At 43.5% G+C, this 473,051-nt stretch overlaps 6 protein-coding genes, 1 long non-coding RNA gene, 1 other non-coding gene and 2 pseudogenes across 17 annotated transcripts; 3 read left to right on the top strand and 7 right to left on the bottom strand.

Moving 5' to 3' along the window:
- Positions 1-4,899: 4,899 nt before the first annotated feature.
- Positions 4,900-8,886, bottom strand: SPACA3 (sperm acrosome associated 3). The gene is made up of 4 exons (XM_004267187.2): positions 8,630-8,886; positions 7,703-7,861; positions 7,207-7,285; positions 4,900-5,033 (listed from the first exon to the last, which is right to left on the bottom strand). Exons 1-4 carry the CDS (start codon positions 8,814-8,816, stop codon positions 4,967-4,969), a joined length of 492 nt encoding a protein of 163 aa, XP_004267235.1. The 5' UTR covers positions 8,817-8,886; the 3' UTR covers positions 4,900-4,966.
- A 29,210-nt stretch (positions 8,887-38,096) lies between these two features.
- Positions 38,097-53,364, bottom strand: TMEM98 (transmembrane protein 98). Of its 2 annotated transcripts, XM_004267186.3 has the most exons (7): positions 53,046-53,347; positions 50,806-50,986; positions 49,548-49,679; positions 48,453-48,486; positions 46,365-46,480; positions 43,636-43,695; positions 38,097-42,355 (listed from the first exon to the last, which is right to left on the bottom strand). In XM_004267186.3, the coding sequence occupies exons 2-7, from the start codon at positions 50,934-50,936 to the stop codon at positions 42,148-42,150; spliced, it is 681 nt and encodes a 226-aa protein (XP_004267234.1). In that variant the 5' UTR covers positions 50,937-50,986; positions 53,046-53,347; the 3' UTR covers positions 38,097-42,147. The 2 variants fall into 2 exon arrangements, with proteins under 2 accessions (XP_004267234.1, XP_049557775.1); XM_049701818.1 differs by lacking the exons at positions 38,097-42,355; positions 43,636-43,695 and adding an exon at positions 44,244-46,082 and having other exon boundaries at positions 53,046-53,364.
- Positions 53,365-62,341: 8,977 nt separating this feature from the next.
- On the bottom strand, positions 62,342-74,751 carry LOC125962060 (histone H2B). 3 transcript variants are annotated; one of them, XR_007473383.1, is made up of 5 exons: positions 74,621-74,751; positions 73,002-73,220; positions 72,786-72,893; positions 64,233-64,367; positions 62,342-62,736 (listed from the first exon to the last, which is right to left on the bottom strand). XR_007473383.1 is itself a non-coding variant. In XM_049701824.1 (2 exons), exons 1-2 carry the CDS (start codon positions 65,330-65,332, stop codon positions 62,389-62,391), a joined length of 510 nt encoding a protein of 169 aa, XP_049557781.1. In that variant the 5' UTR covers positions 65,333-68,083; the 3' UTR covers positions 62,342-62,388. The 3 variants fall into 3 exon arrangements, 1 of the variants encoding a protein (XP_049557781.1); XR_007473384.1 differs by lacking the exons at positions 64,233-64,367; positions 72,786-72,893; XM_049701824.1 differs by lacking the exons at positions 64,233-64,367; positions 72,786-72,893; positions 73,002-73,220; positions 74,621-74,751 and adding an exon at positions 65,171-68,083.
- MYO1D (myosin ID) lies at positions 74,603-423,178 on the top strand. Of its 6 annotated transcripts, none has more exons than XM_004267185.4 (22): positions 74,603-74,736; positions 173,134-173,342; positions 175,516-175,609; positions 177,991-178,156; positions 180,397-180,450; positions 181,630-181,725; positions 185,616-185,732; positions 187,395-187,598; positions 191,868-192,013; positions 192,099-192,213; positions 196,672-196,842; positions 200,382-200,452; positions 203,907-203,981; positions 209,586-209,718; positions 220,688-220,854; positions 230,329-230,536; positions 264,744-264,967; positions 268,660-268,804; positions 269,696-269,800; positions 282,660-282,773; positions 317,833-317,987; positions 421,047-423,178. In XM_004267185.4, exons 1-22 carry the CDS (start codon positions 74,642-74,644, stop codon positions 421,201-421,203), a joined length of 3,021 nt encoding a protein of 1,006 aa, XP_004267233.1. In that variant the 5' UTR covers positions 74,603-74,641; the 3' UTR covers positions 421,204-423,178. The 6 variants fall into 6 exon arrangements, with proteins under 6 accessions (XP_004267233.1, XP_033279349.1, XP_033279350.1 ...); XM_033423458.2 differs by lacking the exon at positions 421,047-423,178 and adding an exon at positions 330,256-330,812; XM_033423459.2 differs by lacking the exon at positions 421,047-423,178 and adding an exon at positions 330,259-330,812.
- On the bottom strand, positions 292,775-294,031 carry LOC117200273 (40S ribosomal protein S24-like; annotated as a pseudogene).
- LOC125962064 (uncharacterized) lies at positions 391,088-397,212 on the bottom strand. The gene is made up of 2 exons (XR_007473393.1): positions 395,253-397,212; positions 391,088-393,937 (listed from the first exon to the last, which is right to left on the bottom strand). It is a non-coding gene; the product is annotated as an uncharacterized LOC125962064 (long non-coding RNA).
- TRNAR-UCU (transfer RNA arginine (anticodon UCU)) lies at positions 405,838-405,910 on the top strand. The gene has a single exon. It is a non-coding gene; the product is annotated as a tRNA-Arg (tRNA).
- A 1,277-nt stretch (positions 423,179-424,455) lies between the features above and the next one.
- Positions 424,456-428,994, bottom strand: CDK5R1 (cyclin dependent kinase 5 regulatory subunit 1). The gene is made up of 2 exons (XM_033423464.2): positions 428,574-428,994; positions 424,456-428,253 (listed from the first exon to the last, which is right to left on the bottom strand). The coding sequence occupies exon 2, from the start codon at positions 428,112-428,114 to the stop codon at positions 427,191-427,193; it is 924 nt and encodes a 307-aa protein (XP_033279355.1). The 5' UTR covers positions 428,115-428,253; positions 428,574-428,994; the 3' UTR covers positions 424,456-427,190.
- Positions 428,995-432,662: 3,668 nt separating this feature from the next.
- Positions 432,663-463,117, bottom strand: PSMD11 (proteasome 26S subunit, non-ATPase 11). 2 transcript variants are annotated; one of them, XM_004267183.3, is made up of 14 exons: positions 462,957-463,117; positions 460,499-460,600; positions 454,877-455,001; positions 447,740-447,811; positions 447,282-447,339; positions 445,079-445,273; positions 440,400-440,544; positions 439,379-439,439; positions 437,536-437,598; positions 435,652-435,777; positions 435,115-435,150; positions 434,799-434,850; positions 434,357-434,499; positions 432,663-434,238 (listed from the first exon to the last, which is right to left on the bottom strand). In XM_004267183.3, exons 1-13 carry the CDS (start codon positions 463,045-463,047, stop codon positions 434,357-434,359), a joined length of 1,269 nt encoding a protein of 422 aa, XP_004267231.1. In that variant the 5' UTR covers positions 463,048-463,117; the 3' UTR covers positions 432,663-434,238. The 2 variants fall into 2 exon arrangements, with proteins under 2 accessions (XP_004267231.1, XP_049557771.1); XM_049701814.1 differs by having other exon boundaries at positions 432,663-434,499.
- Positions 441,091-443,547, top strand: LOC117200272 (very-long-chain (3R)-3-hydroxyacyl-CoA dehydratase 1-like; annotated as a pseudogene).
- Positions 463,118-473,051: the final 9,934 nt, after the last annotated feature.

The following is a 473,051-nucleotide window of genomic DNA, read 5'->3' on the forward strand; positions in this document are numbered from 1 at the left end:
AGTCCGCCTGCCGACGCAGGGGACGCGGGTTCGTGCCCCGGTCCGGGAGGATCCCACATGCCGCGGAGCGGCTGGGCCCGTGAGCCATGGCCGCTGAGCCTGCGCGTCCGGAGCCTGTGCTCCGCAACGGGAGGGGCCACAGCGGTGAGAGGCCCGCGTACCGCAAAAAAAAAACAAAAACAAAAACAGAAAGCTCCCCTGTTACAGAGAAGCAAAGAATTCACTTCTCCGGGGGTGTGGGCTGCCAGACCTGGTCCACCCACAGCCAGGGCAGATCCCATGCTGCATAGAACAAGCTTCTTGGCATAGCTGGGAGGGGAGCAGGGCAATACGGGAAGGGGAAACACGTGAAGAACACGGGTTCTCCATTTATTGATGGTCTATTGTGCGCCGGGCACTTGCCCTCAAGGAATTTATCATCTGAGCAGGGGACACTGACAAGTAAACAGATGACCCTGAGAGACGGATCTGAATTTTGCAGCGGAAGGAGAGCGATAGAGCAGCATATGCAAAGTCGGGGGGTGGGGTGGGACGGGGGAGTGCTGGAAGAGAGGCACAGTCCTGGGACTGCACGAAAGTCCAGGGGAGCCAAGCAAAGAAGGGAAAGGGGAAAGTGTCCAAATGACCACAGAGAGGCAGGCAGGTGCCAAAGGATGAAGGGCCAGGGCAGAGGTTGAAGGCTGTATCGTGGCTGAAGTCTTTCAGCTCCTTCCTCTGCTCTCCAAGGGTCTAGGACCGTATTTCCCAAGCCAAGGGTTGATGCATCTACCTAATTTCTTTGGGATTCCTAGCACGTAGAATCATTTTGCGCATGCGTCTGTGTATTCCCAAGGCTCATAGGCTGAGTGTGTTTGGGGCCACAAGGTCCCTGGGGACCATGAAACAGGTCAGTGGGAACCAGCCCGGCCTGAGGATGGGTGGAAAGGGCAGGGTGTCTTACCAATTCGATTTAACAGTCCATGAAACCTACGCTTACCGGGTTTGCAAGAATAAAGCAATAGTTGGCAAAAGCTTTGGACAGAGTCAAAAGATTGAATTTCTAACCTGTTTCTGCTGTAAACTAACCATGTAACTTTGGAAAATGTATTTCACTTCTCTGGGCCTCAGTTTCCCCCTCTATAAGAGGGGAGGGGTGGGAAATGGACGAATAATCCCTCTGGTGCGTCCCAACTCTAATGGTCTATGAGTCTAACTTGAGAATGGGTGTCAGGTATCCAAGCAAATATTCCGTTTACTCCTCAGAGCCTCTGTTTCCCATCTGTATAACGGAGATAATGATACCTAGGTGTCAGGGTAGTTATGAGGATTAAACGAGCCGAGGCGTATACTTTCTATCTTTTCTTCTTTCCTCTTTTCTTCCTGTAAAACATTGATTCTAAATCTTGCTTGGATTAAAACTAAGGTGAAAACTATGAACTCTCTCCCCAGAAAAAATAATGCACGTGTCCCCATAGATGTACATAAAATTTTGCCTACAATTTTAGGAGGGTTATGGACCCCCGAAGCCCATCTGTGATCCCCTAGGGATGCACCCCTGGTCTAGAAAGTGCTAAACATTCCCCCAGAAGAACTGCAGGAGGAGAGTACCACTAGAGCAACCAACATTTCTTCCCCTAAGTGATACTCTGACTGTCATTTTTCAATTTACAGGCAGGAAAAAGGATAGATTGGGTTTGATCAATGTCAAGGTTTTTCTCCTATAATTTTTTAAACCTTTGGCACCTGCTGCAGCTTGTGTGCTAGCAAGTTCTCACAGAGGGCAAAACGAATGAACGAGCAGAAAATCAGTATGAACAGAGAACCTCTGGGATTACTTTATGCACGTGGTGATTACGAGGGCCGAGGAGACCTGCATACATAGAAAGCAACTGTAGCGTCGCTCTACAAACATCGCTGTGGCCTGATTCTTCAGGAATGTGACCACTGCGTCCACTGTATGCAGGAAACGCACGCGCACGGTCTCCGTACGCCGTTGAGCCCCTAGACACGCACCCCTGTCGACGTCTCATTTGTTTTTGAGCAAGACTGTAATAGCGCTTTTTGTTTAAAAAAAAAAAAAAAAAAAAAGGGCTTCCCTGGTGGCGCAGTGGTTGAGAGTCCGCCTGCCGATGCAGGGGACACGGGTTCTTGCCCCGGTCCAGGAAGATCCCACATGCTGCTGAGCAGCTGGGCCCGTGAGCCATGGCCGCTGAGCCTGCGCATCCGGAGCCTGTGCTCCGCAACGGGAGAGGCCACAACAGTGAGAGGCCCGCGTACCGCAAAAAAAAAAAACACCCCGTGATAATGGCCGTGAGTGATGCCTTGGCATGGGGAATTTGGATGTCTTGACTCCTTAAAACTACCCTCCACACCACCTGCTTCCGAAGGCAGTGGCACATTTGGCTAACTTAGCACCATCGTGGGCAGTTTGTCTTTAGTGTAATTCAGACTTTGTGGCTTCTTTTCAAAAGGAATTCTATCTAAGTTATAAGAAGTCCAAGAGAAAGTGATTGGAGGGCACTAAAGCATCCTCGGTTCAACCTGCCTTACAAGGAGGAGGGACAAGAAACAGCTGGAAGACTTCCCGGCACCAGCTGGGCGTCTCCATCTGGGCTTCCTCACCCCATGAGCATTTTCTGCGTGGCTCATATATCAAGAGGACACAATCTCAGGGAGCTCAGAGTCTAGGCAGGCAGAGGTAGGCAACAGACACGCACACGAGAACCTGAGCAGAGAGACGTAAAGCAGAGATGCATCTGGCATGCACACTCATTGGAGAAGAGGCACCAGGGCTGTCTGCCGGGCTGAGGCATTAGTAGGTTCCGGCTGAAGCCTTGAGAGGTGGGTGGAAGTTGCCAGGGAGGCAGGTCTGCAGAGGAGATACCTGAGCAAAGGCTTGGAGGAGAACGTGAAGTGTCTGAGGAAGGACAGATGCTTGCTGGATAGAACTGGGCTGTCTCTCCACTGCCCTCCATTCACTGTGCCTTTCCACCCCAGGGGTCCAGCCGACTGAGAGTCCAAGGGCTGGTCCAGCTATGGAGGCTGGGACATGCTGAGGACAAAGCACAGCCTTTGGAGTTCAACAGCCCCATCCGAATCCCAGCTCCACCAACTGTGTTACCTTGGGCAAGTTCTAGAACTCGTCTGGGGCTCAGTTTTCTCCTGAAAAATGGGGATGGCCATCTCTACCCCCCTGGGGACGCTGCAAGGGTGATGAGATAAACCATGGAAAGTGCTGGTGAGATGCCTGACACGTGGCAGTTTGGAGATGATGAAGTCCTATCCTACATGCCAACTCCATCAAGAGTGGCTCCATTGAAGTGTTAGAAGGATTCCTGGCCACATAGAATAGAGGCTTGTGCTCAGTTTGCAACAGAGGTGTCCGGTGAGTGCTGGATCCCATCTGACTGGGCCAGTTTCCCGTAGTTTCCCACTCTAGCGAGCTTCAGGCCAGTGCTCAGAGTGAAAAAAGCCAACCACGTCCAGCTGAGGGTGTGGATCTCACAGGCAGAGCACAGGGACCTCAGCCCAGGAGAAGCACACTGCAGAGCCTCGCTCAGCTGCCAGGAGCCTCTGGCCCCCTCACCTGTACTTGCAGGTAGAGAAGGAGCAGCACCTTAGCAAGCTAATTATCCCCTGGGGCATTCGCCCCACCCATAGCACAAAAGATAAAGTCCATTTGCAATTAGTCTCCTGGAGCCAAACTAGTCCAAGAATGAGGTGACCAGGACTTTTTTTTTCCTTTTCTTTTTTTAACATTTTTAATTGGAATATAGTTGATTTACAATGTTGTGTTGGTTTCAGGTGTACAGCAAAGTGAATCAGTTATACATATATCCACTTTTTGGGGGGGATTCTTTACCCATATAAGTCATTACAGAGTATTGAGTAGAGTTCCCTGTGCTATACAGTGGGTCCTTATTAGTGACTTGAATTTTAAAAAGTCCCAGAACTTCACTTAATTCTCCCCACTTCCCATAGAAATTTCTGCCACTTTATCCAAACCATCCCCGTGCCTCTTCTGTTCTTTCTTCCCACACCTTCTTCTCTCCTCTTCCTCATTCTCAGCAAACAGTGACGAGGACATTGGTGCAGACCTCCCAAGGAAGCCCTGGTCACCAGGACAGGCAGGACGTGTGCCCACCAGGTGGGCTGGGACTTGGCGCCCCCGGAGCTCAGGGAAACCAGACAAGAGGCCAGTGTTTCTTAAGTCCCCCCCACTCTGTGCCACGCCCTGTACCAGGTGCCTCCCTGCTCTGTATTATGTAATTGATATCAATACGATATTGCAAGCTGGCCTGTATTAGCTCCTCTTGTCCATGAGGAATTTGCCCGTGAGAGGTGGAGTGACCTTTCCAAGGTCGGGCAGCCAGGACAAAGGAGAAACCCCATTAAGCCAGCTCTTCCCGAATTGTGCCAAACCCCCCACTGCTCCAAGATATGGCCAAGTGCGAGGTGAGTGGGACTTGGAGGAGAAGCAGCCAGAGCGGCCCCCCTGAGAGGGAGAGAGCTCGGGAGGGGCTGCGGCTCCATCCAGAGAGAAGCCTGGGGCCTGACAGCTGACACCCCGAAGGTATCGGGGCCCATTCACTCGCTAGTTCTGCAAACGTTAGCTGAGTGCCTACCGTTCATTCAGGAGGCATCGTTCATGCAACAATCATACATTCAGGAGGTTCATGTAGGAAACTCTACCAGGTGTGGGCAACACAGGCACTGACACCCCCCCTCCCCAGGCCTCCAGGAGTGGAGGCAAACCTCCCGCGGTAGGCTTTTTGAAGTCCAGCTGAACCCCAGCCCAGGCGGATAGTGAGGAAACCCTGAGATGCTTCTGGCTCCAACATGCCACCTGGACGCACAGTGACAGCTGAGAACCACACTTACATATTAAACTATACTTTATTAGTTGGCTTGTCTCCCCAGGCCTGGGTCAGGAACCAAACCACATCTCCCAAGCTGCTATGCATGGCCTGTCCATCCAGAGAGAATCCTACAATTCACAGCCATCCACCCAGTCACTGAGGTCCTTGCCCTGGCAGTGATGCCTCCAGACCTCCCTGAGGATGGAAGATGGTGAAGAGGAGAGACCAAATCAGCTGCAGTCTTCAGTCTTTGCTCAGAGGAGAAAAGGATGGAGGCGTGGGCTCTAAACCAGAAGTGAGGTGAGGAAAGGGGCTAGCAAGGGGAAGAGAGACAAGTCAGCTGTGTTAACTAGCAAAGAACCCCCTAAAAGAAGTTAAAAAAAAAAGAAGAGAGAGAATGGCCCTTAAAAAGTTACCTGTCTAGCCTCCGTATTTTACCAATGGAGTAACTTGCTCAGGTTCACCCAGAAGTCAGTGGCAAAGACTGGGGTCCACAGCCCCAATTCAATGCTCGCTTCCTACACCATGATGTTTCTGCAGACAGTGATGCCAGCGTACATGTGTACAGCCCTTTACAGTGTACATAGCACTGCCACACCCATCACCCATTTATCTGCCATGCCCCCCAGCAGCCCTATAAGGTAAATTGGGCAGATATTATGTTCCCTATGTTCCAAATGAAAAGCTGAGCCTAAGATGCAGAATTACTTGCCCAAGGTCCACAGCTTGTAAATGACAGAAATGCACCTACACCCAATTCTCTTTGGCTACCAATCTGGATCTTTCAGTTGCCAGTAACTGTAGTTTATAGGCTCTTTTAGGACCATTACCTTGTTCCAGTGTCATGCTAGCATCTTGAGGAAGTTAAGCAAGATCCTGGGCTCCTGGGGGTCCCAAGTTCCCAGGGGTTCCAAACTTGGATAACTAGGGTCCTCTATGATGTCAATGTCAGAGAGCCCAATGGCAAGGAGGGCCCCTAAAGGACCTTGATTGTTCATCTCTTCCATTAGACTGAGACGCTTGAGGGCAAAGAACTGGGTCTTGGCCACGCCTGAAGCCCAGCACCCAGCACAGAGCCTGGCACAGGTGAGTTCTCAGGTGTGCATGTGGAGGGAATAAACAGCACCCTTCCTACATTCTAGAACCACTTCCTATTAGCCTCATCCGCCTCTCAGAGGTTATACATGCCACAAATTTACTCCCAACGTACAAGAGAGTTGTTCTTCGATTTAACCCAAAAGAACCTGTTTCTTCCATCCCAGGGTAATGCCCCCAAGGCCTCAAGCCCTTGGGTTCCTACCTGAGCCTGCATTCACCCTTCCTGATTTTATAGATGTGCATTCTATCCTGTTGAGCCTGCCTCATTCCAGATTCAGCTCCTGGGGCTTCAACGGTTCTCAAATCAACACGTCTCCAAAGCTGTGGCCATTGTCAAGGCCCACCTTGGACCTTCTCTATGTTCATGGTCCTTTTCACCTCCTCCTCTCGCTCACTAGCCATATATCACGTGTCCCTGTTCCTTCTCCACAGCCCCTCACCCCTCACCCCTCTCCTGTCCATCACCTATATAACTGTCTGAGTCCACACCCTCTGTCTCTCATTTAGACTCCTGCAGAGGCTTCCCAACTAGCCCCCCTGCCTCTAGTCTGTCTCGCTTCCTTCTGCTCATGGACTGACATTTGATACTTTCCTAATTACCCCAGCAGCCTCGTCACTATCACATCTGCCCTGGGTTCTGGCCACCTGGAGGGATTTTACCCCTGCTGCTATCCAGATAGGGGAGTAAAGGGAGGTTGGAGACTCTCTGTAGAGAAGCTCCCATGGGAAGAGGCTGGGAAGCTGTAGGCCTGCTGCTTCAGGGGCTCCAAAGATACAGTCCAGCGCCCCATTGGGTGCTCATCCAACTCCCTTGCCTATGAGGATGGCTCCAAAGGCCATCTTGTGGGAAGGAGGTGAGTAAAGGGAAGGCTGATAGGGTGCGGCTCCAGAGGACCCACCCACGCTTCAAGCAGAGAACTTCTTTGATCTGTTGTAGTGGACAAAGATGCCACAGTTAAGAAACAAACAAAGTTCCTAGACCCTGGACTAGTGAACTTGTAGGCAGGCATCCCGACATAGGCAGGTCTTGGAGGAGCCAGGCTTGGCTCCGTGACCTCCAGTGACTTGCTTATCCTCCCTAAAATTCAGTGCGCTGTCTGTAAATACATCAGTGGTAGTGAGCTCCGCCACCACCGAAAGCGGCCGTGCAGATTGGATTGTGAGGCCATGGAATGGCGCCTGGGGTAAGGAGGACACTCAGAGAAGGTTAGTTCCCTACTGTGGTCCTGGCCACGTCTCCTTGCAGGGGCCTCCAACCTACATTACTTACCAGGTGCCCAGACCCTGGGGATCCTGAACTATCTTCATGGCACAGATAACAGTATCCTTGAGGTTAGGATTCAACAAGTCTGGGGAGGGAGGCAGAGAAACACGATGAGGGAGCAGGGGCTGGAGCTGGATAGCCAGAGTCTGTCTCCATCTCTCTGTCTTTCTCACACGTGTACACACCCTCCTCCATCCTAAATTCAACCCTGTCCCTCAACCGCCCTGGAAGCACAGGGCTTACCCGATCACTTCCCCCCATCAGAAGCCATCCCCCCTCCCTTGCCACAGCTCTCAGGACAGTGTCCCATCTGGGACCCCAAATTATATTCATGGAGGATCCATCCTCATCGCTCGCCCCATCCCGCCCTCCTTGGTAGACCCAGCAGGCAGCGGGGGTCCCCACTCAAACATAAGGCAGGAGGAACACACAAGGCTGGGGAAGAAGCAATGGCCGGTGCAGAGCCCGGCCCCAGCCAGCCCCGGGCCCAGGCCCAGCCTACCGGAGCAGTACATCTGGCACATGTTTGGGACCTTGGGGTTGAGATGTTTGCACCACTTCCGGCTGTTGATCTGGAAGATGCCATTGTTGGTACTTCCATCGGCTTCGTGGTCCACGGCAGCTGTGTTGAAGCCACTTGCGAAGTAAGCAAGACAGACCCCTGCACAGGGCGGAGACACAGGCCTGCGGGTTGGATGACGGAGGCCAACCCAGACCAGAGGGCTCATGGGGCAGACTCCACAGGTCACCTCCTCCGAGCCTCAACTCCTGCTTCCAGGCAGTCAGGGCAGACGCCCTCCCACCTCCTTGGCAAATGAATCCGTCGAAGCTCGGAGGGGCAAAGTGACTGAGTCAAGGTCACACAGAGCTACCGAAGAGCAAGGGTCGGGACCCGCCCTCAGGCGTCCCGACACCTAGGCTAGCAATCTTCCCACGGTCTCACTGTCCGCACATAGTAGGACCCAAGAAATGCTGTGGGGTGAACGAACAAGAGCTCGCTCTTTAGAGACATGATCAGGAAGGCACAGGGGGAACCTAGAGAGAGGGCTAGAACTAGAGAAGAAATGAGTCCGGGTGTGGCTGGACTTCATAGCTTCTCGAAAATGCCACCAGCTTGAAAAGTTTGGTATTTACTGCTTTGCTCAGCTCGCCCTAAACTTCACTGGGAATGTCTGACCCTCGTGACCACAATTCAGATTAGGGTAGGACACCATTCTCTTCCTGTGGCTCCTGGCTTTACCAGCAGGGGAGAAAAGGAAGAGGTCGTTCTGCTGTGGCTGCCTGTCGTCTGCCTGCTGTGTATTCACCCCGGTGCCAGGTGTTCTCTACCTCTCAGCTCATGGGATCCTTGTTTGACAAAGGAGAACAGAGGCTCCCAAGGCCACAGCCCTTGAGGGAGGAAGAGGGAGGAAGGGAGCGCAGTCCTCACAGTCCGCCAGGCTGTATCCCCGGAAGCCATCCAGGCCGAAATCCTGCAGCATTCTGGCCAGCTCACAGCGACTGTAGACCTCGGCCTGGCCGGAGGTGAGCAGGCAGCTGAGCAGAGACGCCAAGGCCAGCGACGTCATCCCAGGCAGGCACGGCCACCTCCTGGGAGCCCAGCTCCCACCTTCCATGCAGGCGGCAGGGCTGGAGACCCCGCTGCCCTGGCTCCAAGCTGGGCTTTGACAGGCAGCTCACAGGAGGGTACCCCTGGAAGAAGAAGGGAAACAGGGCCTGAGTGTACCTGGGAAGTGGGGAGAAGGCTCCAACACTGCCAACCTGCTCCCCTGCAGCCCTGATGGGGCATCAGCCGTACCACCAAGAGCCAGAAGAGGGTTCCCCGAGGCCAGCCTCTTTCCCCTCCAATCCTGCTTTGTAACCCCTGTCCCAGCAGCTGAGAGAGAGGAGGGGAAGCGGGGAGAGGACAAACATATTCTGAGCTCCATACTACTTGCCAGGCATCACGGAATCCTGAATCCCAGGACTTCACAACTCAGAAGGGACAAAGTTTGGACTGAGGCCAAAGTTTATGTGACTCCAAAGTCCCACCGGGGTTTGGCCACAAGCAGATGCTCCCGGAGGGGACAGCCGAGCAGTGGCATCTGTGTAAGTCAATCCCTCAGCCCAGATGCCACGAAGCTCTCTTCTAGCACTGAGCCTCCCCGTCCTGGCCTGCACTGAAGCCAGGTCTCCCCCTAGGACACTGCCGCCCTGCAGCCTCTCAGGCAGAGGATGCTCTCTCTCCCACACACAGGCCGCCCAGGGCGATGCTGAAACTCTCCTCCATGTCCGCCACCCCATCTAAACCATCACCTTGTTAAAGCCCGGCCTCCCTCGAGGCTCACCTCGCCCGGTTCGGTTTGCCCTCCACGCCTCTCATCACTGGCTCTGCAGGCCTGTCCCCAACATCATGAAGGACATTTGCACCTGGGTATGACCTTGGCCTCCACTCTGTCTCAGAATAGAGAAGTGTCACTATTCCACTTCTGTCTCTCCCCAGCCACCTGTGACCTACCTCTCCATGTCTCTCACGACCTCGGCCCCCCAACCTTCATAGATTCCAAAAACGAAACACAACCTCGGGAGTGGCTGTCCCTACAATTGGGTGGCCCCGAGCCCAAGGATGACAAGACAAGGGTGTGCTCTGCAGTAAGCCTCGTCTCAGCGGGAAGCCCGCCCCTACGCACAACGTCTCTGATGTGGACACTTTCCCAGCACCATCTTCTTCCTCTATAACGTGAGGCAATTAATAACACCTGCCTCATCGGATTGTTGAAAGAATGAATGAGAAGAGAAAGGCACAGAGAGAACGGGGCTCTTTGCACTAGAACTCAGCTGGTCACTATTTCTATTAGGAAGCGATGCTGGCAACGGCACTGATGCTCGTCTTGGTCAGGTTTCTCTCTCCCATTTCCCTCAGGGGGTATTCATGACCCTCATTACTGTCCTCGAGTCCCCTCCCTGCCCTGTCCCACCTCACCTCCTGCCTCACTGAGAAAAACAAGGTGCGCACAGGTGAGACTTCCTCTTTCTGCTTTTACCCCATCCCTACCCTCACAGAGGAGGCGCCTCTACACTGACGGGGGCCCATCTTTCCTCCAAGCTCTGTGTTTCATCCTTTCGCATCTCTCCACCGTGTTCTACCAGCCACTTCTCCTCTCTCAGCGTCACCAGCCCCTCCTCTCCACCAACCCCTCCTTCCTCTGCAGGTACAGACATTCTTAGGTCTCCAGCTTCTAAAATAACCTTCCCCGGACTCTTTATCTATACTGACCTGTCCCTCTCCCTCTCTTTCTCATTTCAACTTCTAGGGGAAAATCTATGATCTTCTCACCTCCCATTTGTTTCTCAACCCAGTGAAATTTAGCGTCACCACCACGACCACTCGCCTGACGCTGTTCTACGCAGTCCGATGGACCCTCGTCAGCTCCTGTCTCGCGGGAGCCCTCAGCAGCCTTGCACACCGCTGCCACTTCACCCGGTTGAAACTCTTGCCTCTCTCCGCTTCCATGACGCTCCCCTCTAGCAGGTTCCTCGGATTCCCTTTCATGGAATCCACTTCCGCCCAGGCCTTAAATGCCGATATGCTTCCCAGGCATTTCTCCCTTGAGCCCTCCTCTCTCCCACTTCAGGAAACCCTCCGGGCAGCCTGCAAGATGCCCAAGCATGTCTGTGCCTACTGCCCACTGCAGGGTGATGGCTTATATGACATCTTCCCCAGAGCAGCAGACCTCATAGGTAACTGCCTCCTGGGAACCTCCGCTTGGATAAGACAGAGTGAACTCAAACGGAGCACGTCCAAAACAGAACGAACCTTCCCACTATTTTAGTGCTCTTTTGTATGTCTTCCCTTTCTTGGTTTCAAACATTCTTGGTTTTAAACTCATCATGTTCTATTGTTTAAACCTATTTATCCAAATTGGATAAACATTTTTATCCAGATATAAATGTCATTCTTCACTCCTCTCCATCACAACATCTTTCACTCATCCCCAAGCCATCAATCCCAATGTGCTGTTGAGTCCACCTTCCCTCCAAGGGCAGCATCTTTTCCTCAGTTCGGACCACCCTCCTGCCATGCTAATGGTCTCCTGGCATCCAGTCCTGACCTTCTCCCCAGCTATTCTCCCCACATTCACCAGCACGAAGGTTTTAAACAAAAAGCCTGGCGTGTGACGTCCTTTGATGACTTCCTTCCTCACTCCTCCTAAGCGTGGTCCTCGTGACCCAGCCTTGCTGACCTCTCCCCCGCGACACATTAGGTTCCAGTAACGCCACGTCATTCGTTCACGATGATCTTGCCGTCTGAACAGGAACCCTCTCGTTTCCTTTACATGCTTCACTCTTACCTATACTTCAAGGGTCACATTAGAGGTGAGTTCCCCAGCGGGACTCCCCCAGTGGGCCCCCGCCCCGCCAATACTCCCAAAGCGCCCTGTGCTTCTGCCCTCCTGCACAGTAGACTGTAAAAGACGTTAGGTGAACTTCCAAAGAACAATGGTTCTTTGAGAGTCAAGAGAGTCAATCCTGAGAGTCAAGCAGAGCTGCCTGCATGGAGCGGCTGATCAATGGGTGCTTCTCAAGACTGAAGTATATTGAAGTCGTGTCCACAAGAGCATGAGCCCTTCTCGTCAAAATGTGGGGGGATGAGAGGGAGGAAGACACCCTTCTGAGTTCTTAAAATCTGGCGGACACTGTGCTGGGCTTTTTCTGGATGTTTTCTGACTTCATCTCATCTAATCCTCTCAACAATTCAAGGGGGGAAGGATTACTATCTCCAACTTCTAGATGAAGAAACCAAGCCGGCTGCTCTACAGAGACTTGTGTTTGCTTTTTCGGTAGCAGAGTTGTTTAAAGGTCATTTCATCCTGAGCATTTCCCAGCAGATCTAGAGGTAGCAGGAGTCAGGTCTGCTGATCCAGAGACCAGAGGCTGCCAGCGTGGTCTCCAATCTCTCGCTCTCAACTCCCCACCCGCCGCTTCACCAGCCCAGGATCCGCCGCCCCGCCCCGCAATCTCTGACCACTGCCTTTCTTTCTCCATGTCCCTTTCTAATCAGTAAACAGCTGCAGGAAGAGCGGGAAGGGGGCTCACTGATCAGGTGTCGTCCGCACGAGAGCTGACACAGCAGTGACAGTGGCAGTAACAGCAGCGGCCCAACACCCTGCTTCAGCCCAGGACACCCCCCATGATACAGCTGGGGCCCCAGGCACCCAGCTTGAAGAGAATGATGGGAAAGGGCAGGCTCTAAACTGACGTGGGGCCTTCTGGAACTCCCCAGTTCTGTGAGCTCATCTTCCAGAACCATCTTCACCCACCCAGCTTTGCTAGCCCCCCTGAGCCCCTCAATGTCAGGGCCTGGGGACATATTAGGAGGATCTAAGCTCAACCCCCCTTGCCCACCTTCGCTCACACGCACAATACTTTGAAGGATGGCTCACTCCTCTCCTCCCAACAGGCCCTTCCGGTGGGTACCCAGGGATGATGCTGCTGGCGGGTGGCCGCCGCCGCCCCAGGCATCTGACCTCACGGTCAAACTCCTTTGTTCTTCTCCCTTGATGCTGAGCTACGAACCGCCCCTTTTCTCCATCTGGATGATGACAGTTCAGTGTGGACAAGCCTGGGACAAATGGGATGCTGTTGACCCTAAAGCTTGTGGGACAGAGCAGTGAAATAGAAGGGCATGTGACACCCGTGTCTATACCCCACAAGGGCCCCTGCTTGGAGGCCGTGTGGCACAGCAGTTAGAGCATGGACTTTGCAGTCAGGCTGACCTGAGAACGAACAGGGGCGTTAGTGACTACCAGCTGGGAGTTCCAGTAAAAGTGACTTAACCTCTCAGTTTCCTTCATTCTCAAGGGGGAATAACAATACAGGAAACATCTCTAGAGACACGCAATGCACAGGATCAATTACCACTAAGAGCAGAGCATAACCACAAACATGTCAAGCTGTCCCTGTTCATCCTGTCTGCCCGGGCCCCATCCCAGACAGACCAGATTCGAATTGAGGGTTGACCCACGTTTGCATCAGGGTTTCTCTCTTTTTTTTTTTTTTAATTTTATTGTGGTAGAAAGACATGAGTCACTTAACATGAGATCTACCCTCAACAAAATTTTAACTGTATAGTACAGTGTAGTTGATCATAGGTACAGTGTGGTACAGCAGATCCCCAGAAACTTCTTCCCCGTTTAACTGAAACTTTATGCCCGTAGATTAGTAACTCCCCACTCCCTTCTCCCCCAGACCCTGGCAGCCACCATCCCACTCTCTGATTCTATGGACTTGGCTCTTTTCGATACCTCCTATAAGTGGAATCATGCAGCGTGTGTCTTTCTGTGACCGGCTTATTTCACTGAGCATAATGTCCTCCGGGTTCATCCGTGTGGTCACGTGTTACAGAATTTCTTTCCTTTTTAAGGCTGAATAGTACACCACTGGGTGTCTAGACCGCATTTTCTTTATCCATTCATCTGATGGACATTTAGGTTTTTTCCGCATCTTGGCTATCGTGAATAATGCTGCAATGAACATAAGAGTGCTAATATCCCTTCAAGTTCCTGATTTCAATTCTTTTGGATAAATACTCAGAAGTGGGGTTGCTGGATCACACGGTAGTTGTATTTTTAATGTTTTGAGGATACTGTTTTCCACAGCTGCTTCGCCATTTTGCGTTCCTGCCAACAGTGCACAAGGGTTCCAATTTCTCCATGTCCTTGCCAAAACTTATCTTTTGCTTTTTTTATAATAGCCGTCCTGACAGGTATGAGGTGTGAGGTCTCATTGTGGTTTTGATTTTCATTTCCCTAATGATTAGTGATGTTGAACATTTTTTTCATATGCCTGTCGGCCACCCGTGTGTCTTCTTTAGAGAAATGTCTCTTTGGCATCAGTATTTCTTAAAAGCTCCCCCAGATGACTCCAGTGCACAGCCAAGGCTTGAGCCTTTGTCCTGGGGGAAGGGCTCTGGACCTGAGTTAGGAAACCTGAGCTCCATGTCTTGCTGTGTCCTTGGCTGGCTATTTAGTCTTGGCCAGTTAACCTCCATTTCCTCATCTATAAAATGGAGTCGTTACCCTGCCCCACCCCCTAGAACCACGGTAATCTCCCCAAGCCTCAGTTTGCTCCTCTGTAAAATGGGAATAATCCTCCCTCACTGTCTCAATGCCTGAAGATATGTACCACTTGGATCAGTATGTCTTAACTACTGTTTTTATTGTCTGGCCCCGGGTGGTGATTTCGTGCGGTTGAGTTTTGGAGGTTGTTACTGGATCGCCCTGCTTTTACTAGTTTATCACTTCTTTTTATTGAGTCATCTTTCAGTTTATTTTTATTTTATTGTATGTTTTGTTATTTCCCACTTGACTTTCACTCTTAAATGGAGAAGAAGAAACAGAAAGCTCAAAAGAAAACGTTACAAGGGCAGACGAGACCCCAGCTGACAATTGGTGGCTCTTGATTTCTCTGCTGAGCTCAGCACGAGTCTTTCCTGTTTCCCCCCAAGCAAGCTCGGATTCTTGACCACATCCCAGCAGAGATCCCCCACCAGCTCCCTTCAGGTTTAAGTTCTCCTGAAGCATCTCTTCCATTTCTGCTTCTCAGTCCTGGCTGCACTTTAGAAAAAATACTGACACCTGGGCACCACCCCAGTCCCATTACATCCAAATCTCTGGGGGTAAAGCCCAGGCATTACTACTTTTTCAACACTTCCAGGAGATTCCAAAGTGCTACCAGAGGTGAGAACCACTGTTCTAATCAAACTTTAGTTCCCTAAATGTGTGCCAGTGCTTGCAGCCATGTCTTACATGCTATTATATATGTTTTTTCCCTGTCAAGTACACTCTTTCTGTTCCAACTAACTGGCTAGCTGCTGGTCCTCCTTAAAGCATTGCTGGAGCTTGTCTTCCTCCCCTGGACTCCTTGGGCTGAGTGAGGAGTCCCCTATACCTGGCACAGCAATCAATGTTAATGTGGCATCTCAGCATCTACCACACTACATCAGTATCTTCTTTCTCCATCGCTCCCACCAGACTAGGAGATGCCCGATGCGTCCCAATTGTCTATTTTCCCATTGTTGACAACAAGATCAAAAAATACTATGGAAAGAAATGAAGAAATGAATGAAAATCATCTAGTCAGTTGATTCAGAAGAACCTCAGCTCAGAGGACTCCATCGGGAGAGTGCCGAGGGTGGTCCCAAGGAGTATGCAGGGGTCTCTGTGGATAATGAAGAAATGAGTCCTACCCTGCCTGCAAGTAGGGAGAGCCTGGAGCTCCTAGAGAGGTCTACTCATCCGATCCACTCCCAAATCATAACAGTGAAAATAGAACTAACCTCTTCTTGATAAGTTGTGTCCCTGTTATTTTCATCTTTTTTTTTTTCTTTTTTTTTTTTTGTGGTATGCGGGCCTTTTACGGTTGTGGCCTCTCCCATTGCAGAGCACAGGCTCCGGACGCGCAGGCTCAGCGGCCATGGCTCACGGGCCCAGCCGCTCCGCGGCACGTGGGATCTTCCCGGACCGGGGCACAAACCCCTGTACCCTGCATCGGCAGACGGACTCTCAACCACTGTGCCACCAGGGAAGCCCCTATTTCATCACAGTATGTGGCTGTGATCACAAGACATTGTTATCAGGAGGCCTGAGGCATGTAAAGTCACTAACCCTGCACTGCAGAGTCTCACCCCATCATATTCTTTTAGTTTTGTGTCTCCTTTATTAATCTGTCTTCCTCCTCGTGATGGTTAATTTTCTGTGTCAACTTGACTGGGAGACAGGGTGCCCAGATATTTGGTCAAACATTATCCTGGGTGTTTCTATGAGGGTGTTTCTGGAGGAGATTAACATCTTTAAAAATTGAAATGTATTTGACACATAAGGTTGTGTAAATTTAAGGTGTAAGACATGTTAATTTGATACATTTCTATATTGTGATATGATTATCATCATAGTCGTAATTAACACCTTGGTCACACTGCATCATTATTTCTTTTTAGTGGCTGGAATAATTAAGTTCTAGTCTCTTAGCAAGCTTGATTACAATACAATATTCGTGTCTATATTCATTATACTGTGCATTAGATGAGATTAACATTTCAATCACTAGATTGACTAAAGCAGATTGCCCTCCCTAATATGGGTGGGCCTCATTCAACCCGCGGAAGGCCTGAAGAGAAGGGAAAGGCTGGTCCTCCCTGAATAAGAGGGAATTCCCCCTGCCTGACTGCAATTCAAACTAAGACATTGACTTTTTTCCTGCCTGTGAACTAGAACTGAAACATCAGCTCTTGCTGGGTCTGAGCCTGCCAACCTTTAGACTGGAATGACACCATTGATCCTCTTGGGTCTCCAGCTTACCAGCTCACCCTGCAGTGGAACTCACCCACTTCCACAACTGCATAAGCCTTATCCCAAATATATATATAACGACTCTTCTAACCACATCTTTATAGTTCCCTGTATGTGTGTTTATATACACAAATCCCATTTGTTCTGTTCCTCTGGAGAACCGTGACCGATACAGTCCTCCGTGAAGTTGGTAGAAAATCACTTAAGAGTCACCAGGTTCCTCAATCCACATTATTCCCTTCCTTGCTGTGGTGCCACTACTGGCTGACACTCTTCCCTCCCCTCCTATGATGTGTGGCTTCCACGGTACAGGGCAGCTGACTGAAAGCAGCCAGACCTGGGCTGGAGTCCTAGTGTCACAGAATTTACTAGCTCTGTGACCTTGGTGGGTTACTTAGCCTCAGTGTCCTCACCCATTAAGTTAATAGGACTGCCACCCAGGGGGCTGTGGAGAGGATTAACGAGATAACATGCAGATCATCTTACACAGAACCTGGCACAAAGCAGACACTCAAGAAAAGGTAGTTCTTTAATTATTGTTATTTTGGGGGAGAGGAAACTAACCATACTTTTGAGAACTTCACTTAAATTGACAAAAAAGGCTCTGAGTAAAAGGGCCTAAAGGATATTGCAAAGGGAAAGCAGGAGCTAGTTTTAACCAATCAGAGGCCTCTTTCCCATCCAAGTTTGTGCTGTGTTGGCCCTCACGGAAGTCACAACATCTCTGGATGAGCAGCGAATTAATCTACTAGCATTCGTCTTCCTGGACTTACAACCTAGGGATTTGCTTTCAGGGAAACCGACACAGCCTAAAGAGAAAGGAGAAATATCCATTTGGAAAAAAGTGCTTGTTCATCCATGTCATACTCCCCCACCACCCCCCCGACGTCCTTCAGAGGTCAAAAATGGTTCCTCCATATCTGTCCCCATCACTCTGGTCGGTGCTGTCAGCGTATCTTATCTGGGACTACAGTCATTCCCTAAGGGGTCTCTCTCTACATCTAAGTGATAGAACTGAATACACCACTCCCCATTTTTTTTTTTTTTTTTTTGCGGTACGCAGGCCTCTCACTGTTGTGGCCTCTCCTGCCGTGGAGCACAGGCTCCGGACACGCAGGCTCAGCGGCCATGGCTCACGGGCCCAGCCGCTCCGCGGCATGTGGGATCCTCCCAGACCGGGGCATGAACCAGTGTCCCCTGCATCGGCAGGCGGACTCTCAACGACTACGCCACCAGGGAAGCCCCCAGTCCCCATTTTTAAATCTTTCAGTGGATCTCTCTTTTGCAAACTAGTTCGGAAGTCCTCCACACTCTGTCTTCTCCCCACTTCTCCAGCCCTTCCTCCCAACACTTCTCTCCCTGCAATGCCACCCCCTGGGCTTCCACGGTTCTGAGCTACCCACTCTTCCCCAAACTTATCTGTCTAGAATCTCTCCTCATTGGGCACCTGATAACTCCATCTCACCCTTCAAAATCAGCCCAGCGTTGCACCTTCCACAGAAAGTGTTAATCCCACTCTCTATCTCCTGAACCCTCCAATCAATTTTCTTGCCCCCGGCCCTTGAATTTCTCCCTGTCACAGAACTCCCACATTGCACTATAATTTATGATGTACGCAACTGTAGCCCTGTCTGTGAGCTCTTCCAGAGCAAGGAGTACGTTATATTTCATCTCTGTATTTCCTTGACCTATTAATGGGTGAGGCACCCAAAAGGCACTGAGTAAAGGTTAGGAGAATACATTTAAAAACACACTGGCTGGGGAGGGAAGGAGATGCCCACGATTCTATAGGGAGAGAACAAGGGAGATTTTGTGGTGCTGGGACAGTTCTGTATCTTAATCTGGATGGTAGGTACACAAATGCACGTTATAAAATGACGCGGGGGCTTCCCTGGTGGCGCAGTGGTTGAGAGTCCGCCTGCCGATGCAGGGGACACGGGTTCGTGCCCCGGTCCGGGAAGATCCCACATACCGCGGAGCGGCTAGGCCCGTGAGCCATGGCCGCTGAGCCTGCGCGTCCGGAGCCTGTGCTCCGCAACGGGAGAGGCCACAACAGTGAGAGGCCCGCGTACCGCTAAGAAAAAAAAAAAAAAAAATGACGCGTAACTGTACACACACGTCATCGCAATGTCAATGTCCTGACCGATATTACAGTGGGTCCCTTGGTATCTGTAGGGTTTTGGTTCCAGGACCACCTCCCTGCCCACACCCAGGATACCAAAATCTGCAGATGCTCAAGTCCCTGTAGCAAATGTCCTTGTACAGTTGGCCTGTATCCATGGGTTTCGCATCCTCAGATTCAACCAACTGCAGGTGGAAACCCGTGGATACAGGAGGCCAACTGTATATTATGTTGTATAAGGATATTGCAAAGGGAAAGCAGGGGTTTGTTTCAACCAGTCAGAGGCCTTTTCCCCTTCCAAGTTTGCGCTGCGTTGGCCCTCGTGGAAGTCACCAGCTCTCTGGATGAGCAGGGAATTACTCTACTAAGCATTGATCCTTTTGGAAGATGTAACCATTGGGGGAAATTGGACGAAGAGGCCACAGGATTTCTTTCTACCCTCTTTGCAACTTTCTGGGAATAACTATTTGATAATAAAAAGTTTTTTAAAAAAAGGAAAAATGCACTGGCAAGTCTTACTGTTCTGACTCATCTAATAAAATTATTGGGGGCTTCCCTAGTGGCGCAGTGTTTGGGAGTCCGCCTGCCGATGCAGGGGACGCATGTTCGTGACCCAGTCCGGGAGGATCCCACATGCCGCGGAGCGGTTGGGCCCGTGAGCCATGGCCGCTGAGACTGCGCGTCCGGAGCCTGTGCTCCACAACAGGAGAGGCCACAGCAGTGAGAGGCCCACGTACAGAAAAAAAAAATTGGGGGAAATGAGGGGCAGTCAACCCTGGAATTTTTCACAAAGTCTAATTTAAGATTATTTAAAACTGACCAGCTAGAAGGTGAATTATGAGAACACAAACATAACCCAAATGCGCTTCCACATCTGCTTTATTTAGAATCGTAACAAGTTTCTGCTCTAAAGGCCTTGGAATCAGTACCTACATGGGAAGAACCAGGAGTAGAATGAATCAGGTCAGCACAGCTGTGGGAGCAGAACGAGGCCGCCTGTGATGAAGCACCTGAGAAAAACAGAAAGCTTCTGTGACTCTGTCTGACCAGAGAAAGAGGCTGAATGGGTGCGAGAAAACTGCATTCTTGACCCATGACTTGGGAGGCCCTGGACCTAAAAACCTGAGTCCACATTCTTAGTAACTTGGAAACCCTCACGTGCTGGAGGTGCTAAAAACTGAGGTTTTGGGAAGTCCCTGGCGGTCCAGTGGTTAGGACTTCACGCTTCCACTGCAGAGGGCATGGGTTCAATCCCTGGTTGAACTAAGGGAGCTAAGCTCCCTCATGCATGCTGCATGGGACAGCCAAAATAAAATAAAATAATTAATTAAGTAATTAAAAACCGAGGTTTCCAGTAAACTAGCACCTTCAACAGCGGAAGGCCTCCACACACCCAGGGCCTCTGACACCCTGAGATTCCTAGCAACCAGGGTGGGCTCACAACCTGATGATGTCAATAGCCCAGGAGCCTGAGACCCCTAATAACTGATGTCTCTGAGAACCGTGAAGCCTTTAATAAATGGAAAAACTGAATAACCCAGGGCTTCTACCAACCCAAGACCTATAATAAACTGAGACTCTTAGCAACACAGATCTCCTAGCAACCTGGGGACTCTGATTATGAGAGACTCCTAGCAACCAGGGAGATTGCACAACCTGGGACCCCAGCACACATCCAACCCTGGGCCTAAACTGCGTCTCCCTCTGTGGTGACTCCACACTGAACCTTGAGAGGAAGTGTGGTCAGAGAGACAGAATCAGGGGCCAAAGTCCTGGGTAAAACGTTCTGATTTGGCCACTTACTAACTGTATATCCTTTGGCTTAATCTCCCTGACTATCAGACTCCTTACATATAAAATGAGAATGATCATTGCAATCTCTAGCTCATAAAGTTACTGTGAGCATCAGGTAAGAAGGCTTAAGGGAAAGCATTTTAACAGCTATACATAGGCATGTTGCCATTTCCAATTGCACCCTGTCCCCTCCCATCTCAAGACCCACTATACTGCATCAATTTGAAGTCAATGCTACTTCCAAAACATCTTTCCCATGTATTCCAGCTCCATCACCACCACCAGAATCTCAAGCCCCCATTGTCTACATTGCCACCAGTTATCTTTCAAACATGCAAGTGCTATCCTTTCTCTTTTGCCCACAGGCTTCTATTGGCTCCCTTGTTCTTTGAGTCAAGTTCAACTTCTTAGCATGGTATATAAACTCTTCATGATCAAGCCCTATCTTTCCAGCTTCATCTTCAATCACTCTCCCAACTCCCACTTCCTTTATTTACTCTGTAAACAAACTGAGGTGTGGGTATTCATCATCTCAGTTTCACAGATAAAGAAAACAGGGCTGAAGTAGTTCACGCAAGTGCATACAGCCTGGAAGCAGTGATTTGAAGCCAAGCTGGATTGTAAAACCCAAGTCCTTTGACTGCAAAGCCATTAACGCCGTTTGGAAGCTTCCCAAAAAGCATACTTCTCTGGTAAACTCTCTTAATAAACCAACTTTGGTCTTGTCCCAAAGCCCCTCCACCTTTTTCTGCAAGAGCCGCTGAACAACATTCAGCTTTGGTGGAGCTTAAATTTACAATAGGGGCCGCTCTCCTTGCACACAAAACTATATACATCATCCCTAAGAGACTATTGAGACCACGCCCAGTGATGTTTTACCTGTGGCCTGGCTCATTTTGCCATATGGTTCGAGGTGTAATTCTAGGATAAATGTAATTTTAGGATAAACTGCTTCCATGTTGCTGCTCCACCTGCCGATGCAGGGGACGCGGGTTCATGCCCCGGTCCGGGAAGATCCCACATGCCGTGGAGCGGCTGGGCCCGTGAGCCATGGCCGCTGAGCCTGTGCGTCCGGAGCCTGTGCTCCGCAACAGGAGAGGCCACAGCGGTGAGAGGCCCGCAAAAAGCCCAGATATTAACATTTCAGGGGCTAAATAAAGTCATTTTTATTAACATCCTTCCTGTCAATGGAACAGGTTAACCTAAGTTTTAAGAATACACCTGGTCTTCCATAGGACTCAATAAAGCTACTCTCATTTTTCACTAAAATAAATATGACCTGAAAACAGCTGTATTTGCTGTTTGATTCTCAAGGTTCAGGGTGTGGGGAGGCTGATGGGGACAGCAGGACAATTTCTCATCATGGGTACAATCTGACATCTTCGTTTTATGAACATGAGGACAAAAGTCCCCAAAGGCGAAGCACATTGCTTCAGGGCCCATGTCAAGAGTCAGGGCAGGGACCAGATCTAATTCTCCAGAACACATCTTCATGTTAATACACTCATCTTGTAATTAACAAAGGGGAGCCTCTGATGTTATCGCTCATGGGCTCAGAGCACACAGCAGAAATGCTGGAAGGGGCTCCTTATGGCGTATGGAAGAGAAACCATACTTGGTTCTATGGGTATGTCCAACCCTCTGAACACCTGTGAGATGGGGGAATAGGTACGGATGCCTCTCAGAAGGCCTGGCTTTCCTGATGTGCTCACTCTGGTACCTTCCCCCACGTCTCTGAGATCTGTCCTCTCCAGGCTGAGATCAGGGGCCCCAGAGAGCTCTCACAAGGTGCTGGGGGGTAGGGTTGGGAGGAAAGACTTTCTTCCCTTAGACCCAAAAACAATTTCCGTCCCAAACTGCCAGGGGAGAACTCGGCGCCAGGTTCATGCTGTTCAATGGGCCTGAAGGGATTCTCATTTGGGGATGACTTTACCCCCCAGAGAACACTTAGCAATGACTGAAGACCTTTTTGGTCACCACAAAGTGAGGAGAGGCATGTTACTGTCATTTAGTGAGTCAAAGGAGGTGAAGGTGGCTGCCCTTGACTGTTTAAAGCAGGGAAGGTGGCATCCAACCGCTGAGCCTCAGCAAGAAAAGCAATCCTGTAACAGAATCTGTCCCATGGTGAAGCCAAGACCATCTTTCATTGATTCAAGGTCAACAATGATGTAGATAAGTTAAGCTATGCAGAGAACTAACATTCTGAAATGCCAAATCCTAAGGCTAAGAGTCTAAAACGAATCATTCAAAACACAAGGAGATGCAACTCCGAGGACTGATCAGAATCTGAACGGCTCCACTGGATCTAAAACCCAGATCGCCAACATCCCGCTAAGGTTCCCACATGGAGGGCTGTCACCGAGCTCAGAACCGACGCTGCATGAAATGCACGGAGTTCAAGGGAATGTATGGCAGATGTGTGAGCTCCCAAGTGTGCATTCCTACTGCTTGGAGGCTGGAGAGAGTCAGGCTTGGCAGAAGAAATAGAAAGGAAGGCAGAGGAAGCAGAAGTGAACGCTGACATCCAATTCTGTTTCCTTCAACATTCCAAAAACAAAGTGGAAACTCACTCTTGTCCTGGTTAATCCTTCTTTTCTCCAAGGAAGCTGGCTTTTAGTTATCATTCAGTTTACTCATCCAAGGAAGTCACTTGGCTGTATAAAAAGGCAATGGAGTTATTCCAGAGGCTTTAATCTAATTGCATTATCAGCACTTGGCCTTAACTTCAATACTTGTCCTTAAAACGTACCCAGTTCCTCTGAGTCTAGGGCGAGGGGTTGAGAACAAGCCAGGGCAAAGCTCAGGACTGGGGTCTGGAGGAGGAGGATTTCAGCTCCAGGGCTGGCCTCTGGAGAAGGCACCCCTAAGCCTCAAGGGGTTAAGTTCAAAAGGTAAAGCAAATTCCAGGGTGAAAGAAACAAAGGTCAGGAAAGCTGCTCTGGCTGGGATAAGGGCACAGCAGTGGAAGGGCTGAGCGGGCAGCCAAAGCGACGTGTACAGAAGTCAGTCTTGGAAAATCTGTCCATCTGGGGCAAGACCTCACCAGCAAGTGGGTGGGGAAGAGAATGTATATGGACTTATCTTCTTATTTCTCACTCTCTTCTCAGGGCCTAACCCAGACCCTGGTACCTAATAGGTGCTTGAGAAGTATTTGCAGAGTGAATGAATGAAAAACAAAACCCCTAGAGATACCAAGTCCACACACCTCCTTCTTGCCTCTACCATCCTGCCCTGTGGGGATGAGAGAGGATGCCACTGCCTGCCTAGGGACTCCTTGGTGATTTATTGAATCACTGATTTTAATTAGGCACCAGAACAAAAGGACAAACACTGCCAAGTCGCAAAGGACGAGGATGTTGTGGGAGAAATCAAATGGGAAACACGGAGCATGGAGGTGGATCTGCTGATTGAGCTCTGGGAGGCGGGGGGAGGGGGGGGCGGGGGAGGGGTTTGGCCTTGGCCCAGTTCTACACACAGCAGCCAGGAGGCCTGCTCCAAAGGCGCTGCTGAGACCATGGTGAAAACCTGGTAATGATAAGAGCCACAGTCCCCCTGCCAGGAGCCTCAGGCCCTGGGAGCCAGATGTTCCACAGGACAAGAACGTCCTGTACCCGAGTCAGGAGGGGGCAAGGAGCTGAGGCTGCTGCCAGGCGGACAAGAGGCGTGTGGAGCAGACGGGGACCCACCCCACCGCCTGGAGCCAAGCAGAGCTCAGCGGCTTGCAGATCGGCCAAACCCCAGCCAGCTTGCCGTCCAAAGCCCAAAATGAATGCTTGTTGTAAGTCCCGGAAATTTCACAGTTGTTTGTTATGCGACAGCATCACTGACTGCACTATGCCTTCTGAGGGCCTTTTCAGTGCCTTCGGTTAAAGAAAGAGTCTGGCTATTAAAAAGAAAAGTGTACAGAAAATTCGAACACTCCTTGGTTCTCCCGTTTTGGAGAGTCATTTCACAGCTTCCAGCAAAGTTGAAGATGCATGTACGTTAGCGGTCAACTACTCCGCCTCTAGGTGACTACACACCACAGAGCAGGGTCAGAAAACTGCTTCTGTAAAGGGCCAGAGAGTAAGCATTTTAGGCATTTCAGACTAGATGGTCTCTACGAGACTAGAAAACAATTCGACTCTGCCATTTTAGCAGACACAGACAATACTGAAATGAATGCCCGTAGCTGTGTTCCAATAAACCTTTTTTATGGACACTAAAATGTGAATTTCCTATCATTTTCATGTATCACAAAATATTCTTATTTTTTTTATCCATTAAAAATGTAAAAACCAGGACTTCCCTGGTGGCGCAGTGGTTGAGAGTCCGCCTGCCGATGCCGGGGACGCGGGTTCGTGCCCCGGTCCGGGAAGATCCCACATGCCGCAGAGCGGCTGGGCCCGTGAGCCATGGCCGCTGAGCCTGCGCGTCCGGAGCCTGTGCTCCGCAACGGGAGAGACCACAGCAGTGAGAGGCCCGCGCACCGCAAAAAAACAAAAAACAAAAATGTAAAAACTATCCATCGACAGGTGAGTGGATAAACAAAATGTGGTAGATACATACAATGGAACGTCATTCAGCCTTAAAAGGAAGGAAATTCTGACGTGTGCAACATGGATGAACCTTGAGGTCATCATGCTAAGTGAAGTGAGCCAGTCACAAAAAGACGAATAGTGGTGTAATTTCATTCATACAAGGTACCTAGTGTAGCCCAATTCATAGAGGCAGAAAGTGGATGAGTGGACAGGGGCATAGGAAGCTATTGTTTAATGGGTAAAGAATTTCGATTTAGGAAGATGAAAAACTTCTGGAGATGAATGGTGGTGATGGTTAGACAACAGTGTGAATGCACTTAATGCCAGTAAACTATACACTTAAAAATGGTTAAAATGGGAACATTGTATGCTAGGTATACGTTACTGCAATTTTTTAAAATTAAGATTATAGAAAGAAAAAATTAAAAATTATTCTTAATTTACAACCCCATACTAAAACAGGTGGCAGTGGATTTGACCTATTGGCCGTAGTTACTAACACTTGCCCTAAAGAAACTCTCTCAGATGTGCCCGGGAGGTAAGTACAGGAATTCATCACAGCACTGTCTGGGTTATAGAAAAACAACAGGAAATAACCTAAATATTCATCAAGAGGAAAATGGAGCAATGCATTGTGGTAGAATTATTCAATGGAATACGCAGTGATAAGTGGAGTATGCTATAATTTATATCTAAAACTTAAAGCCCTACTGAATAATGCTATATTGTATCAATGCATACAGAAAAATGTAACGTAAGTGTAAGACCATACATAGGAATGATAAACACTGGATTCACAGTAATAATTACCTCTGAGGAGGAGGGAGAAGAATAGAAATGGGAGTGGGAAATCCAGGGAGCTTCAATTCTATCAGTAATGTTTTATTTCTTTAAATGAGATCTGATGCAAATGACAAATGTTAAGATTTGATAAACTTTTAATGGTGGGTAAATAGGTAGTCATTACGCTCTTTTCTATTCTTGTCTGATCTTTGAAATATTTCACGATAAAAAAATTAATTCATAAAAGGGGAAAAAAGCAAAGGGAGGAACACATTTTTAAGGAAAAAAAAAAAGCCAGCAATTTCAAAGCATGCCGGTAGCAGCCAGAGGAATAACAGAAGAGGTCATCAGTTCATCTCACTCGTCCTTCTGGGTTTTCTCCACCGGCTTAGAACTCAGGGGGCTGAACCTGATGCAGAGACCCACATTCGGAACCACTGGATGGCTCTGCCCGTGAGTTTGTTCTGTGTGTCTGGAGAAGGAAGGCTGACAGATCCCAGACCAGCCAACCCTGAGAGCCATGTGCCAGCCACAGCTGCTTCCCAGAGGCAAACCTGCCCTCACCCACAAGGCACAAGAAGGCATTGCAGGGCTTCAGGGTGTTTCGTAGTGAAAACCAGGTTCTCTCACCAATACCTGCAGAGATGGAAAAGACGGGGCACCTCTCAAGCCTTCTCTTGGGGACGTTGCTTGACCTTAGTTCTAGTCCGTATTTAATGCTGTCAATTAAGATTAGGTTAGATTGAAAGTAACAGGAAACCCAAACAACAGTGGCTTCAACAAGACAGAAGTTTATTTTTGTCTCATGTAAAATAAATCCGGAGGTAGATAACTCAGGGTAGTGTCAAAGCTAGGGTATGACCTGTCCTCCGGTTCCAAGATGGCAGCTGGAGCTCCAGTTATCAGATCTGCCTTCCAAGCAGCAAGACAGAAGAAAGGGAGAAGGACCTGCCTCCTCCTTTTAATTATTTATTTATTTGCGCACGGGCTTTCTCTAGTTGCTGCGAGCAGGGGCTGCTCTTCGTTGCGGTGCACGGGCTTCTCATTGCAGTGGCTCCCCTTGTTGCGGAGCACGGGCTCTAGGCGCAAGGGCTTCAGTAGCTGTGACTCCCGGACTCTAGAGCGCAGGCTCAGTAGTTGTGGCGCATAGGCTTTGTTGCTCTGCGGCATGTGGGATCTTCCCGGACCAGGGCTCAAACCCGTGTCCCCTGCATTGGCAGGCGGATTCCTAAACACTGTGCCACCAGGGAAGCCCCCTGCCTCCTCGCTTTTAAAGGAGTCTTCCAGAAAGCATCCCATGATTTTTCCACTGACATCTCATTGTCCACAACATAGTCAAATGGCCACACTTACTCCAAGAAAACTTAGGAAATGTCTTTTTCTGAGAAGCCATGAACCCAGCTGAAAACCAGGAGCTCCATTACTAAGGAAGCAAAGGAGAACAGATATTAGAGAAGGCAACTTGCAATCTCTGTCACAGTTGCCACCTTACTGTGTCACTCTGAGCAGGTGCTGCCTCTTCCTCACGCTTCAGTCAATGCATTGGACTAGGTAGGTCGGAGCTAAGATCCTTCCCAGATCTGACATCCTATTCTATGCTAAAGTGTTATATTTATGTAAATCATTGATTCCAAAGTTGGAAGAGGCAAGTGACAGAAGCTAACATTTATTATTTACTCATGAGTGATCGATTCTTTCTCTGTTTAACTCTTTTCAACCTCATCAGTGACTATATGATGTTGGGTGTATTGCTGCCTTTTAGAGAAGAGAAAATTGAGGTTCCAAAAAAGGCTACACCACCTCCCAAATTCACACAGCTTTAAGTGATGGGACCAGGATTTGAACGCCACCCATGCTTCTTCACTATACCATGCTGCCCATTTCCGTATTTGGAAATAAACCAGAACACAATTCCAGGTCTGCCACTTATTGACAGTGTAACCTTGGACAAGTTACTTAATCTCTCTGTGCCTCATGTTTCTCATCTGCAAAATGGGAATAATAATGGTACCTAGGCTATAGGGTTGTTGAGAAGATTACATGAGTGAAAAACCATAAAACACTTAGAACATGCCTGGTATGTAGAATTAGTCTGCAAGTGTTAGCTTTTATCATATTAGGCAACATTTGAGAGGTTCTGTGAGGGAGAACTGAGGAACAGAGAGGATGTTCCAGGCTGAGGGAACAGCCCAGTCCAAAGCTGGGAGACGGTGATGGTAGAGTCAGGTCTAAAGGCATGAGCAGGAGTCATGAGTCTCCAACTTCCAATACCTAATCGGGGCCTCACTGTGAGGTAGGTCCTCACTAGTTACATACTTGATTTGAACAGATCTCAGGAAAACCCCTAAAAATGAAAAACGTCTATAGATACAAATCTCAAATTTTACCTTGAAGGGAAGGGAAGAATAACATACACCGGCTCCCAACTGCAAGCTCCCCATATGCTAGGAGCATGAAAAGGGGGGCAGCCTAACACCCAGAGCAAAGGACATGAACTTGGGTCCTTGCTCTGCCTGGCCCTTATGGTGCCGTATTCCAGGTGTTATGTCTTAGTATTCACAGCTGGCAGCCAGTCAGCACCAAAGCACCCTGCCCCACCTTCTGAACTTTGTCCCCAAGCAGGAAAACTTTCTCCTCTGTGTACTTAAGAAAGGGACAGCTACACAGTGTCACACCCACGGGTACATCTGGCCACAGTTCTACAGCCAACCGGAGGCCTGAGGGACAGGGCTGTCTTCCCCACGCCAGCCCCTCCCAGGGAGGAGCGTCTCCCTCTGCCAGGGACCATGTGCTGACCCAGCCTTTATAAAACTGGGCGAACCAAGATAGGAGGCAAGCACCTGAAAATGGGACTTCGGAGACCTGGGTTCTTACCCCAGATCTGCTACTAAGCCATTCTGTGGCCTCGGGCCAACACCCTGCTTGCCTTAAACCAAGGGTCAGTGGAAATAATCACAGGCTTCTTGTAAGATCGCTCACTGGTTGTGAATATTAAATGAAATAATGCACGTAAGGTGTTTAAGTCAGCTCAGCACGCAGTAGGGACACAGCCCACGCAAGGCCCCTTGTTTCTTAAGGTTTCTGTCAGCGTCAGCACTCTCCGAACTGTGATGATAAATCCCGTAAGTGAGGGCTTCCCTGGTGGCGCAGTGGCTGAGAGTCCGCCTGCCGATGCAGGGGACATGGGTTCGTGCCCCGGTCCGGGAAGATCCCACGTGCCGCGGAGCAGCTGGGCCCGTGAGCCATGGCCGCTGAGCCTGTGCATCTGGAGTCAGTGCTCCGGAACCGGAGAGACCACAACAGTGAGAGGCCCGCGTACCGCAAAAACAAAAAAACGAACAAACAAAAAAATCCCATAAGTGATTAGATGGCTTCTTTTTTTCGTCCTAAGCATCCTCAGTGCTTCTGCACTTAATGAGTTACCTTTGGACTCCTCCACACTGTTTATGCTTTTATGACTTTTTATCACACCTTTCCCATGATGACCAGTGGTAGGGGCCCCAGGTAACACGTTCCTCTCCTCTTCTCCAAAAGCTCCAATAAGATAAACCCATGACACAGACACACAAGGATTGTAAGCCAAATGGAAGTAAGTATCATCTTCCCTGGTACGTGGCAGACCTCGAACCACAGGCTTTCCTTTAATTTGTGTTGGAGAATTCAGAACAGGCCAAGGGTAGCTGTGGGACTTCTTAACTCCCAAATCTAGATATTGGAACATATTTCCTCGCACACACCCTGAAGCTTGCCTGCAGAGACGGTGATGAGGTCTGAGAGGAAGCTCAGCTCAGCTATATAGACAAGGATGCAAGCCTTCTAGAAGGTAGCCCCGAGTCTGGACCAAATGTGCTCCAAGCTGAGACAGTAAGAGGAGGAGGGTTTGCTGAGGAGGGAGGGAAGTTGAGCAGGAAGCAGCCCACCCGGCTCCTGATTTGGAGTCACAGTAGCCCTGTCCACTAAAGGCTGACCCAGTGACCATCCGCTTCTGCCCAGCGGTCCAAACACTCCTCTTCCTGGACAGAAGCAAAGAACAGTAGGGAGGGAGACACTACACATCCTCCGACATGCTTCCATTTGAGAAAAGCACATTTGAGAGGAGTTTCTAAAGGAAGGGGAGAAGGAGAGACATTTTCTCTTGCCCGACAACATGGGTCTTCCGTTTTTAGCCTAGCTTAAGCAAGAGCAAATCCCTACCCTTGAAGATGCACACTTGTGCATGCACACACACACACACAGACACACACACACACACACACACACACACACACACCCCTGATCCCACCTATGCAGACAGCACCAGGTTTAAATTGAGTGCAATGATTGAGTTCCGCCTCCTCGCTGAACTTCTCATCCAGACAGAACACAGAAGTTGGACCAAAGGCACATCCAAACCAGAAAACCGTTGGGACTGCATGCCTTACATCCGGTGTACAAGGAAAGACGCTGCTGAATCTTGTTCCCAGAGTCCTTGTGGCTGACATCCTAAAAATTAATAGAAACGTGGTGATTTGCCTGCCATTCTGAAACATAAACCCAACAGACCAGCAGGCCAGGGTCATGGGCTCACACTAATAGGGGTTTATGGTACCTTCCTGAGAATGGGATCCAGAGCTCACCCTTGCATGAGCTGCCTGTCCAGTCATCACGTCCAGGTGGAGCCCTGGGCCCGGCAATGAACTGGGAATTCCTTGGTGTCCTTTCTCCTCTCAGGTCTTCCATTACTAGCCACACGAACTTGGAGAGTTAGTTCCTCTTCTTGGGCCTCAATTTCCTCCCTGCTAAGTCTTGTTTTCTTAATTTCATAACAGGAACAATAATTGCTACCCCTATGGACCTCCCAGGCCCATGGACTCCAGCAAGGTGGGTATGGGAAGTGATCTCTCGAGGAGAGGGCATGGGGGTTACACAAAGTCCCATCAGGTCAGGAGGAGATTACCAGCCCAACAACAACAGTGATCCTGGGAAAGGTAGTTTTGTTCATTTTCCAGGTGGGGCTGGGTCACCTGGAAAGACAACCCGAGAAAGCTTCTCACGGGGAAGAATAAAGTCAAAAGTTATAAGGAGCAAAACAGGTAATCCCATTCGCAGAAGTAAATACTGAAGAGCAGAGAGAAAAATGGTAAAGGTGATGGATTGAAACAGAAACCACTAAAAATTAAAAAAAAAGAACCAAAGTGAGAAGTCTGTATAAACAGAATGGTAATTAGGAGAGAAAGACAGGGTAGCAGGCAGGGGGGAAGGTCAGGTGCAGACATCCCTCGGAAATTCGGTGGGGTGAGGGTCAGAGGACAGCAGTGGAGCTGAAAGGGGAGAGACAGATAAAGCTGGTGCCAGGGAGAAGTATGGGCAACAAGCAGTGTTCAGAGCTCTGTTTCAGGAGCAAGGAAGGCTCGGAGAGAGTGGGGGGCAGGCTGTGGAGGGAGAATATGGTCTCCCAGCTAACATCATAATTCTAGAACTGACCAAGCCCTAAAACCAAGACAGTGCCCCCAAGGACTTGGGGTCTGGCTATCGAGCTCTCCAAACTGCCTCAAGACCAAGCAAACTTGGATTGTTGTCAAGGGAAAAGGAGAGGGTTAGCCAAGGACACAATGCGCGTGTACTCTATATAAAATAGAGAAACAACAGTGCTACTGTAGAGCACAGGGAACTATAGTCAATATCTTGAAACAACCTATTATGGAAAAGAATCTGAAAAGGACTAGATATAATTAACAGAATCACTTTGCTGTATACCTGAAATTAACACAACCATGTAAATCAACTATACTTCAATTTAAAATATTTTATTATATTTAAAAATTTTATTTTATAGATTTTAATATGTATTCTTAATATAGATATGTATAATGTATAAATATATTTTTTTAATATATATATTCTTTTTCAGATTCTTTTCTATTCTATTTTTCAGATTCTTTTAAATTCTATTCTATATATATTCTACATATATAGTCTATTCTATATATATATATGAATCACTTTGCTGTACACAAGAAACTAAGACAACACTGTAAATCAACTATACTTCAATTAAAAAAATTTTTTTAGTAATAAAAATAAAAACAGTACATGTGGAAAGGGCAGTGGGCAGCTCTGACAAGCCGGAGCCCAGTGCTGTGGTTTGATCCCACCACAAGGGGGAGCCAGGCCGCTGCACCAAGCGTGGCGTGAGGGGGTTGCCCCAGCAGATAAGGCAGTGGGTGCCGTGCGGGATGGCAGTGAACCACTCGGCCATCACCGGGGAAATTACAGGGGGACCCACAGAAGAAGTGATGGGGGAATCATCACGCTCAGATCCACAATAGGCTTTGTGCCAGGAGAAATGTCGGCGGGAACTCTGGAGGCGAAGAAAATGCCAAAGATTTGAAAGAAAGAACCTGGAGAAGAAGGTGCCGCGCAGGGTGAGGTTCACATATTAGCCTTGGAAAACTGCATGATGGTGGCCCAAGCAAAGTGTGTCACCCTCAGGCAGGGATGGACCAATAGGGCAAAGACAGAAAGTCATCTGAGTATTTGCTGCTGAAAGAAGAAACACTGAGCATCATTAGTGCCTATGTGGCACTTGGAAGCGTCTGTAGCCACAATTTTTTGAGCACCGACTGGGTGTAGGGCAGTGGGCTAGGCACTCTACAGACATTAGATCCCTCAATTCACACACACACACACACACACACACACACACACACACACACACACACTTTACTGGCAAGAACATTGAGACTTAAGAGCGGGTAAGCAATTTGCCTAAAGCCACACAGCTCGTAAGCGGCAAAACTGGGAGTTGGGTGCGGGTTGGCTTGACTCCCAAGGCCGCGCTCACAACTGCTCTTCTGTCCTTTAAGAAGACAGAAGGTAACTCTGCTTTGAGAGATGCTTTCATTTCTCCCATCCGACTAAAAATCGGTTCTCTAGAGCGGGAGGGTGCCCTGAGTCGTCTGCTCGGGGCTGAATGAGGGGATTCTCTTCATTCTTCTCCAGCCGCCTGCTTCCCCCTGCCTTCACACTGTATTCTAATCATTTATTTACACATCCGTCTCATCCATTAGGCCAGTGGTGCTCCTCCCTGGCTGCACATTAAAATCTCTTTTAAAAAATAATAATTCCTGGGTCCCACTCAAGACCGATTAAATCAGAATCTCTAGGGCCAGGACTTTGACTTTTTTTTTTTTAATTCAATGATTCAAATGTGCCATTGGGTCTGCAACCCACTATTGCAGACTGTGGGTACTTCAAGTTCACGGACCAGGTCATGGGTATCTGAATCCCCAGAGCCCCAGTCTGATCCATCGCAGGGCCTCCATACATGTTTAATGAGAGGATGAACACAGAGAGCACAAGATGAAGATCAAGAAGAGAGAAAGGAAAATCGGGGAAGTATTACGCAGAAGGGGGTGCGGAGAAGGGAGTGATATGAGGCTGAGAAGCAGAGACAGTCTTTTAAGATGCCAGGGGCAAAGGAAGAACCTGGATGAGGCTGTCTTGCATAACAAATCTCTAGTTAAAGCTAACATGAAGCTTCAGTGCAGAATAAACAGCACCTGCCTCAGAGAGAAATGAGGTGAAGAGGAGTCAAAACTGTGAGTTTCTCAATGTGCCGGAATGGTGGGCTTTGGGGGCCAGAAGACTTGGTATCGGTGAAAGGAGATGAAGAGGGCAAGTGCCAAAAAAAAAGAAAGAGGGGCTTCCCTGGTGGCAACCACTGGCGCAGTGGTTGAGAGTCCGCCTGCCGATGCAGGGGACACGGGTTCGTGCCCCGGTCCGGGAAGATCCCACATGCCACGGAGCGGCTGGGCCCGTGAGCCATGGCCGCTGAGCCTGCGCGTCCGGAGCCTGTGCTCCGCAACGGGAGAGGCCACAACAGTGAGAGGCCCGCGTACCGCAAAAAAAAAAAAAAAAGAAAAAGAAGAAAGAGAACAGAACTGTGATTTTGAGAACCACTGAAACATGGCAAAGAATATGACCGGGAAGATAAAACTCACAATTTGAAAATAAAATGGGAAAACAAGAGAAAGCAAGGTTAAGTATAAGAGAGGAATGAATTCCTAAGTCATCTATATGTGTATTTGCTCAAAATGCTATTGTTTCAGTGCTGGGGAAAGAATTAGAGGTAAAGAAAATATACAAATGCATTTCATGATGAAAAATCCTGTGATGAACAACGGAGATAATCGCTGTAAAAATTCTCTGAAAAAAAACACAAAATGTTCTAGAAATGAAAGGTGGCATGATTATCATTCTAAGGTAGGTGTTGCTCTGTGTGCTAAGAAAATTGGCTCTCCAAGTGTTGGTCATTGGTCAACTAAACAAACGCCCAGAGTTCTCTTAGTTCGGTTTCAGAGAGCCCTCAAAAAGGTAGGCGCTCCAGGGCTGTCTTGGAAGAGAACAGTGCTTGCCTAGTATATACACCAGGTACCCTGGGGCCATCTCAAGTTGGAAGAATTAGGTTTAAGTCTCTGGCTGTAACACATAGAGCCAGAAAATACACAGAAATAAAATAAAGGTAGCAGAGTAGTTAAAAGGAGAGAAGGGAAATGTATCTAGCATTTATTGAGTGCATACTGCAGGCTGGGCACTGGGCATATGGTATTTTAGACCACCATCAGAATAACTCCACAACAGGGGCTTCCCTGGTGGCGCAGTGATTAAGAATCCACCTGCCAATGCAGGGGACACGGGTTCAAGCCCTGGTCCGGGAAGATCCCACATGCTGCGGAGCAGCTATGCCCATGCGCCACAGCTACCGAGCCTGCGCTCTAGAGCCGGCGAGCCACAGCAACTGAGCCCACGTGCCACAACTACTGAAGACCACGTGCCTACAGCCCATGCTCCACAGCAGGAAAAGCCACTGCAACGAGAAGCCTGAGCATCGCAATGAAGGGTAGCCCCTGCCTAGCCCCCCACTCGCTGCAACTAGAGAAAGCCCGCGCGCAGCAACGAAGACCCAACACAGCCAAAAATAAATAAAAATAAAATTAATTAACTAAATTAAAATAACTCTACAACAGCCTTAGACTGGCTCAAGATCATATTAGATGTCAGAGTACCTTAAGGCCCTCTTCTATTTTCACTCCATACTGTTTCCCTAGCAACACCCCATTAGCCATACCTCTAACAATAAGGACCTCTGAAAAATCTCCAACCTAGTCTTCTCTAAGCTTCAAACCATTATATCAAACTCAGCTTAGATATCTCAAGTGCACCTAATACTCTTCAAATCCAAAGCAGATGGTTTTAACCTCTTCCCCAAACCTGATCCTCTCCTGGCATTTCCTATACCAGTGATTCCTATTCCCAAACTCTCATAGCCATGTAGGTGTGCACACCTGAAACCTAGGAGTCTTTCCGGACACCTCATCATCCTGCATCACTGCCCCATATCGAATCCATCCCAAGTCCTATTTCTTTTACTTCCTCTCTCAAATGTATCCGCTCCCCGAACTTTCCATCTCCCTCTCCCTGCTCAGACCAAGCTATCGTCTTCTTTTGCCTTGACAAATGCTATAGCACTGGGTCTCCCCTAACCACTCTGGCCCAATCTAACTGGTTCTCCACAAAGAAGCCAAAAAGACCTTTTCGAAATACAAATCTGATTATTTCTCTACCTCCAGCCCACTCCAACCCCACCAGCTTTGAATAAACCATTTGAATGGATTCACATGGCTCTTCAGATAAAGACCACTCTCCTTCACGTGGCTTAAAAGGTCGGGCATGGTTTGACCTCCTGCCTCATCTTCACCTTTGTCTTCCTTGTCCTTCCGCCAAAAGACCTTTGCATGGACTGCTCCTTGGGTTTCCATTCCTCCATCTCTGAATGCCCTCTTATCCTCCAGAGAGTAGATCCCTTTTAATGGAAGCCTTCCCTGACATCTACGTAGATCAGTTTCCCTAATAATGTCTCATAAGATTTTCTCTCTCTTCTTAAAATACTTTAAAAACTTTTCATTTTCCACTGATTCAGAGAATCATTTGCTTGATACCTGCCTTTCCTCACTAGTCTGTGATCCCACGCGGGCAGAAATTGTGCGGCTTATCTCTGCCTTGTATCCCCACCACTTAGACGATGCTCGGCACAGAACGTGTGTCGGTTGGAATTTGCAGGAGGAAGGGAGGCAAGCAGGTGGGAAAGGAGATGGCCCTGGAGTGGCAGAGTCAGGATCCAAACCCAGACTCCCTCCTGGCACCAGGGAAGAGAGGGAAAAAGGATGAGAGATGACAGGGACTTCCCTGGCGGTCCAGTAGTTAAGACTCTGCACTTCCAGCAGGGGGCACGAGGCACGGGTTCAATCCCTGGTTGCGGATCCCACATGCCACGCGGTGCGGCCAAAAAAAAAAGAATGAGAGATGACATTATCTCCCCACCAACTGGTCCAGATGAAGAGAGGCTAGTCTCTTAAGGGAGTGCAGTCTACACCCGGCCATACTATCCTGAACCCGCCCGATCTCATCCAAGGGGAAGCAGACCAGTGCCATGGTCAAGTGTGTCATCGGTCTTCCTTTCCAGTTACTTTTGACTCCCAGGCTCTGCCTCCTCAAATGAAACGGCTCCATGAGGCACCGAGAATTATTTGGATTATGTCTTCAATGTTCTCAGAATACAGTGAGAATAGTTTATGGGCCCTGCTTGGCTCTCCCTGATTCTCTTTCCAACCCCGTCTCCCATCCCTGCTTCTTCTCATGTTAGATTCTAACCAAACATGCTATGTTCCTCCAAATCTAACTTGGGACATGTAGCTTCCTCCCTGTGCTGCTCTCCCCACGCTGACCACCTCCTACTAGTCCTTTAAGACTCTCCCTGCCTCTCCCCAGCAGCTTCATCCATCTCTTGGATCCCTTCTGGTTCCTACCTTTAACCTTGAGCTGGGTTTGGGGTGAATAAATGAAGGTTTGGTTTCTTCCAGCCTGGTTTGTTTGTTTGTTTTACCACCACCTCTAACCTGTGAATATTATTATCAATCATTCCCCCACAGCACTTCACTTCTCCAAACATTTCAATGCTATTTATTTGATCATGGATGAGATAGGATTTTCTAAGCATAAAAGCAACGGAAGAAATCACTAAGGGAAAGAAAATCAATACATTTGACTACACCAAATTTAAAATGTCTGGATGTCAGAAACCATTCTAAACAAAACTAAAAGGCAAATGACAAGGCTGGGGAAAGGCTGTGCAATAAATATGACAAAGGGTTGTTATCCTTAATATATAAAGAGCTCATATAGATCGATAAGAAAAATATTAAAATCCCAGAAGAAAAATGGGAAAAGGACATGAATAAGTACAAAGAGCTAATAAACCCATAAAAAATCTTTCACTCCACCAGTAGTCAGGGAAACACAAATTAACACAATGCTAACGATGGTTCATCTATCAAATTCGGATAACATTAAAGGCAGATAAAAATGAAGAGATTAAAAAAATTAATAAAAAGTGTGGAGATCATTTGATTGTTTTCCAAGAAAAAGTAAGCACTTTTTCAACTTTCAATAGCTCCCTACCACCTAGAGAAAAAAGTCCCGGCTCCCATCCTCACCTTCCTCTCCTGTCTCATCTCCCACCGCGCCCCGCCTCCCCTCTGACACTTGCAGCAATAATTCCCCGAGCCCAGCATGGGATGCCGGCTGCAAAGACTGCCCTTCTTCGATTCTCTGTCCTCCTCCACCTCCATCATCTACTATCACACAATCTTCTTCTCCCAGGTAACACCTACTCCGCCTTCACAATTCTTCTGAGACAGCATCACCTTCGGGAAACTCTCGCAACCTGGGGTTGGTGCCCCTGCTCCGTGCTCTCATTACACACACGTTCCCTTACGCAGTGCTTACTGAATTAGATTGAAAATGACTCTTTATGGGTTTCTTTCTACCTTAGAGTATATGCATCTCAAGAGAGGCATTACATTTTTATTCATTTCTGTGCCCCAGGGTTTAGTCCATGTAGGTGCTCCACAGATGACTCCTGAACTAATATCAATCATGTAATAAATTCATTATTCCATTTTGCACCATGAATTTTTTTTCTTGCCACTATTCTGGTAAATGCATGTTTTACTTAAAAAGGATAAAATTAAGCCGTGTTGAATGGAGAGATAATACCTCACCCATGCCCCAGCCCTCATTTTAGTGCCCATGTTCTATCATCTTGTGGGTTGTAACCGATTAGTGGGCCATGAAATTAATCTATGGGTCATGACCACCAATTTTTTAATGAAAAATCCTAGAACTAGAGAAGAATGACTCTGGGATCTGCTGTTTCTTTTGTATTGTGGATTTCCCCATCCACTGAACCCAGGCAGGCAGGAGTGGTGGTGAAGAACATCTGGTGGGGAGTTGAAGTTCCTGCTCTCATTCTTTTTTTTTTTTTTCCTGGCCTTGCTGCGCAGCTTGTAGGATCTCAGTTCCCCAGCCAGGGACTGAACCCAGGTCCTGGCAGTGAAAGTTCTGAAACCTAACCACTAGACCATCAGGGAACTCCCCCTGCTCTCATTCTTAATAACACCACGAAAGTTACTGGTCTCTCTGGGCTTTGGTTCCCTTATCTGTAAAATGGGGATGATAAAATACAGATAGAATGAGACAGCAAGGACCCAGTGATGTTGCAAATCCTCAAAACTGCTCATCAGCATTTCTGATACAAAGACACTGTAACTACCTACCAGGTTCAGATGCAGCACGACTACAATATCATACCGGCCCATTCTGTTCTAACGCCTAGCCTCTCTTCCTCCACTCCTAAATAGTGGCCCACCCTGCCTTTCTACCATGATCGAGTCATGAGCCTCTCAGACTCAGCGGGAAACACGTACTCCGTGGCATCAGGCACATTTATGGGTCTTGACGTCTAACGTCATAGGGTATGAAGTAAATGACTCTATCTAAATTACAAATCTGACCAAATCATTCCCCAGTTAAACCTTTTCTAGGGTCCCCATTATGCTCAGGATAAAGCTTCAACTCCCTAATATAACATCTTAAGACCCTCCATGATCTGCCAACCTGTTCAACCCCACCCTCAAGCCCACCCTCCAGCCCTCCCCCATCACCTGCAATTCTCAAATGAGTCATGCTCTCTTGGCCCTGGACTTTTCCCACGTGGTCCAGTCTGCCCGGAACACCTCGATAACACTCTGTCCAAAGTCTCCACTCAGGAATCAGCTCTTCCCAGGTTTCTTCCCTATCTCGATCCCGCCCTTTCCCTGTCCCGTGCCCGCTCGGGGGCCCCCCGGCTAGGCATCCCTCCCTCATTGCACTGGCCACAGTCACGTTTCAATCAACTGCTCCTTTGTCTCTGCTTCTTAAGGCCAGGGATTGTGGCTTTGGTTCCATATCCCCAGCACCTAGCACTACGCTTCTGCCTAAGTAAACAGTACTTGTTTGTGGGAGAGAAGGGTGGAGGGAGAGAGAAGAGAAGGGAGGGAGAGGAGGACAGAGGGAGGAGGAAATAGATGGAAATTCTTCATTTGACACTTTCCCAAAGTGTCCAAGGTCATAACGCAACTCGGGGACTTTGAACTGTAAGTCATTTCCTAAAGGTCAGGCTCATGGGGCCACACAGAGTAGAAAGGGTCTCTGAAGAGAAGGAACTCCCGGAATGTGGCGGTCAGAGTAAGCACCAGGGTAAGTCGGATGCCAGGAACACGTGTTCTGTCTGGGAGATTTCACAAGCTGGAGGAGACTCTGGGCTGTGCTCTGGAGGAATGCAAACTTGGGCAGTCAACTCTGGGAACACCGATAAGGGGCCAAGAGCTTTGATTGCCTTCCTGTTGTGAACATATTTGGGGTGGGGCGGGCACAGGGTTGGGCCAGTGATTCCAGAATTGGGGCTATTTGGTTCCAGAGCTTAGACAGAGCCATGGTAACTGGGGTGACACCATCTCGATCAGCTGCATCAGGGCATGGGGCACTTTGGAGACAGAAGTATTAGCATTGGCTAATCAGTACCAGGTACACAATTGGACATTTCACGTACACTGCTTCATGCGATTGACATACCAACCCAATGAGGCAGTAGCCTTGATTTTACAGGTGAGAGAGCTAAGGACCAGAGAGGTTAAGAAACTTGTCCAAGCTCACACAGTCAATGACTGAGCCCAAATTTGAATCTAATTCTGTCTGACTTCAAAGATCTTGCTCTTTTCACCCTCAATTCCTATCCCTAATTCCTTCTTCATTCAGAATTTGAGTCTGATGCTCCTACGCCAGGGTAAGAGAGGGTGGGGGTCATGGAAGAAAATCATGGAAGATCTATGACAATATACACAGACACTAGTGAACTAGGGCCTCAGGATGTGTCCATCGTCTGGGAAACCATACCTGGCTGGACCCCCAGTGCTTGCCAACCAGTCCCTCCCAAATGAGGAGGCAAGTTCAGCCAACTCCCAAAGGGCTAGAAGAGTCCCACCCCAAAGACAGTGCTTCCACCTCAACCATCAGTCACCAACACCAACCTGATCCAGAGACTTCTTATTTGTCCTGCACCAGAAACAAAAGAAAGGATACACAGCCGTGGAATCAGAGATCCTGCAGCCTAGCAGATACTTCCAAGGTCTTCAGCCACCTCTTCTCACTACTAAAAGGGCAGCATCTCAGAGCTTGAGGAAGTAGGTGGGCCAGGACTTGTCAGGGTTCAGAGATGCGAGGTGGTGCTGGGAAACTTCTCCACCTCTAACCCCACACCTTGTAGATGGTATTTGAGAGATTAAGGGCTCTCTCTGGCTTAGGGCTCTGGTCCAGGTTAAAATGCAGGGACGCTGACAACCATGGCAGCCACTGAAACCTTAGCATGGTGGTTTCCAGTCTGCTTATGAAAGCAGGTATTGAAAGGGAGGGGAAAAGACAAAAACAGGAGGACTCTGGATAGCTATTGGTGGAGGCCACAGATAGAAAAGTCACAGTGACTCTGTGGACACTGCCCATTCACAGCTCACCAGCAGGACAGGAAAGTTACCTAGCATGTGTTCAGGGCTGATGGGAGTGGACAATCCAGTAAGGTGTCTCCCCTGTCCTCAGGAATCCCTCTATCCTTCCATGAGAGTTGAGCCCCAGCTTCCCTCTCCTGACTCCACCTCCCCAAGTGGGAATTGGTGTGCACTGTGCTGGAGAGAAGCATCTTGTTTTTCAGGAGAGAATGAAATTGGATGGATGACACATCTCAATGACAAACAAGGCCCCAATCTTGGACTTGGAAACATGGGTTCCTGGTTCTCTAGAATCAGACTGAGGGATTTGCTGACTTGAATTAGGACACAGAAAATGAAATGGGAACAGACATGGAGCTCCAAACATGCTTAACAGCATAGGATATGAACCAAGGCAGCCCCCAAGCCAGGGCCCTCTCCCAAGAATGAGGTTGGCTCTGAGATCCTGGGAGGAAAAAAAGTATTTCCGGTGTTGCTATATGCTTGTGATGGAAATTACAGAGTTTGGATGCAGTCTGGATTATACAATTGTGATTCTGGGTCCCCCAAAGGTCTCAAGTCATTAAAATGCCCCTCATCTTTCAGTACTTGCCAAACAAGCAGATACCAAAAGAAAGGGGACCCATCTTTCATGGATGTCACTGGTAGTGTGGAAAAAATACTTCATGGTGGTTATCTTCACCTCTGCCTGAACCCTGGAGGGTCTCTGAATATCTTATTTTGAGTCATACACACAAGGCATCCTTGGGATTCTTAGCCTCTCTCCTTCCACCCTCAGTCCTCAGACAAATACGTCCCACCACACACCGTGCATCGGAATTTGACTACACAATCACACAATTGAGGGAAAGCTAAGTATACGTTTACTCTCCACCTAGTGGTAGCTAGGTAAAATTGCAGGCATAATGATAAAAAGGGAATGATCAACTCTACGTTGCTCACCTTCAAACCCAAACCTGTAAAGAGAAGGAGGGATCCAGATACCTCAGGGACTGGGCAGATAATACAAATAAATGAAACAGGCCAGGTGAGAGAGTACAAGTATTGTCAAGAGAGGCAACTCCTACGTAGTTCCAATTGATTGTCCTCTGTGGAAAATGCAGATGAGAGTTGCCTCAACTTCTGATTGTTCGAGAGAAACCAGACATTCTGATTTAATGTGAAACCTCCTGATTCTTAGATGGTGGCTGGATTTTCTTGAAAACAGTAGGTGAGCTAAATAAAGCTTACAGTCCTCCAGTTTTCAAAGCTCTGCTGTACAGATGGTGACTGTCATCTCCCCTAACTGTGGGATTAGACTGCCACTCACCAGCCACCACTTGTAACTACAACAGAGGCATCGACTGCTTTACTACACACACACAGCTGGACTCCCCAGCCGTGGAGAACAACTAACTCTACAGGAAGAAGTAGAAGGCACAGCTGAGCCACCCAGCCACGGCAGCAGGCTGGCCCTGTGACCAGCTGCTGGCTGGTAGGCACTAAATGGCCGACTGCTCCTGCAGGAAGCCTTCAGGGCCTGGGAGACCTTTATCTGGCTCTGAAGCCAGGGCTGCTTCTCGAAGGACTTCCAAGTGCTCCTCAGCAGCTGACAGCGACTGGTCAATCCAATCCAGGCCCCCGGTCAGGTGGCAGGCATTCCTGGTCACCAGCACCAGGTGACTGACAGACAGGAGCAGGGCAGTTGTCCTAGAAAAAACAACAGGATCAGGTTCCGAAGGATCTAAGGGACTTTGCCCCAAAGCCCAAAGGGATAGAGTCTAGACTGGTGTTCCCCAAGCTGGAGTCCCTTCCTTAGGAGGTTGCTGAGTATGTAATTTAAAGAGGGTTCGATGCTCAAAGAAAGTTGGGAACATCTGGGTTAAACAAAGGTAACTGAAGCCCTTCTCAGATGATGCACATGGTAAATTTCTAAGGGGAGAATGTAATACTCTGAGTCTCACTAACTTATTTAAGACTGGGAGCCCACTTTCTGCAACACATCCATTAACATCTCCCAGAAGAGGGTTTTGTGGGACAATTTGGATCTAGTCAATTGGATAAGCACATCCCCAGCTGCTGTCCCCTTGAAGACAGGATATTCATACCCCACCTTGGGCATCACTTAATGATTCTGAATCAATGAGGCCCAGGGCTGGTTTACCGCAACCTAAATCATTTAATTGCAAACTAAATTGAGGAGGAGGCTTCTTTTTTTTTCCAGTATTGAAAGATTCAGTGCAGAATATCTTCTATATAGTGAGTGTGCACAGCGCATTTGGGAATGCATTACAGATGACTAGCCCATGAACACAGCTGGGCAGTAATAGGAGTGGGGCGGAGAGACCAACTGAATCGCCATGACCCACAGCCTGTCTGGAAATTATTACACAGTGGGCCTGTGAAACAGTCATATAAATCTTAGAGACAAAGGAACATTTTTTTTTTTAAGTGGGTTTATAACTGGTAGAGGAACATAACAATCTCAAAAGCCTAAGTACACTCTGCGTATTAGGGGAGGATCGTGAGACAGGGGTTCCTGGGTACGTCCTGTGGAAGGTGAGCACAGCTTTAGCTGACCTGTCACTTGCATTCTCATTTCCTGCCTACCACCCATACCAGCGACCCACTGGGCGGCACTCACGGCTGAGGCATGTCTGCTTCCGGCACCCAAAGAGCAGACAGAGCTATGGGGGAAGTGGGAGGGAGGGAAGGTGCAGATAGGACTTGGCCTGGGTGGACATTTAATCACAAAAATTCAACATCTAAGACTGGCTCTTCCTCCTCTGGGGTTTCAGGAAGAGCCCTGGCCTCCAGCATCCAGCCAGGCTTTGTTCGCTGGTTGGCTGACCATTACCCAAAGCCCAGGCAGCCTTGGGAACCCACCAACACAGCTCTGTCCTCCACAACCTGAAGAGCCGACCTCACAGATCTGATAACACCGGGAGCCCCCAGCATGAAAAGACACTCGCCCACTCCACCCCTCTCACCGGGCATCCAGGAGCTTCGGGTCCAATGGAGGGTACATTGACTTCACAACATCGTCCACTCTGGGGGGAGGCAAAAGGTTTTCAGTATTTCGCTTTTCTTATGGCCTTTTCTCCTTCCTTTCTTTCCTTATCCCTATGGTTCTCTTTTGATATTCCAGACCCAGTCTTTAGGGACTTTAACTGCATTCTCAGACAGGGACTTAAACAGAAAGACTTAAGATTCAGTTTAGAGAATATTTCTTCTGGTTTTGTTTAAGCTCCAATGGTCTAAAAAGTACAAGTTCGCACATCTGGAATGATGTTCAAGATATACGACTACATTTGGACTTCCCTGGTGGCACAGTGGTTAAGAATCCGCCTGCCAATGCAGGGGACACGGGTTCGAGCCCTGGTCTGGGAAGATCCCACGTGTTGCAGAGCAACTAAGCCCATGTGCCACAACTACTGAGCCCGCGTGCCACATCTACTGAAGCCCGCACACCTAGAGTCCATGCTCCGCAACAAGAGAAGCCACTGCAATGAGAAGCCCTTGCACCACAACGAAGAGTAACCCCGGCTCGCCGCAACTAGAGAAATCCCGCGCACAGCAACGAAGACCCAATGCAGTCAAAAATAAATAAATAAATTTACTTTTTTAAAAAAAGATATACTACTACATTAAAATAGCATATTGCCAAACAATATGTAAAGTCTAATTGACCTCATTTGCAGAAAAATGAATAAACAAAAGCTGTGAAATGCAGTGGGCAGGGGCAGTCTGGAGGAATACTCACCAGTCAACAGTGATTACCTCCAGGAATTAGGATGGGGTGGAATTAGGGGGTCCTTCACTTTTCAGATACTCTATTTCTGCGGTGTTTTAACTTTTACAAGTGTTTATCACTTTTACATTTAATTTTTAAAAAATGGTTAAAGGTAGTTATATAGAACACTAAAAAAACCCTCCAAGTTTAATTTGGGTTCAAACTACTCCATTGGATTTCTTTTAGCACACGGTACAGTTCATGGTTAATTTTCTTTTAATCAAATTCTAGAAGGAGCTACTACTCATTCTCATTTACATGGTTCAAGGTTTTCATCCAAATCCTTGCTCTTGGACCACCTGATAGTCAAGAAGCAAAAAATAACGATGTATTGTTTGATTCCCAAAGGCACTTGAAAACAGATGCCCTTGAAAGTCCCTGTCTTGGGACTGAGGGGCTGGTGCGGAAGTACAGAGGTGTGGTCACTCAGTGCCCACCTTAGCCGGCCCCTTTCTCTGCCCTGCGGCTGAAGCCACTCTTCTTGAAACTAACATGCTGTCAACACACTATATGGAATAAATGGAGCAAGAAAAACAGTGGAGACAAAAAACGGCCAGAAGGAGAAAGTGTGAGGGCAAAAGGAGAAAGCAAGGCCCCTGACTGATTTATGGCAGGGATCATTCTGGAAGCAATCCAAGGTGCTCTGTAGGACGGGCCAGTGAGCACCAGGTGAGGTCTGCCCTCTGAGCGATGCCACACCCTGGCTCTAGCACCACTGCTAATCCTGACCACCCAGGCCTTCACTGGGACGCAGAAATCTCAATCTCTTTGCTCCTCCGAGCCCTCCTGGCGATGCTGCCTTGTAACCTGGGGTCACGTGAATTCATCTGGCCCCTGGGATGGCTCTCAGAAGTAACAAGAAGCATGAGGAAGGTCCAGCAGATATGAGCAGTGCAGCCTCTACCAATCACGGGAGGCCAGAGGAAGGTCTGGTGCCTGCCTGCCCAGAGCCTGGGTCGGAGGGTCTTCAGGCCAAGGGCCGACCTAGGCTGACGCCACTCAAGTAGCCACACCCACCCGGGGCAGCTCCAGAGAAAGCCAGGAACTCCTCGGGATTATCTCCCTCCCACGTTCTCAACTCACTGAACTCCCTGGACAGAGTTCAAGTGTACCAACTCTTTCATGTTCCCTCCAAGGGCTGGTTCCTCGTGATCTACCCGAGGCCATGGCAACGTGGAAAGCGAGGACCCCTGGAACTTCCGAGGCTGATAAAGAAAACATCCTCAACTCGGAAAAACTCCCAACTCAGGCACATCCACGTGCCAGCCACCAGATGGCAGCACCAACTTAGTACCACCCTTCCCTCTAAGAGAAGGGCTTTATTTTCTTCACAAGATCGAGCCCAAATGAGGGGGTGGAGCTGTTGACTACAATCCTGCTGCTTGCCTCCCACACGGTATTCTGCAGACAGCCTGGAATTTGGGAGATCTGAATGATCTCTTCACCTCCCACCCGGTCCTGGAGGCTGCTGGCTGGGCCCTGGATGGGGCCGGGGGTGACAGCACAGAGACAAGGAGCTGGTCTACAGTACAGACGCCAGCCAGGAGGTCACTGCACACAGGGGTGTGGGCACCAGTGGGAAATGTGCTTGCTGGTCCAGAGCCCAGGAAGAAGGTGTGGCAAAAGGAAGGAAAGCAGCCCTGGCTGGCATGGGACCGAGGAAGAAGGAGCCAGTCAGCACTAGTCATATGCTGGCATTTCCCAAAAAGCCTACAGGAGGGGGCACTCTGGAGGGGAGGGGAGCCGTTTGACACCGCCTTAGCCTGAAAGCCTCCCAGCATCTAAACCCTCCTGGGTGCCCTGGGAATGTGTAGGACAGAAACCACTCAAGTTGCCCCTGGAGTGTCTCAGGAGAGCCTGGTCTTTCCCCCATCCCAGCTGCTGGCCCCTCCCCTCCCCCTCCCCCGAGGAGTATGGGGACCTCACCTGGGGCTGATCCGCTTGGCCACCACGATGATGTCACTGACACTGGCTGAGGTCTTCATCTTGGCCCCCGAGCCCATTGTCATGGCAACAAGTTTTTCCGTGAGAGTGTGACAAATCTACCACAGCAGGGAGGAGAGAGGTGATCAGGAGGGACCCAGCTCCCCCCGAGGGCTTCTGCCAACCCCACAAAGCCAAACACGCCCCCCATCTCACAGCTGAGCCCCCTAACCTAACGGACAGATTGAAGTGAAAAGTACACAGAGATGAGAGGAAATGGGATGGAAGAGGCAAACCCCAGGACACGGCCGGGTGAGGAGGGAGGGCTGGGAACCTCACATCAGGGTCAGGGTTTCGGCTCAGAGAAGTCTGAGCTGAAATAATCTGTCTAAGAAAAATCATGTGCTCTAATTTCACCTTCTCACTTAAGGGCAAAAACCTATTTTCTCTCTCGATTCCTTCGCCTCCTGGCTTCGTCTTCCAAAGCGATAAAGATCGCCATGGGCACCCTCAGAACTACGGACGGACAAAGGGCAACGGTTCCCTTTAAGCACATCCTCCAAAAGTGGAACTTATTTCAGCACTTTTCTAGGGTAACATTTTCCCATGTTTGTCAAGATGATGATAAAAGGGCCTTGGAAAAAAAGCAGGAAAACAGCAAGACTAGGACACGTGGCCTCTTTCATCGTCCACCAACCATGCTGGCCGCCCCCAAAGTTTTGCTCCCCACTTTCGCACCTCCCCGATGTCAGAACCTGGATGTGCTTCAGGCCCTGGCAAAGAAGTTCCATCACTTGCCTTATACTTGGGGCTGGAAAAGAGAGGCAGAAAGAAGCCCAACAACCACCAAGGCGAGAGCCCAGGCCCTTCCCTCGAGGCCCCATCACAGGGATTCAAGGGCATGTGGCCCAGCAAAAGGGCCTCGGGATCCCAAGAGGAAGACGAGAGGCTCTCCTTTGATCTAAGGAGCTCAGGATGGACCACTGAGTCCAATCCAGTAAGACACCTTCTGGCTGATTTAACCCACACCTCAGCTGTCATTCATTCCCCCTCCTCCAATAGGCAAGGGCAGGGGACAAAACCCAGAGCCAGGACACATCCTGGTTGGGAGAAGGGGGATGTAACATGGTGTCATTGTTCTAGACATTAGACCCATGTGTCTCCATCTGTAGCCACATCTATACCCCCAAGAGATCCTTGGGATTCAATAACAAGCCTGGACTCTGGGACAACAATGTCCCACCAGGCTCTTCTTTGTCCCCCAAGAGAACAGCTGAAGGAGAGGTGGGATGAAAGACTTTTTAATATTTTGTACTGAATGACACTTAAAGCTGTCTTTTTTGAAATCCTGAATAATTGCTAGACAGAAAGAGAAATGTGTGGTTCGCCAGGTTACTGAAATGAACGATATTTGCCATTGGCCAAACATTTCAATATTATTATTATCCATTAAGTAGGAGAGCGTCAGGCAAGAATTGAAAACCAAATGCCAAAACTATAAAAATCACCCCAAACTATAAAAATTTCCCCAAATGCAAATTGGACGCAACTCTCCACCCTGTCCTGGAGGCTGCAGGCATTAGAAGAAAAAAGTCTGCCTTCAAGTTGAAGTACTCACGGTTTGGCTTTTTTTTAACATTGATTGTCCCGTTTGGCTGACTACTGTCACAGTCAAAGAGGGCTAGTGAACTTTCTAGTAACTGCAGAAGCCCCAGTACAGAACTCAACTTGCTGTGGAGGGCTGAGCTCTCTGTTCATGAAAGAAAGTGCCCCGGAGAAGCTGAGAAGCCCCGCCTTCCCCTAAACACAGTCTCTATTCTGCACACAGCTTTCTCCACGGTCAGTGAAAATGTGGTCAGTGACTGCCTGTATGAGGACCAGGTGGAAAGGGCCTTGAGAATTCTAAAGCAGAACAGACCATCCAGGGGCAGCAGAAGTGAACAGTAGAAACTCCAACTGTCAGGCATGTTACAAAAGGGCCTCCTGCACAGGTCAGCGCTCTTCCCAAAGTTCCTTCCCCTCGGACAGTCTGTGGACACAGATGCTTTGGTGAGCACCCCTTATCCTCCTGGGGAAACCGCAGAGTATTACCTTCAAGATGGCAATGCAGTGAGACATGAGACCCCTGGGGAGACAAGAAGCATTTGTCAGTACAGGCCCACCTCCCTCCAGCCACCACCTCCGTGCTTCATCCAGTTCTGACCAGTGGGCACAGCTGGACACCACCTGAGAACAGGGGTGCCCCAGCGATTAAACGAACAAGCCCAGGAGCTAAACCGGGAGGCACCTTCTGTCCCATCTTTCCCTTTCCTCTCCCGCACCCAACCATGCTGTTTTAGAGCTCTGAGCTTCTGAGACTGTTTCCTCCACCCAGGGAAGCCTTCCCGGTATCCTCAGCCTGGGCGGTCCGGTGGTTAAGACTCCGCACTTCCACTGCAGGGGGCACGAGTTCAATCCCTGGTGGGGGAAGTTCTGCACGCCGCATGGTGCGGCCAGAAAAGGACCCAGGACAAAAGGCACCCACTCTGGGAAAGCCTTCACGAAATCCAGCCCCACCTCCGGCCAGGCAGCTCTAGATGCCGCCTCCTCCGCGTGTCCGCTGCACCGCGCACAGAGACCCCCCCCCCCATCATTTCTGAAATACTGTATTTTAGTAGAATTCTGCCTCCACCGCAGTTCCACAGCTGCAGTGCCTGGCCCAGAGCCCGCACATCACACTTGTAAACATTTGCCCAGTGAATGAACGGCTGAGAGACAGGAAAGGGAGCGGCACACTCTTCTCAAGCTACAGCACCTCCTGGTGGGTGGAGGGATCTCCGAGGGAGACACCGGAGACAAAGGCAGCATCCCTGGAGCCTGAGGGTCAAATTCACAGGCGCCCCAAGGATAACTCAAGCACATCAGGGTGACTTTAGAATAACTCTGCCTCACATCTGTGGGCCTCAGTGTTCAGGTCTACGAAATGGGGAGAGCAAGAACAAACACCATGGTGTCATATTCTAAGTTCCCTCCGCAGTGAAGGCAGGGGAAAGAGCGGCACATGACACAGTGCTCCTCGGTGCAGTGACAGCGCTCCTGGGCACTCAGTCGAGGGCTCTGGAAAAGGAGGCCACGCGAGGGCACCCAGGAGCCTGGGTCGTCATCCCCAGGCGGCTGCAGGAAAGCAAATGGTCCCCAAGGCCTTACGAGGCATCTTCAATCCAGTCTTCGTTCTCCAGAATGGCCTCGATGTGGGGGTTGGTGATGACGACATCGTCCAGTTCTAGCTCTGAGGGCTCAGACTGGGTCTCCATGGCGCCGATGAGGTCCACAATGGGCCTGGAAGGAAAGCCCAGCTAAGTGGTTTCAAGATGGACGACCGCTGCTGACTCTCTCCTCATCGAGGCCCACATATCCGCCCGAAAGGATAAAGGGAGGGAGTAAGTTAAAGCAGGGGCTTGCCCTGGAGCCAAACCTGAGGCTACTGGGACTGCACTGTGGGCAGGGCACATGGCTAGACAGTGAGTCAAGGAAGTAGGGGCACGAAAACACAAGAAAAGTGAGACAGAACAAGAGGCTCCGCTAAGAGAAAGGCAGGGCTACGACCACAAGAATGACAGAGATGTACTAGACAGGGCTGCTCCTGGGGGACAAAGTCATATCCGTTTGTAACTTATTCGCCCTTCACACCTACCTTTAATGGAGAAGCTAAAGTTCCTATTACTCAAACTGACCTGTTCTGCAGAATCAACTCCTGGGAGCGACCTTGGCCCACCGGCACGGCCCCATCCCCTCCTAGTTATACTAGAGAAGCGGGCGAAGTAAAAATACCTCCTACTTTACAACAGGGTTCTTGAAAACGTGAGACGCCACAGCAGAGCTTTCCTGGGTCATACAAATGGGCATTGACTAATTATTAACCACTCAACAGAGATGCTGATAGGATTCAGATAGAGGGGTAAGAGAAACTAAGGGTTTAGTGGCCAGGGTCCCTCGGGATCTATCAGTTAAAATATCCCTAAACTGAAAACGGCATCTTGCTTAAAAGTATGTTTCACATGAAGAAATCCGAGCAGAGAGAGAGGCGATCCTATGCTGGCGTTTCGCAGCCCCAAGTGTCTGTTGCTTAGATGTGTGGCTGGAATGTGGGCATTGGATTTCTGTTCCTATGAGTTTGGCTGGAAAGGGATTTGGCCTGTCCAAATGCTAAGTGAGGTGGCCAGTTTGGGAGAGATCTGTGCTAGGTGAACATGTTCAGAGACAGAGTCCGAGGTGGCTCCGGATGTTGGGGGAGCTGGACAACCATTATTAAGCTCTGAGGTCTCTATAGGGAAGGACAGCCTTTGGGTACCATCTTAGAGGTAAAATGCTGAACGACAGTTGCCCAGCGCCAAACTTCTTTTTCTTTTGTCGGGGCCCCAGGGCACAGCCCCTCTCTCCTCCTTCCCCTCCCTGGGCCACTCACTTGGAATCATAGCGCTGCAGGAGATCTCGAGGCCTGCAGTAGCGCTGCCTGCAAACCACCACCAAGGCTGCAAATGAGGCCAGAAAGATGGTGGCCAGCACACCTATGGCAACAATCACCACGGTCTCCATGCTTCCAGGTGGCTCCCTCAGTCCCGGTCAATCCCCTGCATGGGCTGAAGCTGGAAAGACACAAGGGCAGAGCAGCCTGGTAAAGAAGCAACGCTACGTAGTGTGGTGGGGGGGTCCTCCCCGTCGGCGGGTTGACGGGGAGGGCAGCTAGGTTCCCCGAAGTCACCTGGAGAGACCTGAGGGCCTGAACAGAATCAAGACCCATGCCCCAAATTTGATCTTTTCCTTTACTAAAAGCGTTTGCTCCCCAATTAAACGGGGATGGCCTTTTCAACCTGGAACAAAAGGAAACATTGCCACTAGCACTGTTGTTTTCACATCTGCCCCAGGCGTGTGAAAGAACACCCACCTAAGAAGAAGGGTGGGACTGTAGTTCCTGAGGGTCTACTCTGTACCAGGCACTTGGTATGTGTTCACTCTTCTAACGATCCTATGAGGTGGGTATCAGTATCCCCATTTTACAGTTGAGAAAACTGAGGTCCAGGGAGGTTATGTAATTTGTCCAAGTTTACGTAGTCAGGAAGCAGAAAGCCATCCACTAAAACTGAGATGGACGGTCAGCTCCCTTGTCCTTTCTAAGGAGGAAAGAGGATTCTAAAAATTCTGGGGAAAGTTTCGATTGTGAGTTTCAGCGTTGGAAACTTACAACTGGTATTAAAGTGTTTGTTGCCTATTCACTGCCTGCTTTCATTTAGGTCTTTCTTTCACACCTATCTTAAACTCATAAGCTAGAGGAACAATGGCATCTCAGGGAAGCATGTATTCACAATGTTATTTCATTGCAGGTCTCCTACTTGTGTCCTTTTGAGCAAGTCTTCTCCCCTCTCTGGGCTTTTATTTTTCCACCTGCAAAAAAGGGTGCTTTGACCTAGAATTCTGACTCCAGGACAGTACATCTTCTCTGTTTGGATTTAATGCTATGTTCTATGTCTTTGGAGGGTCCAAATGCTCCTGATCATCATTCAATAAGTATTTATTGTTCATTTACTATGCACCAAGCACTGGACTGGATTCTGGAGATTGGAGATAAGTAAGACATGGGCCCCAAAACCTGTGGAGCTGGGGGGAGAGGCAGACAGGCAGACAAACCATTTCAACTCCGTGTGCCTGTGTCACATGCAGAAGTACACAGAAAACAGAGTGCCAGTGCTTACATGCCACTGTCTAGGAAAGCTTTCCTCCCAGGGCAGGTGATGCTTGAGCTGGGTTTTGAAGGATGAGTAGGAGTTTTCCAGGGGGACTTCACTGGCACAAAGTGCCAAGGAAGCCTTCTCAGAAGACTCACAGAGCTGCTCTCCCACGTGATGTTCACTTGCCCAGGGTGAGAAGGCTGGGATCTACCTTTTTCATCTCTGCATCTCTGTGTTTTGGGGGTGGGGGGCCGAGGGATCCTGCGTCATTTCTCTAGATGTGTTTCTCTATACTAGCCCTCCTAAAGTACTACCTCCTTTAGCCCTTTGTCTTTCCTCCTTCTCTCACTTCTCACTCTCTTCATTTTTCCCTGTCTCAGCTTTCCTCTCCACCCCTCCTTCTCTTTTCCCCCTCCCCTCCTCTCTTGCTTTCTCGGTGTTTCCCTTCCCCTCCCCCTTCCCCTGCCCCAGGTCTCCAAGACCACCCGCTTTGTTTCCTGTCTTCCTGCGCGTTTCGGGTGTGTTTCCCTGAGTGTGTAGGAGCTTTTCTGTGAGTTGTTGCTGTCTCCCTCCGTGATCGGTCTGTACGAGTGTGTCTTCGTGTGTTTTCTTTTTTCTTTGTGTATTCTCCTCTGTGAGTTTCAGGATGAGTTTTTCTGTTTCCCTCTAGCGGGTTCTAAATCCGCAAGGATAAAACAGACCCAAGACCCCCCTCCTTTCCCCTGCGCGGCCACCCAGAACACCCACGCCATACCCAGGACCTAGGGAGGGACCCCCACGCGCCCCGGCTCGCGCCACGCGGGGCTCGATGGCTCCGGGGCGCGCAGCTCCGCCTTTCCCCCTCGCGGGCGCCGGGCTCCCCTCCCCCTCCTCTCCCGCACCCCCGCCCGCCCCGCGCACCCGGCTCCAAAGGGGCTGGCGGGGGGCGGCCCGCGGGGAGCCCCGGTCCCCAGCTCCGCGGCGCGCCGGGCTCACCCACCTGAGGCTGCGGCTCCGGGACGCAGGCGGGGGCGCTCCCGCGGCCGGGCCCCCCGCGATGGCAAAGTCCGGGCGCGGGACTGGCGGCCGTCTGCGAGCGGGGCATGCCGGGAAGGCAACGAGATAAGTCCCGGCGGCCAAACCCCCAGAGGTGGTGCGGGCGGGGGGAGCCGCCGGCCGAGCATCCAAATCCCCCGCTACCAGGCGCCGCCGTCACCGCCAGGCCCCCGGGCCGGCCGGGGGTTGGGGCCGCGGAAGGCCCGGGCAGCTGTGAGGCTGTGCCTCAGCGACCCGACAGGCGGTTCCCGCGCCCCCGCGGAGGCCGGGCCGGGTGGGGGGGGAAGGGGAGGGGGACGCGGAGGGTCTGGCCGTCCAGTGGGGGTGGGGGGGAGCGCCAGGCGTCTCCACAGGGTGGCTGGACCGGGAGCCAGTCTGCTGTGCTACCTGCTGTCTGGTTCAAATCCTGGCTCTGCCACTCACTAGCTTGTGGGCAACTTATTTCACTCCTCGGCACCTTGGTTTCTTCGTCTGTGAAAGGGACTACGGCTTGTAAGCACCCTGAGTTAGTTAAATGCCACGATGCACGCAATGCTGGGCCCAGGGTCAATGGTAATCAGTGAGCCACGCTGGGCAGTGACAGGCAGGCCCACCCCTACCAACTGCCTGGCCAGGGACAAGAGTACGAATGCAGGACCCTGGTTGGCAGTCCTGCCCCTTCTGTTCAAACCCTACTCCATCCCATACCAAAGGGGGACTCACAGTGCATTCATAGGGACACAGCCTCCACCCTGCGATGAGCCATCCCTCAGGCCTGAAGATGCCCACGACCGGCGGTGCCAGCTGCCTTGGAAGGATGGGGGTCCACACAGCCCCTGGAAGCAGGCTGGGGGCCGTTTGAGCAGGGATTTCCAGTGTCCAGAGTACCAGGAGCATGGTTTAGAAGGATCATGGTCATTCTCCCGTGGCTCGAACTCCTAGCCCTGTGAGGAAGAGACAGGACCAGAGCAGGACCAACTAAAGCCTGGGGCCCGGGTAACCAGTCTCAGGTCAGTACTGGTCGTAAGTACCGAAGGATGCAGACCAGGTCCCAGGCACTTAATGTAGGCTCTGCAATCTTGTAGCCCCTAGGCCACATCCAGCCCACAGAGGTATTGTTTTGGCTTACAGTTTTTAAAACTCAAATTAGTTGCCAACATTTTAAAAAATCAGGAATTTTACTTATACCTCTAGATGTCTAGCTTCTTTGGAAAATGCATAAGCTCTCTCAAAATGCAGCCCATATTCCATTGGGTGCAACCGTCAGTAAGAGAGGGGTGGCTGAATTTCCAGGCCTGTTTTTCCGGCCTACCCCCTTTCCTGCTGGGTGCAACATACACTGTATGCACATACCCTCACACTTCGCGTTCGTTTAAGGGCCTGGCCCTGTGGGAGCTGAGGTTACCCACCATTGGCACTCAGGGACGAGAAGGTTGAGCAATGATTTTATTACCCCCCAAAGGGCTTTCATGGAGAAGTCACAATCCGTGTAAGGAAAATGGGCTGACGGCAAGGCAGCAAACATCAGAATGGGTGACTGGGGACAGTAAGTCTCCATGTCTTGGGGATACCATGAGAAGAATGGAGTGCTATTTTTGTCTTGGGTGGTTTAGACACCTGTGACTCTGTGGGAGAGATATTAAAAAAAGCCTTAACCTTGGCGGGGGGTTGTAAGTGGAAAAGACTTACCAACACAAACAAAAACAACCGAACGGAAGAAAAATCTCAGCTGCTGCCTGGAGCTGACAGTGCAAATGCCCCAATGAACCACCCACTACCCAGCTGTAGGGAGGACAGGGTGGCACTAAGGTTGAGCCAGTGCCTTTCCTAGTCAGCTGTGTCCCATCATTCTAGTAACTCCTGCCATCCCAATGCCCCTTGAAGTCCCCCCAGATTGACCTGAAAAGAACTTGTGAGTACTCAGTGTTCTTACTTGCAAGCAATAGAAATTGGTTGCTTGTCCCACGTGGAAAGGGATCTTGTTGAAAGCGCCTGGGGTGTTCACAGAATCAGCGGGAGACTGAAGACCTGGATTAGGACATGGGCAGGCACCACAGGGGCTCCAAGGGCTGGGTGCCACTGCCCTGAAACGATTGTGACCCGCCCTTCAGCTTTACCTTCATTCCGGATTCAAAGTCCTGGGTAGGACCTCGGCTTGCGCCGTAGGAGGCGAGGCACAGGCAGTATCCTGCCTTCCAATATCTCTGCATGCAAGGGAGGTCCCCCCAACAAAAGATAAGAGGGAGGGTTGCCAGGCTGCTCCCCACAATTCCGATACTCCTAAATACGGCCTCTCCCCACTTAATCTGAACATCAAATGGTGTAGCAAGAGTTCCCAAATCAAGGACTGAACTCAATGGGTAGCAAGGAGAAGCCAGCAGGTGGGCAGTGGTGCTGCGTGGTGAGGCTTGGTTCCTGGCCGGTGGGTGCAAGCTCGTGCTCCACCCAGGCAAGGAGTGAACGTTTAGCACCAACTATGTACCAGACACTGATTAGGCATCCTACATACTTTATCTCATTGATCTTCCCACCAACCCTGAATAGATGGTATGATTATGTTTGCAAGGAAGGAAATAGACTCGGAGGGGTAAGGCGACTTCCCCAAGCTCTTTCAGCTTGTAAGTGGTAGAGCAGGAATGGAACTCAGGACTCCCTGGCATCAAAGCCCAGACCACTCAAACCAGGAAACTACCAGCTCTTCCAGTGACCTGGGTATCAGAACACAGCAGGTTGCCGTGGCCCCAGCAACAGCTACCGTAGCTAGAGCCGCTCTATCCCAACTCTGTGTGCACCCCATCCTCAAAAATACACTTCTGGTCCTGGAAGCGAGCCTGTCCCATTGTGATATCCTTTCACTTTGTTTTGTCTTTTCCTTCTGATGCCAGCTGCAGAGTTGTATCTGTGTCATTTGATCTTCCGGGGTGATTCCTTTTGCAGCACCTAATGCTGTGTTATGTCCTAGTAATAACAGATGGGGACAGTGCTGCTTGGCAGGCTGGATGCCAAGCACCTAAGACACTCGTGCTCATCCACTCAGGGCAGCTGAGCATCCCCTGAAAGGCAGCTCCAAAGACCGAGGTGGGAAAGGAGTGAGGTAGACAGATGTCAATCACCTACCTTCCCCCCAGCCCCCAACCCGTAGCTCTTGGCAGCAGCCCCTTCCTTCCAGACAGGCAGGACCAAAACCCCCTCCTGCCCCAGCAAGAAAAGCATCTCACATGGCCTGTAATCCTCACTAAACCCTCCCGACCCATCTCCAGGCCATCAGAGGGACAGCAGAACGGCATCCTTCACCCTCGCCAGGTAGGCGGTTAAGAGCGGGAGCTGAGCCAGGGAAACTGCGGTCTGAGGTCTGCCTCCTCTGCTTGGAAGCTGTGTGATCTTGGACAGTTTCCTCCAAGTGTCCCCATCTGGAGAATGGGCGTGACAGCAAAACCTATGGCCTCCAGTTGTTTTGAGGATTAAATGAGATGATGCATTTAAAATGCTCATCACAGAGAAAGTCGAATGGTGGCTACCAGGGGCTGGAGGGAGAAAGGAATGGGAAGTTGTTGTTTAATGGGTACAGAGTTTCCATTTGGGAAGATGAAACGTGCTGGAGAGGAGTAGTGCTAACGGTTGCCCAACAGTGACAGTGTGCTTAATGCCGCTACCATATACTTAAACATGGTTAAAGTGGTCAAGTTTATGTCATGTATATTGTATCACAGTTTTTTAAAAAAGTGTTCATCACAGTATGACATACAAAAAAATGGGGCCTCTTTGACATTCCTCAAACGTGCCCAGCTCACCCTACATCCTGGCTGGGCTTTGCTCAAAAGTCAGGGCATAGGTTGCCATCAGGAGGGCAGGATCCACGCTTCGTTTCCGTCTCTCGACGTCTTTAAAATTCCCTCTATTCCTGGACTCCTTGCTGCTGTTGTTCCCATGGCTCACTCCCTCCCTTTGGTCAGGTGGCTGCTCTACCGAGAAGTCTTCCCTGATCCCCCCATCTGAAGGAGCATCTCCCATTGTCCACACTCCCCTGGCCTGATGTGGTTTTTTGAATGGCACTTTTGCTACCGGACAGTGCACTAAATATTTGTTTATTGTTTCTCCCCGTTCAGAATGTAAGTTCCACGAGAGCAGGGACTTGACTGTCTTATACTTTACTCTGCTGACCTCCAGTTCCTAGAACAATGCCTGGCATTTAGTAGGTGCTCAATAAACACTTGTGGAAGGAATGAACATAAAGCTTAACTATTGTCACTGTCATTCTACAGTGGGGATAGGAACTCTAGACCCATTCCCAGCACTCGGAAGCCCCCTGGGGTGTGCCGCCAGGGGGAGGTTTAAGGCAGGAGGGTTAAGCCCACGGGAAGCACTCAGAGAGGATAAGGCAGCAGGCACTGGAAAAAAAGGAACGTTGATCTGAATTTGAGTCGCAGTTTTAAATCCCCGATTTGATTCAGAGTTAATACTTGTTTGAAGTGTTCCGGCCCTTTTATGGGCTAGTGAACAGCTTTCCAAGGAGACAGAGGCCAGCAGGGAGGGGTTTGTGTACACGCACGTCAGGCCTCCTCTGAGCTATGGGCATGGACAGACCACAGTGAAGCCAGTCTGCCTTGCAGGAGCAAAAGCCAGCAAACTCTCAGAAGGGCTGGGGCTGGCAGCAGCGGGGGAGCAGAACCAGAAAGCAGTGAGAAAGGAGAAGGCTGGAGGAGGGCAGGGCTGGGCCAGGATCCCCACTGGGAACAAAGGCCAGATTTGCATTTCCTCTACTTCAAGGCAACTGGACCGGTGGACATAGAGACCATTAATACAGATTTCCCCCAGGGGACATTAGGGCATGTGCACGTGGGCAATGGAGCAGGACCGGGTGGGGGGTTTCGGGGGGTGGGGGAGGAGCAAGGGAAATTATACTGTGTCAGTATAAGAAACACTTTCACGTACGTTACTTGACTTTTACCACAACTGGGTGCAGGGGGCATTCCCACCACTATTTTACGGATGTGGAAACAGACATGGGCAAGCGACTACCTGACTGCAAGTTCAGTGCAGACTCTTGCACCTACGCCAGGCGGCCCCTAATTTCAAAGTCAAGATCAAGCTGGCGACTGTGAGATAAGAGATGGGGAAGAGGGCTAGAGGTGAGTCAGACAGTCTTCCTCCATTTCAATTTCTTGACCACCTTGGAAACCATCTTCCTCAACCTGCCCCACTCCAGGGTTCATGCCTCAGCGACACATCCTCATTTCACCCCCTTGTGCCTGGACTTAAAATCGGATTGGCTAACCTCTTAAAGTGAAAGATAAACAGCAGGTCTTAGTGAAAGGTAATTAGACAGAATAATAAAAGTATCGATAACTTAGGTCATTGCACAGGGAGTTAGGTGTGCTACCTTGGTCCTGTTTGTATTTCCTGTGAATACAAAAACTAATTTGAAAAGATACAAGCACTCCTATGTTCATTGCAGCATTATTTACAATAGCCAAGATATGAGAACCACCTAAGTGTCCATCAGTGGATGAATGGATAAGGAAGATGTGGAATATATATACAATGGAATACTACTCAGCCATAAAAAAGATGAAATATTGCCATTTGCAACAACATGGATGGACCTAGAGGGTATTATGTTAAGGGAAGTAAGTCAGACAGAGAGAAACAAATATCGTACGATTTCACTCATATGTGGAATACAAAAACCAACAACAAAAACATAAACAAAAGATAAACCAACCAGACAAAACAAACACATAAATACAGAGAACAGAGTAGTGGTTATCAGAGGGGAAGAGGCAGGGGTGGGGGGAGGATGAAATGGTTAAAGAGGACCAACTGTACGGTGATGGCTGGTGAGACACTGCAGTGTATACAGAAATAAACATATAATGTTGTACCTGTGAAACTGACACCATGTTATAAACCAATGTTAGCTCAATAGAAAATAAGTTTTAAAAATAATAAAGAGGGGTAATAAAATACTAGAGCAAGAGAGGAAGGCTGTGAAATCTGTCTTTAGACGTCTTTCCAAAAAAAAGCGTTTTGACAATTTTAAGTGTTTTTGCCAAGAGTACAGAACAGCTCCTAACTGAGGTGCAACAAATCCTTAGCCCAGAAGTCAAGCTGGTACCTGTGATGGGTGACGGGATTTGGGGAGAAACTGTGTTTCCCTCTAGACTAAGTCAGACCCCAGTGCTTGGGGAAGGAGAATCTCAGGGGAGTTTGAGTCATTAGGACCCTCTCAGCTCTTGAGTCAGCTGGGTTGACAATTCCCCAGGACAACCATGGGCTGGAAGAGGTTTGTGTCACTACCTGGCATTTGTCTAAACCCTAAGGGTTTAGGCATTCCCAAAGCCGTCCTAAGATGCTTGTTCTGGGTCCCCAGGACGGCAGAAACCTAGCAGGGAAGCCCATGTCTGGGCTTATAGCCCCCAGGCTGCCTTCAATGCCTCGATTGTCCACGTCTAGTTACCCACCTGGGCAGCAGCATCTCTACCTCCTTAGAGAGCGGAGGGCCAGTGGTCCAACTATGGAGAGAATCGGGGAGGGCTTGAGTGCCTCCCAAGTGGAGCAGAACGCCCCCTGATCACTTCATACAAGCTGGCTTTGGGGTCTGCTGACAATATAAAACCAAGAAGGTGCACTTCAAGGAGTGGTCACTGGGTGTCACCCCTGCTTCTTAGGCAAGAGCCCTCATGGGTTAGCTAACACGCAACCGTGCTGGAGAGAGACAATTCCTTCTCTGAGATTCAGTTTACAGGCCTGACATCTTCCGTGCCTTCTCTGAATCCCATGAGGTTCTTGCCCCTTTCTTCCCACTCCTCCCCGCCACATCCTGGCTGGCCTGGATTGGACGGTGCATGATGCCGTAGCTCCCTCGCTCCTCTCTCCTTAGTTCACTCTGCAGAACCCACACTGCATTCTGCAGCCAGGCACTGGAGCAGATACACGTGGTGCAGAAAGTTACACGGCAAGACTGGCTTTGCTTTCAATTCGTGACCACAGACCTTAAGCGGGTGCTCAGTCCTGGGGAGCCCTTTGTCCACAGATGTCCAAGCTTCACACTCTTAGTCCGTTAGACAACAGCTTCATACTTACCTGCAAGAGAAGATACGTCCCTCCTCCACTTTCACTTGTTTCACTCAGAAAAAAAGCACTAATTTCCTCATCTGTTCATACCAAATCTCTAAACTTCCCATATTTGTACACATTTTCTCCTCTTTCATTTCTACTCTGAATCCCATCCCCACCATCACCCTCTCAAGGTCCCTGGCCCTTTGCCTTTCTCTACGTTCTTCTGAATCTCCCTCTATGCTGGAGAATTCCATGAGCAAACAGTGGCGTTCTAGTACCTATCATCTTCAAAATCTCTGTACCCAGTGACTCTCCGATTACCAGTCCAAGTCTCTGTTCCCTTTCAGTGCTAAATTTCTCCCTTTGTCTCAACACCATCAGAAAAGCTGTCTCCACTGACTAGCTCCCACGCACTCTTCAACCTGCTCAAATCTGGCTGGTACCCACCCTGCTCCAGTGGGCAGATTTCTCAATGTCACCGTGATCCCCTTGTCACCAAGTGCAACAGACACAAGCATCTCCTTTTAACACTCTCCCCAGGACTGTGCACAGTGGACTGGACCCCTTTCTCCTCTCCTGGCTTCCACGACACTACCCTCTCCTGATTTCTCACATTTCCCGCCCTTTGTTTCCTTTGTCTTTTCTCCACTACCTGAATCTAAATATTAGAATTTCTTTGGTCTTGGTCCAAATTGTCTTCTCTTCTCCTTTTTATCCCATCTTCCTAGGTAATCACACCCGTTCCTGCTGATGTATATGTTGCTATTTTATGCTGATTCCCAAATTTGTATCTTTGGTCCTTCCTCCCTATTTGACATCTCCATTTGCATGTGTCACAGGTATTTAAGACTTAACCTGTCCGGAATGCAAATCTCAATTTACACCTCTCCCAAAACACCTGTCCTCCTTCCTAGAGCCTTGTTCATTTCTATAACCAGCCCCACTGTCCACCACACTGCTCAAGCCCTAAACTTAGGAACCATCACTTTTTCCTTCACTTCTCATATCCATTCCATTAGCAACTTCTATTGATTTGATCTCAAATTCTATTTCAAATCTCCTCACTTCTTTTCATTGCTACCTACCGTCAAGCAGCCCACCATCATCCCTCCACTAAACTCATGCAAAACATTTCGAACAAATCTTCCCATTTCCACATTCTCCTGAATCTATTCTTCACACGGCAGCAACAGTGAAGGAAAGGTGCTGTATCTTATTCTGAGTATATATAAACATACATATGTAAAACTTTGAGGTATGCTTAAGATTTATACACCTTACTGTGTGGTAAACCTCAACTAAAAACAACAGAAACCTAAACAAGATGTCAATTCCCTAGTTAAAATCCTTCAGCAGCTTCACACTGCCCTTGGAATAACAAACCAACCCTGCGTGACTCGGGCTTCTTCTCCAACCTCATCTCCTAATGTACTTCTTTCTTGCTTGCTAGAACCCAGCTGCCCTGACTTTCATTTAGTTTCTCTAACAAGCTGAAAGCTTTCCTGCTGGCCTCAGGACCTTTGCTTATGCTGTTCCCTCAGCCCCAAATCCTTCCCCCCTTCTTTTCCTTCATGTCACATACCCAGGCTTTCCCAGACCACAATGTCTAAAATATATCAGCCCAGACGCAAGAGGGAAGAGATATGGGAACATATGTATATGTATAACTGATTCACTTTGTTATAAAGCAGAAACTAACACACCATTGTAAAGCAATTATACTCCAATAAAGATGTAAAAAAATAAAATTAAAATAAAAATAAATAAAATATATCAGCCCATTTATTCTTTCTGCTCCTAAATTATTGTATTTTTATACTACTATTATAATTGGTTTTTCCATGGTTGGGACCAGCTTTTACATGACTGACACTTATTACATACATGCTATTATGCTAGGTGCTATATAGATAAACAACGTCATGGGTCTTATACTCAAAGAGCAAACAGACCCCTTTTCCCTTTATTTTTTAGTTTCCATAAGTCAAGGTAGGGGTCCTTAAATTAAGAAAAGAAATCCTCAGTTCATATCAGTGCAGCATCCCCTACCTTGGGGCTGGAGTGGGGGGAGCGATGGTAAGTCCACAGTGTGACATGTTGAATTGTGTCCAAAAATACAATAGGTAAGCTCAAAACAGGGCAGATGCGCGCTTAAGAAAAAACGTTAAAAAACCATAAGCAAGCATCACACACAAGAGAAAGTGCCTTTCCTTTATTTATTTATCTATTTTCACAAATTAAGTCGGAGGCTAAAAATGCAAGACCCAGAGACCAGGTGTGTCACACCGAGACCACCACTGCAGCAGGTTCTTCTCAGATACTTCATCTTCCAGCTCAGTCCTCCAACGGACCCAATTTTGTTTGACAAGTGTAATCATTTCAACAACAGGGCCATTCAGATTCACTTCATTTATTCCCAAGCTCTTCCGAGAGCATCTCTGCTTGACTGCCTCAAGGATCTCTCTGCTGGTGACGGTTCTTCTGTGGTTGTAGAGGGACAGTCTAACCGCTTCCAGGCTAACCTGTTCCAGCCACCAATCCTCCAGAGCTCCCAGTGCATCCAAGATCCAGGAGCACCCACTGAAGTCTGGGTGGGTCTGGGACAGAAACAGCATAAGGGTGAGACAGAGAAGTGAAGGCTCCCATAGTCAGGAACGTATGGTCCAACCCAGTACCCGAGTACCCATGGCTTCTGTGGATTCATGTGTCTGTGGAAACGTACGACCCACCCAAAGGGACAACAGTAGAGATGTGATGAAGGAAACTAGGCCACTGTACCTGTCAGCTCTCTCTGAGGAAGAGGGAGGGAAGGGAATTTGTAGGTATGTGAGAAAGATAACCTTTGGATAATACAAACTAACTCTGGTCACTTCAACTTTGGTTTTTCCTAATAGAAGCAGAGTTAACATCCGGCACCTTCTGAAGATGGAAAATATAGTTTTAACTTCCAGTATACTTTCACACTCTATATTCATATTAGTGAGCATTTAACACTTTCTAATTTCCTGCCTTACTTCCTTGTGCCAACAGGATCTCCAGCCAAGCTGGGAATACTTGCTCTTCCTCAGGTGTGTCCCTATGTTTTCTGGTCCCCATGCCACTGTGTATCTGTCACCTCTACCTCCCATGCCTGCACCCAGCTCCATCTTTCAAATCCCATCCATCCTTTAAGGCTCTTCCCCAAGTGCCACCTCTGGCTTATCTGCATTCCACACAATCCCCCCACTGAGGACCAGAGCACTTTTTGTTCTCAGAGCCTGTGTCACACACTGCCTATGTCATTAGTGTCCTCGTCTGAAGTTAGAGAGGCAGCAGAAACAGTCCAAAGAACGCTGCCCTGAGAATCACCCCTCCTGGGCTCTAATCCTAACTAGCACGAGACATCATGTTAGCAAGTCATAGACTCACACTGGGCCTCAGTTTCTTGAAAGGAAAGGTTTGAGGTGGGATTCTAAACATTCCTCGTGGTTTTCATAATTTACAGGTATTTGCTCAATGCGCCCCCCAGCGCGCGCGCACACACACACACACACACACACACACACACACACACACACACAGCAGGACCGTGAGCCCCTCTACAACAGAGCCCTCATCGTTTTCATCTGAGCTCCTGCAGCAGGTCTGGCTGGCACTTAGGCACTCAATACGTTTATCCAACCGACCTCTGGTTTTAGCCTCGCAGCGCCCTGAAAGGCTGACCCAAGGTCACGGACCTGACCCTTTGGAGGCTTGAAGAAGCAGGGCGGCCTGCTAGACCCACAAGGTTAAGGACAGGCCAAGGAAAAACTAATGCTCAGAAGAACTCTTAGTCCAAGTACTCCCACCGAAGGCCTTTCCAGCCAAATGTAGGATCTCCTGCAGGAGCTCACAACGGGGGGCTGATTTTGCCCTCCGGGGGACACTGGGCATTATTTGTGGACACTTTTGGTGGTCACACTGGGAGGGAGGGCGCTACTGGTATTTAGTGGGCAGAGGCCAGGGACTCTGCTCAACACCCCACAATGCACAGGACAGCGTCCCACGCAAAGAACTACCCAGAGCCCATTGTCAACAGTGCTTGTGGTTGAGAACCCTGTTCTGAATCACACACCTTCTCTCCTTCTTCTGTCATTCCTTAATCCCATTTTCCCTTCTTCTCCCAGAATAAACAACAGATTCCAAATGATACTACTGGAATACAGGGGGCTTCGGTACAATTACAGACATGAGCACTCAGCCTTGCTTCCTGGGCACGAAGAAATAAAATCCCATTAACATATGCACACTATTGTATATAAAATAGATAATCAACACGGACCTGCTGTAGAGCACAGGGAACTCTACTCAACACTCTGAAAAAGAATAGATACATGTATATGTATAACTGAATCACTTTGCTGTACACCTGATACTAACACAACACTGTAAATCAACTATACTCCAATATAAAATAAAAATTAAAAAAAAAAAGAAGTAATATCCCAAATCAAGCCTTAACACATCTTTCAGAGAATCCCCTTCCTGTCTTCCCCATAGCTTCTCTTGAAGGGGAAGACTTTCCTGATTTTGTTTTCTACAGTTTGTATGCCATGGGGGGTGAGGTGTTGGGTGGGCAGGAAAAAGGAATGAGTGCCTACCTACTGAAAGAAATTTCTAAGTATAATATAGAGGACTATTTGATGAAAACCTGCTATTTGCAACTCTTCAAAGCGACAGAACAGACGAAGTGGTGAATCCCCTCTCTGCAGGAAAAGGGGAGGGCAATTAAGAATCACTTAACAGATTAGCTGTCAACAGATACAAGAAAGGGAGACACCAAGGGCTCAGGTGTTCAGAGTTGCTGCCAACAGAGAGCAAGGCAAGTAGGAGAAGATAGCAGCCATTCACAGATCCAGTTTATAGCAGCTGTTTTGCAACCAACTTTTCAGGAACTCAACGTGTGAGGAAGGACTCCTGCACCAGAAGTTGAAGTCAAGGTCACACCCAGGGCCACTAACATGATACCTGTCTTGGCCATTCTCAGTTTGCATAAAGAGAGTCCCAACTCACTTGCTTTAGGATTTTCCCCATGTAACTAAAATATGCCTCCTTCTTCTTCCTCCTCTTCTTCCCAGAGGTGGAGCTGGCCCACCCATCCTTCTCTTTGGCTGGGATATAAATTGTGGGCTTCTTCTTAGGGAACCGTAGGCCATGTAAGCAAATGAAGTGCATGTGGAAGACTTGTCTTTACACTTCTAGCTCAGAGCACTGGCCGTAGGCAAGGGCAGAGCAGAAGAGGTTTTATAGGGAGTGCTGGAAGACACTCTTTCCTAATAAAATCAGTCATTAGTGACTGCACTTGCAAGAGATGAAGGCTCTCAGAGTCCTCAAGAGATATTAGACATAGGGTCTAAAGCCAGCTTGTGTTACCCTCCCGAAGGAGCATGAGGTGGGAAACGCATGTGTTCTTTGGCTCTTATCCCAGGTGAAAGGGAGCATCTGTTTGATGTTAACAGCCATCCGTTTACCAGGTAATGCTCATTTCAGAAGTTATTCTTTGTATGTGCCTAACTCCAGGTGTTCTTATGACAATGGTTCTTAGCCATGAAAATTTCAATTCAAAAGGACCAGAAGTGGGATCCTGGAAGCTGTATATTTCGAAAGCAGCCCAGGTGAATCTAATGACCAGCCAGATTTGGGATTCATGGGTCTATAAGACCTTCCTAAAGCAACGACACCAGATTCGTGGCTGGGGTTGGAGAAGCTCCTCACAGATGTGGTGCTTAGGCCCCATGTATTTCTATCTGCCTTGGGAGAGAAATGTCTCTCTTGAAAGGCAAGTGTGTGTCTGGTTATTCAAATGCAATTAGGAACTCAGGAGACAAAGCTTGGATGGGAAAGCCAGCAAGTCACTGTACCTTCAAGACTGAAGGTTGAGAAACTGTAGATAGAGAGGCCGTGAACTCCCTGCAATTAGTATATCAGCTCAGCTACAAGGACGTGACCAGCCTGACACGAACCAACAGATAAGAGGACACCAGAGAACCAGGGTTCAAAAGATAAAAAGGACCAGAATGGAACACTCTTTCCTCTCCCACCTGGTTATGAGCCGTATCGAAGTCCCAGTGGAGGGACTGGTGAATAAGGAAGTACTATCAGCTTACATTTATTGAGCCCTAACTATGTCCTGGACCCCATGCTAGGTGCTTAACATACTTTATCTCACTTAATTATCATAGCAATATTACGAGGTAAGTTGTATGTACTTGAACTTTACAGAAGAGGAAACAGTCTCAGAGGGCTGACGTGACTTGCCTGATGTCACATCAGTGCATAAGTGTCAGAATCAGCCCCTGAGCCTTTGCTTCTAACCCCACACTCTACCACCTTCCAGACCTGAACACCAGAGCCCCATGACCCTTATAATTACCCATGTGTGCTCTGTGCAGTCGCTATGTGTATCATTCATTGATGGAGAACTTGGAATGTAACTTATCCATAGTGTAGGCTCAATTCTTCTGAATTAATCATTTGATCACCACCACGGAAGCTAAACTGAACCCTTCTGTGAAAGGAAAAAGTGATTCCCTCTTACCTGATTGTCAAAACCACATCCCGCCCACCACTCCAACTCCTCCGCCCATTTCACCAGCTTCCTCTCATTATTTCTCTGTTTAAAACATAATCTATGCCTAGAGCATATATTGTATGATGAAGTGAATTGGACATTTTAATGCAAAGAAGTAAATGAAAACGGGCAGGTATCATCAAGGCATTGTGGGATGGCGCTGTTCACTGGAACCGGGCAGTGGGAAGGGTCGGGCCAGGAGGGAACTGAATCAGTGCCCTAATGTCAAGATGCTGGAGAGCATTTGGGGGAAGCGTGAGAAGAACAGATGTGGTGTTGCCATGGGAATGTAGCACAGAGGACCTAGCCAGATGGCATTCTCTCGATGCAAAATATTCGGCGACTTTTGATCCCCTGCTAAGTGTAAGGTCCACGGTTATGCATGGAAATGGTGATAAATTACCAATAGGAATCACAAGACTCAGAGGAAAACGTGATCAGAAGACGCACCAACATCTATTAGAAATCTCAGTCTGCTGAAAAGGACATGAAATCAATGATTACCTGCTAATAATTTCCCTATCCTGAAGACAAAAGAAGAAATTACGCTAATAGGCATGCTAGCTCATATTCATTGAGTGCTTGCTACCTGCCTTGACTGATACGAAGCACCTTATAGACGTCATCTCATTTCATGGTTTTAACACTCAGAGATGGGTTTTATCACCTCTTTAACAAAGATGAGGAAACCGAGGCTTATCAAGATGACGTAAGATGTTCAAGGTCACACAGGTAGTAAGTTGCAGAACTAGGAATTGAGCTGTAATATGTCTGACATCAAAATTCCCATCAATATTTCTCTAAATTAGGCCCCCTGCCCACTGGCAGCAGAATCCCTTGGGCTGCTCATTAAAATGAAGACCCCCCCCAACCCCTAACCTACATCACCGGTACAGGTATCTAAAGTTTGGGTACCACTGTACTACCTCCGCCTCTTGAGTATGGGAAAAATGCTACTCTGAACTGAAGGGCTATTCTGTACAGAAGGGCTAAATAGATAGCAGTCAGACACAGAACTTAACGTTGAGAAGGCAGAGCTCAAAGAGATCAGAGAAAATAGTGTTAGGGTTCTATGGATAGAAACTCTAAAAGGCAGGTCAGCTCAAGAAAAACAGGAGGGCCTTCCTTAACTGGCTATGACCCCGGCTCCTCTCCTTGGTTACAATTCCCTTCAATCTGGTCCTCTCTTGGTGGAACAGAAGATGCAAAGGGCAAACCAGGTTCATACATATTATGAGTAACAGGAGCAGAGGATGGGAGTGTTGGGAGCTGGCTGACGTACAGGGCACGGAGTGAGTTTGAGCAGTGATTCAGGAGTAAGATGGAGTGAAAGGGTGTTGAGCCCGCTTTTGTGTGGAGACATCGGCATGGCATGGAGGAGGCCTAATGAGTCAAATGCCTGGTAGATCCAGGCATTGTATTCAATAGCATATGGTGGAGGGGATTCAGGCATTGGGTGGGATATTTGATCACATGGCCTCTGAGGTCTCCTAGGTTTTGTGCATTCTACTTTTAAATCATTAAAAATTTTCCCTGTATCATTTCTTTAGAGTTCAGGTTGTCAGAATTTGGATAGAAGTACTGCTCATCGTATTCTACCTCTAGGTAGTCTGAAGAATGAATCCAGTTGACTGGATAAAGTCAGGGGGTCACACTGTGCACTTTAACATCATCTTATTTCATGATCTTAACTCTAGGAGATGAATACAGCTGCAGCTCACCAGTTGAGAAGTTTCTCATGAATGGCAGGAGGAGATGGGGTCTGGGAGGCAGATGAGAAGATGTCACCTTGAGTATGATGTCACACTCTTCCTGCAAAGTCAGTTCTCTGGATACTAATCAAATATTAATGGTGGATGTTATCTGTACTAACTACTTGCTATTCTGTCAGGTGGAGGGAAGAAAGGAGTTGGACTTTTCCTGACCCCAGCAATATTTTCTCTAGCCTCTACTCCAAGCTTTTAGAAGAGAACAAGGGGAATGGGGAAAAGGAGGACATCAGCCTCCCACTTAGAAATGGGGTAGGGAGGTCCTGGGGTTACCCAGGGGAGATCTAGGGTGCTGCTCTCCCTTTTCTTTACTACACACACACACACTGTCTTACAAGTGAGTATTCATGTTGGATAGTGGAAGCAATCCACTACCCAAATCGGAAGTTGTAAGGTCTGGTCTCAGCTCTACCAACCTAGTCAAGGTCAGAAGCTCTTCCTGGGGCTCACCTTCCCCATCTGTAAAGGGGGACGTATGTTTGATTACATGGCCATTAGGATTCCTTAGAATCCTGCTACTCAAGGTCTGGTCTACAGTCTGGCTGCAGCAGCATCACCAGGGGATCCTGTTAAAATGCAGATTGCAATTCAGTGAGTTAAGATCTACTCAGGTGGGACCCGAGACTGCACTTCTAACAAGATCCCAAGTGATTCTTATACACCTTAAAATTTGAGACATCCTGCCTTAAGATGCAAGCTTCAATCCATGAACTGATTGTGGATGTGTTTTCCCTTTCATGGGATCCTATCACACTCCCAAATTTTCTAGCTCTAGGACCCCTTCCAATGGCCAGAATAGCTTGAGTTATTGATTTTCTGGCATAGGGCACAGAGAAATGCCACATGCTCCCTGAAATATAACCCTACATCTACACATCCCCATTTACAAATAAATCAACTCACTAATTAATTCATCTACTCGATTCAAGAAATATCTAAGGGGCATCAGGCACAGACTGAGGGCTGGAGATAAAAGGATGAGTAGGGCATGGCCTCTGTCCTAGCGAGTCGAGGGACTTGCCTGGACAGCCAACTCCAACTCAGTGTGATAAGCACTCTTCCTCTACCATCTGACCCTGTCTTTCCTGAGGCCTTAAACAATGTGGCTCCAGTGCCAACTCCGGGGGACGTGCTCTTGGGACAGCCCTTTTCTGGTGACTCACGGGATACTGACAGTGATGGCTTGCTGAAGTTCTTCTCCATTCCCCAATGATTAGGACCTGTGGTGTGATCCCCCTCTTAGCTCAGGGGTTCTTTTATTTTAATGTATTTTTTCGCTGCACCTCGCAGCTTGCGGGATCTTAATTCCCAGACCAGGGATCAAATCTGGGCCACAGCAGTGAAAGCACCAAGTCCTAACCACTGGTCCACCAGGGAATTCCCAGGGGTTCTTTTGTTGTTTTTTTTAACATCTTTATTGGAGTATAGTTGCTTTACAATGGTGTGTTATTTTCCGCCCAGGGGTTCTTAACTTGGGATCCACAGACAGGTTATTCTGGGCCTGGATCAGGGGAGTCCACGTGCAAACTGTTTTGCATGTGTGCTTAAGACATTTGTCCTGGGAGAGAAAGTCCCCGTGTTTTCATCAAGGGAAAATGAAACCTAAGAATTGGAAACCAGTGTCTTGTTACTATCCACCTGCTGCCCTGAGACCCCGGCAGTTGCAGCCCCTTTCCTTCTCTTCTTCCTCCTCCACCTCCTCTCCCTCCTCAGCTGCTATCTCCCAACTTCCTCTGAGCTTAGGTTGATTATGTTAAAAGTATCTCTGTCGGGCTTCCCTGGTGGCGCAGTGGTCGGGAGTCCGCCTGCCTATACAGGGGACGCGGGTTCGTGCCCCGGTCCGGGAGGATCCCACATGCCGCGGAGCGGCTGGGCCCGTGAGCCATGGCCATTGAGCCTGCGCGTCCGGAGCCTGTGCTCCGCAACAGGAGAAGCCACAACACTGAGAGGCCCGCGTACCGCAAAAAAAAAAAAAGTAGCTCTGTCTGTAGTATCAGCCATTTCAAAGAGCTAAGGGAAGATCCTTGTCCCCAACTCAGCATCGTCACAGGTAAGCACAGCTGAACCACAGGCACAGCGGGCAAGAAATTCCTAGAACCCGGAACCAGGTCTTGAGCAGTTGGTCCCCCGTCCCTCTGTCTTTAATAGCTAGAGGTGAGAAGGTGAGCTTCTTAAGTCACTTTCTGTGCTTTCAGGCTACTTTATGACAGTGACCTCTGCTATGAAAATTCCCTTTCCTTTGTGCTGTGAGATGTCTAAAGAGTGAAAGACAGGGGTGAAGGAGCTGGGGGTGGGTGGGGGGAGGGGTCCACAGGTGGGTAAGTCATCAGTGACACCAGGGAGACAATTGTTGGGTCTGTTTTTACTCTAAAAAATGTAGGCTTCAGAAACCATAGAGAACATATACGCTGTCTTTGATGTATCATTCTTAGTTCAAATCCAACCTTAGGCATGAAAGAGGAGGATGTATGTTTTGGATAATATCTAAGGCAGAGGGTTCTATATCATTTCCATATGGTTGTGAGTGCATTATGAAGTTATTTTGCAACATAAATTCGCCTTTCTACTTCTGCTCTAGAATAATTGGGGCTTATACAATAAATTTATAAAATGCCCTTTGAATATGCTTTGTGACTATGTCCTTCCTGGCCTTCCTGCTTCTGTCTTGTGGGATTTAGGCTGAGCCATCTTCCCAGATACAACGCACCTGGTAAAGAGAGGGAGGATGGGGCAGCCCAGAAACATTCTGGGAAAGTAGAAGAATGGGAGCAAATATTTGCTGTGGAAAATTCAGAGTTGATTTTTTAGGGAGAACCCAGCACAGATCCTCTGCAGCTGGTGTCAACAGCAGACGGGTTTTTCGGACAACAGCTTTTGTTCAGTGTGAACATGTAGCATGCAGGCCTGGCCCCAAGAGAGAAGTGAACACAGCCCTGAGACCTGCCTGCAGGGGCAGGAGATGAGAATGAGATAAACGCTGCACAATGAACGGCTTTTAATGCAGAAAATCTACCAACAAGGGTGGATTTACAAACTCACATTACATAACCCATAGAGTCACAGATCATTCCCTATTCCTTCATCAAGCAAGCGTCTATTAAGAGTTTCACACGCTAAGCCCTGTGCTACTAGGGGCCAGAGCTACATCCAAGAACAGGACAGACACAGCTTCCAGTACTCACGGCCCTGACACTCTAATGTGATAGATGGACAATAGGTTTGTTAAAGTGCATTCAGCCTGTAACGAGGATGACACTTCCAGGGTGCTGTGGGGGCACAGAGCAGGGACTTAGCCAACCCTGACTTAGGAGATCATGGAAGCCTTCCTGGAGGAAGTGATGTTGAGGCTGAGAGCAGAGGGATGAGCAGAAATTAGCTAGGCCACAGGGATGAGAGGCAGGACAAGAGGGAAGAGAATTTCAGGCATGGAACAGGTTGTACTCTCTCTGGGGCATATTTGACAACTAAGGTAAACATGAAATTCTTTCATCTAAATTATAAAAACATATTTAAAATAGAAATCGTTGAAATTATGTTTGGTTTTAGAATTATTTTTGGTTTTAGTGTTTATAACCTCCTAGCATATGTATGACAACCAGAGTGAATAGATAGTCTGTACCAGAGCTTTCAAGGTGTGTGCTGGTTTTCCAGTTCTGGAATGTCTGCAAACTTCCGATGTGACTTTCATTTCTAAGTGTTACATGATTGCTTTCTCTCTCTCTCTCTTTTTTTTCCTTTTAAGTATAGTAGATTTATAATGTCGTATTAGTTTCAGGTGTACAGCAAAGTGATTCAGATGTGTGTGTGTGTGTGTATTCTTTTTCAGATTTTCTTCCAAAATAGGAAAAAATTATTACAATGTGATTCTTAAAAATAAACCTTTTAAAATTTTAGAACAGTTTTAGATTATTTGATTTTTAACTTTATATTTTGAAATAATTTCAAACTTACAGAAAAGTTGCAAGAAGACTGGAAAAAGAAGGCTTCCATATATTCTTTATACACCAATAGTTAATATTTTCCTACAGCCCCACTGGACAGATTTGGGTTCAGCAAAAGAGCCTCATTGGTCTCAATGCCTGATTTTATACTAATTTGCACTTTAAATTGATTAACTACCCTTTGCATATGGTGTGTATATGTTTTACACATTGGGCTCCTGTACAAGACACTGATTAACACAGGAGTCTCCTTGCTTTGCCCATGTGAAAACCACAACTGCATCCCACCATAGATCCTACCCACTGTACAACTGCTTCTGCCCTAACAACCCAGGGGATATACCTACCTCCATCTTCCAATAATCGTTTCCAATGAGTGTGGTCCCTGGTTGCTCTAAAGTGCACAGAATTTGAGATTTCTTCCTTTTCTTTTTGAAACTCAGTTTTACTGTATACTAAAACATACCAATGCAAACATTTTAGGAAGGTACCACACTCTACGCAATCACCCACTTAGCCACTGACCCACCCACACAAATGACCCAAGCAAAGGATGGTCCTACCTTGGAAAGTATCTAAACCAGAGTTCTTATTCCACAAACGAGGACACTGAGATTCAGAGAGGTGTCTTCTGAAGAACGAGAGCTGCTAATGGTAGTCAGACTGCAACTCATCTCTGGCTGTGACAGACACTGGGGTGGCTTTCTCATGGCAGACGTGCTCATGCAGGAGGTGATCAAGCTGTCTTACCCTCTCTCTTGGCCAGGGTGGGTTGTTGGAAGCTGAAGCAAACGTGAGCAAGGTCCTTAGGTCTGGCTTAACGCATCTCACAGTCAGCCATAGTTTAGGAGTCCAGCCATGTCTTTGGGGGCTTCTAGATTTCCTGGTAGGTTTTGAAATAGAAGATGGTCCTAATAGAAACACAGGACTGAAGAGGTGCAGCTGCCTTAGAAAGCCATTTATAATAGATTTTCACTGAGAAAATGCAGTCTCGGTTCCAAAAGAATTTTCTAAGATCAACCAATGTATCTGTAAATTGGAGACCACTTAAAACCCATTCTACTCCATTGAACCATTGTGCATTTCATATGTACATGTGCAAGGCACTACACCAGACTCCTTGGTGTGTGTCAAGGGGGATATGGAGAAGTTCAGGACATGGTCCCATGCTCAAGAAGCCTACAGTTATCCCAGGGAGATGATACATAGATGAAAAACTTAACAACAATATAAGGTAATGTTTGATGACATGCTCAGGTGAGTGGAAGAGAAAAGTGGATCACGGAACACCGGAGAAGGAAAGCAGTGTGCCATGTGGCTAAACGCTGGGGCTCATAAGTCAAATGACCTGGATGAAATTGCAGCTTCCCCACTACTTAGGTAGCCGTGCGCAAGTTACTTAAGTTCTCTAAGGCCCTTATAAAAGCTCTGGGCACTTTTGGTACCCCCAACGTGTTAATTATTATTACTCTCTCTCAGTCTGAGCGTGAACCATCATTTTAAGGATGGAGAGGATGTGAGCAGAAGAGCAGGAGAGGGCTTCGCAGCAGGGTGACAGAATCGTAATGAATTATCCACGCGAGAAGCTCCACAAGACACTTCCGTAACTTTGTTGGCATATACCAAGCCCGGGCGGAGGCGGCAATCCTGGAAACTTGATTCCACCCACCTCCTACGTTCGCACGCCTCGGTACCGCCCCCCTGAGCTCCCAGCGCCTGTCCCCAGAGGGCGCTGCCACCCCTCCGCCTCCGCCCGGCCCGGAGCGCGCCCCCGCCGGCCGCCCCGCGCGTGCGCGCCGCCCAGGTGAGGAGGTGGTGGCCTTCGCCGCGGGGGCGGCTCCTCGGCCGGGGGGGCGGGGCGGGGCGGGGCGGAGAGGCCGGGCCGGGGCGGGTGGGGCGGGCAGCCGCGGGGCCGGGGCCAGACAAGGCCAGAGGCGGGACCAACCGCCGCCGTCTCCGTCTCGTTGTCTCTTCCCCCACAGCGCCGGGCAGCCGCCGCGGGAAAAGCGGAAACTGCCGGGTGAGCCGCGCCGGACAAGAGCGCGCCGAGGAGCAGCGGGTCGGCCTCCGTCCCGCCGAGCCGCCGCGGCGCCCCCTTTCCCGCGCCCCGCCCCGGCCCCGCCCGAGCTCGCCGCGCGCCCCCGCCGCCCGAGCGCGCCCACCTGAACCCGTCCGCACCCACCTGAGCCCGTGCGCCGGCGCCATGGCGGAGCAGGAGAGCCTGGAGTTCGGGAAGGCGGACTTCGTGCTGATGGACACCGTCTCTATGCCCGAGTTCATGGCCAACCTTCGGCTCAGGTGAGGGCGGAGCGGCCGTGCGCAATGCTGCGAGCCTGCGCTTTCCCGAGAGGGGGCGCCCTTGCGGTGCGGCCGGATTGGGGGTGTAGGGGGTGCACCGAGCGCGAGGGATGGAGTGCGGCCGTATTGGGGTGTCCGGGGTCCTCTGAGCTCGATGGTTGAGCTTTCCCGAGAGGGGACGCCCTGGGGTGCGGCCGCATTGGAGTGGAAGGGGCGTGCCGAGCTCCAGGACTGCGCCTTCTAGAGAGGGGGTGTCCTTGGGTGCTGTCCGGACGGGGGAGGGGGGTGTCGGGGGGAGGCAGCGCTTGGGGCCAGGCAGCTAGTGCGCTGCCCCAGGTAAGTGCTGTGGGCGGGCCGGGTGACCTAATGGAAACAAGAGTAGAGGGAAATGAAAACTTTCGGGAGAGTCGTGGCGGCCGCAAGGCTCAGGGAAGACTGGAGGGTTGTTTTGGAGAGAGGCTAGGGTCTCATCGTGGTTTCACACTTGGTTCTTTTCTTTCTTCGCTTTCGTCTTTTTTTAATTTTTCCTGGCGTGGTTCCATCGCGTCATTCAGGACGCTATGGAGTGATCCCTGAGCTGTCTGTTCCGGGACACTGGCTATATTTTAGTTACTCTCTGAACGTAATTAGACGCGTTTCCAGACATCGAAGAGACTGCTCTGCTCGCCAGTGCCAAGATAAACTGTCTGAATTTGACAAGGCATTCATGGTTTCAGTTTTTTCAAGGAGTTGTGGATGGAACCCTTGTGTTACTGACATCCTTGAGAATGTAGTCACAACTCAACGCCCCGAGATGGGCTTCCAGGACGAGTTTGTTTAGAAAGGCTTCTACATGGCATTATTTCACTCCTGATAGAGTAATATGTAAGCAGAGCTTTAAAGTAGTTTGACTTTTTTTTAAAGAAAACATTACAGTAAATGGAGTTTCAAAATAACTGAGTTGGGGGGGGAGGTGTTTCCTGGAAGTTCTGACTCCATTTCTTGTAGGTTTTAAATATCGCTCCATAAATTTAAAAGTGAAAATCTTAACATCGGTTTGGGTGCCTAACTAATCCCACTTCTCAGTATGAATTCCCCTGTTAACTTTTCTTTTTTTTTTACGCGGGCCTCTCATTGTTGTGGCCTCTCCCGTTGCGGGGCACAGGCTCCGGACGCGCAGGCTCAGCGGCCATGGCTCACGGGCCCAGCCGCTCCGCGGCATGTGGGATCCTCCCGGACCGGGGCACGAACCCGTGTCCCCTGCATCGGCAGGCGGACTCTCAACCACTGCGCCACCAGGGAGGCCCTCCCCTGTTAAGTTTAAGAATTATAAAAACTTTTTTAATCTTCAAAATTGCAGTCCCCATAGTCTGCATCTGCTCTTAGCCAGGCTTCATTATGTCCCAGAGTAAGGAGCAGAGGCACAGACCGGAGTTCTACACCCACCTACCACAAACGACTTTGGGCCAGTCCTTGCGTCTGAGTTTCCTAATTTCTAAAATAATGATCTCCAAGATTTTTCTGCCCTTACATTCTTTTTTTGCTTTCACATATCATTGGTTGCAAAGTCTTGTGAGGCTTGACTCTTAAGAAAGATTATTAATGTGAGCCTAACTTAGCTCAGAAGAGAACTTTGCACAGGAGAGAATTTTGCAGTTTAATTCTGCATTATGCAGGGTACTTTAGGAGGTAAGGTGGGAGGGTCCAAAGAACCATCAGATGTGTCCTTACCTCTCAAAGACATGGCATGTTTATGAAGACAGGGAGCAAGGTGAAAATTTTTATCCACTTAAATAATAGGTCAGGAAAACAACAGAAAAGTTAAGCTTTGTAGAGCTTAGATGATTCTTTGCCAAGTAATTGTACAACCTAATTGTTCTGGAAGTTTAGCAGAGGGAGAGACGCCTTAGGGTGGCTCAGAAACACCATCTAGAGGAGAGGAGGAGTTGCAGAGGATGGGTAGGATCTGTGTAGGTGGAGAACGTTCCAGGTGGATAAAGTGGCCAAGCAGAGGAGTGGAGCTTAAAAGCTGACTCTGGGTGTTCGTAAATAAGTTGTCCGGAGGGGAAGGAGTGGGTGTTGGGGAGTTGTGGAAGGAATCGCCGGCTCTCATCAGTATGACGCTTGGCTAATGCCCAGGTTTCTAGGTCTACCTTTATTCCCAATCACCAGGTCCATCAAGATTCGGATGTTGTATGTGTCTCACCTGCGTGTGTACTCGACCACTCTGCGAACTGGCTGCAAGTCTCAGCGCACGGGTTCAGTGATTGTTCATGGTTTATTTATAAGTTGGGAGGGGTTGGTTCCCAGGAGCCGTAAAGGGTAGCAGTGCTCTTGCCTCCTCCCCAGCTGTAAATCCTGATGACCCAGGTGGAAAGCAGGCCGCTCTCTGATAGTTGGAATTTCCCATCAGCCCGTTGTTCCTCCAGACTGTTCCAGTGTTTTAGCTGTATGAGCCTTACTGTAAGGCTCGTGTGGACCCTTGGATATCTGTGTCCCTCTGCAGAAGGTGACCACAAACCCACTGTAGAGCCAGGTGCTACTATGTCATGTAATGTTTTCATCTCCCGGAATATGGGTGGTTGGTCCATACGGGGTGTATATTTATGGTTGTATAGAGGCGAAATTTGAGTGTATTTCATCTCACAGTGGGTATGTCCGCACGTGCTCCATCATTCCTGCCTTCCCCAAGCTGCGGCTTCTCCTCTCACTCCCGTCTGGAATGTCCTGTCCCCTGCTGTCTATCTGGCTCTTTCCTTCATTTATGGCCTGTGACATGCATTTAGGCATTTATAGCTACAGTTTCAGGGGTCTGTGTCATCCAAACCGAATTTTAATTTTCCCTACAGTAGCACCCACTGTGACATTTTTTATAGAGAGAGAAAAAAAGGAATGTTTCGGTTACTTTTTTTTTTTAAGCTTTTCTGTCATTTTCCATTTAGAATTATCTTCTTATTTTGCTACTAGTCTGGCTTTCTTTTCCTCTCTTGGGTAAAAGCTTTATTTTTAGACATCTGCTACAATCAATGTCACTTTCCCCTTACTGTTATTATTTTTAAAAATTGATGTAGGCACGTGTCTGTGTCTGAGGGTCTGGATGAGGCAAGACTCAATGATGCGGATTAGTGTGAGTTAGCATATCTGAGAAGGAGTTTCAGTTTGTATTTTACGCTTATACCAGAAACTGCTGGTATCTTGAGGGCCGCCTTCTCTCCCCTCTAGGAGTCTCTTGCTAAGGGAGATTTGTTCTACTTATTTGCTTTTCCTTTCGGTGGAGGCACAGGTGTCGGTGGTTTTGGTGATGGTGGTAAGCTCTGCACTCCACTTCCAAGCGTCCGATCCAGGAGTCAGATGCCTGCACAAGCACCTCCAGCCTTCGCGGTCAGGCCTGGTTCCCGCCAAACCCCCGCATGGCCACTTGAAGGCCCGACCTCGGCATCCCCACCACGGTCTGCTTTCTTCCTAGCCGCTTCCCTTGTAGAGCCTTTGGTTCCTTTTCTCGTGCCTTGGGCCATTCCTGGACTTGAGTTCTAACAAAATTCACATCAGCTCTGCTGCACCCTGTCTCGCAGTGAGAGACCTGCCTGGTGCAGCCACGCGGAACATCTGGTCCTCACTGTGCCCTTACTCGCCACTTAGCCATCCTCGAGGAAGGAGGAGTGCGGGCTGCTCTTCCTGAGGACAGTGGCCTGAGACATGTGCTTTTCATGTCACAGGTCGAGGAAACCCACTTTAGGCTTCCAGTTTCTAATTTTGTTGGTGGTGGTTCCTGTTTTGAGAATAAGGCATCTGCTCAGCCTAGTGTCTTGGTTCTTTGAAAATTTAATTTGTCCTCTTTTCTTACCGGTTTTTCTCTTCCATAAAAGCAGTGATTTGAAGCACTGTGTTTACCGAAGCTCCAGGCAACTTCTCACCTTTAACCTAACACAATGTTCCTTTTGTACCTTTGCTTAGACCAGGCTTTCCTCAATCTTGGTGCTGTTGACAGTGGGGCTGGGTCATGCTTTGCTGGGGGGCGGGGGGGGGCTGCCCTGTGTGTTGTCAGATGTTTAGCAGCATCCCTGGCCTCTACCCACCAGATGCCAGGAGCACCACTCCCCTCCCATATGACAACCAAAAATATTTCCAGATGTTGCCAAATGTCCCCTGGGGGAGGGGGCAAAATTGTCCCCAGTTGAGAACCACTGGCCTCGGCTGTTCTCACTCCCTGGAATGCCCTGGAATGTCCTCCCCCTACTCTCTACCCTCATCCCTGCCTGTCAGACTCTTCCTTGTCCTGCGAGACCAGTTCTGAAAAGTCTTTCCCAAACCTCCAAGGCAAGGGTTAACCATACCCTCACCTGTGCTCCCAAGATATATGGGCACTTGATCATAACCGTTAGGATTTATCATGCTATGTTGTTTTCTCTGCGTGTCTGCATTCCCACCAAATTGTGAGATTCCCCAAAGCCAGAGAGCCTGTCCAGAGGTGGATCCAGGTTGTGTGGTCCTTTGAAATTCATTACAGTTGGGGAGGGGGGAACCACCTCTGAGAAAAAGAGTATAAGTTATGAATGTCAGATTAGATACACGGCTTTGGAAGGGTAAGCACAAGTGAGTGGCTGTGAAGCAAACCCACCGCTAGCCCTTCTGCATTTTCTATCATGCTCCAGAATTGGGCAGCTATGCGTTCAATACATTTTAAAATGAATGAACTGGGACTCCCCTGGTGGTCCAGTGGTTAGGACTCCGCGATTTCCCTGCCGCGGGCCTGGGTTCGATCCCTGGTCAGGGAACTAAGATCCCACAAGGCACGCGGCGTGGCCAAAAACTAAAAAAATTAGAATAAAAAAATAAAATGAGTGAACTAAGCCATCAAATGTTGGCTGATTGTTCTTCAGCCCATGGAATTCTTAACTTAAAAAAAGCATACAGTCATCTCAAAATATTGTACTTAATTTAATACAACTTCAGTGTGTGTGGGGGGCGGGCAGGAGCAATGAGCTGTAGAATTCGTAGAAAAGCAGTGAACAGGCGCTCGCTCGCCCTCGCTCTCTCACTTACACAACCTCTGTACTCTTTCTGCAGCTCTTTGATCATTTGGAAAATTAGATAGGACAGAGGGTCCCTCTTGCTTCCTGGGGCAGAGCCTTAGGTACCCTGGTGGTCCTCAAGCACGTGTCAATCTGTGATTGGTTCAGAGCTCTCCTTCAAAGGAGCTGTAGTTCGATTCATAGGAGAGGTGAATGGCACACTAAATCTTTTTGGCTTGCATGTGAAATTCTTTGGCAACCACTTTTAGAGGCCTTCGGAAAAGGACAGTTTGCTCTGGGCCTGTTTTGCACATTGGCTTCATATTGGGACAAAAAAATGAGAGTTGGGGTTTCAGAGCTGCCATTTGGAGTGAATCGCCCAGCCGTCTTGTTTCCTTTCCTGCTCCGTGACAGATTTCCAAGACTATTTTTATTCGGGGTCATTTGTTGACCCTGGAGACTTCTGCTGAATTTAGCTCCCAAACAGAGCCAGATATGGGTGGAATCAAGCGCTCAGAAGCTGCTACTGGTGTGTTTCATCACAGGTTCTGAAGGGTTCTTCTTCTTCCTTAAAGAGAGCAGCTTTGACTTTTTGCTCAACTTGGAGACGAAAGTGGTGGATCTGGTATAGATAGAAGTGTGTGTGTTTAATGACTCGCGCAAGCTGTCAGTGTCGTGAATTACCCTAGTGTGGAGAGCCGTTTGCTGACATTTTCACCTAAGTCTGAGCCACCTCAGCAAAAAGGACTGGATCTCCAGGACCGGCCTCATTTTGTGATAACTCTCTGGCGTCCCTCGCTGTGTTGCTGTTGGGACTGGATTGGGTCATGTGGCGCTGCCAAGCCTATCTAGTGGGATCTGCCCCACTGGGGATGAGCCTCACTGACATGGCCTATCAGAACGTCAACTAGACGCAGGAATGGGTTCAGAGGGTAACAGCAGTTTTAAGTATACATTGCAAGCCTCTCTCTTTTTGTCTGTTCAGTTCCTTGGTTGAGATAACGGTTTTATTTCTTCTCGGTTGGAGGCTCCCTTCAGTTTACCTGCTAGGTAATAACTAGGCAGATCTCTTAGTAGGCGGTGTCTCCCCAACTTTAGTTTTTGTCATTTATGGGAAGAAGAAAGGGGAGCACATGCTTGCATCGGAAAGCAGGGAAAGAGCACAGGCTTCGAGTCCTGACTGGCCAAGGTCAAATCCCAGCTTCACTTTCACTCTTTTTAGCATTGTACCTTAGGGTACGTTAACTTACCTAAGCCTCAGTTTCCTTATATATGTAAAATGATAGCCTCTTAGGGTTATTGGGATGAAATCACATGAAGTGTACAAAGTGCCTGGTCGGTGATTGGTACATAATTCCCTCCCAACTAATGTTAACTCTGTTTCTGAATCCTTCCCAAATGGCCTCACCTCCCTGCCCTGACCCTGAAGGGCTTGCTAATCTCACCTCTTCCTTCCTCACAAAGACAGAATCATTCGTTTCGGCTTTATTTGGGCGGCAAGAATGAAAAGTGTTCTAGAAGCGGTTGGGGTTACCTAGTGGAGAAAGCAAAAACATTGGAGATAAATAGATCTGGACCTTAATCCTGTCTCTGTCCACCACTACCACCCACGTGGGCTTAGACAAGTTGCTTAGCCTCCCTGAGTCTTGGTTTCTTCATCTGTAAAGATGAAGTGTTACTGCAAAGATTAAATTCTACCACCTGTAAAACACCTAGCGTGGTACCCATAGCATAGTATAGTAGATGCTCAGCAGACGGTCCTCTGTCTCTCCTCTCCATCCCCTCTCAGTGCAGCCCTGTGGATCAAGTGCCCTTGTTGGTCCCAGCTGTCTCCGTGACTGTCACACTCATAACCCTGTTCCCTCCAGGGTGTTCTCTGATTTCATGAAGGTTGGTGGCATTGGTGCCTGAGATCTCCAGGCACTATAGATGGGTGATTAACTTTAAATATAGTCTTTAAAAAAAAACCCTCTAACTTATTTCCTTATTTAACTATAGACCTTATGTCTTTTTAATATAATCTCCTGCCTTTAAAGCTAGCAACTACTTGAATGCTTGCTGTGTGCTCATCACTCTGCTGGGCACCTTGGTGGGGGTTACTTTATATAAAGTCATTCTTTGCGGGATAGCTTAATTGGGAGTAAAAGATAACCTTAATAAATAGATCAAGCTCAGGTAGAATATGATTGAACCAAAATGAATATTGCAGACAATCAATTATTTTTAGGGCTTCCTAGAGAGAAGGAACCAGTGAAGCAGATTTTTTAAAAACAGAACTGACGGCAATGTAATTAAGAGTTGTATATATGTTATGTACTAGAGTTCTCAGGGAATTCAGAAAAAGAGAAAATGGGATTGGGAGTAGGTAGACAGTGCTCTGTGGAAGCGGCAGGATGTGAGCAGACCCTTGTTGGAAGGAGAGAGAGTTTCTCATCGGGAGACACCCCTTTCCCCTGGGCCCTGATGTCCTAGCCCTCTGCTTTCTCGCCATCCACTTTCAGCGCCAGTGGGCTGGCCATGCTGCCCGCCAGCTTCCACTGCTCGAAAATATCCACCACTACCCCCCCCCCCGCATTGTCGGCACTTTGTTCATTCCTGTCTTATGCTACCCCCAAATTCTCCCAACTAGAGACTGAGTCAGGCTGGTAAGAATCCTCTTCCAAAGTCAAATACTTCTAATGCAGCCCAGGCACATGAGGGTGAATTTGCTGGGTCCTTTCTGTCTCATGCTTTGATGAGGTCAGTTAGAAGGAGGGACTGAGAATTTCATTTCTGAGTAATAATTTTGCAGCCTGTCACTGCAGACCTGGGATGGAGAACTGAACTCTGGCGGGAAGGATGGGCCAGAGATAGTATGAGCCCAGTTTATTCTTGGGGAGGCAGGCTCTGAGGACAGAGAGGGAGGGCGCCAGAGAAAAACTTGGCTCCATTAAAAAATTAGTCTGTGGCTTATCTTTGGGCCTAGAAGAGGAAATGGAAAAAAAATTTTTTTTCTTCCTTTATTTTATGCCTAATTACAGAACTTTTAAGACGCAGCACCCAGACTGCGTGGTGAATACTATGGTCATTCCACTGTGGGTTAGAGACATATGTGAGCCAGCCTGTGACTCTAATCATGGCTTTCAACATTTCTTGGTGAAATAGAATGGTCCCCTGTTGGAAAGTAGGCCATTTTAGAGTAAGGGTTTCTGATAAGTGACTTTAATCGATGGAGAAGGGATTTGAGAGCCTCAGCTGGTTCCTTTTTGATACTTCGCCCACCTTCCCGTCTCCTCCTTGTCTCAGCCTCACCCCTGAGGATACCCCAGTTTGCATTCCAGACACAGCTGCTCATGGGGGAGTAGTTACTTTATGTCTCAGTGAGACAGTCTTCATTCTCGCCACGTTTCTGCCCCTTGGTGCACACAGTATGGAAATGGATTTCGCTTTAGTGAGATTAAAGCATTAATTCTAGTAAAGCTATTTTGCTTTAATAAAAAGATTGTTTAGTGCTGAACATAGCTTTTTTCCAAGAAGTACACAGGCCAATTCAAGGTTCTATTAAAACAAAACAAAAACTTCTGGAATAGATGGGGAAATGCATCAAGAGACAAACCCAACTTTGCTTTCATTCCTCCTCTCCATTTATGACCCACAGTCATATTACTAAGACTTGGGGGAAAAAATTACCGCTTACATACACCAGGGTCCCATAAGCGCTAAAAGCCAATGAATTAGTCAAAAAATGGCTTCATCTAAAACAATGAAGCAAACACCAAGAGCAATTCAAACAATTTTTTCCCCTCTGATCACAAAGTCTGCTTTGAGTAACTTGTACAATAGGGGATCATCCGTGGCCGGGTCAGGGCGATCCCGACGGGCTTTGTCTCAAACCGCTGCTTAGTGTCCAGTATAAAGTCGAGAAAAATTTCATAGTCAATTAAAATTAAAAAGTCCAACTCCATTTAAAAAAAAAAACCTTACACTTACTTTGGATCACCCTAAAATCGGTTATGTTTCAGTTTGGGCTTTCATGGACATCTCAGTCATTTAAAATTTATTGTAAGAATAGCCTTTGATCATGAGGCTGAGTTATTTAGCCCGATTCTGCCATCCTAGCCTATGTTACCTGTAATTAAGAAGAAAACCTTTTTAAAAGAATCCTCAAAAGAACGTCTCTAGAGTAGTTCAGATGTCAGGAAGTACCACTATGAGGAGTTTTTTTTTTTTTTTTTAATTGCATTCACCCCGTGCTGTCGACTCATATGTGTGTCCTACCTGTAGTCTCTAAGTCCCGAGGGCAACTTTATCTTCTTTATCGCTGAAGGCTTCTTTCCAGGCATTAAGAACAAAATGTTTTCCCTTCTATCAGTGAACGAGTAAATGAATGCATAATATTTCCACATCTTTGATTCCTGCCTGAACTATGTATTTTCCGGGTTTTATGTACTGTATTTTGTATATTTAAATAATCTGATTTTTCTGTTGTAACTCTAGTCTTTGGGGAGATAGGAAAATAAAACTACCATTACTCTTGGGGGAGGAAAAAAGCACTAAAATATATTTGGGATCCTTGTGAAATGATAGACATCTTTTTTCTTTTCAAAGACGTGTAGAACTCAGACAGGTGGAGCTTGTCATGCATACAACAAGGGGGGAACCTACTTGAGTGGTTCTGTAACCTCGTGTCGTTGCTTACCTTCGCGAGTAGGTTACATTGTTACCAGCATCGGGAGGCGTTTATATAACTTGGCATCATTTGTTGAATGTCTCTAAAGGGACACTCTTTCATACAGCAAATCCAGTGACTCAGATCACACGATTGGTGCTCTTTCAGTCTGCATTCTGTGGTGTCCTGGGCCATGAGAAGCCGTCTTGGAGGCCAGGTAGGAGTGGAGCAGGGCTTCGGCCGCTCTCCTTTCAACAGAGCAGCTCTGCCTCTACATATTGGGGTTCCAAGGAATTTTTTTCTTGATGAGCTAATTTATTTTTATTTTTAATTTATTTTTTCAATGAAGTATAGTTGATTTACAATATTATACTAGTTTCAGGTATACCACATAGTGATTCAATATTTTTATAGATTATACTCCACTTAAAGTTATTACAAAATAATGGCTATATTTCCCTGTGCTGTACAATATATCCTTGTTGCTGATTTACTTTATACAGAGTGGTTGGTATCTCTTAATCCCTACCACTATCATGCCCTTCCCCTTTTCCCTAACCACTAATTTGTTCTCTATATCTATGACCAAGGAATTTTTTGTTTGAGAAGAAATGCTATCACATTGAAAAACCAGTTTGAAAACCACTGTTCTAGGTGCTTGTTTTCCAGATGGCTTTTAGTCTTGCAACCACACACACACACACACACACACACAAAATTAGAAATATTTCTAACCAAAATGATTTTAAAAGTGGCAGTGCGGCATGCTATAATGAGCAAAGGAAGTATTTCAGTTATCCAAACTTAAGCATGGCTCTACTATATGTACTCTATGACGTAAACGATGTACTTCAGTTCTCTGAGCCTCTACTGCCTGGTTTTAAAATGGGACTGATCCCTACGTTACGAGGTTATTTCATAAAATGAGAGCATAGATGGGTTGTTTATAGTTGTAAACATATCAAGGACACTCAAATGCTAATGCTGCCTCACTCTTGCTTCCTTAAACAGAATGTAAGGAATGTAATTGAACTTTTTTCCTAAAGGACCTAGATCATGATAGTCATAGTTATGAACAATTGTTTTCACACCTCCGGGGTTTATTGAGACATGTGTGATGTTTTGTTCCACACCAAACTGATGTGAACGATGTAACATTTGAGAGTATATGGTTACATTTCTATGGTTTCTCTTAGTGTGCCTCCCTGTGGATTCTCTGCCCGCTCTTAATCTACAAATGTGATCTGCTCTGGGACTGTCTCATGGAAGGGAATAGAGAGGAGTTAATGAGTTCTGACGAAGACTGAGGGGTTGCCCTGGCTGTTTCAATTCTGGGGCTTGAATTTTGAGACGTCCCTGCTCAGAAGTATCTTTTGATTGCTTTGGTGTGTGAAGCCAAGGCTGAGTTCCGAGTCGTAGGCAAAGTGCTAGTCCACAACTTACTCCTGCCCTTGGTATTTGAATTATTTGTGTGGTTGAACAAACCAGCGCACGCTGCATGGGTTTTTCCACACTGCATGCACTTTATGGTTGCTTGTTGATTCGTGGGAGGCGGCAGCTGTTGGCAGAATCTGTTACCATTTGCATCTCTGCCTCCTAGGTTCCTGGTTTATCTGAAACCGTAACTGAAAAGAAACCTGTTCTTTAACTTCATTTATCCTCGGCTGGTGGTTCTCCAATTTGGCTTTGTATCAGAATCACCCAGCTCTTAAAATATCCAGATTCCCAGGGCTCTACTTCCCAGAGACTCTGATTTATTAAGCCTCACGAATGCCCAGTGATTCTCCTGTGCAGCCGCGTTAGGGACCACAATCCTAGGCTACTGGTTTGTCATCCACAGCTGTGTTCTGTTGAAGCTGTATGGGATGTGAACTGACCGGTACAGTAACAAATGTATCATGACTTACCCAGATAATCAGTGTTCTTAGTTCTGTTGTGGTTACTAAATCAATTTAATTATTTGATAATCACCCTTTTTTTTTTTTTTTTTGGCCGCGCTGCATCGCACGTGGGATCTTAGTTCCCCGACCAGGGATCGAACTTGTGCACCCTGCAGTGGAAACACAGAGTCTTAACCCCGGGACCGACAGGGAAGTCCCGAGAGTCACATTTTACTCTTCATCCTTACAACACCTTTTCCTTCACCCTGTGGTTATGGTTGTCTGCTTTTAGCATACCGTATATTACTTTTCCGTCACCAGATTTCCCATACCAAAAAAAACCCAAGTGTAATCATACCATCCTTATTAATACCTTGATACGTTTCCTTATAATATTTTGTACATATATAAATGTATATATTTAAAAATTTGGAATCTCCCTGCTTAAACAAGATACACTTTTGTAAACAGTTTTCTGATATAATGATGTAGTGTCCTCAGCATTCTTTTCGTGTCCTTACGTTGTCCTTGAAAGTATGATGGCAGCCACAACGTCCTCATTCTTTTCTGGGTCTGCAGGGGCAACCCAGACAGACATGGTTTCTTCTCCCATAGAGCTGAGGGAGACATGTATGGGGAGACATACAAAACTGGTAAACAACAAAAGAATAATTACAGGTAGTAATAAGTGCTAGGAAGGAATGAGCAGGGTTCCCTCCCAGGGGGAGTGGCAGTGGTGTGTGTTCACGGCCACAGAGAAGGTGTTTTATGAGGAAGCTGACTTTAAGCGAGATCAGAAGGTCGAGGAATCTGTGTGTGGGGGGGGGGGGGCGTGGAGGCAGGTGTGGGGAAGGGAAATCAAATAGGGAAGGGTGGTTGAGGCCAGGCAGAATGAGTCACTAGAGAGGGAGCTACTGATGGAGCATTAGTCAAGACCACACTTTGCAAAGGGCCTTGGGCACGAAGGGCTCAGACTTAAGTGCGCTGGGAAGCATTGAAGGGCTTTCCACATCTTGCAGTCGCTTCAGGTTGATAGCGTGCTTTTAAGTGTCTGGGTTCAGCTGCCCAAACTCCCCAGGTCTGGTGGCTGTTCTGAATGTTTGTTTTCGTCAACTTGGTGAGTGGAGTGAGGAGTTGGCAGTTGCTTTCTACCCTTGTCGTTCAGCGATAGTAAACACACATACAGTTCCGTCTTGATCTGTCGTATAACAGAGCTGTTTCTTAGAAGAGGCAGCCCCAAAACAGTGTTCTGTTGATTGAAGTCAATCTCAATTAATGACTGATAGGGTACAGCTGATTTTGGGGAGCTGCCTTTTTCTGATTTTATGCTTCAAGCAATAGAAGAAGGATTCTGAGCCATGAATTCCCTGATGAAATCTCTGAGTTGTAGAACTTTAATGCCGGAAGGGAACCTGGAGGTTATCTCCCTGATGTACAGATACATGAAGTTAGCAACACAGAAATTATGTGATTTTTTTCCCCCAGGATTCTTCAGTAGTCTAGTGGCACAGTTATAACTGGAGCAAAAATCTCTGGTGTCCTAGCTCTGTATTTGTTCTTTGGCTTCTGTCTTCCTTACCCTGGATTGCTTTGCAATCAAGTAGCAATTCTTTAACTTCCTTTTTCATCCCCCCCTCCGGCCCCCCCCTTAAAACAAACTTACTTGAAAAGATCTGAGCAGGTTGAAACAACGAAGAAGCTAACAATGTAAATATGAAGTAAATCTCTAGTTCTCTTACTGAAGGGCAACAGTACAAATACAAAATAACATTTTAGGAGCCAAAGATGAGGGTTTTAGGAGCCTGTGTTATGTGTCAACATCCACCTGGGCTCTATCAAGAAAAAAGGGGACTTGGAAGTTCTACCCTGGCTCATCCCACCTGCGCTGGAGGGGTGTGTAGTTCTCACTGCTTTATCAGTTAAAATGCCGTTGGCTGCAGTGAAAAGAAAACCTGACCAAACTGGCTTACACAAAAAGGAAGCACATTATCTCACACAACCAGAAGTCAGTGATAAGAGAGGCTCTGGCCAGAGTCCTTAAGGGCTCTGGCTCCACTAGTCTGTGATTATCTCAGTTTTGTCCTTCTAGGGCTGGTTTCACCGTCACACTGGCTGAGGATAGTGACAGCCGTTCTGTGCATCTCATCCAGACACAGTACCCTCCAAAGGAAGAAGAGGGAACCATCTGCTTTTCTTTGCTTCTTATTTAGGAAGTCCCTGGAAGACTTCCTTGTGTTTCATTGGTCCACATTTGCTCACATGCAAATTACTAAACCCATCACTGGTTCTGAGGAATGCGGTTATCATGATTGATTTAGAATGCACACAGTTACGTGGAAGGGAGTAGATACTGGAACAAAATCAGCTTCTTTTAGGGAGGAATGGATTTTAGGGGAGAATAGGATATTGAATAGGCAACCAAGAGTGCCTACTCTGTACACTTTTATAAGCTGTGTAGACAGAATGATGTTAATTCAGAAAAGAATGCTCAGTGTGTTGAGGGTACATGAAACTATGTCATTATGAAACTATGTCATTTTTAAATGACTGAAGGAGCCATGGAAGCCACCTAAATGTCCATTGATAAGATGAATGGAAAAGAAGATGTGGTACATATATACAATGGAATATTACTTAGCCATAAAAAAGAACGAAGTAATGCCATTTGCAGTGATATGGATGGACCTAGAGATTGTCATACTGAGTAAAGTAAGTCAGAGAGAGAAGGACAAATATCATATGATGTCGCTTATATGTGGAATCTAAAAAAATATGGTACAAATGAACTTATTTACAAAACAGAAATAGTGTCACAGATGTAGAAAACAAACTTATGGTCACCAAGGGGGAAGGGGGAGATAAATTAGGAGATTGGGATTGACATATATAAACTACTATATATAAAATAGATAACTGATAAGAACCTATTGTATAGCACAGGGACCTCTACTCAATATTCTGTAATGACCTATATGGGAAAAGAATCTTAAAAAGAGTGATATATGTATGTATAACTGATTAACTTTGCTGTACAGCAGAAACTAACACAGCATTGTAAGTCAACTATACTCCAATAAAAATTAATTGAAAAGTAAAATAAAATGACTGAAGGAATAAGACAGAGGATGTGATAACTTTGGTGTGTTTTCCAGCATCACCAAGCAGTTCTCCACTTCTCAGTGGACACCAACTGGGTGTCTAACAAATTTAATGTGCACAGTTCAGGTATTATCTACAGATCCTACAGGCTAAGGGCTCAGTCCCACAAGACTGCCGCCACTTCAGACAGTAAGTCCAGGCTGTCACTTGTGCTTCGGACCAACCAACTGTAAATTGGAGGTTCCCGCGACCCCTTCCTCAGATTTGATTTAATTTGCTAGAGTGGCTCACAGAACCCAGGGAAACATTTGCTTATGTTTACCAGCTGATTATAAAGGGTATAGGTGAACAGCCAGGTGAAGAGGTACATAGGCTGAGATCTGGAAGCATCCTGAGCACAGGAGCGTCTGCCCATCCACACTCTGCAATGTTATAGACCAAACTAAAAGAAAAAGGCAGTGTATGTATTGGCCTGAACATATGCCACGATATGTGATATTGGGTTGGCCAAAAAGTGCCTTCAGTTTTTAAGTAAAAATAAAAGACACCTTTTTCACTTTCACCAAGAACTTTATTGAACAATGCAGTCACCATTCTGTTCCACTACCTTCTGCCATTTTTCGGGCAACTTCATAATTCCATCTTCCCAAAACTTTTTATCTTTTTAAGCAAAGAACTGTTCCAAGTAGCTTTTACAGTCTTCCAGGGAATTGAAATCTTTTCCATTAAGAGAATTTTATAAAGGCCTAAATAAATGGAAATCCTAAGGTGCAGTGTCTGGTGAATATGACAGATGAATCAGAATTTCCCAGCCAAACTGTAGCCGTTTTTACCTGGTCATCAAAGAAACATGCAGTCTTGCATTATCCTGTTGGAAGATTATGCGTCTTCTGTTGACTAATTCCAGACACTTTTCGTCGAGTCCTGCTTTCAGTTGGTCTAATTGGGAGCACTGCTTATTGGAATTAATCGTTTGGTTTTCCAGGAGGAGCTCATAACAGAGGACTCTGTTCCAATCCCACCATATACACAACATCACCTTCTTTGGATGAAGACTGGCCTTTGGTGTGGTTAGGGGTGGTTCATTTCGCTTGCCCCCTGATCTCTTCTGTTCCACATTGTGGTACAGTATCCACTTTTCATTGCTCATCACAATTTGTTTTAAAAATGGAACGTTTTCGTTACGTTTCAGTAGAGAATTGCATGCGGAAATACAGTCAAGAAGGTTTTCTTCGCTTAACTTACGTGGAACCGAAACATCAAAGCGATTAACATAACTGGTGCAAATGATTTTCAGTGCTTGGTTTGGATATTCTGAGTATGTCGGCTGTCTCCCGCATGGTATAACGTTGATTGTTCGCAATTAATGTCTCGATTTGATCGCTGTCAACTTCAGCTGGCCTACCCGACTGGAGCATCGTCCAGCGAGAAATCTCCAGCACGAAACCTCACAAAACACTTTTGACACATTGGACCAGTCACAGCACCTTCTCCATGCACTGCACAAATCTTTTTTTGTGTTTCAGTTACATTTTTACCTCTCTTGAAATAGTAAAGCATAATATGCCAAAAATGTTGCTTTTTTCTTCCATCTTCAGTATTAAAATGGCTACACAAAAATTCACCAGTTTTGATAAGTTTTTTTTTAACTGCACGCTGATATGACAGCTGTCACAATACAGTCTAACAAAATTGTTTCAAATGAAGTTAGACAACTAAGCGCTACTGGAGCCATCTTATGGAAAAAAAAACAAACGAACTTTTGGGCCAACCCAATATGTTTAATGAAATAGGTGGTATATTTCCATTTTTATAAATAAAGAGGTGAATGGTATCCCTTCCTGTTTTAAAACAAACAAATAAAAAACAAAAAGCAAGAAGAGCCTGGGGCATCTTGCTGTGCTAGAAACAAAAGAAGTCCTCAAGGAATGATGGACAATGTAGAGAAGATAACCACGAGTCCATACTTACATAAACTAATCGGCTAATATCTTGAAATATGTTGAGGAATGAGATCTTAGTATCTCGTTCTTAGTATCTCACTTAGTAGCTCCCTGCAAAATACTTATTAATTAATATCAAAGAAAAACGAGAATATTGTTGCAGTAGAGAAGCCTGGTAGACACCCCCTAAGTAAGAGAGCATAAGGGACTGCATCAGTAATGGGACGAGTCAGATCACATACTACGGGCGCAGATGCAGTGAGAACACAGTATCGCATCTTCTGAGACATTCTTGCTAAAGATGCATAACCTGGCTCTAATCAGAGGAAATATCTGGCAAATTCAAATCAAAGGACCAAATAACTGTAATCTTTAAAAATGTCACATTCATAAAAATCAAGGAAAGACTGAGGAACTATTCTAGAATGATATAACAACTGAAGGTAAAGCAAGATTTTGAACTGGATTCTTTTGCTATAAAGGACATTATTGAGACACTTGGTGGAATTGGAATGGAGTTTGAGAATTCGTTGTTGGTAAATGTATCACATATTTCCTGATTTTGATGATTGTGTTGTGGTTACATAGGAGAATGTCACTGTGGGAAGCACATATGAATGGGTGGTAGGGCATCAGGTCAGCGCATTACTCTCAAGTAGCTCAGGAAGAAAGAGGTAGTTGCAACTTTTTTGGTTGCACGTTTGAGATTAAAAAAAAAAAAGTAACTGCTATCTAGCCATCAAATGGGTTCCCAAAGGCAGTAGTGAGCCTCTGGTTGTAGGGATTCATTGAAACAGAAGTTGGAAGTTCACCCGCTGAGGCCATTGCAAAGGGATGTTGTACATCTGGAAGGCTGGTCTACGTGGCCTCTGAGGTCCCAGATGCTAAGATTCTGGGTGTTTATATACATATTTTAAAATAATAGTTGAATTTATTAAATGATGTTTATGCCTTCAGTTATTGCAAATCAAAGGAGCTTGACCTCATACCAATCAGCAGGTGTTATTTAAAACTCTTTGCTAGAGGGCTTCCCTGGTGGCACAGTGGATAAGAATCTGCCTGCCAATGCAGGGGACATGGGTTCGATACCTGGTCCAGGAAGGTCGCACATGCCGCGAAGCAGCTAAGCCCATGCGCCACAACTACTGAGCCTGCGCTCTAGAGCCCGCGAGCCACAACTGCTGAAGCCCGTGCGCCTACAGCCTGTGCTCTGCAACAAGAGAAGCCACCGCAATGAGAAGCCCGCGCACCGCGACGAAGAGTAGCCCCCGCTCGCTGCAACTAGAGAAAGCCCGCATGCAGCAACGAAGACCCAACGCAGCCAAAAATAAATAGTAAAATTTTCAAACATTAAAAAAAAAAATCAAAAATACTCTTTGCTAGAGACTTTGTATGCTAAGGACTGTGTATGACTCCCTACAGGAAACGTTAATGATGTCATTGGGTAAAAAGGGCATTGACACAAGAAAGAATCTGACCCCCATACAGTAGTATATAATAAATACCAGATCAGTGGGACTGATATTCTACAGTTCAGACTGGGGGATGTTTCTGTGAGCTCAGGAAGGCCTTTAAAGAGCTGTGAGATGGGGCTGGGTGCTGGAGCATGAGTAAGACTTAGGTATGCATGGAGTAGGAGTGGAAGGGGGACATTCCATGCAGAGGTGCCTCTGTGAAGGGGCACAGTGTGTTCAGGGACAATGAGAGGACCAGTCTGACAGGTTTGGAGGGTGCCTATAGGAGAGCCCTGCTTTAAATACAGTGTAGTCAGGGAGACAGGACTAGCTTCCAGAAAAGGGAAGATGGGGAGGAAACTCATGATGGGGACATCAGGCACTGAGTTAGATGGTTTTTTAATTTGTGAAATTCATTCATTCATGTCTCTCTTAATGCATTCAGTCCTACAAGATAGGTGTTGCACTCATTATACGAATGTGAAACATTGTATTCAGAGAGAGGAAATGACTCTCTGAAAGTCACAGAGCTGATTTAAGAGGCAGTTTGAATCAGAAGCCAGATCAGCATGACTTCAAAGCCCATAACCCTTCCTCTACCCCATCTGCTTCTTACCCATGGGAAAGGAATAGAGGCCAGTGATGTAGACTGGGGTTGCTGACTGTGTGTGTAGAATATTGGAAAGAGTATTGGGAAAAGGAGAATGTCTCTCAATACCTCCTGTCAGTTTGAGATTGAGGTGCCCATGGGACATGCCATGAGATTATTGGAAAAGAGCATGAAGTGTGAGAAAAGGGCCAAGGACTGAATCCTGAGGAGCATCTATGCTTGAGGGACAGTCAGAAGAACCCCCTCACAGGATCCTACAGAGGAGCGTCCAGGGAGGTTGGAAGTAAACAGGAGAGTGTGATGTCACAGGAGTCCAGAGGAGAGGGTGTGGTTGGCAGAGCTGAGCACTGCCTAGAAGTCAGGGCAAACGCAGGTGGAGAAGCGTCCATTAGAGCCAGCACCAAGGAGGGCATTGGGGACCTTAATATGAGAGTGGCCTCAGTTGCGGGCACAGGTGGAAAACCGTCACAGTGGGTTGAACGGTGAAGGGGGAGGGGAAGGGAACTAGCAACCGTGAAAGGTGAGAAGGCTTTCAGGAAGTTTTCTCTGAAGGGAAGGAGAGCGGGCCGTAGCTACAGGAGGTGGTGGATGGAGTTTTGCTTTTCTCTTACTTTTAAGCCTGGAAAGTTGAATAGGAGTAAATGATGATGGGAAGGAGACAGGAGAGAGAGAGAGAGAGAGGTTTGAGAGAAGAGAAGGGTCTGATGCAAAAGGTGAGACCGCTGAGGAGATGGGCAGGATGGGGGGAGGGGAATGGCGGCACCATGCTCACTGTCTACGCTGCCTGCTTCCCCCCACCCCCATACACCAAAAGTCTCCGTGTGCCCATGCAAGGTGGCCTTACTGACCGTAGCTTCCTGGTCCCCGCCATTTCCGAAACACATCATCCACAAAGAGCATCTGCTGCACATTTGGAACAAGGGCAGCGAAGGAATAGTCTGTTTAAAGTGGCTCAATTCAGTGCTGTCTGTTTGTGCTCAATTCAGTGCTCAGTTCAATGCTGTTTGTTCCGAAATAGCTTCCTTAAAAAAAGAATAGGTGTCCAAGGAGAATGAGGGAATGAGAATGAATACACTCAGGCCAAGAAAGCCAGTCCTGCCGAGACCACGGCCTGGGCCAGCGTGGCCTTGGGTGGGCCTCAGCCTCATCCAGGGGAGTCTAGGCCACGCTTCTCAGGGCTGAATGTGTTTTGAAACACATGGTGTTTACTCTGTCATGGCCTCATTTACCACCATTTAATTGGGCATCTGAAGAACTATTTTGATCTGCAATAGCTGACAAAAACTGTTTTGAATAAATGAAGAGCAAAAAAAAAAAAAAAAAAGTGCTAGACCTGTATGTTAGATGTTAAAATGCAAGACGGAGTGAGAGCCCACACTTGGGAAGAACACAAGTTTCCATCAGGAGTGGGATGGAAAAATAAATTGTGGTGTTCATACAGTAGAGGAGCTAGATAACAACAGAAGGGAATGGACAACAGCTCCATGCGTCAGCACGAATGAATCTCACAGTCATAACACTGAGCAGAAGTTGGACACAAAACAGTCCCTACGCTGTACCTTCATCAATATAAAATTCAAACCCAAGCAACACTGATCTGTGGTGCTGGAAGTCAGGATAATGGGAGTTTGGGGAGAGGAGAGGGAGCAGTGATTGGGAGGAAGCTAGAGCGGGGCTTCCGGGCTGCTGGGCATAGTCGTCTTAACACAAGAGTGTCGCCCAGGTGTGTTCACTTCGGTAATTCATCACAGTGTGCTCTCATGATTTGTGCACTTTTTTTTTTTTTTTTTTTTGCAGTACGCAGGCCTCTCACTGCTGTGGCCTCTCCCGTTGCGGAGCACAGGCTCCGGACGCGCAGGCTCAGCGGCCATGGCTCACGGGCCCAGCTGCTCCGCGGCATGTGGGATCCTCCCGGACCGGGGCACGAACCCACGTCCCCTGCATCGGCAGGCGGACTCTCAACCACTGCGCCACCAGGGAAGCCCGATTTGTGCACTTTTATGTGCGTGTATTACGTTTCAATAAAGTGTGTTTTTTAGAAGAGACAATAAGGAAATGGTTGAGGAAACAATATAAAAATCATCAAGCAGTTCGGAGTTGGTGGAAGTCCTTTGACCTTATGCACGGCATCATAAATCTCATTGCAGCCAGTGAGGATTAACTACCAGTTTATCAGCGCCAGCTGAAGGGTGGCATGACTGCAGTGGATTTGCAGAGACTGGAAGAGCAGCTACCAGATACCGCATCTGTGCATATGTGTGAGGTGATATTCACACACGATATGTACACACTTGTATACCAGGCGTCGGTGTCTCAGAGAGACCAGAGCGCAGGTACTCAGTACAGGGTGTGGATTCAGCTAGTGTGCTCACACCCAGCAGTGTCCCAACTCCCTATCTGCAGTTTGTGTGTGCTATGGGCATAGTTACAGATTTTACTGGGCTTCTTCAACCTTTACTCTATGTTTATTGCTTCCCTTCAGATTACTTTCTGATTTCATTTTGAGTCTCGGATGTCTTCAAGAATTGCACACTTACGAGATGTTTTGAATCCCCAGCTCTGCTTCACTGGCTCAGTGGGTTTGTGTGCAGAAAGTACAAACTGATTCTAATATTAGTTTGTCAAATAAAATTAAATCTCTAACCACTGCATAAAGTGTATAGTGTGTCCCAAAGTGAGGCAGAATTATTTTTGGATTATTTGTTGTTGGCAGTTGGCTTCATCAATGATTTCCTGCCTTAGGCCAGAGAAAAAACTAAAGTTGTTTTGCTTGGATGTGCAAGCTCGTTCACTTGCAGGTTTATTTCAGGTGGAACTTTGCTTTTTTGGAGGAGGGTGACTCACTTGTGAGGAATTTTGAGTAGTTAAGCACGGAAGAGATCTGTTTTTCAGGGTTTCATAAATTGTCAATAGTCTCTACTTTGCCAGGATCCATCTTTATTTCTTCATAACCCCTTATGAGTTCGATCTTCATGAAAATTCAGGTTAGTAAATTTAAATTCCCAAGGGTTACCTATTGCACGTGTTTGGAATGAATGGAGAAGAAACTCTCCATGAAGTGAAATGGAGATTTTATTTTTTTTTAGTTCAGACTGATTCCAGTGTGATTCCAGTTGTTGACATTGCTGGTAAAAAGAGTATTTGACTTTTTCTGTTTTTAGGAAACTAAGACAGTTTTTGCCTATATTTGAAATCAGTAGCTCTGAAAGGTGACTTTCAAACATGTGCCTCAGAGAGAAAAAAAAAGTTAGGGAAAGATTCTTATGAATTAATTTAAAAACGTGTACACTTCCAAAGTGACTACAGGATAACTATGTAAACTTAGGCAGATACCACACTTCATAATGTTCAACTTATTACTTGTTTCAGTTATTTATTTAGCAAATTTTCCACCTGGCATATGTTGATTCTTAGAGCACTAGTTAAGTTGTGTGAAAAAAAAAAAATCCATAATTTGTTGATCCAATCTGTACTTACCTTATTACCCAAAGTAGGAATATGGGGATGGTGGGGCTGTTTACCGAGACTAGAGGGAAGAAGATTTGGAGTGTGGAAAGGAGGTTAAGACAACAGGTAGAGGCCATGGTTCTTGTGAGTCATCACAGGGAATTGTCCAGAAGCCACATGGAAGCACAGTTCTGAAGCTTAGAAGAGTGACCTGCGCTAGGGACATAGGTGTCAGTCATCTGTAGATGGTGACATTTGGTGCTTCTGGAGTACATGAGATTACCTGCTGGAGAATGGGCAGGGTGAGAAGTGAAGGCAGACATCACCTTTCAGGAAAAAAGTTTGGGGCCTCTTATTGAATTTGTTTTTCATACCTGGGTTTTTCCCTCTCAAAATACAAATGATCCCTGTCAAAAACTTGGAAAGTGCAAAAATATATAAAGACAATAAGATTCACCAATAATGCAGTTCTCATTTCCCAAGAAAATCACTGTTAACGTTTGGAATATTTCTTTCCAGACTTCTTCCTATGCACATGCTTTCCACACAGTTGAGATACCGCTGTGTAGACAATTTTGCATCATATTTTTTTCCACTTAACATTAGTTCAAGCATAGTGTCATCTTGTTAAAATCATAAGTAACATTGCATTTAATATTTCTGTGCAAGAATTATTTCTCCTTTCATTATTTAGGATTGTCTTTTTAGCACGGATTCCTAGAGGTAGGATAACTGGGTTAAAAGATATGAACAATGTAAAGTTTTACATTTTATTAAGTGTTTTTCAAAATTTTTTTATCAATTTCTACTCCCATTGACAGATGGCTCTAATTAACATTTAAGGGTTTCACTGGAGGAAGAGTTAATAAAAGAAATAGATGAACCAGAAAGTAATGGTATGAGAGAAACTAATAAAAGAGAGCATTCCTAGAAAGAAACAGCAGCAGTAGTAAATGCTGTAGAGAGGCCACGTAAGCAAAGGATAGACGGATCCATTGGGTTTGGTGCCTGGAGGCATCGGTGTAATGGTAGGGTGCTCGCCAGGTTTACAGTGAGCTGACAGATGGATGAAGTAGATATGGTTTATTCCAGAATCATAGCTGTGAAGGGCAGGAAAGAGAGCGTTATTAGGTAGAGGGGCTGCAGAGTTGATAGAAGGTGTTATGTTGTTTGTTTTTAAAGATGGGTGAGACGTAGGCCTGTGTGCAGGAATTGATGCTGGAGGACGGGAGAGAGGACGGGGTCCAGAGCCCTAGGGCCACCTCTTTTTCAGAGACAGGAGGAAGGGTGGTCAGGATGGGAGTGGATGCAGGTAAACTGGTAGGAAGTTGGAGGAGTTTCTGTCGAATAGATTCATTTTTCTCTGTGAAAGAGAAGGCAAAGACAGTGGCTGAGAGTGAAGGGAGTGGTAGAAACATCAGCTCGGTGATGAGGTGAGGGCGAACAAGTTTACTTTCTAATGTAGGTGACAGTCCAGGGAGCTGTCTGAGGACAACCGTGGGGATCACCAAGTTGAACCTTCACCAGCGTCGGAGGTTTTCCTGAGGTTGAAAACCACATATCTGTAGCGTTTCCCATCTGTCAATCTGGGGGATTTCTCTGGCAGTACTTAACAGCCCAGGTGCAGGGGAGAAGCAGAGTAATCAGTTGGTCCTCTGAAAAAAATTTTCCTTGCCAGTATATTTAAATAACTTTAAAGTAAGTACAGGGAGGTTTATTCTCTAATAAACAAGAAAAAAGAAATGGATTGACTCCCATGGTAAGCTGGTGATCAAGCTCCTTCCAGACCTTGATAACTACTCTGTTCCCTTTGAATTCACTAATGCTTGTAGTTAGGTTTTAGAAAAAAAAAAAAAAAATTTTTTTTAAGTGCTGGTAAAAGAACAGTTGGCATATCCTTGTATGCTAGACCGTAGAAAAGTAAACAACAGGGCACACAGTTTAAGTGAGGAGAAAGAAAAAGAAAAAGAAAAGAAGGCATCATTACTATGCTATTCCTGTTCAAAACTGCTGAATGTTATTGGAGGGGCAGTAATTATTTAGTCATTGGAAGTTTTAGAGAAGCAATGAAAGAGAAGGCAGTAGAGCGCTCACAGAAGCCACTTAGTTTTTGTACTGCCCGGACATTTTACGTGAAGGATACTTTTTAAAAAATTATCTTCAAATACAATTTCATTTCAGAGTAAAATGGCTGTGTCCTGTGGTAGTATTGCTGTACAGAAGGTGAAAGGGCAGTACGACAGTTCGGGGCCAATGGTGTGATGTGTTAGAGGATGGGCAACTGTCCATCTAAACATTAGTGGATAATTAGCATTACGTTTATGAGAAAAGTTCACACAGTTTGATTCACTCTTCAAGTATTATAAAGAAACAATTTTTTTATCCAACTACCTTTTTTCTCTCTTACATGGTTTTGAGTGAATCTGTTTTCAGTGGATGCAAACAACCGTTCTCTGGAACAGTAGCTATTAAAATTGGTTTGAAAGCTGCTTGACAATGATGAAAAAAAATATTATTTCCCAAAGGACTGCAGTAAGACTGATGATTTTTATGCTAGTGGAAGGCCAGTTTTTACCACAAAAATTTCCCTGTAACCTTTCATGATTGAAAACATATTACTTGCTGTTCAAAAACACAGGCAAATTAGTGAGGAGAGTTTCTAAAATAAGTTCAAGGGTTAGACATATACTTTGCAGATGACATGTCATGATAGTAAAGTGTATTTCCTTCTGTGTTTTGTTTTAAACTGTAGAGAGTATATGAAACACCACAATCAGGCTTCAGACATGTTTTTACAGCTGTAAGACGAGCACACCTAATTTTTTTTTTTTTTTTTTGCGTTATGTGGGCTTCTCATTGTTGTGGCCTTTCCCGTTGCGGAGCACAGACTCCGGACGCACAAGCTCAACGGCCATGGCTCACGGGCCCAGCCGCTCCGCAGCATGTGGGATCTTCCCGGACCGGGGCACGAACCCGTGTCCCCTGCATGGGCAGGCAGACTCTCAACCACTGCGCCACCAGGGAGGCCCACACCTAATTTTTAAGGGACTGTTTGTTTCCAGTGTCTGTGTCTTACTCCAGAATGTTTATTTCTCACAATGTATTTCTTCTCTTATTTTATAATATTTGTTTATCTGACTTTGCATGGGTCCATAGGAATGTCAGGGAACTTGGCATTGCCTTTGAAATGTTCCTCTAGGAGCCTCTTCATTACAGGGCTGTTCTCTTAAAACATATATTTTAAGGAGCAAATGTGAGATTGGTGCTGCTGGGGTGAGTGAGCCCAACTACAGACCGTGACAATAAGGGTGCAGCAGACAGTAGCTGGATACTAACTGCCACAAGGATTCACGCTTTAAGTAGTCATTGAATGACCCCACAGTAAACAGTCATGTGCTCTGCTATCAGGAGTGAGTCAGTTCTGGATCCAGCGTGACCATCGGAGCTAGCAACAGAATACAGTGGCCCTTCAAGCCAACTGAAGGCCTCTGGAGCATCCAGAACATTCCATTTCCTTGATCACTCTGAGACCGGACCACCACAGAACCACTTGTTTTCTGAAGGAGATGTCAAGAAAAAGATGAATTAATTAACTCTCTGGTAACTTTTTAGTTTGGCATCACTTTAAATTTCTGAAAAGTGACAGGAGCTCCCTTGTACTTTTCACCCAGCCTCACTGATTGTTTGGCATTCGCTTTGCTGCTGCCCCCACCAATAATGTGAGAGTAAGTTGCAGGCATCCTGCCCTGTATCCCTAACACTTGAGTGTGCATTTCCTAAGAACAAGGAGAGTCTCTTACCTAACCCCAGTGCAGATACTGGAAGCAGGAAATTTTACTTTGGATTAGATAATTGTCTCGTATCAAAGTCCATGTTGAGATTTTGCCAGTTGCCCCCAATAATGTCTTTTACAGCAATTTTTTTTCCTGGCCTAGGATTCATACCATATCTCTTTGAGCTGGATTAATCTTAAATGAATTAACTATTTTGAGTGAGACGGAGAGGGCGGCACGTTTTCATTGCATGCTTTTGTTGCATGCATGTCCATTTCAACATCTTTTCTGAAGCAGAGCGACAGGAGATTTTATAGAGCAGCTGTCATGTAGTAAATACTTGTACTTCATGGCTCATGAGCCTAGTACCTTTTTCAGCAGGTGAACTACTTTCTGTACAAGCAACCACTGGTTCTTATGAAGTCTTGCTGTATACATATTAATGTTTGCTGAGTACACTACTAAGCTTTCTTTTGTTCAAGGCTGTCTTTTTAACATGTGAGAGCTGCTATTTCGTCCCATTGAACATTTTGTATAACTTTTGAGCAAGTTGTATAAGTTCAGCTTATCTGCAGCTTGTCTTTCGCTGAGGAAAGATGACAGGTAGCCATCGTTTTTCTGCCTAAGGCCAGCAGTTGGGCTGTAATTATTCTCTGGGGCATGTGAACAAAGCAGCATATGCTTGTTACTCAAAATCACTCATAACCTCTACCGCGTTTGTTCCATTGAAAATTGCATGACGGTTTTCTGTTCCTCGTGTTTCATTCTATAAGGTGTGGCAGAGCTCTGCTTTCAGTTCATTCTCACAAGCTATGAAGAATTCCCAAAATGAGATTTTTCTTAAAAGACTCGTGGCCTAAATGGAATCACATAACTAAGAAATTCAGTACAGTTTTTAAAGGGTTATTTTGTCTAATGTTATGATCCTACAAAGATGAGAATTATGCTTTCATCTCACCTCTGTATCCTGTCTTGATTATTTAAATTGTTATAAATGTTTGGCTACAAAAGGATATAATGTTCTTCCCTAAGTTGACCTAGTAATGTGCTCTTAATGTTTATACTGTCAACCTATTCCCCTGTTTATTTAATGATTTGAAATTTTGGGATAGTTTTTCTACATAAAATTATCAGGTTTCTTAACTACCACCAATTACTGTAATTTACTTTTTTGCAAGACTGTGTTTCTATTTCAGATGATAGAATTTCAACACATAAAGTACAAAATTAGATTTTTTTCCCCAAGATACATCTAGATACTTACCTATAGATGGACCTGTATTAGTAAGTCTGATGACACACTTTGTCCATATTGCTGACTCTGTAATGCTGATCAGATATAACTTTAACAGTCGTGTGTGTGATCACATGATGTACGTGCACGTTTTGGGTAATACCTGAGATGATGTTTAAGTAGGCATTCTGCTGTTTGACCTTTCAGAGGTCAAGACCAAAGCCACAAGAGGGTGTTACCCTGTCAGCTTTCTTCTCATCTTGTTTCATTAAGCCCAAGTTGCATTGCAGACCAACTCTGAGGCACAAAGGCTGTGTGGGGCAGGGGTAGACACCTAAACAAAATCTTAGCTCCATTACAAAGGAAGAGGAGGGTGACTAGGTGCTAGGTAGGCAGCCCCCCGAGTTCACTGTACCACCTTTCAGGTTCTTCTGGTGCCCCTCTTCTGCTATTCACCGTTCCCAAGCTATTCCAGCCACCTTTCAGTTATCCTAATTAAGCACAGGGTTTTTTTCCTATAATTTTTCAGAGATTCATATCTTGTAGGGAAAGATCATCAAATAATATCTTCCTTTTTTTCGAGAGGGCAAAGCAAGGGTGTAGAAAGCCACCGCATGAGTGGAAAATGTTATTGGCATGGAAATCGCATCATTTCTGTGGTGATGGAAATATCTGTATCTGCCGCAGTCCAGCACAGTAGCCGCTAACCACGTGTGGCTACTGAGCCCTTGAAATGTGACTAGTGCAACTAAGGAACTGAATTTTAAATTCTATATCATTTTAATCGACTTAAATTTAAATAGCCACTTGTGGTTAGTGGCTACCATCTTGGATGGTGCAAGCTAACACCATTATTTACCAATCTGAGACCCTGGGCTCATCCTTCCACCTCTCCTAACTCAGGCTACTTATCTTAAAAGTGAGGATTATGCTTCCCCGGCCTTTTACATAGACTTGAGCACCAAATAACATTGTGGATAGAAAAGCGCTTTAAACATTGTGATTGAAAATGTAAAATGACATTATCAATATTAAGGCACCCCTGTCTTTTTTCCATAGCAAACCTGGAAACAACCACTTTTTATTGGTTATCTCAGTCCTATTATTTCTCCTGTTCTACTGCTGATTATTTCTTTTAGCAAGGATAAACTTAGAGTCTATTGTATAAATAGGGAAAGGAAACAAAATTAAAATAATTCATTATTTGATAATTTTTGAACCTCATTCGCTCTTAAAAAGGTTTGAAAGTGAATTGAAGATAGATTTGTTAAGATGAAAACTTTATGTATAAAAATAATATACAGTCCTTATCTTTTTTTAAAATTTTTTTAATGTTTTTTTTTTTAATATTTGTGAAGGTATTAAACACATCAACCTGAGACACTTTATTAATTAATTAATTTATTTTTGCTGTGTTGGGTCTTCGTTTCTGTGCGAGGGCTTTTTCTAGTTGTGGCAAGCGGGAGCCACTCTTCATCGCGGTGCGCGGGCCTCTCACTATCACGGCCTCTCTTGTTGCGGAGCACAGGCTCCAGATGCTCAGGCTCAGTACTTGTGGCTCACGGGCCTAGCCGCTCCGCGGCATGCGGGATCCTCCCAGACCAGGGCTAGAACCCGTGTCCCCTGCATTAGCAGGCAGGCTCTCAACCACTAGCGCCACCAGGGAAGCCCCCAGTCCTTATCTTTTTTTTAATGGAGTCAAGACAGAGTTACAAAGAGGAAAGTAAAAATCACTGCAAGTCTCACCTTCAGAAAAGCCATTGTCAAGGTTTTGGTGTATCCTTCCAGATTTCTTTTCTTGTATATGTATAACGTTTTATAAAACGCAAATATGGGAACATGCTGCTTTAGCCTGCATTTTCCACTTAAAACGTATTATTGATATATTTACATGTCAATACATATACATCTACTTTGAAATAGGTCTCCAATTACAAACATAATACAAAGTTCTACAAAATTAAAAATTCAAGCATTGTATAAATGTAAAATAAACAAAGAGAAATTCCCAGAATTCACATGCCCCATGACATTATTGTTCGGTGCATGTTTCTTCTATCTTTTATACACACATTGAATATGTATATACATGTCTACATACACATTAACATTTAAATTTTTGTTTTTATAAAAACTAGATGATGCTATATATACTCTTTTTAAACTTGCTTTTTTCACATAGCAACATACGTTTAATACATTTATTTTATATACAGTAAGTCCCCTACATACGAACGGGTTGCGTTCCAAGAGCGTGTTCGTTAAGTCCAATTTGTTCATACGTCCAACAAAGTTAGCCTAGGTACCCAACTAACACAATCGGCTATATAGTACTGTACTGTAATAGGTTTCTAATACTTTTCACACAGATAATACATAAAAAAAATAAAGAAAAAATTTTAATTGTACAGTACCTTGAAAAGTACAGTAGTACAGTACAACAGCTGGTATTCAGGGGCTGGCACAGAGTGAACAGGCAAGAAGAGTTACCAGTTGGAGGAGGGAGAGGAGGTGGGAGATGGTAGACAGAGGGCGAGCTGCAATATCACTCACGTCTGACGTTCATGGAACGCACGTTTGTATCTTTGAAAGTTCGCAACTTGATGGTTCGTATGTAGGGGGCTTACTGTATTATTTATTGTATTCTATACAGTAGAATATTTAATCAATTTAGTGGTGAGCCGATTTCAGTTTTTTGCTAATAAAGATATAATTGTGCTAACGAATATCTTTGTGTTGTGTGTGTGTGTGTATAAAAAACTGTGTCTTTTTTCCTTAGTATAGATTCCGAGAAGTAAAATAAGGGGTCAAAATGTATGTACCTTTAACATTTTTATATTTATTGCTAGATTGCTCTATAATTAAAGTGATGTTAATTCAATAGAACATGAGAGTGTCTTCAAAATGGGTATTGCCATATTCATTTGGGGCAAAAAAAAAGAGTTTTATTATTGTTAATGAGTTTTGTTTATGTTCCTCCTCAGTTGAAGTGGAGCTAGATGAGTTTGTGTGCATGTGTCCTTCGGGGGCTGTAGAGCACTGCCCCCCACCCCATTTTGCCTGCAGTACCTTGATGAAGCCCACTGCCTTTCCTTCAGTCCTGGTTCCTGGATCTGTAAACTACTTCCTCCTCCCTTATTTCTATCTTTGCGTACCACCCAGTCTTACTTACTTAGTCTTACTTGGTGACTAAGAAACGTAAGGCTAGTAGTCATTACGAAGCATTCCATTTGATTCATTCAACATTCCATTACTAATGTGGCAGGTTACTGTGCCGCTTTGAATACATTTTATATAAACACACTTCCCATTTTCTCCTTAGTCACAGGAGTTTGTTCTTTATAGATACTCAGTGTGGTGTATGAGCTTTAGAATAAGAAGACAGTTGTCTACTTCTTGGGCTGCCTCAGTCCTTTCAATCAAGAGTATTTCATAGTCTCCAACTACACACAGACATTTTGGCTTAAAACTTGCATTTAAGAAGAATTCCTGTCCTTAAGGAGAATGAGAAATAAAACAAATGACAGTATAATTATGTGGAATAAAAAAAAATCTCTGTATTGGAAGAAATAGTGATTTGTGTTAGGAAAAATCTTGGAGCGCTTCCTTGAAGAAATTGGGTGCTTACCCAGGCTTTGAAAGTTGGTGAGATTTTGCGGTCTGGGCACGTGGAATGGGAAGTGTATTCTGAATGAGAGTGGAGAGAAGGCGTGTAAAACGCCGTGGGTGGAAGGTTGAGTCCCACAGCATCTTGGAAATAACATGTTGCTTTCTTTGGATTGGAATAGATAACCCGACCTGAGAAAGAATGCAAGTAGCTTATCAAGGGGGGGTGGGGAGAGAGAGAGACAGAGAGAGATGGGAGCACCCCCCCTTTAAGTGTATACTGTATATAAAGGCTCTGAGGAATAATTCAATATTTCTGACTAAGCAGAATATCAGAGAAACCATCAATCCAGTGTGCATCTGACTCATAAGGGGCCTACGTGATCCCTGTTCATTGGGACGCTGCTGGGATTAACTGTCTCAGAAACCTTGCAGCTGACTAAACTGGTCATGTGTCACATCCCTGTGCTCTTGGTCATCTCCCAAGATGTCATCTATCTTCCCGTTCTCATACTTCTTTCTTCCTTCTTCCTTCTGACCCGGGATTGTCAACCCAAGCTCCATTGCATCTGTCTTCTCAACCTGAGACTGCACTGTCCCACTGTCCTTCAGGGGCCCTTACCTGCAAAAGTCCAGCCCCGGACCTATCAAGTTGCTCTTTTTTATTTGCCTCTGTAGATTCTGTATTAGGGCGGCTGAGACTTGCAGGAGAAAATTCTACTACTGTACAGATAGGTATCAATAAATTTAGAGTTGCTACCCTCACTCAGGTGGTAAAACTGCTGGGCATTCCTCCTGTGCTCTCCTAGGCTGCTCGCCGTCCTTTCACATAGCATCTATTTCATATTCTTTCCACTAACCTCATATTTCTATCCTGCCCCCTCCCTCCTGCATCACTTTCCTGCTTCTCAGAGAGATACTTCTTCGGACCTGAACTATACCAATTCTGCCGGCACATCTAAACCCTGTGCCTCCACCCACTCTTTCCTCCTTCCTTCCTGTCTACTCCTCCTCTGCAAGGCCAGTCCCACCTGCCCTACCATGGACCCTATCTCTTCTCACCCTCACAGGGACACTGACCTCTCTGTTATCATTTTGCTCTTTTGAATCTTCATCCTTGCCCTCTCTCCCAGATTCTTCCCTTCAACATTCAAATCTTGTAGTGAACACCTATTGTTTTTCTGACTAGCATCCCTCCCTGCAGTCTACTCAAATAGTAACTCTGGGACCTGCAATTTAAATACAAGATACTCTTCCCTGTTTTGGCCACTGTTGATTGGTCCAGGAGTGGACACCTGACTCAAGCTGGACCAATCATAGTTCTTCACCAGAATTCTATATTTGAAATGAAATCATTTTTCTCTCTCTTTTGGTGGCTGGGAATTCAGAATGTGTGTATTTTGGAACTGTTTGTGATTGAATTCTGCTTGAGTATTGAAGAGTAGAAAAAAATAATAGAGAAGAATGAGGTAATGGAGACAGAGAGAATATGAATGAATGAATTTGAAAGAATTACAGCAGAGGGGCCAAAACAGCATTTCATGAGTTCTTTATAAGCAGTGATTGCCAGCCTTTTCCATGTCATGACCCACATACAATAGGATAATATCGATACGGCCCATTGAGGGAAATGAATAAGGCTGCGCTTATGGCTGGTGGGTACACCTGTGATCTGAGCACAGATTAGGAAGCTGTATTCTACAGTGTTCTGGGAGAGCATACCTTTAATCCACACCCAGGTGGGGTTACCCTGTTCCAGTGTCTGGTTCCAGGTCTTAGCTTGGGTCACAGCCAGTGGGTCCTATGGGACACCCACATAACCTTCCCATAGATTCACTTCCTCCAGGCTGCCTTCCTGAACTCCCCACAGGCCTCCCCCATGTGCTCCAGTCCCCCATGGGACCTTGCACGCTGTACTCTAATTATCAGTGATTTTTCTCTGTACCCCCTTGTACTTTGAGCCCCAGGAGGACAGGAAGCACATCTCCCTTTTCATCCTGAGAGCCCCAGTGCCTTGAGTGTAGTAAACATCTCTGGAATGAAGAAATTATGCTCTGCCCAGATAAAAAGATTAGGGAGAAGACTGTAATTGGAGCAAAGTCTTAGGTGTAAGATTCTTTTTTTCTAACAGAGACAACTTTGGGAGCCCTGGAAAGGAAAGTGCATGAGAACTGTGTCTTTTTGTCATTATCAGTCTAGCAGTTTTGTCAGACTGAAATCTTTCAGCTTCCCATATTTTGACTTAAGTTACATATCTCAGCATTCAAAGTGGAAAATAAGACTCAAACCATTTTCAGAATAACAAATCTCTTGTGAAAAAAATGCCCTTAAAAACCCTAAGAAGTAGTGTCCATCGACAGGTGAATGGATAAAGAAGATGTGGCACATATATACAATGGAATATTACTCAGCCATAAAAAGAAAGGAAATTGAGTTATTTGTAGTGAGGTGGATGGACCTAGAGACTATCATACAGAGTGAAGCAAGTCAGAAAGAGAAAAACAAATACCGTATGCTAACGCATATATATGGAAACTAAAAAAAAAAAAAATGGTTCTGATGAACCTAGGGACAGGGCAGGAATAAAGACGCAGACATAGAGAATGGACTTGAGGACACGGGGAGTGGGAAGGGAAAGCTGGGACGAAGTGAGAGCAGCATTGACATATATATATATATATATATATATATATATATATATATATATATATATATATATATATACACACACACACACACTACCAAATGTAAAATAGATAGCTAGTGGGAAGCAGCTGCATAGCACAGGGAGATCAGCTCGGTGCTTTGTGACCCCCTGGAGGGGTGGGATAGGGAGGGTGAGAGGGAGATGCAAGAGGGAGGGGATACGGGGATGCATGTATACGTATAGCTGATTCACTTTGTTATACAGCAGAAACTAACACACCATTGTAAAGCAATTATACTCCAATAAGGATGCTTAAAAAATAAAAAACCGGAAGAATAAATATAGATGTAACAAATATGGGCAGTTTCTCTGTTTTGTCCATCGGCAGAGTGATGTGTCCATTCTTGTTTATCAGTACTGAAGAGTGCTCTGAGGCGTAGTTTCTTTCTTATAGGATGGACCTCCTTCCCTTGGTTTCCCTCGTTCTCTCTCTTTCTCTGGAGGAAGCCTTTTAGCCCCAGTTTGCCGTCTATCACAGAATTTCCACGTTCACCGCTCCACTTTGCTTTGGTGTGAGAGAATCCAGACTAGAACTGATTAGTTGAAGCCATGCACAGATAGTTTTGAAGCACCTGAGGTCTGCTTTTAGGATCGTTTTCACTCCTGTGGTTCTTCGCCCCCAGTAGTATGGCTTATAATTATTTCGGTAAAACTCCAGCATGCTTTGAATTCTGGTCAAAGTTTTTTTCTTTATTCACTTCTTGGCTTTTGGAAAAAGAAGGTTCTTTCTTCATTGGGACCTAGGCATACCTGTGTTTAATGCTGGAGTTTAAAACGTCCGTCTGGCTCTCTCCAAACAGCTTGGTCTGCCTTCTTGGCTTAGACCTTAGTCCTTTTTGTTTTTGCTTCCCTTTGGCTTTTGGCATTTCCTGTGTTTTTGGTCAAGATTAAGACTCTCCTGTCCCGCCTTTCCCCCTTCATTTTTGTTTTGCTGACAACCATGTATAACCACATAACCTTCCCATAGAGACAGTTCTTCCAAGCTGCCTTCCTGAACCCCCCCAGATGCCTCTCCCCTGTGCTCCAACAGCACCTTGCACCCTGTACTCTAATTGTCTAATTATTTTTCTCTACTCCCTGTTGTATCATGAGCCCCAGGAGGACAGGAAGCACATCTCCCTTTTCATCCTGAGAACCCCAGTGCCTTGAGTGAGGTAAACATCTTTGGAATGAAGTAATTACGTTCTGCCCAGATAAAAAGATTAAGGAAGTCTTATGTTCCAAAAATATATTATGAAAGGAGATACATGGTTTAGCAGCAGTTATTTAAAAACCATAGGGAAAATGATACATAGAGTTGTCATTCTTCATGAGTTCATTTAAACATTTAATATCATTTTAAATAAAGTCACAGTTGGATTGGAATGGAGTCAGGTGTACAGGAGGGAACTTGGCTAAATAATTTCAGTATTAATCTGGAAAAATAAATATGTCATAGTAGCATAGAAAGTTTGAAAAAGAAGTACTGAGTCAGGACTTAATTCTACTACTGGTACCCTAGGTAGGCTCCTTGGCTGTCCTCTTGACTTCTAGTAAATGATTTCTTCATCCTCTTATAGCCAAAGTGGCCTTTCTAAACTACATATCCAAAGCGGTCTTTCTAAAATGCATATCTGAACACTTTGCTCCATGATTAAACCGTTGAGTGGCTTCCCTTGCCCTCAGGATAAAGTACAAAATCATTTTTAAAGTCTTGCGTGATCTTGCCTTTGATACTTCTTCAGCCTCAGCTCTTACTACCCTCCTCTTCCCACCCCATGCTCCACTTCCAGTGACCTTTTCTCTTTCACTTCCCGATCTTTCCAACAGGCTTTCTGCTCGGCCATAAGACATCACCTCCTCCAGGAACCATGTCCTCATTCCCCACGTCCAGGTTAGGGGCCCCTCAGCTCCCTGTGCGTCTCCTATCATATGCATCGCACTCTGTTGTCACCACCTGTTGACTTGTCTCCGTCCTCCCACTAGTCTGTACATGCCATAAGGACAGGAACCAGGTGTGTGCCTTCACCATTTTAACCTTAGGATCTAACACAGTGCAGGGGCTGAAGGAATATTAGTCAGATGAAATAATTATAAGGCTACAAGAATGGAAACAGTATAATTGTATTGTAAGAATTGACAGACAAATTGGTGGAACTGAAAAGAGCACAGAAAGAGATGATCACCTGTATAAAAAATTTAATAAGTGATAAAGTGTGCATCATAAATCCAAAGAAGGAAGGAATATTTGTTTGATAAATGGTACTTCCACAGCTGGTTATCAGTTTAAGAAAAGATAAGATTTAGAGAGAAGTCCACTACAGTACTGCCCAAAAGGTTGCTATGGGACTAAAGAGTTAAATACTTTTAAAAATAGAAGAAAATGGATGGGAATATTTATAGAGAAATACTCATGTTTATAGGGAATACTTAATAGGGAATATTGTAGGGAGAAGACATTTCTAAGCTTGGATATGATCAGAGATTGGACTACATAAAACTTTTAGAAGCATAAAGCACATTACATCTTGGGGAATGATTGCAGTAAATAAAATAAAATAAAATTATATTAAAGTAGTATGGGAAAGGAAAAGCAAAGCAAAGCTTAATACCTTGAGTGAATGAGAAAAACTCTAAAGACCCCAGTAGATATATGCACACACACAAAATGAACAGACCATTTGCAAAAGTGAAAAATAAATGGCTAAACAAAAATATTTTCAATCTCACTGGTAGTCATAGAACCAAATGTTAAAACAATAAAATACGAAAATTTTTTCTATCAAACTGGAAAAGATTTTTTTTTTTTAAAGCCAGAGTCAGTGAGGACATGGTGAGCAGGTATTCTCACGCACTGTTGAGTATCAATATCACTTGATAAAATTCTTTCTGAAGCAGTTGGGCTCTGTCTGTATCAATACCAAATGGTCATATGCATTGATTCAGTAATTCTACTTCTGTGAATCTAGGTTAAGGAAAAATTTTTAGATACAGATAAAGCTTTCAAAGTTGGTAATCAACAAGTTTGATTACAGCAAAAATTAGAAATAATCTAAATATCCAGCAATAGGAAAATAGTTAAATGATGACATATCTAATTGATAGAAAAATACATGACTATTAAAAGTGAACATGAGCCACATTTGGAAAAAGATTTTTGCAATACATATATCTGACAAAAGACTCATAGCCAGAACTGGTAAAGAACTCCTACAAAAAAAATAAATAAAAATTAAAAATAACCAGATGATCAACAAACACTTGAAAAGTCCACAGTATCATTGTACATCAGGGAAGTGCAAGCTAAAAACCGCAAAATAGCATTACGTGTTCATCAGAGTGGTTCACATTTAAAAGACGTGACAAAAATCAAATGTTGGTGAGGGCATGAAGCAGCTGGAGCTGTTATCTATTGCTATGAAGACTATAAATTAATTCAGTCAGTTTGGAAAACTCTTTGGCAGTGTCTCCTCAGGTTAGATATATACCTGTCCCATGACCCAGCGGTTCGACTCCCAGGTAGATAAATGCACACACACAAAATGAACAGACCATTTGCAAAAGTGAGAAATAAATTCATTCAGGAGAATGGGTTCATATGTCTACCAAAAGACATATGCATGGTTGTTCAAAGCAGCTTTATTCAAACTAGCCCCAAACTGGAAACGACCCACGTGATCATAAGAACAGGAGCATGGATTAATAAACTGGTATGTTCCTAAATAGAATACTGTGTCGCTATAACAAAAGAACAAATTAGTCATGCACATGACAACATGAGTGAATCTTACCGACATTATCTTGAACAGAAGAAGACAGACTGAAGGAGTGCATACTAAATGATTACAGGTATATGATGCAAGAGCAGGCAAATTAACTGATAATGAAAAAAGTCAGAACAGTGGTTACACGTGGGTGGCAGAACTGACTGGGAACGGGCGCAAGAGAACCTTCTGGGGTGATGAAAGTTTTCTAAATGTTGATCTGTATGAGGGTTACATAAGTCTATACGTATGTCCAAATTCATCAGACTGTACATTTTATATGTATGCACTCCTTTACATTTCTCACTGATTTAAAAAAAAAAATCAGGAAATAAAGGACACGTGGCCTTGGACCAGTCACTTCATTTTCCGAAGCTTCAGTATTTTCATCTGTAAGTCATAAGGATGCTTAACTTGCATGTTCGTTGTTAGAATAGCACATGGTCAGTGTGTAATGTATGACAGTTTCTGAGCAACAAGAAATATTTTTAAATGTTTATGACATGTGAAATATATATAAATTGAATACATAGTATGGTTGGAGAAATAGAAAGCAAAACTCCCTTATATGTTAAAAAAATTAATTCATAAGATATACTCAATGAATTAGATGTCGTTGGTGGGATTTCTTTTCCTATTTTTAGTTTACAAAAATGTTTAATGACTGTTGGTTTCGTAATGGAAACCTATTAACCTTACTTTAAACATTAAACATTTTTCAGGCAATAGTAAGCTCAACAAGAACCAACAATTAGTGTGAACCCGCACGTATTAATTCTGTTCTAGGTGAGGTTAATTGAAGAGTGGTAACTACGACAAAGGGAGCGATAGTCATGTGGTTTTAGGGGCCACCATTCTAAAGGGATATAAATAACCTAGAACCTATTCAGGAGAAGCACAGCCAGGAAGGCAGAGAGAAGCCAGGTTGTGATATATGAAAGAAGGCTGAGAGAACTGGTCATGGTTCTCTGGGAGAAGAAATACCCAGGAGGATCTGACGGCTGTTTTCAAATTAGAAAGGCATTCGTGTGACAAAGAGTGTGTTGTCGGGGGTGAGAAGGGTAAGCTGGGACGAAGTGAGAGAGTGGCATGGACATCTATACACTACCAAATGTAAAATAGATAGCTAGTGGGAAGCAGCCGCATAGCCCAGGGAGATCAGCTCGGAGCTTTGTGACCACCTAGAGGGGTGGGATAGGGAGGGTGGGAGGGAGGGAGACGCAAGAGGGAGGGGATATGGGGATATATATATATACGTATAGCTGATTCACTTTGTTATACAGCAGAAACCAACAGGACATTGTAAAGCAATTATGCTCCAATAAAGATGTTTAAAAAAAAAAAGTGTGTTGTGTTCTCTGTGGTTTCAAGCAGAAGCAGTATCAGCAGGTAACGGCCATTGCAGGGAACCAATTTCAGGGCTGTGTAAGAAAACTCTGTGGTGATTGTATTCATTCATTTATTCAAGACATTGATTGAGTGCTTTTCTGTTGTAGGTGTTCTGCTTAGCCTAGAGTTTGGAAAATAAGTTAACATGTGGTCCCTTCAGTGAGCTTGTGTAGTGACAAAGGAAGCTCTGCAAACAATAACAGATAATGTCCTCAGTGCTGTGATAGAAGTAGGAACAGAATGTTAGGAGAGCATAGAGGAGAGAAGCATTCTCTTCTGCAGGGAACTGGAGGAGGTAACCTTTTCGTGGAGCATTGAATGATGGGTTAATCAGTGTTTGCTAAGGAGCCAGGCAGGGAATGGTATCTGGGGCAAAAAACCAGAGCTGTGTTGGATGAACCTACCAAGGTATGTTTGGGACTAGATTGTTCAGGACTTTGTAAGCAATGAGAAGTGATTAAAGAAATTTAGGAAAGGGAATGCAATGGTGTTTTTGTGGGGGGCAGTAACTCCAGCCACATTGTGTGAGACAGACCGGATGGGGGGAGACTGGTAGCAAGATGCTAGTTGGGGGAATAATACTGCACTTATCAGGGAGCAGACTGAAGGCTGGGGAATTGAGTGATGGAGGAGCTAGAGGCTTTGACTGTGTATGACACATTCCTGAAGTAGACTCGAGAGGTCTTGATGACAGATTGGTTCATTGGTTTAGAAGGTAAGGGAGAAAAAAAATTGTGGGTGATTCACAGGTTGCCAGCTTGGGAAAAGGGGCCTGCTGACCCCGACCTATCTACAGGCACCTTTTGATCATGGTTGCAGGGACAGGGGAGTAGGTACCTTCACTTGACTGTCACCTTCATGAGGGCAGGAACTGATCCGCTGTTTTCCCAGTGACAGTGACCCTGAGTGAGTGAACAGGTTGCCTCCCAAAGGGTCCTACTAAATTGGCGGCCATTCTTGGACTTCTGTCTTTGGTACCTAATTACTATTGATCAGGTTAAACATGATATCAAATATTATTAAAGTTTGGAAAGCGGACTCATTTGTTTATTCAACAAATGCTGATTGAGTGCCTACTGTATGCCAGACACCATTCTTGGCTCCGGAGGAAACAAAAAAGACAAAGTCCATGCTTTCGTGGAGTTTTTATTCCGTGAGGGGGAGTAGAAGGAGATGTAGTCAGAGCTGGGGGTGGCTTGGAGTCAGAAGGTGTGGCATTTTTCTGAGCTGAGAAGCCTTGGAGGGTTTGAGCAGAGGAAGGACATGACCTGACTTACATGGTAACAGAATCACTCGAGCTGCTGTAAACTGAGCAAACGGAAGAGGAAGAAAGGGCAGAGGCAGGGAAGCCGTGCAGGGGGCCGTGCGATAATCCAGGTGAGAGGGATGATGGTGGCGTGGACCAGGATGGCAGCAGCAGAGGTGGGGAGAAGTTGGATTCTGGATGTTGTTGGAAGGTAGGTATTGCCGATGGATCAGGTGTGGGGTGTAGAGAGAAAATGGGGCAGGCTCAGGATACCAGGAGCTCAGTTTGAACATGTTATATTTGAAATGCCCAACACACATCCAAGTAGAGATGCTAAGTAGGCCGTTAGATAGACTATTCTGAGGTTCAGGGGAGAAGCCAGGCTGGAGAGAGAAATACTGTGAGTGTAGTTTATGATTTGAACACCCACGACTCAGGGGAGTGCCATACACAACACTACTTTAGAATCATGTAAGGGTCCCTTGGGAAGATTTCAGATTATGTTTTGTAGGCACAAAAACATTTTATATTGATAGATCAGGTAAATTAAACTGCTACGTTGTACCCAAGTTAAAAGTTATTTGCATTTTAAAAACAGTGCCTTCTTAAATCACGTATAACTTCTTTACATTTGCTTTTTTTTTGTTTTGTTTTGTTTTGCGGTACGCGGGCCTCTCACTGCTGTGGCCTCTCCCGTCGTGGAGCACAGGCTCCAGACGTGCAGGCTCAGCGGCCATGGCTCATGGGCCCAGCCGCTCCGCGGCGTGTGGGATCTTCCCGGACCGGGACACGAACCCGTGTCCCCCGCATCGGCAGGCGGACTCTCAACCACTGTGCCACCATGGAAGCCCTACATTTGCTTTTTAGTTTTACTTTATTTTTTAAATAAACATGCCTTTTAAGTCAGTAAAATTGGTGACACTAACAATTTTTTGTGTTTGCAGCCACCTTTACTCTAAACATCCATTCCTTTCTTTTTTTTTTTTTTTTTCTTTTTGGCCACGGCATGCAGGATCTTAGTTCCCTGACCAGGAGTCGAACCCGTGCCCCCTGCAGTGGAAGTGTGGAGTTCTAACCACTGGACCGCCAAGGAATTCCCCCATTCCTTTCCTGTCTTGCTTTGCCCTTCTCATTAATGTGTGTTCACAGACCGCAAGTTAATTTTAACAAATGTATAATATAATTAGGAGATAATGCAGAGTATACCAGACTTAATTCCCTAATTTATGAATGATAGCTATAAGCAGATTGGGAGCTATAAGTCATATCTAAGCATTTTTTATAGCTAAACACTTTATAATATATAAACACTGATATTCTATTTACTGTAGCATTACTTTGAGGACCCTGAATAGTACACTTTAGTAAGGAATTATGAAAAACAGCCATCTTGATACAGTGGTATAAAATGAGGATTTGTTAGTGAAATCTTTCCCCTTTCTTTTAATATTTAGTGTCACACACAATTAGCATTTATTAAGTGTGGAAAGCATTTGGCCCCATCTGGGGTTGGGGTCGTTGCCTCAGACACACCCCAAAAGGTAAATAGATTGAGTTGGTGAAAGCGTGGAACTTCATCCATTCTTTCTTCTAAGCCTACTATGTTTCAGGCATTTCATTTAATCTAATAGGTGTTAGATGTAGAGAAACTAAAGATATTCTGGAAGCAGAACACAGTACAATAGAAGTACTCTGATAGGGGAAAACAGAATCAAAAAGTGATGAGAGGCAGCAGCAAAGGATCCTACTCAGCTTCACATCAGTGATGTAATGACAAGAGCTGACACTCACGTAACAGTATGTGTGACGCAAAGTGTAAACCCATTACATGTATCAGCTCTGAACAGCAGCCCTACTGAGGTTGGTGCTCTGTCTCCATTTGCACTTGTGGAAACTGAGACAGAGATGTAACTTGCTCAAGTTCACAGCAGAGTGGTAGAGCCAGGATTTGACTAGGCAGGTGTCACTCTCGAGTACTTCCTTCCTGCCAGGCACTGTGCTGAATGCCTTATATACATTCATCTAATGAATCTTATACCCCACGTAGAAGATTGTAAGCCCCATTTTTATACCTGAGGCTGCAGAAGCTTAGAGAGGCAACTACCCAAAAATCACACAGCTAGACTAGGGCTCAAGTCCGGCTCAGAATCTGTGCCACTGCATTGCCACAGCTAGAAAAAGTCAAGAGATGGTGAAAGATGCCTTGCATTTATGTGTAGTGACAGTAGCATGCCTAGTTACCTGATCAAGCAATTCAAATCCCAGGAAAAGAAAGCAGCAGGTCAACATGAAATTATGTCAGTATTTGTTTAAGAATAATACATAAACCTAAGTACAAATACCCCAACGTAAGTTATTTTAAGTGTGTAAAAAAAAAAGTAATCCAATTCTCTGGGGCACAAATTGAGTTAATAAATGCAATACAGTTTTCTTTTTTTAACGGCACACAATTCTGGTTATTATTTTGCATCGCGTCAGTAATTATTGTTTTTTCCTTATTTACTTAGAATTGAGCATATGTTACATTGTAATTGATCCTAAGCCTTCATTTTAAAAACAAATTAGTAGAAGCCTGATGATCACATTCCTCTTTAAACAGATATTTTAATGGAATTACTAAGTATTTCATTATCTGAAAGCACTTAATTCTCTATCAGCATGGGTTCTCCTAAGCAATGTTCACACATTAGTTCGAATGAGAGTGAAAGAAATTCCATCTGTGAAGATTTCCCTGGGTGTCATTAGTAGAGAGTACCCTTTATAGATTTCCTGCAGTAAAAATTCAGCATGCTCTAACACAGAAAAAAGAAGCAAAAAGCAATTTCTTTCTTCTCCCAGTGAATATTATGTACTTTGAAAAAATGTTACTCTCTTTCTCAGCAGAATTTGGAAGCATTTTCTGATTCGATTAACACTATCAAAATTGCTGCTTAGAACTGTGCCAAATTCTATTTTCTTTTTAATTTGTGACACTGTTTCTTCTCTCTGTATATTGATCACAAGTCAATAATATATTTAGTAAAACCTCGTCTTTCCCTGCCTTTTGCTCTCACATTAGTATCTTTTCAAACCTTTTTTTTGTTGTTGTAGAAAATAGAAATTGAGTATTAGGAAAAAGAAAAAACCTGTAATTCTTCCATTTAGTGATAACCAGTCTTAATATTTTGTGTTTATCTGCCCAGACTTTTTCCTGCATATAGATACAGATATACAAGTAAGAGAAATGCCTATGTGATTTTTAAAATAAAAATGGATTCCTACCATAAATAGGTATAAGACTGTATCTTTCATTTATTGCTTTTTAAAACTTTTTCCTTTGTCAATAGATAACGTCTCTTCAGCATTATCTCTACCAGCTTCATACTCTTTCAAAGCCTTGCCTCTGCCTACCCTGCTTTTAGTCATCCCCACTTGAATCCAATGGTAGCAGTTCCTGGGAGTACTCGGCTGTTATGCATTTTTAGTATTATATTAAATGATAATTAAGTTGTGATAATGCCATTTTCATTGGATGGAGAATTTTGCTTTAATGATGAATATCTTGATTTAAATGTTACCATTTTCTTTATTTACCCCAGTTATTTAGAACACAGTTGAGGTCAGAGTAAAATTTATTTCATGCAAGCTAAAATAGATACTGTAATCAGTTCACTTCATTCCTAGGAGACCGTCCCAAGCCTTTATTTGGAGCCTTTTTTCTCTCTAACTTTACGTATGACTCTAGAGCTAAATACCCTAGAAATTAGGGGCTTCAATTACCCGGAAAATTTGATGACATTGTAATTAAAGTAACTACACCTATTAAGTCAACTCCTTTATCCTTAGAAGAAATGTTTGTTTGATTGATGGTAAGGGGGATGCATTGACCTTTTGATGATGAGTCCTGTGCTCACCTTTTCATTACCCCTTTGCAAATTCCCCAAGGCAGGTATTCCATTGTCTGTGTCTCTGTCTCTCTCTTCCTTTCCTCATTTGTTTAAAAAAAAAAACATGAGATCATGTTCCTGCTCCTACCAAGTGATAGAATAGGGGTCCAACCTCAGGAGTGATGGCAAAGCCTATGGTTTTAGGATTCATGCAGAGTGTAACCTATATGTATAATTCAAAGTGGCAAAAAAACCTTTTGATTTGGGATAAATACAGTTTTACCATTCGTTTGAAAAATAGGTATGTCTGATGTTCTGATAAACACCGGCCCTCCCTCCCACAAAAAAGGGTATAAAAGTGCCCCAAGAAGACCTTTCTCAAAGATGCCCTTGAGAGATCGAGTTTCCCTGTTCAGTGTCTGCCCAGCTCCTCCCTGTGAGTCGACTCTCTTTTGCAACTATTTCAAGATCTCATCTTAAAAGTAAATGTTTTGTAGTTTATTTTGGCATCCACCAGAGCATATTTTCCTTCTATCATTTCCATTTTCACTCCTGCTTTACTGTGTCCTGCCTGTGTGGAACTGAGGCTGCGCAGCTCAGGAAGCCCTGAGCCTTGGAGTCAGACCTGGGCTTCCTCCCACCTCCGTTATTTACTATGAGAGTGTGGCTTCAAGCAAGCCTACCCAACTTGCATGTGCCTCAGTTTTCACGGCAGTCAAATTGGAATATAATAATGTGGAATCAACGGAACGCATAATACAGGATACAACCCCAGAGAGTCACTGTGACCTTCAGATGAGAAAAATGCATAGAAAGTAGCAACTTGCCTCTCAGCACAAAGCAAGGACTCAAAACTTAGCTCTTATACCCCTTGTGCTCCTTTAAGTAATATGAAGTCACTGATCTTGCTCCGGGGCTTACACTGCCCATTCCCCCGTCCCCCTGCCTCCACCCCCATCCTGCCCTTGAGTACAGAATTAAAGAGAACACTGGAATGTGGCATACCACTGCCAAGGGTCTACTCATGCTCTGATGGACTCATCCACATATGCACCTGTTTCCTGTCTTCTCATCCGAATAACACACAAGAATGAAAACAGTCTGATTTACTTACACAAAACAATTACCTCTTAGCCAGAGCCTTTCTGGTAAATGACACCTGCCATTTGTATTACTGGCTTCCACGTCCGCTGGATCACTGGAGGCCTGAACTTGAAGTGTTTTCCAGTGTGCATTTAGCCTCTCCCAAGTTCAGTGTTTTGTCCTTTGTCCAGTATTTAACGGTTAGTGATCGTGCGCTTTCGCCAGTGGTATGGTTCTGACTTGGTAAGAGTTATCTTTTTGATGCTTTCCAATGACATCCCTTTTTCCCCTTGTTGAAAATGTAGTTAATAAGTGAGGATAGGCATCATCTTTCGCCTGCAAACCAGACTTCTGAAAATATTTTGCAGCTATTTGCTTAAATGAGAGTTTCATTTTAAGCTCACTTTTTCCTCATTGCCTTGGCATGAAAGACAATTCCTTGTGTACATAGTCACTGACTGACTCTTTTGTGGGCTGTAGATTCTAGAGAGGATCTAGAATCTACTAAAGTTTAGTCTTTAAACTTAATGATGTTTTTTTTTCTACTTTGTGTGTGTGTGTGTGTGTGTGTGTGTGTGTGTACACATCAGTTGACTAGATTGGAGGTTGGAAATATAGAGAAGTAAGGAAAAGCTTTTGTTTTTCAAAAACAATGAAATGCTTCCTACTCATTTTTTTTTTTTTTTTTTTTTTTTGCTGTATGCGGGCCTCTCACTGTTGTGGCCTCTCCCTTTGCGGAGCACAGGCTCCGGATGCGCAGGCCCAGCGGCCATGGCTCACGGGCCCTGCCGCTCCGCGGCACGTGGAATCCTCCCGGACCGGGGCACGAACCCGCGTCCCCTGCATGGGCAGGCAGACTCCCAACCACTGTGCCACCAGGGGAGCCCCCTACTCAATTTTTATTGTGGTAAAATAAACATAAAGTATCATCTTTACCCTTTTGAATGTATATTTCAGTGACATTAAGTACATTCACATTATGTATAGCCCTCCCCACTATCCATCTCTGGACCTTTTTCATCACCTCAAACTGAAACTCTGTACCCATTCGACACTGACTCCCCTCAGCCCCAATGCATCCCACCCTACCCCCATCCCTTAACCACTCTACTTTCTGGCTCTAGGAATTTGACTATTCTAGGGAGCTCATGTAAGTGGAATTTGACAATATTTATCCTTTTGTGATTGGCTTATTTCGCTCAGCATAATATTTTCAGGGTTCATCCATGTTGTAGCGTGTGTCAGAATGTCATCCCTTTTTGTAATTAATTTATTATTATTATTTTTTTTATTTTTGGCTGCGTTGGGTCTTCGTTGCTGCACGCGGGCTTTCTCTAGGTGCGGGCAAGTGGGAGCTACTCTTGGTTGTGGTGCACGGGCTTCTCATTGCGGTGGCTTCTCTTGCTGTGGAGCACGGGCTCTAGGTGCGCCAGCTCAGTAGTTGTGGCTCGCAGGCTCTAGGGCGCAGGCTCAGTAGTTGTGGCTCACGGGCTTAGTTGCTCCATGGTATGTGAGATCTTCCCGGACCAGGGCTCGAACCCGTGTCCCCTGCATTGGCAGGTGGTTTCTTAACCACTGCACCACCAGGGAGGTCCCTCATTCCTAAGGTTGAATAATACTCCATTGTATATACACCACATTTTGTTTCTCCATTCGTTTGGGTTATTTCCACCTTTTGGCTGTTATGAATAATACTGCTATGAACACTGGTGTGCAAATATCTGAGTTGCTGCTTTCAGTTCTTTTGGGTGTGTACCTAGAGATGGAATTGCTGGATCATATGGTAATTCTGTGTTTAATTGTTTGAGAAACCACCGTACTGTCTTCCACAACTGGCTGGACCACTTTACATTCCCTTGGTTCCTAATAAAATTATATAGACTTAAAAAATTTTTTTTAATAAATAATATATAGCTTTCCAACAATGGTCCTATCAGAATTGAGCAGGAAATCATAGAACGGCATGAGAAATGCATAACTAAATATTGCACTTTTTCGGGGCTTCCCTGGTGGCACAGTGGTTGAGAATCCGCCTGCCGATGCAGGGGACCTGGGTTCGTACCCCGGTCTGGGAAGATCCCACATGCCACGGAGCGGCTAGGCCCGTGAGCCATGGCTGCTGAGCCTGTGCTCCACAACGGGAGAGGCCACAACAGTGAGAGGCCTGCGTACAGCAAAAAAAAAAAAAAAAAAAATTGCACTTTTTCATGATTCCTCAAGATAATTTTATGTCCATCAAATTAGTTTACTGTTTGGTATTTGTCTTCTGTTCAAATAGAAATTTTCTACTATCGCAATAGTGTGGAAGATCTAGTGCCCACTGTGTTCTAACTCAGCCCAGGATTTTTGGTATCCTAGGTGGTATCACCTAGGTAGATTACATTACATTACATTGTCCAGTTTTATTAAATATCAAGTTTCGATAGATTTCACATTTTAATGGTAGCAAAAAACAATTACTGAAGGGATGCACATTTTTCTATAGGTAACTTTTCAAGCCATAGATTTACTCATTTGCCACTAAATATTTAAGTTTCTATTCTTTCTCAGGTAATAAGATGGTGTTAAAGAAAAAAATATTCAAGGGCACTCGTTAAAGCACAGTAAGGAAGACTGTATTCAAGTGGGGTGCACACTATCTCATAGGGACCACCCCTGCAGTGGGATTTCACAGTGGGTGGAGAGATTGGGCTCAACCCTAAAAACAGCATGGGAATGTAGGAATTTTTAGCCAAGGAGCAGGGTGGGTGTCAGTGGATGGAAAATTACTAAGAGGAAACATTAGGAGTAAGGGGGGTTCTGGCTAAACCTCGTAACAGAATTCTTGCTGGAAACAGGCCAGGGTGATGAGACATCAGTGAGGGGGCTGGCGGGGCATGGAGGGTGAGGAACCTGATCAGATATGGAGAGCGATCAGATAGTGAGGGTGGGGCGTTCTGGTTAAACTGACTTAGAAGGGTTCTCACTAAAACTAGATTTTGCAAGGAAGTGCACAGATGCTGCGTAGGAAAGGCTTCAGGAGCTGATTAGTTTGGTCAAGCAGAGGATCTTTGTCATTGGCTATGGTAACTGAAGTATCCCTAAACATTTTTCCACATATGTCTAAAAGCATTTATGTCAACCAACTTTTATTGACTTGCTGTGTGCCAGGCTCTGTGCTCAGTGGGTTGGGATGGGGATGCTGATGACAGACAAGCAAACAGACAAGTCCTTCTGGTAAGTTCTGTGAAAGGGGAAGTACAGAGTATTGGGGGAGTGGATGGGAGTAAGCAAGCTACCTAAGATTTGGACATGAGAGGAGAACGTATCACCAAGATCCCTAAAAGACCTCAAAATTCTTCAGGAAATATATTCTCCCTTGAGTAGTCGACTCCCAGGATAAAGTAATAATAAACACTTTCATAGCATTTTAACATAATCTCTTGTTTGTAAAATGAGTATTCTGTTAAGAAAGCAGCAATTATGCTCAGGCTATTAAAATACCAATAGAGTTTCAAAACTCTGAATATGAGCATGTTACTGTACTTAAAGAAAATTCACCCTGAAATAAGGAATAACCTGCATTATAAAGTAGTTTATTATGGAAAAATTTCCCCTGGTTTTACTGAGATATAATTGACATATAACATTGTATTAGTTTATAGTATACAACATAATGATTTGATATATGTAATACTGTCAAATGATTACCATAGTAAGTTTAGTTAACAACTGTTACCTCATGCAGTTAGTTTTTTTCTCTTGATGACAGCTTTTAAGATCTACTCTTTCAGTAACTTTCAAATATGTAATACAGTATTGTTAACTATAGTCACTATGCTGTACATTACATCTTCAGAATGTATTTATCTTATAACTGGAAGTTTGTACCTTTTGACCATCTTCACCCATTTCTCCCACCACCTACCCCCTGCCTCTGGCAGCTACTAATCTGTTTCCTGTTTCTATGAGTTGAGGATTTTTTTAAGATTCCACATGTAAGTGGGGCCATACAATATTTGTCCTTTTCTGTGTGACTTATTTCACTTAGCACAGCGCCTTCAAGGTATGTGTGTGTGTGTGTGTGTGTGTGTGTGTGTGTGTGTGTATATATACACACACACACACACACACACACATATACACACATACCACATTTTCTTTATCCGTTCATCCACTGATGGATACTTGTTTATTTTCATATCTTGGCTCTTATAAGTAATGATTCAATGAACACAGGGGTGCAGATAGCTCTTCAAGAGGGTGATTTTGTTTCCTTTGGAATTGCTGGGTCATATGTTAGTTCTGTTTTTAATTTTTTGAGGCACCTCCATACTTTTTTCCATAGTGGCTGCACCAGTTTACATTCCCATCAACAGTGCACAAGGCCTCCCTTTTTCCATATCCTTGCCAGCACTTATTACCTCTTGTCTTTTTAATGATAGCCATTCTAACAGATGTGAGGTGATAGCCCATTGTGGTTTTGATGTGCATTTCTCTTATGATTAGTGGTGTTGAGCACCTTTCCATATACCTGTTAGCCATTTGTATGTCTTCTTGGGAAATAACTATTCAGTTTCCCAGCCCATTTTTAAGTTGGATTACTTGGTTCTTTGCTATGGGATTGAATGAGTTACTTATATATTTTGGATGTTAGCCCCTTATCAGACATATGACTTGCAAATATTTTCTCCTATTCCATACATTGCCTTTTCTTTCTGTTGATGGTTTTCTTTGCTGTGCAGAAGCTTTTTAGTTTGATGTAATCTCACTTATTTATTTTTGCTTTAGTTGTCTTTGCTTTTGGTGTCAAATCCAAAAAAAGTCATTGCCAAGACCAGCGTCAAGGAGCTTACCCCCTGTGTTTTCTTCTAGGAGTTTTATGGTTTCAGATCTTACATTCGAGTTGATTTTTGTGTATGTTGTAAGGTGTAGGGATCCACTTTCATTATTTTGCATGTGGCTGTCCAGTTTTCCCAATCACCATTTATTGAAGAGACTGTCCTTTGCTCATTCTATATTTTTGGCTCTTTTGTTTTAAATTAATTGACCGTATATGCATGGGTTTATTTCTGGGCTCTATATCCTGTTCCATTGATCTGTGTGTCTGTTTCTGTGCCAACATTATACGATTTTGATTACTATAGCTTTGTAATATAGTAATAGTCTGTTAAGGAAGCAGCAATTAACTTCCATCATGCTCAGGCAATTAAAAATATCAATAGAGTTTCAAAACTCTGTGAATATGAGTATGTTAGCTTAATTCAAATTCATCCTGAGATAAGAAATAAACTGTTACAGAGTAATGTAATATGGATATTTTTGTTTTAATAGTATTCAGTACTTCATTTGGGTGTGAAAGTGTTCCACACAAAGCTCAACAAGTATTTCTAATGTCACAGTTTTCAAGTAAGCCACAGCTGAGATGTAACAGAGTTACATCTGTTCTCTGGATAAACGTTCTCTTCGAATTAATTTGTTTTACATCTTAGTTACTTTTAATTTGGCTTACTTTTTTATCTTTGTTTTCTTTTTAATTATTAAAGGAAAACATCTTTCCAACAAGCCAAAGTAAATGAAGTAAAATGTGAAATTTCCCCCCTTCCCACTCCTCCCCCAATGCTACTCCCCCAGAGTAAACACTGCAAGTTTGGTGTATCTCTTTCCGGAGCATGCAAACATTTGGACAACTAACTAGTTACATATATAAGAGGTGGGAGAGAGTAAGGGAGGAAGAAGAGAGGGAGAGAGATTGTGTGAGTGTGTTTGTGTGTGTGTGCACAGGCGTGTATACACACATGTATAGTTTCAACTTGAAAAGTAATATAATGTTGTATGGAATTCAGTCTACATAAGAACAAACAAATAAAATTTTAACAGGGACCATGCCATAATAATGTTCTATAGTGTGGCTCTTTTTCCATTTAATACAATGTGTCCTTAACCTCTTTCTGTGTTAAGTGTATTGGATTCTGCCTCCCTCTTTCCACTAGCCACATCATATGTCATTGTTTGGATGTAATCATCTTCCTAGTCATGATTGTTTGTGAAGTGTTGGCATTACAAGCATACCGCAGTGAGTATCCTGTGTGAAAGGATACAGATCTCTTTATTGTTCTTTACTTTTCCAAAGTTGAACTTTAAAGCCAGCTTTTCAAGTTCCAAAATGAAAGTTCATTAAGATTTCAAGTGTGATTGCGTTAAGTTTGTAAATTCAATTTTGGGAGAATTGGTACCAGTTTTCAGAGTTGCTTTGTTCCAACGAGTCACTTGTGTTCAGCCTATAGTTTGCTTTCACTTTGTGATCATTCTGAGTCTTGCTTTAGATGATTTTATATGATCCTTTATTGATATGACAGATACGTTTGGTCTTAGTTCTATCTTAATTTGTGTAATTTGTTGTTGTTGTCGTTGCTTTTAATACTTCTTAAAAGTTTTTACCTCACATCCCATGTTTGCCTTGCTTTGTGTTGTGTGTTATTTTCCTTCTGATAGTTTGTACATTTATAATAAGTTTTTAGTGGTCTTTTTTCCTGTAGTTGTCTTTGTGACTACAACTTTACATTGCCCCTCTCCCGTTCATCACCCAGTTTTTGATTAGTTATATTACAATTAGTCATTTTTCTAGTGATAGTTCAGTTAGGATTGTGTTTGGTTTTTATGGAGTGGAACTCCCACATCAGTGGGCTCACCAAGTAGGGGTTTATTTTCCTCATAAAGTGAACAGTGCAGAGGTCAGCGGTCAGGCTGGTTTCATAGCTACCCGGTGTCATCAGCATCCCTGGCTCTTGGTGCCCCGCCCCCCCGCCCCCACTAGCCTCCGCTTTTGCACCCATGCTTGCCTTAGAGTGGAATGCTGGTTGCTCCACCTCCAACCTCTCATCTGCATTCTGGATGGGAAGGAAAAAGAGGAAAAGGGATAGGGGTGCCTGAACTGGAGAGGCAGAACTTTCCTAGAAACCCTCCACTGTGTCTCATTGACCAGAACTACGTTGCGCCGTCATCCCCTGGCTGTCATCCTGGCCGGGAGGGTGAGTGTGGTTATGGGGTCCGATGCCTCCCTGAACCAAATCGTGGTTCTGTTGGTCAGGAAGGAAGGTGATAGGACATCGAATAGGCAGTTAGCTCTGTAGGGCGCGGTATGTGTTCGCATGTTTAAATAGTAAGCCGTACCTTCTCATAACTTAGACTGTGAGCTGTGAACGGTACCTGCAGACGCCCGACGGGGAAGGTGAAGTCGGAATATTTAAACAAACTTCTACCTTCTTTCCTCTCCTGCATTTTGTTAATGATATGACTGTTTTTAATACACACTGTCACTTTTTTACCACATTTTCATGCCGTCCACTCATGAATCCAGCGCTTGCCTCCGCCCTTTTGCTTCCCCTCAGCCCTTGGTTGGTGTGGCTCCCTCGAAGTGTCTTCAGAATGGACTCTCGTGAGCACTTCCATTCCTGCACTTTTCCAAATCCCTGCGTGATGCCTTTATACTAAAGGGATGGTTTGGGTAAGAAAGTTCCCCTGTCGTACTTCCTTTTCTGTGTAATCATTGCTGTGCCGTTGTCTGAGGTTGAATATTACTGAAAGTCTGAGGCTCGCCTAATTTTTCTCTTGCGAGTGACCATGACCTGATTTTTTTTTCTTGTTTTAATATTGATGGAATTATTTTGTTGCTCTTTTATCTTTGAAGCACAGTCACTTCACTTCGATATGTCCTGGTGTTCGTTCTTCTCTATTAGTTTATCTTAGAACACATTTAGCCCTTCAGCGCTTTAAAACGGCCTCTTGAATTTCTTGAATTATCCTTTGGAGGCTTTTCATTTCTTTGTTCTTCAGAGACACCAATGAGGGGTATGTTGATTCTCCACGGCCTCCCCCTATATCTATTATTTTCTCTCAAATCCTTTTGTTTTCCATTGCATTTTCTCACTTTTCTCAAGCTCGTCTTCTTAGCCTCAGATGCCTTTTCAGCAGGGTCTTTGCTCCTTTCTGTTGCTTCCAATGTGACCTTTCTTATGTGATGACTTTTACTCTTCCTTTTCTTTCTGAGCGCCGCTAGCTCATTTTTTTCCACCTTTAGTTGTATCATTTCTTTTCTCTTTTGAGCTGTTGTAAGCTCTTGTTTCATAAAGCCTTTAAAGATTACCTGTAACAAACTACCACAAACTAGTGGTAAACAACAAAGATTTATTATAGTTCTGGGGGTCAGAAGTCTGATGTGGGTGTCACTGGGCTGCAGTCAGCAGGGCTGGTTCCTATCCGGAGGTTCTGGAGGAGAATCCCCGTTTTCTCACCTTTTTTGGCTTCTAGAGGCCGAACATACTCCTCCCCTGGGGCCCTCTCTCTCCACCTTCAAGGTCGGCAAAGCCCTTCCCACATCAAATAGCACTGACCTTCCGTTAGTCACATTTCCCTCTAATTCTGATTTTTGTGCCTCCCTCTCATTTTTAAGGACGCTGGTGATTCCATTAGCCCCACCCAGGTAATCTGTGATCATCTCCCTATTTTAAAGTTAGCTCATTAGCAACCTTCATTCCCCTTTGCCATGTAAGGTGACAGATTCACGGGGGTTAGGACCTGGACATTTCTGGGAGCAAGGGTGAGGCATAATTCTGCCTACCAGAAAGATCATGTTAAAAGTAATGTCTTTGCTCACAGACATAGAGATCAGACTTGGGTTGCCAAGGGGGAGGGAGGGAAGGGAGAGGGATGGAGTGGAAATTGGGGGTTGGTAGGTGCAAACTATTACATGTAGAATGGATAAACAACAAGGTCCTACTGTATAGCACAGGGAACTATATCCAGTCTTCTGGGATAAACCATAATGGAAAAGAATATTTAAAGAAAAGAATGTCTATATGTGTAAAACTGAGTCACTTTGCTGTACAGCAGAGATTGGTACAACGTTGCAAATCAACTATACTTCAGTTAAAAAGTAAAAAATAAGTACAAGTAATAGCTTTGGCCATGATTTCTTACCTGGTCTTGCAAAATTATGGTATGTATTCTTTTTTCATTTCCCACATACATGTTCCTCCCTCTTCCCTCCCTCCACCCCCTCCTTCTCCCTCTTCCCTCCCTCCACCCCCCCTTCTCCCTCCCTCCCTCCTTCTCCCTCTTCCCTCCCTCCACCCCCCTTCCCTCCCTCCCCCCAGTATTTTTTAGAAGTACTTCTATGTTTGTTCTTAAATAAGAGGAGTTTTTCCTTGACCCAGGCTGTTCGTCTGAGCCACGGGTTGGAGAATAAGCTACCATAGCTGGTACTTTGAATTTAGATCTGTCCATGGAAATTCATTCCTAAGGCAGGACCTGATTTTCCCGGATCCATAGGGAAGCCCCCTCTTAATCAGGGGTGTGTATTTGTTCGTGTATATGTACGTGTGGCGGGGGAGGTGACTTAGTTTTATTTCTCTTCAGCTGACAGGCTCCTGACCCCCCTTATTTCTCTACCACAGTATTACTCTTACCTGACTTGTAATTCTTAAAGATAAGTTTCAGTTAGTTAGTTGATTTTGAAATATTCCTAGAAGACAGACAATGAAAGGGATGGTTATACTAGACATAGGAATTAATTAAGTATGCCTGCCTCCCACTACACCCTTTTTAAGAGTAACCACTCTCTACAGCCTGGCCGAGCAGAGGCTGTGTTTTGAGCCGTTGGATCCCCCTGCTTCCCTCCACCTTCAGCCTGCTGCAGCTGGGATAGGACTTGATCCAAAGACGGCCAACCTGTGGTCTTACCAGCAACCCATGGCTTGATTCAGAGAGTGTAACTCAGCCCGTTTTAAGCACTACGTATGTTATCTAGGCTTAGATTCAAGCTCAGTAGTCGGGTCACCCTGAGCACCTCACTCAGGGTTCACGATGCCCCGGCTTCCTTTCTGTAAAATATTAGACCCTATATAATGTTTTGAGAATTAACAATAGTTAATTCACTTAAAGTGCATACAGCAGGGTCTGGCTCATGCTCAAAGCTGCATAAATGGTGGCCATTCTTATTATTCTGCTAGGCATTTGGAATTAGGAAGCTGACTATGAGAGTCACCAGTAGAAACGAAAGCTGGCACGTCAGGGGACAGAGCAGAGCGCCTCCCTCCTTTTACGGGCAGTTCCCTGCAGAAGGGGACACATGCATACGTGAATGTACACAAAGTCAAGGTGGAAAGCGCCTCATCTGGGGAAGGAAGGGAAGGGCTCTGGCAAGTCAAAGCCACGTGCAGGTCAGATTCATGAAGGACCAGAAACACATCAAAGCAAGGGAGCTGTTTCATAAAGGGCGGAGGTGGACTGAGCGAGCAGAGAGAAACAGGAGCCGAGAGACACCCCTCAGTGCCCGGTCCCTCGATTTCTCCCCCAGGCTTCCCCTGAGACCCCTGCCCTTCTCCTCACTGACCTGGACATAAACACGCTGGGCCGCTCTCACATCTTGCAACCAAATTAGCCAGACAAAAGCAATGATGACGCTGACCTATACATGATGAAGAATGACTGCCGTGTCATCTCAGATTGCTTGTAGCCAACATTATGAAGTTTTCCTGTGGTGTGACTCTATCAGCAGCCAGTGCTCTCTGAATAAAGTGAATAACCAGCTGCCGCAACTTTTCAACCACTGCCGACTTCCTTTTTTGTAGGTTGAACGCGTTCCAGGAGTATCCTATTTTGTAATATTCCAGTTGAAGGGAAAAGCAAGGAAGAGGGTGACATCAACCTCTTCAGTCGAATTCTTTTTTTAATTTTGGTTAATCTTCACAAGTTTTTGAACTGAAAATGGGGCAGAACTTCATAAGATTTTTAGAGCAGGAAAGGATTTTAAAGATTTTCTGGTCTCACTACTTTTCGAAGTAAAGGAAACTGGACCCAGTATCACATTGCACACCCCGCCTCAGCTAGTACTCACAACACCCGTGTGTGGGACAGTACCCTCTCTTTACAGATGAGGACACAGGCTTGGAGAGATGGACTCCTTACCCAAGATCACAGATACAAGTGGTGGAACTAGGATTTGAACCCAGGTCTTTCTGACTACAGAGCATGTTAGAAGTGCCTCTGTGGGCTCTAAAGCTCGGGCTAGAGAAGAGCGAGGCTTTTATTTTCCATTTCCTTCCCTCTGCGTGGTCTTTCTCTCCACGTCTCTTCCAGAAAAGAAGGCCAGAAATGTACAGTTTTTAACCCGCTTTTTAACCCATGAGCTAGAAGGGTCTTGAACGTAGCCATCGACCACTTGCCTCCAAAGCAGTGAAGTATCTTCCAATTAGAGCTCTTCCTACTGAGCTGGAGCTGCTGTTGGAGATCTGTCCAACCTTCCTTCCATACAGCGGCCCTCACGTGGAACCACGGCCAGGCGGCGCTAGGGGCGACGCTCAGAGACTGCTGGGGCCTCAGCGTGCAGTTTGAGCATGACCTGAGTCGTATTTGATGACAGATTATTTGCAGGAGGCAAGAGTGGTTAAGAGCTCTGGCTCTAAAAGTAGGCTGCTTCCGTGAATCCCAGCTCTTCTGTTTCATGCTTGTGTGACCTTGAACCAGAATCTGCTGCTTCTCAAAGCCGTGGTTTCTTTATCCGTAACAGAAGGGGTATGTGATACATTGGATGGTTGCGAGGATGAAATGCAATCATGTATATAAACCACTTCACACAGGGCCTGCCATAGTCACGGGCAGCAGATGTTGGCCATTATTATACTCCTTGGAAACAGTGTGCAGAAACAGCAAGCAAGAGGTGACATCAGTCTCCCACAGAATCCTCTTTTACTTTGGTTAATTCTTTAAAGTTTTCGAACTTAAAACAAGTAACTTTATAGGCTTTTATAGCTGGGAAGGATTACTTTCCTTGAAAGTGGTTACTTGAAAATGGCAGCTCCTGTGTTGAGCTGACAAGACCAATTTTTAAAACTGCAGTCATGTTATGAGTGTAAAATATTCAATTCAAAGTGCAGAAGATATACATACATTTTATGACCGTAATGAAGAGAGGTAGAAATACGTTCTTGTTCCGAGTTCTTTTGTTGCTAAACCATTAAATAATATGGCTGTGGTTTTCCCAATCCTCAGCAGAATAAAGAAGCTTTAGTGCCCATATCTTTTTGGACTGAAAAAATTTTATAGATTTTTTAATGCATTCTTATAACATTACTATGAAGTGGCTAGCAGGTGAATACTATTTTTATTTTATTTATAACAATATACCAATATTCGATTTTAAACAATAATTCAAAATTCTCTTGTGGTTCACTACCCAGATGAATAATTTTTAAATATTTTTTGTTCTCATAGACTACATGATTTGTGTTGGGCGACAGTGATTTTTCTAGTTTCCTAGACATTTCCATGTACAGTGGAAGTCTTGGTTTGCACAGTGTACTACCAATTAATGTATAAATTGTGCCAGTGTACAATTTATTATCGTGCAATGTACTTATCGTACAAACTTACAAAATACAATAATGTGGGAACTTCTCTGGTGGCGCAGTGGATAAGAATCCGTCTGCCAGTGCAGGGGACACGGGTTCGAGCCCTGGTCTGGGAAGATCCCACATGCCGTGGAGCAAATAAGCCCGTGTGCCACAGCTACTGAGCCTGCGCTCTGGAGCCCATGAGCCACAACTACTGAAGCCCATGCACGTAGAGCCCGTGCTCCACAACAAGAGAAGCCACCACAGTGAGAAGCCTGCGCACTGCAACGAAGAGTAGCCCCCGCTTGCCGCAACTAGAGAAAGCCCACGTGCAGCAATGAAGACCCAACGTAGCCAAAAATAAATAAAATTAAATCTTAAAAAAAAAATACAATAATGTACAATTTACCATTAGGTGGTTTTGGGGGGCAGAGTTACACATAAATTTGAGAGGCTGACATTTGACAGGTACAAAAAACCACATGCATTTAGAATCATAATAAGTTGACCTGGAAGGGAATTTAAAAATGATTCCAGACTAGTACCTCATTAAATAGAAAATTGAGGCGCAAATAGTCACTTGTCTGAGTTACAAAGATGAGTTGTGATCGTTTTTCCTTTCCAAAAATTTTTGTGCCGTGGCTTCTATTGCCATTTGTCTTCCCCCTTTTTGTTAAAAATATTAATTTAAAAAATTATGTAAAAAATCCCCTAACAAGATAGTATTGTATTTGAAGAAGAAAGGCTGAATCCTCTTTTTATGATCAAGATGGATTAGGGTTTTGATAGTGCATTTTCCAGGAGTTTTCTACAGTGTCTGCAGTTAAGAGCATCCATCTATTAGATTTAGACCACTTTTAAAATATAAAACAATATCTAAAGCAGAACAAACTCATGGTCCACTAATTGCAAATAAATAGTGTAAGTATTTTCAAAGAAAAAATGCATTCAAGAGTTTTCCTCTCCTCTAGTATTTGAAGATGCTGTTAAAGAATTGCAGTCTATTGCAAACTGGACTGGTTAGGATCACACCGCATTGTTTAAAATTTAGTTCTAATAGTGCTCCAGCAATCAAATGGGGAGAAACCAAAAGAAGTATTGAAATGATTTCAGAGCTCAAGACCAGAAGGAATAATATTGGGCTAGGTTTCCAGTCTTTCCTACCACAGCCTGTCCTGCTCCTTTGGTCTGGAACATTCTTTCTTTAATTTAGTTTTGTTTTTGTTTTTGTTTTGGCCTGCGCAGCTTGCAGGATCTTAGTTCCCCGATCAGGGATCGAACCCGAGCCCTTGGCACTGAAAGCGCGGAGTCCTAACCACTGAATCGCCAGGGAGTTCCCTGGTCTGGAACATTCTTAAACTTCTTCCACACCTGTCTAGCCCTTATTTATCCTTCAGGGTCCTGCTTTCATCTCAGTGGAAACTTCCCTAAACCAGTGAGGTCTCAGGTTAAATACTATGTTAGCATTCTGCTCTCCTTCATATCTCTCATTTATCTGGATTGTAATAATAAGGTTATTCGTAGTTTTTTAAAAAAACAGTGTTCCTCACTTGACTGTAAGTTCTATCAGCTCAGGGACCAAATGTCTTTTTTACTGCTACACCCTTCATGAAAAGCATCATGCTAGATGCATAGACATCCTCCATAAATATTTATTGACTGATGGACGAATGGATTCCTTGTTTAGGATGTTGTAGCAAAGAGACGTTGAGAGGACTCAGCTGACTGCTTCACATAGGCCTTCAGGTCACGTTCATTGCTACTAGGTCACTGTGAGGAAAGGATCTGGTTAGGTTTGCAAGCCCAGAAATTTGCTTTGATCCTTTTGATTATCAGTTTCACTTGTAAACAAACTTACAAGAAACTAATTTGTGCGCCAGAATACAACTTTTCAATTCACAGTAGGAAATGTACCCAAGAACTGGGCCTTACAATCTGTGCAGGTGTGGCCGAGACAGTAATCACTGAATAACCTTGTACTTTTTTTTTTTTTAATATTTATTTATTGGTTTGGCTATGCCGGTCTTAGTTGCGGCACGCAGGACCTTCGTTGCCGTGTACGAGATCTTGTAGTTGCGGCATGTGGGCTCTTAGTTGCGGCATGCATGCAAGATCTAGTTCCCTGACCAGGGATTGGACCCTTGCCCCCTGCACTGGGAGTGTGGAGTCTTAACCGCTGGACCATCAGTGAATAACTTTGTACTTCTCTGCATCTCCCAGCCTGGCCGGCTGTTAGGTTGGGACTGCATAACTGGAACTGACCAGTGGATTCTGAGCCAAAGTGATAGATGTTACTCTGGGGCCCAGGTAGTTAGAGCTGATGTGCTTCCTTCATTTCTTTCTCCTCTGCCATGGCAGCTAAGCCATGTGTTCTAGTTGGCAAGTCTGCAAGATGGAAGAGGACTGGGTAACCAGGATGGGACTTAAATGAGCAAGAAATAAACCTCAGTGTTAGTCACTGAGATTTCAGCGGTTTATGTGTTACCCGTAACATAGCCTAGTATTACCATGATTAATACATTAGAAACTTTCTCTTGGTTTATAAATTTCCATTCAGAGAAACAAATTATAAACATGAAGATTGTTTCTTGGGAAAAACCTCCGTATTTGGATCTTACCTGTTCCCTTGAGCTTGAACTACCTCAAACGATAACTATGCTTTATATAAAAATGATGAGAATAAGAGCTAACAAATAAATGAAAATGTAAAACATCTAAGTAGTTCGTAGCCCGTAACTGGGATTTTGTCGTACTTTAGAAGTCATGTTCATGATTCCTGTTGAACCACAAGTTTGGCATGTTTCTTCCACTGTGATATTTTTGGTCTCTTCTTGGTAAATAAGAAAAAAATCCAGGTTGAAATGAGCAACTGCTGTATATCAAGATCTTAGAATCATCTCTTTTTTCCTACATCCCTTCAGTTTTTGTGTTCCACAACTCTTTCAGCAGCAGCTTATGCCATAATGTGGGTCTCTTACAGGGTAATGTTTTTCATAAAGTATTTTTTTCAGTAGGATTATATTTGAGTGCTGGAATTCCAGTTCTCTTTGAGATACTCTTAGGCTTTGCTGCTTTGCAAAGATGAATGAGTCAGATGTCTTGTCCTCAGAATTTTCCCATCTGTGACAGAGACTGCTAACTATTCACCGAAACGTGTTTCCTCTTCTTTATGGGCACACCCTCCCTTGCAATTCCATGTCTCGTGGGACTGAGTCCTCGCCAGTGGAACTTCCGAGGTCCAGCCACTTACAAGCCTAGCTCCTAAAAGCCTCCCGCGTGTGATTCCTCATTCTCTGCCCACTTCCGCATCGATGCCCACGGTGACCTGGAAGTCTTGAGCTGAAGATGGAAGAGTTTCTGTGAAACGATTCACTATGTGACTGCCAGCAGCAAAGGCCTGCTCCCTCTCCCCAGAAACGTTTGTGTTGGACTGATGTTTGAATAACAAACTTCTCTTGTGAAGCCACTGGAAGTTTGGAATTTATTATTGCAACTAACATCACCCTAAGGCAGCGTTTCATAGCTAACACAGCACTTTCAGAGTAAATATTGAACATTTCAAGAGTGATGAACTTATGTGTTAATTTGTAATGTAACTTAGAAGAAACAAAGGCTTCATTTTAAAATAATCTGCTAGTTCTCAGTCTTTCATAATTCCAGATGACTTGGCTCTTCCTGAAACAGCCAACCAATGGCTACTCTGATTAAGTAGGCCCTTTGTTTATCCTCCTTCCTCTCACACCACTTTATAAGGTCACATTCTGTGTTTACAAATCCAGGGAGCATTTACTCTTACTTGCAAGTGCAGTAGAAAAAAGGAAAGGGATACATGTAAAATGTCAACACACAAGTCTAATTTATGTGGCTGACGCAGACTGTGGCAGGTCACTTTTCGAAAACGTGTCGCTGCCTTGAGAAATTTACCACCATGGAAAAGCTGCTCTGTGTTCAGCCTTCCACCTAATGCCCAAGCCAGAAATCTGCTTATTCTTGATTCGTCTCTCTTTTTAACCATCTCCACCCCCATCTAGTCAGTCACCAGATGAGGTCAGTTCAGTTTCCTAAGTGTCCTTTGAATCTGTCTCCCACTGTGTTCTAGTTTAGTCTCTATTAAGGGTCCCACGGATGCACTTTCTCCTAACTGGCCTCCTAGTTGTCTCCTGTCTTAATACTTCCATGCCATAGCCAGAATTCGCTTTCTGAAATGCAGAACTCAACACCTGTGCCTCTGTGTTGAGATCCTTCAGTGGCTCTCCCTTTGGGGATAAAGCCTAAACTTAACGGGACTTGCAAGGCCCTGTGCCATCAGTGATTAGTTCTCCTATCTTCTTTGTCACTGTCTTTCCTTCCCTTTACCTGCACTATCTTTCGTGGACCCTGTGCCCCAACCTTACGGAACTTCTTTTCTTTAAACATACCTTCCTCTGTCTTAAGCTTCTCAGCCTTTGTTCCTGCTGTGACCTCTCTGTGGAGCACTGCTTTCCCACCACCCCATCTGTATCCCCTGATCATGCCTCCCCATCCTTTAGTTCTCAACTTAGATGTTAATTCTTGGATCACCTTCTCAGATCCTCAAGGTCTGGGTTAACTGCCCTTCATTTGTGCTCCAGTATCACCCTGCATTTTCTCTATCATGATAGCTCCTGTGCTGTATTTTCTACTTACTTGTTTGTATACCCTGCAAGGCTGTCCAGAGGATCTCAGGCCATGACTATATTGATGATCATTGTACATAAGCCCATAGCACACTGTGTAACACAATAAACACTTGGATAAATGAGCAGTAGGAATCCAGTCTTTTTCAGATTTGTCCACAAAGTGATATTTGAGGATATAATAAAGGTGACTAAACTTAGTGCCAGAATGCCTTTCCAAATACTGGGAAATCATCGGTGCTGAAGACCAGTCATAGGAGAAATGATTGATTCTGGATACATTTTGAAGGTTGAACTAATAGGATTTGCAGATGGATTTGCTGATGGATGTGAAGGACTCTATGCTTATAAATTATATTTGCTTGGTGAAATTGTTCATGAAAAGGTGGTGTCACGATTATGGTTAAGGTGATTGTGAGGATTAAATGATGTAAAGTTTCTGCTAGCCTTGTGCTTGGCATTTGGGTAGGTATTCAGTGAATACTGTTTTCCTATTTGTAAGTGACTTAGTATCTTGTTAAGACCAGAAAGTGAAATGCATTGTAGCTGCTTATCAGCCCAAGTGTGCATCGGGTGTTGTTGGCGTCCAGCCTCTGCCTGCACCTCTGCGTCCTCTCTCTCGTCCTGTACAGACTGTCCACAGGCTGTCTCGGGGCCAGAACCTCGCCCCTGACCTGGGACTCTGGTTGTCTCCCCAGCTTCCTCACTTTCAGAGTTTGTGACTGTTACACCTCACTCTTTCCCTCCAGATGAAACTGCTCCTTTTAAAGTTTTATGCTGTGTCTTTACTTCTCTGATTACTGCTCATTACGACTCCACTGTTTTCCCTTCCTGCGATTTAAGCGTTGGTAACGTGGCATAGAGCTGAGCCTTTTACTCTGTCGTCAGCCAGCTGGGTTTGAACTGCGGCACTAATACCCACCACCTTTGTAACCTCTGGCAACTGACTAAACCTCTCTGGTCCTCATTTCTGCCATATGTAAAATAGGGATGGAAATTTCCATTGTTGTGAGTTGTGAGGATAAGAGAGAGATTCTTTTACTACATTTGGAATAGGGCCTAACCCATAAGAAGCACTGAATAATTGTTAGCCATCGTCAGTCATAATCATACCTGGTGACTGCAGCTGCTCTGATATAACTGGAAATGTCACTTCTGTACTTGAATCTCCTCTCCTCTCCTCTCCCCCATTCTCATCCTTTGATCTTGTTTCCACTTGGATGTCCTACAGTAAACTCAAACTCAGTCTTCATAGCTAAGCTTATCAAACTGCTAATCTGTAGCAGGATGCTTTGGCTACAAGTAACAGAAAACCCAAATAAAAGTGGCTTATAAACAAGGGAAGTTATTTCTCTCCTATAACCAGAGTCTGGAGGTAGGATAGATCCAAGTTGGATAACCCAGTTGCTCAGCCCTGTCCTCAGAGACCCAGGTCCTTTCCATTCCCTCAGCAATTTCACTGATGCTTTTCAGCTGACTCTCCTCACCTCAAGATGAAAACCCAGGAACCGTGTACAACATTCTAAAAGGATTTCTCCCTCATCTTCGCTCAGATCGAGGAGACTTTCCTAATCTGATCACTGACAAGGGGATTGGAATTCCCAGTTTCAGCTTGCTAACCAAGATGCGTTTTCCTGGAGCTGGGGAGAGGATTCCATTCCCTGAGCAGACTGAGGGGGTGTGTGGCGGGAATGGGGGTACGGGGGTGGTGGGACGCTGAACACCTGTACAGAATCAGGGCGCTGCTGGCAAAGAAAGAGGGTTGGGGGATGGATTTGGGTAGAGAGCATACAGAGTCTGCTACCGTGTTTGAAATATGTCATACTTAGAGGGGAAAAAAATCTAAAACTGAAGAATTAGGAGAATTGAAGTCAGGAAAACTAGGTAGTGGGTATTGTAGAAAATCAAGTCAGACCAAGGAGTGAGGCTGGAGCAGAGGGGATGGATTTGAGAGATGCGTCTGGCATCCTCAGTGACTGGCATAGGGATAAGGAACAAGGGCCTCGTTTGCTTTCCAGTTTCTTCGTGGCTGAGTGGATAACCATTCACTGAGATGTGGAAAAGAACAGGATTTGCAGGCTTAATTGATAGGAGTTTAAGTTTCAAACAGGTTGAGTCTGAAGTACCTGTGAGACATCCTAGTTGGAAATATTTCATAGGCAGTTGGAAGAAATGTCTGAATTGGAAACACAGATTTCAAAATGCTGCTCTTTTGCTCCCCGAAGTCCTGCCTTTGCCCTTTCCTTCCCTCTCGGTGCTGTTGCGCAGTGTCAAGCCCTCCTCTTCTTCCTTGATTGCCTGTCTCCAGTCGGTAGCCTTCTCCTAGGTCACAGCCTTCTCCCTCTCTTCTTAGGGAACCCATCCTCTTTTGGCGAAGCCATTGCTTCAACCACCATGTGCCCAGGTTTCAGTGTAAGGGTGGAAGTCAAGTAACCATCTGCTGTTAAGATTAATTCAGAATTTACAAAGCCAAGTGATTTAGTTGACCTACTTTTTAAAAGGCCCATAAACATTATTAAATTACAAAAAAAAAAAGAAAAAAAAAGCAGCTCGCACACCAGAATACCTCTACACTCATGCCCAGGAAATTGTGATAAGTGGACAGAGTTGTTTAAAGGCATATTAAAAGTTACAGTCTTGCCTTATGGATCCCCCAAATTACAAAAAATTGCAACCATGAAAATAGTGTTCAAAGTATCCACTTTCAGTTTGCTCTTTAGACCTAAATTAGCTGGGAAAATCAGCACATTCTGACAGAGGACGCCCAACCATCTGTACCTTTACTGGGTGTGTGAACCCTGACCTTCAGGGTTGCCCATATCAACTCCTTGCCTGCTCCCTTCTGTTTCTCTTGCCAACAGCTCCCCAGCCTGCCCTTTCTCAGCCTCACATCTGGTGTCCCGGCACTGTCCTCTCCAGCTTCCTCGCCCTTCATATGCAATCCATTGTCACGTTGGTCCCTGGCACTGGTCACTACTTTCAGTGTCCTACCACGTCTCTGGAGTGTTTGCAGACACCTTTTAGCCACATCAGTCTCCTTGCTGTTTTCCGGTCAGACCTCTCTGCTCACCTGCACTGCTCTTGCTTCTTCCTGCCTGCCCTGTATTACCCTCATCCTTTACTTAGCCCATTTTCCTGGCCTTTAGGAGAGGAGAAGCGTTAAAGTAGTTCGGACCTGACATTGGGGCAGCTTGATCGCTGTGAATTTGTTTTGCAAATACTGCATAGATTATGAGTTCACCTGACAATTATAGCTGGACCTCTTCCGTTAAGATAATGCAAAAGGCCTGCCCAGATATTAGCAGTTGTTATTATTGCTGTCACAGAAACACAGCATGAACGCCTCTTATTTTAAAGACAGCCGTAGAAGAGTGTGGGGAAACAGGTACTCTCATGGAGAGGCAATTTAGAAATCTCTCTCAGAATCTACCCTAAATACACATATGTGCATGCGTATCTTTATATATGCATATACATATATCCATACAGAGCTATATAATTTTGCATATATATTCATATATTTGAAATCTCTCAGGATACATATGAAATTGATAACATTGGTTATAGTCAGAGGAAGGCACTGGGATAGGGTGTGAGAGAGACTTTTCGTTGCATTCCTTTGTGTGTCTTTTGAATTTTGGTCATTGAAGTATTCCTTATTTAAAACATATTTTTAGTGTACTATTCTATGCCCAGCAATTCCACTTCAAGGAATTTACCCCACAGAAATATTTGTATACGTGTTAGCAAAACTGCCTGTAAAATAGTGTTAATGGTGACATGTCTATAGTAACAGCAATGACAAAACTAGGAGCAACCTCAAAGTCCATCAGTAGGGGCTGGTGCATCTGTTACTACTTACCTGTACTGTTGTTTAGAAAAATGAGGTAGCCTAATATGGAAAGGTTGCTGAATTAGGATGTGGTAGGGTACGCTGCAGTCACAAACAACCCTCCAGTCTCAGCAGCTTAGTGTAACAAAGGATTGTGTCTCGCTCAAAGAAAACCTGTGGATCCAGGGGACTCTGGTGGCAGCCACTGAGCACTCAGGCTGCTTTGATCTTGTGGCTCTGCCGTCTCAAACACAAAGCTTCCTCAATCACCAGGGTGGCGTGGTCGCCAGCTTCTCTGCTGGCCAGAGCTAATCACATGGCCCGCCTCACTGCAAGAGGGGCTGGCAGTGCGGGAGAACAGATGGAATGTTTGGGGTGCAGCCATCTTGGCCGTATCATTTAGAGTAGACTAATTTTAAAAAGCAACGTATAGATCAGGTTATATAGTGTGTGTGTATGTTTTATATATTATACACACACATATATATACACATATATATATAATTTTATTTTAAAAATAAATGTATCTGGAGCATAGGCACATAAAGTTTTCTGCACGGATGTATAAGAAGTTATTAACAATAGGAACCTCTGAAGAGTGGGACTAAGGTTTCCTTGTTTGAATTTTTTTACCATTATTTTTAATATTTTCGATCTAACAAGAAAATGTTTAAACTGCCTTAAACACTAGAGTGTAGTCTTTACCTTCCATTAATATATATTGAGAGTAGAACTAACAAATATTAATTTTTGTGGTTTTTTTCAATCTGGTCTAAATTGACTCCATGAAATGATTCCTGAAAAAAAAAATTTCAGTTTTGAGAAATCTGAATTGTACAACTGTTAATTTACCTTAAATGAAATTAATTTAGAGCTCCAACATGTATGTGTGTATATAATATGAACAGAGTAGAGAGAATAGCAAAATCCACCCATGTTTGTACTTCCTTGTGTTCTTTAGTTACGCCTCACGTTTGCCAGTTTTATAAAATGAGAAATGCCCTTCACCATTTACTCTGCACCACTCCTTTCCTGGATATGCTGGAATTAAAGGGCAGGCAAAGAAATAAGCAGTTCATTCATTGTGCACAAGCAAGGAACTGCCTTGAGTCTCCTTGGAAAGCCACGTACCCAGTAAGCTATAAAAATACAGCAACGGATGACATGATCCTTACTCCTATGGGAAATATCTTAAATATATTAATCTCTTGAGGCATTCAAAACACGAAGGTTCACTTTTACAGGTTAATGCCCTCTTTCTACAAAACCAGACATTTTCATTTACAGATGGAGTATATATTCAATGTACATTTAAAAAATACATTTAAACTCTGATTGAAAAACCAAACAGCATACCACCTCGGATGCAGTGGCCTTAGGTTCCTTTTACAGTCGGCATCTTCTCTCTCTCTCATCAAACCCTCAGAGGACAAAGTAATCCCTGAGGGTACCTATGGCCTGAAAAGAACAATGTGGTTTGAGCTTGTCTGTCTACCAGCGAGAGTCTCTGAAACGCCAGGAAAGAGCCTGCAGCCTCTGATATAGCTCTTCCAGATCAGGTCCCGCGCCTATGCCTCTTTGCCCGACTCCTATCTTGACGTCATTATGGACTGCCTTGACCAGGCTGAGACTGTCCTGTAAATGTTAGCTTTTTCTTTCAAATACGTCTCTTGATTTTGAAGTTATTTCTTTATGTGTAAATGCTGCCTTATTCTGATGTTTTTATGACTTGATTAGTTAGTCATCTCTGCCAGTAACACACCTCCCCATCAGTTGTGGCTCCAAAACCAGACTCAGTGTATGAGGGCCTCATACCTCTCAGTGAACTTAGTACAAACTCTTTTGGTCTCCCTTTCTCTGGACCCACTTTCATCATTATCATTTGGTTCACTATGACTGCTACATTCAGAAAAGATGTGTCTTTTCTTTTTAATTAATTAATTAATTTACTTATTTTTGGATGCGTTGGGTCTTCGTTTCTGTGCGAGGGCTCTCTCTAGTTGCGGCAAGCGGGGGCCACTCTTCATCGCGGTGCGCGGGCCTCTCACTATCGCGGCCTCTCCTGTTGCGGAGCACAGGCTCCAGACGCGCAGGCTCAGTAGTTGTGGCTCACGGGCCCGGTTGCTCCGCGGCATGTGGGATCTTCCCAGACCAGGGCTCGAACCCGTGTCCCCTGCATCGGCAGGCAGATTCTCAACCACTGCGCCACCAGGGAAGCCCAAGATGTGTCTTTTCTGGACAAAACAAAGGCTGTGAAGCTTATTTTGCTGAGGATTAGGCTTAAGTTAAATTAGATTAAAAATAAATAATACAAGGGTGGCGCCATCAAGATGGCGGAGTAGCAAGACGCGGCGATCACCTTCCTCCCCACAGATACATCCAAACTACATCTGCACGCGGAACACCTCCCACAGAGCACCTACTGAACGCCGGCAGAAGACCTCAGACCTCCCCAAAGGCAAGAAACTCCCCACATACCCAGATGCCCACAGGCGACCTACACGCAGAGGCGGGGCCGAATCCAAAGCTGAGCCCCAGGAGCTGTGCGAACAAAGAAGGGAAAGGGAAATCTCTCCCAGCAGCCTCAGGAGCAGCGGATTAAAGCTCCACAATCAACTTGATGTACCCTGCATCTGTGGAATACATGAATAGACAACGAATCATCCCAAAATTGAGGTGGTGGACTTTGGGAGCAACTGTAGACTTGGGGTTTGCTTTCTGCATCTAATTTGTTTCTGGTTTTATGTTTAGCTTAGTTTAATATTTAGAGCTTATTATCATTGGTAGATTTGTTTATTGATTTGGTTGCTCTCTTACTTTAAAAAAATTTTTTTATATCTATATGTATATTTTTTTCCTTTATTTCTTTTTGTGAGTGTGTATGTGTATGCTTCTTTGTGTGATTTTGTCTGTATAGCTTTGTTTTTGCCATTTGTGCTAGGGTTCTGACTGTCCTTTTTTTTTTTTAATATAGTTTTTAGCGCTTGTTATCATTGGTGGATTTGTTTTTTGGTTTGGTTGCTCTCTTCTTCTTTTTTATATTACTTTTTTTTTTTTTTTTTGGTGGTACGCAGGCCTCTCACTGTTGTGGCCTCTCCCATTGCAGAGCACAGGCTCTGGACACGCAGGCTCAGCGGCCATGGCTCACGGGCCCAGCCGCTCCACGGCATCTGGGATCTTCCCAGACCGGGGCACGAACCCGTGTCCCCTGCATTGGCAGGCGGACTCTCAACCACTGCACCACCAGGGAAGCCCTAATTTTTTTATTTTTAATATTTTTTTCTATTTTAATAACTTTATTATTTTTATTTATTTATTTTTCTCTGTTTTCTTCTGAGCCATATGGCTGACAGGGTCTTGGTGCTCTGGCCAGGTGTCAGGCCTGAGCCTCTGAGGTGGCAGAGCCGAGTTCAGGACACTGGTCCACCAGAGACCTCCCAGCCCCACGTAATATCAAATGGCGAAAGCTCTCCTAGCGATCTCCATCTCAATACTAAGACCCAGCTCCACTCAACGACCAGCAAGCTACAGTGCTGGACACCCTATGCCAAACAACTAGCAAGACAGGAACACAACCCCACGCATTAGCAGAGAGGCTGCCTAAAATCATAATAAGGTCACAGACACCCCAAAACACACCACCGGACGTGGTCCTGCCCACCAGAAAGACAAGATCCAGCCTCATCCACAAGAACACAGGCACCAGTCCCCTCCACCAGGAAGCCTACACAACCCACTGAACCACCCTTACCCACTGCGAGCAGACAACAAAAACAATGGGAACTATGAAACTGCAGCCTGTGAAAAGGAGACCCCAAACACAGTAAGTCAAGCAAAATGAGAAGACAGAGAAATACACAGCAGGTGAAGGAGCAAGGTAAAAACGCACCAGACCAAACAAATGAAGAGGAAATAGGCAGTCTACCTGAAAAAGAATTCAGAGTAATGATAGTAAAGATGATCCAAAATCTTGGAAACAGAATGGAGAAAATACAAGAAACGTTTAACAAGGACCTAGAAGAAGTAAAGAGCAAACAATGATGAACAACACAATAAATGAAATTAAAAATTCTCTAGAAGGAAACAATAGCAGAATAACTGAGGCAGAAGAACGGATAAGTGACCTGGAAGATAAAATAGTGGAAATAACTACTGCAGAGCAGAATAAAGAAGAAAGAATGAAAAGAATTGAGTACAGTCTCAGAGACCTCTGGGACATTAAACGCACCAATATTAGAATTAGAGGGGTCCCAGAAGAAGAAGAGAAAATAAAACGGAATGAGAAAATATTTGAAGAGATTATAGTTGAAAACTTCCCTAATATGGGTAAGGAAAGAGTCAGTCAAGTCCAGGAAGCACAGAGAGTCCCATACAGGATAAATCCAAGGAGAAACACGCCAAGACACATATTAATCAAAGTATCAAAAATTAAATACAGGGGTTTCCCTGGTGGCGCAGTGGTTAAGAATCTGCCTGCCAATGTAGGAGACATGGGTTCGAGCCCTGGTCCTGGAAGACCCCACATGCCATGGAGCAACTAAGCCCATGTGCCACAACTAGTGAACCTGCGTGCCACAACTACTGAAGCCTGCACGCCTAGAGCCTATGTTCCGCAACAAGAGAAACCACGGCAATGAGAAGCCCGCGCAAGGGAGAGTAGCCCCTGCTCGCCACAACTAGAGAAAGCCTGCGCACAGCAACAAAGACCCAACGCAGCCAAAAATAAATAAATAAAATGAATAAATTCATTTAAAAAAAATAAATGCAAAGAAAAAATATTAAAAACAGCAAGGGAAAAGCAAGTTAACATGCAATGGAATCCCCATAAGGTTAACAGCTGATCTTTCAGCAGAAACTCTGCAAGCCAGAAGGGAGTGGCAGGACATATTTAAAGTGATGAAACGGAAAAACCTACAACCAACATTACTCTACCCAGCAAGGATCTCATTCAGATTTGACAGAGAAATTAAAACCTTTGCAGATAAGCAAAAGCTAAGAGAATTCAGCACCACCAAACCAGCTCTACAACAAATGCTAAAGGAACTTCTCTAGGCAGGAAACACAAGAGAAGGAAAAGACTTGCAAAAACAAACCCAAAACAATTAAGAAAATGGTAATAGGGACATACGTATTGATAATTACCTTAAATGTAAATGGACTAAATGCTCCAACCAAAAGACATAGGCTGGCTGAATGGATACAAAAACAAGACCCGTACATATGCTGTCTACAAGAGACCCACGTCAGACCTAGGGACACATACAGACTGAAAGCGAGGGGATGGAAAAAGATGTTCCATGCAAATGGAAATCAGAAGAAAGCTGGAGTAGCAATTCTCATATCAGACAAAATAGACTTAAAAATAAAGACTATTACAAGAGACAAAGAAGGACACTAAATAATGATAAAGGGATCAATCTAAGAAGAAGATACAACAATTGTAAATATTTATGCACCCAACCTAAGAGGACCTCAATACATAATGCAAATGGTAACAGCCATAAAAGGGGAGATCGACAGTAACATAGTCATAGTAGGGGACTTTAACACCCCACTTTCACCAATGGACAGATCATCCAAAATGAAAATAAATAAGGAAACAACAAGCTTTAAATGATACATTAAACAAGATGGACTTAATGGATATTTATAGGACATTCCATCCAAAAACAGCAGATTACACTTTCTTCTCAAGTGCTCGTGGAACGTTCTCCAGGATAGATCATATCTTGTGTCTCAAATCAAGCCCTGGTAAATTTAAGAAAATTGAAATCGTATCAAGTATCTTTTCAGACCACAATGTTATGAGACTAGATATCAATTACAGGAAAAAGTCTGTAAAAAATACAAACACATGGAGGGTAAACAGTACACTGCTAAATAACCAAGAGGTCACTGAAGAAATCAAAGAGGAAATCAAAAAATACCTAGAAACAGACAATGAAAACACAACGACCCAAAACCTATGGGATGCAGCAAAAGCAGTTCTAAGAGGGAAGTTTATAGCAATACAATCCTACCTCAAGAAACAAGAAACACCTCAAATAAACAACCTAACCTTACACCTAAAGCAGAGAAGAACAAACCTAACCTTACACCTAAAGAGAAAGAAGAACAAAAAAACGTGTAAGTTAGCAGAAGGAAAGAAATCATAAAGACCAGATCAGAAATAAATGAAAAAGAAATGCAGGAAACGATAGCAAAGATCAATAAAACTAAAAGCTGGTTCTCTGAGAAGGTAAAAAAATTGATAAACCATTAGCCAGACTCATCAAGAAAAACAGGGAGAAGACTCAAATCAATAGAATTAGAAATGAAAAAGGAGAAGTAACAACTGACACTGCAGAAATACAAAGGATCATGAGAGATTACTACAAGCAATAGTATGCCAATAAAATGGATAATCTGGAAGAAATGGATTAATTCTTAGAAAAGCACAACCTTCCAAGACCGAACCAGGAAGAAATAGAAAATATAAACAGACCAATCACAAGCACTGAAATTGAGACTGTGATTAAAAATCTTCCAACAAACAAAAGCCCAGGACCAGATGGCTTCACAGGTGAATTCTATCAAGCATTTAGAGAATAGCTAACACCTATCCATGTCGAACTCTTCCAAAATATAGCAGAGGGAGGAACACTCCCAAACTCATTCTGCAAGGCCACCATCACCCTGATACCGAAACCAAAGATGCCACAGAAAAAGAAAACTACAGACGAACAGTTTGATGAACTAGATGAAAAACTGATGAACGTAGATGCAAAAATCCTCAACAAAATACTAGCACACAGAATCCAACAGCACATTAAAAGGATCATACACCATGGTTAAGTGGGGTTTATCCCAGGAATGCAAGGATTCTTCAGTATACACAGATCAACCAATGTGATGCACCATATTAACAAATTGAAGGAGAAAAACCACATGATCATCTCAGTAGATTCAGGAAAAGCTTTTGATAAAATTCAACACCCATTTATAAAAAAAACCCTCCAGAAAGCAGGCATAGAGGGAACTTACCTCAACATAATAAAGGCCATATATGACAAACCCACAGCCAACATCATTCTCAATGGTGAAAAACTGAAACCATTTCCACTAAGATCAGGAACAAGACAAAGGTTGCCCACTCTCACCACTATTATTCAACATATTTTTGGAAGTTTTAGCCACAGCAATCAGAGAAGAAAATTAAAAGGAATCCAAATAGGAAAAAAAAGAAGTAAAACTGTCACTGTTTGCAGATGACATGATACTATACATAGAGAATCCTAAAGATGCTAACAGAAACCTACTAGAGCTAATCAATGAATCTGGTAAAGTAGCAGGATACAAAATTAATGCACAGAAATCTCTTGCATTCCTACACACTAATGGTGAAAAATCTGAAAGAGAAATTAAGGAAACACTCCCGTTTACCACTGTAACAAAAAGAATAAAATACCTAGGAATAAGACCTACCTAAGGAGACAAAAGACCTGTATGCAGAAAATTATAAGACACTGATGAAAGATATTAAAGATGATACAAACAAATGGAGAGATATACCATGTTCTTGGATTAGAGGAATCAACATTGTGAAAATGACTATACTACCCAAAGCAATCTTCAATTCAATGCAATCCCTATCAAACTACCAATGGCATTTTTCACAGAACTAGAACAAAAAATTTCACAATTTGTATGGGAACACAAAAGACCCCGAATAGCCAAAGCAATCTTGAGAAAGAAAAATGGAGGTGGAGGAATCAGGCTCTCTGACTTCAGACTCCAATACAAAGCTACAGTAATTAAGACAGTATGGTACTGGCACAAAAACAGAAGTATAGATCAGTGGAACAGGATAGAAAGCCCAGAGATAAACCCACACACATATGGTCACCCTATCTTTGATAAAAGAGGGAAGAATATACAGTGGAGAAAAGACAGCCTCTTCAATAAGTGGTGCTGGGAAAACTGGACAGCTACATGTAAAAGTATGAGATTAGAACACTCCCTAACACCACACACAAAAATAAACTCAAAATGGATGAAAGACCTAAATGTAAGGCCAGACACTATAAAACTCTTAGAGGAAAACACAGGCAGAACACTCCATGACATAAATCAAAGCAAGATCCTTTTTGACCGACCTCCTAGAGAAATGGAAATAAAAACAAAAGTAAACAAATGGGACCTAATGAAACTTAAAAGCTTTTGCACAGCAAAGGAAACCATGAACAAGACGAAAAGACAACCCTCAGAATGGGAGAAAATATATGCAAACCAAGTAACTGACAAGGGATTAATCTCCAAAATATACAAGCAGCTCATGCAGCTCAATATCTAAAAAACAAACAACCCAATCCAAAAATGGGCAGAAGACCTAAATAGACATTTCTCCAAAGAAGATATACAGATTGCCAGCAAACACATGAAAGGATGCTCAACATCCCTAATCATTAGCGAAATGCAAATCAAAACTACAATGAGATATCACCTCACACCAGTCAGAATGGCCATCATCAAAAAATCTAGAAACAATAAATGCTGGAGAGGGTGTGGAGAAAAGGGAACCTTCTTGCACTGTTGGTGGGAATGTAAATTGATACAGCCACTATGGAGAACAGTATGGAGAGTCCTCAAAAAAATAAAAATAGAACTACCATACGACCCAGCAATCCCACTACTGGGCATATACCCTGAAAAAAACATAGTTTAAAAAAGAGTCATGTACCACAATGTTCATTGCAGCTCTATTTACAATAGCAAGGACATGGAAGCAACCTAAGTGTCCATCGACAGATGAATGGATGAAAAAGATGTGGCACATATATACAATGGAATATTACTCAGCCATAAAAAGAAAGGAAATTGAGTTATTTGTAGCGAGGTGGATGGACCTAGAGTCTGTCATACAGAGAGAAGTAAGTCAGAGAAAAACAAATACCATATGCTAACACATATGTATGGAATCCAGAAAAAAAAAAAGTTCTGAAGAACCTAGGGGCAGGACAGGAATAAAGACGCAGATGTAGAGAATGGACTTGAGGACACAGGGAGGGGGAAGGGTAAGCTGGGATGAAGTGAGAGAGTGGCATGGACATATATACACTACCAAACATAAAATAGATAGCTAGTGGGAAGCAGCCGCATAGCACAGGAAGATCAGCTCGGTGTTTTGTGACCACCTAGAGGGGTGGGATAGGGAGGGTAGGACGGAGACGCAAGAGGGAGGTGATATGGGGATGTATGTATACATATAGCTGATTCACTTTGTTTTACAGCAGAAACTAACACACCATTGTAAAGCAATTATACTCCAAGAAAGATTTTAAATAAATAATACAAATGTTACTTTCCTAACGTAGCTGATAGCACTAAACTATTTATTGAAAACCAGGCCTTATTCAAAATTTAAAGAATTATAAACATAGAAAGTAATAAAAATAAATACATGCTTACATTGCTGACATTTTTATGTACTTTTGAGTTAGATTTCATAAACTATTCCTAAGTATTACACATTGTAACTTGGTCCTGCCATGGATGACGAATATCCAGCCGGGTCTTGCTCGACTACACCATAAGAGTTTAACAGCATCCCAAATGGTCTATACTTTGTTGAACAAAATGAGTTCACTGGTCTCACTCTTGGCTGTCACCGTAATGTGAAATTGCCATAAGGAGTTTCTGAATGCCGTCTGTTTCCGTACTTATCACAGACCAAGCAACAAACAGTTTGCAGACTGGAACACTTGGAATAACACTTCTTGGAACTATTGGAGAATATAAGGAAATGTAGAAACACTTGAAATATTAAACAGCAATAAAAATTCTATAGCTTAAAGGGTAATGAAAGAGTGGTCCCAGTGTAGCATCCAGTTCATTGACAAATAAGTTGTAGAGACAGTAAATCCTTAGTATCCAGTAAAGAGAGAGATTACTCAGGCTAGAGGTGCCAAGGAGAGAGAGCAGAGCTGGTGGGACTTGAAACACTTCTTAAAGGATAATCAAATGTTTAAAAATATAATTCAGATCAATTTTATTTTAGTCATTGTAGTATCTTGATTAACTAATTGGATTGTTCTATAAGCCCAAAATAAACTTAAACAGTCATACTAATTAGTAATATGTAAATACTGATTTTACTACATAAATCTTAATGTCAGCCTTTGAATGCAAAGGACACTTCCTTGCTCGTGTTCTTTTTTGAAAAAAAATAAATTAAACGTCTTTGTTCTTTTGAATCATTACAAATTTCTTGGTAATTACTGTGTTTGAACCAGATTCTTTGTAAGTGAGAATACTCCGTTAAGTTTCCTTTAAAAAGCTCTGCTTTGCAGATGTTGTTTTGTAATATGGGATCAATTCTTGCCAGCTCAATCTTCTTTTTTTATTTATCCTGCATGTAGTTTCTATTGCATCACTTCCTTTGCAAGGGAATTGACTCCAGGATCCAGGGGTAGGGTCATTTTTTCATTGTTTTTGCACAGTGTCTATTACCTATTTATGGAATTATAACTTTCTGTTAGTCATCACCAGAAATTAAATGGGAGTTATTATTGCAGCTGTCAACTGGTAGTGTGGTGAGCTGTACACAAGTGAGAGATGAATTTTTTTTCCTCAGACCAGGTTTATTATTTTTAAGCCTTAGTCCCATTTTAAAATAGGATACTGTCCCTAAAAGAATCCATATTTCTGCCTTCTCTTGAAAAATCAGAACTTGTGGCACAGCTCAGTCTACATCTCAGAATAGGAACCATCTATGAAAGTAATAGCTGCACCCTTTATACAGAGCACACACTTGTCTAGTCCCAACCATGGCATTTGACTGACTTTCTGCTTCACTTGTGTTTCTTAATGCCTGGCCTTCATGGACAGGTTGGTTTGATCGTAGGACTAGCGTGTAAGAGCATGATTTACCCACCAAATTCAAAACCACAGCAAAACAAAACCTTCAGCTTTACCAGCACCATCAGTTACCTTTCCTAACTTGCCTTATGTGCCATTTGAATAATTATGTATAAATCTGTGTTTGAAATAAATTGGTTGATCTCAGAAACAGATTATTCTAATCTGTATAAACAAATATCATGTGTATATGGATATTTACACACACATTTATGTGAGAATAAGACAAACTGAAAACATGCTAACAATTGGAGAATCATCTGAGTGAAGGATATTTGAGAGTTTCTTAATGCTCTTGCTACAACTTGTAAGTTTGAAATTATTTCAATATGAAAATTATTTTTAAATGTCAAAGCTAACTCTCAACCACAGATTGTCAGTGAGAAAGATTTTTTTCTTCCCTAAGTGATTAATCTTTTAGTCTGAATTTAGGGAAGGGAAACATTTAAGGCCAACCTAATTGATACCATGTCTTACAAGTTATCTTCCAGAAAAGAAAAAGTTTTTTCTTCTAGTTGATATGCAGAATAAAACTTAGAAAAAAGATTTTTTGTATGTATGAGCGACGGAAACAACTTGTCTCTGCATCGAATTGTTGGTACCCTGACATAAGAAAGCATTCAAAGCACAAATCTTAATAAATGCAGGCTTCCGTGTATCCAAAGAAGGACCTTATTAGCAGAGTGTATCCGTATTTCTGATGGGTAGACATCCACATCTTACATATTTTAAACAAGCAACCATGTTGTCAGGAGGGCACAGATTTGAGCTATGTGTTCATTTGTGGTGATGAATTTGTGCCAGTTTAGTCCCACACTTTGGCCTCATCAGCAGCATGTGTCTCCTAGAAGGCTGGTAAGGATACCAGCTGTAGTGCATACAGCCGCAACAGAGAACAAAGACAAATCGTCAACAACCAAATGCATTCTCCTTACTTTCCCAAATAAACCAGACGATTTGTCCCAGATTTGGGTAGTGGAAACCTCTTTCTGCTGGCAGCAGTATCCTTTCGACATGTCCCTGTCATTCTTGGAGAACTTCCTTACTCCCTGGCTCAGTAATACTGATTCCAGGTCCATCTAGTGCTTTCCCTGGCCAGGTGATGGTATTCAGCCATTTCTCCCCAAATCCTTGGTTCCTGTTGGTGGTGTGTGGCTTTTAAAAACCAAGATCTGGGTAGTGGGTCCAGTTGTTGCTGCCAGTGTATCATTGCTTCCAGGCTTGCTCAGCAGAATTGGAGGGGGAACATGCATACACGCATATACATACGCGGGTTTCTATTTCTTTTGTCTATTTATGTTAAATATCAGGACTTCATCCCAGTACCTCCCATTTCAGTCTAACCCCCTGGGTTTATTTTCGCCGTCTCGCTTCCGTATTTGTAATTTCCTCCTGCAGAAGTGAGAAGCCTGGCTCCCATCGTCCTCAACATATTTACTTATTTCCTTAATCCTCCCGTATGTAACTGATTTCCCCAGCGTGCGGCCCCTACCCTGTTGGACACCCCAGCTGCACTGGTGGAATCCTTCTCCTGGCCTCACCACTCACACCGAGCCAGCCGCGTCCCCGGTCCCGGCTCTGCCAAGTACACTAGCCATGCTGGCCAAACTCTTGACTTTTTAAACTTAGATGACTTATAAGCAAAAACTCAAGACAGCGTATTTTCTGAAATTAGAAAATGAGAGGATTAATATTTTTTGGTATTCAATTACATAGTTTCAGTTCTTATTCACAGAGGACGATGGAAGTTATTTCAGTTAAAGACTTGGAAATAATGCTGTTTATAAGTAGGCTTAGCTTTTCTTTTCCTTTTTGAAGTGTAACGTTAACAGACATTTAGAGAAACTGTGCGCAGCTTCCGTGAGCAAAGCTGAACTTCGGGGACAGCTGCTTTCTGAGGGCAGCTAGAGCTTTTCCTATTGGCCCGGTTGCAGGGGGACCCTTAAAAGGAAAAATAAATATTATAGTATTTGTCTTACATTGGCCACCAGTCTACTCACATAAATTCCTTTCTCAGTTTGATCTGAGCAATAATAAAAAAGATATTTTCTGCTTTAGGAACTAAGAAAAAATAGGGAAAATTATTTGTTTTTTCCATTTCCTGATGTATTTGATCTGTTTTTAGTTTTTGACTCTCTTCTTTGCCACCACATTCTTCCTCTCTTAGTTCACTTCCTGATGTCTGCTGCTCCTGAGTGTACACAGCACTTGGTTATTTTCACAAGTGGAAAAGGACCGGTTGGATCAAGCAGAGTCGTTGATTATCCATGTCTGTGTGGCTTCAGAATGTGTTGATTTTTATCGTTTGAATATGGGCCCATTTAATACTTTCCAATTCTAATAATGAATCTCTAATGCTGCCAGGTCCCTCCTCCCTTAATAAAAATTCCCTTGGGTCCCACGGCAGCATGCTAGGAATGAGTAAAAATAAATTTAAAAGAAATCTGGCTCATGGTTTCTTAGGGAACTTGATGACAATTTAGGAATAAAGCTGTAAACTGCAACATCTCAAATATCATGTAAAGATGAAAACACTTGGCAGAGCAGTAAGAGTTGATGTCTTCTGACTTTTATATCCTCTCAACCCCTTCCAAAGTCAGCTCCCTTCTCCTTACCATAATAACTTTATCCCCAAATGAACAGCTATTATTGAGGGACCCTGGTGAGCAGCTCTCAGTATTTCACTTGGAGATGCCATGTGACATTCTTAATTTCCTTTTAAAGCTTGTTGGCATCGGAGGAGTCGCAGTATTAGCAGATTAGCACTGTGAAAGTTCTGTATGCCCCAGCCACTTCCAACAGGGATAGTAAGTGTGCCAACTTAACCTCCCTCCTTCCCCTGAGGCTACTGTCCCCAGCCCCAGAGTCAGGCTACCAAAATGACATGTATCCTACACCACTGCTAGGGGAAAGGAAGTTAACCCTTCACTCTACCTTAGACACAAAAAAGGTTGTTGTTTAAAAAAAAACAAAACAAAAACCCTCAAGCCAAGAGAGAAGGCCAGCTCTAGCAAGTAGAAAGATAATGCAACATATTAAAAGCTTTACATGAGGAGACGTGACCTTAATAGATGTTGCAGACTTCTGACAAGGAAAGCCAAGGAGAGAGCCAGGTGACAAAGTTTCTGGCCGTTCATTCAGTAAATATTTTTGCTGGTTTTAAAATCCTCTGCTCAGTGGCGGCTGTTAATTCACCCCAACAGAAACAATAGCTGAACACATAACTTAGGAGCATCTGGACAAATTTCCAGTTTCCTTACTCTTATGAAACCCCTCTGTAGTAGAAACAGATCTCCCTCCCAGGCCAATGAAAGCTTTGCTTTGTGGTTCACATTTCTCCAAGGAGAGATAATGGTTAGGAGATTGTTTTAAATATATTGGTAATTTTCTTCTTACCTGTAACTGGGCATGTGACGTCAACAGAAGGTTTGGGAAGATTTTCTGTTAATATTTAAAAACATGTGATTAGCAACATACATGAAAAATATCTAACGCAGTTCTTGATACAACAGGCGCACAATAAATATAAGTTTAGTGTGACTTTGTTTATTGACTTAATGCAGGTGTTTAAGTTCAATAAACAGGTGTATTTAAAACAAAAAACAGCTGCGTTTACAAAGGAAATAATTCATTCACCTGGCTACAGAGCCATTTGTTTCTCTTCAGTGTCACCTGCCACACAGCTACCACCCAGCTTATACCCAAAAGCTGCCTACCTGGTTGACGCAAGGCTGAATAGCAAAGCCTTCACATGTTATGAAAACCGGGATAAGGAACTATAGTTTTTGAAAAGTGATACAGTATATTGATTAGGTGTTCTGTCATTTACTAAATTAGGCATAGTTGTGAAAAAGTGACAGGGTATGCCTGTTAGCTTTCCTGTCTCCCAGGGAGCCCAGGGAGCAGGATACCTGGGTACAGGTAAGGTAGAGGGGCTTCCTACCAGTATAAATTTGAGGGTAGGGTGGGATAAGAATCCTAAGTTTACTATATATAAAATAGATAATCAACAGGGACCTACTGTATAACACGGGGAACTCTACTCAGTGTTCTGTAATAACCTATATGAGAAAAGAATCTGAAAAAGAATGGATATATGTATATGTATAACTGAATCAGTGTGCTGTACACCTGAAAGTAACACAACATTGTAAATCAACTATACCCTAATATAAAATAAAAATTAAATAAAAAAAATTTTTTAAATGCTTAATAACTAAACATTCAAAAAAAAAGAATCCCAAGTTTACCCTATTTAGTTTCAGTCCTCAGACATCTTTGGGATTTATCTATGTGTTTTTTAGGAGTGTTCAGTACTGTAGTTTAAGTGGTTTATAGTATTATTCAAAATGCATAATTGTTATTCTTTTATGTAATTGTGCATTCCTACCAAAGAGTTTTCTGACTCATTTTCCTGAGCAGTGTTGGGTTGATAAATAGGCTAACTCCTTGGTTAAGGCAAAATGGAGTTAAGTACTTCCCTAGGCATGCCAGGTGGACAAATGGTTACTGGAATCAAAAATCATTTTTAAATGAAATGGATATAAAGGAATAAATATGTAACAGTTGAGCCCTGTGTTGGATAAATTATATTTGTTACTTGTCGATCGGAAGAGAAAATATTGTCATCTCATTAATAGGACAGTTTCCTTTTTTTAAAATATTTATTTTATTTATTTGGTTGTGCTGGGTCTTAGTTGCAGCCGGCGGGCTCCTTAGTTGTGGCATGCGCACTCAGTTACAGCATGCATGTGGGATCCAGTTCCCTGACCAGGGATCGAACCCGGGCCCCCTGCATTGGGAGCATGATGTCTTAACCACTGTGCCACCAGGGAAGTCCTAGACAGTTTCCCTTTTATCTTTGGTCTAGATCTTCATGCCTGTCATTATCAGGCAGTCAGCATCTCATAGCTAAATAGTACTATTGTGATGTAGTCATACGCTGACATTGTAAGATACATAACATCTTTTTTTTTAAATTTATTTATTTATTTATTTATGGCTGTGTTGGGTCTTCGTTTCTGTGCGAGGGCTTTCTCTAGTTGTGGCAAGCAGGGGCCACTCTTCATTGCGGTGCGCAGGCCTCTCACTATCGCGGCCTCTCTTGTTGCGGAGCACAGGCTCAGTAATTGTGGCTGACGGGCCCAGTTGCTCCGCGGCATGTGGGATCTTCCCAGACCAGGGCTCGAACCCGTGTCCCCTGCGTTGGCAGGCAGATTCTCAACCACTGCGCCACCAGGGGATCCCCATAACATCTTTATTATGGGAGTTTTTTGTTTTGTTTTTCATTTTTACTGATTTTACGTTTTTTGTTTTTACTAATATTCTTTGAATATCTGAGCATCCTTTCTCTTGGTCTGAGGGTCTCTAGTTTCTGTGGACTCTTATAGTCTCTTATAGTGACCTTACTGTGGTTCAGTTCACCCATCTTTGTATTTCCTCCACTAGGATTTGAGGAACATCAGTCAATTAAATATTTAAATACTATCTAAAAGCTACAGGGTGGCAGATGACCAAAACAGATGATGTGAGTTCCATGGTGCAGGTTTGGTAAGCTTACAGACCTTTTATGATCTCATGGGAAGAGCAGCTTTCCTTGCAAGTTCAAAATGTGGCCATTTCAGATTCATTTTCAACAGTGTGTCGAAGGTGCAGGTGCTCCAGACCTAACAGTGACTCTCTACCCTGTGTGGACATGTCCTGACACCAGTAGTAGTAGAGACTCACCTATTGTAAAGTGGCCGGTTGGCTGAGTGCCCTGTGAGTGGGCAGTATCCTTCTCATGGTGCTGACCGACTTGAAATTTGAATCTTTCCAGACACCCCAGCAGACAAAGCAACACAAACTGAAAAGCAGTCCATTTACTGATGTCAACCCAACTGCGGTATTTGACAGATTACGTTTTATATTCTCAAGACTTATCTTGTTTTCATTGAGCTATACCTTAAAACGCTCTGTTTCCTTTTGCCAGGTGAATGAGTTGTGATCTTTGGTAAAAGTGTCTTTCACAGTCAAGAGATTTAGACAGTGTACTGAGAACTAGTCATTGTATTTTAATTTTTAACCAAATTGCCTGGGACCTTAGGAGATAGCCTTTATGGAAGTGGGTTTTGGATTGTTTCTAGTGTTTTCTTATACCAAGAAAGGAGAATCACTGAGTAACTTGACATGACCAAATTCAGTTAGTGAAAAATTTAAAATAGAATCCAGATATCTACTCTCTCTTTAAAATCTTTTTCTTGATTTTAAATTGGGCAGTAGAGCATGTGGTCCCCTGGCAATGTTTGCCCACCGTGACAGGTAAGGATTTCTGGCTGCCCTCTCTGTTTTCTTTTTTTTTTTTTAATTTAATTTTTATTTTTTAAATTTTATTGAAGTATAGTCAGTTTACAGTGTTGTGTTAGTTTCAGGTGTACAGCTGCATCAGATCTTAATTGCAGCACGCGGGATCTTTCGTTGCAGCGCTCGGGGTTCTCTCTAGTTGTGGCACGCAGGCTCCAGAGCGCGTGGACTCTGTAGTTGCGGCGCACGGGCTTAGTTGCCCTGCGGCATGTGGGATCTTAGTTCCCTGACCAGGGATCAAACCCGCCTCCCCTGCATTGCAAGGCAGATTCTTTACCACTGGACCACTGGGGAAGTCCCCCCTCTCTGTTTTCTTAATACTCTCTCCCACCCTCTGTGTTGTTCCCTTTGTGTCCAAGGGATCAGATTTAATTAGATTGTGAGAGAAAGAAGAGGAACGTCTTCAGTTGGCTGTCCCCAGGAATTAGCCCGTCCAAATCCCGGTCACCTCCTAAAATTCTGCTCCTCCTCCGCTGTCCCCGTTGTCGTTCACAAGCAGCATCGTGGTCTGCTCAGCTGTGGATGTGAGAAGGCTCGACCCCTCCCTCTTTCTCACCCCTCACATCCAGTTTAAGTCATCCTGTCTCATCAGTTCTGCATCTGCTCTTCAAGCCTGTGTGCCGCTCCGTCTCTCCACTGCTCTGTCCCAACCAAAGCCCTGGTCATCCCTTCCTGGGGCTGATGCAGAAGCATCCTCACTGCTCCACCACCAGGCACTCGATCTTTTCCACCCCGTGGTCAGAGGGGGCTTGCAAAAAAGCAAATGTGATCAATACTTACAACCCTGCCCTTGAGATACAGCCCCAAACCCCTGCGATGTGCCTGCGGGGCTTGCATACTCTAGCCTCTCCCCTCACGCCCCTGGCATCACAGTCCCCTTGCTGTCTCTGCTGTGGTCACATTGTCCCGCTCTGGATTCCTCAGGCACGTGTTCTGCCCTCCACCCATGCAGTGTACATTCTGTTGCCTCTTCCCCACACCCCTGTTGAGGTGCTGTCCTTCTCGTTACCCTGCACTGGGGCGGGGACAGGTCTGCCTGTTTGTTCCTCCACCCATGGCTCGCAGCACAGTGCTTAGAACCTGGGCACTAATAATGATTTACTGAGTGAATGAATGAATGCAAATAAAATTAAAGACAGCAGTAAGAACATTTAAAGTTACTATTTCTCTACAAGGAATGCCTTACTATATAATAGAACTGTGTTTTGAAAAAGCAATCATAATCTTAAAAGGTATATATCAGAAATAAATTATTTCCATAGGGAGGGAAGGGTAGGGAAGGGAAGGGAGGAAGGAAGGGGAGAAAAGGAAGGAAGGGAGGAAGGAAATGAATGAATGAATGAATAATTCAGCCAGGCGTCTCCAGACCACACTTTCTGGATGACTACCTTTGGTGTTGCTCACATGAAGAGATGTTGCTCTGGAGAAGAAAACCAAGAGATGAACTCGGGAAGCCTGTAACACCACCGCCAGCGGCCCTAGCTAGTTTCCTATATCCTGGGAAAAGCCTAAACGTTTTTATGGAGGGGTTTTGGCTTAAGAGGGTCCGTCCTAGAAGAACGCCTTTCTGTCCATGATGCCTAGCTGGATCACGATTCATTCCACTAACAAAAGTGACCCTTGCCTGAGGATAAACGCAGCACAGCACAGATGCAGCAAGCGGGGCAATGGGACCCGAGCGGGGGAGACACCTCCTGCCATTCAGAGGGCGGGCAGTGCCGCTCACGGTAAAAATAGGACCTGGTCTTCTGCACGACGTGCCAGTAGTGTGCCTCGGGGTCCACGGTGGAGTGTCTCATTTCTTATCACGGTCCTGGGAGGTGAGGTAGATACTAGCATTGTCCCACCTTTCAGATGAAGAAAGACCCTCTCTAGCAGAGAGGTATGATCACTTGCCCGTAATCATAGAGCCGGTTGGTGCTAAACCGCCGTCGGGTTCCAGAGCATGCTTTCTTCATGCGCCCTTCTGTGTGCTGTGAAGGTCCAGGCAGGCCTGTGTGCTGCACTGGTGGGCCGAGGTGGTATATGCTCAGGCCTTCTCTTCCAGGGCTGCAGTGTGTTAATAAAAAGTCAGCATAGAGCATCCATCCTACCTCAGATGCTCGTAAGGCAGAGTAAACCAAGAGGGGCCTAGAGTTACCCATGTGGAGGTTGTATACTTACATAAATAGCTTAAATGTCAAGTAATTTAATTTTTAGGATGCCTTCTTTGAACCTTCCCACTGCTAGAGATGGATTAAGTATCTTTTCTCTAAGCTTCCATACCATCCTTTCTATCTTGTTGTTGCCTTAAATCTTTTCTGAAACAGCAGAGTGTGTGTATCTGTGTATGTGTGAGAGAGAGAGAGAGAGAGAGAGGGGGGGGGAGGGAGGGAGGGAGGGAGGGAGAGGGAGAGAGAGAGAGAGAGAGAGAGAGAGAGAAGGAGGGAGGGAGGGAAGAAGGGAATGATTTTTTAAATTATGTAATTTTTAAACTCTCTTTCATTATGCTTACCACATGGCCTTGTCTGTTTATGTAAACCTTTTAGTACAATGCCATGCCTTATTCTTTGTAACTCAGGCTCCTGGCATAGTGCCTGGCACACGGCACTTATTAGTTACTCACATGTTTATGAACACACACAATCAGCAACTAGCGGAGTAGGATTCAAACCCAGGGCTCCAGGGCCGTATAACTCTAAAGCTCGTAATCTTTCCAACACAGTCCCTGCCCATCTCAGGATGGGGATAAAACAAATTGACTCCATCACATAGAGACCATGATTTTTTCCAGAAGCAGAAACAAGATGCCTTCACCCTTGGGAGAGATTCTCCCCTAAGAACTGGGGAAGTTGAACTGAGCCGTATTGAAGTTGACAGTAAGCTAATGAGTGTTGCATAAGTTTGGTACACCAGTAAAGAAAGGGATCAAAGTTTTGTGTACTTTGAAAATAAAACTGCAATATAGGCTGTCCTTTTGAAATGGGCCAGCATCATTGGTTGAAAAAACGCACACCCAGGAAACAGAAATCTCATAGATTGTAAGTGGAAGTATAAATTGCTGCAGCTTCTTTGGAAAATAATCTGGCAATAATTCATAAACTTAAATTGCAGATAATCCTCTGAAATACCAATTTCAATTCTAGAAATGTTTTCTACAAGTGTATATACACATATGCACAAAGGAATATATGCCATTATATATATAGTTGCATTGTTCATAGCAACAAATGATTGGTAATAACCAATTAAATATTTTACTGTATATTCACCCATGAAATGAAGTACTCTACAGGCATTAAAAATAAGGCTTTTCTCTATTTACTTACATGAAACCATTGCCAAGATATATATTGTTTTAATTAGAGAGACAAAAGTCATCCATGGAAAAGACTACATGAATGCATATGTGTGTGTATGTCTAAACTATTTCTAGAAGAATTCACAGGAAACCAGTGGCAGTGGTTCTCTCTGATGAGGGAAGCTGTGGCAGAGATGAGAGAAACACTTTTCACTACCTATTCATTGATATCTTTTGAATCTTTTACTAAGAGTCTGTATTGCCTATTCAAAAGTAATAAATTAATAAAATTTAAACCTACTATATAAGGAAGAGTGGAAGTTGGATTTGTATTAGCAACTTTTAATTTTGATATAATTTCAAATTTACAGAAAATTTCAAGAATACTACAAGAAACTTCCTAAGAGTATACCTTGCATTTAGTTGTTATATCTCTCTTTTTTTTTTCTTTCAGCCACGCTGTGTGGCTTGCGGGTTCCTAGTTCCTCAACCAGGGATCAAACCCATGCCCTCAGCAGTGAAGGAAATGGAGTCCTAACCACTGGACCGCCAGGGAGTTCCTGTTGTGTCTCTTCTAATCTGGATTGTTATTCAGCATTTGTCTGTTTTCTTGACTGTGAAGTTTTCCACTTATTTTGTAGACTATCCTTTAACTTAGGGTTGTTTTGTGTTTCCTCCTGATTAGATTCGGGTTGTGTGTTTTGGGCAGACACCACAGAAGTGATGGCCGTGTCCTCACTGCCTTCTACCAGGAGGAACTGTCTTTCTCTGGGTTCTCAGTCCCCAGGCTACAGGAGACACAGCTCTCCTTCAGGACACACATAGAAGCTTTCAGGTCATTTCATGGCTCTTGAGCTGGGAATTTGAATCCCTGAGGGCATCCTTTTCATTCACCACTTTTTCCAGGGACATTAGGACCTCCCAGCCAACTTCCTATGCTTGTTACTTTTCCAAGAATGTTTGAAAATATATATAGTCACCCAGCTCTTTGTTTCTTACAAAGGTTGATTAGGAGTATCCAATGGAGATTTTTTTTTTTAGGTGAGTTTATTTTTATTTATTTATTTACATTTTGGCCACGCCTCACGGCATGTGGGATCTTAGTTTCCTGACCAGGGATCGAACCCGTGCCCCCTGCAGTGAAAGTCTGGAGTCCTAACCACTGGACTGCCAGGGAAGTCCCCGTGATGGAGATATTGATGTATCTCTATGGCCAGATCACACCATTGACTACCAGTGCTCTCTTTACTACTAGAAATAGAGTCATTAGTGGCTGTAAATCTAATCATATTAGAGAGCCAATTCCAGAACCCCCAGAACCAGTTCAGAAAACTAATCCTGCAACAGGAACTGTCCTGCACTGTTGGTGGGAATGTAAATTGATACAGCCACTATGGAGAACAGGATGGAGGTTCCTTAAAAAACTAAAAAGAGAACTACCATACGACCCAGCCATCCCACTACTGGGCACATACCCTGAGAAAACCATAATTCAAAAAGAGACATGTACCACAATGTTCATTGCAGCACTGTTTACAATAGCCAGGACATGGAAGTAACCTAAGTGTCCATCGACAGACGAATGGATAAAGAAGATGTGGCACATATATACAATGCAATATTACTCAGCCATAAAAAGGAATGAAATTGAGTTATTTGTAGTGAGGTGAATGGACCTAGAGTCTGTCATACAGAGTGAACTAAGTCAGAAAGAGAAAAACAGATACTGTATGCTAACACATATATATGGAATCTAAAAAAGCAGTACTGATGAACCTAGTGTCAGGGCAGGAATAAAGATGCAGACGTAGAGAATGGACTTGAGGATATGGGGAGGGGGAGGGGTAAGCTGGGACGAAGTGAGCGAGTGACATGGACATATATACACTCCCAAATGTGAAATAGATAGCTAGTGGGAAGCAGCCGCATAGCACAGGGAGATCAGCTCGGTGCTTTATGATGACCTAGAGGGGTGGGATAGGGAGGGTGGGAGGGAGGCTCAAGAGGGAGGGGATACGGGGTTATATGTATACGTATGGCTGATTCACTTTGTTGTGCAGCAGAAAGTAACACAACATTGTAAAGCAGTTATACTCCAAGAAAGATGGGGGGGGGGGAAACCTCATCCTTAAAATCCTGTTCCTCTGGAACCACTCCTTTTTTTTTTAAAATTAATTAATTATTTATTTCTGGGTAAGTTGGGTCCTTGTTGCTGCGTGCAGACTTTCTCTAGTTGCGGTGAGCGGGGACTGCTCTTCGTTGCGGTGTGTGGGCTTCTTATTGTCGTGGCTTCTCTTGTTGCGGAGCACAGGCTCTAGGCGCACGGGCTTCAGTACTTGTGGCACATGGGCTCAGTAGTTGTGGCTCACGGGCTTAGTTGCTCTGCAGCATGTGGGATCTTCCCAGACCAGGGATTGAACCCGTGTCCCCTGCATTGGCAGGCGGATTCTTAACCACTGCACCACCAGGGAAGCCCTGGAACCACTCTTGGTACCAAAATCTGTGTTAGTTTAGGTTACCCAGAGAAACAGAACCAACAGGATAAGAGTGTGTGTGTGTGTGTGTGTGTGTGTGTGTGTGTGTGTGTGTGTGTAAACAGTTTTTGGCTTGCGTAATTTTGGACACTGTGAAGTCCAAGACCTGCAGTCGGCAAGCAGGAGACCCAAGACAGCCGATGGTGTAAATTCTAATCTGACTGTGAACTAAGGCAGGAGACCTATGACCCAGCCAGCTCAAAGACAGCCAGGCAGAAAGGATGCCTTCTTACCCATTTATTCTAATCAGGCCTTCGATGGTTGGATGAGGCTCGCACATTGGGGAGGGCACTCTGCTTTGCTTGGTCTGCTGATTCTAATGTAATCTCAACTAAAATGACCCTCACAGACACACCCAGAATAATGTCTGACCAAATGTTTGGGCACCCCGTGGCCCAGTCAACTTGCCATATCAGATTAACCACCACAAGCACATGCGTTCGTTTGTTTCAATATTGGTGATATTAATTTTGATCAGTTGGTTTAAGTGGTTATAAGGTTTCTCCACTAAAAATTATTATCTTTCCCTTTTGTAATTAATAAGTGATTTGTGGGGAGATCCTTTGAGTCTGTGTAAATATCCTCTTCCTAGTCACACTTTCAACTCCTTGTTTAGCATACGTGGACCATTTTCTAACTCACATCATGCCTTCTGTATTTCTTAAGTGGCATTCCACTCTAAAGAAGGGCTTTTCCTTCTCTTATTTATTTCTTTTTTACATTGGTGGGGATTCATAGATTCTTATTTTATCCAAAGGATTATAATGTTCCTAACATTACTTATTTTAATGCTCATGTGGTCCTAGATTTGGCCAGGAGCCCATTCAAGCTCGCTGCTCTGGCCTTTCGACACGTCCCCATTGTTCCTTGAGTACTTCCCTACTTTCTGGCTCAACGTGCTATTCCAGTTTCATCTTCTACTTTCCCTGTCCAAGCTCTGGAGTCATACTGAAATCTCCAATTCTAAGTCAACCCCATGTATTTTGTAACTTCCTTCTCTTAACAGTGAAAAAAAAACCTGTCTTGGTTGGAGTAGGTACCGTTCAATCATATTTTCCTGGAATAAAAATTGCTATTTATATCTAGATTATGTGAAGTTTCCCACATGAAGGGAAAGATTATTTTATGTTGGGTCATGGGGCTATGGCCCATTTTTAACTAGATGACACCTTGCTATATTTAATACTCCCCCTACCCCAGTTTTTGAAAGTCACAAGGAAATAAGAGAAGTGAAACAAAGTATATAAATAGGAAAAAATGGTAATGATGGCAGGTGATTTAAAGTTTTGCACACCTGATAGCCTGGATTTTCTCTGTAAGTAGAATGTAAAACCATTTTCTGAGAGAGTAGAGGTGGGCTAAAGGAATTCATTCATTCATTCCTTTATTTTTTCATTCATCAAATATTTAACCACCCCCTATAAGTTCCAGGAGCATGTTGCATGCTGAAGATAAAACAGTGATCAAGATAGGTATGATCTGTACTCCCCTGGAGACAGACAATAAACAAGAAACTGCTTGTGGTAAATACTATAAAGGAAACAAGGAAGCGTGAGATGATGGGGGTGGGGTGCAGTTTCGACGGGAAAGAATTTGTTTTATTCTCAGCCAGAGCACACAGTGACCAGTAGTTGGCATGAGATGAGCCAGTATCTCAATATCAGATTGGCCTGACATGGAGGTTTTCCACGGAAGAGATTTAAGGATAGGAGTGAGTAGTTAGATTTATATTTTCAGGTCGTGCCTCCTGCTGTATGGAGATTGAAAGGGGTCAGACCAATTAAGACGATACCTGTGATGGGGAAGATACCTGTGACTCCATATTCTTGCTAACACTGTGCACTATAAAACTCTTGATCTGGGCTTCCCTGGTGGCGCAGTGGTTGAGAGTCCGCCTGCCAGTGCAGGGGACACGGGTTCGAGCCCTGGTCTGGGAGGATCCCACATGCCGCGGAGCAACTAGGCCGGTGAGCCACAACTGCTGAGCCTGCGCATCTGGAGCCTGTGCTCCGCAACAGGAGAGGCCACGACAGTGAGAGGCCCGCGCACCGCGATGAAGAGTGGCCCCCGCTCGCCGCAACTAGAGAAAGCCCTCGCACAGAAACGAAGACCCAGCACAGCCAAGAATAAATAAGTAAATTAATTAATTAAAAAAAACCCAACTCTTGATCTATAGGTGAGAAATTGTATCATATTGTTGGTTGGATTTGCATTTCCTTAAGTGTAAGTGAAATTGAGACACATTTTCATGGAATTTATTTTGGTATAACTAGTTGCATCAGGTTCCTAGAGTCGCTGCAACAAATTACAACAAACTGGGTGGCTTAAAGCAATGGGCATTTATCGTCTCACAGTTCTGAAGGCTAAAAGTCCAAAATGAAGGTGTCAGCTGGCCATGCTTTCCTCTGAAACTTGTGGAGGAGAAATCCTTCCTTGCCTCCTGCTAGCTTCCAGTGGTGACCATCAGACCGTGGCATCCCTTGGCTGGTAGCTGCGTCTGCCTCTGTCATCACAGGGCATCCTCCCTCGGTATCTGTCTGTCTTCACAGGCATTTTCCTCTTCTTGGAAGGATACCAGTCATACTGGATTAGGGCCCGTCTAATGACCTCATCTTGATCACATCTGAAAAACCCTATTTCCAAATAAGGTCACCCTCCCAGGTACCAGGCATTAGGACTTCAACATACCTTTTTGGGGGAACACAGTTCAAGCCACCACACTAATAATCTGCATTTTGTTCTTCCAGGTGGCTAGCTCATTTTCTAGCACTATTTATTGACATTTATTATTGGTATTATTGCTGTTTTGAAATGTCACCACTGCCGTATACTGAAGTCTTCAGGAATACCAATTATGTCACCTCTGTTGTCTCCCACTTCTAGAATTCCTTCTTTCTATTTGAATTTTGTTTTTCCATTTCATTTTGCTTACATTTCTCTACCCCTTCTTCTTGGCCCTGGCTATTTTCAGCAGTGCCCATTCCCCTTTTCTTTGTCTTTTAACGTGACCTTCATTTCTTTGGGGTTTTTTTCTTTGAGCTCTTTCAGTTTATCTCCTTTAAAAAAAATGGGTTTAAATATGCTTTTGCTCTTTTTTTAACAATGTTTTCTTTGATCTCTTGGTTTATAGGACTATGTTTTCTTTACATTCTTTGCTTTCATGCAGAAGTATTTTTTCATAATTTTTCTCCTTTATGGCGCACTTTTTTTTTTTCGTGGGTATTCTTTTTTTTTTTTTTTTTTTTTGCGGTATGTGGGCTTCTCACTGTTGTGGCCTCTCCCGTTACGGAGCACAGGCTCCAGACGCGCAGGCTCAGTGACCATGACTCACGGGCCCAGCCGCTCCGCAGCATGTGGGATCTTCCCGGACCGGGACACGAACCCGTCTGTGTCCCCTGCATCAGCAGGCGGACTCCCAACCACTGCGCCACCAGGGAAGCCGTCGTGGGTATTCTTGATCTACTTTTTGTCTGTCCAATTCTTTGCCTACCTTTTTCCTTTAACATCTTATCATGGACGCCATTCTGTTTCACTTTTGATTACTGCCATCTTTGAATAGGTGTGTTTCATTCTGGGTTGGTTAGTTGCTGAAAGATAGTGTGTAGAAGGACCAGTAGATCGCTGAGTTTGGGGTCTGTTATTTCTAGACTCCTTCTCACCAACACTCTGCCCTGAAATGGCAAGAAGTTTGCTTGACTAGCAAGCAGGTCCCTTACGTACGCCGTGAGACTCCTGGGAGGTGAGTTAGCATTACCTCTTCTCATTTATGAAGATCACCTGCCATAGAGCAGTTGTATCTACTTTTTCATTTTTCTCCTCTCTATTCTGACAGTCTGCTTTTTTGCAAAAACATATTGAATAATTTCTACTCATTTCTTCACGTAGCTCCACCTTGCAGCTATTCAAAAGTGTCAAACGGGACCCATTTTGTTCCGCAGCCCCCTGCATCCTGAGACCCTGCCGTTCTTGTCAAAAGACAGTTGCCTTGGCCACTTAGGGACTGCAGCCACTTCTGGAGGACTTGCCTGGGCTTTGCAGAGGCACACACTCACTCTTAGCAGCCTTCTTCCATGAGGGCTCGTTTTCCAACACTTCACACCCTTTCTTCACAGATTGTGTTTCCGAGTTGTAGCTAGTTTTCTGTTTCCTCATAGGTAAAGTTTTCTTTTCTGGTTTTATTTTGTCTTGCTGATTATCAGAGGGTAGAGTAGGACTCAGATATCATTACTCCAGCCTCCTTAAATGAGCATCCCTTAGGTGGTACATGAAGTTGATAGTGGACCCAACCCTAGAGAACTTGAGTGTTTAGAGATCTTTAGGAAAGAGCAGCCAGCAGAGGAGACTGAGGAGGAAAACCAGAGAATGTGGCCGCACAGAAGCCAAGAAAGAATGTGGGGAGGAAATGGGAGTCAGTGTCAGATGCTGCTGGGACACCAGTAAGATGAGGAGTCAGCCAGTGGATTTAGCAGTTTCATTGGAAACTTACTTTGGGAGGTTTGATCAAGGTGTATTGAAGTGCTGGACAGGAACCCAGATTGGAGTTGGCTGAGGAGATAATGGAAGACAAAAAGAAAAAAGAAAGAAAAAGACAAATGGCGTGTGTAGGTGAACATTCCTGAGAAATGTGAACATGCGAAGCAATTTAAGATTGCCTTTGCGTTGAAAAGGGAAAGAAAACAGGCCAAATCGATGTGGTTAAGCATCACCTATTTGAAACATACGTTCTCATGAAATAAATAGTATTTATTCATGAATAAAAATACTATTAAGTACATAGTAGACTATTCACAGAGAATTTTCCTCCTGGCGGTAGAGTCCATATAGTTTAAGAAGTCGATCAAGGGTAGCACTGAATTCTGTTAGTGGGTGAACTTAGAATCCTCGGGAGTACATTTTGGGATCTCATCATCCAAGATAAATTCCTTTTTCTCTTCCACCCGACTCGAAAGGTAAAGATAGTTTTGTCTCTCGTGTTCAGCAGGTGTTCAAATTCTGCCCACTCTCCCTTTGAAACAACTCAGATTTCTCTTTCCCTCATTTCTACGGTTGTCCCTTTCATTGAGGCCCAGCCTTATTGATCTCTTTAGCTAGAAAAGTCTTCACTTTTTTTCTTGTTTCCAGTCACGTCAAATTTAGACTTTCTCAGTCTGGTTTTCAAAGCCTATCGTGTCAGAAAATAACCTAAGTGTCTATCAGGAGACGAATGGATAAAGAAGATGTGGTACATATATACAGTGGAATATTATTCAGCCATTTAAAAAAAGAAAGAAATCTTGCCATTTTTGAAATGAGGGCATTATGCTGAGTGAGATAAGTCAGAGAGCAAAACAAATACCGTACTATCTCGCTTATATGTGGAATCTTAAAAAAAAACCAACAAAACCCCAAGCTCATAGTTACAGAGAACAGATTAGTGATCGCCAGAGGTGGGAGTTGGGGCGGGGGGGGGGGGGGATGGGAAATGGGTGAAGGGAGTCAAAAGGTAACAACTTCCAGTCATAAATAAGTCATGGGGATGTAATGTACAGCATGGTGACTAGAGTTAATAACGCCGTGTTGCCTATTTGAAAGTTGCTAAGGGAGTAGACCTTAAAAATTCTCATCACAGGGAAATATCTGTAACTCTGTATAGTGACAGATGTTAACTAGACTTCTTGTGGTGACCATTTCACAGTATATACAAATATTGAACCGTTATGCTGTACACCTGAAACAAATATAATGTTGCATGTCAGTTATACCTCAATTTAAAAAAAAATCCTGTCATATCAAATCTGACTCCCTCCTACTTTTCCAACTGTTCCCTGACATTCCCTAGTACAAGTTTTCTGCTCTGGTTAGGCCGGCCTCCTTCCCGTACTTCTAACCTTGCCACATGGTTCTGCCTTCATGCTTAAGTTCATGTCCGCAATTAGCACTTCATTATCTTTAGGATTGTTTTGTGTGTGTTGCCCCACCCCCAGTGTCATACTTCTCTGTAGGGTTGTACACATAGTCTGTCCATGTCTGATCTGAGGGAGCTGCATACATCTTGACTTATAGGTAATCTTTTATAGAAGCACATGTGCAAATTAACGAGGCTATGTTTTGTAAAAAATAAATGTTTCAGGGACTTCCCTGGTGGCGCAGTGGTCAAGACTCTGCACTCCCAACGCAGGGGGCCCTGGTTCGATCCCTGGTCAGGGAACTAGATCCCACACGCCTGCCGCAGCTAAGAGTTCATCTGCCACAGTTAAGGAGCCCACCTGCCGCAGCTAAGACCGGAAGCAACGAAATAAATAATTAATTAATTAAAAATAATAATAATAGATGTTTCAGAATTGATGTACAAAAGACTGTTGTTCTCCAGAGACATAACATTGGTATTTTCTCCATCGCTACTCACTAATTCAAAAACTTTTTAGAACCTCTTTGTTTCATTCAGAAGCCAGTGAAAATATCCAGCACGACCAATACGTATTTTTAATAAACTCCTTAAAGAAATTGTTTTAAAAATCAGTTGCTGTTAAGCTATTTTCACCATGTCGGAGGTTTCAAAGGGGAAAAAAAAAAATCTGAACAGAGCGAAGACTATAGTAGCCCTGGTGTTGGGGATGGGTACCAAGAATGGCTTCCTCGAGGAGCTGAGGTTCAGGCTTTTGAAGAAGGTGTGGGGATCTGCCAAGCAGAGGGGGGAAGAAGAGGCAGGTGGAGAAGGGCATTCTAGGCAGAATGGACCCCGTGGGCAAACCATGCAGGCATGGTGGCCTTGGGAACTGTAACTAGCTCATTAGTGTGAGAGCAAGAGTGACCTGGGCTGGAGGGGTGGGAGTGGTGTTGATGTGTGGAAGCGTGTGGGGAGTTAGGAGGGTCCAGTGGAGAGAAATGTGGAGGCCAGAGCACAAAAGGCTTGTGTGCACTACTGTAGTTTGTATGTTACCCTTCAGGGTTCCGTATCACAAGGCATTTGTTGTGATCTTTGCCACCATGGTACCTGCTTTTAGTATCTCACCTATCACACTATGTCATTATTATTTATAATACTTCCCTGCTCTTTATTCCTTTTTTAATCCCCAGGGTCACACCCAGTGCCTGACACAAAGTAGTTATTGAATAATGAAAACCTGAAATATTTCAACTATGCAGAATGAGTGATAAAAGTTTGTCATAAAAGGTTTGCACACAGAGGTCCTAGAAATGCCTTCCTTGGTCTCTTGTAAGAAGTGGTATCACGCATTTGTCATCTAGGATAATTACTGCCATTCCTCCTAGAGGCAAACCAAAGAGGTGAGGATTACCTAAGTGCTTGCTTACTTCATACCCTGAGGTGCTCCAAAGCAAATGGAAATCTTGGGTTGGTGTTAAGGTGTATGCTGACACCATCTAGTGGTGATTTTGAGACCTAACCGAATTGAAAGTTTCGTCTTTAACAACCAAACTTCTGCTGAAACATTGTATTTAATATCGTATTTTGTTAAGCCTTTGCCACTGTCTTCAAGTTCATAGCTACTCAGTGGATGGTTTTATCTATTGTGTTTTACAAAGATGCTCAGAAGTTTTGATAAACAAAACATTCTATTTGAAATAAAATGGAATTTCAGAGAAAGTACATGATTGGACGGACCTGGAATCTTAGAACAACATTCTAATCTCATATGTTATTTGCTGTCTCTTAGTCACAGAGTTCCAGACTCATGAGGCAATTTTTTTTTTCTAACATCCTTCTCCTTCTCTTTATTTTTCTGTTTGGACAGTGTTTTTTTAAACTAAAGAATTTTGTCCTTTCAATTCTTATCTTTGAAGATAGCTGTAGAGCATGTCCTTCAAATTTTCAGGTTAAGCCAGAAAGGCTTAGCTTCTTATTATTTTTGTGGGTCTTTGAACATGAGTTATGTAGACATTTTGCTTATGACTCGTGTTGATTGACAGCTGAGGCAGGGAATCAAATTAGGATCACTGCATTAATTCCTTGTGTGTAGGGATTGCCGTGATTTTCGTAGCAATGTTAATAAAATAAAAGCATTCATTAAAAATCTCCTTCATGCAGAACATAATTGGATGCATACGATTAATTGCTTTTTTTTTTTTTTTAAGTACTAAATGCCAGAGGGAGGGAAGGGTATAATTATCTCCATTTTACAGGTGAAGGAGGCTGAAACTCATGGAGGTTAAGCAGCTTTCATAGGCTCGTTGCTCTTAAGTTTGCAGTGTGAGCCTTTGGACTCAGGTGTCAGGGATTCCAGGGTTGGTGCATTTAGCTACCATGTAAACTTTCTGTCCAACAATGGGGAGGATGCAAAGGAAAACCACAGGAGAAAAATGCACAGAAAACCTTCAAGTGGTCAATAACTCTTATTTAAACATACACTAACTACTTGATAAAAATCTTGGTCTTAATTTATTGTTGACATTATCAGCATGTCTGTTTCCACTCCTAATTATAGCCGACAGCCTTCATTCCAGTGTAAAGGGAGTTTAAGGGTCTCGCCCTTTGGTCTCAAATGCTTTAGTTATTTCTCTGCTGCTGTGACTCTACAACAGGAGTGCTCAGAGACCCGGCCGCTGTCCATGGACCAGCATTCTCCCATCCTGGTGTTCCCTTCTCCCAGCTCTTGGAAGTGAGCTCTCTCTGCCTGTGCCTCTCGGCAGGTGGAGAGTGTAGTGGCAGCCACTTGTGTAGAAACGTCCATTTGGGTGTTGGCCTCACTCTGGTTCATATGTGTTTATATGTGTGAGTTAATGTGTCGATCGTAAATATATATGGGTTTTCTAAATTTTATATTGAATTTTTTCTTTGCAAATATAGACACGTGATTTTGCACAACTGGAGTCATATCATGTATGCTGGGGTTTTTTTTTCTTAGCTCCTCTGGCTTTCCTTCTCATCGCCCTACTGTATGTATTTAACAATACGTAAGACATAATATGCCCCCTTCCATATTTTTCCATGCTCATGTAATCATTTACAAAATATATTTATGTACAATTTATATACATATCATATACATATACAGGGTGGATTTTTAGCTTCTTATATGTGCGAGTGGTGGGATCATGTTAACCTTCTTAAAATACACATACCTTTCAACCAGCTATCCCAGTCCTAGGAATCCATTTCACAGAAATAAAGGCACTGATTTGTAAGATTATGTGTCAAGAGTACTTTCTACAATATTGTTCATAATAGCAGGAAGGATGGGGGGATGATTGAATAAATAAGGGTATATCTGCACTGTGGAATTTTAGGCAGTCATTTTTTTAAAAAGCGAATTCGATTTATGCCAGAAATGTCTCCTCTGCCATTCTCTCTGGTATGGATTTTGCTGTGTTTATTTTATTCCTTTACTGACATTTTAGTGGGATTTCAAGAGGGAGAAGAAATAAACGTATTTGGACAATTTTCTTTACAACTGAAAATCTGACTAAATGGATTTCAAGACCTGCTCCGGCTTCTGTTATCTTTTCCTCCTAGAGCTCTAAGGTTGTCTTCAACTCTTTTTATTTCTTACCCTTCTGTATTTTGGAAATTAGGAAATCCCCAGCCTCCAAAATATTAAATTCTTTCTTCTCTCTTGGCTTCTAACCCCTACTTTTCTTTTCTACCAGCAGCATCCAAAAGAACCCAGCCTCAAGCATTATCTCTAAAAGTAAACTCAGAACCGTGAAATGTCACTTCAGAAATAGTTCCTGGGATGTTTGGATTTTCTTGGAAATAAGAGACTCATAGGAAAGAAATAGCATCTCTGTATAACCACAGCTCCATCTTCCTTTTCTTTGGCTTCTGTGCAGATTTGAAAAAGGGCGCATCTACACATTCATTGGAGAAGTCGTGGTCTCTGTGAATCCCTACAAGTTGTTGAACATCTACGGGAGAGACACAATCGAGCAGTACAAAGGGCGTGAACTGTACGAGAGACCTCCGCATCTTTTTGCCATTGCTGATGCTGCTTACAAAGCTATGAAGAGGCGATCAAAGGACACTTGCATTGTGATATCAGGTATTTAAGGAGTTCCCTGTCCTTCCAAGGTCAATATGTATTTAACTTACTTGGTACTCAAGGGTCCGAACAGTTGATTAGGTCTTTTTTGAAGTTAAAAGCTTAAGTAATTTTATAGGAGAAAAAAAAAATGTAATGCCAGATTATTTCTATCATTTCTGAGCATCTGCTAATCTTGGTTCATTTACACATTACATATTATGTTTGGATGGACTTCCGGTCAATTTTGTAGACTGAGGTGACATGGGAAATTCATCCTCCCATCTCAAACACGGAAAACTACTGGATAAAAATCTAACAAAAATTATTTTAAATAATCACAGAGCGAAACCAGGAAAATGAAATCCTGAGGTACCAAAAAGGAAGTATGAACTCCAAGTCATACTGGTGAACGGGAGCTAGTGACCAGGGACATACAGAGGCCTGGGGGCTGGAAACAGGCTCTCAGAGCTGGGGACCAGAGCTTTAAAGGCTGCAGAGAGGGCATCAGGTGACAGACCCTGGGTGCCCAAGCACAGGAGCCAAGCCCTCTCTGTAAAGCTGAGCTCTTCAAGGAATCTTGTGTAGTGAGTTGGGAACAAGAAAATATCTGCCCACTGACCCAGGATACCCTCTCCCAAGCTGTGGGACTTTTTTTTCATGCTAATAATACCTCATATTCGCATGAGTGGCTTTATACTTTTACAAGGCTTTGGTGATCTTTATTCCATTTTGGTTATCAGTGCAGCTCTCTGATTGGTAAGTAGGACAGTTGTGTTTCTACTTCACAGATGAGGATATTAAGGGTCAGAGAAGTGAGGCAACTTAGTGTGGGAGTTGAGGAATGATATCCTAAGGCTACATTTTATTAAAACAATTTTTTTTTTTGCGGTACGTGGGCCTCTCCCGTTGCGGAGCACAGGCTCCGGACGCACAAGCTCAGCGGCCATGGCTCACGGGCCCAGCTGCTCCGCGGCATGTGGGATCTTCCCAGACCGGGGCACGAACCCGCGTCCCCCACATCGGCAGGCAGACTCTCAACCACTGCGCCACCAGGGAAGCCCTAAAACAAATTTTGAAGGCAGTATTATTGCCTGATTGTAAAATGTGGCGGGGTGGAGTGGGAGGCAATTTTATAAGTGTGTAAAGTGAAAGCACAAAGTCCCTTTCCCTTGAATACCTTGTTCCCCCCCAAATTCTAGCAGTAACGCCTGTGAACAATAAAGCATTTATCCTTTTAAACATTTTCTCGGTGTGTGCAAATACGTATAGTCACACATGCATATGTAATTATAAACATAGAATTATGTTATAACTGCTATTACATAACTTGTTTTTCCATTTAACAATGTCTAGTGGACATCTTTTCATTAGAGTACCTATAGAAGTCGTGCATTCTCTAACAGTTGTATCGCATGCCATTGAATAGTTGAATCATAATTTATTTAGCCAGTCCTCTACTGATGGGCATATTATTTTCAGATTTTAGCTATAACACATAGTGTAGTCTGCAGAAACAGTCTGAAAACCTTTGAAGATTATCATTGGATTATATTAGTATTTTTAGTATTTCTAGAGTATAAGATTCTACAAGTGGAGCTTTGGGTCACAAGGGATAAACAGTTAAAAATCTGGGTTGATAATTATGACCGTACCCCCTCCCCCTCCCATGTCAGTTGTCACGCTTTTTCTGTGACACCATATGTCTAGAGCTTGCGGCTTTTGTTTCGCTTTTTCACTAAAATTGCTCTCATTTTCTGAAAAAATTGTTTCATCCCCATTAAGATTTTTTAAAACTCTGCCATAGAAAACAAAGTTATGTGAATTCTGCCATGGCCACTGTTGGTCACTTTCTCGTTTCTTTTCCACTGGACTTCAGAGTCACTAAGTACGAAGGCTATAAGGAATTAGTTTACCACGTTTTATCCCTCGATATTGTTACTAAGTAAATCTCGATCTGTAACCTGTTATTTTGCTTCTACAGTAGTTTTACTTTTTTCAACATGTTCAGATCTTTTAGAATCAATCCCACATCAACAGGATGAAATAACTCAAAAAAACCCCCCCAAAACCAAACAATGAAACATAAGGGATTTCAAATGAATAACTAATGTCAAAACTTGAAATTATTCTATTAAAAATTCTTCCTCTCGGTTTAAGTTGTAATCCTAAGCCTTGCACAATTTTTCCCCAGGGGAAAGTGGAGCTGGTAAAACGGAAGCCAGTAAGTACATCATGCAGTACATTGCGGCCATCACCAACCCCAGCCAGAGAGCGGAGATTGAAAGGTAAGCGCAGCCTAACAATGCGAGGAAGTCCTCACTGGAGCTTCATTTTCTATACAGACTTGACTAGGTTAGGCCTAAACTCGGATATGCACGGAGTGTTTATTAATGGTTAAATTACTTTGATTCCCTTCCTGCATACTGTCCCTGTACTTTCATTTATATCCCTCGATTTCTATATTTGTTTTTAATAGAAAGATACTGCTAAGGTGATTCTGGTCTATCACCACTGCCTTCAGTGTTATGTGTGCTCAGCAAAGATGTTATACTTAACTGGTAGTTGTATTGTTCAAGGTCTCACAGGTTTCTTGCTGTTTCTACTATACCAGCATCTTTTGTAAACTGTGTTGTACACTCCCTAGAGTGAAAGGGGGACTCTGGGAGGCAGATCCATGCCGTTCCATCATTGCTAGAAGCAGAACCTTGGTATTAGAAGCTCTGAATAGGGTTCATTTCCTGAACGGGTTTCAGGCCACATCATGCTCTGCTCACAGCAAGATGAGTGATAAAGCAGGTACGCACTGTCTGGGGCCCAGTGTTCAGCAGAGTGTCTGGTACGTGGTATTTACGTAGTAAATATGTAAGGAATGAAGGGATGGTTTTTTTTAAAAAATAAGAAAGTAGGAAGTGTGGCTATAAAGCAACATGACTTGACTTTCTTATGTGGTGTGGACTTTTTGAGGAGGAAAAAATAAGAGCTTTCCAAAGTTGCTACTTTGAGGCTCAGCATTTATTTACAGAATAGTCACATTCTGTATATACATCTGAATCTTCAGTTTGATGAATAGAGAGAAAGGAAGCTGGGTTGGTCTGAAAGCAGAGAATTTAGACTAGACTACCCTGCATGGGTAGAATTGGGCTAGATTGCCAGGTCAAAAGAGGTATTTTTCTTAATAGTGATATATCCCCAATTCTGATTCTGATTTGCAACCTAATAGGACAAGAACAAGGATATAAGTAAGTTTTTTAAATTTCCTTTGGAGCTGAGGAGAGTAACCGGCTGAGAACTAAATTAATTTTATTTCTAAATCCAGTTGGTACAGTGGAGTAAGGCATATTTACATTTACTAGTTTTTTTATGATTATTATTTTCTTTTGGCTGCGTTGGGTCTTTGTTGCTGCGCTCAGGCTTTCTCTAGTTGTGGCGAGCGGGGGCTACTCTTCGTTGTGGTGCGCAGGCTTCTCATCACAGTGGCTTCTCTGTTGCAGAGCACGGGCTCTAGGCGCGCGGGCTTCAGTAGTTGTGGTGCATGGGCTTAATTTCTCCACGGCATGTGGGATCTTCCCGGACCTGGGCTCGAACCCATGTCCCCTGCATTGGCAGGCAGATTCTTAACCACTGTGCTGCCAGGGAAGCCCCATTTACTAGTTTTTTAAGAGCATATCTTACCACAGTTTGATAGACACTTTCCTTTATTTACCATAAGCAAGCAGTTTCCCTTGCCCCAATTATAATTATACTTTCATTCATGAGGAGATAAATTTGTAGGGCCACTTACAGTGGTAGTGGAAGGACCAGGGGATCTGGTACATCAGGTTATTTCGGCGATATGCCCATATAAGAGGAATTTTGTCAGTGAAATAGAAACAAAGACATAAAGCCTAGAATGAAGTTAAAATACATCCACTGGGAGAGACTGCTCTATAAAGAGTTAGCATTCATCGAATAAAGAATGACTTAAATACCTGGTACCAAAGAGAGATTCCATACAGCTTCAAACGAAATGATGAGCAGTTTCTAAACTAATCAGGACCACATTTATGATGTATTAACCAAATGCAGTAAATTTCACTAGGCTTTATAAGCAAGAACTTTAAAAAATAGAATCATTTTCTGTATCACCCGTTCTTTTCAGAACATCTCTTTTTAGGATTTTTCTTTATGTAAATAAAATATGTTCGTTGAAAAGAAACAGTAAAATTTACAGCATGATGTAAAACATGAAAGTTCCCTGAAATTCCACCCTACCTACCTCATCAACCTAGGTAACCATAGTGAAGTGTGCTGTACCCTCCAGGTTTGTAAGCATTTATACTAACGTGTGTGTGTGCGCACACACACGCATGCCCCCACACACGTGCACACACACGCACACAAATCCTGCAATACATATTATTTTGCAACTTCATCTCTCATTCATTAATGTTTTCTGCACATCTTTCTATGTCACTACATATTATACTGGGAAACAAAAATTTATTTTTATCCATCCCTATTGGTGGACATTTAGGTTGTTTGTAATATATATATTTTTTGATGTTACAAACAGTGTTACAGTCAGCATCTTTGTACACAAATTTGCATGTCTTTTAATGAAATTTAGTTTCTTTAAAGCCCCAGCCTTTAAAACTTTCACAGTGACTTTCATTTATCTGTGTTAAAGAGTGAAGAATATGTTGCTTAAGTCCAACTGTGTCTTGGAAGCTTTCGGAAATGCCAAAACCAACCGGAATGACAACTCAAGCAGGTTTGGAAAATACATGGATATCAACTTTGATTTCAAGGGGGACCCTATTGGTGGACATATCAATAACTACTTACTGGAGAAGGTAAAAAGTGCTTAATTTCTGAGGGTAATGTTTGCAAATGCTGATTTTTTTTTTTTTTTTTGGCCTAGAGTTGTTTTTTCAAATTGAGTTATAATTAACCTACAGTATTAGTTTCAGGTGTACCATGTAGTGATTCAGTATTTTTATACATTCTAAAATGATCACCACAATGAGACCAGTTACCATCCATCACCATACAAAGTTTACAGTATTATTGACTATATTCCCTGTGTACATTACCTCCCCGTGACTTATTTATTTTGTAACTGGTAGTTTGTACTTCTTAATCCCCTTCACCTATTTCATCCGTCCCCCACAACCCCATCCCCTCTGGCAACCACCAGTTTGTTCTCTGTATCTATGAGTCTGTTAATGCTGAATGTTTTTTATAAAAACCTGATTATATTAGTAAAATTTCTTTCATTGCCCCAAAGTAGCTTTTAATCCTGTTCTCTGTTCCTTCCTGCTCCTCAGTTAGCTTTCTATGGCAAAATAATCTCTTTTTGTGTTCTCTTATTAGCCCTTACAGTATCAAGCTGGGAAAAGTTATAGACTTTGTACGTAAAGGTTTAGGTGGGGGGGCGGTGAGGGGTGCCAACTTTTGGGTAAGGTTTAACAAAAACCTATCTAGGCCTAATCACTTCTACTCCTTCTACACATCCTCCCATGTTTTTCTTTTAATTGGCAACCTCGTTTTCTTCTAGTTTCTCTTTGTTCACTGCTTTATAGTAACATAGATGTACTTTGTGATCTTACAGTCTAATTATGAAGCATGCTGCATTAGGTGTGTGAAAACTTAGAGTGTGTTTTTATCTGCCCATGTGAATGATAGGCCCAACTTGTAGAAGATTCCAGTTAAAACTCTCCTCTTGGGACTGCCAGAGAGGTTGTGTCCTAACTAATCTTGAGTAGATTCACCTGGTTATTACAGCGGAGATTTTACTAGAACTTTACTAGGTTAAGTCTCCGTCTTGAATTGTACTCGGATTTGAACTGACATGCCTTCTCAGTTAAGTGTTTTCCATCTCAGTCACACCATAGCGATCTTTATGGCAGCAGAATGCAGTATAAATCTTATTTTTGTTTGCTAAACTGAAGTCAGACTGTTAAGGAAATCTTGCTTTATCAGAGTCGGTTGAAAAATGACAGGAAGTGCCAGTTATTATCGGTCTTTTTTCCAGACTGTTTCATGGCTGCACTTTACGTACGTGCTCAACCAAAAGAATCCCCTTGAGTGAACATACATCTTGAGTCCTCTCTTAAGAGCAGTCTTTCTGAAGCCACCTAAAGCAGAGGTCTCTGTATATGGATTTTGTTCAGCTCACTTTCTTACAGGATATAAGGCATTGCTCTTTGAAATGCCAGCAGACCCTCAGGAAGGGAATGTTGAGAATATTCCTCCCTGAACATTCCTTCCTATTCTCCCCACTTGCAATCCCCCCACCCCAAAAGTTTCCTCTTTAGGCTCTAGGTTTAAAAAATCAAAATAGCTTCATTTTCAGAAAGTTTAAGGAACTCTGTTTTTAAAAGAGTAAAAAGAATTGTCAAAAAATGGCACAGAAAACCCCATAGAGGAGATCTAGTTTTAGGTTGGTCCCATCCGTGCGGTCTTTAGGACATTTCAGTGCACTGTTGATACAGGATTCCCTGGGAAAGTGGCTCTCATTTTCTTATAGGAGTACATTCTCAGATTAATGATTTTTTAAAAATTTATTTTACTGAAGTATAGTTGATTTTTACAGTGTGTTAATTTCTGCCACACAGCACAGTGATTCAGTTATACATGTATATATTCTTTTTCATATCCTTTTCCATTATGGTTTATCACAGGATATTGAATATGGTTCCCTGTGCTATACAGTAGGCCCTTGTTGTTTATTCATTCTATATTATATATTCTATAATAGTTTGCATCTGCTAATTCCAAACTCCCAATCCATCCCCCCGATCCCCTCTCCCCTTTGGAGATCACAAGTCTGTTCTCCGTGTATGTGAGTCTGTTTCTGTTTTGTAAGTAAGTTCATTTGTATTATTTTTTAGATTCCACATATAAGTGATGTCATATGGTATTTGTCTCTCTCTGTCTGACTTGCTTCACTTAGTATGGTAATCTCTAGGGCCATCCATGTTGCTCCAAATGGCATTATTTCATTCTTTTTTATGACTGAGTAGTATTGCATTGTATGTGTGTCCCTCATCAGATTAATGATTTTAATGTGCTTTTTTTCTTTTTTTTTTAGTCTAGAGTGCTTGTGCAGCAGCCAGGAGAAAGAAGCTTTCATTCTTTCTACCAGGTTAGTAATCTGTTATGCAGATAATCAACCATTTGCTCAGCTGTGCAGGAAATGGATGTTTTTATTTGGGGCTCTCTCCTGTCCTGTGCCTCCCATGCCTCCGTTGGCCCGCGATACGTTACACATGTGTGCACACACGCATACACCCTACCCCGTGGGCTTCTTCAGAGACTTGACGAGCATGGCTGTTATAAAGAGCTAGCAGGTGGTTAACCAACCAGACAGCTGCCTTAGTTGAGCATCCCTTATGTTTCTTTGCAGTGTAGGTAACATTTTAATGACCCTAAAAGCTTTTGAAATGGTACATTCTGAATATGTTAAATTAATTTTGTCTTATTTTTGAATTGAAGCTTTTGTTCCCATTTTGGGGTGTTCCAGAGATGGGAATAGAAATTCAGTGCTGTTTTCGTTAAAAAAACCAATTTTAAAAATCCAATAGTTACATCTTTTCAGTAAACCAAAGTGTGCAGTTTAATATAGAGGATTTAAATGTATCGCCCTCTAAAATGCATGTTCTGTGTAGAAGGACTATGCGTATTGTATTTGTGTTTTTGTTGACAGTTCGCCATGTTTCCAATAAACTAGCTTTCTACCAAATATAAGAGTTCTGTTCGTTTCAGGAACCTGTAACTTTTTCCGCAGTTGAGTGAAAGTGTTGGCATTTGTCTTTGTCCAACACTACAGTCCTGGTTACCCAGTTGTCCTTTCCTGGGATATAGAGATTGATGAGGAAAAGCTGTTTGTTTCCAGTGGGATTCAACATATGACTGGCTGCTGACACCTCTTAGTTCTGAGGCAATATTGACTTTTTCTGAATTTGAAACATAACCCTGTGCTGTCCAGATAACACGGCTGCTAAGCACGTGACCACCACAGAGCACAAGCTCCTGTTTTACAAATGGCCACAGTCAAAGCAAAACCTTTCATGCCAGTTATGTTGTGAAAGGGCTAAGACTTTTTTAAGGAATTTTCCTCATGACTGTAGAACATTGTCCATCACTGATGATGTTGAAGCCATTACCTTCGAGGTTTAAAAAAATAATCTTCAAAGCTAGAAACAGGAGGACCTAAGTGAATTGGCCCAGAAAATGAAAAAAAGCTAGACTACCAGTAAGAATACATGGTGTGTTAGGTTCAGGATGTATTTTGCTAACTTATTTTTAATTAAATATTTTTCAGCTACTCCAAGGGGGTTCAGAGCAGATGCTCCGCTCTCTGCATCTCCAGAAATCCCTTTCATCCTACAACTATATCCATGTTGGAGCCCAATTAAAGGTAAGAGTTTCCTTTTTGAGATGATTCAGAAATAGAATCAGAGAATCAGAAGGGACATTAAATAATTATCTGGTCCAGGCAGCTGCCTTTAGGCAAATGAATGGCTCTTTTATTCTATTCTATTTTTAAAATTCTCAGGGACGGAGATTCAACATATTATTGACTCAATAACTTTGCTTAATAACCCATTACTGTATTTTATCACCATCCGATAGGAAAGAAGCTTCTCTCTTATGGTCTTGTGGGGTTTTTAAAAATTTTTAATCCTATTACTTTTATTTTGACACTATAAAAATATTGTTACAAGTAGGAAACCCACCGCAAAAGAAGGTACCATATCATTTGGCCAAAGGCAAGTTGGTAAGACAAAAGAAAGTTTAAAAGCACTGTGGTTAAAAATAAATAAATAAATAAAAGCACTGCGGTTGAACATGGATATCAAAGATTGCCATTCACTGTTCTTTCCAATAATGATTTTGATGTGTTCTAGAAATAGTTTTGTGACCCTTGGAGCATTTCTATTCAGCCTTCAAGTTTTTTCCATTTTTTTCCCCTTCCTTTGCATGTCAGCCCTTGCTCACACATATGCAGATCTTTTTGCCCTTTTATTTCTAATTAGTTTTCTGCTATATATATAATACAATTTCTGCTAGCCATTTTATAGCTAATCCTAGTAATACAGTAGCTTATTGATGATAGGTTATAAAACAGTAATTGCAGTGTTGTCCAGTTTTGTTGGGGGAAAGGTGTGTGTGTGTGTATATATATATATACACACACGCACACACATATGCATACACACACGCACACACATATACACACACGGACATACATGAAATGAGATCTGGAGGGCAATGCACCAGGGCTTTACTTGTTTACTCTGGATGGATGAGATGATGGATATTTTTGTTCTACTTTCTCCGCATTTCACATTTCTTCTGTAATTGAAAATGCACAGCTTTTGTAGTTGGGAAAAATAAAAGAATTTATAAAAGGAAAGAATCTAGATGTGGGAGGTGTTTCTTTTTTTTTTGTAATTATTGCTCTTCATCTTAAGCTAATTATATCTGCATTACTGGTTTAATGGTATTTTTATGATTGTGCATATAAATAAATGATATGTAGCGTTTTGCAATTAATTTTCCATTGTTTGAAATTTAAGTTGCATGAATTTTTTACTTTTACAGTCATCTGAGAACAGGATGTTTGGCTGAAAATTAATTGAAAGCCAACAAAACACCAGAGGGCAATACTCCAGCTTTCTGAGAATAGGTCAGAGGTACTCTAAAGATGTATAAAGGATTGTAAAATCGACACTTAAAAAGCCAGTGACTGAAAATATTCTTTTTAAATCGAATTGTCTTATTGACCAAGTGGCTTTTGGCCCGATCATGTAGAGCCCCACAGAAAGCAAGTATTAAATAAACATTTAGCCTTTTTTTCAAAGCTAAATTTAGCTTAGGTTCCCTTTCCATCAAAGTTTTCCATTCCTATTCCTCCCCCTCCTTTTTTTCTGCCTCTCTAATAAAAACAAAGAAGCAATACATGATCACAGTCAAAACCTAAAATAAAGATGAACCAAAAGGAAATAAAAATACGCTAAAGCTCACCATGCAGAGATAATTATTGATAACAACAGTTTATGTGTATATATTTATTCATGGAATCATACAATAAATCCTGATGAAATAAACTTTTTATTATATGATAATATAATCATTAATATCTTCCCATGTAAACAAATATAAATTAATAGAATGATTTTAGTAACTATAAAGTATTGCACTCTGTGTGTCATACTTTTACTTAGCTATTCTCAAATATAGGACTCATGTACAATTACGACCCTGTGGGTTGCAGGTGAGGTAAGACCCAATTAAAAGTCACCAAAAACAATAAGGAACTTGGTTATCTCACATAACAAGAAGCCCTAGGATGGGGCAGTCCCAGACGTGGTGAATTCCGTGCCCTAACGGTGTTGATAGGGACCCAGATGTTCATTTGTTTCTCCCACTTACCAGTTCTGCCATCCTCACTGGGTCGGGCTCGTCTGCTACAGCTGATTTTCCTCATGGTCCCCAAAGGGCAGCAGCAGTTCTAGGAGTCACAGGCAGAGGAAACGTTCCTGGCCGTAACCCTTGATAAGCTAGGGAAACCTCATGTCTTATGGACCAGAATGGCATCACATGCCCATGGCTGACCAATCACTTGGTAAAGGGAATAAGGTCCCTGTGATTTGTTTAGACCAATGAAGATTTACCTCCTGAGGCTGGCGCCAACTCTGAAGAACGGGTGCACTCAGGGAGGGGTAAACAAATCAGGGTTCTATCAACAAGAAAGAGGTGGGTCTGGGGAAAGCCTGTTAGGTAAGCAGCTGACAGTTGTCCTCAGGACGACACGTAGACTTTGTGTCTGGTTTCTTTGCAGTTTCGACATGGTTGCAGCATCTAATAATAGTAATATCTGATACTCAAGTGCTTTTTATGTGCTAGGAACTAGGGAGGTGCTCTATATAAGTTCTCATTCCATTCCCACAACAACCCTGTAAGAAAGGTATTATTATGCCCATCGTGCCCACGAGGAAATTGAGACTTTACAAGGTGGACCGTCTCACTCAGAGAGCTGGGAGGGGGAAGAGCTTGCCTGATCGTGTCCTGGACGTTAGAGGAACACGTGCTCATCAGGCAGAGGGGAATCTTCCCTGTGCTCTTCCTTAGCAGGTGAGCATCAGGCCAGGTGTCTGTGTCCCGGCCAGAGCAGAAACTCACCAAGGAAGAGATCAGGCCCTGCGCAGATGCTGCTTTGGGAAAACTGCTAAGATAGGCAGTTACCGTTGCTTTATTGTAAATTTTATTGACACACGTGTATTTCCAACCTGAGGGCTGCAGATCCTCAAGGCGGGCGATTTATCTTTGAACCCCCGCCTTGGTCTGGCTGGGCTGCTACAACAGAAATACCATAAACTGGGGTGCCTTACACACAACAGAAGTTGATTTTCACAATTCTGGAGGCCGGGAGGTCCAAGATCAAGGCAACTGCAGAGTCAACGCACGCTTCCTGGTTCAAAGGTGGTGCTTGCTTGCTGTGTCCTCACAGGGCAGAAGGACCAAGGGATCTCTGGGGTCTCTTCTATATGGGTGCCAATCCCATCGTAAGGGCTTCACCCTCAAGACCTAATCACCTCCCAGAGACCCCGCCTCCTGACACCATCACCTTGGGGGCTAGGATTTCAACATACGAATTTGGGGGTTGGGGGACAGACATTTATTCTGCAGCAGCACTTCTGTGCCATTTAAAGATCTGACTTGCTGAATGTTTGTTGAATGCCTGAAAAAGTGACGTGATAGTCCCAGACCATTTCCTAGCTTGCTGAATGATCAAGGCAGGCCCCTTGGCTTTGGGAGGCCTGCTCTTCCCCACCCGTGGAGTAGAAAGCCTGACCATACACGCGTGGGAGTGTTGTTTCCAGCCAGGACAAGACTAATTGTGGAACAGAAAGCCACAGACGACAGTGGGTAGCCAGGCGTATGTCTCGGAGGCTCCGTCAGTCAAGAGTTTCCATTTGTGGTCTCACATCTCATGCCACTTCCTCCACTCATCCTGGAGCTTCTCTGAGCCAGCTCAGGGCTTGCTTCCTCGCGGAAGTTTCCAGAAATGTTCCTGGTGCTTGTCTTAGGTGACGGCGACTCTCACAGTTGGGCATTGTGGGTGCTGCGTTATGTTTCTACCCCCGAAACCATTTTTATTTTCTTTGAATACCCATCATCCCTTCAATGACTTACTCCAAAGGCATCAAGACCTTGGCTGCACTTGAATTTAGTCTCATAGTTTTTGGATGTTAATGCTCACATGCAGTGTCTGTGACCTCAGTTTCCTGTTTTCCTTCCTAGTCGTCTATCAATGATGCTGCAGAATTCAAGGTAGTAGCCGACGCCATGAAAGTCATTGGCTTCCAGCCCGAGGAGATTCAAACAGTGTATAAAATTTTGGGTACTATTCTTCACTTGGTGAGTGGGGACGCCTTTCAGAATTCTTCGCACCTCCCTGTGGGACTAGGATGTTATTTCAGAAGGTTTGGGGTTTTGTAAAAAGTAATTTATGTAGAGAAAATTCCTCTGACATTTTGAAGAAATTTACTCTATCTGTAGTTTCCTCCTACATGTTCTAATAATATGAGGGATTTTCCAAGCCACCGTGGGTTTTGAGACTGTGGCTTTAGTTCGTTCACTGCCTTCCTGGTATGTCAGACTTCGAACTGGTTAATTTCAGAGGTAAAAGAGTTCAGCAGTGATGTGACCACCAGTGGGATAAGCTAAAATCTCTTGAACAGAGCAAATTTCTAAAGGCATTTGAAACATAGAATCATAGATTTCTAGAACTAGAATTTTGGTGATCTCATTTTATAGACTGGAAATGACTGGATTAAAAGCACATCCAGTTCATTGCAGCCAACACCACGGACCACCCTGGCCCACTTATGCACAGGTTATTTTCCACACATCACACCAACCTTAGAAGTAAAGAACCATCAGTCAGAGTCCTTTCATTACTGTCTATATGATTAGAGACGTTGAAAACATAATGAACATGTAACCTGGTAGTAAATGAGTGACAACATGGATACAAATCTGGAATAAAAACGACCTTTCGCTTTCCTGTGGCGAGATTTAACTCTTAAGTGAATCAGAAATACACAGGACCTATATGAAAAATATTATATAGCAGTATATAAACAATCTCTTAAATGTTCCTGACTAGGAAGACTTTAACATTCTAAATTGTCTCATTCTTTCAACTAGTTTATAAATACGGTGCTACAATAATCCTTCAGAATCCAAAGAGGAATTTTGTTTTTCAGTTGATGTAATGATTCTAGAATTTACCTAGAACAATAAACATGTAAGAAGGTCGAATAAAATGTGTTAGAGTAGTAGGGTAGGGGGAGCAGGGGAGAGGGGGCACGACTAATTCCACCAGGTTTAAAATGATAGTAAAAGCCACAGTACTTTAAAACTTGCTGCATAAATTCAGCACCAGAGTAATCAGCAGATTAGTTCATGTGCTGGACACTTGGTAGGTGGCTAATAAGTATTTATTGCTTATTGAATGAGTGGAATATAAACGGACTCAAAAACTTGGTGGGAATTAATATGTAATAAAGGTGATATTTCAAATCAGGAGGAAAAGCTAGACTATTCAATTAATGGTGTCGGAGCAACTAACCATCTGAAAAAATAAAGTTAAATTCTTACTTTACACCACATACCAACATACATTCTGGTGGATGACAAGCTTAAATGTAAGAATAGCTGTATGAGGAATAGAAGAAAACATTAAATATTCATAAAATCCTCAGAGTAGGAATGATCTAAGTATAACACCAAAGAAAAACCCTGAAGCAAATGATTCATAGATTTGACTACATAAAAATGTAAAATTTCCATCCATCAAAAACATATGCTGAAAATTAAAATATAGATGAGTGTCTGGAGAAGGAAAAATGCATAAAACACTAGGTTTTTATATGTTGATATTAATGTATTTAGGAAAATAGGCGCTCCAAGCAAGGTCCCTTGGAACTCTCTCTTAAAGTAGCAAATACACCCGTGACATCGTGTTTCAGAATCTCACTGGAAGTGGCGTGTCTCGGTTTTTCTCCTCTGATACAGGGAAATTTAAAGTTTGCAGTGGATGGCGACACGCCTCTGATTGAAAATGGCAGGCTTGTATCTATCATAGCAGAATTGCTGTCCACCAAGACAGACATGGTTGAGAAAGCCCTCCTTTACCGGACGGTGGCTACGGGTCGTGATATCATCGACAAGCAACACACAGAACAGGAAGCCAGCTACGGCAGGGATGCCTTCGCTAAGGTGGGATTTTAAAGGCACTGCGTCTGCCTTGTGAGGGTTCTGGTACCAAAATTTGTAACATCATGGGGAGGAGGTTGTTTCCATACACCACCAGTTCTCTGTGATGCCAGCTGGGTGTCCTACGATTTAACTCGATTCTAACACTGTCTACCGGAGATAGTATCATAGTATCACATCCCACAGGTTAAGGGCTCAGTCCTGCAAGCCTGTCCCCCAACACACACACGCGCGCGCGCGCGCGCTTATCCCCTGTGCTTCTGACCAACCAGCTATAGATGGGAAGTACCAACAACCTCCTCCTTGGATTCCACTAATTGCTAGAGCGGCTCACAGAACTCAGGGAAACATTTACTTACATTTACCGGTTATTAAAGGATATGATAAAGGATACAGACCAACGGCCAGATGAAGAGATTTACAGGGCAAAGTCTGGGAGGGTCCCGAGAACAGGGGCTTCTGTCCCCATGGAGTTGGCGTCCGTCACCCTCCCAATGTGTGGATGTGTTCGCCAACTGGGAAGCTCCCAAACCCTGTACTTTGGGGATATTATGGAGCTCCCTCATGTAGGTACGGTCAATTATTAACTCCATTTCCAGCCCCTCTTCCCTCTCTGGAGGATGAGAGGTGCGACTGGAAATTCCAAGCTTCTAGTCACGGCTTGGTGTTTCTGGTGCCCAGCCCCCAGCTAGGAGCACACTCAGAGTCACCTCCGTAGAGTAAAAATGCTCCTAATGCTTTTATCACTCAGAAATTTCCAAGGGTTTTAGGAGCCCCGGGTCAGGGATGGGGTCCAAGACAAATATCAGAAAAGAGATGCTCCCAGTGTTCTTATCGCTTAGGAAACTACAAGGGTTTCAAGAGCTCCGTGCCCGGAACCAGGGGCAGAGACCAGTATATTTTCTATTATCTCACAGCCTGGTGTTGATCTCAGTTTCATTTTTAGTGAAATTCTATGAGGAGGTGTTCAGACGTTCCTGGAAAGTAGGTTAAGCCTTTTGAAACCAGAGTGGTACTTTTTGACCAGCACGGTCTCAGCACCCCATGGCTGTGAGCATCGCTGCCAGAAGCATTCTCAGAAAAGCAGAAGCCGACTAACTGGGGAGCTCAGGGCCCCTCGCTTGCACAGGCCCCTTTTGCGGCCCTTCGTTTTGCTTTCCTCACTCGATAATGCTTCGTGCAAGTCTCCTTCAAGCCAATTGGTGGACCCATTGTTTTAGTGTCTGTGTGGTGATGGGACCATAATTTATTAACCATCCACCTCTTATGTCATTCACCTTGTTCCCTTTTTTTTTGCCACTACAAACACTGCTGCAAATTCTTGTCCATCTTTCCTTACACACCAGTGCTTTATTTCAGTTAGATGGCTTCCCAGGAATGAGCAGGTCAAAGGACACCCTGATCTGAAGCTTTAAGTGACTGATTTTCTGGGTGTACAGTGATACCTCATTGTTACTTTAGTTTTCATTGCTAGTGTATTTGAGCATCTTTTCCTATTTTTGTAAAGTATTTACATCTGTTCTGAGAATTGCTTGGGTATATGTTTGTACATTTTTCTTTGGGGCTGTTACCTTTTTATTGTCCATTTGTAAGAGCTCATAACTTTAACCTATTGTCTGTTATCCATGTGGCAAATATTTTATTTTCCCAAGTTTACATTTTCTCTTTTTCTTGTTTGCTGGTTGATTAGGTTGCTACATATTCCATTTTTTTTACTCTTGTAAACCTCTTGCTTGGATTTTAGTCTTCAGAGGAATTTGAATTTATCCAAATGCAATGGAGAGTGGCATATTTTAAGCAGAGGCAATGTCATCAAGTCTGAATTTTTAAAATGATGGCTCTGACCTTAGTATGAGAATCTTATGGAGCAGTGGGTAGGGCAAGGGTGGAAGCAAAGAGACCAATTAAGAGGATATTTCAGTAATCCAGGAGGATGATGATAGCAGCTTGGACAGAGAAAGTAGCAGTGGAAATGGGGAAAAGAGGATGATTTGAGACAGACTGTATCTGGAGAATAAAATCCACAGAACCTGTTGTTCTGGGGATGATGGAATCAAAGATAATTTCTGACATGGTCCAACCCACCTCTCCTGTCTCATTTCCTGCCATATTCCAGACTCGTTTCTCCCCTTTACCACATTAGACTTCTCTCAGGCTTACATGTTGTCTTTATCCCTTTATCCTTCCAGCCACAGGGCCTCTGCACGTGCTGTTTCCTCTGCCTGGATTGTTCTTCTCTCCCCTCTCACCTGGTTAACTCTTACCATCCTTCTGATCTCAGCCCACTTTCTCAGAGAAGCCATCTCTGGCCTTTCTGAACACTGAACAGGTTGAAGTCTCCTCACATCCCATGCACCTCATCTGTGCGTGCGTGTGTGCGCGCGTGTGTGTGATTTTCCTTCACTCTACTCCCTGAGCTCCTTGGAGACAGAGACAGTGTTCATGTTACTTGGTACAGTATCTCCCACAAGCTGCACAGAGCAAGTACCCAGCAAACATTTAATGGGTGAATGAATCCCCAAGGTTCTGTTTCTATTTATTTACGGTTAAAAGTTGGGTAGGAAGGACTTCTCTGGTGGCACAGTGGTTGAGAATCTGCCTGACTATGCAGGGGACACGGGTTCGAGCCCTGGTCCGGGAAGATCCCACATGCTGCAGAGCAACAAAGCCCGTGCACCACAACTACTGAGCCTGCGCTCTAGAGCCCGCGAAGCCACAACTGCTGAGCCCGTGTGCCACAACTACTGAATTCTGCGCACCTAGAGCCAGTGCTCCTCAACAAGAGAAGCCATTGCAATGAGAAGCCCGCCCGATGCAACAAAGAGTAGCCCCCGCTCGCCGCAACTAGAGAAAGCCCGTGCGCAGCAACAAGGACCCAGTGCAGCCAAAAATAAAAATAATTAATTAAATTAAAAAAAATATATTGGGTAGGAACAGTTTCAGGAGGTGGGAAGATCAATAGTCCAGACAGGACATGAGTTTGAGACAGCTGTGAGATATCCAAGAGTGTTGTCAGGTAGGCAGTCAGACACGGGAGCCTGGAGCTCAGAGGAGAGGTCTGCATTCAGGTGATACATTTAGGGGTAATATTATATCACCGTTCTTTAATGTTGTATGAAATGACTTAAAGGGGAGGAGACAGGGAGTGAAGAGAAGAGGACTAGGGAGAGCTCCAGCTTTTAGAGATCAGGTAGAGGAGGTGACCTCCTAAAGGCCGCCGAGGAGGGGCAGCCAGTGAAATAAGAGGAAAACTAAGAAAGTGCGGATTCAGGACTTCCCTGCGGGTCCGGTGGTTAAGACTTCACTCTTCCACTGCAGGGGGCGTGGGCTCGATCCCTGGTTGGGGAACTAAGTGCCCGCATGCCACCTGGCGTGGCCAAAAACCAACTGACAAACAAGAAAGTGTGATATTACGAATCCCAGAGAGCAGAATGTTTCAAGACGAGAGTAGGAAATTGGGTTGAGTGATGCCGAGTATCTGAGTAAGACGTCCCTGTAGAGGTACAAGAAAGGGTCCGTATAGAGGTGCTTGGGGTCCTTGATGAGCCATTTCAATGGAGTCACGAGAGAGACGTGAAGACTGGAGTGGCTGGAAGCGTAAAGGGGGGAGGGCGAGGGGAGGAATGGAGGCGATGTGTATGGATGTGTGTAGGTGAAGAGAGCGGGTTGCTGGAGGGAGATGTTAAGGAAAGGTTTTCTAAAGATGTGACACTGCAGTGCACGTTTGTGTCAGGATGTGAATGTGTGTGAGTGTGTGGTGCCTTTGTCCCTGTGTGTGTTTGCGTGTGTATCCTTGTGCATTGACTGTGTATTTGATTCTCAAGGAATTTGAAATGGTGGCCTTGTGGCTCAGATCTTTATTTAGCATTATAAATCAATGTTTATATATTTAGAATCCATAGGGCATAGAACTCATTGGTTCTCTGCTTTTTATAGTGGATGAGATTAAAATAAAGCCATGAAGTGACTTATATGAGGCAGTAGGCAAATTATGGGTCTTAGCAGGGCACAGAAACACACCTAAGGAATGTTGTTGGAATTCAACATGTGTAGTGACCCATAATAATCTTTTAAAACTCCAACCATCATGCTACGTCGTATAATTTTTAAACAGATGATCTGCATTTTTCAGCTTAGAGGATTAACAGCTATGCTAAATGGTAAGGAGGAGGTCAATACGAATTTAATTCAATAGGAATTTAAAACATCACAAATCCAAACAGGGGACTCATTTCCAACGGGCAAGAATTTACGATGTCATTTTCATCACAGGCCATATATGAGCGCCTTTTCTGTTGGATTGTTTCTCGCATCAATGATATTATTGAGGTCAAGAACTCTGACACCACCATCCACGGGAAGAACACAGTTATAGGTGTCTTGGATATCTACGGCTTTGAAATCTTCGACAACAACAGGTAAACCGGATAAGGTCCTGAAAACCCTATTGTTTTTTGTTTGTTTGTTTGTTTGTTTGAGCCTAATTGATTCCTTTTCTTGCAGCTTTGAACAATTCTGCATCAATTACTGCAATGAGAAGCTCCAGCAGCTGTTTATTCAGCTGGTCCTGAAGCAAGAACAGGAGGAGTACCAGCGGGAAGGGATCCCCTGGAAGCACGTGAGTGGACGCGTACAGACTGTTCACGATAACGTCAACTCGTAGCATCTTGGGTACCTGCTGGTCTTCTTGGGTGCTTGAAACACCTAAACCTTAGCTTTCCTTTTTAGGATATTGAAATATTACAGTTCATTTTCAGGGCTGATAGGTGGGATTTCTCTAATTTGGTCGGAGTCTGGTTGGTGCCCAGAAAAGGCTGAGTTGAAAATCAGTAAACTTATGTTCACTTTACAGCTGATACCACATAGTTTTTTTGATTCACATCTGTTAGAGTTCAGCATCATTTATAAGTTATTCAGAGCAGCAACTTGTGCCTTCAATTGGCTGAACTTTGCTTCCAAACTGAGTTTCTTCCCCTTCCTCCTTTCTTTTTTTGCTCTTATTTCTCCTTTTTTCTTCTCCTGCTTTGTAAGCCAAGTGGCATTTTATTGTCTTTGGTTAATGAGGTTCATATTCCCTGAAACCCATGCATGAAAACAGGTGTATTAACTTTGATTTCCATTTACTTTCCTTTGTGTCACACAACAGTTATCACCTCTCTTCTCCTGGCTCTCTGTGAACTTTGTATTTGTCACTAGTCCGATAAGATACAGCCAGACAGTATGATTGATGCAGGGTGCAATACCACAGATCACAGCTAAAAACATGACAGTTAGACCTCCTGTTCACGATAGAAATGGGACCTTGTAATTTTCTTTGAAATTTGTATTTTTAAACAATTTTGAGGACAGACATAAAAAAATCAAAAACCTCTCTGAGTTTCCGTAAATTTCTGTGTTTATCCTTTTGCCAAATAGTATAGATAATGAAGTCCGTATTTGTATTTTGATATCCAGTGTAAGCAGTAAAAAGCTATTTGAAATGCTGTATTTAAATTACTTTTATATTCCTTCCCATCTTCCTACTTTCCATCTCCTCTCATTCAGAAAAAGGAGATACTGGTATGATAACTAGCTTTCCTGCTTCAAATTTCTTCTTTGCCTTCCATCCATCGTGTGTTAAATGTTAGAATACTGTAACGATTTTGTTCAAGTATAGTAGTATGAATTCTACATATTTACAAATAAAGCAAAGGGTGTATTATTACTTTTTAATAGGAACACCTACAGTTTTGATTTAAAGAGTGAAGTCTCATTGCATATTTAAGATGGAATTCAATTCAGTTAAGTTTACACGCAGCTTTCTTAGAACGAATCTGTTGCATAACATAATACACGATTATAGCTGGGGCTTAGGTTTTTATAGCAAACTTAATCATAAAACTTGTTATTCAGATGTGGTTCAGAGATACTGGTCCAAAATATCCTTTAACAATCAGAATATCAAATTCCACAGGCATAGTTGATAAAGGGAAAAGTCAACAGTTGCAGGAGACTATTCCAAGCATCTGAAAAAGGAGCAAAAGCCCTTTAAAACAATTCTTACTGAAATAAAGCAAGAAAAATGTGACCTAGCGGTAACAGAAAGCTCACTCCAAAATAATAGTTACTGAATACAGCCCGGGTCCCCAAATTAGAATCTCCATTCTAGGCAAGTATTTCCTTTAAAAACCCCAAACTTTAGAACATAGTGATTAATTAAAAAAAAAAATTATTATGGAAAATTTCAAGCACACATAAGAGCGGAGGTCACAATATAATAAACTCCTTGTACCCATCACTCAGCTTTAATAGTTATCAGGGAATTGCCAGTCTTGTGTCATCTGTACCCCACCCACCCCCAGATTATTTTGAAGCAAATCTCAGACATCACATTATTTCATCTGTAAATATTTCAGTGTGTTTCTCTAAAAGATAAAGACTTTTATAAAAAACCATAGGCACGACACCATTATCACACCTAAAAACTTAACAGTAATTCCTTAATGTCATCAAATATGCAGCCAGTGTTCACATTTCACATTTCCTCAATTGTCTTAGAGCTTTTGGTTTTGCCTTTACAGTTTGTTTGAATTTGGATCCAAATAAGTTACTTACGCTGTGATTGGTTGATACGCCTCTTGAACATCCATCGGTTTTCTCCCCTCCCTCCCTCCCTCCCTCCCTCTCTCTCTCTCTCTCTCTCTCTCTCTCTCTCTCTCTCTCTCTGTTTTCCTTGCAATCTTTTGTTGAGAGAATAAGTCATTTGTTCTTTAGAGTTTCCCACTGTCTGGATTTTGCTAATGGGGTTCCCGAGGTGTCACCTAATCTGTTTCTCTGTTCCGTATATGTCTTGTACATTGGTTATTAGATCTAGAGTCTTGACTGGTGTCGGGATCACCGTCTATTTCATAGGTGGTATGTGAACTTCCACCAAGAGATTCATAATGTCTTGTCTCCCTAATTGATTCGCCTTTACATGATTTTGGTGCCGTAGTTTACAAGTCATTTTTAGGTGCTGAGAACTTGACTCTCAGGCACAAAGCTGCTCTATTTGGAGTGAGGGTGGGAGCCCCAGAGCCCTGTGCCCCTGAACCATCCCCTCTCATCTCTCTTTGTCCCCTGCATCCGCTAAGAAACCTCCTGGGAATACCAGGTTGCTGGAAGAACCTAGTTTGAAACCCACGACTGTAAGCAATGTTTGAAGCCACATTAAACTGTGAACCAGAAGCTGCTGGACTCTTCAGCAAAGACTAATCACTTTTAGTTAGACAGTTGGAATTTGGGGAACTTAATTCTTTTGTTCTTGGCACAAAAGACTTAATCTTTAATTCCATAGTCACAAAGTCTATGATTTCAGCTGTTAATTAATACAGAGTTCCTGCTTTTTGAATATTTTAAGCATATTTTTTCCAAAGATAGAAATAACTTTTCTCCATAATGAGAAATGTAATAAGTGCCCACAATAAAAGTGAATACTTAGACCAGGGCTTCTCCATCTCTGTACTAACATTTTAGACCCGATAACTGTTGTGAGTCTGTCCTGTGCTTTGTAGGATGTTTAGTAGTATCCCTGGCCTCTTCCCACTGGATGCCAGTAGCATTTTACTAGTCACGACCACCTGAAATGTCTCCAGACATTGCCAAATGCCCCTGGGCGGCAGAGTCACCCTCTATTGAGAGTCACTGATTTAGACAAACCAGAAAAGTATAAAAAACAAAGTTTGCAGAAAAGCCACCCAGTTTGCAGACTTTCAGTCCATGGAATACAGAGGAGGACTTGCAAGACTAGGGATGGAGCTGAAAGCCACAGATAGATAGCTGGCACGAGCCCTTGGATTTTAAATAGCATCGAACAGGGATCCATGAGACACAGTAATACTCTATTGTGAGTGTGTCGATCTTACAGAAGGTAGTGGGGACAACTCTCAGTTCAAGTACCTCCTAAGTGAGGTGGGGCACATCAACACACAAGATTAAAATGTATAAGCTGCCCGTCTTCAAATGAGGTACTACAGCTTTCCTGAGTCAGGGCCATGTGTGCTTTCTGTGTGTATGGTGATACGTAGGCTGCAGCTATCAGAATAGACAGGTGTAGAAGAGGATTATTACACAGACCTCGTGTGTGCTGAGGTGGCTAGAGAGCATGCAGTTATTTACAACTTTATTCAGCCTTGTGGAAGCAAATGCAAAGCTTATTCTTATCCTTTACGGATACTTATATCTCAGAATTAAATTTTTTATATTGTACCCTGGAAACCTCTGTTAGACCCATGTGTGCTTTTTAACTTTTGGAAAACTGAAGGAGATACTCTTGGGGATTTTTAGTCAGCCAGGGCCGTGTAACTAAAAATGCAAGTTCTCGGAAACACCTTAACTCCATCAAGTTCAATATCAATGAATACTTCAAGGTTATTTGTTGGTACTTAGTGGAATCTGGGTCTTGCGGTTAACAGCCAACAGATTGAGGGTCTGATGAATAAGATTAGGTGCAGGATATGAAGACAGGATTAAAACAAGAGTTAGAGAAGGGAGAAACATTACTTTATAATTTTTGCCTGGAGCTGTACTCATTTAAGACAAAATGTTTTATGATTAAAAAGTCCACAAATACATTTTTTAAAATAAATTTATTTATTTGTTTGTTTTTATTTTTGGCTGTGTTGGGTCTTCGTTGCTGGGCACGGGCTTTCTCTTGTGGCGAGCAGGGGCTACTCTTCCTTGCGGTTCGCGGGCTTCTCATTGTCGTGGCCTCTCTTGTTGTGGAGCACGGGCTGTAGAGCGCAGGCTCAGTAGCTGTGGCGCACGCACTTAGCTGCTCCTCGACATGTGGGATCTTCCCTGGCCAGTGTTCGAGCCCATGTCCTCTGCATCGGCAGGCGGATGCTCAACCACTGCACCACCAGGGAAGCCCCACAAATACATTTTTTAAAAAACCTCTGTTAGAATGTGTGCTCATTTTAGCGTTATCCCTCATTAGTGTTGTTCACCTCTTTGACGCCAAAGTGACTTAAATTCCTGATACATATGGAGGCATTGCTGTTGCACCTGTTCCTGGTTTCCGTTCCCTCTGGAATTGCCACTTTGCTGTGTCCTACAGATTGATTACTTCAACAATCAGATCATCGTGGACCTCGTGGAGCAGCAGCACAGGGGCATCATTGCCATCCTGGATGACGCCTGCATGAATGTCGGCAAAGTCACCGATGAGATGTTCCTGGAAGCGCTTAACAGTAAATTGGGCAAACATGGTCATTTTTCCAGCCGAAAGGTAGTGTGTATAATGAGAACTTCCTCTCATTTTGATCATTAAGATTTTTCCTCATTGTTTGACAGAATTAAATGACTTTATATGTTGGGTTGAAAGAATGTCCACTCAAGTGAGAAGGACCATAAACATCCATGAAATGATGTATTGCTGTGGATAAATTCTGCCTTTCTGGTTTATAGGATAGCGAGATTGATAGACATCATAATGTCCAGGAGAGGGCGCTCTAGACTATTCAATTTGCTAGAGGTAGGAAAAATGAACATGATTCTTTAGAAAGCATGATGTCATTTATAACCAATAGATACAGAGTCCTTGTTCATGTGCTAGGATTTTGCTCCTGCATCTGATAATTCTGGCACTGAAAATAGCTTTTGTCCTTGACTTTTTACTGTAATCCTCAGTTACAAAAATGTAGTATGTGTTCTCTGCTGTAGTTCTTCTGACTATGTGACTTTCTTGAAAACAGAGAAATTCTAGCTGAAATCCTAGTGTCACAAGGAAACTCATTCCTTAAATGAATGGTTATCCTTCTTAAGTCCCTATTTTTCACATTCTAAAAATGTTACAAGCAGATCGTATCTCCATGATAGTTGGTGGCAGTCGTGGTTATCCGACATTTGTGCTGTGCCTTGCATATAGTATGTTTGCCATAATACTTGGCATAGAAGAGACACGCCATCACCCCTAGGTGTTCCCTACAAATGTAGGCTTGTCTAGCAACCATAAACTGAAGGAAAAACAGGCCCCATTCTTCTTCACTTCCAGAAGGAAAGGGGCCAACGTTTCTGCTCCTCCATAATTCCATATAAATCTATGACCCACTGCCACTTTTTAGCATGAATAAATCTGTATTCTGACTTTGTCCCTTCTGAAATTATGTAATCAGAACAGTAAGATTCCCCAACTAACTGGAGAAAGCACAGATCATCAAGAAATAGATTACTGGCTGATATTTATTTTAGACTAGTTTATTTCTAAAATATTCTCCTTGGTCTGTTACTGAGGACTAACTTGTAGCGTGCTGTAAGTCAGCTTTCAGATGCTACAGTCTGATCTTTGACAGTAGGGGTCTAGCTAGGGTTATTCCTTCAGTCATTTCCTATTTATAACACAGATACTTAAGTGCGTCTCATTTTCCAGGTACAATCCTGGGTGCTGGGGACAGAGCAGTGAGCCAAGTTAGAAGCCACGTAAATAATTCAGAGTGGTGCTTTTAAAGACGGCATGATTACAGGGCAAATGTCCTGTCTCCGAGGGGTTGGGTATAAATGTCCTTTATAATCACAATTCAGGTTTTGGAGACTCGCCTGGCATTGGTAGACAATCTGTGTTTGTTAAATTCAGTTGAATTGGTCACAGTCATACCAAATAGATCTTATGAAATATTGAATTCCAAACTAAAACAGGCAAGGCTCCACTTTGTTTAAATAAGTAACTATGATTCTCACGTGAGAAATCACTTCATTTTGTTATGTTTCACCTTGGCCATTTATACACTCGAATTTATCGAGCAAATATTTTGAAACATAATTTCATATTTACAGTAGAAACTGTACGTACGGTACTTTTAAGCAGCTGCTACTGACTTGATAGGAAATGCTAAATAGTAATTTATCTGTGGAGGTGGAATTTTTTTTTTTTTTTTTTTTTTTTTTAATGTGGGAGCCCAGGTTTTCCCACCTCTCAGACCAGGTGGCTCCTTTCTCCCTCAGCATCCTCCCCGAGACAAATCCTGAGATGGAAGTTTTTTGTGTGTTCTTTTCTGGGATTTTTGCCTAATGAAGGAAAGAAATGAAATAACCAAGCTGTCAGGATATTTCCATCACTATGCGTCTTTCTGTTAAATAAATGCTATTATTCTGTATGTTAAAGCAGGTATTATCATTGCTATTGGTTATTAATGATTAGCTAGAATTACTGGCAGGTTAAATAAGGAGTTTCTGGCTTATGCTTATTTAGGGGCTAAATTGTTTCTCATGCCTTAAAGTTATCATGGAGAGGCAGGCAGATGATCCAATAAACCATAAAATAACTGTAAAATATTATTAACATATCAAGTTGAATGATAAATACATAACTTGTACTATTTTTTATAAAGTAAAGAAAAATCTAAAAACTTCTGTGTTTAGATCAGTTAAGACTTGGCAGTATCCAAATGTAAGAATATTCAATTATAATAGTATAGCTATCTCTTGGGTCCTTTTCCTTTGGGCATTTGATAAGTAAAAAGGTTTCGTAAAAGTGGTTAATAAGAGAGAGAGAAGGAAAGAGGAATTAAATGAGACCCCTCTGAATGTTAGACACTTTGGTCTCCATAGTTCATTTAACCTCCAGACCAACTCTCTGAAATAAGTGATTACTAAAGGAAACAGAGCAAGTAGGTGGGAGAGCCAAGATTGGAACCTCAGAAGTCTGACACTGACTTCCTATAATTATTCATTTGTTGAATTAATAGGCTAATTATTCCTTTAATAATCTAGACATCCACATAGAACCCACCGACCTGGTTAGGGTTGTTTGTTGTCTGACACTACAAGTCAAGTGGTGTTTGTATGTAACTGCACTCGATGCTTAGGGATTCTTAGACGTCTGCTTTTGAATCTGTAGGATATCAAGTGATCCTTCACAGGGTGGTCAAAGAATCTAGGTGCTACTGTAATAAGGAAATTGCAGAAAGTTATAGAGACCCAGGGCTATATAAAAACTGCCTTCCCATAAAGTTCCTCTTCAGTGAGAAGCAGCCGCAGAAGGTTGATCTGGGAAGCGATAGACCTGGAGTCCCGGCTTAGCAGAAGACAGGTGAGCCAGGTTGTTGTGTACATAGGAGAGTACAGACATTGCATTCAGTCCCAAGAATCCTTCCCAGAGCTACCGCTTACCAGCTGGACCTTGGGCCCGTTACCTAATCTCTTTGAACCTTAGTTTCCATGTATGTAAAAGAGAGCCCGTAATACTTAGTTTAGATGTCAGTTGTGAGTATGGAATGAGATGTCCATGCCTAGGAGGTAGCAAACCCTCAATATGGTCCTCCTTAAGTGGGACATGGAGGAGAAAGAGACTCTGTCAGTCAAGGTAGGCTGGGCTGTGTTAAGATAGCAGCCAAGATTTAAGTGTCATAGACAATAGAAATCTGGTTCCCTCCCAGGGAACCAGACTTCTTCCATCTTCTGGCTCTTCCAGCCCCTGGGGACTATCCTTCTCTGCATCCAACTAGTGGGAGGGGAAAAGAAAGTACAGAGGAGAATCACCCACTTCTTACCTGCTTTGGCCTTGAACAGCCTCAGCTCACTTGAACTCACCTTCCATCATCCAGAACTTGGTCCCTCGGCCAAGAAATGAAGTCTGACTCTGTGGACTTCTGGTGAAAGTTCTCAGTCTTTACCACGTTTGCCAAATTAAATCAAGCCCCACTCAGTGTGATTTCCTTCCTAATGATATCGTGATTTGTGACATGATTATCCTCTCCTATTAAGTTGGAATATATTTTTAGGAAAGAGAGAATGTCTGTTTTCAAGATCATCCCCTTCTTGATTTCTCAGCTCTGCGCCTCGGACAAAATCCTGGAGTTTGACCGAGATTTTCGAATTCGGCATTACGCAGGTGACGTGGTGTGAGTATCTTACTGTGGTACCCGATGTGCTGACTTGCATGCAGCCTCACTTCAGAAACTAGAGTCAAGGAAAATGGAAATTGCTTTTTGTATTCATTTGCATTTTCCAGCCATTTCATATGCCAGTATATTTTAATTCCTTCACGTAAAACATTGCCATAGCTTCATTCATCCCTTGCTTTTCAAACATTTATTGAAGACACACCGCGTGACCATACACAGTTCCTGGCATTGTTGGCACTCAGTCAGAATCAGCTGCTGGTTAAATAAACCATGGAAGTATGTTAAGAACTGGGATAGAAAGGTGGGTAATATGGGCCGTGCCCTGAAGAAGCTAACAGTTTAGTGGAGGATACAGGCAGAATACATGATAAGTCGTTATAATGGAGAACAGAAAGGGTTAAATTGGAGACACGCAAGGCATTATGGGAACACTGAGGAGGCGTAATTAACCCAGAGTGAGGAGTGTGGCCAAGCCTTGTAGGAAGTGATGTCCCAGCTGAGTCCTAGAAGTAAAAGAGGCTTAGTCAGAAGACAGAATTAGGAAGAGAAGAGTAAGAGAGGGCATTCCAAGCAGAAGAGATAGCAGGCCTGCAGGCCCAGAGGTGAAAGTCACCATTGTACATAAAGAACTACTAGTGGTTGGGTAACTATATGAGCAAAACCCAGTTTACCATATGAATTTTCAAGTGTTATTTGAAAAAGTGAAATTCTCACAAGCTACATTTTCCGATTATAATACAATAAAAGTAGAAATTGGGGAAGAAAATGAAACTAAAAAAATATAACCACCTTAGTATTTTCATTTCCTAGGGCTGCTGTAACAAATGACCACAAATTGGTGACGTAAAACAGTAGAAATTTATTCTTTCACAGTTCTGGAGGCCAGAAGTTAGAAATCTAGGAGTCGGCAGGGCCACACTCTGGAGGCGTTAGAGGATTGTTCCTTGCTTTCCCCAGCGTCTGGTGGCTGCCAGCATTCCTTGGTTCGCGGCTGCATCACTCCAGTCTCTGCCTCTGTGGTCACACTGCCTCTTCCTCTTCAGGGTGTCTGTGTTAAATCTGCCTCTGTCTTAAAACTACACTTGTGATGGCATTTAAGGCCCACCTGAATACACGGGATGAATTTCTCCTCCCAAGGTCCTTAACGTAATCACATCTTTTACCATATAAGGTGACATTCGCAGGTTCCAGGGAATTTGACATGGTTGTCTTTCAAAGGTGGCATTTTCCAGTCTGCTACACTTACTATGTTTTGCCCACCCAACACTCACTGCTTACTATCTTGTTTTTGTTTGAAGTCCCCTCTTTTCCTTTCTGTTTATTTTTTACATTAGGAATTCTATTCATGTAACCCATTACAGGAAGAAATTAAACAACGACAGAAAGCAAATGATCGTCTCTATAGATGCCAAAAAGACATTTGAGGAAATTTTAATAGCTGTTCCTGATTTAAATTAAAACTCTAGAATCGTAAAATAAAATGGCTCAAAATTATCATCCCCCCTCTGTCAAACTAGCCGTTAGTGCTGGGATGGCGCCATTATCCGCTTTTTCTGGTGCCATTTCCAGGTTCCAGAATACTGAAGAGGGAAGATCCAGTACCACGCAGATACCTGCCTCTGAAAATCCAGGCCTCACTTACAGGGTACTTTTTATACAGCCCAGGTTGGCATAACTGCAGAGCTGGACAGAGGCCTTAGAGAACATGCAGGGCATGAAGAAATTTATGCAGAGTGTGTAAAATTCTTACCCAAGGTCACACAGCGAGTTTATGGAACAGCTGAGACAATAACTAGGCTTTCAGACTCGCAGTCCAGAAAGCTAGCCAGCCCCACAGGGGAATATTTGATGCCTCAGACTTACCCTCCTCTTCTTAAGCTCTTCTTAACCCTTTTTCAGATTTTTGCTGGGTATCTTCTGTGAGCACAATACTTTATAAAGTATGGTCCCTGCCCACAAAGAGCTTTCCATGTAAGATGCATACATACATACGTGGTTGTGTGCATGTATTTATTAACACACACTCCCATATATATACACACATACACACATTTATATGCATACGCTGATACAGCAAAAGATGGTTGAACATAATTGCCATATGAGTAATAATGTGTTGTCAGAATTCAGAATAAGCAAATGATATAATACTTCTAACTGTGTGTGGTAAACCCAGGAAGGCAGATGCTGGTCCTTGGGTGCTAGGAATTATTTTTATAGGAAAAAGGGGAAAGGAGGCTAAAAATATTTAGGAAGTAGTAACTAGGCCCATTCGACTGGAGTGTATCCTTTGGTGGCATAGAGAAGTAGAAACGCCTAGAAAAGTAGATTGAGATCAAATCACAATGAGTCTTAAAGGCCAAAATAAGGAGTCTGAAGTTTGAATTGTATGGGTCCAGTGATAGACGAAGGGTCAGGTGACTTCAAGGGCTCAGTCAGAAGAGACTTGCAGGTATTAGGAAGAAGACCGAGGTTGGAGGACGCAAGGAACTAATTTTGGACCTGACGGCCTTAAAGTATGCCCACGGGCAGCACAGCCTGAAGGAACGTTCTTGCAGAATTAGACATGTAAGGCTGGAACATTGGTGCGAGGTCAGGGTTCGATGCGATTGACAAGGAAGACGGTACAGTCAGGCAAGAAAGGAGAGCTGGAAGCAGTGGCTGCCTCTGTAGGGTTGCTACTTACCCAGCCTCCTCTCAGCCTGCTGTACTCATGTAGAACCCTCCCTTCCTGTTATCCCCCCCTCATCCCCCAGTTTTCTCCCTCTAGAGCCATGCCAGTCACCGCAGCAGAGCAACCCCCATTCCTACCTTTGTCACCAGCTGCAATCTTAGCTGGACCTTCAAGACGTTGCTCGCGTCCCTTTCTCCAGACCATGGACACTGACCTTTTCACTTCCTCTTGAGCACTCCTCGCATGTGCCTGCTCCCGCCCTTTCATTTAATCGGTTTCCCTGTGTGATCTGCCTTCCTCTTTCTCTTCTGCTTATCCAAATCTTACCATCCTTTGCAGTTCTTCTTGGATTCTTTTCTCCCACCCTGAGCACAGTGAGCAAGCCTTAGGCAAGTCATTTGACCTCCCTACGGATGAGACTGTTAGATCCTGTACGGTTGCCGTTTTGCTTTTATCTTAGGAATGCTGGATGATACATACAGCTGTCTTTTTAAAAGTCATCGCCTTGAGGTAAGCAACAAACCAGTAGAGAATGATGATCTTAATCATAATGATGACACTGATGTTTGCTCTCCTTTTGAGGACTAGAAACAGCACCCACTCTCTACAGGAGGTGAATTTGTTATTCTTTAACCCAGCACTGGGTGGACAGTATTAGCTCTATAGATGATTGGTTGCATAATTTAACTGTGGAAAGGCGTGTAGACTTCTAGAAAAGCTTAAAAGTGGCTCTCGCTTGGTGAATAATGTGTTTTCTTTTTCTTTTTTCTCAACTAGCTATTCTGTCATTGGTTTTATTGACAAAAACAAAGACACTTTATTTCAAGATTTCAAGCGCCTCATGTATAACAGGTAGGATTGAAATTTTATTATTTGTCTTTATGTTAAGCTCTTTGACATGTATATTACATAATATGTATGCTCGTTATTTTATGTGACAATTTTAAGAGTTTCTGGTAATTTTTCTAGTTCTGCTTGATCATACTTAATGAGTGAAATAATATATTACTTTATGATGATAAAATCTGTAAACTTAGGGCAGGAACCCTGTTATTAATATGATGTTCCTTGATTTCCCTTGGGTCGCCTCAGTTTCTCTGTTCATTGCCGCCATCCTCCAACACCCCCGCCAGTGTACGCAGCAGTCCCCCGGCCAGGCCAGTGGCCATGGGAGAGTGTCAGATAACCTCTGGCCCAGCCGAAAGCTTTACATACTCAGATTCCCACTGTAGTGTCTTTGTAGTGTCTCCAGCCAAGGGACCACCCTAATATCAGAGTGGCTGTGGTGTCAGTGGTGACAGATCCTGAGTGGTCAGAATCTTCTCACAATCCCAGAAAATGGGAAAAATCTGTGGAGAAATAAAACCAGGCAGAGGAGAGCAAGTTCACACCCAGTACGGGTACCTTGGAAAGAAGGCCTACGAGGAAGAGAAGCTTCCTAGCCAGCTGCTCCTTTTGGATTAAAGTGTTGTCGCTCATGTATTAAGTCTACTCAGCCTGTTGGTCAGTAGTTCAGACAAGGTATATGGCGCACCTCGGAGCTACACTTTCTTCTGTGCTCTTGGGGTACAAAGCCCCTGCCCTCCTGAGGTCTTTTATTCTAGTGGAGATGACAGTTAATAAAACAATAAAACAACGAACTTTCAGGTGGTAACAAGTGCTGTGAAGAAAAGTAGAGTAGGTGAGAGATTGAAGGGTACAGACCAGGAAGGGCCGGGGAGGCATTACAGGTAGGGTGGTCGGAAAAGGCTTCTTAAAAGAGGGGTCATTTGAGCTGAGACCTGAGTGAAGTGAGAGCGTGAACCATGAACATGGCGGGGAAGAGAGGGAGAGCATTCCGGCAGAGAGAAGGGCTAGTTCACCAAGGCATTAAGGTGGGAACGAGCTTGGGTGTGTTGAGGACGGGAGGAAGGCCAGTGTGGCTGAAATCAATGAGGGGAGGGGAGAGCGATTGGGAATGACTGCAGAGAGGTCCACAGGGCCCAGCTCATGAAGAGTCCATGAGCCAAGCATGATGGGAAGCCATTGGAATGGATGATGTGATATGATCTCTATTTTAAAGAAATCATTGGAGCCGCTGTGTAAAACCCAGACTGTAAAGGGCAAGAGTAGACATGCAGAGACCAAGTAGGAGGCTCGTTTAGTGATCCAGGCTGAGGCATGGATGGGGTTACAGAGATGATGAGAAGTGGTCTGAGTGGGTGATGTTTTGAAAGTGGAGCCAGCAAGATTTGCTGATGGATAGGGTGTGTGATGTGAGAAAAACAGAAATCAAAGACGATGCCTGAGCAATGGGGAAGGGATGCTTGACTGTGGGAAAGACAAGAGGAGGCGCTCATTTTGGGGGGAAATCAAGAGTTTCGTTTTGGATATGTTTTGTCGGAGGTGCGTTTTGGGCATCCAGCTGAAAATGCCAAATAGGCGATTGTTTGTGTGCATTTAGAGCTCAGAGTAAAGGCGGGACTAGAGATGTAAATTCATGGTCACCAGTTGAAAGTATTTAAAGTATTTAAAGCCATAGTCCTGGGTGAGTTTGTCTAGGGTGAGCAGAGAGAAAAAATAAAAGAGAGAAGAGGTTGGTTGAAAGATGAATCCCTGAGATACTCTACCAGTTCGAGTCAAGCAAGGAAAGAGGAACTAGCAAAGGAAACTGAGAGCACGCCTGTGAGTTAGGAAGAAAGCCAGGAATCTGGTGTCAGGGAGGCCAGGTCAAGTAAAAAAGATAAACTGTGTCAAACACTGTCAAGAGCAGAGTCCTATGAGGACCAGGATTCGCCATTGGATTTGCAAACATGAAGGTCATTGGGACCCTGACAACACTGGCTTCAGTAGAGTCGTGAAGGCAAGATGTCTGACGGCAGCGGGCGCAAGAGAATGCAGAAAATGAGAATGTGGAGAAAGTGTGTTTCAACAGTTCTTTCAAGAGGTTTTGGTATAAGATGGTTCATCTGTATGGATGAAGCCTCCAAGAGCAGAGATGGAGCCGTCACCACTAGAAAGTCACAGAGATGTGGGAATGTGAGAGGGGACCCATGTAAGGGCTGGTTTGGGGAGAAGAGAGTTTCAGAAAGAAGTTTCAATGCTCGGTTTATCAGGTAAGATGCACCCATTCTGAGAGAGAAATCAAAGAGTCTGGCGTTGCTCTGTGTGTAGAAAATGTCAGAAAGTCAAATCGGAAAAACGGCCTCAGTCGGCCAGTGACAAAGTCAGGGTGTGTTGCCCGGGGAAGGCAGCAGGCTGTGTACCAGGAGGCTGCACAGGGTGGCATTGGTTACCTTCTTGAATTATCACAGCCCAGAGGTTCAGCTCACAGAGAACAGCTGCACCTTCTAGTGGTGGATTCACGTAACCCCCAGCTCACAGGACCAATGCAGGAACAGACCAGCGAGCAGATCTATTTCCAGTGGACAATCTAACGGTCTCATGGTATGGAACACTTGCATGGGGATAACAGGCTCTTCTTCCCTATTGGAAAACCTGCCTGGGAAGTCAAACAGAACTCTGTTAACTGAGCGTGAAAAATATCACCTATAGAATGCTTAATTGCTTGGTAAGCCTGGAATCAGAACAAAGGAACTTAGATAAATCCAACAATTAAGGGCATCAGTCTAAGATGAATCCATTTCACAACAGGGATGGTCTTGCCAAAGGTATAAAAACATTTAAAAGTCTGTTCATTGCAACTTGTATATATCTCCGTAGTAGGAAAGGCCTTGCCAGGGGGATGGAAAGTCTTGCAATTATTTTGGTTAAAACCATCCTCCTAGATGGTGTTTAGATGGGCTACCTTTGCCTTTTCGATGCTTCCATGGCTAAATGACCTTTCCAAATTCAATCCTTTCTTTCTTTATATCTGTTTAAAGAGTAATCCCTGGACCTCTAGTTCTGTAGAGTATCCGTGCACGTGTGCAGGCACATGCATGTGTGTGTATATATAAAGGGAAGGAGGCAAGGAGCAAGCAGGTGGCATGCGAGGTGCACAGATCGCTCTTTACCACTCTCTCGTTAGCCAGCTAAGTTCCGCCTTATCTGTTATATGTACTGGGTTTCTGGATAAATGAGCTTCCCTTTTAAGGGAAAGTTTCTTTTAAATAAGTTTGAAAAGTATCTTGACTTACTGGCCTGAAAGTTCTTTTTCTTTAAAACAATTGTATGTGTCTGTTTTGACTCATTATGCATCAGTTCTACTGTTTAATAGTGTAATAATAATAAACATCTTATTTCCTTCATTCTCAACATTCCCCCCTCCCTTCACTTACAAGGTAGTGTCTGAAACAAGACCGAAAGGGAGTAAGGTGCAACTGAGGGCAGAAAAGCCAGTGATTTTCTGTCTTTGATGTGCATCAGGATTTTCAAAGTGCACACGCTCTAGTTTCTGGAAATTCTATTCCAGAGGTGTTAGGAAGGCATCCAGGCATTGTGGGCACTAAAGGTTGAGAACCATTGCCTCAAGTTCTCTCTCTGCTAAAGATTGAAATGGAAAAGTTAAGGAAAAGCAATAAACATTTATGTGGTCTTTTTTTTTTTTTTCTTTTGCTGCTGTACGCAGGCCTCTCACTGCTGTGGCCTCTCCCGTTGCGGAGCACAGGCTCCGGACGCGCAGGCTCAGCGGCCATGGCTCACGGGCCCAGCCGCTCCGCGGCATGTGGGATCTTCCCAGACCGGGGCACGAACCTGTGTCCCCTGCATCGGCAGGCGGACTCTCAACCACTGCGCCACCAGGGAAGCCCTATGTGGTCATTTTTACTGATACGTGTATCATTGGAAAATTATGGAATAGGAGTAGAAGGTAATAAAACTGGGTCCATGAACCACAGATCATGCATTATTTTATAGCCACTTTTTTTTTTTTTTTTTTTTTTTTTTGGCGGTACGCGGCCCTCTCACTGTTGTGGCCTCTCCCGCCGCGGAGCACAGGCTCTGGACGCGCAGGCTCAGTGACCATGGCTCACGGGCCCAGCCGCTCCGCGGCATGTGGGATCTTCCCAGACCGGGGCACGAACCCGTGTCCCCTGCATCGGCAGGCGGACTCTCAACCACTGCGCCACCAGGGAAGCCCTATAGCCACTTTTGATGGTAGTTGTCCCAGCTTGCTGGCAATGGCGAGGGTTAGGACTGTTTTTCTTTTTCTGCCTTCATTCACAGACGCAGTCAGTCTTCACCTCACCGTTTATCTTCCTCACTCTTGTCATCCATTCTGGCAGTTTGCTGCTATTATTTAGAGCCTTTTTGTACAGAAATTTACTAGGTGTTTGGGGAACCAACTCAATTTTCTCAGTTTTATATCAGGAAAAGAAAAGTGGGCAAAATGATGGCAGCAGTAAACACAGTTAGAAAACAAAAATCCATGTTAGGTCTTTTCTATTGTCAATCCCCAATTTAAAAAAAAAAAAATTCTGACGAGGGAAAAGTTTCCAGGATGCAAGCAACATTTCGAGTTCCAATTACTTTAAAATCAAAAGCACCCAATGTTGTGTTCATTTCAGGTGTACAGCAAAGTGAATCAGTTACACATGTACATATATCCACTCTTTTTTAGATTCTTTTCCCATATGGGTCATTACAGAGTATTGATTAGAGTTCCCTGTGCTATACAGTAGCTCCTTATTAGTTATCTATTTTATATATAGTAGTGTGTATATGTCAGTCCCAATGCAACATTGTAAATCAACTATAGTCCAATAAAAATTTTTAAAAAATCAAAAGCACCCAAAATGAAATAGGAAGAAAATCAGAGCTGAGACCACTGTACATGTTTATAAAAATGTCTCCACTGAGCAAAATAAAGAATACAGTATATCATTTTTAGCCTGAAAACTGACCTTAAGTACACTTTAAGAATTGGATTGCAGCCGTCTTAGTGTCACATCAATAAAATATTGTAACCGCCGGTGCTACCTATAAATGTGTTCATAATTCAGCTGCAGTAAAGGGATTTACTAGATGACAATGTAAAAGTGGTTATTTTCTATTCCTATCTGTGTTTTTTGAAAGACCTGGCTTTTTGTGACCTATACTGTATGAATATTTGTTTCAATTAAAAGATGCTTTCTCTTTCATGACTTCTGCCCATGACATTGAGGATTGTTTTCCTACTAGTGGTTTGTCCTCATTCTTTTAACGACCGCCAAAACCATTTTATTTTAGGTATATGGTATCAGAGCTATGCAACCATTTGAGGATCCTGCATAATAATAACATCGAGGTCACTTTAAAGAAGTTTAAAGAATTTTTCAAATGTGGTCTCGTTTGGACACATCTCACTCTGTGGTGCAGTATCTGTAATTATACTCTCAGCCTAATTTTCTGGATGGAATCATTTTTCCAATCAGGGCTTGTGAGTTCTGTCTGCAATGCAATCGTGGCTCCCAGGATACAGTTCAACAGGATTGCTTAGCAATTCATATTCAGCTTATATGAATGTAGCATTCAAACCACTCTTTCTGTGCTTCTCAGTTCAAATCCTGTGCTGAAGAATATGTGGCCCGAAGGCAAACTGAGCATTACAGAGGTGACCAAGAGACCTCTGACTGCCGCCACCTTATTTAAGAATTCTATGATTGCTTTAGTAGACAACCTTGCATCAAAGGTAACTACTGTCTTTTTTAAATATCCATTTCATTTCATAGATTCCCTCTTGATGTATGTTATAGAGAATGTTTGTGTGCTCTGCTTGGTAGGTGATTATAGTAAATCAAATTGAAGAACATATTGAAAGTGAGTGTTACAATAGAATTCTTAATCCTGTTTCGTTTGTTTGTTTTTTAACATGGCTTGGTAAAACAGTTGTTTGTGTCCCAGATGAAATGCTCTTCTTAAATTTGGGCCTTTTATCCTACTGTAGTCATTAATGGGAAAGTCTTAGTCAGATCTTTAAAAAAAAAAAAAAGCAGTATACTACAGGCATAGTATATGCCTGACAAAATAAACTTCAGCCCTGTGCTGAAGACAGGGCCTGGCTTAAAAAAAAATCTTGAAATAAATTGTAACATATACCATCTTTCTGTTGTATCTGAATACAGCATGACCAGACAGAGGTTTAAGAGGAAGTTTAGTATTTAAGTATTGTCCTTAGGGTGTTTTAAATAGATGTATTTAAATAGATGTATATAAAAAAAAAAGATGTATTATTGGCAGTTATTTCTGCTTTTTATTGTTCCTTTGAGGTCTAATACTGTTTGATAACTTCAGTCTGGGATTTTTTTTCCCCTAAAGAACAGATTTCTACTCTTAACTGCTGCTGTTGACAAGTTTGATAAATTAGGCAGCATTCTGGGACTCATTATTTTTAGTGCCTTCATTTTTATCTTTCTGTTCTGGTGCTTTTCCAGTATATTTTTTCTTCTTCATTTTTAACTTTTTTTTTTTAAATCAACTTCCTCTCTAAAAATTTAAATCTATATTATTTTTGGTTACTTCCCTGTGGATAAATTAGGCAAATGCCACAAGAACACATCTATTCAGTAGCTTTCTATTCTTTTCGTCAGGATTCTTTGCCCCCAGGTGACAACAGATAAGCACAGTGTGTTGGCTTGTATAATCAAAAATCCAGAAAGGCAGGGGAGGGGTAAGGACACAGGAGCATAGACTAGAATACCCTTAGGGCCCCTCCTCTTGTCCCTTAGCTTCTCTCTGCATGTCAGCTTCAACCTCTCTCATCCAGCAAGAAGGAAAGTGAACCTAGAAGGAACGCATGGGACACAAGAAACAGAGTTGAACACAGAATTTTATAAAATGTATTTTATACAATACATTAATTATAAATATATTGTTTATAAAACATACTCGATTTGTTCAATTAACTGGAAAAGAATCACTTTTGTTTTCTAACTTTGGTAGTCAAATGTGAATTTTTAAATAAAAATTCTAGAACGATCTATAATTTCTGTATGGCCAATTGCATTCAGCTACTAAACAACTGAACCCTCCCTCCCCAAATTAGTGGCTTAAACAAGAGAGACAGGGCTTCCCTGGTGGCGCAGTGGTTGAGAGTCCGCCTGCCGATGTAGGGGACACGGGTTCGTGCCCTCGTCTGGGAAGATCCCACATGCCGCGGAGCGGCTGGGCCCGTGAGCCATGGCCACTGAGCCTGCACGTCCGGAGCCTGTGCTCCGCAACGGGAGAGGCCACAACAGTGAGAGGCCCGCGTACCGCAAAAAAAAAAAAGAGAGACATTTATTTCTCTCTCTGTAAATGAAGTACAGGAGAGGTTATCCCAGCACTGGTATAGCAGCTCTGAGGTTATTAGAGACAAGTTCCTTCTGTCTTTCTGCTCTACCATCCTAGTGCTTGGCATCCCTTCTCCGGGTCCAAGATGGCAATTGGAGCCTCTTCCCTTTTAAAGAGACTTCCTGGAAGTCTCATATAGCACTTTAGCGACATCTCATTTGCTGTACCTAGTTGCCGAGGAAGCTGGAAGTGCCTTTTTATTCTGGTCAGCAGTGCACCCAGCTAGAAGTAAGTTTTCTGTTTTGAAGTAGGAAAAAAAGTTACCGTGTGTGAGGTAGGCGACGAGTCTAGCAGTCTCTGCTACTGCTCCCCAGGCTGTGTGAGGTGGGGGAATGAGGGAGAGAGTAGGGACAAGCAAAAGAATAGAGACAACCTATCAGTCTAATAGAAGGCAGGAAGGTGGGCAGGGCAGAAACAAAGGAAAAATGTTACATTTAGAAAATACATACATGATAGAAATAAATCTAATTAATTGGTACTCACCATAAATGTAAATAGACTAAACAGACTGGATAGGTGGAAAATCCAGGTACAGGCATACCTTGTTTTACTGCAATTCACAGATAGTGCGTCATTTTTTACACATTGAAGTTTTGTGGCAACCCTGCAACAAGTAAGTTTACCAGCAGCATTTTCCCAGCAGCATTTTCTCACTTGTATCTCTGTGTCACAGTTTGGTAATTCTTGCAGTATTTCAAACATTTTCATTATTGTTGTATTTGCTATGGTGATCTGTGACCAGTGATCTTTGATGATCTATGACTCGCTGAAGGCTTAGGTGATGGTTAGCGTTTTTTAGCAATAAAGTATTTTTAATTCAGGTGTTGTTTTTTTTTAGGCATAATTCTATTGCACACTTAATAGACTATAGTGTCATGTAAACATAACTTTTATATGCACTGGTAAACCAGAAAATTCGTGTGACTTAGCCTATTGCAGTATTCATGTTATTGCCATGGTCTAGAACTGAATCTGCAGTAACACCAAGGTTTTGCCATGTTGTTTATAGGAGCTACCTAGTTGACACTATGCAGAAAGATTAAGAACAAAAAGGTGGGTAAAGATATATCAAGCCCCCCCCCCCCAAAAAAAAACCTGGTGAAAGCAATATTAATGTGAAAAAACATAGAACTTAAGGGAAAAAAATTATTATTACAGATAAAGAGACTATCATAATAAAATGAAAATACTCAATAAGGCCATTTTGAACTAGCTACCTAACAGCACAGCCATGATGGTACTTGAACTCTATAAAGCAAAAAAAAAAAAAAAAAAAAGAACCTGAAAAAATGTAAAAGGCAAAATTGACAGGTCCACAGTCCCAGAGGGAGATTTTAAACCAACTCTACCAGAAACAGATCAAGCAAAAACCTTCGTAAGAGTGCAGTAGCCAAATTTAAACTTTATCTAATAGATCAAAAGATCTCTGTACCCAGGGGATAAGAAATACATATTCCTTTCAGGTATACATGCAACGTTTACAAGAATTGACCACATGCTAGATCACAAAAGAAGTCTCAACTGTTTTAACAAATGTATATATAGATGCATCTCCATCCTCACAGCAAATGAAATGAAAATCAGCATCAAAAAAGTTTTTTTTTTTTTTTAATCTGCTTGGGAACTTAAAAATACTCCTAAAGTGGTCTACTTGTTATGCCTTTATTTAAAACAACAACAACAACAACAAAAAAAAACAAGGAAGACTGAAAGTAAATGAGTTAACTTCAACTTAAGAAGCCAGAAAAGGAAATCCAAAGAAAATCTAAAGAAAAAAATTAAGAAAATAATTTTTAAATAGCAAAAACTAAAAGTAATCAAAAAATTAATCAAATAGACCTTTAAAAAACTTATTTTAAAAAGAGAAAATAATGTTAAGAATGAAAAAATGATACAACTTTAGATACTGCAGAGATTTTTGAAAGTATCAGAATATTATGAACAACTGTATGCCAGTGAATTTGAAAAATTAGTTTTCTGGGAAAATGTTATCAAAATTAAAAAAGCCTGAAAGCCTGAATAAATTTAAAGATTCTGAATCACTAATCAGAAGTCTGCCTTCCCCCAATTCTGCCAAGAACTTCAGGCCCAGATGGTTTTACAGGTAAGTCTTACAAATCCTTCAGGGAGCCAGTAATTCCTATCATACATACACTGTTTTCGAGGAAGGGAAGAAGAGAGGCCACTACCCAATTCTTTTTATGAGCTTAATATTACCTTGGTACAAGGTTAACATGAAAAAATGAAATTAGAGATGATTTTCACCTAGGAACATCAACATGAAGATTTTTAAAATACATGTAAGTAATGCATTTTCCAGCAACAGGGTGAACAAAACACCCCCTAAAACCGACTGAGAGCAACCAAAACTTGGTAAGTTATAAAAACCAACTTCCTGAACACGGTCATGAACTAACAAGAAAGCAAAGAACACGCAGGCCTGGTGCTGAGTGAAGGCAGAAATTAACTGAATGAAGGGAAAAATAACTAGAGCACCAGAGCTGCTTTCACCCTGTCAGCATCTGTTGAAGCGGGTGACTTTGAGTATTAGGTATCCAAGGCTGGTCCTTGGAGGGAAGCCCAGGGCCTGCCCAGAGTAGGGTGACTAACAAGGGACCACAAACCACATGCATACTCACACATATGTACACACACAAACACACGCACACACACAACGGTGGGTCTCCAGGGGGCTGCCTCCTCAGAGAGCTACCTCTAGAATGAGCTAGAAGTAACCCCTCATTATCTGAAAGGAAAACTGCCTGTCTTGGTCCTTGGCACTGAGCCAAGCAGGGTGGGTGACCATCCCTTGAGAATTTATAATTGTAAGCCAGCTTTTATGAGATTTGCAGTCCAAATTCACACTACCTGGGTGGCCTGAAAAGGCTCAAGCCTGGTCAATTCAGGTCTAGTATTGCCCCCAGGCATCTGATGGAAGCAAGGTGAGGGAACCACCTTCATTCCAGACCTTAAAGAACTTCCACAGATGGAGTTCTAAGGAAAATAAGGAGTTCATAGTGCTCTGCAGCGGGAGAGGCCACAGCAGTGAGAGGCCCGCGTACCGCAAAAAAAAAAAAAAAAAGAAATGAAAGGCCTAAAAATATGCGAACTAGTAATTGAGAGCAGGTAACTAGGCAATTGACAGAAATAAAAACTAAATAATTAAAACTCAGTGGATAGGTTTAACATTAGTTTAGACAAAGCTGAAGAGAGAATAGGGAAATGAAAGAAACAGTTGAAGAAATTATCCAGAATCCCACTTAAAGAGACCAAGAAATTAAACTTATAAGAGACACATTAAGAGACATGGAAGATAAAATGAAAAGGTCTAACATGCATCTAACCAGAGTCAAACAAGGAGAGGAGAGAATGGGTAGAATGATAGAAAGAAAAGAAAAAAGAATTTCAAGAATGATGAAAGACACCACTCTACAGGGTCAGGAAGTCCAGTGTATCCCGAGCTGGAAAAATTAAAAGAAATCTGCTCCCAAGCACATAGTGAAACCCCAGAATACCAAAGATGAAGAAAATACCTTAAAAGCAGATTAGCTTTGAAGAGAAAATAACTAAACCAGAATTCTATACCAAGAGAATTCATATTTTTCAAGAACAGAGACACAACAAAGAATCTTTCTGAAAAATAAAAAGAGAGTTAGAACCACAGTAAAGGAAATTCTAAAAGATATATGTCAGATAGGAGGATGTCTGATTACTGAATGAAAGTCTGAAATGCAAAATGAAGAGCAAAGAAATTGGTAAATATGTGGGTGCATATAAATAAGCTGACTCTGTAAAATAATATTTTATTAGATTAAAAATACAGGTTAGAGCTAAGTAGCACAACAACAATAGCATATAAATTGGAAGAATGGGTGATTATAATTCAACTGTTTAAGGTCCTTGGTTGTTCAGGAAAAGGATAAAAGTATTGGTTATATATATACACCAATACCAAAAGTATTGGTATATATATATCTCATGAGTTATAAATACATATAAAATTTTCTAGTGTAGTCATTGAAAGAATAGAAATGAGTTTATAACTTCCAAACTAGTGGTTGGGGGTGGGGGAAGCCAGAATGAGAAAAAAAATCATTAGTCTTAAAAAACATAGGAAAGAGGAGACAAAATAACATAGGAAAGCTGGGACAAATAAAGATGGTAGAAATAAATCCAAATATATTAGTAATTACAGTGAATATAAATGGAGAAAAACTATCAAATCAGATTAAAGAAAAAGAATACAGATACATTGCCACTTATTAATGACATCTAATCATAACATAAAAGTTGAAAGTTTACATTTAAAAAGATATATCAGGCAAATTCTGACATTCTGGAACCTTAATCCAGTTTCAGGACCTGTAGTGGCTGAGCAGTGAGCTGCCTCCCATCCCTGAAAGTGCCAGACTATTTTCCATTCACCTTTAACTCCCAGGTTTAGCTCTTCAGGATTCCAGACCAACGTGTAGTTCTGCATCCAAGGTCTCAAGTTCCAGCTTTCATCCCCTGAACCCCACAGACTGTCAGCAGCTGTGCTCAGCCTCACGGCTGCCTCTCCAGATCGACGGTTGCCTCTAAGACACCCCTCTGGACTTTAGTCTTACTCTCATCTCGGCTATGTTATCAGCCCTTGATGCATTGAGATTTCTCCCCTCTCCCCATATTTTGTGTAGCACTTTTATTCAGTGACTTCCTCAGGAAGGTTGATATGAATTGCCTAGTCCTCCATCACCAGAAGTGCATTTTCTCAGAGTCCACACAGTGGTTTTGTTTTGTTGTACTTTTAAATATTTTATTTATTTATTTTATTGACATGCATACAATTGACATACAACAGTATATCAGTTTCAGATGTACAACATAATGATTCAATATTTGCATATTTTGCAAAATGATCACCACAATAAGTCTGATTAACATCCATCACCATGCACAGTTACACTTTTTTTCCCCTGTGATGAGAACTTTTAAGATTTACTCTCTCAGCAGCTTTCAAATATACAATACAGTATTATTAACTATAGCACACAGTGTTTTTAAATGCATGTCTTATCGCCACCTAGATAAGCCTTTTGAATCTAAAGAATGACTTCTACTAATTTTATATACTTCTTGATACCTCATAAAGCACTCTGAACAGTCAGTAGATTATTAAATGAACTTGAATTTGCTTTTGACTCTATTTGATACTGTTCAACACATGTTAAATATCAATAGATGAATATCTATCTAAATCAGGTATCTTCTGCCTAATACATATACTGATTGGTGTACTTTGGCAAAGGATGTTTTTCACAAAAATATAGGGAGAAACAGGTTTGTAAGTGCAAGATAATAAGATCACTGTCAACTTTGGGAATTTAACCTTAATAAGACACTTAGAATTTGTCAAATTTAGGATTTCTTAGGTTGAGTCAACCTGGATATTTACAAAGGAGAGAGGAGGCGGTGTTTATAAATTGAAACAGAATGCTGATTAAATATAGAGAAAGCATTTCCACTGGCTTCTTTATCTGAAGGTTTTTATGTTACTAACCGGGATGAAAGGGCATCCCCCCACCCCTTAGCTGGTCATGAAGTGTCTATTCCAGTGTTACCACTTCCTGTGCATAATCAGTCAATACTGGTAAAATTCCATTCAACTGGTTTCTGTTTAGTGAAGTTACTTATACTACTCAAATGATACCTTACACTAAGATTGCTTTGCCCACATGATTGCATAAATTATTGAGTTCAAAATATTTTCTAATTCATACTGTAATTTTCTGTTGGACCCGAGGGTAATTTAGAAGTATATTTCTTAATTTCCAGTCGTATAAGATTTTCTAATTATCTTCTTGCTCTTGATTTCTAGTGTAATCTCATTTGATCAGAGGATAGACTCTGTGTGATTTCAGTCCTTAGAAATTTGTGAAGTTTTCATTATATGTTTTGTTTATGTGTTAAAATTATTTGCATTTAATATTCTATACACATCCATTAGTTTGCTAGTCATATTATTATTGTCCAATGTTTCTGCATTCTTACTAATTACTTTGTTTTGTCAGTGCTGAAACGTGTGATAAAACCTCCTTTGATTCTGAACTTGTCTACTTCTTGTTGTACCTTCCATTTTTGCTTCAAATATTTTGAGAATTTATTAGGCTTATTCAAGTTAGAACTGTTATATCTTCCTAGTGTTTGAGTCACGTATCACTATGAAATGTCTTTATATTGCTTTTTGCCTTAAAGTCAGCTTTGCATGAATAAAAAAGTTAAAAGCAGCTTTTCTTTTGGCCAGGGCTTGCATGGTCTATCCTTTTCCCCCCTTTTACTTTCAACCTTTCCATATCCTTATGTTTCAAGTTTGTCCCTCATAAATAGCATATAGTTAGTTTTGTTGTTTATCCCTTCTGACCATCTTTGTCTTTCAAATGAATCATTTAGTTCATTTATTCTTTTTTTTAATAAGTTTATTTTATTTATTCTTGCCTGCGTTGGGTCTTCGTTGCTGTGTGCAGGCTTTCTCTAGTTGCGGCGAGCGGGGGCTACTCTTTGTTGTGGTGCACGGGCTTCTCATTGTGGTGGCTTCTCTTGTTGCGGAGCACGGACTCTAGGCGTGCGGGCTTCAGTTGTTGTGGCTCGCAGGCTCTAGAGTGCAGGCTCAGTAGTTGTGGCGCATGGGCTTAGTTGCTCCGCGCATGTGGAATTTTCCTAGACCAGGGCTTGAACCCGTGTCCCCTGCGTTGGCAGGCGGATTCTCAACCACTGTGCCACCAGGGAAGCCCAGTTCATTTACTCTTAACGTAGCTATCGTACGTTGTATTTAAATCAACCATCTCATTAGTGCTTTCTGTTTGTCTCTTGTATATTTCTTTTTCTTTGCTTCCTAATCTTTTTGATTGACTACTGTGGGCAAAAGGTAAACAAAATTCTATTCCTTCTGCTTGATAACCTCAGTTAAATTTCTAGCTCTGTTCCCCTGTTAACCTAGTATGATGTATATCAACTATATTACTAGGCAACATCACTTAAGATAAAAATTACCCCTATTGGTAAATTGCACCTGTACTGGGAGAATGATAATTGTCTGGTGGGGATGACATACTTTGGCTTCCTGAGTGTGATGACTCATGGATTAGGCATGTCCCTTTCAAGGACCCTGGAAGCTATGTCATTAGAGTTGTTACAGGAGATACTGAACCCTATGGGGCATGAGGCTTTTAAACCAAGGGCACTTCCCGCATCTGTCTGACACGGGCTCATCTTATTGTGCCCAAGCTATTACCTGACTGCGGTACGGACCGCTGCACGACCTTGACGTGCCTGCTGGCAAGCCACGTTCTTGTCCTCCTGGGTAGACTCCTGCCAAGTGCGGGCTGTAAGTCTTTTGAGTCAGAATGTTTAGTTAAACCTAGGGAGGCATCCTTTCCTTGCACTGCCGCCCCCCCACACACACTACCACTCAGTATTGCAATGATTTTTTATTACTGCATTTATTCACGTTATTATTTTGGAAGATTTACATTATAATATTGTTTTGGTGGTTACTCAAGTTGTTACAATGTCATTCTGGATTATAGAAATCTAATCTTATTGGGTGCTTTTACCTCCTTCCTGGACAATGCAAGGTCCATAAAACATCTTAATTCCATTTGTCTTCCTCCCAGCTTATGCGCTCTTTTGGTCATGTACTTATAAATATTTATTTTATTTTTATATATATATATATATATATATATATATATATATATGTATAGCCAGTAAGATGATGACATCATCATCATCATTATTATTACTACTAGGAATAGGCAATATCTGTTTAGATTTACTCATTTATTACTTCTTTTTTCCTCTTTCTATATCACCGAGCTTCCTCTTGGACCATTCTTCTTCTGCCTGAACTTCATCCTGTTATATCTGAGGCCTGATGTTGACAAATTCTGGAAGTATTTTATGCTGTTTCCCTTCTTGAAGAACGTTTTTGCTGGGTGTGAAATTCTACATTGGCAGTTCTTTAAGCATTTCACAGACAATACTCATCTGTCTTCTGGATTCCATATTTTCTTTTGAGAAGTCAGCTGTCAGTCTATTTGTTGCTCCTTTAGGTAGTCAGCCTTTTTTCTTCTGGCTGCCCTTCTTTGGTTTTCAGAAGTTTAACTGATGTACCTTGGTGTACATTTTTCTTTTTAAATCTTGCTTGCACTTTGTAGGACTTCTTCAGTTTGTTACAGCTTAATTGTTTTTCATCAGTTTTACAAAGCTCTTGGCTATTAGCTCTTCAAATATTGCTTCTGCCCCTTCTGTCTCCTCCCTTTGGGACTCCAGTTACTTAGACCACTTTACGGTGTCTTGTGTGCCTCTTAACCTCTCTTCTTTATTTTCCATCTCCATGATCCATCCTGGGAAAATTCTTCTCACCTTCCTTCTAGTTTACTAATTTTTTTCTTCACCAATTTCTAATCTACTCTTCTACTGATCCACTGAGTTCTTAATTTCCATTATTGTATTTTTAAGTCCTAGGTTTTCCAGTTGGTTTGGTTCCTTTTTGTAGTTTCTGGTTCTCTAAAAAAATTCTCAATATTGTCTTTTGTCATCTTGAACATGCTAAGCATAGTTGTTTTAATATTTCTATCTGATAACTCCAATATCTGGACCCTTACAGATCTTTTTATTTTGTATGTTGTTTTGCTATTTCTAATTCATGTTATCTTGGCTCCTTATATATCTGGTTAACTTACTTTGTTCCAAACATTAAATTTGCAAAACTGTTTATAGAAATAATTGGAGGCCCAAGTTTATGTGGTCTTTCTCTAGGGAAGATTTATCTTTGCTCCTTTTAGGCACGTAAAAGCACTGCTATTCCGAAGAAGCTATTCCAGTTTGAAGGACTGAAATGATTCAAAGGTGAAAGGAACACTTAGTATGTTCCAGGGCTGTGCCAATTATTTTACATTCTTCAACAATGCATTTTTACCACAGCTTCTGCCTCTTTCTATTAAATTACTCCTTCTGTTACTTTTAATCATGTTTCTGTAAATACACAAAAACTTGATGTTTACATGTCTCAATTGTTTACACCCTAGCTTTACCCCCTTTCTGCTATTCCTGATGAGTCCTAAAATATAATAATACAAAATTTTAACTGAATGCCTGAGAATTTCCAGGCATTTAATTGAAGGGAAATTTAAGTTGAAGGGCAAGGAAGAATTTTTTTATAAGTCTATGCCTGAGAAATGAGAGTCACAGAGCTTAATTTGACACAGCTAACACTAATGACATGTCAGTGTCTTTAGTCTGGGATTTTTCTCCAGTGAAACTTATCATTTGCCGATTCATTTCTTTAGGAACCATATTATGTACGTTGCATCAAACCCAACGACAAGAAGTCCCCACAGATCTTTGACGATGAACGCTGCCGGCATCAAGTAGAGTATCTTGGACTCCTGGAAAACGTGAGGGTGCGGCGGGCAGGGTTCGCTTTCCGCCAGACCTATGAGAAGTTTCTTCACAGGTGAGAATAGACTAAACAAGGAAGCCTGCTAGCACACTGAGAATTATGGAGTCCTCTCCATGTTTAACCGTGCATCAGCTCCTGTCAGACAATCTAAATGTTTGTTGAATGAACAGAAGAGATGAGGAAACTGCAACTGTGAAAGACCTTCCCAGAATCGGCAGGAGTCCCCTCGAGTCTGTGGTTTACGGACCATGGGGAAAAATTTTATTCTTCATGGGGAAAATGGGGGCATGTAGTATAGGAGAATAAACAAGGATTTGGAGTCACAGCTGGGTTGGAATCCTGGCTATGCTACTCATTTGCTGCACGACCTTGAGCTAGAAATTTAGCTTCTTTGACTCTCCTTCTGCATCTATAAAATGAGTATAGTAACACTACCTCATAAGCCTTTTGTTCTGAGGATTAAATTAACCAAAGTAAAAAGGCTACGTGCCTGGCACATAATAGATGTTCAATTAATGCTGTTTAGCATTACCGATGTTGCTAACTATAATAATAACAAAATATTAAGTAGTTAATCATGGAGGCCCTAAAATTAGTCTACCTGATTGAATCCTGGCTTTGCCATTTCTTAGCTTTTTGACCTTAGGCAAATCATATAACCTTTCCATGCCTCAGGTTCCTATGTATAAAATGGGGGAAATTAATTAATTTTTTTTAATGGGAATAATAATGGTAACTACCTGGTAGGGCTGCTGGGGGATGAAGTAATATATGTGAAGTACTTAGAATGGTACCTGGCATATAGTAATCACTCAATAAGTGTAAGGTATCATCGCTATTGTTATTTATTGTTACTAACAATAATGATAGTTGACACCTGGTATCATAAAAATAGTGTTTTAAATTCCATCTATTCATCTATTTTAAAATATTTATTGAGCATTTCCTATGCTGTAGATTGCAGATTCCACAAAATATGAATAAACAAATACATAAAATATTGATTGGTGAGAAGAGTCTCTAAGGAGATAATAATGGCAGGACGGGGTCAGCCATACAAAGGTCAAAGAAAAGAGCAGGTGGAGCAGAGGAAGCAGCGGAGAAAAGTCTCTCTTGCAATAATAAGTGGTGTTTTAGGTACCAAACATCATCCAGTGCGGTTGGAGGATGCTGAGTGACAGGGCAGTGGTGTAGCATGAGATCAGAGATGGACATAGGCCAGATCATTTTGAATGTTGTAATCCAGACTAAACAGTTCAGATTTTGGCTAAGTGTGGTAGAAAACCACTGGTGGATTTTATGCAGGGAGCAACCCAATCTTATGGATGTCTTAAGATATCACTGTGGCTGCTGTGTGAATAGGAAGCAAGGAGATATTTAGAGATGCTATTGCAGGAATCCAGGAGAGGCAGCTCAACGAGAGTGCCTTGAACAAGGAATTATTATAGATCCAAGAGTAGTGGACTGATTCAGGGTATGTTTTGTGGAAAGGTGGACTAGACTTGCTCATGGACTGGCGTGATGAGAGAGTAGTAGAGAGGGATGAAGGGTAACAAGTCGATTCTGGCTGGAGCATCTGGGTAAGCATGGTACCATTTGCTGAGGTGAGAAAGATGAGGGAAGAGAAGCTTGAGGAGGCGGACATGAAACTGGGGCAAAGATGGAATCAAGATTGTCTCCTGACTGTGTTAGGTTTGAAATGGCTACTAAATGTCTAGGTAGAAATACTAAGTAAGTTCTTAGCCATACAAATCTGGAATTCTGGGAAGAGTCCAGGCTGGAAATAGAAATTTTGGAGTTATTGGTATACAGATTGTATGTAAAGTCTTGGAGCTGGATAGAAAAGAGGAGGAGGCCCATGCCAACATTTAGCTTTGTGGTCTGACATGAAAGAACGAGCAAAGAGAGAGAAGAAGCAACCAAGAAGCTAGAAGAAATATCAGACGAGGGTCATGTCACAGAAGCCAAGAGAAGATGGCATTTCAAGAAGGAAAGTACAGTTATCGTATTAAATGTTGCTGCGCCGTCAAGTAAGGTAAAAGCAGGAGCTTAACCATTAGACTAGGCAACATAGAGGTCAAAGGAGAAAAGGCTGGACAGAGCCCCATTTGAGCAGGATGGGGAAGTGAAGTGAGAAGTTGGATGTCTCTGGACAACTCAAGAATGTGTGCTATGAACGAGAGCAGAGAAAACTAGAAGCAGCAGCCAGAGTGGAATGTGAGGTCAAGGAGATACTAGAAAATGTTTGTATGCAGGTGGGGATGATTCAGAACAGAGGGAGAAACCAGCGACACAGGAGGGAGGGAGATAATTGTAATAATAACATCCTTGCGAAGGCAAGGAATGAAATCCCAAGCACAAGTGCAAGGTTTGTCAGCTTTAGATGGGAGCAGGGATGCTTCACCCTTAGCAACAGGGTGAAAGGCAGAGAATATGAATACAGATGCAGGAAGCCTCGAAGCTTGGCTGATGGCAAAGATGAAGATGTTCCTATCTGATTGCCTCCATTTCCTCAGTAAAGTATGAGGCAAGGTCATGAGGTGAGAGTGAAGATTAGGAGATGTGGTGGAGGAGGTTGGAGGGAAAATGAAAATACTCATTTTGGAGAGTGGGAAAGCATAGGTGTGTAGAGTAGTTTTCCTGCTAGGAAGATCTGAGCGCCCACTTGACATTTGAGGTTATAAGTGTACAGTGACACCACCGAGCACTGTCTCTTGTTCTCCACCAGTGTTCAGCTACTTGTGTGAAGAAGTGAAAGGGGGGCTTCCCTGGTGGCGCAGTGGTTGAGAGTCCGCCTGCCGATGCAGGGGACGTGGGTTTGTGCCCCAGTCCAGGAAGATCCCACATGCCGCCGAGCGGCTGGGCCCGTGAGCCATGGCCGCTGAGCCTGCGTGTCCGGAGCCTGTGCTCCGCAACGGGAGAGGCCACAACAGTGAGAGGCCCGCGTAACGAAAAAAAAAAAAAGAAGTGAAAGGGATTTACACTAATTGGAGACTCTTGGAATGAATAAAACTTTATAGCAGAATAGCCTAGAAAATTGAAACAGTTTTATACTGATCAAAAGGTTATGCTCAAAACTGATCATTTTCCTTATTGAAATCATACTGTTCTTGAAACTTGGTTTTTTTTAAATTGAGGCTGTAGAGTAGGAGTGTTGTCATGAGTAGAGATGTGTTCATTCTGAGTCTTGACTTCAAACAGTGTCAAATTATATTAATAGGAAGATTGTTAGTCCCTTGTCATTACTCAGAATTCTAGCAATTACTCAATTGTAGTATTGATTTTTGTGTTGTCACGTATATAAGATCAGCAGAAGTTAAGTATTAGAATGAGCAGGGTGGGAATGGGTAACTATAGGATGGGGCTGAACTAAAAGTATATTTACCTAAAATATATATTTATCTAACTAAAAATATATGATCATGACACCATGATAATAGAAGCCATGGAAAGAAGTTGAAATAAGAGAATAAGCAAGCTCGATCTGGAGGGGACAAGGACTTTGCAAGTGCGTATCCTCACTCTGAATCTCTTTATGCACCTATTTTACTTTCAACTCAAGATGTTTGGTGTGTTTTTTGGCATGAAAGACATGCTCTGAGGATTGGATTCTGTTTTCTAATGCTCATGTAAAAATAGACACGATTAAAAAGAACCTATGAATTTCAAATATGATGGTCTTAGGAGTACAAGCTTAAATCTCCCATTCCCACTGCAGAACATCCCCCAATAATATAAAATACGTGTATTTAAAGCCACGTTCATGCATATCCGCACTATGGAATCAAAAGGGGGATTCTCAGTGAACCTTAAAGATGTGAATCACTCCTAAATACAATACGAAGCAGACATGAAGGCCCAGAAGTACGCCGAGGTCACAGTTTTAAGGAAAGACTGCCTTGTGAGGCTTGAGCTGCCATTCAGGAAGCATCTCAGCTACTGTGCTGGAGTTTACCCAGCTGCCGCACCGGGAGGTTAATGGCCAGTGCAAGTAACCACCTCAGCAACTGTAACGGAGACGTCATAGGTATACTGGCCAAGACTCAGGAAGCAAAAGTAGCCACCTAACAAGAGGCCAACCAATGCCAAAATGTACACATACGTAGAAGGACTCTGGGAAAGGAGACGAGATAACAGTCAGACATCTGAGAAAGGCCAGACCAATGAAAAGGCGACAATAAGCTCAACAAATAAAAAAGCTCAACCCCACGGGACCAGAGCAAGGAGTGAAAGACATTAGAATAAACCTATTTCATATTCTCCAAGAGATAAAGGAGAGAATTATGGTCCTAAAATAGGAGTACAAAGTTAGAAACAAGAACAGGTAGTTATTAAAAAGAACTAATTAGAGATTTAGAAAATGAAAACCAGATCAAGCACAATGAAAGAGTGAATTGTCCATCAGTAGAAGGAGTTGGCAATTTGTAGTGTCATCATACAATGGTTACTAATCAGCATTAAAGAGAATGAATGGCTAATACAGCAACAACATGGATGAATAAAACTTATGCTGAAAAGGAGTCGCCAAAGAGTAATTTCTTGATGCTGCCATTTACACGAAGCTTAAGAACAGATAGAAATCAGAGCAGTGCTTTGCTCTGGGTTGGGGGTTGACTGGAAAGGGGGAAGGGCAATGGGGGAACTCTTTGAGATTATGGAGATGATCTGTATCTTGATCGGCATGTCAGTTCCATGGGTGTACACACTTTTCAAACTTACTGATTCGTGTACTTAAATGTGTGCATTTTACTATATATAAAGTTTACCACAATTAGAAAAATTTTTTTCTTAACTAGACTTCCTTTAAACAACTTAGTGAGCTACAGGATCAAGCTGAAGACTTCTTCCAGACCTCATCACAAAGAAAAAGAGATGGGAAGTACTAAAGAAAGGTCAAGCCGCGTATAAGGTTGATCCAGGAGAGCCAGAAGCCATCTAACTGGAGCTCCAGAAGGAAAGAGGAGTCTAGGGGTCAGAATGAAAGAATACACTGAGTGTAAAACATATGAAGTTTTTAAATGAAACTTAAGTACATTATGTTCACTTTCAGAATGTTAGACATAAATAAAAATGCTTAGAGCTCCCAAGAAGAAAGGCAAACTACCTATGAGGCAATGAGACTCATACTGACATCAGACTTCTCATTAGCAACAGTCAGTGTAAACAAAGGAGCAGTATCTTCACGGTGAAGGGGAATGAAGTTTATGCTTAGAATTTTCTTCCATGCCAAGGTATCATTCAAGAGTTTGGGCAGAATAAAAACGTTTTCTGACATATATAGGCTCAGAAAGTTTACTATTCTGAGAGGGTCATAGACCCTCTGAAAAATCTCTAGAGGGTATACTTTAGCAAAAGGGAGAATAAATGCAGGAGGAAAATATGGAATGCAAAAAAGCAACATTGAACAAATAAGTAGGTAAAACTTTTTGTGAAATCTGAACAAGTATTGACTGTAAGGAGGAAAAAGAAGTCTGTAGTAATCATTTGCAACAAAAATTAAAATAGTAGTGAGAAATATAGAGAAGTAAAGACTTTTGTACTCCTTATGGGAAGAATATAGATGTTAATTAACTAGACAGGAAAAAGTATGTATCTTTACATATTTAATTTCTCAGAATGATAATAATAGTAGTGCTGACATTGTCAAGTGCTCACACCATATGTACCCGGCACTGTTTTAAACAGTCTGCATGTAGTCTGTCCCGAAAGCCGACAACCAGATGAGGAGAGTGTGTTGCCGCCATTTTATGCAGATGAGGAGCCAAGTAGTGGTGTAGCCGTGTCTGAACTCAGGCAGTTGGCTCCTGAACCTATCGTCTTTAACAGTGCACCGCCTCACAACTGAATGTGCGGCTTTATCAGAGGAAGGAGTAAAATGGCATAAAGAAAACTCAGTCTGCCTAAGAGAAAATAGGGTAAAAAGCAACAAAGAGAAAGCACAATTAATAGAAAACATTAAATGAGAAGTTGAGAAAATTGAAACATATTAATAATCACAATAAAAGTGTCAAACTTGCCCTTTAAAAGGCAGAATTGTGGAAAGACTGAAGTCTCTCCAGTTGATGACTATCTAAGTCGAGATTAGGTCCTCTCTACTAGAGTCATCTAGGAAGAGTGCTGGATGAGATGGTGGGATGTGCATCTGGGAAGATGGTCTATCCCTCCTCTGCAGGCTGTGTTTATCTGCCACTTTACATAAAATGAGTTTGTTCACATGGAAAAACTGACATTTTAATGTCATACTGATTGAACTAATTAACAGTGGGACATGGGGTAGGATGGAAGGTGTGTAGGACATTGGATGAATGTTTTCAGTCCTGGTGAGAGAAAAAGTAATATTTTCTGCAATGAGTTTGTGCTTTTAGATTCTGCAGATTTTTTGTAAGCTAGCTTTGAACCTAAATTTCTACTTGTCACTTTCATTTTCATTCTTTTATTGAAAAAGAGAGAGAAGGATTTTAAATGTACTGATAACCTTAAAAGCTGCTAAAGTCTTTCAGGGAGGTAAAACTGGTTGTCAGAAAGCAGTTGAATTTAGCTTTTTAATTTACAAGTTCAGGATGCTGGTTTGCTGAAGAACTTGGGGCATGCCCTTGACCGTCAGGAAGAAAGGAAGGGCGCCGTTACCCTGATGTGTTAGCTGAGCAGTGTGGCAGTAGGATTGCTTCTAGTTTCTGCAACACGCCTAAAACTTTAAACAAATGCCGTTACTCCCTGTTGACTCTTATTCTATCGATAGTTCTATAATGAATTTGGAAGTTTTTAGATTTTATTTCCTTTTTTCACGTGACGTCGCTTAATATTACCTTTCTCTTCATATTAGAACTCTTTGGTTTCTGTTTCTGTCTCTATCTGGCAAGTGACTAGACTTTTAAATGTATTTTCTTCCATTCTTTCATTCAGTAGCTGTCTCGTTCCTCATTGTATGGTGGACAACACGATAGGCACATGGCGTATAGCAGGGAACAAAACAAAATGCCTGCCTTCGTGGTACCCATAGACTGACATTCAACAGACAAGCACACAAATCAATATGATTACAAACTGTGATGAATGGTGTGAGGAAAAGAAACCCATCTGGCTGCCCTAGAGAGGAATAATGGGGGTGAGGGTTGATGGTTGATGAAGGAGAATCAGAAACAGACTATGGGGAGTCTCAGCCTTTCAAAGAGTAGATTAAAAAGCATTCCAGGCAATGGGAACAGCATATGCAAAGTCTCCAAAGCAAGAAAGAGGCAGCCGCATTACAGGACCCTAAAGAAGGCCAAGGCGACTGGAGTAGAACAATGAAAGCAGGAGAAAGTAAAAGATAAAGATGATGTGAGGCTCGTTAGAATACTGCTCTGGCTGCTAAATATGCAGAATGGGTTGAAGAGGAAATGGAAAACAGGTTAGGAGTCTACTGTAGTCAACTTGATGGTGGCGTATATTAGGATTGTAGCAGTAAAGATGAGAATAGTTGAATTTTAAATATATTTTGGAGGTGGAGTCAATAGACCTGATGATGGATTAGAAGGAATGATAGAGAAGAGAAGGGATCAAATATGACTCCCAGGATTCTGGCTTCAGTAACTGAGGACATTGAGGTAGGAAGGACTGAAAGAGGAATTTAAGATACCTTTAGGTCTATATAGGCATTGGATATGTGAGTCTGAAGCTCAGAACTGAGAACTGGGCGTGGGATAGTAAATGCATGAGTTGAAAAATAAAGTGGATGGAATAGATGAAGCGATGTGGGAGGTTGTACATAGAGAGAAGGGGGCCTGATATGAGCTCTGGGACACTCCAGCATTTTGGGCGTCCAGGAATGAGGAGTTGCCAGAAAATGAGATTGAGAAGAGATATCCAGAGAGACAGAAGGAAGCTAGGGAGAGTGCGCTGTTGTGGAAGCTAAGATGGAAATCAGGAAAAGAGAGAGACATCAAGAAGAAGGGATCAGATGCCCCTTAGATACATAGCATCTTAACCAGAAATGTGTAAAGCCCTAGGAGGAGAACATGAAGACTCCTGAAAGGCACGAAAGTAGACTTGAACTAATGGAATGATATCCCTTGTTCTTGGATAGGACAACTCAACATCAAAGCTAAATTTACTGAATGTAACATGGGAACCCAATAAAAATACCAGAAAGGATTCTTTTGTTTTGTGATTGTTTTTCCCTGGAACTATGCAAATTGACTCTAAAGTTCATATAGAAAAATGAACACACAGGAATACCTAGAAATACCTTTAAAGAGGAAAAGAAGGAGAAAAGACCACCAGATATTAAAATATACTTATAACATCTATAATTAGACATTTGCAGTACTGATGGGGCCGAGGGACAGACAAAGCAATGAAACAGACCAGAAAGCCCAGAAATGAACGGAAGTACATATGAAAGTATAGCATATGATAAAATGGCATATTAAATCAGAGGGAGAAGGACAGACGTTTTAGTAAATAATATCGGAAATAGCCTTTTGTCAAAAGTTGGATCCGTATCAAAATAAATTCCAAATGGACCAGAGATCTAAACGTAAAATGTGAAAACATATGAGTACTAGAAGAACCCATAGGTGAATTACTCTGTAACCTGAACGTGAGGAAAGCCTTTCTCACTGTGTCTTAAGATGCAGATGCAGTATGTGAAAAACATTACTAAATTTGACTACGTGTATTAAACAACTTTGCCCCAAGGGTGGAGGAGAAGTGCTGCAGTAGGCAGCCTTCTAAGCTGGTCCCAGTGATCCCCACCTACTGGTATTCATGCCTGTGTAATCCCTTTCCTGTGAGTATGGGCTGGCCCTAGTGAATTGCTTCTAGCAAAATGGAATGTGTCAAAAGTGATGGGATGTCGCTCGTGAGATTAGGCTACAAAAGGCTGAGACTCTGTGACTGCTGTCTTACTCACGGTCACCCTCACGAAGAAGCTGGTGTGACTGCTGTCTTACTCACGGTCACCCTCACACTAACCTATGAGAGGGCCACGTACTGAGGAACTGTTGGCTGCTTGTACGTAGAATTGCAAATGATCTGTGTATTGACCTTATGTGCAGAACCGTGCTTAGTTTTCTTTTAGCGATGATACTTTATCTGAAGATCTGCTTGATGTCCTTTGAAGCGAGTCATATTGTTCATAAGTGACGTTTTGTTCCTTCCCCAGTCATTTACCCATTCAAAAACCCATGACAGAGGCATCCTTTTCTTGTTTCTGTTTGTAAAGACAATGCTTCCAAGGTTGCCACATTACAAATAATATTTGCTGCAAGTTTTTGGCAAATAGCTTTTATTAAATTAAGGAATACCCTTCTAATCCTTGTTTAGTGAGTGTTGTATTTTATTGAAGGAGTGTTGTATTTTATTGAAGACTTTTTCTGTGACTCTTATCAGGCTAATGAAATTCATCCCTATTCCTAGTTTGCTAAGAAGTTTTTTTTTCTTTCTTTCTATGAAGCATCTTGAATTTTATTGGAGAGCTTTTCTGCATCTATTGATACCACATGGTTTTTCTCCCTTAACCCGTGCCCTGTTCTTTTTTTCATCCAGGTACAAAATGATCTCTGAATTCACCTGGCCCAACCATGACCTCCCTTCAGACAAAGAGGCTGTCAAGAAACTGATTAAACATTGTGGCTTTCAGGATGATGTAGCTTATGGGAAGACCAAAATTTTCGTTCGAACACCCCAAACGTTGTTTACCTTGGAAGAGCTCCGTGCCCAGATGCTCGTAAGGATTGTCCTCTTTCTACAAAAGGTAATTTAATATTTTACATATAAGGATAAGGCCTTACTTTTATGTTCTTAAAGATGAGTTGAATGTTTTCTTTGATTCAAGAAATGTTCGCGGTGGTATATTTTTTTGCATCTATGCATATCTTAAGAGTGTTTTCTGTTGCCTCCACACATGGAAAACTCACTGGGCTGCGTGAACTCAAAATTATTTTATCCTCAAAACTCTGAAGCTATTTTGTCTTCTGGTATTTAGAAACAGAGAGATGTCTGAAGCAGTCTGGTTTTTGTCTCTTGCAGTTAACTGAGTTGTTTCCCTCAGCTTAACTGCGTAAAGGACTCCTTCTATCTTATAATTTACAAGCTTGGCCAGCCTGTGTGAGACCACCTCCCTCACCCATCACGACCCACTGCCGGCACTTGCCAAGGTGTGCGGTGCTGACTCAGCGGTCCTCGTAAGACCATGGTACCTGTCATCACTGATCTGTGCAGGGCCCCTTCTCATTTCATTCAGTCACTCAGGTATTTCTTTTTATCCCTCTTACCCATTTCCATACCTTCTGATCGAACCATTTTAATGTAAAAAAATTATATATGCATATAAAAAGAAATCGTGTTCCTCTAGGAGAATGTCCTTGGGATATCCATCAGGGGAAAGGTGGCTGGGTCATTGGGTATACGTAGACCTAATTGGCGTAAGTAGTGCCAGGCTCCTCTCCAGAATGTCTGCCAGTTTGCACATCACCAGTTTGTATGTAGAGGTTACTATGTGCCCACATCCTTAGCAGTATCATCCAGGTACCTAAATTTTGCCAGACTAGTAAGTATGATGATATCTCATTGTTGCTCTACTTCCTATTTCTCTGATTACCATTGAATTTGAGCATCTCATTAAATGCTTGTTGCTTTTGGGGGTTTCCTATAAACTGCCTGTTCATATCTTTTATCCATTTTTCTACTGTAATTGGTATCATTTTCTTGTTGATTAGCAGGAATTCCTTGACTATTTTAGACATTAATCTCTATTCACTTTAGATATCATGCATATATTCTCCTGTTCTGTCGGCATTCTAATGAACTTTCTAATGTGCTTTGTTGAAGAGAATCCTTAATTTTGACATAATCAAATTCTTTGATTCTTTTTTTTTTTTGGCCTTATATTTTGTGCCTTGGAATTTTATTTAAGAGGGCTTTCCTTGTATCTAGGTCACAAAGGTACTATCCTATGTTTTCTTCTATGAACTATATAGTTTTACTTTTCACATTTAGGTCTTTAATCCATTCAGAATCCATCTATGTATGTGGTTCTCTCTAGGAAACCAGTTTCACTTTCTTCTATATGGTGAGCAAGTTTTCTCAATACCATCTAAATACTAAATAATCTGTTGTTTCCCTATTGATTTGTGGTGCCTCTTTTATTATGTATGAAGTTTATATATATATACATATACATATATATGTATTCTGTTTCCGAGTGCTCTATTCTGTTCCATTTCTGTATCTGCCTCTTTTCATACTACTGCCACGTAGCTTTTATTGTAGTATGTTTTAGTATATGGTAGGATAAGTCCATCTTCTCTACTCTTCTTTATTGAGGTTGATTATTCTATACATAGACCTTTATTCTGTAATATAAATTTTAATCTGTGTTTATTGAGTTCTTTAAATTCGACAATACTTTTTATTAGGATTGCATTGAATATATAGGTTAATTTTAAAGGATTAACATTTTTATAATATGAAATCATCTTAAGAGTATTGAATAAGCTTATTTAAATCATTTTATTGACTTTTAGACTTAGGTCTTATGAACTCATAGTTAATTCCTAGATATTTTATTGTTTTTGTAGCTGCTGTGCTTTTATTGTTGTGTTTTTATTATATTTTCTATGTGTCAATGTTGGTATAGAGAAGTAATATTGGCTTATGTTGGTTTAACTGTATCCAGAATGAAACGTTTCTTGATTCACATTTGTTGATTCTATTAGTTTTTCTGGGTAAAAGATTATATCATGTGCAGATTATAAAAGTTCCCTTCCAATTGCCAAGATGTTTCTGAGTGTTGGTCTCGTTCGTTTATTTTTCCTAGAACTCAGGAAAACTTTTGGAGTGGAATACTAAATTCTGTTTCATCTTAGAACAGTTTCCTTCTATTAATTGTTTTTTTTTAATACTGCTTTTACTCCGTTCTGTTTTCTTTCTCAAGACAGCTTGTAAATTTGCAAGGGCCATCTCTGTTTTTTGTCTGCTGTAGTGAGTTATTTTCATGCATCTGTTCTACTGTATGTTCAAATCCTTACTTTTGATCTTCCCTACTTACCAGTGGGAGTTTCTGTTGTTGCAGATCTGATACTTTGTCTTTCTTCTTCATACCTATCCAAGACATTGACCAGACTCAGGGCTTGGCCTCTCAGTTTGGTTGGGACAGTCCTGGTTTCTGACTGTGGTCTGTTGTAAATATTAGTAGGAAACCTTTCACTCTCAAAGTGTCCCAGCATGGGTACCAAATGGTACAATAGTCGCCCTGCCGTGAACTCCCTTTCTTTCCACGCGTTGGCTGGTAGAACCTCTTCTTAAATCTACGTCGGCATTTCGTTTACTTCCTTCGCAGCGGTCAGTGTGCCGCAGCCTTTCACCTATTGCAGCTCTGTCAGCCAAAGATGGGGCCCACCCCAGGGCCCAGCTCTTACAGAAAAGGTGGAATTCCAGATATACACGCCTACTAGCACCCGTCCTTTCTCAGTCCTCTCTACAGCACCTCTGCTTGCTTTCTGGTGAGAAATTACAATTTCTACCTAGAAAAGGGAGATTCTAAAAGACAAGGGATGGCTGCTTCAAAAACTATCACCTGCGCCCTGGAGGGAAAGCTGTCCAGTCTTCTCTGTGGTGTAGACCTTGCGTTTCTTAACCATGAGGCAGTGAGTAGGGTATGACCTCCCTCTGAATCCTCAGGCAGACCATCCTAGAGCACGATATACGTGATCTACTCATTATGTTCTTCGAACCAACTCCACAGGCCATAAAATCAGTGAGAATTTCAGTTTCTGGGAAGAGGTCATCAGTCACCTAACTTTCCATGTGACGTGTTTTCAATTTCTCTGTTTCCTTATGGGAATGTAGTGTGAAGCTGTAGAGGCTAATTTAAACAAGACTCCCCAAAAATTGATTTTTTAAATTTCCTTTTTAAATAAGAATTAGCTCTGTCTTTTTTATTATATAATTAAAGTGCACTCATTGTAAAAACATAACCATTTCAAACCATAATGAAAAGTATAAGGAAATCCATGGGAAACCACCTAAAATCCCACCATCCAAAGGTAACACACCAAGTGTGTGAATTTTTTCCATTCTTATCAGTGAGAAATGCTACCTCGTTTCTACTATTTCATTTTTTATTTTCATGACTACTAGCAAGGGTGTGTTTATTGGATTGCTTCCTCTGTTACTCATTTTTATCAGTGGCCCATTTTTCTGGGATTGTTTGCCTTTTTCTTAGGAATTTCTGGGAGCTATTATCTTTATGTGTTGCAGCTATTTTTCCCAAGCTGTCATTTGTCCTTTGATTCTGTTCATGGTATACTCTTTGATGTGAAATTTTTTCACTGAATGTAATGAAATATGTCTTTTTCTTTATAGTTTTTGAGTTTCTTCCAGAAAAAAATTATAGATCTGGGATTTCGTTTTGTACATGGTGTGATGTAAGGGTCCAACTCTATTTTGTTCCAGGTATTCAATTCCATTTATTTAAAAAATTCCTCTCTTTTTTCCAATTTAAATTGAAATTCCACCTTTGATTAATATTAAATGCCCATATATGCTTGAATCTATTTCAGGACTCACTATTTTGTTCCATGGTCAGTTCCTATGCCAGAATCGTACTGTGTTTATTACAGTACATCTTAATAGGTTTTAACATGTGAGAACGTGGCTTTCAGTACCTGTTCTGTGCCTTAGTAGAGATTCAGTGTCAAGTTAGAAGAATCAGTGATGTTGCCTAAAACCAGAACCTCCAAAATTAATTGTTCTTAAAGGAATAAACTGTATAACCACAAAGATTGCAGAGGAGATACAAACTATGTTGCTTTCTGATTCGTAAAAGAATTTCTAGTTCTCCGCTGTCACCATCTAAACCATTAACCACTTGGTATCAAGAATTATGGATAATCCGTGATCTTGCTTCTCTTCATATACTTGGTCATATGCTTGACATTTTAGAGGATTTTTGAAATTGCTAGAAATATCTTTTTTTAAGAAATAACCCTCTAGATTTCAAAGAATTGTATTGGTTTTATAAGTACGTAAGTAATAGCAATACAAGTTCATGTAGAATCGTGAAAAAATATAAATCCTTTTATAGCTTTAAAATGTAATTTTCTTTTATATTATACATAAATTTAAATCATAACATACCATTGTATAATACTTTTCATTATAATTTTACACGTGTAAACACTTAATTTACGTATTTATAATAACTGACTTAGTCCTTAATATGATTTACTAGAGTTTCCTCAATCTGTCTGCTATTACTGGATGTTTGGGTATTTCCAGTGATACATTCTTACAGGTCCCATTGCAGGGCACATCTCTGTTTACTTAGAGTAGTGCCTGACACCAAGTTCAATAATGATACCTGTTGTTATTACTACTGCTACTGCTATTACTACTATTAAGTATTTGTAAACATCCTCGATTATATTCTTGGAAGAAACTCACAGACACAAAATTGTTGGGTTAAAAGATGCGTACTTTTAAGATTTTCTATACCTGTTGTCAAATGGCTTCCAGAAAGATTGTGCCAGTGTATGGTCCCACCAACTAATGAGTGAAAGACCTTGCCTCACTGAAGCACTGGATATTTTCATTCTTACAAATACCCTTTCTGGATAACCTAAAATCTGAGTGTTTTGCCTGAATACAGGCATACTTCAGAGATACTGCAGGTTTCATTCCAGATCACCACAAATAAAGCGAATATTGCAATAAAGTAAATTACATGAACTTTTGGTATCCCAGCACTATACACGTTATGTTCACATAATACTATAGTCTGCTAAGTGTGCAGTAAAATTATATGTAAAAAGAATGTACATACCTTAATTTAAAAACACTTTTATTGCTAAAAAATGCTAACCATCATCTGAGCCTTCAGCGAGTCATAATCTTTTTGCAGTAGTAACATCAAAGATCACTGATCACAGATCACCATAACACAAATAATAATAACGAGAAGGTCATCTGCAGACAGTGACAGTCTTACTTCTTCTTCTCCAATTTGGATTCCTTTTATTTCTTTTTCTTCTCTGATTGCCATGACTAAAACTTCCAAAACTATATTGAATAATAGTGGTGAGAGTGGGCAGCCTTGTCTTATTCCTGATCTTAGAGGAACTGGTTTCAGTTTTTCACCACTGAGAACGATGAGAAAGCCATAATTCAAAAAGAGTCATGTACCACAATGTTCACTGCAGCACTATTTACAATATCCAGGACATGGGAGCAACCCAAGTACCCATCAACAGATGAATGGATGAAGAAGATGTGGCACATATATACAATGGAATATTACTCAGCCATAAAAAGAAACGAAATTGAGTTATTTGTAGTGAGGTGGATGGACCTAGAGTCTGTCATACAGAGTGAAGTGAGTCAGAAAGAGAAAAACAAATACCATATGCTAATGCATATATATGGAATCTAAAAAAAAAATGGTTCTGATGAACCTAGGGACAGGGCAGGAATAAAGACACAGATGTAGAGAATGGACTTGAGAACACGGGGAGGGGGAAGGGTAAGCTGGGACGAAGTGAGAGAGTGGCATGGACATATATACACTACCAAATGTAAAATACATAGCTAGTGGGAAGCAGCTGCATAGCACAGGGAGATCAACTCGGTGCTTTGTGTCCACCTAGAGGGGTGGGTTAGGGAGGGTGGGAGGGAGACAAGAGGGAGGGGATATGGGGATGTATGTATATGTATAACTGATTCATTTTGTTATACAGCAGAAACTAACAAACCATTGTAAAGCGATTATACTCCAATACTGATGTTAAAAAAAATAATGAGAAGGTTCGAAATATTGTGAGAATTACTGAAGTATGACACAGAGACATGAAGTGAGCAAATGCTGTTGGAAAAGTGGCACTGATCGACTTGCTAGATGCAGGGCTGCCACAAACCTTCAATTTGTAATTTAAAAAAGCAATCTGTGAAGGGCAATAAAATGAGGTATGCCTGTATTTAAAACATCATTTTCTAAGAAGCCCTGGATGTCGTACCACATGTTTGCCTCATTAAATTAAAAGAAATGAAGCTGTGTAGCCAGTGGGATGTTTTTGGTAAGATCATCTTCTCTTCCTTTCATAATATGCAGTTGCTTTACTTCCCCACACACCCTCTACACTGGAGCTTGTGTGTGTTCTTTACATCACATTTGAATGAGAAATCAAATAAGGTGGAATTTCTAGACAGCACTGAAGAAACTACAGTTTTCAGAATTACAGCTTTAAGCAAGGAGGTGCCAAGACATCAGTAGTCAGTTCAGCAGCAAACACATGGGGCTGTCAACATGGGTAATGATTGTTTTAAGTGTGTTGTGCAGCAGAGCTGTCCAAGCTGATTTCCTTTTAGCTTTTTTCCATCTTCATCCTGTACCTTCCTGATTTGGTGTTTCCTGTCATCCATCTTCTATACGTTGTATTCATTAATTCCCAGAAAATAAGATACTTACTTGTTGTGTGGTTGGGGAGATCCTGAAAGAAGACGGTAGTTTTCACTGTTAACTGGTAGTTAACCGTTAACTGATTTTTAATGAAACTATCTCACCAAATGCATTACAAAGCATCACGGTTCTCTAATATTCTGTACTCACTTAGTTTTAAATACTTTGCTCTCTCAGAAAAAGAGTGGGGGAACTTCCCTGGTTGTCTAGCAGTTAAGACTCTGCGCTCCCAATGCAGGGGACCGGGTTCAATCCCTGGTCAGGGAACTGGATCCCACATGCCACAACTAAAGATCCTGCATGCTGCAACTGAAAAAAGATCCCGCGTGCCGCAAATAAGACCCAGCACAGCCAAATAAATAAATATTAAAAAGAGAGAGAGAGCTTATTAAAAAAAAAAGAAAGAAAAAGAGTAGGGTACAGAACCCCTCAAGAAACTCCCTTATTTTTTTGGTGCATGTATAGTTTTAAATGTATGTTCTCATCCTAGGGTATCATAGGACAAGATCAAAATCATCGTATAAGGTGATATTAAAAATGGATTCTCAAAGGGAGATAGAAAAGTACTGGGAGACTTCATCTTTTGTGTGGCCATTACCAACAAATATGGAATGAGGTGATGGATTTTGAAGAGTGGATTTCTTGACCCACCTGTAAGACAAATAGAGGCTTTTGTGAATTGTGTCTTCTTTTGGGGGAATTGGCCCTTTCTTAAAGGGCATCTATAATCGATTATAGACAGACATCTTAATTGGTCACTATGTTATGTATTTGGGCCAATTCAGATCACACAGCTTTGATCCTAGCTCTAGGAATAGATTTTATCCTTTCCGATGTGCCATGTTAAGAGGCCAAGGCCCCTCCTCTGTCACGTACTGAAGGCTACTAAACATAGATATTCTTTCTTAAAATAATATCTTCAGGCTCTAATCATTTTTCTTCAAGCAATTTGTGGTCACCCTGAGATCACAATTATAACTCTCAAATTCCCCAGCAGCAAGAGCTGCCAGCCCTTTGAAAATTTAAATTATGCTAGCCTCTGACGTGCTCCACACTCCATGCCATGAGTTTTTGTGGGTTTTATTTCAATCCTAAATATGGCTCACAGCTTGTAGCACCCATGACACATGAGCTGTGGGGTCCATAGTCAAGCTCGAATCTGAAATCAGTTGTCAGTCTTCTATTATAGTCATGTGAAATTACAGACATGTTTGTATGGGAAATACAAAAGCTTCATGCTATCAGTGTTCAGATCAGTCAGCCTCCTGGGTCACTTGGCTCCCAGAATTTTATTTTTGCTTGTCTGGTGTCTGCCTGAAAGGATAGTAGTGGCTTGATTATTAGGTCATAAGAAAATTGGTGCAATCTCAAAGGCAGGACAGGGGAGAACAAAGGAATGAGTGGAGGAGAAAGTGTGGAAAAGATGTGAATGAGAAAAAAAGGTGACGTAACGCTGAGAAAGGAGGAAAAGACATCAAGTTAGTGAAATAAAATACTCAAAATGTAGGCTAAAATGATATGTGATTGTCATTTCTAATTTTATGTGGAATTCAAGATGGAACTGTAGAGGGCTTCCCTGGTGGCACAGTGGTTGAGAATCCGCCTGCCAATGCAGGGGACACGGGTTCGAGCCCTGGTCCGGGAAGATCCCACAAGCTGCAGAGCAGCTAAGCCCATGTACCACAACTACTGAGCCCACATGCTGCAACTACTGAAGTCCGTGTGCCACAACTCCTGAGCCCACGTGCTGCAACTACTGAAGCCTGTGCGCTCTAGGGCCCGCGTGCTGCGACTACTGAGCACGTGTGCTGCAACTACTCAAGCCAGCGCACCTAAAGCACTGAAGCCCATGTGCTCTAGGGCCCGCATGCCGCAACTAATGAGCCCGCGTGCTGCAACTACTGAAGCCTGCACGCCTAGAGCCCGTGCTCCGCAACAAGAGAAGCCACCACAATGAGAAGCCTGCGCACCACAATGAAGAGCAGCCCCTGCTCGCCACAACTAGAAAAATCCCGTGTGCGACTACGAAGACCCAGCGTAGCCAAAAATAAATAAGTAAATATTTTTTAAAATTAAAAAAAAAAAAGGCGGCTCATGTATCACAAGAACTGCCCTGGTTGTTTTTTCCCAATTAATAATATTATTTTTATGTTCTTATATTTATTAAATTCGCATTTTTCATTCTTTAATTAATTTTTATTGGAGTACAGTTGCTTTACAATGTTGTGTTAGTTTCTACCGTACAGCAAAGTGAATCAGTTATACATACACATATATCCCCTCTTTTTTTGGATTTCCTTCCCATTTAGGTCACCAGCACTTTACATTCTTATTGTTGGGTTATATTATAGTCCGAGTCACAAGAAGGATCTTGTGAAGAGTTAAGAGTGGCTCATAAAAGCATAAACGTATAATGAAAATAGCAAATTCTGAAACTGAGAATAATATCATCACTATTAATTACAAGTAATCGCAAAGGTTAATATAGGTCTGAGTATAATAATTTTGTAAACCAACCAGAGAAAAAGTGTGAATAGAATCATTATCTGAAAATTAGATTGTATGGGTGTAGTTATTCATTTGCCCCTATTCCCTGATGTACTGTTTATTGTGAAACTTTGTCAAGTAGTAGCATGAGGCTATGGGGCTTTCACATTATTTTCAAACAAAGCTCACTGGCTTCTGTGTGAAACCAGTCAAGTGTTTTATTTCTCAGACTAAAAGCAAAATAATTCTCTCTCATATGAAATTGATTACTTTTGCCCTTAAGTTAAAAAAAAAAAGCTACTAATGTAGTAGCTAATCTTTACTGAGTGGCAGGCAGTATTCTGAGCACTTTACATACATTAACTAAATCTTTATAAGAACTCTGTGAATGAGTGTCTACCAGTATTTTTCATCTAATAGGAAAGGGAACTTAAGCCACTTGAATAGCTGAGTGCCTTGCTGGAGGTCACGCCAATAGTGGACCCCACAGCTGGGATTTGAACCCAGTGGTGCAGCCTTCTGCACACGTTTAACCACTATTCACTTATACCACGGTAGCATCATTCAGTGTGCACTCCTCATAGGAAAAACAGGTATGACTCACACTATTGAAGAAAAGTTTATAAAACCAGCCACAGAGATGATGATGGCATCATGCTCAGAGAGAAAGAAGAAGGTGATTTGGCCCTAGTGATGTCTGAGTCATTGACTCTTGAGTATGTGAACTAAGATATATCTTTACTACGATTGGAAGGAAACACTGATGTTTCCTGTATGAATCAGCTCTTGACATATGTACGGTAATGAAAAGTGATCAGGGACTCTCTTTTACTGAGAATACATACTCCAGGAGAAGAGTTTTACTTGTTGTAGTAAGTTACTTTCGAGCCAGGAGTGGGTTGGGAAAGGTGTGTCTGGATGACTATGGACAAAGCATGAACTGAATTACAGGAAGGGTGGGGGAGGCATGGCTCTGTGACAAGAGAGGTTGCCCCCAGTGCCAGTCCACTCACTGCTTTATTCATGGGGAATATTTATGGTCAAAAATACGCTGCTTGACCTTGGCTAGTATTGAAAGAAATAAAGAAAAATGTGCCTTTGGCCAGATGACCACCATTGACCTTATGTCTTTTCAGTAGGCGGTGAGAAGAAACGGATAGCTAACGTCCTTTCCAACACTGTGATGTGTGGCCGGGTGGGAGAAGGGCGCTCATTGTATTTTTTTTTTTTTAACATCTTTATTGGAGTATAATTGCTTTACAATGGTGTGTTAGTTTCTGCTTTATAACAAAGTGAATCAGTTATACATATGTTCCCATATCTCTTCCCTCTTGCGTCTCCCACCCTCCCTATCCCACCCCTCCAGGCGGTCACAAAGCACGGAGCTGATCTCCCTGTGCTATGCGGCTGCTTCCCACTAGCTATCTACCTTACGTTTGGTAGTGTATATATGTCCATGCCACTCTCTCGCTTTGTTCCAGCTTACCCTTCCCCCTCCCCGTATCCTCAAGTCCATTCTCTAGTAGGTCTGTGTCTTTATTCCTGTCTTACCCGTAGGTTCTTCATGACATTTTTTTCCTTAAATTCCATATATATGTGTTAGCATACGGTATTTGTCTCTCTCTTTCTGACTTACTTCACTCTGTATGACAGACTCTAGGTCTATCCACCTCATTACAAATAGCTCAATTTCGTTTCTTTTTATGGCTGAGTAATATTCCATTGTATATATGTGCCACACCTTCTTTATCCATTCATTGTATTTTAAATGAGTAATAAACATGGATTTGTCCATTCATTACTGAATAGGGGTATACAACGAACAAGACAGGGCTCCATCCAGAGGAAGCTGACAGCCGAGTCAGAAGGGAGATGTGTTAGCGCTCAACCAGTGCAGTAGAGTAATTGTGACACTGTTGAGCAGGTAATGACTGCCAGGTGGGCTCAGAGAAGAGTCACCCACCTGAGCTGGGAGAGAAGGCTTTTTGGAAGGAGGAGAGATGCCAAAAAGTCGGAGAACAACTCTATTAGGTTCACATTTTACTTGGAAGTCCATTGTATGGAGGACAGAGATCTTAATCTCTATTTCATAATTCATTTATACAGGTTGAGTTCATTGGAGCTGGGTCATTGATGTGAGAGCAGGTTAATTGCCACGAAGGTTAGTGGGTAAACTAAACTTCCTGTGACAAAAACAGGGAACAAAGTTGTCTACAAAAATATCAAACAAACGTTGTTTTCCATAATAAATGTTTACTCGTCTTACTCCTTGGAATTACTGAAACTGCCCTTTCAGTGTTACAGGAGAGTTCTTTGCCCTCCTCAGAAATTTGGACAATTAGGAAGCAAATATACATGGCAGCCATGCAACTCATGATGACAGAATTAAATTTAGCTGAATTTTATCACAAGTTTATAAATATTTACTAACCTTTCCCCTGTTATCTAACAAGACGTAAAGAGCTAGCTCTGGATTTGTCTTCTCAAAGCACCTGGGTCAGCAATTCCATTCTGTCATGGTTCCGCATTAATAACTGCTAGGAAAGGCTGGCAGCCTTCGATTTGATTGGGGGTTTTTTTTGTTTGTTTGTTTTTGGTTGTGGCTTACAATATTCTGTTTCCACACTATACAAAGTCTCTGCAGCTTGAGAGAAGGGGTGCAGAGGCAGGAGCGTATTTGGAGAACCTAATAGTTTAGGGCGTAGTTCAAAGTACCTCTGAGACATTCGAGTCAAGATGACCAGCATATTGGATGTATGAGTCAGGGAAGCAGAGGAAGTAACAAATCTCAAGAAGGAATGATCAGCAGTGTCAAACATAGAGTCATCCAGCAAAATAAAGGACTGAAAGTGCCCACTTAATCTGGCAGTTGGGAGATCACTGGTTTATTAATAACCAGCATGTTAAAGATGATCAGGGTGAAAGGCAGAGTACAGGAAGAGAAGAAAAACACACCAAGTACTAGAATCCTCCAGGAAGAAAGTATGTTGAACATTTATTGGTAAATCATGGTAGTATGGTAATGAACATAGGTATGGAAAGTATGTATGTTCTTAATGAAGAAATCAAGGAGTATTTATCATCTACAAGACATTTAATAAACGACTATTGAATGTTGAAGCCTTACCCCTACATATATTACTAAGCAGTGCTAATAAAATAACATTGTTCAGTACAAGTCATTGATTTTTATTACTGTGAAGAAAATTTCTGTTGATTTATAATGTAAGCCAATAACTGACGCCATTTAGTATTTACATATTGACAAATGCAAAACCCCTTTAGAGCAATAAAAATGCTTCAGCAAAAATTTAACATTAGAACGACAGAGCATCCTTTCTTCTCTCTCTCTCTCTCTCTCTCTTTCTTTCTCTTTATTTTTCCCTACCCCCATCCCCACCCTTTTCCTCCTCCCACCCAACTGAGGAATAAAAAAGATAAAAGCATATTTGGAAAATAATGATGACATGTCAAAAATAATTTGTTTCTTATTTATCTCCTCTCAGATACTGCCAATAAGAAGCCACTGCCACCCCTTCCCCAGCCTGTTCCCCTGTAGGTTGGAAGCAGATGATTTGCTCTCCTGAAAGAGCAGCACATCCGTTGCCCGGGTGATATCTCATTACTAAGGCAACCAATTTGGTGCATCAGTGTGAATCCCAATTTTAAAATGTAATTATGCCAAGATATGTACATATGCTTGAGATTTGCTCAAAAGAAATCTGTTCTCCTTTGGAAGGAAAACATTTCCTATGTTAGTTGAAAGAAAGGGGGAAATACTTCTTTTATTCTTTGCTAGTTATAAATACACCTTTCAACTGATCTCCCACCATGCTTAGTGAAAGAGCTTGCACTGGTTCTCTCTCACCACTTTTTTTTTTAACTTGAGATCTTCCCTTTCCAAGACACTTCTCTCTTGAGACCTGTCACTCATAACCCAGCAGCGGTTGTCACCATGACAACATTTTCTGGCCCCTATAGGTGGCGGAAGGAAAAAAAAAAAGTGGCTCCATTTTCATTGCACTTTTCTTTTTAATTGCTGGGAACTCAAGAGATTGACTCTTTGTAAGGAATTAGTTAGTGAAGGGGAAGTGATTCAATGAATAGGTGTTTACATTAAATTAAAAACTTGTGAACGATTCAGTGAGGATTGCCATCCCAGACTCAAATGAAAGATCTTATAGATAGGAGGTGTACACCAAAAGCTTGGCTGGAGGAAGACGGCCAAGCCAAACAAAATACCATCGAATCACTGCTGAGCAATTAATTTTTCTTCCTCCTCGACAAAAATTATTGTTTAAAAATTAAAAGCATATTTGGGTGCAGGGAATATTTAATTACCAATCTTATTAATAATGAAACCCATGCAACTCATTAAGTTTCCCATTTGCTGAAGCTTCCAGGAAGCTCAGGGTTCAGATTTGTCCTCAGATCCAGGAACCATTCTTAGCTGGGGTTTCAAGTGTGACTGTCACCCTTCCTACTGAGACCCCCACCCATTGCCTACCTGTCCTTCTTTTATCCTCAGTTGGGTGACTATGTTGTCTATGTAACTTTTTTTTTTAATTTATTTATTTTATTTATTTTTGGCCACGTTGGGTCTTCATTGCTGCGTGCAGGTTTTCTCTAGTTGCAGCGAGCGGGAGCTACTCTTCGTTGCGGTGCGCAGGCTTCTCATTGCAGTGGCTTCTCTTGTTACGGAGCTCGGGCTCTAGGCGCATGGGCTTCAGTAGTTGTAGCACACGGGCTCAGTAGTTGTGGCTCGTGGGCTCTAGAGCGCAGGCTCAGTAGTTGTGGCGCACGGGCTTAGTTGCTCCGCGATGTGTGGGATCCTCCCAGACCAGGGCTCGAACCCGTGTCCCCTGCATCAGCAGGCGGATTCTTAACCACTGTGCCACCAGAGAAGCCCCCTTGTCTGTGTACCTTTTATGTAAGTTTCCTCCGATCTTTTGGAAGTAATTGGGTGACACATATTAAAGGCAATGGTGAAAATATCATAATGGGTATTCACTACCTAGTGGCAGTGCTGATATTTCACGTAAAATATCACCCCCCAAAAAAGATGATTTTCAAAACTGCCTTTTTAAAAAGGCCTTTCTGAAGTACATAATTTTGCCACATATTTCATTAAGCCAAGACACTTGATGGGTAACAAAATATATCCTCATATCCTATTAGGTATATAAAAGAATATATGTGGTTTAAGTGTAAGGGCTATGGTGTTGAGGTTTACTTTAGTCTTTTTCTTGCTATAGCACTAAGAAATCTAAGTGTGTCAGAAATTGCTTATATCTTTGTCATGGCACATTTAAACACATTCTGCTTGGACTATTAAGTTTTGCTAACCAAAAAAAAAAGTTTATGAAATATTCAACATGCTCTGGGAAATGTATCATTATTTATTGCATATATTTAGAGCATTCGGTTTCTCTTTATGGGGAGACGTATAGTGGCTTTAAACGCGATCTTTTTCATTTCAGCACATGCACAGTATAAATACCTCTAACGTACAAAAGGCCCTTCCAAAGAAATGAAATAAATACCTCACTAGAAAACTGAGGAAAACTATAGACAATCAGTCCACCAAAAAAAAAGAAAAATGGCCAGCAACTATATTTTCACCTATCAGATACTCAGCGTTTGTTTTTTTTTTTCTTTTAATCCTACACAGTGTTGTTGATGATACGTTTACTACTGGCATGAGAGTAAATTGGTGAGAACTTTCTGGACAGTAGTTTAGCAATGTGTTTCCAAAAAATCTAAAAGTTGGGTTTGCCTCTAATCTAGCAATTATGCTTGTAGAAATTTATACTAAGAAAATTCATGTAAAAATCCAGTTGTAAGAATTTTCTCTTCAGTATTTCTCATGAAAGTGGAAAATAATAGAGAAGAATGTTAAGAAGTGAGTCATATAAATTGTGGTATATCCCTACAATAGAAAACTAAGCAGCCATTAGCAGTGACAATATAAAGAAATTTAATAACATCAAGTGCTCATGATAAATGTTAAGTGAGAATATGTGTTACAAAACAGGATGTTCAGTATGATTCCTTTTTAACCACATTGTTAATTCTAGACATACCTACACCTGCATGTGTGTGCATGCGTGTGTGCATGTGTGCACGCACACACACACCCATTATATAGACTGAGGAGGAGTCATTCCTTTGGGGGGGGGTTATTTATAACTAAAGAAAATTTAGGGCTGTTTATATTCAGTATTTTTTGTCAGACAGTCTTACTGTTGCCAGACATCACTCTGCATTCAAATTCAGTACTGCAAGGAAGATCTGTATTTTTTTATTGAAGTATAATTGATTTACAATGTTGTATTAGTTTCTGCTGTACAGCAAAGTGATTCAGTTAAATATATATATATATGTATATATATACATATATACTTTTTCATATTCTTTTCCATTATGGTTTATCACAGCATATTGAATATAGTTCCCTGTGCTATACAGTACAACCTTGTTGATTATCCACTCTATATATAATAGTTTGTATCTGCTAACCCCAAACTCCCAATCTATCCCTGCCCTACTCCCCTCCTCTATGTCTGCAAGTCTGTTTCTGTTTTGTAGATAAGTTCAGTTGTGTCATATTTTAGATTCCACATATAAGTGATATCATATGGTATTTGTCTTTCTCTTTCTGACTTACTTCGCTTAGTATGATAATCTCTAGATCCATCCATGTTGCTGCAGATGGCATTATTTCATTCTTTTCATGGTTGTGTAGTATTCCATTGTATATATGTACCACATCTTCTTTACCCAGAGACTCTATATTTTTAAGAAAATTTAATTTCAAAATAAGATGTTTACTAGCCAGTTGTCCTGAGTTGGTCTTATTGTATTTGTGTAGATACAAACACCCAAAGAAATCAAGCACTCATAGAAAATATGTCAGTGACAGATATCCTCGGGGAAGTAAAAATACAATCAAGCACTCGTGATTTATGTTTTTTGGGTTTTTTTTTTGCGGTATGTGGGCCTCTCACTGTTGTGGCCTCTCCCGTTGCGGAGCACAGGCTCCGGACGCGCAGGCTCAGCGGCCATGGCTCACGGGCCCAGCCGCTCCGGGGCATGTGGGATCTTCCCGGACCGGGGCACGAACCCGTGTCCCCTGCATCGGCAGGCGGACTCTCAACCACTGCGCCACCAGGGAAGCCCAAGCACTCGTGATTTAAATGCAGGTTACAGACCAAGTACTTTATTCACAAGTGTACTGTACTTTGAATGGATGATAGGACTTCCCTGGTGGCGCAGTGGTTAAGAATCCGCCTGCCAATGCAGGGGACATGGGTTTGAGCCCTAGTCTGGGAAGATCCCACATGCTGTGGCGCAACTAAGCCCGTGCACCACAACTACTGAGCCTGAGCTCTAGAGCCTGCGAGCCACAACTACTGAGCCTGTGTGCCCTAGAGCCCATGCTCCGCAACAAGAGAAGCCACCACAATGAGAAGCCCGCACACCGCAATGAAGAGTAGCCCCCGCTTGCTGCAACTAGAGAAAGCCCGCGCGCAGCAACAAAGAGCCAATGCAGCCAAAAATAAATAAATAAATAAATTTATTTTAAAAATGGATTGTAAATAGGAACAACATAGAGCTGTAATCACATTATTTCCATCTAAAATTTTAATTGTTTTTATTATAAAGTAATACGTATTCATTGTGAAATTTCAAAATATATTTAAAGAAGGAAATCACATCATCCATCATCTCACCACCAGAAAGGTAACTACTATTAGTGCTTTGGAAGGTGTCATAACAGTCTCTGTCCTACTCTCTCTTACACACACAGTTTTCTAAATTGAAGTCATGCTGTGTACACTGTAAAGGGCTGTTCCAGATGAAAATCAGCAGAACCACGGTGATGGTTGTGGTATGGGGCCCCTGGACCACTTCTGTGTGATCTTCCAAGCTTCTCTCCTTGACTCACATCTGCAAAGCATCACCATCTGAGTTTTAATGATGTTCCTCTGTTCAGAAGCCCTTCAATCACCTACAAAATTCAGACCAGGCTCTGCCAGCATCTTTCCCTGTGCCACCATGCAGCATCATCGTGTTTTTCCCTGCACTCCCACATACATCTGTCCCACCTGTGCGCTTTACACATACCATTTGCCTTTGCCTTTTGTATCTTCAAATTAGACTCCACCCCCTCACTCAAGCCCTCCTGGCCAGACTAGTCTAAATAAAGTCATCTTTACTTCCTTCACCAGCACCCATTTGTCGATTTTATGTGGCTCTCTGAGGCAGTAACTTCAACAGGAGGTGGGAGCTGTGGGCCTGCTGTTAGTTTGGAGTTTGTGTAAGGTTTTAGGTCATCACTTCCTTTATCTGTAAAACGATAGGCTTGGATATGGGCACATCTGTTACAATCAAGTATGAGGTGTATTATGAGTAACTTGGTATTAATAATAAGTTAGCAAAGGTAATGAATTAATTTATAAATAGGAGCTGATGTGAGTTTATTTCTATAAAATTTATATTTGCTTTCTTGAGTGGACAAGAAAGGCCCATTTCAGGGATGGTACAACCCCCGAGGGTTCTTGCACGTGTGTTGCACGTGTGTTGCACGTGTGTTGCACGTGTGCATGTCCTTCCTAAGGTGTGCCGTGGAAGAGTCAGGGCAGAGAACCTCCCAGCTGATGGTTTATAAGAGGTCTTCAGCTCAAAGATTCCCGCCGAATTCTAAGATTTCTGTAGGCTGCAGATCATCTATTAATTTTGCACATTTGTCTTCTCTCCTCAACCAGATTATAAATTGTTGAGGGAAGCAGTGTCCTTATGCTTGTTTGTACTCCACCCAGGGGCCCCAGCATGATGCCCTGTGCACAGTGCCTCACGTGGTATTTTGACAATAATATAGTATCATGACTCAATACTCGGTGCTCTGGGATTATAGAGGTTCCTGTTAGCTATGTTATGTTTATTAATATTTAAGAGCTAGGCATATGCATTTAAATGAGGTACCTTCATCCTACCAAGCAAATGGAGTAATTAGTAGGCATAAGAGTTATTCCTAACTGGGAAAGAAGCCTTTAAGTTTTAACTCTGCTGCCAGAGCTGAAGAATCGCTAATTTCTGTGTACTTTCTAGTCTCTACTGCTGCCTAACCAGCAGGTAGTTCTTGGCTTCAGTCAACCACAAGGCACTTGGGTTCCAATCCCAGCTCCAACACTTACAAGATGAAACTTTGGGACCTCTCTGTTCTTCAGTTTCCTCATCTGTAAAAGGGAAGTAAGAGTACCCACCTTATAGTATGGTTGTGAATATTAAAGGACTTAATATATTCATCATACTTTGATCAGTGCCTAGCATATGGCAGGTACTATATGTTTGCTATTCTTATGAACATTGATATTGTTAATATTAATATTATTATTATTGGTTTGGGTATATATCAGTTGACCATTGGCATAATTATGCCACAAACCACCTGTATTGGTTTCCTATGACTACTGTAAAAATTATCACAAACTCGGTGGCTTGAAACAACAGAAATGTATCCTCTCACAGTTCTGGAGCCCAGAAGTCTGAAATCAGTTTCACTGGGCCAGAATCAAGGTGACATCAAGGCCACACTTCCTCTAGTGGTTGTAGGGGATAATCTAGCCCTGGCTTCTTCCAGCTTCTGGTAGCTGCCGGAATTCCATGGTTTGTGGCTCCAGTCTCTGCTTCCGTAGTCATATGTCATCCCCTCGTCTGTCTTCAGATCTCCTACCACCTCCCTCTTATATAGATACATGGGATTGCATTTAGGGTGCAAACAGATGATCCAGGATAATCTCCCCATCTCAAGATCCTTAACCTAATCACATCTGCAAAGTCCTTTTTCTGTCACGTGAAATAACATTTACTGGTTCCAAGGATTAAGAGGTAGAAATCTTTTTGTGGGCGGGGGGGATTGTTCAACCCCACCACATCTCTGAAACACAGTGGCTGTAACAGAATTTACTTCCTCCTCATGCATCCAAGGTTTGGCCATTTGTGGGTTGAGTACAGATTGGCTCCACGTGTGGCTTATTTTTTTCTGGTGTCAATGAATCCCAGGGGCATGTTCTTCTCATGGTAACAGCAAAAGCCTAAGAGGGCAAGGCTGACCACACAAGCACATTTCAAGCTGTTCAGGTCACATGTATATATATCTCGTTGACCAAAGCGGGTCACATCAATGGGGTGACCCATGTAGGTCAAGAGTAAAGGAATGAATATTTGCTATCATAACAACTTAGCGTGGGGTTTTCTGTAGATGACAACTAACTTAAAGCTACATTAACAGTGTATGTATTTGGAAGAGGAAGAAAATCCAGGATTCAAAGCAAAGTTATTTAGTAATAAGACAGTTTGCTATAGTTGTTATCTGAAGGTTAAGTCAAGACGCTACGTGTTTTGTAGTCTTAGCCTGGCCAGATACAGCCCTGAATGTGATGATCACAGGAAACTTGTTGCATGATGTTTGATTTAGAGGATAAACCTCCACAGATGTGGAATGAGCTACCTAGCTCCTTTCGCCGTAATGTGGTGACTCAGTGAACTCCTTGGAGATGTGAAAAAGAAGCAAGAGTTTTCTGCCCCTCTGGCAGAACAGAATCTGTGCTGAGTAGCCTCGCAAGAAGAGAAGGGAACTAGAGAATACCTGTCAGCTGCTGAGTTAAAGCCAAAGTGACATTAATTACAGTATCTTCTCAGTCATCCTTGACCTATGAGCCTGAATAGCTAGTTCATCTAAGTGATCTAACCAAGAGCTGGTTCCTTATACTTTCATTGGAACCTGATTTTTGGTAATTTGAGAACTAGTATACAATATTTGTATATTTCAATTGGATAGAATTTCCCAGTCTAGGGGTTTTTTTTTTTCCCCCCTCTTCCCTCTCATTCCAGTAATAGAGGAATTAGATTATTTTCACAGGCCCAGTGAAAGAAAGGAATAATACACAGCAGAGTCTATGAGCTCTTTCTCAGTCTCTTTGGCTCCAGGACAGAATAAGGATGTACCAGGTCACATTTTCCTCAGTCACTTGATGAAAAGCAGTGACACTAAGGTGTTGACTTGTGTCAAGGAAAAAAAAAAAAGGAAGAAAGTAAAAAGGCGAAGGGGGAATTTTTCCTGAAAAATCCTGTAACTGGGATGAATAGGGAATTAGGAACTTAATTTAGAGTATCCATATTTAAGATGAAGATTTTTACGTTTTTAGTGAAAGAAATTCTTTTAACGTAAACGAAACATTCACTGAAAACCAGACTTTTCACGCCTCGTGTTCCTCACTGGCAAACTGGCAACAGTTTGCCAAGCAGATGCTCATTCATGCTAGACTGCTCTAGAACCATCAAGGGTCACCACTGATTTTGAAATTCCCTTAAGACTTGAGAACTGCATGGCAGCTGCCGTGTGTTCCTTCCTTGAATGTTTCATCATGTGCTTGGCTGGCTGCCCTGTTGTGTAACAGGATGAGTTGTCTGTTTCTCTTCAGTGAGCTCTTAAACCCTAAGGTTACTTGGTTGTAAAACATTCCGTGGGGCCTTTTTCACAGATAAGTAAGTCTTCTTTTAAACTTGTAATAAAAGATCTTTAGTATATTCAAGCCAATAAGTATCCATTCATTCAACAAATGTGTTTATTGCCAGGCACTCTTTGGAGACACCCAGATGAATATAATAGAAATAGTCCTTCTCCTCATGCAGCATACGTTCTAATTGAGGAGTAAGATAAAAAACTTAGTCAACAAATAATTATAAATTATGTAACAGTTATGAAGGAAAGGAAGGCTTTAATTGGGGCAGTCATTCAGAGGACAAGGGAAATAGGCTGGTCAGGGAAGGCCTCTCTGAGGAGGTGACATTCAAGTGAGACCGAAAAATTGAGAACGAGCTGACTCTAGGAAAAGTCCAGGGAGAGGAGATGCAAGCAGAGGGAACTACATGAGCAAAAAACTCTGCAGCAAGAGAGGGTGTGAACGTTTGGAAGGCATTTCCAGCAATATCACTGCCATGTCTGTGCTTCTGTCACTTTTTTTTTTTTAATACTGGTGCACATGCCTTTCTTCAAGGCTCAGTGCAGCAGAATTTCTGTCTGAAGTTTTCAGCTGGAATTTGGGTTTAGGTTTTCTGGAAGGTTACCTGGAGGGCAGCTAAGGAAGAGTTCCATGAAATATTGATCACAAGCCAGTTGAGATGAGTGAAAAAGACCAAAAAGAAGGGTAGCGTTTGACGGTCCTAAAATATTTCACAGACCGAAAGAGCTGTTTATTGGCAAGTCTAACGCTGATGTTCGTTCTAAAAGCAGTCCGATTATTCTCTAAATCCAAGATGGGGTGAGCTGACTTTGTATGAAAATGCTGATTTAATATAACTTATATATTAAATCTGTAGAATATACCCTTTCACTGTAGCTTACACCTTTTTCAGTCAAGTAATTTTATGTATGTGGGTGGGTGGGAGTGTGGCTATATATATATATATCCTGATTGTTGTATATTCCTGATTATTTCCCAGTGTTTTTTTTATACAGCTATTTCAGAGGAGACATCCTCATAGAGATTTCCAATGTTAACTCTTCTTAATGCCTGACCAGGTAGGATCTGACTTAGATTCATTCCACTCGCATATGTTCGATCCAAGTCGACCATTTCTCCTGTCATATTCATCAGCCGTAGCTGGTAACTCATTTGTATTTCAAAGAGTCCAGAGCTTTAGTGGGCATTTCACACACCTTTAATTATGGATAATCTACTGGAGTAGACACGAGTTTCCTGCCATTCATGAAGTGATTGTGAATAAAGGCTCTCTCCTATTTGTGATCGAGACCACGCCTCCACATAGAGCTTATTAACAAAACAAATTCTTTTTATAGGCACATATTTAAAGGTTTTTTCTAAGAGATGTGCAATTTATCTATTTTTATTTATTATTTAAATTTTTTGGCCACACCCCGAGGCATGTGTGTTCCCCGACCAGGGATCAAACCCACGCCCCCTGCATTGAAAGGCAGAGTCTTAACCACTGAACGGCCAATGAAGTCCCTAGACACATATTTGATTTTTTTTTACATCTTTATTAGAGTATAATTGCTTTACAGTGGTGTGTTAGTTTCTGCTTTATAACAAAGTGAATCAGTTATACACATACATATGTTCCCATATCTCCTCCCTCTTGCGTCTCCCTCCCTCCCACCCTCCCTATCCCACCCCTCTAGGTGGTCACAGAGCACCGAGCTGATCTCCCTGTGCTATGCAGCTGCTTGTTTCTCAAAAAATATCATTGTATCACAATGTGTTCAGTTGCAAGGAAGGGAGAAGGGGAGAAAGAGAGAGTAGGAGGGAAGGGGAAAGGAATAGAGGGGAGGGGAGGAGGGGAGAGCGTAAAAAGAAAACTCAATTCAGACGGGCACCGAGTATAACGGGGATTTATTTCATACATCAGGAAGCCTTCTCTTGGGTCATCTTCATTCTCAGTGTGGCTCCCCCTTGTGGTTGCCAGATGGCTGCCAACAGTTACAGAAGCCACGTTTCGTTATTCAAGGAAATCTCTTCTAGAAGTACTTGGACATTCTCTCCGAAGAGTGAGAAATTTTCTTTCTCAGAAACACCTAGAAAATGTCTTCTCATGTTTTATTAGCCACGACCAATAACCATGGCCAGCAGATGTTAAAAGGCAAAATGCTAAAGAGCCTTCGTAAATGTAATAAAAGTTCAGCTGATTTCATATATGAAAAGCCCTTACAAATCATTATGTAAAATTACAAATATGTGATGGACAAAAACAAGGAATGAAGAGAGAATTCACAACAGAAAAAATTCTAATAGCCAGTGAATTTTTTATATTCCTAATCGAAGCAGTTGAACCATAGCAACAATATGTTATCCTATATCAATCTCGTTAATTCTTTTTAACTCTTCGCATGGTAGAGTTTGGAAATGAATACTTTAGTATGTGGCATTTGGAAATATAAATGAGTCACAGCAGCAATTCTATTTCTAGAATTAGAATATGTACAATGTTACTCCTAAAATGATATTTTAAATTGCAGAAAACACCAGAAATACCACACAGTAGGAGGTTGGTTAACTGACTTATATGCATGTATCTGGTTGAGTACTGTGAGGCCGTTCAGAATCACATTACAGGAGGACATTTGATCACATGGGAAAATGTGCTTGATGTATCAACTAAAAAGCATTACAAAGCACTTTATGACATTATGTGATCTCGGTTTTGTGTAAAATATGTATGTAACCATAAAAGAAAAATGAATACATTGGACCGCACACAATTTTTTTTAAAAGACAACTTCTGTATGGTAGTATACCATAAATAGTACCAAAAGATCATTGCCATACTGGAAAAACTATTTAAAATGCTAATAACAAAAAGATGATTCCCTTAATTTATAAAGAGCCCATACAAATCAATAAAAGACAATCCAAAGAAAATGGATTTAAAAGCTAGAAATATGCAGTTTATAAAAAAGAATTTTAAATGACTGATAAAAATGTACACGTTATATTTATATTAGTTGAAAAATTAATTATATTCCTGTTGACATCCATTTTAACTCTCTTCTGACTTGATTGGTATCTAACTAAGAAACTTCAGTCTTCAAATATTATGTTATAAAACATTTCTTGGGAAAGAAATAGATTAGGTAGTAGGATTTTTCAGATTTGTAAGTACAAGGTTGCGTTTCCGGTAGGATTTTCAGTAATATAGTTATAGCTATGTGTACAAGTATAAAACCTCAACATCACTGAGAAAACCTAGCATTTTAGTTTAGATTTTTCTCTAAATAGTAGCATTTCTGTCTGTCTCACCACAGCATTTTTCCAGCATGAGCTACTTAATACTCTGATCATAATAGTGTGTTGCCTACTATTATGAGAAATCATGCACCCAACAGTGCAGTTGTATTCTTTTTTTTCTCTTTGGCATTGAGTTATGACCAGGAATGATCTTCATAGTTTTTTAATCATATTATGTTCAACTCGTGTAAATTTGAACTTTTGAAAAAGTATCTGTCCTTAATAAGTATACTTTCTCTTATCCTGCCATTCCGCCTTACATTAATTACAGTCTAAGACAGAAAAATAAAAAGGGGAAGCATATTTAATGTTTACCCAAGTAATCTAAGGGATTATTTCCTTCCCCCAACATTCTGAAATCCCCCCTTAGGAAACATCATCACCATCGGTGTGAACACCGGGAACCGGTAGCATATTTGGGGTACAGGGATACATTGAAGAGCGCTGGTCTCAACAAAACCCTCCTGGCGCCATCACCCATTGCCTACAGCCAGAACCAGGCTCCTAGCAAGAGCTGTGAATATGAATCACATTCCTTTGTAGAAGCAGGGTTTTTAGGTCTGAAAAATGACTGTTTCTCAAAGCCAAGCGTTTGCCAGCAAAAAATATATTAATGTATGACTTCAAGAAACTTATGTCAAATGTATTCCCTGCTTTTTTTTAATGTTGAATTATTAGTACGAGAAACATAAAGCAGCAACGTACAAATATATGTCAAGCATAAGTGCTTTAAAAACCTATTTTTACTGTATATCAAGTGTCTAGCATAAGGCCTAGTACCTAATAATGAAATAATGTTTTCTCTCCCTAGTCTGAGGAGTCATAACCGTAATCAGATGAAAATCAAAGACAGTGGTTGTCAATGCCGTGCGCACTTTAGATCAGAAAGAACCTTTAACACTTTAAAATTTTCGTTCATTTTCAGTAGCTGTTAAGATAGAATATGCGTATGTGCTCTTATAAATCATCTAGTGTAACATCCTGGCTTTACAGCCGAAGCACCTGAAGCCTGCAAAGTAGTCTGTAGGGAACGCTGGCCTCTCCAGGGAAAGATTCTTTCCACTCCGCCCCAACTCCCTGCCACTCAGGGAGCTGTCCCTCTCGCAGTGCTGGACTTCCTTGAAAGAGCCTCACTGTGACAGGAATTCAAGCTTCTTTACATGGAGGTTTCCATTGTTGTGGCCTTTGACCAGATTTCAGTTTTTAGGGGATCAGTTGTAGTTCTTTCCCAGTTATCTCATAGGCATGTTTGGTTTTTCCTAGAATATCATAGGTGTCCCCTGTTTCCCTCTATATCCCCGATAGAAACCAAACGTACAGTAGGAATTTGGGAAATTCTTATGGAACGAACAAATGCTCAGTAATGCTTATGCCACCATGGCATGTTTTGGGATGGCATATACTGATCCCCTTCAAAATGAATGAGTAATCTGTGTACAAAGGGTTCTGTAGTTAAATTTTGTTTTTAAATTTTAAAAATTTAAATGTTTTTTAAATTTTGTTGAACAAAGTTAAAATAGGTTTACTCACATAGAACTTCTTAGAGCTTTTAATATGCTAATGTACATTATGAATCTCCAAAAAGGACTTGCAGTATGCAGCCTTCCTGAACTTACTGAAAATGGAACCCTTTTTTCAAGGAGCATTTCAAAGGCCCTGTGTTCCAGAATTCACTTTTGAAACTCTATAGAAAAGAATGTTAGGATGCACCTCTGGCTGGTCCTTTCAAATACCACTTATTATCTGAGTTTTTGAGAGATTTAGGGAACCATTCAAAATTGAGATCATTTGCAAGCGTCTGAAACAAAGGTTACTGGGTTTCTGGTGGTTTTTTTTTTTAAGGAATTCTGCATGTTCTAGATGCTAGATATAAAGGAGGAAAAGTCAGAACATTTGTTACATAAGATAAAAGCCCAACCTGTCCCCTGACTGGTTGATGAGCCACCTCCGTCTTGGATGACAGTGGATCTGGGGGTGGACAAGGCAGCAGGTGTCTTCACACAAACTTAAAACATCCCCAGATGCCTCGTTGGATCTACTGAAATGTCCAAACACTTGGCCCAAACCCTGAGGTTCTGTGTCCAAAAGCAGTTCTGAAATAGCCTTGACCTGAGTGATTTTTGAAGATGAATTATCAACTTTGTACCTCTTAAGAAAAAAAAATGTTTTAACCAAACAGAGGAAAGCAACCACTTCAGTAGAGCCCCACAGGCAGTTTACTTTTGAACGAGATTGAATCCTGAAAGGCCCATCAGAATTACTTAACCTGTTTGCTCCACAGGCAGTTTACTTTCGAACGAGATTGAATCCTGAAAGGCCCATCAGAATTACTTAACCTGTTTGCTGGATTAATTTTGTTTTCATTTATCTTCAGAATAATTGCAATTTGATTTTTGACAGAGTTAATGTTGAGCTAGTCTTCTGACAATAATTGACTAAGAGGTTCAATTGCTTCTTGATGTTACAGTTACAAGGAGGTTGTCAGACTAGAGCATCATCATATTAGGCAACGATTGTATGCACTAAAGAATTTCTAGGCTAATAGATCTGGAGAAGGCCATATAGAAAATGTATGAGTCCCAAATGAAGGTTCACAAGTCACCTAACTTGGCAAGTTAGTCTACCAGACCAAGGTAAAGCTCAGGGGTGATCATTTCTAAATTACACCTCACACGCACATAGTTAAGTTCATCAGGATAATTTATAATGATCAGGCTCACACATGCTCTTTTTTTTCTTTTTTTGGAAGGGGGTGTCTCTTCATTTGAAGGTTTTACATCTGTTTATTGACTGAAGATCTGGTTATTTCATCTCTTTTTTTAATTTTTATTTTATACTGGAGTATAGTTGATTTACAATGCTGTGTTAGCTTCAGGTGTACAGCAAGGTGATTCAGTTATACATACACATGTATCTATTCTTTTTCACATTCTTTTCCCTTATAGGTTATTACAGAATATTGAGTAGAGTTCCCTGTGCTATACAGTAGGTCCTTGTTGGTTATCTGTCTTATATATAGTAGTGTGTATATGTTAATCTCAAACTCCTAATTTATCCCTCCCCTCCACCTTGCCCCTTTGGTAACCATAAGTTTGTTTTCTAAGTCTGTGAGTCTGTTTCTGTTTTGTATATAAGTTCATTTATATCATTTTTTTAGATTCCACATATAAGTGATATCATGATATTTGTCTTTCTCTGTCTGCCGTACTTCACTTAGTATATTTCATTATTTCTTAATTTCTCCCCTAGGTCATCTGAAATGCTATTAATTTATCTGTAAAACCAAGGAATTTTGTGTCAAAATTTATGCTGAGAACTTACAAATTATATTTACTGGGTCTTAGTTTCTTCTTGGTACATATTAACCTGCTGTTCTGGTAAAAATATGGGTACTGCACTAGCATTTTAAAAATAGCACATCAGGTCTTTTTTCATTTTGTCCCTCATAGAGATATTTGGGTTGAAGAGGAATAACTCAGAAAATTTTTTCTGTCTTTGAATCTTCCTTTAAAATAACTCCTTCGTTAATCAATCATGAAATATTCCAAAATGGATGTCGTATTCTAAATATGATGGGGTATATGGATACCAAAGATAGATTTTGTGTATTTTACAATTTGCTCAGAGTTCAACCTGGTACCTAAGTAAATTCTCCTCCACCACAACTCTTTAGCAACCATATACTGTCAGAACGCAGCCAGAATTACTGTATGGAGGACTTAAGACTAGAAATAGAAGAAAGATGCTTCTCCCAAAAGTTCTCCCTAGGCATGGAGGGCCTGGGAAGCTTGGAAGCTGGAATTTTGAAGGATTTCAGTTGTAGAAACTAAGAGAATATCCAATTCAGGGCAACAGGGAGCTGTTTGAGAACAGGCAGAAAAGACCCAACACCCATAATGACTAGAAAACAAAAACATGGAGAACAAGAGAAAAACAGAAAGCTGACCTGTGTTTGTTTCTGAAGCCAAACTGAAGATATGTAATTGACCTACTTCTTAACAGAGTGTTACCTAGGATCCTACATCTTTTGCAAACTGTATCTTGTACTTTAATGACTGACAGATGTTGCTTTGAAATGCCTGACCACCAAGGAAGAGGAAAACATGGTCAAATTAAGATGGCATTATAAAACATCTGGTTAGACATGACAGACTGTGCTTATATCTACTCATCTCAAAACCCCTCAATCAGCAGTAAAGGATGAAAATTGGAGAAACCCACAAGGACAAATAGAACCATAATGGAAACAACAGCAGAAAAGAGGCATCAACATAATTTTGGAAGTAAGTGAACGTGTGGTCAGCCCCCCAGGCTGGTGGAGAAAGCTGAAATCTAAGTGCCTGCAGACAAGCAAGCCAGGCCACCAACCATTGGGCTGTAGGAAGATTCAGGATGGGAAGGACCAGGTACCTCTGTAGCTAGGGGTGAGGGGTGGAGCTGGAGGAGTAGAAGGGTTGAAACTCTGTATAAAGAGCAATTATAACGACTTCCCTGGTGGCCCAGTGGTTAAGGATCCACATGCCAATGCAGGGGACACAGGTTCGATCCCTGGTCTGGGAAGATCCCACGTGCCACGGAGCAACTAAGCCCATGCGCCACGACTACTGAAGCCCGCGCTCCTAAAGCCCGTGCTCCACAACAAGAGAAGCCACTGCAATGAGAAGCCCGCCCACTGCAACGAAGACGCAACACAGCAAAAAATAAATAAATTAATTAATTATTTTAAAAAGAGAGCAATTGTACACCCAGCTCTCCTAACCTCACAAAGTTGGAGGAGCTCCCTCAGTCTCATTCTGATAGAAGACAAGAAGTTTACTCTGAAGAAATTGAACCAGAGAAGCTCTGGGCCTGGGGACACCATGCACCAGTGGAGGAGAGGGGTCAGGCACCATGTTGAAATCAAGTAAATTAAGTGAAAGTCTAGATACGAAAGATATCCTCCAGCCCCCTTCACTCAGAATTCTGGCAGCAGTGAGGGAACAGTTTAAGGTACGGACATTACTGGGGTCCCCCACAGATGGCTGGTCCCCACCTAGTCGCCCTGTAGTGGAGTCCACCACCCACAAAGCACACATACAGAGCTTCCAAGTGGCTTTTCACTTTTCAGTGAATGGACAGCCAAGGATCCCCAGACATTCAAGCAAGGCCTCTAGCTCAAAAGACCAAGACGAAGACAAACGGGAGAAGAGGGGATTTATAGGTAACAGATGCAATGTAGGGAGCAGCATAAAAAGCAAAACCATAATTCATCTGCTTGAGAGGAAGGATGCTTTTGTAAAACAAGAGCAACATGCTTTGCTTTTTTTTTTTTTTTTTTTTTTGCGGTACACGGGCCTCTCACTGTTGTGGCCTCTCCCGTTGCGTAGCACAGGCTCCGGACGCGCAGGTTCAGCGGCCATGGCTCACGGGCCCAGCTGCTCCGCGGCATGTGGGATCCTCCCGGACCGGGGCACAAACCCGCGTCCCCTGCATCGGCAGGCGGACTCTCAACCACTGCGCCACCAGGGAAGGCCAACATGCTTTTAAAAGGGATATTTGGAGAATGAGGATGAGTTCTTGAAAGTGGAAAACGTGACAGCAAAAATGAAAGATTCAATATCAGGCTTGCAAGATGAAGTTGAAAACATTCAGTCACTCAACAAATACTATTTTTTTAAACATCTTTATTAGAATATAATTGCTTTACAATGGTGTGTTAGTTTCTGCTGTATAACAAAGTGAATCAGCTATACATATACATGTGTCCCCATATCCCCTCCCTCTTGCGTATCCCTCCCACCCTCCCTATCCCACCCCTCTAGGTGGTCACAAAGCACCGAGCTAATCTCCCTGTGCTATGCGGCTGCTTCCCACTAGCTATCTATTTTACATTTGGGAGTGTATATATGTCCATGCCACTCTCTCACTTCGTCCCAGCTTACCCTTCCCCTCCCCATGTCCTCAAGGCCATTCTCTACATCTGTGTCTTTATTCCTGTCCTGCCCCTAAGTTCTTCAGAACCTTTTTTTTTTTTTAGATTCCTGACTTACTTCACTCTGTATGACAGTCTCTACATCCATCCACCTTATTACAAATAACTCAATTTCGTTTCTTTTTATGGCTGAGTAATATTCCATTGTATATATGTGCCACATCTTCTTTATCCATTCATCTGTTGATGGACACTTAGGTTGCTTCCATGTCCTGGCTATTGTAAATAGAGCTGCAGTGAACATTGTGGTACATGACTCTTTTTGAATTACGGTTTTCTCAGGGTATATGCCGTACGACCCAACAGATACTATTGAGTGGCTACTATGTCCTTGGCACTGTTCCAGGCAGTGGAGATTCATCAGTGAGCAAAAGAAGCAAAGATCCCTGGCCTAGTAGAGCTTAAATTCCAGTAGAGGGAGAGCATAAACAATACAGTCATATGTAAATTACAGGTGTTGTAGAGTGTTAAGTGCTGGAGGCAAGAGCAGAAAATAGAGCATGGTACAGAGAGTGGAGAGTACCAGGAGGGGAGGGTGGACAAGGGGAATTTTTTTACATAGATGGTCAGGGCCGGGCTCATTGGGAAGGTGACAGCTGAGCATGGACTTAGAGAGTGAGGAAGATAGCCATGTGATATGATATCTGGAGGAAGATCCTTCCAGGCGTAAGGAAAGGCCCTGAGGCAGGAGGCCTGTGCAGGGTAGAGCAGGGCCCAGTGTGGCTGGAGTGAGCCAGGGAGAGGACAGTGGAAGGAGCTGGGCAGTGACAGTACCAGCTCGTGTGGCCCTTGTGGGCCAGGGGAGGGGCTTTGGCTTTCGCTCTGGGGGAGCTGGAGCACCGCAGCAGTGTTTTAAGCAGAGAAGTGACACGATCTGACTTTGGTCTTAAAAGGATCACTCGGGGGACTTCCCTCATGGCGCAGTGGTTAAGAGTCCGCCTGCCCATGCGGGGGACACGGGTTCGAGCCCTGGTCCGGGAGGATCCCACATGCCACGGAGCAACTAAGCCCGTGCGCCACAACTACCGAGCCTGCTCTCTAGAGCCCACGAGCCACAACTACTGAGCCCGTGCACCACAACTACTGAAGCCCGTGCGCCTAGAGCCTGTGCCCCGCAACAAGAGAAGCCACTGCAATGAGAAGCCCACGCTTGCTGCAACTAGAGAAAGCGCGTGTGCAGCAATGAACGCAGCCAAAATAATTAATTAATTTAAAAAGAAAAAAGGATCACTCGGCTGCTGTGTTGAAAATTAACTGTAGGGGGTCAAGGTACTGAAGAGAGGAATTGCGTCTAAAATTCAGTAGCAGGGATGTGTGACCTGTGGCCCTAATGTTCTCTTTTTTATACCTCAGTGTGTCCTCCAATTCACCCGCTCTGTTTGCCTCTATCCTTGGTTCCACCTAAGAAATGAGTTGCTTGCCCTCTCCGTCACCCTGATCCCTGCCTTGTACCTTCTGATAACTTCCTCTCCCAGATCCCATCAGATCTCCTTCAGGGTTCAGCCCCCACTCTCTTGCATCAGATCCTAAAGCACATAATGTCTGGTTGGTTCCACTTTTCATGTTCATATTGTTGAACGAGGGCCCCTCTGGCTCCCTGGTTTTTTGCTGAACCTCTCTAGGCATAATCAAATAAGCATTAAGCATTTGCTTATTGAATATAATATTTAGTTTTCCCCCTTTTTAGACACTCTGTCATCAGGCTAAGTCCTCTCTGGAGGTAAGCTTTGTATGACTTGAAAAACCCCCACAGTTTAAGCTCTTTAAACAAAGAGGGAAACGGGAAGATCTGTCTCATACCTTAAGTTCCAACCTTCAGACCCTTCACGAGACGATCAACCACAGCCTTTCTCCCACACAAAGGCCTGGGGAGCGTATCCGTTTATAAGGGAAAATACGTGAATCATTTCTTTGCATAGAAATCATTTGCCTCCGTAGTTTTTCACTGCTACTTCTTCTCTGATGTTAGAAAAATAAATAAAGCCGAAGGGACTTCTGATAAAGTTGATGATATAACTGCAGGCCCACAAAATTCCTTTCTCCCAAATAATATAGTTAATATAACAGATGTAATCATGTAAACACTATTGACTTTAAATTTTTGATGTAATTATTATCGGGATTATAAAGGAGAGGTAATAGTGATGGTAGGAGAGCTAAATCACCAATTTCTGTAATTTGGATAGGGTCTCAAAGGATCCAGCAAGAAATAACAATACATGTGTATTTACAGCATGTGTGTATACTGCGTATATGTATGTGTATACATATAAATAAATTATATGTGTATTTAACTGCCACGAGAGGAAGCAGTTAAAATAGTTGGCATGAAATGACACTGTGAGATAGGGAGGTGGGCTTAGGTGGGCAAGGGGAAGGGCTGCTGTCTTTTTTATAGCATTTTTGTGCTATCTGATTTTTCAACTACACAAAACCTAAATAAACTAAGGACACAGATGAAATCTAAAAGGTTGTCCAAAAAAAAAAAAAACCTACCCCTTAAAAAGTACCTACTTAGACATTTTTTTTCAGATTATACTAGAGTCTAACCAAAAACATTTTAATAAAAAATCTTTATAAAACACTTTTTGAAAATTATAAGATTGATTTCCTGTATAGATGTGGCTCCAGGGGGGTCTTAATTTCCTTCCTCTTAAAAAAAAAAAAAAGCAACAAACAGTATGAAACTTTAAAAATGTGTTTTCTTTAAAAAACTGCATCACAGATTTCTACCCTCTAATTGTACTCTTTTGGTTTTTCAAGATACTAAAGAAGGGACCTTTATTTTAGCACTTGGGTGGAGGCCTGACAAAGCTGTGTGCGTGATAGATTCGTCTACAAGAAGAGAGGCATCTTGACTAAAACAGGTTACTGCGCTGATGCCACGTGCAGCAATGAGTGACTTTTCACTGCCTCTGTGTCTTTATATATTCTGTTTATACGTGAGCTCCAGGTTCATCAGAAGTTGCTCCTATGTCGCGTTTCCCTCACATGTCATGGTTTTTCTTGACCCGTTAGTTCCTCTTTGGGGTCCGTGGATGGCCTCCTCATATTTGTACAGCAGGCTGGAAAGGGAGGGCTTTGTAAGCACATGGTACCTGTTTAGGAGCCTTCGTGAAGACCAACCTAAAATGGCTGAATAAAAGAGGTATCACACCAGTTTTTCTGAGAGGAAGTGGTGGGCACAGATGGGGATCTAAGAAGAAATAAAAGAACCCCGAGCGATCCTGGAGAACCCATACTGTGGGCTTTGAACTGGAGGTTGAATATCTTGGTCCTGAGAGGCCAGAGACAGGGAGGGAAGTAGTACCCTCCACCTAAGAACTGAGACAGTCAGTTAAGTAGCAGCAGTGAGTATCACCTGGAGCGTGATGGCGATGTGTACAAGGAGTTTATCCAAGAAAACAATGAGGACGTTTGGGGTCTTGGGACTGTAGGAGCAGAAAGGGAAAGAAAGGGATTTATACTGGAAATACCGTGGAAGAAAGAATACGTTTGGTGGTAGAAAGCATATTTAGGGGAAGAGCCAATAATGAAGATCACACCAAATTTCTTTTTACTTGAGAGATTGAGAAGTATGGGGTCCTGAAAAAAATATAAGTATCTGTGAGTTCACCGTGTTTGGATAAAGCAGGCGCTGAGACGTTTACATAATGTCTGATTGATTTCTGATCACTGAAAAAATTTAACAGATTCATATTAGTAACTTGTTTTTTACCCTTTCTCCACGAATACATCTACATTCTTGGGACTTCACCTGGGGAGCGGGGGCTGCACAGACTGTGTATAAATCAGTTCATACATCCAATGCGACATTACACTAGTGGCCAATGTGTATAATCTGTGCAAAGCTAGGTTTCATAAGAGAACTGTGGATGCTGATGGCTTTGTGTTCTGACTCATCTTGCTTCCTTTCAACATTCTTAAAATATTTATCCAAAGATAATGGTATTTTGGCTTTCTTCTTTACACGACCGTAAAGTTAGAACAGGGCTCTGCTTCAGACTCCGTGCACGCCTCCTTAGGAGGTGACGAACAGCTAGACACTGAATCAAAATGACGGCCGTGACTCCTAGTGCCATCTGTTGGTGGCAGGCAGAACTGACATGCTCTGGCTGATTTTGTGACGCATACAAATTGCCAGGTTGAGCTTCTAAGTAAAGGAGCTTCTGTGATTTCAATGTGATCTGCTACTCAGCCAACCAGCAACATTTTCCTTTTTTTTCCCTCTATTGCGAAGGTGTGGCGGGGCACCCTGGCCCGTATGCGGTACAAGAGGACCAAGGCGGCTCTGACAATTATCAGATACTACCGGCGCTACAAAGTGAAGTCGTACATCCACGAGGTGGCCAGACGCTTCCACGGCATCAAGACCATGCGGGACCACGGCAAGCACGTGAAGTGGCCAGCCCCGCCCAGAGTGCTTTGCCGTTTCGAGGCAGCCCTACAGGCTATTTTTAATAGGTAAGGACTTGGTATGTGCTGCATCCGTTTGTGGCAGTACACGTACTATATAAATGTACAGATCTGAGACCGTGACATTAGCTCCACCATTTGCTACGTGACGTTGCTTTTACCTTGTGTCTCCACCTTCGTAGATTTCACTTTCAAAGGGCATCTGCCTACCCCTCCAAATAATAGAACGGTCCATTTATTTTTCCATTAGCAGTAGACAGCAGTATGCCACAAGGCCTGAATCAAGCCAAGTTTAAGATAAGCTAGTAGCATGATGTCTCTACTTTCTTTTACTAGCAAAAAGATAACTTTATTAAAATCACCACACATCACTCACACTAGGATGTCTGTTCATCCTTTCAGAGCAGGGGTTCTCTATCCCGCACCTGACATTCACAAGGAGTTTATAAAACACACTGATGCCCAAGTCCCACCTCCAGAAAGCCCTGTTTAACGGTGCTGGGGAGCGGAGCCCAAGCGGAGGTCCTTTTTAAGGTTTTCCAGGTGATTTTAAAGTAAAAGGCAGAAAACACTGTTATAGAGCAAGCTATTTTTTTAAACAAATAAGTAAATAAGTTAATTAATGCCCATGCAACATTTGATACCTTTCCAGCTAATCTTCATTTTCTTAATAAACTGCCCTGCATCTGACTTTCTAGTTATTCATAGCTCCTTTCTCATCGTTTTTTGAGCTTGTTTGTTGACAGCGTGCACCAGATATGTTTAGCTATGTCTCAGGTACAGCCATCTAGTCGCATAAACTAGGCTGATGGTTCTCAAATGTGGTCGTTTGGCATTATGGTATTCCGCCCAGAACACCATGAACTAATTAACGTATTGATGTCATTGATGTATTGAATGTAAATCAATGTATTGAATGGCAGATATCAAAAAGAAAGAAAACGCATGCCAGGAAAACTCTTTAATACATATCTCATTTGCTTTTAAAAAAAATGATTGCTCATAAAAAGAAAAAAATAAAACAGTAGAGCATTATTGAAAGCAAAAGCACCCCAGCCCTCCGTTCTCCCATGCAGTACTATAAATGTTAGCTGTAAATGTTGGCGGCCTTTTTACTGCACAGATAAATTTTTTTTCATGAATTATGTCATCTGTCACCTGCACTTTTTTTTTTTTTGTCACCTGCATTTTTGACATAATCTAAAAAGTGATCAAATGATATGTGAATATATGCTCATTTTTTTTGAAGTGACATAGGGACTTCCCCGGAGGTCCAGTGGTCAAGACTCTGTGCTCCCACTGCAGTGTCATGGGTTCGGTCCTGGTCGGGGAACTAAGATTCCACATGCTACGCGGTGTAGCCAAAAAGATTTTTTTAAAGTAAATAAAGTGACATAATATAAAAATTTACAGGATATAAAGTTGAAATCCTCCACACCTCCTCTTGTCTCTCCCCATTTTATTTCTTTCCCCTAAGATAACCACTCATTAACAATTAGTTTGTATCCTTCTAAATCTTTGTCTACGCACTTACAAACACATACACACGCAAGAGAAGCACGATACAGTGGTTAAGAACACACACCCTGGAGCCTGGGTTCATATTCTAGCTCTGCCACTGACTAGCTGTGTAACCTTGGGCAACTGAGTTAACCTCTCTGTGCCTCAGTTTTCTTATCTGTAAAAGGGCCATAATCATAGCACCTGCTCATAGGGTTGTTGAAAGTATTATGAGTAAATATGTATAAAGCATTTCAGATAGTGCCTGACACATAATAAGTACTATGGAAATGTGTGCTTATACTGTGAGTGTGTATGCATTTGGGTTTTCTTCCCCTCTCTTTTTTCCACAAGGAGGACTCTATGTACGGTTATATGACTTTACTTAAAAATAAGTCTTGGAGACCTGTCCATCACAATAAATAAAGATCTATGTCATATCTTTAATGGCTGCAAAGAATTATTGATTTTGATGATGTCACACTGTAGCCTGTACAGTCTTCTTTTTTAGACTTGGAGGTTTTATGTATGGCCTAGAATTGATTATTTTTTGTAAAACTCAGTTTATTCATTCAGCAAGTATTTACTCAACACCTGCTGTGTCACAGACACTGACTTAGGTTCTAGGGCTACAGTGACAAACAAGAAAGATGTGAAATACTGTCCCAGCCTTCTTAGGGTTTATAGTCAATGAGCATTTTGAACATAATACATCTGCTCTGTGTCTTGACTGTACACACACACACACACACACACACACACACACACACACACACACACACACACACATTGAATGAATCTTGCCAGCTGTGTTAATCTAGTTCAAAGGCACACTTTTTCTGTAAAGGGCCAGATAGTAAATATCTTAGGCTTTGTGGGCCCCATATGGTCCTCGTCACATATTTTATTTTGTTTGGTTAAACACGTAAAAACTATTCTTAGCTCTATGGGCCGCGTTTGGCACAGGCCGTAGTTTACCAACCCCTGGTCTAGTCCCTGTATCGCATTTCATTTATTCTTGCGTTTTTGATCTGTGGAATCCTGAGAGAAGTGTGTTAAAGGATTTTGCTGTGATTGTGGGGTCTTGTTTTCTTCTGCTGCCTCCGTGTGTGTCTAATCGTGCTTCAGCTCGCTCCCACGCCTCCTAGTAATTCTTTTTCATCCTGGGAAGGCTGGGAGCCTTCCTCACGCCCAGCTTCTTCTTCACGTGGCCAAGGCTGCTCACTTTTCCGGCGGCAGCTGTTGTCGTCTGCACGTGTTTAAAGATGGCAGGTTACTTGATCAGGATGAGGAAGCGTGTGCTACACCACCCCCAGGTTGGGTGGCTCGGGTCTGGGCTCCCCGGCGCAGCTGTTTGCCATGGGTCTCTGGAGTCGGTCAGCTGTGGACCCTGTCCTGGACCCCTGTGGGCAGTGAAGAGGGGACAGGCTGACCAGGCACAGGGCCCCCTTGGCTCTGTGGATCCTGGCCCCGGCTCTCCCTCTGACACTCCCTCCTGTTCCCCTCCCCCAGGCCCCTGCTCCAGCTGCCAGGACTCCTTGCTTGTCCTCTCACACACCAAACAAGCTCACACTTTAGAGCCTTTGCACGCACTGTTTTCTCTTCCTGGAACAAGTATCCATACAGCTGGCACCTCCACTTCCTGCTCACACATCCTTATCAGGGGTGCCTCCCAGACCATCCTCTGTGACCAACACCTGCCCCCTGGTCCTTCCCTCTGCTGCACTCCTGCCCGCCTTTCCTTGCCTTATTTTCTTCCATAGCACTAATCACATCATCCATACTGTGTATTTAAGCATTGATCTATATCTTGTCTGTCTCTGCTCTCTAGAATATCAGCACCTAGCAGAAAGGACCTTCATCTGTTTGTTTACTGCTGTGCTTCCACTCCCTAGAACGGCATCTGGAGTTTAGTACGTGCCTAGAAAACATTTGCTGAGTGAATGAATGATGAATCCAAAGTTCCTACACCCTAACTATAGATATAAGAGAGGCCACGTATCACTCAATTCCGGTTGCTTCCAAAACACGCAAACAGCAGAGGAAGTTCTGCAAAAAATCTCTGTCCCCGTACAGCTATGTGTATTTTAACATGTTCTATGTATATTTTAGAGGCATTTTACTTTTTTTAGGGTAGCACGCAAGGAATTTAATGCTACTTAATGGCTGCTTCAGTCATTTTTGAGAATGAATGGGATGTTATTTCTAAAGTCTCATACATTTTGCTTGTTTACTTATAGATGGAGAGCATCCCAGCTCATCAAGACCATACCTGCTTCAGACCTGCCCCAGGTTAGGGCAAAGGTTGCGGCTGTAGAAATGTTGAAGGGTCAAAGGGCTGACCTTGGGCTCCAGAGGGCCTGGGAGGGCAACTATCTTGCTTCGGTAAGTCCAGGAGGACAGAGTGGAATCCACTGCTGCTCCCTTAACAAAGAAAGAGAAGAATTTTTCTCCAAGTATTTGTAGAAAGACTAAGACACCTTCAGAAACTAAACTTCTATGAGAGATACTAAACTAAAAGGTTTCATTGCTTCTCAGTGTACGATATTCGATGTTTCCCTCACTTTAAAGAGAGTTCTCTGTCTTGTACCCATATGAACTAGGTACATTCAATAATCTGGCGTCGATCATTTAAACCTTCCCTTGCATAATTCAGCAACTATTTTTAATTACCACCTTTGTATCAGTTATTCCTAAAGCTGGGAATTCACCCTCTCTCCCATTCCTTATTTTTAAAATATTCTAGGATCGTTGGTGTTATAATAACCCTTTAGTAGCTTATCATCTGGGGTGGGGAGGTGAAAAGTACATGTGTGAAGTTATGTGAGTAGAGTTATAAAGCAGTAAAAGACTGCCTTCTCATCTAAAATGTTAAGCAGGGCTTCCCTGGTGGCACAGTGGTTAAGAATCTGCCTGCCAATGCAGGGGACACGGGTTCAATCCCTGGTCTGGGAAGATCCCACATGCCGCAGAGCAACTAAGCCTGTGCGCCACAACTACTGAACCTGCGCTCTAGAGCCCACGAGCCACAGCTACTGAGCCCGCGTGCCGCAACTACTGAAGCCCACGTGCCTAGAGCCCACGCTCCACAACAAGAGAAGCCACTGCAATGAGAAGCCTGCGCACTGCTACCAAGAGTAGCCCCTGCTCGCCGCAACTAGAGAAAAGCCCATGCGCAGCAACAAAGACTCAATGCAGCCAAAAATTAATTAATTAAAATAAAATAAAATAAAATGTTAAGCATACTCATTTTATCGTGTTTCCTTTTTCTTTCAGAAGCCAGATACACCTCAGACCTCAGGTACCTTCGTCCCCGTTGCGAATGAACTGAAACGGAAGGACAAATACATGAACGTCCTCTTTTCCTGTCATGTCCGTAAGGTAAGGCAAGCTTGAAAGAGACCTCCTTGGAAAGAAAAGACTGATTTCAGGTGAAACTGACTTAGCTATGACCACAGTAAAACAGAACAATAGGTACATAACTGGCTGCATCATCAGTGAGCTCTACCTGTATATATGGTGAGGCATTGATGGAATGGCTAAGTGACTACAAGTTTGGGGTTAGGCTATAAAGACTAATTAGGGAAGTGAATATTTTTGGTAGGCATTTCTTTTTAAGACAGGAGAAGGGGGATCTCCCTGAGGTCAGGGATTTGTCTTTTACTGCCTGTATCATTCATAGCACTTTGTCTGTAGCACACTGGTCTGGCTTGTATTTAACGGCCATTCAGTACTTTTTATACATGTTTTATTATGATTTAAAAAAAAAAAAAACAGGGAACGGGGAGAAAACGTAATTTGGAAAAGGGAGAAGGACATAGTGAGACTTGGAAGTGGGGTGGAGGGGAATTATGTGCTATGACTATATTTGCTTATCTGAAGCAGGACACATGAGGACTATTTTTTACCTGGGGATGAGAGCAGTTGAGCAAGTGGAAATATGGAAGCTGGAAAGTGGAAGGAAAGGGATATAGTTGGTGTTTAAAACCTTAAAACACTTGTTTTCAAAAAAGAGAGGGAAAATTGAGATGATTGTAAGCGAGCATTTTGAAAAATTATGCAAATAAATTTTAAAATACCAATGAAATGGGTGAATTTAAGAAAAATGTTGCCTAGATTGACCCCAGAAATGATATTGACATAAATATGCCAGTATTCCAAAGGAGGAATTAAGAAAATTATCAAAGAATTACTTATAACAAAGGTCCAGATTTAGGTGATTTTAGAGCTGTTTTGTATCACATCTTCAAAAAGTGCGTAATTGCAGTATTATTCAGATCAAAATAGTGAAATATTATTTTTCACCTATAAATTTAGCAAACTTTAAAGTGTTGATAACAACCAGTATTCTCAAGGGTTTAGGGAAATGCTATTGGTAGGAGTATAAGATACAGTCCTTTTGAATGGACAATTTGGCAGTACTTATCAAAATTTAAAATACACAGACCAGGACTTCCCTGGTGGCACAGTGGTTAAGAATCCGCCTGCCAATGCAGGGGACACGGGTTTGAGCCCTGGTCCGGGAACATCCCACATGCCACGGAGCAGCTAGGCCTGTGAGCCACAACTACTGAAGCCTGCACGCCTAGAGCCCGAGGTCCGCAGCAAGAGAAGCCACCACAATGAGAATCCTGCATACCACAACGAAGAGTAGCCCCTGCTTGCCACAGCAATGAAGACCCAGTGCAGCCAAAAATAAATAAATAAATAAATAAATAAATTTTAAAAAATAAATAAAATGAAATACACAGATCACTTTATCTAGGAATTCCATAACTCAGGATTTATCCTGAAATATATTTACACGTATATCCAAAGATAGATATATGAATAGTTTCATACATTGTAGCAGTCAAAAAACTGGGTGAAAAAACATAAGTATGAATCAGTATGTGATTGGATTAATAAATAATCATGTATGAACACAGTAGAATACAGTGTATCTACTAAAATGAATGAAAGGATAAAGGTTAAAAAAGCAAAAGGACAAAATATGTGAAACTGGTTTTCAGGACAGTGCACATGCGGGAGGGTTGGACTGGGAGTTTGAGGTTAGCAGATGCAAACTATTACACATAGAATGGATAAACAACAAGGTCCTACTCTATAGCACAGGGAACTATAGTCAATATCCTGGGACAAAACCACAATGGAAAAGAATATTAAAAAGGATGTTTATATGTGTATAACGGAGTCACTTTGCTGTACAGCAGAAATTAACACAACAGTGTAAATAAGCTGTACTTCAATTAAGAAAAAAAAAAATACAGTGCTCATCCAGCAAGGAAAGACAGTGACCCCCGAAGGATGAGAAACAAATGAAGTGAGCCCTACCATTAGCCAGTTTACTTCCTGGAGAGAGTTCTGGTCTGTGGCATGAGCAGGGGGCAGCCAAAGCAGAGCTCGGTAGGCTCCCTAACTGGAAAGACAGAGCTGCGAGCTGGGAGATTCTAAGATAGCTAGCTAGAGTTTGCAGCACAGAGTACCAGAGCAGAGAGAGTGCACAGAGAGAACTCCAGAGATCTTCAGAGGGTCCACTTCAGGTATTCAGCTGAGTAGTTCAGCACATGCATGTGAGGAAACCACCCAAGGCTTGGGAAAGAACCACGCAGAGAATTCGAGGTAACAATGCCCAGTGCTCACACAGGGTTGCAAGTAGTGCCTGTCCCCACAGCCAGATTGGAAAAACCTCATGATTCATGGGACATTGGGTAGAAACCTGACAAGAATCTTGGCCTCAGTGGTGGGGCATAATTAGCCCTGAGTAAACACTGCCCTAATCCCACCCAACGAATCACCAGAAGAACCAAACTGTTTCCAAGTAATCTAACAGTGTCCCAGAACAAAGCCCTCAAATATTTATAGGAATACAAAATATCCAGCACTCAGAAGATGAAATTAGAGTGCATGGCATCCAATCAAAAATTACCAGGCAGGGCTTCCCTGGTGGCACAGTGGTTGAGAATCTGCCTGTCAATGCAGGGGACACGGGTTCAAGCCCTGGTCTGGGAATATCCCACGTGCCACGGAGCGACTGGGCCCGTGAGCCACAACTACTGAGCCTGTGCATCTGGAGCCTGTGCTCCGCAACAAGAGAGGCCACGACAGTGAGAGGCCTGTGCACGGCGATGAAGAGTGGCCCCCGCTCGCCGCAACTAGAGAAAGCCCTCGCACAGAAACGAAGACCCGACACAGCCAAAAATATAAATAAATAAATGAATTAATTTTAAAAAAAAAATTACCAGGCATACAAAAACAGCAGGAAACTATAACCTAAAATGAGAAGAAAAATCAATCAAACTGATCCAGAACTGACACAGATTATAGAATTAACAGACAAGGTCATTAAAACAATTGTTTTAATAAAATATGGGTATTTTATGAATAGAAATGAAAAATATAGTGTCTGAGGTTTAAAAAAAATACGCTTGATGGAGTTAACAGTTTAGACATATGCAGAAGAAGAGTAAACTTGAAGATATAGCAATGAATGAAATACAGAATGAAATACATGGACTTCCCTGGTGGCCCAGTGGTTAAGACTCCGTGCTTCACGGCAGAATGAAATACACAGGGTTGGGGGGCGGGGAGAGATGCTTCCCCGAAAGAACAGAATATTAGGATGCCATGAGCCAACTTCAGGTGGCCTAATATAAGTGCATGTGGAGTCTCTGTAAGAGAGAAGAGGAGGGAAAATTTTTTAATATTTGAAAAAATAATGGCTGAAATTTTTTCACATTTGATGAAAACTATAAACTCATCAACAGACATCAAACACAAAAAAACCTGAAGAAAACTACGCCAAGGCACAACATGACAAAAGTGCTTAAAACCAGTGATAAAGAGAAAAGAGACCGAGGAAAAAGATGAGGATACATCAGAATTTTTGTCAGAAACAATGCAAGTGAGAAGACAGTGGAGCACCAACTTTAAAATTTTTTTCTAGAAAGAAAAGAAAAACAAACCTGTCAACCTAGAATTCTGTATCTAGCAAAGGGTATCTTCCAGAAACCAAAGTGAAATAAAGACTTTTTTAGACATGTCTGAAGGTATGCACTCATGGGAAGTGTTAAAGGGAGTCCTTCAGGCAGAAGGAAATGTGGACATACCCCAAAGAATGAAGAGCAAGGGAAATGGTAGCTACGTGGGTAAATACCTACAACTTTTATTATCGTTTAAATCTCTTTAAAATATAATTGACTGTACTGCAGTGTTCATAGCAGCATTCTTCACAGTAGTTAAAGGTGGAAATAACCCAAATGTCCATCAACAGAAGAATGGGTAAAGAATATGTGTGTCCATTCAGTGGAATACTGTTCAGCCATAAAAAAAAAAAAAAAAGGAATGAAATACATGCTACAGTGTGGATGAACCTTGAAGATACTATCTAAGTTATTAGACACAAAAAGACAAACCTTGTGTGATTCCACTTGCATGAAATATCTAGAACAGTCAAATTAATAGAAACAGAAAGTAGAATGGTGGTTCCCAGGGGCTGGGGGGAGGGAGAAATGGGGAATTATTATTTCATGGGTATTAGCGTTCAAATATTCTATGGAAAAAAGATCAACTCAATACAATACAGACTTTTTAACAAAATAGAGAGCAGCTTGTTTTAAACTTAGAATGAACTACATGTCTCCAAGAAAAGCTTGCTGGCAGTAGCTTGGGCTGGTTACCAAAGTGTAGAGTCTAATTCTGCACTCCTAGATCCAGAAACTCTATTTTATAAGTATACCTAGAGCTGATCAGACAACCAAGAAATGACTTTTGCTAACCAGATTCACACACCCACACAACACAGTATAAGCCATAATGCCAGTTTTTGAATTTGACAAAGGAAGGTACCATTTTAGTGAATTCATTTAGTGAATTTATCTACTATCTAGGATACCTTCCTTTCTAGTATCAAGATATCTGGGAAGTCAAATTAGTCATCAGAACAACTGATCAGAGGGAGTTGGATGGTTTTGAGAATTACATCATCTGCTATAGAAAAGCCTGGCATCTCTGATTCTGTCTTTCTACTGATAGCAATTTGATGTCTGACAGTATGTCTCTCCCTGGGTCCTACTGCATAAAAACTGAAAACTTTTTAGTCATGCTTCTGTGTTTCTAAGTTCCATCCAAAATAATACAGTGTATTTCTTCACATTATAGCTTAGATAATGTCATCTTTGGAAACTTTTCCATCCCCAAGGATGTACCGAGGGAAACGATATGATTTTACTAAAGCCCTCTTCTTTATGCTTTGGTTCTTTTCGAAACAGCCACTTTCCATTAACTACAATTATAAAATGTCCTTTAAGGTGGGAGACCTGGTAAATAGTTAGTTGCACCCATAATGTGTCCTCTCCTGGTCTGACTCCAGGGAAACTTTATCTCTGGCCCCCTGTGGAGTTGATGAAACCTACAGACAGATCCCTGGAAGTGTTCAGGCAAGAGCAAGTGACAGGGATTTTTCTCTGGTTGAGGGTTTTAGCTTGGGTAATAGGAGACATCAGATGAGATCTTATCTAATACTGAGTCTGTGATCTAGTTTTTCTTTTACATTATGAGTTTAAGAGGAACAAAGATTGTGTCCCTATGCCAGAACTACTTTAAGTAAGTCTGAATTTACAAATTCACGTGTGTACGTAAGACATTTGTCTTTGCCGCTTTGACTGAGCTGAGTTATGCAACTCAAAGGAAAAGTCCTTCGTTACATCAATGTCCTTCCCACTCATTTGATTCATGCTTTAAGGATGATTTGAGTTGCTAAACCTCAAGGTAAAGTCTTACGACCTGTTCCCTTTAGAAATTACATTTCTACGTTAAAAAGAATGAATTGTTTCTAAACAGTGCTTCAGTGTAACTGCTGCTTTTAGGTTTTTGTTTGTTGATTTCCAGATTAACTCATGGACACATCCTAAGAAGGGCTATACCCTCCACTTTACCACCGTGCCTATTGTTTTTTTGAATCTTGTGTGACCTTGTGAAATTATGCAACAAGTTTTGTTTTTTTCATTTTCTTTTGCAACACACTCATATTTCTCAGTGTGATTTCACAAAAGCTGAGGAGCCCTACTTTTACTTGTCATTCAGATTCCATTTTAGATGTTCTCTGTTTTCTGTACTCTAAGATGGATACAAATGACTAGTGTTCTCCCAGAGGGTTTTCACAAACCAATGTTCCATTGAATATGAATTTGTTTTTTTAAGAGTTCCACAACTAAATGTATTTGGGAAAGGCTGGGTTAAACAGTTAAACATGCTTTTTAAGTGCAGAATTCTATAAGCCTTTGATGTATCCGTGGGATCTGAACACCACTGGTGGGCGCGGGGTGGGGGGGGGGGGAAGGGGGAGGGGACGAGGTTTGCAGTTCCTCAAACCGCTTGACTTGGAAACCTGTCTCTCACAAAGCATCGCACAAGGCTAGGGTTGTGCAAAACAACTCAGAAAAACGCTGATGTAGAAGCTCTGCAACCACCTTGTTTCAACTCTTATGACAAGTGCCAGTTCTCTTTTATGGCAAAAACCGTTGCTATGTGAAGTAAATAATTACTACCAAGACTGGCTATTACTTTACCACATATACTCTGTTTTTCTCTTAATTACAGATACCATTTTTGTCAAGTTGAAGACTGGAAAATATGCTCTGTGTAAAGGAATGTTTAGAAAATGGACTGATTTCTAAAACTATGAGGCAAAGGGGAGAAGACAATAAAATTCAAACTAAAACTTGAAGTTTAGTTTGCTGTATCCTACCTATAGCAATATATTCCACTATATCCTACCCTACCTATCCTAATTTAGTTAACTGTATCACAACTATACCTTCTAGTCTACTAAGGGGAAGGTTCTTAGTGGGTTCTTTTGTTGTTTTGTTTTGTTTTGTTTTGCTTTCCTTTTCCTTTCAGTCACTGAGACACGTGACATGGTAGTCATTCAGAAATTTTCAGTGCTTGGTATCTTGATTTAAATATTACCCAAATCTAAAACTGAACCGTCCTAATCAGCAAGTTGTTAACAACTTATTTACAAAAATATCCTGTGGTTAATTCTGTCTGTTAGGAAAAGATTTACCTGCAAATGTGGGCATTCTCTGACTCTCTAACCAAGTAGCACTCTGCAGTACCACACACGTACATTTTCTCCCAAACCCATTATCCAGGTTTGTTTTCTTCATGTGAAATTATATTTATATTTATTTGTATTATGTTTTTATTTCTATGAAATTACTTTCAGTTTTTAGTTTCTTATCTATCTCAACTCCCATCTACCAGTCTCAGACTCCTATTGTAACAGAGGACTTCATGTCATTCCTTCGTATGTCATCAGCAGTTTTTAAAGTGCTTGAAAATGCACATTGTAAACTTTGGGGAAAAAAATTATCAAATTACTTAACTTGAGTAAATGCTTACCAGTGTAACTTTTTTTCAATTAATAGGAGTCAGGTGCTGGATTTCAAAATGTAGAAAAAAATAAGCTCAATCCCATCTTTAGATTTCTGGTAATAAAAAGACACATTTCTCAATGAAGTTGTGAGTCTAAAAGAGATCTTAGGGACTTCCCTGGCAGTCCAGTGGTTAGGTCTCCGTGCTGTCACAGCTGAGGGCCTGGGTTCAATCCCTGGTCGGGGAACTAAAATCCCACAAGCCGCACAGGGCAGCCAAAAAAAAAAAAAAAAAAGTTTTTAAATAAAAATAAATAAATAAATAAAAGAGATCTTAGAAGGGTAGCTACTACCAAGCAACGCAGCGTTACAAATACAGACTCGGAACCACTGAGGACAGCTCCTCAGGTCCGTTGGCATTCTGTGTGCAGAGTCTTATAGTGATGGCTGGTGGTAAAAGTCTTGCCCTCCAGGGACTTAGACTCTGAAGGGAAAAATTAAATTAATGCATGGAAAAGATACTTTATGAGAGAAAAGAAAATGTACAAGTAAATCTCAATAATTTCAACAAGGAGAATAAAAAATAACAAAACAGTAATCCATGTGCTTATATGGTACATGCCATGTTAGGGAGCTTTTCATGACGGAGACAGCTGACTAATAAAATGGCTGCCAGCCTCAGAAATAAAAAAGTGAGAAGTCCGTGGTTGCTCTTTCTTCAGTGAAGACATGAAGCTTTTCCACGACCCAGCTGGGCAGTGGGGCCTGAAGCTGTTGAGCCACTATGCTTTCACTTGCCACTGGGGAAATGCTTTTCTTACATAATGCATCCTCCGCAGTGTGCTGCAGCCGTCTTCCATCTGTTTTCCAGCCAGACAGTTCCTGTCGTCAACACTGATTGGCTCATGTAGGGAAGAAGACTACTTGAAATTATCCTGTGGGATTAAAAGTGCTCTCAAAGCCTGTTGACTTCTCTGGTGGCGCAGTGGTTAAGAATCTGCCCGCCAATGCAGGGGACACGGGTTCGAGCCCTGGTCCAGGAAGATCTCACATGCTGCAGAGCAGCTAAGCCCGTGCGCCACAACTACTGAGCCTGCGCTCTAGAGCCTGCGAGCCACAACTGCTGAACCTGTGAGCCACAACTGCTGAAGCCTGCGCACCTAGAGCCCATGCTCCACAACAAGAGAAGCCACCGCAATGAGAAACCCACGCACCACAACGAAGAGTAGCCCCCGCTCGCCGCAACTAGAGAAAGCCTGCACGCAGCAACGAAGACCTAATGCAGCCATAAATAAATAAATAAGTAAATTTTAAAAAGAAAGTAAAAACAAGCTTTAAAAAAAAAAAGTACTCTCAAAACCCACTGGTCTGCAAGGATGTACTAAGTCCTACAGGTTGCCCACTTCTGTACTAGGGGGCTGTGAGGTACAAGAAAGTAGGCACCATACGGTCATTACCCTCAAGGAGCTTCCAGGCAGGCTGGAACACAGGAGTACTGTTCATGAAATAGTAAGGCAATAAATAAAAACCTGCCCTGGATATCTGAGATTCTACATTGTTCTTGTTCTGTTCATGCATTTGTTTGTATTGCGTTATAATTTATGTACAGGTAAATGCACAGATCTCAAGTATACAGTTCACTGAGCTTTGACTAGTGCACACGTCTTTGTAAATCACAACCCCATCAAGATACAGAACATTTCCATCACCGGAGAGAGCTCCCTCAGCTCCCTTCCCAGCCAAGCCCCACCACTACCAAAGGCAACCACTGTTCCGATTTCTTTTACCACAAATTAGTTTAGCTGTTTCTTAACCTTCATTTTAAAAAAAAAAGAAATCCTACAGTTGTATGTGAGATTTTTACTTTGTTTTGAAGTGAATTTGTTAGTCTTATTTATGACTATTTTGATAACTTGTTTGTAGCTATTTTATAAGGAAAGCAGCTTTTGGATAGACTTCCAATTTTAAGACAATCTATAACCTTTGATATTGGCTCAGTTAATTAGAGCTCGATTAGTGACGATATAGTCAGTAGATTTATTATCACAAGATTAATAAGTAAAAACATCTTTTGCTAAACATAGCTTCAACTATAAGTTTAAAAAACAGCATTCCACACAGCTATTTTAGCAAGTATACTTTTCATGACAGGCATCCATGGTCTAAAAGTTACAAGTCAGCTGTCCTTAAAATTATTAAAACATTCCAATTATTAAGTGAGAACTTCTGCTTTCTAAGAGACTAAGGATAGATGTAACTGAATTGTCTTGGTTTTATAAGCATCGGCCAACCTTCCTCCCTCTCATTTTCCACAAGCGAAGAGTAATGATGTAGCCAGTGTTCTCCTTTAGCAAAAGCACTTAGACTGGGGCTTCCCTGGTGGCACAGTGGTTGAGAGTCCGCCTGCCGATGGAGGGGACACGGGTTCGTGCCCCGGTCCGGGAAGATCCGACATGCCGCAGAGCAGCTAGGCCCGTGAGCCATGGCCGCTGAGCCTGCACGTCCGGAGCCTGTGCTCCGCAACGGGAGAGGCCACAACAGTGAGAGGCCCGCGTACCGCAAAAAAAAAAAAAAAAAAAGGCACTTAGACTAATAGTTTCTCCTATTCTCAGGTATCCTGCTTTAAAAGTAAAACCTGTGCTTTTTGGTTTCAGGGTCAATTTTTTGTTTCATTCTTAATTCTGCATATATCCTATATATTGATTCTACAGCTGTGTTGTAGAAGTTCAGAAAAAAGCCATGAAAAAAGAGTGAAATAATGTCCTTTGTGGCAACATGAATAGACCTAGAGATTATCATACTAAGTGAAATAAGCCAGACAGAAAGGTAAATACCATATGACATCAGTTGTATATAGAACGTAAAAAACAAAAAAAGATACAAATGAACTTATTTACAAACCGGAAATAACCACAGACATAGATAACAAACTTATGGTTACCAAAGAGGAAAGGGGTGGGAGGGATAAATTAGGAGGTTGGGATTAACGTATACACACTACTATATATAAAGTAGATAACCAGCAAGGACCTACTGTATAGCACAAGGAACTGTACTCAATATTTTGTAATAACCTATAGGGGAAAAGAATCTGAGGGGCTTCCCTAGCAGTGCAGTGGTTAAGATTCCACGCTTCCATTGCAGGGGGCACACGTTCGATTCCTGGTCGGGGAACTAAGATCCCTCATGCAGCACGGCATGGCCAAAATAAATAAATAAATAAAAAGAATCTGAAAAATAATAGATACACATACGTATAACTGAATCACTTTGCTGTACACCTGAAACTAACTCAACATTGTAAATCAACTATACTTCAATTCTAAAAATAATTTTTTAAACTTTTTAATTAAAAAAAATTTTTAAATAGAGAAAAAAGAATGATCATTTTTTTTAATTAATTTATTTTTGGCTGTGTTGGGTCCTCGCCTCTGTGCGAGGGCCCCCCCAACCGCGGCAAGTGGGGGCCACTCCTCATCGTGGTGCGCGGGTCTCCCACCGTCGCGGCCTCTCCCGCTGTGGAGCACAGGCTCCAGACGCGCAGGCTCAGCAGCCGTGGCTCACGGGCCCAGTCGCTCCACGGCATGCGGGATCCTCCCAGAGCAGGGCCCGAACCCGTGTCCCCCACACCGGCAGGCAGACCCCCAACCACTGCGCCACCAGGGAAGCCCAGAATGATCATTTTTTACTAGAGGAATTGAAGAGGTTTTATAATAGAATGAGAAATTGAGCAGTATCTTGACATATACATGGATAAAGAGAAAAAGGAGGGAGTAGAAAATCATAAACAGTTAAGAGAGAGCATGACATGAGGAAACCTGTCAGAAAGGAGCCAGAGCCCTTGAAGAAATATGTAAAGTCAAATAAGTAGAATAGTGGCGGATAGGAAAACTCTTGAAAGTCAGATAAAGGAATCGTGGAATCTGAGTGGCAGGGTACCTTGGAGATCCTTCGACTTCCTGTTTAAAGCCTGTCCCTTCCACCGCACCCACATCAGATGTCTGTTTAGCTTACACTGAATCCTTCCTGTGTGGGCACTTACTGCCTTCTCATATGGTGCATTCTTTTTATGGAGAGTAATAATAATGAGGAAATCATTTATGTTATATGCAATAGGAAGGCACTATCTGTTTTTGAATATTTAATCTTTTTTATTTTGTATGCTACAGCTGTACAGTGTAGTGATTCACAATTATAAAGGTTATACTCCATTTATAGTTATTACAAAATATTGGCTATAGTCCCCATGTTGTACAATATATCCTTGTAGCTTATTTTATACCTCATAGTTTGTACCTCTTATTCCCCTACCCTTATACCACCCCTCCCGTCTCCCACTGGTAACCACTAGTTTGTGCTCTATATCTGTGAGTCTACTTTTTGTTATCTTCGCTAATCTGTTGTGTTTTTTACATTCCACATATAAGTGGTATCACACAGTATTTGTCTCTCTCTGACTTAATTCACTTAACCTAAGTAGATTTAATGTAGAACATGTAGATTCATAAACATGTTTTAGGGAATTTAATCTGAAATATACCTGCCCAGTGCATTAGGAAAGGGACAGAATGAGTTGTTTCAAATAGGCTTTTTTTTTTAACAGCTTTATTGAGATATGATTCACTTAACATACAGTTCACCATTTTAAAGTATGCAGTTTTAGTGTGTTCAGAGCTATATATCCGTCACTACAACCAATTGCTAAACGTTTTCGTTAACCCAAAAAGAAACCCCACACCCCTTAGCTGTCTTCCCCCCAAACCTCCCATCTCCCCCAGCCCTATGAAACCACTAACCTATGCTCTGTTTCTATAGATTTGCTTATTCTGGACATTTCATATAAATGGAATCATACAACATATGGTCCTTTGTGACTCTTTTCTTTTACTTGGTATGTTTTCAGGGTTCATCCATGTTATAGCATGTATCTGTACTTTGTTCTTTTTATTGCCAAATTATATTCCATTGTATGGATACATCACATTTTATTTATTCATTCATCAGTTGATAGGTATTGAGGTTGTTTCTACCTTTTAGCTATTATGATTAAGGCTGCGGTGAACATTCAGGCACAAGATTTTGTGTGGATATGTTTTCAATTCCCCTGTTTATATACTTAGGAGTGGAATGTCTGAGTCACATGGCAATTCTATGTTTAACCATTTAAGGAGCTGCCAGACTATTTTCTAAAGCAACTTCATCATTTTAGACCCCGACCAGTAGCGAGGGTTCCAGTTTCTCCACATCCTGGCCAACATTTGTTACTGTCTTTTTTATTATTGTCATCCTAGTGGGTGTGAGGTGGTACCTCACTGTGGTTCTGATTTACGTTTTCCTGATGGCTAATGATGTCAAGCATCTTTTCATGTTTTTTACAGCCATTTGTATGTCTTCTCTGGAGAAATGTCTCTTCACATTCTTTACCCATTTAAATTTGGGAGGGGGTCTTTTTATTATTGAGTTATATACTCTAGATACAACATATATTCTATTCTTTATATATTCTAGGTAAAAGTTCCTCTTCAGATATATGATTTACAAAATTTTCTCCTCTTCTGTGGGTTGCCTTTTCACTTTCATTATAATGTCTGGGTTACGTGTTTTTAGTTCTTTAATTCTTCTGTGTTTTTCTTGTTTTCCCTGTTAGATGGTAAACTTGTGAAATTTACATTGTAAAATTCCACAAATCTGGAAACACTCCTTTTCCATCTCTGTTGCATCCAGAGAGTGGTCATAGGTGGCGCACATCTATTACAGAATCTGGCTCCACAGCCAGCCACCTCTGCTCCTAGATGCCTCCCTGACAGATCATTTGATTTCATTCTCGGTGATATATTGTGGTTTATTATTTTGTTTTCTTACAGGTGAATCGCTTTAGTAAGGTGGAAGATCGAGCAATTTTTGTCACTGACCGTCACCTGTATAAAATGGACCCCACTAAGCAGTACAAAGTGATGAAGACGATCCCTCTATACAACGTAAGTGTCCTCTGCTTCTCTCTGAATAAAGGATTCTTAACCTGGTGTTCATAGACCACGAGTGGTCACCAGGCTGATCACTAGAACCTCTGGGGCTTTAGGGACTCCGTGAATTCCTGAAATTTTCTGCCAATCTCATGTTTTTTACAAAAGTACGATTTTCTATAAGGAGGATCAACGGTTCCAATAGAATACGAAGGCATTTTTTTTTAACGTGTAGGACTCTGCATTCTATGTGACCTTTATCAGTAATCCTAGTCACTACTTAAATGTTATGACATGAAATGTATTTTCCTATTGATTTTCATAAGCCTTGTTTTTACGTGGAAATGGAATCAGGTAGAGAAGTAGTATGGAATTACTTTGTGAAAACGTTACCTCTCTTTTAAATGTAAAATGTATGCTGTTTCCAGAAGTTATTTTCACCAATATATTTTACTTCTGATCGAAACCCGCTTAGTTATTCACTATCTCCGTGGGGTTTTCAAATTCTGTAATCATTCCTTATTTGAAATATGAAATTTGTGGGTGCCTCCTTGAGTTTCAATTTGAGACTTAAGAAAATTTTTTTATCCTGCTGTATGGGGTCTGCTTTACGAGTGACTGTTTGTTCCGATCTTGAAAAAGATCTTCCTGGACTGCTGGATCTTCCCACGTGTCAGGTGACTTTCCTCTGTCCGCTCGTTCTTAAAGAGGGAGGTCTGGGTTTGTCCAATCATGGGATCTATGAGGAGTATTATTTAAAGATTGTTTTAAATCCTTTTGGCCTCTGCAAAAGGGAATAGGAAACGTATTGTTTTATAGTTTTATTTAGTTAAATCAGGAGTCCTGTTGGCTGTGAGGTTCAATGAAGACAAACTATTCCTGGCTTTGCTCAATAATTTAGAACATCCCTGCAGGCCTGTCACCTGATGGTGAGGCTGAGATTCGTCTCCGTCACCCAGTCCCCCCACCCCACACACACGTGCATACACACCTTTCTCCCTTTCAGTAGGAAGGCGAATGGATTGCAGCTAAGAAGGAGATGATGTTCTAATACATTCTTGATCATATGTAGTCTTCTTAGCAAAGACTTGTAATCTTATATAGCCATCACAGTTTAAGCCTAATAACCCTGCAGTCTCGACGAAGGAGATGAAGGAAGATACAGGAGAAAACCAAATTTTGTCCAAGTCTAATAAAGTGTACTTTATTTCTTTTCCTTTCTATTAAAGGGAAATCAATCAGGCACGTGATACGAGTTCGATAAGTAGTTAACCAGGTCTTTGAACCAAAGTTGTTTTCCCAAACTACCTTCCTTTTTCATGTTGACTGGTGTACATTTAGAGTCACTCTTCCCCTTCATCATCATTATCATCATCAGTGTTATCAATAATATCATATTACACAAAAATTAACCATGTTTTGCCACGGAGCAACTAAGCCCACGCACCACAACTACTGAGCCTGCGCTCTAGAGCCCGTGAGCCACAACTACTGAGCCCGTGTGCCACAACTACTGAAGCCCGTGCGCCTAGAGCCCGTGCTCCACAACAGGAGAAGCCACTGCAATGAGAAGCCCGCTCACCGCAACTAAGAGTAGCTCCTGCTTGCTGGAACTAGAGAAAGCCTGCTCGCAGCAAGACCCAACACAGCCAAAAATAAATAAATTTATTTTTAAAAAAAATTAAAAATGTTTAACACTCGTAAAGGTAAACGATGTCAATAGGATGGATACACACTGTCACAGATGCTGTCGGTACTCTGCCCACCTCCCCTTGTAGTCCCTTACCATTTTTGTACACAACAGCCTAACTTCTGACAGCCAACACCATTGTCAAAAGGCTTCCCTCAGGCTGCCAGAGTCCACAGAGGGCTGGAAATGCCCACCCACCCCCAGCCACCCAAATGACCAGTGGGTGTGGGGTATAAATGCTCCATCCCCACCATTCATCGGTCACAATGATTCTCAGGTGTGTTTAACACCATTTGCTGGAGCTTTTCTGTAGGAATCAGTTGCGCTGCCCGCCGTGTTAGCTGCTTAGTAACGGGACCTACTGGCTGCTTTCCCTTCCTGAGCCACCTCCCCACTCCCTTGCCCGTGTACCTGCACCTCCCGAATCAATTCTGAGGCTCATCAGCCTTTGTCTCGGGACCTGCTTTGGGGAGGAACTACCCTCTTAGGAGGGAGCAGATTGAATGGGGCACAGGACTTCCAGCCGTGTCTACCTATAAAAATGTTGTTCAGTCTGAAGCAAACACAGCCAGATATTGTCTGGATCATAGGGACATGGGTGTTTGTTATTTTATTCTTTATCCTTTTTGTATGAAATGTTTTGAAGTTACAAACAAAGTTTAAGACAAGGAACCTTTAAAAATGATACTGCTAATAGCAGGAATGAAGAAGCTGGGAGGGGATGAAGGAGAAAGATTTCAATCTTAACTAAATTGAGTTTTGGGTATTAGTGAAACTTGTAAGTACATACCCCATAGATCACTGGCGTCTAATATTGTAAAGGAGCGGCGGGTAGCATTCAGCACTTAGGATAAAAATTTAAGAGCGGACAGATGCATGTATAATTGGAGGCTGAAATTATGAGTCTAGAGGGAGAAGGGGCAGCTGATTTGAGAACGTCCATGCTTAAATGGTGGGGAAAAGAGAGTGGCTGAAGGAAATGGAATAAAAAGGAGATCTCTTCTTTCTGGACCTCCATTTTCTCCTCTCCTAATATGCCGAATGAGCTCTAATTTCCCTTCAGTTCCATAAGGTTATGAATTATTCCAGGAAGGAAAAGAACTTTGGGAACACTGTGTTTCAGAATCAAGTTGGAAAGTTTTCAGAAATGAGAGTAATCAGTGGAAACATATAGCTGAGGATCCCACAGTTACTCTTCCCCTTCTGTGCTCTTCATTCCTCCTTCTGCCCTGGTGCCTTCCCTGGCTCCAGGGAAGAGATTGGTATTAGCGGGAGGGGGAAATTTCCCTCTGTCCCTGTCGAGTTCCTGTGGCTGGACTAATAATAAAATTGACACGAGGCAGATTAACAGGAGAAAACCCAGCTTAGTTTTGTGGGCACAGGAGATCATAAAATGATGCACAGAGAGTGACCAAAAGTAGGTAACTTTTATGTCTTTGTGTATAAAGAAACAATAAATTTGTGAGGATCGGACAGGACAGAGAAACTTAGGTTCGGGTGCATAATTATAAGGAATTTAAGCAAAGATTGGGCTTGGGTAGTAAATTAGTAAAGAAGTAGCAAGGTTTATTTATACAGGCTTCTCAGACCTGAATTCCCTGTCTCTGACGATAATGATGTCTTTCTACCTCCCAGCCCAGGGAAGGCACCTTTCACATGAGAGGTTTATTTCCTAGTTTCAGAGAAATAGAGAGGAGCATCAAAGTGTCCTTCTTGCATTGGTTGTTTCTTAAGTAACTAATTCAAAACAATCGATATGCCACTGAGACATATTTGGGGGCCTGCCCTGGGCCCCAATATGACTATATACTATCTCAAGTAATGCTTTGCTTTGTTTTTGATAAAGGATACACATGGTAGTAAGGGAAAGGACTCTCATAGAAACCCAGGAAGCTATTCAGGTTTTAAGGCAGCTCTGAGGTATCATATTATTCCGTGGCCCCCTCAGCAACATGTTGCTTAAGATGGTCTAAGTTTCTGCCATTCACTGTCTCTACTTCTCCTTGTGTGTCTTCTTACTAACGATTACCTTTCTTGCCAGATGGCCTGGGCCAGTGCTAGGCTTAGGTCTGAGTCAGCCAACCCAACAAACCATTAGACTTTCATCCTGCAGTAACATTGAACACCGTGTCTCCGATGAGGCCTCACCATAGCAACCAATTCTGCAGGATCCAAACTGGTACTTCAGCTCCTTGTCAAGCACTTGCAAATCTATGCATAGTCTTCCCTGACTTCTCCTAGCATAGCACGGATAATGACTACAGTTCATTTGAGGTGTAAATGACCTCTTCCCTCTACAATTTTTGACTGTTGTCCTTAGGCCCCAGCCACATTTGGACCTGCTGATTATTGAGGTGGGTCATTAGGTTTTCCTAGTGGGAAAGAGTCAGTGGGAGAGCAGTGCTTCAAATAGGCTACATTCATCAGGCATCCTTGGGTCCTTGGACGCTTCCACCTACCGCCATTCCACTTGCCAGGATCCCGGTCTTTGTCAAGCAGGACCTCAGTTGCGCCCATGGATGACCACCATAGGTAAGAATTCAGCTGATGCTGCAGTTTGACAATGTGTCTAGCCAGTTTTCGAACCTGTGCTTTCAGTGGAAAAGTATTTCCTCAATTTCTTTACAGCTCCCAGCCAGGCAATATGGGACAACTATTTGTTGCTTTCCTAATGCACCATAAAAAGTACCCATCCAATTCATTGTCTGTATCTTCTAATTCATTGAACTTCTATAAAGCAGCAGCACCTAAGTGCCCCAAGCGCTTAACTTTAATGGGCACTTGGTGTAATTTAAGTAAAACTGAGAGCACTGGATTGGCAGACCCTTGGAATATTTTATTGACATGTAGCACACACTCTACTGCTGTTCACATCTGGGCAAATATTTTCACTTGCTTATTGAAGTATGCCCTACATGCAGAAAAATGCACGGATCTTAAGCATACAGCTTGACAAATTATCACAAAGTGAGTTCACCTGTGTAACCATCCCCAACATCAAGATATAAGTCATTAAAACCCCACGTGTCCTCTCGCAGTCGCTACCTCTTCCTTCCTTTTCAGAGGCACACTTTTGCTCGTTTTGAGCTTAATGTAAGTGAAATCAAACACTGTGTATTCCTTTTTGTGTTTCTTTCAACATTGTGTTTACGAGAACAGCCACGTTATTTCATATAATTCTAGTTTGCGCATTTTCATCACGGTGTAGCATTTCCTTGTGAGAATATACCACAGGTTGTTTATCCATTCACATGCTGATGGATATTTGAGATTTTTAAAATCACTCTTGTGCATGTCTTTTGGTGTCTATATGATGCATACATTTTCATTGGACAAACGCCCAGGAGTGAGACTGCTGTTGAATTTTAGTAGATAGTTCCAGTTTTCCAAAGTAGTCATACTGGTTTACAACCCCCATCCCCACCCCAGCAAAATGGGAAAGTTCCAGTTGCTCCATTTCCTCTCCAACCCTGGGTACTGACAGTCCTGAATTTCAACAGTCCTGGTAGGTATGTGGTAGTTACGGTTCTAGCTTAATTGAGATATAACAGACATATAACATCGTGTAAGTTTAAGGTGTACAGTGTGTTGATTTGATACATTTATCTGTTGCAGTACAGTTACCACCATAACATCAGGCAACACCTCCATCACGTCACATAATTGCCATTTCTTTTTGTAGTGAGAACATTGAAGATCTGATTACTTGGCAACTTTCAAGTTATGCAATACTGTATTATTAGCTGTAATCACCATGCTGTATGATAGACCCCAAGAACTTATTCCTCTTCTATCTGGAAGTTTGTACCCTCTGACCAATATCTCCCCATTCTCCCCACCCTCCCCTGAGCCCCTGGCAACCACCACTCTCTCTGTTCCTCCGAGTTTATCATTTTTGGATTCTCCATATAAGTGATATAATAGAGTATTTGTCTTTCTCTGTCTGACTTATTTCCATTATAATGCCCTCGGGATTGCACACGGCAGGATTTCCTTCCTTCTCACGGCTGAACAGTATCGCATTGTGAATGTTTACCACCTCTCTATCCATTCATCCATCGATGGAACACATTGTGGGTTTTCTTTGTGATTCCCTTATTACTAATAAGGTTGAGCCCCTTTCTTTGTGTTTATTGGTCATTTGGATGTCTTTTATGAAGTGCCTGTTCAAGTCTCTTGCTGTTTTTCTGTTGGGCTGTCTTTTAAAGATTGATTTCTAGGAGTTCTTTTTATATTCTGCCTGTGTGCCCATTGACAGTTACATGTGTTGCAGATATCTTCTCCAGCTCTGGGACTTGCCTTTTCATTCTTTCAACATTTTTCATGTTGACATAGTTTATCAGTTTTTTCCTTTAAGGGTGATGCTTTTTTATTTTTGTTTAAGAAATCATTCCCTATCCCAAGGTCGCGAAGATATTCTCATCTGCTGTATCCTATAAACTTTATTGCTGTGCCTTTCACATTGACATCTTACAGTCCACGTAGAATTGATTTTTGTGCATATGCGAGGCAACAGCCCAGGGTTTATTTTTTTCCCGTATGGGTAAACAGTTGAAAAGACCATCTTTCCCCCATTGCTCTTCAATCCCACATTGGTCCTAAATCAAGTGTGTCCATATGTCTCTTCCTAGTTTCTCTACTCTGTTCTATTGGTCTGTTGTCTATGTTTGTGCCAAAGACAGTTTTAATTACTGTTGGGCAAAGATTTTATGAACTCTAAAATTATAATAAATTTCCAAAGTCTCTCCCTTCGGTTTCACCCTCCTCCCAGTATAATGTTCTCATTAGCTATATCCATATGAAGGAAGAGAGAGCTGGGGTTGCTGGTAAAGCCAATCCTAGCAGAAGGGACAGCTTGCCGTTCACCCATTTTCTTTGTCAAAAAGTCAGATTCCTTTAGGAGTCAGTCAGGTTCAGAAATGAATAAAGTTCATACCCATCAAGGGGCAGCCACCACTCCACTGTCATCCATTGTGACCACGCCAGAGTCTAGTATGCCAAACCTTCGGATTCACCTAGAAAAAAAGCTGAAGTCTGTATTATATGTAAGATCTCCTGATGGTTAAATGCCGTGTAAGCCAAACAGAACACGTCTTATAAGCCGTATTCAGCCCACAGGGCACCAGTTTGCTGCTCCTGGTAAAACAGGTCTTTACCATGGAGAATGGACTTGGAGACACGGGGAGAGGGAAGGGTGAGCTGTGACAAAGTGAGGCAGTGGCATGGACATATATACACTACCAAACGTAAAATAGACAGCTATGGGAAGCAGCCGCATAGCACAGGGAGATCAGCTCTGTGCTTTGTGACCACCTAGAGGGGTGGGATAAGGAGGGTGGGAGGGAGGGAGACGCAAGAGGGAGGGGATATGGGGATATATGTATACGTATAGCTGATTCACTTTGTTATACAGCAGAAACTAACACAACATTGTAAGCAATTATTCTCCGATGAAGATGTTAAAAAAAAGGTCTTTACCTATTTGTTACTCTTAAATGAGCTATAACCATATTCCTTGGCCTCCTCCCTGCCAACCTTTAAAAATTCTAAAATCTGTGGTATGTTTTATTCTAGATTTTACGTATCAATAGTAGAAACAAACACTAACCACTTCTCACTTATAGAAAGCTATAACTGGGTGTGAGCTTTAGAAGAGTATATTTTCTACTTCGATTAGCCAGGAAGGAAAGGAATAAAGGAAATCTTTGATATAGGTGTATTTCCAACCTTTAGAACCTTCTACCCCTTCAGAGTTCACTGCTAATTCTCTTCTTCTGACTTTTTATTATAAAATTTTTCAAATGTACAGAGAAGTTGAAAGGATATTACAGGGAGCACCCACATGCCCTCCACCTAGATTAGGTATTTAATTTACTTTTTGTCATATTTGTTTTCTCTCTCTCATGACACTTCACCACTAAAATGCTCCCGTGTGGGGCTTCCCTGGTGGCACAGTGGTTGAGAGTCCGCCTGCCGATGCAGGGGACGCGGGTTCGTGCCCCAGTCCGGGAGGGTCCCACATGCCGCGGAGCGGCTGGGCCCGTGAGCCGTGGCCACTGGGCCTGCGCGTCCAGAGCCTGTGCTCCGCAACGGGAGAGGCCACAACGGTGAGAGGCCTGCGTACCACAAAAAAAAAAACAAAAACAAAATAAAATGCTCCCGTGTGCATTCTCCTAAGAATAAGGACATCCTGCTTCATAACCACAATACCATTTTCATATCTAAGAAAATTAACAATATTTCTGTAATATTTAATATAATACATAATCATTATCCATCATGTGTTATACAACTCATATTCAAGTTTCCTCAGTTGTTCAAAGAATGTCTTTTATACCCATTTTTTTAAAATCCCATCTAGGTTCATATTTTGAATTTGGTAGTTACATCTCTTTTAGTCCCAAACTGTATCTCTACACACACACCCGTTTTCTCATGATAATGACTTTTTAAAACAGCATTACTGAGGTATACTTTACTGTTATAGGCTGAACTGTGTTCCTTCAAAATTCATTTGTTGAAGTCCTAACCCCCAGTACTTCAGAATGTGACTGTGTTTGGTGACAGAATCTCTAAAGAGGTAATTAGGTTAAAATAAGAGCATTAGGGTGGGCCCTGATCCACTATGACTGGTGTCCTTATAAGAAGAGGAGATTAGGACACAGACACATACAGAGGAAAGATCATGTGAGGACACAGGTTGAGACAGACATCCACAAGCAAGGAGAGAGGCCTCAGAAGGACCCAGCCTTGTCCACACTTTGGTCTTGGACTTCCAGCCTCCAGAACTGTGAGGAAATAGATTTCTGTTGTTTAAGCTACCTAGCCTGGTACTTTGTTATGGCAACCCTGGCAAACTAATACATTTAGAGTACTTACCCCAAAATTCACCCATGGTAAGCTACAGTTCAGTTACTTTTAGTAAGCTTATGCAGTTGTACAAACATGACATAATTCCAGTTTTGGAACATTTCCATCACTCCAGAAAGTTCTCTCATGCTCATTTGCAGTAAATCCCCACTCCCAACGTCAGCCCTAGATAATCACTGATCTTTCTGTCTCTATACTTTTACCTTTTCTAGAAATTTCACGCACACAGAATTAAACAGTAGATATTGTTTTGTGTCTGGCTTCCTTTACTCAGCATAATGTTTTTGAGGTTCATCCATGTTCCATATCATTGGTCCTTTCGTTTCACTGCTGAGTAGTATTCCATTGCGTGCATCTGCTATATTTCATTTCTCTAGTCACCAGCTGATGGACATTGGGCTGCTACGTATGTTCTCATACAAGACTTTACATGGCCGCGTGTTTTCATTTCTCGTGGGTGGCTATGTATGAATGGAATTATTCCATATGGCATTTGTTTAACTTTGTAAGAAACTAGCAAACTGTTTTCCAAAGTGGATGCTCCATTTTACATTCCCTTCAGTATGAGACTTCTGGTTTCTCCACATCCTCACTAACACTTGGTATGTATGACGTTGAGTTGTTTTTTGGTTTTTTTTAAGGGACAATACTTTATTTATTTATTTATTTTTATTTATTTTTTTTTTGCGGTACGCGGGCGTCTCACTGTTATGGCCTCTCCCGTTGGGGAGCACAGGCTCCGGACGCACAGCCTCAGTGGCCATGGCTCACGGGCCCAGCCGCTCCACGGCATGTGGGATCTTCCCGGACCGGGGCACGAACCCGTGTCCCCTGCATCGGCAGGTGGACTCTCAACCACTGTGCCACCAGGGAAGCCCTATTTATTTATTTATGTATTTTTTAAACATCTTTATTGGAGTATAATTGCTTTACAATGGTGTGTTAGTTTCTGCTCTATAACAAAGTGAATCAGTTATACATATACATCTATCCCCATATCTCTTCCCTCTTGCATCTCCCTCCCTCCCACCCTCCTTATCCCACCCCTCTAGGTGGTCACAAAGCACCGAGCTGATCTCCCTGTGCTATGCGGCTGCTTCCCACTAGCTATCTATTTTACGTTTGGTAGTGTATATATGTCCATGCCACTTTGTCACAGCTTACCCTTCCCCCTCCCCGTATCCTCAAGTCTGACATTGAGTTTTTAAAGAGTCCAGCACTGACCTCGTCTGGATTTGTCTGATTGTTTCCTCATGGTTCATGTAACTTACTCTCCTAGTCCCTGTATTTCCTATAAACTGGAAGTTAAATCAGGAGGTGTTAATTTTGTTTCAATAGTACACTTCCACATACTTCAGATTATACCTTGCATCTCAACGAAGAAGGCACACATACAGCAAACTCTGCCTTGTGGATCACCTTTGGAAAATGTTTCATTGTAGCCAAGCTATTATTATGTTGCCCTCACTGTAGCCTAAATTTCTAACTGCTTGTGGAACAGATCCCATGTTTTCCTGTGAACAATTAGAATTTAGCATAAAAAACTAAGATAAATATTGCCATCAGGTATTTACCTATTAATAAGTTGCCCATCAGTAACAATACCTGTTATTTTCAGTTTCTTTTCCCAGTCTCTTTTTATAACAAAATTCTTCCACTGCTTTGCTGTTTGATAGTTCTTTTTTTTTAAGTTTTCACAGTTTATGAATCCTCTGATTTAAAATCTGCACAGTTACAGCAGATAAAGTCACTGCATAATCTTTACTCCTTTCTGTCAGCACCATCAGTGACCTTTACAGTTCCCCTGACTTTGTTCATTCTGTTCTTGTGTTCCTTTCACTGTTTTCTTGAAGTCTTTTTCTTCTCATACAGGCCATGTCTTGCAAGTCTGTGTATGGCTTTATTTTTCTTTGCATCATCCGAGGAATCGTAAATCACACCAAAGCCATTTATCTTGCCACCACCGAAACGGTTCCGAATCCAAACACAAAGATGACACCTAGTGTAGTCTTGTACATTTTGTCTGGTCTTTCCCAAATTTCTTAGATACTGTTGCCTTTCCAGGATGAAGGACATCCGTGACCATTTGTTTCCATAGTTGGTTGGTCATGAACTTCCTGGTCTAGATAGTTACTGTGTCATTCCTAATGGTGGTTGATCCTCAGGCAGCCAGGGAGGAAAACCTGGATACTTCTTATGTGTTTCTACAACTATTCTCTCTCTTCCCCAAACCTCTGGCAACCACTGATCATTTTACTGTCTCTATAGTGGTGCCTTTTCTAGAATATCATATAGTTGGAATCATACAGTATGTAGCGTTTTCATTCTGGCTTCTTTCAGTTAGCAATAGATATTTAAGGCTTATATATGCCTTTTTGTGACCTGATAGCTTATTCTTTTTATTGCTGAATAATAGTCCATTGTATGGATGTGCCGTAGTTTGTTTATCCATTTGCCTATTGAAACATCTTGGTTGCTTCCAGTTTTGGGCAATTACGAATACAGCTGCTAGAAACATTCACATGCAGGTTTTCGTATGGACATGAGTTTTCAAATCATTTGGGTAAATACCTTCAAGTGCAGTTTTAGCTCCTGTGATAAGGCCAAATTTGGCTTTATAAGAACTGCCAAACTGTCTTCCAAAGTGACTATCATTTCTGCAGTCCCGCCAGCAACGATCGAGAGTTCTGTTGCTTCTTATCCTCACCAGCATCTGCTATTACCAGTTTCTTTTTTTTTAATTTTAGCCATTCTAACAGGTGTGCAGTGGTATCACGTATTTTTCTTTTTTTTTGGTGCGGTACGCGGGCCTCTCGCTGTTATGGCCTCTCCCGTTGCGGAGCACAGGCTCCGGACACACAGGCTCAGTGGCCATGGCTCACGGGCCCAGCTGCTCCACGGCACGTGGGATCCTCCCGGACTGGGGCACGAACCCGCGTCCCCTGCATCGGCAGGTGGACTCTCAACCACTGCGCCACCAGGGAAGCCCTCACGTATTTTTCTATTACCCTAAATTATATAACCCAGCCCACACTGGGGTCTCAGTCAATCTTTAGTTACAAGAATCATCTCTCCCCTCTCTGTGGTCAGTTGGTTTGTGTTCAGGAGTTAATGACTGATCTTGACATAAGCCTAAGCAAAATATAATTAAAAGATAAATTTGAGACCTTTTTTTTCCCTTCCATTAGCAAAAATTCTTCAATCAGTTTATCATTTAGCCATGGTTCCAGTCACTCTTCACAGGAAAGATAAAAATGGGAAACCGTGAAAGGTTTTTGAGAATACCCTCACAAATGGCATGGTCAACTAACTGTACACAGCAACCTGAGGACGAAACACTCAAGTTACAGGTGACCCCTTTATTAACTACAGAGTGACTTTCTAGGGACAAATGCTGCATAGTTAGTTAGGTTAGGAATCGGTGTTATTGTCAAATTAGTGTCATCCCCCTTAAGTCACTCTCGACACTATTTTGGTAAATGGTAATATCGAAATAAAGCATTAATTCCAAAACAGTGGTCAAGAAAGCTTAAAGTTTATACAGGGTCGGGGGCAGTGGGATCAGAATCCAAATGTTTCACAAAGCAGGGAGACTCGTGGTAGCTGCAGCTTGACGCAGAGAACAAAGGCAAGAAGTAGCCCATACAATTAGCCACGTTGTGTGCAAAACTCTGGTCACAACCTCTTTAACTCCGTGTGTCATCCTAGAGATCACTATAAATCAGTGGGGGAAATTGCACCCCATGGCCGTGGCACATTGCTCGAATCGATGCAGTGCTGCCCCTGCCTTTCGAGTTCCTGTGGGCATGGCCTCTCCCCAGCCGGCGCTCAGGGAGCTGATTGCCAAGACTGAGTTTAATTTGCGTAAACATGAAATCTGTTCACCGGTTTCGAGGGAGACCGCATAAACTGAAACATTTAACCTGACCTCAGCTGGAGCTCCTCTCACCCTTTTGTTGGGGGAACTGTGTTGGTTTTGCCCACAGTTGATGGGTTGGTTTGAAAAATACTTGAATCTGCCCTTGAATGCTATTTGATATAGTCCCTTTTTATCAGTATAGGCTTGATGGCTAAGGAAGCAGCCAATTAATTTACACAAATACCTCCTTTAGTTCTATGGAGAATACGAAGCAAGCGGGCGGGCGGGAGAAGAGAGACGATTATCTGAAAGGGTGCGACTGTTTTGCAGAGGTAAATGGATTGTAATTCTGCCAGGCATCATGCTTTATTACTCTATCTGACAGTGACTGGCTAGAAAGATACTGTTTCATTTGGAAGATAGATTGTCCTTGTAATATGTTACAGGGCTGAATCCTGCTAAAAATCCATCCGCCTGCTGGCTTTGCTCCCCATCACCATTGCTAAAGCACCCTGCCCTCATGGCATTGTCCCAGGAGAAGGTGTTTCCATGGTAATCTCAATGGAGGCAGTCAGCTGACGTCTGGCACCGCCTGAGCTGGTGCGCGCCAGCCTTCTCCTCTCTCACTCCTCCCTCGAGCCTTTAAACTATATTTATTAGTCCTCTTTAATGGAAAGTATATAACCCCTTAATGTCAGACACTGAGTGCACTCCGGTTAATTTATTTATTTGGGTAGCAAGCTGACTACCTTCCTAATTAATTCTCGGCAGTTCCTGCAAGCTGTATTATTTTGAATATCTTATGCAAACGTTTATATTTTTGCCTGTTACAACAAAGAGCATTGCTTAGCAATATTGGGTATTTGGAAACCTCCGTTCTTAGAAAAAAAGCAATGTCTATATTGAAGAAGAATTTTAAAAGATAAAGATGTTAGGGAATCTTTTCTTGCTCTGATGCTGTGCCAGTGAAATGGCCCACTGTCCTTGTAATTTCTTTTAGCACTCCATTATTTTATGATTGGATTTGAGTGAGCCACATGGTTTTAAAATACTTCTAAGAAATGTGACACCTAGCCGTGTTATCTCATTTTTTTTTTAAATAAGAGAAAAAAGTCAGAATTTCAGAGCTAACCTGAAATTGATTGTTTTCCTGACATGTGTTTGGAAGTAAATGCCTTTTGTTGTACCAGTTAGAGACCACCACTTAATGCTAAGCCATACTAAATGAGCAAACTGACTTACAGTGTCAAAAGTCAGTGCTTTGGGACAGGAGGTAGCGTCCATTTTGATTAGTACTGTGCGTGGAAATTCAATTGCAAATGTAAAAGATGTATCAAAGCGGGGTCTGAAAGCAACAATCATTAGAACCAATGCATGACTCCTTTGAAAAGCTATCTCTTTAAAGAGACCAAAGCCTTTTTAAAAATAAAGCATAAGAAAATTAGTATGACACCACCTCATTTATCCAGAGGTCAGATTGCTAGAAACAAGATCCTTTTAAAACAAAGCCCTGAATGGAGGCGTGCACATAAAAGATCTGTGCATTTGCAGAAACAAACGTCACTAACCTTGCAGTAATAGGTTTCCTTTTACACAACTGTCTTATGAGAGCTCTCTTTATCGCAGTCAGCCTTTTTGAACACCTACTACGTGCTGTGCATTTGTCAGGCACTAGCAGTGGAATAGTCTGTCACTCAGTCTGCCCACAGGCCCGCGGGAGAGGCAGAGAAGCAAACCAGCCCGCCCGACACAGGCCTGTGGCAGCTGTATAGGTACAGATGACTGTACCTTCCTCTCCAGGGGAAACTGTCGCTCAGCAAGGTAAAGGAATGGCCCAAGGTCACAAAGCTCACAGGCAGTGGCACCTGGCTTCCGTTAGACCCTGGAGCCCTCAGAATCGCAACCCTGATGGTAACCTCCTATCACCGCCTCCCATTTTATGATGAATAACACATACAACTCAGATCCTATTTTAAGAAGAGGAAAGAAATAGAACTAACATTAGTCGCATGCCCAGTGTCAGGCATTTATTAGGAGATTTTTTTCTCTTATAAATTAATTAATTAATTTATTAATTGATTTATTTTTGGCTGTGTTGGGTCTTTGTTGCTGCGCACAGGCAGCTACTCTTCATTGTGGTGCGCAGGCTTCTCATTGCGGTGGCTTCTCTTGTTGCGGAGCACAGGCTCTAGGCGCACGGGCTTCAGTAGTTGTGGCTCTCAGGCTCTAGAGCTCAGGCTCAGTAGATGTGGCGCATGGGCTTAGTTGCTTTGCGGCATGTGGGATGTGGGATCTTCCTGGACCAGGGCTCGAACCCGTGTCCCCTGCATTGGCAGGCGGATTCTTAACCACTGCGCCACCTATTAGGAGATTTGAATATACTGTGTCTCCATCTTTATAAGAATTCTGTGCAGGAAGTTAAGTATCATTTATCAATGAATCACTTGAGTTTCCAAGTACAGGACTGATGAAAATGGAGTTTACCTCTTGCCCCAAGCCCTGACTTTCGACATTATAACTGGATTTGCTTAGTACTGTTTACCATAAGCAGTCGTCTCTAACCATTACAATTCCCAGAGGTATTGGTCACTAGTGTAGGATTTCAGTACAGATTTTCAGACACCAGAGCCCAAAAGCCCTAGTGAGCCATAATGCTAAGCATCTTCTGGCTTAGTTGAGTGTGATGCTCGCTCTTTTTTTCTCTCCCCCCATTCTCCTTGTTTATTTAGGTCTTTCTTACAATATTAATTGCTTCCTAAAATATTTCATCGTAACCTTTTGAGGATAAGTGACTTGTAGGCCTTGGGGATCCCGCAGGAAATGACATAATCAAGACAAGAGCTTGTGTACCAGCCCTGTTCTACCTGTCAAGGACTCTCAAGGTGTGGTGCATTAGGGTACAAAAAGAAAAAGGAAAAGCAAAACTTTCGCTTCATTTCCTTTGGAGAAAAAAAAACAGCACTTGGAATCGAGCTGCCACATTGTACTTCCATTTGCACAGCTGTTTCTCTCTTAATTGCAATCCTGTCTTTTCCGAGAATAAACATGTAGGAAAAGGTACCATAGTCTCAGGCCAGAAAAAAATATGGTGCTTTCACTGCTAACCTGATACTTAGGAGATTTGAATTTGATTTCATTTAGTTTCCGCTTTTCAAGCCCAAATCAAAAATGTTTGTAGCTTCTAACTCGGGGGTTCTCAACCTTGGCCGCACATTGGAATAGCTTGGGGAGTTTTTTAAAAATTCTGATACCCAGGCCACATCCCAGACCAATGAAATTGAGTCTCTGTGGGTAGGCACCGGCATGTTTTAAAGCTCCCTAGTGTGCAACCAGGGAGGCGATCCACTGATCTAACTATTCTGTTAACCAAATTTATTCACTTTTGTCGTTCGAGCTATTTCTTGGAATCATCTGTTGAAAGTTGGACTTGCCCCCAGATTCAGTTCTGCCATTAGATTTTTCTCACCTCTGTGTGTGTGTGTGTGTGTTTGCGTGTGCGTGCAAGCACACGGGCACATGCACACATCCGTGGGAATGTGACAGGGAGAGAGTGTGTGTGTTTTCTGGAAAGCCTTGGGATCCTGTGATCTGTATCAAAAATTAAATCTTCTTGAAGGTACTGACTATGGTTTCATGTTTGCAGATGGTCTCATCGGCAGATCTTCCTTCAACAAGAGTAGTAGAGATAATCACCTTATGTTTGCTGACTTTCATCCCTTGTGATGGACGTCACCATACACTGTCTCACTTGATCCTCCCCACATCACTGGGAGGCAGTCCTGCACTGGTCCTGAACTCTTAGGTATTAAATAAATGAGCTTAGTTCTTTGTTACTGGTTGAGGTTCAGAGCAAACGTTCTTTACACTGAATTATTATAGCAAAGTTCTAATGCACTACAGGGGGAATCTGATTTTCTGACATAACAGACCGAAAAAAAGATTTTATTTTATTGGAATTATATCTAAATAAAGACGTCTTTACAACGTGTCGGGGATGGAGATGCATCAGGCAGGGTAGGTAGAGTGGACAGGTTCAGGATCCCTTCTCCTGACGTTGCTAGCTTACTTCTTTGGCTTCTGTGCACGGGACAGTCACTTTGCTGCATAGGAAGCCTCCTCCCGTGTCTGCCCTTACGCCCCTTCTCCTCCATCCCTTACCATTTCACGAAGCCTGTTGAATTGTAAAAAGATCTCATGTTGCACTTAAAGACTATTACGCTGTAAATGGTAAAGGACAAAAGAAGAGTCACATCCTGGTGGGCCATGTCTGGCAAACACAGGCCTTAGGATATGTGGAAGCATGTGGGTGGTCGTTGCATTTATGCCCCATTTTAACAATAGCACCCACCCCAGTGGAGTGTTGAGGCCTGAAATGAGATGCATGTAAACAAGTCTGAAGTAATGCATGTGAAGTCCTTAGCATAGTCCTTGTCACATAGTAAAATGCTCAGTAATTATCAGCTCTTAAACCCCTTGCAGACCGGCAGTCCCAGTGCCTGTGGACAGCAGAGGGGTGGGATAAAGTCAGCCCTCAGCATCCTCACTGTTTATTCTGTCCTCTTGCTTGTCCTTCTGCCTGGAGTGTTCTCCTCCCAGATAACTGCCTGGCTCCCTCACTTCATTCAGCTCTCTGCCCAGAATAACTTCCAACGGGTTGTCTAGAAGCATCCATCCTATCCCTCTCTACACCTTTGTACTGCTACTATATTCCTCCTCATAGACCCTGTCACCACTGTCACCTTATACAGTTGTTTACGCTCTGGCTCCCCCTACTCCCTATTAAAATACAGACTCCATGAGAGAAGGGCTGTGGCCATATAGTAGGTGCTTAATAAATGGGTATTGATGAATGCACTGGAGGGGTCAGGACTGGTGACAGGGAAAGCAGTTCAGAGGCTGCTGCTATAATCCTGTTAAGAAATTACAAGGGCCTGGGCTTCCCTGGTGGCACAGTGGTTGAGAATCTGCCTGCCAATGCAGGGGACACGGGTTCGAGCCCCGGTCCGGGAATGTCCCACATGCCGCGGAGCAACTCAGCCCGTGCGCCACAACTACTGAGCCTGTGCTCTGAAGCCTGCGAGCCACAACTACTGAGCCCTCAAGCCACAACTACTGAAGCCTGCGCGATTGGAGCCCGTGCTCCGCAGCAGGAGAGGCCACCGCGATGAGAGGCCCGCGCACTGCAACGAAGAGTCGCCCCCACTCGCCGCAGCTAGAGAAAGCGCACGCACAGCAGTGAAGACCCAACGCAGCCAAAAATAATAAATAAAAATATAATAAATAAACTTTAAAATATATGTTTAAAAAAAAAGGAAATTACAAGGGCCTAAACTCAAGCAAGGCTATTTAAAGGGGTCAGGGGATCTGGATTCAAGAGCTATTTAAGTGGTAGAAGGCCTTGGGCATCGAGAGGAAAGGGTCTAGACTCATAGGTTTCTTTCTTGAACAACTTGGGTAGGCGGTGATGGTTACTCACCAAGATGGGAAATGTGGGGGGGGGGGGAAGCAGAGATGTGGTAGGAGAGGGTGGAAATAAATTCAGTCCTAAATGGAGTTCATTTGAGGAGTCTGAGGAAAAATGGAGAGGCCCGCTAGACGATTAACTGTCTAGAGAACAATCCAGAATAGAGACAGATTTGGAAGCCGTGAGTGGGTGGTAGCTTAAACCGTGAGTGTGGATAAGAGCATCCAGAGAGGGTGAGGAGAGAAAGGGGAAATTACCAGGAGAATAGGGCTTTTAAGGCTACGATGAAGGGTAGGGCTTTGATAAAGAGGAACACGTGGGAACCATCGGAGTTTCCTGAGCAGAGTGCCCTTCGACCTCATCTATACCTTTCACTTTTTGTCCTCCACACATGCAATAAATTGTGATCATCTGCTGCCTGCTGCGGCACTGCAGCCCTGTGCTAGGTGCTAGAAAGAAAGAGGGAAGAGACTGCCTCTGCTTATTGTTTAGTGGGTGAGGCAAACAGATACAGACATCACCGCAGGACAACTCCTCACGCGCTACAACAGAGCAGCATGAATTGCTGAGAGAGTGTGGAGGAAGGGTGGACATGGTTTCTCAGACAAGGAAGAGTTTCAGGGAGTCATAAGTATATACAAACACTTGTGCACTTTTCTGTACAGAGTACCTGGGGCTTTTTTGAGATTCTTAAAGGGATTTGTGAATGACTGCTTTTGGCAACGCAGAGCGACAGATTTTAAGAGGCCTGCAGAGGTTGGTCGTTTAGGAAGCCAATCCTGACAACGTTACCAAGTTTGGACGAACTGGGAAGTGGCTGGTGAAATAACTACCATCCAGTAAATACGCTTTGGGGCTTGGGACACGGTGCCACTGGTGGTGCTGAATTGAAACAGGGCCCCAAGAAACACAGTGGTTAAGGCAGGGTAATGAGTTTCATCTTGGTTAAGTCAAATATGTGGTCCCCATGGGCCCTCCATGGGACCCCTGTCTGAGTTTTCCCCAGACGGGCCAAATACCCATCTGGCACTGCAAGAAGTGTCTAAGCTGACGTTCACATTTGAGAATTACCAGTATCTTAAGGAGAGGGAAGCTTGCAGCCCCCTCTCCCGCTAGGCCCGCATTGTCCACTCCTGCTATATATGCCTCTTGGCTGCCCAGCTGCACCATGAGCTCACTAAAGAGAAAGCCACGCTTTCTAATGCATCCGCGTGCGTGATCTAGAACAGAGAGTTGGAACTTCCAGTTCTGGACAAGATAGAATAGATGTGTTTCTCCCTATCCTCCTCGCTAAATACAGCTAAAAACCCTGGACATCATCATATAAAACAAACGTTAAGAAGACTCTGAAAGGTGGAGAGAAAGTGAACGAGCTCTGGACTTTAAGACTTGAAAAGCAACATGGCAGTGAGCTCCTTGGGATTTCTTTTTGTCTCTGTACATCCCAGACTGCATTGCTGGAGAAGCCCCCTATCCAGATGGACACAGACAAGAAAAGCTTGCTCTCTCTTGCCAAAGGACCAGGAAGTGGGCAGCCTATTTGACAACAAACATTCTCTGGAAAAACACCTAGGAGGTTTGCAGGCCCCCCTAACTTCCATCAGCAAAGGCCTCATGGAAAGCCTGGACCCCTACCCTTGCCTGAAGGGAAGAGGTACCCTTCCCCGTCCCCACTGGGGTGGCATCAAAGAGGCCCAAAGGGAGCCTGGACTTGCACCCCCCCAACCAAGGGAAAGGGTGGTGCCCCTTCCCCTCTCCATAGAGTCAGGGGAGGTCAGGGGAGGGGCTAGCTTTCCACCCGCTCCTGGTGGCTCTAAGGTGCCTCTCATACTCCCCAGCAGGGTGGTATTGGGGAGCCCACGTGGGGCCTGGACTCCCACCCTGCAGTAGAGCATCGGTGCCTCCTTCCCCTACTGGTCCCTTTTTAGCAGAAGCCTGACAGAGTAAAAGATTTACATTAAATCCAGGGTCTCATAACATAATACCCGGAAGGGCCAGGATGTGATCAAAAGTCACTCTTCATCCCTAAAATAGAGCAAAACTAGTCTACATGGATTCAACTTGCTGACAAACATAAGGAAAGGAAACCTAAAATTTTGAGGGAATAATCTCTGCATTGAGAGGATCATTAATTTGTAAGGTTAAAAAAAAATTCAATGAAAAGACCAATAAGGAAAGTAACTTAAGTTGGTATTTTAAGAGAGAAAAGAAAATAAATTCAAAATCATATAAAGCTTGATTAGTAAAACAATTAGCTCTGTAAAATGATAATTCGACTGTCTAAGATGAAGTTATGTAATGGTTTTACCTAAATCAATGGTCGTGTGTGATTAGAATCTCTTGGGGAGGTTCTAAAAACTATAGATGCCCAGCCCCATCCAAGACCAACTAAATCAGAGTAGCCCCACTGATTCTACCATGCAGCCGGGGTTGAGAACGTTGGCCTAAATGAACCATAGGGGATAAATAGAATGTAAGTGGAGAAATTTTACAACTTTTGCATAGTCAGAATAGACGTGATGGAGTTTGTGTACTGAATGTTGCATGCTCTTTCTAAAGAAGGGCCCTCTTGGGCCATTTATCTTGCTTCATACACCCTTGTGATGAATCCGGTGATCTGGTCCCCAGCCCACAGCGATAAATCGGAAGGAGTAATTAAAAGGGAGTCCGTCCCTCGCAGGCAGGCATATTGATGGTTGCAATGTATGAAAACTGAAAGTACAGGAGGGCTCTGAGGAGATTTAGTTTCGTTCTACTAGATGGCTTGGTATTAAAAACTTGTTGGAGTGATTTCTTGAGCTGTCTCCTCAGAGCAGTCTTTTTGGAATTAAAGTTCAATTTTTCAAGAAACTACTGAATACCGAGCTGCGAGACAAACCCTGGAACTCAAACTGCCAATAATCTAGGAGAGAGACCTCCGATAGGCCTGTCTGAGATTTTTAGCGAAAAGAAAACAATTAGCCATGTGGCTGATACCCATGAACTGGCAGGTTCTAACCCCCTTTCTAGTAAGGAATTTGACACACTTAATCTAAATATGAAAAAGTCAAACTTGCGCGCCACAAATGAGGTACTTGCACCAAAAGGGAAAAATGACTCAAACGTTTAAATTAATAAAGGAGGCTGTGGCAGGCCCAGATTCCTGGGTAACTCTCTCTAAAGGAATTTGTATCGTAAAGTACAAAGTTCATTTGTGATGCGAACGTTATCTAGGTTGTAAATTTTCTTCTTGATGGTGCCCTTAATCCCTGCCAGGATGAGGAATATTTGGAAGAAATTGGAGTTGAATATGGAGATGTCATTTATTCAGTGCAGTTAGATGGGTTGATACTGGAAGTTTATTGAAGAGTTTTTCTGGGTTGCTTTCATGAAGCTGTTAAAATCAAGGGTTGAAAGGCCTTATCGATACATCGTAGAAACTTAGCCCTTTTGTCAGTTGATTACAGTGATCTTCATTGACCTGAATAATATTGATCAATAGTACTAGGCTTATAACTAAGTGCTTGTGCCTAAAGTTGATTAAACTGGCTTTCAGACAATTTTTTTGTTACTGCTCATGGCATGTATTTTGTAGAAAAGGGTCTGTTTCACCATTAGAATGTCATGTGCTTTACACACACAGGCATGATTTTTGGAACATGTGGTCCGGGGGGGTATGGTCATAGGAACGCCAGTAGCCCTGAAGATGCATCTGTTTTAAAGCACATTTACTAATTACTGTTCACCATGACAACTCTGAATCCTTAAGAAAGTAAAAGAATAATTTTATAATGTTTAATGAAGCTGGAAAATATTTCTGAAAAAGAGTGTGTTCTTACATGTTCTTCCAACATGGTAAAATTTTTTTTAAATGTTTTCTTGAAAGTGGTTTTTGTTTGTAAAGGCATAAACTCTTAGTTATCCTGAACTATGCATTCTTTCCATGACACATTTACAAAATTAGGATTTCTCTATTTTCTGGTCACTATTGCTGCATAACAGTTTACCCCAAACTTACAGCCACCTCCTTTTTATTATGGTCATAGGTTCTTTGTTTGTTTGTTTTTTTTTTGCGGTACGCGGGCCTCTCACTGTTGCGGCCTCTCCCGTTGCAGAGCACAGGTTCCGGACGCGCAGGCTCAGCGGCCATGGCTCACGGGCCCAGCCGCTCCGCAGCCTGTGGGATCTTCCCGGACCAGGGCACGAACCCGCGTCCCCTGCATCGGCAGGCAGACTCTCAACCACTGCGCCACCGGGGAAGCCCAGTCATAGGTTCTTTTAGGTCAGGAATTCAGAAAGGGCAAAGCAGATGGCTTGTCTCTGCTCTGCAATATCTGGGGCCTCAGATGAGGAGACTGGAAGGTTGGGGGGTGACTCAAGGGCTGAGAGCTGGAATCATCTGAAGGCTCATTCACTCGGATGACTGACACCTACGTGGGCTGGGAGGACTTGAAGACCGGGGCTACTGACTGGAGAGCCTTATGAGCCCTTTCGGAGATTCTTGGCTTCCTTATGGCATGGTGGCCGCAGGGTAATCAGGCTTCTTATGGGGGGCTTAGGGCTCAGAGCATGAGCGTCCCAGTGAACGAGGCAGAAGCTGCACCCCCTTTCTATGACCTAACCTCGGAAGTCACACAGCATCACCTCTTTGCATTTTATTGGTTAGAAGCAAGTACTGTGATCAGCCCAGATTCAAGGGGAGGGAACAGAGACCCCCATCTCTCAATGGGAGGAATGTCAAGGGATTTATGAACAAGTTTTAAACCCTCCACAGTCTACCCCTTCGTCAAAAATTATTTTCCTTACTCTGACATTCAAAATATACTCACCCCCACCCAAGATGCCCCAAAGTCTCATCCCCTGATGTCATCAGGTTCAGGGTTGTGGTCCAGGATCTCATCATGTAAGTCAGTTTAGATGCAGTTCCTCAACTAGAGTTCCTTCAATCTGAAGACCTGTGAAACTCAGGTCCTTAAAAGGACAAGTTATCTGCCCCACATACCCAACATACAATGGTGACACAGGGATGGGATACCCCACTAGACACTCCCCATTCCAAGAGATGGGAAATGGGAGGCACCTAATAGTCAAGGGCCATCTGTGTTTGAAACTAAGCAGCCTTCTTGGTCTGCTTCCTGCCCATCAAAGGTTGGGGGTCCAAAAGCCTCTGCACATTTTGTAATGTCTCTGTCCCTTTCAGTCCAACCTGATACAATTCCTTTGAAATCTTGGTGGACTTAACTGTGCATCAGTTTATAATCCACTAAAACCACACCCACAAACCTCTGCAAGATAAGCTGTCCTGTACCTGGGGCTCCTTATGGGCTACTATGGGACAAGGTCCCTAAGACTCTTAAGAGCCCCATTGTTTAATAGAGAAAGGCACGCCCTGGAGATCTTTAATCTGCCTGGAAGTTTCTATGCAACACTGCCTTAGATCTTTCCGAGGTTTTGACAGAGGATTTTACAGTCCCGCTCTGGACTTGATCATTGCCCTGAAACCGTTTCCCAATTTGAGAATCATTTGCCATCTGGAGAAGCAAGTGCCGGCTGCTTTATATTTCCTCTAAATTTTGCCTGAAAGCTGAACCGTTCTGTATTAAGATCATCTCTCTCCTCTCACATGTTTTCATAGACAGCAAGAAGCAGCCAGATGGCATTTCCAGTGTCCTGTCTAGAAATCCTTATCTAGATCATTGAATTTGTTAGGGACGTTTTCTGTTTTCTACCTTCCCATAGTCAACAGTGTTGTCAAATTTCCTGCCGCTTTGTATCAAGGGTCCCCTTTCCTCAAGCTTGAAATAATATTTTCCTTGCTTCCCTTCAGGCCCTTGTGACTACCTCCTTAAAGCCCATCGTGATTCCACCAGCAGGCTCCTCAAGGCTCTTCCCGCTGCCACCCACTTCCCAAAGCCAGTGTCAACTGTTTTAGTACTGTGTTCCAGCAGCACCTCGCTGCTTCCAAATTTTGATTCCAGTCAACTATCGCTGTGTACCCAACCACCCCAGACTTAGTGGAGTAAAATAAATGACCATTTTATTAGTTTTTTTAATTTTTATTTTGTTTTGGAGTAGAGTTGATTCAATGATGTGTTAGTTACAGGTGTACAGCAAAGTGATTCAGTTATACCCATACAAGTATCCTTTCTTTTTCAGATTCTTTTCCCATTTAGGTTATTGCAGAATACTGAGCCCAGTTCCCTGTGCTGTACAGTAGGTCCTTGTTGGTTATCTATTTTGAATATAGTCGTGTACCACCATTTTATTAGGATCATGGATTCCACGGGTCAGGAATTTGGAAAGGGCACAATGGGGCCAGTTCACCTTTGTTCCACAATACCTAGGGCTGTGGTTGGGAAGACACGAAAGCTGGAAGTTACTCAACAACCGAGGCCTGGGATCATTGGGACCCTCATATGCTCACTCTTCTGGCGCTGGGGCTGGGAGGGCTCGTACCAGGACTGCTGACCGGAGGGTCAACCCTTGAGAGGCTTGAGATCCTCACGGCACAGTGACCTCAGGATAGAGCCACCCCCTACATAGTGGCTCAGGGCACAAGCATTGCTTCCAAATGATGAGGGATAAACTCTTATTTATCCCAAACTCTGCATTATTTCTATGACAGATCTGCTTCGCTAAGATCTCTGATTTATAGCTAGTTGGGCCAAGGAGAGAGAGGAAGAGAAGGAGGAAGAAAGAGGGAAAGGGAGAGGAGAAGGGAGATCGGGAGAGACAGATGAACAGAGAACAGAGAGACAAAGCAAGAAATAAAATCACCAGGCATCCTACAGAAAGTCGGAACATCTGTCTTCCAAGCTTCTGAATGGAAAACAGAATGAACAGTATGTTCTCCATCGTCGAGCAGCCAAATCAATTTGTTAATTGAGATCAAAAGAGCATAAATATTATAACTCTGCCGTCAAACCAAAGAACTGAAGTAGGGAATAGAAAATCCCAAAGGCCAAGTGTATATATCACAATACAAGCAGATACCTGAAGAAACTAAATGATTTTCCTACAATTTTATGAAAGCTCTTTGTGTTTTAAGCACATCCCTGATTGGGGTGGGGGGCAGCCCCAAGTTAGTGAAGTCCCTTGGAGGTGTTTGCAGAGAGCACTAACCACGGAAGAGAAGAGATCCCCCCACTCAAGAAGACATGGAGTAGCTGCTTCCTGGGAGTAAGTCTGGAACAAGAAGGCCCCAGAGTGAAAACTAGCCAGGAAGCCCTGTAAAAAGGCATGCATTCTCCTCCCTGGTCAGACCTGGATGGCTTTAAAGGAGTTGATCACCATTATAAAAGATTAACTCTTTTCAAAGTCACAAGAGCTCAAGGGCTCGTGGCCTATTCCATTATTAGAGAATTTTGTCATAAAGTATCAGGGCCTCTTCTCGTGATTCCCACATTCTCCAGAAGGCTTCAGTTTTTTGAAATTGTTGTTTGGGATCCTGGAATTTACTGCTAGCATTTTGAGGCCCCACAGTTTTCAGTGACAAAGCTTGTGCACACACGTACAGATGCAGACAGAGAAATAAAGATAGAATATGAAGCAAAAGAGACAGCAAGCACAATTTGAAAAGATACTTGCACCACAATGTTCACTGCAGCACTATTTACAGTAGCCAAAACACGGAAGCAACCTAAATGTCCGTCGACAGATGAGTGGATAAAGAAGATGTGGTACATATATACAATGGAATATTACTCAGCCATAAAAAAGAACGAAATAATGTCATTTGCAGCAACATGGATTGTCACACTGAGTGAAGTAAGACAGAGAAAAATATCATATCACTTATATGTGGAATCTAAAAAAATGGTACAAATGAACTTATCTACAGTACAGAAATAGAGTCACAGATGTAGAACACAAACTTATGGTTACCAGTGGGAAAGAGGGGAGGAAATTAGGAGATTGGGATTGACATATGCATACTACTACATATAAAATAGATAACTAATAAGGACCTACTGTATAGCACAGGGAACTCTTCTCAATACTCTGTAATGACATAAAAGAATTTTTACAAGAGTGAATATATGTTTTAAAAAAAGACAGCAAGCAAAATGACTTGTGGTTACAGTGGACTTTGGGGAAGTATTAACCCTGTCCCTGTTCTTGTCCTACAAAGTTAGGCCGAACCTAATCCAACAACTGTGGGGTTATAGCCTCAACATAATTTTTTTTTAATTATTGAAAACTGGAGATTAGAAACCAAGGATTATCTGTCATTAAGAGAAATCAAATGAAGTTAAATTCTGTTGCAATGAATCTTACTATGAGAATAATATATAGGCCACCAAAAAATAGTTTAAATTCCAAACCACCTATTTCAAGCAATTTGAATAAACCTATATTCTATTATTATCATATTTTAAATAGTTCCTTTAAGATTACCATTATAGCATTTGTCTGATTTGTCACCTTGAAAGATTAACTATTTTCTTTGTAAAATTCTCATAATCCTAATGGTACAATTCATGAAAACAGAGAAAAGATAAAGAGAAAATTCAGTATTTTGTGAGTTTGTTCTTACTATCGTGGACCTCTGGCTTTCTAGGTCCAAGTAATGAGCTAATCTTTTTAGCTCTCAAAAGCTAAGTAAGCCAATTTGACTTACAAATATAGAGCTAAGTCTTAAAAAAGAACATTCAGAGGAAACTCTCTGGCATGTTGGTAATGTTCTGTATCTTGATTTGGGTGTCAAAACTCATCCACCTAAACACTTAAAAGTCTGTGAATTTTACTGTACATAATTTATACCTCAATTTTTAAAATCCTATTTGACTGATGGGTCAAGGTGTATGGAGTATTTTGGTGTGAGTAGGGTCATATGTTTTAATTTCCAGTTAATTCTTTTCTTACCTGCTATTTATAAAAATAGTAAAAGATAGACAGTATCTATTAACATACTTAGTCTCTGTCATTTAAAAATTGTATTAAAAGATCCAGGCCAAAGTCTCCATGCTCAGTCATGATACTTGTTTCTAGTCCAGTAATAACTTTTCTACAGGGGAGGAAGTCTATTCTCTCCTTTATCCACAATGCTTTGCTGCCAAAGATTACCAGTGGTTAGAAAAAAGTTAAAACTAATATTGTAGGGTTGATATGATAATAAATACATTTGAGTATTTACCAACTTTCTATGGAGAGAGATACTGTTTTATTTTTATTTATTTATTTTTTATTTTTTATTTTTTTTTTTGCGGTACGTAGGCCTCTCACTGCTGTGGGCTCTCCCGTTGTGGAGCACAGGCTCCGGACGCGCAGGCTCAGCGGCCATGGCTCACGGGCCCAGCCGCTCCGCGGCACGTGGGATCTTCCCAGACTGGGGCACGAACCCATGTCCCCTGCATCGGCAGGCGGACTCCCAACCACCAGGGAAGCCCCGAGATACTGTTTTATATACCGTGGAATACTGTAAAATAAAAACAGTACAAGGACACAACTTCATACTTGCCTTTAAAAAGTGAAAGCTGTCAAGCAAGGAGATAATTCTAGTGGGACAAACACACAGATGACGCATAAATGTGACCTATTAATCAGCTGAGCGATATGGATGCATTTCTTATTAGTGAACCATCCTTATACCTGTGAACCGTGCCCTCATGGTCATGGCGTATTAGCCTGCTGAATTGAGTTTGTTAATTATTTTGAATATTTGTGTCTGTCCTTGTGAGACTGGTCTCTAGGGGTGTGTGTGTGTGAAAGAGATCTTCATCAAGTTTTGCTACCAGGATTCAATGAAATGAGTCGGGATGGTGTCTGTTTATGTTCTAGAGCATTTTCCATAGCGTAGGAATCACCTGGGACTTGATGGCCTATACTACCATCGTCTGTGCCCAGGAACATTTAGGAGAGTGTTTTCTGCCAACATAAAAAAAAATTCCCCTAGTTATGAATTGATTCTGATTATTTCATCTTTCTTTGAGTCAATTTTTAGTAATTTGTACTTTCCTGTAAAAGCATGCATTTCACAAAGACTTAACTTACTAATAGGAAATTACAGATGTTATTCTCATAATTTCCAAAGACATCCCACCTTTTCTTAAATCTCTTTCTCATTCCTCATGTTAGATATCTGTGTTTTTGCCTTGTTTTTTCCTGATTAGACCCTGACAAGGGTTTGGTTCTTTAGTGGTCTTTTCAAAGAACCAGCTCTTGGGTTTATCATCTATATTGTTTTTCTCAGTCATCGATTTCTGATTTTATCTTCACTAATTTTTACCTTGATAGATTTCTTTTGCTCTTTCTCTAGGTTTTTGGTATTTAATTTACTTCCTTTATTTCTTATTTAATAACAGAAGTATTTAAGGCAATGTGTTTTCCTTTGATTATAGCTTTGGCTGCATCCATGAATTTTGATGTAAAATTCTCTTTCTCATTAACTTCTTCATTGTCTGTAGTTGCAACTATAATCCAGGAGTTGCCTAAAGAGATACTTCCTTTAAAAAATTCTCAGTGATAAGGTTGTGTTGTTAACCTTTATATAATTTCTAGTTTTACTGCACTGTGATCAGGGTCAGTGCATATCCTACTTTTTGTAATTGGGGAGAGGAATGTTACTTTTGGCCCAATACATAATACATATGTGTAAGTGTTTCAGGGACCACAATACATGTGTGTAAAAATTCCATGTAACTGATAATCAAATACGTTGACTATTCAGCCACTCTCCACACTCATTTGCTTTTTGCCTGCTTGAACTGCCAACCACTGGGTCGTCCACTAAAATCACAACTTGGTCCATTTCTTTTGTATAAGAATAATTTTTGCTTTGTATGTTTCAGTACCATGTTATTCAGTGCATGGAGACGGTGGTTTTCATTTTTTGCTATATTTTTGTCAATATAAAACGAAGAAGTTTTGTTTTTTGCCTTGGATTTTGCTTTGTCTGTTATTACTATTCCCATCCCTAGTTTCTTGCTGGTACGTCTTTGTCCATCCTTTCATTTTTGTTCTGTCTTTCTGTTTTAGACGCATCTTTTATAAACAGAGTATAGTTAAATTTCTTTTTTGACCTAATCCGTGACCCGTTTTCCTCCAATAAAAGAATTGTATCCCATTCACATTTCTTATAGAAACGGACAAATTTTGTTTTCTTAAATTTGATTGTGTTATTTAAACGCTTTCCATTTTTAATACTTCTGTGCTGTTTCCTTTTTTTTTCTAGTTGCTATGTTCAAGTTTTATTTATTCTCTTTTTACTAACGATTAGAAAGTAATAACGTTCTTTTTACTTGTCTGGTTATGTTCACTGTTGGATCCTCCATAGGAGGAGGGTCTAGGAGAATTGAGTTAGATTAGCATCAGAGATTGTATCTGCCCTGCTCAAAGCTTCAAAACCAAAGAAGAGGAAGGTTTAGATTTATCATAGCATGGAGATCTCACAGATTATGAAAAATAAGAAGGCAACTAGTAGGGGGAAGAAGCCCTGATAAGGAGTTTCACTTTTGTTCAGAGAACTTACTTGTGTGTTCTGGCTGCCCGAAGATAACTGAGGTAGGATCCCTTCCCTAACTAATGTATTTGCATACAGTGCCTCCCTCGGCATGGTACTTGTGTAAAGATTTTCAGATTTCGCTGGCATCTCTTCTCTTAGAGTGTAAAGACCCTTGAAGGCAGGGGGTTTTGCTTATTTATCTTTTTATGCCTCTGAGTTGCTCCTATTTGATCCTTGCCACAATCTTATGAGGTAGATGAGGCACCTAGTAGGATCCTTATTTTGCAGAAAAGGAGACAGATGGCCTCCCCCAAAATTAAATGATTCGCTCAGGCTCACACGGTTGAATTGAGATGAACACGCAGGTCATCCCTTACTCCACTGCTTTTTCCCATCTAGCATCCTGTCTCCCAGAACACAAGAGACATCCTGGATGCTGTCTGTCCTGCCTTGGTGACAACAGGATCTTAATCTTTCATTATCTGTGCAGCAGAGGAAAGTAGGTGCTGTGTTCCCTCTTTTCTGCTGGGACTCTGGCATGCACATAGGCCTGAGAGCACACGTGAAGAATTCCTATGCCCATCCAGGTGAAGCCACTCAGGCAGGGCGGAATAGGGAAGGGCAGGAAGGGAATTCCACACCCCGAGGTGGGAAGGTGGCTGAGAAAACAGTCATAGGCGCCTCTGCTCTAGCCCGACAGCATCCAGGAAGGGACCTTCTATCTGGATGGTTTCAGCATTCACTGCTGAATCGGTCCCTCTCCCCGGACCCCTGCAGCTAATGTTCCTGGGATATGCAGGCGGAGTTAGTGCTGTTAGAATTCTCATTTTATTAGGCTTTAATCAAGCTCTCCTGTGAAGTGCTACATAAATTTCATTTTGAATTTTGTATATAAAGTAAATGAGAGAGAAGGATCATAGACGTAACATGTTTTTTTAAACGAAAATGATATTTTTAATTTACTCATATAAAAATCATCTGGGGGTGGGGGAGGGAAGGATTGGGAGTTTGGGGTTAGCAGGTGCACACTAGTGTATATAGGATGGATAAACAACAAGTTCTACTGTATAGCACAGGGAACTATATTCAATATCCTGTGTAAACCATAATGGAAAAGAAATGAAAAAGAGTATATATATATATAACTGACTCACTTTGCTGTACAGCAGAAATTGACACAACACTGTAAATCAACTATACTTCAATAAAATATTTTTAAAAGGAACTTTAAAAAAAGCCAATGTACACCAAACCAAACCAAAAAACAAAAAAAAAGTCATCTAAGTGTCAGAAAGATTGATACATTCTCTTACCCATGGCCTCAGAAAACCCATGATCTAACGTAGGTTTGTGAAATGATTTCCAACTCCTTGAATATTTTCCCTTCTCTCCGTTGAGCGCTGACCCTGGTATTCTTTAAAATCAACCTAAGAACTCACCTCCTATGAAAATTTATTTATGTGACATTTAGGGATACTTATTTTTACAGCTTATGTTCATTTGTACATGTTATTTGGAAAAGCCTACTGTGATAGAAAGAACATGGGTCTGGGTCAGTCTGCAGGCCTGAGTTCCAGTTTCAGGGTCTGCAAATCAGCTAACTTCTTTGAGCCTCAGTTTTCTTATCTGTAATATAGGGGCATGAGACTAAATGATCTTCCGAACGTACGAACTGTTAAAGTGTTCTTCAGTTGTTGGGTATTTGTCTCTTCCACTCATCCAACTGGATCATGAATCCCCCTAGAACAGAGATTATACCTTCTGCATCTTTGGTACTTCCATCCCCACCCCCAGGCTGCCTGGTACTCTGCATTGCCCCCAGTGGGTATCCTGTCAATGCTGATTGCCAGACTGACAGCACCTGTGGCAGCCAGGAGGTGGCACTTTGGTATTTTCTGCAATAGAAGAACAAACCACTGCACAAGAAATCACTCGGGTTTCTGCTTTATTGACCAAGGTAGATCTAGGGATCAAAATAACCAAGGAGCTATATTTTTTTAATTTACGTATAAATAAATAAAATTGGCTTTTGGTAGTGGTGATTGTATACAGGTCTGTGCGTCTTAATACACGCACAGATTTCTGTAACCACCACCACAATGAGGATACAGAGTCATTCCATTACCCCCAAAAAACTCCTTTGTATCAGACGCCCCCGACCCCAGTCCCTGACAACTATATTCTAGAATATCACATAAATGGAGTCGTGTAGTAGGTAACCTTCTGAGACTGGCTGCTTTCACTCAGCGTAATGCCTTTGAAAATAAACCGTAGTGATGCATATCACTAATTTGTATGATTAGTTCATTCCTTTTTATTGCTGAATAACATTCCATTGTATAGATGTATCACAGTTTGCTTATTCACCTATTGATGGATATCCTGGTGCTTTCCAGTTTGGGGCAGTTATGAATAGAGCTGCTGTAAACATTCACGTGTAAGTTTTTGTGTGAACATAAATTTTTATTTCTCTGGGATAAATGCCTAGGACCGAGATTTCTGGTTCATGTGGTAATTCTATGTTTAACTTTTTGAGTCACTGCCGAACTGTTTTCCCAGCGATCGTACCATTTTACATTCCCACCAACAATGTGTGAGAGTTGATTGTTCTACGTCCTCTTTGGTATTGTCACTTTTGTTGTTGTTCTTCTTCTTTGTTTTTATTTTGGCCATTCTGATAGGCTTGTGGTGATATCTTGTTACAGTCTTAATTTGCATTTCTGTAGTGCCTAGTGATGTTGAGCACCTGTTTGCCACCCATAGGTCTTCTTTGGTGAAGTGACTTCACAACTTTTGCCCATTTTAAGTTGACTTGTTTGCTCTCTTGTTGTTGAGTTTTAAGAGTTCTTTATATATTCTGGACACAGGTCCTTTATCAGATATATCTCTGCAAATATTTTCTCCCAGTCTGTGGGCAGTCTTTCCATTCTCCTACCAATGTCTTTCTTAGAGAAAAGTTCTAAATTTTATGAAGTTTAGTTTAACAGATTTTTTTTTGTCTTTTATGAGTTGTGCTTTTGGTGTCATTTCTAAGAAATCTTTGCCCAATCCAAGGTCACAGAGATTTTCTCCTGTGTTTTCTCCTAAAAGTTTTATGGTTTTACATTTTACATTTAGATCTATGACCCATTTTGAATTCATTTTTCATGAGGTGTGAGATTTAGGTCAATGTTTATTTCTTTTGGCATGTGGATGTCCAAACGTTCTGAATTACCCAAATGTCCAAAGTATCCTTTCTCCATTGAACTGCCTTTGCATCTTTGTGAAAAATCAATCGGTCATACTTGTGTGAGACTATATCTGACTCTCCATTCTCTTCCCACTGATCTATGTTTTTATCCCTTTGACAATCCTTTTGACAATTACATTGTCTTGATTATCGTAGCTTTATAGTAAGAAAATCAGCTACTGTGAGTCCTCCAACTTTGTTCTTTTTCAAATTGTTTTGGCTACTCTGGTTCCTTTGCCTTTCCATATACATTTTAGAATCAGCTCGTTGATATCTACCAAAAATTCTGCTGGGACTTTGGTTGGGATTGCATTAAATCTATAGATCGATTTGGGGGAAATTGGCAGTATTCAACAATATTGAGTTTTCCAAACCATGAACACATTATTCCTCTCTGTGTATTTAGATTTTCTTTTATTCCTGTCATCAGCATGTTCATTGGATTTCTTTCATCAACATTTCATAGTTTTCAGCTTACAGGGCTTACACACATTTTGTTATATTTATATCTAAGTATTTTTGGTTTTGAAGTTGTGTATGGTTTTGGTTTTAAATTTCTGTTTCCAGTTTTTCATTGCTGGTATATAGAAATATTTTTGTCTGTTGACCTTGTGTTTTGTGACCTTGCCAAAGCCACTAATTAGTTCTGAGAGCTATTTTGTAAATTCCTTGGAATTTTCTATATAGATGATCATGTAATCTGAAAATAAAGTCATTTGTTTCTTCCCTTTTAAACTGTATGCCTTTTAATTTATTTAAACCTGCCTTAAGGCACTGGCTAGGGCTTCCAGTATGAAGTTGCCCAGCAGCAGTAACAGTAGAAATCCTTACATTGCTCCTGATCTTTGGGGAAACCATTCAGTATTTCACCACTTTGTAAGATGTTAGCTGTGGCGTTTTTGTAGATGTCATTAATAGGTTGAATTCTCTTCTAATCCTGTTTGCTGAGAGATTTATATCATGAATCGATGTTGAATTTTGTCAAATGCTTTTTCTGCGTCAATTGATATGATAGGTTTCTTTTTTATATATCTTTATTGGAGTATAATTGCTTTACAATATGTTAGCTTCTGCTGTATAACAAAGTGAATCAGCTATAAGTATACATATATCCCCATATCCCCTCCCTCTTGCGTCTCCCTCCCACCCTCCCTATCCCACCCCTGTAGGTTGTCACAAAGCATCAAGCTGATGTCCCTGTGCTATTCAGCAACTTCCCACTAGCCATCCATTTTACATGTGGTAGTGCATATGTCATTGCTACTCTCTCACTTTGCCCCAGCTTCCCCTTCCCCGTGTCCTCAAGTCCATTCTCTACGTCTGAGTCTTTATTCCTGCCCTGCCACTAGGTTCATCAGTACCGTTTTTTTTAGATTCCATATATGTGCGTTAGCACACAATATTTGTTTTTCTCATTCTGACTTAGTTCACTCTGTATGACAGACTCTGGGTCCACCCACCTCACTACAAATAAGTCAATTTTGTTTCTTTTTATGGCTGCGTAATCCATTGTGTGTGTGTGTGTGTGTGTGTGTGTGTGTGTGTGTGTGTGTGTGTGTGTGTGTATATATGCCACATCTTTATGCATTCATCTGTCAGTGGACATTTAGGTTGCTTCCATGTCCTGACAATTGTAAATAGTGTAGCTTTGTGTTTTTTTTTCTGTTGCTATGGTGGATTACATTGATTGATATTTTTCATACAAAACTAGCTATGCATTTCTTAGATTAACTCCACTTGGTCATGATGCATTTTTGTTTTTATGTATTTTTGGATTTGATTTGCTGATGTCTTGGCCATTCTAATTACATCCATGTTCATGAAGGATATTGGATATTGGTTTGTAGTTTTCTTGTACTGCCTTTGTCTATTTTTGGCATCAGGACAGTGCTCATAAAATGAGTTGTGAAGTGTTCCCTTCTCTTCCGTTTTCTAGAAGAGATGTGGAGAATTGGTGTTATTTCTTCTTTAAATATTTGGTAGAATTTACCAAGGCAATCATCTGAGCCTTCTGGAGTTTTCTTTTTTGAAAGGTTCTTAACTACAAATTTAATTTCTTTAATAGATATAGCAGTATTCAGGTTATCTATGTCTTCTTGGGTAAATTTTGGTAGTTTATGGCTTTCAAGGAATTGTTTGGTTTTGTCAAAGTTGTTGAACTTATGTGCATAAGGTTGTAAATATTCCTTTATTATCCTTTTAATGTCTATGTGGTCTGCAGTAATAGCCCCTCTTCCATTTCTGATATGGGTAATTAGGTCTTCTCTCTTTTATTCTTTCAGACTAGAGATTCAGCAATTGTATTTATCTTTTGACAGAACCAGCTCTTTGTTTCATCGATTTTACCCTATTGTTTTTCTGCTTTTAATTTTGTTAATTTGTGTTCTTATCTTTATCATTTCCTTTCATCTGCTTGTTTCATGAAGCTCGATAAGGATTAATGTCATCAGAGTTACTGAGTAGAACCATTACAAACTGTATGTTTAAATTCATTCTTTTGAGAACCACCCTTACAGTTTCCATGCCTTGTCTCTTTGCAGTTGACTGGTCTGAGCGTCTCCAATGGGAAGGACCAACTGGTAGTGTTCCATACAAAGGACAACAAAGACCTCATCGTCTGTCTCTTCAGCAAACAGCCAACCCACGAGAGTCGAATTGGAGAGCTGGTTGGAGTCCTGGTGAATCATTTCAAGAGGTAAAGTTTGATTTTTGTTTAACTAAGTTGAAAATATATGATATCTTTCATCATAATTCTCACTGAACTTGTTTTGTGCCAATTTTAGTGTACTAAGTTATTTTCCTTCTTAAGGAAAACTTAAATCATCTGTTTCCCAGAAGGCAAAATTAGCATCCAGCCTTCGTTTCAAGATTAGGGATGATTGTCTACTTTTCCAGCCTCCAGCTGAACCAACAATGAGAGATTTCCCCAGTGGTGATTTCTTCACTGCCAATCCAAATGTAATTAAATCCAAAAGACAGAAAACTTACTTTATATTCTTATTGTCACAGCTTCTCATTTACCCCACATATAATCAGTTAGAATAGCTACTATGAATATAAACAAATTAGAAGGCAGGTTTAGGATGACATGTAAGTCCACAAAGACTAAAAGGATTTTTTTTTTTTTAATAAAGTGATTTATTTTCTCACAATTCTGGAGGCTAGAGTTTGAGATCAAGGTGTCTGCAGGGTTTGTTTCTTCTGAGGCCACTCTTCTTGGCTTGTAGATGGCCATCTTCTCTCTGTGTCTTCACATGGTCTTCCTTCTGTACATGACTGTGTCCAAATTTCCTCTTCCTTCAAGGATACCAGTCATGTTGGATTAAGACTCACCTTAATGACGTTATTTTGACTAAAGGGATTCTGAAGAGGCAATTACCTCTGCAAAAACGTGGAGTCATGAGGGAACGTGGCATTGTCTGAGAACTTCATAGTAGCCCTAGGCGATACCTGGGGTAGTTGTTTATGTCTGTGTAGTGAACAGTGAAGTGAGAGATATAAAAGGGGAGCAGACCCTGATGGTGATGGGGACCAGTGAATGGATCATTTCAAGCAGAGAAGTGACTTGTCTGGTTATTTATTAGAGTTGTTTTAGAGATGGGGTTTCTCTTCCCAAAGGAGGTCATGGAGTATTTGGAGTTGGGTGTTTCTCTGACTCCAAACTCAGATGTTCTTCCCGTTGTGGCACACTGTCTCTGCCACCCCACCACCCTGATGCCAGAAGGAGACCACTCCTCCAAACTCAGGGACTGAGAAATGAGCCCAGTGTCCAGTTCCTTTTCTTCCTAAAAGACATTTACTAAGTTGCCAACAGTAATCTAGTTCCTCATGAGTATTTCTTTTCCTTTAAGTTTAGACATAGCTTTTCTCTAAACAAAGGCATATTTAGAATCTGATGTCCGCACGTATAATTCTACTGTGTTCCTTTTTACTGATAAATGTATGGAGTATAATTTTAAAAGTGAGCTGCACAGGCCATTTATTTTATGTTCTTAAACCTTGTATCCTAGATCAAAACAGATCTTTAAATATCTTATATAATTAAATGTTTTTAAATGCTATAAATAAAATAATGTTTCATGGTCATCTGGTGGGAAAAAATAAGATCCAGCTAAGGAATTACCAAAAGATAATAATAAACATATAGGCCTTTGAAAAATTCCCTTCCATCTGCCAAATAATTATAAAGTAAGAGAAATACTGAAGAGTTTAGAATGGAAGGGAAAGACATGGAGAAGGCATCTCTACAATAAAGTCTGTAACTCAAATAAACAGGCCTGTTTTCCTCCTAATATGTAGTTATAGCAAAGTATGGATAATCAAAGGGATTTTAATCTTTACCTTTCATTTGGATGCCTGTAGTAATAGTTTTTGCCTGGGAAACTGAAATATTTTTTCTCAGTCTGAGTCCTTGTTTCTCAAATTCTAACCACTGTTAAATGCCTCCACAAGTGGTGGAAATATGTGAATCTGGTTCGAGAATCCATCAACTGCTTTCTTTTGCTAGCATGTGTTCTAAGATACATTTCTATCTCGAATATATGTAAGAATTTTTTAACATCTTTATTGGAATATAATTGCTTTACAGTGGTGTGTTAGTTTCTGCTGTATCACAAAATGAGTCAGCTATATGCATACATATATCCCCATATCCCCTCCCTCTTGCGTCTCCCTCCCACCCTCCCTATCCCACCCCTCTAGGTAGTGACAAAGGACCAAGCTGATCTCCCTGTGCTATGCAGCTGCTTCCCACTAGCTATCTGTTTTACATTTGGGAGTGTATATATGTCCATGCCACTCTCTCACTTCGTCCCAGCTTACCCTTCCCCCTCCCCATGTCCTCAAGTCCATTCCCTACGTCTGCGTCTTCATTCCTGTGTTGCCCCTAGGTTCTTCAGAACCTTTTTTTTTTATATAGATTCCATACGTATATATGTGTGTTAGCATACGGTATTTGTTTTTCTCTTTCTGACTTACCTCACTCTGTATGACAGAATCTAGGTCCATCCACCTCACTACAAATAACTCAATTTCGTTTCTTTTTATGGCTGAGTAATATTCCATTGTATATATGTGCCACATCTTCTTTATCCATTCATCTGTCGATGGACACTTAGGTTGCTTCCATGTCCTGGCTATTGTAAATAGAGCTGCAATGAACATTGTGGTACATGACTCTTTGTGAATTATGGTTTTCTCTGGGTATATGTCCAGTAGTGGGATTGCTGGGTCGTATGGTAGTTCTATTTTTAGTTTTTTAAGGAACCTCCATACTGTTTTCCATAGTGGCTGTATCAATTTACATTCCCACCAACAGTGCAAGAGGGTTCCCTTTCCTCCACACCCTCTCCAGCATTTATTGTTTGTAGACTTTTTGATGATGGCCATTCCGACCAGTGTGAGGTGATACATCATTGTAGTTTTGATTTGCATTTCTCCGATGATTAGTGATGTTGAGCGTCCTTTCATGTATTTGTTGGGAATCTGTATATCTTCTTTCAGAAATGTCTGTTTAGGTCTTCTGCCCATTTTTGGATTGGGTTGTTTGTTGTTTTGTTATTGAGCTGCATGAGCTGCTTGTATGTTTTGGAGATTCATCCTTTGTCAGTTGCTTCATTTGCAAATATTTTCCTCCCATCCTGAGGGTTGTCATTTCATCTTGTTTATGGTTTCCTTTGCTGTGAAAAAGCTTTTAAGTTTCATTAGGTCCCATTTGTTTATTTTTGTTTTTATTTCCCTTTCTCTAGGTGGTGGATCCAAAAGGATCTTGCTGTGATTTATGTCATAGAGTGTTCTGCCTGTGTTTTCCTCTAAGAGTTTTATAGTGTCTGGCCTTACATTTATGTCTTTAATTCATTTTGAGTTTCTGTTTGTGTATGGTGTTAGGGAGTGTTCTAATTTCATTCTTTTACATGTAGCTGTCCAGTTTTTCCAGCACCACTTATTGAAGAGGCTGTCTTTTCTCCATTGTATTTTCTTCCCTCCTTTATCAAAGATAAGTTGACCATATGTACATGGGTTTATCTCTGGGCTTTCTGTCCTGTTCCTTTGATGTATATTTTTGTTTTTGTGCCAGTACCATACTTTCTTGATTACTGTAGCTTTGTAGTAGAGTCTGAAGTCAGGGAGCCTGATTCCTCCAGCTCTGTTTTTCTTTCTGAAGATTACTTTGGCTATTTGAGGTCTTTTATGTTTCCATACAAATTGTGAAATTTTTTGTTCTAGTTCTGTGAAAAATGCCATTGGTAGTTTGATATGGATTGCAGTGAATCTGTGGATTGCTTTAGGTAGTATAGTCATTTTCACAATGTTGATTCTTCCAATCCAAGAACATGGCCTATCTCTCCATTTGTTTGTATCATCTTTAATTTCTTTCATCAGAGTCTTATAGTTTTCTGCATACAGGTCTTTTGTCTCCTTAGGTAGGTTTATTCTGAGGTATTTTATTATTTTTGTTGCAATGGTAAATGGGAGTGTTTCCTTAATTTCTCTTTCAGATTCTTCATCCTAGTGTGTAGGAATGCAAGAGATTTCCATGCATTAATTTGGTATCCTGCTACTTTACCACATTCATTGATGAGCTCTAGTAGTTTTCTGGTAGCATCTTTAGGATTCTGTATGTATAGCATCATGTCATCTGCAAACAGTGACAGTTTTACTTCTTCTTTTCCCATTTGGATTCCTTTTATTTCTTTTTCTTCTCTGATTGCTGTGGCTAAAACTTCCAAAACTATGTTGAATAATAGTCGTGAGAGTGGGCAACCTTGTCTTGTTCCTGATTTTAGTGGAAATGGTTTCAGGTTTTCACCATTGAGAACAATGTTGACTGTGGGTGTTTCATATATGGCCTTTATTACGTTGCGGTAACTTCCCTCTATGCCTACTTTCTGGAAGGCTTTTATCATAAATGGGTGCTGAATTTTGTCAAAAGCTTTTTCTGCATCTATTGAGATTATCATATGGTTTTTATCCTTCAATTTGTTAATTTGGTTTATCCCATTGATTGATTTGCGTATATTGAGGAATCCTTGCATTCCTGGGATAAACCCCACTTGATCATGGTGCATGATCCTTTTAATGTGCTGTTGGATTCTGTTTGCTAGTATTTTGTTGAGGATTTTTGCATCTATGTTCATCAGTGATATTGGCCTGTAGTTTTCTTTTTTTGTGGCATCTTCGGTTTTGGTATCAGGGTGATGGTGGCCTCGTAGAATGAGTTTGGGAGTGTTCCTCCCTCTGCTATATTTTGGAAGTGTTTGATAAGGATAGGTGTTAGCTCTTCCCTAAATGTTTGATAGAATTCGCCTGTGAAGGCATCTGGTCCTGGGCTTTTGTTTGTTGGAAGATTTTTAATCACAGTCTCAATTTCAGTGCTTGTGATTGGTCTGTTTATATTTTCTATTTCTTCCTGGTTCAGTCTCAGAAGGTTGTGCTTTTCTAAGAATTGGCCAATTTCTTCCAGGTTGTCCATTTTATTGGCATATAGTTGCTGGTAGTAATCTCTCATGATCCTTTGTATTTCTGCAGTGTCAGTTGTTACTTCTCCTTTTTCATTTCTAATTCTATTGATTTGAGTCTTCCCCCTTTTTTTGTTTGATGAGTCTGGCTAATGGCTTATCAATTTTTTTTATCTTCTCAAAGCAGCAGCTTTTAGTTTTATTGATCTTTGCTATTGTTTCCTGCATTTCTTTTTCATTTATTTCTGATCTGATCTTTATGATTTCTTTCCTTCTGCTAACTACGCGTTTTTTTGTTCTTCTTTCTCTGATTGCTTTAGGTGTAAGGTTAGGTTGTTTATTTGAGATGTTTCTTGTTTCTTGAGGTAGGATTGTATTGCTATAAACTTCCCTCTTAGAACTGCTTTTGCTGCACCCCATAGGTTTTGGGTCATTGTGTTTTCATTGTCCTTTGTTTCTAGGTATTTTTTGATTTCCTCTTTGATTTCCTCAGTGATCTCTTGGTTATTTAGTAGTGTATTGTTTAGCCTGCCTGTGTTTGTATTTTTTACAGTTTTTTTCCTGTAACTGATATCTAGTCTTATAGTGTTGTGGTCAGAAAAGGTACTTGATATGATTTCAATTTTCTTATATTTACCAGGGCTTGATTTGTGACCCAAGATATGATCTATCCTGGAGAATGTTCTATGAGCACTTGAGAAGAAAGTGTATTCTGTCGTTTTCAGATGGAATGTCCTATAAATATCAATTAAGTCCATCTTGTTTAATGTGTCATTTAAAGCTCGTGTTTCTTTATTTATTTTCATTTTGGTTGATTTGTCCATTAGTGAAAGTGGGTTGTTAAAGTCCCCTACTATTATTGTGTTACTGTCGATTTCCCTTTTATGGCTGTTAACATTTGCCTTATGTATTGAGGTGCTCCTATGTTGGGTGCATAAATATTTACAGTTGTTGTATCTTCTTCTTGGATTGATGCCTTGATCATTATGTAGTGTCGTTCTTTGTCTTATTTTAAAGTCTATTTTGTCTGACATGAGAATTGCTACTCCAGCTTTCTTTTGATTTTCATTTGCATGGAATATCCATTTCCATCCCCTCACTTTCAGTCTGTATGTGTCCCTAGGTCTGACGTGGGTCTCTTGTAGACAGCATATGTACAGGTCCTGTTTTTTTATCCATTCAACCAGTCTGTGTCTTTTGGTTGGAGCATTTAATCCATTTACATTTAAGGTAATTATCGATATGTATGTTCCTGTTACCATTTTCTTAATTGTTTTGGATTTTTTATTGTAGGTCTTTTCCTTCTTTTGTGTTTCCTACCTAGAGAAGTTCCTTTAGCATTTGTTGTGAAGCTGCTTTTGTGGTGCTGAATTCTCTTAGCTTTTGCTTGTCTGTAAAGGTTTTAATTTCTCCATTGAATCTAAATGAGATCCTTGCTGGGTAGAGTAATCTTGGTTGTAGGTTTTTCTCTTTCATCACTTTAAGTATGTCCTGCCACTCCCTTCTGGCTTGCAGAGTTTCTGCTGAAAGATCAGCTATTAACCTTATGGCGATTCCCTTGTATGTTATTTGTTGCTTTTCCTTTGCTGCTTTTAATATTTTTTCTTTGTATTTAATTTTTGATAGTTTGATTAATATGTGTCTTGGCGTGTTTCTCCTTGGATTTATCCTGTATGGGACTCTCTGTGCTTCCTGGACTTGACTATTTCCTTTCCCATATTAGGGAAGTTTTCAATTATAATCTCTTCAATTATTTTCTCAGTCCCTTTCTTTTTCTCTTCTTCTTCTGGGATCCCTATAATTCGAATGTTGGTGTGTTTAATGTTGTCCCAGAGGTCTCTGAGACTGTACTGAAGTCTTTTCATTCTTTTTTCTTTATTCTGTTCCATGGCAGTGAGTTCCACCATTCTGTCTTGCGAATCACTTATCCATTCTTCTACCTCAGTTATTCTGCTATTGATTCCTTCTAGAGAATTTTTAATTTCATTTATTGTATAGTTCATCATTGTTTGTTCGCTCTTTAGTTCTTCTAGGTCCCTGTTAAACGTTTCTTGTATTTTCTCCATTCTATTTCCAAGATTTTGGATCATCTTTACTATCATTACTGTGAATTCTTTTTCAGGTAGACTGCCTATTTCCTCTTCATTTGTTTGGTCTGTTTTGGGGTTTTACCTTCCTCCTACATCTGCTGTGTATTCTCTGTCTTCTCATTTTGCTTAACTTACTGTGTTTGGGGTCTCCTTTTCACAGGCTGCAGGTTTGTAGTTCCTGTTGTTTTTGGTGTCTGCCCCCGGTGGGTAAGGTTGGTTCAGTGGCTTGTGTAGGCTTCCTGGTTGAGGGGACTGGTGCCTGTGTTCTGATGGTTGAGGCTTGATCTCTTCTTTCTGGTGGGCAGGACCATGTCTGGTGGTGTGTTTTGGGGTGTCTGTGACCTTATTATGATTTTAGGCAGCCTCTCTGCTAATGGGTGGGGTTGTGTTCCTGTCTTACTAGTTGTTTGGTATGGGGTGTCCAGCACTGGAGCTTGCTGGTCGTTGAGTGGAGCTGGGTCTTAGTGTTGAGACGGAGATCTGTGGGAGAGCTCTCGCCGATTGATATCACATGGGGCCTGGAGGTCTCTGGTGGTCCAGTGTCCTGAATTCGGCTCTCCCACCTCAGAGGCTCAGGTCTGACACCCAGCTGGAGCTGTCAGCCACACAGTAGTTCTGTGATCATGGACCAGGCAGTTAACTTCTCTGCGCCTCAGATTTCCTTTAGTGCAGCACCTCCTTGCCCCAGAGGCCCAGTCAGGTGTGAGGGAAGGGCTGTTGCTCACAGGCTCTGCAGGGAGGAAGCCGACGAGGCTGGCGCAGGACGCTTTGAATATACGTAAGAATTTTAAATGTCTTTACAATTTATAAATGGAAGGAAGAGAAGACTGTCAAGATACTGGATTTTTTTTTTTAGTTCCTTTTTTTAATCACTTCTTTGTGTGTTTATTTATTGGCATATAGTTGAATATAGGGCTGTGCCCTAAGAATACAAGGATGGTTATCCATTAGAAAGGTCTGTCTATTCACATAATAGTTCATAATAGAACACAAAAGTACTATTGGATGAAATTGAATATTTATTATTCTTCATAAATCTTCAGTAAAATAGGAATAGGAACAAAAAAGAAGCAAACCTGCAGCTGCCAGCCATAATCATTAGAGCAGAAATGGTAACAGGGATCCACCCAGAGCACCTTTGGGCTAAGGAACTTCTAAGTCATGCTGACCCCAGTGTGTAGAAGGTGAAGAGGAAGGACAGAGTCAGCCCAGGGAGGAAGTGGCCGCAGGCAGAGGCTGCTGCAGTTTGGAGAGAGGATGACGTGAGGTCAACAGCCTGAATTGAAAGTGTAGGACAACCCTAGCGTGGCAACCTCACCTCTTCTAGGGCTGCATTTCAGCACATAACTGCCCCCACTCAAAGCAAATAATGAGCTGGAAAGAAAACAGCAAGAGAACTGTGCACGGGCAAGACGAAAATAAGGAGCAAAGGAAACAAGGAAAGCCATATGAAGAGAAAAGGAAAATACGGGAGTAAACTTTACATTAAAACGGCAGGGCGGGACTAGCCTTACCCTTATGCCTAAAACAACAACAACAGCGCAAAGACAGGATCTGTGAAACAGCCATTTTCAAGACCGTAGATGTCAGGCAGTGAAGGACAGTGATTCCTGAGAGGTGAAAAGCAAACAGGGTGAGCCCTACAGTTACCCCAGCACACTGCCTTGGGTGAGCTCCAGGCCATGGTGTGTGCAGGGGGAACCCAGGGGAAGCACAAGGACTCCCTGGGTTCAGGAGATGGAGGCATGTGTCTGGGGAGACCAAGTAAGCTAAAGTTTGCAGGACAAAGTACCGGAGAGGAGCAGAGAGAGAGAAGGCTAGAGATCTGTATAGGATCCCCCTCAAGTCCCGCCTAATGAATCTTAGGAGCAAGACCCAAAAGGATCAAACTGCTACCAAGTAATTTAACTGTGTCCTAGAACAAAGCTCATGAATATGTATAGCAATGCAAAAATATCCACCCCCAACAAGGTCGAATTCACAATGTCTGGCATCCAATCAAAGATTACCAGGCATACAAATAGGCAGGAAAATGCAATCCAGTATGAGGGGAAAGCCATCACCCAATTGAAACCAACCCGGAACTGACAAAGGTGTTAGAATTAGCAGACCCAGACATGAAAACAGTTATTATAACTAAATTTCAGGTGTTCAAAAGTTAAGTAGAGACATGGAAGCTATAATAAAAAGACTCACCAAACTTCTAGATGAAAAATGCACTGATGTTTGAAATATTTCATGATTAAAAACAAAAATGTTAAAGCTTATGGCTTTCTCCTGTACCTAATGAATTTCTCGTGACCATCTCCTCTCACGAGCTGAAGCCAGCCCTTTCCTGGCACTTCCTTCTATACTAATCTGAAACTAAATCCAGCTAAATATAAATTAGCCTTTCTCTCAGCTCCTTCAGTCTTTACTTAACCTGGACCCATTATTTCTGCCTCTGCAAGAACTCACGCACACATTTCACATTTTCTAAAACATTTGAAGATAGTCTTTTAATAAAGTGTATTCAAAGGGGTGACATTTACAATATTTAACAACCAGCATGGCTCAAGCACAGACCATTCAGAACAGACGCCCTCCAGAAACGCCTGATCTGGCCATACCAGCAAGTCCTGGCTACATTCCACAGACCGGAAGTTATACCAAAGCAGATAGGTAGGGGTCCCAGAGTCAAAAATATTTAGGATTCCCTGATGAAGTTAAACAGGTTTCTTTACTGCAGTACTTCTCAGAGCTTTTAATATGCTTTGTTCATTTTAAATACAGCCAATTAAAAAATTGTAAGGACATATATATGTGTGCATGTAGATATATCACACACACACAATTATGTATATTATAGACTATATCCAGAAAGACATTCAGGAAATGAGTAACTGTGTTTGACTCTGGAGAGGGGAGATGGGGTACTGGGAGAAAGAGGCATAGGAGGTATAGGAGGGAGATTCATTTTTCATTGTAAACCTTTTGCAACAAAAATATGTGTTATTTATCTAAAATTTTTTTCATTTAAATAGTAAACGGCAGCTAGTTTTCAGGTATATTATAGATGGCTCTAAATTCATGGTTATTTTCCTTTTCTGTTTAGAAAAGTAGAAAAGAACAAAAGAGCTTTCTAAGTGAATGATTTATCTCATGGCATTGAATAAGTTGAAATAAACCCAAATAAAACCTTTTGGAATACTACCGTTCTCCTGTTCTCTGGGGTCCCATTGTGTCGGTCACATGAAGCTCAGGTGAGGTTTCTTTGTGGTGGTTATGTCAGTGGTTTCCCAGGCCAGTTTGCTTTGCAGAGGTTATGAAAATGGCTGACTTGACTTTCGGTTTGTATCTCATGCTCAGCAGTGACTACCTACCGGTAGTGAGCTTTTCTGCCCACTAGTAAACAGATGGCCTCACACCGGCCACCCTACAGAGTTACCTGAATTACCAGAAACTCTGTAATATTAAGCTGTCAAAGGACCCATCTGCCCTAAGCAGCTGTGCAGGCATTCCTGTCTGGAAATGCTGGAAACCTCAGTATAACCCCAGTCTTAGGCACAGAAACTTCTTATTTTTCCTGTTCTGTTTCTGTGGATGAAAGCCACAAGTCAGTGCCATCTGCTTCTTGTTTTTCATAAGCAGCATCTTTCACATCTGCTTAATTAAAGGAGCACCGCTACTGAGTTTAACTGAATGCCTGACCTGCTTCTCTGTTGTAGTTTGCTTATGGTTTTGTTTTGTTTTTTTTTTTTGCGGTACGCGGGCCTCTCACTGTTGTGGCCTCTCCTGTTGCGGAGCACAGGCTCCGGACGCGCAGGCTCAGCGGCCATGGCTCATGGGCCCAGCCGCTCTGCGGCATGTGGGATCTTCCCGGACCAGGGCACGAACCCGTGTCCCCTGCATCGGCAGGCGGACTCTCAACCACTGCGCCACCAGGGAAGCCCTGCTTATGTTCTTTTTAACTCACACTAAAACTATGGGTAGAACCAGACGAAGAAGCAGGCCGTTGGTTATGGCCACAGGGGCCAGGGGAGATGAGGCCTCCTGAGCAGGGGTGAAGGTGGAGGAGTGAGGCCGCCTCACAAAGGCCTCTGCTCCTGGCCTCTCCGTCCAGTGCTTCCGATGCGCACGCCTTCCTGCTCCTCTGCCCCTGAACCCGGATACCCGTTTTCCTGGCTCCTAATCTGTATTCCCAAACTGCTCTCCTTGAATGCCTGGCTACTAATCATAGTAGTTTATATTACAACTAAAAATATTTACGTGAAATAGAGAAAGCTGAAAATAATGTAGATAGACAACTCCAGTTGTCCCTCAGAATCCGAGGGAAGATTGGTTCAAGGACCCACCGGCAGGAGGTCCGCAGATGCTCAAGTCCCCTAGTCGGCCCGCTGTATCCACAGTTCTTTATCCGTGGATTCAGCCAACTGGGGAATCGTGTGGTCCTGTAGTATTTATTGAAAAAAATCCACGTGTAAGTAGATCCAGGCAGTTCAGACCTGTGTTGTTCAAGGGTCAACTGTATAGCAGATTGGTTAATTAAATTACGGCATCTTCTGAATGGAGTATTGGGGCCACTTAAAATGATAATTATTGAAGTCATCTGATTCCTGGTGACAGAAAAGTGAGTGACCACAATTCACCCTCCTCTGCTTTCCAGTAGAGATATACATGAAAACATAGAAAGAGATGCCAACGTTCCTTAGCACAGGAAACTAGAAATGTTGCTCAACCAGAGGTCCCCTGAGAGGTACATCCTCCACCTCTGCTCACACGTCACCTCATCAGGCCTCCCTAACTGTCCTGTAGAGAATAGCAGTTCACTCACCCCAGAACTCCCCGACTCCTACTCTGCTTAGTTTTCCCCCGCGGCGTTCATCTCCATCTGACACTGTATCTTTAGTTTTTGCTTACTGCATATATTCCCACTAGAACATAAGCCCCATGTAAGCAGAGACTTTACTTCTATTTATTTCTATTTCACTGCAGTTTCCCTAGTGTTCAGAACATCCCTGGCGCTCAGAAGACTCCCAGTAGATAATTGTTGAAAACGGAGGCTGGCTGATGGGGCTGTCTGGCCGTAGGATACTCCTAGCCCTTTCCTACCAATATGTGCGTCTTGCCCACCAGAGGGTGGTAACTTAGTCCCCCTTCTGTATGAAGGAAAGGAAGAACTCTTTTACAGTTTCCTTCCCTTTATGAATACTTCTCGTCTTATACCGATTGCAGGATTACCACTCTAAGCAATGTAATACATCTGGGGACAGAAGTGAATAGGTATTTCAGGATATTAAATTAGCAACTAAAAGAGCTGTGGGCTGAAAGAGCCATGGGTATGTTGTATGCTGGGGGTGGCAGCTTTTCCTTTACTGTTTTGTTTTGTTTTTTAACAACTTAAAAACTAGAAATAATTTCAAACTTTCCTTCTCAGTAGGCTGACAAGGCAGCAAGATGTAGGGGTTCCCACTCAGATCAGCATCTTCATAGTAAGTAAAAGACTTCGAAACCACATCTCGAGGCTGTGTCCATAAGGCAGCTCTCCAGCTTAGAAGCGGAGAAATGGATTCCAACTATACACAGGTGGACTTTAAGGACGACTCCAGAAGAATCCGTATGCCCCTTTCGTGCGAGAACACCAGAACTGTCTCCTTAGTTATGAGACCTATAACGAAAGCCGGTAGCAGTGAGAAAGGTGTAGACTGTAGCCTTAGAAGAAAAAACAAAGCATATTTCTGAAAAGGAATATAACAGAAAATTCACATTTTAGAAACTAACTGTATTCTGAATAAAATTCAAGAAAGCCTGGATTCTACGTAAACAGACCGAAGATTATGTGACAGACTGAGATGAAGAGGGTCCTGGCTGAGAAACAAAACTGTCCAATTATTTGAATGAAATAAGAAACGATATTAAAGAATTTAAATTAACATGAAAATGTAGAAATGACACTATTGGTATTGCAGAAAATAGAATCAATATGAAAGAAAAGTTTAAGACGGTCTCTTGGCATACAGAGGAAGGGGGTAATAACAATGAAGCTGACAGATATAGAAGGCAGAGAACAAAAAATCTACATTCAAATAATAGGTGTACTTGAAAAAGAGAAATACACTGGGCAAAAGTAAGACTTGTTTTATTGGTTCTAAGGAATACATTTTTTTTAATTTTAGCATCTCTGAAATTGGGGTGTGACTTACAATTGGTGGATTCTTACAGTGATAATGGGCAACATCTTAGTGATACACAAATAAGGGTACATCTTACAGAGAAAGCATCTTATATTCAATAAAATGTGTCAGTTTAAAACATAGTAGAAGAAAATCTTCCTGTGTCAGAGTAATCAAGATTGCCATCACATGGGTAAGATGCCTACCCCAGTAGAAGTCACTTTGGCCAGAGAAGTGGGTCTTCTCAGAATATGGAAGTCTCCAGTAAGACCAGGGGAAGAACATTTTTTGGAACAGGGCAAAACAGCTGGGTGGGAGTGTTTGGAGGTGAAGTATTTGAGGCCAACATTTCACAAAAGAAGCAGAAAGTGGTGCTGTGCAGAAGAAACAAATAGTGTGACATCATTATTGTGAAAACACAGAAACCATATAAAAATCCGTCAGAATAAATATGGTTAAATATGTTATGGTGTTTCCATACAAAGAAGTAGCATTTGCCATGAAAGAACAATGAGAGTCTTTCTTTTTTTTTAATTATTTATTTTTGGCTGCGTTGGGTCTTTGTTTCTGCACGCACGCTTTCTCTGGTTGCGGCGAGCGGGGGCTACTCTTCGTTGCGGTGCTTGGGCTTTTCATTGCGGTGGTTTCTCGTTGCGGAGCACGGGCTCTAGGTGCGTGGGCTTCGGTAGTTGTGGCACATGGGCTCAGTAGTTGTGGCTTGTGGGCTCTATAGCGCAGGCTCAGTAGTTATGGTGCACGGGCTTAGTTGCTCCGCGGCATGTGAGATCTTCCTGGACCAGCGCTCGAACCCATCTCCCCTGCTTTGGCAGGTAGATTCTTAACCACTGTGCCACCAGGGAAGTCCGGTGATAGTCTTTCTTTATCAGGGTTCCTTAAAGTGTGGGCAGCATCTGCACTGGGATCACCTGGAGGTGCTTGTTCAAAAGGCAAATTGCTGGGCCCCATCCCAGGCCTTCTAAATCCAAATCTCCAGGAATCTACACCCTTAGTGAGCTACCCAAGTGATTCCCATTGGTTTCATGAACTGACACAGAAAATGGCCAGGATAAGCACATGATATTTTCATATGGCCTTTTCGCTGAAGCCATGTGACAAAGGTAGCATTTTTTTTTTAAAGCAAACCACTAAAGCTTCATGTTTTTTAAATGATTATTACCAAATAAGGTGCAAAATAAGCGTCTCCTCCTACCCCAGTGAAGAGAGGCAGAGTGAGGAATGGTCTGAGGTTCAGAGAGAAGCGTGAAAGAGGGGTGGAGATGAGAAATGAGATGAGAATTGGCAGGAGCCAGGCTTCTGTTTACCACCTCTGCTTGTCCCAGAAAGAGCCACTCCTCATTCTAAGCAGTGTTCTTTAATTACCCTATGAAGTTTGCAGTTAGGACCTGCCTGCCCATTTCCAGGTAGGATACCCCACCTGCAAATAACAGGCTTCCATGGAATGAACTTAGTCCATTTCTATATAGTCATACCCATCTGCTATACACAAAAGAACCCCAGAGAGAAGTCTTAAAAGCTTTTCAGTGCGACTAAGGCAGGACCAGAATCAAACAGCATTGAGGTGTAACAGCTGTTTAGGACTGTGAGCCATCTACCGACTTCCCATTTCTCTCGCTCTGCACCGTGCCCGTCTGCCTTGGTCAGCAGCTGCCCTTGGACAAAGCCCCCTCAGAGGACATGCAGGGGTGCACGGTCCTCCTCAGCTTTACCTGCTCTTATGACAGAGATTTACTGGAGATTTTTGTGCGGATCAAAGATACTTATTTGCTTTATGAAATATCCATCTTTGCCTTTCATGTTGAAAGAGAAAATCCAAAAGTACTGGAAAACTGATCATCTTTTCAGCATCTCTGCAGGAAGATATGGTACAGTTAGAGTAATCGTATTAGTTTTTTTAAAGGCCCACAGCACTAACATTACAATATATGTTAAAATGGAGATCTTTCTATGAGGTATTCATGACTTCACCAAATGATTATATACCCTGGTTTGTGCTATCTGTTGGAATTTTTTTCCTAAATGGTCAGATAGAACTTTTTAACTTAATGAGTTTTTGAAAGCTCTCTTCATGTGTTTATTTCACGTCTCATCAGCTGTATAGGAAGCATAATGTACTTAAAGTATTTTATGTGAAACCAACACTGCTATATTTTCATACTGTCATTCAGCCTTCATTCTCTGGAACACCCACTGCAGGTCTGGCTATGGGTGAGGGGGGCGAGGGGGTAGGAGGGATGCAAACATGGACCATTTGGTCCTTTTCCTCAAACAGCACTTAATCTCATGGGGAAGACTGTATGCATGCTCCATTGTCTGATACATGCTGCGATGGGGCTGTGCCATGGACGCACAGGGGATGAACTGGTTCCCTTTGCCTGTGAGAGTCAGGAAAACCCCGATAGAACAGGTGATAATCCAACTGGGTCTTCAGGGCTGGCTGGAGTTTTATCAGTTGGGAATGGAGCAAGGTTTTCCCCCAGAGAATGGAGCAGAATATGCAAAAGCTTGGTGGATGGGGCTTCCTTGGTGGCGCAGTGGTTAAGAATCCACCTGCCAATGCAGGGGACACGGGTTCAAGCCCTGGGCCGGGAAGATGCCACATGCCGTGCAGCAACTAAGCCTGTGCACCACAACTACTGAGCCCATGTGCCACAACTACTGAAGCCTGCGCACCTGGAGCCCGTGCTCCGCAACAACAAGAGAAGCCACCACAATGAGAAGCCTGCGCACCACAACAAAGGGCAGCCACATAAGCTGTGATAAAGTGAGAGAGTGGCATGGACATACATACACTACCAAACGTAAAATAGATAGCTAGTGGGAAGCAGCCGCATAGCACAGGGAGATCAGCTCGGTGCTTTGTGACCACCTAGAGGGGTGGGATAGGGAGGGTAGGAGGGAGGGAGACGCAAGAGGAAAGACATACGGGAACATATGTATATGTATAACTGATTTACTTTGTTATAAAGCAGAAACTAACACACCATTGTAAAGCAATTATACTCCAATAAAGATGTTTAAAAAAAAAAAAGAAAAATTGCATCAAAAGAAAGAGAAAATAAAAGCCTAATTCATTCTGATAAAAAAAAAGAAGTCAAATATAATATCTCATTTTTGAAATTACCCATGAAAACTGGCAACCACTCTGTTGAATAAAATGTTTAGCAAATTTAAATAAATAAAAAACTCTCAGACCTAAAAAAAAGTAGCCACCGCTCGCCACAACTAGAGAGAGCCCACGCACAGCAGCAAAGACACAATGCAGCCAAAAATAAAAATAAAAAAAAATAAAAAGGTTGGTGGAAATAAGTAGTTGAAATAGGAGTTTATAAGACCCCATGCCAGTAACTTTGAACTTTATCATATAGGTTATGGGGAGAAAATAAGTATTAAAATATACAACTGCCCAATGACACAAAGCCTAATGACACAGATATCTTCCATGTTAGAGATGCTCAGGAGGGCAAAACAATTGTCCACTTAAGGGAGATGGAAATTTGAAGACACTAGTTGATATATCATACGTCCGTGGCCCCCATATGCCAAAAAGAATGAATTAAATGGAGAAAGAGCTAGCAAGGTAGAGGTTAGAAAGACGAGTGCAACTCTTAGTAAAAACATCAGAAATCAAAAGTCCTCAAAGGAGTAAGAGCTGTAACAAAATTCCTTAGCTTTTGTAACTTCCTTCCTGTTGTTCTGGTGACCTAAAATATATAGTTACTAGCAAAAAAATTCCCTAAGATGAGAAGGAACTAGATTTTTTCCTTCATGGACAGAGAGGAAGTAAGAGGTTAAAGAAGGGTCACTGCATGCTACAGCCATTTTTAAGGGAGAGAAGGTTCTCCAGGGGTAGATGATGGTGACGCTGCAGAGAGGGTGGAGGCCCTTGGGTGTGGGGACATTTGTCATTGGGTCTCTGCAGCAGCCCCTTCTTCTGAAACCTCCCTCTTCCCTGTCATTCAGCTCCATGGTTCCCACCAGAGGCATTACATCCTTACATCCCCTGACTCCCTGGAAGAGCTGAGTAGCACAGGGATGGCACCTGGCCCACACTGCACCACTTTTCCCTTCCTCGAGGTTGGTGGGCCTCAGACCAGAGAAGACTTACGGGTCATTGCCTCTCTGGAAATTGGGAGCTGTGGTGACTGCATTTCCAAAGGTGGAGAAAGCTGCTCTCAGAGAGAATGGCATAGATGACCCACAGAGAAGCAGAGACGGCAGTGAAGGAGAATGTGGCGCAGTCGGGCCCTGTGTCAGCTGAACTGTGTGGCCGGCCTCCGTGTGGCCTCACATTGTACGGCCTTGTTTGACACTAAGATCTTGCATCATCTGATGCAGGCTGATTTATCAAAAATCAGTTCACCAGTGCACATGTGGTTGACAGGACTGTGCTGTATGTATACTTGGAAATTGTCAGGCAGGTGAAGTTTTTATTATGTGGCTTTTCTTTCCACTTTTTTAAAACTAGATTTTAAAAATCAATTTGCCAAAAGTCAGTTTGCCAAGTGACCAATTCACTCAACTTGCAAAAATGTGCAGAGTTACCAAAAACTGGTTTCGAGGAGTATCCTTGAATTTGTTCCTTGTAACAGCATTTTAACGCATGTTCAGGTTAAAGAAAACGAAGCCTTTTGGATTAGCTTAGTCTTTTTTGTGAGTATTAGCTGAAAAATGGACTTCACTCTATTTGCACATGTATTGTTTGGAGTTTATTTAGAATCGTTAGGAAAGGATATCCTTTTGTTAGATACCTGCAAAGAACCAGCAAGCACGTGTGTCTTTTATACAAGCGTTGTGCTCTTAGGGCCTCAGAAGTCCACAGAACCATTCCCAAATAGCAGTGCCTCATATTACGGTTTGACTCTCACAGAGAGGCAGCCTGCATTTCAGGTCATCCAGACTCAAGCTTTTCCTAGAAACTGGCATCACCCACTTTCCACACCAGATCTTAAAATACAAAGCAACTGTCAGAATCCACAGATGTTAACATTTCCTTATGGGAAATTCAGTTTATACTACATCTTCAAATTCTCCTTCAGTTATTTTCCATTTGATATTTAGTATTCTTCCATCAAATTTGCGCAAATGACTAATTCATCTCATTTACCAATTTACCAAAACTTTGTTCCTTTTGACTCTTTATAAAGTTTACAATTCGGTTAGATGAGATGGCAGCTAATAGCTTTTGAGAATTTCCAGGAAGTGTAATTGATCAGTTTTCATAACGACAGTCTAAGGAGTCCCTTTGTCTCTGGCCCTGCTATTGTAGCTGGAAGTAGCTGGAAGAGAGGAGAGTGTGTGCCCCATGCACCTGGGTGCCAGTCCTGGTGGGGAGGGGGGACAAAAGGGACAGGCTGATAGGTGAGGGAGAGCTGGACGGCCCAAGAACCGTAAGTGTCCAGCCAATCCATCCAGCAAAAACTGGATAAACAAAAAAACAGTTTTGTTAAATACGCAAATTTGACGAATTTGTCATTCAGCATATTGATCTTTGGTGAATTCACATTTGGCAAATTACTTTTCCTCAATGAATTGTCCTAGTTCATAACAGGTTCCCCTCACTTAAGCTAGTAGGAACTGGGTTTGGATCCCTGTATCCAGGAGTCCTAACTCAATGCACTGAAGTCCTGCAAAAATCAACAGCTTTGATACACTTGTACCTACTAATAAATAATATAGCAGATGTTGTTGGATCTTGGTAAAACATATAGTTGGTACTTTATTGCCAACATTTAGTATTCCTCCTAAGATACCTGTTGAACCTGCCTCTAAACTCTTTTTTTTTTTTTAATTTTTTTTTTTTTGTTTGGCTGAATTGGATCTTCGTTGCTGTGCGCACGCTTTCTCTAGTTGTGGCGAGCGGGGGCTGCTCTTGGTGGTAGCCCGCGGTGCGCGGGCTTCTCATTGCGGTGGCTTCTCTTGTTGCGGAGCACGGACTCTAGGCACGCAGGCTCAGTAGATGTGGCACACGGGCTCAGTAGTTGTGGCTCGCGGGCTGTCGAGCGCAGACTCAGTAGCTGTGGCTCACGGGCTTAGTTGCTCTGTGGCATGTGGGATCTTCCCGGACCAGGGCTGGAACCCATGTCCGCTGCGTTGGCAGGCGGATTCTTAACCACTGAACCACCAAGAAAGTCCTCTAAACTCTTTTTGGAGTCTCTTTAGCAGATTCAAGCGTCCCTGTTTTGTAAATATTAGGGTGTTAAACTCGTCTGTAGCTATTAGAGATGTTCCTTTATAAACTGATATTGTGAAGTTGTATTTTATCCAATTTAACTTTGCTGATTTTGTAACTGAGCTTTTTAAAAAATGCTTGAGAATCTGCCAGTTGTTGGTTGTAGTTTTTTCCTCATCTCTGGGCATCAAAATTGAAGACATCAGTTATTTGGAATTTTTAATTGCTGTGTTAGTGTCTACGTTGCCAGACAGACATCATTCCATTTTCTTCCTCCTCCATCCAGAGACATATCCTCATCTCTATGTTTTGTTTTTTTGATTGACGTAAAGTTGATTTACAGTGTTGTGTTAGTTTCTGCTGTACAGCAAAGTGATTCAGTTATATATATGTATACATTCTATTTTAAATTCTTTTCTATTATGGTTTATCACAGGATATTGAATATACTTCCCTATGCTATACAGTAGGACCTTGTTGTCCTTGTCTCTATGTTTTCAATTCTTCCCAGCATTATTTTAATTTTTTCCTCAGGGGTGAAATAAAAAAATCTAATACACGATTGAAATGAAAATAATAGATTGTCAGGTCTGTTGGAAGAAAATGGATTTTGTAATGACAAATGAGGCAAGTCTGAGGATAGTCAAACTCGAGACTTTAGCAAGCAGGTCTCAAAAAAAATACAGAAAAAGTGAGTGTTAATCCATGACTAAACCCTCTAAAATAAAATATGCTCAAGAAAAGAAACATTCCCCTTACTCATGAAATCTCTACAGTTTTATATAACAAACAGGGGAGGAAATTAAAGAAACCAACGTGGCTGAACCTAAATCAGCCTGAGCTCAAATTTAAGAAAACCAGGGGGAAAGAGAGAAGGAAGGTGGTAACCACAAGCAGTGATAAAAATGTCAGTTGCCCGTAAAAATACTGTCAAGAAGACCTAAGTCATAGATGAGCTGAGACTTGGGGAAAATAATAATAAAAATGAGGGAAGAACACTGCTTTGTTGAACAAGGATGGGAAAGCAGTATCATGTGAATAGGTGTTTTCATTTTACCCACCAAGAAGTCTTTCTGAAACTAAAAGCAAGCATTAGGGAGAGTAAAGCCCAACTAGGAAAAAGAAGACAGCTGGATGTTGTATTAGTTCCAACCTCCAAGCCAGGCGACTCCCATCCCGAGATTCTGGAAAGATTCAATAGGAACCCCTGTCCACTGGCAGGAATCTTTGAGCAGCCAGAGAGAATTGAAAAGGTGCCCCCAAACTGAAGACAAGCTTTCCTAGTTCTGCAAATGTGAACAGAGATCCAAAGCTTATAATTCTTGTTGAACCTGACATAACCTTTCAGCAAAAGTCTAAAACCAACAGTTATATTTTATAAGTACTTAGTGAAAAAAGTAACAAAAGTGAGAAGAAATTGAGTTAGAACTCACCTCTCGATGATTTCCCTCAAACACTGACTTAGGTAAAGACATATTTACCAAGTTTGCAAATAGCACAAACCCAGGAAGGATAACTTGTGTTTTGGATGAGAGAATCGGGTTTCAAAATATCATCAGGCTAGAATGAGAAGAAACCACAAAAATGACATAAATGTAAAGTTCTGCCTTTGGGTTCAAAATGTCATTTGCACACATGTGCCCTAGGAGAGCCTCTCGGGGGGCCGTGAGACCCGCCCCCCCCCCCAAGACTCTAGTATCTGTGATTCAGTCATGTGCAGCAGTGGCGTGCAGCTGAGAAGCTTACTGCTGGAGAGGAAAGCAAGAGGTCATTCTTTCATATTTAACTGGAACCATTTTCTTGACCTTGGAGAGGGCAAGGAGCATAGAATTTTCTAGCGCTTAGAACACTGAAATAGTGCCAGAAAACAAATTCTTATGTTTTGCTCAGTTGTTTCAACATGGCATACGTTCCTGGCCAGACCCTCTGCAGAGCCCAGGCTTCTCTCTGTAGAAGGGGAAGGTTTGTTTTGTTGAACTCAAAGCCCATTGTCCGGGCTTCCCTGGTGGCACAGTTGTTGAGAGTCTGCCTGCCAATGCAGGGGACGAGGGTTCGTGCCCCGGTCTGGGAAGATCCCACATGCCGTGGAGCGGCTGGGCCCGTGAGCCATGGCCGCTGAGCCTGCGCGTCCGGAGCCTGTGCTCCGCAACGAGAGAGGCCACAACAGTGAGAGGCCCGCGTACCGCAAAAAAAAAAAAAAAAAAGCCCATCGTCCAGCCTTTCTGAAAAAGGTAATAGCAGTTACTTCCTTTAGCTTCTCTTTGACACAAAGAAAAATTGTTCCCAGCCTCCTTTTCTTCATATTTGAGACCAAAAGAAATAGCCAACATGACATTTATGATTTTTTAAATGGTTTTTGCATTTAATACCTTATTTTTGGCTTTCCTTTTTTTTTTCTTTTAACTTGTCTAAAAAATTATGGAATGTCAAATTTTCTGTAATTGTCATTATTAATTTTTATTTTTTTTTTAATTTATTTTGGGCTGTGTTGGGTCTTCGTTGCTGTGCACGGGCTTTCTGTAGTTGCGGCGAGCGGGGGCTACTATTTGTTGTGGTACGCAGGCTTCTCATCACGGTGGCGTCTCTCGTTGCGGAGCATGGGCTCTAGGGCCATGGGCTTCAGTAGTTGTGGCGCGGGCTCAGTAGCTGTGGCTCGCTGGCTGTAGAGCGCAGGCTCAGTAGTTGTGCTGCACAGTCTTAGTTGCTCCACGGCATGTGGATCTTCCTGGACCAGGGCTCGAACTCGTGTCCCCTGCATTGCAGATGGATTCTTAACCACTGCACCACCAGGGAAGTCCCGTTGTTATTAATTTTATAACCAGAACAAATATTTAAAAGTTATGAGATTATTTTAGAATCTCTTTTCTTCTAGAAACAAAGCAACTAACAACCAGTAAATTACCGTGAAATTTTCATAGTGGAAAAAAATCAGCTTGATCACAGGCATCCATCCTTGGTGAGAGAGAATCATTACTAAATGAAGCAAAGAGTTATATATCCTGGTCTTAGAAAGATACCAGGCCTAGAGACAGCATAGAAAATGAAAAGAATCTGACTGAGGCTATAAGGAGAAAAGAAACTTTGGTATAAAATGGAATAGGAAAGCAGCCTTACAATAGTACTAGATGACTCAGAGAACCCCTTGTCAGGAAAAAAAAAAAAAAAATCAAGGAACCGTGTGTTAGAGAATATTATATTGCTTTCTAACCGAGACAAATTAAAAAAACTCAAGCCCAGCCTCACTAAATTATGCCATTCAGAATTAGTAACTTCTGACTTTCCACATCTGAGGCTTCTTTGATGCATGGCGATTCTTGGCCTTCTCTGTTCAACATGTGCATTGAATTAACAGACCTGGAAGGAATGAGTATTTGACAGGAAACAGACAGTGTGTCTTCTGGTCTTAACTCCACCACCAGCTCGCTATAAGCCCTTGAGCAGATCAACCTTTTCTAATCAAGATTAAAAGTCTTCACCAAATTTCTTTATTCATTTAAAATAATATATTTCTATTTGCATGATGAAAAAGCTCTGGAGATGTTTCACAACAGTGTGAAACATTACTGAACTGTACACTTACAAATGGTTCAGATAGTAAAAATAAAATAAAAGTCAGTGTTGGCTACTGAGCACTGTAGAAACAGGGTGAGGGGGATATATATCTTGAGGCTCAATCATTTATCAGACATTGTCTTAGGCATAGTGATACGAAGACCCACCTCCTGCCATCAAGAAGCTTGTGGTCTGTCAAAGGAGATGAATGCATAACTCATGATAAGCTTGTAAGAGTATAAAGAAAGTGGCTTAATGCGCAAAGGTCAGAGTATATCTTTAGACCGAAGTGAGAGACGTGAAAAATGTTCTGGGGAAACTTCATCAAAGAGGAGTGGTGTTTGTACCAGGCTTAAAAGGAGATCTCCAGAGTTTAAAAAGTGGCCTTCCACGTCTATCCAAGGTGGAGTAACAAGGATGAAATTTACCCTCTTACCTGATACAACAAAAAAAAAACCAGACAAAATATATGAAACAATAGTTTTCTGGATACTGGATATCAGACAGTGAAGGATGGTGATCCATGAGAGCCAGAGAACAAATGAGGTGAGCCCTACAGCTGCCCTGGCTTACTGCCTTGAGAGAACATCCAGGCTGTGGCACAGGGAGGGGGAACCACTATGGAGCCTGGGGCCTGGGAGACTAAGGCCACTGCCGTTTACAGGTCAGAGTAACAGAGGAGAGAGCTGCACAGAAAACTGGAGATCTGCAAGGGCCTCTGTTAAGTATCTACCTGAACACCGATCATGTTGTTAGAAAACCACCTGAGGACAAAAGAACAATCAGGAGGATTAGAAGGAGCAGTGCCTGGTACTCACAGAGAGTGGGGAGTAGTACCTGTTCCCAGCAGCCAGATTGGAAAACTTCATTCAATATAGTACTCAGAAGGATCTTCCTTCAGTAGTGGGGAATAATTGGCCCTAGACTGAGCACTGCTCTGGTTTCCTCTAACAAATTTGAAAGTAAGACCCAAAAGGATCAAATTATTTCCAAGTAACTTAACTGCAACCCAGAAAAAGCTCAAGAATATTTATAGGAATACAAAATTATCCACCGTCAAGTAGGTAAAATTCACAATGTCTGGCATTCAATCAAAAATTAGCAAGCCTGCAGAGAAGCAGGAAAATGAAACCCATTATGAGGGTAAAAATCAATCAGAACCAACCCAGAACTGCCACAGATGTTAGAAATAACCAACGGGACATTAAAATAGTTATTATCACTTTATTATAACAGTTAAAGACATGGAAGATATCAAAAAAGACCCAAGTCAGACTTGTAGAAGTGAAAACTATGTCTGACATGAAAATACACTGGATGGGATTAATAGCATATTAGACATTGAAGAAATCAAAGATTATTATTAATAAAGTGAACTTGAAGACATGGCAATAGAAACTATCCAAAATGAAGCACACAGAGAAAAAAATTTTTTGAAAAAGGAACAGATCATCAGTGAACTATGGGATAACTTCAGCCAGTCTAATATATGGGTAAATGAAGTCCCCGACCAAAGGGGGAAGACAGAAAAAAATATTTAAAGAAATAATGGCCGAAAACTTTCCAAATTTGATGAAAATCTCATAAACCGACAAATTCTAGAAATTACACCCAAAAAATCATGAAGGAAATTACACCAAGGCATATCACAATCCAATTGCTCAAAACCAATGATAAAAATAAAAACTAAAAGGCAGCCAGAGGAAAAAGACACATTTTATACAAAGGAATAAATATAAGGCTGTAGCAAATCTCCCATTAGTAACAGAAGTGAGAAAGCAGACAACATCTTTAAAATACTGAAGGAAAAAACTGTCAACCTACAATTCTATACCAATTGGTAATAGCTTTCAAAAGTGAAAGTGAATTAAAGACTTTTCAGACACACAAAGGCTGAAACAGTGCATTTACCAGTAGATTCACAGCACAGAAATGTTAAAGAAAGTCCTTCAGGCAGAAAAAAATATGTATACCAGATGGAAATACAGATCTCCACAAACGAATAAAGAGCACTAGAAATAACAGCTACGTGGGTAAATATATAAGCTTCTTTCCTTGTTACTTCAATCTTTTTAAAGGCAATTGTTTAAAGAATGACAGTAACAAAGTAATACGGGTCAATTCGTAAATTGACCCTAACCAACCGAATTGTTCCTGCCCCTAATAAGAGAGTTTCAAAAATGTGAAGCAAAAACTGATAGAACTACAAGGAAAAATGGAGAAATACACAATTATAGTTGTAAATTTCAATGCCCCCTCTCAATAATTGATAGAACAAGTCAACAGAAAAATAAGTACGCATACGGAAGACCTGAACCACACTGTCAACTGAATTGACCTAATTGACATTTATAGAACATTCTACCTAACAGCATCAGAATACACATTCTCTTCAAGTACATATTTGCCAAGACAGACCATATTCTGGGCCATGATACAAGTCACAATATAAAGGATTCAAGGTCCCTGCCATAATGAAATAAAATTAGAAATCAATAACAAAAAGATGGCCGAAAAATCTCCAAATAAGTAGAAGGCAAATAACACACTTTAGAGCAACACGTGGGTCAAAGAGTTGATTAAAATGAAGGATAGAAAGTATTTTGAACCGCATGAAGATGAAAACACAGCATATCAAAATTTATGTAATGCGGGCTTCCCTGGTGGCACTGTGGTTGAGAGTCTGCCTGCCGGTGCAGGGGACACGGGTTCGCGCCCCGGTCCGGGAAGATCCCACATGCCGCGGAGCGGCTGGGCCCGTGAGCCATGGCCGCTGAGCCTGCGCGTCCAGAGCCTGTGCTCCGCAGCGGGAGAGGCCACAGCAGTGAGAGGCCCGCGTACCGCAAAAAAAAAAAAAAAAAAAACTTTCCCGTAGAGAAAACTCCAGGTCTAGGTGGCTTCATTGGTGAATTCTATACATTTAAGGAAAAAATACCAGGTATATGCAAACTCTTCCAGAACATGAAAAGGAGATACTTCCCAACTCATTCTATGAGTCCAGGTTTACCCTGATATCAAAACCAGACAAAAATATTACAAGAATAGAAAACTACAGAACAATATCCATTGGGAACATAGATATAAAAATCTAAGCAAAATTGAGTATATCCACTTCAGCAGTCTATAGAAGGAAGAATCAAACCCAACAATATATAAAACGAATAATACACGACCAAGTGAGATTTATCCCAAGCATGCAAGGTTGATTTAACATTCAAAAATCAATCCATGTAATTCACCGTATAAATAAACTAAGAAGAAAACCCATATGACATCTCAATAGATGCAGGAAAAGCATTTGATAAAATCCAACATCCGTTTCTGATAAAACCTCTCAGCAGACTAACAATAGAAGTAACTTCCTCAATCTGATAAAGGGCATCTGTGAAAAGTCTTTCACCATGTTTAATGGTGAAAGATTGAATGCTTTCCCCCTCAGACAGGATTCAGCACAATTGGATATTTTTAGGATAGTTACATTGTCCGTTTTGGATAATTGTATTAATTGGATAATTTGTATTGTCACTTTATAGTGTCACTTTGGGAAACAGTGGCAGTTTTTTTAAAAGTTAAACATACCTAACCCTCCTAGGAATTTACCGAAGGGAAAAATGAATGCATATAAGCACGTAAAGACTCATACACAAACGTTCATGGCAGCTTTATTTGTAACAGTCAACTACAGGGAATAACCCAAGTGTCCATTAACAGGTGAATGGGTAAGCAAACTGTGGTATCCATACAGTGGACTCCCACTCAGCAGTAAAAAGAATGACTATTGATACACGATGCCACATGGCTGAATTTCAAAATTCATTTCAAAATGAACGCTTGGTCAAAGAAGCCCACCTTAAAAATGTACATACTGTGTGATTCCGTTTCTATAAAACTCTAGAAAATACAAACTAAGCTACAGTAACAGGAAGCACATCATAAGTGGTTGCCTGGGAAAGGACGGTAGGTGGGGAGGAGGCAAGAAGAAAAGATTACAAAGGAGAACAAGGAGACTTGTGGGGGGCAGCAGATATTTTGAGCGTGGCCGTGCTTTCAGGGTATATACACATCTCAGAACTCTTCCTGTTGTACGCTTCGAATGTGTGGAGTTTATCAGATGTCAGTGATGCCACAATGAAGCTGTTAATAAGCTTGGGACTGGGCTCTAGAGTCTAGGGAAGGAGGTCCAGGTGAGATGGGTCAGTGCATTGGGGGTAGAAGAAAACAGCATGAACAGAGCCATAAAGGGAATACTTGAAAATACATGGGCTCTGTTCGGAGAACAGTGAGAAGTAGTCCGGTGTGGCAGCCTCAGAGGTTGTACAGAGGGAGTGGCAAGAAATACTAGAAAGGTATGTAGGTGTGACCAGATTGTCAAGGAACTTGAAGGCAGTGTCATGAGTCTGAACTGATGCCAAAGCAGGAGGAAGTTGCCAAGGAGAACATGTAGAGTGAAAAGAGGGACCAGATTGGAACCCTAGGCAAATCCCGTGTTTAATGGATGGGAAGTCAAAAGGGTAGAAGGAGACTTGAGGGAAGTAATCTCTTGGAAAGAAGAGGACAGCATGATCAAATGCCTCAGCGTAAAAAGAGATTAAGACCCAGAAAAACCCCCAAGAAAGAATTAATCAAAAAGACTGAATGGAAGTATAGTCTGATCTTTAAAATGTTAGCTTATCTCTTTCTATTCTAAATTCTATGACTTTACACTCAGAAATTTAATTTTTTTTTTGGTACTGTACCAGTTCAGGAAAACCAGCTCCGGATATCTCTTTAGTGAGTGAGAACCTGAAAGTCCAGATGTAGATGTTTTAAACTTGACCGGCCAGTGCTGACTCCCCGATGAGCAAGGTTCTGAAGTTGTTATTCTTCCGCTAGGTGAAAGCAGTCATTCTGCAATTGGGAAACAGTGGTTGATCCTAAGAGATCAGGGTATAGTTTTCAAAGCTTATACACATAGGGATTCTGATACCGCATCTCCCATGGGACCCTCTATTACTTGACGGCAGTTTACTGGACCTCTCATGTGGGTTGAAAAAAGAACTTAAGGGACTTCCCTGGTGTCGCAGTGGTTAAGAATCCGCCTGCAATGCAGGGGACACGGGTTCGAGCCCTGGTCCGGGAAGATCCCACATGCCGCGGAGCAACTAAGCCCGTGCACCACAACTACTGAGCCTGCGCTCTAAAGCCCACGAGCTATAACTGCTGAGCCCGCGTGCCACAACTACTGAAGCCTGCATGCTCTAGAGCCCATGCTCCGCAACAAGAGAAGCCACCACAATGAGAAGCCCACGCATTGTAGCAAAGAGTGGCCCCCACTTGCCACAACTAGAGAAAGCCTGTAGCAACAAAGACCCAATGCAGCCAAAATAAATAAAGAAAGAAAATTATGTTTTAGAAAAAGAACTTAAGGCCACGAACAAAGGGAAATAGTTTTACAAAGTAACTTGTTTTATGTATATAAGCTTTCAGAGCCATATTCTACTACTTCCTTATATACAATTTCTGCCAATTGTTTCTTATATTTTATAAACCCAAGCATTCTAACAGCTAACTCCAGGGTCTCTTTGAAACTTGTTTCTGCATCTTAAAAGTCATCCCATCTGTTGGATTCTTATTTCAGTGCTATTTGCAACTGTCACTAGTGGAAGCTAAATCATATTCACTATTTTGTGACTAGACTCTGAATCCTGGGTAAATAAACTCAGCATTGTCAGTTAAATGATAGCCATCTGTTCAGAAGAACAGAACTCAAACCTGAAAGTATACCTTTAGCAAAAGGAAAGGTGTAAAAATAAACATCTCAGCACCCGACAAACCTTGGTTAATTGTTAGATATTACACATTATTCCTGTTCTAAGTCACTTAACCTTTCTAGAAGAGAGGCAGTAATAAATCAAAGCTGGTGTTTATCACATTGAGAAGATGTGAATATTAACTCCCGGAAGCATATTTCTTAGCCCCTGGCCTACCATCATATCATGTAGTCCAGGTGGCTGGTTTAGATATCCTGAACAGTGTGTGAGGTGCTTTTGATATGTGTTACAGAATTTTATTTAGGGTTTTATACTGTTCAGAAAACTTTTTCACCTTTGTTGCATAAAAGATTAGACAGTTACAGTCGTCCCCAGGAACCCTTGGCAGGTGACTCTAAAAGCAGATTCCTGGGGACTTCCCTGGTGGCGCAGTGGTTAAGAATCCACCTGCCAATGCAAAGGACACGGGTTGCAGCCCTGGTCCGGGAAGATTCCACATGCTGCGGAGCAACTAAGCCTGTGCGCTACAACTGCTGAGCCTGCGGTCTAGAGCCCACGAGCCACAACTACTGAGCCCGTGCGCCACAACCGCTGAAGCCCGTATGCCTAGAGCCCATGCTCCGCAACAAGAGAAGCCACAGCAATGAGAAGCCTGTGCACTGCAACGAAGAGGAGCCCCCGCTCGCTGCAACTAGAGAAAGCCCGCGCGCAGCAACGAAGACCCAACTCAGCCAAAAATAAATAAATTTATTTTAAAAAGTAATTTAAAAAAGTGAAAGCAGATTCCTGGGGACTTCCCTGGTGGTACAGTGGTAAAGAACCCACCTTCCAGTCCTCAGGGGACACGGACTAGATCCCTGGCTGGGGAACTAAGATCCCACATGCCACATGGCAACTAAGCCTGCACACCACAACTATTGATCTCGCCAGCCTCGACCAGAGAGCCCATGTGCCGCAAACTACAGAGCCCACGCACAGACAGAGCAGACCGTGCACCGTAACAAAAAGATCCCACATGCCTCAACAAAGATCCTGTGTGCCGCAACTAAGACCCATCGCAGCCAAAATAAATAAATAAAAATAAGGAAAATAAATAAATATTTTTAAAATAAGTAAATAAATAAATAAATGCAGGTTCCTGAATGTGCTGTCCTTCGTAGCTTCCATCCTGGATAGAGGAGTAAGAAGGTCAGGAGACCCAGGTTCCTTTAAATATAAAACCTTATGGTTTAAAAAAAAAAGACCAAAAAAAAAACCTTATGGTTTAAAAACTTGCCATCAGTTATAGTGCTTGGAACCTAAAATAGCAAATAGGGCAGAGTAGCACGCTTGCCAGTTCTACAGTGTTCTTCGTCTTGCACATTTGGGAAAATAGATTTTTTTGGACATGCTTCCTCTTCCTTCTGCCTGACTCTCCCCTGATCTACCTAGCAATGAATTAAACTTATTGCAGTTTTGTTCTTGGATTCTATTAGCAGATTCCCTTTAGTAGTAAAAAGGAGTCAGATATAAGGCTTTTTGTGGCTTTTAGGTTCCTGTCTGCCTTGTTTCTGCACCTCTGCTGTTGTCAGATCTCTCAGACGAGGGCACTGATTGACCACAAACCAAAACAAAAAGATGCTCCCTTGCTGGTAAGCATCATTGGAACCTAGCTTTTAAGAAGTCCTGTTTCTTTCCGGTGCTGTGGGTATGCTGAACCTGGGACTGATGGCTACTAGAGGTAGTTGAGCAGATAACCATCTTGGGAATTCTGGAGTCCATGTGATGAACTTATTCCTCACCCCTCAATCTAGCTTTCATTTCTCTGAAGAGCAGTCATCTAGACACACTCCAAAGAAAGGAACAGGAATCCTTACCAGGTAATGGATGGAAAACGATATTAGGAGAAGCCTGCCCCAGATGGAATGGTGAGTGAAGGCCAGGGCATACGATGGAAAGAGGGGACCTGCAGAGCAGACAGAGAACTCAGTGCATCTAATCTAATAGGCCTGAAATAAGAAGATCGGTATCTTGGGCTTCCCTGGTGGTGCAGTGGTTGAGAGTCCGCCTGCTGATGCAGGGAACACGGGTTCGTGCCCCGGTCTGGGACGATCCCACATGCCGCGGAGCGGCTGGGCCTGTGAGCCATGGCTGCTGAGCCTGCGCGTCCGGAGCCTGTGCTCCGCAACGGGAGAGGCCACGACAGTGAGAGGCCCGCGTACCGCAAAAAAAAAAAAAGAAGATCGATATCCTTAAGTCACCCCAAAAATCCCTTTCCCAGTTGTGTGTTATCACACTACATGTATATTTGATGTTGTTTAACCAAACAAAATTTATTGTAAACGTAAAACTTATAATAAAACCTCACTTATTTCTATTTTACTCATTCAAAATTTTCATCAGGAAGGAAAAGGATGCAAAAGAAATCAAACGTAAGACTTTGTAGCTTGAGGCTCCTGCCTAGCGATTTTTTAATGGATTGGGCTGTACACACAAGGTCAGTCAAAGGTGGCAGGGGTGGAACTGCAGGAGGTATGAAGGACTTTGGGCCTGGACCAAAAGGAACGTCAGATTTAGAAACTTGTTAATTATTTCAGTTTTGCTATAGATTATTATCATCATGCTCAGTATTATGTGAAACAGTCTATAAAGTCTGGATTTTTTTTCATCAGAATGAATGCTTTAGGTTTGATTTCCATATATCAACTTTTCATTGCTTTCATTAATGAAAATAGTAGTAGTAACTACTTCTTAAGGTCCTATTATTATATCCATTTATTTACATAAATTATAGGATTTAATCTTCAAAGTCACTGTACTGCAGCGTAGACATTCTTATCCCCATTTTACAGGTGAAGAAATGGGTTCAGAGCATATAAACGATTGACCCAAGGTCGCAAAGCTAATTAAGTAGCAGAGCAGAGTCAGAGTCAAACCCAAGTTCTCTGACTGTAAAACTCAGGGTCTCTGAAAGCCACTGTCTTCGTGTGAAGACCAGGAGCATATAAAGCTTGACAGGGACACGCGTCTTGACTTTCAGAGAGCTTTAGCTGTACCGCACCTTGTATGGCTTTGCTCTCCTTTCCTCAACCTGTAGAGTGAGCCCCGACTCAAAAGTGTGAGACTTTCTGTAGATAAGTTAGATGCCAGAGATACAGCAAGACACCCCTCCCTCCCGCACTGAGTTTACAAATAGATAACAAAAAGCAATTACAGTTCTACTGAGAACCATGCAGGTGAACTGAGAAGTGCTGTGAATAAGAGGTTTGCTTTAAAAATTTTTTTTTAAAAATTAGGAAAAGAATTGTAGGAAAATATTTAGCCTAATCATGAGAAGAATTTGTGGAGAACTTCCTATTTTTAGAAGAAATAAAATTGAATTTCTTTACTCAACGAACTATAATTCAACCTAATTCAGGCAAAACTAGCTAGCTTTGCAGAATTTTATCTTTTTTTTTTAAACATCTTTATTGGAGTATAATTGCTTTACAATGCTGTGTTAGTTTCTGCTGTATAACAAAGTGAATCAGCTATATGTATACATATATCCCCATATCCCCTCCCTCTTGCGTCTCCCTCCCACCCTCCCTATCCCACCCCTCTAGGTGGACACAAAGCACCGAGCTAATCTCCCTGTGCTATGCAGCTGCTTCCCACTAGCTATCTGTTTTACATGTGGTAGTGTATATATGTCCATGCCACTCTCTCACTTCGTCCCAGCTTACCCTTCCCCCTCCCCATGTCCTCAAGTCCATTCCCTATGTCTGCATCTTTATTCCTGTCCTGCCCCTAGGTTCTTCAGAACCTTTTTTTTTTTTTTTAGATTCCATATACATGTGTTAGCATACGGTATTTGTTTTTCTTTCTGACTTACTTCACTCTGTATAACAGACTCTATGTCCATCCACCTCGCTACAAATAACTCAATTTCGTTTCTTTTTATGGCTGAGTAATTCCATTGTATATATGTGCCACATCTTCTTTATCCATTCATCTGTCGATGGACACTTAGGTTGCTTCCATGTCCTGGCTATTGTAAATAGTGCTGCAATGAACATTGTGGTGTACATGACTCTTTTAGAGTTATGGTTTTCTCTGGGTATATGCCCAGTAGTGGGATTGCTGGGTCATATGGTAGTTCTGTTTTTAGTTTTCTAAGGAACCTCCATACTGTTGTCCATAGTGGTTGTATCAATTTACATTCCCACCAGCAGTGCAAGAGGGTTCCCTTTTCTCCACAGCCTCTCCAGCATTTATTGTTTGTAGATTTTTTTGATGATGGCCATTCTGACTGGTGTGAGGTGATATCTCCTTGTAGTTTTTGTTTGCATTTCTCTAATGATTAGTGATGTTGAGCATCCTTTCATGTGTTTGTTGACGATCTGTATATCTTCTTTGGAAAAATGTCTATTTAGGTCTTCTGCCCATTTTGGGATTGGGTTGTTTGTGTTTTTGATATTGAGCTGCATGTGCTGCTTGTATGTGTTGGAGATTAATCCTTTGTCAGTTGCTTCATTTGCAAATATTTTCTCCTATTCTGAGGGTTGTCTTTTCGTCTTCTTTATGGTTTCCTTTGCTGTGCAAAAGCTTTTAAGTTTCATTAGGTCCCATTTGTTTATTTTTGTTTTTATTTCCCTTTCTCTAGGAGGTGGGTGAAAAAGGATATTGCTGTGATTTATGTCACAGGGTGTTCTGCCTATGTTTTCCTCTAAGAGTTTCATAGTGTCTGGCCTTACATTTATGTCTTTCATCCATTTTGAGTTTATTTTTGTGTATGGTATTAGGAGGTGTTCTAATTTCATTATTTTACATGTAGCTGTCCAGTTTTTCCAGCACCACTTATTGAACAGGCTGTCTTTTCTCTATTGTATATTCTTGCCTCCTTTATCAAAGATAAGGTGACCATGTGTGTGTGGGTTTATCTCAGGGCTTTCTATCATGTTCCCCTGATGTATATTTCTGTTTTTGTGCCAGTACCATACTGTCTTGATTACTGTAGCTTTGTAATATAGTCTGAAGTCAGGGAGCCTGATTTCCTCCAGCTCCGTTGTTCTTTCTCAAGTTTGCTTTGGCTATTCGGGGTCTTTTGTGTTTCCATACAAATTGTGAAATTTTTTGTTCTAGCCCTGTGAAAAATGCCATTGGTAGTTTGATAGGGATTGCATTGACTCTGTAGATTGTTTTGGGTAGTATAGTCATTTTCACAATGTTGATTCTTCCAATCCAAGAACATGGTATATCTCTCCATTTGTCTGTATCATCTTTAATTTCTTTCATCAGTGTCTTATAGTTTTCTGCATACAGGTCTTTTGTCTCCTTAGGTAGGTTTATTCCTAGGTATTTGATTCTTTTTGTTGCAGTGGTAAATGAGCATGTTTCCTTAATTTCTCTTTCAGATTTTTCATCATTAATGTATAGGAATGCAAGAGATTTCTGTGAGAATTTTATCTTGTATGCATCACCCTGAGTAGTCTTTGCCAACTACTGATACAGTTGTTTCCTTTGTTTCCTGTAAACATCTTTTTTGGGAATTCTTAGTTGGCACTGAGATTGTACCTATAACTGTGTACATATGTGAATTCTCTTCACTTATACCAGGTGGTGAAAGACAATGGAAAGTTGTCTGTAACGCACTGAGAGGAAAGTATTGTCAACCTGTAATTCTTTACCCAGCCAAAGTATTAATCAGGTGTGAAATTAAAAAACCAAAACAAACGAACAAGGGGAAAAACATGGTCAGAGAAGCAGAGGCTTTTCACACACCCTTTCATAGGAAATTTTCCGAGGATATATTCCCACAAACTAAGGTAATAAAACCAGAACGAGGAAGACGTGAGGACCAAGATGTAGCAGATCCAAATCAGGAAGGAAACAAAGCCTGAGCGGCAGCTGTGGTTCAAACTTGGCAGAGCCATCCGTCCAGATCAGAGCGAGCAGATAGAGGGCATCAGTGAATGGTCCCTGGGGAAAGGGGGCTCATGGGTTTCTGTTTTATCCTTAAAAAGCTAGACCATGACGACAAAAGGCAATTATAAATTCCGAGGGGGAAAAAAACATTCAAGACAGAATATATTTTGGGACATTACTGAAGTAGTGAATAATAATTACATGGTTGCAGTAATAAAACACTGCTTGATTTCCAACTTTTGGAATTAATCTTAGTCAAAGCAATTGCTAAGCATGGAAGCCTTTGAAATGTTACAGAACACTGAGTTGATAATAGTCAATATTTTTTTAATGCCTTCTATGTTCCAGGCACTGTTCTAGATGAGGGGATACAGTGAACAAAAGAGCTCTTAATGCTCACATTCTAGAAGCCGCGGGGTGGGGGTGGGGCGGTAAACAATAAACACATACAAATAAGTAAGAGACTGTCTAGAGTAGCATGAAGATAAACAGGATAACATGAGAGTGCATAGCTAGGGGTGAGAGGTTGCTTTTGCTCACACAGACCTTTCAGAAGGAGTGATGCTCCAATTAGGATTCCAAAGATGAGGAAAAGGAGGAGATCCGGGGTGTTACCAGCCTGAAGAGCAAAGGCCTTAAAACAGGAATGAACTTGTGATGGTCGAAAGATAAGGGGAGGGAGATGCAAGAGGGAGGAGATATGGGGATATATGTAGATGTATAGCTGATTCACTTTGTTATACAGCAGAAACTAACACACCATTGTAAAGCAATTATACTCCAATAAAGATGTTAAAAAAAAAGATAAGGGCCAGTTTAGCTGGAGCAGAGCAAATGAGGGGGAGAGTGTAAGAGCGTGGATGTTAGAGAAAGCCCAGGCCAGATCATTGAAGGTTTTATGGGCAATAGTGAGGGGGTTGCAATAAGAGACCACTTTTTAACAAGAGGAGTGATGTGATGCGATCTGATTTATATTTCAGAAAAATCACGCTGGCTGTTATGTAGAGGACAGACTATAGCGAGATAAGAGGTGCTGGTCCTGGAGAGAGAAGGTGATGACTTGCACTAGTGTTTTAGCAGTGGGGACGGTGAGAATATATTTTGGAGACAGCGATGACAGGACTTATGTGAGTTGAAAGGGAAGGAGAGGGTTCATTTCTGGCTGGAGCACCTGGTAGTTGGGGTAGCGTTGACCGAGAGTGGGGTATTTGGGATAGGAGCACCTTTTGGAGGTAAAATCAGGAGTCCATTGTTGGAGACGTTAACAAAGGAAATATTCTCAACCTCGAGGAGGTACAAGTATTTGGGAGGGAGGCAGAAGCGCTAAAAGGATAGAGATGCCAGGATCCTCACCTTACACAGTGAGCAGTAAAAATATGGTTTCTTGTTGATGGAACAAAGCAAAGGATACCTACATTGTTTCATGTAATAAAGAGGGTCCAAAGTGATACAACCATACTGATTAAGTTACAGATGAGGGGGGCAAGAGGAGGCTATTAGTGATATAAATGCAGATGTGTCATAAAAAGAAGTCAATGGATAACATCTAAAATTGGTAAATTAAGAAAGAACTGTATGAGCAGATTATTAAGTGATTGGAGCAAACCATCAAAAGAACTAAAAATAAAAGCAATTTAAAAAAACAAGCATGAAAGAAGGGAACAGTGGGTCAAGGGACTGTTGCTTTTTTTTTTTTTTTTTTCAGTCCTCTGTGTGGGTTATTTCATTAAAGAATGAAAGGGTAATGTTTTAATGGCCTCAACAAAATCAGATTTTCTGCATATGGCGTGGAAGTCCTTTTTGGTTTCCCAAAATTAATTGAACAGTGGGGAAGGAAGGGGGTATTAAAAGTCTTATTTCTCCAAAATAATACCAAGAATCTTCCACTTTAAAACATGCTAGAAGGTGGGTGTGCTACCAGGTGTCAAAAGAAAAGGTTAGTCGTCTGTTCCTTTCTTGACCTGTAGGTGTTTCAACAATTCTAATTTAATTTAATTCTAATTTAAATCATGTTCCGTGTCCTCTACCACCTTCTAGAGAACCATCCAAGCCCCCACCAGAATTCACGGTTTTTCTGGGCTATTTGGCCAACTTAATGGAATGGAGAGTCCCAGGAAAGGAAGAAAGGCTGGAGACAGAAGGCAGTGCGAAGGAGCAGAGTGGCAGCCACAGAAGCAGACACTTAAAAAGTGACTGTGGGGGGCTTCCCTGGTGGCGCAGTGGTTGAGAGTCCGCCTGCCGGTGCGGGGGACACGGGTTCGTGCCCCGGTCTGGGATGATCCCATATGCCGCGGAGCGGCTGGGCCTGTGGGCCATGGCCGCTGAGCCTGCGCGTCCGGAGCCTGTGCTCCGCAAACGGAGAGGCTGCAGCAGTGAGAGGCCCGCGTACCGCCAAAAAAAAAAAGTGACTGGGGACTTCCCAGGTGATCCAGTGGTTAAGACTGCGCGCTTCCAATGCAGGGGGCATGGGTTCGATCCCTGGTCAGGGAACTAAGACCCCGCATGCCGTGCTGCACGGCAAAAAAAAAAAAGTGACCACGGAGGGGAGGGCCACGTGGGGGGTTGCAAGTATATTGCTTAGCTGGAGATCTGTGGTCAATTCCTTGGCCACGTATCTATCAACAAAAGTGTCTTTACCCACCCGCCTGCCTCCTCTCTCCCATCCCTCCAGCCCAGCAAGCTGAGGACACACTTGCCACTGACTTACCTGCTCTAGCATAAATAGGGAAGAGACCCTTTTAAGACCTCTTCTGAGTGATGTTCTGAGTTACTCTCAGGAGAAATTCTCTTCCGTGTGCTTCTGTTTGCTTTTCTCTCCGCCCTCTTAGCCTGTTTGTTACTGTGACTCCTGCTTCTCCTTTTGCCCCACATTCTCCCTCCCAGACCCCTTCCTCCCTGGAACCACCCTTTCCGTAGCCTGGGCTCAGCTACTTTCCCTCACCTCCTCCCCCGCAACAGACGTGCGCACTGGGTGGCTGACATCCATGAAGATTAGTTACAGCATCGATGGACACCCTTAGGATGTGCGTGTTTTAGGAAGAGGAATGTTGTGTTAAAATTCCATCCAGGTTCCATCCCTCACTCCTTAATATTTAACTTAATGCCTGAGACTCCAAAGCGTGGCATTATAATATCCATCTGTGTACAGAGTAATCCCATCAAACTCGAATTTCACCCAGTCTTATGGATTTTCTGGAACTTTACAACAGAAGCTTTGAAAGCATGAGCAATGTCAGCAGAGCCTTAAACAGCGTGATAACCTTAGCTTACTGTGGATGTGCGCTGGTAGGAGGAAACTCTCTCATTCCCATCTTACAACCAAGAAAGTTTGACTAAACATCAGGACAGGTTTTTGACTGTCAGAGACTGATGAAATGATGGGAACTGCAGATATAACTGCTTTCCATCCTTAGTGAAACCTGAAAATAGAAGTCATATTATATTGTTGCCCGGGAGCAGATCAGGTAACTTCTGAGGTCCCTCTGCTTCTCGGTTCTGCTCATCTTTCACTGGCAATTCATGGAGTATCGTGAGACTGTAGGGTTGGGACGAGCTTAAAGATTCCAGCCAGTTCCAGGCAATGGTCAGACTTCAACAGAACTCATCCCTGACTGCTTAATAATTGCTCTGTTTGTAAGGACCTCCAGACAAATCGATTCCACAGCTCCTTCGGTGATGTATTTAAGGATCTTAAATATCCCACTCAGGAAATTTGGTCCTCTTCCTAAACCGAAATTTCCTATGCTTTGGTTTCTTCTCGTTCTCAGGAACTGTAGGAACAGCTGTCACCATCTAGTGACTCACCTTATGATACCTTCATATACTCATCTGACCTTTTATCTCCTTCATTCATGGGTCTTATTCTCTGGCTCTTTAATATATTCAAATTATGTGTGCTCAAGATCAAAAACAGTTGGAAAGCAGTCATAGTGGGGTGACTACTGAGTTGTGTCTACTTCCTCACTCTGTAAAGTTACTGGAAATTCAGTTTAGCACGATATACCCATCACTGACCAATCATTGCTCATCACTCCCAGATGCGTGCTCTGAGAGACAGGAAATTCACGCTACTGGGCGTGCACGCCATTGCTCACCCAGAGGGAGGCGGCATTTCTCAGTCTCAGTCTGAGAAACTTCCTTTCGCTTCCCTTAGGTGCTCCCCATTGTAAGAGACGGGTTAGATTGGGAGGGGCCCCGCACAGGAATGTCACAGGTGTCTTGGCTGTAGCAGACACAGCACAGAGTCTGTGTGCCAGCCTGAGAGCAAGTTACAGTCCAAGAGGCCTGAGCGCCCTTGGGCCCGAGACAGCTCAGAACCCTCCAGAGATGAGTCACCCTTCGCAGGTTCGGCATTTTGGCCTAGAGCGACACCATCCCCAGTGAACAGTGGAAGTGAAATATGCCTCTTACTGTCTCCACCGCTGAGAAAACGAATTGCTCGTATTAGTTTTCTATGATACCAGGACAGTCAGTGGCTCGGGAATAAAACGCTGTGGTCATGAACATTTATTGACAGCACAGACCTCAAGGTATTTATTGAAAAGCTATCAGATTCTCTAGTCATGGAATTGATTTATTATCAATGAACATTTACTGAGCACTTGTGACACAGGAAACACCCTTCTGTACATCGTGGGTAGCCACACGCATCCTTCAGTCCCCGACCCCCTAGCCTTGACAGCCAACATGAACCCAGACGAGCGCTGGTACCCCAGTGAAGTCTGTGTTAAAGGTGCATGAAAGCATAGAGGCCGGAGCCCCTAACTCTGCCTGGGAGAGTACAAGGTGCTGTTCTTCCAGCTGGTCTGGAAGCACTTGTCCAGCAGAGAGGCAGGGAAGGGCTGAGGTAGGGCACCGGAAAGCACCGGAAAGGCAGGTACCTCGCAGGGGCTGATCTGGGTGGGACAGATTGACAGGCACCTTCTATGTGAAATGACCGTAGGTCCTCGCTTGCCAGGGACAGTCGTGGTTTATGGCTATTGCCCCAACATAATAATTAATAGAGCTGCCTCTTTTAACTCTGAAGAGCGTCCCAGACAGATGGTCAGTTACACGGCCACCTGACGTATACACTGTGCAGGTGGGCTTAGTAGCTTTTGTGAAGCAGGGAACTAATCAGATTCGTGTTCTGGAAAGATAGCTCCAGCAGCTATGAGGAGGACAATTTGTAGAGGGAAGAGACTAGAAGCAGAGCGAGAAAGAGAGAAGTAGAATTAGATACCACTTGCCTTGAAAACTAACTCTGTCCTAACCATATTCCAAACACAAGCTTGCCTAAGTGTTGGTTATAAGAACATCTCTGTCTCCAGTTATAATTTTTTGAACAGCCTCAAAGCTGCATAGATGTTCTGCATGTGTCTTGGTCTTTTAAATTCTTGGTAATTTTCAGAAATTATATTAGCAATGTATCTACCAACCTGCCTTTTTTTTTTTTTTTTTTTTTTTTTTTTTTTTTAAACTATATCACAGAGACGAAGATTCTGAGAAATTCTTGGGGGGGAAACATCTCCAGACTTCCTTGGAGAAAAGGTCTCTGCAAGGTAGAGGAGCTCTGATTTGCGCAAGTTTGTGTTAAAAGGTCATGCTCTTTTGATAGGAAGCTGCTCCTGGCCTTTATTGTGACATTCCTTTGAATGGCTTTCCTAGTCTTACAAACAGGTTTTACCAAGCCACCCACACTTCTCAGGTGTTTTCTCTGAGACAGATGACTTGCGCTGAGGTGTCTAAGCCATGGAGCTGAGTTCATTGGACCTGGAGACTAACCAGGAACAGTGGCCTCGTTAGCGCCCCTGAACTAACCCAGCACAGCCTCATTGCACAAGGCACTTCCGGTAAATGCACCTTGCAGGTGGATGTCTGTGACCGCCCACATCTGGGGCATGTATGCTTCCTTCCTATGGGGCTGCTTGGACAGGCTGACTAAGCATGGTGACAGCACGAGACCCCGCAGCGGCCAAGTCATCTGGAAGGGCCTGGAGCCCAACTTACCAACATGTTCATGCTTGAGAAGCAGCGTGATGTGGCCGAAAGAGCACAGGCTTTGGACTGAGACTGGCCGCGTTTCAGTGCATCTCTGGACGAGACACCTTGGGTGTTTTCTTAAACCTCTGGGTACCTTATAATTCATCACCCATGAGTGAGGATAACAGTGCCTGCTTTGCATGTTGGTGGAATGGGGTTAGTCTAGCCAAACAACGAGCACAGCTGTGGCACTAATAGGTGCTCAGTTGATGGTGGCTGAGTTCATTCCTGTTGTCATCGTGATTATTACGGAACCGGTCCTGTCCCAATACAGCCATTCATCCAACAAATACTTTCTGAGCACATATTACTTGCTGAGCAGCGTCCTCTGCACCAGGGCTATAGCCATGAACAAAATAAACAAGGCTTCTGTCCTTAGGATGCTTAGACAGACGCCCTAATTCACCTCGTCTTCCTTCATTCACTTTTTTTTTTTTCAGTTGTTTATAACATGTTTTATTGTATGTAATTTTTCAACATTCTTTTTTTCGTATTCTTTTCCATTATGGTTTATCACAGGATATTGAACATAGTTCCCTGTGCTATACAGTAGGACCTTGTTGTCTGTCCTCTTCATTCACTTCTTAATTTATCAGCTTCTGCCCCCACTGCCACTTGTTACCCTTTGCCAGTGTCCCCTTACCCTCAGCCAGAAACTCCTGTCTCCTCAATACTTTTACCCCATTAACACCCCTGAAAGGCCAGCATCTGTCTGCACCTCTTCCTCACCTGCAGGCACACCCACTTCCCTTCACAGGTGGTCCCAGACTTACAACTGTTTGACTTAGAATGTTTTGACTGTATGATGGTGTGAAAGTGATAATCATTCAGTAGAAACTGCACTTCACATTTTGAATTGTGACCTTTTCCCAGGCCAGTGATGTGCATCCCTGACTCTCGTGATGCGGGGCAGCCACGCCATCACGAGGGTGAGCCACCGACACGGGTGTGACCACTCTGTACCCAGGGGACCATTCTGTCGTTCACTTTCAGTACAGTATTCAACCAGTTACAGGAGATATCCAATGCAACAGACATTGTGTTCGATGATTTTGCCCAACTATAGGCTAATGTAAGTGTTCTGAGCATGTTGAAGGTGGGCTGGGTTCAGCCGTGATGTCAGTAGGTCAGGCGTATTAACTGCATTTTTGGCTTACGGTATTTTCAGCTTACAATGGGTTTATCGGGATGTAAGCCCATCGTAAATTGAGAAAGATCTATACTTCCTCAAGCAAGCGGCCCACACTACCTACCTTGGAGACGTCTCAGGTGCTAGACCTTCTGCTGGAAACTGACCCCCATTCATCTTTCAGGTTTCAGCTTAGATGACCCCATCCCCAGACAAATTTAAGTCCTCATGTTCGTGTCATCTAGTAACACCCTATTTTTCCCTCATAACACCACAGTTATAATTAATTTGTGTGCATGTGTTAATTTAGCATCTGTCACTTTCAGGAAGTTGTGAGGAGTTCCACAAGGGGAGGTCTGTGCCTGAGGACCAGTCTAGATGCTCAGAAACTATGTACTGAATGAATATTGATTTAGGAAGCCACAGATGGATTTCTCATCCCTGAAGGTGTTTGATCGTAATGAGAAACTTTGAAGCAGGTGTGTGGAATTGGCCTTCAGTGCTGGACTCCTTGTTCAGTTGCCACTGGTGGTAACACAGTCCCTCCTTGAGAGTGTTTAGTGATGACCACGCTGTAGGTCAGTTTGGTCCCGAATAGATGTGTCCTCAAACCATTGCTGGCCAAGTGAAGAGCAGCTGCTCTCAGGGACAGAGGCAGCAGAGCAGGTGACTGAGAGCTAAGGGTTGAATGGTTCCGGAATCTGAGCAGCTGCTCCCTGGTCAGGGTTCCAGGGTCCAGTGGAGTGAGGTTGAAGAGGGACAGAGGTGGGAGCTGCATTGTGAAAGTGGGTGCTGCCAGGATGCCTTCTGTTGCTACAGAGAAGAATCTTCTCTTTAAGGGACAGGTTTATTAGCACATGACAGTGTTTCCTAGATGATGACATTATTTTTAGTTCTACACATTATGCAACAGCAAGCACTGTCATCAAAGGTGATGGACTGTTTGTATAATTCTGAGGCTAGGGGGTATGTTTTCTCTAGAAGGATCACATATTCCCTTTGTAACAGTGACAACAAAATGCAGATGGGCCTTGTTGGGCTTCCCTTCTGTACCCTCCCCGTTAAATGTCACATGGCCTTGAGCCTCGGATGACTCCTTAGAATGAAGCGGAACTACATGCAAGGGCCTCTGTGCCTCTTTATTTGTCTTCTCTGTGCTCACCATTACCTTCCTTTCATTTTCTAGTTATCCGTCCTCTTAGTCTGTCTCCCCCATTAAACTGTACGCTCCCTAAGAACAGGGGATGTGTCGTGTGTATATCTGAGTCATCCACTGCCCCAGCACAGGAAGCGCTAAATAAACATCAAAGGAGGGAAGGAAAGAGTCAGGTAGGCTCTGGTCAGAGGAGTTCACCCTGGGTTGTACACTGCACCGAAACCCTGACTGTAGAGCCACTTAGCGGTCATTGCCAAGTATAGGGTGTCGGCTTAGAAAGAAAAGGGACCTAACACGCTGACTGAGATTTTCCTAAGTGACTTTGAAGGAAGCTGATGTCGGATCCAGATTTGTGTGAATAATTAGAAACTTCAGAGCGAGCATAAGAAAAATCTACCTGCTAAATGACAGCCCTCTTCTCAGCCCATTTTGACCCAGTCTGGAAGGGAAAGAAATGCAGAGGTGTGAGGTTCCGCTCCTTTTGTGCCTGGGCTCCGCTCCCAGCCTCCCACAGCAGCCAGGACCCCACGCGGTTGCTGGAAGCCGGTGTGGTTACAGGGGAAAGTGCTTCTACAGACAGTCTGCTAACTGACTTCCAGGTTCTGACAGATAAAGTTAAGCAAAGCAGATTATTCCCACATAGCCTTTTTAGCCCAGCAAGAAAGCTAGTAAACCAAAATAACATCATACCAAAAAAGGTTTAAAAAACCAAATACATTAAATCACATACTTAGTAGCTCATCTTACACCGAGACACAGCAGTTTAAGGCAGGATTGAAGGTCGTGCGTGCAGTGGAGGGAGGTGGCGGGGGACAGAGAACTGCACGATTTACTGGGTCCTCATGGGTGAAGCAGCCCTTCACTCTCCTGATTCTTACTCAGTTTGAAATCGTTCCCACTGGCACCCAAATGCGTGGGCTAAGTACATACTTCTGAGCCTTAGATTAACCTCATCCTCCAGTAATCACTATGTATTTAGAAATACCTATGTTAGCAAAGAAAATTCACCCAAAAAAAGATACCAAAAAAGATAGAAAAAATGATACACATTTGAATACATATCAGCTTCATTAATAATCAAAGGTATGTTAACAAAACAATAAGATACTACTTTTCCCTTCAAGTCAGTGTAGTTTATTTTAATGATAACGTTCTACATTAGTGAGAATGCAGTAAGATTCTGCATTGGTTTATTGCTAGTGAGAGAGGTAATTGATACAGGTCTGGAAAACCATTTGCAAGCATGAATCAAAAGACCTGAAAACCTTCCTGCCCTTAAAAGGAATGAAAGGAAATATAATAGAATTTAATATTTAATGTAATAGCATTTATTTCAAGGATTACATTGTACATTTAGAGTCAGAGGAAAAAATAACATTACTAATTTTGTAATGCTCATATTCTTTGTCCTAACAATCACCTTTCAAGATATATGTCCTCAGAAAGTAATTAGAAATGTGGACAAAAATCTATATGTAAAGATGCGTGTAGCAGTTATCTATAAATAGTGAAAACTGTACACAACCGAAACATTGAAAGAATATCTGAACAAATACTTGTATAGCCACATGATGAAATTTTTTACAGCCGCTAAAACTTATCTTTACAGAGTTTCTGATGTCAAAGGAAAGTGCTTATGATATAATAAGTTTTTAAAGTACAAAATATTATATCCAAATTGCAATCACAGATTTGAAAAGAATATAGACATAAAAAGGAGTAGAAGAAAATATACCAAAATGGTTAATGCTAGGTGCTTTTGTTCTTACTTCTTACAATGTTTCTGTGCTTTCTAGCTTTATTCCAATGACAATCAAGGGAAAATTGTAAGAAAAAATCATTTTTATGGCAAAATTTAATCACTAGAAGGGTATGTTAAATATCAGTGTTACTATGTAAATATGTCAAAATATTAACCAAGGTTCTCTCCCGAGATGGTGAGATAGTATTATGGGTAAAATTTTGTTTCTCCTGCTTTATACTTTCCTCCATTTTCCAAATTTTCTACAGTGAACATGTATGAATTTTAGAATTAGATAAAAAGAAAAAAGTTGGAAAAAATGAAAGCAAAAAAAGTGCAGAACGTATAATAGGACTGAGTTAATGACAGTAATAAATGTTGTTAGTTTGCTTGTAAAAATCTTCAAAAACATAGCTTTCTCTGAATGATTCACCAACTAATCTTGAGAGTCAGAATTTTAACTTTCGGTGTGAAAGTTTTGTATCATGGATCATTTATTTTAGTTATCTCTGGGTATTAAAATTTCTTTTTAATTCAAACCCTCCATGATATACGTATTTTTCTCGCAGCAAGTTTCTGAGACTACTGCTCATCTAGGTTGGCTTTGTCTCAGCAGTCCTTATAAACTGGACGCTGTATCTCTGGTGACCTACCATGGCCATATACATCAGCTACCATACTTATGCATAAGGAGGGATTAGGTGTTTCCCAAAATAGTTCAATATTTTAACAACAGGCATATTCAGTTTGCCACAAACACTGTTTTACAGTCGAATGAGGTTTACTATAGGATAGCTACCCTGTTATTACGTGCACAGCACTGATAAACACAGAAGGTGAAGCTGAAAGTTCAAGAAATACTTCATTTAAAGTTCTGTGGCTGGGAATGGACATAGTTTATTTACATTGCAAGAAATTGATGATAGGTGATCACTAAAAGAGGAAGATATTTAAGAGAGTAGAAGGAGTATTAGGGATGGAAATAATAAAACATGATTAAAAGGTAATGGTCATAAAGCATATGAGAAAAATAAACTTAACTTCAAACAATTAAGGTCCCTATTGCATATGGATTACAAGTATGTAGGGGTTTTTTTAAGACTTTTTTAATGCAACCTTTCTTTAAGGAACTTCCACAACAGGCAAAGGGCAGGAAATTCAAGATCACATTCAGTAATTTAAAAGCCCTTGAAGGACAATTTGGTTCATAATCAAAAGAAGATTCATAGCTGAGTAGCCTTGGGCCACTAAACCTCGGTTTATTTCCTATATAAAGGGGTTAATACCCGGCCAGCTGAGGATCAGATTAAAATGTGTGTGTGTGTGTGTGTGTGTGTGTGAGAAAGCACACACATGAGCACACATTCTGGGGTACTTGATAAGCACATGAAGATAATAACAAAAATAGTTAACACTCATCTTGTCCTTATTCCAAGCTAGGCTCTATTCAAAGCACCGTACATGCACTGACACACATAAACGTCACAACTTGAGAAGGGTGCTATTATTATCCTCATTTTATAGCTGAAGAAACTGAGGCACAGAGACGTTCAGGAACTTGCTCGAGAGCACAGCTAATTAGTAATAGACAAGCACCCAGGCATCCTGTACTCTAGATGCTGCTTCCTCTCCAATGTAAAGCACCCGTATTATTCAAAGCGGAAGGAGTGAAATATTTAGAAACGGAAGCACACTTTAAAACAGAAAATGAGAGGGGCAGAAGAGACCTTGGAAATAACCTCTGTTTCCTCTCATCTCCCTGGGGATGCATTCTATAGCCAAACCAGTGAGAATTGTGGAGGGAGCCCTTTTCTCATGAAAAAGATGTTTCCTGGGCTTTCTTACTGTCAGCAGTTGTGTCATCTGACAGTGAGCCTTGAAAGGAGAACGGTTTGTCTGCCGTTTCAAACCACAGGTGCGACCACGTGATGATAGCTGCGTGTTACTTATTTTCTGTTTATCCTGCAGTGAAAAGGCACTAATATAATGTGCTTCCCTAAAGTGTGAACCAAACACTTTTACTCAAACTTCAAAGAACACCCTTCACTTCCAAAAGCAAAGTCTTTTTCCCTCGTTGCTCCGTCTTAAATTAACTTAACCATCCGGTGCCCGACATTGTTTTCTGGTCCGGTCGTGCTCAGAAATAAGTTGTTTCTATTGGGCCTCGGCGCTCAAGTGTCGGAACTTACTCTTTGGAGATCAGGGCTCTGCCTCTGAGAGTGTGTCTTTTCACTGTCCAACTGCTGCTCATACAGATAAACTGTCATAAACTAGCCCAGAGATCAGCAAACTGTGGCCCGCGGGCCACATGTGGCCCGCCACCAAGGTGGTTTTGCATTTTTAAATGGTTAGCAGAAAAAAATCAAAAGAAGGATAATGTTTCATGACACCTGAAAATTACATAAAATTCAAATCCATTGTCCACAAGTAAAACTGTCTGGGAACACAGCCGGGCCCGTCCGTTTACGTCTACACAGCAGCCAAGCTGAGTGGTTGCAGCACAGATTGTATGGCCTGCAGAGCTGAAATATTCACTCTCTGGCCCTTTAGAGAGAAACTTTGCCGACCCCTAACTAACAATGCAGCATCTCAGGCCCCATCCAGTCTGGCCACTTTTACAAAAATAGGCTAAGCCTCCCGAGTTGAAAGGCTCACGTTATTTCGCTGAGTAATAACTGCACTGCTGAAACCTCAGTCGGATTTGACACTTTGTCCCACAAGTCACTGACCATCTCTGCATTTGGCATACTTAAACTAGACCATCTCACTCTTAAGCTGCCTTAATTGGGGTGAGTGCCCTGCATTATTTGTCTGTAAAATATTTGAGGTTTCTGGGAGCACACTGTAAAAGAAACATCGGGCTTCCCTGGTGGCGCAGTGGTTGAGAGTCTGCCTGCCGATGCAGGGGACACGGGTTCGTGCCCCGGTCCGGGAAGATCCCATGTGCCGCGGAGCGGCTGGGGCCGTGAGCCATGGCCGCTGAGCCTGCGCATCTGGAGCCTGTGCTCCACAACGGGAGAGGCCACAGCAGTGAGAGGCCCATGTACCGCAAAAAAAAAGAAACAAACATCAGTTTACAGGTTCCACACAAGGAGCCTATAAATTCCTTAGATTAAGGAATGTGGCACAATTCACTTTCTGACAGACCCAAAGGCACTATGATATTCCTCTTTTCCCTTCTTTTAATTCTATGGTTTTAATGTTAGATTTTCTGTTGTTCATTTTTTTTCTGAAGCTCAGAAATTAACTGTTAACTAACCAGTTGCTAAAATTCATTTTAAAATGTAGCTAAAACTTTTTGTTGCCACAAACCCCGTGCCTGCCCAAAATCTGTGAGCAGTGTTTCATCACATGTGTGAGTTGTAGCAGCTGCTCGGTCCCAGCATGGTTTCCTCCACCCACTGGGAGCCCCTTGGGAGCCCCTCCTCCATTCATTCAGAGCACGTGCTTGTTGAGTGCCTACAGTGCACCAGGCCTTGACCCTGTACCCAGTGTCCATCTCAGAGCCCCTACAGTCCATTTCAGGGTTTGTAAAGAAACAATTGCATTAGTGTTGTTAAAAATACAGTTAGAGAGGGACTGCCCTGGCAGTCCAGTGGTTAGGACTCCATGCTTCCGCTGCCATGGGCCCGGGTTCAGTCCCTGGTCGGGGAACTAAGATCCCACAAGCCATGCAGCACAGCCAAATAAATAAATAAAAATAAAAATACAGATAGAGAAAGGTTGGTGGAGATGAGCATCTCCCATGGGAAGACAGAAGGATACGTTACAGAACAGCTGGCCTTTCCATTGTCTGTCCATTCCATAAGGAACTATGTTCTCCCAGGTGTGAGGCCCCAGGTGAGATCATAGCCCCAGTCCTCCTGGAGCTTACACTCACGTAGGGCAAACCCCCCTCCCAAAACAAGTAAACAAATGAATAAAAATAGTTCTCTATAGTAGCAAGTGCTAAGGAGGAATAAACAGGGCTCTGAGACAGAGAATTAAAGGAGGTGACCTGTTTTGGATAGAGTGGTTGGAGAAGGCCAAGGGCAGAGGTGACATTTAAGTTAAGGTTCGAAAGATGAAAAGGAGCTCTTCATGTAAAGACGGAGCCAGGCAGAAAAAATGGTAGGTGCAAAGGCCCTGAGGCAGAAAAGAATTTGGTGAGTTGAGAGAAGACCAGGAATTGGAGAGGCAGACTGTTTAGAAGGATGAGGAGTTAACCAATCCTGGGAGCGCGGTGGAGAGGAAGGAGAGGTGTGGCTCTGCGGGCAAAGGTTTAGAACAACCAGGCTTGCTGGTGGATAAGCACGTGACTCGGGGAGCCACGAATATGGTACTCTGCCGGGAAGAGCAGGGAGAGCAGGCTGGGACGCCGATGCGGAGCCAGATTGTGACAGGCCTCGCATATCAGGCCAAGGGATTTGGGTTTCATCCAGTAGACAACAGGCAGCCAAAACGGGAATTTTTGTGTCTCTAGTTAAAAATATTTTTTTCTGATAACAAAAGTAACTCTATGTGTGGAAATTTGGGGAAATGTACATGAGGACACTGAAGAAAAAAGTCTGTATACACACATGCAAACCATTGTTAACATTTTTTGTATCTTCTTTTGCATACCGATATAGTTTTCCAAAAATGAGATTTTTTTTAATACAGTCTATTTTATAATTGCTATTTCACTTAACATTGTAGAGCAGTCATTCTGAAAATGTCTTCCTGTGTCACTCAGTATTCTTTTCCAGCACAACTTTGCATACCTGTGTGGTATTTCATGCTAAAAATGAACTAAAATTTATTTATATTGTTTCATTGTCAGCCCTTACAGTTGAGCATCTAGAATGTTTCTAGTGTTTAGTTCTATAAGCAGTGCTGTGATAATTGTCCTTAGAGGGATGTATTTATTTCTATCCATGATTGTTTCCTTAGGAATTCCTAGAAGTGGAATTGTGGGGTCAAAGGGCATGTATCCTTCAAGGCTTTTTATACATATTTCTAGATAAGCTTTCTAAAGCTTGTGCCACTTTGCACTCCCACCAGCCAACTATCATCGTGCCTCATGTACCAAGTTACTCACTCAGCACTGGATTTCATTTGCCAGTTTGACAGAGAAAAAACTTCTGTATATCTGTCGTTTTCATCTACATTTTTTAAATGAAATTGAAGTTTCTCCCATGGGTCTACTTGTCATCGGTACATGTGCTGTGAATGGTTCATATCCTTTGCCTCTTTTTATCTTTTGGTGCCTCCGTCGTTGGGTTACTAGTTTGTAAGAGCTCTTTATCTATGAGGACTGTTAACCCTCATATGGTGCGAACATTTTCCCAATCTGTCTTTTTTTAATTGCATTGTTTTTCTACAGAAGTTTCGCATTTTTGTGTAATCAGATCTGCCTTTTCCTTTAGCCTTCGTGTGAATGCTTTAAAAAGTCTTACCCGTCCAAAGGTTAAAGACTCACTTATATTTCCTTCTCATTCTGCAGTAGTTTTGTTTCGTATATTTCAACACATTGTCATCTTTCATCAGACTTCCGTGTTAAAAAGACAACTGGAGAATTGTGGAGGAGATCTTAGAGGGAGATGAACTGGTATCAGGGGGCCATTTAAGTAGTTACTGCAGTTGGCCAAGACGTATGGGGTCATGCCAGTGAATCTAACCCCCAGACACAGTCCAACTGCACAGCACATGCCCATCAGTAAAATCTCATCACATGTAGTGATTCTCAGCTGAGGGGAGGCAAGTGGAAGAACTCCCAGCTCAGTTGGGAATCCCTGGTGGAGATTTAAAGGAAAGGGGATTTTTTTTTTTTTTTAACAGCAGGTTCTTATTAGTCATCCATTTTATGCACATCAGTGTGTACATGTCAATCCCAGTCTCCCAATTCATCACACCACCACCACCACCCCCCGCATCTTTCCCCCCTTGGTGTCCATACATTTGTTCTCTACATCTGTGTCTCAATTTCTGCCCTGCAAACCGGATCATCTGTACCATTTTTCTAGGTTCCACATATATGCGTTAATATACGATATTTGTTTTTCCCTTTCTGACTTACATCACTCTGTATGACAGTCTCTACATTCATCCATGTCTCAACAAATGACCCAATTTCGTTCCTTTTTATGGCTGAGTGATATTCCATTGTATATATGTACCACATCTTCTTTATCCATTCGTCTGTCGATGGGCATTTAGGTTGCTTCCATGACCTGGCAATTGTAGATAGTGCTGCAATGAACATTGGGATGCATGTGTCTTTTTGAATTATGGTCTTCTCTGTGTATATGCCCAGTAGTGGGATTGCTGGGTCATATGGTGATTCTATTTTTAGTTTTTTAAGGACCCTCCATACTGTTCTCCATAGGGGCTGTATTAATTTACCTTCCCACCAACAGTGCAAGAGGGTTCCCTTTTCTCCACACCCTCTCCAGCATTTGTTGTTTGTAGATTTTCTGATGATGCCCATTCTAACTGGTGTGAGGTGATACCTCATAGTAGTTTTGATTTGCATTTCTCTAATGATCAGTGATGTTGAGCATCCTTTCATGTGTTTGTTGGAAATCTGTATATCTTCTTTGGAGAAATGTCTATTTAGGTCTTCTGCCCATTTTTGGATTGGGTTGGGGTTTTTTTGATATTGAGCTGCATGAGCTGCTTGTAAATTCTGGAGATTAATCCTTTGTCAATTGCTTCATCTGCAAATATTTTCTCCCGTTCTGAGGGTTGTCTTCTCATCTTGTTGATGGTTTCCTTTGCTGTGCAAAAGCTTTTAAGTTTCATTAGGTCCCATTTGTTTATTTTTGTTTTTCTTTCCATTTCTCTAGGAGGTGGGTCAGAAAGGATCTTGCTGTGATTTATGTCAAGGAGTGTTCTTCCTATGTTTTCCTCTAAGAGTTTTATAGTGTCCAGTCTTACATTTAGGTCTCTAATCCAATCCATTTTGAGTTTATTTTTGTGTATGGTGTTAGCGAGTGTTCTAATTTCATTCCTTTACATGTAGCTGTCCAGTTTTCCCAGCACCACTTATTGAAGAGACTGTCTTTTCTCCATTGTATATCCTTGCCTCCTTTGTCATAGATTAGCTGACCATAGGTGCGTGGGTTTGTCTCTGGGCTTTCTATCTTGTTCCATTGATCTAGGTTTCTGTTTTTGTGCCAGTACCATATTGTCTTGATTACTGTAGCTTTCTAGTATAGTCTGAAGTCAGGGAGTCTGATTCCTCCAGCTCTGTTTTTTTCCCTCAAGACTGCTTTGGCTATTCGGGGTCTTTTGTGTCTCCATACAAATTTTAAGATTTTTTGTTCTAGTTCCGTAAAAAATGCCATTGGTAATTTGATAGGGATTGCATTGAATCTGTAGATTGCTTTGGGTAGTATAGTCATTTTCACAATATTAATTCTTCCAATCCAAGAACATGGTATATCTCTCCATCTGTTGGTATCATCTTTAATTTCTTTCATCAGTGTCTTATAGTTTTCTGCATACAGGTCTTTTGTCTCCCTAGGTAGGTTTATTCCTAGGTATTTTATTCTTTTTGTTGCAATGGTAAATGGGAGTGTTTCCTTAATTTCTCTTTCAGATTTTTCATCATTAGTGTATAGGAATGCAAGAGATTTCTGTGCATTAATTTTGTATTCTGCAACTTTACCAAATGCATTGATTAGCTCTAGTAGTTTTCTGGTGGCATTTTTAGGATTCTCTATGTATAGTATCATGTCATCTGCAAAGAGTGACAGTTTTACTTCTTCTTTTCCAATTTGGATTCCTTTTATGTCTTTTTCTTCTCTGATTGCCGTGGCTAGGACTTCCAAAACTATGTTGAATAATAGTGGTGAGAGTGGACATCCTTGTCTTGTTCCTGATCTTAGAGGAAATGCTTTCAGTTTTTCACCTTGAGAATGATGCTTGCTATGGGTTTGTCATATATGGTCTTTATTATGTTGAGGTAGGTTCCCTCTATGGCCACTTTCTGGAGAGTTTTTATCATAAATGGGTGTTGAATTTTGTCAAAAGCTTTTTCTGAATCTATTGAGATGATCATATGGTTTTTCTTCTTCAATTTGTTAATATGGTGTATCACATTGATTGATTTGCATATATTGAAGAATCCTCGCATCCCTGGGATAAATCCCACTTGATCGTGGTGTATGATCCTTTTAATGTGTTGTTGGATTCTGTTTGCTAGTATTTTGTTGAGGATTTTTGCATCTATATTCATCAGTGATATTGGTCTATAATTTTCTTTTTCTGTAGTATCTTTGTCTGGTTTTGGTATCAGGGTGATGGTGGCCTCATAGAATGAGTTTGGGAGTGATCCTTCCTCCGCAGTGTTTTGGAAGAGTTTGAGAAGGATGTGTGTTAGTGCTTCTCTAAATGTTTGATAGAATTCACCTGTGAAGCCATCTGGTCCTGGACTTTTGTTTGTTGGAAGATTTTTAATCACAGTTTCAATTTCATTACTTGTAATTGGTCTGTTCATATTTTCTATTTTCTTCCTGGTTCAGTCTTGGAAGGTTATACCTTTCTAAGAATTGGTCCATTTCTTCCAGGTTGTCCATTTTATTGGCATAGAGTTGCTTGTAGCAGTCTCTTGGGATGCTTTTTATTTCTGTGGTGTCTGTTGTAACTTCTCCTTTTTCATTTCTAATTTTATTGATTTGAGTCCTCTCCCTCTTTTTCTTGATGAGTCTGACTAATGGTTTATCAATTTTGTTTAGCTTCTCAAAGAACCAGCTTTTCATTTTATTGATCTTTACTATTGTTTTCTTTGTTTCTATTTCATTTATTTCTGCTCTGATCTTTATGATTTCTTTCCTTCTGCTAACTTTGGGTTTTGTTTGTTCTTCTTTCTCTAGTTCCTTTAGGTGTAAGTTTAGATTGTTTGAGATTTTTCTTGTTTCTTGAGGTAGGCTTGCATAGCTATAAACTTCCCTCTTAGAACTGCTTTTGCTGCATCCCATAGGTTTTGGATCGTCATGTTTTCATTATCATCTGTCTCTAAGTATTTTTTGATTTCCTCTTTGATTTCTTCAGTGATCTCTTGGTTATTTAGTAACGTATTGTTTAGCCTCCATGTGTTTGTGTTTTTTACATTTTTTTCCCTGTAATTCATTTCTTTTTTTTTTTTTTTTTGCGGTACGCGGGCCTCTCGCTGTTGTGGCCTCTCCCATTGCGGAGCACAGGCTCCAGATGCACAGGCTCAGTGGCCATGGCTCACGGGCCTAGCCGCTCCGTGGCATGTGGGATCTTCCTGGACCGGGACATGAACCCGTGTCCCCTGCATCGCCAGGCGGACTGGGGAAGCCAGTCCAGGGAAGCCCTCCCTGTAATTCATTTCTAATCTCCCAGCATTGTGGTCAGAAGAGATGCCTGATATGATTTCAATTTTCTTAAATTTACTGAGGCTTGATTTGTGACCCAAGATGTGATCTATCCTGGAGAATGTTCCATGTGCACTTGAGAAGAAAGTGTAATCTGCTGTTTTTGGATAGAATGTCCTATAAATATCAATTAAATCTATCTGGTCTATTGTGTCATTTAAAGCTTGTGTTTCCTTATTTATTTTCATTTTGGATGATCTGTCCATTGGTGTAAGTGAGGTGTTAAAGTCCCCCACTATTACTGTGTTACTGTCGATTTCCTCTTTTAGAGCTTTTAGCAGTTGCCTTATGTATTGAGGTGCTCCTTTGTTGGGTGCATATATATTTATAATTGTTATATCTTATTGGATTGATCCCTTGATCATTATGTAGTGGCCTTCCTTGTCTCTTGTAACATTCTTTATTCTAAAATCTATTTTATCTGATGTGAGTATTGCTACTCCAGCTTTCTTTTGATTTCCATTTGCATGGAATATCTTTTTCCATCCCCTCACTTTCAGTCTGTGTGTGTCCCTAGGTCTGAAGTGGGTCTCTTGTAGACTGCATATAGATGGATCTTGTTTTTGTATCCATTCAGCGAGCCTGTGTCTTTTGGTTGGAGCATTTAATCCATTCACGTTTAAGGTAATTATTGATATGTATGTTCCTATTACCATTTTCTGAATTGTTTTGGGTTTGTTTTTGTAGGTCCTTTTCTTCTCTTGTGTTTCCCATTTAGAGAAGTTCCTTTAGCATTTGTTGTTGAGCTGGTTTGGTGGTGCTGAATTCTCTTAGCTTTAGATTTCTCCATTGAATCTGAATGAGATCCCTGCCAGGTAGCGTAATCTTGGTTGTAGGTTCTTCCCTTTCATCACTCTCAGTATATAATGCCACTCCCTTCTGGCTTGTAGAGTTTCTGTTGAGAAATCAGCTGTTAACTTTATGGGAGTTCCCTTGTATGTTATTTGTTGTTTTTCCCTTGCTGCTTTCAGTAATTTTTCTTTGTCTTTAATTTTTGCCAATTTGATTACTATGTGTCTCGGCGTGTTTCTCCTTGGGTTTATCCTGTTTGGGACTCTCTGCACTTCCTGGACTTGGGTGGCTGTTTCCTTTCCCATGTTAGGGAAGTTTTCGACTATAATCTCTTCAGATGTTTTCTCGGGTCCTTTCTCTCTCTCTTCTCCTTCTGGGACCCCTATAATGCAAATGTTGTTGTGTTTAATGTTGTCCCAGAGGTCTCTTAGGCTGTCTTCATTTCTTTTCATTCTTTCTTCTTTCTTCTGTTCCGCAGCAGTGAATTCCACCATTCTGTCTTCCAGGTCACTTATCCGTTCTTCTGCCTCATTTATTCTGCTATTGATTCCTTCTAGTGTAGTTTTCATTTCAGTTATTGTATTGTTCATCTGTTTGTTTGTTCTTTAATTCTTCTAGGTCTTTGTTAAACATTTCTTGCATCTTCTCGATCTTTGCCTCCATTCTTTTTCCAGGGTCCTGGATCATCTTCACTATCATTATTCTGAATTCTTTTTCTGGAAGCTTGCCTATCTCCACTTCATTTAGTTGTTTTACTGGGGTTTTATCTTGTTCCTTATCTGGTACATAGCCCTCTGCCTTTTCATCTTGTCTATCTTTCTGCGAATGTGGTTTTTGTTCCACAGGCTGCAGGGTTGTAGTTCTTCTTGCTTCTGCTGTCTGCCCTCTGGTCCTGCCACGTGGTCTTAATCTGGACGTCCAGTGGTCGTCTCGGTGGATCTTCTCTTAGAATCCTTCTTGCTGGAATCCATCTTGGCTGAGCAATGTGCGTGCCACCAGGAAGGACCCTGGATCAGAATCGGAAGGGGGGTATTTAACAGAGGTTTAAGAGAGGTGCTGATTGGCTATAAGTGATAAGCAAAGTAACTGGTGACTCTGGAGTTTTTATTTGGGTGATTGTGGTTCTGTTAACCTAGACTGTAGAGACCGGCAGAAACAGCCTTAGAAAGGAGGAAGGAGCATGAAAGGTGATAGAGACAGCTTAGGACTTACTTGTTTTGAAAGGGTATAGGTCGATTTAGGTTGAGATAACCATGCAATGAGAAACGGGTGTCTGGAGCCCAGAGGTCTGCACTGGGGAATGTAGATTTGGAAGCCAGCTGCTTAAAGGAAGTTGAAGCAGAGGGAGTGAATGAAACCATCCATGGGAGGAGAATAAGAAGGAAAACATGGCCAAGAAGGAACTCTGGGGAATGCTAAAATACAAGGGCTAGGGGAGGCATGTTGAAGAGGGAAAACAAGCAAAAGGAACTAAGAAGAAATTGCCGAAGAAGTAGGAGAACCAGAACACAGTGGTCCCAAGAGAAGAAGAGTTTCAAGGATAGAAAATGGTCTCCAGCATTGGACATATCGTTATTCTAGGACGATAACTGGGCTCTTCTCTGTACAGTCAAAACCCACCTCCTTTTTCAGCTACCGCTAGACTCCTCCTTGTGCTTCTCATGTATCAGACCCATTCCCAACTCCTTATAGCTGTGCATCCTGCTTCCTCTGCCCACAGCGACGGTCCCCTCCTTTTCCACATGGTAAACCACTCATCTTCCAGGAGCTGCCTCAGACGTCACCTCCTCTGTAAGGGTAATCCTGCCTACCCCTCCCCAGAATTGTCCCATTCATGCTCAGAACTCGAGTTCTTACCTCTAGGCTAACGTGTCACCTTGTGTGGCAGTTACCTACTTATCAGTGCTCTTCAGACTCAGGAAATACCCCTAGCAAGGGAAGAGTAAACTCAACATTCACTGGGGTCATATCCTAAAACAGCCTATGGCATGTTTCTTTTAAAGTCCTGTGTTTTATTTTAACCATTAAGCTACTTTTCATGCTATTTTTCCTTCTGTCTTTTTAAACACTGGCTTTAATTTGAGTGTTAAATGTTTCCAGTTATTTACATGGAGTAAAGCTGATCCTCCTGGAAGGTTCTCTGTGTTTGTTCCAGGGCTTCACTTACTATAATACACTCCTGAGTAGCCAGGGGAATTGTACCCCGGTTTAAGAATCTCAGGTTTACACACCCATATCTCCCACGAGATCAAGAACACTTCCACTACAGAGATTGTGTCTTCTTCAATACCGTATTCCCAGTGCGGTACCTGGTACATCGCAGACATTGATATTTATTTACAGAAGCAAAGGAAGGAGAGTGGGAGGAAGGGGATGGAAGACAGCTGAATGGATGAGGGAAAGATGGGAGGAAGAGGGTAGGTGGACAGATGAATGGGAGGGAGGGAGGGAATGGATGGATGGATGGATTGCAAAGTAATGTTAAAGAATAAACAGTACAGGAGTAAAGGGAATGTATATACTCTCTTAAAAAGCTTGACCGTAAGGTGTGATGAGAGAGGGAACAATAGCCAGGAGGGCACTGGCATTCAGGATAGTTTCTTTTAATTTGGGGGCATTTCATGGCTCGTGAGGAGAAAAGAATGGTGGGCTTTTTGGTCTTTAATGGGAGACTTGTACCTGCTTTTAGGCTGAGGAAAAAGCAGATAGCCAGTGGAGGAGAGACCAAAAATATTTATTCAACTCACCCAAGAAATGTTTATTGATTACCAATAATATGCCAGGCACTGTACCAGAGAGTAAGCAAGACAGGGCTTTTATCCTGGTGGGCATATAGGGGAGAGAGAGAGAAAGGATGCTGGGCTATCACCCAAGAGAAGATGGAACCTCGTGCTGATTGCTGCTTTCTCAGGAAGAGCAAAATATTTTAATGTTAGTCTAGATCGAACATAATTATGGAGGTAAGACTGCTGGGGAAAGAAAACCACATGCATTCCAAAGCCTCCTGGATATGATGGGTGGGTGGGTGGGTGGGTGTGAGAGAGTGAGAGAGAGAGACATGGGGAAAGAATAAGGCTGGATGTGTCCAATATATAGTTGCCAAAAAGATTTCTCTCCTGTGATTCAAACAAGGTAGTGCCTTCAGGATATGGAAGTGGAACAGAGGCAGAAAAAGACGTGGCTGAGCCTCCCTCTAGGCAGTTGGCCTAAGCTTTTCTGGTATTTAGTAAGTGACTCATTTCCCTTCTGTGTGGTTGTCTTAGCATATTCTGCATAAAACTAGCTGTTACATCCAAGTGGAAATAAAACATGTGATCTGGGCATATGCTGCATCTCGATTTAATCCACTTCATGATCACATTGATGTTCATTCTCTTTGAGTCTATAGTTTAGTCCATTTCACAGACCCCACCCTCACCCCCAGAAGTCATTTATTACCAGCTCTGTGTTTAGTGACAGTGAACAAAATATTTTCAGTGTCAGAAACTAGAAGATCTCATTTGTAACTCTAGATTGATTCTGTTTCATAGATATTGTTAAGAAGAAATGGCTGTGAATTGGATGAAAAGATTATTTTTAAATTACTCCATTTTTATTATTTCTGTTCCTTTTATTGTAGGCTATCCCCAAATACTTTTTAGGAGTCGGCAGAGTATATTCACAAGTACCTTTTTAATTACTTAGAAAACAAATCTATAAAGACTAAAAACATTGGACTCAAGTGTGTGATCTGCTCATTTTTAATGATGCAGAATTATAGAGGCCTTACTAATCCTCTGTGATTAACTGTGGAAAATTTTGCTTTCATCTTTGCAACAGGTTAGATCATGAGGCAGTGAATGCCAAAAAAAATCACAACTCTGTACTATCGAAATTTTTGTATTGAATATTGCTTAAAAGAAATCACTGCTCAAAGCTTTGAAAATCATTTTGTTTTCCATGGTAATTGTAAAGAGACTTGATCTAATATAAATATTGAGCTTTAAATTGTTTATAGAATACTGAGTTAAGGCACATTTTTATAGATTTGATACTTTTCTCAGGGTTTTTTTGTACTTTGCAGTTCAACCTCACAATACTCCCACAAGGTAGAGAGTGGAGTTAACAGTATCCTTCAGTTTACAGATGAGGATAAGAGAGGCATCTGGGTAAAAGAGGCCTGTCACAGGTCATACAGGTAAATAGACATCTGCAGATATCACAGATCTTGCCACCAAAGAGTTTAGAGTCTAAGGCAGAGGCAAGTGAGCATTTATAAGAGTAAACCTCATTCCCACGAGCAGAAAGGAATTACCTTAACGGCACTAAACATAGAGCTTCAGGAAGCTGCAAGGTCAGTGTTGTGTGCCTCCTCTGACCTTGCTGACCTTTCCAGAAGGTAGATCACTGCTCACCGCCCTTCTTTAAATCTCGGTGTTTCTATTTGGAACAAAGAGCAATACATTTTGTGGCGAGTGTGTGTCTATGTGTGTGTATAATTTGAGTCTCATCCAAAACACGGCTTCCCACTGGCACTGAGGAACAGGTTTCTTCCCCGTGGGGCAAATGGTCGTAGAGTCAGTGATCGGCTGAGATCCTCTTGTTGAGCTCAAACACATCCTAACCTGGCTCGTTCTCATTTCCCTCTCCTCCCATCCATACCCGGATATTCTAGAGGACGATCTTTCAGCCCGAACCAAGTTTCCTTAGTTTAGCACTCAGTAGAAGCTCCAACAATGACTGCTCTTCACTCATGTGAGGAACAGACCAAGACTGCTGTCCAAACACAGACTGGTCTTAGTAAATTCTCCATCACTGGTTGTACCCAAGCTGAGAGCAGACAGTCAGCTGGGATGTCTTAGAAGGTGTTGGTTGGTTGGAAAAGAGAATCGTGAAAGCCTTTTCTTGATCCAGGCATCTATGATGCTAAGGCAGCAGAAGTCACCTTTACCCCTGTGAGCACAGCTTGTGTGATGTGGTAACACCTATGCAGTATGGAAGAGCATGGCGTTTATTTAATTTACCTAACTGCGCTGAGCTGCACGTTCCTGAGCTGTAAAATTGGGATAAAAATACCTGCCTCGCGGGATTTTCAGGCAGATAAATTTAAATCATGAAACAGAATGCAAAATGCCTGGTACAGTGTCTTTCATTTGCTAAGTGATGGTTATGTTTAAAATTCCCCATATACCAGGTACCATTACATATTCAGAAAAGACGTGACTGCTGCACTGGATAATAGCGTTCTCCCTTTTTGTGACTTGGTCGGCCTTCAGTATTGGCACTCAGCAACAGCCTAGATAGTGCAAACAAAATAAAGCAAACATCACTTTGTACTTGGAGTTGCATCCCTGAACTTGCATTTGGGCATTACTGATCTATCCATAAACCTTTAGGCTTTATAGGATATGAACTATAATAGAATTTAGGATTTGTTTCTCAGGGTCTCAAAAGACAGAACTCATTTTTCCATATTTGGAAACACAAAGATTTGGGGAAGCAGTGGTTTCTCTTTAAACAGTATCCCTAACAGCTATCCCCCCCAAAAATCCTTTGTCTGCTTCTCTAGGAAAGGTGCTGGAAAGGAGCCAGCATGTAGGAATTAAAAAGACAACTGGTACAGAATGAAATGTGTGCGAAAAATACCGAAACCAACAAGGATTAGTCTGAAAGCAGAATAGAGACTCTGTATGCCCTGCTTCTGGATTTGCTCAGAGCGGTGATGGCTCTGTGTTATTTGGGGAATGACAGTAATTATGGAGCTGGGGTGCTCCTCAGCAGAGACAGACGGAGCTCCAGAGTGGAGGAATGGTTTCCATGGCAATAGCATCAGCATCTGAATGACTTCCTGTCACAACAAGTTGGTGATTTAATGAGTTCATTACTGAATTCCAAAGGAAAACTACAGAGTGGATGAGCTACTGTTCAACCCTCCAAGTGCCTAAATCTATAATGGGAGAGCCATTTCTTTCAGTGCAGCATCAGAATGGAAACGCTTGTATAATGCTCAGGGCCGTTATACAAGCAGCCTGGGGACTCCGAGGCGGGTGTACCAAGGGGAGGGAATCCAGAACTGAATCTGCAGCCACGTGGTCTGTGGAGGCCTCAGTGCCTGTTATTCCAGGGGTGTGAAAGAATTACTTGAGTCTCCATTCTAAGCTTGCCCTGTCCAAAGCTGATGAAATTAATGATCACAGGAATCTAGCCCAGGGCTTCAGATGCATACCCTCAAGTATCCCAAGTCCTTTAGAAAAAAAAGCCGAGAAAAGAGAAACAGACCTTAAATTCTAATAGTGTACAAACAGAAGCAAAGGAGGAAAGCGTGTCAGCCTACTTCTATTCTACAATATAGTAGAGAGAGAGAGACACTTAATATGGAAAAAAAAAAATCATCCGGATACCTTCAGAAATCTGGGCTGTCATTCCTGTGGTCAATTGCATATGAAATTTGAGCAGAGAGGTAATGTATTACAGTAAGAATGTATCCTAATTAACCTTTCATACCTTGCTTTCTTTGCTGGTGAAAATCGACCATCTGGCTGGTAAAGCCATATAACCTTAGTCTGATCGATTCACTGGGAGCCAGAGGAGGGCAGAGTAAGGGAGTGGTCGTGATTCTTCAGGACCACCTTGTTAGTAGGAAGTGCAGTGGTCTTCCGTTCCTCTCACATCCATTTCCCCATTCGTTCAGTAAATATCTGATCCCTCAAAGTGTTCACAGTCTAATAAGCGGGGCAGAATAAATTCAGAAGGAAGCACAATAAAGGAAGAGAAGGTGCTGCCGTGTGGGGGCCGCTGGCTGGACGCCACCCCTGAGCCTTGTGCTTCGGGTACGTTTTTCTCCTTCGGCTTCTCGTAAGCCCACATGGGTTGGGTATCGCTCCCATTTTTCGAATGAGGAAGCTGAGACCCAGAGAGGCCACGTCGCTTGCCAGAGATGCCCACGGCTGGTAAGCGGCAGGGCCAGGATTTCAGCTCAGTCCTCGTTGACTCCTCGGCCCATGTTCTTATCCATTCTTCCTAAAGAGAGGTGCAGACTTGGGGCCACGGCGTGAAGCGGGGAGAGGTCAGAAAGGAGGGGATACTTGATGGGACCTTGGAAGGTGGGCAGATTGCTCCTCCCCCCCTCCCGCTACATTAAGCAGTGGCTCCGTGTTGGTGCTGTAAGGCAGGTGGGCCAGGTCTGGGCTCAGTTACAAGAAAGAGGAAGTTTAGAGAAGGAAAAACCACAGAGAACTAAAAATACTCATTTTATCTTCCATCAAATATTCTACCGGATCAACTAATAAGGTAGGAAATTTGACTAATTTATATATATATATATGTATATGTAAGTATATTAGAATAGCATAGAAGGTAAAGGGTGTGTGTCTGTGTACACATGTGTGCACATATGCCAGTACTGATCCTTTTCTGTTTTAATAAAGAGAAGGAAAAGCCTGGCTGACAGGACACCCATGAAGAAGGTGTAGTTGAGTCTCATTTGTCTATAGGCGAATGTACTGACTTTCAGACATGACATCTGCATATTTTCGCAGGATCCCTGAGAGCTACTGGCCTTTCATTGTTTTTCTAACCCTAACCAATAAAATACACCGGAGCCAAGAGACAGTTGCTAGTGTTTGCTAAGAGTACTGCCCTAAGACGTGGCCACTGACAAAAGTTCTTACCAATTCATCCCTCCTCGTGTTTGGAGGATCCTTTACAATATAGCTCCGTTTCATTAAGTCCCATGTACAATTTAGACAGTGTTTTAAAAAGAATGCCAGCATCAGATAAAACTAAGCAAGCCCTTATTGCTGTAACAGACACAGGGTTATCTAATCAAGAGTTAGGCAGGGTCCCTGCAGGGCAGCACTTGGGAAGGTGCCTCTCACCTAGAGTGTGATATGAAGGGGTCTGCCCCAGAGTTGGGCAGCATGGCAGCTCTCCTATTCCAGGTAACTCTCACCAGACACTCAGATCTGTGCATCACAGATCACAATAACTGGAGTGGAAGTTATCCACTTCAGTTACCCAGATGCTGGATTATCCAAATCCAGCATCTCCTCGCTCCCCACGTCGTCTACCCTGGCGTGGGTGCCTCTGGATTAGGGCACTAGCTGCCTCTGAGGGTTAGAGGCCTCCCTGGACTCATCACAGACTGTGCTTATGACAGTCATGCCTTCCTGTCCCCAGACTGTGGGCTTTTTTTGAGCATTACCTCCTACAGGTTTGCAAATGCATTTTCCCTATGCTGCAAGGTGTGAACATCACGCCGTTTTTGCTCTTTAGCTGTCCCTTCCATTAAGTACACGTGTCTGAACGTGTGCATCAGTTAAGTGCTAATACACCAACAGGGCCACGGCTAAAATGGAGCGTGACCTGGGTCACGAGCGAGGCCATGCATCCCTCCCTCGTCACTCCATAGGAAGCAGGTGGTGGGCGAGTCTGCACATGTATGCATTTAAGATAAGGCACAAGAGCAGTCGCGCTGGGCTCCCAGCCCCAGAGAAACAGGGACGTTCTTCAGTCTGGAAAGCAAGGGGAAAATCTTTCCTTTTTCCTGGGAGAGATTTTGCTGTACTAGCGGTGCCGCGGTAGTTCTCTTAAGGCCCAGCGGTCATTGAGCACGTTCACTTCTTACTCTGTGTCACTCTGCTTGCCACTGAGCATATAAAAATGAGTAAGACACAGCAGACAGACAGATGCCCTGGAGCATGGTGAGTGCTGTGAGAGACTGTGTGCCCACAGCTGACCTGGCGGAAAGGATAGGTGGTCTTCAGAGCCTGTAGGGGACACTTCCTGGGCACATACAGCTGAGGATACACAGAAGGGGAGGAAAAGAGGAATTAGCCAGGTGAAGGCAGCAGAGAAAGAGGGTATTCTAGTAAAAGCAGGGTGTGCTGTGCCTGTTTCAGGGGACTCGAAGGGGTAGTATAGCGGCGGGGGGGGGGGGGTGATGGAGGCTGCCCTGAATGAGGGTTAAAGGGATGAAAAGGGGCCAGAGGTAGGCAAGGGCCAAGTCCCATAAAGCTTCAAATGCCAGGTAGATAATAACAGTGGTCACGTGTAGGGTATCTACCAAGTGCCAGGGACTTTGCTAAGGCCTTCCATACATGTTCTGTCTTATTCATCTACACATTCTCCTGGAGCTAAGACTGGACCAAAGACTGATCCTGTAGCCTGGCTGTCTATCTAGAGCTTTACTGAGATATAATTCACATACAATATACTTCACTCATTTAAAGCATATAATTTTCTGGTTTTTAGTATATTCACAGTTGTGTGACCACCACCACAATCAACTTAAAACATTTTCATCACCCCAAATAGAAATCCCATACCTATTGGCAGTCACCCACCCCCATTCCCTCTAAACCCCTAACCCAACCCCAGGCAACCATTAATCTGCTTTCTATCACTATGGATTTTCCTACTCGAGATGTTTCATATAATGGAATCATAAAATAGGTGGTCCTTTGTGACTGGCGTCTTTCACTTAGTGTAGTGTTTTCAAGGGTCATGTTTGTGGCAGCAATGTATCCTATCACTTCCTCATTCCTTTTCATTGCCAAATAACATTCCATTATGTGGACAGACAGCATTTTGTGTATCCATTTGTCAGTTGATGAACATGTGAGCTGTTTCCACTTTTTGGCTATCATGAATAAGGCTGCTGTGAACATTCCTATATAAGTTTTGTGTGGATTTGTTTTCATTTTTCTTGGATATATACCTGGGAGTGAAATTACTAGGTCATATGGTAACTCCGTGTTTAACTTTCTGAGGAACTGCCGAATTATTTTCCAGAGCAGTGCGCCATTTTATATTTCCACCAGCAGTGTATGAGGGTTCCAGTTTCTCTGTTCCTTGCCAATACTTGTTATGTCTTCTTTATTATCACCATACTAGTCAGTATGAAGTGGTATTTCCTTGTGGTTTTGATTTGCATTTCCCTGATGACTAATGATGTAGAGCATCTTTTCTTGTGTTTGTTTTTTTTTTTTTTTTTTGGTCAGTTTCGTATCTTCTTTAAAGAAATGTCTATTTAGATCTTTTGATTATTTTTAAATTGTTTGTCTTTTTATTATTGAGTTCTAAGAGCTCTTTGTATATTCTCAATACAAGTTCCTTATCATTTATATTATTTGCAATCTTTGTCTCTCATTCTGTGAGTTCTTTTCACTTTCTTGATGGTATCCTTTGACACACACAAGTTTTTAATCTTGAAGTGCAATTTATCTCTTTTTCTTTTGTTTCTTGTGCTTTCTCTGGTTGCGGCGAGCGGGGGCTACTCTTCTTCGCGGTGCACGGACTTCTCATTGCGGTGGCTTCTCTTGTTGCGGAGCACGGGCTCTAGGCGCACAGGCTTCAGTAGTTGTGGTACATGGGCTCTAGAGCGCAGGCTCAGTAGTGGTGGCGCAGGGGCTTAGTTGCTCCGCGGCATGTGGGATCTTCCTGGACCAGGGCTCGAACCCGTGTCCCCTGCATTGGCAGGCAGGTTGTTAACCACTGCACCACCAGGGAAGCCCTGTATTTTTTTTTTTAATCAAACTAATGCATGAGTAGGCTGATAATGGCTCCCAAAGATATGTCCATGGGCTTCCCTGGTGGCTCAGTGGTTAAGAATCCGCCTGCCAATGCAGGGGACCCGGGTTCGAGCCCTGGTCCGGGAAGATCCCACATACCCCGGAGCAGCTAAGCCCGTGCGCCACAACTACTGAGCCTGCACTCTAGAGCCCGTGCTCCGCAACAAGCCACCACAATGAGAAGCCTGCGTACCGCAACCAGAGAAAAGCCCGCGTGCAGCAACGAAGACCCAACTCAGCCAAAAATAAAATTAATTTTTTGAAAAAATTTTAAAAAAAGGTATGTCCATGTCCTAATACCAGGAACCGGTGAATGTTACTTATTTGGAAAAAAAGGTCTTTGCAGATATAATTAAGGATCTTGAAATTGGGAGATATACTAGATTATCCAGGTGGGTCCTAAGTACTACCATGAATGTGCTTATAAGAGAAAGGCAGAGGCAGATTTGACACACACAGAGAAGGTTATATGAAGACACAGGCAGAGATTGGTGTGATGCAGCCACAAGTCAGGGGATGCTGGCAGCCACCAGAAGCTGGAAGAGGCAAAGAACCCTTGAACCTCTGAAGGAATGTGGCCTTAGAAACATCTTGATTTCAGACTTCTGGCCTCCAGAACTAGGAGAGAATAAATTTCTTTTTAAGCCACCAAGATTGTGGTAATTTGTTACAGCAACCATGAGAAACATACAGTGTGTTTTTTTAAAAATCAAATAGTGGAAGGGTTTTTAATGAAAAGGTATATAAACAACATGCTTATGCTGTCATCTTTTAAAAATTTATCATGTTTTTTTATTTATTTATTTGGCTGCATCAGATCTTCGTTGCAGCATGCGGGATCTGTAGTTGCAGCATATGAACTCTTAGTTGCAGCAGGCATGTGGGATCTAGTTCCCTGACGAGGGATCAAACCCAGGCCCCCTGCAGTGGGAGGGCAGAGTCTTAACCACTGGACCACCAGGGAAGTCCCTATAAATTTATCATGTTTAGACATTATCTATTGACCTTTGACTCTAAGAGATGATGGTTTATTTAGCTGCCGTTGGTCGCTCCCTCCCAATTACTGTTAGTTTTTTCACTGTCTTTAGTTTACTATTAGTTACTCTTACAACTCAGAATACTGCATTATCAAATCGAAGATGCCATCTATTATAAGATGCACCATTATTTTATATTCCACTAAGGAAAACAACATGCCAATTATACTTTTAAGGTATCCTCAAGAGTAAGGAGCATCCCGGTTTCAAATATATTAAAGGTTGAAAAGATGTGAGCTTTTACAATCTGTGAAATACAAAAATATACAAGAATCTCTTTTTCACGCTCCATCAACTTCAGACCTGACCATCTCTTAACTCACCAGTATGTGGAATGAAGATACAAGTGCCCCTGCTTGAATTTTTTGGCACTTAGAGCTTTACTTTTACATTGTTAATATTAATATTTACATTGTTTTACACTTTGGTGATTGACTTTAAAGCTGAAAACCAATAACTAGCCTCTTTATATTACTATAATGTTATAAACATAGTTTTCTTCAGAGCCGAGCAGTGTGCTAGGATACGTTTCTTTCTCTGTGGATTCATTTCTTTCTCTAGGATCCCTTTGCTACTTAATGGCCAGCCCTTGGTTCAGACTGTTCATTTCCCATCCCCTGATCTAGAAGAATAAATTCTGACCCTCATATCTTGGAACAAGAGTCAAGATTTTGGGACTTCCCTGGTGGTCCAGTGCTTAAGACTTTGCCTTCCAATGCAGGGGGTGTGGGTTCAATCCCTGGGCGGAGAGCTAAGATCCCACATGCCTCGGGGCCAAAACCCAAAACATAAAGCAGAAGCAGTATTGTAACAAATTCAATAAAGACTTTAAAAATGGTCCATACCCAAAAAAATAAACTTTAAAAAATAAAAAAAATTTTTTAAAGAGTCAAGATTTCAACTTGGAAGGTTTTGAATAATATAGATCTAAATGATTGTGACATGGGTCACATAAGACCAAAATAAACACCTGAAAATCTAAAATTCTTGAGACCTGGTCAGTGTGGGTTATCTTAGGGCACTAGGAGGAAACAAGTCCGCTGAAGTTGCATTTCTCCATTTCTTGGGTAAATCAAGTAAGACAGAACAGAGAAATGTCTTTCATCCAACCACACATTTCTGGGTCAAAGGTGGCCTTTTAACTCCAAAAATAGAATTCTTCCCAACCTCCACTTCCTGCTGACAAGAAGTGTGAACGCTTGGATTTCTAGCTGTGAAAGGATGCGATTCATGGGACTTTTTTTCAACCACCAAAATGAAATCCTGGGTAAAGAAGCTTAAAAGGAGTCAGTAACAATTGTTGGAATATTGCCAATGTTTAAGGCTGCCGAGTGGAAAATTCTACAGATCAGACCCAGGTCTGATTCCAAGAAATAATTCAAACTTTAAAATGAAATATACTGCATAATAATATTTTCTTATTCATACTGTTTTCTTTTTTTTCCAACTGAAATCTAATTCTGAGAAACTAATAAATTGGCATTGCCTTTAGAATTATCCATTTGAAAATATAGGAAATTAAGCCAGGACATAAGGTTCATCACTCACTTAACCCAAACAGCCATATTTCTGGTTCATTTTCATATCTAAATCAATAAGAACTCACTCACTTTATCCAGCTGTAACAATGAAAGTCAATTTGGAGTTTTAAATGACCTGATACAATAGGATCTTCTTTTGTTGTCCCTCATCAAGACTTGACTTATGATTTCATACTGGTTTCCTTTTTTCCAGATCTAGAAAATAACAGAATCAGAGTCTGTGGCTAGGAGGCTGTAACTCTCCTCTGCTCCCTTCTCTCTTACTGTCCCCTGCCTCTCGTGTCTTTGAGGACAGACGCTCTTCACAGGAACAGGGTGACACATAAGAAACTGGCCATTCTCCCTCTTGTTGCCACAGGCTTGTATCTGCAGGGAAAACATTCTGAGATTCTCAAAGATTTTATCTAAATGTTATTGGGTTTTCTATAAGTATTATATAAGTACAATATTGTCTCTCTTCCAACAGATTGAACTCTTGGTTTCAGAAGTATGTTTTTCAATTATTTACTTGATTACTTCGTTATTTAATACATGCTTGGCAACAAATGCTCTGTGCTAGGTCATAAAGTGAAAATTCAGTCAGCAGTTAAGTGAGCAAAAGTGCTGTATTTTCAGTTTTATGCTTTAAGATGATGTTTTTGTGTAAGCTAAAAGTTTCGTTTCATTTTCCCAAAAGTATACCCTTCTCTTCCAACATGGCTTATGGATTAAACTCCAAATTTAATTAAGACAGAAAAGAACCTTTCATGGAAATAGTATACATGCTTGATTGGGTGGGAAACTCCCTTTATATGTCATATTCTCAGGCCCGCACTCAGTGTCTCCTGTTACTTTGCAAAGACAGACGTATCACAAGTGGCCACTGAATACAGCTGTATGGACTTAGCTGAATGATTTTCATTTTTCTGGAGAACAAAACGTTTGTGTGTTAACTTTCCATTCTCTGTCCATAGCTGGACACACAGATTGGCAAGGATGCCACCTGTTGCTCCCTGCTGACTGAAGCACAGCAGCTGGGGGGTTTAAGAGTTAACCATATTTTGCTCACTCAATTCTTGGGGCCCTCCAGCTGGTTCAACAATACGGAAACACATGCGCATATCGACAGGGTTTAAGAGGAGCGGGCAGAGGGATTTATTCAGTGATGGAAACACACATCCCAAAAATGAGGAGTTAATATTAGCCCTAGCATTTGTCATGGGAGCATCAGCAGAAACTTCCCACACCCTCTTCAGCTGTTTTTTAACCTCACCCTTGGCAAGAGATTATTGTAGAAATCACTAACAAGCTTCTAGATATCACACCAGTTGACTTAAACTTTCCACACAAAGCACTCCTCCCTTGAGACTTGGTCTGTCTACATCCACCCTCATATTACCTGGTTCAGGGATATTCCTCTTTTTTAAAAAAAAAAAAAAATCACTGCGTTTTTTTCCTAATTAGGAAAGTAATTACTGCATGTCCATGGGTAAATTGTGAAAAACATAGAAAAGTCTAAAGAAGAAAGTTTAAACCACCAGTAATTCTGCCATGCAGAAATAACCACTGCTATTTTAGTATCTATGAAGTTATGATGGAAAAAGCAAGTTTCGTAATTTGGTTTTCTCGCTTAATATACTACGAGCAATTTCCCAGTAACACAAAACTTCATGCAGTCATTTTAAAACCGTTTTTGTTGGCATTTTGGTAGTTTTCAGGGGTCTTTTCATTGTAATTTTTGCTGCGATGAGTATCCTATAATAAATCCACGTTGGCATTTCCGATTATTTCCTTAGGATAAACTTGGAATAGGGAAGGGGTGACGAGGAAGGAGTGTGCTGGCAAAGTGAAAAGCAAGTGAAAGCCAGGAACTGCGAGCAGGGCCGAGGAGGATCTGGAAATAGTTGAGTAGGTCTGGAGCCCCGAACAGGAGAGGCAAGCAGATCACAGAGATGGCGGCAACAGTTTGGACTTGTTCCTGAGAGCAGGGAGGAGCTCAAGGAGAGCTTCGAGCAAGAGATCAGATTTGTAACTTACACGTTTATATCTTTGTAAGATCATTCTGGTTGCAGCTTCAAGAGTGGAGGGGAGGCAGGGAGACTGGAAAGGAAGCTGTTGCAGTGATTTGGGTGAGATTCGATGGAAGTGTGGGTAGTGGAGGGGTAGTAGGGGTGAGGGGTAGTAGGGGTAAGGGATAGTAAGGATGAAAGGAGAGACGTGGTGAGAGAAAGAGGGTGGAGTCTAGGAGCATCTGCAGGCTTCTCAGGTGGGCGGTTGTACAATAAACCAACCAAGAGGAGATGCCCAGGAGGCCGCTGAATCTAAGGCTGGGGATTCAGATGGGCTATAGGTATAGATTTGGGAGTTATCAGCATATAGAAATGAAGCCATACACATGGAGGAAGAGGGGAGAGGTGGGGAGAAGAGGACGGGAACGTTAAAGAGCAGGAAGACGAGAACATGCTGTATCACGGAGGCCACGTAAGAGGGGGTTCTAAAGCCACCATGTCAGGCACTTCAGGGACATCAAGGGACAGGAGCGAAGGTAGAAAACCAACTATTGGCTGAATTCATTGACCTGGAAAGCCCAGGGAAGCAAGCTGCCATAATGAAGGCTGGCTTCTTAAAGAGCGTCTCTCATTCATTTCGTGCCACCGTGCAAAATAACCTTCGTGTGGACAAAGGTAAATAGAATTGTTTTACACCCAGTAATGGGAGCAGAGGGCCTCAGCTCTGCTGTGACAGAATGGACGCACCAGTCTCTACGTATCCTAAGATGCACATCGAATTTTTAGTGAGATCGTCTACCCAATACTGGTTCTCTTGGACTTTGAATAATCCCCCACTTATGCGTCTTAGATTAATCCGAATACCCCACTATGGGCACCTCTTTTAAGGCCGTGGGTCACCACAAGGGGTTGGGACTATACTGTTTCATCTGCTACAGTCTCTTAATTTCTGGGTTTGTGTCATTGAGTAGGCCCTATTCGTAGCAGATATAAACTTGTGTAGAGGTTCCAAAGACGGCAGGTCCTGTCTGGTTAAAAGAGAAAAGAAAGATGGAGACCAGAAAAGGGTTCAGAGAAAGATTCATATTTTTATCATTCCTTTGTCTCTGGTGCTTGTTTCAGAGAACTGCCTTCCCGCTGCTTAAACTGGATGTCGTCAGTGGAATTCTCAGTAGCCATACTGGAGCCAGGGATGGTGCAGGGTAGGGCCTCGAGAGCCTTCTTACCCGACAGGAGCGTGATGGAGTAGATGCCACGCCACAGCAGATCAGCTCTTTGGTGATGGTGGTTTGCAGCCACATAACGATGTAGCCATTAAGAGCGAGTGTAAGCTTTAAGTTCAGTGGCCTCTAAGATAGTACCACGTTGAGATTCCTGATGCTGCTGTTGAAACATGAATTTTTCCTGTCCAGTAAGCAAACAGTATGAAAAATAATAACTGCTGCTTAATAGTCTAGAAGCTGAACCGTTGTCCCAGTCACTCTTGTCCACATTTCAGCATTATTTTCTGTGTATATGTTGAATTCACTTCCCCATGCCGGTCGTGCTCGTCAGGTGTTAGAATAATCTAGCTTCTCCTAGTAGTCGTCATGACGCATGCACGTGGCCTTTTTGTTTGATTAATACAGAAGGTGGTTAATGCTGAGCCAGGTTTAGAAAACTGCGGATTGATATCTCCAAATGCCGAGCTGATCTCATGTTTTTCAGGAAAAACAATGACCTCTGTAGAATCTTTTTCCAACAACATTCTTATTTGCCCTTCATCAAGGTTTATTTAGTATTGCACAGTAAGCTCACACTATAAATCAGGGCTCTTTCAGATGAAGCGACCAGTTTAAACCCAAAATCGAATAGCCTGGAAGGAACTCACAGAGTTGTAGGACCCTGGGGGCTTAAGCACTAGAAGCAAGACCCTTTTTTCTTCCCCGAGCCAGACTCTCTCGGCCCCACTCCCCCCAGTCTCTGTGTGTTGGCCTCATTCTGTCTTACTACAGGCTTCTTCTACACAGGGGAAGAAGTGGCCATGGGAAGCTGCAGGCTTGTATTATGCCAGCATAGCAACTTCCAGGAAAGAGAACATCTTTCCTACTTCAAAATCTGTGAATCCCAAGGAAGGGCCACTCTGTATCACATGACCTCCATCCAGGCTCAAGCCCTGAGGCTGGGGAGTGTGGTCCTGGCATGGGCACCACTGCCTGTGGCTGGAGTCGGGGTAGATCGGCTCTTGGAGGCCTGGAAAGATGTCTCTTCTTATTGTCCCGGAGTGTCCTGATGAGTCACAGTGAAATTATTCTATTCTTGGCATGAAGCTAACAGTCTGTATTTTCTTCTACCCCTCATTTAGTATCATGTTTTATATTTCCTTATGCTGGACATTATTATACCATAGGTTGGGACACAATTACTGTGACTTAAAAAGCGCTTTCACATACATTATCACCTTCAATTGTCTTTACTAAGCCCAGCCATTTGTAATTATACTAACCCCATGTTACAGAGGGACAAAAAGACTTAAAACCAAAGACCGCGGAGGCAGGAGAGTTGGGGGCCTGATGAGCACACATCTTCTGGCTCCTTTGCTAGTTCCTCCTGGGATCAGTGCCTTAAGACACCTGCCACCCGTATCTTTGTCTGGTTTGGGTCTTTGTCTTTGCTTCTCCCCGGAGAAAGGAGACTGTGCCCACTGCAGCTGGCCCTTGAACAACACGGGGGTTAGGGGTGCAACCCTCCCCGCAGTCGAAAATCCAGGTAGATATAGTCGGCCCTCCATATACCTTGTTCCTTTGTACCCAGAGACTCAACCAACCTCAGATGGTGGAGTACGAATCCGTGTGTAAGGGGACCAGCGCGGTTCGAAGCCGTGGTGTTTAGGGTCCACCGTGCTTTTCCTGCAAACCCTCACACAGCCTCCTCTGTGCCGACCTCCCCTCCCCCTCCAGTGCCGCAGATACTGCGCATGTTTAGTAAGTGGCGCTGACAGGAAATGAATTGGGGGTTTAAGACGTTATCGTTCAAGGGTCGGTCCAACTGGGAGCCCGGGGCTGTGGTCCCAGCCACAGTGAGGGGACTGGTCCCCACGTCTGTGGACCCGCGGGGAGTCAGCACAGGGCCTCCTCCGTGGCCGGGAGCCTGTCTCTGGAGAGCCTCTGGTATTGCTGCCGGGACCAGGGAAAGGGTGATCGTCCCTGCCCCCGGGCATTTCTCACCTCCTGTGCCCCTTCGTCTTCCCTTGGAGAGACCATAGAAACACCATAGCCTCCTAAGCTGGAAGCCGTTCCCTAAGCTAAATGACACCCACCCCATCCCCCAAATGCCACAGAAGCCCAAAGATCGCACCCACCCAAAGCGGCACCCGCACCACCCATGCTGGCCGCGGCCACGAAGCGCACCCAGAAATCAGATGCCCCTGTAGTCCTCTTTTTACAAATAAATCACCGCCCGGGAGGATACCACTTATCCCTAGGAAAGAGTTTTAAGATGGAACAGAAAAAGGGTCAGGCCTTCCTTCACCCCTTATTCTTCCTGAGCGAGCAGCTTCTTAGAGGTGCAGGCAGGTCCTTCCCTTCCCTTGTTCTGAGGCGTGTGTTCCTCTCCCCGCTGACCAGGGTGTGCACACCTCAAAGGGAAGCCTCTCCTCATCTTCCTCTGCTTCCCTTCTTGTCTCCATCGTGCGGCCGCGATGCCTTCTTGGGCTCTCCCCGATTAAGCTGGGGGAGATGGTCCCACACTTCTCTTTTTCAATTCACAGCTGCCTGTTCCAATTTGCAGTGAATTACTCTAGAGATGGCCTAACGCTGCAAAGCTAGATAAGAGCACTTGCTGATTCACATCCAGGAGGGGTGGGCGTGTGTGTTCGTTCCGAATTTTGATACTGGCTCCACGTAGTGAATATAATACTATGAAATGCTTGTTCTCTTTTATTGCTCCCCCACTATAATGCTTGTTGGAACTGAGTCAGAAGTCTTATCAACTGGCCCATCTACCTAAACTGTAGCTTAGTTTCTCGTTGCTGCTGTAACAAATAACCACAGACTTGGTGGCTTACCAGTGGTCCCCAACCTTTTTGGCACCAGGGACTGGTTTCGTGGATGACTGTTTTTCCATGAGCGGTAACGCGAGCTTCGCTCACAGGCCCGCCGCTCACCGTCCGCTGCGCGGCCCGGTTCCTAACAGGCCACAGAGCAGCACCTGCCTGTGGCCTGGGGGTTGGGGACCCCTGGCTTAAACAACAGAAATCTGTTTTCTCACAGTACCGCAGGTCAGTAGGCCGAAAGCAGTCAAAATCAGTATCGCTGATTTGATTTTGGCCTAAAGGCAAGGGGTTAGCAGGACTGTGCTCCTTCCAGAGGCCCTAAGGAGAATCTGCTCCTTGCCTCCTCCAGCTTCTGGGGCAGCCGGCACCCCTTGGCCCGTGGCCACATCCTTCCAGTCTCTGCCTCACTGATCTTTCTCTCCTGTCCGTGTCAAATCTCCCTCTGCCTCCCTCTTATAAGGACACCTGTGATTGCCCTTAGCATCCACCTGGATAATTCAGGATACTCTCCCTGTCTCAGGATCCTTATGTAATCACATCTGCAATGTCCTTTTTTGCAATATAATGTTACAATCACAGGTCCCAGGGGTCAGGATGTGGATATCTTTTGTGGGGCTGTTCTTCAGCCCACCCTCTGCCCATCCCCATAATTCCCACGCACATACCCCCAAGTTCTATGGAAGGGTTAGCTACCCTCCCTCTTGACTTCCTGAATCTGAGGAGACCAGCTTCCCAGCACTGCCCTTGTGCTTGTTATCTGTGTACTTTCTGCCATCTGCAGAAGCCACGGGGTCCTGGGTGTCTCGCAGCCAGCCCTCCAGAGGGCAGAGGACGTTAAACGTGTCCTCCAGTCAGGACACCCTCTTCCCCCAAACCTGGTGGGCCAGGACGGGCACAAGCCTTAAACTGGGTAGACCCCAAACAGGCCAGTTTTGTTACCATGAGAATCAAGTTGTTTTGCGTTTGCTTAGCTTTGACTCGTGAGGGGAACATCTTGCCTCTGCCTGTCTGACAGGGCATCTCTAGCATGTCAAGCCAGCAAGGGCAGGAAGCAGATCCTTGGCCCCTGGCCCACGGTGCCTGGCAGTATCTCAACAGACTAGACGCCCAGTCACCACTCATCTTGCCCACACCCCTCGGATAGCCACGCGGGCCGCCCCTGCTGTGGTGGGCCCCCACCAGCCAGTTATCTCACCAGCATACAGGGTGGATCTGGAGGCACCAGACACGGCTTCAGATGCCACTAGTGTCATTCTGAAGCCCTGCGTTTGGATGGAGGTCTTGTTCCTGTGACCTTTTTTCAGGCAAAAAGTTGAATCCCATGCCAAATACTGTGTTACAGTTGTAAGAGGCGTGTGCTGTCATCATAAACACCATGTATACTGCTGCATAAAGATACCACTTGATGGTGAGGGCTGGGGAAAGACACCCATTGTGAAAAGGTGAAAAACAGTCCTATGAAAAGTCATCGTGGAGAGACCAGCGGTGGTGCTGTATGGCACTGCTGATAATTGCGGGCCCTGGCATCAGCTCCTATCTGCCGGGAGCAGAAAGTTAGGGGTGGGGAGAAGAAGGGACTTCGTGGGGCCCGTATGTGACAGAACACTTCCTCTCCACTGTAAGAATTCTCTCGAAAGGAAATGGAAAACAGTTCCGGGTGGTCAATGGAAGATTTTTCTTGGTTGGAAACCTCTGCTATCTCCTCATCAAGAAGAACTGTGCCTGGGGCTTCCCTGCTGGTGCAGTGGTTAAGACTCCTCCTGCCAATGCAGGGGACACGGGTTCGAGCCCTGGTCCGGGAAGATCCCACGTGCCGCGGAGCAACTAAGCCCGTGAGCCACAACTACTGAGCCTGCGAGCCACAACTACTGAAGCCCGCGTGCCTAGAGCCCGTGCTCTGCAACAAGAGAAGCCACCGCAATGAGACGCCCGCGCACCGCAACAAAGAGTAGCCCCCGCTCACCGCAACTAGAGAAAAGCCCGCGCGCAGCAACGAAGACCCAACACGGCCAAAAAAAAGAAGAACTATGCCTTGAAAATAGGGGTCCAGACTTACCAGGCCACAAAAAACAAAGGCTTCATGCAGGAGAATGACCAGGAGACAGAGGAAAAGTCTCTAGCTCCTTCCAATTATCCAGCCCTGGTTTCCACTTTTCCTTGATGTATTTCTCTTAGACACGGACACTATCCAGGTGTCTACAGCGTAACCTTTTCATTCCTATAAGCACAACTGAAGACTTTTTTCAAACCCAGAATTAACAAAGGACGTGATCTGAATCGATACAGTGATGAAATAGAGGCTTAGAGAATTGATTTGAGGAGCAGAGCTGGATACGGTCTGAAAAAATGTATAGGAGGGAGGGGAAAAAAAGAGGGAGTTCTTGGTGAGTCTGGAACGTTATTCATCAAATACTTACAGACCACCTACTATGTGCTGGGCCAGACACTGGGCTAGGAAGTGGAGAGACAACAGAGGACCAGACCCCAACCCTGCCCAGGAGTTTACAATCTACTTGTGGGGAGGGCGTACTGGATAAGTAAACAGGCGATTGCAATCCAGTGTGTTAATAAGTCCATTGAAGAGACAGCCCTGTCTTGAAGGATCAGAAAAGGCTCCCAAAAGTGATGCTGATGTTGAGAATCAAATGACAAATAGAAGTTGGTCTGGAAAATGGACCAAGAGCCTTCCAGGCAGGAACAGCCTGTGCAAAAAGGCCTGAAGGCAAAAGCATCATGGCAGATGGGTGTGTGTGGGTGAAACCAATAGACTAACAGCTGCATGACCGAGAGAGATGGGGAGGTAAGTGTCTCAGGGGGAGAAAAGATGGTGAGAAGTGGGAGGAAGCATGCGGTCCAGCCCAGCTCTCCCTCCAGCTGAGTAACCCAGCCTCTTGTACATTTTAGCTGTTGTCACTGAAGGTAGGCTCCCCGCAGGCCTGCCAGCTGCTTCATTCATCCTCTCTGCTTTCTTCCTGAGACCCCAAGAGACGGTGGCCCCCTTTCTGAAATTGGAAAGCTTAGAGGGAGGGCCTTAAGGAAGCTGTCAGAACCAGAGCCCACCGCAGTGTCTCTCGTCCCAGACCTGACAGTTCTGGGGCAGAGAAATTTGAGTCCCAGAAGCTGACATACATCTTCCTTTCTAGCAGGGTTCTGGACTCATCCCTAATCTGGGGCAGCTTACCGGATGCCCAGCTCAGGTGTCACACCTAAGACACCAGGGGGGAAAAAGTTCTTGGGATCACCTGAAAAAAACCAGGGAATTTTAGAAATCACCTGATAAGAAATGTCAAGTAATGCTGACTGGAAATCAGACCACAGCAGGTGCTTTCCACAGCTGCATGCCATGTGGTGACCGTGTTTGAAGACTTTGACTAAATGAGGCTAAAAATAACCAGGAATGTAAAACCCTTCAGGAGTCAGGTCTCTAAATGAGATAGCCCAAGAAATCCACATGGGTATGAGGATGGGGAAGGGGAAGGAGAGAGGGGAGGTATGTCTTTGAGCCACTGGGTCAGTGGTCAGAGGATTGTCACCTGAGAGGTCGAAGAAATAACACTGCTGGAACCCAGGAGCCTGCTGTTCCCCTTTCATATTAATTGGTTCAACGTTGTGGTACCCATTTTACAGATGGTGAAAAATGTATGGTGCCACATGAACTCTTTCCGACTGAGGATTCCTAATCTCAGCTCTAATCCAAGTCCAGTTGACTTCCTGCGGAAAACAAGAGTAATGAAATGTAGAAATGTCACCGCCTCCTTGTTTCCATCCTACACCTCGGCCCTGGTAGCGTGGTGAGAACTTGTGCCACTCTGCTAAGAAGCAACCTTTCATTTAGTTGTGAAACTGAGACTGGGACTTTCTCTGCAGTGGAAGAAAGAGTAAGGTGACATCAGAAGGAAGCACGCTTCACCAAAGACAAAAGCAAAAGGATGCTTTTTATATTGTGGGAAACTCAGAAAGATAAACTCATTTAGCCCCAAAGAAAATAGATACGCTTGCCCATACAGAGAAACCACCAATGAATATTTTTTACTGCATTTTTCTAGTAAGAAAAACGAGTTTGTCCCTGGTTGTAGTAGCTCTGTAGTAATCATCATAATAGTAACCACAAAGGCTTATTAAGTGTTTATACTCCAGACACTGTTGCGAAAGCTCTTTGCCACGGATCACGATTTTTTGATCTTCACAAAATGTGTGTGAGGGGTGATGCTACCATTATCCCTATTTCATGATTAAGGAAACTGAGGCCTGGACAGGTTTAGAAATTTGCCCCCGGTCACACTGCCTGTCAGTGGAGAAGTCAGGGTTTGCTCCGACCAGACTCAGGATGCTTTCTTTAGTTCACTGCCTCGGGTTCTATTATTTTGTCATAAAGACTAAATAGACTGACTTTTAGAATCTTCTCAATTTCCTGTGAAGAGTTTTTCTGTTTTTCATTTGCATTTTGCGCTTTCATTATTGGTGATATTTGGTACTTCTACCCTTTCCTTTCCTCTTATAAACTAGATGAATGGACGCTGAGTTGGAAATCTGAGGTCTGGGTGAGAGTTTCACTTCTGTCGCTACCTACCTAAGTGATCTGGCCCAGTTCACAGCCTCTTTGGGCCTGGTTCCTTCTCTGGAAAATGAAGCTGTAGGATTGTAACGAAGGTCCACTCCTATGCTGAATACCCCCTTTTCTCTTTCCTCCTACCCCTCTTGTCCTCCCATCCCCCCATCTTTCTTCCTTCCTTCTTTCTCGTCCTGGCCACTAGCAAGCCCTCAGGCCCTCCGTCCTCTGCGCTTCTGGTCTTCCGTCTTATACATGGCAGGCAGGCAGGCAGGGGACGTGGTGTGAGAGCACACCCTTGTCAAGAAGCTTGGGGACACGGATGGTAAGGGGATGGACACGCAGTGTGAGGTAGCGAGTGGAACACTGGCCATCCTCAAAAGTGTCGGGTAAATCAGCCTTGGCTTTGGGACCTCTCTGCCTCTGCTCTGGTTTTTCCTTGGTCCCCATCATTAGTGTCCTTGTACTGCCCTTCGGCTTCATATCCCAGAGTCCTCTTTGTACCAGGTCATCCCATCCTCCTGTCGTGCCTCATCTGAGCATCACGTGGTACTTGTTCTGTATCCCGTTCCCTCAGGACTCTGCTGTCTGTTAAGGAAACAGTATGTCTCATCTTCCTAATGTGTTCACTCAGCATCCCCTCCAAGCATATACTTTATCTCGTCTTTTTTGGCTGCATTGGGTCTCCGCTGCTGCGCACGGGGATCCTCTAGTTGTGGCAAGCGGGGGCTACTCTCCGTTGCGAAGCACGGGCTTCTCATTGCGGTGGCTTCTCTTGTTACGGAGTACGGGCCCTAGGCGCGCGGGCTTCGGTAGTTGTGGCACGTGGGCTCAGTAGTTGTGGCGCACGGGCTTAGTTGCTCCGCGGCATGTGGGATCTTCCCGGACCAGGGCTTGAACCTGTGTCTCCTGCATCGGCAGGTGGATTCTTAACCACTGTGCCAGCAGGGGAGTCTTTATCTCATCTTAAGAAACATCTAAAAATTAAGAAGGCCTTCAAGAAATTATGGTGGTTTGGGGCAGAATTCTTTCATTCTGACCACCAATGGAGGACCTACTTTTGCTCCAAAGGCTTCCTAACCCTGAATCCAGTGCTTTCATGATTAGGAGAGAACACCAGGCCTCCCATGGTGAGATGGGAGTCAGCACGGCAAGTGGGAGGATACCCCAGGAAGAGAATTTATATGATAACTTTGTCATTTTTAGTTTTTCTTGTAACTACAGAACAAAAAATCATTTGCTCCTGAAGAATATGTCCATTTCATTAGACATGTATGTTTGAAATAGTCCGGAGAAACAGTTTACTTAATTCTGGTTGGCTGGTTAGGACGCCACGGACAAAGAAGCAACCACCAGCCGCGTCTCAGCCAATTAAGGTTTTCCCAGCTCATCTGAAATTACTGGGCATTCATTTCACTGGTATCTATTTTTTTTTTTTTTTTTTTTTTTTTTTTTAGCAGTACGCGGGCCTCTCACTGTTGTGGCCTCTCCCGTTGCGGAGCACAGGCTCCGGACGCGCAGGCTCAGAGGCCATGGCTCACGGGCCCAGCCGCTCCGCGGCATGTGGGATCCTCCCGGACCGGGGCACGAACCCGTGTCCCCTGCATCTGCAGGCGGACTCTCAACCACTGCGCCACCAGGGAAGCCCCTCACTGGTATCTATTTAATATTTAATATTCCTCAAAGCACAGGCTACCAAGCAAAGGAGCAACTTACATGAGGCCATGAAAATTCCTCTTCCTTTAACTTCCTCAGAGTTCTTTCCAGTCTGTTGATGATTGATTGTGTGGGAACCTGTGGGCCTTCGTCACACCAAGTCAGCCCCTAAAGGGAGCCTGCTCTGCCGTTCACCAGCAGAATGCTCCTTTTAGGCTGCAGAAACGGCGTGCGTCGCCTGAGCCTTCTCCTCCCTATTTTCGGTGTGTTTCCAAGGAGTAGGTTGTTTGTCATGGTTTAGGAGAACGTCACCGTCAGGACGCAGTGACACTAGGGGGAGGCACGCCCATCTGTCCCTAAGGGAGAGGTCCAGAGGGAATAAATAGCCTGCTGGCCAGAATGTTCTAGATGTTTCCCTGCTTAAAGCAGCCCCTCAAGGTTAGAGCCTCTCTCAAGGCCGAGTTCTAGAATTCTCAGCTTCCAGAATGGAGGTTTGGTCTCTTCGGTCAGTCCTTTAAAAGACAGTGTGTTATCTGTAGGCCTTGCTGAGCAGAGGGGGCTCATTCCCTGCCCTGTGTTCTCAGCATCTTAGACCTTCCATTCGCTGTTTATTCTCCAGCTGCCGGGAAGATGAGCTTTGCCAGTCATCTTTGACTATGGTCAGGTCAGAATTCTGGGACGCAAGAGTAATCGCAGTTTGCATTTCTCATTCTTATTCATGGTTTTTCTGTCACTGGCTGTGGCAGGGTCTGGATGAGAAGACTCCTCCCGTACCCTGGGATGCCAGCGTGGCTTCCCAGATGGTCCCCAACTACTTAGGACTCTTGGAGTAGACACAGCGCCTGTCCAGCAAGAGAGACCCAGTTGTATGGGTCAGGAGAGGGCCCTCCGTTCAGTCGGAGACTGCGCCCTCTCGTTCCTGCGAATCCCACAGCTCGCAGAGCAGTTGGGAGCCAGCCCCCGCCAGCCCACACTGCCCTGTCAGCATGCCTGTTATTCATCAACATCCCTCTTTATTTTCTTACCAAGTATGATGCTCCAGACCCAGGCGAGATGTGTCATACAGGGGGGACTTCACCTGGTGGATAAGAAGGCATATGTTCCTGCCCACGCTCTGCTGAGTTTTCAGAAACTTCCCGGACACACCCGTTGGTCTTTGTTTGCCTTCACGGCGAGGCCTTAAGGCATCGCGCTCCCAGGATGTTTCTGGGCCCAGTCCCTCTCTTACACTCTGGAGGCTGGTCTCCGGAAGTCCTCTCTGCAGATTTCACTTGTGCGCCGTGGCCAGCCATCGCCCTTGCCTGGGATGTGGCAAGTCCCATCGTGGGCTCAGCAGTTGCAGCGATGATTAAGGCCAGTTTCTGCCCTCAGAGTACAGTTTCATGAGCTTTTCCCTGTTTGTGCTGAAATACAGTTTGAGAGAGAATACCATGGGGCGGGGCTTCAAGTACCCCCCCAAAAAAAAGGCACACAGATTGATTTTCTTTTTCTGGAGCAGGCATCTGAGCAGGAAAATTGTCACGTGTGGCAAACTGCTGCAGGACGGTTCCCGTGGGCCTTGGTCTTTAGGGTTTCCGCTAATCCTATTTCACATGTCTGCAGGCTAGCCCTTTCTCCTCCCTTTCCTTTTAACTATTTCTGGCTAATTCACAGCCCTGTTTTTTTTTTTTTTTTTTTTTTAAAAGGGAGGAAGGAAGGAAAGAAAGAGAGAAAGCAAGCCTATTTGTCCAGATATTCCGTTTCTTGATGTTTTTGTCTTAAACCAGTCACATACCCTTAGCTAACCCAAATCCATATCCCCATTCCTTTTTAGCAACCCAGTGAGCTCATCAATATGCCAGCAGATGATCTAAGCCCCCAATTATCACCTTCTCTAGAAAGACAAACAAACAAAAACAGCCGGAAGGAGGGAGGGCGGATTGGAAGCGGGTGCACGATAAATGATGCATAAAACTACAGCCTAGAAGGGGCCTCCGCCGCCCGGCCCCTCGGTGGGCATGCGTGTGTGTGAGCACACATTTTCCACCCGCCGGCCGAAGCACCCCAGCTCCGGGCCGGCGGCGGCGGCGGCGGCATTTTAATGTCAGATGGAATCGCTAATGCCCGCGTTGCCATGGCGACCGCGGGAGCGGCAGAGCTAAAAGCCGCTGCCTGGGCCCGGCGCCGCCTCCCCCGCGGCAGCCCACCCGGGCGGTGCAGATTCGCTTTGTCTTACTCGCTCCCCGCCTCCTCCCTCTCCCTCTTTCCCTCTCTCTTTCCTTTTTCATCCCCCTTCTCCCCCTCTTCCATCCTCCCTCCCCTCCCGGACTCCCTCTCCTTTGTTGCCCCGCCCCCACGCTCCCCGGCACCAGCCCTTCCCGAGCTGCCGCAGGTCCTGGACCCCTGGCCTCCGCTCCGCCGCAGGTGCCGGATCAAGCAGCCCGCTCCCCTCATCCGGAGGCATAGACAGGCCCGGGGCCCGTTTGTTATTCTTGGGGACCTTAATGCCTCACTTGAAACCAGTCTTTTAAAAAGAGGATTAAGGAAACAGGAAGTATTGTTCTTCCCGCACCTGGACGTCTGCCCTAAGGCACATGGTCTGCCTTTCCGCCCCCGGCCCGCCGTGGTCACCCTGGCGTGAGAGGACCGGCCGAGGCCCCCCGTGGCCGCTCGTTGCCCCCCGCCGCTCCCCAGAGTGACTGGAGGTGACGGTCATGGAAATGCACATGCCTCGTCTGGCCTCGGAGAGAACACAGCAGCTATGGCAGTTCCTCACCTAGATGGGGTTTCCAGGGCTTCCAGGGCCTGAACTCCTGATTGGGGGCGGGGGGCGGGGGGGTAGTGTCCTGTACTGCTATTAGCATCCACCTAAGCTGGTAATGAAGAGCACTGAGACCATAGTAATGACCCCCAACCCGTAACCCTTGTGTCATCCATCTTTGTCCTGGGGCAGCATAGCAGCTCTAATGGCACTGGCTTAAAATGTCAGATTAGCTCATGGTCTAGCTGATGCCCTCATCTTCGAGGGAAAAAAAAAAAAGCAAAAAGAAAACAGATTTGTGCCACTCTATTGGAGTGTCTGTAAAAAGGACACACCATGGTCTCATTAGATTTGAAAAATAAAAGGCATTTTCTAGACACCAACGGTATCCAACACATAGTTAGGTATTTGGTTTAACACTCTGTTTTGGAATGACTTCTTCCATGTTCTGAAGGCTACACCCAGTATTTAAATGATGAAACACTGATTAACAGCCAGCAACCTTGGCCCACTCTTACTTACCATGGTCTGGAGTCAGTGGCTCTGCAGTGTCATCTTGCTTCCATAAGATACCATGGCCCGCCACCGTCATCCCTACATCTGAAATGAAAGGTGCGCCTTTAAGGTGGTGGAAGGCTGGGGTTTTGCTTTAGAGTCCCTGCCCCCCAGTGAGTATACATGTGTATGTGTGTGTGTATTGGCTACATTCACGCAGAACAATGCCTGCACGGACGCACACACGGTAAGTGGAACTGCGGTTGCCTCTAGGGAACACTTTCCCCAAGAGTAGATGAGACTAGACTACCTCCCCGCACTGATCCCAAAGCATTCTGCACCTTTTACGTTCAGAGCTCTTCCCAGAATTAGGGATAAACAGTGATAAACAGTGATGAGTGTGTAATTCACGTTGACGTACGTCTCCACACCGGACTATAAGCTTGGTGAGGGCGGGAGCAACACGTGTCTTTTATGCCCCTGTGTCTTCAAGGGCCAGCACACATTCAGGACTTAGTATGTATCTGTTGAATAAAGAGAAGTGGACAAGAAGGAGGGTGCTGACAGAGTGATGGGGCCTGGGGGCTGTCCAGAGGGTGAGCAGGGGTGCCCATTTCCACGGTCCTCTCGTGAGCTTAGGGGCCCCCCAGAGACTCCACCCTTCCTGTACAAAGTACCTCAATAAAGTTGTTCTAAGTAATTCTTGTGTAACTAGAATATGTCTGAAACTCATCAGAATAAAAAGCTTGATGAATCAGTTAAATTGTAAAATAAGGGGATTTTGCCTTTGTCATTTGCCAAGCCAGTTCCTGAGCAGCTGACTGGAGCACTTACCCAAGGCAAGGCAAGGCAGCCCTTCTTTCTGTTCCTTCCCAGGGAAGGTGATGCTTTGGTGCTCTGCGGCAGGGGCTCACAGGAATACTACCCAGGGCTTTAAAACACTAACAGGGGCTTCCCTGGTGGCACAGTAGTTAAGAATCCGCCTGCCAATGCAGGGGACACGGGTTCGAGCCCTGGTCCGGGAAGATCCCACATGCCGCAGGGCAACTGGGCCCGTGAGCCACAACTACTGAGCCTGCGCGTCTGGAGCCTGTGCTCCGCAACAAGAGAGGCCGCGACAGTGAGAGGCCCGCGCACCGCAGTGAAGAGTGGCCCCTGTTCGCCGCAACTAGAGAAAGCCCTCGCACAGAAACGAAGACCCAACACAGCCAAAAATAAATAAATTAAAATAAATTAGAAAACACTAACGAACATCCAAGGGCCCACATGCAGACGGGCTGATCAGAGTCTGTCCAATAAGGACTGACCACTGCTTTGCAGATGCTCCTCTGACAATTCTGGTGCTCAGTCACGGTTAACAGTGTTGCTCTGAGGGCTCCCAGAAATGGAGGTTAGGGGAAGCAAGAAACTCACCAAACCCAGAGATTCGACTTCAGCTGTGAAGCTGACGCCGATACACTCTAGGCTGAACAAAGAGATGACTGGCTTCAGCCCACTTCAGGTTGTTCCAGCACTACTCACAGAACCTCTCTTTGCCTTAAAAAGCCCGCAGGGTCCCCTCCTCTGACAGTCGTTTAAAACAAATCAGTAACTGTCTAATCAGGGCACGAACCATTTTTCAGACTTGCCCAGGCAGGAGTGACCTAAATATTACTCAGGGTGTCTGACTTCCAGCCCCAGAGGAAGAGTGTATTTGGTTTGATTGTTTTTATGCTGATGAAGTTGAGCCAGTAATTCAAGGTCCCCATAGGGATGGCTGAATCATTCGATGCTATGAATTAGTTCTTCAGACCGAATGCAGTGGTGCAGAGCTATTATTGAATTACTCACTTTTCAATAGCATCACTTATGCACTCACTCAATCTAATTTGTGGTGCCGTTTTTAATTGATGTGAGCTAAAATGAGCAGAACTTGGAGGGTTTGGTGGGAGTGGCCCAGCCCATTTATAGCAGCCAGGTATGAAGAGTAGATCTCTGGAAAACGTGACTAACCCATTTCCGAGCCAACGGGCGTAGAGGCAGACTGCTCTGCTCTCTCTCCCAGGTAACCCTGCAGGCAGTAAATAGAGCCTGTATTAGAAGCCACGAAAGCTGTAAACACACACAGCAGGGAACTCTGCCCAAATTGCCCAACAAGGTATCAGGTGCAATTGACATTCCACTAGAAGTGTGTCTTCCGCAAGGTCAAGGCAAATTTGGCAAGAAGCCACATGGGGACACTTCACGTTGAAATCTCTTAGGAAGCTGAGGACAGGGAAATAAAGGTTAGTCTTGGGCTCTTCAATCAAGTTAGTGATTGTGGAGAGAACAGGAACCCTTCAGGTCAAGCAGGAGAAGCACCAGTGTGGCCTGGGCAAACCCACACTGTCTTTCCCAGCCAGGAAGCTCCAGCCTGGATCCAAACAACCCGTTTCTGGGAACTTAAAATCAGAACTAAGATGGATAGCGGTCGAGTGGTCTCAAGTCCCCTACAGGGCCTCTGATGTGTATCCCAGCAGCAGCAGCATGGTGAATGGTCTCTGTAATGTGGGATTCCCGGGGAAAGTGGGCCTGGAGCACCGCCACTGGTTCCTCTCTCATTATAGGGCCAGAAATAGATGCCGCATCCCAGGAAAGGGGAAGTAAGGCTGCATGGAATGTTTCATCTGTTGGAATATTGTTCTGCGCCGCCTGACAAGATTACTGAGTTCTCAGTCCTGTAGCAGCGGCGTTGAGTAAGAGTCTGAAAATTGATGCATTATGTACTTGCTTAAAATAGCAAATGCAGAAAAGCAGAGCTGCTAAGAAGTGTGCAGAACATATTGATGGAAAGGCCTACGTTGCCTCTGTCATCACCAGCATGAAAGGGTGTATCGGAGCAGGGGGCGGATTTTCCATCAAAAGCATTCGTGTGGTAAAGACTTCTGTACCACAATGAGTCAGGGGTACATTTTTTAGCTAACATAACTGAGTGCAAATCCTTCTGTTCTCAAACAGGTGGTAGAAAGTGAGCAATTTGTTTCTTTTCATCTCAGTGCTCTGGGTTGGTTCATGAGATAGTTGCTTCTATTTTAACCTTGTTGAGTTCCCCCTTCGAACAGAAATCCCCAGTTCCTTGCTACCTAATCAGATATTCCGCACCGTGGATCACAGCTGCCTGGATGGGCAGCAAGGTTTAGTGCGAGTGAGGTGGAAAGTGTCATCTGCCCCCCGAGAAGAAAACATCATCTTTTGTCAGCATAGATGGGATTTTAAAATACTCAAGAACAAGTTAAAAGGGCTTTCTGGAATCGACAAGCCTTTTCACCAATATGGCCCTAGGAGATGGCACGGTTATTGCTTAAGGGGCTATCCATGGTCAAGCGAAGAGGCCTTGAGACACAAGGGCAAGGGTCCCTTCAGCCCCTGTATCAACTGTCTAACCAACATTCTAAACATAAGGATCTCCTTCTTTAAAGCACTTGGCTCCATTAACAGACGTTGAAGGGGCACTTACTCCGAGCCAGGCATTGCCCTAGCCCCTGTGCCTATGTAGTTGTCCTTTTTTTTTTTTTTTTTTTTTTTTTTTTGCGGTACGCGGGCCTCTCACTGCTGTGGCCTCTCCCGTTGCGGAGCACAGGCTCCGGACGCGCAGGCTCAGCGGCCATGGCTCACGGGCCCAGCCGCTCCGCAGCATGTGGGATCTTCCCGGACCAGGGCATGAACCCGTGTCCCCTGCATCGGCAGGCGGACTCCCAACCACTGCGCCACCAGGGAAGCCCTATTTCGTCCTTTAACTCTCACCAAAACCCTTTGGAAAAGCATTACCACTGTTTATTATCCCAGTTCAGGAAACCAAGCTTCAAAGGGTAGGTGATCACCCAGAGCCATACAGCTGGATTCACACCCTAGACTGGCTGATTCCAAAGGCCGGTTCTCTCCACCAGGCCCCATTGTCTCCTGTCTCGATTAAGCAACATTCCTAGAAATACACAGAACCTGGAAGTCCCAGTCCCCGTCTCCTCCCTGCTGCTGCTGCCAGCTGCAGTGTCTGACTCCTGGGTGTGTTATAGCCAGAGTTCCAAAGGACTGGTTAGTATCCATGAGAAATCACTTTTTCCAGGCTCAGCAAGCAGTTGGATGTGCAAGCCGCCCCTACATGGGAACTTGAACTAACTGTTCAGTAAACCATAATGTGCTGATTGTTGTTGGACAGTGACCAGTTTCCGGTTTCCTATAGGTCACCACAATTCTAGAGAATGTGACCTTTTATTTGCAGAGCAAGAATTAGGCCTTTCTTTTCCTCCCCAGCCCCCTGCCTTTATAATTTGCACTATTGCTCCTAGGAATACTGCTTTTAAAGTTTGGACATTTTCAGATAAAAATTGCTGGAAAGAATGGTGGGAAAAGTATCAACAAGTAGACCATTGATGGGCTTCCCTGGTGGCGCAGTGGCTAAGAATCCGCCGGCCAATGCAGGTGACACGGGTTCGAGCCCTGGTCTGGGAAGATCCCAAATGCCGCGGAGCAACTACGCCCGTGAGCCACAACTGCTGAGCCCGCGTGCCACAACTACTGAAGCCCGTGCGCCCTAGAGCCCGTGCTCTGCAACAACAGAAGCCACCGCGATGAGAAGCCCGCGCGCAGCAACGAAGACCCAAGGCAGCCAAAAATAAATAAATAAATAAATTTATATATATAAAAAAAGACCATTGAGACTTCCCTGGTGGTCTAGTGGTTAAGACTCTGCGCTTCTACTGCAGGGAGCTCAGGTTCAAACCCTGCTCAGGGAACTAAGATCCCACATGCCGTGGGGCGTGGCCAAAAAAAAAAAGAAGACGACCATTGAATAAAAAGTGAGAAACGTTAAGGAGTTTAGGGTGCATGAGAATGGTAGTCGGGCTGCTCACTTGCCATTTTAACACTGAACTGTCAAATTGGAGGCTTATTTGCTTAATATAGCACGGAATCAGGATAATATTGTAAATACTTACTTTATAGCAGAATTTGCTTACAAAATAGGTTTGGGAAACAATTTTGATATATGATCTCCCCACTGGATCACACAGTCCTTTAAGGGAGGGAGAACAATGAGGTATATGTTCCCCAGTGAGTCCTCATAACATGTGGCGAAACCCTTTGGATCATTTCCAGAGGAAGTGAAACTCAACATTGTCCAAAACCAAACTCACTCTCTGTTTCCTTCTCCATCACCCACGCTGACAACCTAGAGATGTGGAAGACGCTACCTTTTACCATCTACGTTCAGTGGTCACCAAATTCTTGCTCTGAAGCATCTCTCAGACTTGACCTGTGTCTGCCCTGTTAACAACCACAGCCCTTTCTTCCCTGATTTAGTTTCCTACCTGGTCTGCCTGCTTTTAAATGCCCCCATCAGTCTATCCTCCACACCACCTGTTTCCTATCAATTTCGTGTATTCGCTCGTTTATTAAATAAGCACCTACTTTATGCCAGACACTCTTAGGCACAGCGATAAGGAGGAGGTCCCATTCCCGTGGAGCTTCCCTTTAGGAAGGGGGTGGGAGCCATAGGAAGACAGACAGTGAACAAGCCAGGAATCAGATAGGTCAGTTTCAGATAGCGGTAAGTGCACGGATAAAAACAAAGTATTATCTCTCTTCTCCACTCAAGGATCCTTAAGGGAGTCCCCATTGCTTGCAGAGTTAAGCCTAAACTCCTCGCCTGTTATCTACCCCAGCCTCTCTCCCACCACAGTCTCCAGACACAGTTGCATCCTGAACTACAGCCCCACGCTTGCCGTTCCCTGCATGTTCTCTAAATTTCACTTTTAGGCTTCAACAAGGTCATCTCTGTTCGTCCAAGTCCTCTTCACCCTCCAAGGGGCAGTTCGTCACCTCCTGTCTTTGGGTTTTGGAGATCTGGGCTGGGGAGGCCCAGGTAGGCTGCTGGGAGGAAGGGCAGCTAGAGCTTGAGGGACGTCGCTGGAGGGAGGAGAGATGCCGGCCAAGCTGGGCGAGGCCGCTAGGCGGAGGGTGTGCCTGTTGCCCGGGGATTCAGCACCCTGCCCCGCGGCTCTGGCTTCCTCCACGCGGGTGGGGAGCAGCGTGAGGAAGAGAGATCAGGTCACATTCCGGACCGGGGTGCTGAGAGCCCAGTTTATTCCCATGATGCATCTGCATTTCAAAGCCTCAAGCTCCATGGCCCAAGAGGCTGCACCCAGCAGCAAGCAGGCAGAATCCTTCACTCCCCCCACCCCGTGCTTCCTGAGCGCACCTTGCAGCCCTTTAACGGTGCCAACTTTCACGCCTTACGTAGTAGCTATTTGTCAGCAAGTCGGCCTCCCTCCCCAGACTCTGAGCGTCTTGAGAACGGAGGCTGTTTTATTATCTATCTTCTATCCCAGAGCCTTAGACTCAGATATTTGATGTAGGACATGTTTCAAGATAATGCCGAGGAATTCCTGAGCTCATGGCAAGACTTCTTCTTAGTTCCCAACCCTGTTCAAAAGTACCATCATTAATCTTATTTAAGCATTCTTTCATGACTCTCTTTTCAGTGTATATGTCCCCTGTGTGTGTGTAGCTGCAAACCGCCTGAAATGCCCAGTTCTCGGATGGCAGAGACTGGGGTCCTACAAACTCCCCTGTGCAGTGGGCCACAGCCCCACACACATAGAAGCTCAGATGCTTCTTGATGATGGTGAATAGAACAGGTAGATACAGGATGGTATTCCAACAAACCACTAAAAATCATCTGTTCAAAGGAAGATGTGGGTCCTGGTTTGTGTTCAATCCAGGCTTATTTAACACCTTCATTAATGATGTGAATAGAAAATAAACACCAATGTTCACAGACGGAGCTAACTTTGGAGGTACTGTTAGCAGAAGTATCAGGATAGGAGGAGCAGAAATGTAAGCAGGAAACAGCCAAGATGGAAAAAAAGAAGAAAAAGAAAAAGCTTAACACAGCAAAGAGAAAAAAAAATCTCTCAAACAGATATTTTTTGATAAAATAAAGCCCCAAAGACAGTAGAGCAAATCACTGAGATGAGAAGTTGAAGGGAGACAGAGAAAGAAGGGAGAGGTGGGAAGAGAGAGGAGGTCATGGAGGGTGGGATGGACGCAGAGGACCTGAGCTCAGGCTCCAGAGCCGACACCCTCTTGTTGGAGGTGACGGGGCAGCGCCCTGAGGGGACACCACCCCTGCCCGTGATGCCGCTCGGTCCACAGCTGCCATCCCATTTGTTTTGTGGTAGAGGTTTGGTTTGGTGGTGTTTTGTTTTGTTGCTTCTGTTTTCTGTTCTTTCCTCATATCTGAGGGAGCGGTGGGTTTGTTCTTTTAGTTCAGTTTTGAAAGGTTTCATTATCCCCGGCATAAAGCATCAGTTTGGACATTTTGGGAGGGACAGAGGAATGCAGCCAGTAAAGAGTCCAGATTCCAAATATATAAAGCAAAGTGGAGCGTCCTCACTGCCTTGGTCTCTGATGTTGGTGGAAGGGAAACAAATCCAAGGGCCGAGCAGCAGTCACTGGGCCTCTCAGGATGGGCTCAGCCCGGCCATGTCCAGCACACAGAGGCCAGGCCCGGGTCCACCTTGCCAGGGGAGGGTCCCCGACGCACAAAGAACAGGAACCTTCTGGTTGACAAAACCAGAAGCCAGGAGCCTCCAGAGAGCTACAGGCCTCCTCAGGGACTCCAGCTGGAAAGTCAAGATGCCAGTGTGCCAGGGAATAGTTTAAAAAAGTACCTGAATTCTCCAAGCACCAGGAGAGCACCCCTTCTTTGACAGCCTGGAATCAACCAGGCCTGGAAACACCAATATAAAATGTCATAAATGCCCAGGAAGCGAACGACAAGTGGTGACAGTGGGGGTCGTGGCTGTGGGTCAGGATGCCCCAACCTTAACACCATGACAGCAGATTCCAAATGCTATTTCCTGACTCGTAAGCACCAAGTATTAAAGAATTGCACGCAGCAGAGGTATTGCCCCACGCTACAGCTAGACACGTCCGTCCATCTGAGGTCTAAATGCAGTGGGGCAAAAAAAAATAAACTTAAATAAATAAATAAATGGAAGGTGGCTTCAATGTGTCACTCGAGAAACAGACACCACTTTGCAGCTGTGCAGAACTCCTCGACCTTACTAAGCTTCTGTGCCCTCATCTATGGCATGGGCATCATGACAGTGCCTCGCAAGGTGTCAGCAAGGATTAAATGAGATGATGCATGTAAAATGTTTAATACGGCGCCTAGTGTGTGGAAAATTCTCCATCAGTGGAAGATGATGATTGTCAAGTTCCCCTCCCCCAATCCAAGACCCCTTTTACAGCTACACAAGACGCGCTGCTAAGTAGCACCGGCCACAGCCAGCAGACGGCTAAGTGATCCTGGGGCGTATCTGTTCATATGACTACGGGTATCACTGAGAAACATGCATGGAACCAGTGTCTACTCATCTCCATTCAACCTCAAAAAAAAAAAAAAATGACAACACGTTCATTGATGTAATTCCTGGAACTTCTTCAACCTTGCGTGTATGTTTCCAAAAATCCATGAGTCCAAACGTTTGTCATCCTACGAACATTTTTGTTTCCCTGAGAACTTCATTAGCAATGGGGCAGCAGCACCTAATACGTGAGAGTTTGGATTTACAAAGCGGAGTAATGATCCACTTTGCAGAGGGTTCTTTGGCTCCCGGAAAGCATCCCTGGAACAGTGAGCATCCCCAGGGCCTCTTCATCTGCCTTAATCACACTCTGTACCTCAACACACCCTTGCACAGAGCACAGTGCCAGGAAGGCACCTGCTCCCCAAAGCCCAGCCCCTGCTCACCGATGGCGCCAACTCACTTCTCAACAACACTGCTTTGAAGATGCTTGACATTGCCCTCAGGTCTTCTGGTTAGTGTCCGATGTCGAAGTGAGTCCCAACTGCTTTCTTAATTACGTCTCTTTCTGTGACAGTTATGGAACTCCTATTCGTATCAGATGCTGCCCTAGGAGCTCTTGATCAGGGGATGAAAACTGCTCAGAAGCACTATAGTAAGTAGGGAGCTCAGCTAACGATTATATCTATGACTATTTTAGTGGCAGCGTGCACAGAGGTTAAGACTTGGACTCCAGCCCGGGTGCCTGGGTTCAAATCTGGCTCCACTGTGTGACCTTGGCAGGTACTTAGCCTTGTTGGGCTTCATATCCTCTTCTGAAAATGGAACTTACTTCGTGCTGTCATGAGGATTTCATGAGTTGCTGTTTGTAAAGCACTTTGCAAAAAAGCATACAAGGACTTTCCTGGTGGCGCAGTGGTTAAGAATCCGCCTGCCAATTCAGGGGACATGGGTTCGAGCCCTGGTCTAGGAAGATCCCCCAAGCTGCAGAGCAGCTAAGCCCGTGTGCCACAAATACTGAGCCTGCGCGCCACAACTACTGAAGCCCGTGTGCTGCAATTACTGAAGGCCACGTGGCCTAGAGCCCGTGCTCCGCAACAAGAGAAGCCACTGCACTGAGTAGCCCCTGCTCGCCACAACTAGAGAAAGCCGGTGTGCAGCAAGGAAGACCCAATGCAGCCAAAAATAAATTAAAAAATTTTTAAAAAGCATACAGTACTTATTATTATATTCTTTTATTTGATTTCTATTTGTATTGCATTATAGTCAGAGAAGATAGTTTCAGTCAGATGCTAATTCTTAAGTATTTATTGAACCACCTTTTAGGGTCTGTTACCTATTCCAAGTGTACTTCAAAACAACGTGTGTTCTCTAATTGTTGGGCGTAGTTGAGCACACAAGCTTATTAATTGGGTTCAAATCTATGTTATTAATTGGGTTCAAGTCTATGTTCTTTTAATATCTGTAGATCTATACGTTTTGGGGAAAAGTATATTAAGATGGTTGACTATTTGCAGACATGTCATTATATCTTTGCAGAGCTCACGCCATCTCACACACAACACGTTTTTAACTTTTATTTTCTGGAGTGTATCTTCCTGGTGAACGACTCCTTAATAAAGGAGACAGTTACCTCACGAGTTCTCTTCCCCAGCCAGCTTTCTTGTGATTAACATTTGCCTTATGGACCTTGTTCCGTTCCCTTAACTTTTCTTTGTCATTAGGCTCTAGATGGGTCTCTTGCAAATAGTCTTATAGCTGCAGTTCTCAGTTCAATCTGAGATCTCCCTTTTAACAGGGATTCACATCCATGTCAGTCTGTGTTTTCTCGTCCTCATGTTTCTTTGCTCCTTTTCTTCCCCTTTCCTCCCTTCCATTAAGTGAAGCAGACTTTCTTCTCCCCCTCCCTTCCTTCTACTTCTCTGGAACGTGTACGCGGCCGTCTCACGGTCTCATTTACCGTCCATTGCCATCATTCCGCAGCTTGTCTGTGGAGCCTGAAGTTCATCGGCCCCCCTACCCTCCTCCCAGATGAGACAGGGACCTTGAAATGCTTCCCTGGGGCCACACCCCGTCTCTCATGTTGTTCTTCTCCAAGATGTCGTCCAGCGTTGGTTTAACACCCCCCGCCCCGCAATAGCCATCTTCGTTGCTGCTGCGTTTACAGTGAACACTTACTTAGATTGACCTGCACGTCTGCCTGCTTGTCTGCTCCCCACGCGTCGCCCACACCACTCTTTTCCTCTGGATCCATTGTCTTTCCTGACGGACGACGACGGGTCCTTCTTCACCTGAGAGCTGAGCTTGCCCGACTTCCCCAGGTTCACCCTTGTTTTGTCTGAGAAAGTCTCCCTGTGGCACTCGCACTCAGGTGATGGGTTGGGGATAGAATTCTAGGTTGACGGTTATTTTCCTTAAACCCTTTGATGAGTCCGTGTTTTCATTTTCCCCCCTCATATTTGATGAGAAAGCCTGTTATTCCTTTGCAAGCAATGTCTCTTCTCGCTCTGGGTGTTCTTCAGGTTTGCTCTGCCTTTGGTGACCTGCAGCGGATCTGCTTTTCAAGAGGTCAAGAAAGCTTGAGGTTTCCGGTTTTTACTGAAAAACCTTTGTGTGTGTGTATCTCCTCACGCCATGGTTCCGTGCCCTTCTGCCAGGCTGGGAGGCAGACTCCTGGTGGGCTTTCCTAGGCCGGGCAGCCTCATGCTGACCTCAGGCCTGGTGCCCTCGCAGTGGCCTGCACGTCCTGGGCTCGGCATCTGCTGGCCTCCCATCCCCTCCTTCCTCCTGACTGCCGGAGTTTACCCCCCCTTTCCTGCAACCTCCACTGGGGAGTTGTATTCACATCGGAGACACTTGTAAGCGGTCGGGAAAGCTTGTCAGCTCCGATCGTGCTGTTGGAAGCAGCACAGCACCATTGCCTGCTCAGAGCTTCGAGAGAACTGGGGACACAGATGAACACCCAGCTCAGCCTGGGGGTGGGGGTGGGAGGCGGGCAGTTCTGGAAAGCTCCAGGGAATGACTGAAGAGGTTTCAGCAGGGGGACGACAGGATCTTTTTCGTGCCTCTGATGACACTGTGTAGGACACGTTTGAAGTAGGGTGCCGGGCAAAGCGAAGACAGAGGAACGGGTTAGGAGGCTACGTCTGGAACCAGGAAAAAGGGGCTGAGGTTCTGGGCAGTGATGGTGGTAGTGGAGAGAGAATGAGAAAGTGAAATGAATAGAACTTGGTGCCCTGACCTGGGCAGAGGAGGGATCCAGGCTGATCCAGGCTTTCTGTCTCCGTGATGGGTAGATGATGCCACCTCTCCCCGGGACAGGCTTGACAGGAGGAGGGAAGCAGTTTGGGGAAAGGGCCAAGAGGATGAGCTCAGTGTTGGACATAGGAAGACTCGGCCGTCTGCGGCACGTTCAGGGGATTTGTCTGGTCGGTGGCTGCACATACGTGCTTGGACCTCTTGCTGGGACAGGGGACACTGGGTAATTGTCTGTCATTGAAACCACAGCATGGGTGACACACTGTAGGAGAATGTACAAAATGAAAAGGACTAAAGGTAAAACAATATTTAGGGAGTGAGGAAACAGAAACATACTCCTGCATGATTCCTGCTGCTTCTTGAGGTCTGACATGGCCCCTTCTGGAAGCCTACACCGGCCACCCACGCTTAGGTGGCCCCTGTGCGTATCTCGGTGTTTGTTAAACTTTGCCCATCCTCTCAGTGTTGACGGGTGCCTTGAGGTCGGGGCCTGCATCCCACCCATTTTGTGTTCACTCTCTCTGGACGAAGCCCACCTCATTGTGGGCGCTTGGTAAATACCCGCCAAGAGAAGGAGAGCGGGTGGGGGAGGGATGGGTGATGGGGGCCCAAGAGAGGAAAGCCCTGGGGGAAGGGGGTCCCTGACCCGAGGGCCAGGAGGGTTGGGGGATGGGCGGGGGTTCCGCCCACTGGGCCAGGAGCCTGCGCCGGGGGCCTCGCGACGAACGTGCTGCCTGCCTAGAACCATATAGTGACTGGAGTTTTATTTTCTAAATAAAAGTGGTGTCACCCCATCCCTCACCAGCTACAAACCCAGAGAGGACTCAGTAGATCGGAGATGCAACGCCCCCCCCCCCCCCCCAGGATTGCTGGCCTCTTAGACTCGCTCTAGAAGTGACTGTGGTCGAAGTGTCCATTCGACCCTGACAAAAACAGAAGTAGCCCTTCCTAAAGGAGGATTTTGAAAGAGCTGCCCTCTGTGATTTGACATGAACAGAGGGACTTCCTTCTGGAAGGAAGCGAAACACACGGGGAACAGCTGCAGACATGGGCGGGCCACTGTCCTCAGGGAGAGCTGGAGACCCTGCCCTTGTGTCCCGGCGGCGTCCAGGTGGAGGGCCGCCTGTCCTGATGACGCTGGGGTTTATCGTGAAACACTCGCTCCGCGTATCACCCCTGGGAAAAGCATCTGTTTACGACCTGCCTGTGCTTGGTGCAAGGCAAGCTTCCCCACACACACACATCCTGTGACCAAACACAGAGAATGCTGCGTTAGTGCCGAAGGCTCTGGAACTGCTGGCCACTCCCCCAGAGGATCCGTGCACCAGGCCGCTGCACTTCACCTCACTCCCATCCCGGTTCCCTTTCAAGTGTTAGAGCTCCAGTAGGAAATGCCACTGGAATGCCATGGAGAAAAGAGGGTGGGCTCAAGTCCCAGGCTGCCAGGGGTAAGAGTCTTCTGCCGACCAGGGGTCTGTACAGGAGGGGACATGTTCTGGGCTGCTTCAGCCCCTGGAGAGACTTGTGATGTCCCACCCTGTGCAGGACTTTTCAATGCGCGGCTGCACCAGCACGCCCGCGGATTTCTCTGATGAGCAGAGGACTGGAGGAAACGGAAGCAAAGTAACTTGATCAAGGCCATTTGCCTGCAATGATAGCTTGGAGCAGATGAAACAAGATGAAAGTCCCCGAATTCCACAGTTTGCTGAGCCATTAAATCCTGTAACAGAAGATGGGGAGGAAAGCCCCTCCCCCTTGCGGCCAGCCAGCCTCCATCGCAGCTGTCACCCGCAGATATAAAATCTCCTTTCTTTTCTTGAAAAAATAAGGAGGGTGCTCTGGTTCCGTAAAGATTTCCAGTGTGTGAAGCGCCAGCAGGAGATGTCACCGGACCCCCTGGGGTGTCCACTCCCTGTGTGTTGCTCGGGCCCTGCCACTGCTCTGTCTCCAAAATAGGCACAAGAAACCCCTCACTGGCCTTAAAACCATTTTGGTTTGAACTTAAAATGGGGAGAAAAAACATGGTTTGAGGGCAAGTTCTTATTTTTCCTTTAGATCAACCCATTTTACAAAGATTATTGCGTGGACTTCCCTGGTGGTCCGGTGGTTAAGAATCCGCCTTCCAGTGCAGGGGACGTGGGTTTGATCCCTGGTCAGGGAACTAAGATCCCACATGCTGCGGGGCAACTAAGCCTGCACGCTCTAGAGCCCGCGCACCACAATTAGAGAGAAGCCCTCACGCCGCAATGATAGATCCCACGTGCCGCAACTAAGACCGGACGCAGCCCCAAAAAAAAAAAAAAATTTTTTAATTATGATAAAATACCCATAACTTAAAATTTACCATTAGTCACAGTTAGTACATTCACAGTGTTGTGCAACCGTCACCACTGTCTAGCTCCAGAATATTTTCGTCACCCCAAAAGGAAACACCCTGACTCCTCTGCTTTCTGTCTCTGTGGGCTTGCCTGTTCTGGGCGCCTCATGAGTGGAGTCACACACAGTATGTAGCTTTCTGCGTCTGACATCTTTCACTTCGCAGTGTGGTCAAGGCTCATCGTGTTGTAGCAGATGTCATCACTTCATTCCTTTTTATGGCCGAATAATATTTCACTGGATGGAAAGACCACATTTTGTTTGTCCCTTCATCAGCTGATAGATATTTGGGTTATTTCTACCTTTTCTCTTTTTCTGAAGTATAGTTAATTTACAATGTTGTGTTAGTTTCAAGTGTACAGCAAAGTGATTCAGTTATATACATTATTACATATTATGTATATTTATTATATATTATATATATTTATTATGTATCATATATTATTTTCCAGATTCTTTTCCATTATAGGTTATTACAAGATGTTGAGTATAGTTCTCTGTGCTATACAGTAGGTCCTTGTTGTTTACTTATTTTATATATAGTAGTGTGTATATGTTAATCCCAAACTCCTAATTTATCTGTCCCCCCATTCCTCTATCCCCTTTGGGAACCATAAGTTCGTTTTCTATGTCTGTAAGTCTATTTCAGTTTTGTAACTAAGTTCATTTATACGATTTTTTTAGATTCCACATATATAAGTGATATCACGTGATATTTGTCTTTCTCTGTCTGGCTTACATCACTTAGTATGATAACCTCTAGGTCCATCCATGTTGCTGCAAATGGCATTATTTCATTCTTTTTATGGCCAAGTAGTATTCCATCGTATATATGTACCACATCTTCTTTATCCATTCATCAGTCAATGGACATTTGGGTTGCTTCCATGTAAATAGTGCTGCAGTGAACACTGGGGTACATGTATCTTTCTGAATTATGTTTTTCTCTGGATATATGCCCAGGAGCAGGATGATACTATAAAACTCCTAGAGGAAAACATAGGCAGAACACTCTTTTTTTTTTTTTTTTTTTTTTTTTTGCGGTACGTGGGCCTCCCACCGCCGTGGCCCCTCCCGCCGCGGAGCACAGGCTCCAGACGCGCAGGCCCAGCGGCCATGGCTCACGGGCCCAGCCGCTCCGCGGCACGTGAGATCCTCCCGGACCGGGGCACGAACCCACGTCCCCTGCATCGGCAGGCGGACCCCCAACCACTGCGCCACCAGGGAAGCCCGGCAGAACACTCTTTAACATAAATCGTAGGAATATCTTTTTGGATCTGTTTCCTAGAGTAATAGAAATAAAAACAAAAATAAACAAATGGGGTCTAACTAAACTTAAAAGTTTTTGCACAGCAAAGGAAACCATAAACAAAATGAAAGAACCTACAGTATGGGAGAAAATATTTGCAAACGATGCTACCAACAAGGAATTAATCTCCGAAGTATACAAACAGCTCATGGAGCTTAATATCAAAAAAAAAAAAAAAAAAGAAAGAAACAACCCAATCAAAAAATGGGCAGAAGACCTAAACAGACATTTCTCCAAAGAAGACATACAGGGACTTCCCTGGCGGTGCAGTGGTTAAGAATCCGCCTGCCAATGCAGGGGACACTGGTTCTAGCCCTGGTCCAGGAAGTTCCCACATGCCGCGGAGCAGCTAAGCCCATGCACCACACTACTGAGCCTGTGCTCTAGAGCCTGCGAGCCATAACTGCTGAGCCCGTGTGCCACAACTACTGAGCCCGCATGCTGTAACTAGTGAAGTCCATGGGCCTAGAGCCCGTGCTCCGCAACAAGAGAAGCCACTGCAATGAGGAGCCTGCGCACCGCAACGAACTAGCCCCTGCTCGCTGCAACTAGAGAAAGCCCACGTGCAGCAATGAAGATCCAGTGCAGCCAAAAAATAAATAAAATTAAATAATTTTAAAAAGACATACAGATGGCCAAAAGGCCCATGAAAAGATGTGCTAATTATTAGAGAAGTGCAAATCAAATCTACAATGAGGTATCACCTCACACCAGTCAGAATGGCCATCTTCAAAAGGTCTACAAATAATAAATGGTAGAGAGGGTGTGGAGAAAAAGGAACCCTCCTACACTGTTGTTGGGAATGTAAATTGGTACAGCCACTATGGAGAACAGTATGGAGCTTCCTTTAAAAACTAAAAATAGAGCTACCATATGACCCTGCAATCCCACTCCTGGGCATATATTAGGAGTTTTATAGTATCCAGTCTTACATTTAGGTCTTTAATCCTTTTTTTTTTGCGGTACGCGGGCCTCTCACTGTTGTGGCCTCTCCCATTGCGGAGCACAGGCTCCGGACGCGCAGGCTCAGCGGCCATGGCTCACAGGGCTAGCCGCTCCATGGCATGTGGGATCTTCCCGGACCAAGGCACGAACCCGTGTCCCCTGCATCGGCAGGCGGACTCTCAACCACTGCGCCACCAGGGAAGCCCCATGGTCTTCAATCCATTTTGAGTATATTTTTGTATATGGTATTAGAGAATGTTCTAATTTCATTATTCTACATGTAGGTGTCCAGTTTTCCCAGCACCACTTATTGAAGAGACTGTATTTTCTCCATTGTGTATTCTAACCTCCTCTGTCATAGACTAAATTGACCATAAGTGTGTGGGCTTATTTCTGGGCTTTCTATCCTGTTCCATTGATCTATATTTCTCTTTTTGTGCCGGTACCATACTGTTTTGATTACTGTAGCTTTGTAGTATAGTCTGAAGTCAGGGAGCGTGATTCCTCCAGCTTTGTTCTTCTTTCTCAAGATTGCTTTGGTTATTCAGGGTTTTTTGTGTTTCCATACAAATTTAAAATTTTAAATTCTGTGAACTAGAACAAATGAAAAATGCCATTGGTAATTTGATAGGGATTGCATTGAGTCTGTAGATTGCCTTAGGTAGTACAGTCATTTTAACAATATTGATTCTTCCAATCCAAGAACACAGTATATCTTTCCATTTGTTTGTGTGGCCTTCAGTTTCTTTCATCAGTGTGTTATGTTATAGTTTTCAGAGTACAGGTCTTTTGCCTCCTTCGGTGGGTTTATTCATAGGTATTTTATTCTTTTTGATGTGATTGTAAATGGGTTTGTTTCCTTAATTTCTCTTTCTGATATTTCATTGTTAGTGTATAGAAATGCAACAGATTTCTGTATATTAATTTGTACCCAGCAACTTCACTGAATTCATTGATGAGCTCTAGTAGTTTTCTGGTAGCATCTTTAGGATTTTCCATGTTTAGTATCATGTCATCTGCAAACAGTGACAGTTTTACTTCTTTTCCAATTCTCTTATTGCTGTGGCTAGGACTTCCAAAACTATGTTGAATAAAAGTGGTGAGACTGGGCATCCTTGTCTTGTTCCTGATCTTGGAGGAAATGCTTTCAGCTTTTCACTATTGAGTATGATGTTAGCTGTGAGTTTGTCATATATGGCCTTTTTTGTTTTTTTTTTTAATTTTTATTGGAGTATGGTTGCTTTACAATGTTGCATTAGCTTCCACTGCACAACAAAATCAATCAGCCATACACATCCAGATATCCCCTCCCTTTTGGACTTCCTCCCATTTATATGGCCTTTATTAAGCTGAGGTATGTTCCCTCTATGCCCACTTTCTGAAGAGTTTTTATCATAAATGGGCATTGAATTTTATCCAAAGCTTTTTCTGCATTGTTGTAAATAATGCTGCTATAAACATCCCTGTACAAGTTTTTGTTTGAACACCTGTTTTCACTTCTTTTGGGTATATATCCAGGAGTGGAATTGCTGGGTCGTGTGGTAATTCTGTGTTTGACTTATTGAGAAAGCAAACTCAATCCACGTTGTCTTACTTTGTTGTCTGCTGATGGCAGTGTGGACGGCACCAGCCGGGGGCTGCTTAGCTGCCTAGCTCTTCAGACCAAAAAGCCAGTTCTTCTTCCTGCCCTCAACACCTGGAACCACTCACCCCCCTCTCTTCTGCCCAGATCCCACGGCAGCCCCACGGAGACAGGCAGGGAATCAGGGCAGGGCCACTCAGGGCTGCGGTGCTGGGGCTCCGCTTGCTCCAGGCCAGCCAGAGGGCCAGGATGAGGGTCGAAGGACCCCTCACCCAGATCACGTGCTGTGCATCTATCCCCAGGGCAGCCTGGCTCCCGCAGGAATGGAGAAGTGCCCGAGTCACTGCCTCCAATGGGCTCTGCTATTTTTATGTCCAAGTCTGGTTAAAAATAGCCGTCCTAAGCCAAGGTTTTAGCTGCAGCTGACAAGACATTAAGCATCAGATACCTAATGCCCATGAGAGATAACCACGGGTCTCTTCCTGTGTTCATTTTCTGTTTCTACAAGATGTTTAACAAGAAAGGGGGCTTCCCTGGTGGCACAGTGGTTGAGAATCCGCCTGCCAATGCTGGGGACACGGGTTCGAGCCCTGGCCCGGGAGGATCCCACATGCCGCAGAGCAACTAAGCCCATGCGCCACAACTACTGAGCCTTTGCTCTAGACCCCGTATGCCACAACTACGGAAGCCCGCATGCCTAAAGCCTGTGCTCCGTAACAAAAGAAGCCACCGCAGTGAGAAGCCCGCACCCCGCAACGAAGAGTAGCCCCCGCTCGCCACAACTAGAGGAGGCCAGGGCACAGCAATGAAGACCCAATGCAGCCAAAAATTAATTAATTTTTTAAAAAAAGAAAGCAGGTAGGAAACAGCCATGAGGAAAGCCCCTAACAACATCTCCATCCCTGCCCCCTGGGCGCTCCAACAAAGCCCAGCCCAGTGTTCTGGGCACTCAGAGGCCAAGAGCGCCACTGCCCGCAGGCCCCCTTCCTGCGGAAAGTGAGTCTGAGTGATGGTGCCGCCCAGACCAGCCGGTGCCTGGGCAGTGCCTCCCTGTCCCCTGGGCCAGGCGGGCGGAAGCACAGTTGTGCCGGCCTCCCCTGCCGTCCGACCCTTGGCATCCCGTCCAACGCCGAGAGCAACAGCCACCCAGGGAGCCTGGCCCGCCCGCCCCCAGCGCCAACCTGGGGAAATGAAGGCGTTCAGAGCACAGGGAGCAGGGCCTTCTCCTCTCACCTCCCAGCGCGGAGAGCGCCGATGAGGCACGAGGCGCAGCGCGGGACTGTGCCGGCCGCTGAGTCTCCCAGCTCTTGCATCTGCGGCATCTGAAGTGCGTTCAGTGCCCAGCCAGGCGCCTGAGGACGGGCGCTGCTCCTCCCCAGCAGGTGCGCAGCCACCCCGCGGGCACTGGGCACTCCGGGCCCTCCGACTGCTCAGCAGGTGGGAAGAAGCCCCGCTGGGCCAGCAGGGCCACGTGGCTCCTGGGCAGGGGAACGCGCTCCTGCCCCGCACGCTGCCAGCCACACAGGTAGAAGCACCGCTGACCCTCCCTCCCACTTCCCGGCCTCCAGGAAGCTGACGTCCAACCGGTTCTAACAGCGGGACCCGCGACAGGCAGGGCCGAGCCGGGACTCACAGAAGACATTTCTCTCATCGTCGTGGTAGTCAGGTACCATGTGCGGGGAAGAGTCTCCACTTATCACTGGACGCAGCGCCCCCAGGGCTCCGTGTTGCCACCAGAGAGAACTGATAAACAGTGTCATCAGAGCCCCGTGCTGTGACATCCCCCTGCTGACATCTAAAGCCCAGTGACTGGTCCTCAGCCTCAGGCCAGAGGGCGGTGGCCGTGCCGCACTGCGGCTCCCTGCCCTGTACTGCCCCACAAGCGGGTTCTCAGGAGCCCGGCAGCGCCTGAACCTCGGGCCCTGGCTCCCCCAGGGCTTTGGTTCGGGACCGCAGCCCAGCACCATCTCTCCCGGCCTCATTCTCTCTGTGCCCTGGCCTGGAGACACCTGTGAGGCCCAGGGGCTGCCGGGGAGACTCCCCCACCTGGGCCCCCTGCTAACCGCCTGTCTTCTTTTCGGTCCTTCCAGTGAGAAGCGCCACCTTCAAGTCAACGTCACCAACCCTGTGCAATGCAGCCTGCACGGGAGGAAGTGCACCGTCTCCGTGGAGACGCGGCTCAACCAGCCGCAGCCCGACTTCACCAAGAACCGCTCGGGCTTCATCCTCAGCGTGCCGGGCAACTGATGCGCAGGGAGGTGGGGCCGCCCGAAGCCCGCCCGCTAGGCTCCACGCTGGGAGGGGCCCCCGCCTCCCCTGCGGCCCCTCCCCGAGGCCCACCCCCTGCTTTCTGCCTTTGGCCTCCGTCTTCCTCGGTCCCAACTGTCCGCAGACCCCTCAGCAAACCAAAGACCCCGTGTCCTGCCCAGCCCCTAGCCACCACCCCACCCCACCCCCCACCCCCGACTACAGCTCCCCTGCAGTCAGAGAAGGCCGCCCGCTGCCAGGCCAGGTCAGCCTGCCTGACCCCGTGACCAGCAGCTGGCCCTGCAAGGCGAGGGCTTGGGGAGCCCGGATGCAGTTTCTAGCCAAAGCCATGCCCCCGGGTCGGGGGAGGTTTGGGGGAGATGAGCTGGGGAGGTAGCCCTGCTCTCTCCCTGGGCCCAGCTGCCCTCTCCCCAGGGTGATGGCAGCCCCATGCCCTGGCTCAGGGAGCTTCTCAGAGCTCCTCGTGGACCCCCTCCCCGCCAGCAGCCAGCCAAGACCACCAGGTGAGCAGGTTCACCTGTAGGGCCAGCCCCTCAGCCCAGGAGCCAAGGGCCGGCAGTCTGTCCTGCCCAGAGCCTGCCCCCAGCCCCGTGGCCACCTCCCCAGAGAGCGCAGCGCAGGGGATGCTCCAGGGATCATCTTACTTAACCGCACAGCCTGGGCCGTGGTTGTCTTGCACTTACTTTTGCAGTTTGCTAATCATATCATGTCTGCTGTGCCCACACTCGTGTCAGGAACGCTAATTAATAAAATAGAATGGGGGGTGGGGAGCAGGGGAGCAATCCGGGGTTTGGAAGTTGCCCCTCCAAACACCTCTGCCTCACACTCACGTGGAGAACCAGGACTGGGGTGGGAGGGCCTGAGCCCCAGGAACTTGGGGAAGTGGAGCGACAGAAACAGTGCGGGGGTCCTGGCACTGCAGGCCAGGCCAGGAGAGCCGCCGCCTTGCCAGTCCCTGCCCAGCAGAGAGCGCGTGTGCTCCAGATGCTTCCGGGACCACCCTCCTCTGAGCCTCAGCTGAGGAGGACGCCACACACCCCCTGGGCAGCCCGGGCCTCCCGGCCTGGAGCCTTAGAAAAAGGAAAGACTCAGGCACCCCGTGTGGTCAGGGGGCCGAGGGTGAGCCCACGCCCCAGGAGGAGCCGAGCAGGATGTCAGAGAGGGACGTGCTGACGTTTTCTCCGCTTTCTGCCACAGAGGCTCCCCCTGCCACCCCGACCCCACAAAGCATACCAGGTGCCACCTCCTGTGCCTGCCGCGGCCCCCTGGCCGGCTCCCAGGTGGTCCCAGCAGCTTGGTCTCGCGGCTGCCCCACCCCTGCTTCCCAGGGCTCGAGCACATTCTCACCCCGTGCAGTGCACAGCAAAGAGTCCCGCCGGCAACCTGGCCTTGGAAATCCATTCATCCTCCAAGCCTGGTCAGCTGCCCGCACGGGACCCCGTTCAGCAGCGCCCATAGCTTTGCCAATCGCCTTGACACTATCGATCCATCTTAACTGGAACATCACCTCTCCTTTCCACTCGTTTCCCCAAACTTGTTGCTTTACTAGATACATGGAAATGTATGTTTTAGACACACCAAAAAGAACATGCCAAACGAGTGCCGTTCAGAGGCTGGAGAGGACGGGGGCTGGAGTCCTGCCCTCCCACCTTTTGGTGTCGCCTCTGGTCCCTGAGCCCTCAGCCAGAGCACCACCGCCGTCCACAAGCACTTTTTCATGATGTCCTACAGAAAGTCACAGTGTCTGGCAACTGAAGAAAGAATTTCGGGTGTGATCACAGCGCTGAGGGGAAGGCAGGAGGACACAGTGATTGTATGCGATGAAGTGTTTCTCTTGATTTAATTAAATGCAGTTTTATGGTTTGGTGCGTATATTCCTATTTTCCATTAAATTAACTTTATTTCTAAAGCATATTTTGATTTATCATCAAGAGCAATAAAGCATTAAATCTTACGTTTAAAGGTGTTCTGCTTTTTGAATTGAAAACTGTATCTACAGTTGTGAAATTTTGGCTCCTATAAACTGTTAACCCAGAGGATGGAAGGGAGCATTAAACACAAATCAAGTAAAAATGGAGGATAGTTTACGTGGGGCTGTTGATGAAAAGTATTCAATGGTGAGTACGAAGCTGGGGGGAGGCGGAGCCGGGAGGCGGACAGGCAGTGGAATCAAATCCAAACACTTTCTCCCACCATTTTGAGGCCTGTGCACTAGACTTGAAGCTCATTGCTTTCACGTTTACTGAGATCGAAGCATGCATAAAGGCAAGGCTGGGATCTCCAGGGCTGCAGTTGGAGGAGAGGTCTGGGTGAGCTGTGGCTCGTCAGCCTCTCCCCGAGCCCTCAGGTTGGGGTCGGGGAGCTGCAGACAAGCAAGGCCCTGCGGGGAGATGGGGCATCCCCAGCACCCAAGGGCCCCGCAGCCAGAGGATGCTACCGGGTCCCCGGTTACTGGCGGGACGGAGCCCGCAGTGATGGCTTCTGACTCAGACAAAGGAGGTGCCCCGATCACAAGGCTGACAGCTTCCAAGGTGCCACCTGAGCTGCGCCCCGCCCCCAGGCCCAGGGCAGCTCCAGCCAGCGGGGGACAGGGCCAAGGGGGTTGGGGGGGGGGAACCAAGTCCAAAACGCCAGGTCCCAGCAGCTCAGGGTGGTGGCGTGAGTGGGCACAGACCGCTGGCAGTACAACCAGTAGGGGGCCCCACCCTTGCCACAATTAGGGGCTAGGGTGGCTGCTTATCTGGGAGCCCCGGGGTTGGAGTTCTCTCTTTCAGAAACCTGCACAGAGCTAGGCTGGTGGGGTTGAGCCACATGGACCCCTGCTGGCCTGGGAGCCTCTGGGCCGTGGACCACGAGCAGTGCCAGGCCCAGGACACCTGGAGCCACAGCCTTAGTGCCAAGCCGGCTGCCCTGCAGGACCCGCTGAGCCAGCCCTCGCCAGGCCATGCCTGGGCCCGACCCTCTGGCTGGAGGTCCCGGTCACCCAGCTCCGCCAAGGCAAGGGAGCCTTTGGAAAGCAACTCCTGAGAAACCAAAGTTGACTTAACCTGTGCTGCTTTCTTAATCACCTTAACATGAACGCGCTTGTTAAGGCCTCTCCCCTAACCCTCCCTCCGCCCATACTCCCCTCCCCCACAATGCAATCCAATTATGTTTTAAGCGCAGGAATCATTTATAAGAGGGGCCCCCAGCCTGCTCGTGAAGGATGTGCCCACAGAAAAGGTCTATGTAATGGATGGTCAGTGCATTTTATTTACTCAGCACAGTACAAAAATAAATAAAAATAAGGAAAGGGGAATTAAATTACAGCCAAACTGAGCTTCATGACCTTGTCAGATTATAAACCACACATACTTACAAACACGCTACGCATACATACAAAATGAGACAAATATAAATTAATATTAACAACACCCACAGTTTGGTCAAAGAATAGCTACAGAAGAAATTGCACTAAAAAACCAACATACATCGCACGTGTGTAATTAGCAGTTTCAAATATACAGCTATGAATAATTCCGAGTGAAAAAAATGGTACATTCTCTTTTCATTGCAAGTTTAACAACGGCTGGAACAAAACTAAGTTCTAATAACTGCATGGAAAGAATATATCAACCCTTCAGGTTTACAAGAAAGAGAAAAACCAAATCCTGAACTATTATTCCTGTGACTTGTTCTGTGCACGGGTGTAATTTTCACAGCCATCTGTTCTAAGATTATTTTTCTTAAGACACAAAATGCTCCTGGTTTGCATGCACAATATCACTGTAAAAGCAACAATGAAAGAATAAAGGGTTTTTTTTTTGTAGGTTAGTTTTTTCCTTTTTTTTTAATTGTTCTAAAAGTAGTCTTCATAGCAGCATGTCAAATGGGTTCATTGCTTGCACACTCAAGTATATCAGTTCCTCTACACAATACTGATGACCAGTGCAAGGGAGGGAGGAGACCCCACCAGGCTTCACATTGATGGAACTAGAGAGTTCTTTCCTTAGTCCCCAACCACTCCTGAAATTTGCACCGCCTCCAAAACTTAAAAAAATAAATATGGAGAGAGAAGGAAACGCACAGAACTGGAATCCTGCGGATGCGCCTTCCCGCAGTTTCAGGCCCAGCGCAGCCCGCGAAGGAGCGACTACAGACTCACGCCCCTGCTCTTGAGAGTCGGCACCCGGACCCCCCTCTCGTGTGCCGCCAGGGCCCGCTGCCCCCACGGGCCTCCTACCTCAGGTCACACATGGCAGCAGGATCTGCACAGACGGGCTGGGTGACAACTCCAGCAGAGAAGAGGCGCCGCGGCGAGGTCCGCGCCAGCAGCCGCGGGTTCCTTCCAGCCCCGCGGCAGGTTATCTGGCTGGCGATCCTGAGAAAGGCTCAGCGTGGGCCTCGGGGCGCAGCTGCGGCCAATGCTCTCCGGCTCGGGCAGGCCCTCTTCCTCGGGAGCACCACGGGCCCGCAGTCTCAGCTCCGGGCCTATTAAATCGGGACCTCAATTTCACAGCTTTTTCTTTTTTCTGTGAATTTCAGTAGTGCTTCTGCTGAAATCGGCAGCCACCTGGAAGCTAATCCTATGTAAAACCGCCCCCTGCCTCCCCCCAGCCTCCCCTTCCAGCACCCCCTGGGGGACTGGGACTGGAAGAGAGAATTCTCTGTAGCATCTTCACATCAGTCTTTGTTCCCCAAAGCCGAAGGGACAGAGAAAGACTTGCTCCCTTCTCTTGGTCCTCTCCCAAGCCCCAAGCCACCGATCTGGGAGAATTAGAAAGAAAATTGATTAAGTACACATCATGTGTTTTTACAGCCACCAACCAGGCTAAGGTGGAAACCAAAACCAGCAGCTGCAAATGATCAGTTGTAGAATCAGCAGGCAATCAGGAGTTCTGCTCCCGGCTTGTAATTGTCTCCAAGGTCCAGCTGTCTCACTGGCCCTTTCGGGACAAGGCTTCACCTTCAGAAGAAACTGAACTGTCTGGGAACAGCTTTAAATCAACAGGGGTGAGGGCGGGGGTACATCATGACCCCATCACCCTGATCCCTGACATCACCCCCCACCGCCCCGCAGCTCTGCAGGACAAATGTCACGTGCACCAGCAAGAGGCCTTAGCCCTTAGGTGGGCACCGGCTCAGTCCCAGGCATGGCAACCCCACCTGCCCAGAAGGCAGGCTGTTGACAATGGGCACCTGAAGCTGTCCTGGCCTTCACCACAGGGTGACTAAGCTGCATGATTCAAATGAAAAATTCACCCAGGAAAGGAGTTGTCCCCAGCTTCACCCCACCCCTTTAGAGCTGGGACCCAAAATGAAAGAACTTAATGAGTCAAACCAGCTTGTTAACCAACACTGCCAACACCGCTGGGAGCAGGGGAAGGGGGGCGAGTTCCATGTCTCCACAAAAGGAAAGCCCTTGTCCCTAAAAAAGAAAAAAGAGCAAACCGGGTCGTGCATGGTCAAACGACAGGACACAATCTTTGCACCAGGCCGGCTTCCCCTCAATTGAAGAGGCTGTCCCAGGGCCATGGGCATCTTGCCTCACAACCCCACATGCGGCTCAGTCAGGGTGGCTGGCTCCAGGAGCCTCTGGGAGAATGGAGGACCCAAAACAGGACCCGGAAAAGGGCCTCCAACCAGAAACTCTGGGCTGCCTGGCTGTGGGGAGCAGAGGGTAGCCTCCCCTGCCTTGGTCCAGCAAGAGCACAGGCGGCAGAGGCAGGTCAGTCCTTTGAATTCCCCAAAGTGAAAGGTCAGGAGCCAGGGTGTCTCTGAATACATCTTCTGAATTTTGCACAAGGTTCGGGAGTTCAAAAGCATCCAGAGTTCTTGGCAGAGCTGAAGAAAACCCCAAGGAGAGAAGGTGGGAAGGGAGGGGCCCTTCGTGGCTTCGCTAGACACATACTGTACACAAAATCTGATTTAATAATAAATTTTTAAAAATGAATTGAATCCTTGAGCCGTGATGCAGGCTAGCAGGCTCACCGGTCCAGCCCTAGGAGGAGCCGCTTCTTGTCCTCCTGGCCACTCTCGTTCTTCAGGTCGGAGAACACCTGTGTGAAGTAGTGGGGGTCGGCGTTAATCTGCAGCATCTTGGAGCTCATGAGGTTGATGACGGAGAGGCAGCGGTCCCAAAAGGCCTCCTTGCAGCTCTCCACCAGGAAGGGCTTGAGCGGGTAGGAGATCTCATTGCCCATGTAGGAGTAGGAGAGGTACAGGCAGGTCAGCAGGACGGCCTGGAGCTCGTGGTCAGAGCCCACCTCAGAGGAGATGACATCCCGGCAGAGCATGTAAAGGAAGACCACGTTGGCGGGCGTGATGAAGCCCTGGTCCTGCCAGCCCTGCAGGAGCAGCGAGCGGTCCACGCTGCGCAGCCAGAGCACAGGGTCCGTGGGGGACAGGTGCTTCAGGCGGTAGCACCGGCGACAGAGAAACTCACCCAGGCAGCGCAGCAGCTCGCTGGTGGACGCCTGGACAATGACCCGTTTGGGCGTCCCTGCGGAGGTGACGGCAGGATGCGGGGCCTTCTTGACGGAGGAGGAGACCCCGGTCTGGGAGCCCGAGAGCTGGCTGGCAGGGGGTGCGGGCGGCTGCGCCGGTGGGGGCTGGGCGAACGTGGACAGGTTGGCGCACGACAGCGACTTCTTCAGGTTCTCATTGTTGAGGTGCGTGATGTTGTTCTGGTAGCTGCTGTTGGGCTGCACCTTCTTGGAGTTCTTCTTCTTGGCCGACACGGCCACGATCCTCTTCCAAGGCAGCACGGAGATGATAGAGTGCCGCTTCAGGTTCTTGTCCTTGGCGTTCTTGCTGTTCTGCACGGCCGTGTAGTGGCCCACCGTGGCCGCGCCATCCTCAAACAGCGTGGCCTTCCGGTAGCTGGGGGACAGGGACAGCACCGTGCCCATGGTGCCGCTGCGCGCCGGGCGGGTACCTGCGCCCCTGCGCGCCCAGCCTGCCGGCCGGAGGGACGAAACAGCTCACCAAGCCCGAGGCGGCCAGGGGGAGGCCGGGGCGCTCCCGGGGTCGCTTGCCGCCCCTTCGGATCTGTGTGGAAAACAAGATGGTTCTCAGCACCAGGCGGGGCTCGCGTCGCGCTCCTCCGCCCCGGCCTCGGCGGCCCCGCGGACCTGGCCCCGGACCCGCGCCCAGGCCTTCCCCGGCCGGCACGGCCCCGCCCGCGCCCCCGCGCCGCAACCCGGCCGCTCCACTGCGGCACCGGCACCCGCGCCCGCCAGGGTCCGGATGGCAGCGCGGGGGACCGGGAGTCGGCGGAGGTGGCCTGGGACCCCGCCTCGAAACCGCACGCGGCCGCGACCCCGGCCCGGCTCCCCGGGGACAGCGGACGGCCCGAGGCGCAGGCTTACCGAGCAGGTGGCTCCTGCGCTCTGCACCCTCCGCAATGCGCGCCGCGGCTCGACGCCGCGGTCCCGGCGCTCGGCGGGGCTCGGCGGGGCTCGCGCTCGGCGGCGGTGGCGGCGGCGGCGGCTCCGGAGCTTCTGTCCAAGGTTCTGCTGGCGCCGCGGCCCCGCCCCCCGCTCGGCCGCCTTCGCCGCCGCCGCGCCCGCGCCCGCCCCGGCGCGCACCTCAGCGGCCTACCTCTCGGGCGCGCGCGCGGCCCACGCGCAGGCCCGGCCAGGCCTGGTCTCGCCCGGGAGCCGGAGCCGCCGCCGTGCTCAGCACCAGCTGCGCGCGGTGCTGGCAGCGACACGGCCGCGAGCCCCAGGCGCCGCTCTACTCGCCGCGCCCCATCCAGGACCCGGGCTCGGACGGCGGGTACTCGCGGCACCGCCCCGCCCCTCCCCGCCCCGCCCCGCGGGGCCGCCCCCCTCCCACACTGCTCGCCGCCCTCTCGGCGCCGCCCCACCAGCAACAGCCCGGCCGTGCGAGAGTCGCGGGCGCACCGCGCAGCCGAGCTCGGGCGGGTGGAAAAGCTCCGGGCGGGGCGGGGCCGAGGGCCGACCCCGCCCGCCGCCCCGCCCAGACACGTGCTGCCTTTGTTCCCGCCGCGGCGCCGGCAGCTGCGGCCGCGGGGGCGCTCTCGGCCGCGTCCCCGCCCTGGCCGCCAGAGAAGCCATCCACGGAGGCTAGGACCCCGAGCAGCCTCCTTCCATTTAACCTCCTCGTCCCCGGGGACGTAAGCTAGGGCGCTCAGGGAGCAAGGTGGGGAGAGGCTAAGCCTTTGCTGAGGCCGCCTGAGTGCCCCAAGCATCCCAAGGGGACTGTCGCATCAGTTTTGAGTGCCTTTCCCTCTGGGATCTCTGTTGCCCCATCCCAGGTAAATGCCCAAGGCCTAGGTACAGAGCGACTAGCCTTCCCACACCACACCTGGGACAGAGCCCTGAGGCTTCTGGCTCGGTCGCTGCCCCAGAGAAGGGCCAATACTGAGCCCATCACAAATGCGACCTCAAAATTTCCACCAGCCCTCTTGTTATAGAACAACTGAAGCAACTGCTTCTCCAACCAGCCTCTGATCTGCTGATTTAAATATTTTTCATGCTAAGCATATATAATTTGAAGATTCGGTGCCCATAAAATTATTAAATTCTGAGTAAAACTCTGGTTCTAATAAGAACTTTTCCTCTCACAAGGAACAAGAATCCAGATTCTTCACAAAGGCTATTCTTCACTATTCTTTGTTTAGTTCTGGAGATTGACTCAGATTTGACCACAAACCTGGGAAACAGGAGACTTAAACAATATCTTAATCCAAATTACCGCCTCTGGACCTGGTGATGAGGAAGTAGCAATCCAGAGAACACCCAATCCCCTGACTCCCAGGCCACTCCAGCACACAACCTGCGCCAGTTCTGCCTACTGCTCTAAGCAGTAAAGAAATCTGGTATCATTCAAACAATGCTACCATCATCAGAAAGTACTAGAATTTGCTAAAGTACTACTCAGAGATTCCTCTGTCAACAGTGGCAACAAAGCTTTAGGGGCCTTGGTGACCATACAGTGGGAAATGCATTACTCTGTACCCAGAAGGCTACTTCTTGTAGAGTCCTTGAGAAACATCCACAGTAGCTGTCACCTTAACTTAGAAGATAAAGGCAGGCCCTTAGCCCAGTGTGCCCCTCCCTCTGAACATTCCTCAGTGTACAACCCCTACCTGCTCTTCAAATGGAGCTGTCCTCCATAGTAAGGAGCTCTAAGAAGCAATCTCCTCCAGGTCCGCTGGCCCAATGACTCTCTTCCTAAGGCAAAGTTGGACCCCAGCCTTTTTTCATCCTGCCCCTAATGGAGGCCCAGCTCCTGAGTTGGCCCATGTCCACACTGCCTTTCCTGTGTTGAGCAGGGGTTAAGTGCTTTCCACTTCCCAAAATATGCTTAGATTTCTAAGCCTGTAATCCACCCCTCAGAACTATCTGGAGCCGCCCTGTACTTACCTGTACCTACAAAATTTCAATACTAACTATTCCAATTCATGGTGGGCAGTACCCAGCTCCACCCCACCCCATTTCCCAAACCATGGAAGCTCGCATTGGCCTGGGCCTTTTCCAGCCTGCGTCCTCTCTTGCCTTTGCCCAGCCAGCCCTCCCCTACTACCTTCAAAAAGAGCTCTTGGCAGAACTACTCCAACCTCCTCACACTTGTCAGAGGCAAAGTCATGTGTGCAGCAGAGCATGAATGGGATGGCACTGCCAGCACAGTGGCTTTTGTGACCGAAGAACCCTGGAACCCTGTCCACCCGTGTTGTGCCTGCTCTGCCTGTTTTGAGGCACCACACCACTCCTCTGCTCACTCAACACACCAACAACCCCCCTCCCCCTCCCAGCTCCCAGTACTTCTCCAACTGCAAAGCGAAGAAGGAATAGCTACAATCTGCCACAAATGGCAGATCAAGGACCCAGGAGGCAGACCTGGATGAATGATGCACAGCTGTTTTCTTCTGTCTTCACCAGAGAACTGCAGGGAAGCTCTCCAAATCCCACCCCCATCAATCAGCCTCTTTATCCTATAGTCTATCCCTAGCTGCCGGAAAGGCCAGCCTGCGCGTTACATGCACGGCTGGGATGTCCATGGAGAGTTCCCATCCTCTGCATGCCCCTTTCCCACACCACTCTGAGGAAGGGAGGCCAAGGCCACAGCCAGCCAGCTCTCAGAAAGGGTTCCAAATAAAGCAGGTCTGAGCCCTGGCTCCTGAGGAAGTCGTGCTTTGTTCTCTCAGGCATCACAGAGCAGCATCTAGTGGCCTTTCTGGGCAGCACAGGTTACATAACTAGCATGCAGCGGGGCTCCACAGCCAAGGGACGCAGCCGCCGCTCCCAACGCCATCAGGATCTCATCAACACACAAGGAAGCCCAGGCACCGTGAAGCCTGGTGCCAGGAAGGGCCCATAATTGAGGGAGCCAGGCCCATGCTAGCCCATGGGCTACCCCACCCTCTCAGCTGCACCTAGATGCAGCTTACCGAGGCCTGGGAGGGGAAGCAGTCCCTCGAGGTCTGGAGCAGCGCTGTCCAAAAAAAACCATGAGCCACAAATGCAAGCCCCGTAGATAATTAAATATTTTCTAGCAGCCACATAAAAAAAGTTAAAAAAACAGGTATATCTTAATAGTACATTTAACCCAATAAATGCTCAAAATATTTCAACATATATATAAAAAAGAAGTTGAGCAATTTTTCTTTTTTCACATTCTTCAAAGTCTGGTTTGTTTACATTTGCAGGGCATCACAGTTTGAACTAGCCACAATTTCAAGGACTCAACAGCCATATGGGGCTCATGGCCACACACTGGACAGCACGGGTCTGCAGAAGTCAGCAGACCTGCCCAGGGAGATGACGAGAAGGCTGCTGCCCCACTGAGCTCCTGGGACTGCCCTCCCCCCACTGCTCGGGCTCTTGATCCCTTTGGAATATTTTTAAAGTCCTTTATTGAAGCACAACTCTTCCTTAAGTAAAACTATACACAGAGACACAATACTGAAAGAGAGCAGAGAGTGGCTCAGACTGGAGTTGGTGGCTAGAGCCCACCCTCCCTCCCAGTGGCCCCAGAGCCCCACAAGACAGGTCACTCCCAGGGTCTGAGGGGTAGTATAAAATCAATCCTTTTGAACAAGATTCCAAAAAACTAAAACTAAGCCACAAGTGAATGCCAGGGCTCTCCAGGCACCTGTACTTCCATGACTTCATGTAGCACTCCCACCACAATTACCTACCAAGAAAGCGCCATCCTTGTCGTGTAAGTGAGGAAACAGGCTCAGAGGATATTACAACCCAAACCCCATGTCCTCACTGGACCATGATGCCTTGGAAAAACAAAGATAACTGAGCCCCATTTCCCATTTTAGCCCTCACAGACCAACTTTCTCACCCAAAGCCCTCCACTTGACCCCGGATCTAAAGGTCTCCCATGAAGCAAATGAGACAGTAGAGCTTTGTCCAGTCTAGAGGGCTACACAGAGCTGTCTGGACTTGGTCAGAAGCCCTCCAGCACTCAAGAAAGGACACTTTTTGAAAAAAAAATTGTTTTTATTGGAACTCATCTGAACATCAGATATACCTGGTGTTGGTTAGCAAGAACCGTTTGTACATTTGATATTGATGGTGCCAAAACCAAAACAGTGACTGGACATGATGGGGAAAGATGTTGAGAACAAAAACCTGATTTTGGAGAGGAAAATAAAAGCCAGTCAGATTCAGTGAGGATGCAAAACCTGGTACAACAAAATCCTTTTACAAAATATAAATTTATTACGAAAACCTGGAAGGATAATCTGACAAAGGGAAAGAAAGATACAAGGAGGCCAGCAGGAAGGAGGCAGGAAGGAGGCAGGAGGAGGGGGAGAGGAAAAAAGAAGACAAAGAAGAATGAGAGGAAGAAGAAAATATAGCTGAGCACAACAGAGGTGCAGAAGCTTACCTGCCCAAATGGCATTAAAAGCCTTGCTATGTAATCTCATCATAAAACAAAGCATGCTGGAGTACAGTGCTCTACCTCCCATCCGTTCCATTTCTAAGAGGTAAATAAAGAAAGCTCCCTGGGAAGGGGACATGAGGTTGCTCAAAAACCCAACAACAAAAATTGGGAGGAAAAAAAAAAAAACAAACAACAACACACCCCACAGTCTCATTTCCGATGTTCACTGTTTAAAAAAGGAATAAATCCATCTGACAGCAGGAGAGAAGCAGGGGGATGGGGAGAGAAGCTGAAGTATTTCAGACAGCCTGGCTCCCCTGGAGGGGGGAAGGAGGAAGGAAGAGACATGGGATGGTCTCCTGGTTGAGAGAAGGGGAAAGAGGGGGAGAGAGAAAAGAGCAGAGGAGAGGGGCAATTAAAACACTGACATCTAATCTAGTTTACTGTGTTAAAAAGAGCCACATGCACAGCAGGCCCCCTGAGGGCCCACACTGCTCCCTGTGTGGCCATGGTGACACTAGCTCCTGGCCATGTCCCCATTCCTTCCCAGGTTGGAGCGGAGCCGTGCAGGTGCTGCTGCGGCGGTGGCGGCGGCGGGACCTTCGGCCAGTCTGCTGGAGCCATTGTTGGGGGGAGGGCGGGGGGATGGGCCACATGGCAGGGGAAAGGACACCGAAACGCCTCATTTCAAATAAAAAGGAAAATAGCAGTCTATACACAGTTGTTTGTTTTGGTTCAGTACAAACAGAATAAAAAGTCGTTGCTTTGATAGTCAGGCGAACACCCAATTCTGAAGAGGAGGTGAGGTGACACCCAGCGGGTGGGTTAGGAGCCCCAGTGGCTGGCGGAGCGCCTGGCTTGGCGGCCCTCTCCCAGGAGGCAGAGAGCACAGCTTTAGGTAGTGTAAGCCTTTTTCCTTTTATTTAGAATAACCTTTTTTTTTCTTTTTTTTCTTTTTTTAAGCAATTTCCCCACTCCCAAGTTGGGCCAGTAAAGATTACATGAAAACTGGCACACCTATCGGCTGGAATACAGATGCACCAAATGAGGATTTAAAAACTTTCTGAGCGAAAAGTAGAACAGAAAGAAAAAATCTCCTAGCATTTTCCCCAAAGGTTTCACTCTCCCGCCACACACACTCTCCAAAGGACCGCTACAGATCCAACTCTGCAAGAGAAGACAGAGCAGTGTCAATCGGGGAAGCCGCAAGGCCACCAGGAGGCTTTCAGTCTCGACAGGCAGAAGACAGCGCTGCCCGGGCCCGGGTCCCGGAGTCAGCACTCACCTATGTCAGTTTCTTGGCTTTGTTGTAGAGGGAATCCACTACTTTACTCATGTTCTGAATTGTTTCCAGAGCAGCTTCGTAAGTTTTATCTACTGGGGGTTCATCAAAAATAATCAAGACACCCTCCCCCTGGTCCAAGATCCCTGCAGAAAACACAAGCAAACCCAGGTAAAAGAAAGGATTAGACACACGAGCATTTGAGAAGCAGCCCACTCCCTAGCTGCCTCACTTTCTCCAGAAAGGAGTAGAAACAGAAGTCATCTTCCTGTTCCATTCGTGCATGTTTATTACACTCTCATCACAGGTATAACAGGGGCAAGGATCCCAGGGAACCACCAGGTGATACAATGGAGCATCTTCTTTCAAGATAAACAAGAGCATGATGCCTCTTCACCATTTCATCACCTCCACCAGCCCCCTCGCCGGTACGACTGTTACTCACCATGAAATTTCTTGTCAAGAATCATCTGTGATAATTTCCTTTCCACGTCGGCCTAAAATCAAAGCACATGATTAAAGGGCCCAGCATCTACTAGTGAGAGATCACACTGACATGAAAGCCTTGTATAAAAGGATCTTATGGCAAATGGTCTGAAAATAAAACAGCAACAATGCATCTGCAGCTCTCAGCCCACGGTCCCCAGTCCCCACTGAGAAGCTTGGGAGCTTTGCAATAAGGCCCAGCGGGTGTAAACGGCAGCCCCTCCACATGCCCCTTTCCCCATCCCTACCCTCAAGACAAGCTCAGGACTCCTTACCTTGGAGAGTTTGATGAGGCTAGATATGTGTTCGATCTAAAAGGAAAGGTAAAAAGACACCAACACTGAAAGTTTTACTTCTGCCTCTAATATCGGGATGAGGGTGGTGCTGTATCTTGAAATCCTGCCGAATGTCTCTACAGGGACAGATTCTCTTTGGCTGTGCTTAGGTCTCTTGTGCTTGGTCCATCTGCCTACCCTGCATCACTACAGACAACAAATACACTCCTGTCCCACACACCCAGAACAGAAAGCATTTACCACATGCACAGTGACTACAAAAGCTAGGAGGAGACTGCACTGAAAACAAGCAGGGGCAATCTCACCAGCCTCTACCCCACAGCAACCCTCTCCTTGACTCTCATTCCCTGTCAAGAAAATCCCAAGCTCTTGGGGATCTCTCGCCCAGCAGGCACACCCTTGGAAGTGAGTTCCTATTCTGAATGGTTGTGGGAAGGGAGGTGGCTATAGTGAGGACGCCTAGCCAGAAACCCCCTGCCACCAGAGAAGAGCTAGAGTCCCCAAGAGGGTTCTTACCTGTACTCGGGAAAAAGGCTCAATGACTCGGATCAGATTCTGTTCCAGCAAGTTATCATACAACTTGGCCAAGTGTGTGCTGATGATTGGGTCATCCCGGAGCTCTGCCCGGTAATCTGTTAGAGCCTGCCAAAAGAGCCGAGATTGGCACAGAAAAGGACTTGAAAGTCACGCTACTCGCAGCTTCCTAAGTAGTGAGCTGGCCCTTGTAACTACATGGTTGACTGTAGTTCTGGAGGATTTGGGAAGATGAAAGAACAGCCACGACTGAAGGCAGAAGAAAATGAAAAGAAGTGAAAGGTGGAGCCTAACCCTAGGCACCATCTTCCTGTCCAAAAGCCTCACACTGACAGCTCAAACCATGTAAGCCCTAAGAAGCAGCTCAGCTTGCAAGCTAAATTCACTGCAAAAGCAGTTCTCAATATGTATTCCACAGAACAAATAAGGCCTCCATGGGGGCAGGAGGAGGGGGAATTCTGAGGTTAAATAATAGGAAATGCTGAATTCCACAGCTAGCTCTTGGGGTTTTATAAGGAATATCAGCACAGAAAACAAAGTACCTTTCTAATTTTGTTTAGCCCTAGTGTTTCCCAAATATCTGATCACAGACCCTTTTTTTAATCCCTACTAGAAGTGTTCCATCCAAATTGGGGGATAAAATGATCTAGACTCTTTGCTTATTTGTGTATGTGATTTATTTACCTTTAGTAATGTTCTCACAATATCCCAGCCTCATGTCAGCTGTGCTATAAGGTGTTAAGGGAAGCAAGCAAATCATGCCAAGTAAGGAAATGAAATTGGCAAGAAACCTCAAGTAAGATGATGAACCCTGGGGACAGTCAGAGAGCCACATGGTCTAGTTTCTGTCCATACTATTTTTCTTCCTGGATCTAGGTTTGTTTTTATTAAGTTGGTCATTATACTCAGACTAAGAGAGAGGCTCAGAAAAGTGTAAGTCTCACCCGATTGCTTAGACAAGTTTTTCTCCCTTTCCAAACCTTCACAAACATTGAGTGAAAGGCACAGGAGGCAAGGCCAGCCTAGAACTTCTGTCCTAAGGAAGTATCTCTCAGCCCAGATGCACACATCAAAACTTCTCTTCTGTCCACAGAGGAGAAGCAGACCTGGCATTTCTGGAGCTGAAGTAACATCTAAGACCATGCTGCATGGTGCTTGTGTCAGACCCTGACACACATGAGCTGTGTGACCCAGGCCTCCTCTTTAAATTCCAGCTTCCCCAAGCATAAAATACAGGTAACAGGTTTGTTGTGAAAAATCAAATGAAAGGGGGCTTCCCTGGTGGCGCAGTGGTTAAGAATCTGCCTGCTAATGCAGGGTACACGGGTTCAATCACTGGTCCATGAAGATCCCACATGCCGCGGAGCAACTAAGCCCACGTGCCACAACTACTGAAGCCCGCACTCCCTAGAGCCTGCGCGCCGCAACTACTGAGCCCATGTGCTGCAACTACTGAAGCCCACACGCGTAGAGCCCGTGCTCCACAACAAAGAGTGGCCCCCCACTCACTGCAGCTAGAGAAAGCCTGCACACAGCAATGAAGACCCAACGCAGCCAAAAAAAAATCAAGTGAAAGAAGGATGACAGAACTTTTTGAAACTGAAAGGTACTGTATATAAATGAGGTATGACAATTCAACAAGTTTCATTGTACAGAAGTGCTTAACTACTTCCTGGTTTTGATACTGTACTATAGATAAGATGTAACCACTGGGGAAAACTGGGTGAATGGTACATGGGATCACTCTGTACTATCTTTGCAACTTCTTGTAAAACTATAATCACTTAAAGATTAAAAAAAACTTTTTAAAGTGCTTAAATGCCCCTCCCCTCCACCAGTTCCCTACCAACCCAATACCTTGCTTACCTTTTCAAAATCTGCCAGTGATCTGTTCTTGCTAGCCTGAGCCACACATTTTAATGCTTCTGTCTAAGAATAAAGAGAGAAACAGTGAAAGTGATCTGCACACTCACATCCCAACAAGTCTCATAAGGAACATGCTATGTCCACACAACTTCTGGCTGCAAGGAAGAACCTGCCCCACCACTCCTCTTCTTCAGAGGCCTAGGAAGAAAAGCTAGAGGAATACCACTGTGTGCCAACCAGTTTCCCTTTGAAAGCTGAAGTGACTTAAAGGTACTAGGAAACAGGAAGTTTTCCAAAAAAGAAACTTTGATAAAGCATTCTCCAAAGATGACAAGCTAAAAGGGAAAATGGCCCGAGAAGTGCGATTTCCTCGCCCCTCCTCCAAGACTCCCTATCCCTACACCCCACAGAACCCTTCCTGCCCTCAGACTTGATCATACCTTGTGCTTTATAAAAACTCATTCTGCTGGGTTTGGTGCAGGGCACAGACCAAGATTTACTTTCATTAAGCTTGAAGCATCAAAATGCTACGTATCATACTGAATGTTAAAACCCCAGTGATGAAGGTATAACCAAGGGTTAAGGGGCAACTTCTAACTTTATAAAACGTTATAAAAGGTACCCGACCAAGCTCTTAAGTCTCTACTCAGCACGAAATCTACAACATTCATCTTCCTGAGTGCCTGACTCCTGCTTGAAAGCTGTCATCAAGGAACAAAGGACCAGAGGGAACTCCTCTTGTACCAGCCTATGTACTTAAACAAGGAAGGTAGTGTCTTATACTGCAGACTTTAAAAATGATGCAAAGCTAATCGTTAGTGTAGTTTGTCTCCAGCATTTGTCCTATAGACAGAAAAATGTCATAATGAGAATAGCATGAAACTTAAAGCCAGATAACCCAAGTTCAAAGTCTCGCTTCACCATTACTAGTTATCTGGCCTTGTTCTGGACACTTGACCTCTCTTAGCCCACCTCCTCAACTCTAATTCTAGATATGATAGTCTTTCACTACAGAAATAAACAATATTCTTTTGGTCAAAACTAGGAGCTGATCTGAAACTTCTTCTGATGAAAAGCCAATTAGGGCCACTTGTATAGAAGGAAGAAATCATCTGTTGTGGACATTCTGCCAAAGATACAGTGAGATAGCCAACATGTCTGCTGTTTAGAGACAACTGCATTTGAAACCTAGAAAGACTACTTTTACTTTACCAGTGATAATCAAGTGAAGTACAAAGTGATGATGCAGACATCTGAGACATCATCTTTACACAGGTCACACTCCTACCTACTCAGGCATAAAAGCCATCACAAATAGGGCTACCGACCATCAAAGGCCTCTTCTTGACCACACCCAAACTCAGGACAAGAGTGGGAAGGTACTGATAAGAGAAGCACTTGAGTCATCAAAACCTAGTTTCTGCACCAAGCAATCTGACCTCTCTAAAGCATACGCGCATCAGACCTTACCCGGCTCCACACTCTTGGAGAATCCAAGATTTCTTATTCCGCGCATGAAATTTTCAAGCCAAGATCATGGTAGATATACTTTCCGGTCGAAGCTAAATGCAACCTAACTCACTGTAAATGCTCCAGTTCAATTCTGAGTTCTGTTAAGTCCCTCAAACCACCCAATACCCAAAAGAGCACCAAACATTGACTTTTCAGGCCAAGAATTAACAGTACAGGAAATATACCGAACGTGCTTAATGAAAAGAGGGGGGAAGAAAGAATGAAGAACGGAATGGAGACCTGAAGAGCACGGTCTCACTGAACACCATGTCTAATAACACGCTGCCTCAGAGTGAGCAGAGATCAGAACTGCAGTCAAGGCATCCCCTACCTGCCTCCCCGCATACCGAAGTGCAAGCTTCCCGCTCACCAAGGCCTGGACATCTTCTGGGCTAAAAAAAAAATACATACTCGGTCAACTGCTCCAGGATATTATGCTTCTAAGCATATGTTCAGGCAAATATCTTTTCCTCTGAAAAGACTCTGCCCACAGAGGTAATAAGCCCCCACCCCTAAACCCATAGGCCTCTCACACCATAGACACTAGGCTTTCTCCACTCTGGGCTCAGTGCTGAAAAGCAAGAAAACTCAACTTTAAAAAGAAAGCCACACTGGGAATTCCCTGGCGGTCCAGTGGTTAGGACTTGGCGCTTTCACTGCCGTGGCCCCGGGTTCAATCCCTGGTCTGGTCAGGGAACTAATATCCCGCAAGCTGCACGACATAGCCAAAAAATAAAGAAAGAAAGAAAAAGAAAGCCACACTGAACCTACCAGAAGTAATAGACCCAACAGGCAAAATGATACATATAAATCAAATCCCAGTATAACAGATCTTTCAAAACACAAGCCCTGTTTAATCCCAAGATCCAAAAAGAATCCCAGTCAGTATCTCATTTATTCCCAAAAAAGAATGTGGAATAATTCTGTAAATCTTTAGAAAAAGATGTAGCTGTCATACTTGCCGTTGTCGCCTTTTTCAAACCTCCCCCTAACCTCTCCTTTAACCACTCCCATTCTGGGTGGCCCATTGGCTGGTGCTGGTCTGTAAGCCATTTCCTGGCCCTCTGTCCTGTGCTCAACAACTCTTCTGGACAGCATTGTAGGATGAGGAGAACACTCAGAGGGGCTGGGAAAGAGATTTCTGAAATCTGTCTCCCCAGTTCTGAAAGACTAGCAAGGAAAAGTGCTCTGGATTACCTTCGATCCTCCCATTCCACCTCAATCAGCCCCACGAGGTGGCAGCCGCTGCTTCTGTAACTGGCCAAAGTCCCTGCCCAAGCCATCTCTGCCATGGCAGAAAATCTTAGATGAAGGACCTGAGTTCTCATATCCCAAAGTTAACGTGCACCTACGTGTTGAGCATGATTTTGCACAGCAACATGTACTTCAGAGATGTGATGGCCTTGGGGCTATCGATGGAGTCATAACCCTCAAATGCCTCATAGAAATATGAGTATGCAGTTTTCCAATCCTTCTCCTCTGCTGCATGGATAATACCTGGGCATTGAAAAGAAAAGAGTAAGAACCATATGAAATAATAGAACCATAAAATGTCACAGCTGGGAAGGGCCTCAAAAATCTATCCCAACCTCATCTACTTACTGATGAGGTCAGGAAAGAATAAAGGACCTGCCCAAAGTCACTGCCATCTAGTGGCAAAGCTGGGATTAGAACCCAGGTCTTTGGCCTCCCAGTTCAAGTCACCTTTCCAATATTAATTCCAAAGGAGTTAGAGACCCAACAAAAGGGGATCCTAGAAACCACATATGGTAACATCTTTTCGCACCACCACATCAGTCCTGCTATCCATTAGAACCACTAGAAAAGGCCACATTTACCCTCCATGACATTACCTTCACGGGTCAGAAAACTGACACAAACATCCCTCCCTGGTCTGCCCAAATTACTAGTTTTAATAACATCAACCATTTAAGATAGCTTTTCTAAACTTGACACTTTTATAAGTAAGCAGCTTTCATGAGAGAGAAAAAGAAAATCCAACCTCTTACAGTCTCATTTCAGATACTGGTCATTTATAGATAGATGCGATCAGTAAATGGATTTCATGTAATGCCAAATCCATGAACTTAATTGTACACAGTTAAGCAGTATTACGCTACACTTCATCTAACCAGTTCTCTACTGTTTAGAAGTTGGGTTGCTCCCAATAAGCCTAACTTTGACTGAACCTGCTATTACTTCCAACCTATGCTATCACGTGGGATGACGTGAAAATTAGTTCTTCCTAGCTTGGAAGGCAACTAAGCCCTAAGATTCTGTGTATCAGTTCTAACCCTGCCTCAGCCACATCCATTTGTTTACCACAGGGCTTCCCAACTTTTCCACATCAAGGTACACGAATAAAGTATTCAGCACACTGGAGTAAAAGGATGAAACTGCTTACACATGACCCCAGGGGATCACTGTTTCAGACCACCCGTCACATACCTATATGCCTGGCATGCCAGTTGGGAACTTATGAATTAATAACCACTACTGAGTGATATGTGCCAAACCTACCCAAAAAGCCTCCTGTTTAGAGGCTGAAGGATTCAGGTCCTTCTACTACTGTTCTTAACTACAGAGGCCTGGAGAAAACCCACCCTCCTCTGTAGCCAAGGAGACCTCCCTCAAAAATACCCAACAGACTACTAGCACTGCCAAATTAAATGAGACAAATGCCCATTTTCCCATTCTTCCCAGTCCAGAGCTAGAATAGACCAGACAAAAAATAAGACTGATTAAATAAAGAAAAAAGTAAAGAAGAGCTGGTATACTGCTTTCCAAAACACATTAGCAAATAGAGACCACATTAGGACTACAAGCATCACAGCTGGCATAGGAAATTTATTATTTAAAGAAACAAAGCACTAGACTGTTACTCATTCAACACAAATATTAACAAGGGCCTACCATGTGCCAAGCACTGATATAACTACTATAGAGAAAATAAATATGAATTAAGGCCCTGAAGGAGCTCACAGTCTCACAGTGGTCATCAAAACAGAAACAAGGAGATTAGTACCATAATACGTACCAAAGAATATACCTTTCATAGGGAAGTCCAAAGAAAAGAAGGCACTGAAGAGGGTTTATAAGGCAGACATGTGAGCTTGATCTGGAAGGATGCATAGGAGTTTGCCAAGGGGAGAAGATGGAAAGGGGAATTCCAAGCACAGAAGACAAAATATATAAAGGCACAGGAGCAGCAACACATAAAGTCATTTGGTGACTAGGACTGAAAACCAGAGATAACCATGAAAAGGATGTCTTCCTTCTCAATGCACTGTTAAAGTAAAATAGCCTGGGGATAATGGGGAACCATTGGAGTTACATGATCAGATCTCTGTTTCCAAAAAATGACTTTAGGACTAGTAAGCAAGATGGATTGAGAAAAGTGACTAGGGACAGTTAGATCAGTAAAAGACTACTCCAGTGGTCCGGTGGCATTAATTAGAGCAGTGATTGTAGAAATGGAAAAGAAAGGGCAGATTTGGAGACAGACTCAACCTGATACATCAGAAGAAAGAGTGACTGAGGATTAGTCAAGGGAGGAGAACCAAGAAGACAATGCGGTCAAAGAAGCATGGAGTGCTCAACAGTGTCAACCCCCCCAAATCTGACAGAAGATAGATGGGAGTTACTGTCTTGCAAGGAGTCATCAGAGACACCAAAGTAATGACATTCTTTCAACTTTTCCAAGAAGCTTGACAGAAAAGGAGAAGACAGAAGGCTGTGCTTTTTCAGCTGGGGCCGTTCAAAGACTGAGAGGAAGGCCGGGGGGCCGGGCGTGGCGGCAGCAGTGGGCGCTTCAGCAGTGCGCTCAGCCAGGCCCCCTCCCGCTCCCCTGCCCCTCTTGTTCACGTCCCCCCAGCAAGGAGGTCGGCACCAATGGCGGTGCCTCGGAGGCCGGCGAGGAGAGGGAGGCCATGGGCAAGAGGAGGTGCCTGGGCTTGTTGGCCACCGCCTGGCTCACCTTCTACAACATCACCATGACCGCCAGGTGGCTGGTACTGCCTATTGCCACGGTACGTTTTTATATGGAAAAAGGAACACACAAAGGTTTATATAAAAGTATTCAGAAGACACTTAAATTTTTCCAGACATTTGTCTTGCTTGAGATAGTCCACTGTTTAATTGGAATTGTACCTACTTCTGTGCTTGTGACTGGGGTCCAAGAGAGTTCAAGAATCTTTATGGTGTGGCTCGTTACTCACAGTATAAAACCAATATAATTTTTTTATCATCTTATATCCTGTCGGAGTTGCTGGTAAACTTCATACGATACGCGACATACGATATACACTGCCTTACCACACATGAAGAAAACAGGAACGTTCTCAATAAGACTTCCCAATAAATACAATGTCTCTTTTGACTACTGTCATTTTCTTCTTATAACCATGGCCTCATGTATACCATTGTTTCCACAACTCTACTTTCATACATCAGAGAAGACAGGTGCTTTATGGAGAGGTGACTGTCGAAAAGGATGATTAAATGATCCCTACAACAAGGTGCTTTTTCCAGAATAACCAGGATTACTGGAGTCCAAGTTTTAATAACAAGAATAAACAGTTTGATGAGAAAAAAAAAAGACGGAGAGGAAGATCCAAGTGGAGACGAAAAACTAGACTTAGAATTGAAAAAACTAAAGACTTAAAAAGGACAGGTAGGGGCTTCCCTGGTGGCGCAGTGGTTGAGAGTCCACCTGCCAATGCAGGGGACATGGGTTCATGCCCCGGTCCGGGAAGATCCCACATGCCGCAGAGCGGCTGGGCCCACGAGCCATGGCCGCTGAGCCTGCGCGTCCGGAGCCTGTGCTCCGCAACAGGAGAGGCCACAACAGTGAGAGGCCCGCGTACAGCAAAAAAAAAAAAAAAAAAAAAAAAAAGGACAGGTAGAAGGATCATGCTTGATAATGGGTAAAAATGAACAATGATACAAATTCTGGGGAGGAAAGAGAAATAAAGAAGGTTCACATAAAAATGGCCTCTATTTGCTCTGAGAAATAAGATGCAAGTTCATCTCTTGACCATAAAGAAATAACATAATGAAGAGTAGTGGCTTAAACAAAGTGCCGGTATTTGGTCAAAGCAAGGTACTGTGTGATAAGAGCTTACATTCATCATCTCATTTAATCCTCACTCTCATCCTATGAGGAGGTACAATTATTTATCACCATTTTTCAGATGAGCTAAAGAAAAATTTAAGTAACTTGCCCAGTCACACAGCTAGAAATTTGCAGAACCAAAATTTCAACCTAGAAAAGTTGTTTTCTAGACTTTTTTCTAGAGCTTCTGCTTTTAACCTGAATCACAAAACATGCCATTTGATACTTACAATACCTGAGAGGCAAGTATGGTAGCTATTATCTCCCTCTTGCAGTTTTACATGGAAACAAAGATTGCGAAGAGGTAATACCAGGTAACACTAGTTAGTCCTCTGACTCCAATAATGCTCCTTCAATAATGATAATAAGTTATAACTAATAAAAGCTGCTGACTACAAGAAAAAGTATTCTATTGCCAATCCATGGCCTCCTAACCCCAAAATTCACACACTCCATCAGAAAGCAACCCACTACACTCCACTGAGATAGGGGGGTGGGGGGGTGTCTTTCCTCAGCCTAGATCTGAGGCCCTTTAGAAAAGTCCAACATGCTTTACAAAGGTCTCCAAGTGACAAGAGACTTGGGTTAGTCCAATTCTGGAGAGAAGTGCTACCATTCTGAGTAAGTGACTAAGATGGAAGATAAGGGAGAGCTTTTTAAACCTAAGTGAGACCTCTCTAGGGTGTTGGCTCTAACAATCAGTTTGCCTGGTCAACCACAGATTAAGCATGTTCTTAATATATTTTAGGCAGTTAACAGCAAGTGAAGAGGAGGGGGGCAGCTAGTGAGAGAGGTAACCTTCCATTGGTTTCTCTGAGGAAGCTTGAGCCAAAACAGCCAATTTTATTCTCCAGCCCCAACCCCCCAGTCCTTTCACCTGTGAGGTAAGATGAGCTTTAAGAAAACATGGGGTGTTACCTGACTGCATATCCAAGGTGGCCTGCAATTTAGGGGGGCAGTAAATGGCATTTGCTGTGGTTCGAGCAGAGGTTAAGGCAGCTCGGGCTTTTGGCAGGTTGCTCAGGGCATGGTATGTTTTGCTTTCTAATAGCTGTACTTCCACCAAAAGGGCTTTGTCATCCATCTTTTTCAACTCCCGCAGCAACTGAGAACCTGGAGAAAGAAAAAACATATACCTCCTTTGTTAGCCATAATCTTAATATTTTAATATTGTAATATTTCCCTCTCACCCTCATAAGAACACTCAGGATAAAGAAATCTGCCTGAACTCAAAATGAGGTTATTTATTTGCAAGATTTAAATTTTCTGCTAATGTGCTATCTTCCAAAGAGAAACACAGATCTCTCTGAAGCCTTTCTGCACACAAAGGACATTACAGCTGAGGATCATATAAGTTTACTCCTAAGATTTGAATACAGTGGGAATCCCCACCCAGAAAATGCTGAAATTACTTATCCAGTTCAGAGAGACACTTGATCTCATTCTCTTCCTGTCCAATAATCACAAGACTACATAAGAAACACCAGGCACTAGGGTTGGTGGGGGAAGGAAAGAGCTTTGGATATACTAACATCCAAATAGACCTTCTTTCCCCTGCTCAACATCACTAGTTTAGTCATCAGGGAAATGTAACTCAAAACCAAAATGAGATACTTCACACCCACTAAGATGGCTAAAATTAAAAAGACAGACAATATTAGGAAATGTTGGTGAGGATCTGGAGAAACTGGAACTCTCCTCATACATTGCTGGTGAGAATGTAAAACGGTGCAGCCACTTTGGAAAACAGTTTGGCAGTTCCTCAAAAGCTAAACAGAGTTACCATATGACCCAGCAATTCTACTTCTGGGTATATTATACCCAAAAGAAAAACATGTCCACATAAAACCTGTTCACAGCAGTATTCATAATAGCCAAAAAGTGGAAACAATCTAAATGTCCATGAACTGATGAATGGATGAATAAAATGTTGTACAGCTATACAACGGAATATTATTCATCAATAAAAGCACTGCTATATGCTACAACACAGATGAACCTTGAAAACATTATGCTAAGAGAAAAAGCCAATCAAAAAGACCACATACTGTATGATTCCATTTATGTGAAATGTCCAGAATAGGCAAATCTAAAGAGGCAAAAAGTAGTTAGTGATTGCCTGGGAAGGTGGGCAGGCAGAGATGATGGATGGGGAATTAATGGGAAGAGACAACTAATGGGTACAAGGTTACGTTCTGGGGTGATGAAAATGTTTGAAATCAGACAGTGGTGACAGTGGCACAACTCTGTGAATATACTAAAAATCACTGATTGTACACTTTTAAAGGGTGAATTTTATGGTCTGTGAATTATATCTCAATAAACCTGTTATTTTTTGTAATGCTACTAGTTGTTTGAACCATATGAAATTTCCATTTTTGCAGGATAAGAATTGAATATTGGCAATTTTTTCAACTTAATAGATCATGAAAGCCGTGTTCTTCCATCTGGGAAAAACAGTCCAGATGTATCCATTAATTTAAAAAAAAAAGACAGCAGGCAAAGATTTCATGGTGTTTAAAAGCCAAAAGGGGGCTTCCCTGGTGGCGCAGTGGTTGAGAGTCCGCCTGCCGATGCAGGGGACACGGGTTCGTGCCCCAGTCCGGGAAGATCCCACATGCCGCGGAGCGGCTGGGCCCGTGAGCCATGGCCACTGAGCCTGCGCGTCCGGAGCCTGTGCTCCGCAGCGGGAGAGGCCACAACAGTGAGAGGCCCGCGTACCACAAAAAAAAAAATAAAAAAAAAATAAAAATAAAAATAAATAAAAGCCAAAAGGAAAAGCCTTTAGTTGGCCCACTTCAGGTTTCCTATGTATTTGCACCCAGTTAATTTCTTGATATTTAAAATAGATTTTAAGAATAATTATAAACAGATACAGTAGATGTAATAGTAAATATGAGCAATTTGACTCTTTTGTTCTCTAAAGTTGACAGTTAGTTTCTTAGAACTTCTAAATGGCATTTTTCCATGACAGATTCAGTAAATATAAGCCACACTAAATCCTTCTTAGAAGTAAGCAGAATATAAATTATTAATATGTAACTAATAAGAGTAGCCAGGTTTGGAATACATTCATTTAGCCAGCTACAGACGCCTTACTAGCTTCCACCAGCTTACTTACCCAAATGCAATGCTTCCTGGTACCTCTTGGTATCAAAGTACAAAGACACCAGTCTTGCCTAGGAAAGAGAAAAGGCATTGACTGACGGAAAGGGGAGGAAAAAAGCCAAAGAAAGAAATCAAAGATTGACAGTCACAGAACTGTTACTGTTGAATATTCAAGTCCTGATGAAAGCATCAAACTCAGCCTAAAAAATCATCTAGCCCGTGATATTATCTCCTATTATAGCCAGTGACTGACTAAACCACGTTGCTGCTTACTTTTCTGAGCCAAGCAGCAGGTCTGTCTCAAAACTTCAACCAGAGCAATTCTCATGAGTGGGACACTGCTACCAATAATTTCAGGTGCCTGGATAATACAAAGTTGCTGAAAATACTTTTGATCACGATGGTATTACTTATATGCACAGTCCTTCAAATGCCTAGAGATCTGAAATCAGTACTAATGTAGGCACATACCTCCAAAGCTTGGCGTAAGAAAGTTCTCTTCTCTGATTTGGCCCATTCGATGCACTCTAAACACAACTCGACCTGCAACAGGGAGAGACAGTACGTGCAACATTATGTCTTCATGTTCTTCCCACAAGCCTTGCTCTGGAGAACAGCTTTCATCTCCTCCTTACATACCCATATTTACTGTCTCAGTGGCATGCCTTGATCCCCAGTATCTCAATATGTAATGATTATAGCATAATGGAAAATCAACTTGGCTTTTTACACACAAAGTATCTTTGTGCTTAGATTGTATTCCCTTGGAAAAGAGCTTCATCTTCAAGATTCCTCTTCTACTGTCCCAGGAGGGACCCAGGCTACATACATAGCGCTGGAATGTAGATTTCTATAATGGCTGAGAAATATTTAAAGCAGAAATTTCTCCCTGAATAGTAATAGTAATGTGTTCATGTGACTATATTGGTCATAAAGGGGAGAAATTCTCAGCCTAGGCACAAGTGTCTTACTCCTAACAGTTGCTTGTAAGACTCAAAAGGCCCAGCTGGCTTTTCCCTTCCAGATTCTAAGAAGTGCAACCAACAATTCTCATCACAATACAGCAAACTTAGCTTGTACTAAAGGAAGTAAAAAGAAATGAGAATTAGCCTAACACTTTAAGGGGCTTTTAAGCTTTCTTTAAAGGCACTTTGAACCCCAGTTCTATATGCTACCCAAGCAGTAAGGTACCATGCAAAGTAGCTAACGTAAAGTAGTGTTCTATGCTAGATAGTCTACATGCCATAGGTACCCTTGCCATAGTAGCTCTGACAAGTACATATTAAGAGCTTCAGCTCTTGTATCACTTCTGTTACTGCAAGTTAAGATTCATAATCAGAGCATAAAAAGAAACTGAGCTTTCCAGAGAACTAAGTGCTAAAAGAACAGGTTTTTATGTAAATCCCAATTTCTCTTAAGAGATGTTACAAGGAGGGAAAAGTAAAGGGACATAATCCAAATTGACAGACCTGCCTTTAGATAAATGGATGACATTACATGGTATTTGGAGGATTCACCAGTAAGAGTCAATGAAATCTTTATAACTCACTAGAGCCCCCTAGTGGCTACTTAATCCCCAACTCTAAACTCAACTGCCCTCATACAGTAAATTCTACAAAACCTAAAATAAAAGCAAGCCAATCACAATTTCACAGTTTTGAGTTTTGTTCTAAAAAGCCAAACTCAAAGTAATATCTCTGTTCATGACATGAATGGAACTGCAAATATTTTGCTGAACATTTTTAGCAACAAGAATAAAAATCTTCAGTCCTACGTGTCTTCGGGGGCTAAGAAATGCTTACCATCAGTTTTACCCAGCAAGCTTTTTCAAACAATGCAGAAATGAACGCCTAGGCTCCTGATCCAGTAGTCTGGAATAAAAGGTTGGCCACTCTGATGTATATCCCTAATTAAGAAACACTGAGTTCTACTCTAGCATCTCAACCTGTCCTCATTTCCCTGACAGTCCAGATGTTAAGTGACTCACCCAAGGTCACGTATTCAGCTGTTGGGACCAGAACTTGACCCTACCTCAACCCAGCTTTAATAAACTCAGGTCAATACAGACATTTCTCCTACAGCGGGGAATTTGTACAACATGAACTGCCTATCTGTTATCAATTACAGGGTACATGCTTTGCAATATCTGGGACTATAATTGGTGAAACCAGTGCTTCAGTTTTAAGAAAAAATTTTAAAGGCCACTGCCCTTGCTACATAGCTTGAGAGGTTTTGTCCTTTGTTAATGCTAATGATGACTGATAAAGGGGATAAGAATACACAAGAAGCCCATGCTTCTGGAGGAAGCCCTACTTGAGTACAAAAGCTTGACACAGTCAAGATTAGGTATTTTTTAAGCTTTAAATAAATACACTTAATCATTTTTTATGTGCCTTTATTAACTAAATTCCTAAGGGAAAAAATTAACTACCATTCTAAGTCTGAAATTCTCTAGCACAAACTCCCTTTTTTCCCTTGAAATAATTGTTTCATTAACAGGATTTTTGATGTAATGTTTCTTAAAATGTCCTATTGTGTTTTAGCTGGATAGACTATACCAAAAAACGGCTCCCCATAGAAACTGCCTAGAGATCCCTAGAAGGTAGAAAGAATTCTGGAATTTCAGTTCACTATTTGGCAGGGATCTGGTTCACTCTTCTTGCTCCTCTCTTCACCCCAACTCTCTACTCCCCTCCCCTTGCTAACCACCCCAATCCTCAGTCCCCCACCCCACCCATATAGCCTCACTTCCTAGGCTCTAAACTTTAGTACTGCAAATTGCAAATGACCAGAACCTAACCTGAATCATACCAGCTTTCGGAATACAGCAAGCTGAAGATTGCTCTGTAGATCTGACTTATGGTCAGTCCCCAAATACAAAAAGGCAAGGAAAATCCCCTCCCCCATACTCTTGGTGTTAAACTCCCCAATACTCTAGCTCTTGGTACCAAACTCCCCCAAACTCCTAGCTCTCTTAACAATGTCCTAACACTTCATATTTTGCCTCAGGCCTCAACAGTACCCTGACAGTGATCCACCTATGACTTGCTCCTCTATCCTTTCCCATTAGTCAATCAAAGAATTTTAAAAGTACCTAGAATTTTCCAAGATGAAGAAGACCATATCCAATTTCCCCAGGTCAGAGGCCTTGAGTCACATAAACAAATGTAGTAACAATACCCCGTGCTTATATCTCAAGTCAATAAACTTAAGTCTTAATTCAACAAAGTATCTCCTGAGCACCTACCATCCGGAAGGCATAATCCATACATTCCCTCAACAAATACTAGTTATGTAGCTTCTCTGGGCCAAACTACTCTAAGTGCAGAGGATGAAGCAGTAAATAGGACACAGTACCTATCCTCATGAAACTTATACTCTAAGTAGGAAACAGATGTTAATAAGTAAAATAAATACGAAGAAAGCAGAGACAGGTATTTTAGATAAGGTGATGACAGAAGGTCTCTGAGGAAATGAGATGTAAGCAAAGACTTGAAAATGATGTGAAGAAAAAAGCCGTGTTAAGATCAGGCTGAGAGTGGGACTTCCCTGACAGTACAGTGGTTAGGACTCAGTGCTTCCATTGCAGGGGGCACAGGTTCGATCCCTGGTCAGGGAACTAAGATCCCACAAGCAATGCAGCATGGCAAAAAAAAAAAGTCAGATGTATAAAAATGCCCCAAATCTAGAACAGTTTAAAGCTAAGGCAAAAGGCCAGTGTTACAGCTGTAAAGAAAGTAAAAGAAAGTATATGGTAGGTGAGGTCAGAGGTAGCCATGGTTAAGGAATAGCCATGAATTAGGAATGAGAAAGGCACTGTGGTACTACAACGGATATAGGGCTTCACCCGAATGAGACTATATTACAGTAAATAAAATAAAGCAAGGGACTTCCCTGGTGGCACAGTGGTTAAGAATCCGCCTGCCAATGCAGGGGACACAGGTTCAAGCCCTGGTCCAGGAAGATCCCACATGCCGTGGAGCAACTAAGCCCATGCTCCACAACTACTGAGCCTGTACTCTATAGCCTCAAGCCACAACTACTGAGCGCGCGTGCCACAGCTACTGAAGCCCACGCACCTAGAGCCCATGCTCTGCAACAAGAGAAGCCACCGCAATGAGAAGCCCGTGCACCACAATGAAGAGAAGCCCCCGCTCGCCACAACTAGAGAAAGCCTGCGTGCAGCAACAAAGACCCAAAGCAGCCAAAAATAAATAAATAAATTTATTTTTTAAAAAAATTTTAAAAAGGAAAGAAAATAAAGCAAATGTTCAGGTAATCATCATACAAGGCATAATCAAAAATATAACATGTACAAAATATAATGTGGATCACTGAAGAGTTAAGATCACAGTGACGTCAACAAGGAAAGATTTCAGAGGAGGTGGTACTTGACATGGAACTACAGAAGGGAAAGGTACTATCATGAAGAGTGTACTCAGCAAGTATCCAACAAGGCTGGCATGTTTGGTACACTTCATAGAGTACTAAGAGATCAGACTGTCATGCTAAGCTGTATTGTAGAAAAACATGTAATACCTAATTCTGTAGGCAACAGAGAGTCACTGAAGGCTCAAGTTACAGGTGAACAGAGAGGGGAATAAAATGTTCAGAGGGTTACTTGGTGGGGATATCTCTCAAAATGGTGGTACGAGGCTTTTGCAGTAGTCTAAGTAAGAAATAATTCGTAAAGCAATTATACTCCAATAAAGATGTTAAAAAACAAAAAAAAAAAAGGGCTTCCCTGGTGGCGCAGTGGTTGAGAGTCCGCCTGCCGATGCAGGGGACACGGGTTCATGCCCAGGTCTGGGAGGGTCCCACATGCCGCGGAGCGGCTAGGCCCGTGAGCCATGGCCGCTGAGCCTGCGTGTCCAGAGCCTGTGCTCCGCAACGGGAGAGGCCACAACAGTGAGAGGCCCGCGTACCGCAAAAAAAAAAAAAAAAAGAAATAATTAGAACCCATTGTATATATCAACAATACCTCAAAAAAAAAAAAAAAGAGAAGAATTAGAACCCAAACTAGATGGCAGCTGTACATAGAGAACAAATATAAAAAGAGGTGGAGAACAGAGATTGAAGAAAGTTGCACTGACAGAATTTAATAAATGGCTGGATGTTGATGTTGCCATGTTGAGTTTGAGGTGCAAGTAGCACCATCTGGATGATTGATAATTTATTCCAAAACAAGCAAATAACCTATAATCCACAAAAATTACTGAAAGAAGACCTGCTAAGTGGATTAAGACTCTCACTCTTGATAAAAAGCTAAACTACTGTGACTTCCCTGGTGGCACAGTGGATAAGAATCCACCTGCCAATGCAGGGGACACAGGTTCAATCCCTGGTCCAGGAAGACCCCACATACCACGGAGCAACTAAGCCCGTGCGCCACAACTACTGAGCCTGTGCTCTAGAGCCCGTGAGCTACAACTACTGAAGCCTGCGCGCCTAGAGCCCGTGCTATGCAACAAGAGAAGCCACTGCAATGAGAAGCCCACGCACCACAAGGAAGAGTAGCACCGCTCACCACAGTTAGAGAAAGCCTGCACGCAGCAACGAAGAACCAACGCAGCCAAAAATAAATAAAATTAAATCTTAAAAAAAAAAAAAAAGCTACACTACTAAACATCAAAAACAAAAGAAACCAACAGCTCTTACTCAGCACTAAGATGACACTGACAATAAAATGACACAGTACCTGAGAGTGTTTCCTTTCACCCTAAGATAAGGAAGAAAGGTTTCTAGTTGACAAAAAAGTAACGTGCAATGAACAATAGCAATGTACACACACAGTTAAAAGGAAGGCCTCTCCAGACATGGAATACATGACAAAGGCCAGTAAAACCCACTAGCCAATTACAGGAGAGCACTAAATTATGATTTCAATAATTTAGATAAAGGAGTAGAACTGATCATTAAACAACTGCAGTTCTATCCAGAGTCAACTCTATGTTATGGGAAGGGACAAATTCCAAGACTTCAGCGTCAAAGAAGCAGCTTGGATAATTAGTTTTTTCTGCCTAAAATGTTCCAAGTAACATTTATTAGTCTGTTTCAAGCTAATACTTATTGGTCAGCCCATTCTAAGGCATCCTAGGGGACTTCCCTAGCGGTCCAGTGGTTAAGACTCCATCCACGCTTCTTCCAATGCAGGGGGTGCGGGTTCGACCCCTAGTTGGGGAACTAAGATCCCACATGCCGCACGGCGTAGCCAAGGAAAAAAGAACAAGGCATCCTAATTCAAACAAAAGATGGGGTGTCACTTTTTCATGAGAACAAATACAATTTAAAAAAAAAATTAGGGTTAGATATAAGAGTAGTACCCCTTAGAAAAATCACTTTTTCTTTTAAATTATTCATAAAAATAATTTTAATGCTCTGGTTCAAAAGGCAGCTATCTACATATCTATTTTTGATCTACTGTCATGAAACACAGTTCTCCCAGAAACAAATGAATTTGAAGAATTCACTACAGATGAATTTTCTACAATGAAGTTAGTTTATGGTGTTTAAACTAGGTTTCAAAGAATCATTAAGGCAAGAAACCAGATTTTACAAAATGGTTTTTGTAAAACCATTTTACATGATTTCAAAGTGAGATCCATATGTCCTAGGTTTCTGAAGTTCCCCATTATTTACTCAATATGCCACTAAGCCCCTTCATATCTTTTACACCCACAGAGGCTATGGCAAACAATGAAATATATATATATATATGTGTATATATATATATAAAATAAACAACTACCAATTCCTATCCCTGCCTTTATACCATCTGACGTTTTATATATTTATTACCTGCCTTCATCATTAAAATATAATTCTCATGAGAGCAACAACTGTATGCTGTTACAAATGAATCCCCAGTATCTATAACAGTGCCTAACACATAGCAGGCACTAGTGAGTGCTGATCAATAAATCTACAGAAAAGACAACAACTATAGTCTCCTACAAACAGATTCAAGCAACCACCATATACCCTGCTTGAATCTGTCACTTTTTACAGAATGAATTTTAACTTTGGTAGCGTCTCCTTCTGAATTGCAGACAATACAGCTACCTTTGAAGAATGGGAAGAGGCTCAGTGATTCCAAAGAGGCACTCTTCAGTGCAGCTCAGGGTCTAGTCTGAACTCACAGACGACATGTACAGGTATACCAGTCACTTCTGCACACACAAGACGAAAACAGATGGATGCTCACCCCTCAATAAAGGCATAAATGCAGTACAAGACATGCCAAGAAGGGATGCCACAAGACTTAATTAGTGCTCACAAGGAGCTTTGTGACACAGAATGAAAGGTACCACAGACACAGAAAACATTACAAAGGTGTGGCAATACAATACCTCAAAGACAAGAATCAGTTTGTGACCCTGATGTAATGAGGATTCCAGGGACCACTGACAATCTCCACTTACAAAGCAAAGCATGGAACAGACCCAAAGTATCAAATGCCCTGTAACAAAGAGAAACTGACATGATAAGTCCTGCGCTGTCCTCCCAGTTGTCCCTTCCACATTAGTACCACAATGCAGGCAGGCATTTCTTTCACTGAAACAACACTTTGCTCCACAGTGTCTACCTTCTGTCATTAAAGTAGCTCACCTCCTGTCCTGTAGCTGCTTCCATATCAAGAAACAGATCAAGAAGAGATCGGACCAGACGAGCTGCTTTAGCCTTGCTGATGGAATTCAAGAAGGGTCGCACATACTTCAGCAGTCCTCCAAGCTCTGTGTGGAAGGCAATTCAGACAGGAAAAAGTACACATCAATATTAAGGACAAAATACCCATTAAAAAATGACCCAAGATCATAAAACCAGTAATTATGTCTGGAATCAGTCAAAATGAAACTTAGTAGGAATTTAAAGCATTCTTAGCAGGTAATGGAGTAGCAAAAAAGTTAACAACATATACCAAATCTGTATCCCATTCCCCACTCAGCCTCTGGAATACTGTGAGGGTCCTGGGAAAAGCTTATGTCTGTCTGCCTCATGAGTACAGCAAAGTACTCACACTCTCAGAAAACAGTTTTCTAGAACACAAAATATGCTATGCCTCTTCCACCTTAAACAAAATTACTTCCCCACAGCTACCAAATTTATCAGGTTATAGGAGTTAAATTTTTTTTTTTCCTAATTTCCAACCAAGTCTGTCTCAGCAGTTCCCCTTAAACAGAGATTTTTCAATTCCAGGTTCCTTTTTTCCTCCCTTCCTGAAGTAATGCCCAGCTTAGTCTTTTACCAATATAATTTCCATGGCACTCTTCTGAATCAACTTTTCACATAAAAGTTAGGGTGTTTGTCCCTTAAAGTTATACTATAACCTTTTAAAATTCCTCATTAATCGGCAAAACCTAAGTCTTAAACTATGACAAAAAAGCCATCAACCACAGAGGTTCTGCCCACCCCTTATGTAAGAAAAAAGGGTGGCACAGTAATCTAAGGGAGCACCTTTAGAAACAAACGTGAAAATTAGAGAATATGTCAACTAAACAACTAAGGAAGTTCTTTTGGAATGTAGGTTAAAATTACTTTAGTGCCACTGCCTCCAACTGTAGACTCATCCTCCTGAGAACTCGAATTCAGGGCAAGCAAGCCTCCCCCTCCTGAGAATGCTAATTCAGGGTCCTGAATCCTCATCTGCCTGCGCAGTCACAGGATACATGAGACTGTGTCAGGTATAAAAGGAACTTTATGCAGAGTGGAAAAGTTCATCTTTCCCTTCACTCCCCAGTACTGACCTGTGAATCCCACCGTCTAAGATTTTTTTCCAATTCTGCCACTCCATTCACTCCTGTACTGACTACACACACGCCTGCTTTCAGGCCTCGCTCATGCTGCATTTCCACCTGGAATCCCTCCCCATCACTTCGACCTATGTAGATCTTAGATATCCTTTTAGGTCCAGCTGAAGTCCTAGTGAGTCTTCCATGCCAATGCCAGGCTACACTGATTTCTCTCCCTCAAATTACTTTTGCATTTATGCAAACTTCAATTACGTTATATAATCATAGTTTTTTAAAAGCAGTCTAGTGCAATGTCCCTTCTGAAACAGCATTTCCCTCTATGCTTGAACAAATCTAAACACTCCCTAGTGACAGAAATATTCAGAAAGTAGACGATTCCAGTGTTGGTCAAACTAAATTGTTCTTTTCTGAAACATGATTCTAGACCCTCTTTCCACGTGGCTTCAAATATTTGAAGGTAACTATCACTCATATCTCCCTAACTTTCCCTTTCTCCAAGCTAAACAGCTTTAACTATTTCAACTGTTCCTCCAATGTCCTGGTTTCTAGATTGCTTGTCACCTTAGTTGCCCTCCTCTGAATTAACTCTAGTTTGCAAATGTACCACTTGTGGTCCCCAGAACTGAATCAACGTTCCATGTAGGGTCAGACCAGTAGTCATGGCTTAATTCTTCTGATTGGACTGCCACATGTAACACAAGAAGCATGTTTTGCTTTTGCTAATAGCACTCTTTGTTCAGACTGAGTCCATAAGGTCTTTTTGCATAGAGAGGTAATTCCCCACGTTCTTCTGTTTTGATAAAATAGTTTAAGTATATAACTTTATACCTTCCACACTGAATTTAATCTTGCTGGCTTTGACAATAACTCTGAATCTTAATTCTGTTCTCTACTGTACTGAATCATCTACAAAAATAAGCACACCTTCTGATATGGCTTTAGCTCTACTGCCAGATACTGACCAGAAGAACAAGGACAGATTCCTATGACATGATGCTAGAGACTTCCCGTCAGGTCAACAAATGATCCATTTGTCATGGCAAATGTTCAAAGACCCTGCTTACATCAGTTATGTTGTCTATATCATTCTTCCTATCCCAGGGGTTGGCAAACTTTTTCTGTGAAGGACCAGACAGTAAATATTTATGGCTTTGTGGGCTATATGGTCTCAGCGGCAGGTACTCAACTCAGCCAGTGTAGTACAGAAGCAGTCATGGGCAGTATGTAAACAAATGTGTATGGCTATGTTCCAACAAAACTTTATTTACAAACACACTTAGCAAGCCATTGCCTGTGGAACCCTGCAAATCTGCTGTCTGATAAGGCTAACCAAAGAGAACCAAGGTGAGTTTGGAATAACCTTTTCTTAATAAACTCACTGCTTTATGTGCTTAAAACCTACTTATCAAATAATCTGTCCTGGAACTTTACTGATGATTACCAGTTTACAGTGTCTAGAATTTATTCTTTTCATTATCTTTTTGAAAAGTGGAATAATGTTTTGCCCATCCTCAGTTTCCTTATACCTCTCCACCCTCCATGATTTTTCTCAGAATAATAGTGGCTCTATAAATATATCTGCTACAACTATTCTTTTGATATTAAAAGACAGTTGTCAGAACCTAGAAACTTGAACTTATTTAAAAAAGACTACCTGCTCTCTCTTCTCTCACCTACTTTAGCTTTAATTCTCTCTTTCTAATGTTATTTCTATCTTTTTCTTTTTGAAAATCATTTTCCTTCCTGGAAAAGGCAGAAGTGAAACATGAGCTAAGGAGTCTGCCCTTCTCTCCAGCACTTGCTAGCATTACAGTATCTTCTCCAAGTTATTCTTCTAACAGAAAAACAAATGACCTCTTAGTTGCCAAAGACTCAGTTCATTTTCCATTTTAGTCTATTACTGTTTCTTAGTCGTTCTTGGTTATATTCCGTTTCTTTACATTTTCACACTGATTTTTTTTTTTAATTCTTATAGAATCATACTGAGTTTTCCTTCTATTCTTACTGAAATTATTTGCAACTGTGTGACCAGAACTTCCTTTTCAGAACCTCACAGAACTCAACACACTCCATTAAGAGTCTCAGGCTATGAAATCTGCAGATCCTGAGCCTAGGCATCATGTCTGATGATGAACACCACTACTTTCAATCACTATTCTGCATCAGACACTGTCTTATTCACTAATTCCCAAGTGACTGATGTCCATCAGGGACCCTACCTTAAACTTTTTGAGTAGAGTACTTAGCACAGTGCTAGCCCTATATTAAATGCATAACAAAACAAAATTGGAAATCAATGGAATAGAAATATTTTCTGTTCTCAGGGAACCCAAAAATCAAAGGAAACAACACAAACTGATCAATTATTAATAGCAAAGATAGGTAAATGAGTGTAGGCCCCGAAACTTCCTTACTATACCTGTCAAAGTCTTTCTTAGAAAACAGTAAGTAACCTGGAAATGTTTTTTAAAGTTCTTATGATTCACCTGTTAAATTCCAATAAGTTTCCCTGTACACTTCTAAACTTCTCAGGTAGGTCACAGGGAGGGGAGGGCAAGAAATAAGGAGAGAGTAAAGCATGAAATAGTAACTTCAAGCAAAGCAGTAACATTTTTGGACAAATTTTCTGAAACACTGACTATACTACATGCTGTTTTTAATTATCCATTCTACTTGAGAAAAACAGACATTTGGATCGTTCAACAACAGAAAAATCATTTCAGGGAATTCCCTGGCAGTCCAGTGGTTAGGACTCTGGGCTCTCACTGCCAAGGGCCCAGGTTCAATCCCTGTTCAGGAAACTAAGATCTCAAGAGCCATACAGCGCAGCCAAAAAAAAAAAAAAAATCATTTCACCTGGTTTTCTAATTCTTTCAGGAAAATTACCTTATTAATTATATTTCATGTGGACTAATGATCAAAAGTGTTTTGCAACACCAAGCTCACATTAACTGACAGGCAAAAGAATCAAACATGTTAAATAGGAGAGAAGTCAGCCTAAAATGAAAAAACCACCACCTACCACTGATAACTCATAAGTGGATAACTATGGAAAGCAAATACTTCAAGGTCATGAGCTCTGAAATAGGACTACATGGATTCAAATTCTGAGTCTCCCATACTAGCTGAGTGCCCTTAAATAAGATATTTAACTTTTCTGTGCTCAGTTTCCTCAGGTATAAAATAGGTAATAGTATATACCTTACCAAGTTGTTTCGAGGATTCAATAAGCTAAATCCTGTTTGGGCTTAAAACAATAACTAGTTCATAATAAGCACTCAAAAACGGTTTTTCTCATTACAGATATTTTTAATGATTTTTTTTTTTTTTTTTTTTTTGCGGTACGCAGGCCTCCCACTGTTGTGGCCTCTCCCATTGCGGAGCACAGGCTCCGGACGCGCAGGCTCAGCGGCCACGGCTCACGGGCCCAGCCGCTCTGCGGCACGTGGGATCTTCCCGGACCGGGGCACGAACCCGTGTCCCCTGCATCAGCAGGCAGGTTCTCAACCACTGCGCCACCAGGGAAGCCCTTAATGATATTTTAAATAAGGTACAAGATTCATAAAAATACATCCTCCCAATTTCATACAACTTTATTCAACTTTCTATTGACTGAGCCTAATAATTAATGTTATCATCCTTAACTGGAAAAGATTTTTGTTTTCAAGTTCAAGGAATTTTGCTAACTTACACGTATCATCCTTTTGGATAACAACATAATTTGGGGGAAAGTAATTCACGAGATCAACCACGTTTAATCCATTCTAATCAGATAAGCCCTAAATTCACTTTAAAGTTGACAAAAATCATCCATTTTAAGTTTAAGCAGGCTACTCTCTAAATACTATTGTCACTTTACTGGTCAAAAGCCCTTCCTTGTCAACAAGACTCTCCTTCTAAGGACACACCCATCATCAGAATATCATCTCGAGCTTGCAAAGTCAATGGTTCAATTACAACTAGAATGTTTGGGCAACAACAGGCACAAAGCCCTAGGTACCAGAGGAGAAATCCTGGGAAGGTTCTCTCCATTTAATGTCTTACTCATTGTGTATCAGACAGCAAAGCCACTTCCTTGGACACAAAATGCCTAGTCATTTTGAAGTCAGGGGCCTAGAGTCACTATCCACCTTAAATACATCACAGCAGCTCCATGAAATCACCGAAGGCTGCTACTGCCCACATGTAAGGGAATGCAGTGAAAATCCGAACGAGAAACAAATCACAGGTCACTATATTCCAAAAGAAACAGGATTTTTTTTCCTCATCTGCAGAACAAAAGTCTTCAATGAAAGAAGTGAGTGTAAAGGTCTCTTAACTTCCTGATAGAAAACTAAAGCTCAACAAGTTGGCAATAAAATTGAATTACACTACCAATAAACTGTATGGATGCATTCCCATGTTCTCTCACTCCAACCAAAAAAAAAAAATTTCACGCAGCATTTCAGGTAAAAGAAAGCAATCCACTTGTAGCACTTACCTGCAGCTTGTCCAGTCTTCGCCAGGAGAGACCCCAGTTCCAGGATGCTCTGCTCTTTGACCTGCACTGCCTCCTCATCATTCTCCTGAATGTCACGCTTCACTGGGAGAGGAAAATGCAAACTCTCTTAAAATTCTGACAGAAAATGAAAACTAAGGGAAATTTCACCCTCACAAGACCAACTACAAACTCAAACAGTTAGCAAAAGACAAATTCTAGATAGCTTTAAAAAAAAACTCTAAACAAGAAAAAGTAAAATGATCATGCAGCACATGTCCCATGTATATCATAAGAATAGATTCCTCTCTTTTGATTTTAAATGTGCCTTTTCATTCTACCAATTAGAATTTCCCTTACCCACATACATTGAGATTTCTGTTGCTGTCACTTGGTTAATGCAAAATTCAAACAAGTTCTTCCAGTTGTGGTGGTAAGCCCCATGCCAGGAACTATGTTATGTGAAAATATTAAACATGCCTGTCTGTGCTTTACCTGCCACAAACTAAAATCAAATGACCAAGTTACTGATAACTATAAAGTCAAAAGTCTTTCAATAAACTTTAGGCCTGTGGAGGGCCTCAGCTGATGGGTGTGTTAGGGATAAATAATTCTACAAAGCCATTCAGGAAACATAACCCTGTCAAAGCTCCAGTGTGATCCTTAGGAAGGAATGCTACTTTAAGGGATTCAGGACCTGTTAAAATAACTTTGGCTATGTGTCCCACTTCCAACTGTTAATAACTATTCTACCACTCAAACACTGGACAGCCTCTTCAAGTTTGTAGTGATAATTTTAGCAATCATCACTAGTTATCACTTCTCTCACAAAGCATCATGACTTGACAAAAACAAGATTTTGATACTCCATGATGGAGTCCGGAAAAAGTAAGGCTGTCAACCATCATGACTCAAGCTTGTTCTAACAGGAAAGTTTTCAAGGGAACTCCCTCCTAATATAGTGGGCAAGCAAGAAATACTCTAATTATAATGTTTACCATAATTCACACTTTATATTAGGCAATAGGCACAAAAAATAAAATAAAATCCATGCTTCTCACATTAGTTCTAAATATTAGTGTGTATTCACAGGAAGAAAATACACATTGAAAATGACTCTGGTTCTTAACTATAACTGACTTAAGTCAAGATGAGAACTTCAAAAGAAAACACCCTTTATTTACCAATATCATCCATTCACTGATGCATCTTAACCCCCACTCCCTCCCTTTTTCTAGTAACCCCAAAGATAAAGACATCAAGATCTTGTCACTGTCCTTCCTCCATGAAAGTCGGGAGTACCAAAATTCAACGGACTAATGAGTCGACATAAAAGCCAACAGCCTTGAGGTCCCACATACACGTGCAAACTACTTGTTGATTCAACCCGAATCTTCTCAAGCTACATTAAAAAAAGATCACACTACATGTGCATTGAAGAGCTAGCCCATGCCCTAACTGAACCCTTGATGGCTGAACATTAAACGCCCTCTCTGTCATCATAAATTTATTTCTGGTCACACCTGAATCCCAGCAGAAAACTGTCGGAAGCGACGGGCTCCGGCTCCCATTTCAATTTTCCAGTCGTGTGCAAGGTGTTAGGCAATCATACTACAGTGCTAACATGTTTTTCTTTGATTTTCTCCAGCAACGTGCAGCCGGCCGGTTCCAAAGAGTTCCCAGAACTCCGCGGCTGACAACTAACTCCCCGAACTCTCTTCCACCCTCTACGGCAGACTAGGACGATTAGTCACCTCCTCTGGCCGGGCGGTCCCACGCCAACACCTAGCTCTTACACCCTACACGGGGGGCAAAGGAACGTCTCGGTCACTTCCCCAAACCAAATACCAATCCGAGGTGTGTGTCCCCTCAGTATTTCAAACCACACTCAGAAAGAGACCCCCTGAAGTGGAGCCTTCCGCGGAGGGGCTGCGAGAAGTAGCAGCTCCCAGCGTCCCGGGGAAGGAAACTCCAAGAGAAGAACGAGCGCTTGCGCTCGCGCTCCCACCCGAGCAGGCTGGGCTGAGAACAACGGCGGGAAATGCCTGTCCAGAGCGGGTTTCGCCAAGGCCCTCAACTCGAGGCGCTCAGCCCAGTTCGCGACCAGCCCACCGGCCAGCACCGCTCGCGGTCCCGGGCCAGCCCGCACGGGCCAGAGCGGGAGACAAGGCTGGGTAGTGGTGGGGCCCCGGCTCGGCCCACTCTCCCACACCGCGCCAAGCCCACCGTGAGTCAGCAGCCGGCGAGTGGACGCCGGGGTTGCCTCGGGGCTTCCCACCGGGGTGGGGACCAGGAAGCCCCAGGGAGCTCCGAGCGGCCTGAGACCCCGGCCCGGCCCCCCTCACACACACAGTGAGTCAGCAGCACCAGAGCCGGCTAGCCTGGCCCCACTCCGCCGCCGTGGACCGACACAGGCCGAGCTGGGCCGGTGGGGCCGGAGAGGGGGCGCGGCGACCTTTACCGATGGAGTGGAGGATGTCGATTGAGGCCTCCCGGTCGGTGCTGAGTAGAGACTGGGCTCTCTGGAACTCCACCACCGCCGCAGCCGCCATCTTACCGCTCTCACACCGTCCCCGGCCGAGGCCGCCGACGCCGGAAACACACGCCCGGAAGGCCCACCCTCGCGGCTCTCCCCACTCCCCTCATTTGCCCCGCCTCCTTCATTCCCAGAGCACCACGGGAGTTGTAGTCTCTCCGCGGGGCGGGGAAGGAGGGATGTAGGGGTGTGGATGAGAGCTGGGGAGCTTGCCGCCCACCAGCGAGGCTCTCCAGCACCGCCCAGCGGCTACCCACGAATAAAAGAGGCGGTGTCTAGCAATAAGAGCCCGAGACTAATCCCCACCCACCCTAAAAGAGGCCTCTTAACCCCGACTCCCCTCGCTCGCCCTTGACAGAGTATTTGAGCACCCGGTGGGTATCCAGTGAAAGCTGTTTAGCTTTCTTTGTAGCTTCCACATTCAGCTATTTATTCACGGCAATAAATGATCGTATAAAGTGCTCGCTATGTGGCAGACAAAGAATAGCACCATTCAAATGCGTTCAAGTGTCCGGCAACACGTGGGACTCGCGCGCGCGCGCGCGCGCACACACACACACACACTTTCCAGGCCACGATCCTACAGAATCCTAGCCAGGCTGTGATTAAACGCACCAGTGTTAGAGAAAACTGATGTTAGAAAGTAAAATATCAACTTTGCCCCCATTCACTCCATCCCTCTTGGGGGGTCACATAGAAATCTAACAGCTACTCCAACTCCCCAGATCAATAAAGAAAAAACGGATTTTTCCTTCCAATGTCTCCAGTGCCTTCAACTAAAATCACAGATATCTGAAAAGCTGTCAAGTAGAAGGGAAAAAAAGACATTCTATGTGCCCACTGAGGGTTGAACTTAAAGAACTAAAACGTATACAGGCAGTGCAGTATGAGAAAGATCTTCCTGCAGGTGAAGACAATCCAAAAATGCAATATGCTGGGACTTCCCTGGTGGTCCAGTGGTTAGGACAACACCCTTCCAATGCAGGAGGCATGGGTTCAATCCCTGGTCGGGGAACTAAGATACTGCATGCCGCATCTCCCAGCCACAAAAAAAACCAATATGCTGTCCCCTAATGGAACCTGTAAAGGGAACCAACTTTGCACTCCTCTGTGTCTGGGTTAGGCAATTTATATGTCTATTTCCTTTTACTTTATCAGCAATGTTCTGTGAAGAATATATTATTTACACTCCATTCATAGATGAGGAAACAGGGGGTTTTAAGTGATTTGGTGAAGCTCGTATGATAATTGACAGCACTGAGATCTGAGAGTTAGGGAATGGGTTCCTAGTTCCTGGATGTGTTCAAATGAAAACTGGATAACATCTCATCAAGTTGTAAACAGGAGTCATGACATTGATTGGGGAATTGGATAGAATGGCTTCTAAATGTCTCCTAAAACTGGGCCTTTCTTTGCTCAAAAAAGGCATTCCTCACTTCTCAATTTGGTACGCAATTAATATTGTACCAGAATGTTAATGGGCTGTAAAATTCCAAAGCTGAGACCAACAGGCCATATGTATCCCCACCTTCTAAAGAAGCGTTACCAGTTACAACCCCAAAGGGCTTGCTAAAAAGTGACTAGGCCAGTCCTGTAACCTTCATCCACTCCCAGCCTACAGCAGGGAGACATAAAAATTCTAAAGGAATTCATTAGAAGAAATCATAGAATAGGACAGAGTGCTTACCTCACTACAAAAAGGGGGTACTACAAAAGACTAGGGGAGTCTGCAAAACCTCTCTCCCAAGCTGGTGAGTCTTGCTGACTGTAGGAAATTTTAAGTTCATCTCTGCGCAACCACCATTGTGAGAGCTGGAGGTGAACCAGGTATGTTTCTCCGGGAGTTTGGGGCCTTCGTGCACATTCATGAAAAGAGTCACCCACTTTTGGACTGCAGAATTCTAAATTAGTGAAGTTGGTTGATACATCCCACAACAGGACAAGGAGAAAGGGCAGCAGTGAGGCAGCCTCCACTACCTGTGTTTGACATGGGCCAAGTGCAAAAGTAGATTACCCAGGACCATCTTGAAAGGACCTACTCAGTAGGGCCATCTGCCAGAGTGAGGAGACCTATAATAAAAGGCTGGAATGATGGACTTCAGGAAGCATTCACTGAACAGGGATTGTAAGGTCCACCAGTGGAGCTGCCAAAGAACCCACAAATGCTTTCAACAAGAGAGAATCAGCACCTATACTTTCAATCCAGTAACCATCATAGCACTCTGTTTTACTTTCTACCTAGGACATAACACAGTCTGTGATTTTATTATTTCACCTGTTTAAATCTCATCTCCCTCAACAAAGTTTCAGGGACCTCATCAATCTTGTCCAGTTATAGTCCCAACTCCTCCAATAGCAGCTTGCACAAAGGGCAACCACTCAATAAATATTTGTTTAGAATCTGTCCTTCCACAATCTTCTGCTGCCCTAAATATCCATGTCCTACACTATGTGACTATTCACTTGAGCCATTGCTGACTGCATTAGGGTGACTGTGAAAGGGCTGTCACAGATTAACCAGTGACCTAGGGCATATAGGGACTGGCCTGAAATGATTAGCTGGACCAATACAATTCCTCCCTCAGGAACTGGGGAATTGAGACCCTGAGCCAGTTAGCCAAGGGAATGGAAATCAAAATCTGTCACTTGGAACCAACTAGAGCCAAGCTGGTAGAAAGAAAACTCAGTAGATGAGTGGAGAGAAGCAGGAATATCATGGAAGGAAATCCAAATACCTCCATAGAAGGCCACCTCAGTTCCTAACAACTTTCTACTTTCCAGTTCTTCTCCCATGAGGTCCACCCACACCATATTCCCCATTCTTGAAATACTGTGACATTTCCTTTCCAAATATCTTCCAATCCTTATTATTATGTGAAGAAGAAAGGTCCAGTGAGGTGTCATTATGTTTTTAATGGCTCTCTATTAAAGATATTCCTTTATCTTTCTTTTTAACAAAGTGAGAGGAGGCAACAGTATCTAGATGGAGTTTAGATTTCCTTGTTTTTGTTTTTATGGATACATTCTAGTTATGGCCAATAATACTACTGGTTTTCCATTGAAGGTAGAGACATAAAATTACAACGAAAAACAAAGTGGGTCAATTTAAATAACTTTTTCCATGTGGACATGGAAAAAGCCAGGAATATGTACAATAAGCAAATGACTATTTGGGCTAGAAAACCAAATCCTGATTTTAATATCACTGTGTAGACAGCCATCTACCTTTCCTTATCATTCTTTTTATTCCAGAATCACATCTCTAATTGGAAGACCCAGTTAGTCCTTTAGGTTCCTGCCCTAGATTTATAATCTTTAAAGATGACTTTCAAGTTACTCCTGGCAAAGGCACTACATGCTGTAGAAGAAGAGTACGGAATTTGAAGTCGGACAAACATGGAGCACAAATCTTTACTACCAACTAATTGTCAAATTACTTAAACTCTCTGAGTTTGGTCATCATTAAAATTATTTTAAAAATCTACTTCACTTTATGGTTGCACAACAATGTGAATGTGCTTAATATCACAGAATTGTGCACTTTAAAATGGTTAAAATTGTAAATTTTATTATGTATGCTTTACCGCAATAAAAAAATCTACTTCACAGAAGTATTTCAAGATTATATTTTCAAAGACAGTGGAACACTTCACCACTATGACTGACACATGTAAGTGCTCATTAAATGGCTACCATTAAAATAATCATCAAGTTGCTGAATAAATAAGCTGTGGCACACACTACTCCCCTTCCTCAGAGAGCCTACTTGGAGGGCTAAACAAATCTAATTGGTGATTTTTATAGCAATAGAGGGGCAAATAACTGTCAGTTGTTTCCCATCTTAGACTTCCTCACCCTTGGTCTGGCCTCTTTTCCCTCTCTGTCAAGCTTCTTTCTGTCCCAAGACAACTCCCAAACACACTACAAAGCCCTAGTATCCCCTCATGCTACCTATAGTCCAAAGCTATTTCTTTCCTCTCTATACTTGTTAATTTTTCACTGAGCTTTCTTTGTATCCCATAGTTGAGCAAATAGGGAAATGCTATAAGGTACTATCCTGCTAATACGAGAGTATATACTCCTCCTCTTTCTTCTGTGCCTATACTCTGTGCAGCAGACAGGAAGCTAAGGTTAAGAATTCTAAGCTACTACTGATCCCTCAACTCTACACATTCCCTGCCATTGGAGCTATAGAGAGAGAAAGAGAGAGGAAAAAAAAAATAAAGAGTACACAAAGTATGTCATTATTATCTTTTCACCCCTCTTTGGAAATCCTTCTCTCTCACACTGCCACCTCTCCCCAGACCTCCAATACCTTGCTGTATTTGTGTTTTATTATGGTTCTCCTTCAGTGAAAGTCTGTCAGTGATAAACTTTGTCTTTGACTGAAATGTCTTTATTTCACTCTCATTCTTAATTGTTCGTTCCAGTGGGTACAAAGTTCCTACACTGACACTTATTTTTACTCAGCATTTCAAAGATATTAAAGATGACTCTTCTCAGTCTAATTGAAGTTCCTTCATAGGCAATCTGTCTTTTCTCTTTGGTTAATTTTAACATCTCTTCTGTCCTAGGCTCTCTACAGGTTCACTACAAAGTATTTACACTCTGATGAAGACTTTCTGAGTCTGAGGATTCATGCCTTACATGAATCCTGGAAATTTCTCAACCATTATCTCTTCACATACTGCCTCCTCTACCTCTCTTCTCTCTGGAAATCTTTTTAGACATAAGTTAGATCTACATTGCCCAACACAGTAGTCACTAGCAACATGTGGCTAGTGAACACTTGAAATGTGGCTAGTCCAATCTGAGCTGTGGTACAAATGCAAACTATCAATACACACTGGATTTTATTAAAGACACTATGGAAAAAAAGTAAAGTATCTCATTCACAATTTTTTTTTTTTTTTTTTTTGCGGTACGCGGGCCTCTCACTGCTGTGGCCTCTCCCGTTGCGGAGCACAGGCTCCAGACGCGCAGGCTCAGCGGCCATGGCTCACGGGCCCAGCCACTCCGTGGCATGTGGGATCTTCCCGGACCGGGGCACGAACCCGTGTCTCTTGCATCGGCAGGCAGACTCTCAACCACTGCGCCACCAGGGAAGCCCTCATTCACAATTTTTATACTGATTATATGTCAAAATGATCATATTTCAAATTAGTCCCACCCGTTTCTTTTTACTTTCTTTAATGTTGGTACTATGAATTTTAAAACTATATACTTATCTCACATTATATTTCTATTGGACAGTGCTGTTAGACTATCTGCTTCTTTTCACCATATTTCTTATCTATTCCATCTCCTCATCTCTCTGTGCTACATTCTAGGTAATTTGTAGAAATTATTTAATAGTTCACTGATTATATCATCAGCTGCTTCTAATCTGCTATTTAGTCCATCCACTAAACTTTAATTTTAATTAAATTTGAAATACATATTTCCATTTCTACTAGATTTATTTGGTCCTTTTTTCAAAGTATTGTATTATTATTTTTTGGGTTCCTTCTTTCATGTTCTTAATCATTTAAACCAGTCTATAATCTGTATCTGATAATTATTTGATGTTCTTGGGGATCTAATCCTACAGGTTGTTGTGTCTGCTGACTCTCCCTCCTGGAGGATTGTCTCCTCATGTGTTTGTAATTTTGGATTGTGAGCTCATCTTCAGCAGGGTTTTATCTTCCTTATTCCTAGGAGACCTGGGTTGGGTTTGCTTCTGCCAAACCATCCTGATATCACTGTCCCATGACAGTAATTTATGTTAGTTTACAGACTTTGGGGAATTCCTACACTATACAGATAATAACAGACATGAAGAACAAAGGCATCTACCAAAAAGATAACTGATGTCCCTGAGGTAAGGAACCTAACAAATAAAATGGGAAAATCATTCAAAGAAATAATTTTTGAAAATTTCTCTTTTACAAATGAAGAAATTAGTTACAGATGGAACAAACCATGTTCCAAGAAGGAAAAACAAAAAAAGACACAGAATGATGACACCGATCGCTATCCCAGTTGAGTTGCTAAACATCAAAGAAGTCTTTGAACAACCAGACAGACAAAGCAAGTCGACTAAAAGGGGTGAAGTGGAGTGGGAATCAGTCTTATCTCAGATGTCTCTAAGGCAAGATTCAATGCCAGAAAACAGTGAAATATTGCCACAAATTTGAGAAAGAAAGAAAAACATGGCCCAAGAATATTGTTAAATATAAGAGAAACAGACAGATATTCTCAACCTGAAATATATCAGGGAATACAGAACAAAGTGCTTTTCTAGGAAAAAAAATATTGACAAAAATCCATGGATTAGGGACTTCCCTGGTGGCACAATGGTTAAGAATCCACCTGCCAATGCAGGGGACACAGGTTCGAGCACTGGTCCGGGAGGATCCCACATGCCGCAGAGCAACTAGGCCCATGCACCACAACTACTGAGCTTGTGCTCTAGAGCCCATGAGCGACAACTGCTGAAGCCCACACACCTAGAGCCCGTGCTCTGCAACAAGAGAAGCCACTGCAGTGAGAAGCCCGAGCACCACAACAAAGAGTAGCCCCCGCTTGATGCAACTAGAGAAAGCCCATGTGCAGCAACAAAGACCCAACCCAACCAAATAAATAAATATTTTTAAAAATCAGTGGTTTTAAAAAAAATTCTATGGATTAAAACAATGAACTCAACAATGGGAAGGCACTGCTGACAGTAAGCAGTGATTCCATTTAAATATAGAACTAAGACTGAACAGGACAAAAAGTAAATGTCATAAACCTTGACAAATAATAACATCAAAAACAGGTGGGGAGAGAAGACAGAAAGTTTATCAGTATTAACTTCAATTTCTTCCTCTATCCATAGTAAGATGTTAAGTATCCAAAAATAAAACATGTGGTAAAATATACAATGATTTCAATTTTTTAATGTTTTTAATGTCCTTTTTCTTAACTTTTTAGTGTCTGGGAAATAATAGCTCTTCCAATGAAGAAATATTTACTGAAGTTCAACCATTTCTTGAATTTTACTTTCTTTTTGCTGTTGTTGTTAATTTCTGAGGAAAAAAGTAGAGAAAAGTAGTAGGAATTATAAAACAAACTCTTACATTCCTACCACTCAGAATTAATAATTATAAATGTGTCGAGTGTGATGCATTGTTTTAGGGAATATAACATTAAAGAGAGATAGCTAATGTCCCTTTTAAGCTCCATTCTTAGTCCCATCTCTCCTATGCAGAGCAAAAACTTTTCCATTCAGTTTACGTAGATAAACAGACAGATAGATAGATATCAGTAACTGATATATAGTATTGCCTTGTGCAAACAATCATTTTTTATTTATATGATGGTAGCATATCAAACATATTATTCTGCATCTTGCTTTTTTCATTCATTGTTCAATGAGCTGCATATAAGAGCTAGTTTATTCCTATTAATGGCATAAATTCCACTGTGTGACTATTCCACATTTATTCATGCATTCCACTATTAATGAACACTTAGACTGTTACCCTTGGATTTATTTTTTGCTGTTACAAACAATGCTCCCATGAACATCCTTGCACAAGTGTGAAAGTTTCTCAGTATACCTAGAAGTGTAATCATTGGATTATAAAAATAGGCACATTTTCAATTTTATTAGATACTGCCAAATTGCTCTTCCAAATGACCATGTGTCAATACACCCAACCCTCAAAAAAAAGGAAAAAAAAAATTTTTTTAAGAAAAAAAAAATACACCCAACCCTTTCTCAAGTGGTGTGACAGAATACCATTTTCTCCATATCTTCGACAGTACTTGATATTTTGGGCCATCTAAGTGAAATAGTATCTTGTTGTTTTGTATTTGCCTAATAGGAATAGGGTTGAGATTATTTGCATGGCAGATGGAGTCTTCCTTTTAAAAACTGAAATTTCCTCTTAAAAAATTTTTCCTCTATATATAACACTTTGGTATTAAATTGTTACTCTAGATGACTTTTGGCTACTATTTGCCTGCTGTATCTTTTTCTATTTAATATTTAGGTTTTTTATGTTGTTTTACATGTGTCTCCTGTAACTATCATATGGCTAGATTTTGGTATGTGTGTGTAATTTTAATCCAAGCTGAGCTTTTTTAAAAGTAGTGTATTTACTGCGGTAACCTACATGGGAGGGAAGTCCAAAAGGGAGGGGATATCTGTATGTGTATGGCTGATTCATTTTGTTGTGCAGTGAAGGCTAACATATAACATTGTAAAGCAACTATACTAAAATAAAAATTAATTTTTAAAAAGTAGTGCATTTAACCCATTTTCTTTATGGTAATTTATAAAATAAATTTTGAGCACTCTACTTAATGCATTTTCTCCTTTTTATCTCCCCATTGCCATATTCCTGACTTCCACTGAATTGATCATTTCTTCACTCAGTTTTTTTCTACTCTCTTTTGTTTGTTTTTGTTTTTTGGCCACACCACGTGGAGTGCAGGATCTTAGTTCCCTGACCAGGGATGGAACCCATGTCCCCTGCAGTGGAAGCGTGGAGTCTTAACCATTGGACCACCAGGGAATTCCCCCTCTACTCAACTTTTACTCTTCTACGTGGCTACCTTTAAATTGTTACACATATAAACATTATTTTTCTAATAATATCTAGAGGTAATCAATATCTGTATCTCCCCCCTTGAAAAGACAGGGTTCCAAAATCCTTGGCATGTTTTCACTTCCTCTTGCTGAGTGCTTCCCTCAGCAAGCAAGTGCCCCAAAATACCATACCTACCACATTGTTATGACTGGAATTTTGGCTCATAACTACTTTAAAACTTTTAAATCCAATTAATATTTAGACAATAAGTTCTGCTCATTAATTTGTTTACTGTTTCTTCTTGTACGTCATCCTCGTTCTTGCAAAGCACATCTTCTGTCAAAGAAACCAACTTAAAAAATGACATACCTGTAGGAGTATCCTTTGTGTGCACCTAGGTTGGAGCACCCCTAGGGTAAGGCAGATGTTTCACTTCTGGATAAAACTGAACCTGGGTGTGAGGCTGCAGAAAATCTAACTAAAACAACTAAACGTAGTTATTTCAGAGTGAATTTATGCGTGGCAAATTTTCTAAGCTCCTTCTGTGCCTCTAATTATTTATATTTTCTCCTCAAATTTGTGTGATGGTTTGGCTGGAATATAATTCCTAATTGCAACATTTATTTTCCTTTCAGCACTCTAAAGAAATTGTTTGTGAAATGGGCAGGTATAATTCTGACTTAAAAAGAAATGTGGGACTTCCCTGGTGGCACAGTGGTTAAGAATCTGCCTGCCAATGCAGGGGACATGGGTTCGATCCCTGGTCTGGGAAGATCCCACATGTTGTGGAGCAACTAAGCCCGAGCGCTGCAACTCCTGAGCCCACGCACCTAGAGCCCATGCTCCGCAACAAGAGAAGCCACCTCAACAAGAAGCCCGCACATCGCAATGAAGAATAGCCCCCGCTCGCCACAATTAGAGAAAGCTCACGCGCAGCAACGAAGACCCAATGCAGCCAAAAATAAATAAAATAAATTTTTTAAAAAAGGAGAAATGCGACATGAAAAAATTTGTCTCTTGGTTGCAATCTTGTGGACCTAAAAATACTTTCTTTACGCAAGAGTTGCAACATGCTGTGACTTGCCATTCTCTATGCCAATAAGAAATACAAAGATAAAATATTTACAATCCATCCAGCTAAAGAAAGAGTCTTGATCAAGGAGAGTAAAAGGTCTCAAGTTAAATTTGACATGCTCTGTTTTCTATCATAAGTTACAGCCCTTCTTGCTGTGCTTTGTGACACAACTGTAACATAATATCAAATTGTTTTATGTCAAACCTTTTCTTTAACATGTGAAATAAAATCTCCTCACTCCAATGTTTGGGTTAACTCCAAAGCTCATAAAACATGTTTCAAAGAATTGCATAAAATCAAAATATCAAATGTAAGAAATATTGGTCCATAACATATGCCTGTTATTATTCAGTTAAATTATAAATTGTCTCAATTCTTTTATGTATG

This window comes from Orcinus orca, chromosome 19, assembly GCF_937001465.1.
Source record: "Orcinus orca chromosome 19, mOrcOrc1.1, whole genome shotgun sequence".
Taxonomy (NCBI): domain Eukaryota; kingdom Metazoa; phylum Chordata; class Mammalia; order Artiodactyla; family Delphinidae; genus Orcinus; species Orcinus orca.

Excerpts from the sequence above, each read along its gene's own strand:
- CDK5R1 (XM_033423464.2), bottom strand. The coding sequence starts at position 428,114 with ATGGGCACGGTGCTGTCCCTGTCCCCCAGCTACCGGAAGGCCACGCTG.
- MYO1D (XM_004267185.4), top strand. The coding sequence starts at position 74,642 with ATGGCGGAGCAGGAGAGCCTGGAGTTCGGGAAGGCGGACTTCGTGCTG. Across the intron at positions 180,451-181,629 it reads GCTTTCATTCTTTCTACCAG|CTACTCCAAGGGGGTTCAGA; the intron begins GTTAGTAATCTG and ends AATATTTTTCAG. Across the intron at positions 264,968-268,659 it reads CTACAGGCTATTTTTAATAG|ATGGAGAGCATCCCAGCTCA; the intron begins GTAAGGACTTGG and ends GTTTACTTATAG.
- PSMD11 (XM_004267183.3), bottom strand. The coding sequence starts at position 463,047 with ATGGCGGCTGCGGCGGTGGTGGAGTTCCAGAGAGCCCAGTCTCTACTC. Across the intron at positions 445,274-447,281 it reads CCAGGAAGCATTGCATTTGG|GTTCTCAGTTGCTGCGGGAG; the intron begins GTAAGTAAGCTG and ends TTCTTTCTCCAG. Across the intron at positions 435,778-437,535 it reads CACTGGCAGATTTTGAAAAG|GCTCTAACAGATTACCGGGC; the intron begins GTAAGCAAGGTA and ends CTCTTTTGGCAG.
- LOC125962060 (XM_049701824.1), bottom strand. The coding sequence starts at position 65,332 with ATGCACTTCATTTGCTTACATGGCCTACGGTTCCCTAAGAAGAAGCCC. Across the intron at positions 62,737-65,170 it reads TGGGGAAAATCCTAAAGCAA|ACCCACCCAGACTTCAGTGG; the intron begins GTGAGTTGGGAC and ends TTTCTGTCCCAG.
- SPACA3 (XM_004267187.2), bottom strand. The coding sequence starts at position 8,816 with ATGGAAGGTGGGAGCTGGGCTCCCAGGAGGTGGCCGTGCCTGCCTGGG. Across the intron at positions 7,862-8,629 it reads GGGATACAGCCTGGCGGACT|GGGTCTGTCTTGCTTACTTC; the intron begins GTGAGGACTGCG and ends CGCCCTGTGCAG. Across the intron at positions 5,034-7,206 it reads CCCCAGGGTCTGGGCACCTG|GGAGGTCTGGAGGCATCACT; the intron begins GTAAGTAATGTA and ends TTCCATCCTCAG.
- TMEM98 (XM_049701818.1), bottom strand. The coding sequence starts at position 50,936 with ATGGAGACCGTGGTGATTGTTGCCATAGGTGTGCTGGCCACCATCTTT. Across the intron at positions 48,487-49,547 it reads GACTGGATTGAAGATGCCTC|GGGTCTCATGTCTCACTGCA; the intron begins GTAAGGCCTTGG and ends TTGTCTCCCCAG. Across the intron at positions 46,481-48,452 it reads ACTGCATTGCCATCTTGAAG|ATTTGTCACACTCTCACGGA; the intron begins GTAATACTCTGC and ends CTGCTGTGGTAG.